Here is a 576,716-nt window from a genome sequence, read left to right on the forward strand (position 1 = left end):
TTAGAGAAAAGTAGTATTTTCAAGACTTTGGTTACATGAACAAAGAGGATTAACACTGTTCATTGCAAACTGTTTTTAATCTAATCTACTTGCTCTGTCTCTTCTCATTTACCTGAGTTCGTGTGTACTTGTGAGTGTGTGTGTGTGTGTGTGTGTGTGTGTGTGTATGTGTGTGTGTGTGTGTATGTCCAAATAACTACCTGAAAGGGCATTAGAGGGTCTCATTAACCCATTTACTTATTTTTTGTCTTTCAACAAGCATGAGTCCCTAAGCCTGAGCATAGGGTGGTGACCAAGATCAGAAAGGTTTTGACCACCCGGAACTTGTACACTCATAGGCGGAGACAGAGGCTAACCAAGTAAGCAAATAAAGACTACACAAGATGCTTGCAGATACTGGTATGTGAAAGAGAAATGGGGGGACAGATTTAGTTTGAAGGATGGCTACTTTGCATATTCCTGGTGTGGGACCTGAGGCAGAGAAGAAGCCAGTTATGTGAAGAGCTGAGAGAAGATTTTCCCAGGGAGGGGGCAAAACGAAAGCTTTCAGGCTGGAGAGAGCATTGCCTGCTAAAGGAACAGAAAAAGACGGCTAGTATGATAGGGCAGATGAGCAGAGAGGAAATGTTCAGGGGTGTGTAGGATGCCAAGAATCACGTAGGAGCGTGTAAGGAGACAGGGTATTATTCCAAACATGAAGGACATTTAGAGACATTTCCAGAGGGAAGACCATGGGAAGACACAGGGAAAAGAGGCCCACCTACAAGCTGAAATGCATCTTTCCCTCGGGGCCCTCAGAAAGAAACAAATTTTTCTGATCTCAAACAAATACCTTGATCTCAGATTTCTAGCCTCCAGAACAAGAGAAAATACATTTCTGTCATTTAAGTCACCCAGTTTGTGGAGTTTTGTTACAGCAGCCCTAGAAAACTAATGCAGGAGTCAAGGATGACTCCTGATTTTTTATTTGGAAAATGGAAGAAAAAAAAAACCTTGGCAATTCTATTAACTAAGATGGGGAAGACAGCTGAGGGGCAGATCTGGAGGTGGTAGGAGTTCAGAGCTCTGTTTGGGACATGTTAAGTTTCACATATTTTCCCTAGTCTGGGAGCTTTTGTTTTGTACCCTCCCTGGGAAAATCTTCCCTTAGCTCTTCACATAACTGGCTCCTTCTCATGCTCAGGTCTCATGCCAGGTATGACCTACTCTGAATACCCAAAGTAGCCATCCTTCAAACTAAATCTATTACCCCATTTTTCTTTCATATATCATATGTTAAATAAGACACACAGGTGGAAATTTTGAGAAGGCAACTGGAATATGAATATGGGGCAGAGGTCCAGGCTGGAGATAGAGTTGGAGAGGTCATAATTTACAGAGGTATGTACCCTAATGCAGATGGATGAGACCATTCTTGGAGTGACTTTAGAAGAGGTCCAAGGACTAAGCCTGAGCATACTCCAAAATTTAAAAGTTTGCAAAATGTGAAAGAATAAGCAAAGAAGATGTAAAACCAGTGAGGTAGGAAGAAAAGCCAAGTCAGAAAGCGCTTCATGAAGGAGGGAGAGACTGTGTCAAATTCTGCTAGAGATCAAGTCAAATGAGGCCTAAGAATTGACCCTTGCATTTTGCAACATTGCAGGTTGTTGTAGCTTTGATAGGGGCTGCTATGGTGGATGGCAGGGGTGAAGTCCTGATTGGAGTGGGTTTGAGAAAGACTTGGAGGATGAGAATTGGGGACAATAAAGTATAGAAGACAAGTCTACCAAGGAATTTTGCTGCTCCTGGGAGAAGAGAAATGGAGGAAGAGAATAGTTATAGGGGATGTGAAATCAGAAGAGAACTTAAGACAGGCATAACTGCAGCATTTGGCATGCTACTCTTGTAGAAGAGAGGGCAGTTCCTGGAGCAGTTGCCATGAATAGATAAGAGGGGGTGGTGGCAGTGCATGAGTAGTAAGTTGGCCTGAGATAGTGCCCAGGAAGGAGAGTAGGGACAGATGCTTGTTGGTGGATAGATACAGTGCCAATGGCTAGTTGTGTCTTCATAATTGCTTCTATTTTCTCAGCAAAGTAGGAAACAAGGACATCAGCTAAGAATGCGACACAGAAAAAGATTCCCTGAAGGCTTAAGGACAAAGGACAAATTATGAAAAAGTCATCTGGGGAATGGACGAGTAAGTACATCGGACGGGGTTAGGTGGTCGCCAGGTGCCACCAAGCACTCCCTGAGGGTTGGAGCCCCACATTTAAAGAAGTGATTGTGTGCTTTTACTCAAGCCATGTTTGGTGTGTGGGTAAAGCTGCATAACAGATGCACCTTTGGATGCAACCAGAGATGTGGTTTTACCAGGAAAGCACAATGCACAAACAGAAGTGGAAGGGAATGACTTTGATGTTAGCTCATGGAATCTAAGTTGAAGAACAAAAGTGAAGACACGATAGAGGATGACGGTGAAATGTTATCAGGATCGGTAGAATTTGATTCCAAAAGCAAGCATTGAAATATTATTGAAGGTGGAGAGTTAGTTAGCTGGAAAGATGGTTATAGTTAAGGATGGAATGTTCAAAACTGAGATAATGAGGGTGGTAATGACAAGGTCCAGGGTTTGACTGTGAGAGTATGTGACCAACCCAAGGAGGAAGAAAAGATTATAAGCACAGAGGCAGTGAAGAAAGTGAGTGGAAAGATAAGAAGCACATGAAAGATGCTCAACCTCATTAGCCACCAGGGAATGTAAGTCCAATCCACAGTATCATTCACTGCCATTAGGGCATGGCTATAATCAGAAAGAGACACTGCCAAGTGTCAGCAAGGATATGAAGAAACTGGAACCTCAAGCACTTCTGGTGGGAATATAAAGTAGTGAAGCTTCTTTGGAAAACAAGTTGGTCGTTTCTTAAAATGTTAAACATGAACTTACCATATGACCTAGCAATTCCATTCCCAGGTATCTACTAAGGAGAAATTAAGGCATTACATCACCACAAAGGTTTGCATGTGAATTTCAGAGTAGCCTTATTCATAATAGCCAAAGAGAGGAAGTGACCCAAACACACATCATTTGGTAAATGGATAAACAAAATGTGCCATGTCCAGAGAATGGAATATTATTCTACTGTGAAAATAAATGAAGTTACAATTCATGCTACAACATGGATAAATCTTAAAAGCATTATGCTAAGTGGAAGAATCCAGACACAGAAAGCCACATATTGTATGATTCCATTTATATGAAGTGTCCAGTACAGGCAAGTCTATACAGACAGGAGGTAAATTTGGAGTTGCCTGGGGCTGAGAGGTGGGAATGAGAAGTGAAGGCAAATGGGCAGGAGGGATATTTTTTGGGTGATAAAAATGTTTTAAAATTGGGTGGTAGTGATGGTAGAGACGGTAGTTGCACCAATCTGTAAATTCGCTAAGAACTCTTGGATGTTTTGGAGCCAAACATATAATTGTACACTTGGAACAGGTAATGTTACCGGTTGTAAATTATAACTCAACAAAGCCATTCTTAAAAACCAAAAAATAAAAAAAAAAAGAAAGAAAGAAACTGAGGGGCCAGAGCATTAGAGGGGATACCTGTGTACATACTGATCTCCAGAAAGGGCAACAGGAGAGAGTGATAAGGAAAGAAGTGTCAGTAGTTAACGCACCAGGAAATGGCAGGAATGGCAGCAGATGACGCAGTCCAAAGGCACAAGCTCCAAAACTAGAAGTTTCAAGGGAGAAGGGAGGGAGAAAGATCCAGAAGTAGCCATGAGAAGCAAGAAGGAGGACACCTGCTGTCCAAGCATAGGGATACCGGGGGTCTGAGAGAGAAAACTGAATGCCTGTCTTTATCAGTTATAATTGATCATCGCGACAGCAGAGGGGTAAGCAGGGTGGTGCAAGTGGGGAACATCTTGGACTTGGCACCAAACGTGGGGACCTCGTCTTGGCTCCTCCAGGGGTAACAACTGACCTCAGGCAAACAGCTCACCCTCTTGCATGTTCAACTGTAAAATGAGAATAATGATCACTGTCGGTGCCACACGGGTGCTCTGAAAGTGAAACAAGGGTACTTACGAATGCTTCTCACATTTTATAAGATGCCAGGGAGACCTTGCATCCTTGTATACTCTCTGTGCTTGCTGAGAGGCTTGAACCTCAGAGAAGTTGGGTGATTTGTTCAAAGCTACACAGCACTTAAAGAGAACCCAATTGTTCTGACTTCTCCCATCCTCCATGCTGCCTCCCCTTTGCAAAGCCATCTTTCAGAAACAGTTCTCTTCCAGGGTTTCTATGTTGGCTCTGAGACAGAAATAATAGGTAAACATTGCGTTCCTGTGGTTCTATGAAATAATCAAATCAGAGAATTTCTAAAACTAAATTAGAATGAGCCCGGTATAAAGAAGGCATGTTGGTAAATCAACACACAGTCATTGTTTCCACCACAAGCCATGGACCCCTTGCTCTTTCTCTGCACTAGCCACACCATGTTCCTGGAAGGAATAGGTGGTGCCCAGCCATCTGCTCATTAAACAATTATTCCTAGAGTACTTTCTAAATGCCAAACACTCTTCCATGCCCTGAGGATTCAAAGAATTCCTGACCCTCTTAGAGTTTAGTTCTGGTGAAGAAAAGAGGGCAGAGCAGGGGAGATCACAGACCAAAATCAAACCGAGCCAAAAAAAAAAAAAAATACCCTACACACCACAAATAAACAAGAAACGTCATTTCAGAAAAGGAGATAGTTACACGACCTGGGGTGGGGGCGGTGGATGGGAGAACATTCTTAGAGTGGTTGGGAAGGCCTCTCCACAGAGGCGGTATCTGCCTGATGAGGGGAAGCTGGCCTTGAGAAATTCGGGGAGAAAAGCGTTTCTGCCAGAGTCTAGCAGGTGCAAAGGCCCTGAGGTGGAGGTGAGTTTCGTGTGTTACAGAAACAGAAAGGAGAGGGGTGTTGTGGCCTGGCACAGTGAGCAGGAGAAAACCTGCTCACTAGTGTGGGAGGGAGTGTTTCCAACAGGATAGTTAAGTGATCTGATGTACATTTAGAAAGATCACTGTAGCTGTTGTGTGGAGACTGGATTGAAAGAGTGAAAAGGGGAAAGGCCAAGAAGGAAAACTTCTCTGCCAGGGAATAAGTGGGTTGCTTTTCTTCAAATGTCCCATCCCATATTCTTCACCTTCTCAACACATAACCCTTCTTCAAGAGTATTTCAAAAGTATTCACAATAGCCAAAAGGTGGAAACAACCCAAATATTCATCACTGAGGGGATAAACAGGTGTGGTATATCCATACAATGGGATATTATTCAGCCATAAAGGGACTCAAATACTGACACATGCTACAATGTAGACGAATCTTGAAAACTTTATGCTAAGTCAAAGAAACCAGACACAAAAGGTCATGTATGGTATGATTCCATTCATATGAAATATCCAGACTAGGTCAATCCAGAGAAACAGAAAGCAGACTGCTGGTTCCCAAGGGCCAGGGGAGGGGTGCGGGGAGGGCTGCTTTGTGTGTGCAGGGTTTCCTTATGCGATGATGAAAATGTTTTGGCACCTGAAAGAGGTGGTAGCTGCACACCACCATGGCTGCACTAAATGCCTCTGAATCATACACTTTAAAATGGTTAATTTTATGTTATTTCACTTCAGTTAAAATTTTTAAAGGAAAAAAATATATTAGTAGATAATTTTTCTTCAAGGTTCCTCAGAAAGTCCAGGGAAGCTGTGGAGCTAAAGGGTGGTGGCCACAGGATGAGGGGCCCTCACTCCCTTGCTCTGTCCTTCCTCTAATTACTGCTGTCGTGAGAAAGAAAATCTGATTGGCCAGGCTGTGCTCATGCCTCCAGGCTCGCCAAGGCTTGGGGTCTGGGTTTGAGAACAGCAGCCCCACTAAGACCACAGATGAGGGAGGGGTCATTGAAAGAGGCTCTCTGGAGACCGAGAGGGGAAGACGGGACATTGGGTAAGACAAGACAAGAGCTGCCCACTCGACACCCTCAGCTCCTACCCTGCCATCAGCCCCTGCCCTGTCACTGTTTGCTGAGCAGCTGCCCCGCTGGCACTGCTGGGCCCTAGGGATAGACATCGTCTCTGCCCTCCTGGAGCTTACAGTCATGAGGAAAGATGGATCCTGGCCCTGTGTCAGGGGGCTGAGTGCAGGGGAGTACAGGGGCACCGGGAAGCTCCTCTGTCCGTCTCCTGCCCAGAAGTGGGAGCATCACACGCTCTTGAGGGCTCCACGTCTGCCTGGAGTCACCTCCGTGTTGTTGCTCATCACACTGTCCCTTTGTCTGCCTCTCCCAGCTGTCACTAGACTGTGAGCCCTGAGCTACATGGAGCTCAAAACTAACATAGGGGCTGAGGGTGGGAGGAATGAAGGAAGGAGGGAAGGAAAGAAGGAAGGAAGGAAGGAAGGAAGGAAGGAGGTGGGGGGGGAGGGAAGAAGGAAGGAAGGAAGAAAGGAAGGAAGGAAGGAAGGAAGGAAGGAAGGAAGGAAGGAAGGAAGGAAGGAAGGAAGGAAGGAAGGAAGGAAGGAGGAGAGTGGGTGGGTGGGAAGAAAAGATACACTGATACACTGCATATACTAGATTTTAGCTCATGTCCTGCTTCTCTTCTGATGAAGGTTCTTCAAACTTGACTCTTGTTGGGTGGCCATCTTAACCTCCACGTTGAGAGTGGGAGTGAGATGGTTTTCTTGCAGGGTGACAGCTGATGGCACTGCCCTTACAATAAATCATAGCAGGGGGCTGGGCCTGTCATCTGCTGGAACCCTCTGCTTCTAACAGGGCAATGGCCACACGACTGACCCCAGATGGTGGCTGTTTCCATGTCCAAAGTCTTTCTCACTAGGTGGCCTGTTTTCATATCTCATCAACCCTGGAACCAAGACAGTTTTCTTGGATAAATCCCAACATGGTGGAGGTGGCTGTCTTTGTGTTGAGGAATTATGGGTAACTTTTTCTCATTTGTTCATTTGAATTTCCTCATTTTTATTTAAATAAAATAATGGTGAATCACTTTCAAAATAAAGAAAATCAAATTAGTTATTTTTAAAGGGAATCTTTTCTCATGCACTAAATAAGCTCACTTTCTCCATGACAATAAAGTGCTGCCACCCCTGCCACTTCAGAGAAAACCACGGGCATGAACTCCCGCCTGTCTCCCAGATGAGGATCGAAGAAGCTGAGTGACAGGCCCAACAGCACAAAACTATAAATAGCAGAGCAGCCAAGTCAAACCTGTCTGTCTGATTTCAAAACCCGTGTTCTTTATGCCGCCCTCCCTTATGTTGAACATCGCAAGAAGTGTTTATTCAGCCAGATGGACACAGCAGAGGCTCAGCCCACTGCTTGTTTCTTCCTTCTACCGTCTCACCCTGGAACTGAAAAAAATTCACATGGTCCCAGAAATCAGAAAAACGACTTCTGCTACTACTCAGGCTAGTTACCACTCCTAGTCACAGCCGCAGTGTTAGTAATGGCAACTCCACCGTGGAAGAGCTCACTAAGTACCTAACGGTGCTAAACTTTAAGTACTTTGACTGCATGGACTCATCTAATACTCCTAAAAGTGCTATGAATTACGTAATATTTTGATCCTGCTTATGGGTGAGGAAAGAAGGCTTAGGTAGAAAGGTGAAATACCCTGTCCGAAGAGACACAACAGTTAAGTAGCAGGGTCAGATCCCAGCCCCAGGTCTAGTCTGACTCCAGAGCAAAAATACTGCACTGTACTGTTGTGCTAGTGTCCGAAGGCTGGGATCCCGCAGAGGGTGAAACAGGAAGATGGGGAAGGTGGAAGGCTGTGAAATGTGGTCCTTGGCTTTTCCTTTCATAAAAGGAGAGAGACAGAGAGAGAGAGAAACAGAGCTGCTGGGCTGAGCTGTAGCTCCCTCCCCCACAGCAGATCACTTGCCACCCAAACTTGAGTTTCACCCACACACAAGTCTGCAGTTTCAATGTGGGTTAGCATGCAGGCTGGGTCAGGGTCTCTTTCTCTTTCTGAAATGCAAATGCAAAATGACATTTTGCATGAAAGTCCTGGTGCCCCAGGCTTTGCTCCCAGCCACTGCATTTCATTTTCTTTGTTTTGATTTCTTTTAAGGCTACACCAGGATAAGAAAATTTTTGCAAAGTAGCTGCTCGTTTTTAGTATCCACCTGCTAAATTGTCCAACCCCCACCCAAACTACCCCTCCTGTTTCTATAGCAGGTGTAGCTTGTAGCTGCAGCACATTTCGCCCAGCATGGGACAGATGGAGGGGACACAGCCATCACAGTGGGACAGAGTTTTTTTAAAATACATGTTTAGACCTTCCTCAAGGCCTGGTAGGGAAATGTGGCATTGATGCAAAACATGCCAAGTTAGCAGGTGTCTGCTCTGCTGTGCTGTATGAGCAATGGAGGCATTCCTCTTCAGGGGGGAGGGAGGCGGTTGTCACCCCGGGCTGCACAGGCAGATCATCTTTCATCTGATTTGTTTAGAAGTAACTGCATCAGAGTATACTTGGAGAAGCATGACTGGGAAATGGCACAGGAATCTTACGGACCTGGTGAATCTGGCTTCACCAAATCTGAGTGGTATGACAGCAGAAGTCAGATTGTTGCTGGGCAGTTGCGTCTGGGGGGTCTCTCCCTGCTCACTAGGTGAAGCACTAGGAGAAACCTCAGCCTGGATGGGGGAGGGCTCTTGACTCTGAAGGAGAAAGAGCTCTCGAGCAGGTCAGAAGGGTATAGGTTAGGAAGGAATTCATTAAAGTAAGAATGGCAGGAAATGGCAACTGCCTTGCAGGCAGCAGAGAACAGGAAAGTGCAGAGGAAAAGAGGGAAAGTTCTCAGCCTAGGGCAGATTCCCTTGCCAACTCCTGAAGCCAGGGTCACCTGGCATCCTGTGTCTGCTTGGATCTGCAAGGCACGGGGACTAGCCCCTACCACTCCAGGATTTTGGGGAGCCATAGAGCACAGGGTGGAGGGAGATAATGTTATGAGAACTTCCAAAAGAAAGATTTTCAGGCAGGTTACTAAAAGCAGATCACACAATGGCAGTTTCATCGAGGTCACCCAGGTGACAGAAACATGCAGGCCCAAATCTGAGCTCTTAACAGCCCTTTCCTACCTATCAGGAGTAAAGCGGAGAGAGAGTGAGGACTCAGAAATAAAATGAAATAGCAAAGAGACAAATTGCAATAATTTGAGCAGTGAGAAAGCTTCATTTGAAAGTACGCACTTAAAGAAAGGAAAGCACGGTCATCCTCCGAGTTGGGAGGCACACTGAAAGTTTGGGGATTCTGTCTTTTAAGGCTTTCAAGAATGGGGCAAAGGGCAGGAGGGTTGTTGGGCGTAGGCTTGACTTGTGGTCTCCAGGTGCTTATCTCTGGTGAGAGACCCCATGTCCCCTTTCCTTTATTATCAGTTATCCAGCTAATTCTGCTTAATAAACCCAACACAAGGAATTTATTTATTCTGTTCTTCTCCAAGATAATGGTTACCCTCAAGTAGTGGGGACATATCAGTTATGACTGCATGCCCTGCCTTAAGATAGGCTGTTAGGAATCTTACTTCTTAACTCTCTGCTTTTTAAAATGGAATCTTAGCCTTAAGACAGAGTCCCTTCTGTTCTTACTATACTGTTTATATCTCAGCATTTTTCATCATAGGCAGGAAAATTTAATCATGATGCTTGTCCCATGTCCCTGACCTACCTCAAAATGTTTTCTCTGAAGTTCACCTTTCTCATCTTTAAAATGCAGGCATGTCACAGTCTGTTTGAGCTCACCAAAGATCCCCATGCTTCCCTACATATCCCAGCCCCACATCCCCGATATGTGAGGTCAAGTGACTAACCCTCACTCAGGGCAGGTAAGAGAAGGGACATATCACTCCTCAGCCTGAGGCAGTGAAGCAGGCAAACTTAGGGGCCATCTGTGGCCAATGGCATGGTTATAAGACTAAGGCAGGCTGCCTGGCCCACATCAGGAATTACATGGGTTTGCCTGTTGTGGCAGCTCACACAAGTAATCCTTGGCAGGACTGTGAGGAGGATTATAAATAAGGCAAATAAAGCATCTGGCACATAGTAGATGCTCTATCAAAATGGCAGCTCTTCCATGAGCTGGCCACAGCTATAGAAACCTCTACAAGCAGAGGTCCTAAAGCAAGCCAGATATGGCTAAGTGATTTCTCTCTTACATGGTGTCTTATTCATGTTAAATCTCCGAGCAACTAGATTTGGAAAGTTTGAGATACAAGACAAAGATAAAGGTCAATTTGGCTCTTTTCATTTAATCTCTTGCCTCCTGGAAAACTTTTTCCTAAGTTAGTATTTCCAGAGAGTGACTCAGGCAATATGTGATCTTGAAGGCACCAGCCAGCAGACTGGGCAAGCCAGCAGACAGACTCAGGTGAGAATTGATACTGCGGCCTGGAGTCCACAAGCTGGAAACTCAGGCAGAATTTCAGTGTTGCAGTCTGGAAGCAGGATTCCTTCCAACGCAGGAAACCTCAGTTTTTGCTCTTAAGCTCTTCAACTGATTAGATGAAGCTCACCCACGTTTCAACTGATTAGATGAAGCTCACCCACGTTCTGGAGGATAATCTGCTTTACTTAAAGTCAACTGATTGTAAATGTTAGTCACATCTAAAAAATACCTTCAAAGCAGAATGCAGACTAGTATTTGGCAAACAATACAGCACTACAGTCTAGTTACAAGGACAGAAAACAACCCAAACATGAATGAAGGGGCTCATGTAGAGAATACTTCAGGGGAAATTCTAATTTCAGATGTACCTTGAAAAGGTCTCAGAGTCACCAGGACCCAATCTCTTCTCAACTCTGCCTTATTATATATATATATATATACACATAATATATTATTATATATATTATAACACACACATATATATAATTTGCCAATGACTCCATTTATTTATAATACTTTTCTCAACCCAAAATGCACTAAATACATGTGATATAAAAAGCAATATTCTGACATTACTATTTTAAGCAAAAACAATTTTCTCCACACAAGTTTCTGGCCAGAGAGTTTCAGATAGAACAAATCTGAATTGCAGGCAACATTTTCTTTGGGAATATATACCAAACAAGAGGGATGGGAAGAGAGCATCTTCTACGACCCTTCAGTTGATTGTGCAATGGCACCATTTTTCCACGTTTCAAAGCACTCTGGTGTTTTGCCTTTATTTTGTCCTTAAGGGGACTTTTCTGTGTTATATCTTTATTTTAACTGCAATTTCAGTTTAAGGTAATCATGAGACCCAAGAAAATTGGAAACTTGGTAAAAAAAAAAATGATTCAAAAGAAAAATGTACCTCCTAAAAAAAGGGTGTCTGCTGTCCATTTTTCATTGACCGTCATCTACTGTGGAACCACCTCTCTGGGGAGAATAACAAACTTTTTATACATTATATTTTATGTGCAAACTGCAATTTGTTTACTTTGAAGTGGATATTGATTATATAAACTTGCAGGGAGAGGTGCATGCAGACTCGCCATGGTTACAAGCTCCTCATAGAATCCTTTAATGAAAATTAATGTTCGAGAATCATGGCCTGGGATAATTATAGGGGAACATTTATCCAGGTGGTTTGCTCTTCATCGCATTTCCCAGTCCTTTCCCTCTCAATGGCTAGTGTTTGCAAAAAGACAAATTAATATTACTTTCATTATTATAACGAAGAGCAGCAGATTACAATTAGGAGGGCAGAGCTGATTATTTTTTTAATCAGAGCACCAAATTAAATGTTTCTTCTCAATTATCCAGTTGCTCATTCTCTTTCAGTAAGGCAGTTGATTCCACGCAGACTGCAAATTGGACAGCTTCTGGATATTCAGATTGAAAGCATTCATCAAGGCACTCCTAAATGGTTGTCAAATTTTGGCAAACCTAGATCAGAGAAAGGAGAAAAGAGTATCCTGTGTATATGAAGTATTCATCCATATACACAGAAAATGCAATATCTAGTACAATCATTATGCACTCATGTGCAAGCACGTGCACGTGCACACACAAACAAATTAGCTCAAATAATCATAAGTAGGAAGGATGGAACTTCAAGTTGGAGTAACATTTTTTTCCCTAACAGTTCCTTTGAAAGGCTAGAGGTTTTTGCCCCTGTTCCCAGCTTGGTACTTAGTTAACTACCATTTCATGTTTTTTCTCTCCACCTGTACCACTCCCTCTAAAACAGAAATCCTGATAAGGTAACAGGTGGGTTTTCCCCATACTTCTAGTCCCTAAAGTTTATTCATTAATTCATCAACTATACACACATACATTTTTACATGTAAAAGAAGACACATTACCCATTTTGTTACTATGGAGTCATAAATGTGCAAAACATACACTGCTGATGTGAACTCATTATTGGCCACAACAATGTAGATGGTCCCCAAACTCACAGACTTTAAATTTAACAAAGGTGGTTGAATAACAAAAGCATTATGGTATGAAAAAGGATATGACTTGAGAAGTATAAAATGGGAAACACTAAGGAACTAATCTAATCTAATTACCCTCAGCCCAGTACAGGTGTGGAAATTGCCGTCCACTCCTTTAGATTCTCATCCTTGAGTGTTGGAGGAGACTTGTGAGTCATTCTTGACTTCTGATATCAACTAGACCCTTGGCTTATTAGCTTCTGGATATGTTCATATGTGAGGGAGAGGGCTGTCAGTACTATAGGGACACTGAGCTCTTGGCTTTAAAAGAAGTACTTCAAGAAATGATGCAGCAAATACATTCAGTTGAATGAATATTTATGACATATCTACTATTTTCAAGGCACTGAGATGAACACAAAAATGAAGTCAATAGTCCTTATTTCACAGGTCTTAATGCAAGAGTATGTATATATGAGGTCAGGTGGACAGGAAACAGGAAAAATTGGAGAGGGCATTAAAGAAAAACAAGTCAAAGTATGTACACAAAGAATCAAAGGAGGGATCTTATTCCATAACGAGGCTGTATATGAGAGTGTGTAGGATAGAAATATCCTAATTCTGATCCAAGTTCTTCTGGGAGAAAACAAATAACATGATCAGAACAGTGGGTAGGGGGGTGACCTGAAAGCAACAGATGACATAAACCCTGCAGCTCAGATATTGGCATTCCAGGAAGCCTTCCCTGCCCACACTCCCCACTCTCCTAGTCCGGCAAAACCTCTTTACTGGTGCTGACTCTGTACTTGACTTACCCGATTTAAATGCAACTGTACTTTGCACTTTCCCTGCCTCTAGACTCAGAATCTCGAGGCCTCAGCATTGTAAACTCGGCACACAGAGGCAGGGTCTGGCCCTTGGTAGAGACTCCATAAACGTCTGCTGAGCACAACTGGATGCCCAGTGCAGCACAGAATATATCATAAGTTCTCAATAGCTAGTAGACTAGGTGCTGCCACTTCAGAAATGAAGGGGTAAAAGTTTTACAAACCATCTTTCCAAGCTTCTCACAGTTACTGTACAAAGAATTAGCCAGAGAGATTGGTGAAAATGAAGACCCCTCAGAAATTTGGATTGGAGTTTAAGCTCCCCAGCTGATTCTAAAGCAGGTATCCCCACACCACACTTTCAGAAACTCTGTTCTCATTGCAGAACTTCCTAGCAAGTTGATGCTTGCCTTTCTGATTAAATTGTTCAGGCTCATGTGGAAACCCAAAGAGAAGGAATTTATGCAGTTTGTACCATCAGACAAACAAAAATAATGTTTTCACTTCTGACAGTTGGGTCACAAAATGGCTCTTTAGGTAAAAATGTTCTGTTGAGACATTACTGGTCAGTCTGGTTCCGACTAGCATGATAGTGTAGCCCATAAAGCTGAGCACACATGCAAATGTGTAGTTACCATCGGGTGAGGTACATGGCAAAGTCTCTGCACAGACCCAGAGAGCAGCCTGCAGCCACACGACAGGAAGTGGGTATCTTAGAAGAGCTTTAAACAAATGTCATTAACTTACAAGAGCTGAAGAATTAGGATTTCTGGGTTGACTTCAGGACCCAATTTTCTAACTAGCAGACTCAACGAAACTTAGCTATATCAATACCTGACCCCAGAACCCTGGAATGCCAAAAAATTAAAGGAAGCATCGATCAGAGTGTCAGCAAATCTATATAGGCTGGAGTCCTAAACAAAACAAATTTCATTAAGCCTTATTGTGATTTCAGAATTAACACAAAGATTTCATAAATAGGGCAGCATAATGTCCAGAGCAAAGGCCAATAAACTAATATGAATTGCAGACCTCAGTCTCCAAGCTATGGGAGTTGGCCCCTGGCAGCCGTATTGAAGTGAAGGTAATTAACACAATCCATCTTGCAATGGGTTGGTTCTATGTAGGCTGTTTGAAATTCTGTATGCATCTCACCCAGACCCCAGTAACCTGTTGAAAGATGATGAACCGTGGCAGTCAGCACACAGGGGGGTCGTTAAATGACTAAGAGATGGTAGAGAAATCACAGTTTGTAACTGAGGTCATTTCATGGGCAATTTGCCAGCTATTTGGGAAACTATAAGATAAAGGCCTCTTAAAATGAGGTATTTATAAAGTGCAGTGCTATGAACCTATAAAAGTATTTTTAAAACGATTTAAAATTAAAAAATTCATATTATTTCCTATGTCCTGATGCCTGAACAGTTAATTCCATCTATTTTGATGTAAGGATTTTGGAGACAGGATGAGAATACTATTCAATTTGAGCAGGAACAGAAAGTGTTCTTCAGGACAGATCACCAGGACCCTTCCCGTATGTAGTCCTTGCTCTCTATTATTACTCAGCAGAAAGCCTTCTCAGGTAGGTGATTATGCACATCTTTGTCTAGACATTGATAACAGGGAAGACTTACTGAGCACAGGTGGTGGCTTTGAAGTAGCTGGCCAGCCTGGGAAACAGTAACTTGACAGCATCTTGGAAAAGAAAGAAGAAATATTTCAAAGTTAGTTTTAAATGACCCAAGCTGGAATGAAATACAGGAATCTGAGTAATAATTTGGGAAATGATTACTTACAGGCAATGGTTATCATCAATAAGCATGTGAAGATGGGGGCTAATATTCCTCCCAGGAACCATCTGAAACAGGATTGCTCAGGTGAGCTGATCATACATTTTCAGCACATGAGATGTTCTTTAGAGTTACTGTAGACTTATGATTTAAAAATCTATAAAACTACATTAAGAAAGATAAAATGGTATGGGGAAAAGGATAGACATATAGATCAATGGAAGGGAATTGAGAGCCCAGAAATAGGCCCATACAAATACAGTTAACTGATTTTTAACAGAGGCACAGAAGGGATTCCATGTTTCAACAACCGGTGTTGAAACAATTGTGTACCCACATGCGGTAGTGCAAGCCTCCACATATGCATCACACCTTAATGCAAAATTTAACTCAAAATGAGTCATAGTCTGAAATACAAACCGCAAAAAGTATAAAACTTCTAGAAAAAAACAAAGGAGACAATCTGTATGCCTACTGCTTCAAAACCTTGCCAAAAAAAGTGTGTTAAAATTTTGGGGTTTTGCCAGTCTGACAGATGATTGTATCACAGGGTGGAATTTTTAAAAAAAGAATAAGGTTTTTATTGTTTTTATTTTCAAAATATGAATTGTTGGAAGAAACTGGAAAAAAAGTACTAAGGAGAATGGAAAATATTGTAAAAACCTCTATCGCCCCGAAGTAGTCATTATTCAAATTTGATCAATATCCTTTCAGACAGTTTATTTCCATTTTTAAAACTTTCTAAATTGAGATTTAACAAATGTACTTACAAAGCATATAAAGTACACATCCTGTTTGCCTGCTTTACCTAACCCCTATAATCGCTATCCAGACCAAACTATGGATGATTTCCAGCACTCTGTAAGATTTCCTTTGTTCTTTCTTCCCACTCTTACCCAGCAGAATGAGCCACTACTCGTACAACTGTGGTCATTGATTAGCTTTGCCTCTCCTTGAATTTTACATGTAAATACAATTACACTTTTCCATCATCTTTCACTTCCATAATGTCTATGAGATCCATCCATGCCCTTGCCCATATCAATAATTCCTCTTTAAACCAATTTTTTACTTAGATAAGCTTTTTAAAATTTTAGAATAATTTAAAATGTACAGAGAAGTTGCAAAGGGTAGTACCGAGGGATTTCTCATACCCCTCAGCCAGTTTCCCCTGTTGTTAGCATGTTACAATATCAAGGCAAGTTTGTCATCATTAAGGCACCAGCATTAGTGCATGACTATGAACTCAGTTCCACACCTCATTTGGACTTGACAGTTTTCCCATAATTTATCCATGTCCCAGGATCCCATCTAGGATGCTACATTACATTTAGTCATGTCTCCTTAGATCCCTCTGGGCTTTGATTTCTCAGACTGTCTTTGGTTTTGATGACTTGACAATTTTGAAGAGCACTGGCCCATTATTTGTAGAATGTCCCTTAATTTGGATGTCTCATGGTCACACTAGGGTTCAGAAGATTATAGAAGTTCACCTGCAGGTGCCATACTCACCGCATCATATCAAGGATATATGCTATCAACATAACACATTCCTGTTGATGTTAACCTTGATCATCTACAGTAGTGTTTGCCAGGTTTTTTGTCTGTAAAATCACCTTTTTTCCATCTGTCCAAACTTTTTGGAACCAAGTTTCTAAATGCAGCTCATATTCGAGGGATGGGGAGTTAAGCTCCTCTCTTAAGGGAAGAGTATCTATAGAAATTAACCGAACAGGAATGTCTCATTAATAGTCCCGCTGAAATAAAGGAAAGGGTTCCATGATCAACTAAGTTGGGGCACACTAGGTTAAAAATGCTCGGGGGGCATATTTCCTCACTACATTTCACTGGGCCTTTAGTATGCCAATGCATGTTGTGATTCTCCAACATGACATATATTCAGCAGAATTTTGCAAAATTATTTTTAACCACAGGACCTCACCTACTTTTTGTTTTTTGGTTCCACTGTGATCTAAAAATACTTCTCAAACCTCATAATTATCTAGGAGGGTTGATTTAAAATACACATTCTCATTAGACCCAAATTAGTATCTTAAGGGATGGGATCCAGGACTTTGTATTTCAAAACACAACTCCCCCCAAGTGATGTGAGGTATTTGACTCTCAAGAGGTGGGACTTGAGAGTAAGCAGCACTTGCCGACCAGGGTGCCAGGATCACAAGAATCGCAGGACTATGCTATCCATCCCCGTTTCACTGATTCAACAAATACCCATGAGCTCATGTGGGGCTGAGGATACAGAAGTGAAGGTGATGCATGTCTCCGCTTTTAGGGGGCTCACATTCTTGTAGAGAGGGATAGATCATTAACATTTAAACAAGTGAACATAGAATAGGTTAAGCGGTGGTAAGTGCTCTGAAGAAAAGTAAAGTGACAAGTGTTATGACAGAGTGGTGTGCTTTTTATACAGGGTTATCAGGGAAGGCCTCTCTGATGGTGATGTGACAGTTGAACAGATTCCAGAAAGAAGTAGGGGCATATGTTATGAGGCGTTCTGTAGTAGGCAGAATAAACAGCAAGTGCTAAGGCCCTGAGGCATGAGTGGGCTTAGCACAGAAGAGATTTGATCACTGCCCTGGAGACTTGGTCAAGAAAATAATAGGAAAGACATACGGGACAGAGAGCAGAACAGAAAGACTCCTGTAATCAGGCAAGAGCATTATGTGCTCTGAGACGCTGAGTGGGCTTCTCTGGAATAGAACTTTATGTTGGGATACACAAATACAATGGGAAAGATGGAATCCCAGTAAGGACTCCAACTCCCCTACTGCAGTCTTCAAGTGCCCTTGAACTCCAAGCAGGGTTACGTGGACTGTATCTGAAACAGGGAGTCACTGGGGATTGAAACAAAGGATGATACATGGTAAAATGCAATTTGCAAGATCCACTGGCTTTTGTGTGCTCTGTGAAATAATGGGAGGAGGGAGGTGATAGACACAGGGGCACTTATTGTGGACAGGCAAATGGACAAGTCTTAATCACAGAGCAACCTGAAATGCTTTGTGGAATAAGGCAAGGAAATTATCAATCAATTACAGCTTCATTAATTATGAAACACCACTGCGAGAAAATAAAATCTGAATTACCTCCCACATGCAGAAATGATTAAGCAGGCAGCAAGCATAATTGCCTGAAAAGAGACCTCTCTCAACAAACTGGTTCCTAAAAGGAAAAATAAAAATGAATGAATTAGAAACCATTGCTGACAAAATAGTCTTGGAACAATAAAATCATACTAAAACTTTTTCACATTCTAAAACAAAAAAATTTTCAAATGTATGTCAGCTCAAGCTATTTGTCATAAGTAACAAGACAAAATGATCAAATGTACAGAGCTATTAGAAAATTTCTGCAAATAATCATTTTTTTCTATCACAAAATAATAAATGATCACGTTACATAAACAGTTTGGGGCATTCTGTTCATTTTAATTTGGGGAAAGCCTTTATAAAATGTATGCTAATGTCAGAAATTGGATTCTGGTGATGATTAATCATACCTAAAATTTGTAGAGGGCCATATAATTCACAGAGTTTTTATAGATTGGTTCATTTAATCAACAGAACAAAACTATGAGGTAGGAGCCATTATCACAACTATGCAAATGAGGAGACCAAGACAGAGAAATGAGGACGTTTGTCTAAGGTCACGCAGCTCTGAAGTGCCAGAGCCAACATTTAAAAACCACATCTAGCCAGAACATAGTGTTTTGCCTGAAAGGGGGCAGGGAAAGAGAATTGGAACTTCGTATACTGGGAGTCTTTAAAGGGCAAAAAAGAGACTATGTATTATGAACTATTTGTCCTTGCAAAACTCTTTGCTATCAGCAAAATGCCTCGGTGTTATTGAAGCACAGCAGAAATAACAGCAAACCCTCCAAGAGTTATATAAATAAAAATGTAAGAGTTAAACCAATTAGGTACCTAAATGAGATTCCAATCACCTAAATGAAATCAGAGCTGGCTTAAGGATTACCACATAAAGATCTACAGGAAAGTATAAACAGACCTCAATTTTGCCAAATGCTTTAAAACCTCAAGTTTGTAATGGCTCTTTTAAACTTGGAATGACTTCATGCTCTAAATATATTTATTTTTGCTATTTATGCTGTGAATGAACAAAACCTACTTAAGCGCATAACACAGGTGGACTACTAAAGCTTGGCAGTGCAAAACGGAGCTGTTGTGAATGATGTCACAGCAAATGTACAGTACTTCATGTCTACTATGAACTGAAAAGTTATTGTGGATTCAGTTGAACATTCGACCATGCTTCCAGAATATGTTCGTATTCTTAGCCTCCTTTGATTTCATGTAGAATTTGGAAAACATTTCCTCAAAGCAACAAGTCTAGCTTGACATACTGCAAAGCTCACTAGACTGAATACTGAAGGGCACCTGGGTTTAAATTTAAGTTCTACAAAGATATGTATTGTAGGATTTGGGCCAGGATATTCATTGATTCATTGCACCGGTAGCCATTTGCTTAGTATCTATTTTGGCTTGGTGCAAGTGTAACCTCCTTCAGGAAGTCTTCCTTGACTGTTTCAAGTCCCCTTGGCCCTTCCATGTCCCCTCTCTGTACTCCCATCATACCTCATGCATGTCTCCATCAGCAATTGCTGTTTCATTTCTCTGTATTTCCCCACTAGACTTCAATGAGAATAGTCAGCAGCTACTTGCTGCCCTTTGGTTGAACTTTTCCTTGGGGAATGACGGCTCCCCTTCTCTTAGTGAATGTTTCATGTGGAGAGACGGATTCCCTCCCAGCATTTGATCCACTCCAAGATTTCACAGACTTAACAAAGTGATTGGTTTTGTCAGGTAAATGGGAGCCTTCCAAAACAATGAAACCGGGCCTCTTGTTATAACTTGAGAAGGGTTATTATAATCTCTTTGTGCCGGACTGGAAATTGGGAAGTTGTAGGCACAAAGCATCCCAGAGCCACCACGGATTAATAGCCTTTTAAAGAGTAAAGCTGACGTGGAAGAGCAGAGAGAGCAATTAGAGACTCCTGGAAACCTGAGATCTGCCTGGAATTTTCATGAATATGCACCACTGAATTCTGTTACTGACTACTCCATTTTGAGCTGGGTTTCCATCTACCAGAACCCCAAAATTCCTGGCTGAGAAAGGTGATGCTGCGTGTATCTCTATCCTTAGCATGTGGGGCATCACCTGGAGCAGACTACACACTCAAAACCTACATGTGAAGGAGATGCGGCAGAAGCTGCTGGAGACTTTGTCCACCCGAGGCTTCAGAGCCGGTGAGTAAGAGGAAGAATTTCAATACAGACAGACATGGAGGGAATCACAGGGAAGCGCTACTTCCCACAGCCAGAGGGGGCAAAGAGGGACCCACAGAGGTGCTCTTGTTGACTTGGGCCTTGGAGAAGGAATAGGGGTCTTACAGATATAGCCCGTGGGGGACACATTCCAGACACAGCAAAGAATAGGTACAAAGGCTTACCTGACCTGTCTAAAACTTGAGTATTCATAACTATAAAATGGAGATAGTAGATTTAACTCTCTTCCAACAGTCATGGAGCACCTGCTCTGTGCCAGGCACTATGTAGGCAGTTTGGAATCCATAGATAACTTAAGACAGTGCCAACCCTCAAAGAGCTCAGAGCCTGGTGGGTGAGACACAGAAGTAAATATGTAACAGCAGTTCAGGAAATGGGCATGAGAGAGGGAAGCCCTGGGAGCTAGAGGAGTACAAAGAAGGGTCACTTAAAACCTCCTCCCCAGAAAATAGGGTGGGCTTCCTGGAGGAGGTGGTGTGGGGCTTTAGTGGGTGTCAATCACCTGGAAAGTGTCTAAAAAATAAAAACTTCTTCCTCTGTCATCCCAAAACCTAGAAAGGGAACTAAAAGACCCTTTAATACTTATCTAATAGCTGCACTGGGAATGAAATGGAGCAGGGCGTATTGGTCTTTGGGAGTAGAAGAGGGGATGGTCAGTGAAGTGGATATTCATGATTTTGTGAAAACAGAGAAGATAATATCTTTCTGTTTAGCTTCAATTTTATGTAATTATAACTTTACGTTTAGAATATATGATACATGATGCTAAGTACTTTAATGAATTACTTTAGTCATTACAAGGTAAGAACTCTGATTATGTCCGATTACAGATGAAAATGTTAAGTTTTGGAGAATTCAGGAACCTGCTTCAGGGTCACAGCTAATAAGCGGGAGCTGGGTTCTGAACCTCGGCAAGCTGGCGACAGAGCCTCGATGCCACAGTGTGCGTTGTCCTGATTCATGTAGCAAGCTGGAGACTGAAAAATATGCTCATTTGACTTATTTCAGATTTTCTCCTGGCAGGAGATACCAACACCTTTATGTCTTTTGACTTTTTCTCGCCAGGGCATAGCATTAAAGGATTTTTTTTTCTTCTCTCATTTTCTTTCCTTCTTATAAAACATGTCAAATACACAGCTAAGTATAAAGAATAAGATAACAGGCAACTGCGTATGTACTACCCACTTTAGCATAGCTTATCACTTTGCCAAACGTCTTTGGGGCTTTCAAAAAATAAATAAAAGACTGAAAACCCTGTCCTTCTGGTACCTCTAAGATGACTACCTCCCCTGGGCACTGGAAGCACCCTGGGTCCTGCCCGCTTCACACAGGCCAATACCAGTTCCTAAGTGTACTCACCTCCGGGTCATTCTTTGGCCCTGAAAGGCAGAGTTCTGTGGGTGTGGGGAAGATTTAAAAAGAACTCACTTGAATGGCCCAAAATACTGCCTTGGACCAGCGCAGAAGACGTCAGCTGGGACTGAAGAGACAGGCTGTGGGAGTTGTCTCTGGGCGCCTGAGATGTGACATGCTGGGAAGAGGAGGCTGTCACACGCTCTGCATTCGGCTTCGTCGTCTCCGCGTTACCAGTCAGAAAACAGTCAAAATCACCTCCTGGAAAAGCAGAGGGGCTCACTAGGGAGTGAGTGAGTGTGTGTGGGTGTGTGTTCGGTGACCAACACATGGTACCTAACAATTATAACAAAGGCTGCCCTCTTGAAGTAGGAGGGGAGATGGGTCTCTAGATGAGACGGCATTTCAAATTGTCTGCCTCCTTGAAGACTGAAGAGGAAAAGGCCACTCAGTGAAGAGATAAGCAAAGGCCAGAGGCATGAAAGTTTCATGAAGGAGGCTGATTCCATTGTGGGGAGAACAAAGTGACCAAGGAAGGCCCAGGGGAACATGAAGCTGGAAAACTTGACTGGGGGCAGGTCACAGAAGGCACTGACTTCCAGGCAAAGAAGTTTGGAATTTACGCTACAGACAACAGAGAGATGGAGTGTCTCTGAGTGAGGGTGTACTCTATATATACTTCCATGGCATTTTTTTAGTGTACATAAAATAATGTGTGATTTTGATATGTGATAAAATCAAAGTGGCCTTGCCAGAAACCATGAAGTGTAGCCTAAGATACGTGCAGAAGAAGGCACAGTATCTCAACCCTAACCCCCAAGTGAGTCAGGGGTTGTATGGATGGCATCTAAGCCTCTCATCTTTATAAGACCAAACTCTACAGTAGAGCCAGCTTCTTTAATTTCTAATTCATTCATTCAGCAAACATTTATTGAATGTGACTATGTGCATCAGGAACTGACTTAGCTGCTAGGATACAATGGTGAATTAGATAGATGTTGTCTCTGCTCTCATGTGCCTTACATTCTGGCAGGGGAGAAAATAGCTCATGAGTAGTGTCATGAAGGAAATTCTCCCTCTGTAAAATTCCAGCATTGAAATGCTGGATAAAATATAATAAACATTTAAAAAGATTTTTTTCATTCAAAAGGCTATTTACATATAGAATTTCAACATGTGCCCATATTTTTCTATGAAGGCCCATACATAAATACAGTTTACTGACCCTAAAATTTGCTTGACAGTCCCTCAAAACAGAAAAAGTCAAGTTCACTTTAAAAGCATACAACATCAAGTTTCAAACATGCTAAGGTAACTCCTACTAAGGATTGAGGTCTTCAACGCGAGGTCATCAAGGAATGATAGCTAATCCTTGGTTCTTGATTTGAGTCAGAATTACAGGGTACAGAACTCCCCAAAGCAAAGCTTCACTGGAAAGAATGAACATGTTAAGAATGTCTTTCAGTCACAGGGAAAATTACACACAGCACTTCGGCTCAACTACTGGAAGTCTTCCATTTGGCACATCTGGCAAAAATATGCCTCGGAATTCCCTTGATTTTTTCTGTGGTGGTCTGGGCGATAGCCACTCAAGGTTCAGAATGGCCTTGGATAAGAATTTGAGGTAATTTAGATTTCCTGGCTTTAAGCATTGAGCACTGGGTATGGCATCCGGGGAAACTGTCCTAATTTTCTTTTCCTTGGGGAAGCTCTGAAAAGGGCCTATAAAATTAGTTTTTTCCTTCCATAGAATCTTCTTATTGTGCTTCTTATCTAACTAGAACAATTTCTCTATGGCCCATGTGAATCTTGGTTTCATTACTAGGAAAATACTCCAATCAACTAGGCAAACATTTACTGAACACAAAAAATTATAGGATACTCAGATAAACGGGAGAAACACAGGTATAATAAAACACAGACACTTCTGAAATTCTAGTTGAGAGAGAGAGAGAGAGTGCGTGTGTGCTGGTCGGGCCCGTGAGAAGGGGTCAAGCACAGGGGATATATGTAAACAGATGCTATCAGTTTTTAAAAAGAAACATGATATGCTTTGGTGGAAACTTCAAGGACTTGGGCTTCAGAAAGACCCAAATATAACTTGTCATAAGGGTAATACAGGACAAGCTGTTTAATTTTTCTGACCCTGAGTTTCCTCATCTGTAAAATAGAACAATAGCTTCTACTTTTTCATTTGTGTGATAATCGAGTAAGACAAGGAAAAATGTAGACATTGTGAGATAAAATATAAACCAAGGTAATTGAAGATTCCATCGTTAATAATCAGATATAGTTCCTGGTTGTAGACCAAAAGGGAAGGTCTACTCCATGGAGGGGGTGGGAAAATGATGGTCAGTCATCAACAGATGCTTCAAGGTAGAAGGGATTCTTAAGAACTTATCACTTCAGGAAAAAAATGTGTTTATTAAACCACCTTGGGAAAGGGAATGTTTTACTTTGAGCTGGTATAGCTAGGAAATTGCTGTACAGTGACCTGGTCCCAGACATTTCCAGGCATGGAGTCTATCACATATGGCTGCTTTATTTTCCTGACTTCACTGTATGACAATGTCCCCTGTAGAGGCAAGTGCCCTAGAAGAGGGAAAGGACTATAACCTCTGCCACCTGCCTCATTGCAGAACTGAATACACCTAGCAGGAGGGTCTATAGGAAAGACGGACTTGAAGGTGGCAGGGAGTAGGCACAGCTCCTAAGAGGAGTTTAGACACAGGGATAAAGGAAGAGCAGTGCAGAGGAATGAGGAATCTAGGAGGTTATTTTCACTGTGAGGTAGAAACTTCAAGTGGAACAAGAATTTGAGCAGCCCTCGTTTAAAAACGGACAGGCTTTCTCAGCACTGGGAGCTGTCATGGATGTCACCGCATAAAGTGAGTCAGGAAAGCTGACAGCGGAGAGGAAAGACTGAGGCAGCCCACAAGTGACATCTCCAGAGAAGTCCCCAAAGCCAGAGGGCTTCAGGGAGTGGCGCAAGGGCAGAGCAAGAGGCAGAAGCTTTAGGGACACAGGGCAGGTGGGCCTACTTACTGCTCTACAGCAGTTATCACCCAGCTGCACACACTACACTGTTCAAGGAGCCGGGGTGGGAAGTCAGAGTAGCTGCTGTAGTGCCCGCCTCCTGGTCGGGGAGGCACAGACGGACGAATGCCCACAGTGCGGGTACAGAGGCAAGGCCACAGCGAAGGCCCGCGGAACGTATCCAGTGGGAATCCAGCAAGACGTGCCTAAATCTGTTAGGGGGAATCTAGGGAGGCTTCCCAGATGAGGCAGCACTGAAGTGGAGACTTGAAAAGTAGGAGTCCTTCCAGAGAGAGAGCAGGAAGAAGGCCAGCAGAGAGATAAGGAGGAGGAAGAAGAGAAGACAGCAACCCACGAGGGAACAAGGCGGGTTCCCAGAGGAGTGAGCTGCCCTCTGTGGCGCGCTGAGTGTGGGTGGTCCTGGGAGGTGATTCTGGCCAGCCTGCTACATAGGGGTCAAGTCATCACGGGTTACACTTGGGAGCTAAGATTTATTCCATGGGCATTTGTAGCATGAGGTAACTTAAGAACCATTGTGTGTTGAAATGCTCCCTCAGCAGTGAGACTCCCAGCCCCGTTCTGGGAGCCGGGAGGGACGGTGGCAAGCCAAGGGACACTTTGGGTCCTCATGTCACAGAAGTGAGTTCTTCCCCCCAGGAATGTGGCAATGTCTGGAGACATTTTCACAACATGTGGCAGGAGTGCTCGTCCTGGCACCTAGTGAATGCACACCAGGGACATGCTACAGTGCACAGGACAGTCTCACCGTGAATTGCCCAGACCCAAGTATAAATAGTGCTGAGGCCGTGAAGCCATGGCATGGAGAGCAGACCTAACTGTAGAAGGAGTCTTGCTCTTCAGCGCTCTTTCAGCAACTCTGCTAGGCATTTACAAGAGCACAACATCTGTATTTTCCTGCATTTTCTGTATCTTCCTGATTGCTTTTACTCTTGTTCAAGCTCCCTGTACTTGGCCTTCATAGGGCAAATCACAATGTGTGATTTTGTAATTATTACATTCACATATACTATACAATACATAGTTTGTGTGATCTTTAATGCCTGCCTCCCTTACTAGACTAAGAGGTCCATGAGTAAAAGGTCATCTCGTCTGTCCCAGACACCAGCAATAATACCTGGCTTCTAGTTAGCACTCAGTAAGATATATTAGTAAGTGGAGAGTTCTGGTGGGGGTGCAGAGAAGTTGAGACATGCAAAGCTGCTACACCCCAAATCTAAACTGGACCTGCTGGGAGAGGGCCACAGTGACATGGAGAGAGTGGGTCAGTCTTCACCGTGTGACTCTAAAGCTGACCTGAGCTTAAGGCTTCAAGCAAGAATGGCCTTCCTGCCTAGGAAGGTGGGCTGGCTGCCTCTGGGGTGCCTCTCCCATTCAGCCTGGATACTGAGCTAAGGAGCTGGTGCTTTCAGACCAGGGAATTCCTGCCAGTCCTGCAGGCTCCCTCCCATCGTCCCACACACAGCTCTCAGCCACTTGACAAAGCGGTCTGCAGAAGCCTGCCTGCAGGTTGCCGGAGAGAAAGGGGACAGCAGGAAGTGAGACATGCAGACCGCCCAGCAATGACCACGCCACAGGGGAGATCCTGAACCATGCTCACGATAGCCAGACACAGAAAGAGCCCAAGTGCTCATCAGTAGACGAATGAGTAAGGAAAATCCTGCCATTTGTGACACCGTGGATGAACCTGGAGGATACGAGGTACCGTAAGTGACACAAGCCAGTCACAGAAGGAAAACACTGCATGAGTCCATTTACATGGGGTATCTAAAATCATCAGTCATAGCAGCAGAGAACAAATGGTGGTTGCCAGGGACTGAGGGCTGGGGGCAATGGGGAATTGTTCCATTGTTTCAGTCTTGCTAGATGAGTAAGTCTCAGAGATCTGCTGTACAACATAGTGGCTATAATTACAACACAGTATTTTATGCAATTCAAAATGTATGGAGAGGGCAGATCTCATGTTAAGTGTCCTTACTATAAAAAACAAACAAACCAAACATGCACACACATGCGCACACACACACACACATACAAAGGGACACAAGAAAACTCTAGAGATACTGGGTGTCTCTGTTACCCTGATTGTGGTGATGGTTCATGGCTGTTGCGTATGTCCAAACTTCTCAAATTGTACACAGTAAATATGTAGAATTCTTTGTATATCAGTTACACCTCAATAAAGCTGTTAAAAAAAAAAAGAGGCCTCATGGTCAGATTGACATGGGATGGAAAAGGAGCTGGGAACCTCCATGGCTGATTATTTACTCAAGAGCGGCATTTACCTAAACTCTGGAGAGATGTGGATGAGACTGGGGCAATAGTAAAAATGTCCTTATGCTTTCCCAAAGGCTGCCCTGTTGAGCTGACAGCTTTGCCACCTAGAGCCGGATGAAATAAAATAATGTGTCCTCTCTGGAATACTGGAAATACTACATAGAATTTTCTGAATGAAGAGATGGCATTAAAGAGGGAAATCACAGAAAAAAAATCTTAACATTAAAAATCAAGGAACTTTTATCTCTGAAAAGACACGGTTTCACCCCATTTCACACTTTCCCTAGCTGACATTGAATTTTTTTCAACAACCTTAATGAAAGGATCATAATACTGAAGACATTTCAGCAAATAGTTTTTTGTATTATATTTGAGATATTAATTTCATTGGGTCTCCTGATTTATTTAAATTCAGTGTAGTTTCCTTCTGTTCTAAAAGGGTGAATCTATTTCTTCCAAGCACATTCCCATATCCTTGCATGTAAATTGGGCATTGTTGTGTGCTACCGAGGAAAACACAAGGCCACATACAGATGTTGCTATCAAAGATACTTACGGAAGAGAAATTAACTCTAGAGAAATCAGCAGACCTCAAGCTGGGGTGTCTTGCTTGAGGCCAGCTTGCCTTCCTTTCTTAGGACTGGCAAAAACGGAGCAGGAAGTCCTGATCAGTCAGTCCTTCCAGCAAGAATCCTCTATCCTCTTTCAGTATGACTCACGGACTCTGGGAATGTATCCCAAACTTCAGTAGTGGGGTCTGGGAGCTGCAGAATGCCATGGCTAAAGAATGAATTGCAACTAATGAGGAAAGGTGTCTCCACAGCTGTGGAAGGGGTGAACCAAGGATAAACAAAATAGGAACAACAACAAAATCCTTTTTAGCCTGAAAAATGAAGCAAGAGAAAATCAGGGGAAGTAAGTTTTGATTGCATCCATTGCCCAGAGAGAAAACAGCAAAAACAGTTTAATTTTGAATTCTTCTTGAGTCTTCTAACGAGGCAACATTTCCAGAGAAAAATAAATTGCTGATAAAAATCACAGGGCCTTGGGTAAATCCAGAAAACATGAAGTCTGGGGAAGATGTGATTACAATTGACAGCAGAGATGAGAGATTTCAAAGTCCTGTGTGCACCCCGGTTGACTAATTGCTGATTTTGGAGGCGGGGCGGTATGATTTGTTATATTTAGAAGATGTTTGGAAACCATGAGAATTTTAACGAGATACCTCATGCACGTGCATGGCTGCTGTAGTCCAATTGCTTTAAGATTGTTTGGACATATTTTGAGGAGGAAACTATGGGAAAACTAGATGTTAACTTCCAAATATGAGAAACACTGCCTTTAGAACAGTGATTCCCAAACTGTAGTTATTCAAGCATCATTTTCCTGATTTTTGCTGTATTCCAGAGTCTGCTTACTCTTCATCATTTAAAATTTTCTTCATATTTTTTCATTAAACTTTGTACTTTAAAGGAAACACCATATCAATAACTTAAATGTCCTAAAGAGAAAGTAAATGTAAAAATAAGTACAATGAAAATGAGACCTTATTGAATTTGCACTAAGTACTATTGTAGCAGAAAGCTCTGAGCCTGTTCTTTGTTAAAAGAATTTCGTTGAACACTGAGCCCTTCTCCTTGGGTTTATCAGAAAGACTGTGGGAATTGGCAGAGGGGCTGCTGCTTCTCTCTCACTGCGAGATTTAAGTTTATTTCTGCTGTGTCCTGATGGCAACTGCCACCCCACCCCACACTTTGGGAAATGTTCCTTTAGAACAGAGAAGAGACTTGCCTATGTGCTCCAGAAAGCCAGACTAGAACCAAGGGATGGAAACTTGCAAAAGGCATGTGATGGGTCAGCATAAGCAAGCCACTTCTACAGCAGCATTACCAGTGAGAGGAAGAGGTGGCCTTAAAAGGTCATGAGAGGATACGATTAAAGATGGCAGCATGAGAGAGTGTATATCAATACCTTAAAAAAAAAAGTCATGAGAATCCAAAAGGCAAAGCCTTAGAGAAAGGAAATAGACTAATGGCTGTCAGTGGCTGGGAGGGAGGGATGGGGAATGGGGAATGACTGGTGGTGACTGTGGGATTTCTCTTTGGGATGATGAAAATGTTCTGGAATTAGAAAAGGGTCACTGTTGCATAACCTACCTTTTGAGTATATTTTTAAAAATCATTGGATTGCACATGTGAAGTGGTAACATTTATGATATGTGAATTGTATCCCGATTCAAAGGCAATGAGTGCTCCTTGATGCTATTGGTCTCTGTGCCCATCTGCCAGGGATGCCAAGGGACAGTCACATGTCCTCTACATTGCCTGCTCATTGCAGATTCTATACTTATTTAGCAGAGTCTTTGGTACGGCTACAGGACACTTTGACCTCTTCATTAGGCTATACATCATTAGCCATTTCCTTATATTCTTTTTTTTCACAATAGCACGCTGTCTTATTTCTCTGCCTGACATGTCTTCCCCAAAAGAGCCTCTCCTGGGTGTGGCATAGATACCACATGCTCCAGACTCTTGGGTTTGAATCCACGCTACACTATTGACTAGTTGTGCGACCCTGTGAAAAGTATTTCATCTACCTCTGCTTCCCCCTCTGTAAAATGGCGATAAAAATATTTCCTCCATGTTGTTGCAAATGGCATGATTTCCTTCTTTAATAACACTGAATCATATTCCATTGTGTGTATTCCGTGCCATGCTTTCTTTACCCATTCATCTGTTGATTGACATTTAGGTGGTGTCCATATCTTGGCTATTGCGATTAATGTCACAGTGGACATGGGAGTGTGGATTTGAGACCCATGGCTTTCAATTCCTCTGAATACATACCCAGAAAGGGGATTGCTGGATATTATGATAGTTCTATTTTTAATTTTTTGAGAAACCTGTACACTGTTTTGCATAGTGGAAGCATCAATTTACATTTCCACTAACAGGGCACACAAGGGTTCCCTTTTCTCTGTATCCCTTGCCAACATGGATGAAACTGCAGGGTATTAGCAAATAATATCAGGCGCAGAAGGAAAAGTACCACATGATCTCAGGAGTCCAAGTTTCCGTTGTACAAGATAAATAAGTTCTGGTGATCTACTGTACAGCGTAGTGCCTGTAGTTAAAAATACTGTGTTGAATCCTTAAAACTTTACTAAGAGGGTCGATCTTATGATAAGTGGTCTTCATATGCATGCACACCTGCACATACACACCACTGCCCCTGCAGACTTGGGAGAGAAGTGAAGACGTGAGGTAGGGAGGTGTTGGGATGACGCCGCTCCAGTTCTCATCACTGCTCAGGGAAGTTACTGCTGGAGCTGCTGTTCAGCCTCCTGAGTTCCTGCCTTCACTCGCCTTGTGCTCATTCACTTGTTTTCCATAGGTAGACGCCTTTCATCTAGAGACCGCTACTGCTTCTCATACCAGCTTCCAAATCACTCTCTGCCCTTTCCAAGCCTCTACTGGCTATCTTTCCACTTCCCATAGGTACCTCCAGTTTAACTCATATGAAGTAGAATTCATGGTCTCTTTTCCTGACCCAAATATGTCCTTATTTTGCCTTTTAGAGCTGCTTTGTATTGAGCAGAATACCAGCCCCCAGGCTAAGATGTAGTTTTCATGAATTATTGCATTTCATATTTACAAATTTATGTGTTATTATTTTTCTATTGTATATACTAGGAAATGGAGGATCAAAGGGGCTAATTAACTTGCCCAAGAATACTCAGATTGGAAAGGTGTTTCCAGGGCTTGAATGCAGGTCCATTCAGCTCAAAGGCCAGTCGTCCGTGTTACTCCACCATGCTGTCCTCTACACCTTCAGGACTGGCAGGACTTTTCATGTATCTCCCAAACTAAATACATCAGTTTTCTTTGATTCCTCCCATTTTCTCATCACATGCTATTATTCAACAACCTGTCCATTTTACCTTGAAGAATATTCCTCAAATCTCTTCCTTCTTCTCCATTTCCAGAGCCATTTTCTTTGTTTCTGAGCTTCCACTAGGAACCTTCCATCCAATCTTTACTTCATGTTGCTGTGAAGGTAATCTTTGAAAATCCAGATCTAATTGTGCCATTGCCCTGCTGAAGGGCCTTCTAAAATATCCTTGATATTTCAGACTATTATACTATTATGTTATTTCACTTCTCTTGCTTGCTCTTTGGGCCTAGGCTATGAAGCATATGCTGGATGTCTTCTTGGAAAGGAGAGCAAAACAATTACTCCTGGCAGTAGAGCAAAGGCCGAGCTTCAAACTAGACAGACCCACGTTGAATTCCAACTCTGCTTTTCATAAACTAAATGAACCTGGGCAGGTCACTTAACTCTGAACCTCAGTTTCACCATAATTATAATAAATAGCATTTTATTACCTCATTCCCAGGGATTTGGAGATACTTAGACATGATAATGCATGTGAACAAGGTAATATACTTAGACAAGACAGAATGTAAAGTGCTTATCATATAATAAGCTCTCCTGACTTCTCTTTCTCTGAGCTTGCTTCAACTAATCCTATTGGCTCTACCTTGGAATTAGATCCAGTTCTTACCTCCACCTGCTATCATCTTAGGTCAAGCTACCATTATCTCCCACCCAAATCAATCCAATGGCCTCTTAACTGGTTTTCCTTGCTTCTGCCCCCAGTATCCACCTTATTTCTGATCTGAACACAACAGCCAGAGATAACCTGTCAAAATGTAAATTGGATCATGTTATTCCTATGCTCAAAATCCTCCAGTGGATTCTCCTTTCACTCCGAGTAGTAGGCAAGGACTTTGAAATGGCCTCTAGCTCCCCTGTGCTTCCTGACTTGCACCCACCCGCATACCCTGAGATCCTGTCCACCCTTCTCCCCAGGACACCCTCCTAGCCCAGAACCTTTGCACTTGCATTTCCTCTGCCTGGATGGATCCATACTCCCCCCAATTCCCCGCCCCGATGCTTCACTGCCACTTATAAGTCAATGCTCAGAAGTCACTCTCAGTGAAGCCATCCTGATCACCTGTTTAAACTTGGAATCCCCATCTCTCCCTCTCTGTTGTTGCTTTAATATTTGCTGATATGTTATATGATTTATTTATTGTCTGTCTCTCCCGACAAAGACGGAGTTTCCAAGACAACAAGCAGTTTTGTCTATTTTGTTCACCACTGAGTTGTAGTGTGTAGCACAGTGTGTGGCACATGGTCGGCCTTCAATAAAACCTTCCCAATGAATAAATAAATAAATGAATGAATGAATTCCAGCAGACTGAGCAATATGGCAAAGCACAGAGTGTGGAAGGACATGGTCCATTCAGGATGCTGAGGGCAGATCAATGTGATCAGAGTCGAATGCGGGTAGGTGAGGGTTAGGTCTCTCTCCTTCCCTTCCCAGAAGACATCTTGAAGGGGCTGTAATACCCCATGCCTCCATTTCCTTCCCTCTTTGCCTGCTTGGCCCGGCTCCTGGTCTCCTCTGCCACTTTCCCACCACCACCGATAACCTCCAGGCCAATGATTCCAGGGACTCCTTATCATCCTATTCAACCTTTGGGCTTGATTTGCCACGTTGCCTGCCCCCTCCCTCTTGGATCCCGATTTCCCCTCGATTCCATTACATGATGCCTCTCTTGGTTTTCCTCTCACCTCTCTGGATGCCTCCTTTCTATCTCTTGCAGGCTAGTCCTGTCCTATTCACCCATACAATATTTGAGTTTGTAAAGTTCCATTCTAGGTTCTCTCTCCTGCGAATTCTACCATCTTCTTACTCTATTTGATCCACTCCTTTTCTTCAATAACCACCTACACTGAGGTGACTCCCGATGGGCAGCTTTGACTCATACAGACCTCCAGATTGACTGGCCCTTTATGTCCCACAGGAACTTAACTCACATGCTCCAAACCACACATGTGGCTTTCCCTCCCCCAGCAAACCTGCTCAGACCCTAGCCTTTCATGTCTCTTTAGCTAAGAATGCTCTTACCTTCCCCCTTTGCCCAGAAAAGCCCCTCTCATCATCCAGAACTCAGCTCAATTGCCACTTCCACAGGGAGACCTCCTGACTTCCTAAGTGGGTCAAATCTCCCATTACATCACCTACCTTTTTTTCACGGCATTTACCACAATTATTATTTTGTATTTGTTTGTGTAACTGTTTAAGAAAGGTTTGATTCCTACCCTCCTGCTACAGTAAACTATAGGCAGGAGTCATGTTATCTGTATGTACCCTTGCACCCCTAAACCTAGCACAGTGCCTGACAGATGGTTAGGTGCCCAATAAATATCCATTGTTTCCATTCTAGTAATAAAAATAACTGTAATTACAAATTCTTGAGTACCAGGCATTCAGCTATGCTTGACATTTTTGTCCCATTTAACCTTTTGATATACTTTGAGTTCCCATCATTGTGTTTATACATATATATTTACATATATTAATATATAATATTCATAATATGTATTACATAGTATGTATATATTATATAGCTATACATACATATGGCATATATGTGTGTATACATATATTTTTAATTTTGGTATCATTAATCTACAATTACATAAAGAACATTATGTTTACTAGGCTCCCCCCTTCACCAAGTCCCCCCACATACCCCTTCACAGTCACTGTCCATCGGCGTAGTAAGATGCTGTAGAATCACTACTTGTCTTCTCTGTGTTGCACAGCCCTCCCTGTGCCCCCCATGCACTATACATGCTAATCATAATGCCCTCTTTCTTTTTCCCTGCCCTTATCCCTCCCTTCCCACCCATCCTCCCCAGTCCCTTTCCCTTTGGTAACTGTTAGTCCATTCTTGGGTTCTGTGATTCTGCTGCTGTTTTGTTTCTTCTTTTTCCTTTGTTCTTATACTCCACATATGAGAGAAATCATTTGGTACTTGTCTTTCTCCACCTGGCTTATTTCACTGAGCATAATACCCTCTAGCTCCATCCATGTTGTTGCAAATGGTAGGATCTGTTTTTTTCTTACGGCTGAGTAATATTCCATTATGTATATGTACCACATCTTCTTTATCCATTCATCTACTGATGGACACTTAGGTTGCTTCCATATCTTGGCTATTGTAAATAGTGCAGCGATTAACATAGGGGTGCATCTGTCTTTTTCAAAGTGGAGTGCTGCATTCTTAGGGTAAATTCCTAGAAGTGGAATTCCTGGGTCAAACGGTATTTCTATTTTGAGCATTCTGAGGAACCTCCATACTGCTTTCCACAATGGTTGAACTAATTTACATTCCCACCAGCAGTGTAGGAGGGTTCCCCTTTCTCCAAAAACTCGCCAACATTTGTTGTTGTTTGTCTTTTCGATGATGGCGATCCTTACTGGTGTGAGGTGATATCTCATTGTGGTTTTAATTTGCATTTCTCTGATGATTAGCGATGTGGAGCCTCTTTTCATGTGCCTGTTGGCCATCTGGATTTCTTCTTTAGAGAACTGTCTATTCAGCTTCTCTGCCCATTTTTTAATTCGATTATTTGCTTTTTGTTTGTTGAGGTGTGTGAGCTCTTTATATATTTTGGATGTCAATCCTTTATCGGATCTGTCATTTATGAATATGTTCTCCCATACTGTAGGGTACCTTTTTGTTCTATTGATGGTGTCCTTTGCTGTACAGAAGCTTTTTAGCTTGATATAGTCCCACTTGTTCATTTTTGCCTATGTTTCCCTTGCCCGGGGAGATATGTTCATGAAGAATTCACTCATGTTTATGTCCATGAGATTTTTGCCTATGTTTTTTTCTAAGAGTTTTATGGTTTCATGACTTACATTCAGGTCTTTGATCCATTTGGAGTTTACTTTTGTGTATGGGGTTAGACAGTGGTCCAGTTTCATTCTCTTACATGTAGCTGTCCAGTTTTGCCAGCACCATCTGTTGAAGAGACTGTCATTTCCCCATTGTATGTCCATGGCTCCTTTATTGTATATTAATTGGCCATATACATTTGGGTTAATGTCTGGAGTCTCTATTCTGTTCCACTGGTCTGTGGGTCTGTTTCTGTGCCAGTACCAAATTGTCTTGATTACTCTGGCTTTGTAGTAGAGCTTGAAGTTGGGGAGCAAGATCCCCCCGAGTTTATTCTTCCTTCTCAGGATTGCTTTGGCTATTTGGGGTCTTTGGTGGTTCCATATGAATTTTTGAACTGTTTGTTGCAGTTCATTGAAGAATGCTGTTGGTAATTTGATAGGGATTGCATCAAATCTGTATATAGCTTTGGGCAGGATGGCCATTTTGACGATATTAATTCTTCCTAGCCAGGAGCATGGGATGAGTTTCCATTTGTTAGTGACCTCTTTAATTTCTCTTCAGAGTGTCTTGTAGTTTTCAGGGTATAGGTCTTTCACTTCCTTGGTTAGGTTTATTCCGAGGTATTTTATTCTTTTTGATGCTATTGTGAATGGAATTGTTTTCCTGACTTCTCTTTCTATCAGTTCATTGTTAGTGTATAGGAAAGCCACAGATTTCTGTGTGTTAATTTTGTATCCTGCAACTTTGCTGAATTCCGATATCAGTTCTAGTAGTTTTGCAGTGGAGTCTTTAGGGTTTTTTATGTACAATATCATGTCATCTGCAAATAGTGACAGTTTAACTTCTTCTTTACTAATCTGGATTCCTTGTATTTCTTTGTTTTGTCTAATTGCCGTGGCTAGGACCTCCAGTACTATGTCAAATAACAGTGGGGAGAGTGGGCATCCCTGTCTTGTTCCTGATCTCAGAGGAAAAGCTTTCAACTTCTCGCTGTTCAGTATGATGTTGGCTGTGGGTTTATCATATATGGCCTTTATTATGTTGAGGTACTTGCCCTCTATGCCCATTTTGTTGAGTTTTTATCATGAATGGATATTGAATTTTGTTGAATGCTTTTTCAGCATCTATGGAGATGATCATGTGGTTTTTGTCCTTTTTGTTGATGTGGTGGATGATGTTGATGGATTTTCGAATGTTGTACCATCCTTGCATCCCTGGGATGAATCCCACTTGGTCATGGTGTATGATCCTCTTGATGTATTTTTGAATTCGGTTTGCTAATATTTTGTTGAGTATTTTTGCATCTACGTTCATCAGGGATATTGGTCTGTCTTTTTTGGTAGGGGTCTTTGCCTGGTTTTGGTATTAGGGTGATGTTGGCTTTATAGAATGAGTTTGGGAGTATTCCCTCCTCTTCTATTTTTTGGAAAACTTTAAGGAGAATGGGTGTTATGTCTTCTCTGTATGTCTGATAAAATTCCAAGGTAAATCCATCTGGCCCGGGGGTTTTGTTCTTTGGTAGTTTTTTGATTACCACTTCAATTTCATTGCTGGTAATTGGTCTGTTTAGATTTTCTGTTTCTTTCTTGGTCAGTCTTGGAAGGTTGTATTTTTCTAGGAAGTTGTCCATTTCTCCTAGGTTTCCCAGCTTGTTAGCATATAGGTTTTCATAATATTCTCTAATAATTCTTTGTATTTCTGTGCGGTCCATCATGATTTTTCCTTTCTTATTTCTGATTCTGTTGATGTGTGTTGACTCTCTTTTTCTCTTAATAAGTCTGGCTAGAGGCTTATCTATTTTGTTTATTTTCTCAAAGAACCAGCTCTTGCTTTCATTGATTTTTTTCTATTGTTTTATTCTTCTCAATTTTATTTATTTCTTCTCTGATCTTTATTATGTCCCTCCGTCTGCTGACCTGAGGTCTCATTTGTTCTTCTTTTTCCAATATTCATAATTGTGACATTAGACTATTCATTTGGGATTGTTCTTCTTTAAATATGCCTGGATTGCTATATACTTTCCTCTGAAGATTGCTTTTGCTGTGTCCCTCAGAAGTTGGGGCTTTGTGTTGTTGTTTTGATTTGTTTCCATATATTGCTGGATCTCCATTTTAATTTGGTCATTGATCCATTGATTATTTAGGAGTATGTTGTTAAGTCTCCATGTGTTTGTGAGCCTTTTTGCTTTCTTTGTACAATTTATTTCTAGTTTTATACCTTTGTGGTCTGAAAAGTTGGTTGGCAGGATTTCAATCTTTTGGAATTTACTGAGGCTCTTTTTGTGACCTAGTATGTGTTCTATTCTGGAGAATGTTCCATGTGCACTTGAGAAGAATGTGTATCCTGTTGCTTTTGGGTGTAGAGTTCCGTAGATGTCTATTAGGTCCATCTGTTCTAGTGTGTTGTTCAGTGCCTCTGTGTCCTTAATTATTTCCTGTCTGGTGGATCTGTCCTTTGGAGTGAGTGGTGTGTTAAAATCTCCCAAAATGAATGCATTGCATTCTATTTCCTCCTTTAATTCTGTTAGTATTTGTTTCACATATATTGGTGCTCCTGTATTGGGTGCATATATGTTTATAATGGTTATATCCTCTTGTTGGACGAGCCCTTTATCATTATGTAATGTCATTCTTTATCTCTTGTTACTTTCTTTATTTTGAGGTCTTTTGTCTGATACTAGTATTGCAACACCTGCTTTTTTCTCTGTGTTGTTTGCATGAAATATCTTTCTCCATCCCTTGACTTTTAATCTGTGCATGTCTTTGGGTTTGAGGTGAGTCTCTTGTAAGCAGCATATAGATGGGTCTTGCTTTTTTATCCATTCTATTACTCTGTGTCTTTTGATTGGTGCATTCAGTCCATTTACATTTAGGGTGATTATTGAAAGATATGAACTTATTGCCATTGCAGGCTTTAGATTCGTAGGTACCAAAGGTTCAAGGTTAGCTTGTTTACTACCTTACTGTCTGACTTGCTTACTGAGCTGTTATAAACATAGTCTGATGATTATTTCTTTCCCTTCTTTTTCCTCCTCCTCCATTCTTCATATGTTGGGTGTTTTGCTCTGTGCTCTTTTTAGGAGTGCTCCCATCTAGAGCAGTCCCTCTAAGATACCCTGTAGAGATGGTTTGTGGGAGGCAAATTCCCTCAACTTTTGCTTGTGTGGGAATTGTTTAATCCCTCCTTCATATTTAAATGATAATCATGCTGGATACAGTATCCTTGGTCCAAGGTCCTTCTGTTTCATTGCATTAAATATATCATGCCATTCTCTTCTGGCCTGTAAGGTTTCTGTTGAGAAGTCTGATGATAGCCTGATGGGTTTTCCTTTGCAGGTGACCTTTTTTCTCTCTCTGGCTGCATTTAATACTCTGTCCTTGTCCTTGATCTTTGCCATTTTAATTATTATGTGTCTTGGTGTTGTCCTCTTTGGGTCCTGTCTCTCAGGAGTTCTGTGTGCCTCTGTAGTCTGAGCAACTATTTCCTCCCCCAGGTTGGGGAAATTCTCAGCAATTATTTCTTCAAAGACACTTTCTATCCCTTTTTCTCTCTCTTCTTCCTCTGGTACCCCTATAATGCAGATATTGTTTCTTTTGGATTGGTCACACAGTTCTCTTAATATTGTTTCATACCTGGAGATCCTTTTATCTCTCTCTGTGTCAGCTTCTATGCATTCCTGTTCTCTGGTTTCTATTCCATCAATGGCCTCTTGCGTCTTATCCATTCTGTTTATAAATCCTTCCAGAGCTTGTTTCACTTCTGTAATCTCCCTCTGGATGTCTGTAATCTCCCTCCATACTTCATCCCTTAGCTCTTGCATATTTCTCTGCAGCTCTGTCAACATGTTTATGATTTTTATTTTGAATTCTTTTTCAGGGAGACTGGTTAGGTCTGCCTCTGCAGATCCTTTCTCAGGTGTTGTTTGAACTATCTTGGACTGGACTAAATTTTTTTGCCTTTTCATGGTGATAGTGGTGGCTGTAGGCAGGTTGTGGGTGTGTCAGCTGGGAGAAGAAAGTCCTTTCCTGCTTGCTGGATGCCTTGCCCTTCTCCGCTGCCTGTGATGGTTACCCGCACTCCTGGAGCAGCCACTGGGTTAGTCCCCTAATCTGCTGTGGGCAGGGTCTCTGTCAGAGCAGCACGGAGCCCTGCGGGGAGTGGCAGCCATGCCAGGTGTGCTCTTCCGTGCTAGCAGCACCCTTGTTGGGCAGCTGTGTAGCACCAGCAGCCTTTGGGTCTGGCCCGGGTGGCTCTGCATTGGGCTGGGATTCTGGTAGGCTGCTGGGAGCACACCTGCTCCCTCTGGCTCCACTGCAGGTGTGCGCGGGGCTCTCCTGCGCATGCCTCAACCGGGCTCCTCTGGCTTCACTGCCGCCGGTGTGCACGAGCCGTGCCCAGGCTGTCCGGTCATGCCACTGTGGGCTCGCACAAGTCTCTCCCAGTCTTGTCTGGCGCTGTTGGCACATGAATCTGCTCCTGGTCCCTTCCGGCACTGCCATCCCTGGCACACGCTGCCACTCTTTCACTACTGGGCCGGTGTGTCAGGGTCTGCGCCAGTTGGAGGAACGACTGGCAGGCTGCTTAGTGCTGTGAGGTGCTTCAGAGCTGTGCTGCCTCCCCGGGGTTTAGTGCACCTAAGTTTCCCCGGGATTCCCAGCTGCTGGTTAAGTGTGCCGGGACAACTTCATGCAGCAATGGGGTCCCTGTCTCTTTAAGACTTGCAGAAAGCATTCACTTTTCTTTTGTCTCAGGGGTGCCAGTTGCGGGGACCTACCCATAGGTTTTGCTTTTCCGTTTCTCTAATATCCAGCACCCAGTGCACCTTGTGACTGCGTTCTGGGTGCAGATTTCTAGAGCTGGTTGTTTAGCAGCCCTGGGCTTTCACTCCCTCCCCATTCCAACTCCTTTCTTCCCGCCAGGTTTTGTGATTGGGGAGGGTTTGGGTTCTGCCTGGCCGCAGCTTGTATCTTACCCCCTTCATGTGATGTTGAGTTCTCGCAGATGTAGATGTATCCTGGCTGCTGTACTGCATCCACTGGTGTCTCATTTAGGAATAGTTGTACTTATTGTATTTTCATAAATATATATGTTTTGGGGAGGAGATTTCCTTTGAACTACTCACACCACCATCTTCCCGTGATCCACCCATATTGCACATATTTTAACAAGAATATATATTATAATTAGTCTATGTATAAATATCTTGTTTTTAAAATGAGGAAATTGAGAGTTAGCAAAATTAAGTAACTATCTCAATGTGCCCAGTCTCCTTTCTCCACCCAAGTCCTGTACAGAAAAGATATATTAGAAATGTGCAAATATTTTCCACGTATTATCAGCTTAATAATTTATGCATTTAAGTTAGGCTATTTTGCATGACATGGATACATATATATTTGGATCATATAATTTGTGTGGAGAGAATTTTGGGTGAATTTTTTTTAATGTGGCCCATCCTCTCTATCAAAATAACTGTCACCTCTGGATTTTACACTGGTCCAGGACCACATCGTTGCTATTGCCCATTTGGAAATACTATTTCACTCTGGACAAGGGATTCAAACTCACCATCATCATTGTAATGATGCATGTCCAGCCTCCTGACATCCTCCAACCAGATATCCTCACTGAGGGAAGAATCAGCATCACCAAAGATACTTCCACGTAGCCAGGATTTGGAGGTACTGAGGTTGAAGAGAGAGGCTAAAGGACGGCGGATTCTCTTTTTCTTTCTAAATATTCTGGGGAGAAATTAAAGTAGCATGTGACTAATGAATAGCAGGTTCAAACTGGAAAATTTCGTGAAAGTGATTTAAAGTGCAGAGCTCATCTCTATAACCCAGGTCCACAAAGCTAATTTCACTTATTCCCTCCATTAATTCCACAGAAATTTCTTAAGTTTCTATGTGCACCAGGCACTTGGATCAATGTCAAGGATATTGAGATAAAAGACAAAACCTTGTTTTGTAACATCTTTCTACGTTGACAGATATTAACTGCTTTAGAGGGAGTGAGGATTTAATAATATGGGTAATAACTGTTGAACTACTGTGCTGTATATTTGAAACCAATATAAGATTATGTATCAATGATACTTCAATTAAAAAAAATAGACAAAACCTTATGTACAAAAAATTCACAATCTTATACAGGAGAAAGACAAGCAGAGTACAGATCTCTATAGAGCTTATTCTGTAGAAGAATGCATGAGAGCATCTCTATAATGCTCTCATAGAGCTTATTCTGTGTCAAGGGTCTTTATTACTGGTTTCATATAGTAACTCCCATTATCCTCAGAATTGCCCTGTGAGGTAGGTTCTATTGTTATCCCACTTTTCAGATCAGGAAAACAGGTTAAATAACATGTCTGAGGTCAGGCAGCTAGTAAGTGACATTATGGGGAGGCAAGCCCAGCAGTCTGGCTCCACAGCCCCTGTTCTGGGTCACTGTGCTATGTGGGGGTGGGGGGTGTTCTGGCAGAATTAACTGGAGGCTGTTCCCAGAGCACCAGGAGGGGCATTGCTAACAGGGAGTCAAGGGAGGCTTTCTGAGATAGGAGAGCATTGGGCTGCATAGGGCCATTAGGTCTACTCATGGAAGAACAAGCCAGTCTTATATTAGGAGATGCTGGAAAGGTAAAAAGAAGGCAGATATTGAAGAACCTTGGATGTTATGTGAAGAATATGGGATTTGAAGGTTGGGAAAAGGGAGACACTGCAGTATGTCGGGGGAAGGAGGCGGTGCTGATGTGATCTGGTTTGCATTTCTGAATGAGCCGGACTACTCACTGCCCCCAACCTGCTCCCTCCACACACACTCCCAACAATCCGTCCTCTGTATCGTAGTCAGTGTTATCTTGCTAAGGACAAATTTGATGATTTGCCAGTGATTCCTCTTCATCTACAGAATAAAGCACAAACTCCCCAGGCCTGGGACTGAGCCCGTCTATTCAGCCCCTGCACCTGTGCTCTGTCTTCTCTTGCGGAGCCGTCCTTGCCCACCCTAAGCTCTTTCCCTACCTGCCATTCGCTACACTGTATCAGGGGCTCTCAGAACTCCATGCTTGCTCCCTCTCTCCAGATTCCCCTTTCCTATTTCTATTTCAACTAATATCCTACATCTCTCAAGACTCAAACCAACCACCACCATCACTAGGAAGCTTGTTTTAACCTCTTCCTCCCAGTAAGCAGGCCTCCTTTCCTTTCGTCCGCCTCTACTCCCCATTCAGACTTCACTCCAGCACCCGTGTCCCCTGGTCACTTTGCGTGTTTCCCTGCAGGCTCCCCTGCCCTTTGGTAGTCCTTGTGTTTCCATAGTTGGCTTCTTATAAATGACTGTTGAGTAAACAGATGAATGGATGGATTGGCCTTCAGAACCTTTCATGTAATAAATACCCCCTTCTTACCTCACTAAGTTCTCCTTGTACAGAACACTGGTCTGGGGTGGGCTCAGGGTCATGCTGCCATCTTTGTCCCAGAGGAAACTGTCTTCTGTCCAAACATAGTAGCCATTGGTAAGAAGTCTGGGGCTTCGGCGACAGGTAAAGTGGGGGCCAGTCAGGGGATCTATGGAGCAGCATTCAAAGGAGCTGTCGCTTTCCAGGAAATCACAGGTCAAACTAAAGAGGAAACAAGGCAAATCCTTTAAATCTCCATCCAGTAGATCCAACCCCATGAAATCCCTGTTTCTAATCACTGAAAAGGAAAACATCACTTTGCATTCATGGCTACTAGTTACTTCTGCAGCTCTAAGAAGGTCACTTATCTTCTCAGCTTCATCTCCTCACCCATGAGAGCATTAAGCTACAGGGCATTTAGCGCTTCCTTCTGTTTTAAACACTTTAGTGAAAATGTTATGGCTTGTCAGTTTCTTTACTGTGTTAGGCATCTACACCATTTATAGTAATCCATTTTCCTAGATGGAAAAATTACAAAGCTGCCCATCTGGGATGTTGGGAGCTCGTAGTCTCCTCCACTCCCCTTTCTTTGATTAGCCCTCCAATTGCCATAGTCTTACTTTTGTCCCTGTAATAGACAAATTGTATCTCCGTAGCCACCAGACAGTCAAACAGATCTTTCTGGCTTTTGCTGTTTTCCCTCTGGGTCAGCTGCACAAATGATCATGCGGTTACCTTCCCTGATTCAGTATCTAGGGAATTCTTCTATTTAGTTGGGTAAATCTGTATGTGTCTCAGGTTTGAAAAACAATCACATGCCTGTGTGATTGAAAGGCAAGCTCACACCTCATGCTCTACTGAATATCTGATAAATCTTTAAATTAAAAAGCCTGTTCACAATAATTACACTGAAGTTAGTAAAAAGACTACTTTAAATGGGTATTATTTATTGAGAACCTACTATGGGCCTGGCCCATACTTCATGCTTCATCTACTTTACACAAACCTCCCCAAAAATTAAGTATTATCATCTATACTATAAAGCAGGGAAAAAAAATGAGTTGAAGAAAGGCATATATATCTTGGATATTTTGCATAGCTAGCAAATGGCAAGCTAGGATTGAGCCTTGGTCTGTCTGATTCCAAACATGTGCTTTTTCCACACAGCCTGCTTGCTCATCCTCGGCTAGTTCCCTCAAGAGTTACAGAAGACCTAGAATTTACAAAAAGGGGCAGGTTCTAATACCAATGCATGATCTCTTATCGCCATTGGCACATTTCATAAAATACTAGACAATACATCAACTGATATCTGCATAAGGAATCAAAGACAGAGGGACAGAAACAAGAAATGCAAGGAAGGAGAAGAAAAGAGGCTTCTCTGCAAGGAAGAACTTGAACAAAATGGTTGATTCTACGTTTTCATGGAATGTGACATTTGGTCAACTTGTGCACTAGTGCAGAATCTTGTTGCTCTTATAAAGTAGAGCATGTTTAAAGGAACTCCAGTTTGAGAAGAAGTAACCATACACCAGTATTCAGTAATTTCCCCAATCATCAAATAAACAGCTCACATTTGCCCACACACTGACACCCCACCCCCCAAAAAGATTCATTGTTAGGTTAAGCAAGTTTCCATTTTGTGTACGCATGGGACTGAATATTTATACCCACCAAAACTGGATGATAGCTACGGGGAATATTTTTAAACCATGAATACAACAAAGTAAGACACACAGGAAGAGAACTCGAGTTTTCTTGAGAAAAGCCCCACGAAGTACCTTGGGAAAATGCACGAGGGAGACAGCTGTCCAGTACATTCTCTCTTGGAGCCAGAAGAACCTGTGACATTAAAGCAAATGAGGGAGAAGCACGAATTTGTCATTAAGCATATAAGAAAGAAGCACACATTCATCACACCTCACCCACATGCATGACTGCCACCTGTGGACTTTAAAGGAGGTGTGACCAGCCAATACACCAGCAGTGGTCGCTCCAACTGGTACAATCATCCAGGGTCAGTACTAACGCAGCTTGTCACCAGGCTGCTACTTCTGGGAAGCCAGGGGTAATCTAGGAGCCTCTATTGTTTCTTCTCTCACTCAACACTCCTTGTGAGGTTCCGTAGTACAAGAGGGGGCAATAATAAATCATTAGCATCAAACTGACTCATGAAAAGGAGGAAGAATACATCTTGTGTGAAGCTGTAGAAAACCCAAATCAATTACCCAGTGTTCTGGTTATTTCAGCTTACTCAGTAATTTGAGCAATTCAATCATCTGCCTAGACTCTCTCTCATTAGTGCCTTTTAAGGCATTTCTGTTATAAAATAATGAGCAGAAGACATTGGTTGTGGAAAAAAAATAGTTTTGTTTTATATAAATGGTTTTCCAGTGTATAAAGCCTGTAAGTATTCTTAATTAAAAAAAAGAAAACCATTCATTCTTTGCAGTTTAACCAAAGCTATGCAACATATTTCAATTGGGGAGCGTTTCCTTTGATTAATTTCCTAAGCTCTAAAGCAGATTTTACATCGTAGGGTAATGGTGCGAATACTTCTCATAGACAGGCTCGGTGAAACTTGATTCCATTACTGACAATTAACATCTGAGACAAAGAAAAGAATTTAGACTTTCAGATTGGGCTGGTTGATTTGTCAGGAGAAAATTGTAGGTGTGTGAGGGAGGGTTAGAAGCAGGGTTTGGGGAGAAAATGACAAGAGGAAGGAAGGAACTTGAAACCACTACCGTTTGAACAACGCCCTTATTTTCTGCAAGTAGCTGTCAAAATCATTCAGTATTTTTTTTTATAGACAAACAGTTTTGCATCTTAATAGTAGCTGATAAACAGTCTCCTTTCACATTTATGCGCAGGCATCTAAAAAAAACGGTGATTTTTTTTTCCTACTAAAAGAAAAATACCACATGTCTCTCAAGGAAAGAAATGAAGTCAAAATCCTTGCCAAAGGGAACACTGGCATTTACAAAGCACAAGCAACTGACAGATGGTTAATGGTGTGAGTCTCAGCAAAATCAAAGCAAGGAAATTGCTAAACGAAGTCTCATCATTCAAAAGATAATTGCGTGTAGCAGTTCTCCTACATTGACTTGCCACTGGCGTTGACATCAGTTGAGATATTCGGTACATCTTGGGGAGGATGCTTGCTCAAACTTCACAGATTTTCTGCAAAAGACATTAAAAAAAAGGTGAATTATATATTAAAAATAGAAAAATGATGCCAAAACAGATGGCATCTACTAATTGCACTAGGCAGATTTGTTTACTGAAGTAATACAGACATGAAGAACATAATAGGACTGAAGGCAGGAGCTGGCCTGAAGGGCCGCTGAGGTTGTGTCTGCCTCTACAATTTTGCATCACGCTTTCTATTGTCTTGCTTAGTGCATCTCAGCAACTTCTGTCTGTAAATAAGAATAACATTTTATTGGGGAAAGCTACACTCAATAAAGGTTGACTTTTAATCAAAGTAAAATAATAAAAATGAGTTACGTGGTTAGGAAATCTGAAAAGCAATTGGTTCTAGAGCCCCCTGAAGGAACATCTTGCATTTTCATCACCCAAGACACATCAACCTCATTATCAAGTTTCAAACAGTGCTTGGGGATTGGTGTCTGTCTTTCCCCTAACACCTGGAACCATTGACAGGTAGTCATACCGAGGGCGGGTGGTGTTTGTACTTGTTGACAACCTGCACATTCCTAAGCAGAAACAACATCGCACTAAAATAGTGTGCCACTGCACAGATTTCAAAGCTCTGTTTTCATTAACATACAATTTACTTTCTCAACTACAAATTAAACACATATCCAAGTGTGTAAACAATGTAAACATTGATCATTTACCGCTCAGTATGTAGGCCTATCTTCTGTTCACTATTACATTTTGTATCTATCATAATCCTAATAGCTCTATAAGATAGGACTACATTCTTTTCTGATTTATCACCTCTATCCACATTTTTAAAAGGTGGTGACTAGTAATGGACTGTTCTTGAAGCCATCATACATTAAATCAAATCAGGATAATTCTATAGCTCCAAATGCATTCTTTCAATAGACAGCACAAAAACCTGTTAGAAAATATAGATCCTGGATTATACAGGGATGTTTGGAGAAGTGAGACCTGGAAGATCTCTAAATCAAAGCACACTTTCATAGATTTCATTAGTTTGGAATATAAAATAATATTGTTTGCACTATAATATAATGGTATATCATTTGTCCTTCTGATTTTTTGATTGATACAATATGAGTATGTGCAACTCAAATTACCCTGTTAGTTTTTCCCAAGGATTAAGTTTAATTTTTTAAGCCAACAAGTCCTGTGGCAGAAAGCAGAGTCTTATCACTGTATCTTACACATACTTGCAGCAGGCTACAGACACTATACTAACAGTTTATCGAGTATCAGTAACATTGAAAAGAAAAAAAGACTTCAGTGACACCTCTAAAACTTTTCAAGACACAGATCCTATTTACTAGTTCCATCAAAGCAACAGATCTGTCCTGGAAAATAATTTGCCCATACATGTTCCTTCCAAAGGGAGTTCCCAGTCTCCTCTTCCCACTGATAAGTAACAAAATAATTACTGAAATATGAAGCTTCCTGTGGTTGACAGCGGAGAAGTCCAAGACTTCAGCAGTTCTTCAGCTGAAAATAATTTCAGAATGTCAACAGGTAGATACGTCTCTTAAGAAAGGAAAATCCCATCTTTCCCTCCTTCTAAGAGATGCCTGCACACATCTCCATGTGCAGGTGTATGCAGAGAAGTTTCGTGTTGTTCTTTTGGCTGTTTCCTGGAATAGAAAAGCATGTAGTTCTTGGGAAAGCCAGCGTTGTAACTGCTTTTGTTTTCTTTCAAAAACAGCCTGCGTCACCAGCCGCTGAGAGGCAGAATGAGGTCACACTTCCTGTCGGGCTCACATCAGTGGCATTCATGCTGAGGAGCATGGGGAAGGCTCAAGACAATCTCCTGGACCGGCAGTGGGAGGGTAGGCAGCCCATGAATCAGGCCAGCTGGATACATCATGGCCACTGGAGAGATGCTTTTCTGAGCTAGCTAATCACCCCTAGTTGCGAGAACATGAGAAAAGCTTTCAGAGTAGCAACATTTTTGCTTATCATCTTTTGGCCATTTTCAGTAATGAGTAGTGCATAGTAATGGTAATTTGCCTAAACCAATTAAACTCAGTAGGGATAATGCACTGATGCATTTAAATTCAGAATACTATTAAATGCCAGTAGCTGGATCTTATGTAAATGTCTGTAGTGGCAATATGTTGATTTAGCAAAGGCTGGGCTTTACAAGAAACTCTGTGGGTGGCATTTAACATTTTATATTAATATTTTAGCAGAGTTCAAAGAACTTCACACTGTTGGGGGGGTCCTTATAAATCTCTGGAATTGCATGTAATAAAAGTAATATACATTGAAGCAGTATCGAGGTGCTTGAAAGTCACAGAGATGGAGATTCAAATTTTGTCAGCCCTATCCGTTCTGTGACCTCAGATCTGTGATTTAACCTCTTTGAGAAAGTGTGGTATTTAGACACAATGGAATATTATTCACCTTAAAAAAGAAGGAAATCCTTCCATCTGTGGCAACATGGGTGAACCTGGAGGCCATTTTGCTAAGAGAAATAAGCCAGACACAGATGGACAAATATTGACATAAAATATTTATGTCATAAATACAAAAGCAGAGGGTAGAATAGTGGTTACCACGGGCTAGAAGAAGGGGAAAACAGGAAAGTATTGGTCAAAGAGTACAAAGTCTTGGTTATGATAGATGAGTAAGCCCTAGAGATCTATTGTGTGGCACAGTAGCCATATTATCGTTAGCCATATTGCATTGCGTACTTAAAAATTTGCTAAAAGAGTAGAACTTATGTTGAGTGCTCTTATTACAAAATAGATGATAGGTAGGGCAAGAGGAAACTTTTGGAGGAATGGATATGTTTATGGCATTGATTGTGGTGATGGTTTCATGGGTGTATACGTATCTCCAGACTCATCAAATTGTATAAATATGTACAGCTTTTTGTATGTTAATAGTAGCTCAGTAATTTTTTTTTAAGTTCAAGAAAAATAGGTTTTTAAAATAGAGACCACTATAACACTATAAAACTTTTTAAAACGATAATGTGCTTTGTGACTACACACAAGGGAAATGTTCTCACCATTTCTCCAAATCATTTGCAATGGAAATGTTTTGTCCAAGTAATATCCCTGAAGACTTGTGTTTTAGGTCCGTTTTTCAAAAACTTTAATGTGCTGTGAATCACCTGGGAATCTTATAGAGAAGTAAGTAGGTCTGAGGGAGCAACAGAGATTCTGCATTTTTAACCAGCTCTGCGTTAGACAAGGCTGCTGGTCCACTAGCTACTCTTTGAGAGGCTAGTGACTATACTTTGGGAAATGCTATTGACAAATCAATACAAAAATACTACAGCCAATAAACAAACACACTCGTGTGCTTGTTTAAATCCCTCATGTGCTCATTGATGTCCCTTCTACCTAAGCCCCATCGTCTTCTGCTCTTGTCTGTCCCTTTAAATGGCATCACCTTCCATCCAACTACGCAGGCCAGAAGCTTGTGAGTAGTCAACACCATCCCCTATGTAGTTTTTGAATGTGACACTGTCCATCTCCTTTGTCACCTCTGGAGCTCCAGCTGCCACCTTCTCTCACCTGAAGTTCTCTGTCTCCAATTCAACCTGTCGTTCGGCCTCTTTCCAATGCATTCTCCAAGCCAGTGCTGAATGAGCCTTTCTTTATAAATATATGCTTACGTTGTTTCTCTGATTAAATCCTTCAGTGACTTGTCCTTGCTCCTCTCAGATAAAGTTCAACACCATCTCCCTAGCCTACAGGGCCCTGGGGGATCTGCTTCTGCCTATTTCCAGTCTCATTTTTTCCTCCCCACCCCACACCCTCAACCAGACTGGCGTTATCTCAGCTTCCCTAGCTTGGTCCCACCTCAGGCCCTTTCAACAGGCTATTTCCTTTGCCTCTGGCCTGTCCTTTCCCAGACTGTCTCTCCTACTCACCTTGTAGGTGCAAATAGCTCTCTCTTGGAGCAGGCTCCCTGCCCCTCTCAGATGGGGTTCTAGGTCTTATAGCGCTTGGTACCTTTCTGTTGAAGTGACCATCATTAATTATGGTTCATGAACCAGGTTTTCACTGGTGTTGGTCTCTCCTGCTATACTGTGAGCTTTGGGAAGAGAGAGGGACAATGCTTTTCTAGTTTCTATGTTAATTATAGTTTCTATGATTAGCATAGTCTAATGCATAGAAAGCACTTAAAATAAATGAAAAAGATCTTTATACAATCTAAGTCTGGCTGGGCTCTTTGCCACACATAGCACAGAACTTTTCTGGGGCCAGAAGCAGATACATGAGCCAAAGCCTGGAAAGGCTAATGATCTGGCAGGTGCTGGAAGCTGGACATTTGATCAGAACAATTATGCTATAGTAAAAATCAACCCCCAAATCTAAGTGGGTTGTAGCAATAACCTCTTACTGTCCCACATAGTGGCTCTGAAATGTGTCAGCTTGGCCAAGCTGAACTGTATGTCCCAGGATTCCTTTCCCTATACGTTCTAGATTAGGAATGGGCTGCAAGTACAATTTGTGCAAGATTTAGAAGATGGAGTGGAGCAGGGGCCACAGTTATCTTTCAAAGGTCCACGTGGGCCAGACTTTGTTATAGCTCGTGTACTTTTTCACCAACCTGCTTTCTGACTGCATGGACTGCACCCAAAGCTCCGGTCCCCATGGATGGCTTCCCTCAGCTTCCAAAATCCTGATCCAAGAGTGTGGCTCTGCAGCAAGAACACATGCTTTTCCTGCAGGGTATCCACAGCAACGGCATTGGAAACTCTGAGATGGGAAGAGGCCAACGTGGGGTTCAGTGATAAATGGATTCCTGCTCCAGTTGGTTCCCCATAAATTCCTGTTGCCCTTGTTCACCCCCACCTCATGCCTATCTTTCGATCCTGACCAACTGCCTTACAACTTCAGGTTTGGCACCCCTGAAATAGTCAAGCTGAAACTCTTTTACCAGTGTCTGTAATTTAAGGTTCAATCCTTACTTTAAAAAATTACATATTCTTTGTCATTCCTAGTGGTTTGACTTCTCAGCTTGAACCTGATCAATACACTTTGTCTTACATACAAGGTCAAATCCTTATTTAAAAGTCTCATATTCTGCATCATTCCTAGTGGTCCTGCTTCATTGCTTTAATCTGACCAACCCACCTAGTTTTCTGTTGGCTGCAAGTTGGCTGTAGCTCTGTTCCTTGTGCCTTAATTCCAGGAGCCAGGCTGGAGGATCAACTTCGATGGGTGTCATGTCCTTCTTGAGACAGAGGGAAAAGAATAAAAGAGCTGGCAGAAATAATAATGGCTTTGTAAAGCTTTTTTTCAAAACTTGCAACAGAAATTTCTACTCATATTTCATTGGTCGAAGCAGATTGAATGGCCAAGTTCATTGTCAAAGGGGTAAGGAAGCACCCTCCTCCACAGGGAAGCACTGCAAATCTGGGGCAGTGGGTGGGGACCAACAGCAGATGTGTATTGAAAGTAAGCACAATGACTTGAAATGGTTATGTGATTTAGTACAGTCCTCCATGTTGGTCACAAATATTTACCTGCCTCTCTTACTTTCCAAAATGCTGTATTTAACTTCCTCTTCACAGAAAACACTCCAAAATCCCATTCAATGATGGCAACAGACTTCAAGTCCAGGATTTCATAATAATCTCTACACCAGTGTGGTTCCTCTTGATATGGAGGCTTCGAATCAACCTTCCCCCTATGCCCAGCATTCAACGCTGGAACACAGACAATCACTTCCACTGAAACTCTCTCGTTAAGAAAAGGGAGCAATGGTTGTTCCATGGAAATTTGAAAACTGAATGGTCAGACACAAAGAGCCCTGTACCCTGTGGACAGGATAAGAAAAGACCCTGGTTTTGCTTCCCAAGAGGGGCAACTCAGGCAGCTGTTTGTGGCTCTTGGCTCCACCCTCTGGAAAGTAAAAGTCTTTCCTTTTCCCTTGTTCTCGTTGGCTACCTCTGAAGGTTAGAGAATGTGTCTTCCTTGGGCCTGAGCAACTTTTCCATCCGCTTTCTGTTCCTTGAAGTTGGAAAGTGGAGAGGTTCCTTGAGCCCTGAATTGTCACAATCTCTCTGATACCAAGCTGCCACCTCTTTGGCTACACATTTTATTGAAAACAGTCCACAACTTTATATCTATTTGATCACAAGAGATATCCATACTTCTAATCCTTTTGAGACATACCTATTACTCTGTTTTCAATTGCTGGCAACCTGAACTTGTCAGACTATCCATTTCCTGAGTATATGTGATGTGTCATGTGAATAATTCATGGGAACTATCTTTGAAGGGCTCTCAGATTGTTTGGTTTTAAGAGAATTAGATTATGTTGCCTTTAGATTGTGTTGCCTTTAGTTCCTTTGTCATAACACCGGAGTATCTCACTTACAGATGGTTGTTGACGAATGAACTCTCTAATGGTTTCTTCTGGTTTCTAGTACCTACAATTTCTATACAATTTGATTCACTGCAGTATCTTCATTATTGCCTTTACCTTTGATTTTTCTTGTAATTGAGGTTCTTAAACTTCCTTTGTAACTAATGTGTCTTTTTAGGATTCGAACAATATTTCTTGCAAGTAGAATTCCAGTCTCTCAAAAATGTTCCAGATATGTTTGCTAGGGTTGACATTTATTTGAACTGCACTAGGAATAACATTTTTTTAAGAGAGATGGACTGAGAAATGGGGGGTGTGGTCAGAGGAGGAGGGTGGATTCGCTAGTGAAAACCCTACCATAAAGCCTGAATGAGGGCTTACATTCTTGGTGGCAATAACAGTGTTTTATTCATGTCTGTAATCCTTAGCAGCAAATACAGGGCTTGACACAAAGTGAATCCTCAGAAAAGGTATGCTTTCATAGAATCCTGGAGAGTGAAACTGGAGTTACCCTCAGAGTTTCCAGTGACTAGATGTATGGGTCCCTCTGCAAGGTGTGAGAGGAAGATTAGGAAACAGCTGGCACTTGTAGATCCGTTACAACTTGCAAAACATGAAAGCCTTGCTCCTTTGAATTTAATTCCCATTACAGCTCTGTGAAGTAGATTTAAAATTCCCCTTTACATAGAGGGAAAGGAGAATCAGAAAAGGGCCTATTCCCCAAAATTCTAGTAACAGTGTCAGGTCTAATTTACAACTCCCAGTTATTTCCAAATCCCTGGCTCTAATATGCTTCACTATTTTAAGTTGCTATTAAAAAGATGGCAAGAAACAAGTGAATGGATTTATTTCCTTCAAATTTATATCTATGATCTTCACAATAACCTATAGTTTTCAAAAAAAAAAAAGAAGAAGAAGAGAGAAAGGAAATAAAGTCAAAGGGCGTTTACCTTCATCCTGGTGAAACTGGCTCTGTTGAACGCTTTGCAAAAATACGAAAGAAGAAGTAATCCAATACCTGAGCACAAGGTTGTGTTGCCTCAATAGTTTTTACTAAGGCAAAACCACGGACTGTGGCAGTGCTTGTTCTGACAAGTTCTCAGCCCCTGCCAGCTGTCTTGCCTCCCTCAGAGGGGTAACTCTTTCATGTGAATGTCAAGCAGTTACCACGCGGTCATTGGTATTGTTTTCTGGTCCTAACCGAGAGGAAAGAAACTTAGACAAACTGCAAATGGCCACTTAGAGCGCATGTTCAGACCCTGCACATTCCTGCATGCTGACACTTCTGTATCAAAGACTGTGTTGGCCATCTGACTACTCTGCTAAGCACCTCAAGATCAGGAACTAAGCTGATTCACTGTTATGTTCCTTGTTTCTAGCACTGTACTTGGCACACTGCAGATTTTCAATATATGCTTGTGGGAAAGAAATGAAAGTAGAATATTTTTTTGTCAGAGCTTAAATCACAACTATAAAGAACTATAGGGCAAGAGTAATTTTAGAGTCTACAAAGAATTCTTTTTGAAGCTTACTTTTCCTCAAAACATATATATCAAATGCCCCTTCCTCTAGGCATTTTCTTTGATTTGCTGTGTCAGATTATGCATATGCCTATCGTACCTCTATTTCAAACTGATTAATATTTAGCTTCATATGTACTTTCTTATTTCTGTATCCATTATGGCAAGGCACCTTAGAATTGGGCACCTTGTTTCACTTTTCTTCCTCTTCTCTCACTCTGCATCACTCTGAGTCTAGAACTTCAATAACAGTTTCTTGGGTGACTAAACAAGTAAATGAATGGTGAGAGAATGCAGGCAGGCATGCTGTCCGCCATTTTTGACGATGTTACTGTCATCGTGGCTAGCTCCATTCTCGAGGAAGATACCGATCACTAGGAAGTCCAGAGTGTTCACTATTGATTTGCTATGTTCTGTCACCTGCCCTTGCTCCCCCAATCTTAGCAATCCTCAGCAACGTGTTTCTACACTGTAAAGACTGCCTCTAAAAACAAGCACCTAAGGAATCAGGGATATGACGGATCAGTCTCTCACGAGATCTGCGCCTCACTGGGCTTGGCTTTCTACCTTTGCAAAAACCAAGAAGAATATTCTCAGGTTTGCTGGATGGCTGTAAATTGTACCTTAGAATTATAGTCAGTATAAGCCAGTTGCAATCAACATTAGTTATTTTTGTTGTTTGCCTTCCATTCTCTTTCTTTCAAATAATAGCACCCCAATTTTCTTTAAAGGACCCACTCATTTATATTTCTTAGTCCTTGAGGTTTGGATCAGTCTCCACTTCCACCTGCCTGATTGCGGGATTGGACGCACGTCGGAGCTAAATCCTTCAAGTCATTCCCATGGCCATTATGCTGCGGTTAGGCACCTGACTTAATTTAGGCCAAGGAAAGAATGACTTCTAGGATTTGTTCTCATGTTCACCAGGATGTTGTAATGACAAGTCTGAAGCTGTTGGGGGCCCAGATGCAGATCCTGAGAATGGAACCAGCCCATGGGAAGCAGAGTAAAAGCTGTTATAATTTGATCCAGAATCAAACTTCCCTAGAAGGCAGACTTATCCCTTACCCCTTCCTCATTACACAAACATAAATGCTTACACCTGTTTGCATTGAATTTTCTGTCACATGGAACTAAAAGAATCCTCACACAACACAGGTCTGAAGCTTTTGTGATAAGAATCATTTAGGATCCTAGGCTTTTCAAATGCATATTTCCAGTCTCAAAATCCAAGCTACAGGTTGTGGCCTAAGAACTTGCATTTTTAACAAAGAGCTCACTCAGGTGGGTTCAGTGCAGATGATTGGTGGACCAGTGCTTGGGAAATACTAGTACAGTTAATGGAAGTAATAACAGTAAATAATAACAGTCAAAATTAGAGGAGATGCAAAGTATCTGCAGAGAAGCTGCAAATCAAAAGCCTATCCTTTGTCCTTGTATTGCAAGGGGAAAATCCATTGAGAAATTGAGAGTTGATACCTTACTCAACGCTTTTCCATTTAGGAAATCTTTACCTTATTTTTCTTTATTATTTCTTCCCGCTCTTAGGTAACATGATCATATGTCTCAGTTTGCCCAGGAGTGCCCAGAAATCCATCTGTTCTTGTGTAATTGTTAATAGCACTTCTTTCCACTTTCAAAAGTGTCGAGGCTTGGATGACAAGTTTTATGGTCCCATCACTGCTTCAGGACAATCTCAAAAAGTGTAGTTCTTTGTCAGTCACGTCTCTTGCTGCATCTCCAAGCTTTTGTTGGGTGAAACATATATTTTTTCTATTTTATGACCTTTACTAACAGAGACTGATATCTTAAAATCATTATTGCCAAGCTAAAAAATAATTAAAAATCTCAGAAACTCAGAGAGCTTCTGAGTAGCATATGGAGTTCCAGTAAAAATAAATAAAGTTGTCTAAAATGTCCTATCTTCCTTATGATTGACTCCTTCTAAGAAAGCAGCATATAAACCCATAAATCTCAGTGCAAAATACATTAGAAATGTGAGCAGAATGCTGTGTGGACATAAGGGAAAGATGATATCCCTCTTGACAGGTTTGTACATGGCCCAGAGGTCCAATGATCAGAAAAGAAATCTGGAACAACTATCACTTCTGGTCAGTTGATAAAGGGATACAGTGACAGAGGGACGAGTTCTTTGACAGGTGAAGGAAGTGATGTTAGTACTACATGCAAAGATTTTTAAGCACCTGGGTAGAGAGATATGCTAGAGGTGTCCACTGTAGCAGTTTAGGGTCATACTCAGTCACCAAATAAAAAAAAAACTGCAAGCTTTGAATCGCTTTGATTTTCTTCATTGGTGCTAATTAGAAAGATTAAAGAAAAACACAAAAACAGATTTTTTGTGTGTTTTATATGTGATCAAGAATATATGGTAGTTAGTAGTGACTTTTTCTCCCTTAAAATAGGTATACATAGTTGTGAAATATTCCAGGAGGTATTATAGTGCCATATTCATATTTTTAATGTTGGGAGGAATTTAGTTCAGTGATTTCTGCCTAAGGACCGTTGTTTCAAGATAATTTGCCCCTTGCTTGTTTGGTTCTGTTCAAACACAGCTGTAAGTTCTTGCTTTCTATATTTGGAGATGGAGCGATGGCTAACATTAACCATCTGGTTGAGGGGTGTGTTGTGTGAGAGAAGGGGATATAGCAATGCATAGCTTGCTTCACCGTATGGCTTGGGAGTCATCTCTAGACTTTTCTATGTCTTGTATCCCTGCCCTGATCCTGACCCTTAACTCTTATCTGGCCAAATGTCTCACCTGATGGGTTCAGCCCCTGGCAGGTTCACTAAGGATTCAGTGAGGCTGAAAAATGACAACAGAACTTTCTTGGGGTAAAAGGGCTTATACTTGACTTTATTCTCACAGCAGTAGGTCGAGCACTAGAATTGAGTCTGAATCCAGCAGTCTGCATATCTGTAATGCACCTCCATCTCTGCCTCTGCCCAGGGTGGAGCTCTTCATACAGTGACTCAGTCAATATGAGCTCATTGCCAAAGGATGTGGATGCATTAGCCTAGCAGTAGGCTAATTACATAATCAAGTAGTTCAGGGTCAGGTGAGGATCCCGGCCATTAGGAACTTCCATTTTCCCCACACTCCATATGGTCAAAAGAGTCAATGATAACCTACATGAGTTTTCTATCAGTTTTATCAGATTAATGCCTCCTTTTTAGAGTTAATATTATGTAACACCCTCTGCAGTTCTATTAAATTCATAGATGATATAATCAAGCTACATACATTAACTTGAAAAATAAATGTAATGACCTAATAATAATATAAGAACAAACTTTATGGAATTAATTCATAATAAAAATAACACAATATTGAAATAAAAATATTTCATTACACAAGTGTCCAGCCATGACTCACAAAGAGACATAGTGAAGTAGTCATGTATTTGCATCTAAATTTAGATTTACCCTGAATGTAAGTTACAAATGTAATGATACAGGTGCATTCTCTCAGTGCCTCAAATATTATGAGCCTTGACATTGGTGACATGATTTTTTAAAATGGGATAAACTCTTGGAAATACTTATTAAAAGGGACAATCTTCCCTCATATTACACAGTTGCTTCCTTCCTGGAAAACTGCATGTACATTAAAACCTTGAAAAAATACTTTGTGCTTATGTGTAAAACTAAGTTCTAGGCTCAGGCAATTTCAAACATATTTCTCACCAACAAGAATGTTTGGAGGTGCATTCAAAAGTTACACATGACCTGGGGCAATTCTTCAAGTTATGGGACCTCACTGTGCATTCAGGATGTTAGCAGTGGTGGTCCCTCCCCACTAAATTGTAGCTGTGCCCTTCCCAGCCATGTGACAAATAAAAATTCAACCCCTCCCCCTATTCCCAAAGTGTCCTCTAGGGGTTGGTTTTGACTCCATTGAGAACATTCACCTATACGATCCACTGAAGCCAGGAATTATTTATATAAGCTCATTTCCATTTTTTTTTCTTTCAAGTTACATTACTGAAGGGGTCCCTTGTTAAGTCCCTATTAAAACAGAAAATTCATCTTTTCAGAATACATTGGTGGATTCTCAATGAAGAGTGGAGTGTGGATATAATGTACATTATCCTTTATGTGTTTATCTAAATTATAAACAACCTCAAACTTTCAGTGATTTATAACAACACATATTTTATTTTTCTTTCATTTACTGACCTGTGGCCCAGTAAGGGTTCTGCCAGGGTTTACTTAATTAGCTGTAGGCTGAAGCTTAGAAATTTGATCACTGGAACTACCACTGCTGCTGGAGAAAATTTTTTTATTGTGAACATTACTAGCAGCTTCTGATAATATGGTATTCAGTGAGAGAGTCTAATTAGTTTGGCTGAGAAAATCACTTTAGCTTCAAGGAATACTGGGTGTCTTGCCAATGGGTTTCAACCTCAGGCAAGTTCACTATGGATTCAATGTGACTAAAGTAATTGACAACAAAATGTTCTTTGGGGTGAAAGGGTTTATTACCCGGCTCATTCTCCCGGCGGCAGGTCAAGCATTAGCATCTCTGCCTCCGTGCATAGCACTGGGCCCAGCTCTCTATTGCCTACAGGTGTGGAAGCGGTAGCCTAGAAACAGGCCAGCTACATCATCAGGTGGTTTAAGTTCAGTGAGGATACTGGCCATAGGAACCCCAACTTCCCCATACTCCACCCCTCTAGGATACTTGCCTTACAATCTACACACTTTCAATTTTCTGCAATGGTCCCGGTGTGAGAAAGCTGGAGCACTGTAACCAGATTCCACAATAGCAACAGAGGATATCAACAACTTAGAGATAATAACAAAAATTAAGATACAACAAGATTTTGATAGAGGTAACAGAAATTATAATAATCCTTAGGCCAGAGGAGGTTCCTAATAACAAAAAATTGTAATAATCCTCAAGCCAGAGGAAGTTCCTAATCCACAAAGACTTTAGGGGTGATAAGACACATGTTTTCATGCCACCCAAATAGGCAAATCTTGTCCATCAGGTAGGATGCATGCAAGAGAGTGGTCTTGTGATAGGACTGTAGCAGGAAGGGGTCCCTTCAAGGTCTAGTATACCATACTTTTACTCTTTTCCCCATGGGAGTTACTGAAGGGTATATATATTATGCTACTGGGGGTGCATACACTGGCCATAATGATAAAATAAAACTCCGTGGTAAGATGCTCTTACCTTCTGGCCATTCAGGATATACTATTGTGACCTTTGGTGGACACTCTGCTGTTACTCCAGGAATACACAGGGGGCCAGCTTCCAGGCCTTGTCCCCAAGGTGCCAGGAGAGCCAGCCTTCGTTGGTCCATGTTTCAAAAGGTCTACGGCCACATCTACTCAGTGGAGTCTCCAGGGTTCAGTGCAGTTGGTGCGGGCAGCAAGATGTTATTCTGGTGGCAGAACCTTGGCTTCAGTGATTCTGCCTTGGTGTGTACTTGCAGTTGTATAGGGGAGGCAGCCATACGTGTTAACATGCCTACGGGGCTCCCTTTCGGGGTCTCTCATTCAAATGCTGTAGTATGGTCTATAAGTGGATGGACCATCTCTGCAGACTATTGGTATTAGTCACCTGCCGAGGCCCAGGCAAAGCTATGGGCAGGTGCCTAGCTTGTCCCCTCAGAACTGCTTTCACCACACGTATTCTCAGTCTGAACTCACCTGCAGTGGTTTGCAACCATAGACCCTGCAGGATATCAATCACCAAAATATACTCAGGGATAGGAGATATATACACAGTATATTCTTTTGGCGGTAGACATGCTATTTCCAATGGGATTTGGTCTTTTTCACTTTGATAGCCTTACCCCCGTATTTATCTATGATAGTGGGGGTCCTGAGGAACCACTCAGGGTTACCATGAATCAGTGAACATTCAACCCCTGTGTCTGCCAGAGCCAGAACATGTATGTTCACTGGGGAGCAATGGATAGCTATTTCAACATGTGACCTCCAGTCCCCTCCTGGTCTCTCAGGGCAGATAGCTTGACTTTCCCTTCAGTCAAACAGTGCTCTCCAACTGCCTTCTTGTGTGGGTTCAAGTGAAATTGGCTCGCTCTCTAGCAGGAAATCTGGCAAACATACAGGCCGGACTTGTGGCTCTGTCTCTGACCTCTGCCTCTTTGGTTTTAATGGCTGGAACTGCTGCTATGGTTTCAGCTGTTGCCATAGCTCCAGGAAGATCCTATTTGACTTCCCATCTAATTTCCTTCTATCTGCTCCTGTCCGTATTAAATCAACTCATATCTGGGTCTTTGTAGCCTTTGTGGGGCTTTTAAAATTCTTCTTGTGAATTGGGGATCAACAGAGGTGAGGCTTAGAACCTCACCCCCCCTGTTTTGAGAGAAATCTTCTGCATCCATGGATGTTTTGTTGCCCTTGTCTAGCTTGGATTAATACTTAGTCTATAGGCACAGACCTGATCATCTACATTTGCCCTCTTACAGCACTAAATTATGTTTTCTACCTTTATCTTGCATCTACCTACCACTTCAGCATTTTATTTAAAAAAATAAAAATAATAAGGGAGAAATGTGGGATTCACATATAAATCAAGTATAAAAATCAAATGAATAATCATATCTGACTTGATTGTTTATAGTTCATGATGCATGATCAAAACTGAAAGTTTCTGTGATATGACTGTCCTTGCACTGTTCACCATGTAAGAACTTATTCACTGTGTAAGAACTTGTTCACCATGTAAGAAATTGTTTGTTATGCTTCAGAAGATTGGAGACAGTTGAGAATTAGGCTTGGGGTTGATTAATGATTGTGCATTGAGTCCCCTATACAGAATTTTATTGTTGTTAACAACCATTTGCTCAATAAATATGAGAGACGCCCTCTCAAAAAAAAAATTCTTCTTGTGAGTAACAGATCTTATTTTTTTCTGGGTTCTCATTGCTTTAGCCTCTCCTAAGTCTGCTACTATACGTGTCATTTTGCTTAAGGAATGCCTTAAGTGAGGGGAAAGAATGGCTACTAGAGACTTAAAGAGGGATGTGGGAACCATTTGAAGCACAATATTTCTCATCCCAGTAATGAAAATCTCTTCATCTGGGTTATAATTCTCTGGACTATAGATGGCATTTCTCATGTCTAGCTTTTGTAACACTTGTTGGAGCTCAGCATATGTCTGCCATCTAACAGGGGAGGATGGTAGATCACCTGAATTGAGCCACACAGCACGAAGTGCAGCCCTAAGTCAATCGAGGAGGGAGTGACTTCCTGGGGTCTGATGTGCATTTTGTAATCGCTGCCTCAAGGCAGGCTGCACTGTCCGAGAAGGCAGCTTTCCCATCGTTAATCCCGACAGAACAATTCCATCCACCCCTCAGTCCCACAGACACAGGAGCCAAGCTGATATTGACTCTGAGGGCTTCTGCCTAAACCAGGAGCCCAAATCCACCAGCTCAGCCTGAGTATAGGGGCGGACCATAGAGTGCTCCACAACCTGGGGACGGGGCTGCTCCTCTCCTTGGGGAATTTTCAGTTGCTGGGTTTTTATTTTCTTTACAACCACTGGACATGCTTTCAACACAGGAGGAGCCAGTGCCTCTGGCACCACTCTTTTATCTTTCCCTAGCTTTTCCATTTTGGGGAATGATGGTACTTTTCTCTCCTCTCTCCTGAGTGTCTCTTCTGCCACAACTTTTATTTTTCCTTCTGTGCCTCGCCACAATGCTTGCTCAGTCTTCAGAAGCTCTCTTACCTTTACCTTAATGCTTTGCTGCTGACGTTCTCATGTCACTTCTGCCTGTGCTTCCCTCTCCCTCAGGAGTTTGCCTTTTTCTTTGATGGCCTCTTTTTCCTTTAGAGCACCTGGCAGCACTGCCATCTCATTCTGTAAGGAACAGTTTACTTTTTCAACAGTACTTTGCTGCCGGCGTTTTCAGGCTGCTTCTTCTAGCATCAATGCCATTTCCTTCTTCAGGGAATCTACAGAAGTTTGCAGCTCGCGTTCTTGTGCTGCTATTTCTTGGGTCTCTTCTGTAGATTTTTTTAATACTGTGAGAAGCAGCCAACCCCCAGTCTCCACTGCCTGACGAGCACTTTGTTTCTCAAAAGACTTATTTACTATACCAAGGGCCACTCTTATAGCCTCACGTGTTATTTTCATTTGCCTCCAGTCCTGGGCTGGGGCCTAGTCTTCTAGGAGGCAAGCCATTTCAGACTATATACCTACTGGGGGACAATTTACTGTCTCCCCATTTACAGGGGCAGCCTGCTGAAGCACCTTTCCTATAAGGACAGCCTGTCTTTTTCCTTGGTCCACAGTGTCCTGCTGACTATGCCAATTGCCTTGCCAATGGGTTTCAGCCCTGGACAAGTTCGCTATGGATTCAATGTGACTAAAGAAATTTACAGCAAAACATTTTTTTGGGTGAAAGGGTTTATTACCCGGCTTGTTCTCCTGGTGGTAGGTCAAGCACTAGCACTAGCGTCTCTGCTTCCACCCAGAAGCAGAATGAATGTCTTCTGAATAAGAGGAAATGAATATAGTTGTTTAAATTACCAAATCTCATTGAAATTGAAGCTTAAAGAGAAATACTTTGTTATTTTAACTCCACAGTGAAAAGTGTGATAAATATAAGTTTTACTTGCATGCAGTGTTGCATTTTGAAAGCTTGAGATCCAGTGTGGTACCCTGGAGAGAGGAAAAAGATGGTTCATCTCAATATTGCTTTGACTGTATTGTTGGTTTCTCCTACAGTGGGGACACTTTCTACTGTTCCTAATATAGAACAGTAAAAGTAGTTCTGTCACTAGTCTTGGGGAAGTCACATCAATTTAACCATAGGTTCTTCAGCTGCACACAAGACACACACACAATCGTTTTAGTAATATCTGCCTCTCGTGCTGTAAGGATCTCTGGATTATGTAAGGCAATACGATTGCGCGACTGTGGTTGACATGTGACATACTGCACAGTGCTGGCCCACAAAGTATCCATTCAACAGACGTTTACTTACTTTATGGTAGCTACCTTTTACTCTAACGTGGAATTGAGTGGCTATCTAAGAAAGTGGGTAGTGCATTTACAAAAGTTTGCCCAGATTGCTGGCGTTAAGGAGTTTAGGGAACCTGGTTCCTATAAAATCAGCAATAACTTTATTCAATAGGGTTCGTCCTCCTTTCTCGAAGGTCAAACCCTTCAGAACTACCAATAGGCTCGCCGACCCCGCGTTCTTTCCTTGGCTGACCACGGCCCCCTCCCTCTGGCCGTCAACCAACTGCCGCAAAGCCCCGCCTCCCAGGCCGGCCCTCCAATCGGCCGCGCGGTCCGGGCCCAACCCCGAGAGTCACGTGACTCGAGCAGGCCCACTTCCGGCGCGTCGCGGGCAGCTGACGTCGCCGGGACCGGCGTCGCGTTAGGGCTGGCCGGCAGCAGCGGCGGCGGCGGCGGCGGCGGCGGCAGTGGCGGCGGAGGTGATGGCAATGGCTGCGGACTCTGAGCGGGCTTGAGGGCTCGGGTCTGCCCCCTCCTGCACGACCTCGGGCCGACGCGGCGCTGCGGCCCCAGCTCTCTCCGTTCCTGGTCCTTCCCCGGCAGCTGCCCGGGCGGAGGTGGTGGCGGAGGCCCGGGCTGGCCGCCCTGGTCGAGCCCCGGACGGCCCGGCTGCTGTGCGGAGAAGAGGCCGAGTCGGTAAGAGGCGGCGGGGGCGGGGGCGCCTGGAGACCGCCTGGCCCCTGCCTGGCCGCCCTGGACGCCCCCGCGGTGGTGTCTCCCTCTGGTCCGCTCCCCTCTCGCGCCCCTCCGCAGAACTCGCCGTCCCTATTGTCTGGTTGCTGCCGCTCCCTCTCGCCTTCCTCCCTCCCTTCCTTACCCCCTGCCGAGGGCCAGACGACTGTCAAACCTGGAGGCATCTCCCGCTCCCCGCCAGCGCGGAGCCTTTCCTGTCTGTGTCTTGCCACCCCCCCAACACCTCGTTTCACGCCCCCCCCCCTTTGGTCCCGCGGACATTCTCTGACCATCGCTTCACTTTCCCGGTGTTGTTGTAGCTTCTTGCTGATTTTCCTCCCATTTGTCATGTCCCGCAACTTTCACCATCCTTACATATTTTTGCCAGTCTTTTTCACTTTCCTTCCTGGTTTTATTCCTCTTCGTCCTGTCCCCTTTTGTCTTTGTACTTCAAATTTGTACGCCCAATGGACTATCATACTTTATCGTACTCTTAATTCAAATCCCTCCTCCTTTCTTCCTTCTCTATCCAGGAAAAAAGGAGATCTTGCCTTTTCTGGTATCTCATCCTGAAGGAGATTATGTGTCTTAACTCTATCACTTCTATGGGTTCTAAGTTTGATAATAGAAAATCTTAGTGTAATTTGCAAACCACCCCTTAGGAAGTTCTTCCTGTCCAAGAACATCAGAGAAGGTTGATTAGATTTCTACGTATTTAAGTAACTGCCTTATATGTGGCACACTGACCAGACATCTTAAAAATATTCATACTTTTGTTCTTTTTACACCAAAAACCCTCCTCCTGAGCTTCCTGTTAACTCTAATGCACTAATCTGCTGTGTTGCCATGGCAGGAAGATATCCCCCACAATCATGAGTATTTAAATTTGTTTTTACATGTTTTATGGCAAGTATTGGTGTTCTTTTTTTCCCTTACCTATCACATTCTTTTAAAGAGGAAGAACAGTTGGTTTTATGTTTGCTGTTGTGTCTGTCCCTTTTGAATTGTGACCAAACCATTAGAAAAAAGGACGCTGTTGTGTGTTTTCTGTTTTAAACTGATAGGGAACATAGCCATATTAGTAATTCTAAATATCAGAAAGGTTTTAGGGATCTCTCCTCTCCCCTAATAACAGTAGGTTTGCATTCCTGATTATCTGTTATATTTTGATTAGGCTATTATCTGTTATATTTTGATTAGGCTATCTCAAAATGCATTCATATTCCTCAAGTACTAATTAGTGAAAAAGAGACTATCTCAGGTATGCGGGGTGCTCACTGTGGCCAGAAGGATAGAAAAAGTGCACGTGTCAGTGATGTAGACAGGAGTAGATACTCTTGTAGTTTTTTGTTTGACTATTGCAATCACTTTTATTGTCAATATGGGCATTGTCTGTATTAAAATAGAGTGGAAATAAATTCTCAGAGCTAAAAAAAAATCCTGATTGTTGCTTATTGAATGCTTAGTGGAAAGAAATTTCCTTTGCAATGTTATATATTAAATTAAAATAATTGAATCGTGTCAACAAGGTGGGAGATAATAGGTAATGAACAATCCTAATCACCAGAATTATTAAAATCACTAGCACAGAAGTTATGTCTCCTGCTACTTCCATCTTTGTGTGCTCTTTAGTGTGTTAGTGTTTTGTGTTATGAATACAAATAAATATTTGTTGAAACGTCATTGATTTATTCTCTTAAGAATTCCGGTAATCATATTCCAGAACACTCAGCTGTCTTGATTTTCCAAAGGCAGAAAATCATTTTCAGCTATTGTGAAGAATTTTCTTTGGTATTTTTGAGTTAAAATTTAGAGCCTTTTAGCCATTAGCAAGCTTTAATGCCCCTGTATTCTTTTCAAGGAGGGAAAGATGCAATTCCCTTTATTAAGAGACTTCTGTACCTGTTGACATTCTGGCATTATTTTCAATGTAATTATCAAGATTGCCTGCAAGTTGCACAGTACTTTACCTAGAGATAGTGGTAATCATCATACAAATTTCTTTAAAATATGGCAATTATAATAAAACTTCTCATTTAATGTTTTTAAAATTCTGTTTAATTTCCTGTGCATTTTATGCATTGTAATCTAATTTTTTCTTTCTCTTGAGGTAGTGAAAAGAAAATACTGAAGAATAGGATCTCAAGATGAGCAAAAAGCCCCCAAATCGTCCTGGAATCACTTTTGAGATTGGTGCTCGTTTGGAGGCATTGGACTACTTACAAAAATGGTATGGAAAATATGGAGCTCTTGACCTAAAGCACAATATCCTTACCCTTATATTTGTTGGTTAGTTACTGTTTTCCTAACAGTGGTAGAAGCATAATGTGTTCACATTTGAATACACATACTTTTTATTTTTTGGTTTTCTATGTTTCAACAGAATCTTTGCAGGTTTAGCATTTACGAACTATTTTTAGTCTGAATCATTTTAGTCATGATCGTTTTGGGCATTTGAAAACTGAAAATAATTACCTCGAATATGAGACATAGAGTATCACTACCCTTGTGTACCTTACCCTGGGCTGTTTGGCAGTGGGAGGGAGGGGACTAGTTCAGATAACCAGCTTCCCAAAGTTTGGATAAAACTTGATATAAATCTTGGCCTCTGTTAGAAGTGGTCTTTCAAACTGCAGAATATGTTGATTAACATAGTCACTATTCACTATCCCACCTAAAACCAAAATCCAATTTACCTCCTCCTCCTTCCGCAGAAACCAGTGGCCTTAAGGTAGGTTATTACTGTATTCTCTACTAAATAGGCAGTCCTTTCAAACCTTTTGTTTCTTGTTCTATTCTGGCTCCCTGTGCTAGGTGGTGAATTTAAACACCCCCAATATACTATCTGTTATACAAAGGTATAGGAAAAACCTGTTTCCTGGGATAAAACCACTACCTGGAAAGGAGAGAAGGGGAAACAACATGCAAGGATCACCAGACTGCTTTAGGAGTAATGCAGATATCTTCTTTTTCTTAAGGAATGCCTTCCTCATTCCAGTTAGCTGGCCTCTGATTTGGCTGGCTGGTAGGATTTCTCTTGTTCGCTTCTCAGTCCCCTGCCCTGAGGAGGCATTAGAGAGGTACCTCCATGGGAACAGTGCTTCCTCAGCTCTTCTTGAAGCCCACTTAGTTTGATAAGGGGTCTAATGGTTCATCAACTTCAGTATTTGTCTACCAGACTTTTTGACATGTTCTCTCATTATAGCTTCTTTAAAAACATAATGGGCATTTTGTAAATTTGCATTAAGCCAACTTCCTTAATTGGCATTGGTAAGCAGAGAAATAGTGTTTAGTCATGGTGTTTGACTTTATACCAGCCTGGGATTTTTTTTCTCTTAGCATCTAGTGTTAGAACTTGAGCTCATGTCCCTGACCCCCAGTTTAGTGGGCTCTGCTTTGGGACAGTTTGAAGTGGGAAGGCATAGTTATTTTGGCCCCATGACTCCGAAGTGCATTTCAGTTGGTAGTTCTGTTTCAAGGACTTGTTTCCCTCATCAAGTGGAAGGTGTACACAGTAGTTCTCAGGAGGGACTTAGGAAGCACCTGAGATCAAGCAGTGGCACCTCTCAGAGTCATGAAGCTAAAAATTATCTCCACACATTGCTGAATGTTCACTGGGGATGCTCTTGATTGAGAACTGCTCCATTAGACCATACAGCAGAAGATGGCCAGTTTAGTCAGTAATTGGTGGTTAATTTTTTTTTATTTGACCATAACAAGCTTTTTACTGTCAAGGCCCACTATGGAATCTCCATGTGATACAAGGGTGTGGGAAATTATACTTCTTCTTTTATGTTGATGTTAATTAATCTTAAGTTATTTTTTTCCTAATTAAAGTTGCTTTTTAAATCACTAGTTAATTCATATTAATATATATTTTTAGGCTTCCAAACTGACAAAGTTGCAATTGTACTCACTTCTAGTTTGAGAGAAGCACAAATTTATTAGTTCTCTTAGTGATTTTCAGAGGTATTAGCATAATTAACTTTGGTATTCGTGGAAAATTGATTTTTAGTGATTAAATTGACAATCCAAAAGAAAAAGATTATAAAAAAGAACTACTTTAAAAATCCAACCTGACTCTGCTTTCAGAGGATTTGGAATTTGAGAGAACAAATGAGAGTTGGCACTTCAGTTTTTACATTGTCTTGTGCTTTTCACTAAGAAATTCCTAAGTGCTTAGGTAGGGTGATAACAAGCAGATGTACTCATTGATGAAGTTTAGATTTAGTTTTAATGACTCCAGTAATAATGTTCTCTAAGTAAACATTCAGAAGTAGACTTACAAATATAGAAAACCAACTGGTGGTTGCCATATGGGCAGAGGGTGGGGTTACAGGACAAAAGGTGAAGGAGATAAAGAAGTACAAACTTTCAGTTAAAAAGTAAGCAAGTCACAAGGGTGGAAAGTATAGCATAGGGAATATAGTCAATAATGTAATAACTTTGTAAACAGATGGTATCATGGTATCTATTTTGTAATGTTTATAATTGTCAAATAGCTATATTGTGCACCTGAAGCCAATATAATATTGTATATCAACTATACTTCAATAAAAAAATAAGCATTAGCCAAAGTAATCACGTATGATAATCACTGAAACTTGTCAATTCGATTTTTTGCGAGTTCTTTTATATGAAGATTTTAACATTCTGCTGTAGTTGGTTCCTTGATTAGAAAATAATTGTTATATATACATATTCTAGGTAGTTGAAAAAAAGAATTTTCTTATTGTGACTTTGTTTATTAATGTCAGTAGTCTCAAGAACTATTAGGCTTGGGTGACCCTTTAATTTAGTATTAAAGTGCTTTACTGTTGGACAACTAATTAATTACTTGCTAAGATTTATTGAATTTTATAGGAGAACAAAAGTTCTATGAAACAGCCCACTTAACAGATTTTACTTCTGAATGAGATAATAAACTTCCATTTATTAAGGAAATATTCCATTTATTATTGGCCATTCTGTATTTCATGTAAATTCTACCAATTTTTGCTTTAATATCAAGTACCAATGTAGAAGGATTATTAGAGTGTTAAGAAATTTTAACCTTGTATGGAGCAAAATAGTTAATTACTGAAAATACATTGAAATAATTCCCCTGTTTCATGCCTCCTTCCCTCCTGTCACATTCTCTTCTGTTGCAATCATATTGAATGCTTAGTCTTCCACATGTATTCAGTTCAGTTGGGAAAGTATTGACTCTCTATTTGACATAATGCCTTTTGAACTATTGCAGGCATTGGCTAGGGAGGGATAAGCAGGAATGCAAATATTGCTTACTGTCTTTGCCCTTAAGACATTTACAATAAACACTATATTATTAACAGAACTAACTTACTGCATGTTGATACATTAGCTCTTAAGGAGAAATGCTCTTAAGGGAAACTTGTGGTAGTGGAGTACCCAGAACACCAATTTATCTTATATATGAAAGGTTTTTTCTGTATAAAAAAGGAAAACAATTTTTACTATTATATACCTAGCAATAAATGGATAAACTCTAAATTTACTGGGCAGAAATAAACTGAGGTTAAGCTCCCACTTCTAGATTTGGGGTAGATCTAATAGGAAGACTCACTCAACTTTTCTTAGGAAAAGTACAATATTACTCTTGAGAATACCTATCACTATCTTTAAAGTTCAGAAAGATATTTCATCCTTGAAAATACATTTTTAAGTAGTGATTTATTACCTTTTTGTTTTCAAAGTAACTTTACAGCTACATTAGAAAACTCTGTTGTTGTTGTTTTTTTACCAAAGCTATTGGTAAATAGTTTATTTACTAATACTAATAAATGGAGAGCCTGAGAAGCCGTTGAGAGGCTGGTCGTCTTCAGTTCCAGGATGTGGTTTTTGATCCTTGAGTCTGTTCTCTACTGACTAAACCTAACTCCTGCTGAGTAGTGTGGGTTGCTTTAATTAGAAAAAAAGTTTGTGGTTTTACTTCAAACATTCTGTTTAATTTCTTTCTCAACAGTTTTTTGATTTAAAAGTCTTCTAAAGGACTTTTAATATGTTAATGTTTACAGCTAACACAACCTTTTTCTATTTTATTTGCATCATATTTTCTACCACACCTGTGTACATCCAAACCTTGACATACCGGTTTTGTAATCTCTTGAATAAAGTGACATAATAAAAATGAAAATGGAGATAGGTTGTTGATACAGGAATGTATTTGGGGAAAGAGAAAGCTCAGAATTTAAGTTATATTGGAAACGCTGTAAAGAGATTCTGAAGACAAAAGAGGCAGATTTCAAATCAGACTTACTTTCTAAGCCTGTAAATATGGGTAAGTCCTTGAATTTGGTTGGCTTATTAGTAAAATGGGAGCAGTGTTACTGGCTTTTGCGTACAAAATTATTTTAAAGATCAAATAAAATAATGTATGTTTGCTTAAAATTCAACAAAATGGTACATCATCATTATAAAGCAATGAAGTAAATGCAACAGAAGAGGGAGGGTTGAAAAATGAATTTTAGAGGCTCTGAAGACTTAAAACTGTAAGTTTTTAAATGTGGTTTTAATGTGGACATGAGAAGGCTGGAATGTAGAGAGAAAATCACATCATTACAGTAAGCTACAAGCCATCTTTTTTGAGGTGATAATAAAATCTTCAGGTTTCTGCAGAGTTTTATCATTTATAGAGAATATTAAACTATATAATCATTCTGAATATTGTTCAGTAAGAATAATGATGAAATCAAACTGGTTTGGACTACTGATTTATCTTCTGCCTTTTGACTGAAATTAAAATAATCATCCTGTAATAATGATTCAGTTATGAAAACAAAACAAATCAATTGTTATACTCTGGAAATTTGAAGTCAATTTAAAACATTCAGATGAGTTAGTTATGCTCTTCCTACCTTTCTTGGAATATTTCTATATAATTCTCTTATAGATCTAAAGGAAAGAAATATGAAAGATTAAAAAATGAAGAGATGTCTCCAAGTATCAGAGTTTGATAAAACAATATAAATTTGAATTGGCAAATACTATTTCCACACATCGGGAGTTTTTAAACGGTATGAAATATTTGCAAATGTGAGTTTATAAAATGTTCATGGACAGAATGGGAAAATTGAGAAAGTTTAGATTGTGGAAGTAGAAATACCTTCTAATTTAAAAAGAAGTATGTATTTTCTGGAAAAAAAAGGTTTGCATTTTTCTATTTGGATTTAGCTCTTCAAAGGAAAACAATAGAGATAAGTTGTATGACTTCTGTTTGGAATAGCAAGTGCTTGTGAAAAGTAGTGTGCAGATAAAATTTAAAACCTGAAATTATATTTAAATTATATTAGGTGAGTTTGAAATTTGTAGAAACCTTAGGTGAATACTTTGAAAAAAGAATAATCTTTGGTTATATGAACGAAATCTCATCTTTTTGTATTGGGTTTTCCTGGATCTGTATATACTTGAAAGGTATTATCTTGCTCAGTGACCTCATAGAAGGTTTTGCTCTTATGTGCTTCCCTTCATTATACTGATACATTTCTTATAGAGTGTTTCTTATCTGGTCATATTTTTTGCTTATCCTAGTTTTCTTAAAAGGTGAGAGAAAAGGAACTGGAAGTCAGAAACTGTGGGTTCTCGTTGTTCTGCCATGAACTGTGTGATTTTGGAGAGTTACTTCTCTGCTTTAATGTCCTTAAAATGAGGGTGTAACATATTAGATGATCTTTCACATTCCTCAAATTAGAAACCCATCTAATCCAGATGAGATTTTTTAATCTCATTTTCAGGTAGGTAAATAAACAGACTTGAGGCAGAAGTAAGATAGATAAGGAGCAGAGGTCATAGATAGTTTGCTCAAAACTGCTGGTTACTAGGAGAGAAAATGAGTTGAAAAAATCGGAAGAGGTAAATAATTTGGAACAAAACTGCAGAGGTATGAAGTCTTTGTAGTACAGTGGTGTTGGGTAGGTTGTTATCCTTTCTCCAACCTACTCTCCAACTAATTTAAATCCTTTTTTGTTAACTGTTTAATTTTGAAATTACTTAGAATCACAACTGTTGGCTTAAAAAGTGTGTTTTTCCAGTAGGATATTCTAACTCACTAAATTTGCATATGGTAGGAATTCACTAACAGTAGGATAGAACATACTGCCCTGCAGTTACTTTGAGGTACTTCAGTTTTCTTGTTCTTAGTCTTTCTGTAACCTCCAACCCTAGATGGCTGGATAGTTGTTGGGGTTTAGGCCTTAGTTGCTAAAAACAAACAAAAAAAACCCAAAAGAAGAAAGCTATCCATGGCTATAGTTAATCATGGATCGACTATTAGGTAATGATTCAGGATTTATAGAAAATATTCCGTATATCACTTGAATTCTACAAGAAAACTATCAGGTAAGGGATGATCTTTACTAGTTGAGAAATGACAGATCTGAGGTTTGTGGATGTTAGCTCTTTTATCCCAGTTCATCTGACTAGAAAAACTAGTCAAGCCTCATAGCCTGGTTCTTTTGACTCCCAAGTCTAGTCATCTCTTTATTACCATTGCCTCATATATAGATGAGCCTTTGAGCCTTAGCTTCAGGAAGCAAATGGGCTCTGTGTTCACAGGCAACCTTAATTTCTGACTTTCCCTAGTGATATGTATTATTTCTGGTGTTTTAGAAAAGCCCTGACAGTCCAGCATGCCTGTGTCACTCTGTTCTGTGGAATTAGCTTCTGCTGAGCAGGTAAATTTTAGGCCTGTCCTCCCAAGCTTACCTTAGAATCAAACCTTCAAGCTGATGATTTCCTAACCTCCTTCATAAACATATAATTGTAAAGTCCAGGAACCTCAGGTTTATCGTGCTGTGGTGTGTGTGTGTGTGTGTGTTCATATAATGGGGGGTTAGACTAAGAGAGAAGACAGTTTTATTTGCTTCTCTGACATTTGGTTGAAGTCATAAAAGTGAACCATTGCATATCATATACCCATCCAGCTCCCTAATAGTTACATCCTTCCTGTTGAATATTATTTATTTTGAGATTTTACATTTGTCACATCATATTAAATAATGGTTTATTTTGTGGTAGGGAGTTGGTTAAAGCTACTCATTTGGAAATAATTTATCTGTGGGGGTAGTCCACTCTTCTAAAAATAATATTTTGCAATTCTAGTTTTGCTGAGTAGACAGAACTGTATCTGCAGATATTAGAGAATTTTTAATTTTGTTTTTAAATGACTTTTTTAAAGTAAGGGGATAATACTAATTTTAAGTTTTAAATATCTTTAGTATACTTTAAAAAAAGAGGTCTGGGGAAAGGTGATATTGGAAAGGTGACTTAGGTTTGCTGTTCTTCATGAGTCCTAGTTTTTTAGTATTCTTATATGACTTTATATTTGAAGAACTATTGACCATCCCTCATTTAACTTCCCACAGATCATTAGCATACAAAATTTTTTTTTAATTAAATTAAAAATTGATGGGAGGTATTACATTATTTAATTACATTAACTCAACTTTGAGAGAATTGTTGCAATAAAACTGAAGAAAATGTGGGTATTTATTGAATATTCAGTGTGTCTTGCAAGTCTCTTTCTCACTGACAAAAAACCAACCCTCTTCAGTTAAAAATGAGTATGTTTCTAGCACCTCATGGTTAGGTAAGGTTCTAAAGAATAAACTACTTGTATGAAATGATATACATACAAAGCTTAGCCCCTAAAAGGTGCCCAGCAAAGTTCATTGAATTTTGGAGGGTTGTAAAGAATGAACCCAAAAGTTTTAGGGGGTATCATGAAATCTGGTTACTTACAGAAAACTATGGCAAATGAATGTGACTTATGGGTTGGAAACTAAGCATAGGATGATATTTGTCAAACTTGATTAACACATTTAATTATATCTTTAAAGTCACATAGTTGTTTTTCTTAGTTCTGTAACAAATCATATCCTAAATTTCCTAATTTTTAAGTTTATATTACAACAGTTTTTAAATCATAAAAGTTAAGTTACTTCCTTTTCTCAGATTCTTTCACTTTAATTATATGTTGTTTCATACTTAGGCATAGTTGAAATATAGTGCAACTTTTGAGAAATTTTAATAATAAGACAAAAGAGCCTTTCTGCATTGCTCAGTCCTTCTGTGCGTTGGATGATGTTTTACTTTGTACAGTATTAAAAAAAGCTGTTTTCTATACTCTCTGGGCTAATGAAAACCACCTTCAGGTATTTGTTTATATCAAAAGCAGAAGGTTAAAATTAAACTTGTAAAGAAAATAACCAATATTATTTGATTTTCATACTGTTATTTTTATCTGTTTTCATACCTCTTTGTAAGAATCCTCTTTATCTGAAACACTGCATTAAGTGTGACAAGATGAAAATCATTATTGGCAAGATGTAGAATATATATTGATCACAAGCAGTCTTTAAGGACAGACAAACCTCAGTTCAGGGATCCATCATGTATTACCTGTACTAACTTGAGCAAAGTTACTTATCCTTCCAGAGCCTCTTTTATACATCCCTTTAATATTTGGGAAAAATAATACACCTGATTCAAAGGCTGTTGGAATATTAAGCAAGACAATGCATATTAAGAGCTTATGAGTTTTGCCACATGATGGACACTTAATAAATGTTAGCTTTAATTATAATAATAGCATGAATATTAGCTATTCTGAAAAAGTACTGTTTAGTGGGAGAGGCGTCAATGTAAATTCTTGAGACTTTAATCAGTAGGTATATAAACAGGACTATGTGTAGTAGTGAAGTAATTTTTTAAATGCTAAATATTAAGAAACAAACTGGGTGGGTTAAAACCTGCTAGTTTTAAATTTTGTGACAAAACTAAGTAACAAAGAGTTTGGTCATGTTAGTCTGAACAAATTATATGAAATACAAAATACTGGCGGCCTCTTTTTGGTAGAGTAGGAAAGGAATTCTTGCCAGTCTGGTAATTCTTATGGTGGGAGATAGTAATGAGTGAAAAGGCAGCAGTACAGGCATTTTGATTTGCTTAGAACTGACGATGTGAATGAATGTAGGCACGTCAGGAGTTTAGGTACTAATGAGGTAGAGAGGAGGAGTTTCAAACCAGTGATATGAAATGAAACGTTAATTTCAAAGGTGATTGCCACATGGTTCTAAAGGAAAATACACAGGTCACTCTGACCGTAGCTCTTCTTTACTGCATGGGTTGTGAACTGTAGAAAGCAGGGTGGTCTGGTAGCTTGTACTTGTGTCCTGCAGATAAATGGGTCTGAAAGGAGGACCTGAGGGATAATGTGACAAAACTCTTAGAATTCAGTGTTGGAGAAGGTATGATTTTGACATAAAAACTATCATCTGAATGTTCTTAAAATGCTAGATTCTTTTGTATTTATGCTTTATTTTGGAATATCAAGTTTGAATTAATCAAAAGGGTTTTGTTTTCCGGGTGTTAATTCTTAAAAGTGTGAGGAGGAGAATTTTTGGCCAAATAATAAATGATGAAGAATGTAATCCAAAGCGAACATAATATTCTTATAACAAAAATCAGAAGGGTTTTCAGTGTTAATTCTTTTTATTTTTAAAAAATTTTGGTATTATTAATGTACAATTACATGAGCAACATTATGGTTACTAGACTCCCCCTTTTATCAAGTCCTCCCCACAAACCCCATTACGTCACTGTCCATTGGTGTAGTAAGATGCTACAGAATCACTACTTGTCTTCTCTGTGTTATACTGCCTTCCCCGTACCCCCCCCACCTGCCCCCTGCTACATTATGTGTGCTAATCGTAATACCTCTTTTTCCCCCTTGTCCCTCCCTTCCCACCCATCTTCCCCAGTCCCTTTCCCTTTGGTAACTGTTAGTCCATTCTTGGGTTCTGTAAGTCTGCTGCTGTTTTGTTCCTTCATTTTTTTCTTTGTTCTTATTCAGTGTTAATTCTTAAAGTATGAAACAAATTAATATGCAGAATCTAAAAGCACTTCATCTAAAAATATAACAATACTAGGTGATGTAGTTTAATCCATGATTGAATAGATGAGAAAACACTTTTGAAAATTATAAAGTATAATATAAATTTAAAAGCAAAAATATTTAAAATGTTAGTAGGTTATAAGAATATTATGTTTGCTATGGATTATATTCTACATCAATTTTTATTATTTGGCAAATAATCCTTCTGACAGTCTATGTAAGGAAATTCTTACCTTTGTATTTCTAACTCTTCTAATACGTTTCAGTCATTTTTTATGACATCATGTTACAGTTTCTTGCTTATGAAGTTCTTAACCATAAAATAGGTTTGAGTTATTAATCCTAACTCCCTAAATTTCTGCTAACATTAGATTATGTTTAAATCATATTTCAAGCATTTCATATTTCATCCTTTGAAGAATGACTTTCTCCAGGAGAACATCCAATTCAGGTTCTTCCTGTGCGCTGCTGTAATGTAGGTCTACTATACTAGCTGTAACATTATATCGTAATTGTGTTCATTTGATTATCTTCTTCTCGTCCTCCCCTCTGAATTTGAAGTTTTGATTGGAGTAATATCTTACTTGTATTTGTCACTTTATTCCTACTTTAGTGTCTGGCACACAGTGAATTAGAGACTCAGTGTTTATTGAGTTACGTGAAACAAATGTGGAACTGTTAAGTATACATTAATGAGAAATTTTGTCTTACCAATATAAACAAGAAAATGACTGTTATTTAAAATACATAATTTGCATAATTTATTGTGGCACTTTTAAAAAATACTTTGTCTTTTGATTAACGTGGCACTTACTCAAATGATTAGTTAAAACACAGAGTGAATTCTGATGGACTTCAGGACATTTGATCATGTTGTCTGGCCTTGCTCAGTGGATTGTAACAATGAATAGTTAACAACTCTGCCCTGTGGCTTACATGCAGGAGAAGGTAGGCCATACGTATATCAAGGAATTTTTCTTGTCGTTTCCTCATGGTTGACTTTTATCAATACAGGTAAAAATCTGGATATTTCAAACTAGATGACAAATCAGAATGGGTTCCCTAAATTCAAATAGTGTTTGTTTTATTGATACTACATTGAATAGAAAAGTTTTTTTTAAGTCTCTCAGATTGTAGTTCTGACAGAGCTGCATGCTCATCATTTCTTTCTTCCTTCTAAGAATAATGGAGCACCTATAGTTTGAGAGTTGCTACATGATCTTGCCAAATTTTTTTTTGATCATGAACCCCTTTGAAAATCTAAAGTTGAAAACCCCTACCTCAAGAGAATATTTATATACATCTATACCAAACACAGAACATTTTGCATAGAGCCTCCAGAAATTATGGTCTTCTGACCTAGTGGGTGAGGCAGGACCTGTCTGTGTAGAATAGTTACTAGTGTGAGCCAGTATAGGGAGTTGTCTGTAATGGTAACTCCCACTTTAGGAATCTCATGCTCTCTTTATGTTTTAGCAGTACTCAAAGAGTTCATATTATAAGGGAACCAGTACAGTGTATTCAGTGTATATCTAACTTCTTTGGACAGCATATGGTTCTTATTAAATTGCAGGTTTATTCCAGAACCCATAGATAATTTGCTACTTTCTGAACAATGTTGTGCAAATGGGAGGTACCAGTGACAGTGTTAAGTTCCTGGTGTAATCAGATGAAGCAGTGAAGCCTTCTGAGTTTAGAGAAGGTGAAACAATTTTTATTCTTGTTAAAGCCCTCACTTTATTCTGTAGTTATAGCCACAGTTTAACTTGACCATTAGTGGGCCTTGATCACACTGATTCAGAAAGGCTTCTAAAAAATCCCTTGAGAGACTTACAGTAGTAGAATTGCATGTATGAAAATTCTGTTAAATTCTGAAAGAATCACTGTAAAGTCTCCTCAGTATTTCTGAATGCTGTTTATTTCCATTAAGCCTCAGAATCAATTTTAGAGTTGGATCATCTTTCTTTTAGCTTGCGGAGAGTAAACTCTGCTCTGTAGAGTTCAAGTGTAAAAGACAAATGAGAACAAGGTAAAGCCACAGCAATGGCGGCAAGCCCCACTTTTCTATACAAGTAAATATCATTTAAGCAATGCCTGCATTTTGAAGTGAGATTGTTATAGAGAAGATAATGGAAATTTTACGATATTTTGTAGTAACAAATGATAAGGGGTAGCAGATTTCTGTGAAGAATTTTGGCATTGAGAAATCATACTTCTAGTGAAGTTGCCTTCTCTCCAACTCTTTCTTCTGAACCCTTGGGAAATCCAGCTATGGTATTTTCTTTTTTTTCTTAAGCCTAATTGTTTTAACTATGAAACCTGTCTCCCACTTCTCAGCACTTTTCCCAAATTATTCATAAATGTCTGAGAGTCAGCCTAATCATTATTCCTTACTTTAACAGCTTTCCATGACTCAGCCTTTAAAAAAAAATAGCAAAACAGTAACATTACATCTTCCAAATTCAGTAAGAAAAATCTTACATTCCTTTCACACTCAGTTGTAATAAAACATAAATTGTACATTAAAATAATATTGCTGTCTTTGAAGAAAGAGGCATTTAGGGACGTATTTGTAAAACAGTATTTTTCATTCACTGTATCAAAGCATTATTACTATGGGCCATCTTTGAGAACGGGAAAATCATCTCAGTGTGTAGAATTATACACAAATTGCCATTTTATGCAAAGATCTTAATGTTAGGATTTTTTTTTTCTCTAAGGTGGAACTGATAACCAAATTAACAACAAACTTAAAGGGATTCCCTGTTGTTTGTAGAATGAAGGGTCATTTTACTAGTTTGCTTTTTTAAAAACCTTTCGTTTGACCTAGTTAACTAGTCCCATCTGATGTTCTGCTGTTTTCCTTTATTCGCCTTACTACTTGTCATGTAGTCTGGCCAAGGGGAACTGTTTCCTTAAAGAACCCCTCCAGTCTCTGAAGTCTTTAAGGACAGAAACCACATTCTGTTTGTCTCTGAATCTTCATTGTCTGTCTTTGTCTCACATTGAATTACATGATAGTGTTAAGTAAATAAACACTGATGGAATAAATGAAAGTGTATATACTTTACCTTTGTACCATGTTCATTAAGTCTAAATCCTAGAAATCCTGTAAGACCAACATAGATTATGTCTCCCAAGGACCTTCAGTGAAGTCTCCAGTTTGCTCTGAACTACTACTAATAGCATCTTATATAAAATTTTTGTATATACTTACCAGTTTACTAAATATGATATACCTACTTTGATTCGGGTCTCATCCCATTTCTCCTATAGGTTTCTGTGCCAGTTACATTGGGCTTTGAATATTCTATCACATGTCTCCTCCTAGACAGTCTTCATCTGTTAAATGGGAACTGTGATATCTGTACCCTGAATGGCTACCAGGATCTAATGAGATAAGGTATATAAAGAACAGTTGATAGTCAGTAAGAAAAGAACATAGAGCATAACAAACATGTGACTCTTAGTAAATATTCTGTTTCTTTTCTCTGTCATCTGACTGCAAGCTAAGCCTCTTGAAGGTTGGAGTTTTTGTTTCCTTTATACCTACCAACAGTGCCTAGCAAATGCCTTAATCTTACTAGATGCCCAAACATACGAATGAATGAACAGAAATTTGGACACTCTTGACAAGTAATATTTAGGAAAACACCTTTAAGATTCAAAATTTGATTAGTAAACATTATAAAAATTAACATAGTTTATCTTGGGAATTCATGTTACTCGTTTTTAACTATAGGCCTTCATCTGAATTTTACCTTATCAATTTCTAAATATTTATGTGAAGAGTATAACATTCTGTCAATTATCTTGAAGAAGTTCTCCAAAATATAATTTTTAGTCTGGTTGTTGCATTAGGCATCCTGTCAACGAACAGAATCTGAAATATTTTAGGAATATTACAAGTTACTTAAAAATCCAATCCAGATTTAAATTTTTTGAACTCAGATTCTGATTCTTGGCTGATTTCAGTCATTTTATGAAAATAAAAATGTGTTTGACTCTGTTTCTGTGGACTATTCTCACTTTGAGAAATGTCCAAGTAAAGAGAGTTCTGTACATTTAGAATTTGAAGGAACTGAGAGACTAAACTCTAATTTTTTGTTCAAAATTAAAAAGATTGTGATAAACATGCGTGGTTAGAAAGAATTTTACCAATTTTTATAATAGAAAATGTCTTTATAGTAGTTAAGTGGCTAGTGAATGTTGAAAAATAAAGGACACCTCCATTTCTAGCCTTCCCTTAATGCTACTGACAATTTTTATGTTTTAAAAACCACAGCACAGCAGCACAACCTAGTCAGAACAATACTACAAAAGGCAAGCGTTATTGCATTTATTGTAAATGGGTGGGGTCCGCGTGTCCACCTCAGGGCATATGTTTATCCACTAGGTTTTCTATTCTTACATGCTTTCTTTAACAATGTTTCCTCACCCACACCCATTTTCCAAAAAAAGACTGAAAGTAAGACCTGACCTAAGGTTATGATTGGGATGACAGCCTTCTTAGTTGTGAAGAAGTATGCAGATTTTCTTTCTATCACATCACCTCTTATTCATGCTAATCAGTCCCCGAGTGACCAGGGTGTGCCTGTTATGGCGCTATATGCTGAGGGATACAAAGATGGACATGACTCAGTTACTGCCTGAAGCTCACAGGCCAGACATGCTTCTAAATCATGTTCCTTAGATCTCTACTTTCTTGAGAAATATGAGAAATGTTCCATAATGAAAGGGTTACTACACCAAGTTTGGTAATAGTGAATGTTTTATTTCAATCTTGTTAAGGGACCAAGAATTCTTTCAATAAAGAAAGCAGTTTAACTTTTTAAAGTTCAGTATTTTCCTAGTTAATTTGACGATAGGACCCTCTTTTGGGTCACACACATTAATGTTTCAAGGGCTCTGAACACACTACTGCATCCAGTTGAGGAACCTTCCCCACAGGTGGTCATGGTGAGATGGATGCAGCCAGAGTGGGGGTGGGGTGGGGTGGGGTGGAGTGGTGGTCTTAGGGAAGTCTTCCTATTAAACCAGATCTTGAATAGTGAGTATACAAGGGAAGAAAGGGCAGCCTAAGGCTAGGCAGAGAACAGAATGTACAAAAGAAGGAATGTTTTGACAGCATAATGTGAGGAAATTGCAAGTAGTTCGGTATCATTAAACCAAAATGAAGAAAGAAGCTATACTAGAGAAAGAGGCAGGGCCCTCTGAATGTGTCAAAAGCCTTGAATAGTATGAGTGACCTATAAAGCAGGTAGTGAACCAATTTCTAAATTTCACAGTTATGTAAGTTCTATTGTGCTTTATAGTTAAAGCTAATTTTCCACAAGGAAAAGAAAATCGCAGATTTATCAAACCCTAGCAAAAATATGAGATAAACCATTATGACTGAATCATCCATTAAGTGCTGCTATTGAATTCTTAAGGTTATTTAGTGATATTTAAGAAAATGTGAGTTCTGTGTGAACATTTAATATAGAACATTAGGAATGATGAAGCAACTCTCCTTGCTAAAAGTTTCAAGTTAACTAATTTCTTTTTTGGAATTAATCATCGGAGAATCATCACACATGAAGACAGAACAATGTAATGTTATTTTTATATTTTTAAATACAAGGTTTAACTGAGCCTTCCCTACCAATCATTGATGCTTATTATAAAATACTGGAAATTATATGATAAAAAATAGAAAAAAAGTACTTTTTTGCTACATAGAGACAAATGAACATGTTGGTATTTTTTGCTAGACAAGTTTATTTTACATACTTAAAATTCTGTTGAACACTGTGCCACTTCTTTTTTACATTTCTCCACATAAATTTTTTGCAAATGCCACATTTAAAGACTATATAATACTCTATTTAGTAGATATACCATTGTTTGTATAGCTGTAGACAGTCTTCAGTTTTTCTAGGCATATTTTTAGGTGGTTTCTATTTTCTTTTGTATATGTAGTTCTACAATTAGAATTATTGGGTCAAAAAAATGGGAATCTGTTTAAGGTTCTTGAAGCATGTTATCAAATTATTTCCCAAAATAGTGCAGTAATTTGTATTTCTCAGTGTATAGAGAACAGTCATTAAAAAAAAGAAGACTAGGTATTGAGAACAGTCGTTAAAAAAAATGGTAAAGCAAACTTTGTTTTATTTGGTAGTTCAAAAATATGGACCTATATTTTTTTATTTAGTTTTAATGGTAAGCAGTATTTCAGTTAAATCCTCCTTGTTAATACTTCGTGTAAACAAATCTAAGAATTTTCTCTTGATTCGAAGCTCCTTTTTAAATTTTGAGGTATCCATCACGAATTGAAAAAATTGACTATGAGGAGGGCAAGATGCTGGTCCATTTTGAGCGCTGGAGTCACCGTTATGATGAGTGGATTTACTGGGATAGCAATAGATTGCGACCCCTGGAGAGACCTGCATTAAGAAAAGAAGGGCTAAAAGATGAAGAAGATTTCTTTGTAAGTAGCAAGCCTTTTCATTTTGCTTGATTTGTAATGATATATTTTAAAAGGAATTCTGATCAGTTTTGCAAAGCTTGTTTTTATTCAGGAAAGATTACTTATTTTACATGGCATTGACCTTAAAAGTTGTTTAAAATAGGATTTTAAAGCTGGAGAAGAAGTGCTGGCTCGTTGGACAGACTGTCGCTATTACCCTGCCAAGATTGAAGCAATTAACAAAGAAGGTATGTGTTTGAAATGATCTGAGATTTAAAATGGTATTAATAGTAATTTAACTGTTTTCTAATTTTAATTAATATATCTAAGTATTAATGTATGTAGCTGTTTCTTTGTTTTATACTTTGCTTAACGAATTTCTTGCTAATACTCTTTTTTTTGGGAGCATTTGTCATGCATTGTAGAGAGTAAGATGATACATGATATACTTAATGCTTAATAAACTACTTAATATAGTAGAGGTAAATAGTTTAAGATTTTTCAGCTTTTTGTTCACAGGTTTATATTATATGCATTTTATTTCTACTTTGTTTTCAGCTTGTTGGCTAAGTTGTTCCCATGAGCATATCAACCAGAGTGTGAGAAGTTAATGATATAGGGAAATTCAAATCAGTTCAGCTTGGAAGCAAAATACAGTACAATATTTTCAGATGAAAAAGTATGGAACTTAATCATTTTGGGGATTTCCTCTATTGCATCTTTCCCTTGCCCCTGTTTTCTTAATTTCTATAGATTATTGAGAGTTAATTTTTTGCAAAGCTTTTTGTAGTATCTACTATTGATACTGAGTACAAGTTACTGACTGATCAAAAATATTGGCAATAACCCAGAAAGCAAGTGTGTCAGTGTGGCATAAGATGAGTAAATCTGTTGGACAGATGACATATTTAAGAGAAGGAACTTTGTAGACTGATTAATTTGGAAAGACAGGAGAATTAATATTTAAATTAGTAGTGGAATGTGCTTAAATGTTTTTAAAATTTGTTTAAAATCTCATTTAAAATAGTTGTGAAAACTTGTAAGTATATTTTACAAGTTGGTAATAATGTATTTGTTTTTTATTAAAGCTATTTCTTAAACTTGATCACTCATTCATTCTTTTTACTAAAAAAAAAAAAACACACATTGAGTGGCAGCTTCTTTGCAGGAAGGGAATTTAAGATGACCCTTCCTTTAAAGACGACCAAGTTAGCTGCATGAGAGAATGACAGACTTTTCTGGCAGAAGAAATAGTATTTGTAGAAGAACAGAAAAGAGGCATATCACTTTTCAGGAAGAGCAAGTCTTTGATGTGACTAGGGTAAAGGATTCCTTTAAAGGGAATAGAACAGAAGGAGAAGAGGTTGGAGAGAGAGGCAAGGGTCCATATATAAAGTGTCTTGTAGTCTTGCTAAAGAAGTTGAATTTTATTTGGATGTGATGGGAACTATGGAAGGGGTTTAAGCTGAGGATTTAAAGTAACAACAAACAAAAAAAGAAGAAGAGGAAAATATTTAAAAAGAAAATATTTAAAAAGAAGTTGAATTTTATTTGGTTGTGATGGGAACTATGGAAGGGGTTTAAGCTGAGGATTTAAAGTAACAACAAACAAGAAAAAAGAAGAGGAAAATATTTAAAAAGAGTTCTATTAGTGAATGTTAGGTGTGAAAAAGTAAATTGTAATTGTTTAGTTAGAAATTACAACTTTACAAAGGCTTTATTCCAATGTATCATTTTAATGAATTGAAATAACAAATATGGCAATGGTTTTATTACCATTAGTCACCTTCCTAGAGAAAGAGTTGAGGGACGTCTCAGTTGTTAGGTTTGCAAGTTACTTTTTCTTTTCTCGTGGAGCCTTTATCTTACTGTTTGTTCCCTACACTTCTGGAGAACTCTCTTATGGAGCTCCTGTTCCTGTGTCTTACACAGGTGGGCTCCCCATGTCCAGCACAGAGTGTCCAGTCCAATGTCTAGCACAGAGTAGGCAGTCCGTAACAATTTGTGGAACAAAAGGAAGAAATAATGAGTCAGTTCTGTTGGATAATAGGATCCACCCATATAAAACATGCCAAAATTAAACAGTGCTCCCTGTTTTAATTGAGTGGTTTATTTACATGTGGAGAGCTTTGTGACCTTTTTTCCATACTTAAAGCTCATTGGGAGTATGCACGTATACGTACATCATAGGCACACATACAACATACTCAGAAACAAAACTACCCTCATTTTTCTATCCTATTTATCCTTGGACATGTAATATGGAAAATTAGGCTTACATTAGTGAAAGAGTGAGGATACTGATTAAAGTATCTGCCATTTCAGCAGTTTGAGTGAGTCCTTAGTGAAATATTGGCAGATATAATTTGTTTATTAAAAATCTCCACTAGATGTATTTATTTTGTGATTCTATATGCCGCACCTATTGGACAAGCCTGCCCATCCACCATCTCCCCCCAGAAAAGGCCGAACCCAAAACAAAGCAAGCCTTCAAGGAACCTTCTGTTCACCGCAAAAGCCAAACAAAACTAACACATGTGAACATTTGGGTATTTGTAATGTGTCTTGGAGAAGTTGATAAGAGGAGGCAAATCAGTGGAGCCTGGAGTAGTTAGCGAGGTTTTTCATGTTATGGGTGGGGTTGAAGCACCGATCTTGAAGAGTGGGTTGGAGTGAGGAAAGGAGGAAAGGAGGAAAAGAGGAGGGCATCACACCAGAGGAAACAGTGGGAGCCACAAACAGCAGGGAGGGATGAGTGCAGTCGCCATAGCGAGGAGCCTGATCTCATCTGGAATGCCATATCGAAGAAGGAAGAGGACAGGTGCAGGGACGATGGCAGCAGTGTAAGGTGTGCGTAAGGCTTGGCATTCTTAAAATCTTCCCAGTGTCTTAACGTCCTTGTTACTCAGCTGATCAGTTTTTTTCATAACTTGGGTTTAGATCTTTATATCTGCAATACTGGGCATTAACATTAATTATAGAAAAATATGAAATCAAGTGTTGTCATTCAAATTACAAAAAAAAATTTTTTTAAACATATATGTCATTGGCTTTGGTGCCAGCCTCAAAGCCAGTAATACCAATGATCACATTTATTATTTATATTCTTTTGTAAAGGTCAAGTATCTGTTTACTTAAAGGGGCACTGTGCCCTCATTTGTACAGGAAATAATAGAAAAACATTGGAATTTTCAAAAGTATAAAATCCATGTAATCTGTACATTTTTTAATAGTGCTGACTTGAAAGCATGGATTCTAACAATCCGTGTGATAGTCATGCAAACAGAATCTTGAGTCCTAAGAGCTAAATGAGTTAGAGGAAAGGCATAAGGATTGAGGTTATTAGTTTTGGCTGCACTGCACTTAGCTGACTGTAACTGGACCCAGCATTTAGCCTCGCTGGAATTCAGTGTTCTAATCTGAACAGGAAGACTTTTATCTAGATAATCTGTAAAGTATTTCCTAGCTTTTAAAAGCCTGTGAACCTAATTCTTATTTGCCAGATTATTAATATTGTCAAAAGGATAACCCCTTCCTGAGAAAATGATATTTTCCCTTTATCAGATCTTTATCTCCATTATTTGGAAAGAAGCATTCAAAGAGAGCAAATGCTAATTCCTATAGAAATTTTTTGCATTTTTGTAAATAATTACCTTATTTTTGTCACTTATGTTTTATATTTGACATGTTATTTAAGTATATATTGAAATTACTACAAAATAAAATTTAAAATCCTTCAGGAAAAATCAGATTTACTTTCAGTTAATCAGGTTTTAATTTGTGTTCTTTTTAAGGGAAATCAGAGTTATTTTTAGAGGGAAAGAGAAAATAAACTTAATAAGCATGAGTCCTTAACAGGGGTGTGTGTTTGCAGTTACGACAGAGTGTATTTATTTCTCTCAGGGTGTTACTTGTTAGATTTCAAGTGTTTTCTTAAGATTGATCTATATTTCCTAATGATTCTGACTTGCTCCTATTTCAGGAACATTCACAGTTCAGTTTTATGATGGAGTAATTCGTTGTTTAAAAAGAATGCACATTAAAGCCATGCCCGAGGATGCTAAGGGGCAGGTAAGAGTGTTCAGCATTCCTAGCTACCCAAAGGGGTTTCTCCTTGAATGGTGACCAATCAAAAAAAAAAAAAAATGTATACACACACACACACACACACACACACACACACACACGCATACATACATACATACATACACACACACACACACACACACACACACACACACACACACACACACACATTTTTAAAGTGAACTAATTGTAGGATTATGTGCTGATAGCCCCAAATAGCAGCAAGAAAAAGAAGCTTAGAATGTAAAATAAATTATACACTTGATTTTTGCTTCTTTGGTTTTAGACCTGCTAAAGTTATAGGTCACTAGTTTCTGTTCCAGGTGAAATCCCAGCATCCACTAAGCTGGTGTTGTCCTATCGACCCAGCTGGATCGTGTAACCAGTCTATGGGAAGTGAGGTAAGTGCCTTTTTTAAATTTTGTTTTGTTTTTCCTGGTATATGGTATTTAGGAAGTTAATTTTTAATATAAAATTTTATATTGAGTTTCTTATCTTCTTCTTTCCTTCTATAAATCATAGCCATTAATCTTCTTTTAAAAGGCGCTTACCTGACACTCTGTAGGCTGTTTCAGGTAGGGCTCTGTGAGTCATATGATGTAAGCAGTGTAGTACTACATGCTTTGTCACTGCTCAGAGCAAGAATGAACGGTAAGCATTTGAAAGAGACCCTGGGATAAGGTTAAAACCATGATTCCATTGGTTGAATATGTTTCCTGAAATACTGGAAAGAAAAGGTGCCAGTAGAAATTTAAAATATTTTCTTTCATGTTCTGCTGTTATTTGGGATTTTCAGCACCTGGACCTACAATTAATTTTAAGAAATTGAAAGCAATCTATAAAAATGTCTAATATGGATGTATGCTACATATTTATCCCATACCAAGCAATGAAAAATTTCATCCTGAAATGTGTTGAAATAACCCGGTCAGCTCCAGTCAAGTATATACATTTAGTAATCTAGAAATATAGACCACCACATTAAAAAAACTATTCTTGATACCTTCTGAGAAGCATGATTGTTTAGATCACTTGTTTTTCAAAAACTCATTTTGAAACTACCAGCTGGCAAGAGTTTTTTCCCAATTAATATGGGAAAGCAATTTAAAATGGAAGTTCTTTTCATTAGGAAATTGCTTTGTGTCTGCCTACTTGTATGTATAAATAAAATGTTCTTTTAAGCATTCATTGGTGTGATTTCTTGGTTGCTGCATTGAAAGATTGGTTAAAACATTGGGAACTTAATATATACGTGTTTATTTAAACAAAATTCTCAATTTTGTTTTTTACTTTAAAAGTATTATTTTGTAATTCTGGTTTTTCAATGTTCATGAGATTGGCATTAAAAAAAAAAAGATAAGCATAAATCTTCCTTTTTTTCCGAAGTGAGACATTGAGCTAATTTGCTTTGTGGTTAAACGATAAAGTTGTAAAAATAAATTTATTGGATGTATTGGATCTTTATTTTTAGGAAGTATTTTATAAGTATTTAGTAAGTATGTTAGTCACACCATGATATGTTAACATTGAAATCAATGCTATAGTACCACTCTGAAAGAATATGTGGGTAAATAAAAATATGGGAAAATATGTGAAAATAATTTTACATTTTTCTTTATAATTTTTACACACATATTTTAAGCACATTAAAAATATTTATAGAATTTTTTTAAATGAAATGTTTTCCTTTTACGAGTGTCTTTTTCCCAACAAGTTTTTTACTTGTTTTCATCTAGGAAATACATTAATCAGGTGTTGCATGGACAGTGCTAAGAGTCCTACTTAGTCTCTTCTAGATTTTGAGTACTTTGAGAATTCCTTTATAAAGATACACAGTAAAATTAATTTTGCTAAATTAGCAAAGGATAAGGCATCAACTAAATGCATTATGGAAATGATATAGCTCTTTCCTGTTCTTTTTTCTTCTTGAGAGTATGCTGGTAGAAAATTTGTATTTGTAAGTTATTAGTATGAAAGATTAGCTTGTATAAGGTCCTTTGCTATTTATAAAACATTTTTTGCATACATGGTTTTTTTTGAATTCTCATAGCAGATCCTTTGACGTAGGTATGGCTTATATTTCTATTCCATAGTTGATGACTTCTGAATTTAGAGAATTGAGTGACTGAATTTACTTAAAATTTCACTCAACTGTAATATGCAGAGTGACTCTGAACTCACTTGATTTCAAACATTACTCGTTACGGAGCAGTACTATGTTATCTTCAGGGAGCTTTACCACTAGTCCTAGTTCATGGAGGGATCACACCAGTTGTTTTTTATAGTGAATCTTTCCTATTTAAAAAATAGGAGAGCAAAATTATGGGGGAATTCTTGAATCACACAACTGCAGTGATCCCATGATTAATAAGTCATATGATCAAGAACTTTTTTGTTACATTTAATTTCACTTTTAAAAGGTACAGCATGAATCTCTTTGTCCTACTTTTCTCTTTATTGGAGATAGAAAACAATTGGGAATGGAATTTACCTTTGGCATTTTTCAGCATTTCTCTAGCAACTTAAAATTGTCCCCACAATGTGGAACCCAGAATTAAATGCTCTGCTCTTAATAAAACTGCAAACACATGTTCTCTGTTGAATTTAGCGCTTTGTAGTTACTCCTGTTGCTCTCTTTTGCTTTGTTGATTGTTCCCTATCAGTCTTTTTCATTGGTGATGCTTGCTTTCTTTATTAAATGTCAGTCTCAAGGCTCAGCTCTGCCATACTTGAGCTGTCCAGATTGCTCCTTCACCCCTAGACCCCTCTTTCCCATTTTATGTGCACTTTGACTGCCATGTCTTAAGTTGTTTTCCTTTTGCATGGAGTGCCCATTTACTCCTTTCCTCTGCCCTTTTTCCTAGCCAATTGCTACTTCAGGGTTTCAGCTCATCTATTGTTTTTCCCTGAAGTCTTCCACTGGTCTTTATCTTAAGTCAATCTTTTCTTTTTTCTTCTCTTGTGCTGTTCTATTGATTCCTCCACTATGTCTGCTGTCACATTGTCTTGCAGTTAATTTTATTTCCTTACAGTCAGGACCAAAAATGAAGATGGCTTTAAGTAAAACTGGGGTTGGACAATACTGGTGCATCTGTTTTTGCTTTGTTTTTTGTTTGGTTTGCAAACTAGAGATATAAACCCCATGACACCACCTTGTCATAATTCACTTTCTAATAAGACATGTACTAGGGACATAGTTTAAAATAGTGGAAAAGCTGGATGCTGGGTATCTTCTAGGCAGGAACAAGGATGTGGTCACTGCAGGGCCAGTGCGTTCCTGGGGCTTCGAGGCAGCGTCTTTTATCAGCTGTTGTCTCATTAATGCTTAGCATACTTGCTGGCACATGTAGCATGTTATTCAATAGAAGATTGGTGAACGAATGTGTTAGGTGCAGTCATATGATGTTTTCAGTTTATTTCAATCATACTGGGGAGAGAGAGACATAGATTTTGTTTGTTTTTGATGGCTTATTGTCTTCATCGTGTATTTTCAAGATTGAGCAGCTATCAGCCTGTATTGCTTAATTATCTATGTTTGCTTATGTAACCCATGAGTTAAGTGTATTTGATGTTGTGAAATTGTTTTTAGTTGCTTGGACTAAGAATTTAGTATATTATGCATTTTGATAGAATCTGAATTGTTGGGTTTATTTGACAACTTAGTGGCCTCAGTGGAAGATAACTCTATAGAGATATTACAAATAGTTGTTTTGAAAAAATCTTTTTGATTATTCAGATTTAAATGTTAACACCACTTCTTTTCATCTTTCCATTTTTTTTACAATAAGCATTTTTCATTAAAAGGAGTAAAAATTATTTAACAACAAACAAAAAATGAGCACAAGAAAAATAAATATTCCCTCCTCAGAAAAGTGGTAACTAATACAGACACAGTAAGCTGTAGAGAGAGGGAAATTAATCTGGAGCCTGACGGTGTGTACTTTACCTTGGTCAAGACAAGTAACTCTTTTTTCTTTTACTGGTTATATGAAGCTGTTGTGATAAATTGGTAGCTGAACTTTGAAAGCTTTAAAAACTAATAAAATCATACCTTGATTGCTATGAAATTGACTATACTTTGAGTGGTACATATTCTTCCTAATAAGGAATAGTAACTTGCTCAGTGGGAATATGTTTCTTTTAATCTTTGCAGAATTGCAACATAAACATTTTTCTCTTTTTTCTTTTGTAGTCCGTTGTGTTACAGAAATGCAACTTGACATTTAAACTGTCAAGTAATTAAGGCCCAATATCATGGAATATCCTTATTTGTCATAGGCTTCTCTGTTATTTTAGATATTATTCCTGTGAAAATATATCAAAGGAATATTTGTTATTGTGTATTTTCCTGTTTTATGTAAGGTTATATAATCCAGCTAACCCATTAGACTGTTAAATTTGACAGTCTACCATGTCAGTTTACCCTGTAAATATAGTTAGTTCAGTTTTTATATTTGTGTGTGTATAAAAGTAGCTTTGAAAATGTGATACATGCTTTTGCTCATTAGTGTGATTAAATTTTGATTAATTTTTAATGCTTCACATGTTTTGTGTTTTTCCCTTGGAGGATTGGATAGCTTTAGTGAAAGCAGCTGCTGCAGCTGCAGCCAAGAATAAAACAGGGAACAAACCTCGAACCAGCGCTAACAGCAATAAAGATAAAGATGAGAGAAAATGGTTTAAAGTCCCTTCAAAGAAGGAAGAAACTTCAACTTCCATAGCCATACCAGAAGTTGAGAAGAAGGAAGATCTGCCCACATCTAGTGAAACATTTGGTACAAAATACATTCTTAAGTTCTTTCCTTATGGCAGTGGTAAACTTACACAGTGAATAAGTCAAACCCTTTGGCTACCTGTAATTTGAACATGTAGTTAAATTATTAGGCTTTTTTCCTAGCATAATATGATGGTTAACTTTTTTAGCATCTTACAGATTTGAAGACTGATGGTCTAATGTGGGTACTTGCTAATGGATGCCCTCAATATTCTTGAAAAGAAATGAGTTGAGAGATTGATTTTTAAGTTTTTGGTAGTAGGTTTCAGGTTTTCGGTTTGTTTATTTTGTGTTTTTTCTTTAATCTTTTAAATACTTCTGCATGTATTTCAATATATCATACAGAAAAAGCAGTAAGTCATTCTCTTCCTGCTTTTCGTTCCTAAAAAAAGTAACTGCTTAGTAATTTTTAATTTCTGATACATCAGTCTGGAGAGATTTGTGTTTTTTAAAGTTCTGTGTTAAGCACTAGATTAAAAAATTAAATGTAAAGCATTTTTACTATTTTGCTATTTAAAAAAGAAATTCATGTGTTTTGACTTTGAATTCTAGATAAACTCTCATATATATATTCTATTAAAAGTAGGACTTCATGTAGAGAACGTTCCAAAGATGATCTTTCCACAGCCAGAGAGCACATTATCAAACAAGAGGAAAAATAATCAAGGCAACTCATTTCAGGCAAAGAGAGCTCGACTTAACAAGATTACTGGTAAACTACAATGATTCTTTTGGGGAGGGAAAGGAGGGTTGGACTTGAGAGTAGTTTATTTTTAATAAAGCAAAATGTGTCTTTTGGTTAGTGTAACAAGCTGGTTAATAAGAAAGACAGTTACTTTATGGTTCTTCACTATCAGCTTTCTCTTTCCTGAAATGTGGAAAATAACACATATTTTCTACCTACCTCACAGGGATGTTGTGAGGATTGATAGGATCAAATATTATAAAATTCCATGGTTTTTAAATCATCTTGGTGGTAGGAGTAGTTTCTGTAAGAACTGAATTACTAGCTTTTGTCAACCTGTGGTGACACAGTGTCTGAGGTTCTAAGTATGACAAACATTCTTACTCTTGACCAGACTCATGAAAAATGGTGCCATATATGGCTGGGAAGATGAATGCTGAATTAAATTCAGTTCCTGAATCTGTTAATTGCCAATGTGAAAGCACTTCTATATGTGTTTTAAATTTCTATCCTTATCTTCAGGTTGGTCTTTAGAATCTGGTCTCATTTCTCTGTGCTTTCTTGTAATTTAGGAAGTAGAGTGTTAGTATGATTAAAAAAATACTGAAAATCCTAGCCTGGTTAGTGTCTGTAGAAGAAGGGATTTCGGCATTAAGAGCTGGGGCCAGTCATACTAGGCCCTATCACCTCCAGTGTCTGTTCAGCCTAATGACTCTAGTCTTTCAAAGAAATTGTAAACATACTTTATTTTTCTGAATATATCTCAAAAGCAGAGTTAAGATACTTTAATTATTTAGTTATATGTTCTCATTTTAAGGAAAAATGGTTTTTAGGGCCTTTGGCCTAATAAAGCTATATAAACCTTTGTTGGCATTCTTTCAAGTCATTTAAAGAAGCTTAGTTTCATTGTCAGATCTAAGAATGAATATAAATTAAACATTTGATCATGTTCTGAGGGGTAGAAGCCCACTGAAAGACAATTCTGCCGTTGAGGTTGTTTAGAACCATGGTTATTATATTAGTCATCTAAGTGATTATCATTGGTTTCAACAGGTGAAAATATTTAGTCTTTTTCCATGTGTTAATATTATTTTTTGTACCTTTCTCTGGTAAGGGTTGTATTTGGCCCCAGGACAAGAAATATTTCAAGTCAGTTTACCCATTCCACCTTTTGCTTAGAGACTTACTACCTTTGGAGAAAGCCAAAATGTTGTCCAGGTGATTGTGACAAAGGCAACTTGAGATTTCAGTTTTGCCTTAGAAAAATGGGAAGTAGTGCTCCACACTGTGGCGGAAGTGGGATAGCATTTCTAACTCTGTGACACCAAGATTGAAACAACATTGTTGGAGGAGCCAAGACCAACCAAGCAAGATGGAAGGGACACTGATGTGATATAACTACCATCTCACCAGCATCACAGTTTTTCCTATCTGGGATACCTGATTTTAGGTTCAGTCAATGTACTCTTAAACGTGCCTTACTGAGAAAAGTTCAAGCTCAACATTTAAAGAAGTGAAAAAAAAAAGAAAACGCTCAGTCCACAATGACGCAGTATCTCCACATGGCCTTGAAAAGACAGCAGTAGGGAAAAACACATTTTACTGTGTGCCTCAAGGAATTTCTAATGCTGATTGCTTAGTAACACCCCGTGCCTTCTGTGTGGAGGAATGTGGCCCTCACATCCCTTTGGGAATCTCAAATGAACAAGTGATAATTTGGCAGCAGTAGAAAAGAATAGGACTTTATGAATGTGAAATCATGACTTTTTTGCTTTTTTTACCCAGAAGATTTAAATGTATGATAATCCTTTCAGGTCATCTCTGCATCTGTTTGTGATTTCATGTTACAATTATGTCATGCAAAAAGACAATAGCTATTATAGATTGGCTTCAGCAGTTGAAACTCAGACTTGCTCTGTTCAGTAAACTTCATTTGTAGACCATAAAAAGATGAGAAATACTATAAAATAGTGATTTTTGTTATGGAATCACAGTGTATTTTATATTTGTCAAGCTCACTTACATGTGTCTTTTTGTCCCTTTACTGTGGAGAGGAATAAGACTATGATCATGGCAGCATCTCAGCTTGCTCTGATATATTTCCTCCTGCTCTATTTTATTTATGCTTTAAATAGTTGTAGCTGAAAATAAGTGGACCAACCATTGGATAGATTTAACTCATATATTTATTCACTGTCTTTCAGTTCTCTTCCCCATATACACACTCTGCAGTGATTCTAAACCTGATTTTCTGCTCAGGAAATATGGGATGGCTATTTCCAAAGTTTACAAATAAGTAGACATTGATATAGTTGTGCACTATATATGTTCTTCCAGAGTCGCACTATTTTTTATTATGCAGTGTGCTTTATGGATAGTTATATGCTTTATGCATACTGATTTAGAATGGACAGTTTACCAGAGAAATGAGTCCATACTTTGGGACAAATTTGCAAGCAAAATGCAGGCAACTTTGAGTAGATTTTAAGATACAGGTTGTTAAGGGAAGAAGAAAAACATCAGCAGTTGGTAAATGGTATGTTTCCAATAGTTGTAGTTCTTCGAAATTCAGCCAGCTTAGAAATGTTTATGTAACCTAAAAATTTTTTAAAATAATTTTAAAACTCAAGAGGTTTGAGTTGGCCTGTAATGTTATTGATAATAATATCAATAATACTTGATTTTTTTTATCCCAGCAAGAATATTGTCTTTTGGAATCCTTAAATGAAAAGTAGACAACAAATTTCACCACTTTGCTCTTTCTTTCCACACTTTTGTCAGTCCAAGGTGCTTTGCCCTCTCTGTTCTCTTTAGTCCTATTGGCCATGAGAGACCAAATGTATATTTTATAGCTGAAGTTGAGTATTTTAATTGTAACTTTGTGGGTGGTACTCATGAATATTCAATATCCTTCTACCTGATATTTAAATCATTTCTTGAATCTGCATAATGCATTTTATTAAGATAATTACTCTATAGGTACAAGATAACAGATTTTTGGCTGCTTATCAAGGTAGCAGTAGTCATAGTCCTCTCAAAGACATTTTATTTTTTGTCCCCTTTTTTGTTTATGTTTGTTATCTCTTTTGTAAGATAGTGTGCATATAAAGTATGAAAAGCTTTCTGTTGTTCATATTTGAGGGTTTTGAATTCACTATATAACTTGTATTTTCTAATCTAATTTTATGTAGTTTTTATTAAATGCGCCATTACTTTTTATAAGAACATTTTGAAGCTTTTTTATTTCCTTCATAAACCATTAACTGGGGATTGCTTTTAATTATTTGGGTCTATAATACCTAATTTAAATTCACAGAGTATGGCTGAATTATTTTGTTTCTTTTAAAACTTGTAGTATCTTATTTTTAATTTTGTGGTTTGCGATCTATTTCATCAATTGATGAGATTTAAAAACGATTATACCACCTATATGAAAGAAAACACAATTTAAGATATAATTTAATAGATTGAATAGCAAATATTTGTCCTGTCTGCATAGCCCTTCGAAGTGGAGCCTCTACTCAGTTCCCTGCAAAAGAACAACTTGGGGATCACTTACCTTTGGTTTTGGTAGTATTGAGTCTCAGAAATATTAGCTAGAGAAGAAAGACCTAGTGAATGTAGTCTTTAATGTTAAAGAAATATTCCATGCTACATCTTTTTTCAGTTATCTAAAAATCACTACAGAAGTTACATTTATATATTGAGGATTGAATTTATGGTCTATAAACTATTTTTGTAAGATTATTTATGTATATGTTCCCATTTAAATCAATTTGATTTTGTTTGAGACTTAACTGTGTGGTTTGTTATCTCAGAATTTGATATCAATGTTAATAACCATTATTGATAAAGTAAGTCATTGTTTTACACTCCGCCTTTTCTATTTTAAATAACAATTCCAAGTGCTAGATGTTCAGCTTTCCCATAACGGAAAGGTAGTTTTTGTCTAATTTAACACTTGACTCTAGTACCGCTTTAAGAATACAGGTTTAATATTTGAAGTCCTACTTCAGCCGCTTAATATCTTTCTTTGAGATAGTTATCTGAAAAAGTTGAGATATTGCTTCTTGGATAGCTTGAAATTATGTGGCATTTTGGGGCACTCTTTCCCGCGTATTAAATAAGCTAGTGTATATAGGTGGTACTGCTGTGGTGAGTTTACTGTTATGTTATCAGTTATTAAACAGTCCTCCTTTGAAGGAAAGGTTTTATGTGGCTCACTTTGAAATGACACAGAAATTATTTTGGTGACCTTTTATGTGCCTGTTGGCCATAAGCAAAAACAAAATTTATTATTATGCAAGGGTTATAAACTTGGCTTCATTGAAGGTACTATCAGGTGCTTAGCAAAGAATCTTGACCAAGTAAATGCCTTTAATTTATAAATTAAAGCAGAGTTTTACTGTCTCATAAAGTTAATTATGTGTTCTCCAGATAAAATATTCTTTCTTCTCCAATTGAGAGTTAGTGGTATGCATTGGAGAAAATCGGAACTCCTGGATTATTTCATCATTTCTAGAATTTCCTTTTAAATAGTATCATCAGTGTATTCAGCACTTTTGTAAGAAGATAACCTGCAATTGGGTGTAGAGATAAATTGGTAAAGCTTAGGTGAAAGGATCTGAGTGAAATTAAAAATTTTATATTCTAGATGTTTGGAAGGATTTCTCATATTTTAATATTCTATATTTCTGTTGTATAAACAAAGCCCATGTTATGAGTATTAACAATCTAAGCCATCCTAGGTTTCTGGACCTTAAGCCATAGAAGTTTAAATTTTTACAGAATAAATGTCTACATGTGTGGTTTTTAAAGGATATCTTTGGGATAATTAAACTGTGTAAGCACCTCTCAAGTTCTAATTCAGTCCCTTGAGTCACTATTAAGGATGTTTGTATTTTTGACATGTAAATATTTGAGAAAATATTTTTTCTATACATTAAAATGTATGGAGGATTTCAATTCTTAAATTTTTGAGAAGTTAATTAAGGTGAAAGTATTTTTCTAATAAGCAATTTCTGTACAATTTTTCTCAAGGTTTGTTGGCATCCAAAGCTGTTGGGGTGGATGGTGCTGAAAAAAAAGAAGACTACAATGAAACGGCTCCAATGCTGGAGCAGGTATGAAATGGTAGCATTTGATTTTTTTTCAAGGTTCCCAACTGGAATGATCACGGAGCTATATTATCCACATAATTGAAATTGCCCTTTTGGTCAGATATGGGAATAGGAAGCTAATTAGTTGATGATATGTTTTTAGCTCTGCCTTCTACAAGGTATACAAATAAAACACAAATTTCATTAGTGTTTGTTTTCAATAGACTGGCATTAAAGCCTTTGTCTCCAACATTTGAAGGCCTGGAGACAGACATCCCAGGGTATATAAGCTTATAGCTAGATCACCTTTAACTAGCTTACAAAAAGACCCTTACACAAATACTTTTCATTTGTGAGTTAAAACAGGGTTTTTGACATCTAATAAAGCTTCTTTTGAAAGAAGTTTCTTTTATATTGTAACAATTGGTGTTGTTAGACTATGTGTTTTATGAATTGATCAATGAGCCATACATTTTTGCTAGGATGTATATTTTAATAACTACAAAAAAAGAATTTTAAAAAGCTATTAAGGGTCTGTCTTTAAACCACCTAATAGAGGAATTTAACAGTGAAGGTTGCAGTTGCTAGATTTTGCCTTGGCTACCTTCAGATTCCCATAATACCTGTACATAATGAACTGTGCATGTTTTTACATTCTCTAAAGGGCTTAACTTCTTGGGCACTGTAAGACTATAAGAACATAGTAATAGCCATAACTGAATTTCTTTGGTTCCCTTATTTTAAAATCTGAGCCTTAATGTAGTTTTAATACATCCCTTTTGTATTATTTTAAATTTCTTTATTAGTAGTCTAATAAAGAAGACTTTAAAATGAGTATATTTTGCTCTTATCTATATGCATTTAAAAAAAATCGTCCAAATTTAATTGATATTGTATTGAGTTTTTCAGGGTTATTTAAGGCCTGATTTGGTAACAGTACATTGTTTTAGTGAGTCCATTAATGTTGTATTAAATCAATGGTCTTTTAAATTGATGAAAAATGTCAGTGAATCATACTTTCTGATTTTCTGTGATCATCAAACGGTTAAGTCTTTGCCGTTATTGTCAGTGTATCAACCAAATTTTAAGTAACTTTTTTACTGTGTATTACTATATTCGATGTCCCAGATAAAATAACAGTATTTTGTATTTTCACCAGTGTTTATGATATTCTCAGAATGCAATAAATCAGGGACTTGGGTAATAAAATGTTTCTGGAAAATTCATTACAATGTCAATCTTCATATGCACAATCCTGCTGAGGTAAATGTGATTGTGAAAATTACTTATTATGTGCGGAAGTTAGTGGAGAGGGCAGTGCCCATTTCAGAGAGAAGTACAGAAAACATTTTGAAATTGAGGTAAAAAGGAAAGAAAAATTGACTGACTCGGCTGTTTCTATTTGCATAATTAAAACATTTTTGAGAGTCCTTGCCAGTTTTGTAACAAAGAGACCAGTGATCATTAATGAAAACTGTAAACTATTTTAGTTATTTAAGGAACGTAATGCTGTTCCCTAATTTATTTGTCATTCAGGTTGATTTCAATGTGGAAGTGTTTTGTAACCAAACTCTTAATTTTTATGCTAAGTGTTTGCCCTGCTTCAGAGTTAAAAAGCCGAGTTATAGAACTCTGAATTACATCTCAGTTGGTATTAACAATAGTTTGAAGGAGAGGTATTGATTGTCACTAACCTCTGTTGTCTTAATGAGTAAAAATAATGTCACTCATGACATAGATTTATAATAAGTCTATAGCCAGACCTTACTGTGCAAATGGATTTATTTTATTTACATTAAAAAAAATTCAGTCTCTGTGGTCTTGAGCCCCCTATTTTCAGATTATTAATTATAGGTCATATAATTGTATTAGGGATTGTCATGTTATATTTACTTTTGGGTAAAACCTGCATTAGATGCATAATTCAGTAAATTTTTAAAAATGTTAATTTGTCCTTGTTTAGAAGTTAAGCACCTTATCAAGATATTAATTTAAGTTTTAAAACCTTGTTTTATAACTTTGTAATGAGAGTAATGGATGCTGTAGTGATGTCTCTCACATATGTGAAGATGAACAATAAAATTGTTTATTTACAAGTAATGGCTCTAATTACTTTTCTGGCAACACCTTTAATAATAAGCTTAGGAATCCTTTCCATTTATGGAGTAGCTTTTCAGATGGTTAATCTGCACTTACACATGTGTAATGAGTAAATTCAAGTATAGAAATGATGACAACTGAATGAATGGGACACTTGACACCAGCCCTTTTATATGGTATGTCAACATGCCATCTTTAGAGCGTTCAGAGGTACCATACATAATACCAAATAATACACCATTTTTCCCCCACCAAAATTTGAGCACCTTGTATTTTAGTGGGAACAGAAGCTGATTGCTCCCCAGACAATGATCTTTCATATTCCAGAAAACTGGAGACTGCAGACTGATGGTCATTCCTCACAAAATATATGGAACTAAAAAGGTTTCTTGGGGACAAGCATGTTGTTCATAGTGCTAGCAATTTGATTCTTTATAGAGGCCTGTCTTTGTGTAGATTTTAAACAAGTGTTATCATATTTTGCTGTCCATTGCCTATGTCAGAAGGAGATACAGTATAGGCTTTCCAACACTATATAGATTGCAAATCCATCTAATGTGGCTATTCTCTGTTGTCTGTGGACACATTCACATATATTTTTATATATGTAGGAAATTTTACTGCCAAATGAATAAAGATATTCTTTATGAGAGAACTGACAAAGTTCTGATTTTTTTTTAAAAGTATCAGTTGGCAGGAAGAAGGTAAAAACTCTCATCTAAGAATGCGACGTATTTTGTTTTTAAATCCAATGTTTTTAACTTACACTTGGTTTTACTCCTTTTTTTTTTTCGTTGTTGCTTGTTTTGTATTGTTTTTTAGTCTCTTAACTCAGTATTGCTGGTGGCTTTGATTTCATGATGCATTATGCTTATGAAACCAGCTTTCAGCACTAAAATGAGTTAAAGATAATGTTTCGTTAATTTGGTCATTGTTTTCCTGTTGAGATCTTTCTTTAAAGGGAAGCTGTCTATTTAGACCTCTGCCTTCAACTTGATAAAGAAAATTATCTGATAAAAAATATGAAAGTCAAAGGCTTAAATATATTCCTCTAATGCTCTAAAACATGAAAGTGTTTATTTAAATAATTCTTATTAATATCATTGATAATAATGATTTCAAAAGAGGTATATTTCACTTTAATACCGAAAAGTAAGATAACATTTCACATTCTGAGAATATTATGAAGAATGTATTTTTAAAAAACCAAATTTAGATTAAAATTTGACAGCATCCCATTAAAGACAGCCTATTCAACTTTTAGTTAATAATTTGTGGGGTTCTTTTTGGTTTTTCATTTGTAATAGAAATGTTATATGTTGCTTAACAATGTTTTTTGGATACTAAAGTTGCTTAACAATCAAAATAGAATACAAGAACAAAGATGAAGAAACCAAAATAAAAATATCAATTTTTTATTATTTATTCAGGCGATTTCACCTAAACCTCAAAGTCAGAAAAAAAATGAAGCTGACATTAGCAGTTCTGCCAACACTCAGAAACCTGCACTGTTATCCTCAACTTTGTCTTCAGGGAAGGCTCGCAGCAAGAAATGCAAACATGAATCTGGAGATTCTTCTGGGTGTATAAAACCCCCTAAATCACCACTTTCCCCAGAATTAATACAAGTCGAGGATTTGACGCTTGTATCTCAGCTTTCTTCTTCAGTGATAAATAAAACTAGTGAGCACAGATTTTTAAAAAATAGTTACTTATCCTATAAGATACATTAAAAACAGTTTGATTGTAGTTATATTGTATTTTTATGAAGTTGCTTTTTAAAAATTCCAACTTAAGTGCATATGATAGGCAAGGCTTGAAGCTATTTCAGGGGCAAAAACCATATACATTTCTGACTGATTTATTGTACAGAGACTGTACTGCTGGTTGAGAAACCTTACAATTTAATAATGCAAATTCCACTGACTCTCCTTATTTAATAAATCCAAGCACAATGAAAGGCCTGATTCATTACAAAAAAAAAAGACATAAAAGTCCTATGGTGGATATTTTTCCTCATTCCTAAGACTCTTCTTATGGATAGATTTGATTATTGTCTCCACTTGTCTGAATTTCCCTCTGCAATACATTTTCACTCTTATTCTAGGATGTAGAGTGCAAACTGAAGTTTAATCTTAATGGAGGGTGAATGCTTCCTTGATTTTCGTTTTTTCTAGATTTTACTATTTCAGTATCACAAAGCTTTTGAGAGTTAAGTCTTCTTAAAAATAGCCTTTCAACATGGGTTTGGGTATATAGAAGACAAGGTTTCTATTGACCCTGTGTTTCTTATATTAATATTCTAAGAGACATGAAAAATAGTTACCTTGAAAGTCACTGGGTAAGATACTTTTCCTCTGCTGTTTATACAACAAATGAATTAGTAACCTGATTAGTAAATGAATATGACACATTTCCTTATGAACTCTTCCGTAACAATAGAAACATGGGCATTGAGAAGACCTTGATCAGTCAAATATGTTAGCCTCCTCTTCCATTCAGTTGCCATATTTTCTACAAAACCGTAATTTTCAATTTCTGATCAGATTTTGATACTTTTTTTGTTTTGGTCTTACTCTTTTTAATAAGTGGGTAGGAAGAATATGAATAGAAAAACTCAGTTGTTCTCTCATAAGCTTCATTGTGACATTTGTCATGACAGAATGTCATTAGTAGTAATTCTGGTTTTTGTAAAATTACTTTTAAATACTCGTTAGACCACACATTTCCTCCTCCTAAATTAACATGAATATATTGGCCTAATGTAATCCTACGTATTCTGAATAATCAAACTTGTTTACATGCCATGTAAAAGAAAACTAAAGGTTAAAAAAAAAGGCAGAAAATTTCCATACTTTTGTGTTGCACAGCTAGAAGATGCTTAAATGACTCACCAAGTTAGTTATTAAAAAATGAAACACATGATTGCAAGATCAGTGTCATATTCTTTTAAAATCCTCAATATTTGCCCATAATGTAAATATTTGAAGCTATTTGTGTTCAATTTTTTTTAATGAATCAGGCCCAAATATATGTTTATAAAAATCCATTAGGGGGAATGAGGGTGGGATAAAATTATATTAGTTTTACTTTGGCAAGTAAAACACTAACTCTACAATGCTTGTCAGATTTTTGTCACCTATGCCCCCTGCCTTTTTTCTTTTCCTTAAGAGTTTCTGGATTTGTAATATAGCAAAGGAATATAAATATATATATACTTATATATATATATATATATATATATATGGAAAATGAAAAAAAAAATCTTTGGCTATACAAAGACTATTTTCCCAAAGGAAGAATGGCAAGTACACAACAATCTGCAATTACAGAATTAACTGTAGTCTGTCACATGGGAAGCTACCTGAAATTAATGTTCCATGTTATTTTCTTCTGGTTGTAGTAGGCTTTAGATTTTAGAAGTTTTGGTTAGCCGTTTTTGTGAGTGAGGGCACAGTTTTTGCCTTTGATTACTTTTGGAACATGCTGTTCCTTGTGGATACCTTACAGCATCAGAGGGCAGAATTTGAATCGTGTTTCCCATTTATCTCCTTAAATATTATAAGATGATCCTGGCATGTATCTGCTTCGTGAACATTGAGGATCTTTTTCTAGGTTCTCTGCAGCCTGTGAACCCCCCTAGACCTTTCAAGCATAGCGAGCGGAGAAGAAGATCTCAGCGTTTAGCCACCTTACCCATGCCTGATGACTCTGTAGAAAAGGTTTCTCCTCCCTCTCCAGCCACTGGTGGGAAAGTGTTCTCCATCAGTTCTCAGAATCAGCCAGAGTCTTCAGTACCAGAGGGTAATGTATATTGATTTCCTATAGAACCAAACATAAAAGAAGAGTAAGAAAACACTAAGACAGAAAGACTATTAAAATATTAAGAAATTTCTGCTTTTTCCTTCTTAACATCATTTGGACTTAAAAGCACTTCATTTATTTTACAGATACTTACTGAATGCCCTCTTTGTGCCAGGCACTGCTTAATTATATAACATTTTAATGCACTTTGATATTAACGAGCCAGTTTATCTATGTTAATATTATATTACATTCTTTGTTTTGTGTAGTGCCTGATGTTATACATTTGTCACTTGAGAAGCTGGGACCCTGTCTCCCTCTTGACTTAAGTCGTGGTTCGGAAGTTACAGTGCCACTAGCGCCAGATCCCTCTTCCCATAATGAATGTCCCAGGGCAGAAAAAGAAGATACCCAAACGCTTACAAATCCTTCTTCCAAAGCAATAACTGATGGAAGAGGAGCTCCAACAGTATCAGGTAAAAAACATTCATTTTAGAAGTACCTAGGCTTGCGTTCATGGGGTAGAAACATTTTGATGCGTAGTTACATTACTTTAACTAATTCCTTGTCTTAATTACTCTGTGGAACATCTGTGGAGATAGGGTTTCTCAGTTGAGAGCGCTTTCCTGCTACCCTTTACTGTCATATTCCTGGGCTGCTTACTTTGTGACTCTACTTCCTTCTCCCTACTTCTTTCTTCTGTCCTATTTCTACTAAATAGTAGTTGTTGAAACTAAATATAATGACAGAAGTTCTTGGTTTTGATACCAGAAAATACTTAATGGGATCAATACTTAGGTTTAAGGATTCTAATAGAATTTAATATTTAAGAACCACTTGGTTTACATTTAACTATATACCTTTCTTAACTATAATCCCATATTGTGAGAGAGAATCTTCCAAATTTTTTTTTTTTTTTTTTTTTTTTGAGAGGGCATCTCTCATATTTATTGATCAAATGGTTGTTAACAACAATAAAATTCAGTATAGGGGGGTCAACGCTCAATGTACAATCATTAATCCATCTCAAGCCTAATTCTCGTCAGTCTCCAATCTTCTGAACCATAACGAACAAGTTCTTACATGGTGAACGAATTCTTACATAGTGAATAAATTCTTACATGGTGAACAGTACAAGGGCAGTCATCACAGAAACTTTCGGTTTTGATCATGCAATATGACCTATAAACAATCAGGTCAAATATGAATATTCGTTTGATTTTTGTGCTTGATCTATATGTTGATCCCACATTTCTCCTACTATTATTATTATTTTTATTTTTAATAAAATGCTGAAGTGGTAGGTAGATGCAAGATAAGGGTAGAAAACATAGTTTAGTGCTGTAAGAAGGCAAATATAGATGATCAGATGATCAGGTGTGTGCCTATGGACTAAGTATTAATCCAGGCTAGACAAGGGCAGCAAGACATCCACGGATGCAGAGAATCTTCCAAATTTAAATGTAAATTGTTATAACATTATTTTGGGAGTCTGATATGTAAAATCAGCCATGCTCAATAGCACATTCTTGGGCTGATTTCATGATACTTACTGTAATCTGAAGCCATTTAGAGGGATTTTTTTCAAGTTGATATTTTCATCTAATAGAATATTAATTTGTATTTCCTTTGTATAGTTACATTGTTTTATTGGGAAGTTTTATAAAATTTCAACCTCAACCAAAGGGTACATATAACAAAAAAAGGCACATAGTAATTTCAAGTGCTTTTCTAGTAAATTACTAATTTGGAATTAGAGGGGTGAAGGTCTGAATTGAGTCAGTTCTGAAATGCAGAACAACATAAAACTGTTTCTTGATTTGCAGCCAAGAGTATTGGGGATAATTGTTTTTAATAGCATATTCTGAAGTCACTTTATTTACCAGCTCCTTGGGTGAAGCATAAAATAGAGCTTGCCCTTTTCTGGTGATGGTATGTATATATTAAATTAATATGATTGAAGTAACTTAAGAAACATATACTTTTTAGATAACTGCCTTTGCCTTCTTATTCCTTCTTTCAAAGTGAAAATGTAACTAATATGAAACACAATTTTCCACAGTTCCATTTTACCAATAAAGATTGAAGTTGTTTTGTACCTGATGGTATTTCCATATCTCGTTTTAAAAAATCAGTGTGCAAATCTGAAGATTTGTAGTTTTTGAAACTATTCACCTCATTTCCCAAATTTGATACATTGTTTTGTGACTCTTTTTCTAAGCCCCCTCTATCCTTAGGTTAGTTAATTTTTCTTTCCCCTTTCCCACAGGATTTCTGAAATAGCACTGACCCTTTGAGACATTTTTTGTCATGGAAGTCTCATGCAGTTCTTTAACAGTCTGGAATTTGTTGTCATACTTAGTGTATAAAAAATATGTGAAGGTTATAATTACCTGTATCCATTGGGGAAATTATTTTTAGATGTGACTTTGAAAAAATTTGAATTTTTTTATATATTCTAATAATAGTAACAAGGCTAAAAGAAGACCAATATATCTGTGTAGTAACTAAAAGTTATGTTAGCCAGAATATATATCCTAAGATGTCAAAGTAGTGACTGTGCATAGAAATCCTTGATTCCAATGATTGTGCTTCTAATCAGAGTTTTAGCCTAGTCTTTTTTCAGAATTTCTACCATATTTGTGGAGATATGGCTAACTACCATTTGGGGTGTGGTTTCTTGTTTCTCATAATGGCTAAAATGTACTAGGATAAGAAAAGGCACAATATTTTTTCCTTTTAAGTATTAGAAATAACTGTTGAGGAAAGTCAAAGTAGTAAGACAGCTTTCTGCAAAAGAGAGAGGTGGAGAGGACTTTAGATTTGTAATGTTAATTTGTAGATTTGTTGAAGAGTGAGGATTGCCTGGGTGTGGAGTTGGATGGCAACTTACTTAATTAAGGAAATGCATGGTTTTAAATGTTAATTACTGAAAGTCTTTATTAGTGTGTTGAACCCAGTTACAGTATTGGAAAGTAGAGTTGGGGGATGTCTCTCCTGAAGGGGATTGCCCCTGGGCAAGTTCATTCTGGGTTCAGTAAGACTGAATTACAACAACAGAATGTTAGGGGTACAAGGGTTTATACCAAGCTCTACTCTCATTTTAGCAGGTCAGGTGCTGGAATCTCATCTGCCTCTAGGATATTAGCAATCTATCTCTGTCTCTGCCTCCGGGTAGAGCATTGGGTGGAGTTCTTTATATAGTAACACCGACAATAATGGCTCATTGCCAATGGGTCTGTAAGCATTAGCCTAGCAGTAGGCCAATCACATCATCAAGGAGTTGAGGGTGAGGTGAAGATCCTGGCCATAAGAATTTTCATTTTCCCTACACTCCATCCCACCAGGATTCTTGTCTCACGATCTGTATACCCTAAATCTTCACAATGGTCCCTGGACCTTTAGTGCTGTTCACAGCCCATCCTTTCTCCTGTACATGTTGTAGCAGTCTAGGTGGTATTCCTTGTAGGTCTGTAAGTGAATCAGAAGCATGATATCATCAGTATAATGTTACAGTTGCAACATTGGTGGTTTCTTCCATGCTGCCAAGTCCATGACAGATGGTGGAACTGTGAAGGTAACCCTATGGAAGGAGAGTGAAAGTCCATTGCTGTCCTTCCCACCTGAAGGCAAACTGTTCCTGACTTTACTGTTCTATGTCAGTGTTCTGTGTCAATGGAAGAGAAGGCATTAGCAAGATCTACACTATAATGACATGTCCCCATGACTGAGGGTTTCCATAAGGCCTGCAGAAGAGGGGACAGTAGTGTGCAGATGGAGTATAACTTTATTCATTTCTCTATAATCCATGGTCATATGCCAGGAGCCATCCAGCTTTTTTACTGACCACACTGGGATATTACAAGGGCTGTAGGTGGGCTTTATACTACCTACCTTCTCCAGTTCCTGAGGTTTTCTCCAGTTACTTTATGCCCTCCAGGCAATTTGTGTTACTTGGTATTAGTCACCTGCCAAGGCACAGGCAAAGTTATGGGCAGGTGCCTAATATGTCCCCTTAGAGCAGCCTTAACTACACGTATCCTCAGTCTGAACTCAACTATAGTGGTCTGCAGCCATAGGCCTTGCAGAATATCTATCCCCAAAATATATTTGGGGATGGAAGAGATATATACATTATACTCCTTTGGGGGTAGATGCTCTGTTCCCAATGGGATTCAGGCTTGTTTCACTCTGATAGCCTTACCTCCGTATCCATCTATAACAGCAGGTGTCCCAGGAAACTACTCAGGGTTGCCAGACATCAGTGAACATTCTGCTCCTGTGTCTTCCAGAACCAGGACACGTTGTGCAGTCGCTGGGGACAAATGAATTGATATTTCAATATGTGACCTCTGGTTCCTCCCTGGTTCCTCAGGACAGGTACCTCAAGCCTTCCCTCAGGCAAACCATATTCCCCAGTCATCTTTCTGTGTGCATTCAGGTGAGGATCACTCATTTGCTAGCAGGGAGTCTCTCAGACACACAGGCTGGACTTGTGGCTCTGTCTCCAGCCTCCACTTCTTGGTCCTCAGTGGCCAGATCTGCTCTGGTTTCAATTGTAAGATTCTATTTGACTTCCCATCCAATTTCTCTTTGTTGCTCCTACCCCTATTAAATCAACCCACATTTGGCTCCTCATGACCTTCATTGGGCCCTTAGATTCTTCTGTGCTGCATCGTTAACACCTTGCTCAAATCTTGTACAGTATGGGTAATTGCATTTATGGACTGCCCTAAGTGAGGGGGGCAAGAATGGCCACTTAAGAGCCTAATGAGGGACAAGGGGCATTTATAGTACCATATCCCTCATCCTCATTATAAATAGCTCCTCATCCAGGCCATAATTTACTGGATTATAAATGGCATTTTTCATGCCTAATTTCCATAACAACAGTTAGAGCTCTGTATATGTCTGCCATCTAATGGGGGAGGATGGTAAGTCACCCTGATTGAACCATACAGTGTGAAGTGTGGCCATTAGCCATTTGAGAAGTGAATGATTCTGGGGGTCTAGTGTGCATTCTGCAGTCACTGCCACAAGATAGGATGAGTTGTTGAGGAAGTCAGCTTTCCCATCTCTGATCCAGACAGAATGATCCCATCCACCCCTAGATCCCAAAAGCTCAGGAGCCAGGCTGTATGGGCCCTGAGGGTTTCTGCCAAAACTGGGAGCCCAAATCCACCAGCTCTGCCTGTGGATAGGGGTGGAGCACAGAGTGCTCCATGAGCCGGAGAGGAGTATGGACCTCTCCCAGAGGAACCCACAGTTGCTGCGTCTTTATTTTCTTGACTATAGCTGGGTAGGATTTCAATAGAGAAGGGTTGGTGCCCCTGGTACCACCTCTGCCTCATTTTCCCCCAGCTCTTTCACCATTTCTGGGCTGACGGCAGCTCTCTTGTTCCGCAGAGTGCCTCCTCCCCTCCATCCTTTACCTTGTCCACAGTGCCTTGCAGTGATGCTGTCTCAGTCTTCAACAGCTCTCTTACCTTTTCCTCGATACCTTGCAGCTGGCATTCTTGTATTGGCTCTTCTCATGCTTCTCGCAGGAGTATGTCCTTCTCCATCAGGGCTTCTGCCTTTTCCACAGCACCATGCAGTGCTGCTGTCTCATTCTGCAGTGCTAAGAATCTTTTACCACCTCCATAGCATCTTACGGCTTGCATTCTCACGCTGCCTCTTCTCATGCTTCTTGCAGGGGTACGTCTTTCTCCTTCATGGTCTTTACCTCTGCCACAGTGCCTGCGACAGTACCATCTCATTCTTCAACAAATCTTTTACTTCCTTCACAACACCTTGCAGCCTGTGTTCTTGTGCTGTCTCTTCTTTGTGTTACCATTACATCCCTTACCATCTCCATATCACCTCACAGTGAGGCCATCTCAATCATTAGTGAGTTTTTTTCTTCCTTCATTACCTTTACCTCTTCTTGTGCTTCTTGCAGAAGTGCCCTCTTCTTCTTTATAGCCCTTCTTAACACTGAGGAATAGCCAACCCATGGTTCCCTCTGCCTCGTGGGCACATTGTTTCTTTAAGGAATTCCCTGTTTTACAGAGGGCCTTCTCTACTGCCTCAGGCATCACCTCCACCTTCCTCCAGTCCTGGGAGGGGCCCACTCCTCTAGGAGGCAAGCTACCTTGGACCACATGCCCATTGGGTGTTACCCAAGTGCCTCCCCATCCACAGAGGCAGCCTGCTGAAGTACCCCTCCCATGAAGGCAGCTTATTCCATTTTTTTCCCCGGTTTGCAGCAGATCCTGCCAGTCACACCATTGTCTTGCCTGAAGGAGATTGCCCCCAGGCAAGTTCACTCTGGATTTGGTGAGGCTGAATAATGACAATGGAACTTTAGGGGTAAAAGGCTTTATACCAAGCTTTATTCTCGTGGTGGTAGGGTGAGTGCTGGAGTCACATCTGCCTCTGGGATGTTTGCAATCTGTGTCTTAGTCTCCTGGCAGAGCACTGGTTGGGGCTCTTTACATAGTACCACTGACAGTAATGTCTCATTGCCAATGGGTGTGTAAGCATTCGCCTATACAGTAGGCCAGTTACATCATCAGATAGATTAGGGTCACATGAGGATCCTGGCCATGGAAACTTTTATTTTCTCTACAGGAGGATTCTAATTTATTTCTATTACCTTCTTTTATTTTTTGAGGGAAGTCATGGAAATTGGGTCATATTCTAATTAGATGTCTTTTGATTTTGAGCCTCTCTGACTTGCATTGAAATTCTCAATGGTTTGCATATTTTCTCTCTTAACAGTTTTGTTATATATCCTCTTTAAACTGTTTTGTGGTATTTGTGGGGCTTCTGTCTGCTCCCCCACTTGTCTTTCATCTAGAGTCAGAGTACGAGGTGTTTTGGTTTTACTTTTGCTTTTGTGTCTTCCTTTTTTTTTTTTTTAAATGTGCATATGCTTGGTTGGTTAGTTGGTTTCTATCTTAATTACAAAAAATAAATTTTGTTACTGTTGAATTTTACCAGAGCATGTATCAAAGACATTTTCTGGGGTATTTTTTGTCAAAACTCTTGGGGTGTTTTAGAATGGTGAGGATGTTAGTCATTCATGAATAGTGAAATAGTTAACAGACTCAAATTTCTAGTTTTTTGTGTGAGAGGTAAGTGCACACTGCCAAGTTTAGCAGTGTTGGTAAGGGATTGATGAAATTATGCAAATTATCCAATTACATACACCTGTTCTTACTGGGTTAAAATTTGCTTTTAATGGTTTTTCTAGTAGAGATAATGAGCTTGCACTATCCTTCTGCATTTTTTCCACTGAGAAGCATCCCAATATTATGATTGGCCAAGAATATTATCACTGCCCACATTACCAAAAAATGTCATTGGTACCCTTGTAAAAATTGATTTCTTTAATGCTTTATCCAATAGAACCACTTGGTTGTAGGTAAGGATAGAGTTTAGTTCTATTACTATTTGGGAATGTTACCCAGTTTTCTTTCTTACCTACTAAGTGTATGTATAACAAATACTGAATCACTCTAACCTCTTCAAGCAGTTAAAAGATATGGAAGGGTGAACCGATAATAGTCACAGAAGCTCTGACTTGGCAAGGACTTGCCTGTGCCCAGCACTTGTGCTCATACTTTAAATAGATGATTTTTAGTCCAACATCTTACATCAAATTTACATTTACTTTTTAAAAGACTTTTTCTTTTAAAGTGACTTTCAATTCTTTTTGCAGAATTGAACAAAGCAAAATAAAACTACAACCAGAGACTCCATAACTGACCTCTGCCCCCACACCAAATAGTCATAACTTGTGTAGAACCTAGGGTTTTCATGGAGAGTCTCAGTGATAGCTTCTTGTTTAGCTAGCGGCATCTAAGATATTTAGCACACTGAAAGAAACTTGAGAAACCACTGTACATGACTATTGCGTTTTAAATTGTGTGCCAGCAGCTGCGGTTCAGAGAGCTGCCTCTCTTACTTGAATCTAAATAGCTCCATTTTTAAAAATTTTGTTCATTTTTTTTATTATATATTGGACTGTCATGTATATTTTGTTTGAAGAAAATGTGCTGTTGATAAAGTTTAGTTTAAAAATCACTTTTCTATGAACGAATATCCTAGTACTTTTGTTCCCAAATTCTAGCACATAATAAAATAAGGACACTATAGTGAACTTCTCATAAGACTAAATTTATTCTTTTCTTAAAGTCATGAGTAGGCATGTTTTGTTTTTCTATTTAGGTATGAATGCTTTTAAAAGTCCTGATATTTTAATGTCTTTACTTCTGTAAAGTTTTGACAAGTGTTCATCAGTCTCCCAGTTTTACTTATGAAATTTTATGCATTAAGAAATCTAAAGGTTTGGGAACCACTAGAATGTGTGAACTCTGTGTCTAGAACTGGTCATCCTGAAAGCACTCTGGGAATGACTGTATCTGTGCTGACCCCTATTGCTGAGCAGGTTCATAACCATTTTATTTGTAGTACCTGAGGGATCTGGTCAGAAAGGCAGCCCAATAAGGCAATTCTTTTCATTTGAGTTACCCCAAGGGGTTCTAGCTCTGCTCTACCTTTCACCCTGGAGATTAGGTGTGCCAGAGAATTAGGGACCTACAAGGCAAAGATCATGATCAAGTGCTGCTTCTGAATATATCTGTATTATTACAGGATCTGGAAAACAAACTGCATTATTTACATTGTAAATGTCATCACTTTCAAGATTATCAAATCTGTAAAATTTTCATGGTGCAGTAATTAATAGTTGGTAAATAGTACTTAGTAAAGAGAAATGACCTGTTTGCTCAACAATCTTAGTAAAATTTTATTTGTATTTCTCTTCACTCTGATGTCATTTTGTCATAAGAGTTTTTAGTCTTGGAGGTTATCAGTAGTCTACTTTATTTGATACTTATTAGATCCTTATTAACACTGAATTGCAATTGAATGGTATTTTTATATTTACATAAAATATTTGAAATGAGATAAAATGCTGGCTTTTTTTGATACTGTATTGAAATAATTTAAAAATGAAAGAACTCATAAATGGTGACATTAAAGCATAATGTTATGGACTGAAATTATATTTTAAATGCATTATAGTATATTTCTTAGATTAAACCTAGATACATGTAAGATATTAGCATTGGGAATGGTCAAATATGAGTTGAGAACTTGGTTAAATCTGTGTCAGCTGTTAGTTACTGAGATGCACTACTGGTTTAAAAGTGTATAGGCTGAATATTTTTTTTATGTGTAGATAAGCCTTTGTATTTTACATTTAGATAAAGACCAAAAGTTATTTATAAAATAATTTTTTTGTTACCTAACAACACATTCATGATGAATTTCAAAGATACAAGTTTGTTTTAGGTAATGAGGTAGATATTTGTTTAAAATTACAGATTGTTGAAAACCAGTATACTTCAATATGAAGGTGAATATTTCATTTGGATGACCTGAGTAGCACTCATGTTATAACTGTTAAAGAACTGAAAATGTTACATGGACCCGCCACTCCAGTTCATTTCAGCATCTTCTGGATTGCCAAGGGCTGTCATGCCAGAGTAGATCTTGATTGCCCAGTACATTCATCTTAACTTTTGTTTTATGTTTAGACCTTTATGTAGTTATATCTAGATATCATGTAGTCTCAAATTATTACCCCACCACAAAGAAAATTAAAAAAACTTATTATTTGACTTGAGATTAAAGATGGAGGCATGAGAGAGTATATATCAATGATACCTTAATAAAAAAAACGTATTATTTATCAGACATTGGTTTGAGCATGATAACACAGGTAGATGCTGTTCGTCCTCTTTGGCAGATAAGGAAGCTGAAGCATAGAGAGATGATATGGTTAACTAAGGGCCATACAGCTAATAAATGTTGGAAGCAGGATTTTAATTCGGATAGTCTGAAGAAAAACAAAAATCATCCCTAATTTATCAGTTTTTTGAAGTAAGAAACCCCATTTCTTTGTTACTAGTTTAGGCAATAAAATAATGTAAACCTTTAGGAGAAGAGAGTCTTATGTACAGTTTTGTGAGTAATTGTAATTTAAAACGTTGTCCCACACTTTTAACCCTTTCTGACTAAACTTACATATTTTCCCCCTAAACCTGCAGGAATATCGAAAACAGAAAAAAAAGTGAAATTGGAAGAAAAAACCTCAACAGCATTTGGTATGAACAGAAAGTAATCTTTAAACAAGAACTGTAGATGGCTTGACAGTGGGAGGACGTAGTCTGTCCCTTACCTTTTACCTGTTGGTGCTCCCTTATGTGCAAGTGATCATCGGCTTTACTGTTTATTAGTGTCTTTCAGATCCAGATAGATGATTTCTTAAATATATATCTTGTATTACTAGGTATTTTTTTGTCAAGGGAGTCTCAGGCTTTCTCTGGGAACTTTGTGTTTTTGAACATTTTAAAGATTATGGCTACTTAAAAATAAGCCACCATTTAATATTGTTGAGACTTAGTGAATGGATAAAATAGTTAATTTTTTTAGACTTTCCCTAATCTACCTTATAAAAAGCTATTCAGTTTTCTGCTATTTTTTTGATCTTCTGTGCTATAATGTCTAAAAGTTTAGAATAATGGATGATAGTCTTAAATATTTTAGATTGGTAGTTAAGTGGAACTTGGATCACTGGAAGTTGGTTAAGTATAGTTGATAAATTATAGACTAATTTATAAATCCACTCTGAGTTGGAAGGAACAACAGGTGAATATATGTGATGAATTAATTTTAAATGAAATATTCTAGGATACTGCTTTAGCATACATTCATTTTCTTCAAAGTTCATATAATTGGGGAGAAGGAATATTTTAAAACGTTGGGAAAAATCAGTTTAATGAATATAAGCTTTTTTTGTTTCTGTTCATAGCCTTCATTCTTGTACACATTGGGAAAGTATTGAAAGGTTGAGGAATTCTAGGTGTAACTTTTTTATTTTTCCAAAAAGAAAAGTTATTTTTTTGTTTATCTTTTAATATATTTTCTCATTAAATCATATATGGAAATGCTGAGTGTCCTCAGTTAGGTCCTTCTTCTTAAACTTAAGTTTATTTTTTCCTTATCAGGAAACTGAGCTGTATTAAGATTTTTAACTACTGTCTGTGTTAACTTGAAGGTGTCAGGAGTTGGGATTTCTCAACACTGCTAATGAAGATCCCCTTTTATAGTCCAATAAGCTAATCAAGAGTTCCAGACTCATGACAGGAACTGTTTAATTGAACCCATCCACTCTGGGCAGGTGACTGGAATGGCTGATTAAAACATAATGCTGCTTTTAGGTTAAACACAGAGGAACAACTCAGATCAATAATGGTTACTAACTTATTTCCTTTTTGTCATTTAGGTAAGAGAAAAGAAAAAGATAAGGAAAGAAAAGAGAAGAGAGACAAAGATCACTACAAACCAAAACAGAAGAAGAAGAAGAAAAAGAAAAAGAAATCTAAGCAGCATGGTAAGTATGCTAAAATGGTGATTCCCATTTTTTTTTAATACTAAGATTCTTTCAGTTTTCCTCTTTTACCAAAATGGTAGTAGGACCAGATCTCCATGTTGTTGAGAACTGAGAAGTTCCTTTAGCTTTCCTTTGTCTTGCTAATTTTGAAAATATGTAGCTGTTTTACTATGGTCTACAAATTAACTGTTACAGCCGACTAGAGACTTTCATTTTCAGCACTCTGGTGTACTGGATACCCTGAGGAAGTAACTTTCCCTGTATGAAGGAATTATTTTCAAAGTAGAATTTTATAATTCCTTAATTCGCTTTCATAAATAATGGTAAAATAAAAATATTTTTAGAAAAAGCAAAAAAAGAAATGATTTTTCTATCAATAGCCTGTCTCTAAAGGGTATTCTAATCCTCTACTTGAAGACAGACAGTCATGACAAAAGGGAGGTTTAAGATGCTAGAAGAAATGATCAACAAAGAAAATGCAAATATGTGGATAAATCTAGACATTGATTATGTAAATCAATTTGATATATGGGAGGAAAACAAAATGGTAGAGAACAAAAATATGTAACACTAATAATAGCTTGTAAATTAAGAGGGGCATGCTTATATTTCAGTGTTTTTAAGATCTTGTATTGTTTGGAAGAGTAAAAGAAATGTTATGCTTTTAGACTCTAATAAGTTAAATCTGCATTTTTGAATTTCTGACATGAATAATTAAGGACTAGAAGCATAGGGTATGATTTCCAAGTAGTAAATGTACAAAAATGTAATGAAATGAAAGGTAAAAAAAGGGTAACAATGGTTAAAAAAAAGGAGAAAGGTCAAAAACTGTAATGGAAAAAAATCCAAAAGAAGGCAATAAAAAGACAGAAAGGAAGAAAAGTACAAATTACAAAATACGATGTTAGAAATGTATCAGTAATTGTAGCTGTGTAAGAGAGATTATCTTAATAGATTTAAAAAATCCAGTTATATGTTATTTCCAAGAGATAAATATAAGTATAAGGATAGAAAGGGCAATGTTGAAAATAAAAGTATGGAAAAAATATGGTGAGCAAGTACTAATCAAAAGGAAAGTGGGAGTAGATATATTTATATCAAATGAAATAGTCATTAGGGCAATAATCATTCCTAGTGATAGAAGGTTACCATATGATGATAAAGGGTCAGTTCATTTTATATTTTACTAGATATAAAATTCTAAATTTTACCACTGAATAATATCATCCTATCTTTCTTGAAGTAATTAATAAATTGACAAAACTTAAAAATATTCTTTAAGGATAAGAAAGATGGCAGCACAGTTGATTTATTAGACCTACCAAGGACACTGAACTCAGCAGATACAGAGTAGATAGTTTTCTCAGACACATTTATTAAAATGGACCACTGGATTCAGGTTTAACTGAACACATTAATCTCAACACATTTTAAAGATTGGTATGATAGAGACCATGATTATCTGTCTACAATATAGTTAACAAAAATCAGTATAAAAATAAATAGAAAAACCCCATGTATTTAGAAATCAAGGAACACATCTTTAAATTACTCATGATTCAAAAAGTAGTACCAAAATAAAAATAAATAAGAAACTAAGAATCTCAAAGATGATGAGAATATTACATATCAAATCAAAACTTAAGGATGTATTTAAAATGGCACTTATAAAAAGAATATGTATCGATTGCCATTTGTGCTTATATTAGAAAAGAAGGCTGAAAATCAGCTAAACCTCCAGCTTAAGAAGTTAGAAAGAACAAGTCCAATAAAAGAAGTAAATGGTAAACATATGAGTAGAAACTAACAAACTAAAAAAAATGCCAAGAAGAAATTAGGAAATGCCAAAATTAACATTTCATGGAAAACTAATAAAATCAATAAGTCTCTGGAAAGACTTAAGACAAAAAGACAAAATGCACAAATAAACAGTATTAGTGTTGAAGGGAACATAACTACAGATAAAGAGAAAGAAATATACCATTAGGAAAAGTCATCAAACCACAAAGGGAGAGAGCAAGAGAAGAGGAAAGGAAGAGAGAAGAACTACAAAAAGAGCCAGTAAACAGTTAACAACATGGCAGCAATACATTCTTATTGATACTTATTTTAAATGTATGGACTAAATTTTCCATTCGAAACAGAGTGGCTACATGGATTAGAAAAACAATACCCATTTATATGCTGTCTACAAGAGACTTACTTTAGATGTAAGGACCACACAGACTGAAAGTGAAGGGATGGAAACGATACTCCATGCAAATTGAAAGCAGAAGAAAGTTGGAGTAGTTATACTTCCATCTGAAAAAACAGACTTTATAACAAGGGTTATAATAAAAGATAAAGATGGATGTTATATAGTAATAAAGAGTCCATTAAGAGAATATAACATTTGTGAATATTCATGCACCCAACATGTAAGCACCTAAATAAATAAAGCAAACATTATCAGATCTAAGAGGAGAAATAAACAGCAGTACAATAATACTTGGGAACTGTAATACTTCACTTACATCAGTGGATAGATGATCCAGACAGAAAATTAGTAAGGAAGCATTGGCCTTAAATAACATAGTAGACCATATGGGCTTAACAGATGTATGTACGACATTCCATCCAAAGCAGTGGAATAGGTATTCTTCTCAAGTGAACATGGATTATTTTCCAGGATAGATCATACATTAGGTCACAAAACAATACTTAATAAGTTTAATAAGACTGAAATCATATCAGTAACCTTTTTCAACACAGTGGTATGAAATTAGAAATCAATTACATGAAAAAAATCAGAAAATTCACAAATATGTGGAAATTAAACAACATGCTCTTGGACAACCAATGGGTCAAAGAAGAAATCAAAGGAGAAATAAAAAATTACCTTGAGACAAATGAAAATGAAAATATACCCAAACTTGTGGGATGTAGCAAAAATAGTTCTAAAAGGAAAGTTCACAGCAATAAATGGCCAGCTCAAGAAACAAAAGTCTCTGTAAAAGACTTAACTTTACAACTCAAGGAACTAGAATTAGGAGAACAAAGTCCAAAGTTAGAAGGAAGTAAGAAATATTAGAGCAGAAATGAATGAAACAGAGAATAAAAAGACAGCAGAGAAGATCAGTGAAAGTAACAGCTGGTTCTTTGAAAAGATAAACAAAATCTACAAGTTTGTAGCTAGGCTCACCAAGAGAAAAAGAGAGAGGGCTCAAATAAATTAGCAATGAAAGAGGAGACAATACAACTCATACCACGGAAATACAAGGGATTATTATTAGAAACTTATAAGCAATTACATGCCAATAAATTGGACAACCTGGAAGAAATGAGTGAATTCTTAAAAGCATGCAACCTACCAAGACTGAATAATGATGAAATGGAAATCTGGACAAATTTACTAGTAAGGAAATTGAATTAGTAATCAAAAACTTCCTAAAAAAGAAAAATCCAGGACCAGATAGCTTCACTGGTGAATTCTAACAGACATTTAAAGAAGAATTAATACCAATCTTTCTCAAACTCTTCCAGAAAATAGTAGAGGAGGGAACTCTTCTAAACTTACTTTATAAAGATAGTATCACCTTGATACCAAAACCAGACAAGGACACCAAAAGAAAAGAAAATTATCGGCTAATATCCCTGATGAACATAAATGCAAAATCCTCAGCAAAATATTAGCAAACCAAATTCAACATTAAAAATATCATGCATCATTTTCAAGTGGGGTTTATTCCAGGGATGCAGGGATCGTTCAGCATCCACAGATGAACACGTGATATACCACATTAGCAAAATGAAGGATAAAATAAGATCTTCTCAACAGATGCAGAAAAAGCATTTGACAAAATTCAAAATCTATTTATGATAAAAACTCTCAACAAAGTGGGTGTAGAGGGAACATAACATAATAAACGTTGTATTTGACAAGCCTAGATCTAACATTATACTCAGTGGAGAAAAGTGAAAGCATTTGTTCTAAAATCGGGAGCAAGACAAGGATGCCCACTCTCTGCACTTGTACTAAATACGGTATTGGTAACTCTAGCAGTTAGGCAAGAAAAAGAAAGACAAGGCTTCCAAATTGGAGAAGTAAAATTGTCACTTTTAAAGATGGCAAGATATTATCTGTATAAAACTCTGAAGACTCTATCAAAAAATTGATAGAATTAATAAATTAGTAAGGTTGCAGGTTACAAAGTCATTATTGCAAAAACCTGTTGTGTTTCTGTACACTAATTACTGAAAAAGAAATAAAACAATTGTAACATACAATTGCTTCAGAAAGAATAAAATACCTAGAATAAATTTAACCAAAGAGGTGACAGACTTGTGTATTGAAAACTGCAAGACATTAAACAAAGAAATTGAAGAAGACACAAATAAATGAAAGGCTATTCCATGCTCATGGATTGTAATCATGAGTATTGTTAAAAACATCCATAACTACCCAAAGCAATCTATATATTAAGTGCAACCCCTGTTGAAATTCCAATGACATTTTTCAAAGAAACAGAACAAATTATCCTAAAATTTTTATAGAACCACAAAATACCTGAAATAGCCAAAGCAACATTAAGAAAGAGGAACAAAACTGAAGGCATCACACGCTCTGATTTCAAGCTATATTACAAACCTTAAATTCTTAAAACAGACATAGGTATTAGCATAAAAACAAACTTATAGGTCAGTTGAAGAAAACAGAGAGCTCAGAAATAAAATCACACGTATATGGCCAGTTTATTTATAACAAAGAAGCCAAAAATATATAATAGGTAAAGGATACTATAGTCTCTTCAATAAATGGTCTTGGGAAAACTGGATAGCCACATGCTAGAGAATGAAACTTGACCACTGTCCTACAGCATACACAAATATTAACTCAAAAATGGAATAAAGACTATTTTTTGTTTTTTTGAGAGGGCATCTCTCATATTTATTGATTATGGTTGTTAACAACAATGAAATTCTGCATAGAGGACTCAATGCACAATCATTAATCAACCCCAAGCCTAATTCTCAACAGTCTCCAATCTTCTGAAGCATAATGAACAAGTTTTTACATGGTGAACAAGGTCTTACATAGTGAATAAGTTCTTACATGGTGAACAGTGCAAGGGCAGTCATCACAGAAACTTTCGGTTTTGATCACACATTATGAACTACAAACAATCAGGTCAATTATGATTATTCGTTTGATTTTTATACTTGATCTATACGTGAATCCCACATTTCTCCCTTATTATTATTATTATTATTATTTTTATTATTTTTAATAAAATCCTGAAGTGGTAAGTAGATGCAAGTTAAAGGTAGAAAACATAGTTTAGTGCTGTAAGAGGGCAAATGTAGATGATCAGGTGTGTGCCTATAGACTAAGTATTAATCCAAGCTAGACAAGGGCAACAAAACATCCACGGATGCAGAAGATTTCTCTCAAAACAGGGGTGGTGAGGTTCTAAGCCTCACCTCTGTTGATCCCCAGTTTCTCACCTGTTGGCCCCCCTGCGACTGTGCCTGTCTTAGGTTGTTCCTCCCTTGAGGAATCTTACCCGTCTCTGGCTAACCAGTCATCTTCTGGGGCCATACAGGGAAATGTAAAGTTGGTAAGTGAGAGAGAAGCAATATTGTTTGAAAAGGTTAGCTTTTTACTTTTTTGCAGATTTATGCCCTGTGGCTTCTATGCCCAGCATTTGTCTTGAGGTGTCTTTACCACTTGGAAGAATTATGATACTCGGTAATTTCGATATGAGGCACAAATTCTACTTAGGGGTTGTAATTATGAAGGAAGAAGAGAAGCTATAGAAGTAGCAGACAGAAGAAAACATGGAAAGATTGATTATTTCTTTGACATATCTTCTTGTAGTATAACATAAGCGTGTATAGGTTTTAAATTACTAATTAAATTGTGTGCACACATTAACATAATAGGAATACAGCTGCATAACCAAAGCAGACCTACAATTACCAGCCATATCCAGTGAAACCAAGAAAACCAGTTAGGCACCCTAGGCATTTGTGAAAACTTATCAATGATATGATGGATATTGTCTAACTGAATTTGAATATTTTGAGAAAAATCAGACAAATTAAAACAAAACATTCCTGGGAACTGTTCACATCCCATATGTTCTTTTAACAGTAGATAGTCTATAGTCGCAAGATTTTGAAGCACTGCCACTTGCCCTTCTTCTAATTCTTGGTTGAGTTCTGACAGTATAGATCCAGTCAAATTTGTTGTTTTACTGTATGCACAGGCCAGCTTAGATATCTCCTTCTTCATTCCAATGGCAAGTCCAGGAACCGGTGGGATGAATGCAGCTACAACTGCAACAGCACCAGGATCTTTGTTGAAGTTTTTTGATGATCATCTTCTGGAATGACTCTTCCAGAGAATGTTGATGTTGGAAGTTCTTCTTCATATCGTATCTTAGTTCATTTTCTGGATAGCCAAATTAGGCTTTGATCCTCTGTATAAACACAAACAAACCCTTTGCCCACACTTTGATATGCCCTTTATACCATTGTGAAGAACTTACTGGAGATCACCACACAGGAACTGCTTTTTTTTTTTAAGAGAAAGAAATATTATCAGAAAAATGTACTTCCATAGTTGACCATCTGACACCCTTTAAATGATCAAAATTAAGGATATTTAAAGCATGCATTAATTGGTGATTTGCAGTTAGTTTTATTCTATCAGGGAGTAATCCCCCTTTTCTATATTTCTTTTTTTTTTGTTATCATTAATCTACAATTACATGAAGAACATTATGTTTACTAGGCTCTCCCCTATACCAGGTCCCCCCCACAAACCCCCTTACAGTCACTGTCCATCAGCATAGCAAAATGTTGTAGAATCACTACTTGTCTTCTCTGTGTTGTACAGCCCTCCCCTTCCTCCCACCCTCCCATTATGCATGCTAATCATAATACCCCTTCTTCTTCCCCCTCTTTATTCCTCCCTACCCACCCATCCTCCCCAGTTTCCTTTGGTACCTCTTAGTCCATTCTTGGGTTCTGTGATTCTGCTGCTGTTTTGTGCCTTCAGTTTTTCCTTTGTTCTTATACTCCGCAGATGAGTGAAATCATTTGGTATTTCTTTTTCTCCGCTTGGCTTATTTCACTGAGCATAATACCCTCTAGCTCCATCCATGTTGTTGCAAATGGTAGGATTTGTTTTCTTCTTATGGCTGCATAATATTCCATTGTGTATATGTACCACATCTTCTTTATCCATTCATCTACTGATGGACACTTAGGTTGCTTCCAATTCTTGGTTATTGTAAATAGTGCTGTGATAAACATAGGGGTGCATCTGTCTTTTTCAAACTTGAGTGCTGCATTCTTAGGGTAAATTCCTTGGAGTGGAATTCCTGGGTCAAATGGTAAGTCTATTTTGAGCATTTTGAGGAACCTCCATACTGCTTTCCACAATGGTTGAACTAATTTACATTCCCACCAGCAGTGTAGGAGGGTTCCCCTTTCTCCACAACCTCGCCAACGTTTGTTGTTGTTTGTCTTTTGGATGGCAGCCATCCTTACTGGTGTGAGGTGATACCTCATTGTGGTTTTAAATTTGCATTTCTCTGATAATTAGCGATGTGGAGCATCTTTTCATGTGTCTGTTGGCCATCTATATTTCTTTTTTGGAGAACTGTCTGTTCAGTTCCTCTGCCCATTTTTTAATTGGATTATTTGTTTTTTGTTTGTTGAGGTGGGTGAGCTCTTTATATATTTTGGATGTCAAGCCTTTGTCAGATCTGTCATTTTCAAATATATTCTCCCATACTGTAGGGTACCTTTTTGTTCTATTGATGGTGTCTTTTGCTGTACAGAAGCTTTTCAGCTTAATATAGTCCCACTTGTTCATTTTTGCTATTGTTTACCTTGCCCGGGGAGATATGTTCAAGAAGAGGTCACTCATGTTTATGTCTAAGAGGTTTTTGCCTATGTTTTTTTCTAAGAGTTTTATGTTTTCATGACTTACGTTCAGGTCATTGATCCATTTTGAATTTACTTTAGTGTATGGGGTTAGACAGTGGTCCAGTTTCATTCTCCAACATGTAGCTGTCCAGTTTTGCCAGCACCATCTATTGAAGAGACTGTCATTTCGCCATTGTATGTCCATGGCTCCTTTATCAAATATTAATTGACCATATATGTTTGGGTTAATGTCTGGAGTCTCTAATCTGTTCCACTGGTCTGTGGCTCTATTCTTGTGCCAGTACCAAATTGTCTTGATTACTATGACTTTGTAGTAGAGCTTGAAGTTGGAGAGTGAGATCCCCCCTACTTTATTCTTCTTTCTCAGGATTGCTTTGGCTATTCGGAGTCTTTGGTGTTTCCATATGAGTTTTTGAACTATTTGTTCCAGTTTGTTGAAGAATGTTGCTGGTAATTTGATAGGGATTGCATCAAATCTGTATATTGCTTTGGGCAGGATGGCCATTTTGATGATATTAATTCTTCCTGGCCATGAGCATGGGATGAGTTTCCATTTATTGGTGTCCCCTTTAATTTCTCTTAAGAGTGACTTGTAGTTTTCAGGGTATAGGTCTTTCACTTCTTTGGTTAGGCTTATTCCTAGGTATTTTATTCTTTTTGATGCAATTGTGAATGGAGTTGTTTTCCTGATTTCTCTTTCTATTGGTTCATTGTTACTGTATAGGAAAGCCACAGATTTCTGTGTGTTAATTTTGTATCCTGCAACTTTGCTGTATTCTGATATCAGTTCTAGTAGTTTTGGAGTGGAGTCTTTAGGGTTTTTTATGTACAATATCATGTCATCTGCAAATAGTGACAGTTTAACTTCTTGTTTACTAATCTGGATTCCTTGTATTTCTTTGTTTTGTCTAATTGCCATGGCTAGGACCTCCAGTACTATGTTAAATAACAGTGGGGAGAATGGGCATCCCTGTCTTGTTCCCGATCTCAGAGGAAAAGCTTTCAGCTTCTCGCCGTTCAGTATAATGTTGGCTGTGGGTTTATCATGTATGGCCTTTATTATGTTGAGGTACTTGCCCTCTATACCCATTTTGCTGAGAGTTTTTATCATGAATGGATGTTGAATTTTGTCAAATGCTTTTTCAGCATCTATGGAGATGATCATGTGATTTTTGTCTTTGTTTTTGTTGATGTGGTGGAAGATGTTGATGGATTTTCGAATGTTGTACCATTCTTGCATCCCTGGGATGAATCCCACTTGGTCATGGTGTAAGATCCTTTTGATATATTTTTGAGTTCGGTTTGCTAATATTTTATTGAGTATTTTTGCATCTACATTCATCAGTGATACTGGTCTTTAATTTTCTTTTTTGGTGGGGTCTTTGCCTGGTTTTGGTATTAGGGTGATGTTGGCTTCTAAGAATGAGTTTGGGAGTATTCCCTCCTCTTCTATTTTTTGGAAAACTTTAAGGAGAATGGGTATTATGTCTTCTCTGTCTGATAAAATTCCGAGGTAAATCCGTCTGGCCCGGGTTTTTTGTTCTTGGGTAGTTTTTTGATTACTGTTTCAATTTCTTTGCTCATAATTGGTTTGTTTAACTTGTGTGTTTCTTCCTTTGTCAGTCTTGGAAGGTTGTATTTTTCTAGGAAGTTGTCCATTTCTTCTTGGTTTTCCAGCTTGTTGACATATAGGTTTTCATAGTAGTCTTTAATAATTCTTTGTATTTCTGTGGAATCTGTCGTGATTTTTCCATTCTCATTTCTGATTCTGTTGATTTGTGTTGATTCTCTTTTTCTCTTAATAAGTTTGGCTAGAGGCTTATCTATTTTGTTTATTTTCTCAAAGAACCAGCTCTTTGTTTCGTTGATTTTTGCTATTGTTTTATTCTTCTCAATTTTGTTTATTTCTTCTCTGGTCTTTATTATATCCCTCCTTCTGCTGACTGTAGGCTTCATTTGTTCTTCTTTTTCCAATTTTGATAATTGTGATGTTAGACTATTCATTTGGGATTGTTCTTGCTTCGTCAAGTGTGCCTGGATCGCTATATACTTTCCTCTTAAGACTGCTTTCACTGCGTCCCACAGAAGTTGGGGCTTTGTGTTGTTGTCATTTGTTTCCATATATTCCTTGATCTCTATTTTAATTTGTTCGTTGTTCCATTGATTATTTAGGAGCATGTTGTTAAGCCTCCATGTGTTTGTGAGCCTTTTTGTATTCTTCGTAGAATTTATTTCTAGTTTTATACCTTTGTGGTCTGAAAAGTTGGTTGGTAGAATTTCAATATTTTGGAATTTACTGAGGCTCTTTTTGTGAGCTAGTATGTGGTCTATTCTGGAGAATGTTCCATGTGCACTTGAGAAGAATGTATATCCTGTTGCTTTTGGATGTAGAGTTCTATAGATGTCTATTAGGTCCATCTGTTCTACTGTGTTGTTCAGTGCCTCTGTGTCCTTACTTATTTTCTGCCCGGTGGATCTATCCTTTGGGGTGAGTAGTGTGTTGAAGTCTCCTAAAATGAATGCATTGCAGTCTATTTCCCTCTTTAGTTCTGTTAGTATTTGTTTCACATATGCTGGTGCTCCTGTGTTGGGTGCATATATATTTAGAATGGTTATATCCTCTTGTTGGACTGAGCCCTTTATCATTATATAATGTCCTTCTTTATCTCTTGTTACTTTCTTTGTTTTAAGTCTATTTTGTCTGATATTAGTACTGCAACCCCTGCTTTCTTCTCTCTGTTGTTTGCCTGAAATATGTTTTTCCATCCCTTGACTTTTAGTCTGTGCATGACTTTGGGTTTGAGGTGAGTTTCTTATAAGCAGCATATAGATGGGTCTTGCTTTTTTATCCATTCTGTTACTCTGTGTCTTTTGATTGGTGCATTCAGTCCATTTACATTTAGGGTGACTATTGAAAGATATGTACTTATTGCCATTGCAGGCTTTAAATTCGTGGTTACCAAAGGTTCTAGGTTAGCTTCTTTAGTATCTTACTACCTAACTTAGCTCGCTTATTGAGGTGTTATATACACTGTCTGGAGATTATTTTCTTCTCTCCCTTCTTATTCCTCCTCCTGCATTCTTTATATGTTGGTTGTTTTATTCTGTGCTCTTTTGTGTTTCCTCTAACTGCTTTTAATGGGTAGTTGATTTTATTTTTTTGCCGTTAGTTAGTATTTGATTGGTCTGCTTTCTTTGCTGTGATTTTATTTTCTCTGGTGACATCTGTTTAGTTTTAGGAGTGCTCCCATCTAGAACAGTCCCTCTAAAATACCCTGTAGAGGTGGTTTTTGGGAGGTAAATTCCCTTAACTTTTCCTTGTCTGGGAATTGTTTAATCCCTCCATCATATTTAAATGATAATCGTGCTGGATACACTATCCTTGGTTCAAGGCCCTTCTGTTTCATTGCATTAAATATATCATGCCATTCTTTTCTGGCCTGTAAGGTTTCTGTTGAGAAGTCTGATGATAGCCTGATGGGTTTTCCTTTATAGGTGACCTTTTTCTCTCTAGCTGCCTTTAAAACTGTTTCCTTGTCCTTGGTCTTTGCCATTTTAATTATTATGTGTCTTGGTGTTGTCCTCCTTGGGTCCTTTCTGTTGGAAGTTCTGTGTATTTCTGTGGTCTGTTTGATTATTTCCTCCCCCAGTTTAGGCAAGTTTTCAGCAATTATTTCTTCAAAGACACTTTCTATCCCGTTTTCTCTCTCTTCTTCTTCTGGTACCCCAATAATACGGATATTGTTCCTTTTGGATTGGTCACACAGTTCTCTTAGTATTGTTTCATTCCTGGAGATCCTTTTATCTCTCTCTCTGTCTGCTTGTATGCATTCCTGTTCTCTGGTTTCTATTCCATCAATGGCCTCTTGCATCTTATACATTCTGCTCATAAATCCTTCCAGAGTTTGTTTCACTTCTGTAATCTCTTTCCGGGCATCTGTGATCTCCCTCTGGACTTCATCCCTTAGCTCTTGTATATTTTTCTGCATCTCCATCAGCATATTTATGATTTTTATTTTGAATTCTTTTTCAGGAAGACTGGTTAGGTCTGTCTCCTTCTCAGGTGTTGACTCTGTGATCTTTGTCTGCCTGTAATTTTGCCTTTTCATGGTGATAGAGATAGTTTGCAGAGCTGGTGCGAGTGACCACTGGAAGAGCTTTCCTTCTTATTGGTTTGTGGCCTTCCTCTCCTGGCAGAATAGCGACCTCTAGTGGCTTGTGCTGGGCAGCTGTGTGCAGACAGGGCTTGTGCTTCCTGCCTGGCTGCTATGGAGTTTTTCTCCGCTGTTGCTGTGGGCGTGGCTTGCCTTGGGCTGCTGCTCTGATATGGTGGAGCTGCTTATGGTTGGAGGCGTGGTGGCCGGGAGGCTATTTAACTCCGTGAGGGGCCTCCATGCTCCCTGCTGCCCAGGGGGTTAGAGTGCCCAGAGATCCCCAGATTCCCTGGTGCTAGACTGAGTGTCCCGGGATGCTTCCGTCTGGTTTTGGGGTCCCTGTCCCTTTAAGACTTCCAAAAAGCACTTGCAGAAAAATAAAAAATAAAAAAATTAAAAATTAAAAAATAAATAAATATATAAATAATTTAATGAAAAAAGGCACTCACTTTTCTTTGTCCCCAAGCGCCGGCCTCAGGGATCCGCTCACAGGTCTTGCTGTCCTGTTTCCCTAGTATCCAGGTCCCCACATATGCACTGTGTCTGCACTCTGGTCTGGATGGCTGAGGCTGGGTGTTCAGCAGTCCTGGGCTCCTTCTCCCTCCCTGCTCCGACTCCTCTCCTCCTGCTGGGAGCTGGGGTGGGGGGCACTCAGGTCCCGCCGGGCTGGGGCTTGTATCTTACCCCCTTCATGAGGCGCTGGGGTCTCGCAGGTGTGGATGTGGTCTGGATGTTGTCCTGTGTCCTCTGGTCTCTATTCTAGGAAGAGTTGTCTTTGTTATATTTTCATAAATATACGTGGTTTTTGGAGGAGATTTCCGCTGCTCTACTCATGCCACCATCTTGGCTCTACCTTTGGAATAAAGACTTTAACATAAGACCTGAAACCACAAAACTCCTAGAAGAAAACATAGGCAGTAGCACCTTGCTGTAGTTCATGGTGACCATTTTTTTAATCTGATACCAAAACAAAAGCTAAAATAAATAAGTGGGACTACATTAAACTAAAAAGCCTCTGCATAGCAGAGGAATCCATCAACAAAATGAAAAGACAACCTACTGAATGTGAGAAAGTATTTGCCAATCATACATCTGATAAGGAGTTAATACCCCAAATATATAGGGAACCCATGGAGTTCAATAGCAAAGAATCTGATTAAAAAATGGGTGAAGATCAGTGTTGGCGAGAATGCTGAGAAAGAGGAACCCTCCTACACTGCTGATGAGAATGTAAACCAGTTCAACCATTGTGAAAAGCAGTATGGAGATTCCTCAAAAACTAAAAATAGAAATACCACTTGACCTAGGAATTCCAGTCCTAGGAATTTACCCTAAGAATGCAGAAGCCCAGTTTGAAAAGGACAGATGCACCCCATATTTATCGCGCTCTATTTACAATAGCCAAGAAATGGAAGCAACCTAAGTGTCCATCAGTAGATGAATGGATAAAGAAGATGTGGTGCATATACACAATGGAATATTACTCAGCCATAAGAAGAAAACAAATCCTACCATTTGCAACAACATGGATGGAGCTAGAGGGTATTATGCTCAGTGAAATAAGCCAGGTGGAGAAAGACAAGTACCAGATGATTTTACTTATGTGTGGAGCTTAAGAACAAAGCAAAAACTGAAGGAACAAAACAGCAGCAGACTCACAGAACCCATGAATGGACTAACAGTTGCCAAAGGGAAAGGGACTGGGGAGGATGGGTGGGAAGGGAGGGAGAAGGGGAATACGGGGTAGCATGATTAGCACACAATGCAGGAGGGGGGTACGGGGAACACTATAGCACAGAGAAGATAAGTAGTGACTCTGTAGCATCTTACTAGGCTGATGGACAGTGACTGTAATGAGATATGTGGTGGGGACTTGATAATGGGGGGAATCTAGTAACCACAATGTTGCTCATGTAATTATATATTAATGATACCAAAATTTTTTAAAAATGGGTGAAAATCTGAATAGAAATTTTTCCAATGAAGACATACAGATGGCCAACAAGGTACATGAAAAGCTGTTCAACATTATTGAGTATCAAGAAAATGCAGATCAAAACCACCCTGAGATACCACTTCATACCTGTTAAAATGGCCTTTATCAAAAAGAAATAAAAAGTGTTGGTGAGAATGTGGAGAAAAAGGAATGCTTCTGTTGGTGGGAATGTAAATTGGTGCAGCCATGCAGAAAACAGGATGGAGATTCCTCGAAACATTTAAGACAGAACTACTGTATAATCTGGTGATTCTACCGTTGAGTATTTATCTGAAGGAAAAACAAAACACTAACTCAGAAATATGCATGCACATGTTCATTGCAGCATTATTTAAATTAGCCAACACATGGAAATAACCTAAGTGTCCATCAATGCATTACTGGATAGATTGTGTACACATACACACATGAATATTATTCAGCAATAAAAAAGAATGAAATAATGCCATTTGCAACAACATGGTTAGTACTCAAGGGGCACTCATGATGTAAGTGAAATAGTCTGTGAAAGACAAATACATAAGATCTCTCTTATGTGTGGAATCTAAGAAACAAAAAGATGAGCTCATAGATACAGAGAACAGATTGGGGGTTGCCAGAAGCATGGGGTGGGGAATCAGAGAAATGGATGAAGGGGATCAAAAAGTAAAAAGAAGAGAGAAATAATACAATATAAAAAGAAAGAAATTAGTTTTCCCCTTAGAGGAGAAAAGACTAAAAGAGAAAAACATTATTAAGAGAGTGAAAAGACAACCAAACCATACTTGGAACACATGCGCCTGACAAAGGATTACCATTCAGAATATATTTGGAACCATTACAAAATAAAGAGAGAAAGAAAAATCACTCAGTATGAAAATGGGCAAAAGATTTTAGCGGGTACTTCACAGAAGTGAAAACCTTAAAATAAGATGAATATATAATATAATGCTCAGTCTTTTTAGAAGCTAGATTTATGCAGTTTTTAAAACCTAGTGAAACATACTTCTGATCTGCCATGTGGACAAAAGTTACAAGGTGGGTGATTCCAGGTGTTGTTGAGGAATTGGGAGACAAATGTACAACTACACTGGTGAACAGTTGAGCATCACTGGTAAAGTTGAAGATGTGCATACCGTGTGAACTAAAATTCCTGACTAACCTCAGACACTGCATCAGGTGGCATCTGTAAGAATGTTGATAACAGTACTGGCATCAGCCCAGATGTGCATCAGAAGTCATATACCATTAGTGGATTCCATGTCACCATGCATATAAATGTATTATATCCATAGGAATCTAAGCAACCAAATGATAAGCCAAAAGTCAAGTCACTGAAGAAAACATGTATGATTTCATTTATGTAAAGATTTAAAAAGTTGTAATACTGAGCCATGTAATTTTTAGAGATTCAACTGTATGGAGCAAAACCTTAAAGAAAGGCAAGAAAATGATGAGCAGACGTTCAGGATAGTGGTAACCTCTGAGGTGGGGGAGGGAATTGATCACTTCTAATTGGAGAATGTTGGTGATGTTCTCTTAAACTGCATGATGGGTACCTAAGTATTGTCGTATTCATATGCTGTATGTCACGCCCATTTTTTTATATTCATTAAACAGTTTAAAATCCAGTTTTAAAACCTGTAAAGTCAACTGAGTAATTTTAGAGTTGGCAGCCATTGTAGGCATATTCTTCTGATTTTTTTAGCTCTCTCTATAGGACAAAAATAACATACAATTTTTCCAAAAGATGTAAAGCTTCTACATTTTCTAATTCTAAAGCTGCCAGATTAAATTTGAAGATCTAGGATCAGAATGACATTGAAAAGCTTGAAACCGCTTCCCAGAGTAGCTTGAATGTTCTCGAACACTCCTGTGTCTGCATTGTCCCTCACCCATTCTCTCCCCAGCCCACACCTTCACGTACAGCTCTTTGGAACTAGAGCGATCCTGAAGTTAGGAGACACTAGAACTCTGTAAGCAGAAACCATTAGCCACCAATTCACTTGACTCATGAATACTCTCCTGTGATTATGTATCATAATGCAGAAATGAGAAGCTTCCAAATGCCAGTAAAACTGCCAGATGACCTCCCAAGGCTGAGGGGATGTGGCTGGTGTGGATTCTGGTGGGGACACTGAGTTGTCAGGGCAGGAACGGCCAGCAGGCTAAGTCAGCTGACAGACTTGGGCAACAGCTCTGCTGCAGAACTCAGGAGCAGGCGCAGACTCTTACACACTAAGATCCCTGTGAAAGTGGGGAGAAGACTACAGGAAGAGGCTGATAGCAAAATAAGAAATGGGCCACACTTTGTAGCAAAGTGAAGGATAGAGTTTATGAGAAAGGAGGGTGATCAGGATTAATAAGACTCGGGAAAATTGCAAAGAAAATTTGTGCCTCAGAGCTGTGATTGTTATTTGGGTTAACCCTATTTATGAAGAACCATTAGCAGAATACTTTAAAAATGCCAATACATATTTTATTTCTTAATTAAAAGGAAAACCTCATATCTTTGCATTTTAAAATTGGACCTGTAAATGAAAATCTTCACTTTGTTAGTCGAGTCCTAGTAAACACTGAAGCTGCACAGAAGTGTTGCTCTGTAAACAGCAGGTGTTGAGTCAGGTCATCACCAGCGTCTTTGGCAATAATTACTGTATTTGAGGAGAATCTATTCATCCTGGAAGCAACACTTTTCCTTAGATGATTAAATCAGAAGAGTGGTCTTTAAACTGGAAATACAGGATTTTAAATGACTTCAAAATTTTAAAGAATTCGCATTATTCCTACATGAGGTTCCTAATATAATCTGTATTTTAGTCTACAGTTACTGCCACCAAGGCATTTTAAGAATTCTTAATTCACTCAAGTGTTATTTTGCATATTGTGCTGGTGCTTGTTATATACTAAACACTAGCTAAGCATTTTATATATGCTAGTTCATTTAATCCTCACATTAACCCTTTATAGAAGGGCCTGTTGTCCCCATTTTACAAACAGTTAATAGGTGTAAAGAGAGTTGTCCAGGCTCACATGACTACTAGTAATTAGTAAAAAGAGATTCAAACCCTGGCAGTCTGCCTTCAGGGTCTTAATTTTAATATTCACTGTGATGGTGTGTTATTAATCTTCCTGTAACTTAAAGATTGTTTATTAGACTGTGTGTTCTTCCCTCCAGCAAATTTTTACTTGTCTTTGTTGGGATACTAAGGTCTTATGGTTATCTGTTATTTTAAAAGAAGTTATAAAGAGTCGTCATTTAGCTAAGTAGTTCATTGTAATTATTCCATACAATAATGGGTTGCTATGTGTTCTGATAACCAGTATTAGTTTATGAGATACAAAAATTAACATCATGTTCAGTCTCTGTTTCAGTTTCATCATATGAAAAATTGCCATCTTGGGATTTATTTGAATGTTATCTTTGCCAGGTTTTAGTTTTGTCACTTTGAGCAAGTCACTTCAATTCTTTGTCTGTAAATAATGAGAAAATGAAGGCATACAGAGACTTAGAAGAGCTAGAATAATAAATACGAGGAAAATTCAAGGCATTGCACAGTAAAAACAAATTCCCTTCTAGGAGCTTATAAATGTATAAAAGCATATACTTTTATAGTAAGAGTGATAAGCATATTTTAAATACCTACCAGGAAGGTATGATATGTTATGTATGGTAAAAGTGATACAAAATAAATTCTATTTATAGTTTAGAGAGGCTGTAGTGACCATGGATGGGCTTTATGTAGAAGACTGCTTGATCTAACCCTGAAACACAGCAGTGGACTTTTATTCGTTTATTTAGCCACATGGGATTGGAATGGGAAATCCAGTTCTGGTTGTAGAGTGCTAGGAAATTTGCTACGCATATGCCAATGTAGCATAGAGATTCAACGTCAGCCATCTTTTATTTTTAACACCAACTTAAGATTTCTACCATTATTTTTACACTCAGCCTCTGGTACTTTTCCTTTTGCTGAGAGGGCAGTGTAACATGTAGTTGACTGAAGGGCAGCTTTGAAAAGTGAGCATGTGGGTTCAGATCCTCATTGAAACACAGCTTGGGTGACCTTTGGCAAGTTATTTAAATTCTATAAACCTCAGTTTCCTTACTTCTAAAGTGGTAATGAGAGTTCCCACTGTATTTTCATCATGTCGATTATTCTTAGGATTCAATAAGGTAATCATTGTAGGCACTTAACACAGTACCTATTAGCGTTTAACAGATGGGCTTTCCCTCCATACTGTGCCTGGATAATGCTGTGTTGGACAAACTGCTGTTACTGCGAGGCCACCAGAAGCCAGATAGCACACACAGTGCTGCTCAAAGGTTGCCCTGTAGTCTGACAGTGTCAGCAGCGTCCAGGAGTGTCCCCTCTCCTGACCTGCAGAGGGGCGGGGAGGCCCAGGAATCTGTTGTAACAAGTTTTCCAGTCTGTGTACCTGTGAAGTGTTGCAACTCACTGATAATGGGTAAGAGTAAAGCTTCTGTAGTAGGGCTGCCTGGGTTTGAATGCTGGCTTTGCCACTGTTAGCTGTGCATTCTTAGACAGTTTACCTGTTTCTGCCTCTGTTCTTTCATCTATAAAATAGCACTGGCAACTGTAGCCCCTTTATTGGATTGTTGAGTTAAAAGATACACATAAAGCACTTAGAATCGTGTTTGGTACACAGAGCACCCTCATCAAGTGTGGGCTATGCTATATATATATTATATATATATAATATATATATATATATAATGACCAGTGTATTAATTTCCCATTGCTGCTGTTACAGATCACTACATAACAGTGACTTAAAACACAAATTTAGTATTTTAAAGTTCTGAAGTCCAAAGACTCACTGGGCTAAAATCAAGGTGTCAGCAGGACTGCACTCCTTTCTGGAGTCTTTTAAGGTCAGGTGATTAGCAACTTAAATTCCTCTTTGCCACGTAACCTAACGTATTCACAGGTTCTGGGGACTAGGACATGGACATCTTTGGGGACCATTATTCTGCTTACTACTACCACCAGCTGCAACTGGGTTACTCAGTACACATTAGCATTAGTGCCCCGTTTACCTCGTGAACTTGCTTTCCCACTCACTGCCTTCCCTCAGCCTGTCTACCTCTTATTTATTCCCAAACCTGCCTCAGTTGACATCCTTTACCTCACTCAGTTGAGGGACTAGGGAACTTGCTCATCTTCTGTCCACACATCTCTGTACTCACCTGAATATGTCCATCTTCTTTGCTTCTACCAAAATGGAGGGAATGTCTGTCTTTCTTTTCTTAAAGTCCTGGCATCTCTCACCCCACCTTCCCACATTTTCTAGTGTATGTAGATGATGTGCATGGTCTCCCAGCTCTCTGGCTTCTCCACCTCCCAGTTACCCTTCAGCCCCATCTCAGAACTGTGCTTTTGTCACCTAGTTGTTGAAGCAGAAACCTGGAAATTGCCTTTGTTGATGCTGTCTCAGCCTCTACCTCCAGTCTCCAGATCAGTTCATCTGCCTCTGACTTCACCGCAGCTGCCATCGTTCCAGCCCAGGCCGCTGGTGTCTCCTGTTGGTGCTCCTGCGGCTGCTTCAGAGCTGCGCCGTGACTCCGGCTCATGCCTGCTCTCCTTTCTCCACTCCACAGTGGGAGTGACCTTTGGAAAGGGAATGGGGCTGTGTCACATCCGGCCCCCCCTTAGAAAATTCAGATGGCTTTTTGTTGCATTTAGGATAAAGCTTAAAACATCTTTAACCTGATCTGGCCCCTGCCACTCTGGCCTCATTTCTCGTCCCCCTCCCTCACTGTGCTCCAGCCATAGCCTTACAGTTCATCACATGTGCCAGACTCTTCTGTTTCAGAACCTGCCCGCACACCTTCCGGTCATACCCTCTGTCTTTTCCTTCCCCTCACCCATGGGCTACGTGTGGCTTCTCCCTCTCATCCATTTGTGTGACTCATTCCAGGGTGAGGAGAACAGAACTGTAATTCATCTCCTTTCAGACTCAGTTTAATATCAAAGTATCACAGTAGAAACCGACATGCTGGACATATGAGAACCTCTTTATGAATTGCAAAAGGAAATTAATTTCTATCTTGCATGTCTTCCTGCAGATATAGCTGTGATTATATTGAGAGAAAATAACCCTTCTTCATTTCTGGACTACTTAACAAGAGTTTTACTAGTATTAGTTAGAATGCAGCACTGTGTTCTATATTGTGTATATTCTGCCTGGAGTATATTTCCCAGGTTTTCTTGCCAAATCCAATTAATCAGATATATAATAATAGAGCTGTTTGTGGATAAGAGAGGGTGGTGGCATGATTATTTTATGTATTGGTAAACATGACTTTCTCCTGATTACCTGACACCTTATTAATATTTCTTTATGTATCTTATGTTTCAGACTATTCAGACTATGAAGACAGTTCCCTAGAATTTTTGGAAAGGTGCTCTTCTCCACTAACTCGATCTTCCGGGAGTTCTCTCGCTCTGCGAAGCATGTTTACGGAGAAAAATACAGCATATCAGTACCCGAGGGCAATTTTGTCAGTTGATCTTAGTGGTGAAAGTATGTGCAACCATGTAATGCTCAAAACAAGTCTCAAGATTCTTAAATGTGGAACTAAGAACAAAGCATACTTTATTGAGGGCCTAAGAGCAGAGCACACAGTTTGAAGACTTATTCTATAAACTAATCTGAAATCTCAGCATTAGAAATTTGAGTTGCTTTTTAATTTATATTGAGTAAAATTGGCTTTTCTATAATTGTAGCACAGATGGTAAGGAAGGAATTAAGTGTCTGTTATATACTGGTCTTCTGTAGGTGTTTTTACATATATTTTCATATTCTTCACTACCAAGTTATAATGTGTTATTTTTACACAGAAAAGCCGAGGCTTATAGATTAAGTGTTAGAATTAAAACTTAAACCAAAGTCTAAACTCCAAAGATAATGCTATTTTCTACCAAATATTTACCAGTCTTAAAAATGCACTTAAAATTCCTGGTCACAGATCCATCTGTAACCAAAGGTCTGGGAATGTGGTCAGATGAATGATTTGAATGCACTCAGGTGTTAGGTGCCCTTCGGTACACAGAAGGCTGTGTCAGGTGGTGGAAGGAGCCTGGGAGCAGGGATCTGCTGGGTTTTCCTGCGAGTCCTGTCCCAACAATGGACAGTGTTGAGGACTCCTACCTGCCGTGTTCCATGCGATGAGAGGAGAGACTCTGAACTGTAGACATTGGTGGCAGTGTCTTGAGACGAGAGCTCCAGCACAGTTGGAACCAGAGTCAAGGAGTGAAGGAAAAGGGATGGGGTCTTCATCTTAGGGAAAAACCAGGGACACTGGTGAGCGCACTTCCTGTCCTTTCCATTCTGAGTGCCTTACACCGTAGATACTAGGTTATGTGTTCTTTTGCACTATTAACTGTGCTGTCTTCAGCCCAACCCTTTTCTAGCTCACTGTGGAGAAAAGCGTGTTCTTCCCTTTACCCTAAAATAAGCATACAGTACTTTAGAAATTTTTAATTAAAAAAAAATTGAAGCAGGGAGGATTAGGAAACCCTCTTCCCCCTTTCTAACAACGTAAGTCCCCTTTTCCCTTTCAGGCCAGTGGTTCTTAACTTCAGGTGTACGTGATAATCATTGCTGTGATGCTTTTAAAATACACTGATACTGGGTCTCCTGCAAAGCACAACTAAATGAGATCTCTGGGAGGGCAGATCCTGGCAAGATACAGCTTCTGGTTGGTTCTGTAGGGCAAAGTTGCAGAGGTTGAAATCACATAAAAACACCTGTAGTGTGAGCCATCAAGGTCTCAAAATCGCCTTTATGCAGAGTCATTGGGAGTGGGAGATTATATCTGAACCGGTTATTATGTTGCTGGAACCTGGAACTAGGATACTTTAGACAGGAATGGAAACGGCGTCATGGATATGTGCCCTCGGTGCTGCTGCATCTTTCCCCTGCCTTTCATGTGATTAGCGTGGAGCTAAGAGAAGGAAAAGATGCTAAAAAGGGGCAGAGGTCTTAGGCCAGAGGTTCTCAAAGGTTATCATGCATCAGAACCACCTGGAGGGTTTGTTAAAATGCATTTCTGGGCCTCACTCAAAATTTCTTATTTCTAACAAGTCCCCAGGTGATGCTGATCTGGAGAGCACACTTTGAGAATACTGGTCTGGGCACATAACAATAGCAGTTCTAGGGGCAGCAGTTGAAAGTGGTGTTCCTGTAGCCCCTTAATTGGAGCTGTTGGCCAGGTAGCTCTTTCAGTGTGAGAGGGAACTTGCTTTTCTTATGTAACTTTCAACCCAGTTACCTATTTACTCAGTCCCTCTAAGTCAACCAAGGATTTGTTTGATGCTTGGGAGTTAGTTATCCAAACTGAATTTTCTGGCCAATATGTAAATTTACATTCTAATACCATAAAACCTGGTTATTTTGGCCATGCAAATGTGAGTGTATGTGAACATATATTGAATTCCTTTCATTGATAATAGTTTTGAATGAAATTCATTATTAACTCTAATGATTGCCATCCATTTAATACCACATATTAATATTCTAGTCTGACATTTTGAAATATGAACTTGTATTCAGGAAAGCCCAAGAGAAAACACTAATTTTGGATTTAAGCTAGTAAGATTATGAATGAATGAAATTTCCTCTTTAGGTTCTGAAAAATACTCATATTGTTAACACCAGAAAGATTTTATAATATCTAGTTGATTTATTCCTTGTTCCTTGAATATTTTCCTGTATTTCTCTGCCATTTTCTTATTTCAACTGATTGTACTCTGTCCACAAAGCCCTAAGAGTCTAAAGAGAAGAACACATTTTCCTATAAAATGTTAGTGCTTTATAAATAGAAAACAAATCTTTCAAAAATGTTGAGTCAGGAAAAAAAATAAGCAATATTAGAAGCTGATAAAAGAAACGCGATATCTTATGAGATATTTAAAATAGTGTGAATTTTTTTTCAACCAGCCAACTCCCATCTGCTCTGAGTAAACCTGAAAAGAAACTTATGTTGACTCCTCCCTTACCTCTTCCAGAAACATTCTGGGATTTATTCTAAACACTGGATATGGAGCATTCAACAATAAAAGCTCTTCCTCTCATGGATTCTTGACATTCTAGAAAGGGGGAGGTGAATAATAAGCAGATGAAGGAATAATTTAGAATGTGTTCAGAGGATAGGATGGGGAGGCTCCATCTCTATGGCTGGAGTGCTCCGCTGATGATGAGAGGAGCCTCGTAGTGGCACCAAGGTCTTCAGCATGTGTCTTGTGATGACTCAGTTTCCCCAGTATTTCTCCATCCATAGTGCTGCAAAACCTTCTTTAGTCCTGTCATTTCTTTCCCTTTGTCATAAATAAATATTTCCTATGTTTGCCTCAATTTTTTTCACAATAGCCTGAGCTTAATGGTAGTCTTGGACACCAACACTATTACAAATATAAGTCTAAAACCTGTCATTTAAATCAAGTTGTATGTAGTGATCATCCATATGTAGTTTGTACAGTATGCCTATTTTTAAAAAGATTTTTATCAAAATGAAACTTTTAATTTGTTCTTTAGGGAATTCATGATTGTAGTTTAAGAAGTAATGATGAAATTGTTAAGAACATAGACTTTACAGTTAGGCATCCTGTTATGCTATCAGTTTTACAACTAGCTGGCTGTGTTACTCGAGCAAGTTATAAACCTTACATGTGAAGTGCTTAGTGTAGTACCTGGGGTATGTTAAGTGCAATGGCAGTTAATGATACTGTTGAGGATGGTAATGTTGATATTAAAACCTAGGCAAGCTCCTTCCCCTTCTGCAGTGCTGTTTATCTCTATGGTACAAATAATGAAACCTGTTCTCTTTAGAGCCCACGGTTCCTGTGAGGACCAAAAAGGAAATGTTTGTGAAAGCATATGCAAATTTAGATTATTAGTATCAACTTTAGGCATAACTTCGAAACGCACCAAAACTAGGGCTACTTTGAGTTTCTTGTTAGAGTGTGCATTAAGATGTAAAGCAATTACCTACACTTCAAAAATCATTTGTTTCTTTGTCCAGATACAGATGCTCTATTCCCATTTGTTTGTCCTCTCTTTCTGAATACTTAGTAGCTTATCATCACTTCTTATAGCTCTTTTCTGGAAAATGACATAAAAATGGAAACAACACACTAATTATACTTTTGTGTACATTCTAGACTTATCAGACATGGAATTCCTAGATGATTCTTCAACGGAGAGTTTGCTTCTAAGTGGGGACGAGTACACTCAGGACTTCGATTCAACAAATTTTGAGGAATCCCAGGATGAAGATGATGCTCTTAATGAAATTGTGCGATGTGTTTGTGAGATGGATGAAGAGAATGGCTTCATGATTCAGGTGCCCTGACTTCCCCAGAGTACCAGTCAGTCAGTGCAGGTCCTGAGCCCATGTGTTGGGCTTTGGTGTCTCTCTTTACTAACCTGTTGGAGATTGAGGTTTCTAACTTACCATCATGTTTGAAATACTAATAGTATGATTGGGAAATCCCTTCATCGAAGGAAGTAGACAGTTTTCTTATTTGAGAACCAACTCCCTTTGCTAGGATGTTTGGTTTGAGGCCTTCAAGCTGAAATTCTTTTCAAGAACCATTAAGACTGAAGGATAGACCATAGCAACCCTGGTCTTACAGGTCTGGATCCCTGTTCAGTCATTTATGTTACATAGTCACCCATTAGGCATATGTTGAAATACAGAAGTTTCCACTGTTCTCCAAGATTAAAGGAAAACTTTGTTGTAAGGATTAACCATTACAAACAACCTCTCCCTATAGAATAGTGTCTAAGCAGAAAGGGAAGCATAACCCGTGTTTTGTGATGACATCTGGGGGATGTGGAGACATTATTTACAGAAATGAAAAAAGAGCAGTCTTTTTCCCCATTTTTCAATGGTTTTCTGAAATCAGGGAACTAAAAAATGAGCCTCACCACATACAGGTCGTACTCTAGGAGGTCATTGCTCCAGGCATTGCTAAACGTGCCTTCTTTTTCTTTTTAAACTACTCTTAAGATTCTCAAGGATATAATTATCTAAAAATCAGTGTGAAGTAGATGAGAGGAATGGTTTTATGACTTTTTGTGATTTAAGTAATTTTATCAAAGTACATTTTAATAGATGCAACAGGAGGAAGTTCTTGAAATACTTGACTTAAAAATAAAATTCACCGTGAATCATCACTTGCTGTTACGTAGAGTGAGAATTGAACTGGTGGTGGCAGTAAGAGACTAAGCCAGCTAATTGAAAGAAAGGGAATCTGTCTGTATCTGCATGAGTAAACTGGTCCCTGTCCTCTCTTCTCTGTTTTCTGGCAGTGTGAAGAGTGCCTGTGCTGGCAACACAGTGCGTGCATGGGGCTGCTAGAGGAGAGCATCCCTGAGCAGTACATCTGCTACATCTGCCGGGACCCTCCTGGTAAGCCCTTCGTCCCCGAGCTAGTGGCGGCCTGTAGGGGTAGCAGCTGCATGAGACACCATTACTTCTCTGTCACTTAGACTCTGCTTCCAGGTTAAAATCTTTAAATATTTTTCACTGTTTGTTATAGTTTTATTTTTCAATTACTTAGACAAAAACATGACCAAAAACTCATCAGCATGATTACTACCTTACTGTAAGACACAGTTGTGGCTATTTCCTGAAAAATTAGCCCCTTAGCATGCCCCTGTATGATGCTTTCTAGATAGGCTTATATGTGGCTATTTAAATGGAACAGTATTTTGAATTTACTCTCCTCCTGACATGGTTTAAAAAAGTTTCTGATCATGCTGCATATCCACTAATTTTAAGCAGATAGGATCTCGTAATACCATGTACAACCCCTTTATTTTACTGATGAGGCAGCTAGGGCACAGAACGTTCTGTAACTTGTGCACAGGAACAGTACCACACGTGGCAGAACCAAGCTGAGCACCTATGCCTTTGGGTCCCACCCATTGTCCTCTCCACTTAGTGCCTTTCTCCAGACAGAGGCTCTTGGAGTAGCAGTGTTCTATATATTTGATACACTTTCAACTGCTGAGCAGAAAATAGCTAGTTATTCTCAAGGAAAAGGCTTGTTCTTTTATGAATTGTTCTCATGTCTTTAAAAAAAGTAACGTTAAGAAATGAGAATTATTCAGATCTTTATGGCAGCATTTATTGGGTGCCTTTTTGCCACATACTGTTGTAAGAAGTAAGATGATTGATTCTAACCATGCTTTCCACTATCTCATATACTATGTATACAAAGTATGTATAGGGACATGGACACATCCTAATTCTAATAGATATAATTACTATTGACACTGAAGATACAGGATCATATAGGATTTTGTGAGATCTCAGACATAGGAGAGGTGTCCCTGATCACTAACTAGAACTCTTAGTTTCATCCAGCTCAAAACAAACAGTAGTGAGAGAAATGGGAGAAATGGCTACCCCTGCCTAGTTTCTGTCCAGCCCTTTCAGCCTTTTTAGAGGACAGGTGACAGATAACATAACAAATGGGAAGCAGTACACTCAAGTTTCCTTTGCAAGGCTCATCTGCTACAAATCATCCTTAATGGAGTTTGTTCTCGTAGTGGGCAGGAAACGGGAAAGCGTGGAGGAACACTGATAGCACCAGCTCCTCAGGACATTGTGAGTTTGTTCTTAGTACTAGAGCTCTCCTTCCTTGAGTAATGTTAGGAGGGTAGCAGCTGAAGGGTAATCTAAGTAAGGGGGAATCCTTTGTCATTTTATGTCAACTTCATCTACAGGTCAAAGATGGAGTGCAAAATATCGTTATGATAAGGATTGGTTGAATAATGGGAGAATGTGTGGGTTATCATTTTTGAAAGAAAATTATTCTCATCTCAATGCCAAAAAGATAGTTTCCACACATCACCTGCTCGCTGATGTCTGTGGTGTTACAGAAGTTCTGCATGGGCTACAGCTCAAGATCGGGATACTAAAGTAAGTGAAAGGTGACAGGGAGGGTAACATTTGAGTATAAACTGTAACTCAGGCTAAATCAGCTGGCCTTTGAAGGTTCAGATTAACGGTTTGGAAGACAGAGTAGACACTTGAATATATTGTAACTTAAAAAAAAACAGGAAAGGTTAATAACTTTTTTTGGGGTGGGTAGCTGCTTCATGCCTGTTGTCTTGGTGTAAATAAGCATGGTTGACGTTAAGATGGCTTTTAGTATTTCAACAAATGTTAATCCATGGCCCTCTGGTTTGTGTGCTCCCCATATGCACAGAATTAAGTGCTGTTGCCATTTTGTTTGCTGTCTCTTGTGTCCTCCCTCAGGAGTGATGTTAAGATGAAACACATTAATTGGTGTATTTCTAAATTACCTTAAGATTGACTTTGAAGGGAGCTAACAGATCATGTTATCCATCCCTATGCTGTACACCAAATAAGTTTTTGACATCCCAGATAATTTTCTCTTAAAAAAAGCAAACTTGGGCTTCCCTAATTAACATATGAGAATGTTCTTGAAGTCTTTGTTTTCACCTAATACCTGGCTAGAATTATTCTTTAAAAACAAACTAGGATGATTCACTGGTTCTTCCCAAGCTTTTCTTCATTTTGACTCACTTGCCTGGGCCAGAATCTTGACCCTTCCCCTCCTTCCATTCCCATCCCACTACTGCCTGCGTGGACTTGGTGCCCTATGTGCTCTTATCCATTGTGATTCCTCAGCGTTATTCAGGCCATGTCATTCTCACTGATAAGTCTGTCAGTCTAGGCTGTTCTTTTCATACAAACCATTGCCATACCTTTTTAATTCTCTTTGGTTCTAGCCTTGTGCTGTTTATGTCATGCTCATGCTATTGCCAATGTGATTTGAGTAAAAGATAAATAGGAGCTTGTTTGTTTCAGCTTAATATACCATAGCATCTTCCTGGTGTCTGATGAACAAAGTCTAAGCTCTTCAGCATGCATTCTGAGTCCCTCCATGATATGTATTCTGTCATTTTGTTGCTGTGTCTTCCTTCTCCTAATTTTTTCCTCCAAATGTCCCAGCTACACCAAACCATAAACCCTGAGTGAAGCATGCTTTCTCATAGCTCCAGGCCTTTCCTCTCACCCAGAATAATCTGCTGCTGCTTGTCTTTCTACGAGATGGTTTTGCCAAATTAGAGTTGACTGTGCTCTCCTTGGCAAACGCTTGGCATACTGTTTTCATGCATTTTGGAGCACTTTGTTTTTTTATGTCTGTTCCCTTACTAAACCGTGGGTTCCTTTAAGGTAGGGCTGTGGCTTATTCAACATTTTATTCCTAGTGCTTAGTGTAGGGATAAGTACTCAGTAACTGTTTGTTGAATGCAGTTTACTTCTGTTTTAGATCAGAAACCTGAATATGGATTTCTTTATTAAAAGGCCATGCCAGTGCTAAAACTTGAAAGAGGAACTAACTTATTTAGCTAAGCTTTTTTTTTTAAACCTGGTTGTTCTTGGTATCACTGTGAATTGTTATACATTCATAATCTCATTAAGGATCTCAATTGGACCAATGTTGCTTCAAACCTATAGCCTCACTTCATGTTAATATTTCTGATAATAGTAATTACTATTATTAGCTACTATTTATTGAAAGTCTACTACATGCCAGACATTGATGCTTTCATGTGATATTTTAATCCTTAAAATATGGCTGAAAATTTTTATCTTGTTTGATTGATGGATAGTCAAAGAAGAGAGAGATTATATATCTTGTCCAAGCTCACCAGTGGCACAGCAGGATTCAACCCACTGGACTGTTGGACTTCAAAGCTAGCTTTCTTTCTACTATGCCTTTTACTTTGGAAGAATTTTAGTATTTCTGGATATAATTAGGGATTGAAAAGATAAAATTCTTAATTTTAGAAACAATACTCTGGTATTATCAGAAGAACACTAATTTGGTTCCTGTTGTTTAACTTGGAAATCATTAATTTGCAAACATTGAGCCTTCTGAAGGGTTGATGCCTCCCGAAGATCTTCCTTGCACATCATCTCTGGTGAACGGATTCCTGTTTTACTTACCAGATAATGTAATTGCTGCAGAAGTAACTTTGCAATATGCTCATGTTTAGTGAGGGTGGGGTTTGTAAAAGGGCACTATCCTAGGCATTTGGTGAGAGTGCCACCTGAACAGTACCTGTCAAAATTAAATGTTCATATGTTGCTCAGCAATTCCATTTAAAAAATTTATCTAACTGAAATATTCCTGTTTACATGCGAAGATACACACACACAAACATGTACACACATCTATTGTAGGCAATTGGTTGGCTAGACCAGACTGTGGTACATTAGTACCATTCAGGTTCTAGAAGGAAAGTAGGGAAATTTATATGTACTGCCATGGCAAGGTGCCACATGTATTATATATGAAGAACGCCAGTTGTATGAGAATCCTGTTTATATAAAAAGAAAACGTGTATGCTTACCCATTTTAAAAATACATGTATAGAAAAAATCTGGAAGTTTATACATCAGCTATTTATGATTGCCATGGCAGGAAGTTTTTTACTTTGTTCACATTTATAGTCCAAATTTTTTGTCATGAGCAAGTATGATTTTTTGATTGAATAAAGATTTTTAAATATGCTCACATAAAAGTTTTTCATGTTGTACAGTTTTTAAAAATACAATGAAAAATCAGAAAAAGAAGTACATATATCACATGATGATGTGAGCTATCAGCAGAATTACATTCATTATTTTTCTATGTGAAATTCTGGGGCAAGTCAACCTAACAAATACCTTTGCTTTGTTTTGAGTCTCTGATCTCCTGAGTTTCCTCCCTGGTTGTGGTATATGTTTTCAACAGGGAGTTGAGGATCAGTCTGCCTGAATCAGTACACTCAGCATACAAAAGGCATGAATAACCAAAAGTTATAGTAATAATAATAATTATATATAATATATAATAGTTATATATTACATATACAATATAATGTATATTATACTATATATAGTTATTAACTATAATTTTACATTCCGAAATTTACCATGGCATTAAACTTGTTACTAGATTTCTTTTTCTCCCAAACTGCCATTTCTCCAACTTTGTTTGAAGGAATAAACATCATCCTGACCTTCATCTCTGGGCGTGTCCTGGAAAGAGAAAAGACCAAGGTCAAGTAGTTGCTGGCACAGAGAAAAAAATAGCAGTGCAAAACATGGTTAATGTGGAAGAAAAGAAATATCATGTACAAAACCATAAGGAGCCACCTCGTTTGCCCCTGAAAATGGAAGGCGCTTATATAACAAGTGAGCACAGCTACCAAAAGCCACCAAGTCTTGGGCAAGACTGCAGATCTCTTGCGGACCCAGGGGGCTCAGATGATGACGACGTTAGTAGTTTTGAAGAAGAACAGGAATTCTACATGAGAGAGAAAAGCCGTTTACAGTACTCAGTGAAAGAAGGTGGAATGCCTGAAAAGGTATAACTAGTTCATTTGTCTGTGCTTGGGAAAATATGATAGAACAGAGGAACATTTCATAAATAAAACACACCGAATTCCCAGATTTTACCTGTACTTCTAGGTTCACAAGTACCTTGTTAGGTAGGCATGTTTTGCTTTCTCTACAAGAAAACACTGGTTATTTGAACATCAGTTATCAGAATTTCATCAATTCTGTAGTCTTTTGCCCTAACAAAGGTTTCAGTTTTATAAGCACACTTAGATACCACCCAAAATCATGAGCCATTTTTCTCCAAATGAAAATGTTGGTGAGAACATGAGAGTACATATGGGTGTGTATGTATGAATGTAATTTGTGGTTCTTTAATATGTGTTTCAGATGAAAGGTAGCACTGTAATCCTCTTTTTAAAAATTTTTAACATATTTGTATATGGGTATTAATCTCACTATGCATTACGCTAAATTTTTAGAGCTCTGTGTATAATGAATGTTTATAAATGTATATCCTCTTAACTGGGATTGTCTTGGAGGTGTTGTGCCTCTTTTTTTAAATTGATTTTCAATTAGCAATGCCACTCTAAAATTAGTTCTTTATTTTTCTGTGGTCTTCTGTCAGGTAGTCACTATAGATAAATATTTAACTGAACTTGAGAAGCTGATATTTTATGAAATCAGTGGAAAATTATTTTGTCAAAATAATATCCCTCTTATAAAATGAGTTAACTCTAGTGAATCTGAGTTCATATTGTGTGTGGGTGTTAAGCAGTTGTACTTTTTAAGTTTTTAAAAGATTATCTTTCCTCCACCTCACTTATTTTATCTAGCAGTAAAGTCCAGTCTACTGTGAATTAGAGCCTTTACTGGCCTTTGCCAATTTTCTGGATTTTTCCATCATTGCTTTTTGCCTTCATTCCACTTAAGTTAGCAGTTTAGATTAAATGAGGAAATGATCTTAAGTACCTGGACTTTCTAATTATAGAATATGCTTTGCAACTTCATTTATTTAGTGCATCCTATTGAGTGAATTGTATCCTACGTAGCACTGTGCTAGGCCTAGTGGAGAGAAAAGGTGGGCACGTCTACTCTTAGGACCAAATGTTACTCATTTAATAACGTACAAGTGCTTCCTTTAAAAATATTCTAGAAGTCATATTCGATATCACGGATCATTGTGAGTAATGCGGTTTTCATGTATCTTTCCCTTTATAATGTTACGTTTCATCCAGTTCTTTGTTTTTTTTGCAATGGTTCTTTGGAGAAGAATCCAACTGAAAAGAATACGGTATTTGTTTATAAGGATAAGAAGGTCCCTGAAGACCCAGGAGACTCACATCTCCAGTGGCAGCTCAACCTCCTCACACACATAGAGAATGTGCAGAATGAAGTCACCAGCAGGATGGACCTAATAGAAAAGGAAGTTGATGGTAATTTTAAGAAAGAACAAAAATACAATTACTGTAATATGTAAAGTGTGTTTATGATTATAATGAAGTTATTTGAAGTTCTTTAAACTATGGGATGAAAACTATAGATGTTCCCTTTACATTGTGTTTAACACAGCTGGCATTTGGGGTCTTGTAGGCTCAAGGCAGTATGACTGGATATTACCTTAGGTTTTTTTTTTTTTTAGGTGCCCTTTAAATACTGTCTATGTACCAGGTTCACTATAGAGCACATACGGAATATTTACTAATGTCATTGAACTGGGTTGTCTTTGAAAACCCGCATAAAGACTTTAAACGTATTTACGATATGGGGAAAAACATTTGTATCTTTGTTTCACTTTGGTCAGTATTTGTTAAATGAAATTAGTAACAACAGAAAAGTCCTGCAGGATTAAGTAGGAAAACGGTACAGAAAACTTACAGATTTTTGTACAGACTTTCAAATGGTTTTCTTCTGTATTTTAATTTTATTGCATAGGAGCCTGAGGAGTACAGAAAAAAGATATTATCCCCATTTCATAGTTGAAAAAATAGAGCAATTTATAGAATACCAAATACATAATCCAGTATTTTTCCTGTGCTTTTTGACTTGTTTCCTTCCCCTAGCTCATAGATTGTATTTATGTTTTTGTTTTTAATTTGCAAAATCATGTGTCACCTCTGTCCCACACTAAGCTAGGGCTTCTACTGCTTTGCTTGAGAAAAGGGGAAATGGAAATCCATGTCAGAAGCATCTTCCATTTGGTTTTTATTTAGCTGCAGAGTTAATTTAATGTTTTGAGTAGACTTTTGAAGAAAAAAGTGCAGCTTGACACTATCCTCTATTGTTGATAAAAATGTAGAATGTAATTAATTTTAGTCTGCCTGGATTTCTAATATGCTTGCATTTCTTTTTTTAGTAATGATAATAGACTGAAAAGGATACTGAGAAACTGCCACCACCTTTCCTTTGTTAATAAGAACTTTGGGGTTAAAAAAATATGTATGGTTAGAGTATCTAAGTTTTCATGTAAAATGAAGTAAAGATGATTTAAGCCGAAATCAATAGAAAGCTTGATTGGGCTCAGGGAGCTGTTGCTTTTATTGCAAAAGAGAGTAAAAGTTGGCATTCAAAATGCAGTTAGTTTATGTCTGTAACAGGAAAAATTATCTACTGTAATAGCAGATGACATAACAGATAAAGGTTACCAAGAGGGACTAAAACTCTTGTGTGGTAAGATTTAAAGGATGCTAAAGTGCCCAGAAATGGCTTGAATATATTGTCTTTCTGAATAGAAGTGAATTCTGGCTCCATCACTTTTGCACCTTTCTAATTGTACCACTTTGTGGTTGTTCTTCCAGGTACTGTTTAAATTTGATTATCCTCTCCTCTCTTTTAGTTCTGGAAAGCTGGCTTGATTTCACAGGAGAGTTGGAGCCACCTGATCCTCTCGCAAGACTGCCTCAACTTAAACGCCACATCAAACAGCTCCTAATGGACATGGGCAAAGTACAACAAATAGCAACCCTTTGCTCCGTATGACGGTAGTGAAAACCTAATGAAAAGAAGGTGGCTCTTTTCCGTGAATGATTTTCATTATCCACGTGACTGCAAGTGGATAGTTAACAAGCTTAGTGATGTTTGGTCGTTTACTGATTTGTGGCTTCAGTAGTAGAATGGTACCTTAGAAGGGAAAATGGAAAACAATTTATCAAGGAATCTAATATAAAAAAACAATTTATGAGCAAGCTTACAAATGTTAATGTTATATGCCAAGGATCAATGAAGTAGAATATAATCTATACAGAGGGAATTGAATTGGCAGGATTTTTGAGTAGTCACTTACATGAAGCTTGAGATATCTATAGAAAGAAACATGGTGTATTTATATAGTTTTTAGTAGAAAGATTCATGTTTATAAAACAGCATTTGGCCAAAAACAAAATTGCAGAGGAAATTTAAATTCTGGAGAGTTCTGTAAGGTTGCTGTAAGAACTATCTTCTCTGCAGTTGATCCAGCTGCACAGAGTATTTTAACTTACATAGGATCATGAGCTGTTTCTTAGGTGATGATTATCCTTAATCAGAAAACTGATAGTAGAAACCTCACTTCTGAGGAAAACGGTTGAGGAAATTCTTACTTCATTATGATATTTTAAAAACAAACACCAAATAATTAGAATTTATTGCAGGCATTAATCTCGTTAAAAACCAAATGGCTTGTAGAAGGATCATTGTGCCAAATGATGAGGACACTGCTAGAAAGAGTATTTTAAATACTGTGGGAGTTCTCTCAGCTGAAGTCTTACATACACCATCAGTGCGTCAGAAGCGTGTATGTCATATGTACGACATATGTAATATATATAGTTGAACTGCAGTACTCAGGCTTCAGTGTACAGATTGAACCTGAGTATGCTTGATGTTTGCCTTCAGAAAAAAAACTGTAAATAACCTCAGCTGGGATGAGGAGTGACAAAGTAACAAAATAATTTGTGGCTGTGGATTTTTTTAACTGCTGGTAGTGGAATTCTGGGAAAGCTTCATTTTTGAAGGTGAATTTTATTTTTAAAAAATAGGTGTGCACTCAAAACTTTAGCTTTGATCACAAATGGACAAATCTCTGAAACCAAAGGCAACTAAGTTGCTGTGTTAGCTCTTGCTGGATTTTGAGCCTCGGTCCTCCTGTCTGCCAGTGCTCTTGTGAGGTGTGTGCTGTCCCAGTGCTACATAATGCAGGTGTGCGGAAGTGTGTATGCTTGTTTGAAACAAACACTCAACGTACATATGTACATAATCTACACATATTTATATCTACACATATCTAGTTTTAATACTATAGACTATAAGAATTGGTGGTAAACATGAAATGTTACCTTTTAACAGACTGTTTTTAAAAATTAAAAATGTATGTACAGGTTTTGAAACTTTTTTAAAAAGGGGGAAAAGACTGTTAAGAGGAGGCTATTTGATGACATATAACACTTGAATATTTTATGCCTCATTCTGTTTATCAGTTCTAGCAATTTGTATAAATGCATTTTAGAACTGATAGACAGTAAACTTGAATTTATCTTTGATAAGAATACATGCCACTGTACATTCAGATAATATTTAAATTTTCAAACACACTGTTCTGTATGTAAGGTACTGTATGTAAAACTCTTTATTAAAACTATTCCATATATCCTAAAATTGCAGCTTGCTTTTTTGCGGCCTTACATTTTGGATGTAAAGACAATTGAAAGAATGTGCAGAACAGTCATTAGACATTTTCATTGCTTTTGATATTCTCCAGCTTGACAACTGTGCCAAAGATCAACAGACCTAAAATGCAGTTCTGTGTATTTACTTGTGATACGTTGAGTTTGCCAAAGATTTTACTGAGAAATGAAAAGCTTTAGTAGAGTTGATGCGGGGTAGTTGCTTAAATTTGCATATTAAAGTAAAAGGAATAGTGGGTACATTTCATGTGTGGAGTAAACTTGCTAAGGTCTGTATTTCAAGATTGATACTCTTATCTTTCATTTGTGTTTAAAAATAATGGCTCTCATCTTTTACCTGTTGTGGTTAAATTCTAGATATTGAAATTTCTGTCTCCTTTTCTCCTTTTTTTTCAGAATGGAGCAAATAGCAACTTAACCTATGAGTAGTGGTGCTGCCTAGATTCTTGTCACACAGAAGACCTTTAATGCAGTAGCACTTAACCTCTCAATCCCTGGTGACCATTATTAAATTAATATGCATTTTGTTCTTGTAGTATCCTAAAATTAGACCACCTTTTTGTTAGCAGCCAGCAAACTGGAAGTTCTGTTAATTGGATTGCTAAACTTTTGCTTTGCTTTTATGTATATGAATTGAGAGTCTGAATTTTTTAATTTAGATTTTTAAAGTAAATCTCTATCAGATTACTTGTATACACATATCCATTTGATACAGAATTTACCAACAATAGGTTGAAACCTTTTAGCAACTATAGGCTGCACCTTTGTTTAAGAGAATGAATTTGTTTTTGAGAAGTCCATTGTGAGAGGTTTCAGATGAGTTAATTTTCTTAAAATAGTCTTACCTAAAATTATAAGTATATGTATTTAAATATAAGCAATCAAATAGGGTATTTCTTGAAAAGATAGCTTTTCATTACTACCCAGACATAATAGAATGAGCATTGGTTGGGAGAGGTCCTTCTTATTATGTTACTGATAAATGCAGTTTGTACTGCCTCACACTTGAGGGTGGTTGGTTGTACTGACTTGCTGTTTTCAAACTTAAAAACAGTGCACTCTTTCTTTAAAGGAACTTGGTTATCCTCATAACTTCAGGTAAAGTCCTTTTTCCTACCACTGTTACACTTGGTGTATTTCAGATGTTCATATTCCACATATTCAAAATGGGAACACCCTCACATCCCCTCCAGTGAACTGGCTCTCCTGCCAGTTTACTCTCTGCTGTAACATTGCCCTGAGGGCCCCCGCTTGAAACTCACAGACCTCCCCATTTCCATTTCACCACTCATGTGCTGGTTCCTCAAAGTGGTAGTGTAATTTTTCTCCCCAGTCCCACTAATAGCCCACCATTTCTTATAAAACTGCACTATGGAGGTATTGCTGCTGTCCTCTGAAATTGCAACTTTGTCTTCATTCTCATTCATCAAAATGGTTACTGCCAGACTAGAAGATTAGATTTGCGTGCCGGCTCTGTGCCAGATGTCCATGTTACCACAGTATCTAATTTATTACTTCTTTTGTGGGCAGGTAAAACAGGATTATGTTGAAGATAGGGAAGCTGAAGTTGAGAGACATTTAGAAACTTGTTCTGGAAAAGATGTAAGTGACAGGTTGAAGATGGCAAGTCCTGTGCCACTCAAGCTCATGTTCTCTTCCTAGTAGGTGTGTTTCAGCTAGTCTTGACATTACCGTTTTCTTCTCTGAAACCTCTAGTGACTACCTACTTCAAACCAAATTAGGTCTGTGTAATCTGGGTCTTTTTTATTTTACCTAACCAATTCTCAAATTCATATAAGTATAGCCTCACTGTTAGACAGACAGTGTTTGTTCCATGTCTTGCCTTCATATCATTTCCCTCTTCTGAAAAACTCTTCTTTGTTGTGTCTCTGCAAATCCAGACACTTCTTCAAGTTTCAGTTCCTCCTTGTAAGAGAAGCGGTCTGTGATTGAAGGCCTTGTGGTTCTGCATTGTACCAAGCTATGGAGGAACTATGCCAGTGAGTAAGAGCTTGGTATAGTGGAAAAGGCAATCCTGGTGAACTTTGCAATTCCTCTACTCAAATTTTCACTCTGGCAGTTTACTAGCTGTGATCTCTCTGAGCTTTGGTTTCCTTCTTTCTGAAATGGGAATAATGCCTAACTTAGAACTTTGTTTTGAGGATTAAATGAAGTGAATCAAGTACCTAGACGCTCTTACTAGATTATGTAAAGTTGAAAATTAAACATAGAATGTAATGAGTGTCTACTTCATAGACACTGTGTTTTATGCTAGCCATTAAATTATGTTGCTGGATATGGAGTTAATGTTAAGATCACAGGCTATAGGCTAATAGAAGCATAAAAAGCATCTTTTTAATGAGATAGGTGATACCAAAGAGGCAAAAGAAAGTAAAGATAATTAGACTTGTAGGTAGACGGTTTCGGGGGAAATAGAATACATATGTTAAACAGTGGTCTTTAAATGTTTTTTGACTGACTTCTCTTAGGAATTTTGAGAAATTATTATCTACTCCTGGTAGTTGTCATCTTTGGGCATCACTGAAAGTAGATCTGGAGACAAAACTTAAGTGTACTTAGTTTCTTTAGGAGACCATCTAAGGAGATTAGAATGAAGAGAGGAGGAAGTGTGGGCGGGGAGGCAGAGGCACACTTGAGGCACTGCTACACGCCATGGGCTTTGATTTTGCCACTTGGAATTGTTCACCATAAATTTTAACAGTTGCAAAGGCTATGGTATCCAGTTTGTAAATCCTGGCATATTTAAATCAATCTGTTATCACTTTTAAATGTATGTAATAGAATCAGTACAACTTTGCTACTTAACATCTACTTAAAAAGACATAAGCCACCCTTCCTTAACATTTGAAAATTTTACATATTTTTATATTTTCATTTTTGCCTTTCCATTTATTTCCTAACAGATTAAGTATAAAAACCTTCTTTTATCCTTACAGGTCCTCATCTATCATTCTTTCATACTTTTTTCCACACACACATACAAAACAGTTAACTACAATTTAAAAATGTACTTAGAGGCTTATTAATACAGTATCAAAATACATGAGATAAATGCTAACATCACTGAATAGAAAATAGAAAAATATACAATTATAGTTGATATCAATCCTCCTTTAACACTAACTGATAGAACAAGTAGATAGAAAATCAGTATACGCAAGACTTGAACAATAATAGTCAGTTTGACCTACTTGACATTTATAGAACATTTCACCCAACAACATGAGGACACAAATTTCCTTTTCCAGTACACATGGAACACTCAAAAAAGTGGACTGTATGCTAGGCTGGGCTATAAAATAGATTTCCATACATTTAAAATAATTGAAATCGTGACAGTGGAATTAACTGGAAATCAATCTTAGATACCTGGAAAAAAAAAATGGAAATTATCAACATACTGGTAAATAGCCTGTGACTCAAAAAAGCTGTAAAATTAGAAAATATTTTTAATTGAGTGAAAATGAAAACAACATGCTAAGATTGGGATGCAGCTCAAGCAATATTAGAGGGAAATTTATTTTAAATGCTTATATTAAAAAGAAAAGTTCACAGATTTTTAGCCAGCCTTATGGGGTGATCATTTTGCAATATATACAAATACTGGATCATTGTTTTGTAAGCCTGAAACTAATATATATCAGTTATACCCCAATTTAAAAAAATGAAATTAAGGTACAAAATCATTGAGCTAAAATTGGAAAACTAGAAAAACCAGCAAAGCCAAAAAATAAGTAGAAAAGGAGGGGAAATGATATCTGCTGAAATCAATGAAAATTCTAAACAAACAATAGGGAAACCAATATAAGCCAAAAAGCTGGTTCTTTGAACAGACAATAAAATTATTAACTCCTACTTAGACCAATAAAAAATTAGAGTGGAAAAGGGGACATAACTGCATGCAACAGACAATTATTTTAAAAGGGATATCATGAAAAATTATATGCCAATAAATTTGACAGCTTCCATGAAATGGAGAAATTCCTTAAATTACCAAAACCTGACTCAAAAAGAAATTAAATGGAATTTTTAATTAGAAATGTTTCCTCAAAACTCCAGGCCTGAATGTGGGTCCTATTGAATACTTAAGGTAGAAATCTCAATTTTACACAAACATTGACAGAGAAGAAAGAAACACATATTTTTCAAGACCAATTTTGACCTCATGCCACAACCAAGAAAAGAGACCTCAAGGAAAGGAAATTACAGGCCAATACATATATGTGCCCCTTGACAAACATCACATCCTCAACAGAATATTAACAATCTGAATCCAATGGCATATAGAAAAGCTAATATATCAAGATCAAATCATATTCCACAGTAATATAAAGTATTCAAAAAATCAATGAATTACATCATACTCATAAAAATATAAAAAGTATATGTTAATCTCAAATAAAAGGCATTTCATAAATTCCAACATCCATTCATGATTAAAAACTATTAGAAAAGGAATGGATAGAAATTGATATAACTATAAAGGGCATCCACCAAGAAACTTACCCTAACATCATAATGGTAAATGGATACTTTCCTCCCTAAGATAAGGAACCGGGCCAGAATGTCCACTATCGCCACTTCTATCCATCATGATCTGGAGGTCCTGCTAAAGCAATATGTACTGGACAATGAAGAAAACTAGAAGGCGTCACTTGGAAGGTCAGAAGAAACATTTGCAGGTGATGTGTACATGGAAAAATAAGGTATCTACCAAAATACTACTAGAACTAATTATTTAGCAATGAGCTATTGGAAATTGGAATTTTAAAGAAATACCATTTTCAGTAGAATCAAAAATATGTATACTTAGTGGTAAATCTGAAAAAAAAATAATGCAGAACCTGTACACAGAAAACTACAAAACAAAGACTAGAATAGAGAATAAAAAGATATACCAAGATCACAGGTTGGAAGACACAATACTGTTCAAATGTCGGTTCTCCCAGAACTGACCAGTGGATATAATACAAGTAAAACCCCACAGACTTTGAGAGACAGAATAGCAGGCTGATTCTAAAACCTATATGGAAATGGACAAGAATAGCCTAAGCAATCTTGAACAAAGTACTTAAGAGTTTCTGATTTGGGACCTTACAATGAAGCTAATCTTGATACTGTATAAGTGGCATGAAGATAGAGACGTAGACTGATGATACAGAAAAGAGAACCCAGAAATGGACAAAAAATTACGGGCATTTGAATAAGTGAGAGTCCATTGCTCCACATCCTTGTCATCATTTTGTGTTGCAAGTGTTTTGGATTTTAGCCATTTTAGTGAGTGTGTGGTGGTATCTCATTCTAATTTGCATGTAAATATCCAATTGCTCCAGTACCATTTGTTGAAAAGATGATCTTCCCTTTGAATAACCTAGGTGCCTCTGTTGAAAATCAGTTGGCCATAATTATGTAGATTTATTTCTGCCCTGTATTCTTTATGCAATACTACACTGTCTTGATTACTGCGGTTTTATACTAATGTTGGAAGGTAGCATAATTCCTTTAAGTATATTCTTTCCATTTTGTTTTTGCCATTTCCAGTTTTTTTTTTTTTTCTCATGACAGTTTTATGACCAGGTGGTCAACTTCTTTTAAAAACCTGCTGGGGTTTTAACAGGAATTGCTCTGGATCTACACATCAATTACCATCTTAACACTTTGAGTCCTTTGATCCAAAAGCATGGTATATTTCTCCATTTGTTTAGGATTTTTATTTTTTTTTGTCAGCAATGTTTTATAGTTTTCAGTGTTCAGATTTTGCACTTATTTTGCTAAATTTATTTCTAAGTATTCTTGATGATATTGTAAGTGGAACTGTTTTCTTGATTTTGTTTTCAGATGTTTAATTTCTAGACTATAATTAACTTGATTTTTAAAAATATCTTGTATCCTCTGACATTGGTAAACTCAGTAGTCCTAGATCTTTTGTATATTCTGTAATATTTCCTAGGAGACCTTATGGGTAAATGAAATGTATGATCCTGGATTGGATCTTACAGAAAAAAAGGACATTAGTAGAAAAATGGATAAATTCTATTGAAGTCTATAGTTAGCATTGTATTGATGATAGCTGCAGTATGGTTATGTCAGATATTGACGTTGGGTGAAATTGATTAAAGAGTATTGAGAACTCTACTAGTATTTCAGTTTTGGATAAGTTGATAATTTGAAGAATTTCAAAAAAATTACAACACAAAGAGTGAAATAATATAAACTATAAACTTTAATGTGTAAATATTCTTTCATTAAGTACAACAAATACACCCCACTAAAGCAATATGTTAGTAATAAGGGAAACCGTGTGGAAGAGGGTATATGGGACTTAGTACTATGTGCTCAATTTTTCTGTAAGTCTAAAACTGTGAAGTCTGTTCATTAAAAAAAGTTAAAGGAATGTGAGAGGATAATTATAATATGCTATCTTTGTAATTTGAGAAAGAGAAGAATTCATTGAAATTACTACAAATTTTAAGTTCCGTCTTTGAAACACTGTATCTCTAGGAGTCAGGCTTGCCCAGGAAATCAAAGGGGAAATGCAGTTCTTAGAAAGGTATGCTTCCTTCTTACAATCAGCACCGAAGCCTTGGACGATGGAAAACAGGCTTGAAGAAGATAGAACAAAGGAGTGCTGCTTGGGAGAAAGGCTGCGATCTTAGAAGGAGGACTCGCCAGATTTCAAATAGAAAATGGGGCTTTGAAGGCCAGGGTAGGCTGATTCAAGTGGGCAGCTGAGTTCCATGGGAGACAAAATTGCTTTGAACAGAGAGACTAGAGAAACACACATCTTCAGTCAACCCAGGAGAAGGTGGGGTGTGGCTCCTAGGCGGTGGGTAGTGGGAGGCGGGAGAAGCTGCCCAGTGCAGCAGGACCCCCAGCAATGGGGAGGCAGGCTGGGTCAGGGAGAGACGGCTGGTAAGTGATTCTGTGGGGGGACACACCTGATGGGTGTTAGCAGCAGTGGCATCTGATGTTTGTTTCGAAGCAATTTCCTCTTCTGTAGTCCAGTCACTCTTCATTCCCCAAATCTTGACTAAGCACTAATGGTACCCAGTGCCCTGGTACAGAGAAGGAAGGAGCAGAAGGAGAAGTCTGAGCGGTTGGGTTCAGGCTAAGGAGGATGGCAGAGGTGGCAGGATGGTGATGAAGAGGTGACCAGAGCAATGGTGGCCTGGGCCAGGGGCAGGTGGAAAAGGTCAGGTGAGGGCATTGCAGTGGGAGCCTGCGTGTTCTCCAGCTCAGTGGGGACCAGGTGAGAGCAGCAACAGACAGCTGAGTCATTCTGAGAAAGGTTTTCATGGTGAGGAGCCAGAGCTGGTGGGGTTCTCTCCAAGCTCCCCGCTCTGTTGCCGGGGCGGAGAAAAGCACCTCTCCTCGGCGCTGTGCATCCAGCCCACTGAGTGTGGTGCTGAGGAGCTGCCCCTGCTCCAGGTGGGGTCTGCAGTGGAGCCAGCTCCCAGGCTGGGCTAGCCTGACTGCTTCTTGGCCTGAGGCCAGCGTCCCTAAAACACCAAACCCAGTGGAGCAGAGCCCCCCGGCCCAGGCCGGGAGCGCAGATTCTACTGTGTTGCTTCCCAGGCGCCAGGCCAGTGAGAATGACTCAGCACACAGGTTGACCTGTGCTAGCTCTGTGTGTATTTTGGGGTGGTGGGGAGCATGGTGAGTGGGGTTTGCAGTAAACTCCTAGCCCTGTTACACATTTTATAAAACTAATCTGCTTTAGCATGCCTGTCAATGGAGAAATGGCAAGGCGCACACAATGCTAAACTTCCTACGTTATCGGAGGAAAGATGCTGCTGGCTCCCCATAGTGTGGCCTATGTGACCAGGCAATGGGGGCTGGTGGGGGAATTCTTCCTCTCTCAGCCTTCTCTCCTATCTCCTTTCAGTAAATGCTGACACATATGCTCGAATTATCTTGGTCTGAAACCTACGTCTCATTCTGAAGTAGTCCCCTTCACTCCCCCCAGTTAGTGACCTCCAGTACCTGTCAATGATGGATGATCTTGAGCTCCCAAACACCTGCGTTGTGTCTCCATCCCCGGCCCCTACAGCTGGAGCCGCAGCCTGCCGAGGACCGGGTGGGCGGGAGGCCCAGAGAAGGGCTTGCTGGTGGGATCTGGAGGCTGATGAGATGCCAGGCAAGAGGTTGAGGAGGGCACTCGGATTTGCTCTTAGAAGCAAAGGCATGCTGAGGTGCAGCACTGGCTGGCGTGTTGGGGAGTTCTCTTTGGGACGTGACTGTGAAAATGCGTGCAGAGCGCCCAGGCAGAGTGGATCTGAAGCTGCACGAGAAGTCTGGCTGGAGCCGGAGCCACAGCCACAGCCACAGCCACAGCCACAGCCATAGATGTGCGGGTCCCTTGGAAGGGTGTGCACAGCAGGGATTCTCACCCGTCTTTAATCCCACACCCTGCCAGTGAAAATAACTGTCAGGTTTTACATCTGTAGTTTGTATCAAGTAACTGACGCTAATGGCCCCCACTGGGTACATCTTATACTCAGGGGCTGTGTCAGGCACTGTGATACTCCCAGCAACTCTATCAGGCGCTACAGCCCTCTGGTCAACGTCCTGCCGTCTTGCTGGAGCAGAGCTGTCTGCTGGCCTCTCCCTGGGACCATGTCCCTCCCGACTTGCGCCCACCCTCCCTCTCCCTTCCAGGGCCACCTCAGCGAGGTCTCCCTTGCTCTTAAACCACCCCTGCCCCTACCTGTCCCTGTCCCCTAACCTGGGGGTTTCTTCAGCACACCCATCTCTGCCTAACATGATGTCATCTGCAAAATGAGAAAACCAATAATATTAACATCCCAGCATCTCATGAGCATGTACTTTTTTCATGGTCTCACAATCCCCTGAAAGCCACCATGGCCAGCAGGCACTCATTCTCTTATTTGTGTTTCCTAGAGGGTGGTAGGGGCTGGGCACGATGAGGTGGGCACAGGGACAGGATGGAAGGAAGGAAGCTGGTTTTGCTAAGAAAAAAGGCACTGATCTGCAGGCTCCATGCAGAAGGCACCATTCTGCTCCCCTTAGGCTTACAATGTCTGAAGTCCTGGGACAGAGGGAAAAGGAGGATAAATAGGAGTGTGAAGGTGTGTGTGTGTGTGTGTGTGTGTTTGGCTTCCCTCATGAAGATTCTCACTTTCTATATTAATGGCTTTGCCTGTTTCATTTTCTGTCATACCCTCAATGCCTAGAATGGTATCTGCTCTGTTGGGCTTTGCACAGTACTGGTGGAAGGAAGGAAGGAAAGAAGGAGGGAGGGGGGGAAGAACGGCTTTTCTCCCAGTGGGCCCGAGCCTGCTGCCCACGGAGCTTTCACCCGTAGACATGAATTTCAAAGCCACCCCACCCAGTTCTGCTCCTCCACATCCTTGAGAAGGTGTTCATCCCCCACTGGCCACATGAGTGTCCTCGGTGGGAGCAGACGCAGGTGGAGGAGCTCCTTGAAACCGGCAGGGTAAACAGGGTGGGCACTGCTTCACTGAGTGTCCTCAGGCGGGGTGCCAGCACCCACAGCTGCTCTATAAAGGCTCCCTGCCTAGAGCTCTGGGGTGGCAGCCCCTTCCACTCCTTCGTCCCCGGAGGGGCCCAGAGAAATGGCCTTGGCCCTGCGGGTCTTCAGTCTGCTGGGCTCAGCCTGCTTGGTGTCTGCCAACATCTTTGGTGAGTTCTGAGCCCGAGGCCACGGAGCAGGGGCCCTGGTGGGGGCTCTCAGGCCGGAGCTCTGAGATCGCCTCACTCTGCCCCAGGGCCTGAGAGCATTGATGGTCTCATTTAATACCCGCCCCCCCACCCCATGTCCCAAGGTCTGTTATTCGCTCTTTCCTTTCAGAAGAAGAGACAGTTTTTGAGAGGGAGACTGCCTGCCTGAGGTCCCAGAGCCAGTGACTGGTGGAGGGGAGATGGGACAATGGATCTTTCTAATGCACTTTTAGCTCATCCCAACCCCTACCCTTTTAGCGAATTTTGACATTCACATTGTTTTTTAATTCCCTTGGCTTTCTCAAGGCTTAGGTCATCCCTGTGAGGTATTCAAGAAGTAGTCAGCAAGTAGTGAAATAAACCAGTCAGGCTGTGGTGTGAACTGGTCTGAGATTAGCTGTGGCTCAGCCAACTACTGTATGACTGGATAAGTCTAAGCTTCAGTTTCCTCCTGGAAAAAGAGGCAAATGTCACCTCCCAAGCAGCAGCGGTTTCTGAGAAAGCTCCTGTATGTTACCCACACTCTTTGTGGAAAATAAGACCCACGGGAGTTCCTCGTGTTCCTGCACTGTGCCAGGAAGGTGCCATCTAGTGAGGGCTTGATGGGTTCAAGAACACCTCCTTTAGGGGCTCCTGAGTGAGACCCACCTTGGTCTGGGGGAATGTGCCATCTGAGGGTTTATTTCGAATCCTTCCCTTGCCAGCTCATCGCTGTCATTGCCCCAGGCTTTGTGCCCCGTGGGTAACATGGAAATATCGCTTCCCAGGGGAGTGTTGAAGATTAAGTGAGCTAATGGCATCTTTGAAAAGTGTGAATAGCAGCAAAATTGCAAGTTAGAATCTAATTATGATGGTGCTGCTAGAAATAAAACCCAGAAGAGTGTCTGTGCTTAAGCAAGCCCTTCAGTGTTGCTGGAATCCATCCCACTCTTTCCTGATGAGTCGCTTCCTTTTTTGTAGAATATCAGGTGGATGCTCAGCCTCTCCGTCCCTGTGAGCTACAGAGAGAAAGTGCCTTTCTGAAGCAGGCAGACTATGTTCCTCAGTGTGCAGAGGATGGAAGCTTCCAGTAAGGCTCATTTCAGCCACATGGGCTCTTACGTCCTAGGGGCCTTAAAATGCATCTGCCCCACTCCCCTGCCCCACACTTCTCCCAGGCCCCGCTTCTCCCAGCCAGCACCTAGGGCACCCCCTCTTCCCTGCCAAAGCTTCTACCACAACTGCTTTAATGAAAGGTGGTGGGGAGGAGATGATTTGTGCTTTGGTGTCTCCTCTCCTGTATCCTCTACTCCGAGTGGGGGAAGCAGAAGCTGCTGGACTTCCAGGTCAGTGGCTGCCTCCAAGCCCTGTTGAGTGAGTCCTGCTTTCGGGGCTGCATGCTCCTCTCCAACCCCTCTCTGGTGAGCTCCTCTCTGAATGGGGTTTTTAGCTGCCTTAACATGAGCTTGAGTCTGGGATTGTTTGCTGTAGAGTGAAGTGATGGTCTAAACAACTCCCCCAGCAGAATACGCAGGAATCCTGTGCATGTGTGTGCAATTTCACTTTCCCTGGGCCGTGCCCTCACGTTGAGCTAGGAGACCTCCGTCTGTACTGTGTTCCGGGAGTCATCGTGAAACCTCCCTCCCTACACTCTTAACATGCCCAGCAAACTCCTACAGACCCTCAAGAGTGCAGACAGTTACTTCTTCCTACTCCCTGCTTGGATCTCTGGGAATTCCGGCACCGCAGGACTTGGGAGGAAGGTCCGCCATACCGGCCTTAGTTACGCAGCTCTTCCCCTTCTCTTGCTCCAGCCACTTGCAGTTTCCAGTCGCCCCTGATCCTCCTCCTCGGAGGCTTTGCATGTGCTGTTTTTATCACCTTCTTACGCTTCTAGTATGACACCTGATCATCCAGTTGGCCTTAGTTTAGCCATCACTCCCCTTGGAAAGCCCCACAAATGTGCTTCCCTGTGTAACCCCCAACCAGGCCCTGCTCTCTGCTGGCTCTGACCCCCCTGAGCTTTCACCTGCCCCCGGTGGGCACTGCCTTAAGCCTCTGCCGCCTCGTTGTGGCGGTCATGCACCATGGCAGGCACTGCCACAGCGCCTGCAGAGCAGATGGGTGGAGAATCAGGGACGGATACTGCAGAGTTAGCAAGACAGGAAAAGGGGTGCTTTTCCTTCCCCAAGTCACCCACCCCCTTCACTCCTCTCTGCAATGTAAATGAACTAAAACTTAGAAGAGGTGAAAGGAAGAAAGGTAACGGGTTGTGGCTCCGGGAGCTGACAGTGGCGTCGGCCTGGTGTGTCTCTCCTGTCCTCAGGTCTGTTCAGTGCACCAATGACGGCCGCTCCTGCTGGTGTGTGGACACCGACGGCAGGGAAGTGCCTGGCAGCCGGCAGCCTGGGTGGCCCGCAGCGTGTGAGTGGGAAGGAGGGAGCTTGTGCCTGGGCAGGTCTCAGTCTGGCCTGCTGTATCTCCCTCTATGAATTGGGATGACAGTCCCCACACATGGGCCCCATTTCTTATAGGAATGCTGTGATAATCAAATGGGACACTCAAGTCACTGATTCAGCAATTAGCTGCCCTGCATGCCAGGCAGGGGAAACAGTGGTGCACAGACATCAAAGGCCTCTGATGCCAGAAAGTTGCCATGTATACATGAAGTGTTTTCATACCTGAAATGTTTCTAAAATTTGAGACTTAGATTGAAAATTTCCCCGTTAAAATAATTACTGTCATGAGTAGTCAAAGAAACACAGTCCCCATTTAAAGCAGGTCATAGTTACGCCTTGAACAAAGTTTAAGAGTTTAAACTGGTCACCTTAAAATGGTGAAATTGGGCCTGGTAACAAAGCTATTCCTTAAGAGAAAAGCTGTTTGGGACACTGATTTTTACACAGCCAGCAGGGCTGGTTGGGGAGCAGGCTGGCTCCCCCCACCCTCTGGCTGAATGACCCCGGCCGGGTCTCTTGCTCTCATGTTCCTCATCTGTAACAGGAATATAGGATCTGCCTCAGAGCGGGTGTGGGGATTTAAAACATTTTGAAACACTGGGCACACAGTAGGTATCAATAGGGGCAGAAATGACTAATGTCCTTAATCATGCCCCCGAAGAAGGCGTGTACTTCAAATCTGCTTGTCCCTCACTTGGTCCACAGGATGCTGGAAGGAATAAAGCTGCATAGTCAGAACGCTGGTCCTGAGCCTACTGCCAGCTCATTGGCATCCGTAGGCTGGTGGTTCCCTGTCAGCTGTGGGAGGCGTGCTCTCCCAGTTCTAGGGCGGGAGCGGGGTGCTCCTGGGCTTGGCCCTCTATCTGTCTCCACAGCCCTGCCCTGACGCTGCTCTTTGTGCCTTAGGTCTGTCCTTCTGCCAGCTGCACAGGCAGCAAATCTTGCTGAGTGGCTATATTAACAGCACAGCCACATCCTACCTCCCTCAGTGTCAGGAGTTGGGGGATTACGAGCCTGCGCAGTGTGACCTGCAGCAGGAGCAGTGCTGGTGTGTGGATGCCGACGGGATGGAGGTGTATGGGACCCGCCAGCTGGGGAGGCCAGTGCGATGTAAGTGTCTGGAGCATCAGCATCCCAGAAGAGGAGGGTGTGGGCTGCTTTCCACACACAACCACACTTGGTCAGGTCTCCATGACCAAGGGCAGACCTCCTGGCCCTCAATGCAGAAAGCAAAAGCATTTGAAGAAAGGTTATGTTCCTTGTAATATTTCCAGCTGGTGGGCGAACAGCATTTGCTGGCTGATGGTCAGCACGTCAGCAGGATTCCAGTGAGCATTTGCAGGACTCCTGTTGCAGACGTTAGTCCCTGTGTGGTCCCTAACGGTCACATGTGTGGTATGACCATGTGCCTTGAGGCTACAGGAGCACACACCTTCCTCAGACATAAGAATTTAACATCTTTTCCTCGGAAATGTGTAGGTCCGAGGAGCTGTGAGATAAGAAACCGCCGTCTTCTCCATGGCGTGGGAGACAAGTCGCCACCCCAGTGTTCTCCAGATGGAGGGTTTATGCCCGTGCAGTGCAAGTTCGTCAACACAACAGACAGGATGATTTTTGACCTGGTCCACAGCTACAGCAGGTAAGGGCAGCCGGTCCCTGGGGCGTGCCCGAGGCTGGGCCTTCCCTTCCTCTGCCAAAACTCCTACTCATGCTGGGGCTGGAGGTTTTGATATGGAATACACACAGCCTGGTCGGAAGTGAGAGAGGCCTGAGCCTCATATTCTGCGAGTGGACATCTGCAGGGTGCCAGCATTTTAGCTCAGCAAGCTGGCAGTAGTTATTCAAAGGAGGAGTACGTGGACCCTCTGGCCCAGCTGGGGAAATAATGCCAGAACATGGAGACATCTCTATTAGGATGTCCACTGCATCATTTCCCATTTGAGCAGACAACTGGGAGCAAAGCAACTAAGCACCTTAGGCTGAGTAAACGTGTATCCACCATACATGTTTATGTAGCCATTAAACAGGATGCATCAGAACTACACCAGTTGATTTGGAGAGGATTCCACAGCATATTATGATAATATGACATAAGATATGAGGTACAGATAATATGATTTAATTTTTAGACAACCAAAAACATCCTTTTATATGCATATATGGTTATATGACTGCTTGTATCTGTATAGGACCAGGTGAGCACAGAGAATAATATGACGAAGCACATACTGGGGGCTATTACAGCTACTTTGAGGGTCAGAGTTGCTATGGATAAGGAGGAATAGGGAGGAGAGGGAGTCAGCAGAAAAGGAAAAAAAGTCACTCTAGAAAGCATAGATTTTTGTAAATTGTGTATATGTATGTATGCACTTATAACTAAGTTTAATTTAAATATTTAAACAACAACTATAAAAAGGGAGATGCATTATAGATCTTGGCCCAGATAATTGGATAGCTTCTGGTTATTCAAGATGGCTCTTTTATTATTGTACAGGGTCCACCCAGACTTCAGATATGATTGAAATGTTCTGAGTAAAAATAAGTAAGAATATTAGTCTGTGAGTACTGATAGGAATTCTCTGGAAGAACCTGAGCCTTTCTGGGGCCGACCTTCAAACGACCAGTTTCTTTGCTATGTGAGAGAGCGAACGCTCATGGGCTGTGCCAGGAGGGGTCATAGACAAGCAGCCTGTGAACAGGAACTCTTCCATAGAAAGGCCTTGTTTGAGCTGCATGATATTTTAAAAACTGGAGAATCCGAAGTTGAACCCGATGAAATTTCTGTCTCTGTGGGTAAAAATAGTTGAGCATTAGCAATGTCATGTGTTCAACCCAACACACACAGAATGCCGAGTTTCTGATTTTAACAAGGGTGGAAGGCTGTATGCATTCTTTCATGGCACCACGACACTGGTCTTGGGCGGTTCTTTTTGGACGGAGTACATCCCTTCAGTGCTCTCGGACCCTCTGAGTCCCGTCGCCATACTCCGGCCGGCTCCCTACTCCCTCTCTCTGCATTACCTGCTTGTCCCTATAGTGTTGCCTCTGTGACTCTCCTTCTGATTCTGAACTGTCATTTGCCCTGAGCCGCAGGGTCCCCATCTGTAAAACAGAGACAACATCCCACTCACCAGGTCCTGGTGAAGATCTGACTGCGGAAAGGGTGAATCATTATGCGTCCGTAGGGGATCCTTGCTCATCACCTGATTCAGCAAACCCAGAGGAGGTTTCTCCTCCAGGCCTAGAGTGGGCCTGCCTGTGTGCTCATAAGAAATCCTGAACAGCCTGATTCACAGGGCTCATTGATGCAAACCAGTGTGTGCGCAGTTAAGTTCAACTGCTGCTTACTATATACAGGGAATTTGTTGTCCTTTTGCCTGCTTTAATACTTCCAAAAATAATTGGGCAATTATGTTCTCTAGCATTAAACGAGGACTTAAGGCACAAAGGTTCAAGAGCTCACTCTGGGAAGCAAAATTAGTGGGTGCTAAAGCTGTCTGGTCCTTTAACTATCCCACACAGCTTGGGTCCAACTCTGCTCCCCTACAGTGCATAGCACAGAGCGGTGCACACATTAGGCCTACAGTCAGTGAGTGCTTTGAATCAAAGCATCAAAGAACTTTGAGGGTGCGAGCTTGGGGCACCGTTCACAGCTCCTTCCACAAGAGGGCAGCAAAGTTCAATGCAAGAGATCAGGACTAAGCATCTATTGTTGAAGACAGACCGATGCAAACATTTAGTCCTGAAATGGGATCCTTTTTTCTATGTAAGCAAGCATATCTCAGAGCGAATTCTGATTTAGGAAGGTCCTGGGAAAGGTCAGGCGGTTGGTTACTGGAAGCTCAGCTGTAATCAGAGATTTTCTGTTAAGCAGACCTGGGCAATACCAGGTCCAGGGACTCCAGCACCAACTGGAAGGAGTGGAGAGTTTGGGCTTAGCACCAGAGCTGCAGATAAAGCACAGGATGACCAGTTACCTTTGCAGTTCAGAGGAGCAAGGACTAAGGTGTTAGTATAAACCTGACCCCAATATTGCATCAAGAATGTTAAGCCTGGGGTGTGTGTGTGGTATATCTTAATAATCGTCAGGCTTGGGTTTAGGAAAGAATGGCCTGTGGTCGGGGAAGAGCAGAGCTGGTGCTCAGAGGCAACCCTGTGAGTCTGGAGGCTACGTCACTGCTCTAGGTGAGAGGTGGGCTAGAGAGGTGACAGGGAGGATGATGGAGAGGTGAGGTGGGGTTGGAGGAGTGTGTACTAGGCAGAACCCATAGAACTTGGCGAAGGAATAGGTATGGAGGGTGAGGGAGGAAGAATGAAGGATGACTTCGAGGTCTGGTTTCTAGATGGATCCTAGGGGATAAGTTCAGAGAGGAAAAATCATAAATTTGATTTTGGAATATTGAATCTGAGGGCATTCTTTTGGGAAGTTCACAGATAAGTAGCTCAAGTTGACGTCTTTCCATGGGGTGATGAGGGCCCATTGGGCTGGAAGCCTGTCGGGAGCTCATTTGCCAAACTGTGGTAGGTTGCTAATGAGTTGGATGATAATTTGCAATGACCTTGGCCATAGTCCTTGCCCATTTGAAGCAGGTCCTTTTGCCTCTGGAAGAAGACCACTGCTGACTACACCTGTATGACTGGTGACTCTTAAAAACCATGTTGTGTTGAGGAATAAGCTTCAGTGTTTCTTCTGACTCCCTGCTCTTGCCCAACCACGAACTAGAGTGATGCACTCTGACTACGCGGATCGTAGATAAACATTGTAAGAGTTGACGCCGTTACCAAGACCTTTGCGTCTGAGTTAAAATTAAGTTAATTGGTTTCCTTATCAGCCCTTGTCCTCAGTGACTAAGCTCATTCAAACATCCTGAGCAACCAGCCTCACCTCAAATATCTTGCAACCCATGTTATCCAGGGAATCCATTGAGAAGGACCAGACACACCTTGGCATGTGGCAAAGGGGCATCATTACCTGAACTTGTGGGCAACCACATGGAGAAATCCTCACTGATGAACCATCTGATTATCCTCCCATAAGTCTTGTGCGGTGTGGTCTGCACTGCACCAGGCTCTAGGCTAGCTTACAGCTCCTGCCTTGAAGAGCGGTCCTCTAGTAGGAACGAAATAAATTGCTAATTTAGTAACTGATGGTTAGATTTCTGGAGGGACTGTCGCAGGTGGAGAATCTGACTGAGCAGGTGTGTCCACTACCTGAGCCCAGAAGCAGGAACCCTGCTCTGCAAGGGAGCACAGCCTGTTGCCTGCAGGGACTGACATTTTGTGTTCCACAAAGCCTTATTTGTGATTTCTCTTAAGTTGGCCACAATCTGACAGAAACTCAGAAATCATTTCCCCACCCCACTGCTATTTGCTTTTGTGAGTACTCTTTTATGATCATCCTGACACTTTGCTTTTTATCCAGCAAAAGGGAAGCATCCTTTCCCAGTAGATGAAATAGATACGTATTTTGTTTTTAAATTTTGTGTTGATTTTCTCTTCCTGTTCTGATATGTCCAGAATCACAAGGAAGGCAAAATAAGGGTGGAAAATCAGAATAAGGAAAGGCAAAGATTGATACATACCATTCATTCTATGAAGTTATAGCAAATGTGAGGGGCTGCATACTGGTCTCTGAGCTTCCTGGAACCAGAGAAAGAGGAAATAGTGTAAATTACTTGGTTCTTACCAAATAAAAATAGTCTCTCAGAGGAACACAGTTTTTTACTCTATGAGGGTGGAAAGAGCTTTGTGTCTTGGGTGCTCGTTAAGGGGATAATGGGGGTGATGTGCTATGGGACTTGACAATATGCTGCTGCCAGCAAGACCATCCATCTCCTAAGGCCGGTGCCTGGAGGAGCAGTGGGTGGAGCATGTTCACGAATGGCGTTTCAGTGATGGAGATGCACGGGTCCTGTGGTCTCCGGCAGACTTGGGCCTCCCTCTGTGACATCCACCTCTCAGTTTTCTCTTCTGCCCACACTTGCCCTCTGTCTCCCACCTTGAAGTTGGAGGCATGTCAGTGATCCTTCTAGACATGGTCCCCAATCCATTTTCTCCTTGTCAAGTCGTTATTCTCAGCTTTAGAATCCTGCTCAAGACTCCGGTCCTGTGGGAGCACTCTTTGGCCACCCAGCAGGTCCCAGGTATGAGGATGGAGCCAGGGCTGCCCACCTCTCCACAGGACTTGAGGTTCATTGCAGTAGTTTGGCTTTTCCTGGGGTGGCAGAGAAGGGTGGAGTCTAATAAGCAGAAGGTTGAAAGTGTTGCAAAGGCCCTCATGCCCTAGGCGACAATAAAACACCAAATAGCAGAAGCAGCAAGCAAACCATCTCAGTGCCAATGATCATGCCGGGAGAGGGGACCCAAATTCGTAGATGGGAATAGTGGTTCAGAAATCAGCCACGAAAATCAGATTGTATTAGATTGAGTTGTGGGATTCAGTTTGAATTTACAGTCGTGGGGCAGGACGCTCTGAGGACCATGCTCTGTTTAAGTGGGGGCCTCCCCATCCCACCAGCTGCTTTTGTTGAAAGAACATTGCAGATGTTCTCAGGATACCTGGCCCTGGTCTTGGCTGAGGAATCTTGAACCAGTCACCTCACCACTCATGTCCCAGTTTACTCATTTGTAAAATGGAGGTTTATACAGGTTGTTGTGAGGATTTAATGAGATGAAGTATGGAGAGAGTTAGGTTAGTGTGTGACCCTCCAATACCTGTCACCTGTTGTTATTTTCATTCATGACAATTAGTGGCAATAATCCCACGTATCTAGGCCCAGAATTCTGATATGTCTTGCTCCAGACTCTGAACTCTTCTCACTGCATACAGAATTGGGGGGCCAAGGATGGCGCAGGGTGTCTGCCCAGAGGTGAGCAGAGGACGGCCCTAGAGTGTCCAGGTGCCAGTAGCTGGACTTCAGCTGGTCTCCTTGGGACAATGGGAGGACCCTCCCTCCAGCTGTAGCCATGGGAATTTCCAGTATGCAGGAAGCAGGGATGTCAAAAGAGAGGGCCATGCAAAAAAGCCCAGGGAAGCCCAGGTACTGGGTAGCTTTTAGGACCAGGAACCCAGAGAGGACTTTGGCCCTGAAGCTCTGGGGTGAAGATGGCTCAAAGGTCCTGCTGGTTGCAGGGACAGGATGTCGAGGTGGGCCTTGGGTTGAATTGACAGAACACGGGCCCGGAGCGATATGAACTTCCTGTGCCTCCTGGAATAGGTTTCAGGACCTCAGGCCAGCGACCCATCAGTGCATTCATTCAGCGCCTGTGTCTTCATCTATTTGATGCCAGGGTGAGCTAGGTGCCAGGCATGCAGAGAAGACTGTCAGAGCAAAACAGTCATGTGTCTTTCAGGATATGAGACAGGAACCAGGTATAGCCAAACCCATGTTGACTGACACCGTTGGCAGAGATTATTATGTGGTGTGTAAGACCTGGATCTGAACCCTTAGCTCCCACCACTATTAAGATGGTGGCCGACTGCCTTACCTTCTTGGCCTCTCAAGTGGGGATGAAAAGCACCACCAGCCTTTTAGGCACATTAGCTGGATTAAACAAGTCACTGTATATTAAATATTCTGCAGGTTGTCTTTTACAAAGCGGTGCTCAATGAATGCAAGTGGTTGTTAATTCAATACTAAGTGTATTAATAACAATTATCCTAGGTTCCAGTTAATGAACTTTTATTATATATGTCTAAGTAGGGGCAGCTAGGCAAAATGAGTTTTAGTTTCTATTATGCATAAGTCACCATAACATTCTTTTTTATTTAGCTTATACATGCACAATAATAAACCAACAACCTGGAAAACACCCATAATACTATAGTTTTTTCATAGGATTTGTGTCCCATGTTCATTTCCATTCAGATGAACTAACACGTGTTGTACCCCTGTTCAGCCCCTGAGCAGTTAGCTGCACCATCTGTTACCTTCCAATACAGGCTCGCTTATATAGTAGTAATTGTGGTATAGGTACAGAACATTTTGCATTCTGTCCTTTTTATATAATGTATCCATTTAAGGGATTTACTATATAATTTGCCTATCACTGGACATTAAGGTTGTTTTCAGTATTTTCTAGAGTAGATTGCACAGCCACAGACCTATTTGTGCAGAGAGCTGCTGGTTCGGCTAACTTACTATCCAGGGAGATATTTCCAGACATACTTGGGTCTCATGTACTAGCTATGTAGGGCATAAAAGCAAATCTCTCAATAGAGCATAAAGATGAAAAGTTTCTCTCTGGTTGCTAAATCATTGCACCTGGGAAAAACTCCTTACTATGGCTTTACATCAACTAAGCTCCATATTACTTCCAGCATCAGGAACCCAGCCAAGAAGCTTCTTACAGGAATTGTCAGTTCAGACATGATTTAGGCATACTTTTTATCAACTATGGAAAGAGGTGTATAGCTCTCGTTAGTGATGTCATACTGATTTTTTCAACTGGAACTGAGAAATGTCTTGAAGAATTTCCTGTGGTGGAATCTGGCTTCTTTTCAAGCTCATGAAAAGTTGTAAAGGGCCCTGAAGTTGTTTGATTTCCCCACATGAGATCATCTACAATATACCATATGTTTGTAAAGCAAATTTGGCTTGTGGTGTCTGGGGTTATACTCTAGTAAAGGAACTAGTTAATGTCATGTTTATTGCCTGTTTTCTGCTTGATCCAATGAGACACATGCTTGGGTATAAATTGGTCAAATGCCACGAATAAGGACAATGGCTAATTAGTGGATGACAGCCAAGCACAGTTCTCTTTGAACAGGTCCAGCCTAGCTCTGGCCAGGTAACACCAACTTAGAAAAGAAATACATTTACTATGGGAAACATGGAGCAAGTGGCAGAAGATAAAAAAGCAGATGTTACTTCTCCCCAGATGAGATGAGACCACATTAACTTATTTCCACAGGAGGAAGTCCTGATGACTTGACTTTTATGAAAAGGTAACCATAAATCTCATTCTCTCAGATTTCCAGATGCATTTGTGACCTTTAGTGCCTTCCGGAGCAGGTTCCCAGAGGTGTCTGGGTATTGTCACTGTGCTGACAGTCTAGGGCGGGAACTGGCTGAGACAGGTAAGCATACCTCAGGCAATCTGAGGCAGGGAGGGAGTAGCACATGCTAGGCCTGAGAGCCTAAGTATCATTACCTGCAAATCATAAACCATAGTGACTGCCTGACCTCAGGCTGCTGTGGGTATTGAAGAGGGCATGGTTAGCAAACTTTCATCTATGGTACTTAGAATGCAGCTCCTGCTGACCCATTTGGTGCCTTTGTGCACACTGGAAAGAGGCCCCTCCCTACTCCCCCAAGGAAAGCTTGAGAGTGGAACACAGGATGGATGGATTTCTCACACTCTGACATTTGAGTTGTGAACAACCTGTACAGCCATACATAGCAACACTGACTTTGGAAACCATTAAAGTCTTATTTAAACCCAATGCATTAATGATGCTTGTGAAGGCTTGGGCCCTCTTTATTGTAATCTGTTTGCCCAGCAACATCAGGGCTTCCTTTTTGAATGAGTCCATCTCTTGAGACACTCACTATCTTTGTTTAGGTTTGGAGCTGTTACTTGATGACATTTATGACACCATTTTTGCTGGCCTGGACCTCGCTTCCACCTTCACTGACACCACCCTGTACCGGATATTGCAGAGACGGTTCCTAGCAGTTCTACTAGTCATCTCTGGCAGATTCCGATGTAAGTAATAAGCTGACAACAGATGTGCATGTTTCAGCTAGGAGGAGACCACTTGGCTTTTCAATTTGCTGCCGTCTCCATGGCTGTTCCACTAAAGTGGGTGTGGAGATTTGAAAAAATTTTAACAGCAAAGACAATGCATGCTGTAAGCATCTCAGGTCTTGTTTACACACTGTACACACTATTTCTCCTAGGCCCCACCAAGTGTGAAGTGGAGCGGTTTACAGCAACCAGGTTTGGTCACCCCTTCATTCCAAGCTGCCACCGAAACGGGGACTACCAGACCATGCAGTGCCACAAGGAAGGGCTGTGCTGGTGTGCAGACACCCAAGGAAAGGAGATTCATGGGACTCGGCAGAAAGGGGAGCCGCCATCCTGTGGTGGGTTCCCTCTCAAGGGCTTTCTCTTTCCGTCTCGTCAGGTCATGTTCCCTGGACTGTTTCTCCAGACCAGCTGCTGCAGAACCTATTAATTACACTGCCTCCTGAGTGCACCCCAAAGGCCCTATAAGCACCACCTGCTGGAAGACCTGTTTATTGTCATTAACTTCCAGCATGTTTCTCATCCTATGTCAGACATAGTTGCTTCCTCAGGTTGCTCAGAGGCTATTGGAGGCCTCAGAGGTGAAGAAAACAATAGAGAAGTAAGTGTACATGTAGTGTGACAGAAGTGTGTGCTGGTAACTAAATGAGCACAGAGCGGGGTGGGGTCAGTTCTATCTTGCTGCATATAGGAAGATGAGACATTCAGGAGAGCTTCATGGAGGAGGTGACACTTGACTAGCATCTTCTAAAATAAAGATACTTCCTGAAGGAAGAAAATTAGGAAAGGTGTTCTCTATACAAAGAGCAGGAGAAGACAAATCATAAGGACATAAATAACAGGCATTAATATGCTACCCCTCGCATATCACTAAATTTGCAAGAAGGATAGAAGAGAAAATTGTTGGAGTATGACAGGGTGGGGCTCTGAACTCTAAGATTAGGCACAAAGCCAGGGGTAGAAGAGTGAGGTCTTTCATATCAAAGTATGGGCCTGTGGGCTTCATCCTGGAGGCCAGGGGGAGGTAATCAGGGCTTCTAAGCTGGCGACTGCGTCAGGGGTTTGTGTGTAAGAAGGCCCTCCAGACATTTTGGAGGAGGGATTGAAAGGTGCATTAGACTGCAGGCTGTGGGCTGGTTTGAAGGTTATTGCAAGGCCTGCAGAGGACTGAGGGGACCCTATTACTTTCCTGGGGCTGCTGTGACAGAGTACTACCGGTTCAGTGCCTTAGAACAACAGAAATTTACTCTCACAGTTCTGGAGCCTAGAAGTCCAGCACAGAGGTGTCTGCAGGGCCACAGTCCCTCTGAAGGACCCGGGGTTGGGTCTCTCCGTGCCTCTTCCCTAGCTTGCAATAGTCACCAACAGTCTTCGGTGCACCTTGGTTTGTTACGGCACCGCTTCTGAACTCTCTCTCCTCCAGTATGACCTCTTAACTAGTTCCATCTACAATGACCCCATTTCTAAATAAGGTCGCATTCTGAGGTTCCAGGAAGGGCCTGAGTTTGGGGAGACACTATTCAACTCAGTTCAGGGACCAATACTAAAGTAGAAGCAGTGGGCCGGGGAGAAGGGAGTGGGTTTGGACACATCTCTAGGCATTCCAGTAAGACGCCAGTCCACCTCCCCGGTCAGACTCCAAAGGGTGCGGGCGACAAGGGAGAGGCGGGGTCCGGGAGCGCTTGCAGGCTTCCCACCGGGGCGAGCCGGGTGCATCCAGGAAGACATGAAACAGTGAAGGAGGACGGTGAGTCTTTTTATAGCCTAAATAGATACGTATTAAAGTTCATTAAGTAATTCCTGTTAAATCATTTGACTTCTCCAACTTAACATTTTGAGTATTCTGCATGGTGTTTGGTAGTGAGAAAATATAGAAAAAGAAAATTGAAAAGCTCTGCCTTGAAAATATTCACAATACTTCCATTAAAATCTAGAGAATATTGTACTTTCCTGTTTTCAGGTGGAACTGAAGAACTATAGTTTTCCAAATGAAAATCAAGAGTACTCCCAAATATAGGGATCATATAATTTTACTTTCCTTTCTGGCGTATCAGTCCTATTTCCAAGGTAATGCCACATGGAACCAATATCAGAATATTTTGCCTTGGAAACACTGTATAACAAATGAGTTAGAAGGGATATGCTCTTAATTTGGAAAGAGAGTCAGCAAAGCCACGACCTTTATTTCTTCCATGCCTCCCTGTAATATCCATTAAAGGAGGCTATGGTCTGCTTAAGGGATGTGTTATGTGTTTTGATGTTGCCAGTCTTTTTTTCTCTGACCACATGTTCCAGTTCTTTCTCTGTTGCCTGGCTACAGAGGGAAACTGGCTGACTTCCTTTTTGGCATCCATGTGAACCAAGGGGAAAGAATTATTTTATAAAATTGGGGGTGGGTGGATAGTTGAAAAGGACATCTGAGATTTAAGGTTTTATGGAGAAACGTGGAGCTAATTGACTTGCACCCATGTGGAATTTGAATTTAAAATATTTTTTCTTAATGTGATTATATGATCTAGGATATTCAGATAGAATGACCTGACTATGCATGAAGGTGGCTGAACTGATCACTATTTAATTAGTGTTTCAAGGAATGGTCAGGAAGCCTAGAAAAATGCACTAAGTGTGCTTACTGAGTGGGCATTATCATATTATATTATGGGAAAGACTGTATTTCCCATAATACATTATAATATATATTACAACATTGGAAAATGTTTCTTATTGGAGGAAATACTAGTAGCAGAGAAAGCATGGTTCTTATTCTCAAAGAGACTATAAACTAGTTAGCCTTGACAAGACTGCCCACAGGAGGAACAAGGCGACCACATGAAGAGAGTATAGTGAAGCATTCAAGTCTGTTAAGAATTCTAACCAGAGAATGCTAGAAAACATTTCATTAAGAACATATTTGTCAGTGTGTTAGTTTCCTAGGGCTGCCTTAACAAATTACCACACACCGGGTGGCTTAAAACAACAAAAATTTATGCTCTTACACTTCTGCAGGCCAGAAGCCTGAAATGAAGGTATCAGTGGGGCCACACTCCCTCTGAAGGCTCTAGGAAGGACTCCCTCTGCGCCCCATCCCAGCTTCTGGTGGTTGCTGGCAGTCCTTGGTGCCCTTGGCTTGTCGCTGCATCTCTCCAATCTCTGCTTCCATCTTCACTTGCCCTTCTTATGAGGACACCATCCTTGGATTTAGGGCTTACCCTAATCCCCTATGATGTCATCTCAACCAGTCACCTTTGCAAAAACCCTGTTTCAAAATGAGGTCACGCTCTGATGTTCCCGGTGGACACGGATATTGGTCAGTGAAGAGGGAAGGACACCATTCAATCCAGTATGTTTGGTGCCCATGTGTGGTCAGGTTTACAGAAGGCAGGCCGGTGTCTATGAGCCCTGCCTCAGAAGGCGGTCACCCTCTCGTGCAAGCTAGGAGAAGAAGTCATGTCACCTAACTTACTCACTGCCCTCAGATGGCCTCCACATATGTGTTCAGAGGGAAAGGACAAAATAAAAGGATGCTGGGAAGAGGTACCAAACGCAGGTGTCATGATTGAATTTTTTGACATCTTTCTCTCAGAAAGATCTGAAGGGTTGTCTCAGTGTTACTTGTGATGTTAAACCATTTCTCCCACTCGCTCTGTCTTGTGCAGCTGAAGACGGATCCTGCACCTCAGAGAGGAGACGGGCCCTGTCTAGACTCCACTTCGGACCCTCGGGTCACTTCAGCCAGCACAGCTTGTTCCTGGCTCCCAAGGGAACACAGGTCTCTCGGAGAGCAGCCAGAGCTGCGACCTCCTGCCTTCCTTGGATCAAGGAGCTCTTTGTGGGCTCCAGGATTCTCCGCCCATTGGGAGAGCGGCAGGGTGAACGCTTGGCCTCCCCAGAGAGTCTCCTCAAAGAAGCCATCGGAGTGATTTTTCCCTCCCGGGAGCTGGCTCGTCTTGCCCTTCAGTCTACCGCCAACCCAGAGCGACTCCAGCAAAACCTCTTTGGAGGGAAGTTTTTGGTGAATGTTGGCCAGTTTAACTTGTCTGGAGTCCTTGGCACAAGAGGCACCTTTAACTTCAGTCAATTTTTCCAACAATTTGGTCTCCCAGGCTTCCAGAATGCAGGGGCATTAAGAGATCTAACTAAGCCCCTCCCAGTGGGATTGGATTTAAATCCTGCCCCGGAAATCCCCAAAGCCTCTAAGAAGGTTGTTGCTATGAATAAGCCAATTGTGGGCAGCTTTGGGTTTGAAGTCAATTTACAAGATAACCAAAATGCCCTGGAAGTTCTTGCTTCACTCCTGGAGCTTCCAGAATTCCTTCTCTTCTTGCAGCATGCTATTTCTGTGCCAGAAGACATAGCAAGGGATTTGGGTGATGTGATAGAAATGGCGTTCAGCTCCCAGGGCTGCGAGCAGGCACCTGGCAACCTGTTTGTCCCCTCGTGTTCAGCAGAAGGGAGCTATGAGGATGTCCAGTGCTTTGCTGGGGACTGCTGGTGTGTGGACTCCCGGGGCAAAGAACTTCCCAGTTCCAGGGTTAGAAGTGGACGGCCACGGTGCCCCACAGAATGTGAAAAGCAAAGGGCTCACATGCAAAGACTCTCAAGTAGCCAGCCCTCTGGGTCCAGCTTGTTTGTCCCTTCTTGTTCCAGTGAGGGGCATTTCCTACCCGTCCAGTGCTTCAACTCAGAGTGCTACTGTGTTGATGCTGAGGGTCAGGCTATTCCTGGAACTCGAAGCTTACTTGGAGAACCCAAGCAATGTAAGTCCATTGGGTATTCAATCTACAAACTCTGATTCTCTCTTGGGGCCCTGCATTATAGAAACAAAGAATTCAGTCATAGCTAAAGCCCAAACTTCTGTTAATGACAACAGTTGGTTAAATGGCTAAAATAAAAATTAAATGGCTAAAATAAAAATTATCCAGGAAAGTCTTGATAACATTAACCATTCTAATGAGTGAACAGGGAGACTGATTTGGTCTTAAGGAGCTGCTGCGTGTGTTTCTGCAGTGCTGGCAACAGCTGCCCTCAACAGTGCCAATTTAGTGATACAGGTGCACTCTGTCTAGGTGTTATGTACAAATTTAAGGTTGATGGGATTTCTATGGATGTATAAGGTCTTTGATGGAGTTTGGACAGCTAAGGGCTTCTATCTAGGACTTTTAGACTTACTAAACTTTCTTGGGGAAGTGGATAAAGCAAAAAAGTATATTAATATTGCTAGGAACCAAGATACCAGCTGTATCAGTTATAGAAAAAAGATACAGTACAAATTTGAAAAAGCTAAGTAATTGGGCTTGTTAAACTTCTTAACCTCATACATCTGCTTATTGTTCTTCCTCCCCAGGCCCCACACCCTGTCAGCTGCAGGCTGAGCGAGCCTTCCTTGAGACAATGCGGGCCTTCACCTCTAATTCCAGTCTGGCACCCTCCCTCTCCAGCACCTACATTCCACAGTGCAGTGCCAATGGGCAGTGGAGACATGTGCAATGCGACGGGCCCCCCGAGCAGGCCTTCGAGTGGTATGAACGATGGAGGTCTCAGAACAGTGGTGGCCAGGAGCTGACCCCTGCCGAGCTGCTGATGAAGGTCATGGGCTACAGAGAAACAGCTTCCAGAAACTTCCATCTCTTTATTCAAAGTCTGTATAAGGCTGGCCAACAAGACATCTTCCCAGGACTGGCAAGATACCCTTCTCTCCAAGATGTCCCACAGGCAGTGTTGGCAGGAAACCTGACCCAGCCTGGGGGGAACATCTTCCTAGAGCCCTACCTCTTTTGGCAGATCCTAAATGGCCAGCTTAGTCGATACCCAGGGCCCTATTCAGATTTTAGCACCCCTTTGGCACACCTCGACCTTCGGAGGTGCTGGTGTGTGGATGAGGCTGGTCAAGAACTGGAAGGGACCCGGACCGAGCCAAGCAAGGTTCCAGCATGTGAGTGAAACCATGTGAAGACCTGAATTTGTGCTGTTTAAAAAAAGATGTCTGGGGGGAGGGTAAAGAGTGTCAAAGCTGGAACTGAGTTCAGGTAACAACCAGATATCCCTTTAGTGTATGGTTGAGGAAACTGAATATATAGTCAGCTTGGGCTGCTAAAACAGAATATGGCAGGCTAGGTGGCTTAACCACCAGACAGCTGTTTCTCACAGTTCTGCAGGGTGGAAGCCAGATTTAGGTGCGGGCAGACTCAGCTCCCGGTGAGAGTCCACGTCCTGGCTCTCAGGTGGCTGCCTCCTTGCTGTCTACTCACAGGGCAGAGGGAGAGAGAACTCTGGTCTCTTCCTCTTCTTATAAGGATACCAATCCCATCACAAGGACCCCACCCTCAGGACCTCATCTAAACCTAATCCCCTCCCAAAGGTCCCACCTCCAAATACCATCACACAGGTGTTAGGGCATTAGCACATAAGTTTTGGCGGACACATTCAGCCTAGAACACTGAAGCTTATAGAAGGGGAGTCATTTCCCCACATGTACAAAGTCAAGTGTTGGCAAAGTTAATGTAGTTCACTTTTGAGTTTTCATATAATTGATTATTTAAACCAATGTCCCAAATTTTAATTGGATGTTTTCTATAAACAAGGCATTATCTTAGGCCCAATGAAGGCTGTAAAGTGAATATGACCTGGCTTTGTCCCTTTATGCTTTAGTAATCTCTCCTAAGTTAGCTGTACCATTTAGTTAACCAACACATATTATGAGGGTCTTGCTGCTTACAAAGACACAAATACTAGGTGCTCAGGACCTCAGGAAGTGCTTCTGCTTTCAAAATGCCTTTAATTTCTTGGAGGGGTTTAATTAAATGACTAATTGGAAAGCTGCTGAATGAGGTCACTTAAGTTCAGCTTTGTAGCATGTAGACTTACTGGGAAGTTGTGGTGTGTGAGGCATAAAACAGAAGAAGGGTGATTTTGTGTCTTCAGTTAAAATGCCTTATTTCCAAGTAACCATGCCAGCAGTTTGAAAGAACCAGGCAGATTCAACAGTTATTATCATATCAGAACCTCTCTAACCAGCCATTGCAAATATTATAAATAATATTATAGCTGTTCAAGTCCAATGAAATCTCTCAGTTCATTCTTTGCCATATTCAGCACTGTCCAGACTTTTCTATTTTGACATTAGCCAAGTCCCCCCTACATACCCTATTACAGTCACTGTTCATCAGCACAGTAAGATGGTATAGAGTCACTACTTGTCTTACCTGTGCTCTACTGCCTACCTTGTGTCCTCCCCTATTTTATGTGTGCTAATCATAATACCCCTCCCTTCCCACCCACCCTCCCCAGTCCCTTTCCCTTTGGCAACTATGAGTCCATTCTTGGGTTCTGTGAGTCTGCTGCTGTTTAGTTCCTTCAGTTTTTGCTTTGTTCTTATGCTCCACACATAAGTAAAATCATTTGATACTTGTCTTTCTCCACCTGGCTTATTTCACTGAGTATAATACCCTCTAGCTCCATCCGTTGTTGCAAATGGTAGGATTTGTTTTCTTCTTATGGCTGAATAATATTCCATTGTGTATATGAACCACATCTTCTTTATCCATTTATCTCCTGATGGACACAGGTTGCTTCCATTTCTTGGCTATTGTAAATAGTGCTGCATTAAACATAGGGGTGCATATGTCTTTTTCAAACTAGGCTCTTGCATTCTTAGGGTAAATTCCTTGGAGTGGAATTCCTGGGTCAAATGGTATTTCTATTTTTATTTTTTTGAGGAACCTCCATACTGCTTTTCACAATGGTTGAACTAGTTTACACACCCGCCAGCAGTGTAGGAGGGTTCCCCTTTCTCCACAGCCTCACTAGCTAACATTTGTTGTTGTTAGTCTTTTGGCTGTTGGCCATCTGAGTTTCTTCTTTGGAGAAGTGCCCGTTCAGCTCCTCTGCCCATTTTTTAATTGGATTATTTGCTTTTTGTTTGTTGAGGTGCATGAGCTCTTTGTGTATTTTGGATGTCAATCCCTTATTGGATATGCCATTTATGATTATATTCTCCCATACTGTAGGATGCCTTTTTGTTCTACTAATGGTGTCCTTTGCTGTACAGAAGTTTTTAGTTTGATATAGTCCCACCTGTTCATTTTTGCTTTTGTTTCCCTTGCCCGGGGAGATATGTGCATGAAGAAGTTGCTCATGTTTATATTCAAGAGACTTTTGCCTGTATTTTCTTCTAAGAGTTTTATGGTTTCATGACTTACATTCAGGTCTTTGATCCATTTCGAGTGTACTTTTGTGTATGGGGTTAGACAGTGATCCAGTTTCATTCTCTTACATGTAGCTGTCCAGTTTTGCCAACACCAGCTGTAAAGAGGCTGTCATTTCCCCATTGTATATCCATGGCTCCTTTATCATATATTAGTTGACCATATATGCTTGGGTTAATATCTGGACTCTCTATTCTGTTCCACTGCTCTGTGGGTCTGTTCTTTTGCCAGTACCAAATTGTCTTGATTACTGTGGCTTTGTAGTAGAGCTTGAAGTTGGGAAGCAAGATCCCGCCTGCTTTATTTTTCCTTCTCAGGATTGCTTTGGCTATTCAGGGTCCTTTGTGTTTCCATATGAATTTTAGAACTATTTGTTCCAGTTCGTTGAAGAATGCTGTTGATATTTTGATAGGGGTTGCATTGAATCTGTAGATTGCTTTAGGCAGGATGGCCATTTTGACAATATTAATTCTTCCTGCCCAAGAGTATGGGATGAATCTCCATTTATTTGTATTATGGGGGTATTCTTATAATTTTAGATGCTTTAAGACTGAATTTGGTCTTCTTTGGATCTAATTTTTGGGGCCTGAGTTACTAATACCAAAGCCTCTTGTAACTTTTAGTAGCTAGTCTTATTCACCTTGGCCTGAATGATGGGCAAAGCGTGAGAACTGGCTTAGAATATATATTGACTTTTCCACTGAGTAACAAGAGGCTGTGTGGAGAAAACCACCTGGGTGTCCAAGATGACCCATTAGGAAGTAAATACTAGAGATGACACCTATATTTAGTATTATTGTCTTTTCTTTTTGAATTTCTAATTTTGTTTTTGCAATTAAGTGTTTGCTGAAACAGCTGAGAAAACTGTACCTAATTTATTATATTATCATAGCGGTACATGTGTATATGTTATAAAGAAATACACATATTTTGGGGGTGCATCTTCAAACTCTTTTGTTGCTAGTATTGTATTATCAAAAGGGTTTGGTGACCACTGGTTCAGAGCCTTGATACTCAGAGTGTAGTTCAGCAGTATCCCCATCACCTTGGGAACTTGTTACAAATTAAGAATCTCTGATTCCACCTGCTGAATCAGAATTTGCAATTCTACAAGATCCTTAGGTGGAATGAATGCTCCCTAAAGCTTGAGAGGAACTGGCCTAGAGGACAGGGCACTAGAGTCTTGAGTCCTGGTTCTGTTAGCAGCTACTCTGTGAGCCAGAGGAATCTTAGTTTCACCTGTAAAATCTAAGTTATGATAAATAACCACCTCAAAAGTTGTGAGCGTTATAAGTTAATAGATGTAAAGCAACAAGCCTGGTACATAAAAAGTCCTTAATAAATTACTGGATTAGCACAACTGATAGTAAATAATGAAGTGAACCATAACTTCCCATGCACAGAGAGGATAATGGCTTAGGGGATGAGATCAGGTCCTGTCCATATCACCATCTCTGCCCTGTTTGAAGGTTAATTTTCTTTCTTTAATATGGACTTATTATCTATCTACTGTGTGTACTATGCTGTATGATGGGGAGACGGTCATGAGAAAGGTATGATTTCTGGCCTAAGGGGCTCAGGGACCAGTGTGGGAAACAGATGTATTATCAGGTTAATAACAGACTGAAATGGTAGAACAGAAGTGTGAACACAGTAGAGGATGCCCAGAGAATGGGCTACTCACTGATTGGGCATTGGGTAAAGATTCACATGGTGTCATCTTCTGGATTTTATGGGGTGTTTTCTCAGGTAAAAAAATGTGGCAGACCTTTCCTAACAGGAAATAATATGTGCCAAGTCAGGGAAGCTGTAAGAGGTCCTCTTTTGTTGGGAAGGTCAGTGTGGTAAGAAGGGAGAGGTTTTAGGAGGGAATAATAGAAGAAGAGGATAAAGGGAAATTGGGGCCTTTATTTAAAAAGGTCTTATGTGTCCAGTCACAGAATTTTCATTCTATTCTTGAAGAAGTGGACAGCAAGCATAGATAATTTAAGAGTGAGTTTTTGCTTCAGGGATTCCAAACCCCTGGGATTGGTGTAATAGACTTTTTGATTGGGGACATCCACAGAAGGTTATAATGTCTTCAAATCCCAGAAGTCAAAGGTTTCTGTTGTGCCTGTGCTCTCAAAAGAATCCACTGAACACCTTGACTGTTGAATTCACAGCATGATTGGCTGAAACAAATATGGCCAGGGTGGCTTTTGTTAGTAGTGACAATTTCAAGGGCAACATGCGCCAGACACTGTGCCAAGCACTTCAAATGCAATAACTCATGGAATAATTACGAAATTCCTATGGGGTAGATGCCCCAAGTTATCCTCATTTCACAGATCACAGGACTGAAGCTCAGAAGAGTTAAGTACGTTATCCAAAATCACATAGCTAATAAGCAATCAAACTGGTATTTGAATCTCAGTGGTCTCTGAGAGCCATGCTCTTTTCTCTTTATAAGAATAATTCTGTGCTCACCTACTATGCCTCCCTTCAACTTTGGATACCCATCCATCCTCTCCCCAATCCATTCACTCACCCGTCCACTCATCCATTCATGCACCCATCCATCTGTCTATCCTTCCAGTAGAAGCATCTGGTTAAGGATTACTGGTTCTAGAGTCATACTGACTAGAATTCCAAACCAAATGCTTGCTAGCTAGGAGCTTGTTTAAGTTCTATGACTTCTCCATCTGCAACACACAGTTAATAAGGTCTTACTGGGCTGTTGCACAGATTAGATTAGATTGTCTGTGTAACTGTGCTTAGTACAATACCTGGTGTGGAGTAAACATTAGCTATTAGTAATCTTCTTATATTGTAGGTCCTCCATAAGTGTTGGGTGAATGAAATTGTGAAGACAAAACAGAAAGAACATTCCAGGTTATGGGAAAAACTGGGGCAAAGGAACTACCTGAGGCGGAACGTGTGCTTGTGTGTATGCACATACACTTCAAAGGGGTCAAGGGAATTGTCTGTGGTGGGTGAATTCACCCGTGATGTCTTTATTCCTCTAGGTCCTGGCTCTTGTGAGGAAGTGCAGCTTCGCGTCTTGCAGTTCATTAAGGAAACAGAAGAGATTGTCTTGGCTTCCAACAGTTCTTGGTTCCCTCTGGGAGAGAGTTTCCTAGCAGCCAAAGGAATCCAGCTGACCAATGAGGAGCTCGCCCTTCCTCAACTTTCCCCATCCCGGGAGGCTTTCTCAGAGAAGTTTCTGAGTGGGGGCGATGACGCCATTCGTTTGGCAGCTCAGTCTAGTGAGTGCCATGCTCTTCTGGTTTCTTGTGCCATCTCTCTGGGGAAGCAAGAGCTTGAATTACTTCCTCTTCAAAACTTTCCTGCCTTGATTTCCCAAGGCTGATGGGTTCCTGGGAAAGAAAAGGAAAGTGGTTTTGTACACCAGTCAAAGCTGGAATGTGTGCAACTCTCCAATGTGCTCCCAAACCCATCAACAGAACCTTGGGGGGCCAGGGCTCCACCTTTTGTATTGCAGATGGTGTCTGCTGCTCACCAGGAAAGCCTAACACTCATGTGAAAGTGTGGGGGGGCCCCAGTCCCAAATGCTCACACTCCCCTCATGGCCTGTTCTGAAGCTTGCCTCCATTTCCAAGGACCCGGGAACACCCCAAAGCAGGAAGGAGAGGAATCCTCATTACTGAGGAGCTACTGGGTCTCAGGCACCTTCCACACGTGATGTCACCTAGTCCTGAGTGTAACTCCAAAACTCACAACCTGCACAGGACAGAGAAATGTGCTCAGAGAGCAGACGATGCTCTAGCCCATAAGAACAGCTCTACATTACTGGAAACCTAGCCCAGCCAGGGCTAGTGGATCACCAGAGCTTGGCAATCGATCCTCCCAATGTACAGGAGATCGGTGCTGTAATCACTATCTGTGATTCTTCACAAATGTGGAAACTGAGGTTAAGTCACATGCCCAGGTTCCCCCAATAACAAGTGGCAGAGCCTGGATGCTCTGCTGGCGGTTTGGCCTGTGGGCCTCTGTGCCCTGCCCAGATGATCTCTGGGGGGCTGCGCTCAGAGCCCAGTCTGTCTCCTCCCAGAGGCCCTGCTCTTCCTCCACCACCTGCAGCCTGTCTGGTCCCAAGTCCCTCCCAGTTCTCTCATGGACCCCCACCCACTGACAGGGACAAACGGCTCATGGCTTTGCCAGCACGCCCAGGTTCCCGCCCCTTGCAAGATCTCAGCTGATCCCCTATGTGGGGTTCTCTGGGCTTGGTTAGTCTCCAGGGGACGCTGGTGGCAGGGCAGAGAACGCCTGCCCCCACAGGCCAGAGCCCTGCCGTCCGGTCCTGGGTCCTGGGAGGTGTGCTGCCACCCAGAAGCCGTTTCAGTTGTTTGTTCTCTTAACCCGCCATGAGAACCTCCCCAGCGCCGTCTTGTCCTGCCTCTGCCCCTCACCTGTCATTTGCCTTTGGAGGACAAAGCACCTTGTTTTACCCCCCTTTATATTCTGGGCCTGGCAGCGCGCCTGACAAGTGGGAGTCCAGTAAATGCTGGTTAATCCTCCTTGTCGCTTCCTCCCTCCCTTTCTTTCTCTTCCATCCCCTCTGTGCCCCACAGGCTGAGGCACTTTTTTTCTCTGTTCCTCAGAAACTTGGGGACTTCTGCTTTTGGCAAGAAACCAATTACTTTCAATTGTGTGCACGGACAAGATCTAATGTGATCAGAGAGGGGAGTGGGCCACTTTGTTGTGGAGTTGTGACCACTTGTGTAGGGTGGGAACTGTGAGGACAGGGCAGAAAGTTGTTGGTGCACATCGATCTGCCCCCTGAATGGCACGGTGACCTGTCCGGAAGATGGGCTGAGGTGATGCCCTCCACCCAGCCACTCTCTCCCACCTGGCACGTCCGAGGCTGCAGCAGGAAAAGGAAGTGTCTATGAGAGGGACCAGGGGTGCCCAGTTTGCTCCGAATCCCTCCATGGGAAGGGGTGTCTCTGCTGTTGCAGAGGAGGGGATCCTGGAGAGTCAAAAGAGACGGAAGCCCTCAAAGTGTCTTTGGCCTACGTAATGTGGCCACCATGTCCGTGGGCCTAGTGAGGGTGAGGGAGCACAGGCACGTCGCTGGGCCTGCCATGAGCTTGGTGTTCAAGCTCTTCTGATGCAGCACACTTCACCTGTGAGTCTGTGTTAGGGCCATTTCACAGCGGGGGACACAGGCTCAGAGAGGGCTTGTCACAGTGGTGAGTCCCCAAGTGCCTTCAGACCAGCCCCCAAGGGCAGCCGGACCACCCTTTCCCCAGTCCCCAGGCCTGGAACACTCTCCCTAACCTTGACCCAAGGTTCGTGCTCCTTGAGGCCTAGATGGAGACAGGCAGCTGAGAGTGGGAAGGGGCCCTAGGTTCCCCCGCAGCCCCACACCTGCTCCCTGGGTAGTTTCAACGTCCATCTCATATCTGTTTTCCAGCATAGCCTTACTTCTGAGGTTTGGACCCACTTTACACCTCAAGGGTGATGTTCCCTCTGAAGGCACTTCTTGACCTAATCAGCTCTTTACGAAAGTTACGGGGCAAAGACTATGACTCCTTCAAACTGCAGCCTACATTTTTATTTTTAAAGCATAATCTGCTTACCCACTGTTTAGGCATCCTTTTCATACTTTGGGTAGAAATTCTTGCCACCCCAATAAGAAGTCCTCCTTATGCTGGAAATGGAACAGGGACATGCTTGGTTCTCAACGACGAAGCCCACATGGCCGGGATTTTCCAGGCCTGGCGCTCACATGTCTGCCCGTCTCTCTCCAGCCTTCGACTTCTATCAGAGACGTGTTCACTTCCTCCGGGGTGATTCAGCACCAGCTACAGGAGCAGCCCTTCTGTGGTCCAGCCCCTACGTGCCACAGTGTGACGTGTTTGGAGGTTGGGAGCCCAGGCAGTGCCATGCCAGGACTGGTGAGGGGGCAGCATCCTTGGGAAGCTGAGGGGTGGCCCTCCTTTTCATTTAGGGGAAAGAGCTTGGCATAAGGGGCAAGTGAACTGGACTCTAGGTCCTTCTTTGGCAACTGGTAGCACATCCCTTAATTTCTCTGGCCTTTGGATTTCTCATCTGTAGAATGGGAGCAGTGACCTTCTATGAGCCTGAAGGCCAAGTGAGTGGTTGCTGGGGGGATTGGGCCTGTGGTTGTGGACAATGTCAGGTAGAGGGGACAGATGGCAGGACCTTTGCTGGCACTGCTGTGAATGCAAAAAAGGACAGGACACAGGGGAGTAGGGGTGGGGAGGCAAGTGCACCTCCTGAACTCCTGGCCTGTGGCTCTTTCCCAGGACACTGCTGGTGTGTGGACAGGAGTGGAGAGTACGTCCCTGGCTCGCTGACTGCCCGCTCCGCACAGGTCCCCCAGTGTAAGTAAAGCCCGCGGAACTCTACCGCTTGGCCCCAGTGCTGGGCACTCTATACTGGGGGGTGCCAGCTGTTGTTACCCCCAAGTACCTTCAGACCAGGCCCCAAGGGCAACCAGACCACCTTTTCCCAAGTCCTCATGCTTGGAACACTCTCCCTAACCTTGACCCAAGGTTCATGCTCCTCGAGGCCTAGATGGAGACAGGCAGCTGAGAGTGGGAACGGGCTCTCAGTTCCCCCCAGCCCCGCGCCTGCTCCCCAGGCAGTTATAACATCTCACATCTGTTCTCCGGCATAGCCTCACTTCTGAGGTTTGGACCCACTTGACACCTCAAGGATGATACAGCCCACATGGGTCTTTGGCCCTGAACCTCTGCCTGCTTCTCCTCTGAGCTTCCAGCTATCTATGCAGGGCACCTCCATCTATCCAGATGCTCAGCTCTGAAACTGTGGGCCACCCTGGCTGCCCACGTCCCGCAGCACCCACTGCCTCTCTGAGGGCTCCCTTCTCTCTCCCCAGGCCCCACCACCTGTGAGAAATCTCGAGCCAATGGGCTGCTTTCCAGCTGGAAACAGGCTGGATCCCAAGGAAATCCATCTCCAAAAGACTTGTTCATCCCAACCTGCACTGAGGTAAGGTTCTGAAAGCCCATGAAGAGTTTGAGGAGGAAAGCCAGAACTTTCTCCTAAAGGCTGAGGATGATTTGTCTAGTTTTTGATAAATTTGTTTTAGTTACAAACTCACCGGAAGTTGTAGGTCCGGGTTTTTGTCCTCACTCTGGCCAACCCAGGCTGTGTGACCTTGTGTAAGTACCTTACCTTCTCGGTGCTCCATTTGCTTTATGGTATGCCAAGATGAGGCCGTATTTTTATCCTGCCCAGTACTAAGATTGTTTTGAGGCCCCAAGGAAATATCTTCCATGCAAACTGAAAGATAATCTACAAATGTACAGGTGCTGCCGTGCCTTTCCTAAAGTCCTTTTGGCCACGTTGCTAGCCCTGTTTCTTAACATAAATGGAATACATCATACTATAACCCTTGCCAGCTACCTGGATGATTGTAATACCCGAGGGCCCATGGAGAAGGAAAGGTAAAAACCAGAGCCTCTGGCAGAGGGAAAGTGATTCCGAGCTGCTCTCAGAGGCCCTGCAGTTGGGTGCCTTCCCGACCTGGCTCCCATATGGAGGAGCTCAGATGCCAGGTGCCAGGACCTGAGATTCCCACCGACCAGACTGGATGGCTATGTCTTGACCCAGCTCCTCAGGAAAGGTAGTTGATGGCTAGAATATTCTCAATTGTAAAGCTTTATCCCATGAAATATTCACAAACCTTTGCTTGGATTTGAGTCTTAACTGTGTAGCTTACAAGCTGTGTAACCAGGGGCATGTCACTGGCCTTCCCTGGGCCCCTCTGTGCAGACTGAGGAGAATATGGTCCCTACTCCTAGGGATTGACTCCACCCCGGGGGTGCAGGGTGCTTAACACAGGGTGAGCTTTATGGTCAGGCTTCTCGTGAATGTCAGGTGTGACTATTATTGTTGTGTCTTGTCTACAAACAAGTCACAGCAGAGTATGAAATAAACAAGTGGTCAGAAAAAAACCTCAAGGACGCACAGTGACGGCCAGGGAGCTCGGAGGTGGCTGCTTTCCTCTAGCAGTTAGTGAACAAGCAAAGCCCTGTTTGTTCTTGAGGTTTTCTGTTACAGATGTAGGAGAGAGGACATGTTCCACCGTCAAGAGTTCCTAGAAGGAATGCGTTCAAGCCTCAATCTAGTCCCACCTCTTCTTCATAAGATGGGGCAACTGAGGCTCAGAGAACTGAAGGGCCCTCCCCAGCCGACCCAGGACAAGCTGGGGAGAGGGGCCCCAGCCGGACACATGGTCTGGGTAGCTGCCTTGTACTGTTTTCTTTATTCTCTGTTACACATGCTAAGGGCTCCCTTTCTCCTAGGGATGCTTGTTGAAAATCATTTCTGGAATTGGGAAGCTCAGTTTGGGAGAGTGCTGGGGCTTTGGGCTTTGGGGCTAGGTGGGTTTTGGCCTTGGCTGTCTCTGCCATTCCCAGCCCATGGGGTTGCTGCTCTGTCGCTTTCCTCTCTGACTCAGCCTCAGTTTTTCCTGTTATAACCATCAATTCCAATTATACGTGTCAAGGATCTGGGACATGATGGGGCCGCCTCTCCATCTACCCCCTCCCTTTGGAGAAGCCATCACCAGGAGTTTTGAAAAGGACATTTGACATCTGCCCACTGACCTGTGGGCTGCAAAAGCGTTTTCCTGGCTGACATGACCGACTTTGTCTCAGACAGGAGAGTTTGCCCGGCTGCAGGCGTCGGAGGCTGGCATGTGGTGTGTGGACCCGGTCACGGGAGAGGGCATACCTCCTGGTACAAATGGCAGCGCCCAGTGTGAGTGGTCGCCCCCTGCTCAGCCTCCCAACCCCTCCTGTGAGCCCTGGTTGTGGAGCCTGGGTGCTGGCTTCCTGTCCCTGAAGCTGTGGGAGCCTCTACCCTCACTATGCCTCAGTTTTCTCATCTGTAAGATAGGAGCAGCATCCCTAAATGGGGTCCTGAGAGAGACCCTTGGGCCAGGGAGCAGGACTGTGCTTTGCAGCTGAAGTGGGCGCCAGCACTGGTCACTATGAAACTGCGTGCTGCTGCTTTTGGGGGTGACCAGCTGTACAGCACTGATGCTACAGCAGGGCCCCCACCTTGTCCTCAGCTTCCAGCCCGGCCCTGCAATCTGGTTTCCATGGTGAAGCCGAAACGATGCCCCTAAAGTGCAAATGTGCTGATGTCCCTCTGCCTGAAAAGCCATCGTCCCTCCACAGGCCCTTAGGGCCAGGCCCACCCTCCTCGCCACGGCTCTGCGGCCCCTGCAGAGGGCCTGTATGTCTGGCCCTTGTATGTCTTTTGCTTCTCTTGTGTCTCTGTCTCTCACTCTTTAGGATCCAAGTGCAATAAACTACATCCAGACTTTTCAGGAGGGCAAGGCCTTCAGGAGTTCTGATTCAGCCCCTGTAGTACTAGTACTTCCTCCCTACACCCACCTGATAATTCTTACTCAGACCATACACCACTCCCTCCAGGAAGTCTTCCAGGCTCTCTCTTCCATAGCTGAGTTCACTACCTTTCTATGGGCTCCTAACTGTCCTGCACATCTCCTATTGTCTTCCTTGTCACTCTAAGCTATCCTTTCTCGCTTCTTAAATCTCCTAGAAGTCTCTAAGATCCTTGAGGGCATGCAGTGTGTGTGTGTGTGTGTGTGTGTGTGTGTGTGTGTGTGTGTGTGTGTAATACAGAGCTGATCAGCCCCACTCTTTGCTCTGTCCTAGTTCAATGCCCCATTGGGGAGGGAGCCCATACTAGGTGGGGTTCCCTGCAGGTGGTTGACAGGTGGGTGGTGGCAAGGGCTGTGGCCGCGATAGCGGCCAAGCCCATCTGTCTGGTCTTTGTATCAAGGCCCAAGCCTCTGTGAAGCGCTCCAGAGTGGAGTCCTCCCCAGAAGAGCTAGCCCAGGCTACACCCCAGCCTGCAGGGCAGAGGACAGCGGCTTTTCCCCGGAGCAATGTGACCTGGCCCAGGGCAGCTGCTGGTGTGTTCTGGACGGCGGAGAGGAGGTGCCTGGGACCCGTGTGGCTGGGAGCCAGCCAGCCTGTGAGAGTAAGATGTGCCCCTGGAGGGGCCCCCGGGGCTGGGGTAGGGGGATGCTCATCTTTCCTTTGCTCAGGATAGGGGGACCCCAAAGGCACCAAGACTGGGGGGAGGATGGGAGGGGGAAGGGGAAAGAGTGTGAGGGCTATGGTTGCAGTTGATCCCCGTGGTGTTGAGATGTGTATCTCCTTCCTAACAATGCTCAGCCCTGGAGTGAAAATCAAGGAGAGACTGTGCAGGGATCCCCACAGCTGGGACCCCAGGAAGCCCGGGCGCTGGCCAGGAGGGGGGTTCTGGGTCTTGGTCACCCCATCCTCGAGGTGGGGAGGGGCCTGATAACAGTATCTCAGTAGGGGCCGGGGTGGGGGGTGGGGTCCCTCCCGTGGGGTCCCTCCCAGCTGGGCAGCTTCAGGAGTGGGTGGAGGCGTCGATTTGTTAATTTTTATTTCTAGTTAAAAAAACTGTTTGGATATTAAGTATTGAAATATATGTCATATATATATTAGAATTTTGAAGTACATTATTACATATTAATATATTATTTATCAATGACTTTTTTTAAATTTCTCCTGTACACTCAAATCACAGGACATGATATTCATTTTACAGTTTATGTGAGCAAGTAGGTTGAATTTCCTATCTGTGAACTTCCTTTCAGGACAATAAACAAGGACATTGCAAAATATTTATTACAGTTGGGGTATTGGATCTGGTGGGTTGAAAATACTGCAGTAAGTGATTCTGATTTTATTGCAGTTACTTTTCTTTTGCTGTCCTTGTTGTATTGCTTTATTTAAAAATGTTGCAGTCTCGAAACAATTAATTTGGCATTGCTGAGACATTTAATTAGGTCTAGAGATTTATAGGTAAAAAGAGAATTTTTGTATATTTGTAAATTTATATTTACATTTAATGAGCAAGAAGGAGCCTTCAAAGGAGGGGTGGGCAGGTAAAGCTGCCCTCCGCGGAGGCTCCTTTGCTTTGTCCACTTCCTCTCCTGCTCCTGACTGGGGGTGCCCCAGGCTCTCCCCACAGGCCTGTTCTCCCAGCCCCTGCCTGCCCTGCTGTGCATGGGGCCTGCTTCCAGGTGGGACCCTGTCACCATCCAATCACTGTGGCCCTCAGCAGCCTCCTCGCAGGCAACACAGTAGGTGCTCGATGGATGTTTTTAAGTGGAGTTCCCTGCCCTGTGCTCTCAGGAGGAGGGCAGCATCAGCCTCAGGGCTGGATACAATCAGCCTTCAACTTCCAGGGCGTCTAAGATGTGGGAGCCAGGGAACAGACTGCCATGTCTCTGTCAGGAGCAGGTCTGGCAGCACAGCTCTCTCAGGGCTGGGAAGACCCAGTGTGACTCGGCCCTCAGGATTCCATGATAATAGCTCATGTGTGCAGAGAGCTACCTGTTAAAAGTGCCTTTTACATCCTTTACCCCATTTTTGCCTCCCAACGATTCAGGAAAATAGATGGAACAGCCTGTCTCCCCATTTTACAGATGGCAAAACTGGGGCTCACAGAGATTCATTAACATTTCCAAAGTCACCCAGCCTGGCAAGTGGAACAGCTGGCATTAACATGAGTCCCCCAAAGGCACTTCCTCCTGCCTTACTGTGGGGTGTGGTGGAGAAAGCTCAGATGTGGGGCCAGACAGGCTTACTTGAATGTCAACCCTGCCACTTCCTTGCTGGGTGGCCTTGGGCTAGTCCCTTAACCTCCCTGGACCTCAGTTTCCTACTCTGTGAAATGGGCATGGAGAATTATATCTAGATTTTGGAGTCATTGTTAGGATTAATTCAAAATAGTCTCTGTAAACTGCTTAGCCTGGTGCTCAGAATGCACTCTGGGGACATGCCTGTCTCCCCACTTGCTGCCGTAGGACTTAGGTCAGAGAAGTTAGCCTCCCCATGCCTCAGTGTCCTCCCCGTGGGCTGAGGGTGGCAGGAGTCTTGCCTCACAGGGTCACAGTAAAGATGAAGTCAGATCCTGGGAGGCATGTGGGCCAGACCAGGCCCATGGCGCGTGAGCTCTCCCACAAGGGCCGGAAGCCAGGCCTGGTTTCCAGTCTAAGTTCCAGCTTGTGCCCCTAAGTAAGCCACTGTGCTCCTCTGAGCCTCCACCTTCCCCATCTCTTCCTCATGGCGATAATGGTTCCACTTTGGAAGCACTGCATGAGATCAAAAGGGGATGTGCCCACTCCAGAGCTGGCCCATGGTGGGTCTTTGGTTCATTTCGGTTGCTGCACTTCTCCTTCCTCCCCTCAGGCCCTTGGTTTCCCACAGCCATGCCCATATGCTGAGCACACTGGTGGAGCCCATGGGCTCTGGGGCCAGAAGGATGAGGGTCAGGCCCCAGCTTTGCCATATACTAGCCCTCTGATCATGCAAGGTGTTTCCCCCCAGTGTGCCTCAGTATTGGCATCTGTGAAATGGGGTAACGGGGCCGACTCCCCCCTCCCCCACAGCACTGTGGGAAGAATTAAATGAGCCGATATTAGTAAGACTCACACAGGGTACCTGGCACATACAAAGTGCCACACAGTTTAAAAACATAGTTTTAAAATAAATGCTCCCCTTTAGAGATACGGTTTTGGAGGTTCAGATGATGAAGGGTCCTCCCTGTCCCTGCTCAGGTTTGAGCCCACATGTAGGTCAAGCTGGGGATCCTGCACGAGTCCTCAGAGGGGCCCAGCTGAGTCACTGCGGGAAGTCACAAAGGGCAGAGGAAGGAGCAGGGGCTTGAGGTGCTCTTGGAAGCCCAGGCCCCAGCCTCTGCTCTGACCCACGTGAATGGGGGACTCGGCCTCATCAGCCTCAGGGACTTAGGCCACACCACGGTGGCCTTGCTGATGGGTGTCTGAGGACCTTCGCAGGTCCTCGGCTCCTGGCGGTTCTGCCTCTGTCCGATGCCCACAACCTCCCCTCCAGTGCTGGGGCCACCTTTGCTGTTGGAGGTGCCAGGAATCTTTGCTGCCTGCCTAGAGGTGGAGCGTGGAGGTTGTGCGGGATGGATCGCTCAGCACGGAGGGGTCCGTGGGCTCTCCATGCAGCCCGAAGGCAGCAGGAGGGCTGGACTCTTGGAGACATCAAGAGCCCCTGTAGCACCAGTGCTGAGGGCCCTGGAAAGGGTATGCAAGCAACCAGGGCGCACAGAGGAAGGCTGTCTGCCCTTCTCCAAACGGTATTCCACTAAAGAGAGCATGGTCTTTGCCTTCGGGGGTAATGCTTAGATTCAAAGGGCCTGTGCTCAAATCTGGGCTCTGCCTTTCCAAATCCTCAAAACTCAGTTTCTTTATCTGCTAAGGGGGTGATAGTCTTAGTGCTGCCTACTTCAGAGGGTGATTGTGAGTAAGTTACAATTCAGTGTTGATCATGCCAGGGTGTCACCAACTCTACAATTCATGGTAAATATCAGTTATTATTTCTATTGGAAGTTCTTCCTTATAGTGCACTAAATGCTATTTCATTGTTCTGAAAATGTTGATTTACATGCTAAAATTTCCAACACAGGTAATAACACATTACTCTTATTGTTAATAATAATAATGACTAACACTGATGATCCTTTATTGTGTGCAAGGAACTCCTCTAAGCTCTTTTCGTGCCTTAGTTCATTCTGATTCACCCCATCCCTGGGAGGCGGGCATCATTGCCATCCTTGCCATTTTATGGGTGAGCAAACTGAGTCCCAGAGAAGTGAGCTAACTTGATCTAGGGTGCACAACTACCGAATGATCGGGCCAGGACTCAAACCGCAGTAGGCTGGCCCCAGAGCCCACAGGCTGACTCTCCCCACCCCTACGTACACATGGTACTTGGTAAATGCCAGCTCAGTAAGTCCACTGCAAATTGTGGTGCACAATCTTGGCTGAAGGCCATCCTTCTTATTAGATCGGAGCCTGAGCTGCACCCCAGAGGTCCGGATGGGTCATTCTCCATCTGTGAGGCCCCCATTCCCCTTGGAGTGCACATCAATTGCAGGTCTTAAAGCAAGGCTGTGCCCAAGAATCAGATAACTAACTAAAACTGTAGCCAGGTGTGAAATAGTCACACCGAGTGTCTGTTCTTTAATTTACTCACCCACTTATTTAATACGTATTCTTGGAGCTCCCTGGCCACCAGCATATCCTTTTCAGAGCCCTCAACACTGGTGTTATAACGGCTTGTTGATGTCTCTAAGAGTCCAGCCCTACTGCTCCCTTAGACAGAGATCTTGTGGCCACACAGTAAAGCCAGGGGGGCCCAGGGAGGACCCCACCCCTCTGTGCTGAGCTATCCATCCTGCACAGCTCCTTATGTCCCCGAGCCTCCATGTTCCACCTCTAGGCAGGCAGTAGAGATCCCCGGTACTTCCTAGAACAAGGTGGCCCAATGTTCTGGTCAGCATTGTGCCATGGCCTGAGTGACCAGGGGAAAGGCACCCTCTTTCCTGCTGTGGCTCAGTCCTAGTGGGGAGACCAACATGCAGATGGTCAGGACCTTGAACAATTGATACCAGGGAGGTCTCTGCTAAGAGACCTGAGGACTTGGAGCAAGGAGACCTAAGTGTCCTGGGAGAACCACAGAAGGCATTAGAAAGTTAGGGATGTGAGTGGAAAATGAAGGGTCAGAAAGGAATCTTCCAGCAGATGAGCAGGCAGAGAGAAGCGGATGTGGCTGTGCAAGCAAGGTTGTTCAGGGAATGACAGGCACGCCTGGGCCAGAGGAGATGAGAGTGAGAAGGACTGGGTCAGCAGGCACACAGGAGAATTGAAAACCTGTGTCCTGCTCCATTATAATCTCTTCCCCAGCAGCGGGGACTGTGCAGACGTATGAGGAGAAAGGCAGGCGATGGGCCTCAGCTGCAGGGAGCCTCGTGCAGAAACTTCAGTAGCAGTTCAGAGTAAAGATGATAAACTTCTAAATGAAGGAAGCACGGTGGGGATGAGGAGAGGCTGAGAAGGGGCGAGCCGCAGCCTGGGCTGATGCTAGGGCAGAGGAGGTGGGCCATCTGGGGTGGCCACTGGGACCACCAGGTGCTTGGGGGTGCCACGTGTTGACCTTGGGGCTAAGGAGCAGCTGCAGGCCTGGGCAGCACATGACAAGTTCTGACATGCTGGCTTCGTGGGGAAGGCCAGTGGGTAACTGGATTTAGAGATGGGAAGAAACTCAATAGGGTCTGAGCTGGAGATGAAGATACAAGAGTCATCCATGCTCAGGTGTTCATGAAAAGTGAGAGAGGGTGCACTCACCCAAGAAGAAGGTGACAGGTAGGGAAGCCGACCAGGCCAGCACCCAGCGGCCCGCGCATCCTGGGTGCCGGGCAGAGGCCGCAGTTGCCCCTCTCCTTCTCTAGGCCCACAGTGCACCCTGCCGTTCCGCATGCCAGATGTGGCTGGTGGAGTGATCCTGTGCGAGCGAGCATCAGGCCCAGGCGGGGCGGCCGTCCAGCAGTGCCAGCTGCGGTGCCGCCAGGGCCACTGGAGCGCCTTCTCGCCTGGGCCGCTGGTGTGCAGCCTCGAGACTAGACGCTGGGAGTCACAGCCGCCTCAGCCCCAGGCCTGCCAGAGTGAGTACCCTTGGGAAAGTCTGCCCAGCAACCGCTCCCTCCCAGGGCTCAGGGCCGGGGGCCTTCCTCTTCCCAGCTGCGTGCATTGTTTCCAGACAGCCAGGGCATCATGGCAGCAAGAGCAGGGGAAAGGGCCCACAGGTGTTCTCTTCTAGCAGGAGCAGGGGTTAAGCTTTCTCTGTGGCTTCTCTTGCGGTGTCTGCTCCTTGGGAAAACTGTCAGTATTTCAGGCTCTTCTGGCATCTTGGATAGGAATTTAAGAGGAAGAGGAAGGGACTCCAGTGGCCAGATTGATTACACTGGTGTCGCCGAGCTCCGAGCTGCTTGTTTGGCCTCTGAGAGGCACAGTAACACACCGGCCTCTCCAGGAGGCCCATCTGGAGACACAGGCTAATGCCTGACAGAGTCAGGCCACACCCTGCCCCAGGGTGGGGGGCGTCTGCCTCGTGACTGTGGGCCTGTGCCCTGCTTAAGTGTTGGCAGAGCCCTTTTCTTCTGCTTTCACACTGAGCCCACTTCCACACGCACATAAGCGTGAGGCAGCACTGGGCTCCGACTGCATCTGCCTTGGCAACGGCCATCCACGGTTACAGCCAGACAGGGCAGGGGCGGATGCTGGGACCTGGCACCGGGTCCACCCAGTGCACTGGGAGGGGTGTCCACTAGAGAGACAGGTCCTAGACTGACTGCCACAGGGCCCTGGGTGGCTGGCAGAGTGTCAAAGGACTGTTGTAAAGCATTCTGGAATAGAGAATTATACCCAGAAGTTCAAAATATGATTTGGACAAATAAATGGCCTGTTTTCCTGACTATGACCTAGTAGCTTAAGCTGAAATGAAGACCAGTCTGGTCACAATTAGATCTAGATCAAGGGACTTGGGAGAAGAGTGGTGTGGGTCTTGAGCTCCTGATGTTGAATGCAGGGCCACTGTGTATGACTGAGCAGGTTGTGCACTGATCAACCTTAGAGTATGCCTTTCCCATGATCTATGGTCTGTACTCTTAACTGGTAAAACCACATGGAGTGGTTCTGTGTGAATGCAGCATAGTATGGAAGATTTTCCAAGAAGATTGTCTAGGACCTCAAAATGTAAAGCAGCTTGGTTTAGGGGCCAAGGCAGGACTGAGCTTGCTGTGTGGGTCTCAGTAACTTCAGAGACAAGCCATCATAATTGGATGTATTTAGACTCTGGGGATGACAAAGCAAGATGGCAGTGCCTGTACATTCCAAGCTAAATGGAGAAGGGTTATTTTTTCAGAGGAAAATCCAAAGCAAGGAAAAGAATGCCACAGGTCTGTTGCCTGTGGCTGCTGACCTCTGTCACTTGCCTATAGGGCTCCAGCCATGGCAGACCCTCCAGACCCAAGGACAGTTCCAGCTCCAGCTCCCACCCGGCAAGATGTGCAGTGCAGACTATGCGGGCTTGCTGCCAGCTTTCCAGGTCTTCATATTGGACGAGCTCATGGCCCGTGGCTTCTGCCAGATCCAGGTATGTGCCTGGCTTTCCCAACAAGTGGAGACTTGCACTGAGCTCAGGGCCACCTCACGGTTCAAATGAACCCACAGTTCAATGGGAAAACTGAGGCCCAGGAGGAAAAAGTGATTGAGTCAAGGCTAATTACACAGCAGCAGAGGTGGGATCCCCACTTGTTACTGGTCATGCTTTCTGCATGTAGATGTCACATCACACATGTGCTGAGTGCTTATTATGTGCCAGGACTGTGTACTGTTGGCATGGCTTAGCCATCCTCACAGGGCCTCTGTTATGACTGCCTTCTGTGGATGAGGACGAATTGGCCAGAATCGCAGGGCTAGGAAATGGCAGAGCCAGCTGACTGATGTGCAGATGGAGCTGCGACCATCCCGTAGAACTGTCACCACGCATGGAGGAGAGCAAGGGATGTGGAGCAGGAAGGCTGCGACATGGTGATGTGCTCCTTGAACTGCTGTGCAGGACACGTCCCTTAAGAAACCTGGGAGGAGGCATTACAGATCCTCCCAGAAGGAAACTCTTAGATGCCAATGGGAAGGACACAGAACCATAGATAATGCACATCAGAGTTTTTGGCAAGGGTTTTTGTGACTTGAAGTCACAAGTATTTATAAGAGGGAAACATCAAAAGTCAGGTAAGTAAATCCATGTTCTCATCAAAGTTTGGTAACTCAGAGCAACTCATTTGTAGCACTTCATGTGAAGAATTTTGGAGAAGACAAGATTTCCACAAAACCAAATACAGAGAATATTGGTTCTAAAACAAAAAAACCCATATTGCCCAGTTTTCTTCAAAGACATGTATTCAACAACAATAACAATAATACCTATTAATTGTTGAGTGCCAGCTGTGTTCCTGGCATGATGCTAGAATTTCTACATTCCTTATCTCTAATTATTACAGCTCCCTGCTCAGTGGGCATCATTAGCCCTTGACTTAAAAGTGAATTAACTAAAGCCCAGGGAGGGTCAGTTGACCAAAATTTTGCAAAGCTGAGTAAATCCAGGTCTGCCTAGACTCTCTCTCTTCCTCCACTTCTGCCTCTCTGAGTTCCATGAGCAGGTTCTCTGACCTGGGAACTTCGCTTTCCCTAGGTGAGGACGTGGAGTGAACAGCGCCTTGTTCCCTGAGGAAGGGTGGAAGGGGGATTATTGCAAGTTACATAAGCCAAGTCTGTTGTCTGGTGTGAGCACAACAAATCTGGCTCCGTTTTCTGTGTTACTGAACTGAGGGCATCTGTCTCCATGTAGGTGAAGACTTTTGGGACCCCCATATCCATTTCAGTCTGCAATGACTCCACGGTGCAGGTGGAGTGTCTGACCAGGGAAAGTTTAAGAGTCAATGTCACGTGGAAATTGCGGCTGCAGGATGTCCCACCAGACTCTCTTCCTGATTGGCTCGACGTTGGTATGTTTTCCTGCACTGCTGCCTTGAGGAAGCCATGCAGCTTCTCTGAGGCCCGGTTTCCGCGCCCACCAAATGGAGCTAGTGAAGCCCATAATGCCTTGCCATGAGGATCTGGTCAGAGAATGATGAACCTTACCAGTGGGAAGGGCTAATTGTTAGAAAGTATATCAGAGTGAACAGCTTTCTGGTTAATAGCTTACGAGAGTTAAATGATGTCACTTACTGTATTTCCTTACTGACATTCCTGTATTTATGTGAATGTTTTCAGATTCTCTCTTTTTTCTGGGCACAGAGGGAGATAGGTATGAAGAGAATGGATTAAGGGAGTCTATTGGTATATAATTTATGTCCTGCACACGTTCAGTTATAAAACATCTCAGACCACTTACACTATTTAAGCCTCTTAGTACACTATTTAAGACAAGGCAATTAGGATATGGGCGGGTGAGAGAGTAGATGGATCTAAGGAGGAGAGAGTGCGTTTTACCATGGTACTGCGAGCCAGGCGAGCACGTAATCCATGAGTTTCTGACCAGAGGGTGGGGAGCAACTCCAGCTTCTCTTCTGCCATGCAGTGGCCGAATGCCCACGGTCAGTACTGGCTGGGGCTAACCCTCTGTTCTGTGAGGAGGAACTTCTGGAAAACGTTGCCAGAGTGTAACCCAGGGGGCAGACTGCATCTGTCATCCTGAAGTCCTTGTGGCAATAATACCACCCAGAGCGTTTTGAAGTAGGGGTTCCCTTTTCGTCCTCCTCTGGAAAAAGCCTGGATAATCTGGATTTGTTTAAAGCTGCAAAAGGATGAGATGTTTATTCCTGGTGCCAATGCGATGACTACGGCTTCAGGGATGACCTCCTGGTAGCCTGTTGTAGCATGAATGCTTGCTTCATGCTGGGATCTGTCTCCTAGGAAATACATTTCAGTAGGAGGCCTTCTCAACACTTAGCTCAACACTGATGCAGGAGGCCATGTTGCCCCCTGGCGGCTCTGCCTTCTCTTTGAATGGCCCCATCACACACATTCTTTCACATCATCCTCACCAACTGCAAAAGAGGTATTCCCAGCCCCACTTTGCAGATGGGGAAACTGAGGCTCAGAGATGCTGGCTTGCCAATAGTTGAGACAGTTGTGTATCTGGATGATGCACCTTAGATTAGTGATTGAGATGTGGTGTCCTACACCAGGGAAGATCATCTTGATGCCACAGAAGTGACAGGAGCCAGACCTGTGCTGAAGTCCTCATTGTGCTACTGAGTTCTGTGTGAGGTTGGGCCAATCAGTCCTGTATAAAATGAGACACGGGGTAATGCCTGTGTCTCCTCTGGGCATGGATGTTGTAGCAGCTCTGCTCTTGATCCTGGCTCTTACAGAAAGAATAAAGAGATGACATTCCTGTTTCATCCTGTGTCTTACAGAGGAGGCCTTAGTGGGCAAAAATCTCATTGGACGCTTCATAGAGCTGATCCAGAGTGGAGTGTTCCAACTTCATCTGGATTCTAAGACGTTCTCAGCAGACACCTCCATCAGCTTCCTTCAAGGGGACAGCTTTGGCAACTCTCCTAGGACATGGTTTGGGTGCTTGGAAGGATTCCACCGAGTCTCAACCACCAGCAATGCCCGTCAGGACCCACTGGGCTGTGGTAGGTCCCCCAGACCCCAAGCTGAATAATAATCGCTGCTATTATTCAGCCATGTGAGGCTGTGGGAAGGGCCACCAGGGCTCTGGGAGAAGTCGCTGTATGCATACGGAGTGGAGAATCATTCATCCTCTGTGTGTGGGCATGTTGTCACCATCTGCTAGGTAGCTGCTGAAACTAGAGTCACAGATGACATGAGGAAGGAGAAATGATGTTTGAAGTTACCCTTCTGCTTAGTTCTTGACAAGCCTGGGCTCTGCGACCTGGCTTTGTGAAGAAGACTATGTCCGCCTGTGTGCTCCATGTCCCTCCTTAGTCAGATTATGGCGATTTGGTACTCTCCACCACCCCCACACAGTCACTGATCAGCCCAGGGCCTTCCCACTTGGGAGAAGGGGGTCCTGGTGGAGGCTTACTGGGGCTGCTCTTGCCCTTACGCGTATGTAGGGCTGGAAGTCATTTTCACTGGAAATCAGCTGCAAATTCCTTGAGTGGAGGCTGTTTCCTGTAGCTACTGTAACAAGTGACCGCCAGCGTAGTGGCTTAAAACAGCAGGCATTTATTATCTTACAGTACTGTAGGTCTGAATTCCTACACGGGTCTCACTGCTAAAACCAAGGTGTCAGCAGGGCTGCATTCCTACTGGAGGCCATAGGAGGGACTCTGTGTCCTTGACTTTTCCAGCTTCTAGATATTGCTCACATTTCTTGGCTTGTGGCTTCCTTCCTTCATCTTCAAAGCTCGCAACATTGTAGCTCTCTCTGAACAGCCTTCCATAGTCACGGCTCCCTTGGGCTCTGTCTTCACTTCTAAGGCCCCTTATGATGACACATGGCTGGACACCCCAGAACACTCACTCTCCTTCAGGTCAGTTGATTAGCCACCTTAATTCCGCCTGCAACCTTAGTTCCCCTTTGCCATGTAACCAAACATATTTACGGCCTCCAGGCATCAGGACATGGATGTCTTTAGGGGCCATTGTTCTCTCTGCTACCAAAGATTCCAGGGTCTCGTGACGAGAAGTCTTCCTCCCATGTGGCATGGAACAGAGAAGCATTTTTATAGAGCTGAAAACAGAAAAGACGTTTCTTGGTTATTTGTTTTTCCATTATTTATATTGGTTGAAACACAAAAACTACTTGGCCTTTCCTTTTATGAAATCCATGCCAAGTTCTAAACTCCATGGTGGATTTAAGATGCAGCTAAATCTTAACACAGAAGCCAGAAACATGACCACTTCCCACTAACATTTATAGAGGATTTTGCAGTTTATGATGCACTGTTACAAATATTTACCTCTCACAATAGCCCCCGGTGGCAGGCAACTTCCCTGCATGACAGATGAAGAGCTGAGGCTCAGATGAAATGAGATCATGCAACTGTAGTGCCCAGAGCAGGGCTGTCTCAAAGGAGGGCCTCAGGTTTATGAAACCAATTATCCGTGGGTGAGTAACCCTGGGGCCTCTGGAACCAGAGCTCATGATCTCTCCTCCTCATCAAAGCTGCCCAAACAAAAAGGACGAGAAGTGGGAGGAGGGGTGGATGGTGCCACCCGCCAGGGTAGGTGAGACAGGGCCACAGCAATGACGGTGTTCAGAACACCCACAGAGGAGCTTTGGACACAGCCGACAAAGGCTGATTTTAGTAGCTCTGTGTGTGTGTGTGTGTGTGTGTGTGTGTGTGTGTGTGTGCGTGCGTGCGTGCGTGCGTGCTGGGAGGAATGAGGACCAGTAGCCCTCATTTTGGGTCCCCTCAGGTCATGCTGATAAAGGCTCACTGAACTCAGGTACACCCCTGGAGCGCGGAGCCAAGAGGTGGAGAGACAGGAGGGAGAGATGCATACTAATTGAAAGGCAGGACACGGACCTGTACTGACTCTGGGCCTTAAAGCAGGTCCCATTTCCTCTCAGGCGCCATTTCCTACCCATAAAAGGCAGGTCTGGAAATCTGATCTCCTGTTTCCTTCTGAGGAACCCGATTGGTTATTAGATTGTTATGTCCCGTCTACCAGGATGGGTAGCCCAGCTCAACTGGGAGGTGGGGAAGCGAGCTAGGAGCACAGGCAGTCTTGCCTAAAGGGCGTCAACCAGTGTGCAGGGAATCAGAACCGGGCCTCAGGATGACAGGGCTTCAGAGGGAGTCTGGCCATCTGGGGAAGGGGGTGAGTGAAAGGTTTCGCTCCAGGTGCACCAGAACAGGAGTTGGCAACTTTGTGAAAAGGGTGGGGACAAGTGATTTAGACTTCGCAGACTGCAGTTTTTGTCATAATGACTTAGCTCACCTATTGCAGAGAGAGAAACTTGGCTGTGTTCCAATAAACTACATTTGCCAAAATACAGGTGGGTTGAATTTGACCCATGGGCTATAGTTTTCAATCCTAGCTCTAGAAAAATCTACATTTGGTTTCAACTGCTGCAGCTTTTTTTTTTCATGGACTCAAAAGGAGTTGTCTGCCCACCACACCATTTATCCCTGCTTCCTTACTCCAAGTGGTCAGGCGGGTCCAGAATGGAATTCATGAAGTGCCGCCCAGTGTCGGGGACTTTTCCCAGTGTCAGCGGTAATACCTATTTATTACTGAGTTTCTGAAATGTGCTGGGCCTTACCAGCATTCCTTTGGTCCAGTATTACTAACTTTGGCAGGTATTACTAACCCACAGTATGGATGAGGCCACCGGGGCATTCAGTGAAGTGTTAGGAAACTGCTCTTTGAAGCCATGTGGACCTGGGCTCAAGTCTGGCTCTGACACCTTCTAATCGTGGGCTTTTGGAACATTGCTTGTCCCCACTAGGCGTAATCTAAAAAATAGTGATGATAATACCTATTTCATGGGGGCTGTGGTTTGGATATTATAATATAGTCAATACATAGCACATCCCTTCACACACAGTTAACTCTCAACAAATGGTCTTGTTGTTAATTGTCCATGCTGAGATTTAAACTCAGCTCTTGGGGTTCCAAATTCTCTGCATCACATGTCTCCCATCCCAGTAAGGGGGTTCTTAGTGAATTCACACCCTCGGATTCTTGCATCTGTTCTTATCAGCTTTTTCCTTCTGGAGCACATCTGGAACATAGCTGTGAGGCTACAAGCAGAGCATTGTCCTGTGGAAATGGAGCAGGTGTCATCTCAGGGGGCTAGTCTGGACATGGCCTCGGGGGGCAGTGACTCGGGGGGGACTGGTGGGAATATCCACCTCCCACAACTCATATAGGATGGCATCCTTCATCCAAGGAATGGATACTGTGGGGCAGGGTTGGGCAGAGGCTTTGTTTGCAGCTCTGATCGGGACATTTATGCTCACGCTCTTGCCTCCAGGCCAGCCACATGGCTTCACCCCAGATTGCATCTGGATGACTTCATACCGGGTTGGTCCACTAAGGAGAATCCCAGAGAAACTGTCTGAATTCTTTTCCATCTGGACAACATTAACTACCACTCTTTCTCTACAAGTTCTTATGACAGAGCTACTTCTCTCTGATTTTTTTCAAATAATATAATGTCTGTTTCCTCCCTCCTTCCCTTCTCCCTGCATTTCCTTCTTCCCTCTCTTCCTTCATTCTTCCCTTCTATGCATCCATCCATCCATCTTTCCATTCATTCATCCATCCAAACTTTCACACTATAATTATGTGTCACCTAACAGGAAAGCAAAAGTCATAGTCCCATTTCCAAGGAACTCAGTCTAGCTGGGGAGGAGAAGGTGAGCAGACAGCTGATAGCTGTGAAAAGCCTTGTACACTCTGCCCAGGGCAGTCAGGGAAGGCTTGCTGGGATCGTTAAAGCTGGCATGAAGTCTTGAAAGCAGAGTCAGAATTGCCCCTCAGACCAGAGCAGACGAGAAGTGATGGGTGTGTGTGCACGTGTACCTGCGCTTGTGTTGAGGGTGCTAATGTGATGAGTGACTTTCCGGAAATGGAGATTAGTGCAAAGGCAGGGCGTTGTGCAGTGGTGTGCTTTAAGGGGACAGGGTTCCTGGTTTATATGGGTGGAGAATGGGACGTGGGGAATGTGACAGGAGATGGGGCCAGAGAGATAGGCAGGGACACATGGGAGAGGCCTCTGGGCACAGTGAGTGCCCGGCCCACAAGGCAGAAACAGAAAGCATGTTCCTGGAGCACAGCTGAGAGGCCTGACACATGTGAAGTTGTGGCAGGACTTCGTGCTTAGCTCTGGGCTTCCTGTCCCTCCTCCTGCACCTTGGGTTTGGAGGCGGGGCACCTCATGCTGGCAGAAAACACTTTGTTTTCCTTTAGCACTAAATTTGGAGTCACAGTGTTGGGATTAAAATCCTAGAGGTGATCAACAATCTGACTCATAGGAGTAGTGAAACCCAGCTCTCGGAGGGAGGATATGATGCCCAGGGCAGACCGGAAAACTCGTCATTCTGTTTCCAAGATGCGTCTCGAGTTTCTGATTTAGTCAGAAATGCCAAGTATACATGCACACCTGACCTGAGATAGTAGTTGTTAAATCAACATGGACTTCATTTCCGGCATGTCCTACGTGTTTGTGTTTGCTGCTTTGCCAAAGGAAGGTGGTTAAACTGGTGGGTGGAGAAAGGTTTCAGTTTGAAGAGACGGGGGTTCTATCCCTTTGCTGCCTGCCTCTATCAACCGAGCTTGAACATCAGTTTTCTCCAGCCTAGCATGGGATTGTGAGCTAACACATGGAAATACTTGCCACTGTGCTTGGCCTGTAATTCTACTTGCCTCCTGCCCTTTGCAGAAAAGCATGCTAGGGAGTCAGGCATGAATGTCCCATGGTTCAGCTTTCTCATCAGTGAAATGGGGATAAAATAGTACCTCACAGTGTGCTGTGGTCATGCCTGTAAAGAACACTGTAGAGTGCCAGGCACATAGAAGGGGCTCCCTAGAGGGGACATGTTTTCAGCGGCTACCTTCACTGGGTAACAGCTAACTTCTTCTAGAAGTTATTTGGCAAATTCTAGCAAACACAACCTTGAACTGATAACCTCCTTGTCCCACCCGCTTCTCTAAGCCGACAGAACCAGTGTGGCCAAGTTCGTGCGCTTCCCTCAGATCCTGCCCTAGAACTCCTCTGAGACACGCATCTCTCCAGGTTGGGTTTCTGGTTTCTCATGTCATGTTAGAGGAAGCAAGTAAGGAAGAACTGAGAATGTCTGAATCCGAGGGTGGGAAGCACTTGAGAATCTGCAGTTAACAGGGGCAGCCCAGGGAGGAAAGACGGAGACAGGTAAGGCATCCAAGGCGAAGATGTGCAGAGGCCCAACTCTCAGCATCACACTTGGTATTTCTGAACAAATCAGAAGCCCAGCAACCTGACGGGGAGGCCTCCATGAAGCCTGGGCATCGAGTGCCTCACCCTGCCGTAGTCTGAGCAAGGCCAGTCATGATTGGCCAACAGGGAGAGGCCGCATGAGTCAAGTGAGGTGGTGCTGAATTGAGAAAATAGGGCCTCAGAGAAGTCAAAGGTCATTTAGTTATGGTGGGGAAAGGGCCTCTAGTCAGTCTGTCTAACCTCAGAATTTGTGCCCTACCCACACTGTGTTCCACCTGTCCTGAACTTTGGGAAATGTTGCTATGGCAACCTGTGGCTGGACCCTCCTCTTTCATGCTGTTCTCCAACTTCATCTCATGTCATTCTCCCCTTTGTCCGTTAGACTCTAGCTTAGTAGCTAGCCTTGTTTGGCTTTTTTCTTTCCATTCTTTGAAGAATCCAAACTCATTCCTACCTCAGGATTTTGCATGTGCTGTTCCCTTTGCCTGGAATTCTCTTCTCCTAGATCGTTCCTGGGGTACTCGTTATTCAAGTCTCATCGTCACCTCTCAGAGGTGCTTTGCTTTTCAACATGCCCTCATCTCCTGCTTCATCTTACCCATATCTGAAATTTTTGTCTGACACCCTCTTGTCTTAGCAGCTCATCATCTCCCAGAACCCTGTCTGCCTTCTTCGCCGCCTGTCCTGACTCTCAGAGCCTGACACACAGCAGGTTCTTTATGGGCATTTACTAAATGAATGAGCTCATATACTGGTTTTGGGATTTCATATACCCTTTGTGTTCTGAGGTTGTAACTGTAAAACAAGTCTTTAACTACAGAGTCTTGGTCTTTAACATCATTTCTCTGTTTATCTTTTCTAGTTAAGTGTCCGGAAGGAAGCTATTTTCAGGATGAACTATGTATCCCCTGTCCTGTTGGATTCTACCAAGAACAGGCAGGTGGCTTGTCCTGCATCCCATGTCCTGTGGGCAGGACCACCATTTCCATAGGAGCTTTCAGCCGGACTCACTGTAAGTTCTGCAGGGTCCTTCTTTGAAAGAGAAACCCCAAGTGCAATGGGGACACAGCAGGGTGCTCGACCTCAGCATTACTGAAATTTGGGGCCAGATAATTCTTCATTTGGGAGCTGCCCTGTGCATGGAAGGATGTTTATTTAGCACAATCTCTGGCCCTTACCTATTCAATGCCAATAGCAACAACCCCCACACCAAGTGTGACAACCACACATATCTCCAGATATGGTCAAGTGTCTCTTGCATGGGGAGCAAAATTGCCCACTATTGAGAACCACTGGGAACACAGTACAATAATCAAAGGGGCACCAAATTTAAATGCCTGTACACTGCCAGGATACAAGTGAGGCATTTTACCTGTGTTGTCTCATTGTGTCCTCCCAACTCCCTTTCTGGGTAAATATTATTAGCCCACCTTCTACAGAGAAGAAGGCTAAAGCTCAGAGAAGTAATTTAGCCAAAGTCCCCTAGCCAGTAAGTGACACGGTTTGCCTTTGATCTCAGTATTGTCTGATTCTGAAACTTCTGATTTTCGTAAGTCAACCTTATCAGATTGAGAAGTGGAAGATATTTTCCACCTATAGTCATTACCACTGTGTAGCTTATATTCTATTTCTGGCCCTAAAAATTTTTCAGGACTGTGTGTACGTGTGGCCTTCCCATATGTCATGTGATTTCATTTGGCCTATTTAATAGTCACCTGGGTATTGCTGGGTTTTTCCCAGCAAGGGCTCATAATGTGCCTTATTATGCATCTTTTTATGTTAGTCTGAAATTGTGTCAATATGAGGCAAACCGTCATTACTTAAAATCTGAATAGTTTTTAGAGTTTTAAAATAATTAGTCAAAAGAAACCAAATCCCCTTCTCAGATAAGGGCAGTGTCCTTATGGGTGCAGTGGTAATAAGATGATAATTCCAGTGTTCCTGGAAACTAAGAAAATAAGAGGGATTTTACAAGCCAGAAGTTTCACATTCCTGCAGGGGAAACTGTCCACCAGGGATTCCGTGTGTTCCTGACAGCCTTGCGTCACCCTCAGTTTGCACACATTGACTCCATTCGCCGTGGTTTGAGGTGACTTGGCACGCCGTCTCAGTGCCAGAGGAACGCTCCTGTAAAAGGGGATCCATGTAATGTACTGATCCTTGTTTATGGAGGGACTGCGGCAGACGTGGCAGGGCACAGAGGAAGAGGCTGAGGCTTGGCACCAGCCAGGCCCAGTTTGACCTGCACTTCCTCCTACTGGCACTGTGACCTAGGCCAGGCCACCTTCCCTCTCTGAATGTCAGCTTTCTCACCAATTAGATGGAGCTAACCATACCTTACTAATCATTATAAAGCCTATCTTAGTCAATTTGGGTTGCTATATACAAATTGCCATAGAGTGGGTGGCTTCAACAATGAAAACCTCCTCATGGTTCTAGAGGCTGGAAGTCCAAGGTCAGGGTGCCGGTATGGTCAGGTCCTTGGTGAGGGCCCTCTTCCTGGTTATATCCTCATGTGGCCCTTCCCCAGTATGTGCGTCCAGAGCAAGAGATTTCCTGTGTCTTCTCTTTTTTATAAGGGCGGTAGTCCAATTGTGGGGATTCCACCCTCATGACATCACCTAACCCTAATCACCTCCCAAAGACCTCACCTCCACACACCATCACATCAGGGTGAGGCGTTAACCTATGGATTTGGGAGAGACAGAGACATTCAGACCATAGCAAAAAATCCATTAAGATGATTGAAGTGAACAATAAGTATTCATCCTTACCCCACTTTGGGGGTGAGCTTTGATTGCATTTCCATGTGATGGTGGAGTGCTGTCTCATCATTACCACTCTCCCAGACATCTTCCATGAGTAGCAGAATAGATTTCAGTGAATGGGTCTCCAGGGTCAGTGGTGGAGTCTATGCTAAGGCTATGTTTATGTCTAAGAACTTCTCTGTGACTCAGTAACTCCACCATTCTGTCTTGTGTTACCTGGCCTGTGTTCTTAGATGGAATCATATTAAAGAGAAGCATAGAGCAGGAGAGCTGCTAAGTTTTAAGTGATGTTAAATGATTCTAATATTTCCTTGGCTTCATTTTGGTGTTAGGATTGCTTTTAGAATCTCAATTCCTCTGCATTGTTGAAGGCTATGTTACAGTTTTCACTTACAAATACTTTTCTCCTTTATATTCTAACCTTGCAGGTCCATCAGATGATTTTTGAGGTGTTGTTGATAACTGAGTAGCTATTTATTTATTTGTTTATTGATGTTCTAATTCATGTATAGTATGTATGGCATGCAAAATATTTTATTTAAGAAGTAGCCTTTTTAATCTCTCCACAAGAAAGTTGTCATTAATCAATGGTTAGTCACATAACAAATAGTCCTAAAATATAGAAAATATGATGTTCTCTGGGCTGCCATAACAGAAAATCTTTTATCTACTTCCCAGCCTTGGGAAACCAAGTCAAGGTATTCCCTTTATATATCATTCATCAGAAATTTATTGAGCCAGTAAACTTGTGCCAAGTGTATATTGGATATGTAAGTAAAGGTAAATTCTCTGTCCTGAAGGAGTTTAGATCTGATAGAAAAAGAAGAAGTATAAGTATATAACTATAATATAGTGTACTTAATAATAGAGTAGGGAGTGTATGTTAGATCTTGTGATAGCAGCTAGTACTGGGTCCTGAGAGATGACTGGGGATTAGCCAGGCACTGGGCAGAGAAAGGAAATAGCTTGAACACAGAATAGGTATTCATCTATGAATTCAACTAGTGTTTATTGATTGGGTGTAGTATTTTTGGGTGTTTGGACCCAATTCCAATGAGGGGGGCCTTCCCCAACATGAATAGCAAGTTATTCACAGACAACAGCAGGATTTCGGAGAATTCAACTCAGTTCTAACACTACTCAGAGACAGCTTCAGACTCCACAAGTTGAGGGCTCAGTCCTACAAGAATACTCACTGCCCAGCCCCTTCCCATTTCAGACCTCGTCCAAAGCCCAGCTGATAAGCTATAAATTGGAGACTCCAACAACCTCCTCCAACTCAGGATGCCAAACACAAGTCCAGCGTATCACCTGTACTTTGGCCTGACTGGCTATAAATCAAAAGTGTCCACTACCCCCTCCTCTGGTTTGATTATTTTGCCAGAGAGGCTCACAGAAGTCAGAGAAACATTTCACTCACTAGGTCACCCATTTATTATAAAAGGTGATAACTCAGGAGCAGGTAGCTGTAAGAGAGGCACAGGGCACGTGTGAGGAAATGGCACTGCTTCCATGCCCTCTCCAGGCACACCACTCTCCACACATTTCCATGTGTTCACTACCAGGAAGTTCCCTGAACCCCGTGCTTTTGGGGTTTTATGGAGACTTCATTACACAGGCATGACTGATTTAATCATTGGTTGTTGGCGATTGATTCAACCTCCATGCCCTCTTCCCTCCTCCAGGGACATCAGTGGAGAGGCTCAAAGTTCCCAACTTCTAATCACATGGTGAGGTCCCCTGGCAATCAGCCCCCATCTTTTGGTCCCATCCAGAAGCGACATCATTAATATAACAAAGACACCTCTATGGCTTTCTTTGCTTAGGAAATTCCAGAAGTTTTAGGAGCACTGAGCCAGAATGGGGACCAAGACCAATTGTATATTTTTTATTCTAAATCACAATATCACAGTGGGGGAGCCTGTATTATGTGTCAGTAGCCAAGAAGGCACTGGGCTACAAGAAGGAGCAAAACCAGATTCTGCCTGCTTGGAGCTTCTACTGAGTGGGAGGCACAGCTGTCAACCATTCATTCATTCACACCGACAAACGGAAACCTTATCTGTGCTCCATGCCTCCAGGTGTGGGTTTATAGGAGCGTGTGTAACGCTCAGACAGATGTTAGGGGTTTGGGGGTCTTCCCTGAGGAAGAGTGCCGATTGGGTTGACAGCTGATGAGCCATGAAGAGCTAAGCTACTGAAGACGGATGAGCTGTGGCCAGGAGGGCAGAGCGCTCAGCACCTGCAGCAAAGAAGGCGCAGGTTGCGGTGCCCTGGACAGGGCACACAGGCGCATGTGCAGCTGGGTGGGTGGGACCAGATCCGGGGCCTCCTTGCCCAGGGCGTGTGGACATGGTCCTCCTCCTTCGGTCAGTGAGGCGCACTGTCTGTGTATTAAGATGGAGAGTGTCTAGTCAGACGTGTGACTCGGACGCCTGAACAAAGCCTGGGAGGCTGAGTGGCCAGAGGGGAGGGTCACAGGGGCTCGGCGGTGACAGTGGTGTCCCTCTCGTTGTTCCAGGTGTCACAGACTGTCAGAGGAATGAGGCAGGCCTTCAGTGTGATCAGGACGGCCGGTACCGAGCCAGCCAGAGGGCTGCGGGCAGTGGGAAGGCCTTCTGCGTGGATGGCACGGGGCGGAGGCTGCCGTGGTCGGAGACAGAGGCCCTGCTGACTGACTCCGAGTGTCTGAGTACGTGCTGGTGGTCATATAAGCCTCTAATCAAGGGCCTTCTAGAAGGGGAGACGCCTGGGGCATGCATTTGTCCCCAACCTTTTATTCTGAAAGATTTTAATCTACATAGGAGTTGAAGGAATAGTAAGATGAACAATACCTGTTATCTGTATTCAAAAACTGTTAGTATTTTGCTCTTTTTAATCATTGGAAAATAATTATCAGACATCATGAAACCTCACCTCTAAATACTAAAGCATTCATGAGAAATGAATTTGAAAAAAAAACTAACCTGTTGAAGTTTCCCTTCTTGTAGGCAGCTTCCCTCAGAGAAGCTGGTGGGCATTTCTCCCTCAGTGGGATGTTGTGCAAAGACTTGAATGTCAGTCCTGGTTCCATAACGTTCTTGCTGGGCAACCCACAGCAAATTGCTCACCTTCTCTGATCCTCAGTACCCCCAGGCCACCTGCCTGCCCCCTGAGACACTCTGAGGGTCAACATCATCCTGTGAAGATGGCAAACAGTTATTGGGCACTATCATCTGCCAGGCACAGCTCCTCAGTAACAGAATGGGTGGGAAGGATCCTGGTGAACCTGCAAATGTCTTACAATAATAGGTGCAATGGGAGTGGGAACAGAATTAGTTAATCTCAAAGGTGTCCTTTCCTGGCTGTGAAGTCTTGAGCAAGTCACTTACCTTCAGCATTTTCCTCATCTGTAAAATGGGGATGCTAAGGTCTACCTTGTAGGGGAGCTGAGTGTGTTAGCAATGATGTGCCTGACAGGGATAAAAAATATTTCAGGATGAGTGGAGGACTCGGTACTACTTGTTGCCTGGTTTCCTCATCTGCTAAACAGGAGCAGGCTAAGACAATCTGCAAGGCCTTTTAGTTCTGGTCTCTACATCTTCAGGATCCAGCTCTACCTTTCCATGGAAGCTCCTTCCTGCCAGCGGTCCTAACTAAGGCTTACCTTCGCATACTTGATGACCCAGAGCAAGCTCTGGCTGCCAGTCTCTTAGATTTCTGTGTAAGAGGGTCTGATATGAGCGGGCTTACTATGAGCCAGGCCTCCTGCCAGGCATTTTATATAGACTATCACATTAAAATGTCACAGTAGTTCTAAGGGATAAATATTAGGATCCCCAATAATTTAGCTGAGGAAACTGAGGCAAAGAGTATTTAAGTGGTTTGTCTTCATCTCATGGTCAGGATATAATATACCTAGAATGTGAACTGTTGTATGTCTGACTTCCAAGCCCATTCTTTCCATATCATGAATTTGTCTACCTAGATTTGTCTGCTTCCTCATTAGACACACACCTGTACCCACACATGCACACTTGCACACACATATAACATGCACACTCCCACTTGCCCATAGCCTGGCTGCTCCCTAGGGAAGCAGCTAATGACATAAAACACCTGAGAAAATCCAAGAGAGAAATTTTCATTTTCTATTGCTCAGAGCAATCATTTCCTTTCTTTAGCAAAGCGCTAATGAATCCTGAATGTGTGTGTGTGTGTGTGTGTGTGTGTGTGTGTGTGTGTGTCCCCATGGATAGTTGCAAATCCAAGGAAAGTCTAATTATTTTTTCCAGTGTTCCTTCTCTTGGGCACAAATAGCCATCAGGGGAGTTATAGCTGGAAGATGCTTTAAGTGATCAGGTCGGCAGATATTTGCTGTTCTTTACAAAGGGGGGGCGGACGATGTCCTTGGGGGAAGCAACCTTCCCAAGGGCCCTGGTGATTCCATGGATATCTGGGATTATCACCTAAATGCTTGCACTTAATTCCAGCCTTCTTTGCTTTGCATCCCTGTCAGTGGCTCAGTTGTGAAGGTTGTAATACATACTTTGTAAAGCATTTCTTGGTTTGTTCTGCACTGTGTTCCTCTAGAGCAGAAAGGAGTTTAATCCATGGCACCAGGAGCATTCATGAGTAACAGCTCAGCTTTGCCAACTTTAGTTGAGGTTTAATTGAGGTTCTGACTTATGAGTAGCCTCCAGATTGGTTCACAACATCTGTGGCTACTCTTGCCAAACTCTGAGCTTAGTTTCTCTAGATACACAGGAGGATTTCCATGTTAAGAAGCTGGGTGCCCAGTGGGATGTCAGCATACCTCTTCTCAGAATCCTCTTGACTTGCCTTTGAGAGGAACTTTCTCTTTGGGAGTAGAAGTGCAGTCTCACTTTTGAGGCTTTTGTCTTCTAGATAAAGTAGAGGGTATAGAGGTCAGCTATGTAATTCCTTAAACAGGTACGTACCTGAGAGGGATTTGCCCTTTCTTCACCCCACTTCCACGCTGTTTGTCCAGGTCTGGTTACCACCCACATGGATTACTGCTTCCTAATTCATATTCCTCCCCCAGTCCTGCCTTCTGTCCGTGATTTTTCTGCAGTGCTTCAAAGCTAATATTCTAGAAGGCAATGCTATTTATGCAGTACCCCTGGACCTCCTCAGGGGTTCTGCTTCGCTCTCAGGGGAGAGTGAGATGATGTACTCCAGCTCCCCTCTGCTTCCTAGCGTCATTACGCAGTATCCTCCTCTGAGACTAGAATTGTATCTTATTTTTTAGTCCAGAGTAGTTGGTTCTTGTTTACAGATGAATGAATTGCTGTAATTATATGGGCTTCTTTGAGCTAATGGCTAAAGGTCATCAGGCAAGGAGATTCTCCCTGAATTCCTGTGGCCAATTTTACAAGCCCTAACACTGGGTGTCCCTGCAGAGGGACCTGGCACTTAACTAAGTTGCGACTGTGTTCCAGGTGCTCTGTGTTCTTCGTTTACTCTTCACACCCAGGAAATAGGGACCCTCTAAGATTGAAACATGCCCTTGGACACAGAACTGGTGAGAGGTGGATGTGCAGGACAAAGAGCTGCTGAGGGGTGGTGGCATTAGGATTTGAACTGACCCCAAATCTCATGCTCTTTCTCCACTGCCCACTGCTGCCCTCTGACCTCTACTGCATCTACAGGGTAGGCTCCATGGTCTTCTCTATATTGCTTCTGGTAAACGTGTTATTTACTCACCGAGTTAGTTGTTTGCTCACTGACCTCGGCCAGTTGAAATCCTTCAAGTTCATCTTCCCTTTAACTGTGGATCCAGTTTTCTAATTCTGGTCTTTGTGACCCATGCCAAAGACTTCATAAACCAGATTGAGTACCCAGAGGTAGATGCTTACCGTTGGAGCTACACCATCTTCGTGATCCTCTCTCCAGGGTTCCTGGTGTTGTAATGATCACCGTAGTCATCCATCCATCCAGCCAATAAACAGGAAACTAGCATCTGTCACTCTCCTCACTAGTGGAGGTTCATATATTCTCAGTACTGCATTTTCAGCCTCTGGGAAGACTTTAATTAGGAACAGAAAGACATCACATATTTTATTTAGTCTCCTAGAATGTTGTCAGCTTCTTATCTATACCAATCAAACCTTAGGGGCAAAGGGCTGAATTTAGCATGGTGTTTGCTAGACTAGGGCCTGCAGTCTCTACAAACAAGATGCCAAGGAATATAAAATAAAAAAGGGAGAGTTGAGAGCAGAAGGGCTGAATATAGGCTGGACATGTGAACTTGGCAACTTCAGGGATCAGTTAGAATTTTTTTCTATATCGAAATTTATGAAGGCTTACAGCATATCACTTCTATCACATTAACACTCTTTTCTCCACCTCCATCCCAAAAGTAATAAACGTTTTTTCTGCAGTTATTATGAAAGCTGAGAAATATTGCTTTGGATAGTCTTGAATTTACTGACATGATAAAAATCAATTTAGACACAAGTTTCTTTTATAAAGCGATAGATGTGTATGAGAATAAGGACTTACATGGCATGTTTATCGTTATGTCTGCAAAAAAAGAATACTCATGTACTTTGGGGCTTGTTTTTTGATGATTACATGCAAAATACTGACCTTTGGGCATTTTTGCCTTATAAATTGAGTCTCTTTCTTTGAGAATTATTCACAATGCTTATGACTTGAAGAATGAGTTCCAAGTCTCACAGCCTTGAGAAATTATATTGATTTCTTCTCCCATGTCTAGTTCCATGAGCATGTAACTGTGTTATTCCTACCAGATAAGAGCTCAGGTGTGTTCATGGTGGCAAGAAACATAGATGCTAATATGTCACTTAAAGAGCATCATAAAAATGCCCGAGTCACATGACACATGTTCAGATTTACATGAACCCTGTAATGTGCACATTATCTTTTTAAAATACCTCGTTCTAGAAGGAAGTGAAGTTGTCCTATGGAAAGAAAATTTTCAATAAAATAATTATAAACTATAATCAGCACCCAAGATAAGTACAGGGACATACAAGTTAAACTTGTATAACTAGGAAATGAATATCAGCGGTAAGGACTAACATAATATTAAATTTTCTCCTTACTTTGTGACAATGAGGTAGAAAAAGGAGACATGGTAAGTCATAGCTCTCTGCATTAGATGTGAGGCAGTGTGCTGGAACTGCCTGAAAAGGGAATTTCTCTCCTTGGAACATTTGTGTGACCAAGGCTGCGAGTGGGAAGTGATTCCTTGACATAGCACTCTTCTTGGCTTTTCCACAAATGCCCTCTACCTTTCAGAGTCAAATTTCATGGAATCTGCTTTTCTTTCAGTGATGCAGAAATTCGAGAAGGCTCCAGAATCGAAGGTGGTCTTCAATGCCGACGTTGCTGTGGTGGTCAAGTCCAAAGTCCCTGCTAACGAGTCCCCGCTCGTGCAGTGCTTGGCAGGTAAGAGGTGGTGGGGAGATGGTGAGTGGTATAGAAACACCCACTCCCGATCCTGGAAAGACAAATCCAATAAAGCCATGAAAACTACCATGAAAAAGATGTACTTGCAAAGGATTCCTCAGATGTATGGTCAACTCCTAATTCCACTTCCACATGTGTGGTGCATCTACTGTATGCCAAGAACAATGCTATGCTAGATGTTAGGGAACAGAAATGAGGATGTTAGTTCCTAGTAGGGTTATTAGTTCCTTGTGCAGGTCAGGAGATATGTCTGCCTATAGACCCTGAGGCCAGAAAGGGGTAATAACAACTTCCATTTATTGAGCATGTATTTTTACAAGGATTATCTCACAGTCCATGTCTAGTCATTGCTGTCTGTGTTACAGTTGAGTGCATTTGCAGGGTGTGTGGGTGTGTTTGAGCATATTGGGGGCTGTGATGGGGGTATGTGTCTATCTTTGGCCTCCTTGAGAGAGGGTAGTGACTGTCCCCTGGTGTTTGCAGACTGTGCATTGGACGAGGCCTGCAGCTTCCTCACAGTGTCCACGGTGGGAACAGAAGTCTCCTGTGATTTTTATGCTTGGACAAGTGACAACTTTGCCTGCACAACTTCTGGTCAGGTGCGTGTGGCAGCCGTGTGGTGGATCTGCCTGCTGTGCATTCTGTGTCAGACATAACTAGGCCTGAATCGACACCAGGCTGATGAGGTGACAGAATGAGATTGTCAGCAGCTGATCCCAGGTTGCCTCCATTTCTTCAAAGTGATGAGACTTTGGGCACTTGGAACTGCAGGAGACCGGAGACGGCTCGGGATGAAGCTGACATAAGGGACGTTTATCTCAGGAGTATTGTGTCCTGACAGTAGGGACAATAGGTAGTACAGAATTTCCATGAGAAGCACTCGCCTTCTGTTCCCAGTGGCTCACCTCACTGGGTGGCCTGGCCACTGGAAATGAGGGAATTGTACAGAGCCCTGCATAGCATCTGTCCCTCTGAGTCCTGGACCATTCCTTGCCACTGTAAAAGTAAAATACAATTATGGCTTAATAAGAAAAAAGTTAAATGTTAGTTAGACCCATATGAAATTGCTGTTACTTTATGTCAAAGCTGGTCGAGTATTGGCAATTTCATTGTTAGAAGAAGTTAGGACAGAAGGGCAGTGAAAACCAATTCTCCTAACTTCCTAACTCCTACCCATGTGCAGATCTCCATCTTTACTCTCCAGTTTCATATGGATCCTTCCAGAAAACTTTTATGTGTTTATAAGTATCTGTTCCTTGGTTTGTTTACATGGTTGTATTTAGTGATACATATGCTTTCCTACCTTGATTTTCTGACATAATACATAACTTTCTGTATCTTAAAATGAACCTTGTTCTTTGTAATGGCAGCATGTCGATCCATTCTTTGGATACATTATTTGTCGCCTGTGTGAAGGATGTGGATTTGTTAGCAGTGTTGCAACATTACTCACAGGCCCTTTGTTCACATACCTGTGCTTGCATGTGAGCGTTTAATCATTAGGGACTGAATCCTGGGACTCAAGCCAGGGTCTGAGCTGCACGAACTAGAGAAGAGGTAGTGGGTCTCAGATTGGCTCTCAATCCTGTTACTTTGGGGCTGTTAGATCATGTATGGGGTCCTTAACCTCAATCTCCTCAACTGTAAAGAGGAGTCTTTAACTCGAAGGCTTCTGGTGAGGATATGAGGAGCTAACACAAGACACACAGTATACTGTCGAGAAAATGTTAGCTTTTTTTAAGCTTAAAGGTTAAAGCACTTTGGGGAGGATGGTAGTGCCTTTATTTTCTTATCGCTATTATGATTCTGCCCAGACTTAAGATACATCATGGCAAATGGGGGCCAAGGGTGGGCAGAGGGAGGTAAGGCTTTTGGGTGGTGACACTCCACGAGCACTCTCTACCGTTACCACCTGGCCTGAGCGCATGGTCTGGCATTGCCCTTCTGCCATCAGACACAGAGCAGCTGGATTTATTTGTTATTTGAGCCTTCCAGGGGCTGCCCCTCGTCCTGGCTGGTCCATGGTGAAGTGATTCTTCTAACTGGACTCCTCTGTCCAGACCTCCCGTAGGTCCTTTGTGGTTGAGGGGTCTGAGGTCATAGTGATCAGAGAGAGTGCTCCCTAGGCAGCTGTCAGATCATTGGGAATCTCTGACTTGAAGAAATTCTCCTTCTTCCCTAAGGGATTAGAACCAGCTTTTAGAATTAATAATAACAAAAAGAGCTGACATTTACTGAGCTCTTACTAAGCACCTGGCATTTCTCTGAGCAAATGAGTTAGATTTTTGATCCTTTCATCCTCCTGTATCCTGACAGCTGCTTCTTTAGTCAGTACGGAATTTAGTGTACAAGAAACACAACACTTCGTCATTAACAACAAAACAAAAAAGGAACGAACCCTACATTTGACCTCTCAGTCCATATGAGAGACACTCCTAGAGGGAGTGTCGTTAAGAAGGTGGCTCTGGAGCTAGGCCGCCTGGGTTTGATTCCCAACCCTACTACCCTACAACCCACTGGCGCCATTGTATTTGAACCAGGCTTGAGGTGTGGAAGGGATTCTTTGCCAAGGTAGGAGCTCCATGCTTTGGGTTTACCCGCCTCCCCAAGGTATATTGTCAGCTGACAGTTGCCCTACCCTCCCCAGGTCCTAACCGCAGGTGGGCAGGGCCTGTAGTCTAGGTCCCACAGCTCAAGTTGTCGGGTTTATAGAAATCTTTCCTTCTCAAGGGCCCTCCTTCCCTCCCATGGCCATCATCCCTTCAGTGAGTTCAGGTTTTCTAAAAAGTAAGAAGAGTAGTTGCCTTCAAATAGCTTCACTTTAGTCCCTGCCCTCCGAAATTCCCACAGCCAGGAAACTCAAAGTCAGGCAACTTGGAGGGTGAAGGTAATACACTGGGAAAAAAGCCCAAATTGATAAAACCAGATTTACCCTTCCACACCCACACAGCAAGAGTGCTGGACATAGTCAAGAAAAGAGAACAGAAATTAGGGAGAATGGCAAGATCCTTGGAGGCCTGATCTCATGTCCAAGCTTTACCTCCCCTGACCCTCACTGGGTAAAAGCTGTGTGCCCCCAAGGTCTTCCATGAGCTGGCTCCAGCCTCTCTCTCCTCCCACCACTCCCCCTCTCATAACTGACAGTCCCCAGAACTGCTAGACCTAGTCCTCAAAACACCATAGAATTCCTTGTCTCCATTTTTGCTGTTTCCTGCTTAAAATCCCCTTTCTCTTATTTCCCCCCAATGAACTCTTATTCATACGTCAGTAACCCACCCAGTACACTTTTTCTGGGAAACTGTTCTAGCTCCCCTTTCTCAGTAGAATGAATCACTCCCTCTTCTGTAATTACCTCTTCTCAAATTACATGTGTCTTTGCAGCCAGCACTTGGGGGTTAGAATTTGCTTTGTTCATGTCATGTGCTCTAATAGATGGAGAAACTAATGACCAGGAATCTTAGCATTTTTATCTTTGTGACTCAAGTGCCTAGCCATGGTTAGAGTTGGTAAATGTTTGTTGAATTGAATTAACTATCACAGGATGATGACACAGCCTCTTTCTACCTCCAGGATAAAGACATGCTGGGGAACTCGAAGGCCACTGGCTTTGGGGGTCTTAGATGCCAGGTGAAAGTGAGGAGTCAGGGCTCCCTGGATGTATACTTGAAAAAGGGTAAGTTGGTTGAACTGAGTGGCTCTGGGCCTTGGTGAAGTTGCTTCCCAGCAAGTGCATTTAGGGAGGGGCCAAAGTGCCCCCAGCGCAAGGGACTGGGGGGTCTCATCCTGCAGGTGAGGAGCCATGCTGTGGAGCAGACACAGAAGCTGCAGGCAGCACCCTGCTGGGTCCAGACCGTGTGCTGCCTGCGCTGGCAACCCCTGAGCTGCCCACAGGGTGGGCATCCCTGGCAGGGGCCTGGGCTCTGAGTTCCCTGCACCTGCCCCATCTGGGTCCCCACACAAGGAGCTTTGAGCTTCTCTCCCTTTGGTCCCCACCCTCTCTGGAAGGTGTGGAAGTTGTCGGGCCTTCTCACAGCCAGTCCAGATCCCCAAAACTTTCTTCCTCAGCACCAGTGCCCAGGACCTTCTCCTGCCTTGTGCATGCACATCGCCTGGGGGGCTTGTACAAACACAGATTCAGAATCAGTAAATTGGAGTAGGGCCAAGATTCTGCCTCTCAAATTAACCTCCTGGCATGCCCAAGCTGCTGGTCTGGACCACTCAAGGGTGTGTCATATGTCACAGTTAATAGCTCACTTCCCTGTACATCCTTTCACTCCGTCCTCAGGAATTCTTGGAAGAAGGCAAAAAAAGGGATCATGACCCCAGTTTAACAGATGAGGAAACTGAGGCTCAGAGAGATTAAGAGAGTTTCCCAAGGTCATACCATTAATACACTGGGAGCTGGATTTGAACCTACATGTGTCTGAATTTCCCCTGCTTGGCTTCCTGGAGTGGGGGCAGGGAAGCAAACACTTCTTCGTGGTTGTAGCAAGTGGGGGAGAAGCAGTGAGTCTCCCAAGAACCCCACAGCCTGGACTCTCCTGCCCTGTCCTGCTGGCACGCTGCCTTCTCTCCCTCCAGCCAAGAGAGGCACCGGCAGTGCAGGTCAAGCTAGGCTCCCTGTGAGCAGTGCCGCCTTTGCTGGTCACTGCGCACAGGCCCTCCCGCCTGCGGTGAAGGGTGAGGAGGCTGGCCCTCCTGCTGGGGTTGGCCCCAGCTCTGCATGCATTGGCTGTGTGACCTCATGCAAGTTCTCTGACATTCTGGACTTCCCTTTCCTCACTAGTAAAACAGGAATCACAATGAACTGAGGAGGCTGGGAGGCTGAAATGAGGCCACACACATGATGCCTTTAGAACAGAGCGCACATGTGGTGAATAGCAAGTGCTGATTTCTTTGATCGTTTTCTTTCTCGACAGAATGTGTCCTGATGTCCCAAGGCTAAGGCTGTGCATCAGAAGACAGCCAAGGGGGCCTGAACAAGGGTTTGGGGTTTGGAATGCAGGGTGGCAGGCATGTCATTCTCTTGGGTCTGTAACTCAGGTCAGGTCGCCTGGCTCCCAGCAGCTTCAGACCTGTGTTGCAAATAGATGTTGGCTAGTGGAGACAATGCCACGGCCCAGGCACAAGTCTCATCTGACCTCTGTGGCAGTCCTCAGCCCACCGCAGAGGCGAGTGTGTGTGTGTATTCGTCTCTGGTCTTTCTTTTGCCAAATCCCTCCATCCTATTTTACAGGAGGGTCCCCTGGGGGAATGGAGTCCAGCAGAGCTGGGCTTTCTGTGATCTTTGGCCAGAGTTACTAGAATTTCTGCCCCAGTGTTTATTATAATTATTTTTACTACCCATTTTTTAAAATACCAGAGCATAGAGATTATTTTCTAAAAAGGAAAACCAAAATAAAACAAGTAACCCCTCCCAAAAATGTTCTTTAAAACCATACTTTGGCCTTTTATCACATGTTGAAAAATATAATTATATTTGTTTTCAGGTTTTTTTCCCCCCTCATCTTCTGAAAATTTATACTTTGGGGGAAGATTGCAAGGGAAATTGTGAAGCTTCCTTGCTGCCAAACTAAATTCAGGATGGAAATGTTTTGTGGTTTTTTTGTCTTGTTTTGCTTTTTTTTTAAAGCAGGAAATACACAGACCCAGCCATTCTGGGTCCTGGCAGAGTGAAGAGGGAGGGGGTGCTGAAGTGAGCTGGATCTGGCTTCAGACCCCCACCTCCCCTCTTATGAGCTCTTCTGATCAGAAATGACTTCTTTTACTTTCTGTGAAATGGGAATAAAATATCACAGGGGAGGAGCAGAGAATATGGTTTCTGAAAATGGCACCAGTAGGCAGTCACATGCCTGACCTTGAGTGACCTGGAAAGTGAGACAGCATGGGCCAGCCTCCAGTACCTCCTTTGTCTAAGCCAGCTTAAAGTCTGTGGCCTTGAACATGGAGGTGGAGCTGTGTGATTTTTCAGAATCAAAGGTAGGCAGTATCAGAAGTTTTTTTCAAGATTGTCCAGCTCAACTCATCATCTCACACATGAGGTCTGGAAAGAGAAACATCTTGCCACTCTACCAAGGTTTAACCTGGGACTCCAGGGTACAGCCTCCCTGAACTCTGAGAGATCCCCCAGACCTGCTCCATTGTCTAGGATTTGACCATTGTGTGAATCAGCTCAGCACTGGCACATCCCATAAATGTTTACTGAGCACCCATGGTATGATATGCAATGGTCAGGCACTCTGGGTGCAGAGATGAGCAAAACAGAATCACTGATTGATAAAGGAACTGATCAGCAATAAGGTCATTTCAGAAGGTAGTAAGTGCTTTGATGAAAATGAAACAGAACACTTGGATAAAGATGGACTTGGGCTGCCTAGGACAGTCAGATTCATAGAGACAGAAAGTAGAACGGTGGTCATGAATGGGCAACTAGTATTTGATGGGTGTAGAGTTTCAGTTTGGGATGTAGAGAAAGTTCTAGAGATGGGTGGAGGTGATGGTTGCACAACAGCGTGAAGGCATTTAATGCCATATTTAAAAGTGGCTAAAATGCTAAAATGTGTGTTTATTTTATACTGTTAAAAAAAGGAAAGGAAAGATGGGTATGAGCTGCCTTAGGGCAATCAGGGAAGGAACTTTAGAGGAGGGGATGTTGGATCTGACACCTGAGGGCTGAGGAGGAGCCCACATCTCGGGGCATCAGGGCAGGCGGTCTTCTGTGCAGGGTGATGTGGAGGGTGCCACGTGGAGCTGAGACAGCCCTGCAGTGCAGAACAGCACTTTCCAATAGAATTTTCTGCTGTGAGGAAAATGTTCTACAAATCTTCACCATCCAAATGATAGCCAGTGGCCACATGTGGCCACCGAGCCCTTGGCATCTGGCTGTTGCATCAGTAATTGTGACGAGCTGGAACTGATACTTGAATGGTCACACATGGCTAACGAGCACTGCATCAGACAGCAGGGAATAGCTCCAAACACTCACAAGCTGGTGGGGGAAGAAGATACTATTTCAAGTAGCTTAATATATAGGGTGAAAGTTGATAGAGCCTTTGTTATAGGCTCAAACAGAATATAACAGAAGTTGAGAGAGGAAGAGATGAAACTACAAAAATCTGGGGATGGACCCATTAAGTTATGTTGGGCTTTGGTGAAAGATGACAGGGCGGCTGGCAGAGTTAGAGGGCTGTCAGGCAGGAGCAGCCGAGTGACCCAATGCTTAGAGGGAGAAGATGCTGGCCTTTGGAGACCTCTAAAATACCTGCTGAGCATTAGCTAAGTGCCAGGCTCACTGCTCAGCCGTTGTACGTACAGTATGCTTTCATCTGCTCATCCGTGAGGATTATGTACTCTCACCCCCATTGTGCAGATGGGAAAGCTGTGGAATTAGGAGCTTGCTTGCCAGGGGTTTGCACTCAGTTCTGTCTCATTCTGAAGCTTGTGCTCTTGGATCCCACACTGTGAGCCTCTCCACTACTTCCAGGTCCACGAGTTGGCTGAGACCTGGGGAACCACTGGGCTGATGGGGGGTCAGGGTGGTGAAAAGCGTGGGCTGTGGTGTTCTTCTGCCACCCACCAGCTGTGTAAACCTAGGCAACACCACTCACTTGTTACAGTGCTCTTTCCTCAAAGGTAAAATGGACGTTAGAACAGAACAGAAAATTTGACTATACTGATACATGTATGTGTGTGTGTGTGTGTGTGTGTTTATAAGAACAGAACAGAAAATTTGACTATACTGATACATGTATGTGTGTGTGTGTATTTATATGTCCCTGAAGAATCTCCTATTTGCAAAATGATGTTCTAAATATATCAGGGCTTATGGGAAAACTAGAGCTAGGGTCAGGCAAAATCCTAACCATGCTGTTTTTAACTAGAGGATTGATAAAAAACAATAGCAATCCTATTTAAAATGCCAGGAGAGTTTTAAAAAAGACATACTGAATTCATCACAAAGAAATGCTCAGTAATGTAAAAGGGCAAGGCAGCTTGATGTGGGAGGGTATAGGCAGAGGTTGAGTCTGCTGAGTTATAGAGACAAGGGCCATGTACCTGCACAGGGGAGGGAGAATTGTAGTCGTCACTTTAAAGACAGCGCTGGCGGCCAGTCTGAGACCGGAGGAGGGAGCTGGGCTGATGCTCGTCATGGGTGGTCCTGAGTCTCGCAGCTAGCTGCATTCTGCTGGGCTTGTGTGCTCTGCATTCACCTGTTGCTTGGTGGCCCAAGACAGTGCATGCTGGGGAAAACTATAGACCAATGATGTGAGCATCCTGCCCATCACATGGCCAAACCATCTTTCACCAAAGCCCAGCTTAACTTAAAGGGTCCATCTCCAGGATTTTTGTAGTTAAAATTCACAAAACCACTTTGTGATAGCAGAGCTGGCTGACCTTAACTCACAGGGCCGTGAAAATGAAATGGTGTCATGCAGGTAAAACCCAGGTCACGGTATCTGTGTATACAGTTGGAGCTCAGTAAATATTTGCTGCTAATAATAAAAATAATAAATGCCAGTTCTCCACACATTCTCTTTAGACCCTCAAAGTTGTGATGGCATTTGTCTGGGTCTGCTGGTTGGGGCCATGGCTGTCTGAGGTTCCATGCTCTTCATGGACAGAAAGTCCAGAGTTTTCATGGCATAGAAAGCATCTCATCTTGGACCACATACTGCCCTTAGCACACTCAGAGATCCATTGTTGTGTGATCAGTTAACTCTGGTCAACTCTGAAATGTTTTGGGATCTTTAAAAAATGTTTCTGCCTTTCCCCAGGCCAAGAATTCACCACAACAAGCCAGAAAAGCTTTGAGCAAACTGGTTTCCAAAATGTGCTCTCCGGAATGTACCGCTCCGTCGTGTTCTCAGCCCCAGGAGCTGATCTGACTGACGTTCATCTCTTCTGTCTTCTTGCTTGTGACCGCGATTCCTGCTGTGATGGATTCATCCTTGTGCAGGTCCAAGGAGGTAATTGACAGGAGAGTGAGGGCTGGGGCCTCTAGTACCTCGACCGGTGGTCTGACAAAGGTCGGAACCAGCAGAGTTGCAGAAAACGATACGGAGCCTGCCTTGAGAAGTTGCAGGCATAAGGTGACTATTTAGCTGATGCAACCTGGTAGATTACACTAAGGTGGTTTGTATTCTAAGAACAACTGGAAGCTATTGAAAGTTTTAAGCAAAGGACTGTCATGATCAGATTTGCATTTTTAAATGAGTGCTTTTGCTTGACTGTGCAGATGGTAAAGGGAGTTCAAGTAGACACAGAGCTCAGTTAGGAACTACCATAGCCATTCAGGGAGGAGGGACGGGGGCCTGGGCCAGGGTGACGGCCGTGGACAGGGAGAAAAGGGGACAGATTCAAGATATCTGTAGGAAGCAAAATCAACATGACTTCGGATACCATAGCTGAAGAAGGAAGAGGTGGCCAAGATCCTCGTGGCTGAGGGGCTTGTAGTGTGGTTGAATAGTTTGCTATATGGCAAATAAAAGAAGTCATCAGATGTTGGATTTTGTGATGGAAGAGGCAGGTTGGGAAAGTCATGAGTCTGTCTGGGGTATGCTAAGTTTGAAGTGCCTCTAAGACATTCTCGAGATGTGGACCAAGTTTTTGGATACAAAGATCCAGGGGTCAGAGGGGAAGTCTGGGCAAAGGTAGAAACGTGTGAAGCATAGCATTGACATGTTTTAGAGGTGAGGATGCAGATAGGATTTCCTGGGCAAGGGGTGCAGGGTGGGAAGATAGGGAGGATGGGCAGATCCCTAGTGAACGCCTACATAATGGGTAGAGTGTCTGAGAGAGAATGAGCAGCTGGTCATCGTGGTGGAGACCAAGAGGACAGAACATCATGGATGATGTGGAGAGGGTGGAGGGGGTTGAAGGATGAAGGAAGCTCGTCAGCGGTTTCAAATGCTGCTGAGAATTCAAACAAGGTGCTTACTGAAAAATGCTGAGGTGGCTCGCAGCCCTTGGGACGCATAAGGATGTTTTGTGGGAGTGGGAGAGCAGGAACCTGAATTGGAGTAAGCTGAGATCTAATATTCCTGCTGGGATTCACACATTCACATTTAGCAGCACTGCAGTTCAAATCCAGGATGCCTTCTGCCTGCTTTGAACCAAATGTCTTTTCGGAAGGACACCAGTTTCCCCAGATGCTTGAGTACTCACCAGACCCTGTGATTTTTCAGGGTGGAAAGGTTGATTTCATTTTCCTTAGGATCATATGCGGAAGAATTATTTTGCCCCATGAAGCAGTCAGCCCCCAAATCCTTTTTCTCCATGACAGCTCTGGCTAGCAGCTTGCTTGCTGTTTCCCTCCGTGTGTAACCTGTGATTTGTGAATTATGTTGGGCTGGACAACCACCCTGAAAGGCTGCAAGTAAAGCGCTCTCCAAGACATGCATAAAACATCAGGCAGATGTTTTTCCCAGTCTTGTCTGGTGGACAGATTTGGAGTATTGACTTATAAAGCTTTGGCTGGATCTGCTGATGACCAGGAACAGAACATCCTTTCATGGTGTCTGGAAAGTCACTTAACTTTCAGTAGATTCCCCTCCCTGCTCCCCACCTTTACCTCAGCAGCAGTCCAGCCTCCTCTAATTCCAGCCCCTAAATGGCTTTGTTTCCACCGATAGTTAACTACTGAAAATTTGTGTGGCTTCTGTACCTACATTTCAGGTGAAGCTACTTGGAAGTGGGGTCCAGAGGGACTTGTGTGTTCTGAGGTTCATCCTGGGACTGTAATCGAAGCTGGCAGTATGTGATTAGCAAAGTCCAATCTCTAGCTGGTGCCCACCTCTCAGACATGCTGAATTCTTGTTGACACTTTAGCTCTAGTTTAAAGAAAGCTGCATGTTTCTTTTCTGAGGTCTGAGAACAGAAGGAAAAGTAGCCCCTGCCTCTTGTTTAATCCCCTGGTTCTGTTCTTTGGCTGTGAGGGGGCAGCCACAGAGCTCTGTCTTCAGGTGGGGTCTCAGCAGGCCTCACTGCACCCCTGGTCCTCCGTGACTCAGTCTGGGCCTGGCTGAGGCCTCGCTGCCTGCTGGCTGTGCCTCTAACTTAAAGCCATTCTCCCTGTCTGGGCCTGTTTCCTTCTCTGTGAAGTGAAGTGGTCTAAACAGGCTGGGGATTCTGGAATCTGTACCGCACTGGTATTACCTGTGGTGCTGTTTACAGTACTGATTCCCAAATGTCCCCTCTGTGGCTGGTGCCGAGGACGGAGCGTTTTCAGGCTTTCCCTGTGCTTCTGATACAACCAGTGCAGGTGCCTTGGTGGGAGGCCCACCAGTTAGATGACCTCTAAGGTGGTTATTTCCACAGAGATGCCCCCTTTGCTTCTCCTTACTTAATTCCTGCAGGTCACAAGTGGTCAGTGGGAGGGAGGACGCAATGTCATATTCAGAAGCCAGACATCCATGAGTCATCTACTTTGGGGAAGTTTTAGTGAGAGATGAGTTTCAAACTCTGTCTGGTTTGGCACATAACCTAGGATGTGAAAGGGAATAGGAGCTGGGGGTGCTATAGTTCTCTCTCTCTTTTTTTTTTACAGTAGCATCTAAACAACTATACTACCAAACAGGAAAAATTATTTCTGTAACTGGTATATAAAATACCTGATCTATAGATATCAGTAAATATGGGCAATTAATTTATATGAGACCGAGTTTCTTCACAAGTAAAATGGAGATAATGTCTATAAGAAGTAAGGGGACTAATATTCTTAAAGCATTTACTGTAGGAGCTGGCACATTACAGACGTCCAAAACATTTGAGTTATTTACGTTTATCTAACTAAAGTCACTATCAAATCAGTTAGCTCAAGGGTAGATCTTCCTAATACTAAATAAAGTCATAACTATAGCACAGCTTTTTAAAATTCCAAGTTAGAAGATGTATTTTAGATGAAATAGTCTAATGCCTCTCCTAGTTATAGATTTTTCTCTGCACATCCTAGGTGTATGGGCACACAGCCTCTGCTTGGATACATCAGAGATAAGGGGCTCACTTCCTAATAGGGAGCTTGGGTTCTTGGTGTACAGCTCTTGGTTTTTAATAGTTTCTTACTTTTAATCTAAATATTCCTTCCTGAGTCCCTTCAAGGTTTATATTCTGTGTGTGTGTGTGTGTGTGTGTGTGTGTGTGTGTGTGTGTGTGTGTGTGTGTAAGAATCAGAAGGGTGGGTAACCTGCCATTTATTTCCTTGAAGCCTCAAAAAGCTGACTCTGTTGAGTGGGGGTAGAAAATGGGAACAGAAGAGTCTGGCAGGAAGCCCCAGATGTTATTGGAGATGTTACCGCTGCTGACCCATGAAGAGGGGCTCTAATAGAGGAAGGAAAGCTCAGTGGGCATGTGGGTGGCCTTCCCCTTGGCAGTTACCAGTAAGACAACTGCAGGACATTCAGGAAAGAATTCCATGTGAAGTCAGGCTTTGGAGTTCCAGTGTCTCTGTCCACTCCCAAGGAGTTGTTACCTGTCCCCTGTTACAAGCCTCTCAGGGCACAGATATGTGTCTCTCCAGGGGCCCTGGCTGTTCTCCATCACATCAACCTCTCCTCCCTTCGTGACTCTTCAGGTCCCATCATCTGTGGGTTGCTGAGCTCCCCTGATGTCCTACTTTGCAATATCAACGACTGGAGGGATCCCTCTGAAGCCGCGCCTAACGCTACATGTCCTGGTGTGATCTATGACCAGGGGAGCCGCCAGATGACATTGCGTCTGGGAGGCCAGGAGTTCAACGGTAAGTCTGCCTTCTGCCCATGTTTCTTCAAAATTAATTTTCCTCACCAGCATGGTCTTCTGCTGCTCTTTCTGAGCCCTCTCCATCCCCTGAGGAATATGTACTTTTGAAAAGAAACGGAACCAAAAATGCTACCTAAAAAACAGCCTGAGCATCTCAGCAGCACTGATTTCCACAAGAAGCACTGAGTTACTCTCCAGGCTGCAGGTTGGCTGGTTGCTGGCTGGCTCAGCTGGGCCGCTCTGCTGGTTTCAGCCAGGCTCACTTGCCATCTGGGGGTCAGCTGGCAGCTGGCTGATCTTGTCTGGACTTGGCTGCGATGGCTTGGCGTAGCTTCTTGTCTCTCTCATTCTCCGAGATGAGCACGTTCTCCTGTAGATGGCAGAAGCGGGAGACAACAAAGGAAACAGCCAGGCCTGTAAAGGTTGAGGCTTGGCTCTGTCACTCTGCTGTACGTATTGGCCACAGCAGATCACACGTCCCCACTGAAAGTCCAGGGGTGGGGAAATACACTCTGTCCCTTTAGTAGCAGGAAAGGCAAAGTCCTGTGCAAAATGTGTGAAGAACCAGGGCCAAAAATATGATCTGTCCATAAAACCAGTGCCCCTAGGGCATATTCCCCCCTCTGAGTTAAGAAATTCCAGGCAGTACCAGTTGCACTGCCCATTCTAATTACAGGCGTGCATGGGACTGTGGGCCCATTCCATGGGCTCAGTTGAGGGAAATAATCATTGAACTTGCTCTTTCCCCTCCCTTTGGAAGCTCTTCCACCCATTTCCACACTTACAAGCATTAGCACTGAAGTCACCTTTGAGATCACCTGCCCTCCCCCTCATGTTACAGGGATGGGCGTTAGTACCCGAGGCCCCATGGTGGCCAGTCAGACCACCTGTCTGTGCACTCAGTCCTGTGCTGCCCTGTCAGTGGGTCTCCATCAGGGCAGTCCCTGAGCTGGGGACTGACCACACCCGACTACCAGGCCAGGACCACAGGCTCAGCATCGCCAGAGGCACTAACACATTCTCAGGCCCCTCCCAGGCTCCCAGGGCAGCCCCAGGAGTCTGTTCTGACAAGCTGTCTGGGTAAAGCTATGCCCGCCCACTGCGTTTGAGAAGCACTGACTAGGTGACTTGGATGCTTCTTTTTAACCTGAAGAGTCAGAGTTTATGGCGCGAAGAGGGCCTGGTGCTCACTCCTTCCAGCTCTAGTGTGAGGCTGGGGGAAGCCCAGCTCTGTCCTACTGCCTCTTTGCTCTGTTCGTGTGCCAGCCTGGGGTTCCAGTCTACTCTCTGGATTGCAGAGGAAGGGTGAAAGCACGTGCAGGTGTCAGCTAGACAGGGAAGCCAAGGGCATGGAGGGGAGGTCAAAAAGGTGGTCTTGGCAGGAGCCCTTGGAGGCTGGAGAGACTGTCTCCTCCCTCCTGGAGAAGTTTCCAAGATCCACTTCTCAGCGTGCTGCAGCTCTCAGGGTTCTAACAGCAGAGAGCTCAATGCCTCCTCCAGGAGCCCTCCCTGACTACTCGACAGAGCTTATTTCATCCTCTGTGGAGCTCATGCCCACTCCGTGCGTTCCAGGAGTGCAGTGCAGTGGGCAGTGCCCTGGAGCTGTGCCTTCGCCTGTCTGCTTTTCCCACTAGCTGACTGCGAGTTTGCTTGTCACCAATTGTGTGACCTTGAGCAAGTCAATAAATGTCTCCAGGCCTAACTGCTTGTCTATTGAGTGGCCTATGGCAGTACCCACCTCCCAGGGCTGTGGTGCAGATGAAGGGAGAAGGTAAGAGTTGAAGCAGAAATGTCTTCCATGGTGCCTCTTAGGAGCCAGGCCCTGCCCTGAGGCCTTGGCCTCTGCTAGCTCATGAATACTCAACCCAGTGCTTTGAAGGAGGCACCGCTATTATCATTTGCCCCATTTTACAGCTGCAGAGACTGAGGCACACAGAAGTGAAGTCTGCCCAAGATCTCAGAGCTTGCAAGTAGAATGGGTGGGATCTGAAGCCAGGTACTCTGGCTCCAAGCTTTCTTCACTTAAAACTGCTTTTCTCTGTTGGCACTTACAGATAATACATGTGAGGAACTTAGCAGAGTGTCTGCCACATAGTGTTAATATTAGATGATATTATTATTATCATTTAAAAATTTTTGTCATTGCTTTTTGCTATATTTTAAGAACTGTACCATGTTTTATTAATTTCTGAATTTAAACTATCAAGCTTAAAACCTGGCATAGAGAACATACATAATATCTCTGGAGTGTGTATTTACCAAAGCCTGGATAAAAACATTGTAGAACTAGATGGAATTCCATGAAGCTTACTTTCTTTTGGGATAAATCAAATCAAATAGCTTATTTGTATGATGGATAGTAAACATATGGTATCCATTACTGTGAGAGGTAGCCCAGGGTGAAAACGGGGGTTGAAGAAAGGCACATGGTATGTTCATGGGCAGTAAATCCGGAGTGAATTGCTTAACCTAGAGCGTGTGCTTGGTATGTGCCCAAGAAATGAAGCCTGTGCCCTTGTGTGGCCTCCCTGAGATGGAGTGATTGCCAAGTGACTTCTGGAGTTGTTTTTCCCAATGCCCTGGGTATATGTGTATATTTTGGGGTGCAGGCAAAGCTTTAAGGAGGGTACCCTTTGACGGGGATTGCAGACAACCTGAGGTATGTTCATCACGCCCCAAATTGAAGGTTGCTTTATGTGCAGACTGATCAGGAGGCCACCTCCAATTGGGAAGAGCAGACATAAATCCTTCCACAATAAGAGTCTGTAGGCACAGTGAATCCCTGGGAAAAGAAACATGATTAAAATTCTTACTAAAGTGTGTATAGCTGATAGATTCCCTTTCCTAACAGGAGCTATTGGTGGAGGGAAAGAAGAGTGAGGATTCCAGGGATCAGGACAACTGAAGGGGAGTCCACAGAACGGACTGAGAGTACATGGGAACGGGCCAGGGACAGTGAAGGTGGACTCTAACCCTCCAGTGTGGGTTGAGGGCCAGAGTTTTCCTTCCCATTTAGCAATTGGCTAGTTGGTCATTAAGATACAGATTGGCATCAGAGCCCAGGATTTAAATCCCAGTGTGAATGTTAATTCATTGTATGACTTTCATGGGTCTTGGTCTTTCCAATTATAAAATGCAGAATGATGACTTTGGACTCGTAGAGAGGGAGGATGGAAGGAGAAATGCATGTGCAGCACTTGGCCTAGCACCCAGAGCAAGGTGGGTGCTCAGTAGATACTGGGCACCCTAGAACAGTGGCTTGCATTTAAAGTACTGGTATTGAATCATCCTGCTTTTCTCCCTCAGCTCTATGGCCTTGTTCAGAGCACTTAACTACTCAGAGCCTCAGGGTCTCCATCTGTAAACTGGAGCATGCTGTTTTATATGAAGTGCCTACACGCTCTACAGGCTTTAGTTTAAGGCTTTGTTTTCTGAAACAAGTCCCTGGTCTCCCAGTTGCTCATTCAGCAGAGGTGCACTGTAGGACTTCTGGTCTGGACAGCCACTTTACTGATCAGTACTGAGAGGGTCTTGTTCAGCAGGTGGCCTTGTTAATGGGGAATTAGCATTTACTTATAAAGTGTGACTGAACTGATTGCCAGTTGTAGGAAATTATAGCCCAGTGGATACACTAAATTCAAAGAGTAAACATGTCAACATCTGTTTTGCTTTTTGCAAAGCGCTTTCATACCCATAAGCTCAAATGATCCTTTTGACACTCTGGGGAGGCAGTTGGTTATATCACTGTTTTATCCAGGAGAAAATTTCAGACCCATAACATGTTTTAAAGAAACTATCTTTGCATTAAGTGCCATAGCTGGGACTTCACACTTAAGCTTTAGAGACCACAGAGGTCAGTGGAAGCTCTCCACCACACCCCTCAGTGTCAGTTTTTGCTTTGATGGTCCCCCATGTAATTTACTGGGAGCAGAAAGTGCCTCAGACCTACCCTTGTATTGTACTAGTAAATTAAAGAGTCAGTAATTGAGAATTTAACTCCTTAGACAGCTCTCTGGAGCCTGCTATGCTCCAGACTTTGGGTCATTAATGTCAGCTACCAGCATGTTCTAGGTTGAGGATTTTAAAGAGCTATGGAGAGAAGGGGACAGAAGGTCCGACTGGAGGATCAGGTGTGCATTGTGGAGTTGAGCTGGGCAGTGCATAAACAGACACAGAAGGGAGTAGTTGGCCCTCTCATTCATCACACATCCTGGGAACCTGCTTGGTGTGCAGTGCCAGGCCAAGTGCTGCTGGAGTACAGAGAGGGGTACAGTGGTTCCTGCTCTCAAGGAGCACATAGGCTAGTTGGGGTGACAGATATGACAATTATTAAGGTACAGGAGGCCCCCAGTTTGCCTGTCTCAGCAGACTGATAAAGGACTGTGGGACACAGAATGCCCCGTGAGCTCATCTCTCCCATTTGATAAGCTAACCAAACCCCTTCTAGGTCACCTGCTCTACAGGAGTTTAGGGCTGACTTCTAATACCAGCCACAACAAATAACCACACCCACAAACAACCCCATTAATCTTAAGCAATGTGAAGGCACAATACTCTTCCTGGCTCTGAGGTTTCTTTCTCCTGTCATCAATTTCTGTCTAACCTTTGTGCCTGCTCTCAAGAGAGAGCTCTCATTGTGTGTGCTGTCAGAGAGGAATCCACCCAGGGTCTGCAGCTCCCAAACTTCCAATGGGCGTCTCTGGATGTTTTTCAAATATTTGGTATTGGCTGGTTTGATGTTCCTATTTCAAAGGAAAAAGGCTTAGAAAACTCTGGAACTGCATGTGGCTCCTTTCTGACAGTGTCTTAAAGTGCAAATGAATGAAAAATAGACATATTCAATGTTCCCTCATTCTGAAGTAAATTGAGACTACACAACAGCCATCAAGCCTCAAGAATCAGGTTGCATGCCAAACCCCCAAAGTTGTAAATGTGTATGTGTTCCTGCAGCCTTGATTACAGAGAGAGCGGTGATGAGGTGGAGTCTGGTGGCCTGTGTACTGGGGGGATATTCTAATTCAGCTGTCAGGGAAGGCATGGAAACAGATGTCTGGACAGTCTAAAGCGTCCTGTCTTAAAATGCCGTTTAGCAGGGAAGAGGAGGAATTATGTTTGCTTCTGTTCTATGTACCTTCTTAAAATCAACAATATTCAACTGGGGAAATTGTGGGCAATAGAGTGAAGGATCAGAGATCTGCATTAGGAAACCTGGTCTGGTGCCCAGGCCTCTTGTTGTTGGTCAGATAAGACTCTGCATTTATTTGGTGGGCTCTGAATCTCATCAGTTGTTCTCTTTTCCTCTTTCTTTTTCTGTGTATTCATTAATATACTGAAAACCAGCACTGTAGCAGATTTTATATTAGTTGTGAGTGATATAAAGAAGAATAAGGCCCCTTCCCAACCTCAGGAAACGCCAGTTTAAGTTTAAGGTCATTTAAGGAGCTGAACAATTACTGTCAAGTGTGAGAGTAAAGACAGATGTGTTTGTTCATGCTCTGCAAATCCCTGTGAGGGGCGTATAACTCAGGCAGAGGGCTCAGGGATGCCTTCTGGGCAGAGGTAATACAGGCCCTGATTCTTACAGAATGAGGAGAGGTTAAGCAAGTCAAAGGGGACATGGGTTCCGGGCAGAGAGAAAAAATTCATGCGTTGATGCAGAGCCCTGAAAGCAAGAATTAGCTGAGACTGGGAAGACAGGCATCTTGGAGTGGCATGAGGCTGCTCAGACTCTCAAGAAGCAGATCGTAAGGCATGAGTTCTGAAATCTGGTAGCTGTTGAAAGACTGTGGGTAGTCCTACCTTTCAGGAAGAATATCCTGCTGCTGTGTGGCTGAGGGGTGGGAGAGAGTCACGGGGATCAGTAAAAGTCCACTGATGTTAAAAGATGTGAAGAAGGTTCAGCTAAGAGCATGTGTTCCAAGGAGGCAGTGGGTTTAGCAACAGTTTGGATGTGGAGACTGATGCAGGGGGGAGTGTGACCAGGCAAGTGTGAGCTTGGGTGACCAGGAAGCAGTGGTACCATTAGCTGTTTAGAAAGCATAGGAGGCGGTGTGTTAGGATGTGGACATGGGCATAAGGCATGATGAAAATAACAGGAAAATAGGCATCATGTCTTCGACCTCAGTGTTCTCTGTGCATTCCTGTGGGGCTTGGCAATCATTTCAATAGTTGAAACTACCCAGGGGTTGTAACTTTCTTTGTAGTAAAGACGCTTCCCCGGACCCAATAATCTGTAGGTGCTGGTCAGGTAATCTGTATCAGCCAACATGCTCAAAATTCGTGTGCTGAGTTTACCTGAATTCCATTGGATTAAAGTACATTGAAGTGAGCAAAAACCAAGGCTACGGTTAAGACTCACGGTATGTCCCAGGTTGGAAGGCACAGGGCTCACTTGCCTTGCGATGGAAAAAAAAATGTATCAGAAGACCCTGCTTCCTCTCCTGGTTCAGTGCATTCTGGTCGCAAACAGTGTGAGACCTGTGTGCTCCCACGCACAGCACCCACTTTTCTCTGGGTGTTGGAGGCACATATGATTTTCCTTTCTGCTCTATGTGAAGCAGGACACATATACCAGACAAAATCTGTCAAGATGTTTTAAAAAATGTGAAAGGCTCCCCAACTCACCCAAGTCAGAAAAGGGGACTGCTGAGTGGTGAGGACGTTCCTCTTGGAATTCCCTAAAGGGTTGTTGCCCTTGGGAAGGGACAAGAATGAGGATGTGAGCTGATAGTTATTGAGGGTCCATCATCTCAGTGCTCAATATTATCCCATTGTGAATAATTTCTTCAAGTGGCCATTGGTTTTGGTCTTAGATTTGAGACTGAAAAAACCCTAGAGATAAAGTTTTGTCTCTCTACTTTCACAGGTAAATAAGAACCATAATGTATGGCCTAAACTATTTTGAAAATGTTGTTTACATGTTACCAAAAAATATCTATGTATCTACTTATCTATCTATTTATCATTTTAAAGAGTCAGTATGCTAAACAGATATGGGTATAAAAACACTGAAGAAAAATTCTCTGATTTCCCTTGTGACAAAATCCGAAGTTCCCCAGCCTGACCTTCATACTAAGCAAATGTGTCACGAGAGGATAGTGCAAACAACACAGGCCGAGCAGATGGCCCTTCTCTGGTGGTGTCATAGGGGTATGTGGGATGGTCCCCTACATAGCAGGTAGAAGAAGTACCAAAATTTTCAGAGAACCAAGTGTAGGTTTCCCAGATATTACAGGCCTCCACTTCCCCAAATTTTTATAAAGCCTTCCTCCCTCTGAAGCAGGTTAGGAGAGAATTACGAACAGGTCCTTTAAGGAAACCTGTTATCCTAATATTAGGCAGTCTGAGAAATTCTAGCCTCATTGTTTATTCCCATTTCAGAAGCAAAACCGAATACCGAATTGTGACTCAGTATTTCCAGCTCATCCCTACGGCATAGAACATGATCATGTTTGGGTGGGGGCGACTCACTACATTCACAGCTGAGTTTTCCAAGTAGTTCAGTGTTTAACTGAAGCTCTTTAAACCTCCTTAAACACCCTTCTAAACACAAAAGCCTTACAAGTATTTGCCAGTTTGGAAGGACAGAGTTCTGCGACATGTTATCCTCTCCTTGTTATGGTGGTTAAGAGCATGGGCTACGGAGCCACACGTGGGGGATTTGGATTCTGGTGTTAACCTCTGGAGTTTGCTCTTCATCTGGAAATTAGGAACAAAAATACCAAACCTTGGGTTTAAATTAGACAGTATCTGGACGATGCTCACTCAAGTGTTGGGCAAATGGAAATAGACCTTAATAATAGGGGGCTGTAATAATACATGACTCTTAATGATAATTGACAACTGAATGTGATCCTTTCTTGATGTCTCGGGTTGTGTGCTGGCGTCTCCTACAGAGCAGGGGGCTGTTTGCCTCCAGCACCTGCCCTTCTGGAGCTCTGCTCTCAGCCTTTCTTATCACAGGATCTCAGGGCCGAACAGAGGCAGGAGAGGCAACCCCCTCTCCCCCCATCAAGAAACGGTGTGGCAAACCCAGTCTCACCCAAGGGTGGCATGCAGAGGAGTGTAGTTTGGCAGAAAAGAAAATATAATAATATTAGTAATAAATGAAATGATGGTACCTGCCAATCATAGCATGCATATCAAATGTTGAGGACTGCAGGCGATAGTTCCTAAGCATTATTCCATCCTCACAATTACTGTCCCCATTTGCCAACAGGGCAGGAGTCTCAAAGGACTTAAGTGACATGGACAGTTGACACGGTGCTCTAGTCTCCAATGAGCTTTGCTCTTTAAGCCAATCTCTACTTCCTTAAGTGATTCTCTGTGTCACAGATTCATATCCCCTCACCACAACTGTCCCTTTGGTGCCCTGAGCAAGACATCTGGTGTCTGACCAACTGTGGTTTTGTACCAAGGATGTGGGTCTACTCCACAAGGCTCTTTCTGGGGTATACCTTGTGTGGGAATTAGAGCTCTCAAGGTCTGGGGTCAGGACATGGGGGAGGCGACGCAGTGTGGCCATGGCGGGTCTCTAGGCAGAGCAAATGTGCTCAGGCTCACAGAAATAAATGTCTTCCACTGCAGGCTTGACACCCCCAGAGGGAACTCGGAACACCGTTACCAGCTTCCAGCAGGTTTATCTCTGGAAAGGTACGTTCTGCAGTGGCGGTGAGCAGGACCCCTTTTCCCCAAGACTGTCTGGTCCCACCTCTAGTTCATGGACCCCTCAGCCCCCAGAGAGAAAACCAGGGAGATTTGCTTTCCACGTGAGTGCTTCATGTGGGGCAGAAGGGCCTCAGCTCTCATCAGGTAGGATACTAAGTCTAAACGAAAAGAGGGAAGTGTGGAAACCCAAGAAAGGGTGAAGGAAGGAAGCACTGGTCTCCTGGGATCTTGTCACCAGGCTGGGAGCTGAAGCCACTGCAAACTGCGGGAGGCACTTCCCCAAGGGGACCAGGCCACAGGCGCCTCTCTTGCTGCCAAGTGGGGACAGGACCCCAGGTAGGTGGTGCCAAGAACTCCCAGTTAGAGATAATGCTATTGTGTGTGCGTGGAACAGGCGGAGAGCTCAGATAAAATGCACATTTGGCATATCCTTTCCTCTTTGTTGGTCCTCTGAGTTTACTGAACATTGACCAGGTGCTTACTCAGAGCCAGGGGCTGTGGGAGGCATGTGGGTGAGTGTGAGTGATCAGGGATGAGAGAGGCGGGGCACGGCCTTGACCTTGAGGGGCTGCGGCCGCAGGAGGGAGCCAGCAAGCAGTGGACTTCACAAGTCATGGCCACAGGTGCTGGGTTAGAGCGAGGGAGGGGGAAAGATCCCAGACCCTGTGTCCCTCCTCTTCCCAGGCTCCCTCTTCACCAGTCTCCAGTCCCCCAAGAGCCGGGACTGGCGACCTGTACTGTGCTTGTAAAGTGAACTAGAGGGAAAGAGCACAGAGGGGATTAGAGTGATGGCATGAATTCAGGTTCCATTACTTAACTTCCGCGGGGCCTTGAACACATCAGTCAGTCCCTAAGCCCGGACGTCCCACGGGTAATATGGCAATAAAGTGTGCTTACCGCACGGAGGTGTGTGAGCACGGGCAAGGCGTGCCTGTGGAGTGCTTAGAACAGAGCCTAGAGCGCCAGAGGCTAGCCCCTGGCGCCGGTGCTGGTGGTGGGTAAAGAGCGGGAGGAGGAAGAAGAGGAAAAAAAGAGTAAAACGGAAAGGGAGGTGCCCATCATCACTTTCATTTTAAAGCCATATAATGAGATTGATTATAATGTCTTTTCTCATTAGGTCATATCTGTAAGGTAGGTACAAAGAGGGGATAGAATTTTGTTCACTTTTCAGGCAAGAAAAATGAGACTTGGAGAGGTTAAGTGAAATGCCCATGGGACTCCTGGGGTGGGAACCAGATACTGGTTCCCAGTTATCAAAAATTTCTGGCACATAAGGTTCTAGCTGGTGGGAACTTAGGGAATTGCTTTTCCCCAGGACATTGCCACCACAGACCTGTGCAGTGCCCTGTCCTCCCCACAGGCACGCTCTGCTTTCAGGAAACACCTGTTCCCAACTTGGGGACTTGCTTTAGTTTTTCAAATTCCAGTTCATTTTACAACCTGCTTGTTCTGGGATAAGTTATTTCATCTCTCTGAGTCTTAGATTTTTCAAGAGTAAAATGGAAATCTTACCATTCACCTTCACAAGGTGTTGCAAAGCCCAACATTTATGAACTCATTTCATACACTTTAAAGGGCTTTGCAAGTGTTAATAATTTCAGTATCAAGGGTAATAATAGTTTGGTGTTGAGAAGTTGGCTGCTGTTCCATCAAGGACCAGAGAGCGCAGACTTATGCCACTGACTTTGTTCCAGACCGTGTCTTGGGCACTTGGCTATGGACCGTGAGGATTTCCCATATGCCACTGCACGACCCTTTTCCCTTCCCAGCATCAAAACAATCCTTTCTCTCCCTCCCAGGTTCTGACATGGGGTCTCGATCTGAGTCCCTTGGTTGTAGAAGAGACGTGGAACCAAGGCCAGTGCCTCCAACAGAAACAGGTACCAACCACAAAACCTTCAGAACCCGGGGTGCCTGGCTGTGAGGATGGGATGGTGATGCCAAGGATCTCGTCACTGAAGGGGCCCATTAGCATCGCCCCATTCGGCAGCCATGGACTCCCCTCTGGCTTTCTAACCCCAGTATCCATTTCATAAATATTCACTCTTCAAATGGGCAGTCGGCCCAAAAAGTGAGGTGACATCAGTGCAAAGTCACTACTGCAGCTGGAAAAAAGCCCGACTAGAGTGACAGAGAAGGCAGAGAACTGCTACAGAGCAGGGCTCCTCTAACTGTGGGTTGTGGCTTCACTTGTGTGCACCCTGAAGAGGCTAAGCATTCTGGGACTGTTTAATGAAGGAGATGTCTGTGTGAATTTTTCAAGAGAGTCGTTTTGTGCAGTGGAAGATGCAAAATCCATATGTTATAGGGGCACAGTGTATGTGATGTCTGTGACCTCTCCATCCTTGGTCCTCACAATTGTTGTTCCTTAGGTGGAGCTAAAACTAGGGGTGGGGAGAAAGAGGGAGAGGAAAGGGAAGGGAGAGAGGAGGCAGCTCAGGCTGCCAGCACAGGGGAGGCAGCATTGTACAGTGGGGGAAACACCACACTGCAAGCACACACATCAGGGCTTGAGCCCTATTTTGCCAACTTACTACTAACTGCATGCATGGCCTTGGGTACTTCCCTTACCCACTGAAGCCTTGGTTCCTCATGTGGTGCTTTCCTCTTATCCCATTATAGGTGACGGGCCAGGTGACACTCCTGGTGCATGGCCTGATATTTAGCAGATGCCCCCCAAATCATAGCTTCTTCCCCTTCCCAGGGCTTTTGTACAGATCAGATGAGACAATGTACACAAGCCACTGAAAATGGAGCTCATCTCATAGTAGCTGTTTGGCAACTATGAGTTCATTCTGCATTCACAGAGCTGTGGGACCCGGGCTTGGGCACTGGTTTAGAGTGTGGGTTCTCAGGTGTGGGCAGGAGGGTTCAAATCCCAGCTTTGCTTCTAACTGCCTGTCTGCAAGCCTGAGTTACCTTCTCTGAGCCTCAGTTTCTCCCTTGATAAAGGAGGGTAATGGCTGTACCCAAGAGATATGGCAGTTGTGAGAACTGGAGTAGGTAATTCTATAAATTGTAGTGACACAGAGCAAGTGCTCAAAGGCTGTTGACTGTTATTATGCGGTAGTGGTGGCATTGGTGACTGCAATCCTAGCACCTAGCCTGGCTCATAGCAAGCCTTCCATAAAGCTTTGTCCCTATTCCATCCCTCTTTCTGTATTGGCTGGCAGATAGCAGATCCCAGCTTGGGATCAAAACTAGGGTCCCAGTACATATTACTGTTCAGACACTCTCAGCAGTGGTGTCTTTTGCACCTTTGGAAGTTTTCCAGTGGAAGCTTTAATTCTACCAGCAGGGTGGTGGTGTGGGGACGGAGGGTCACCTGCTCAGGAGACTTCCCCTCCTTGTTCTCATAAACAACCGTTTTGCTGCGTCTCTTCTGCAGTGGCCTGGCCTCTCCCCTTTCTGATCTTTGTCCGTACTAGCACACTGGCAAATTAGTTCTGCCTTGGGAGCCTCCCAAGTGCATGGCGCCTATTCGAGCTTATCTGCTGCCAGCCGTTGTTTTTCTGCTAAAGCAAGGATGACTTCAAAACTCACGGGGAGGAGAGCAGAAGAGAACAAGTCCCCACCCCACATCCCTTACACCTCCGGGAATCAGTCCTGCATTTGGTGCTTTGTAAGCAACATCTTGCCAACAGTATGACAGCTCTGCTGATCGTGTCCTTATTCCCATTTTTCCAATCTCTAAGTGCATCACTATGTCCTGTTTAAGCCAGTCCAGCACTAAGGGGGCAGCAGAACCAGTATTCAAATGGTGGTCAGATGACTCCGAAGCCTGGATGGATTCTTCTAGAACTGTACCAGCTGCTCCCTAGTGCAGACAGCATGGGCTCCGGGCTGAGTCCTGATGACCCATGGCTGACAGAGCAGATGGGTTGTGTTTGATTTATAGAGTGGAATTTTTTTAAAACTGAGCCAATATTTTTGAATTGGGAGATTTTATATACAAATTCAGATTTCCAGCTTTTATAGACAAAAACAGAGGGAAGGCTCTGGCAACATGGCTTCACATTTCCTCAGACCATTCTCTGAGCTAAGTTGAGTTGCCCCTTCCATCAGGGCGCAGATCTTCTGTTTGCCCCACTCCCCTGCCAGCCCCAGGCACTCCTGCCAGCCCCTGCCTTCCCTAGGCATTTGCATCTGCCATCCTCAACCTTAGAGTGCCTCATGGGGGTAACCATAGTCTGTAAATGTGAATGATTTCATGGCACTTCTGAACATTCTGTAAAAACCATCCTTATACACTGTGCCATGGCCACACCTACACAACTATCCCATGATTCCTTCAGGAAGGACCCCTGCATCCTCCCCCCAAACCAGAAGGGTAGCTGGGCCCCCACCCAAGACCTTGTAGGGATTCAGGGTGAATAGACAAAGCTCAGCTCAGTTTTCCCTTGCCCAGCTGATTATATTCCTGGACGTAAGAAGATAACGCCCCTGTAGGAGAAACGCCTTTGATCCGCTCCTCTGGGGTGGGGCCCAGTGGCTTCTCTGTGGCTCCCTTACCTGGCCTGTGCTCCTCAGTGTCTCTGGGAACGGCCTTTCCAGTTCAAAGAACAGTGAGGGATTTTTCTCATTCAGCTTCAAGTCGTTGCAATTAGTCTGAGTGTTTGAGACACACAGGGAAGCCGACAGGAACAGCCTCCCATCTGGCAAGCCTGTGCTGGCCTCCTTGCTGTCAAGGGGAGTGCACAGCTCTGAGAGAGCAAGGAGAAATGAGTTTTTCCTAATATGGCATGTAAGCTGAGTGGCCAAAATATTCATCCTTTCATCTGCCAGACACTTTTTGAGCACATATTCTGTGCCCTCAGACGTTCACTCACTAGTGAGCATTTCCATATACCAGCGACTGCAAGGCAATGCAGCAAGGCTGAAATGGGGACAACTTTCAAGGGCAGTGATGTTGCAGGGAAGAGAAGGTGCTAAATGGCCTACAGATGACAGGAAAGGCTTCTCAGAGGAGTCTAAAAGAATCTGCGAGGCATTCCCAGGGTACACCTGGGAGAAGATGTTCCAGGTAAGAGGACCAGCCTGTACAGAGGCTCTAAGGGTGAAGTGTGATTCAGGGAACTTCAAGTGTGCCTTTAGGCCTGCGGGGTTGTTTTTCCCTCCTTACTCTGTTGTCTTAAGAGGTGACCTGTGCATGGCTCAGCAGGGGGACAGGTATATAAACTGTCATATAATAATGGGACATTCAGTGACCGAGAGATCTGGGGCAGTGGAGGAGGGGGCAGCAGCATGGCCTCTGGGGGTTCTGCCAGCAATAAACTGGCCTTGCCAGACATGAGTAAAGCTTTTATCTTCTTCCTGGTTGTTGCTGAAGAAGTTCATTCTCATGAGACTGCCTTATGCAGCCTGGAGAGTAGGCTGCTAAGTGGATGTTCAAGTCCAGGGAAAAGTGAGGATCTGTATGGGATGTAATGCCCCTTATGCCAGAACTCTGACTTAAGGGACACTGTAGATGTGCCCCAGCTTTTTTCCATGAACTGCTTCATGCCCCCCGTGTAAGCCTCTCTGGAAAGTCATAGCCCTCATGAGGCACAGAAATATCCCCCCACCCCCAGGCCTGGGATTTGGGGTCCTTCAGGAACAGAGAAGCTCTTTATAGAGCCATAGACCATCAGATCAGGAGGGAACAGCATTCGCCCTTGAAACACAGGAGGACTAGATAGGTGAGGGAGAAGGGTAAGCATGGACACTAGTCCTGGGGCAGCAGGCAGTGTGGTGATGACCTAGGATTACCAGTGTTTGTAGGCTTCTGGAATGTGAGTTGAGGCAATCAGAAATGAGGCTTAAAATACAGGTGGAGCTTGGATCAAGACGAAAGCTGGGGCTTCTGTCCTGTGGGCAGGTGGGCACCCAGGAAGAGCCTTAAACCAGAGATCATGGTGTGTGAAGACATAAAAAAAGACTAGGGGAATAGCTAAGCTGCTATTTTTAAGTTTGGGGCTGAGCAGAGCTGAAAGCTGTCTTCATAGGGGAGGGATGTCATCTGGGAGGGAGCCAGGACTTTGACTTGGCTTCAAAAGACAGAAGGGGCATCTGTGTTTCAAAAGTTACAAACAGAGATTTGACTCTAAAACTTCCTAATGATGGGGTGTGGCCTGAACTGTTGTGGGAGTAAGTCATGCCTTGGTGAAGAGTTGAAGCAGATGGCTCCCAAGCTTTCTTCCAAACCAAAATTCTAAGATTTTGCAACTCCATAATTTTCAGGACTTTCTGACCTTCTGGGACCTTCTGAACCCTTCCTTCTTGACCAGACTCCCAACGCTGTTGACTCCATATCTGCTCTGGCTTCATGTACAGCCTGAAAGAGTGTGTGCATGTGCCCATGCATGTGTGCACACATGCACACATGCATGTGAGAGACAGAGATTGATTGATTGATTCATTGATCATGGAAATAAACAAAGAAACTCCTTCTTTTTCAGATTTGAGAACAGAGCTTTTCTCCCATGTGGACCTTAACCAGGTCATTGTCAATGGAAGCCAATCCCTGCCCAGACAGCAGCACTGGCTTTTCAAACACCTATTTTCACCTCAGCAGGCAAACCTGTGGTGCCTGTCTAGTAAGTACCCTTGGGCCTTATCCTTCTTTCAGGCCCTGTGGTCCCACATCACAGGCCTAGTTTAACAACTCTTGAGAATTAGGTAAGATCAAACTCAGTGGCATGATTCAGGGATCCATTTAGTACCATGGGTGATACAAAATAAAGACAGGACACAACCCATCAATGTAGTTAATCTCTACTCTGCTCCCAGAACCTGTCATCCATCCATCCATCCATCCATCCATTCATCCATCCATCCATCCATCCATCCATCTTTTACCCAATAGGCATCTACTATATTGAGCATGTGCCATATTCTAGGCCTTGTATTTCACCTTGGGGATGAGAAAACAAAACACAGAAAAGTGAATGAACCACGATTCTCCCTGTCAGGGAGCGCACTGACACCAGTGCCAGTGTCTGATATGGGAGTGGCAGCAGGGGAGATTGTTCACAGTGTTCACATGGTTTTTATGTCCTGTGGCTTCTGCTCTGAAGATTCTGACAGCCTCTGAGATGGCCCAATGAATTTTACCCTCTCTCCTCCTGTATTGCTGTGTTTACAGCTCACCTTTTCCAATTTGAGACTCTGCCATCTTTTAGAGCCCCATGGACTCCCTGTTTTGCAAATGATCCTCTCCCAGTTCGCAGAACCTAAGTGATTTTTTGTGGGCCTCCAGACTGGATAGCCTCTACTGTCCTGGGCCTTTGCCCTGCCTAGGAAGAATCCCTACCAGGCATTTCTTCCCAGAAGATCTTCCAGCGCTGACTCTCTCCTGCAGGCCTCCCAAGGACTAACACCCGACTGCTCTGTTGTCTGTAGGCTGTGTCCAGAAGCCCACTTTCTGTCAGCTGGTGGAGATAGCAGACACTGCACCCTTGTACTTCACCTGCACTCTCTACCCAGAGGCCCAGGTGTGTGACGATGCCATGGAGTCCAGTCCCAAGGGCTGCAGACTGATCCTGCCCCACAGGCCAAAGGCCCTGTTCCGGAAGAAAAGTAAGTGCTTAGTGGGATCTGCACAAACTGCATTTCTAGTGGGCTGCTGGCTCTGTGGTTATAGAAATATCCAGATTAATTTATTCTTCATTTTAAAGTAAAGTTATCCATGCCAAGATGTGAAGCCATTCAGAAATGCATCAGGTTGACTACCGAGAAAAGTCCTGCTCTGAATCCCAATCCTCAGAGAAAGCTACTCATAACGCCCGTATCAGTTAGAATTCCATTTGGCTGAAAATCCCAACAGCAGTGGCTTTTACAAAATAGAAGTTAATGTGTCTCTCTGGGGATATTAATGACACTTTTTTGTTTTTGTTTTTGTTTTTCACCCATCACAGTCTCTGTTCTTCCAATTCTATCTCACTGTTCTATCTCCTTTTCTGGAGGCCTTTCTCAGATATCTGGTGACCCTTGGTTTTCCATTTAAATGTAAGAAAGGAGTCAAAAGCTACTCAGGAAACTCCCAGGTTGTGGAGGGAGCTGGTTGACTTTAGGTTTCCCTGCAGAGTAATCTGGTTGAGCTGCACTTTGGGGAAATCCCTCAAGTGGTCACTTTCAGGTCCCTCCCCAGAGGGATCCTGTCACATCTGCCTGGGGGCATGAGCTTGGCTGCTGTTGATTTGGATGCCAAATAAAGTTGGAAGATGAAAGAGCCTCAACTTTCACCAAGTAGATTGATCAGGAAGAATACTGCTCCCTCCATGAACTCACCTGGAGCACCCAAGAGATCCCTTCTCTTCTGTCTGCTCCTGAAAATGAACCTTCCATCTCCTGCTGTGGTGGGGAGAGCACAGTTTTCTGCTGTGGAAAGCAGAGGAGGTGTCTGGAGACCAAATTGCTTCTCAAAGAGATTTATAGTCCCCCCTGCTTTAGCCCACCTTCCGCCCAGTGCTGCCAATACTTCACCCTTTTGGGATTCCAGAAGGTGTATTGAGTTACTTTGGGTTCTTCGCACAGAAAAGTTGAGCATTCAGCTTTCTTGGGCCCATTAAGTCAATCGTGTGCTCTTCTGTGCTTTCAAGCTTCCAAACGTTCATTGCTATATCCCTTCTCCTATTCTCTTTGTCCTTGAGGGTGTATGCCTTCACAAGAATCCTTCACTATTATTTTAGTGAGCTGTGGGACAGGAGCAGAGAAAATATGTGATTTTAATAAGCCATCTCTAATTAGGAGCTCTCGGTCTGGTTTGTATGTCTTTATCCTCTTATTTTCATGGATACAGCAAATCTCCCTCTAAATAACAAGATTTCTTTCTTTCTCTGTGTAGTTGTCCTGAAAGATAGAGTGAATAACTTTTATACTCGCCTGCCATTCCAAAAACTGACGGGGATTTCCATTAGAAGTAAAGTGCCAATGTCGGAAAAATCCATTTCCAGTGGGTAAGCTACTTCTTTCCCTCCATTACCAGTATTTATTATTAAGACCCTTCTACTCGCATAAAGAAGGTAATACAGTATCCGTGAAAGGCACATGTGTAAAACATGGCAAAACCTAGAGCAAATGGTGAGCAAGGTTATACAGGGGTGACCGGATCTAAAAAGCATGGCCAAGGTAGCTTACTGATAATTAGACACCAGCTTCAACCCTGAACCTCCGCTCAGCTGATGCAAAAAGGAAACACTGAGCCCTGTCTGACCAATTAATAAAAATTATCTAGTGTTGTAATAAATGTGGTCAGCAGAGACTCACTGTGCTGCATTCAGAATCCAGAGAGCAAGTAGAACTTCTAATAGGACCATGGGACTTTATGATTTTTAAAATATATTATTTATTTAGTTAGTTATAAGTTAGCTGTTCTTCAGTTGTTTTAAATGAGGGTGACATTTTTCTCTGCCTAGTCTGTGGATCTCACCCATCTGATCACCAAAACTTTTTACAAATCACATCCTTGTGTCCTGGACCTGGTGAACCAGCGTTTTCTGGAGTGGGGCCCCAGAAGCTGAATTTTAAGTCAGCTTCTCCTCCTGGTGATTCTCTTGGCCGTTAGAATTCAAGAGTCATCGATCTCCAGACTGTTGATCTGTGAAGTACTGCTGAGTCAGAAACTGTCATGTAGCTGGGGTGAATGTTTAAGATTGACTTTGAAAATGCCGTTGAAAAGATGACAGTCGTCGTCTCTCTGGAGACCCGGCAGGGCCCCACCCCTGCTGAGGGGACCGGGAGGAGAAGGAGGGCTGGACCCAGGGGTCAGCCCGACCCTGGCTGCGATGGGACTGGGGTCTCAGAGAAGGGCAGTTCAGTGGCAAACACACCCTCCCTTAGCTGTGGTCTTCCAAGAAAGGCAAACTAAGGGGTGGGTGGCAGGACTCTGGAGGGACCCACGGGCAGGTGCAGAGATACAGCTAGCAGAGGAAAAGCTGCTCAGGAGAGATGGAGGCTTTGCCCACTGGGATGTGATTTGGGTTCAGGGGCTTCTACAAATGAGAAGGAGGAAATGGCAAGGACGAGGCAGGATCCCCACAGTGAAAAGGAACTAAGGGGTAAGGGGCGGAAGGGGCTCTCAGGAGTCAGCAGTGAATGATCAGAACTGGGGCGTGTGGTCAGGGTGGGGAGCACTGGAACCGGGCCCAGGAGTAGCACTGGTTTGGAGCCACGAAGTCCCTCTTGCCAGAATTGGGGTCCACCAGTGGGGTCCTAGAAGTGGGGTCCAGTCCATATCTGAAAGGATGGTAGGAGCACATTCGGGATGCTAGGTTAGCTGGGGTTTGAGCATGACAGGCACAGGGTCTGTGCTTGATGAATGAATCAGCAAATAAATGAAGGCTGGCAAGACCACATCCCCCAGAAAAGAGAAGAATTTTGTTGCCAGAAAGAACCTCCAAGCTAGGAATCCACTCATACGTACTGGCCAAAGCACCCCCAATTTGGGTGGTCACAAAGAAAGTAGGCCCTCAGAAGTAAAAATGACTGCCATTCAGCCACCCAGGAGGTCTTGGGCCACCCACAAAAGTGAAAACCTTCAGGCCTGCTCTGTCTCTTCTCACGCCAGCTTCTTCGCATGTGAACGACTGTGTGACGTGGACCCGTGCTGCACCGGCTTTGGCTTTCTAAATGTTTCCCAGCTGAAAGGTAATAAAAACTCCCTCTCACCTGCGTGCACATTGCAGTCTAGAAACACATTTGTATTTATGATCTTATCCAGTTTACAGCATTGCCTCACAGTGGGTGGGGAGTAGTAATCCTCATTTACAGATGGGAAGTAGAGGCTTGGAGAGGGGAGGTGGCTGATAAAAAAGACAGCTGGGACCGGCCTCCGTGTGCAGGGCCTGCTCATCTTCACACAGCGCTTGCACCTGGCCGAAACAGCCTTCCTCAAGGGGCTCACTCAGCCGTCTGCTCGTCTTCACGATTTGGGTCAGGCAGCTTGGTGGGATCGACTCTGGATCTATCCATATGGTGTGTATTTAAATTTGATGCTTCCTAGCCACTTCCTAGTGCTGGGATCCTGGACAAGTTATTCAATCTCTGAACCTTGGTTCCTCACGTGAAAGTAGGGATACAGATGCTACCCTCCTCCAGGGCTGTGTGCATACCAGCTCGGATGATGCAGACCGAGCCCCAGCACAGCCCTGGGCGCACGATGGGTGCTCCATATGGAGCTGCTGCATCCTTCCCTCTTTAGCAGAGGCTCGTGAAGGGACCAGGTTTGTCATCAGTGCTGAGATCGTACCTGGAACACAGTGGAGCACCCCAAAAGTCTGCTAAGAATGAGTTTGCAGAATTTCTCTCACTACTTAGAACCTTCCCTCATGATCATTTTCCTGGCCCTGGGTATTTTTTGCTCCAGGAGGAGAGGTAACATGCCTGACTCTGAACAGCTTGGGGCTTCAGACATGTACTGAGGAAAATGGAGGCGCCTGGCGCATTTTGGACTGTGGCTCCCCTGACACTGAGGTCCGCACCTATCCCTTTGGATGGTACCAGAAACCCAGTAAGTGACCTTCCCAGAGCAGCTACATGGTTGTCTTTAGTTGACTGTTTCTCAACCATATGTTAGAATGATGTTCCTGGGCTGGGAAGGAAATTCGTCAGGACTCACTGGGTGCAAGTAATAGAAACTGATTCTATTTAACTTAAGCAGAAAAGGAACTTATTGGAAGACTTAGAGGGAAGAGGACAAGGTCTCAGCATCACTGACATATTTAGCAGAAATGAGTGTACAACCTCATCATTGGGCCACTGTCATCATCAGTCAGCTCCAGAGGGCTTTGGTTGTTAGATTCAAACTTTAAATTCAAGGGAAAAAATTTGGCCCAGCTTGGGCTGTAAGTCCAGCCACTCTCAGAGGGAGGGTGGGGCAGCTTGGTGACAGTCCCAGCAAGACTGCACATGGGGGGAGAGGAGGTTCCTCTAAGTAGAGTTAAGTTCAGTTGCCCGGCAGGAGAAACCAATGGATGTGCACTCTGCCAGGTTCCCTTGGTGTGCCCATCCTGTCAGTTAGTCAGGACAGTGGAGCGCATGGCAGTTCTCAGGAAGCGCAAGAGGGGCAGCTGACGCGTATCAGACAATGTATGTGGAGTTAGGACTTCAGGGCCAAGGCAGTGTTGACTCAGTGTGAGTACTTCACACGTATGTGCTAATTAAACCCCAGCACACTTTAGGAGCTCAGTCTGAATCAATGAATGAAAGGTCTGCGTGGTGTGATGGAGAAGCTCCTGGACTCAAATGAAGAGATATTTGTATCTTCCCAACTCTGCCTTCTACTATGACTTTGGGAAAGTCATACCACTTCCTCAGTTTCTCCATTAGTAAGACAATGAATGAGACTCACTGTGGTCCTATCAGCTCTTCTCTTCTGGATGTTTAAGGGTATGGGTACACTTGGGGTACAGTGGGTGATAACATGGAGACTGGACAGCCTCATCATGCATCCCAGATGCAAATTCACAAAGATGTCCCAGACACAGAAAGATTGACAGCCCTGTCTTAGTAGGTGTCAGTGGAGAGGCTGGGTGAGGCTCAGTGTCTCCAGCCTCTCCCACTGGTGCCTCCTCCCTAGTTTCAGAGTCAGCACAGGATGGGGCACCTGCTCTAGAAATGAGAGTCACAGAATGTCTGGTCTGGAGGAATCTTAGAGATCTATAACTTTGATCTCCACAGTCCTTACATCACCCGACACAAAGGTTTGCCCAAACAGGAAGGGAGAGATTTGATATTACTAATGAGCCTACTGCTGTGTGTCTACATGTATGCTGTGTCCCCACATGCTGGGGCTTCTACGTGGGTTCTATAATTAAATACTCCTAATTCCCCTATGGAGTACATATTATTTCCTCCATTTTTAGATGAGGAGAGTATGACATAGAAAGTTGAAGTTATTTGACCCAAACCACATAGCTAACAAGCAGCAGTCAGGTTGCCTGCCCAGATCTGATGATCCCAGACTTCTTTCTTCTGCTTTACCATGTTGCTTCCTGCAGGTCTTCAATATCCCAATAGTGATTATAAATGAAAATGTCCTGACACCTTCTCTGACTGGTTTTCCCCCAACTGAATTAACTAACAAGCAATTGACTAACGCATTGAAAAAGAAAGTAAAACTGACTAATGAACTAGCAAAGTAAACCCAGTGGTGGGTTGTCCTCTTATTCCAGAGCCATATCCAACCTAAGAGCCTGGGATGGGGCTCCCAGTTGGCATCTATCTGGTCCATGGCCTTTGTTCACGAGCATACTAATGCCCAAGGTGCTCGTTGACTTCAGAGCGTATCTGTTTTGGAGCTAATTATTATCAGTCTGAATGGAATCTTCCCTGCTGATGTCTACCTTGAGCATCCTGTGCCTTGATCTGAGTTCATTCCATTAGCTTTTAATTTTATTTTAACATCTTGAATTATTTCAAGAAAAATACTAGGGTTATATGATGACAATAGCCTTAGTGTGTTTTTATTTAGGGTAAAACGTGCCCTACAGAGCAGGCTTTCACTAGCTTACAGGGGCAGGGGAGAGGTGAATACTTTCTTAGCACAGTGGCCCCTGCAGGATCCCCAGTGCCAGCTCTGGGTATTTAGGGGGCTTCTGGACTGAACCCTTACCCTTCAATGCCTCCTTGCCCCATCTGGCCTCCCACATCTCTTCCCATCTCCTCACTCCACCAAATACTGAAAAATGTCCTTTTCCATCTTCATATTGCTCAGGAAAGGTTTGGGTTAAATGAAGCTTAAGAAATAATTCATTTGTTCAGATATATCATGAGATACCAGAGTGTTACAACATTGTGGCAGGAGCTGGCAAGTAAAAGAACCTGGGGTCCTTGGTGTCCAGACTCAGTCCATCTGTTCTGTTTCATGTCATCTGACTGCATAACTTTTTCCAACATATATTCTGTGGCTTCAGGCTGGGAAATCAGGAGTTCTGATCAGAAACTACAAGGCAGAGAATTAGAAATTCACAGAGGTGCTCACCTTCAGCAGACAGACTGAGCATTGACAAAGCCTGGGATGTCTGGTGTTACAAATGCTGCCTCTACTCAGTGGGCTGGATACCAAGCACTTTATAGGACTTTGCAGATCTGATCCTCACCACACTGTTAGATGAGGAAAGAGGGGTTCAGGGAGGTTCAGTCACTTGCTCGAAGTCACACAGGAATCATGTCTTATTCATCTTCAGCCACATAACATAATAATTTAGAGTCAGAACTAAGTCCAAATTCTGTCATTTACCTGCCTGAGCCTCAAAGGGTAGCGAGGGTCCTCATCTTCAATCATATCAGCACATGGGGCATACATACCTTTTTACAAAGGAATTCTTGTGAAAAATCTCCATACTAGACTTTGCCCTTGCCTCAAGTCCATGGCTTGATCATTAATGTATCCACCTCTGTATGTGGTGTTTCCCATGGACCCCCGGCTAGACTCCAGGCTCAGCGCCAGAGACGGGTAACCCAGGTCCCGTCTCTGAAACCTCCACTGAGGATGGGGAGAGGAAATGATGTTCACGGAGCTCCGGCTACATGTCCAACACTGGAGGCAGAGGTGGAAGGTCCTGCCCACAGGCGGTGTGGCTGGCAGGCATGACAGACGGGAATGAAAATGAGCATTGCTTAAGCACGCATTCGGTGTATGTCAGAACCAACTCCACACACTTTACCCAGAATTAAATTACCACCCCACTGTCAGGTTGGCGCTCCTTTCCCCTCATGAGGAGGTAATTCTTCTCTTTGTAATCAGGGAACTACTCAGAGATGTGGCTTACATTCCTGGGGTGGGACCCACAGAGGCTTCTGGGGGCATGAAAGGGGAACAAGGAGGTCTGTTCTATAAGGGGTGATGCAGAAGCATCTCCAGAACAATCTGGATGTAGATAAAGTAGAGTGTAGATAAAGGGGTAAAAGGACAGGCAGGTTATGGGGGTGGAGTTGGCTGTGTCCTGCCCTCAAGGCCCTGGGGGCCTCAGACACGTGCACACAGAGCAAGGGCCGAAGCTTAGTCTCCAGGAGTCCAGTAAGAGAAAGGCATAAAGCGTAAAGACAGAGCAGGGAGCAGGGAGAGGGAACCCCGGAGAGCCCGCACAGTGCACTCTGGCTTTGCTGTCCACAGTGAGCAGGAAGTTCCGTGTGTCTTTGCACAGAACCGAGAGGCTCGGGCTGAGCAACGGTGAATGCAGATGAGGCTGTTGGCAGCCCCTTCCCGGCAGCAGGACCCAGAGAGGAAGTGTTCTTAGCATCCCGGGTGGGAGTGCAGGGGTGAAGTGGGCTGCTCTGTGGTCAGGCGGTGCCCCGGAGCCCAGGGTTTCCTGGAAGGGGCGGGCCTCTGGGGCACTGGTAGTCTCCTCTCTTTGAAGAGAGCTAGGGCGGCCCTTCTCTCCACAGCTGTGCATGGCCTGCAAGTGGGGCAGGGTCTTTGGTTTGTTTTCAAAATCAGTGTGGCTTCTAAAAAAAAACAATCAAAGCCTCGTGGTTCCTCTCTTCTTTAGCTAAGCAAATGCACTTGACCCTTGAAGCAATTCTAGATATGGGAACATCACTTGGAAAGGAAATGAAAATCTCTTCTTATTATGCCTTTGCAACCCACGTAGAAGTAACCACTTGGAGGTAAAGTTTACTGTGGATGCATTCTTCATCATCAGTCACACTCCACCAGCAGCTGCTGCCATGTACTAAGCCCAGAGCTGGCTCTGGGCTCTAGGCTTGCATTTTGCAGTAATATCTTATTTAATCCCCAAACAATGTGATGAGGTAGGGCCTATAGTTCACCCCATTCAGTGCTGTGCTGGCAAGTAGTTTACAACAGGACGGGCTGGGGGAGGCCCTGATTTGTAGTCTTTCCCACCTGCTATGGTGTAAATACTCCCACTGAGGCTGGTTGCAAGCTACCAGCGTGATGTTGCTGAAACCAGAGTTGGGAAGAAGCAGGAGGGTCGGCAGCCACTCGCTGAACAAGCGTGAATGAGCCGAGGCCTTGCTCAAGGTTGCACAGTGAGAGCAGCAGGGACCCCAGGGAAGTCAGCCCTCCCAGGGCTGAGGGTGTTGCAGTTTCAATGCCCCAGGGGCCCTGGGAAGCTGATAATCTCCAGGGCTCTGCTATTCCTGTACAGCAAGGAAGGTCCCACCCAAAAGGCTAATAGTGCCGTTTAGAAACACTGATAGTGGGTGAGAAAAAGAAAGCAGAGCAGCAGCAGACCTGTGGGGCACGATCTGAGACGACCTTCCCATAACTGTCCCCGTGGACGTGTGTAACCGGCTGACCCCTCTCAGAGTGCTGGACATGTATATAGGTTCCAGCATTTCAGTAGTATTGTGTGGATGTGCCCTTTGCAAACTGAGCTTGTTTTCAATTTCCAGAACCAGAATTACTTGGTCCAAGCGAAAGGGCATTTGAATGTTAGAGATGGTCTGCTTGTTCTCTAAAGACTGCACTAATTCTCAAGCTCTTTGCCCTGAGAACCACTCTCTTCCAGGAAAGACAGGCATTTAGACAAACAAGCCAGGAGCATGGCAGATGGTCAGTAGTAATTTTGGGTGTTGTCTGAGGAGACAGAACCTTAGCTCAGGGGTCCTCAACATGTGGTCTCAGACAAGCAGCATCAGTTTGGGAATTTGTCAGAAGTGCCAAATCTCAGGCCCCCCTCCCAGACCTGCTGAATCAGACACTCAGGGCCAGCGCGGTGTGTGCTGTCTGGCCCTGGAACCAGGACCTTGGAATGACGCTTAGGAGCAGGAGTTTGCAGGCAGGTGGGGCCGAGCAAAAAGATGCCAGAGCTTCTAGGCCGCAGAGAGGCTGGTCATGGCGCACCTAACCGAAGTAAAAAGGCAGTGGGGGGACAGGAGTGAGGTGGCCCAAGTAGGGACTTCAGGGACCAGACGGAACATAACCCTGCCTGAGGCGTTTCCTGGAGGCAGGCTAGGGCAAGAGACGGTGGCCGAGGTGTGTCACTGCACAAGGGCAATATGAACAGTGAGTAGTGGCCAGCATTTATTAAGTGCTTCCTGTATGCCCAGAGCTTTAAATGTACTGATTCATCTAAACGTCACAAACCTGAGATAGGTACCATCATTACCCCCGTTTTACAGACAAGGAAACTGAGCACAGGGAGATTAAGTAACTTGCTCAAGATCACACAGAAGGAAGTGGCCAAGCCAGTCTTACCCTGTGCCACTGACCCCAGAGCCCCCCTGCCCTTTGACCTCTGACCATGCTACGCTGTGGCTGGGTGTGCAAGGAGACCCTGCATGCTCTCCTAGTTTGGGCTACTGGGAGAAAGGAATGACAAGGCTTTGGAGACTGAGATCTGTGTGGTAAGGGAAGAGGAGGGGAGAAACTACAGGCACTTGGACTTGGCCTGCTGGGTGTGCGTGGTTTCTCACTCAATTCTTACATCACTCTCAACTTACCACCACTGAAACGGGGTCTCGAAGGAGTCAGATCACCTCCACACTGCTGCTGAGTGGCATTTGGGGATTCGAGTCCGGGTCATCTGCCCTCTGCCCCCGCTCTGTCCACCCTGCCATGCTGCCTGCCAATTATTTAGCTTTTACTCTGCTCCTAGCACTATACTATCTCCTGTAATCCTCACAATAATTCTTAAGGTAGGCTATATTATCCCCATTGTACAGATGTGGAAACATGTCCAGAGAGGCTGAGTGTCTCATGCACGTGAACAGTCAGCCAGCAGGTGGTGGTAGGCATTCTCCTTGTTCACCATGTGTCTTTGGAACATGCCAGGACTGCACTTCCTCACCCCTGACCCCACCCCTGGCCTTGGTCAATGACATGTGTGGAGAATAATGTGTGTCCCTTGTAGGCGGAGCTGTAAGAGCCAGAGTGCAGCATGCTGTGTCCCTGTCCCCTGTAGCAGCATTGTGGAAGCAAGGGCCCAATGGAGCCCGCCTCCGCCAGGGCCTGGAGGGAGGACGACTTAGAGCAAAGCCCCAGGCCGCCTGTGGTAGACACATGTGGGAGAGAGGCGATGCCCTGTGGGTGTTTTAAGCCACTGAGATGTTGTGACTGTTTGTGACCCATTGCATCTTGACCAGTACAGAAGTGGTGCTGGGAGCTGAATGAGGTCTGTCTGACTCCTAAGTCCAACAGCACCACTACCAAGTTGTACCTTTATTAATGCCTTTAAATGCATTGATACAAAGAGGAGCTAAAAGGCTGCTCTTTTCTTTTTTCAGTTGCTCAGAATGATGCTCCCAGTTTTTGCCCTTCGGTGGTTCTGCCATCGCCCGCAGAGACAGGTGAGCACATCGTTGTGTCAGTCTTTCTGGTGGGAATGCCACTTCACCTTGCCCCTCTTTCTCTCTGCTCTCCTCACTCTTGCCCAATGGCATAGAGCTTGCACACCTCTCACGTTGTTAATGCTGGTTCCTACCAATTGCACATGTGCATAGACAGGGCAAATGCCAGCACCATGCTCATTTTACAGGTAAGGAAACTGACTCACAGCAATTCAATGACTTGGCCAAATAATGCAGTTAATTGGAAGCAGAGTGGGACTTTCTCTAGTTCTTCCGATTTTTATTCTAAGGAATTTTTCACTCTATCACCTGCACAATCCTGAGCAATGTCAAGAACAGTGGCATTTGTGACCAAAAAGTGAAAGACCTCATTGTTTCATTTGCATGGACAAGTAGGGGATCACAGTCATCGGCATACGGGAACTCATGGTGGCATCTGAGGCGGGATGCTGGCTCTGAGGGCCCTGAGCCTGGGAGCACAGCCCAGGCGGAGGCTGCTGTGCCCTCCTCTGTGCCACACCGGGCTCCCCACCACGTGCCCTGTCTGGTCCCAAAGGAGAGGGAAGTGCGTGTGGGGAGGCGGGCGCAGGGAGCCGCGCTGGACGGGCGAGGTGGAAGCAGGCAGGCTGGCCCTTTTCTGTCTTCTCTCAGGCAGGAAATGAGAGGCTCCAAGAGCCAAGTGACATTAATTCCTGTCCTGTGACATGATGTCTGAGAGGCTCTAGACATCTGTCATTATGGTCCTGATTGAAGAGACAGAATATAGTTTGTGTAGGAGGGAATCATTTATAGCAAAGCCGTAGCTAAAAATATAAATGTCCTCAAGCCATGTTGTCACTTCCCTCCACTAAGTTCCAAGAGGTGACTTTGGAGATCATATGTATGTACTTTTTTCCTTGCCCATTCCATACAGAAGGCCTGTGTCTAGCATATTAGGACTTTATGTCCAGGACGTTAGGTCCTAGCACTGTACATATGTGACCTGGGGGTAGCTTCCTGAAACACTGAGAGGCAGGAATCGCTATGGCCATGTCATGGATGGCAGAGGGGGGGCCTAGAGAGAGGTTCACACACACAAGCAGATAAAACATGTCCAAGCCTGATGTTGGCCAAAACTGATTTTGAGTTTTAGCAGGATAACGTACAAATGATTGAATAGTCCCAATTAGGCCCTTTTGGTTTATGGTTAAAAAAAAAATTGAGTGGTTCCCTGTAATACCTCAGCCCACCTGCCATTCCCACTCCCAGAGCCACCACATTTACCTCTTCTAGCCATTTTTTCTCATCTTAACATCTGTGTTTCTAAATAATACTTGAATCCTGATGGTCCTTGATTTTGAAAGTAACTCTTGAGCTCCTGCCTTGATAGATGAGGACTTGGGGCTCTCTTGTATCACCCCTCTCCAGTTTCCGCCATCATCCTCGTGATCTAGTAACGTCAGGACTCAGGATTGAAGCAAGAGTCAGTGTTAGTTGTTATGACCCTGTAAATGGGGCTCAGCGAGCCCAGAAGAGGACTCGGAATCTTCTCTTGTCATTGCCGACTGCCGTGTGTGGGGGTCCCCAGCTGAACCTTCTGTTTTCAGCCCATAGTTCACCCCTGCCTTCCATGCTGCCTCATCCTTCCTGGGCTTCCCAGGGCGCCTGTGGCGCAAACATGTCGTGTCCGTGCTCCACTCCGCAGGTACCTGGAGTGTTACGTATCCAGCTGCGGTGCCTGCCAGCACATCTCCCTCTCCTTTTCTTCATCTAAAAGTTTGTTGAAATCCCTTATCTGCTGTTAGTTCAATTCAGTTGTTTTCTGTTGTTATCTTTAAGGGCTTAGTTTTTTTGTTCCTTTACCTCATTTTGAAGAGGTTTGTGGAAGAAGAGAAATGTGCTGCATTTAATTAAAAGCAATAATACAGCCTTTTTCAAAACTTTTCAACATTTAGTGAAGACTTCATTTTGTCCTCAGCACTGTGCTAAGCATTTGATCATCACACAAACCCCAAGAGGCAGGTCCTATTTTAATACTTTTTAGTTACAGAACATTCAAACAATACAGACCTAGAGGAAAAAATCACAGTTGTTTAGAAGGTGCTCCATGTTAGTTAGAACATTGGTTTATTTCCTTCGCATTTCCGTAGGCTTTTCTGTAAGGTTTGAAGTAGTTTACAATGGTACTTTTTTTTTTTTACCTAATAGTGCGTCATTTGTGTATTTCCAAATTGTTACTTATCTCTCTAAATCATGCATTCATGCATGCATGTGTGTACTTATACATTCATTCACCTGTCTATGTCCTATTTGCACAACGTTCCAAATCTGACGTTGAAGAAACAGGTAAAGAAAGCACAGTGTTACTAGCGACAGTTGTATTATTCCACCAGGTGGACATACTGCAGTTCACTAAGTCATTTCTCTGCTATTGGGCATTTGATTGTTTATGATCTTCTTCATTATGAAAATAAAACAGTCAGTCAATACCTGGGTACATAAAGCTCTTTCCAACATCCAGATTATTTCCTGGGGCACATTCTACGAAGTACAATTATTGGGTTTAAGAACTTCATATTTTCTAGATTTATATTGCCAAATTTGTCTCAAACAGTTGTTTCTAGTTGCCTGCTTACTAGCAGTGAACTAAAGTATTTTTCTATCATGTATTTGGAATCTTTAAGTATTATCACTGAAAAAAAATTACATTTATTAAATTTACAGATAAAGAGTGCTTCAGTATCTAAATGTCAAATGCTTACTGTTAGATATTTTAAAAAATCAAAGCATAAACATCTTTGGGTGATTTTACAATGCTCCCTCTCTGCTTTTGCTAAAATCTCTATTATTAGGAGTTGCATTACCAACAAAAGAAAAGAGGATGTAGAATTGCACATTTCCCTTTACATACACAGAGTCTATGGATCTGAGTAGATGTTTCCAAGGCAGAATGAGGTGTCACAGTATTTTAAAATGTGCATTTGACAAGTGTGATTTGAAAGCAGGAAAAGATGTCAGAGTTGGCATTCCATCTGTGCTCAGAGTTCCCAAATTGGAATTAAGAGTTTGGGCATGTTCTTTGATGTGAATCAGAGGGATGACATAATTCTGCTTCCAGGGTGTTGATATGTCAGTGTAATTTTGACATGGATTATGTGTTGTGTGTGTGTGCATACATGTGTATATACGTCATGGGTGTGTAAAATGCTTATTTTTATTCACTTTCTATTCAGGGAGAAAAGGAAATAGTTTATTAAATACCAAACATTTCATAAATCATTTAATGTTCACAAGAAAGTTAGATGGTAGCAAGGTCTATTTTTCAGAGGGAAACAGGGGATATAGGAGGTTAAAAGACCAAGCTGGGATTTGAACCCACAGGTGTCTGGTCCTCCTCAGAGTTAGGTAAGAACATTCGGTCTGAGCTTCTGGAAAGGGTGACAGAGACGCACTCCCAGTCCTAGGCTTATCTGGAGACCTAATGTCTTAGCCTTGTTTCTCTTACGTGTTTGTGTTTAAAGGCTGCCCATTTAAAGCCTCTTTGCAAAAGGGATTCTCATGCACTGATTGGTTGGTGGGGATGGTGTGAAGATGAAGGTGACTTCTGAAGTCACACAGACCTGTCTTGGGTGCACAGTGGGTACCAGAGACCACTCTAAGCACTATATGTTGCTCCAGAGAAGGCTTCTAACTCATTATTGGTTTAAAGATGGTAGGAGTTTGTCAAATGGGCAAGTTTTAGAAAGCCTTTCCCAAGAGTGTGGTTTGTGTGCCCGAAGGCCCAGAGCATGAAACAACCTGGGACGCTCGGATGTTGGAGACAGATCAGAAAGGCAGGCCTAGCACCGTCAGGGGGACAAGGCAGAAAATGAGCAGTAAAGAAAGGCTTTAGCTTGGGTCTGGAGATGGTAGGAGCCTTTGTACTGGGTTGGAACTGGACCTTGGTAAGATCTCTTGGGCTGGGTGAACAGGAAAGTGGTAGCAAGGTCTAGGACACGCAGGTTAGAGAAGCACGTTGGGGCAAAACAGATCATATTTTATTTCTGTTTAGTTCAATTCAGCGAGTATGTATGTCCCAGGCACTTTTTGGATAAAAGATTCTGGATTTTTCACTTACGTTCCAGGAGAGGCACTGTGCTGGGGTAGGAGGCCTTGCTTGCAAAAATAGAAACCTACCTTGTAGTTAGGAGCAAGGTACACAAAGAAAGAATTTAAAGAGATGAATCGCTTACCACAGGGGTGAGCCTCAGGAAGTCTCCCCCAGATTCACTGCAGGCAGGCAACACCCCCAAGCATGGCCAAGCTGGGACATAAAGGACGAGCAAGCATTTGTCACATGGCCAAGAGGGCAGAGGGAGGCATCATGTGCGGAGGGAGGTGTGTAAACAGAAGCCCAGGGGCATTCACTAACATGACACATACAGGGAAATATAAGTGGTCCAGGATGGCAGGGCCAGCAAGGGACAGGAGGGAGGCTGGAAGTGGGACAGGGTCCAAAGAGTAGAGTACCTTGGGCACTACAGATCCTTGAAAGCCCATACACAGTTGCATGGGCTTTAAAATGATTGGGAAGCGCTTCCTTTGGGCCTTTTGGCCACGTGATTGTAGTAATCAACTCTGTCTGCTTTGCCTCCATCCTTTATTTTTGGCTGTGCCAGTGGGCTGATGGAATCTGGTTGATCTTCTCTGCAAATGTTTCCCGTTAAGTTGGAGACAGAGTTGTGTGAATCCAAAAAATGTCGGTGCTGGCAGGGAGCGTGCACATCCTGTGACTGGGGAAGCAGTGGGGCCCCCTTGGGCAGCAATGGGCTCCGAGTCAGTCTGCCCAGCCTCCACGCCTGTCCCATTACTTACCCACTGGGGACCCTCAGTGGGGCCAGATCTCTCAGCCTCTTGATGCCTCGGTTTGCCTCTGTAAAATGAAGATGATGAGGAAAAACAAGTATCAGTCTAGTAGGCTTGAGTTGAAGAATACATAAAGTACAATGCTCAGCACAGAACTGGATAAAGAGCAAATGTTTAAGAAATGTCAGTGATAATTCCCAAGTCTGAATCCATCTTTTTACCAAGGAGGAATCTGAGGCACAGAGAAAGAAAGCAACTCTCCCAAGTCACAGCCAATCAGGGCAGAACTACAAGATTATGTATTTGAAAGATTCCTGTGTATTGAGTGACAAAATATGTCAATCACTGTGCCAAATGCTTTCCATATTTGAACTCTCCCAGCTGCCCTATGAGATACACATGGTTATGTCCAGTTTTCAGATTTGGAAGCTGCCCACCATCATGTAACTAGTAGATGCTAGAGCTGGGATTCAGTCCTAATCTGAATCCAAACCCAGTGTCTCCCTGCTGAACATGCTGACTGTTGCCTGTAGGCTCCCAGGAATCAGACTCAGAGGCAGAGTTTAGGATGCAGGTCAGTTTTTAGGGAATGGTATCCACAGGGTAGGAGGGAGAAGGGAGGTACAGGACTGGGCAGAGGGAGCAGCTGCTTCTACTCTGTGCAGGCCTCAGCCGACCTTTGGGGATGCTGCGATGATCTTCAAACTTGATCCCCTCACATTGGTCACATACTGATATGGGCTGCCCTGAGAAGGGGCACTTCTGGAGCGTGACTCTCCCTACAGGGGGCTGATGGGGTCTGCCTGCTGTCAGCACTCAGCGGCTAGGGCAGACCCCTTTATTCCTGAAGGGGCCCAGGGGGACATCACACTTGCACCACAGGGTGTTATAGTCTCATCTGGGGCATGTTGGGGGCATGGGTGCTGTTAACAACTGTGCAGGCTGTCCTGCTCCCACCCAGGGGCAGTCACCGTTCTGCCAGGGTGGTGCTACATTAACTCACACAAAGCTAATTCTTAATCCTTTTGGTTCTCAGGCTGAAAGGCTCAGGTGAGCAGGCACCGATTCCAAAATTGCCTAATGCTTGTATAAAACTTAAATCTTTCCAAATATGCACAGAGCTTATGCGCATGTGTGTTCACACCCAGGCACACGCGCATGCGCATACCCTGGCAGGGAGCTCACAGAGCTACTTCATGAGAACTGCTTTCCAGGGATAGGCCTATATCCCAAGGTCCAGCAAGGCAAGGCTGGCTGCATGCACTGTTTCCTGCCTATGCTCCTGAGCGAATCACCTTGTTAGGAGTTGCAGCGCTCAGTGCGATAAACTCCACTCCCAACCCAGCGCATGTAGCTGGGGTGCACATCTGTGGTGAGACTGCACTGCCTGGTGAATGTGATTGGCAGGTCCATGTGTGCTGTGGGCACAGATTCACATCCAGCACCCCTCCCGGACCTCTTCCCTGCTTCTCTGAGACCCAGAGGCTGAAAAGGGGAAAAAAAGCAGCTGGCAAACTGGGACTCCGGGCTGTCTTTCCAATGGGTTTCAGCCCCAGGCAAGTTCACTATGGATTCAATGTGACCAAAGAAATGACAGTAGAATGGTCTTAGGGTGAAAGGGTTATACCCCACTTTATTTCCAGGTGGCAGGTCAATCACTAAAATCCCATTCACTCAAAGCGAGTCTGCATGCAGGAAGCCGGGCTCTGCTTCTGGGCCCCTCTGCCCGCACAGCCGTCCTCTGGGCCTCTCTACCCCTGCAGCCATCGCAGTCTCTGTTCTTGGCGCTGCCACCACTCCAGCCCCTGCTCTGCTCTCCTGCAGCCTTGCAGCTGTACCACCGTGTCCTCCAAGGCACTGGGCAGGGCTCTTTATATAGAGTCAATAATGACACATTGCCCACACATGTGTAGTGAGCTAGCCAACCAGGGCCAGGTGAGAATCCTGGCCACAGGAACCTTCATTTTATTCACAAGGGCAATGGCAGGTTGAAATAAATAGGAAATGTGAGGAGCCTGGCCCCCAGTCTGATAGGCTTCGCTTTTCTCCACAAATGCAGGAGGGAGCCTCCAGCCAGCTGGTGAGGTGCTAGATTTGGGATGCAGTTATGGCATCTTCTGCCTCAACTGCCATTCCCTCATTCATTCATTTATTCCTCCAACTAGTGTTCAGTGAGCACTTACTCTGTGCCAGGAGCTAGGTGCTGGGGCTGTGACAGTGAACTGAGCTGGCAAAAGCCCTGTCCCATGGAGCTTTATCCTCCTACATCTGTACAGGGCTCGTCACCCCTCAAAGAGACCTCCAGCCACCCCACTGGCCCTCTCTACCTCCTTACCCTGCTTCATTGACTGCTGTGAAATTTTTTCACTTGTTTACTTGTCTGGTGTTTTGCCTCCTATGAAAGGGAAGGTGCACGAGGACAGGGACTTGTTCACTGCTGTATTCTTAGCACCTGGTAGTGTGCCTGGAACCCAGTCAGTACTCAGGAAATAGCTATTGAATGAATGACTGCATTGCTCTTGCTTGCTTGCTGGATTTTGTACTCCCAGAAACTGAGTTTATAATTCATGCTTTGATCTTTCACACTTAGCGTAGTGTGTGGTATATAGTAGACCCTCAGTATTATTTTATTTATAATTGCTTGGTTTAAAAAACATATATATATATTGCTCTAGCTTTGTATTTGAAGCTAATAGTGATTTGTTTGATGTTTGTTGGAAGAATGACCAATTTAAAGGATCTTTTTGAGTCTCAGTTGCCTCGCCTATAAAATGGAGATGCTGATGCCTACTACAGAGGGGTTATTATTAAGCTTAGAAGAGATATTTTATGTAAAATTGCTGCATCAATGCCTAATGAAGGTTGGTAAAGCTGTACATAGTGAGCCTAGGAGGCACTTGATTAATATTAACATTTCATAAATGAGTGGGTCTTATACCCTTGTTGGATCCTAGAGGATGGAGAAAACCTAGGATTTCCCTTAGCAACTTCCTGCCTAGAGAGCACCAGTTTTGTACCTGGTCTGTTAAGGATTTGCTCAGTCAAATTTAAAGGGAAATAGAGCAAAAACAAAATATGCCTACTTAGGATCTGCCTTTTGGGTTTGACTGTTTTGGCTTTAGCTTTAAATATTTTTTCAGATCTCTTGCTTGGCTACAGAAGATATTTTTCAGCCTAGAAGCAATCAAATACGACATGATCAAAAATGATCTTAATTAAAACTGTGAGGTAGAAGGAGCTGACCTTTGGTATCACCCTAAATTCTTTCCATTCTTATCACCAGCCTTCTGCCCACTCTGGGAAACTCAAGATTTCATGTTCCTCAGCATTACCTGTCCCTCTGGAATCCCAAGGCAGGGCTCTGGGATGGGAAACGTGGTTCCACTTTCCTTCCTACCTCCAAACCCGCTTTGATCAGCTAACTGTCGAGCGGTAGAAGCACCGCGCTTCCTGATTCTTTATTTCCTAGTGCTGTGCTGGCGGCTCTTAATGGATTCACAAAGTAAGGTATACCAAGGTGAAAATGATTGATGTTATTGTAATGGATGTTTTCCCCAAGAGTGTTCATATTTGAATAAGTAGATAAATCAGAAAGATTTCATTTCTTAAAGTGAAAATTTAGACCATTTGACAAATATTTTGGGGGAAAATTTTAGACAAGTTGCTCTTCCCAGAACCCTTCACATTATTCTGTGTAGCTGGTTATTAAACCATTCCTGAATACACTCCATCAACAGTAGTAGATGAATTACAATAATTTTAATGACTGATTGAAGATGGTAATATTACGTTCCCAGTGGCTAGTGCTATACAAAGGCTTTATTGTTTTTTGTTTTTAATGATCCTTTGGTCATCCTTATTTATTCTGCCCCACTGTTGAGTCTCTGCTGAATTCCCTGATCTTGGAGGAACTGAATTTGATTTATTAAGGAAGCAGTTGCATTCCTTGCTCATGTGCAAAGTCCAGGAGGCAAGAAGGGGCCCTGCTCAGGAGAGGCTGGGGACAGCTCCAGTATGGATGGGGCATCTCGCGTCCTGGGAGGGCCAGAGGGGGATGAGATGAGAAGGGGCTACAGTCAGGTGATGGAAGGAGAGGGCTCCTGTTGTCTTGCTGTGATGGAGATTGAGTATGCAAGCATGTTGGAGATGTGCTTGCTGTGTGAGGGGGTGGCTTAAATGGCCTGTTTCCCTTTAAGTTTTCCATTTTTGTAATTTTGATGATTGGCTCAGTTATGCTTTAAGGTGTGGTCTTTGTTTTGCTTCTCTTTTTGTGATCACTTACCCACAGGCAAGCAGAAAGTGCTTGGCAGATGTTTGTAGAAACAGAGGCAGTGAAGCAGAGAGTCTTTGACATTGGGCGAATCTGGGTTTCCATGCCAGTTCTATTCCTACTCCGTATGACCCAGGGCAAGTCACTTGACTCCTCTGAGCCAGAGTGTCCTTAAGGTGGAGTTCATAATATCATCTCCATCCACAAGTTGCTGGGAGATTTGGATGAAGTTATGTAGAGAAAGTGCTTAGTAGGGTCCATACAGCAAGCGACTGATAAGGGGTGATAGCAGCAGCTGCTCCTCCTAATGCAGTGGCCAGAGAGGCAGTGGGTAGAAGTATGCAGTCTTGGGACTGGCTGCCTCGGTTCGAACTAGCTGTGTGCCCTCGGGTGAGTTACCGACAGTGAGATCAGGATGGCCTCTGTGTGATGCCCCTGCTCAGCATCCCATGGGAGACCTCTGCATTATTGGGAATTGCTTTGCTCAGCTCATTGGTTCTCCATATGCATTTGTGCCAGGATCCAACACAATTACCCCAAAAAAGAGGAGTTCAAATGCTCTCAGGAAAGCCAATTATCATACCATCTCCCAGAGAGCCTTTGTGTTTTTGGGGAACCTGCAGGTGTCCACTTGATATGAGTTAAGCCTCTTAGAGAGAAATCAGATTCAGTCTGAACCTTTGAATTTCCACTAGGAGTTTTGCATGTGATGAATTCAGTAATTTGTCAAGAGGAAATGGAAGGAATATAGCACCAAGTCTGGTTTCATGTGTATGATTTTTTTATTCATTAGAAATTTTCTCCAGAAATGCCTTTGAAGTTAGCAGTGTAAAAGATGATTACTCACCAGCCCACAAGCTCATAACCCCAACAGCTGCTCTACCATTTCACATGTCTCTGGAAACCTCTGCCTGCAGAGTGCATGCCACCAAAGGGAACCACATGATGAGTCCGAAGTTGAGTCAGGGGAAAGAGGCGGCCGTGGTGGAGTGGGGACGGGGAGGGGATAATCTGGGTGAAGTCCTTCATTCACCAGTCAAAGGCTATGACTTTGCCATGCCATTTACCACCTCTGAGCTTCAGTTCAGCCCTTGCAAAATAATAATAGTAATACAGTTAATGAACAGGTTGACATAGTTATTAATTGCAGTATAAATGAAAATTTTTCTTTAAACTAGAATGTGCTACATAAAAGTGATATATTAAATCAGTTGCCTGTTATTTGTTTCCTTTGTGAACAACTAATCAAGTTGTTCAATACTCATTTATGAAGCCTTGTGAATAATTATAGTGTTAAGCTTTATAGAGATAGAAAAAATTAATATCCTATTTTTCCTTTATTGGTTGAGGAGCCTCATTAATTCATTTAATATACATTTATGGATTAGGCAGTTCATATAAAATAGTGATATTATTCCTGTTTAACATGTAGAATACTTAATAAATGCTAGCTACAACTATATTACTATTTCTATTGTTAATATTTTTATATGCTGTTATGACAGGTCTTAGAGAATCAGTGAAGACTGAGGCACAGTCTTTGATTTCAAGGAGCTCATAATTTAACAAAGATAAAAACAAGTAAATTATAATGCAGTATATTAGTTCAACTAATCAGTTGATGTATTTGTAAGACACTTAGAGCAGAATAAAACCTACTGGGGGGTGGTAGAGGAAAGAGTCTTAAAAGGGTTTCCGTTGGAGGTGATGTCTGAGCTGGGTTTTGAAGGATGATATGAGTTCATCATATGAATAAACTAACTTTACTTTGTAAGTGTGTATCAAACAAAGGGCTAGTGAACAAAGTCATACAGCATGGAGTGAGTTGCCAGACCACCAGATGTGAGTTTGGGGTCATAGGGAATAGACTGAGGGGGATGTGCCTGAAGAGGTAGGCAAGGGATGCAGCAGACAGATATTGAGGAAACTTGGAGGCCATGTTTTTTGCTAGGAATCCAGATCCGATATGTTTACTGCAAGGAGAGTATCTACTTTTAATGGTGGAATCTGAAATTTAGACTTGGAAGAATATTTATTTTGACTTTCCTTCTTTAATGTCCTTTCTAGATGGACATTCAATCTACTTGAACACCAGTCAAGGACAGTGTTTAATGTTTAGTCCCTTGGGTAGTAGTGCCAATTCTCAAGATAGAGAACCTAAGGAGGGAAACAATTGGACACTGTGGAGAAGGATAGAAGTAAGATTACGTGTTCAGCTTTCAACTTGCTGAGTTGGGGATGCCTTGGGGACGTTTGCTCAGGGGTGGTTAGTAAACACTGAGTATGTCAGTGTGAAGCTTGGGTGAAAAGTCTGGCCTGGAAGAGTTTGATAAGCATGAGCGTGTTGGTGGTACTTCAGTCATGGGGATAGTGAGAACGCCATGGAGAGTGTCAGATGTCAGCAGTAAAGGTCAAGGACAGATCACCGAAGAACAGCAGTATTTAAGAGAAGAGCAGAGGAGCAGTCAGAAGGATCAACTAGATAAATAGGAGGGGTGCTGGCAGTGTGCGTGTCAGAGAAACCAGGGGCGGGGGGTGTGGTCGGTAATTCCAGGGAAGCTGAGGACTGCAGACCTTCATCGGGTTCGGCATGAATAGCTCTTTGCAAATTTAGTGGGGTGATGAGCAAAGAAATTCAAAAGTAGTTGATTAGAGAAAGTGGAAACTACAAATTTTTCTCAAGAATCTTGTCCCTGAAGAAGAAGATTTAATGAGATGGATGGTGAAAAAAATGATTGTGGCTCATTAGTTGGTACCCATCATTTTTAGGTCAGGGTAATCTAATGAAAACAGTGAATCCCTCCTTACATGCCAAATTTTGCCTACATTTCCAGGGAAATGGGCCCCCTGAAGCCCATATGTTAAGAAAAACTGGGTTAGAATATGGTGCTATTTTCATAATGAGGAAATTTGATTCTGTTTTTAAGCAAAGAGTCAAGTGTCAGTGTCCAGGGATGGACAAGAGGCACAGGAGGGTTGGGAGGGGGTCTGAATGGAGAAGAAAATGGGTGATGGATGCCCCTGGTGGCGAGAGGGAAGGAGCTCTAGAGCACAGCGCAGGGGATTGGCTTCAAACAGGGGAAGATGGGCTGGTTCCGAGAGAGTGGGAAGGGGACAGGGAGGTGAAGCTGATGCTGAAAATGGGCCCTTTTTCCTCTTGGAGGCAAGAGGTCCTGTAGTTGGTGACAGTGGAAGGGCCGTGACAATGTCCAGGGTGCGAGAAAGCAGCGAGCACTGGAAGTAGTGGCTGTGGGCGTGGAGGAGAGGGGGCCGGGTTGTCAGCTGTGTTGGGAGTTCAGCTGAGGCTAAAGACCCAGAAGTTGTCAAAGTCAGTCTGTTCATCTGTGGGGGTTTCTTTAGCCACGTTCAGCAGACCAAGACAAGCTGCAGAGGAAGGGGGCCCCTGGGTTAATCCAGCTGGGAGGGGAGGGGGTTGAGGGCACTGGCCAAGGGCAAGTTGAGACAATGGGTCCCTGGGAGGCCTTGGTTTATAATCTGTGAAGATGGGTAACATGGAGTGGGTGAAAGAGTAGAAATCACAGTGAAATTAAAAAGCTCATTTTAGTGAGATAAAGTATGAAAATGCTGGGAAGGAGGAGGATTATGGGATGTAATGGCCAGTGAAGCTTACAAAAACTAAGATTTATGCAATAATGGCATTCAGTGCCATAACAGGGTCTGGGATGTGATCATGAGGTACTTGGCTGGAGTGAGTGGAAATAAAGGTCTCTGGGGTTAAAGAGATCAGGAAATAGACCGGAGTGTTCACTAGGCCATCTCCTTTCCCCGTAGATGATAAAGTCACCCAAGATTTTAGCAGGAGTTGGGGTGGAGATGAAAATTAGAAAATGGCTGGCAAAGAACTTGTACAACATAGAAGGATGACCATGCATCTCCAGTTGGGGATGATGATAAGGACTAGAATTTTCCATTGTCAGAAGGTTATGACTCAAACAGTGGCAGGGGTCATGATGGTCATGGTAAGGACTCTTGTTGCCAGGACACAGTATCGGGGAAGGATGCGACATGTTCAGGGATCAGCTATGACAGCAGTGAGATGGCTTCAGAGAGGGCCGCAGGAGGCTGGATCAGGAACGAGATAAGGCCACGTTGTTGTAGAGGAGACAGGGTGGGCTTATTCATTTCTTGGATTGCAGGACTGCTCATGGTTGCCAACTTTTCATTCTAACAAATATGAACAATTTTTGGAAAACAAAGCAAACTAAACATCATCATTTTGTAAAGGACTTTAATTAACATGCCAAGTAAAGAAGGACAACTATCAACATGGCATAAATTATAATATTTTACCTTCCAGATGGCATCTCCCAGACTACTCCTCATTCCTAGAAAAAACACAAAAACTCCCTGTCAAGTTTTCTGTTGGATTTTTGGTTCTCGTAATGTAGGCTTCCCCATCCATGTGGCACATAGTGATGGACCCTGTGACGCTTCTCAGCCTCTGCCTTCCAGACCAGGGGTCAGCAAACCACAGCCTGCATCCTGTTTTGTATGACCCATGACCTGAGAATGGGCCTCAGGTATTTTTTAAAGATCGTTAAAAAAAGTATGGAAGATTGTAAAATAAAATTTGTTCTTACAACAGAGAACAAATGTTGCCAGTAAAGCCTAAAATATTTGCTATCTGGCTTCTAAACAGAAAAATCTTTCTCACCCTGTCTGAGCCTGAAGATATGCTGTCTTCTCTGTCCTTCCTCTCAAGTCCCTGAATCATTTGAGTGGGTCTTTTCTGGCCCTCCTGGGCCACGTGACCTCTGAGTGACACTCTCGACCAGGAAGTGAGGAGGTAGCAGAAATCCTGTTAGTAGTACCGATGCTTTGGTTTGATTGTACGTGTTTTGGTTGAAAATGCCCTGTTTTAAGTGACAGGATATATTCCCTCATACATCCATCAAACAGGACATAGAGGTAAGAGCTCTGGCTTTGGAAGCTGACACACAGGGGGTCAAATCTTTAATAAATGTTATTAAACACTTCTTATGTACAAAGAGGCTTGCAGACATTGATCTACTCAGCCCTCACCCTGTGTCTAGAGCCCACTCATGCCATGACACATGTTAGGAAGGTGACATCTGCCTTGGGATAACCAGATGAGAGAGGACCAGCCATAGCTGCCCTCACCCTCACCCCCAGGACTGCTAGAAGGATCAATAGCAAACTGTGACCCTTAACATATGGGTGACATGATTATTCCAGTGTACAGATTAAAACAAAATACAGTTGAAACGTAGAGTGTAATTTACCCAACATCAGAGCTGACAGTAGGCAGAGCCGGGGTTTGGCCAGGCAGAGGCAGCCCAGAGGGGCTCCTCCTGCAGCGTGTGCCACCACCTCTCCGAGGAGGGTGACCAGAACAGCCGTGTGTACGGCTGTGTAAAGATTAAATGAAACGACACATGTAGCAGTGTGTCTGGCAAACAGGGAATGCTTAATAAATATTAGCCATTAGAATATGTATCATTTTACATGAGAAGGATTATCCTTAGGAATAGTGTTTCTATGCCAGAGAGCAGCAGTAGGACACAGCAGGCTCTCCGAATCAGTGGACGGACTCACTGTATTAGCATTAGCTAGGGCTGCCATGACAGAATGCCGCACGCTGGGGCTTAAACACAGGAATTCGTTCTCTCATGATTCTGGAGGGAGAGAGTCCAAGATGAAGGTGTTATCAGGGCTGGTTTCTCTTGAGGGCCCTGAGGGAAGGCTGTGTTCCAGAACCCTCTCCATGGCTTATAGATGGACCCTCTCCCTGTGTCTTTACACTGTCTTCCCTGGATGTGTGACTCTATGCCTGTATTTCCCCTTTTCTTAAGGACACCGGTCATTTTGGATCCAGGACCATTATAATGACCTCATTTTAACTCAGTTGCCTCTGTTAAGACCCTATCTCCAAATAAGGTTACATTTTGGAGGACTGGGGGTTAGGACTTTAAAGTCTGAATCTTGCTGGGGGGCACAGTTCCACCCACAGTTCTCACTATCACCCGTCTGTTGAACTGGAGTTGCAAAGTGAAAGAGGAATGCACGCTCCCTGGAGAAGTAAAAACCAGGTAGGAGGAGGCTGAGCAGTAGGCGTGTAGTGTTGTAAGTGCTAACGGAGGCCGGTAGGGTCTGCTGTAGGTGTAAGGCTTTCCTCTCTGAAGAAACACTAGACCGACAGGCAGTGTGGTTCCATTTTCATCTTTCAAATGATCACAAAATGACAAGGGTGACTTTTTTTTTTTAATTCTCTTTCTGTTATCAAGAGAACATCTGTTTCTTCTGAGTGCTGACTAGGGCACAATATCCCAGTGTGACATGCTTACTTGGAAGATGGTGTGTGGTGAGAAATCAGGATGTGTGAGTGTCGTCCTGTCCCGTAAGGACAGCACGCGGGGCTTCCTGCCAGCCATTGGCCGTGAGCTCAAAAGCAGTGTCAGTGCGTCCCGTGTGTCTGCTTCTGCACCAGGTCGCCATGGCTTGATGGTGCCTAAAATACTTTCCTGCTCAAAAGGCTTCAAAGCTTTAATGTTTTGCCCCAGCCATTCAGCCTGGGCCTGGAAACCACCTCCAATATTTCCTCGGACTTTTTCCATCTTCAGCACCATCACTTTGATAAGTGCTGAGGAGCTGAAAGGAATTCTTTTTGGTTCTGATCGCAAGGAGAGGAAGAAGCCTGTGTTCTTTTGGATGCTTTTGAGCTTAACGCTCATGGTTAACTTTATTCCTGGCGATTCAGAAGAAAATCATCTATTTTCATTTTAAAAATGGGTCTGTGATTAATTGAACACTAGAGAGAAAGTTGGCATTTGCTACTGGTTTCTGCTTGATTCAAAAACTTGGGGAGGCACTTTCCCCCATTTTTCAAATGAGGAACAGGAAGGCCAGAGCTGGAACTTAACCTCTGGTTACCCAGCCAGCAAGCAATAGGCCAGCAAGGTCATGCCCTGTAGCATTCCCCCTGGGGCTCAGCGCCCCCCTCTGCTATGGGGTGGGTCGAGGTGCGCAAGCAATAAGCTACTTTATTAGCATAAGTCTGCAGTTATGCGGGGTTTCCATTTTTGGCTATTTTTAGCAGTGGGAAAAAACTCTATGCTGTAAAATCAAAATAAAATATTTCCTCCTTTAACTGATGTTTGGAAAGAAGGCAAGAAGGTTGTTGGACAGAAAGGAAAGAAGGAAGGAGGGAGGAACTAAATTTCATTTTCCTTATATTGATGGAAATTTTCAGATATATTGTAGTCTAGTGATTTACTTTTTAAAGCAGGTCTACCCTAGAAGGGAGTACAGCGCTTTCCAGAACAGAGTATAAGTGCCTTGATGTTCCCAGAGGCCTGCCGGTGCTGAGGGTGAGGCCATGCTGCCCCAGGGTCTTCGGGTGGCCCAAGCAGCCCCCACCTTGCCACCTGCTTCCCCGCCCCCACCCCCAGCAGCTGGCAGGGCACAGTGGAGTGTAATGAATGCCACAGGCCGGCCCTGGGTCCAGTGCTGACTTGCTTCCTTTCAGCTGTGTGACCCTCGGCCAGTCACAGGCCCTCCCTGGAGCTCACTTTTCTCTTCAGTAGGAGAGGGATAATGTTGTTCGTCTCATTAAAGTATTGAAAGATGGAGTCAGATAATGTTGAATTCTCAAGCACTTGATGCCTGCCCACTAGAGGGTAGCACTTGTTCCCAGTATATCTGTCATGGAGGAAAGGGGCTGTGTGACATCGGTGACCTTCCTTCACAGTCAGTTTCCCCTCGGCTAAGGCACCGGCAGGGCCACTTGCCTCCGAGGCCATGTTCTCCTCCAAGGTCTTAGGACCTGTTGGTGAACTATTTCATACTTAGGCTGTCTTTACAGCATGCAGAGATGCCAAAACCCTTCACCAGCATGGCACAGGGGCTGGGTCAAGGGTGGAGAGGGTGGGCATTTGCTGCTGGGAAGGGGGCTCATTTTGTCAGCCACCCCCTCACTGAGGGGGTCCCAGGCAATGGCGAGACAGGGCACAAATAGCCCCTGCACTGTGCCGATGGGGTCTGACACCAGACCCTGCCCTGTAACCTTGAGGAGTGCTTCTGTCACCTTGGGGGGTACCTCTGTGACCTTGGGGAATACTTTGTGACCTTTCCTCTCTGTGGCTCAGTGTCTGTCTCTGCTATGAGGTGGATCAAAGTGAGTTAATATAAGTAACACGGATCATGTGGTGAAGGGAATCCCTGTCCATTTATGATTACACAAGAGCATGTTTGGTGTCTGGGTGAGAGTGGGGAGCACCCAGGCTCACCCTGTAGAAGTGAGGGGGGGCCCAGTGCCGCTGGAGACCTCAGCCTGCTTGCCCTGCCAACCACAGGTCTGCTGGCACCCTGAGGGCCTCAGGCAGTGAGTGCCATGGTCCAACTGGGAGGTGACCCCAGTCACGGTGTGGTGATGGCCTGAGATGGTGTGAGACTGGTGGCAGGGCGGCCCCTTTGGGTCCCAGTGATAGAGTGAAACTGATGAAGTAGGAGTCTGGGGAAGAAAGGACAGTTCCCAGAGGGACTGAGGTGGCAGAACTGGCCGGATGAGGCGAGATGATAAGGATGATGGGATTTCTGGGTTGGATGATGGGGTGGATAGATGGGGGTAAGGAGCAGGATGGGGGACAGTGACGGGTTCACTTCAGGGTGTGCTAAGCTCCTAACGCCTTGAAACCTTGCTGTTTGTAAATGTCTCTGTATTCAGTAGCACGTCTGCTTTGGAAACTGAGGCCCAGCAGCTTGTCAGGCAGGCACAGTCCTGGCTCCACCATGTCTGTGAAGGGCCATAGGGCAGGGGTGAGGGGCTGATGGGCAGGAAGCAAGGTGCCCTGGGACGAGCAGGGAGGACAGCTGCGTTCACCCGGAGCAGCTGTGACCACCAAGTCCCCCGTGTGCCGGCTCTGCCTCTGTGTGGAACGCTTCTCCCACGGTGGCTCATTCATTCCTCATTACCACCTTAGGAGAGGGCTCATGATCACCCCGTTTTGCAGATGAGGAAACTCAGAGAGGCTCCGAGTGGGAGAGTGGTCTGCCCAGAGTCACAGAGCTGTTAAATGGAGGGACCAGGGTAAGCCCGAGGAGCCGGGGCGCTCAACCAAGGTCTCACGACTCATCTCAGAGCCATGCATTAGTTACAGCTACCGATGCGTGCAGCTCATTCTCTGGCTTCTGGCAATTTAAGGGGCAGCCCCCCCCACCTGCAGTGTCCTTCCCCAACAGGCAGTGGCCCTTGAGGGGGCTCCCTGGGGCGGGCGGCCTAGCACCCCTAGAGAGCAGGCCAGGGAGCACTGGGACATCGAAGCCCTGGGCCGGAGAGCCTTCCTCGAGCTGCTGACCCTCCTCTTCTCCTCCTTGCTCACCTCCCTCCCCTGCGCCCTCTTCTCTCTGCTCTGGGGAAAGGGCCTGGTTTCCCTAGGCCTGACTCAGAGGGGCTCAGAGCAGAGGAGCTGGTGAGCTTGCTTGTGCCAGGATGTCAGCAGTCCTGTGGCATCTACTCAGAGCCTTGTGCTTATTAGAGATACTGAAAAAGCGTGATGTTTAACACAAAGACAAGCATTTTTAAAGAGTTTTAAAGAGTTTCTCAGAGTAGTTAACGGACTTGCCCAAGGATACTCAGGATCAGGCTGAGTGAGGTTTGAGCCTGGAACTGCCTTGTCACTAGCCTAAGCTGTTTCTTCAGCAGTTATGGCCAAATCAAAAAAAAAAAAAAAAAAACCCCAAAGGAATATTCAGGCTGTGGAAGGCAGTTGTTCTCAACTTGGCTATGTGTCAGAGTCCCCTGAAAATCTGTAAGGTGCACAGAGGCATAGGCTTATTGACATTGTGGCTTAGGGATTTGTACCAAGTTCTTTCAATGACTCTGATATTCACAGAAATTTGGGAACTACCCATGGACAGGAGGAACACCACAAACTTTAGTCTAATTAGTCTGTTTTTCCAGGCTTCTACCTTTTGCTATCATGTGTAGTCCTTGGGATGCAGGAAGATGACAGGTGATGGTTGAATGAATGGATGAATGAATGGACAGCTACTTAACTAAATTAGTCAATAGAGAGACTGCAAAACTATTGCCCGCTGAGGCACCATGTCTGCAGTCTCATTCGGGGCCCATTTTCAAGCAGCCAACAGAGAAGAGCCTGGATTGCAGCCACATCTGTGAGTTCCTCTGTGAGTGAGTTCAGAGTCCTGAGTACAGGCGAGTAAATAGCTTCCTTATGGCAACAAGAGCCATTTAACAAGTAAGATGGAAAAAGTCCTATTCCGTTCTTAATGACATAAAAAATTAAACATAATAAACTTAAAAATCTTTTTCAAATTATTTTTTAACTTAAGAATGTTCCAGTTAATATCCCAAAGGAGCTTTCTTGAAGCTTTAAATGGTTTTGAATTTCATCTGCTAGAATAAATAGCCAAAAAGAGCCAAGAAATATTTTTAAAAGAAAAATTATATGGGAAGACTTTTACCATGAGATGATAAAATGTACCATAAAATGGATATAGTTTAAGCAATGTGAGGCCAGAGCCAGAACTAACAAAGAGATGGTTGAAAAAAGAAAAGATACCCACCAAACAAAATCCATTTACATATAAATACTTCATATATGATAAACATGGCATTTCAAATTCAGGGGGAGATGATTTTTTTTTAATAAGGGATGCTGACATTGCAATCTATAAAGTATAATTAAAAAAAGAAAAAATGGAAACTAATCAATAAACCACAGACATGCCTTTTTAGAGCAGACATACCCTTTGGGTGAGCCTGAATGCTGCTACCACCTCACTGACCTGGACAGGCATTGTAGTAAACCATGGTTTCTGGACCCGAAGGAGCTGAGCTCAAGCCGAAATACTGCCACTTATCAGCTGAGCCCTTTGGGGGTGTTACTGGATCTCGTGAATTTTAAATGCAATGCTGTTGCTGGGTTCTTGGCAAATAGTAGGCTCTCACAAATGCTACCAAGATTTCCTAGCTTTCCTGTTTTATTATGCCTTTACGTTCACAAAGAACTTGTTCTCAGAATTTTCATGAGCTGAATGAACTCCAGATGTTGGCTTCTGTACAACGGCAAAGGCTATCCTGTAGGTCCCTGCTGGCCTGAGGGGGACAGGTGGATGGCATGGCAGACACTTGGCTGCAGGCTCTGGGATGGCGACAGATTAGCTGACTCTCACTCTGGAGATGAAATTAACCCTTCAATTAGAGCTTTTTCCCCCAGACATCAACTTAAACACAGAGTGTGGCCAAGGCTTCCATTTCAAGACCGTAATTGGCAAGTTGGGTCCTGAAACCCCATCATAACTTTTCTCTGAAATTGCCATGTCCTCACCATCTAAAAATATGTAGTTCAGTTTGGTCATGTTGCAAAAATGCCACTTGTACTGACCAGGAAAACAACGACACATAGAGGAGGCTGAAGATAAGGAAAGCCCAGCATCTCTTGCAGGGAAGCCAGGCCCCAAGTTCAGAGAGACCCGGCTCTTGATTCTGGTCCCACAGCTCAGGATGAGTCCAGAGGTTCACCTTCTCCTTGCTGAATCTGTGAGAAATCTGGTCACATTATTTACTGACTTCTCTAGATAAATCTTTTTCTCTCCTCTTTTAATTTTTATGAAGAAAAATGGGTGTTGGTGCTGGGTTGTTGTGCCACTTTGTTTCCCTTTCCAATTTTAGTAGACCCTCCTCCCACCCAGTGCTCTGGGTGTCAGCGACAGGTTTGAGATAAAAATGACAGGCTTCCCCATTTGGCCAAGAGCATGGTGCTGTCAAGGACAGAGACCTTTTCATACCTGGGGATAATTTTCCAGAAAGGATGCTCAGCTCCAGAGGAAGCTCAGAGGGGCTGGAAGGAGCAGTGGCTTAGGGCCGGGAGTTCTGCCTCTGGCCTGGTCACTGTCCAGGTCTGTGTTTTTGAAAGTCCTATAAACTTTTCTGGCTTCCAACTCCTCATGTGTGAAGGGGGCCCTAGAGCCCCTACCCCACCTCCCAGCTGGGGCACTGTGGGATTAAATATGATGATGTTCTACAAACAAGGAAATATTTTACAGATGAGACAATGGAGTAATACCATCAGAGGGCTTAGCGGAAAGGTGATGGCGCTTTGTAAACTATTAAGTGCTATGCCTAGGACTGCCAGAGCTCTTTATATTTAATTCTGCTAGCACAAAGTAAATGCTCACAAATATTTATTATAGGGGTAAACTACTGTGGACTTCTGGGAAAAAAAAGAGTTAAAGGCAGAAAGGAAAAATAATCAGATAATCTTCATTAACTGTAAAATGATGTAACCACTGAACAACTTTCTAGAGTGTTCCAGAATCAGCACTCCTGAACGGTCATGGAGACCTGTTAGGAGCAGCATCTTGCCCTCTTTAGTGCTCTTTGTGGATAGAATAATGCCAGACGCACAGCCTTCCTTGGAGTGGAAGCTTAAGCCCCCGATGCAGGGTCGTCTCTGCTCATGGGGACACGGCTGCTCTGGTAGACCCTTTCTCTGCTGGCAGCTACACCTGCATGCCCTTCTCTCCTGTCGTGACAGCTGCCTATGACAGGAGGTGGGAGCAGCATGGTAAAGAAGTGGAAGGGCACAAGCTTGTGGATGCAAAGACCTCGTTTCAATCCTGTTCCGCCCCTGAAGAAAGGCTTGCTCTTGCGCTGGCCATATTAACTGTGTTAACCTCTCTGGGCCTCATTTCCTTCATCTTTAAAAGAGGATGTCTTAGCTGGGGTTTTCCAGGAAACAGACTCTGCGATGGAGATTTGCATGCAGGAAGTTCAGTGCACAGTGCTCTTGGGAGTAGCACCTGTAAGGAAGCGGGGGGCAGGACGGGGCAGGGGGAGAAGTAGAAGTCTGAAGCAAACCAAACAATGGCCCCATCCATGCCTCAGTGAGCTCTGCAGCTGGGCTGCTCTTCAGAGCGTCCCATCTTGAGGCAGGGGTCTGGGCCTTTGTACACCCACGTGGACTAGGTTTTGGATGAGGCTGACCCTGGGGAGGGGAGGCTGCTTTCCTAGACCAAAAGCAATTTTTGGAGAGAGATCTGGATGGGAGTCCCCAGCCACCACCTTCCCAACAGTTGGTGAAATGAATAGCCTTGGCCTTGAAGGCAGCCCGGGCAGCCCACCATGGTGGCCAAGCCATGGTGCCCTCCATGGGCTTGGGGATGATTAATGCTACCGTGTCTGTGAAGACCTCAACAGAGTGCTGCAGAACAACGCTGACATGTCTGTCGCCGTCATGGTCCCCTAGCATTGTTCTGATGATTGCATTGTAACACCTGCATTATGATGTTTGTCTTGCTTTTCTGTTTCTTTCCCACTCTACTGAGAGCTGCTTAATAGAAACAGCCATGCTTTTGTTTGTTTTGTTTTATTATCTTCGTATTTTTAGGCACAAAATTTGGCTCATGAAAACTCTTCTCTTTTTTCAGATTCTTCTTTTATTGAAATGTTGTTGACATACAATTTTGTATTAGTTCCAGGTGTACACCATACATATAACTGACATTTATATACACTATGAAATGCTTACATTTCATAATGTGATGGTAACAGGTGTACTCCCCATTGGTCACCATACAAAGTCATTACAGTATTATTGACTGTCTTCTCTAAGCTATGCTTTTCATCCCCATGACTTATTTATTTCATAGTTGGAAGTTTGTCCCTCTCTATCCCCTTCACCTATTTCGCCCACCCTCCCTCCTCCCACCCCATGGTAACCACCAGTTTGTTCTCTGTTTCTCTGTTTCTGTTTGTTGGTTGGTTGGTTTGTTCCATATGATTCAGTAACTCCACTTCTGGGTATTTACCCAAAGAAAACAAAAATGCAGAAAGATATATGTACCCCTTTGTTCATTGCAGCACTATTTACAATAGCCAAGATATGGAAGCAACCTAAGTGTCCATCAGTAGATGAATGGATAAGAAGATGTGGTACATATCTGGTACAATGGAATATTACTCAGCCATAAAGGGAATGAAATCTTGCCATTCACAACCACATGGATGGACTTAGAGGGTATTATGCAAAGCAAAATAAGTCAGAGAAGGACAAATGCCGTATTTGTCTTACATTGTACTTACATGCAGAATTTAGAAAAAAATAAAAATTTCTTAATAAATCATTGTAAAAGGGAGAGATGGATAAAGAAATGGGGTCACATGAGAATGGAGACCATGACAAGGAAGCCCTGGGGCTACCCTTTGGGGACATCGGGTCGGGTTCCACTGTCTTTACTACACACCAGGGGAAAACTGTGTGACTGAGTGTCCTCTGCTTTCTCCCCTAGTCTCTCTGGATGTGTGGCAGTCCCTGCCCCTCTCTTCAGTAGTTGTTGATCCATCCATCAGGAACTTCGATGTTGCCCACATCAGCACAGCTACCACCAGCAACTTCTCTGCTGCCAGAGACCTCTGTTTGTTAGGTAAGGGGAGTTACCTTCCCGCTCCCCCCAGAATAGGATGGCTGATTGGGATGGGGCCTCATACAGTCCAGCTCAAGAGTCAGGCCTCAGAATCTTGGGGTGCCTGGAAGGAAGGCATTCACCTCGGGGGAAGGCCCTGGATGGGCTCTCCTCTGTGGTCACCTCATCCTCTTGCAGGGTTAGTCCATAGCCAAGGTCTCCAAGGCCAGCCAGAAAATGCATTATTTTGAACCATGTCGGAGGAAGATAAGGGCTAGGCTGAGATGGGAGATAAGGGGAAGCTGTGACAGCTGTCCTCAGTTTATAGGCGGACCATCACGGCTAGGAAGAAATATACTTGTGGTCAGGCTCACGGGGAAAAGCTGAGACCACGAGAACCTCAAATGTCAAAAGACATTTGTGCAGTATAAAGAACTTTCTAGTGGGCAGAATTGTCACAAATGTATCCTTTCTTTAGAGGATTTCCAGTCACTGAAAATTAAGCAAAAGCTAAGTGATCATAGGCAGATGAACAGGTTGTCACTGCACAACTCTGGGTGGTGCCATAGCTCAGAGACTGGGTTGCGAATAAGGCCTTTACACCGTGCACAGCTTGACCATGTGAATGAGACAACGTTATTTTCAGAGCTGAAAACTCTAAATGCCATGAACAATTTAAATTGTCTAGCCTAGGACCTGACATGCATGGGGAAGGATATGACTCCTGATGGAACATGGTGGTATGACTGGGGAGGTGGAAAAGGAGATGGGGCTGAAGAGAAAGGCAAGGGCTGGAATGTGGAGAGCCTTGTCTGGTATGACTTAATCCTGAAGCCACTGGGAAGCCATGGTGGTGCTTTAGATAGGGGAACGACAAGGGCGTATTTATTAATTAAATAAACAACCAGATACCTGATTGTTGTGTGGAAAATAGATTGCTGGGCCAGTTGGGTGCCCCACCACCATTGTTTTATCCCCAGACTCTGGGGATAAAGTACAGTATCTGGGATATATAGCAGGTGCTCAATCAAGTCAGTGAGGGATTGCATGGATGGATGGATGCGTGGATGGATGCATGGTGCATGGATGCATCATTATGGATGGATGGATTGACAGAGGCATGGATGCATGGTTGCAGCATTGGATACGTGACACGATGGGTGTATGACTGAGTGGCATCTCTGAGGCCCATGCCTCATTCTTCTCCTTCTGTTCTGCAGAATGTTCCCGTCACCAGGCCTGCCTTGTCACCACTCTGCAGACCCGACCCGGGGCTGTGAGGTGTATGTTCTATGCTGATACCCAGACCTGCACACATAGCCTGCAGGCCCAGAACTGCCAACTTCTGCTCCGAGAAGAGGCCACCCTCATCTACCGGAAGCTAAGTAAGTGCAGGCTTGTACCCTCGTGGCCATGCCTGGGAGCCTGGGTGTGGCTGGGAGGGGCTGCCGGAGCCTGTGGTGACTTGCCAACAGTGCGTTTGGTGTTCTTAAGGGAAAGTCATCCAAAATTATCCTGGGTTAGGTGGCACTCACTTGGGATGGATGGAAGGAAGGTGAAAACTCTAATTCTAACTTGGGCCATTTCTGTGGACCTTTGTTCATTTATTCCATTAAGTTATAGAAGCCATTTTGACCTTTTAGTTTCTTTGTAAAATAAATAAATACACTCCTTTTTTATATTTCATTGTTTAGAAAATTCTATCACATGCCTCATTTTGTTTGGTCTTCCCACTAATCCTTTGAGGTGGCAAGATAAGGATTTTATCTCGTCTTAGAAATCAGGAGACTCTGGCCCAGAGGAGTTGTTACTTCTCTGATGTCACACAGCTAGTGACAGCAGGGTCTTGGAGCCAGGTCTCCCAGGTGTCACTGCAGTCCTCTCCTGCAAAACGCCATTGCCTAATGATCTCATCACAGTCACTTTGGAGAGGGCAGCTGCTCCTGGCTCAGCTTAGTTTAAAGCAGTCCAGAGGGTGCTGCTGTGTGTCAGCCATTGTGCTAGGTGCTGGGATACCGGGCTGGAGCCGGCAGGGGGGAGCAGCATGTAAATTCACCACTAAGTGAAAAACGTAAGATCTCTCTAATAGGAAACACGGAAAGGGGGGACCTGGGGGAGCACCTCCCCCAGTAGGCATGCTTATTGCGTGAAATAAATAACTTTTTAAAAATGTGGGCTATTTCTGTTATCTTCTAGAGCAGAGGTTGGCAAACATTGTCTGTAAAAGGCCAGGTAAGAAAGAGTTTAGGCTATACAACCACACGTCTCTGTTACAACTACTCAATTCTACCATCGTAGCAGGAAGGCAGCCACAGACCATATGTAATTATTGGGCATGGCTGTGTGCTAATAAAACTTTATTTACAAAGCCAGGTAGCAGCCAGGTTTGGCCTCACCCCATCCTAGAGCACTGATGGGCCTTCAGGCCTGTCTTGAAACAGTGATAAACCCCTCCTCTTCTGCCCCCTCCTCCACCTCAGACTTTAGACCCTGAGAGTGCCCCAACCCGAGAGAGCTTTGATTTCCTGATCCAAGTCTTGTCTTTTGCTTAGACATTAATATTACTTAGTGAGGTTAAATTTCAGTAGTCTATTTCACCCACAGTGTAGCAAATCTGCGTGGTAGTCCTGCTGAGAAATGCCTTCACTTTGAGGTTTAAGTACTGTAAAACCAGTTAAAATGTTTCTCTATTAATTCTTTGTAACTCAAATTCACTGTGAAATACCTCTGACAGAAGATGCATGCCTACAGGCATCTGCATGGGCATTGTTTGTGCCTAATGCACATACAGAGCTACAGTAATTTTCTTAGCCCAGGTAGTCACATGGCCTAAATATGTGGCTCTTCTGGAAAATATCCATCATTTCTGCAAAAGATTTCAAGAGAGAGAGCTGCACATTTAGCATTTTCCCCGTGCTGAACCTCGTTCAGTCTGGGATCCATTGGGTAGCCTCAGGAGCGAGGCTTGCACACCACAGTCCATGGGAAAGCAGGCTTGCATTCCCTCGAAATTCTTCAGCTTTTATATTTTCTCTCTTTGCTCCCCCCTTCAGATAATGCCACGTTCATGAAGTGTGGCTGTTTCCTGTAGAGCCAAAGAACTGACCTAGAAGGTTCTGCTGCTTAGCACCCGCAGTCCTGGCTGGCTTGCCTGGGACCCTGTGATTTATAATTGAAACAGGAAATCTTGTGAGAAGGAACTGCAGGGCTGAGATCAGTCATGATTTGTGATTGAGGCCAGATTAAAAAGCAGCAACTATTTCTTTCCATCTTGAGTTTCCATTTTGAGTTCTAACCCACATACCAATTTTTGCAACACAGAAAGTTTCTTTAGTTTCTTTTTTCTTTGTTCCTTTTTTACTTCCTTCCTCCCCTTCCTTTCTCCTTCCTTCCTCCCATTCATTCATTCATTTATATGTTGCACTCCTGTCATTCACCAGGCACTGGGCTTGGAACATAACAGCATCTTTATTTATACTTAACATCTTTGTGTTGTAGGGACTATTATCCCTATTTCATAGATGGGAAACTTGAAAGGGAGAATTAGGAAGTCTTCCCAAAGCACCTGGTCCGTAATGTGAAACACAGGTCTGCTGGACTCCCCCGACCATCCTTAGGTTCCTCACCTCCGTGCTGACCCTCAGTGACCTGGAAGTCATCAGCACATGTCATAGCAGAGTTTCTTCGCACCAGCGATGCTGGCGTTTAGGGTTGGATCATCCCTCATTACGGGGAGCTGCCTTACCTATTATAGGATGTTTAACAGCCTCCCTGGCCTCTGCCCTACTGTATGCCAGTAGCATCTCTCCCTGACCCCGAGACAACCAAACATGCCCCCAGGCATTGTCAAATGTCCCCTGGGGGCAACATCACGTCCAGCTGGACTGCTGCATCATACCAAGCTCTTGAGGAATGGCTAGACTTCTGCCTGTGTCCCTGCCTGCCTGCCTCCTCTCCCGTGCTGCTGTTCGTTGTCATGTATGCATTTTAAATAGAAGGAGCTGAAGAGCGCAGCATCAGAGCTTAGCCGACAGACGAGCTGAGCAAACCAAACATATCTGTTGGAAAGATAAGAGACTTCGTGTGCATGGCGTGTGCGCACACAGACACATACACACTCACACACACACATACTCGCACACACAATGTCTTCACCAGCATTATTTCCTTTGTGCAAGCCCTAAGCTCCATGGGGATTCAGGCACAGGTCTGTCTCAAGTCCCTGAAAATACTGTTTGGCCTGGAGCCAGGCCCCAACAAAAGTTTATATTGAATCAGTGAGTGAATGAGAGAAAATGTAGTAGAAGAGATAAGATAGGGCTACAGAGGCCGATAAATGTGCTGGTCATTAGTCTTACGAGGGCGATGGAAGGCACTTGTGAACACAGGGTAAAGATGGCAGGAGGCATCAGCCTTGACCTTACGGGTCAAGTGGAATTCAGATGTGAACCAAGTGAGGGAGTGTGTTGCAGGCATGGGAAGAGGCCTGGAGAGGGACCCTGACCTGGCCTGGCCCCATGTGAACAGGACTTGAGTTAGTTTTAGGAAGGTGCAACTTTGAATCCTACATCACTTGAAGTACTGGCACTACTCACCCTGGGCCCCTAAACCTGTTTCCTCACTGCTCAAAGCATATATGGCCCCACAGTTCCTTTGCTGCAATTCTGAAATCCAGAAGCTCTAAAAGTCAGAAAAAAATTGTTTGTAAGTTTGTAGCAAACTTACTTGGTGGCAAACTCTGACCTGAAGAAATTATATCCAGTATTCCTGCCTCCTTGTTAAATAATCCATACACTCCACCCCAGAAATAGTCCATGTGGTCGATGATGGGGCTCTGTTCCAGACCTCCCTGGGAGGATTGAACATTGCGTGTTCTGTGTCCTTTAAAACCCGAATACTCAGCCTGCCAGCTCACAGGTGGCCCAGATGCTGAGGAAGTGCTGGTGGCCTGGGGGAGCCTCTGCCCGGCCTCCTATGTGGAGAAGGGATGGCCACTCACTCTGCACAGACTCAGTGCCTAGGACAGGCCAGCTGTCTCTGCTGCTGATTATCTTTTCACAGGCAAAACTTACTTGACTAGACTTAAATTATTGGGGTCTGGAGTCCCTGGCAATTTCAAAGTAAACAAAGCAGCATTTTGTTTTGTTTGAACAGAGCACCCACTGCTCTTTCTTCCCCTCCTGCCCACACTCCCCTCCCAGCAGACATCCCTCAGCTCGGTTTTGGGACATCTGTACCTTCTGTGACCATTGCCGCCCACGGCCAGCTGCTGGGTAGGTCCCAGGCCATCCAAATGGGCACTTCATGGAGGCAAGTGGACCAGTTCCTGGGAATTCCATATGCCTCGCCACCTCTGGCGGAGAGCCGCTTCCGGGCACCAGAGCCTGTGAACTGGACCGGGTCCTGGGATGCCACCACGCCACGGTAAGTGTAGGGTGGAATGCATTTTGGTGACTGTCCAGGGAATTCCTCTCCCATTCTAATCCATCAAAGTGAAGCTTGGTAGCAGAGCAGTGCCTTCTGTTCTGAGTGGTACAGGCGTGGGGGGTGTATCAGTGAAGGCAGTGTTAAATGCTCTAATGATAAGTCCCAAACATTAGTGACTTAATGTTATCTTACTCCTGTGAAGACCATTTGGTGATGAAGGGGTTGGTGTGCTCTGCTCCATGTGATCTGGGGACCCAGGCTAATGGAGGCTCTGTGTTTTTCAGCACGAATGTTCCTTGACATTGCATCCAGGAAAGGGAGGCTTTGGAAAAGTCTGCAGGGGAGGTTTCTATGGGCTGTGCCTATAGTGGGGTGCATACCTCACTTGAACCAGTACTCAGCCTCTTGGCCATGTTTGACTTCAGTGGGACTGAGAAATACAGCAGAGAAGGAAAACTACATGAGCTAATAAAAAATATTTTTAAAGGACGTTTTACCTCCAATAGGGAAATATTAAAAGGAGTTTTCAGAAAAGGGAAAAAATATCACATTATGTCTCCCTCCCTCATCAACTGTTTTCAGTTTATTCATTCCCTCCCATGCATATAACACTTTAAATAGTTGCTATATTGGAGATGTTGTGATTTTTCTGAGCAAAGCAAGCTCAGAGTGCCCATGAAAAGAGCATTTATTCTCCTCTGTCCTCCCCATCTGCATCTGCCCTCCTGACAGGCATCTGCACTCTGTCTTGAGGGAGCTGCATCCTCCCTGTCCCTTGCCACCTACACCTGGCTGCTGGCCAGGGCTACAGGCCTGGGGCGAGAAGCAGTGGCTAGCAGGCTCCAGGCAAGGCATGATGAAGTCTTGAACTAACTAGGGCAGTGGCAGAAGCGTGCAGAAAGCCATGGGTGTCCCTACCATTGAGCAAAAGGAATCAGTATGCTCTAATTGAGTGCTTTACCATGTTAGATGTGCCCATTTGACAAATGAGGTGGTGAGTCACATGGGCTTTTGGGTGGAGAGTAGTTGGCTGGTCAGAGTCAGGTGCTCATGGGGTGGTGAGTAACTTTCTGGGTAGTTTACCATCATGCTGCCATTAGGCATGTCCCGGATGTGGTCTCAGCTCTTCTGTGGGGAGATGCTCAAACTGGCACACCTGGGCTCTGTACTGGCACAGAAAGCAGGTTGAACACCTAGTCCAGCCACAGGTCTGCACACTGAGAGCAAAGAAGGGCCAAGGTCCTGAGTAACAGCCACTTTCCCCTTCTCTGTGTTGGGCATCCTTCTCTCTGGGTTGGATGTCTTTGTCTCATGGCAGAGAGAGTGCTGGTCATTCTGCAATTTCTTCTGTTCACTTGCCACCCCCATTTCCCATTTATCAGTTGCTGCAGAGCTGGTGGGCCTCTGGGCCTTTTGGAATGTGGCCTCTGGCTGCTGGAGGTCGGTGGCAGGAAGGGGAGGGGAGGTGTGTCCCCTTGGTCGTTGCCCCTGGAAGTCACACAGTCTGTATCTGCAGGGCCAGCTGCTGGCAGCCAGGCGCCAGAAAGCCCACATCTCCAAGAATCAGCGAAGATTGCTTGTATCTCAACGTGTTTGTCCCTCAGAACCTGGTGAGTTCTGAAGCCCTGGCTATGTTTACCCTGAAAAATGCCCCATTAGAAATCCCTTGCCCCCAGAGCTGCCAGCCTTGGTCACTCATTTGCCCCATGGCCCACTCAGGTCGCACTCCCCAGCACTGTCCGAGCGGGCTCTGGCTTCCTGCAGACCTAGATGGCTGAGAGGGAGCAGAGGGTCCTCCTGGGTCCTCCAGGCCATGTCTCCCACCCGCACAGCCTCACACCCCATCCACCCGCCTGCATGGTACACACTTGTCCCCATCAGTCCCCTAAGAAATATTCATAAAGGGCCCACAATAGGCCAGGACTGCAGGTAGGACACAGCTGTGAACAAAACAAAGCTGCTGCCCTTTGGGGGCTTACATTTTAGTGGGGGGCAGAAATAAATAGATGAACACACATTGAACAACTATGGCACTGATAAGACTGTGAAGAAAAACATGGCAAGGGAGGATCACCCAGTGACAGGTGCTGGGTGGCGGCCTGCAGGTGCCGTTTGAGCAGTTGCGGGGAGGAGGGAGGGGGTGAGCCCTGCCTGCAGGTGAGGACCAGGGATGCAGGGCCGCTGGAGGGGTGGGGCTTGGGCTGGGGAACGTGCAGCAGGACTCCAGCGGATCTGCAAACGAGGAAGCCCGTGGGTCTCCTTGGAGAGCCCCCTGGAGAGACCCTGGGGTCATAGCGTTCCCTGTGGGCTCTTGTTGGAGGCAATTCTGCAGGGTGGGGTTTGCAGCTGTACCCCTGGCTCTGGTGACACTCTGCTTTGAAGGCTGTCTCTGCCTAAGTAGCCACCATGATCCTGATATTGAGCATTTGAGTTTCCTGTTTGGGGGGAAGTGTCAGAGCACAAGAGAGAAAAAGGAACTGATGAGCTTTAGGGAACATGAGTTCCTGGTGACGCCAACCCAGTGTTGACAGATCTTATGGTACATGTAACTATGCCACGGCTTCCTGGTCCCCTAGCCTACTGGCAGTGAGAGCTAAACAAACTTCGGAGGTTTGATCACAGCAGGCTGAAATGAGTGAGCTTTGTAATGAGAACACCAAAAACATGAAAGCTCTCCTGGGCTGTATTAATAAATTTATGGAGGCTAGAGTGAGGGAGGTGATGAGCTCCACTCTGCAGAATGCTGGTCATACTATACCTGGGATGCTGAATCAGGTTCTGGCTCCAGACCAGCTGTTTACCACGCCAGTGCTGTTTTCCACTGCCTCACCAGCCTAGAGAAGGTGACTTGAGTCCTGTGTGTCCCAGTTACCTGTTCTGAAAGTTAGGAAGGAAATAGCCCTGGCTCATAAAGTTTTTGAGAGAATTAAATAAAACAATGCATAGATCCTGATCACTGGATGGCTGATGAAATAGACAATGGAAACGACAGTGAGTGGGACAGAGATCACACCTGAAGGAGCAAGGGCCACTCAGCCTGGAAGAGAAGGTCATCATGCGGGCAGTGTAAGAGCTACTGGCAATGTTGAAGAGTGGGAAGGAGGAAGGGAAGGGGGAAGGAGGTGACCATCCCTGGAGGCCTATGCCCATCGCCAGTGGATACCACGCTTCCTTTTGATCCTCACACCTCGAAGAGGTGTTATTCCCATTGTACAGGTGAAAGTAAAGTGACTCAGAGAGGTTAAGTGACCCGCCTAAGGACACTCAGCTAGTGAGTGATTAGACTCTGTAGACTTGGGTCAGTTGGGTCCCTGAATTCATGGCTAGAGCCAGTGAGTGGTGACCAGTGACCATATACTTTTGCCATAGTGTGAGCAAGAAGTTTGCGACAGTGCTTCACAGTTTATACAGCACTTGTGTATCTGTGATTTCAGTGGCCTTCATACCAGCTCTAGGAGGAAGTTATGTGTAGATTCTCCCTCCCCATTTTAAGGTGCAGAAACTGAGGCTGAGGGAGGCTAATTAACTTCCTTAAGGACAACAGCTGGGCTGAGTGAAGGCTTGATACCTGTCTCCTGACTCCAATTTCAGAGCTCCTCCCTGGGGGGATATTCCAGGTCACAAAGAGCTCTGCCCTTCCTGCCTTGGGCTGACCCGTTGCCCCATCTGGCCTTGGGGAGGAGTGTGGGTGCCTCGCCTGCAAAGCCGCAGCAGTGCATGGGCCCAAAGTGACAGGCCCTGCAAAGGCGGGGCCAACAACTTGGATACTTCCTTCTGGTGGGGGGTCGCCGAGGCAGAGAGCTGACCCTCACCTCTGTGTCTTCCCTTGCTTCGTTGGCACTTGCTGGCATCGAGCCAAACAGCCTTCTTGCTTGCTGGAGTGCTACCCAACAAAAATAACTCATGGCACTCAGGAGTGGGTATGGGGCCCATCCTGACCTATCTGATAGTCCCCAGCAAATGGAACCTCCTTCCCACTCTTCAACATTGACAGTAGCTGGCCTTTTACTATGGCAGTTAAGAAGGCCTCGTATATAAAGAGTCATTTCTGCCAAGTGGTGCCATCTAAGAGATGGAATGTCACAGGTGGAAAAGCCCAGGAGAGTGGGCTACGAAGGCAGGCTGGGGTCAGAATTCTGGGCTGCCCCCTTCCTGCTGCAGGTGTTCTAAGAAGTGACCTCACCACACAGCCTCTGTTTTCACACCTTCAGAATAGGGGTGCTTATAGCATTAGCTCCTGGGGTGGAAGGTCTAATGGGCCATTCCAGGTGAGCACAGGCATAAGTAAGGATCTCAGTCCACATCTGCTGCCGGTGAGGAGAGTAGCCATGTGTCGGAGCCCCAGGCACTTGGAGTAGAAAAGTCACAGCACAGGGAGTCAGGGCCTAAACAAGCAAGAGCCACCTGGGGTCATGCATACCCATGGCCTGGAGTGGGGTGTCAGATCCCCCGAGGGAGCATGATATTCTAATATAAAAGGGTCAGCCTGGGTTCCAACTTTCTAGCTGTGTGACCCCAGAGAAGCTATCTAACATCACAAAGTCTCTACTTCCCCATCTATAAAATGGGAATAATGTGGGTACCTCACAGAGCTGTTGAGGACGGAATAAACAAACATGTGTATACTTAGCACAGTGCCTGGGGCTCAGTGCTTAATCAGAGGTAGCTCTGTGTTGCCAAACGGGGCCTTTACTCACTGAGAAGCCACACTGACTGGACTCACCTGTGAGGGCCCAGAACAATCTTGCAGAGTTAATGAGGGGCCAGACCTGGGGCTTGGAAGACTGCCTTGCTCCATGGATGGGCTCCAGGTGTGCAGGGCACTGCCCTCCATCCCAGCCACTTGCTCACTTGGCAATGTGGGCAAAGTGTCTTCACTTTTTATGACCCTTAGTTTCTTTATCTATGCAACGGGGTTCATTAGTTTTCTCAGCTGCTTTAACAAAGTACTGCAGACTGGGAAGCTTTAATACTAGAAATTTACTCTCCTGATTCTGAAGGCTCAAAGTCCAAGATCAAGGCCTTGGCAGGGTTCATTCCTCCTGAGACTGCTCTCTGTGGCCTGTGGATAGTCATCCTCTCCTCCCTGGGTCTGTCTCCATGTGATCTCCCCTACATGTGTGTCTGTGTCTAATGTCTTCTATTTATAAGGGCACCAGTCATATTGGATTAGGGCCCACTAGCTTAATCAGCTCTTTACAGGGCCTGTCTCCAAATACGGTCACATTCTGAAGCAGTAGGTCTAGGGCTTCCACATGCGAATTTGGGAGGCACACATTGCAGCCCATAACAAGGGCCTTGGTATGCCTGCAGTGTAGGGCTCATGGGGTAAGTTGGCTGCAGGCTCAGAGCCTGACACCTGCATGGGAGCGGTGGCCTCACTAAGCCCTGCTGGGTGAAAGTGGGCCAACCTGCCCCCCCCAACAACATTTCTCCAATCCCCACAGGCCCCCAACGCATCCGTGCTGGTATTCTTCCACAACACCCTGGAGGGCAGCGGGAGTGGAGAGCAGCTGGCTGTTGATGGCTCCTTCCTGGCTGCTATTGGCAGCCTCATCACGGTCACTGCCAGCTACCGAGTGGGCGCCTTCGGCTTCCTGAGTTCTGGTGAGCTGCTGCTGTGGGCGGGGGCTGCCGAGCCCTGAGCTGAGCCTTGCTCCGTGTATGTGTTCAGCCCTTTCTTCCCGAAGCCCCGTCCCATCACGGCCCTGCCCCTCCTCCCGCCCGGCTGGGCGCTCAGTGGAATATCGGACACACTCCCAAGCCCCTCCAGCATTGCTGACCCCTGTCGATGAGAGTAGTAATTGCCCTTGATTCAACTACTGTGTTTCTGAAGCTGTTCTGAATATGCCACGTATTTATCTTGTGGTGTGTGTGTGTGTGTGTGTGTGTGTGTGTGTGTGTGTGTGTGTGTGTGTGTGTGTGTGTGTGTGTGTGTGTGTATTGAGGTGTGTGTGTGTGTGTGTGTGTGTGTGTGTGTATTGAGGCCCCAGAAGGTAGAGACTTGCTCAGGGGCACACGGTCAGGAAAGAGCAGAGGCAGGATTCAGCAGCAGGGTTGGTTGCCCTGGAGAACTCCAGGTAGTAGATTACAGCTCCCGAGCCCTCAGGGAAGCTGTGACTGGGAGTGGGGGCTGAATAGGAAGGTTTCCCACTTCTTTAAAGCAGTCTCACCTGTAGACATTGCCCTGTCCTCTGTCTAGACACAGACCCATCTGCCACCCTGCTTGTGGCCTTCACTTTCCCCAGCAGCCCCCAGGGCAGACCTGAGGCTCGGACCAGTACCCCATCCTCCTTCCACATCTTTCCCACCATCTCTAGGACCCTCCAGTGGGAGGGCAGGTGTCAAGCAGCCGCAGCACTGGGTAGACAGGCTGGCCTGCAAATCCGAAGAGCCACAGGCCAGCTCTGCCATCCGCTGTCTGTGAGTCCCTGGGCAAAGCCCTTCCTTTCACCAAGCCTCAGTTTTCCCCTCTGTAAAATTGGAATAATTCTGCCCAACTTCCAACGTTCCTGTGAGGAACTACTTGGAAAAGGGCTTTAGAGACCACAGTGGGCTTTGTGTGTCCTCCAGGTTAAACACTGAACTTCATCTCTGGTTTCCAAGGTTCTCATGTAAGACCTGGAGTGTCTCACCTGGGGAGTATGGGTGGGCAGGTGAAAGGAGCCTGACCAGAATGCTGGACTCATCTGCCCCATGTGGGTGAGTGGAGCGGGCACCCAGCAAGAGCAGACACCCAGGAGTGCTGGGGAATGAGGGCTGGATGTGCCACATGGCATGAGGCCTTGTGTGCATGAAGATTCTAGGCCTGCACAGCAAACATAAGATGGGCAGTGAGTTAAGGCAAAATGGGACCAGATACCAACAAGGGAAATGTGGATGAGAAACAGTTTTCAGATTTTCTTTCAAAAGGAGCAAGGTCTGTTGCTGGAGCCCTGAAGCCTCTGCCTGGGTTTTCTTTCCTTTTTAGGAACACAGGGCGGCTAATGACTGGCTAAGTCAGTAGCTCCTTCTCTAAAGAGGCAGGCGAAATTCAGAGCTCATCCTGATGCGTCCTTCCTAGTTTAGAGCATTTCCAGACAGAAGAGCTCGGGCTTCCGTGTGTCGTCTGTCCCTGAGGGGCAGGGGTTGTGATTTCATGGGCTGTAATCTTCCTGAGAATTCATGTGCTTCTCAAGGCAGTCTCATTTCTGCTGCCTGTGGAATGACACGTTCATTCGGGCAGGCGAAGGAAGCTTCCAGAACACCCAACCCGTCTCATTCCTGATGCAATGCTACCTGTTCACTGTGCTTAAAACAAAACTCTCGGCAAGAAAGAAGGAAAGTTGCACTTAACCTAATACCAGGCTTCACCAGACATTTCTCCTGGGTTATCTCGCTTCATTCTCACATCAGCTCTGTGAGGCCATTTTGTAGATGAAACGGCGGGGCTCAGAGAGGTGAAGGAACTTTATGTCCCACAGTTAGAAGGGACATAGTAGGCATTCAATCCTGTTGGTCAAGCAACAAGAACAAAATGTACAATATTGAACTCGTTCCCTCAGATGTTCAGAAACCCTCTTTGGGTTCCTTCTTATTGTGTGCAAGATTAGTCTTTTATGTCACGTAACCACAGGCGGTTTTTCTTTGCTGTATCTACTAGATCTCTTAGTATTTCCCACACCCCCGAGATTTCACATCTCTTATACTGAGCCCTGCAGTTCAGCCCTAAGTGGGTGCACTCAATCAAGACACCGAGGGGCGAAGGACCGCGGTGCTAGGATACAGACATGAGATCTGGATTCCTCCTGCGCAGCACACTTGGGGACAAGGCTCTACAGGCAGTGGCTGCTCTGCGGGGGGCTGCCAGCGCACAGAGCCTCAAGGGTGCTCAGGAAGGAGGAAGAAATGGGCGTGGATTCAGCCATCACCCAATACATTCACCATGCAAGCCCAGCTGCACCACTTAAAATGTATATAATAGACGGTATATTCTTTAGAGCTGTTTTAAGTTTAGATAGTAATTGAGCAGCAGTTTCCATCTGCTCCTCAGTTTGCCGTTATTAAAACTGGGTTGGAGTAGCACATTTGTCACAGTTGATGAGCCCCTATGGCTACATTGTTATTGACGAAAGGCCCTTGTTTGCCTTAGGGTTTGCTCTCTGTGCCCTACCTTCTATGGGTTGGATATATGTTTAACGACGTGTGTCCACCATTACAGCATCCTACAGAAGGAATATTGTCACTGCTCCAGAACCTCCCCGTGCTGCTCCTTCCTCTTGTCCATTTTCAATAGTTGGAAACTGATGTTCAGAATACATTGGGCTTCTTCAAGCGCCAGCCTCAACCCAGTGTCCTGAGGGCGCACAGGCTTGGCATCTGAGCAGAACAGGGTTCGAGAGCAGCTCTATTGCTCTGGGAGGCTGAGGGGCTCTGGGCAGTCCCTGCACTCTGCATCCCATCACAGGCTGCCCAGCTCTCAAATGGTGCTAAGACACGTGGTGGCAGAGGACAAGAGAAAGTGCGAAAGACAAACAACGCCTGCAACCTTGCCTGGCACCTGGCAGGGCTCATGAGGGTTAATGCCCCTTCTCTTTCCTGGACTGGGCTCTTCAAGGCGGGGCTGTGTTGTTGCCATGTCCCGGGCTTGTGTCTGGTCAATAGCTGGCACAAAGTGGCCTCTGGATCGCAGTAGTGTGCCTGGCATTACTGAGTCAGGCCAGGTCGACAGTGTGCATTATCTCATCTGATAAATGTGTGTGGCATCTATTGTCATGGCCCAGAGCAAGAATGGCCCACTCAGAGCTCCAGACTCCAGAGGCAGTTTTCAAAATGAATGGGAGAAAGATGAAAACAGAAACTTGTGCCAGTCCTGTGGCCGCTAGACAAAACCATGTTCTCTGTGAGAAAAGATGGCCAAACCCAACTTAAAGGGAACCATGGCTCCAGATGAACTGAGCAGCTGGAAGTGAGGGGTGGGTGATGCGCCTGGATCCTGCAAGCAGGACAGACCCCAGGGGCATGGGACGCAGTGACTACCCTCCTCTCTCTGGCAAAGCAATGCAGCGAGGGGACCTAGGCAATGGTATGCAGGCAGCGGAGGACTGGGTCGGCCTTGGCCCACAGGGCGCCTGCACCGTCTACAGGGCATGGTTGCTGAGCAGTGTGCTTTGGCCGGGGAGCCAGACGGAAGCATTGCCATACCTTATTGTTCCGGGGCCCTTGGACACTTGTGGAGAGGGTCTGCTACCCTTGCTAGCTGGAGGAGCAGGCCCAGAGTCCTGCCACCGCGGGCTCCCCATCACAGGTGCATTTACTGCTGCTGAAGACAAGGTTCAGTCTGCAAAGGGCACCCATGAGATAAAGCTGGGGCCTAAATCTGCTTTATCAAATTAAGAAAAACCAACTTCTGCAGAGCTTTATGCCAATCACTATTCTTTTCTCTTTACAAATATTAACTAACTCAATCATGGGAAAACCCTGAGGAGGTAGATACTGTTATCATCTTTGTTTTTACAGATGGGGGAAATCAAGTCACATTAAGTAACTTGTCCAGGGCCCTGACAGGGCGAGTGGGTGGTGGTGCCACACTGGTGCCCAGCTGGCTCCATAGCCCATGTGCTCAGCCACCTGCCTGCTGCCTTCTAGTGACGGCCAGCAGTGAGACCTGGGAGAGAGCCCAGGACAAGCCCAGCATGGTGCTAAGGCGCTTTAGAGGGGCAGTTGAAGAACTTGAATGAGTAAGCTAGAATGAGGGAAGAGAAGATGTTGGCTAGGGCAGTGCTGACTGGAGGCAAGAGACGGGAGGTGGAGGGGCAGGTCAGGGCGGATTGGGGGAGGCAGGGAGGAGCTCAGTCACTTGTCCAGAAATCTACCCACATTGTCTCCCGGTTGGACTGAGCATGGCCGGCCAGCAGAGAGCAGCCCCCAGAGGCACCGCACAGCTCGTGTCTGTGGCAGGACTCAGGTGGGAGCTGAGTAGGGCCCTGAGGAAGAAACCTGGGCTCAGCGGCAGCCAGCCTGCAGGGGCACCAGCAAGACATGATGAGCAGACCCTGAGGGCTGAGCGAGGGGCCCGGACTGCTGGGGTGGGCCGAGGTCCACCTCAGGTGCTCTGAGAAGCCAGGGGGATGTTTATACCTGATGCAGTAGGAATGAGGGAGTCATGAAGGCTTTTGAGCAAAGGTTCCATAAATAGAGCACTGTTTTTCATGAAAATAACACAGTGCCTACCTTGCACATCATAGATTCTTTGACAAGTGTTTGTTGAATTGGATTGAATGTTAGGACAAAGAGTTCTGAGAGTGCACGGGGATTTAAGTCCCAAATTGTTAGTATTTTAAGTGGGAAAAGAGTCAGAGACAGTCGGCCTCCCCCACTGTCACTAGAAATGCAGACCACAGACTTCACTCCTGGGACTGAGTCCCCCTGGGTTGGCTCCCTGCTTTCTTGCCCTGCCTGAGACCTTGGGAACACGTACATTCATCCAAAGAAATGGAACATTCATGCAATCCGTTAAAGTCTCCAGTGAGGGTAGTGCCAATGTTTTCTCCAATCCCAGAACATGAAATGCGTTTGAAAAATTCTGCAAGTTTCCCACCTAGAAGAGTAATCTGTACGTTTATGTCCTTTGATCTGGTGTTCTCGTCAGCTTGTGACAGCCAGGCTGGGGAACTGGGAAGCAAGATTTTTCTGTTGGAGAAACAGGGTCTGAATCTTGTTCACCATAACTGTGGTCATTCATTCACCTAACATTAACTAATAACTGGTTACATGCGACTGGTTGTAGTGGGGCACACGGTCTAGCAGGGAAGGCAATGGTGACAAATACCTTGACAGGGGAACCTTTTTCTCCCATCAGGACTCCTGTGTATTGGTGGTGCAGCTGAGACTTACAGGCTGGCAGGGCCAGAGGAGGAGGAGAGGGGAGGGCTCTGGGCAGAGGGAGTCACATGTGCCAAACCTGGGCCTGGGAGGGGATGGAGCCCATGTGCTTGAGCAGCTGATGGGAAGGCTGGGTGGCGCAGCACAAGAAGACAAAGGGAGATAGGGCCCAAGAGATGGGCCACTCAGTCCCGTGGGGCCTCAAATTCATTGGGAGAGCTGAGATCCTAAGGACAAGGGGGTCAGATGAGAGATTACAGATAGGATGGGGTAGTGTCTGTGTGTGTGTGTGTGTGTGTGTGTGTGTGTGTGTGTGTGTGTGTGTGCCTGCGCATGTGCATGTGCATGTGCAGACAGTAAAGAAAGAAATTGTAAGTTTAAAAGACCACTCCAGGTGTGGCATGGAGAGCTCATTGGCAGGAGGAATGTGCAGTTGCAGGAGGCCAGGGAGAAGCATCCAGGGGAGGTGGGGCCGAGGGCAGTGGAGAGAGAGCCCAGAGCTCCTGGGAAAGGAGTGGGGACACAGCAGCAGGTGGCAGGGAGCAGCGTGGCTGAGGGTCTACTGTTGGAGAAGGTAAGACACTCTGGAAGTGCTGCAGGCTGGGGTGCTTAGGAGGCTCAGAGTCAGTCCCTTTGGGGCTGAGGGGACTGAGGGATGGTGAGGGAGCCCCCTGGGTGACATAGGGCTCTAGAGCAGGTGGTGCTCTGGGCTCTGGCCCTCCCGAGAGTCACCAGCACATTGGGGGTTACTGACAGCATGGAATATGCTGAGCTTTCCTTAAGCAAAGTGCATGAGTCTCAGTCAAACCAGAACAGGCCTGGTGTGTGGTATGTCAAGGCAATTAGTGGCATAGATGGACAAGGAGGGCTGACTGAGTTCAGAGGATCAGAGGGCATGGCATGTAGTGTCCCAAAACGCCAAAGCAGGCATGTTTCTGCTATAGGGTTTTTTGTGTGTCTGAATCATGCCATTAAAAAAAAAGTAGTGCTGAGATTTCAGGAAACATTTATTGAATTCTACAAAAAAAGGAAAGAGAAATGAACTCAGTTGAGGGCTCCTGTTGGTCATGGGAGATGAGGCTGTGGGAAGGGGCAGGATCCAGAGCCTCACCAGCCCAGCCCTCATCAGGGAGGAGGAGGCATGGAGACCCAGCGGCAGTGGGTGGAGATGTGGGGCAGGAAGCACGTCTCCTCCCGTATGTGCCAAGCCAGGTGGTGGTCTGAACATGCACACTGCCTCTAATCTGAGCAGCTGCCCTAGAACTCCCTCAGCTATGATGCAGAGCCTGGCCCAGCGAGGTGGAGGGACATGGCCGAGGTCTCCTGCCTGGCTAAGGCTGAAGTGAGGATCCGCTGTGCTCTTCCCGCCACACTATTTGGAACCACATGCCTACCTGTGTGGATGGGAGTCCCGGTCCCCCAGAGGCACCACATGGCTGTCTTAGCGTTAAGATGATCAAACTCCGGGTTGTAAATTCACAAAGGGTGAAAGGCTTTCCTCTTTCTGAAGGGTCCAGCGAGGTGAGTGGCAACTGGGGGCTACTGGACCAGGTGGCAACCCTGACCTGGGTGCAGACCCACATCGCGGTGTTCGGTGGGGACCCTCGGCGCGTGGCCCTGGCAGCAGACCGTGGCGGAGCCGATGTGGCCAGCATCCACCTTCTAACCACCAGGGCTGCTGACTCCAGACTCTTCCGGAGAGCCGTACTGATGGTGAGTGGCCTCTTCTGCCTTCAGCCTTGCTGCAGGCACTGGCCAGGTGAGGCGGTCCTCTGCCTCTTGAGACGAGTCGGTTCCAATCACTTGCTTCTCGCTTATCCTTTGTTCTCAGTGTGTTCTCCTCACGGCCCCATCTTGCCACATACATGTGATTCTGAGGTGCTGAGGGCCCCCGACTGCTGTCCACACATACCTAAAGTGCTAAAAACTCTATTTGGCCAAGTGTTCCTAGTTCCTGGGAATGCCTCACTAGGGTTTACTTGTCCGAACTCTTGATTATGTCCTTTGTCAACAAACATAACAGGATGGAATGTAAAATGAGAGGCTTTCTGGTGGAGCAAAAGTCAATGGTGAGGGTACAGTCTGGCCAGCAGAGTGCTAACTACGCTCAACAGTATCACCCAGAACAGAAGAGACACAAGAGGACGTGCAGCTGCCTCCCAGTGTTGCTTCGCTCGTCTGCTCTGGGTGTGAACTTGCGTCTCCCCTGAAGCTGTCTGGTTTCTCTAAAAGCTGTGCTCCGCTACCCCTGAGATTCGGCTCTCGTGGCATTTCACTGTGGGACTTTATGGGGTATCTCGGTCCCCTCACTAATCCCTCCACCTCATTGCCTGAGGTGTGAGGAGAGGCAGGGGACCTCAGAGCTTGTCCACAGGGCTGGTCAAGGAATGGCGGGCAGCTGAGTCAGCAGCCACAGGGGGAGGCACAGGGTCCCAGTGGTCTGGCCAGCTGAGCCAACCGTTAAATGAAGGCAAAGAAGAGACTCAGGGCCTGTGCTGCTGCTGGCTGGCCTGCTAGGTGACGCTGACGACGCTGACGCTGACGATGATATGATGATGACGATGATATAATGATATTGATGGTTATGATGTAATGATATTGAGGATAGAATAATTATGATGGAAGATATAACCTGGTTGGCCACAGCATAAGCCTTGATGACTATTCTGCTATTGGGTAGGTTTTAATTCTATGAAGTGTCCAGTTTGTGCCAGCTGCTGTGCCAGGGGGCTGGAAATGCCATGCTAAATTATTCATGTCAATAATTGTAGTTTACTGGAGGGTGGGGGACAAACGCTTCAAGCAGATATTTAAAGGAGGATCTTGGGGCAGCTCAGAGGGAAGTCCCCAGCCAAGCACAGAAGAAGAAGGGAGTGTCCAGGAACACCAGGGAGCATCTGAGCAAAATGCCAAAGATGGTAGGCAGTAACATAGCCAGAGTCCTGGCAGAGCTTGGCTCTTCTGAGATGTGCCCACCCTGCAATGCAGAGGAGAAGGGGCCCCCGTGGGCAGCACAGGCGTGGAGGCTGGGAAGCAGCTAACAGCCAGGTTGCGCTGAGTGTCGTGGGTGTCATCCCCAGGGGATGGAGCTGTGGAGTTCCGTTTGTTGCTGGTGTGGTGTGGTGTGGCGTACCATGGTGTGGCACGGTGTGGTGTGGTGTGTGGCGTGGCATGGCATGGTGTGGTGTGGTGTGTGGCGTACCATGGTGTGGCACGGTGTGGTGTGGTGTGTGGCATGGCGTGGTGTGGTGTGGTGTGGCGTGGCGTACCATGGCGTGGCACAGTGTGGTGTGGTGTGGCGTACCATGGTGTGGCACGGTGTGGTGTGGTGTGTGGCATGGCATGGCATGGTGTGGTGTGGTGTGGTGTGGCATACCATGGTGTGGCACGGTGTGGCGTGGTGTGGTGTGTGGCATGGCGTGGTGTGGTATGGCGTGGTGTACCATGGTGTGGCACAGTGTGGTGTGGTGTGGCGTGGCATACCATGGTGTGGCGCAGTGTGGTGTGGTGTGGCGTACCATGGTGTGGCACGGTGTGGCGTGGTGTGTGGCGTGGCATGGCGCAGCGTGGTGTGGTGTGGTGTGGCGTGGTGTGGTGTGGTGTGGTGTCTCCCATTTTAACAATTTTCAAGTGTACAATACAGTGGCACTAGGCACATTCACAGTATTGTGCAGTCATCACCACTGATCATTTCCATAACTTTTTCATCATCCCAAACAGAAACTGTACCTTTCTAACAACAGCTCCCCGTTACCACTCCCTTCCAGCCGCTGGTAACCTGTTTGCTTTCTGTCTCTGTAAATGTGCCCTTTCTAAGTACCTCACATTAGTGGAATAATATGAGATTTTTCCTTTTGTGTCCCATGTATTTCACTCAGTATAATGTCAAGGTTCATCCATGTGCTAGCAGGTGTCAGAGTTTCCTTCCTATTTAGGCTAAATAATACTTCATTGTGTGTAACTACCATGTTTTGTTTATCCATTCATCTGGTGATGGCTTGGGGGTTGTCTGTACCTTTTGACTATTGTATAATAATGCTGCAGTGGACACTGGTGTGCCATCAGAGGGCTTCAAGCATGTGGGAAACTTGTCTCCCTAGGAAGATTCTCCTGGAGTTGGGTGGAGGTTGGACCTGAGAGGTACAGCGCAGCAGGCAGAGAAGGCAGTGAGGAGAATCTTAAGTAACACAAGTTAAGGAAAGACGGAGAACCACTGAGACGACCAGCGCTGTAGACCTGCTCACAGTTCTAGGGCCATCTAACAACACTCTGGCTCCGTCCAGCCTTCCTGAGATCCCTTGATCATGAGGAGGATAGGAGTGGCATTGTTTGGGCATAACGGATACTGGATCAGCATTGTCACCATCCGTGACAGGAAGCAGTGCCACCTGCCAGTTTATCCTTCAGCCATAGGAGCCTTCTAATGTTCCTTGAAGGGTCCATGCTCTGTGCTGCTTCACACAGGCACTTTCCTCTGCATGGAGCCCTTCTCTCCATCTTCCACTAGTTGGCCTGTCCTATTTGTCCCCCAGGGAATCCTTCCAGACCTCCCTGCCTGGAACTGGACCCCCTTCATATGGCCTGTGCTCCCTGTACTTCTCTGTTCAGAATTTATTGTGATTTCTCATCAGTAAATAATTATTCCCACTACCAAGTCTGTCTCCCTCACAAGATTATAAGCTGTGGGAGGGCAAGGTCTAGGTGTGCCTTGCTCTCCACAGGGCCCCAAGTACCTGACACATCTGTTCTATAATTAACATCTGGGCAGAGAATGAGCAGCTGGATGGGGAGTGTGCCCAGGAACCCGCAGACTAGCTCACACGTCTCGCTCCCACTCCTTTCTTGTATTTCTTATCCTTTGACTCAGGTTTTGTGGGTTTTTTTGCTGTCTGTCCCTCTGTAGTGCGTCTGTCTTCGTGGCAGGAGGTCTGAGCACAGGCATCTTTCAATTCCTGGTATTGAAAACAGACGTCCCTGAATTTTAGTTAATCCTGAAAAGATGTCCAAGGGCTCTTTCAGAAACCAGACACTCAGAGGGACCCAGAAAACAACAAAATACCTTCCCGTAGACCCAGAATGCAGAATTTTCTTCGTGAAAATTTTGGAAAGTTTAAGTGTTTGGGGATTTTCAAAAACTAATCTGTTTTAGCAAATGGTAGTGTATTTAAAAATAAACTCGCCATCTGTTGTAGTCTTTAGAAGCAGCTTTTACAACTCCTCCCAGCAGTCTTTGGGATGCATGTGAAATTATTTGGAATTGAGCAAATGAAAATACTTCAATATATCAGCAGTTCTTAAATATGTTCTTTACCAACAGATATTTAAGGAATGACTGTGAGTTGGTGATAGATTCTTGGATAAAATCTTAAGTCTTTCTACAAATCTTGAGGCCAATTGTTGAAATATCAGGCAAGACAGACTCCTGTAATAATTAATAATTTATATTTATTTGTTTAGGACATTTGTGGCCACAAAGCACTTTCAGCATACAATTTGACCCTCTGAATCACATGTGTCTGAGATTATTTTTAATAAATATATTGGAAAATTTTTTGGACATATGTGACAATTTGAAAAGACATTTTGTTTTCCTCTAGTTACTTTATGGTAAGAATCCAACATATGATACATGTAATATACAAAATGTGTGTTAACTGCTTATGTTATCAGTAAGGCTTCAGGTTAACAGTAGGCTCATAGTAGTTAAGTTTTTGGTAAGTCAAGTTTTATGTGGATTTTGACTGCAAGGGGGCTTGACACCCCTAACCTCCAGTTGTGTAAGGGTCAACTGTATCATCTCATAGATTGCTCACATTAATTGGTGTGGGGTCTTTATATTATTTCCAATCTAGACATAAGAAATCCAAGTCTCAGAGTGGCTTAGGGACCCTCTAAAGAACACATAGCAAAGCAACTGCCCAAAGGTGCTAGAACCTAAAGCCAAATCCTAACTTTTCCTATTTTATCAGGCCTCTTCTTCAGGAACTCGGGCCTCTATCAGGATGTCAAGGGCTAAGAGAAACAGCCCAGGCCTAGGATCAGGCAAAGCCAGCATTTGGATTCTGGCATTAGGTAAAATCCTTCACCCTTGCATTCTTCATGAATAAAATTGGATTATTAATTCTGTCTCCCAGGGACTCAAGAAGTTGTCATCGTATAAAGTTTGCAAAGTGTACTGCACACCCTAGGAACTCAAGAAACCCAGGTTCCCCCCTTTTACTAATCAAAGGCAGTTACAAACAAAAGCAGATCTGGGAGATATTTCACCTGTCCTGGGGGCTAGGATGAAAAAGAAAGAGGGGTGACATGTTGCAAATATGCATTCCGTGCCTCTGATGCCCAGGCCAGTTTTAGGAGAAGACAGGGGAGCTCATGTCCTCTGTGTATGATTCACAAGACCTTGAAGAGAGGTCCATGGCCCTCCTACAATACTGCCCCAATTCTGCATTCCTTCGACTGACTGCCAGGCCTTGTGAATTGGCCTCAAGTTAACTTTTCCTGTCTCCGTTCCTGCTCCATTCGTACAGGAACACCACAGTCCTGGCTCAGTAGGCATCACCAGTCTTAGACAATGCCATGCCATCCTCTAGATCATTCCCTTGCTGCTCTGTGGTCAGCTCCACCTGGAAAATCACTCCCTCACTCAGGGCTCAGCTGAAACAGGGCCTCTGAGCCTTTTCTGTCTCTTAAAATAGAGCGAATCCCACTTTAGTGAAGAGACTTGTATTTAGCAATTTGGGGGAATTCTGCCTTGTCTCACATACCTATATCTTTCTGCTATCTTATTCCAGTTCTACTGTGACTGAGTGCTTGACTGGGTGTGTTAATTTCTCCTCTTTGTGCTTCTTTACCTGTACCACTTAGCACAGCACCTGGTTCGGAGAGGGAACCCCAGCCCATGCTGAGTTTCATCACACTAACAGGGGTGCTGGTCTGAGCCAGAGCCTTTCTTTTTTTTAATTTTTTTATTTTGGTGTCATTAATCTACAATTAAATGAGCAACATTATGTTTACTAGATTCCCCCATCACCAAGTCCCCCCTACATACCTATAGTCACGGCCCATCAGCATAGTAAGATGCTGTAGAATCACTACTTGTTTTCTCTGTGTTGCACAGCCCTCTGCGTGCCCCCCACCCCCTACATTATATCTGCTAATCTTAATGCCCCTTTTCCTCCCCCGTGTCCCTCTCTTCCCACTCATCCTCCCCAGTCCCTTTCCCTTTGGTAACTGTTAGTCCATTCTTGGGTTCTGTGAGTCTGCTGCTGTTTGGTTCCTTCAGTTTTTTTCTTTGTTCTTAAACTCCACAGATGAGTGAAATCATTTGTTACTTGTCTTTTTCTGCCTGGCTTATTTCACTGAGCATGATACCCTCCAGCTCCATCCATGTTGTTGCAAATGGTAGGATTTGTTTTCTTTTTATGGCTGAATAATATTCCATTGTGTATATGTACCACCTCTTCTTTATCCATTCATCTACTGACTGACACTTAGGTTGCTTCCATTTCTTGGCTGTTGTAAATAGTACCACAATAAACATAGGGGTGCATGTGTCTTTTTCAAATGGGGCTGCTGCATTCTTAGGGTAAATTCTTAGGAGTGGAATTCCTGGGTCAAATGGTATTTCTATTTTTAGTTTTTTGAGGAACACCCATACTGCTTTCCACAATGGCTGAACTAATTTACATCCCCACCAGCAGTGTAGGAGGGTTCCCCTTTCTCCACAACCTCGCCAACATTTGTTGTTTGTCTTTTGGATGGCAGCCATCCTTACTGGTGTGAGGTAGTATCTCATTGTGGCTTTAATTTGCATTTCTCTGACGATTAGCAATGTGGAGCATCTTTTCATGTGTCTGTTGGCATCTGAATTTCTTCTTTGGAGAACTGTCTATTCAGTTCCTCTGCCCATTTTTTAATTGGATTATTTGTTTTTTGTTTGTTGAGGCGTGTGAACTCTTTATATATTCTGGACGTCAAGCCTTTATCGGATCTGTCATTTACAAATATATTCTCCCATACTGTAGGGTACCTTTTTGTTCTATTGATGGTGTCCTTTGCTGTACAGAAGCTTTTCAGCTTGATATAGTCCCATTGTTCATCTTTGCTTTTGTTTCCCTTGCCCAGGGGGGATATGTTCTTGAAGAAGTTGCTTGTGTTTATGTTCAACAGATTTTTGCCTATGTTTTTTTCTAAGAGTTTTATGGTTTCATGACTTACATTCGGGTCTTTGATCCATTTTGAATTTACTTTTGTGTATGGGGTTAGACAATGGTCCAGTTTCATTCTCTTACATGTAGCTGTCCAGTTTTGCCAACACCAGCTGTTGAAGAGGCTATCATTTTCCCATAATATATCCATGGCTTCTTTATCATATATGAATTGACTGTATATGTTTGGGTTAATATTTGGACTCTGTATTCTGTTCCACTGGTTTGTGGCTCTGTTCTTGTGCCAGTACCAAATTGTCTTGATTACTGTGGTTTTGTAATAGAGCTTGAAGTTGGAGAGTGAGATCCCTCCCACTTTATTCTTCCTTCTCAGGCTTGCTTTGGCTATTTGGAGTGTTTTGTGGTTCCATATGCATTTTAGAACTATTTGTTCCAGTTCGTTGAAGAATGCTGTTGGTATTTCGATATAGATTGCATTGAATCTATAGGTTTCTTTAGGCAGGATGGCCATTTTGACAATATTAATTCTTCCTAGCTAGGAGCATGGGATGAATTTCCATTTGTTGGTGTCCTCTTTAATTTCTCTTAGGAGTGTCTTGTAGTTTTGAGGGTATAGGTCTTTCACTTCCTTGGTTAGGTTTATTCCTAGGTATTTTATTCTTTTTGATGCAATTGTGAATGGAATTGTTTTCCTGATCTTACTGCTAGCTCATCATTAGTGTATAGGAAAGCAACAGATTTCTGTGTATTAATTTTGTATCTTTTGCTGAATTCAGATATTAGTTCTAGTAGTTTTGGAGTGGAGTCTTTAGGGTTTTTTATATACAATATCATGTCATCTGCAAATAGTGACGTTTGACTTCTTCTTTACCAATCTGGATGCCTTGTATTTCTTTGTTTTGTCTGATTGCCATGGCTAGGACCTCCAGTACTATGTTGAACAACAGTGGGGAGAGTGGGCATCCCTGTCTTGTTCCCGATCTTAAGGGAAAAGCTTTCAGCTTCTCACTGTTAAGTATGTTGTTGGCTGTGGGTTAATCATATATGGCCTTTATTATGTTGAGGTACTTGCCCTCTATGCCCATTCTGTTAAGAGTTTTTTTTATCATGAATGGATGTTGAATTTTGTCGAATGCTTTTTCAGCATCTATGGAGATGATCATGTGTTTTTTGTCCTTTTTGTTGATGTGGTGGATGATGTTGATAGATTTTCGAATGTTGTACTATCCTTGCATCCCTGAGATGAATCCCATTTGATCATGGTGTATGATCCTCTTGATGTATTTTTGAGTTTGGTTTCCTAATATTTTGTTGAGTATTTTTACATCTATGTTCATTAGGGATATTGGTCTGTAATTTTCTTTTTTGTGGGGTCTTTGCCTGATTTTGGTATTGGAGTGATGCTGGCTTCATAGAATGAGTTTGGAAGTATTCCCTCCTCTTCTATTTTTTGGAAAATTTTAAGGAGAATGGGTATTATGTCTTCTCTGTATGTCTGGTAAAATTCAGCGGTGAATCCATCTGGCCTGGGGTTTTGCTCTTGGGTAGTTTTTTATTACCAATTCAATTTCGTTTCTGGTAGTTGGTCTGTTTAGATTTTTCTCTTTCTTCCTGGGTCAGTCTTGGAAGGTTGTATTTTTCTAGGAAATTGTCCATTTCTTCTAGGTTTTCCAGCTTGTTAGCATGTAGATTCTCATAGTATTCTCTAATAATTCTTTGTATTTCTGTGGGGTCCATTGTGATTTTTCCTTTCTCATTTCTAATTCTGTTTATGTGTGTAGTTTCTCTTTTTCTCTTAATAAATCTGGCTAGGGGTTTATTTATTTTGTGTATTTTCTGAAAGAACCAGCTGTTGGTTTCATTGATTTTTTCTGTTGTTTTATTCTTCTCAATTTTATTTACTTCTTCTCTGATCTTTATTATGTCCCCCCTTCTGCTGACTTTGGGCCTCATTTATTCTTCTTTTCCCAATTTCAATAAATTGTGACATTAGACTATTCATTTGGGATTGTTCTTCCTTCTTTAAATACACCTGGATTGCAATATACTTTCCTCTTAGAACTGCCTCCGCTGCATCCCACAGAAGTTGGAGCTTTGTGCGTTGTCATTTGTCTCCATATATTGCTTGATCTCTGTTTTAATTTGGTCACTGACCCATTGATTATTTAGGAGTATGTTGTTAAGCCTCCATGTGTTTGTTAGCCTTTTTGTTTTCTTTGTACAATTTATTTCTAGTTTTATACCTTTGTGGTCTGAGAAGTTGGTTGGTAGAATTTTTGAATTTACTGAGGTTCTTTTTGTGGCCTAGTATGTGGTCTATTCTGGAAAATGTTCAATGTGCACTTGAGAAGAATGTGTATCCTGCTGCTTTTGGGTGTAGAGTTCTTTAGATGTCTGTTAGGTCCATCTGTTCTAGTGTGTTGTTCAGTGTCGCTGTATCCTTACTTATTTTCTGTCTGGTTGATCTGTCCTTTGGAGTGAGTGGAGTGTTGAAGTCTCCTAAAATGAATGCATTGCATTCTGTTTCCTCCTTTAATTCTGTTAGTATTTGTTTCACATATGTCGGTGCTCCTGTGTTGGGTGCATATATGTTTATAATGGTTATATCTTCTTGTTGGACTGACCCCTTTATCATTATGTAATGTCCTTCTTTATCTCTTGTTACTTTCTTTGTTTTGAAGTCTATTTTGTCTGATACAAGTACTGCAACACCTCCTTTTTTCTCCCCATTATTTGCATGAAATATCTTTTTCCATCCCTTGACTTTTAGTCTGTGTATGTCTTTGGGTTTGAGGTGAGTCTCTTGTAAGCAGCATATAGATAGATCTTGCTTTTTTATCCATTCTATTACTCTGTGTCTTTTGATTGGTGCATTCAGTCCATTTACATTTAGGTTGATTATAGATAGATATGTACTTGTTGCCATTGCAGGCTTTGGATTTGTGGTTACCAAAGGTTCAGGGGTAGCTTCTTTACTATGTAACTGTGTAACTTAACTCTCTTGTTAAGCTATTAGAAACACAGTCTGATGATTCTTTATTTCTCTCCCTTCTTATTCTTCCTCTTCCATTCTTTATATGTTAGGTGTTTTATTCTGCACTCTTTTGTGTTTCCTTTGACTGTTTTTGTGGATAGTTGATTTTATTTTTTGCCTTTAGTTAGTATTTGATTGGTCTGCTTTCTTTTCTGTGATTTTATTTTCTGTGGCGACACGTATTTAGCCTTAGGAGTGCTCCCATCTAGAGCAGTCCCTTTGAAATACCCTGTAGAGGTGGCTTGTGGGAGGCAAATTCCCTCAGCTTTTGCTTTTCTGAAAATTGTTTAATCCCTCCATCAAATTTAAATGATAATCGTGCTGGATACAGTATCCTTGGTTCAAGGCCCTTCTGTTTCATTGCATTAAATATATCATGCCATTCACTTCTGGCCTGTAAGGTTTCTGTTGAGACATCTGATGGGTTTTCTTTTGTAGGTAATCTTTTTTCTCTTTCTGGCTGCCTTTAATACTCTTTCCTTGTCTTTGTTCTTTGCCATTTTAATTATTATATGTCTTGATGTTATCCTCCTTGGGTCCCTAGTGTTGGGAGATCTGTGGCCTTCCATGGTCTGAGAGACTATTTCCTTTTCCAGCTTGGGGAAGTTTTCAGCAATTATTTCTTCAAAGACACTTTCTATCCCTTTTTCTCTCTCTTCTTCTTCTGGTACCCCTATAATGTGAATATTGTTCTGCTTGGATTGGTCACACAGTTCTCTTAATATTCTTTCATTCCTAGAGATTCTTTTATCTCTCTGCCTCGGCTTCTCTGTATTCCTGTTCTCTGATTTCTGTTCCATGAACAGTCTCTTGCACCTCGTCCAGTCTGCTCTTAAGCCCTTCTATCAATTGTTTCATTTCTGTTATCTCCCTCCAGACTTCATCCCTTAGCGCTTGCATATTTCTCTGCATGTCCATCAGCATGGTTATAACTTTGATTTTGAATTCTTTTTCAGAAAGATTGGTTATATCTATCTCATCAGGCCTTCTCTCTGGGGTTGTCTGAGTGATTTTTGACTGGACCAGATTCTTCTGCCTTTTCATGGTGATAGAAGTGGTCGCAGGCAGGTGGCACATGTGTCAGCTGGGAGAACAAAGTCCCTTCCTGCTTGTTTGTCATCTTGCCCTTCTCTGCTGCCTTTGCCGGTTACCTGCACACCAGGAGCAGTCTCTGGGATCATCTCCTGAGCTGCCATGGGTGGGGCTGCCCTCAGGCTAGCCTAGAGCACTGCGGGGGGTTGCAACCGCACCGGGTGTGTTCTCCCGTGAAAATGGCGCCCCTTCATGCCTTTTGGACCTTGCTCCAGCTTCCGCTGCCTGTCCCGGTTAGCTGCGCACTGGAATGAGACTCTGTGTGGTTGCTGTGGGTGGGGCTGCTTTCCTGCCGGCTGTGGCAGGTCAGCCGGTTTGCTTGTTGTGCCGGCCATGGGGTAAGAATGACAGGCTGCTTATCACTGTGAGGGGCTTTGGGGCTGCTTTACCCCCCAGGTGGTTAGGGGGCCTGAAGTTCCTCAAGATTCCCAGCCTCCTGGGCTGAGTGTGCTGGGACAATTTTGTTCAGCTGTTGAGCCCTTGTCCCTTTAAGATTTTTAAAAAGCACCTGCTTTTGTTTTGTCCCAGGTGTGCCGGCTGCAGGGACCTACTCACAGATTTTACTGTTCTGTTTCCCTTATATCCAGCACACCATGCACCGCATGTCTGCGCTCCTGGTGTGGATGGCTGGGACTGGGTGTTTAGCAGTGTTGGGCTCCCACTCCCTCCCCGCTCCGACTCCTCTCCTCCTGCTGGTGAGCTGGGGTGGAGGGGTGCGCTTGGGTCCCGCCGGGCCGCGGCTTGTATCTTACCCCCTTCGTGAGATGCTGGGTTCTCACAGATGTAGATGTAGCCTGGCTGTTGCACTGTATCCTCTGGTCTCTCTTTTAGGAGTAGTTGTATTTGTTGTATTTTCAAAAATATATATGGTTTTGGGAGGAGATTTCCGCCACCCTACTCACGCCACCATCTTGAGCCGGCTCCGGAGCCTTTTCTTCTCCTGTTCTGCACCTGTCTCATGGTATGGATGCTCTCTCCTGTGTTCCTCTTAATCAGATCAACTAGCTATTAATGGGCCTTGATGCTTTCATATATATTTTAGAATAAGTTTATTGATTTTTAAAAATATTCCTGGTGGGAGTTTGGTTGTATTTTTATGTAATTTCCAATTAATTTCAGAAAAATATCTATGTTTTTATGATATTAAATTGTGAAGCAGGTTAACACCATAACCACGAATGTAGTTCTTTTGTCTCCTTAGGTCTTTTCAGAGAGTTTTGAACTTTTCTCAACAAAAGGTTTATGAAATCATCGTCGGCATATGGCATAGATCAGTTGGCATTGTAAATGGTGTCATGTTTTTTATTTACTTCCCAGTTGGTAAATACTGGCATAGAGGAATAAGTTGTTTAGAGATTTGCTGAGCATTCTTACCATTCTCATACTTTGTTGGTTCCATTGGATTTTCTATGAAGTTATCTCATTATCTGCAAATTATGACAGGTTTATTTCTGTCACCATTGGAGCAAAATGCTCAGTTGCTCTAACAAAGAGACCCAACTAATGCAGCTTAAAAAATAAAGATCTTTCTTTTCTTTTCTCTTTCTCATGATGACATTTGCCAAGGTGAGGAGTCCAGGTGTCTCATGATCTCTCAGGGCCTGACGTTCTTTCTAGGTGTTTCTCTCTCATCATAGGGTCTTGTTCTCATCTGCAGGCCTGAGTCTGGGTTGCTGGGGGCTGCAACCAGCAGGGAAGGGACAGAGAGAGAGGCAGGCCACCCCTGCTGACTCTGGGAGGGAAGGGGCACCACCCCCACACAGCCTGGCTCCACAGACCTGTGTTTCAGTTACTTTGGTTCTCCTTTGTCATGGGCATTCTTGCTCATGTTTTTATCATAGTAATCTTACTCCCTGAACAATATTTTGTTTTAGAAAATCTTTTTGACTGTGTTTTAAGGACTCAGTTTCATTGATGTCTGCCTTTGTCAATATCTTTCACTTTCTTCTTGTTTCCTTAACAGTCTTTTTAGCTTATTTTAGCCTCTTAAGATGAAAGCTAACCTCATTTCCTTTGTTTCCCAGATTTCTAGCAATAAATTTCCCTCTTATTACTGTATCTGCTTTGCACCCAAAATGTTGATAAGTAGCAATATGCCATGTATTTTTAAGTATTTTATTATTTCATGCATTATGTTATTCTTAACTCAAGGAAAATTTTGCACTGTTATCATAGAACATGAATTAGGGGTGCTGAATCTTTGAGACATATTAGGACCCCCTCTGTGACCTAAGCTGTTCTTCATTTGTTGGCAGAGAAGTTAAATAGTGTTATTGAAATATTCTACCTGTCTGTTTATTTACCTATTTATTTTCACTTAATCTATCAGTTTCTGAGAGTTACACGTTAAAATTTTCAAATAGAATGATTGCTTTATCTATTTGTGCCTGCAGTAATTGCACACTGTATTTTGAAACTATAGTTGAACCTTGAACAATGTGGGGGTTAGGGGCATCAACCCCCTCATACAGCTGAAAATTCACATAAATTTATAGACTCCCCAAAACTTAACTACTAATAGCCTACTGTTGACTGGAAGCCTTTCCAATAACATGAACAGTTGGCTAATACATATTTTGTATGTTATTTCTGCTGTATTCTGTATTCTTGTAACATAGTAAACTAGAGAAAAGAAAATATTCTTTCAAACTGTCACAAATCTCCAAAATTTTTTCCAGTATACCTAGTGAAAATAGTCTGCATATAAGTGAACCTGCACTGTTCAAACTCATGTTATTCAAGGTCAACTGTATATTTTGTTAGGTTAATGTAGGTTCAATCATTGTATCTTCTTAATATATCATTCCTTTTATAACATCTCTCTTTGTCTATTGATAATTTCTTTTCACCTCAAGTTCCATTTTTCCTCAAAACTAAATAATTTTTCCTTTTGTTCATTTTGACAGTCTTTCCACCCTTTATTTTCAAACTCTGAAGTCTTTTGTTTTACCTATATGTCAAGTAGATCGTACAATGCCAGAATTCTAACAATTCGTTCCCTCTGTACACAGCAACCAGGATGTTCTATTAAACATATAAATGAAATGCCATCACTGCTCTGCTTAGATTCTTCCAGTGGCTTCCCATTTCTCCTAGAATAGATCCTAAACCCCTGACCCTCCCAGACCTGCTTCCTCCAGACAGCAGCCCTCCATCCTGCCCCCATCTCCCTCAGCCCCAACTACCCTGGCCTTTTTCCAGTTCCTTCCATACTCAACCTTGCTCCTGCCCACAAGAACTGTCTTGCATCCCCTGCCGCCTCCAGTGTGCTTCTCAATCTTTGCGGGGCTGTTTGCTGCTCATCCTTCAGGCCTCAGCTCAAATGGGAGCTCAAATGCCTGAGCCAGGAGGCCTTTGCTAAGCATCGGATTAAACGACTCCCCTACCTGCCCTACGCCAGTCCAGCAGCCTGTGCCGCTTTCTGCACTGTGTTCACCATCACCGGGAAGTTCTTGTTTATTCAAGCTCTCTGATATCAGAGAGTCATCAGCCCTTCGCTGCCATAGCTCCTGTGCCTAGAGCAGGGTCTGGTATTTCACAGGAGTCCAGAAAATATTTGTAGAAAGAAATTCTTGGAAGAACAAATAGCAGAGGTATCACAAGTAAAATACAGATGTATCTAGGTGAGACAGAATTTTCTTAACAATCGCTAAGAAGTTGTTCTCCCCTGTGTCCAGTTTTAAGCTTGATAGGACTCCCTCGGAAGTCACAAAATACAGTTTTCTTGAGGCTGGATGTGAAGAAGAAGCTGAGCTGCTAACCAGTGGGGTTCCTCTTGGTGTTCCTGGCTCCTTCTCATCTCTTTCTAGTTTCAAGTTTATTTGAAAACTCAAAACCTAAAAAAGTTTCAGAATGAACTACCTACCCACCTCACCTGGAAATGCCCCCCACATCCAAGGGTTAAATATTTATTAGGTTTATTTTAATCAGGAATAAATACATGATTTAGCAAAATGTAATGCTTCCCACTTAGAAACCCCTCTGAGTACCCCTGAAATGTTCCAACCACATTAGTCACAACAGTAAACAATAGCTAAGACACTGTACAAACATCTGGGGTCTGTGAGGCCACTCTGCCTTATGGTGGAAGTCAGCATTCACAGTGTCATATTCATTCCCATATACTGACTGGTCCCTTTGAAACAGCCTTTTAGGATTGTTGAGGAAACCACAAATATCTTCTTGTATAAACACACTGGAATCTGATGATACACAGAATCATGTAAATGCATATACACACGCTACCAGCCCAGTGATCTCAGGTCCGTGGAATGTGTATGGTGAACAGACAGACCCCTCAGATCAGGTGGTGAGGGTTACTGCATGCACCCCTCCGCTGCTGACTCCCTCTGCAGTGGGGGGAAAATGAGTCACGATGCACCACCGCCCCCTTCCTAACAGGACCCAGATGGATGCCTGGAGATAAATACTCCTTCTCTAGATCTTCCCTGTGTTTTCTCTCTCATCTCTTAAAATTATATATGACAGAATTAAGCCACTCTCCCATTTTTATGGGAGCTCAGCATTTTTATTCATGCAGATGGCAGACCCTTCTTAGAATAAAATCCTGGATGAGTTAATTCTTCAGAACTTATCAATTTCCTTTTTTCAAAAGATGCAACCATTCTCACCAACTCAGTCCTCTGCTCTCTGAATGCCCAGGTGAGACAGGAGCTCCAGGTCACCTTTACCTGACCCCAGTCCCACCTGAAGCCATGAACTCATTTCTTCTTTTATATCCCACTTCCATGATCCTTGTTTATACATGTTTCTTTCTGTCTACACTGTGAGCACCTCTGCTGGAACCTGAGGCTTATTCCTCTTTTTCCCTTTTTGACCTGCCAACCTATGTGGGGCTTAACACAGTGCCTTTTCTGGCAATTATGGATAAATAACTGATGCATTTATATAGGCAAGAATCTTAGCATGCCAGAGAAAGTCCTTCTGTGCTGCAAAGCCATGGCTGGGACATCGTGGCAACATGCTCAGGTCCGGGCCCGCCCTCGTGCTTCCCCCCAGCAGCCTCCCCCTCTCCCATTTGTCTTGTCCTCTGCAGAAGCAGGGAGGCCATCTGACTTCTGCCCATGTGGCTTTGGTACCAGCAGGCCAAAGGGCTCTCCTGATTCAGGGCTAATAAGGACGGTTCGTGTTTAGTGTCACTGAGTTCCCTTAAAAAGAGAGGCGCTGCACACCTAAGGTCTTTCTATGGATGTGTTAGAAAAGTTCAATGCAGGGACAGTTTGCAAACCCAGACCTTCTACCAGGCCACAGCTTTTGGCTCATCTCCTTTTCAGGTTTTTCTCATTTGGAAGTTCTCTCTAATGATTTCATGTGTGACCATCTGGATGGTTTATGGAGGATGGTCCTTGTGCACTTTCTTGTGAGAGTGTCGGCATCTTTCCCGCAGACATGACAAGCACACGCACACATGTAGGGCTCTTCTGAGACTTTGCTCTCTTACATCACGATTTGACATTTCGTGACATCTCAGATCAGACACTAGGGAGGGGCTCCCTTTGTCATGATATGGACAGAGAAGATTCAAGTTTGAGTCTCCATGTGGCTTCTCTTGGGTCTGGAAGATGTGAGGTTCCCTGGGGACCAGGGAACAAGGCCTCTTCGCAAGATCCCAGGTGATGGTCCAAACCTCTGATCTTGTGGGTGTGCACCAGAGTGACTGTTTTGAGCTAGTCTTCAAAGTATGGTGGCGATGAGAAGAAGGAACTCTTCCGTTTGCTTCCACTGTACATCAAGGAGACACTCTTCTTCTTTCTATCGAAGGAGGTGCTGTCATCACTGGTCAGGGACAGGTAGGAGGCTATGCTTTCTCGAAGGCCGTAGCTGAAGAGAGACTCATCTACACCTAGTGGGCTTTTTGCTCCCTCCGGGTCCCCCTGCAGTCTGTGGGTGGGAAGAAGGAAGCAGAGGACAAGTAAAAAGAGAGGGACATAGAGACATGGAGGACAGGAGAATGAGAAAAGGAGGAAAAAAAGAGCCTGGTTAATACTCCTCTAACTTACTGTTTTTAATTCAGCTTCTTAGGTTTGTGGTGTGTGATCTTAGAGAAATCACTTAACCTCTCTGAACCACTATTTTCTTGCATGGTTACAACTTGCAATTACAAATTTTAATAAGTATTTCTTTGTGATGTTTACAAGGAAGAGCAGTGGTGTTCGTCTCCCCGGCAATTCTGATCTCTGACTTTCTTTGGATTTGCCAGTGGGATGTCTGGATCAGTGTTTAATTAATAAACGAACCTGCTCATCCCCAACTACAGATACCCCTTAAAATGCAATAACTGACAATCAAAACAAATCAGTGGAAGATTTTTTTTTTCCTTAAAAAATTGAAGTCACCATAGGATTTTGCTGGTATGTTTAAGCTTTCTGAGTTTAAAATAATATCAAACTTATACAAGATTTATTTGCATGTTACTCTCTAGGATCTGGACAATTAAGAAAGCAAGGTAGCATCTTGCAGCTAGAAAATATTCTGCTAACACTGTATGGGGACTGAATAAATGTTTGCAGAACTGGGGTTCCTGAGAGCCTTGGCAAGGGATTGTGAGGGCCATGCAACCCAGTGCATGAGGCCGGAGGCTAGGTCTACCTCCCAGGGGACAGTAGGGTTCCATGGGGCTGCACCTGTTCAGAGTGCTTCCCCTCAGGTGTCTGAAGGGTTTGCTGTAACTGGCCACAGCTTCCATGTGCCAGTTTCAGACACTGGTGTGGGGTTCACACATTCATGGAGGATACGCACACACATAGACACCCCACCTGGACACCCTCTTCCAGTCAAAGGTCTTCTGGCGTAAGGTGACGGGTGAGCTGGGGGCTCTCACTGCCGGGGCAGCTGTACTCTGAGTGAGGCAGGGTGTGGTCAGCACACAGCAGAGGCCATCAGCCACCTCTGAGGAGAGAAGCAGACAGCTAACTGGTCAGTGACTCTGGGATGTCCTGCCTGCACAGGCTGTGGGGTCTGAGGGACCATCCAATATGGCTGTTCGCAAGGGGAAACAGGCCAAGGTCTGGCGGGGCTGACATGTTGTTAACATGCCCTGAATATGCACTCTGCTTAGCTTGGCACAGGTAGAGAGTAAAGCGTATGATCTAGAATTGACCAAACGTGGGTTTGAATTTCTGCTTCCCCACTGACAGTAAATCACCTGGACCCCCTTGAGCCAGGACAGCTGGCAGAGTGCCTTCCTGGGCCCACCTCCTGGGGTTCCCACTAAGGCAGGTTCCAGCAGCTTCTGCAGGTGAGCCTCGTGTGCAAGGAGGCACTGCACGCAATGCAGATTCCCCCAAAGAGCAGTGATTAATACCGCTTGGTGGGCTGACACAGTTGTAGAAAGAAAACTAAATGATGGAAGAAGATAGTAAGGAAGCGAGGGACAGGAGGAAGAAGGGAGGGAGCGAAGGAGGGAAGGCAGCACAAAAACGATGAAAGACCCAGGAAAGGAGGAGGAAAACAGATCAAACACAGAGGCAAAAGAAATTGGATGAAGAAAAGTATCTCTTCTCCACCCTACATACTCATGCACAGAGAGAACAAAAATTAAGTAAATCCACTTCTTTTTTCCCTCTGCTAGTATGAAATGTCAGAACTTCCAGGACCCCTCACCTTTCCCACAGCACGAAGGTAGAGCCCCCATCTCATCCGAGCCCTCCACCCGCCCTCATCATCATTAGAAAGACTGTGCTGCGGCTGTGCTCAGACATTCTCATACACTGGGGACGTTCCATGGGGCCCCATTCAGTGTGGAGACCTCGTGGTCCCCATGTTACAGGACAGGAAGTGGCCAGGGACGTGTGAGGCTCCTGGCCTCCAGCGGGCCTATCACTCGGCCTCCCCAGCCTGCGCCAGGTTCTGGGAGGCGCATCTCCACCTCCCACCTTATTTACGGAGCTTTCAGGCTATCAAGAACAAAAGGAATTTCACTGAAGACGCAAACCCAGCCTCTACAGGCAGTGATGCACAGTGTTCAGTCTGCCTTTCACTGTGACCCCAAATGCCCACCCACATGGGCCCATGCTAAGAAATATGACGTTGGGCCCTGAGGTTAGAGGGAGCTTGATTGGATGTGAATCTGAAATAATTGCCTGCCATGGGTTGGAAATTGAAACCCCCTCCCAGGTTAGGGGGTGAGAGAGAGACCAAGTCAGATACAAAGACTAAAGAAATCAGAGGCAGTAGACAGCACGGGCAGGGACCCTATGGAAGTCCTTCCCTAGAAAGGTTAGTGCTTACGGTGAAAAGGACGTTTTGGCAAAGAGGAAAAGAACTGACAGCGACGAGTGCATGACACGAGTCCAGTGGGACCAGCATCAACGCTGAGCAGGAAGTACTTGGGTCCTCAGGGGCACGGGAAGCCTTTTAGGATTCAGGCCCTTCCCAGTGATTGTCAGGGGCGACCTTATCGCAGTCCACTGCCTGATGCAGTGGCTGGGGGTCTGTGTTTGGAAGGCATTGCTTCTGCCTTGGTGCAAGATCCTTGGGTCTTCTAAGCCTGGAAGCCTCCCAGTCTGTAAAATCTTTGCTGGGGTGGCATCCTTTTCATGTTTGCTTTTGTCTATGCAAAACTTATGGTCTCTACACCTCTCAGATGATTGTTATTAAAAGCCAAATACCAAAACCAACCTTTACTCATAATCAGTAAAAGTTGACTGTTTCCAGGACTCCCTTCCTCTTTCAATTTTAGCTAAGCTGCTAGGTTTTCAGGTATCATATCTGTGATCATTTATTTCGCATCTGCCATGCACCAAGCTGTGATGGGCACATTATATGAAGGGTGCTGCTCACCAGCCACCACAACCACTGGCAAGGAGCCTGCTCGTCCACCCCCGTGAATGGGGAGCTGAGGCTATGAGACGGAAGCCTTGGCCGGGTCTCCTGGAGCCCAAATTGAGCTTGGGCTGCCTCCCAAGGGGCCATGCCATCTTTACGGCCTGCACATCTCCCAGGCCAGGCGTAATAACCCACGCCTGGTGGATACCTCCTTTCACCTTGAAATGTCCTTCACTTCCCCACACCCTAAAGAACACTAGCAAAGATACCCAGGGGTGTGAGGTCAGACATCCTGAACCCGGAAGGGGGAACACCTAACAAAGTGAAAGCGGTTTTTTTCTTCCTCGCTCCAGTTTGTCAGGGGAGGGAAGGGGGAGGAGGTGTGCTGGCTGAGGAACCGTGGCAGACATTCAGTACGAGCCCGTGTTCACGTGCTGGGCCCTCCCCAGCATGCTCCGTGTACTAATTCAATGAGTGCTCACTACCTCCCTGCAGTAGGCTGAGATTAGCTACGTTTTACTTATTTAGGCAGCGTTCACAAGCAGTCTGTTTTAGCCTGCAATTTACCATCTGAATTCACAGGAAAAAAGCAGATTGAGGAAGCAGGCTGGGCAGAGAGCAAAGCAAGTCCTAAGGGCGCCACAGGGCAGCTAGCAAAGAGGGACTTCATTGATCCGTCCTGATGGGGTTTCCCTTACCGGAATAGTGGTTCACCAGGTCCTCCAGGCACTGAAATGTGAGCCTTGGGGAAATGTAATACCAGTTGTTTGGCAGGCGGAAGATGCGGTAATGCTTCACCTGCCGGTGTCTCACTGAGAGAGAATAAAAACCTGCAGGAAGTGATGACAAGTCAGTGGCATTCCTGGTGTCCCCAGGCAAGGGCAAGCAGCTAAGGGGCCCGCCACCACGGAGAGGCTGTCTCAGCCTGTGATACAAGGATGGTTCCCAGATGTGCGCTCTTGTGTTTTGAGTAATGAGCACCAGAGCGTCCTGCCTGGCTGTCGCTCACCCCGCAGAGCCTGCGGCACGTGCCGTTTCAGCAGTGCACGTGCAGTACAGGCTTCCAAGTGCACAGCCTTACTCTCCATGAGATTACCATGTGTGGTGCTTCCACAGCTTTCTGTCGGTCTTTAGGGCAAAGTAAGTGTGTAGGCTTGGGTTGTGCCCTGTAGACCCAGAATCTGTGGTCCTCCTGTGTCCTTCTCAGGTCCTCGCAGTATGATTGGTGTGCTGCCGTTGCCCTCCCTGTCCTACAAGGCCACTACCCCACAGATTTTAGGGGGCCTTACATTGTGTTTCCATTTCCTGATCCCTGTGCCCTCTGATTTATGCTTGGTTTTTCTCAGTGTCCTTAAGAAACATGTAAAACCTCTGTTATTTCTCCTTACACACCATTACAGTAATACCCAAGGTTGGTTAGTAAGAGCAGAACCTGGACAAGTGCCTTCACCTCTCTTAGCCCCAGTTTCTCTGATGGAGAGTGAGACAGTTGTACCTAGGCCACAGTTAAGAGCCCTTCCTGCTTTGTCTTCTGGGGTCCCACCCGTAGGCAATGGGAGAGGAGGAGCCCTAGAATTTACTGTGTGTGCTGGGCAGGGGGCTAAACATTTCAAGCAACATTTCTGTTGACTCTCAGAAAGACCCTGGGAGGTATTGTCCCCAAATATTTTATAGGTGGAGAAATGAGACTCAGAGCCTCTGAGTGCTCTGGCCAGAGGCATGCAGCTTGGAAGTGGCAGACTTGGCATCTGTCCCTTGTCCTGAGCAGACATCCTGGAGCATTCTGATGGGCATCCCTCACTTTGGCCCCGATCTGCCCTCTGAGGGAACCCAACATGTGTCTTCCAGTAACATCAGTGGGGACTGGAGTGTAGTGAGCAGGTGGAAAATTATCAGAACTTTGCATACCCGAGGGAGCAGAGCCTGCCGCGGCTTCGCTCACCGCCCGTCCCAGCTCAGCTGCAGATTCGGTTGACGACTTCTTTATATTTAGATGGGCTCTGGCACTCAAGCCGAGTTCTCCCCAGCCGCTTAGCCATGCCAACCTCCAGGCTCTGTCTGACCCTGGGTCTCCTGCCTCAGGGGACCCCCAGAACACGCACAAGAAATTTGGCCTTTTCTTTGATCTTACTCTCCCTCAGCACATTCATATTTTTAAGAAAAAAGCTATTCTTGGGTTTTGTTATTACGTGTATGTGGTCCGTGCCTCCCCTGAGTAAGTAAGGCTGATTGTCATTTTGACCAAGGGCTCTGGCACCAGGCAGCACTGGCCTTTAATAGGTGCACGGAAAATATTCCCGGACACCTTGTTTTCTCTTCTTTGATAGCAAGTGTCCAACAAGCAGGCTGAGAACTTGAACATTAAGAAGTTATTATTCTTAATTGGGGAAAACCTAGCTGGTAGGTGCTTTGCTCCTGTGAGTTAGGGCACTTAGTACATCCTATACACCATGCTCAGCACTTTCCTACTGTTAACCCCATGTTATAGATAAGGTTATAGATAAGGGAACCCAGGCTGGCAGAGCGCAGATGGCTCCTCAGTAATCCACCAGCTGAAACGAGAGTTCAGCCCCTTGCTCTGAAACACAACAAGGAGCCTCACTATTTCATTTTCACTGACTTGCTCAACATGTAGGATTTAAGGAAGTTATAATGGCCAAGATCACAGCCAGTAAGAGTGTACATCTTGCCCTGGTTCCTAAACGGTCTGATTTCACTGAAGGGCACAGTGGGAACTAACACAGGGCCTCCTCTGTAGCAAGAGCACTACCAATATTATATTTGAATAGCACCATGACCTTACAGGGAGGGGTTTGTGCTCCATTTCCCAGAAGAGAAAACTGAGCTCGGGGAAGTAAATGACCCACCCAGGTCACAGAGCTTGAGTGCACAGGCTTGGCCCAATCCAAAGCCTACACTCATGCCACCAGAGTGGCCTATGCCTGGCATTCACTTTTCTTTTCAGCTGATGGGAAATTTCCCAGCAGAAGTTTGCAGGGCGTCATGTGGATTGGGCCTGTGGCATTGCCCCAGCAGGTGCCCACTACCTACTGCTCATCCTCTTGTTTTGACGCCTGCCTCCTTGGCAGTGTGTGGGCTACAGGGAGCTCACCACATCGGATTGCTTTGCATGTGTTGTGGGAGGAGGGAAAATGAATGAAAGGAGTCAGCCCGAAGCAAAACCTGCTTGTCTGACTGGAGCCTGGGAAGATGAGTGGCAGGCTGCTCACCTTTCTTTGTCTCACTCTCTCTGATCATGAAGGAGCCGATCTTCGTCTCTGGCAGCTGCAGCAGCTCCTCAGCCTTGTCTCTGCCAAGCCCCTCAAACAGCCAGCTGGGAGTAGAAAGACAGCCATGAGTATGCTGGCATGCCCTCCCCTCAAACAGACAGGGGGGATGCAGAACTAAGAGTGGGGTCCAGTTAATAGAAAACCATCAGAATCAAAAAGAGGGCAACCAACCATTCATTCATTCATTCATTAAATCTTTCAAGTAAAATTTCCAAGTTTCTACTGCATGTGAGGCACATTACATTGGAAAACGAGGACACAGAGATGCATAGAGCATCCCCTTTCTCAAGTGCCAGCTGGACTGTACCCATTCTGTAATATGAATTATATGAACATTCTATAACGAGCCCATTTTGAATCCTTTATATTGCCTTCTTGTCTCCTCTCTTTTTCAACACATTTGGAACACAGTTGTCACTGCTCTATGCGTTTACATGTATTTCTTGCTTTTTTCACTTACCAGTAAAAAAAAGCAGTTGTAATGCTGCAGTCCAGCTTTCCAATGGAATGAACCCCTTGCAGAGGAGAGCTGGCACTTTTTTGAAGACTTCAGAAAGCAGCTCAGCACACAGAGGGATCTGTGTTCTATGTGAAGGGCCCATACTCATTTGTCAGAGCAGCCTGGGCCAGATCTCCGTGTGGCAGGAAGGGCTTTGTTATCAGTTGGCTGGTGTGTTCTCAGAAGCAATTGCACATTCCTTTTTAATAGCCTCTGCATTTTAGTGAACAGGCCCTGGCTTTTACTCCTCGGGCCTAAATTAGCATGTGCTGTGGCAAATGCTCACGCTGTTTCACATCCTCTAATGTTACCCATGGCCTGCAGGAGGGGACATGGAGGGCTGGCTGAGTGCGCCTGAAGCACTATGTGTGAGAAGGCCCACAGATTGTCATCGTCTACTCTGTATCTATGTTCTGGTCACCAAGAGCACTTTTATTGAGATCAGGATTATGCTGGATTTGGCCTAATATTTCAACAATTCTCTTAATTCTGCACAGTGTATGGCATATTAATTATTTTAATGCATATGACAAACATTCATCCTTCCAAGTCCTTACATGAAATTCCACTTAGAAAAATGAAGACAATAAAACAGTAACAATAGCCATGTATCAATACTAATTATGGGTCACATACCATATTAAGCACTTGAAACTAAACCCCAAATCAACCCCCTAAAACAGGTAGTGTTATCTCTTTTTCACTGATGAGGATACCGAGGGTCAGAGTAAACAGGTGATTTGTCCAAGTTACCCCAAGTCAGCAACTGATAGAGATAGAATTGGAATGCATTGGGACTTCCAATTCCCTAACTGCTGCACAGCTCTCTTCCTAGTCTGTATTTTAAGAACACTTACTGGGTCGACTAGATTAGCAGCTCCATAGGGTGGTGATTACCTCTTACTCATCTGAGGTTCTCACCACCCTGCTCCTACCAGCACTCAGCATGACGTCTTTAACATGAAGGCGTTGATGCGTGTTTGCTAAATGAATGAATGACTTGGTGACACAAAGCTGACTTAGAGGGATTATGTGACTCAGATCTCTGACAGAACATGACTCCCATAGCAGCTACTACCCCACTTGTGCTCACATTTATCATCCTGAGCACAGGAAAAGCATTTAGTGTTCATAATCAAAATCAGCAATATTGTAATTAAATGCACCAAATTATATTCTTCAAAATATTCAGGCAGTTATCTCTGCTTCACCTGGTGAGAATGGGATGTGCAAAGTCCTTCTCTGAATGTAAAGAAATTATGCCTTTAAATGAGAAATGGTGCTTCCCTCCTTCCTTCCTGTATGCCAAAGTCTGGCCTAGGTAGCCTGACATGAGGACACTGGCTCAAGAAGGTTAAAGAACTTTTCCAAGGCTCTACCTTGGAAGTCAGGTTGCTTAGCCACACATATACCAGTCCAGGTGCGCTGGCATCCATGGCCACCCTCATGCTGCGTGGCCTCTTTGCACAACTGCAGGGGAGGCAGCGGGCTGGTTTTCTCATCGGCTCTGCCTGGTTAGTTAGCATTCCTCCTTTTCTGCTTGACTTCTCTCTTTGTCAAGTTGGGTACGTAAGCATTTTTGGCAGTAAACATTCTGTGTTCTGGATATGATTTTATAAGAATATAGCTAATATGTATGAGTGCTTACTGCAAAGCTGAGCATTGTTCCCAAAACTATCACTCTATTATCCCACCTCCTTCTCCTAACCACACTATGCTCTGCTCATATTGTCAGATAATATCATCCCCATCATTCTATGTTATGATGTCTATTTAACAGGCGGAGAGAGGAAACCAACGTACAGGATGTTAAGTAGCTTGCTCACAGTCACACAGCCAGTAAGCGACAGGCAGGATTTGAGCCCTGTCAGACTGACTTTTTATCTGCTGTATCCTATGATAGCAGCTCCTGAATATTTATTGCCATGTGCCAGGAAAACCACATTAGTGCTGACAGGTCTAACTCCCTTCATCTTACTGATGGGGAAATTGAGTCCCAAGTAGGGGAAGGGGTTAGCCCAGTTTGCACCCTTCCTTATAGACGGAGCTGAGAGTAAAGGTGACCCTCTCGAGCCAATGCTTGCCTTTCCACTGTACCATGCTGGAAACCCTCTGTTGAAACTTAATGTCACTTGCATGAATATGATTCTTTACTGATGCTGCTTAAAATGTACTCACCCATGGTAAACTCTGGCCACACATATTCCAGGAATATAACTCTCTCGACCGGTGCTGAGGGAAATGGCTTTCCACCAGCCCCCTTCACTGTAAGAACAAGAACAGATAGGAAAGGATGGGTAGGTAGGTAGCAAAGCAAAATGAATGAGAGAACAGAGTAATCAGGTTTAACCTGGGGCATGCTGGGACATTCCTTTTTTAAGATTTCTCATTGCCCATGTTGACCTGAATTTCCCCATATGAAAATTTAGTTTTTCAGTATATCCTTCCATTCCATGCTAAGCAGGAAATCTTCCCACATGCCGGCAATAGCCCCTGGCTGGGATCAGCAGCTGATGCTTCTAGCTGCTGTGCTCCAGTTGGAGGGTATATGAAAGTAAATGCTTACTGTGAAACTATAACCAAGGTAGTGTCATATGTCTATAGCCATGAAAATTAAAGGGGCTTAGGGCCTCTATTTATTCTATAGCCTATTTCAAATCATAGCAAGATTACAGGAGAGAAGGCAATACTTTTTTATCATCACAAGTTTTTTCAGACCCCTGGGTGTTCCTTTCTGGGTCTGTATTGTTATATATTCTCAATACTGCAGGGGTTAGTGGGGCCAATAAGAGAAGCAGAAGTTGGATCAAAAAGGATCTCAAAAGGCAAGTAAGGAATTTAAATGTTGTCCATCAGGCAATGGGGAGCCACTGAAGATTCTAGAGCACCGGCACCACTAAGGAGGAGTAAGATCTGCTATATGAGCCAAATTTCTCACTTCACATAGGACCAGGGCCCATGTGGAACAGGACAGTTATAGCTAAAATCTAATGATCACAACCCAAATCTAGTTCATTTTTTGGAGGGCTATAAAAGTTTTGGAAAACTAACTCACTCAGAAATCACTCGTAGTTTCTCCCCTCGGCGAAATATTGGGGGGCTGATGTCAGGAGATGGGTAATCACTCAGCACAGCCAGGAAGTCACTGTCCAGTCCTGCGGAACAAAGGCAAAAGGGTGTTCTTATTCACAAGGAGCTACAAGGTGACCCCAGAAAGGGAAGGTGCAAAGAGGGGTCCCTCCTGGGGACTCGGTAACCGGAGATGTCCCAACTACTTTGAAACAGCAATCGATGGCAGCCCTGCTGTCTTCAGGGTTGGTGGCCTGGAGGAACCCTGCGGGGCAGGAGATCCACTCCCATTCGCAAGCCTGCCTTCTTGGCCTTGATGTTCTTACCTGAGAAACGAGGATCCAGAGATCCTTGAGCTGAAGTCACAAAGTCTGGCTTCAGGGTCTGCCGCTGTGTCTGTTAATCCATTAGGTCCCAGAGTAAGAGTACCTACTAGTCTCGATTTCTCAATCTTTAAGATGGACTAATAGAACCTCATTCCTTATAAAGTGTGGCTGCACATAGTGAATGACAAGGTGCTGCAGAAACATCCCTTCTTACTACCGTCACTTCAGGTTCCCTCCTGGGGCTCACAGGCCCCCACATGTGGCACATATGGGCATGGGGGGTGTCGGAGTTAAGCTACATGAATTCCGAGAACCCACCAGGGCTGGGCAACACTAATTCTCAAGCTCAACAAAGCACTTCTCTCTTGTAGAATATAAGGTGCCACGTTGGAGGTCTGTTTCACAGGGACTTGGTGGAGGGTGGGGTGGAAGAAAAATTAAATACTTTTCATCATATATGTATATTGAAAGTAATTCCGGTGGTCTTGACATGGACAGTATGCCATCTGGTTCATCTGAGTGCAGCTTACTATGAACTAGAGATAGAGTGATAACATGTGAATTTGCTTTTTGGCACTAAGCAAAATCCTTGTGTCCCAGCCTTAGTGATTTGCCATAATTCAGCGCATTAGATGCAGGGTAATACTGGGGACATATTTGAGGAGATAATATACCTTAAAAATGGGCAATGTAGGAATGTTTGCTATGACATTGCATTTAGCACTCCATCTACTAACTGGTAATCTGAACTCAAATTTCTGGGTAACGTATCATATATTCATTCATTCAGCAATTATTTACTGGGCCAATCACCTACATGGGCCAAGCACAGTGAATGAAGTCTCCTTGCTTTAATGGAGCTTATTCCAGAGAATACACAAATTAATTCCATGAGGGGCTATTTCCTGCCCCCTCCATCCCCAGGAAAATCTGGAGATACTCCAGCACTTGGGCATGGCAGGCCATGTTCTAGGATCCAGAAACACCCCTGTGCTGGGACCTGTAGACCCTGCCCCTTAAAACTCATATGTCCTGTAGTGTCTGGCTCACAAGTCCTGGGACCAGACTAAGTCAGAAGAGGGTTTAAGCATTGGAATGAGTCAGAAACAAGTGCACTCAAATGTATAGTTCACTTGGGGAACCTGAGTCACAGACACTAAGCAATGTAATAGCAAGTGTTCCTGGGTGTGAAATGGAAACCAAAAGTGAATCATGGTGGCAGTAGTCCCTGAAAGGGGTCAGGACTCATGAGAAGGGATGACCTAGTGAGGCCTCTGACCTTCCCGGGCCTGTGGGGAGACCTCCCTCACATTCGGTTTTGCTGAATTAAAAAAGGGCTTTTTGCTTGTATAGCCCAGACCCCACCCAAATAATTAAAGGTATCATTACTGTTGGGCTTGCAACCCAGAGTCCCACGTTCTGATCAGGAGTGCACCCAGATTTTGCAGGGCATGAAGCTTATGCAATCTGGAGGTCTTTCTTCAGAAGAATGATGAGAGCAACGTGAAATTGCAAATACAGAATCAGGTTCCGGTCCTGGGAAGGTGCCCTTCCAGGCAGGGGGGCCTACTGCGTGTGGTTTGTGCAGCTCCCTGGTAAGCCCACTCAGATTCCGAGCCTGACTCTGCCACTCTGCGTGTGGGTGCATCCTTCCCCCCTCGGGCTGGACTGGTCTGGAAAATGAGGGATTGGAAAACTCCTGCACCATAGAAATCTGGACAGATAGCCCCCAAAGTGAAAGTCGCACTGGTTAATACGGTCGCTGCCGTCTCTGGAGCAGTGTGACAAGCTGCTCTGTTTTCCTCGACCTGCCGGATCCCCAGGACTCAGAGCCTGCGAGCTGGCTGTGCCTCCCCCACCCTCCCAGGGTGCCAGCTGGGAGCACGCTGCTCTCCCCTCCCTCAGCCTTCAGTCTCAGGGCTCCCACTATGCCCCACTCCTCCCGGGCCCCTGCGTTTTCCCTCTGAAGCCATTATCCCAGGCCTGTTTCCGTGTGGTGTGACCTTAGGGCTTATACCTGAGCTCCGGGAGGAGCTGGCTTGTGGCGTGACGCCTGTCCCAACAGGGACGCTCAAAGCAGGTTTATTGAACAAAAATGTGACGAGGTCCTTGTGCTACTGGGCCCTTAAAAACTGCCCTTATGCTGTGTTTTTAAAGTGACTCAGGAGAAGGAAACCTGAGTTCGGGTGGGCAGGATGGTAGGTGGTCATCCCAGAACCAGTCCTTTGTGAAAAACAAGTGTTGAAATGAGAGGCAAAGCATTTGTTATCTGTGACAATAATAGAACCTTGAAATAAATTGTGTCTACAGAGCAGCTAGGGCTTTGATGTCTGACTCATGATTAAGAGTGTGAAACCAAATAACTGTACTTCTTAACGTTAAAAACAGAAATAAAAACAAAAACAAAATCCCATTCTAAAAGCAATTGTTTGAACAGGGGAAAGAGGCTCAGGGTTCTGGAGAGTTTCAGTATCACAATAACAGAGTTGAGCTTCCTGTGGAATTTCCATAATATGTTGTTGTAGGTGTAACATTTAAAATTCACTGAGAAAATCTTGTGCTGAGGCTTTTGCTTAAAGGTAACAAACAGCCCTTATGTGGTGCTTTGCGAGGGGTTTCAGGCCTGTTGCTATCATCGTTAGCACCGGTGTTGAGACATGTCGGTGGGAGGCCCTCTAGTGTGGTGTGTACTTCTGTGGGAAGGGCAGCCATTCGTTCTAAACGAGGTCCCACGCCAAGATCTCATCCAAGTCTTTCCTGAATTTTGTTCCTTACGGTGAAATAAATGCAAGGTAGGAAGTCTTTAAGTTCTCTCGTCAAGTTCAAATACATTATCATGTACTACCAGAGTCCCTGGCTTTGTGGCAAGGTGCACATTTGAATTAAATCAGATAAATGAGTAATACAGAGGAGAGACATGCTGAGGAAATAGGATTATTGCAGATTTAAGATAAGGAAACAAATTAAATGAAGAAATGTATGTTGGGCACAAGGGAAGAAATCCAGAGAGAATTTTTGGAAGAGAGAATGGGCTTTGAAATCAATCAGACCTGGCTTAAATTTTGCCTCCACCAGTTAATTGTTCTGCGATTTGGGGAGAGATTTATTTTTAACTAACCTGAGCTTGAGTTCTTCGTGTATAAAAATGGGCAATATCAAAAGCTACCTCATATGATTGGGTCAGGGTTCATCATGCGGCCTGTATGTGGTGCCTGCCTCAAGCAGCGGCAGCTGACACCACTTTCCTGGGATGGGGTGGAATTACCACGGTAAACCTATATGATCCAGACTGATTTCAGCCCATAGTGTCCTAATTTTTGAAAAGCCTCCAGTTGTGTAAATTTGAAAGTATTCATATCTTATGAAAACAAACTCCATTTGGTGAGAGCAGATGAAATTCAGAAGGCCAAATATTTGCTGGTAGCTCAACTCAGAAATGAATCAGACTTGAACAAATGTACTGAAATATAAAATAGGAAGTGAGTCCAAAAAAGGGAGGAGACCCAGACGGCACTTACTAGCCACAGACACTACTTGGTTGAAAGAGGACAGGCCCTTTTTTGCATTTCTATTCATTGGAATGTCTCTAACATTGCTTTTTAAATGCTGGACACCTTTCAGTAGATCCCATTTATAACCTTAGAGCAAAACCAGCCATTCAGTACTTTCAGTGTTCCACACAACCCTACAGAACATATATTCTTATTTAAAAGTTGAACAACCCAAGGCTAGGAGAGCTTTAGTGACACATGCAGAGGAGAGCATGAGGATTTCCAAGCTAACAGTCACACCGCTAAGCCGCATCACTCTCCCTGGCACGCGTTACCAGACCCTCTCCAGCTAATATTTGCTCCTTGATGGGCTGGGACAAAGGCTGACTCCCCATGAGGCTTCAGAGTCGGATCAAGCTGCTCAGTGAAGTTGGTGGACAAGGAGCTAAACAACCCAGTGATTTCAGCTTCGGGTATTGCATTTCCTTGAGTCCTGCCCAAACGCACGGCCTCAGGAGGGGTCAAAGGAGGCCTTACCTTTAGTATCTTTTACAGGAAATACGTACTCACAGACTTAAGCAGTCAGGACCAAGCAGACTGGCCTGACAGAAGGTCTGCTGAGCTCTGTCGGTCACCAGGAACCACAGGTTATGGGCTGGAAAGTGAGACACAGCAGTCCAGAAAGTTGTTTTCTGTCCAAAACCTTGTATTCCCCCTCTGAAAGATGGGGCAGATTGGGATGGAGTAGAGCCTGCGGCTCTTAAGTGGTGATACAGGTTTGTGGAGAGGGTCTCGCCGAGAACATACAGCTAGTAAGTTGAGTGCCCATCTCAAAACCAGGTAATTTATCAACAGAGGATGCAGATTCTGCTCTTGACCACCAGCTCTTCTCCTTGTCATAGCTCAGATCCACTTACACTTCTACTTACCAAATAATGTTTTGATGTTAATTTGTTTAAAAAAATATTCAGTCCCATTCTAAGCAATGTGAAATTGTGGTTTTGATGAACTAGTTATATTTTGTATGGTGTCCATTAGATGTACAAAAGTTGTACAGTCAGTATAAAAAGCAGACTGACCACGTTCCACCTGAAACCATCTAATGTACCCACAGTGGGATGAGTTAAGATCCAGATGGGAAACGTGGAGCTAACCTAAGATCTGACGCGGGCTCCTGTCTGTGGCGTCCCTCAGAAGGCCCTGAGTGTCCGTGTCCTTGAATCTGGTGGCCACAGTCTGCCTCACTCTAGAGAGCATTCATCCCTTCTCAGAGCACACGAGCCTCTTGGAAGTCTTTCTCCAGGCATATCCTGTGGGGGTGAAGGGAGGGACTCTAGATTCAGGCCACCTGGCTTCAAATCCCAGCTGTCCCCTTCCAACTATATGGCCTTGGGCAAGTCATTGAACTTCTCGTGCCTCAGTTTCCTCAACTGCGAAGTGACAAAGGGAATAGTGATTCTCTCCTGCGGCTATTCTGACAATTGAGAGTTGATGTACTTAAAGCATTTGGACTTGCGTCTGGCATACTATAAACACCAAGTAACTGTAATTATCCCCGTTTTACCAAGGAGGACAGAGGGCTCCTGAGGCGACACACTGATGTCTCTCATTGCTTATTGTTTGTTAGTGTAGAAGCAGGATTAAGAGATAAGTCTGTGGTCTGCAAGCCTTAGAGAGGTTCAGATTCACCGGGGGGCTCGTGAGAAATTTGGCATGCTGCTCCTGTCTACCATCACCAGATTCTGATTATCAGGTCTAGGGCCAGGCCAGGAAATCTGCATTTTTGACAGCTTTCTAGGGAATCTGACATAGGCGGTCTGAGAACTACCTCTGAGAAGTGCCAGGCTGGGTCTGAGACCTCCCTGCCCCTTCTAACTCCTCACAGTGCCCGCACCCCTTCTTCCCATGGGGTAGCACCCCTGATGCCGTGTGAATGCACTGCTGAGTTCTCCCCATCCTCGCCCAGGAGGGGGTCGCACTGCCGCCTCTCCCAGTGAGAGCTCACCTTAGGTCAGAGCGCTAAGAAAGTAAGCAGGGGGAGAAAGGAGGTCAGGAGAGGAAAGAGATCAGAGCAGCGGGACTGAATTCTTTTTTTAAGGTAGAAATATGCTCTTTCCCCACTACATGGTGGTGCTTGTGTCTGGCGCAGAGTAGGAGTCTGAAGCATGTATATAATTCTAGAGAAAATGAATTTATTTGGGCTGATTTAGAAACAAGTCATAAAATCCCCAGTTCTACCAATTAAAACTTTTTGAGGGGATGGCCATTTAGACAGCCTAACACAGTCAGATCACCTGCAGTGGAGTTAGAAGAAAGTGGTTTTTCATTTATCAGGTAGCGACTCTGTGGCTGTGAGGGAGGATTGTTCATTCCGATCCGCCTTTGAGGGCTGCGCCCCACCTCGTGCGGGGCCGAGTCACTTTACCTAAGGTCGTAAAGTTTCCTGGGACATGCCAGAGCTCAACAAGGTCCTTTGCCTCAGATCTGCCCTATTTCCAACAAGTCCTGCTACCTCTCTGGGTTTTGTGACATTAGTCCCTGGGAACTAGGCCACTCAGGAATGTTCTAGAACTAGTTGAGGAGAAAACTGATGGGCAAAGCCATATTCCAAAGCGCTCACAGAACCGGTCTGGAAGAAGAATGAGCTCCTAAAAGCCCAGAAAGCTTATTCACCTTCAAGTCCACAGGCTGTCCCTGGCCCTGCAGGGCCCTGAGGGCTCTTGGCTGTCTACCACTCAGGTGACACCACAGGAAGCTCTAACTGTGTTGGCCCACAGCATTGCCTCCCAGGTGTTAGGCACTAACTGAGTGAGTGAGCGTGAGTGTTCACTGAGTAGGTGCTGTTGCATGAAAACCTGGTCTCCTTGCAGCGTTTGTATGGAGACTAATTAATGCAGCCTCAACTGCACCACGGTCTGCTGCCTTATGCAAGTAGGTGTCAGAGAAAAGGGGAAATCAAGTCAGGACTGATCACAAGGGAAACTTTTCAGAGCTGGGGGATGGAAAAGCCACCGCCAGTGCTTGATGTGGTTGCCTGGATCACAACTGGGTACAGCCTGGGGAATTCTCTTAACAAGGGGGTGGAGGGCTGGGGAGACCCCTCTACCTCCTTTTTAGAGGTGACCTCCCACCCACGCAGTGGAAAAGAGAAACTTATTTCATGACAATTTGCATTTAAAAAATAAAGGCAAATGAGTAAGTCCTTGGAGGCCCATGTTTTCATGCGGTTTGCTCAAGCAAACCGCCCCCTCTGCCCCAGTGTGAGAGGTGACAACACAAAATGGATTCAGTGAGAGGGTGCCTCCTGAGCCTGCCTGTGTTAGTTTTCTAGAAGTAGCCATGGGCTCAGGAGGAGGCTATGGCTTGAGCTGATTTGGAGAAGGTGAGAGAAAGAGCCCAGGCTCTGTCCTGGCAGCAGCAGGCACATCTAGTTTGCACGAGCTTTGCATGGGAGATAAAGGGCCCCTGAGACAAAGGCCCCCGAGAAGCGCACACTCTCTGCTCACCGCATCATGTGGTTCCACCAACTTTGTCCTGGGGAGCTTGCTATTTGTTTTTTCCCCTTAGGTTTGGGGAGGGGAGTTGCTGTGCTGGAAAGGAGAGCCACTAGAATTGCCTTGCATCTTACTTGAGTCGGGGTCGGGACAGCAGGGCCTCTGCACACCTGCTGAGGGGCCATGAGACCATGCAGAACCTGGGAGTGTCCATTTTGGAGGAAGTGAGGAGGTAACTCCTTTTTTAAGGGGCCACAGGAGTCATGGGGTGAGCAGCAGACAGAGACAGGGCACCTGGCTCCCTCCACTCTCACACTGAGCTGCAGCTCGGTGGGCACTGTGGTGGACATCTGTGCATGTAGTGCAGGGCTGCAGAGGGCATGGGGACATCAGGCAAGGTCACTCTAGGAGACGGGAACCAGGCCCCAAATGTTGTGATGCAAGGTAGGATGTGGAAGTGTCCCAAGGTCCCCTGTGACTCACCCTGGGGACACTGATGGATTGCCTGACCTCCTGACCATAATCTTCCCAACTCCTTAAATTAGGACCTACACAGTGTGCCCCCCACTGCCCTGACTAGAGAATAAAGGCAAGGGCGTTAGAAGCCAGCAGTGCCACTGAAGCCAGAGCTTGATGGATTTCCCTCTCAGCCTGTGCCTTCAGCTTGCTGATATCCTCTCCCACCTTGCTGGCCAATCTCTGAAGGACTCTGTGACTTCGGGAGTCTAGCTGAACCCGGCATCTCTGGAAAAAGCTGATTTTTCTCATCACTGATTAACCTGTGACATGGTACCCTTCCCCTGTGATCCTACCAATGGGACACAAGGCTTCCTTTATTTTCAGGAAGATTTCCTAGGGCTGTTGGCTAGCTTCATAAATTTATACTGAAACAGCCTTTGAAAAGTAAAAACTTGACAATATTATATACCAATGAAAATATTATACCCATGGAAATAACTCTATCACAGGCTGGCAGGGTGTGGTAAGCAAAAGCCTTTATTTCTGAATCAGACTGGCCTGGTTAAAAATCAGTGGCCTGTGTGGGAAATCTGACTCCACAAATAGCTAATGACACAGATTACATGTCCTCTGTGGGCCTCAGTTTCCCCAACTAAAAAATAAAGGGATTGAAGCAGCTGCTTTCAAAGGTCCATCCCAAAATGCCAGCCACTCACCATCTTTCTAGGGTGCCATTGCTCAAACTTCTTAAATATTTAATTATGAAAATGTTAACTACAAGCAAAGCGAGAGAGACAATTGTAATGAGCCCCTTACATACCCATTGCCCTGTTTCAGTAATTCTCAGCACCCCCCATCACCCCATCTTCTTCTGGGGTTCTTGTGGGATAGAGTTAAGAATCACTCCAAAGAAGCCAGACTTACCATCAGCGCTGGGCAGAGGCCTCTCGGGAGGTGGTGGGGTGGATCGCATGCTGTTTCCCATTTCTCGCTCTCTCCGGGCTGTCGAAGATGCTCGAAACCTATGGCACAGGGGATACACTTGGAAAGTCAACCACGCGCTGAGCCCTCTGGGTGGAGAATGACCCAGTTTAGAGTACATCATGGATCATTTTGCAGGCAGCCCACTTCTTGAAAGGCGGGTGTTTTTATGTGAAGATGAGATTCGCGAATGTTGGTTACATGTGTGCCGCTCTAGCTCTTTTATCAAGGGAATGACAGAGAAAAACCACAGAGAGGGAAGTTGCTAGCAAGTGCTGTTGGTGGCAAAAGTTTCCATTCCTGCGCCCGGGTTGACAGAGCAGCAGCAGGGTCTGTGTGAGGCTGAGGGAGGTCTCTCCCCGCCCTCAGCCCAGCCCTCAGCCCCAGCCTGGGGCCTGGGAGCACTTGCTTTATACCCAGAGGAGTTGCATAGCTTTATACCCAAAGGGGTGAGCAGAGGGCACTTTCTGTTTCAACTCTCCCTCCTCTGTTTGAGTTTGTCACCACATTCTAACAAACGGTGAGAAAGGAAACCTGCGTGCGCTGGCTGCACGATTCACAGGCTGCACCGCACCTTTACGTCCATGGTTACCTTGGATTATTGTAAAACCCCTGCCTCCTAACTGTACTGTGCACTGGAGGAACTGAGTATCAGAGAGGGTGAGGATCTTGTCTTAGGTCACAGAGCATGTGATAGTGGAGCTGAAATTTGAACTACTGATGCTAAGTCTCCGCTTTGTTCCATAACGGTTCAAATTCTGGCTCTGCACATACAAACAAGGTGAACTTGGGTAACTTAACTTTCCTGCCTGTTTGGGGGAACAATAATAACACAACATTGGGTTATGGCTGCAAAATTAACAGAGGGAATGTGAAGCCTTAGAACAGGCCCTAACATAAAATACATGTTAGTTGTTGCCAGTTATGGTGTATGTTTTGATTGTTTATTATGATAAACATCCAAATTCTGGGCTCTCATACAAGCATTTTAGAAAGGAACTGAGATGATTTCAGAATAAAAGTGTCCTCCCAGGTTGCCTGGCAAGACCCTTCCTGCAGGCTGGGCTGGCAGGTTTTATAGCATCACCCTAGCTCCAGGGGGCAAGAATGGGTTGTCTTTGTCCTCAGCTCCTAGCCTGGTGCAGACACTCAGGACAGCACACCTAAAAAGTGCTCAAAATCCGTGCAGGTGGAATGGCCTGGAGCCTCACTCCCTGCAGCCCAGCAGACCCTCCCAAGCATCTGGGGTTCTGGGGCCAGAGCCAGTGCCTGGAGAATGGCAGGCCCGGGCGATCTCACCTGCTTGACAGGAAATGCATGTGAAGCCCATCTGAGATATGTCTGGAGAAGAAGCAAAGCAAGGGTCTGTGCCTCTGAGAGCTGGCAGCGCCACGTGAAGCTGTGCACCCTGAGGTGTGCACAGGTGTCCCTGGAGGCCCCCACTACCTCTGTCCTCCTCCCAGCGTCTTCCTGGAGCCCACTCGTCACCCCGACCTCTCAGCCTCCCTGTCATGTCCATCTAGGAGGCCTTTGGACTCCTAGAGGGAGCCCTCAGGACAAGCTGAGGACAGGCCCTGGCAGGGCTCCCAGGCTGAGATAAACCTGTGCTGGCCTCCTGCCTCACTCTCTCAAGTGTCCCCACAGCATAGTGCACTGTGCTGTCACTTGACCCCCCTAATGATGCCCCTCTGTTGCCTGCAGCGACTCTTGGCATCAAGGATCAATTAAAGCCCAGGAATTGTGCCTTTAACCTGCCCCCAGATGGCCCCCTTGGGTGTCAATTCTCACTTCTCCAGACATCCTGCATGCCCGTTCCTCCCACTCTGTCTCCTCTGAGCCACTTCCAAGCCCCAGCTCCAGCCCTGTGTACCCCTCTCTCTGTCCTTCACATCACAACTCCTGAACAGTTGTGGGGAGAAGACTTTGTTATCTGTCAAAGTGAATTCTAACTTTGCCCCTCTTCCCAACAAACTTAGATTTTTCCAGCCATCATGTGCTATTTGGGGGCATTCATGGAATCTAGTATGGGAGAAAAAAAGACTGCATTTTTCAGGTGGGAAAACTGAGGTCCACCCAAGAAAAGAAACATACCAGGCTTGTGAGGCGAGAAAGGTCAGGTAGATCCCGGGAGTCTGGGTTCTTCTACTGAGACACACTCCCTGTGCCTGTGTCTTGTTCTCTGGCCTCTTCTGCTCTCTGGTCAGTAGGCACACACCCTTAGAGCCAGCCCACCATGTCAGACAACCCAACCAGTCTCAACAGCCCCTTATAGTCCCCAGGAAAGAGTTAACTTATCTGGAGGAGGCTTTCGTTTGAGAAGAGTGAAGATGCCCCCAGAGAATGAGAGCTAGAGACTCCCTAATGAAATGACTGAACAATTTGATTTAATCTGTGACAGTTTTGTGCAGTGGCTAGAGGTGTGAGAGAGGGTAGAAGAGATGTAATTGCTTCAAGAAGCAATAAGGAAAGGGCGAAAGAGAAATGAATTAATTAACACTGGCTATGAACATTCATGGTTTCTTTCACCCTTTTCTTTGTGATGTCAAAGAATTACAACTGGCATTTGCCTCTTATTCCCTCCACGCCTCTCCACTCCCAGGTTTGGAACAGCAGTAGCTTCTTTCTGTAACCTTGGGCCTTAGTTTACTCTTCTGAAAAATGAGATGAGTGGAAAAGGTGATCTCCAAAGAGGGAGATATGCTTAACCTGGAATCAAGACTCAGCGTCTCTTTGAAAACTGTTAATAAAAGAACCATCATCACTTTTCTTATGAAGTCCCATTAGACAAAATCTAAACCTTGTCTTTATATTCTTTAAGATCAAGAGAAGGCACTCCTATACACTGTACTTTGTGGTGGGCAATTAGCAGACACCCGTGCATGTAATCTTCCCAGCATCCCTGGGAGGCAGATAGTCTTTACATTTTCCTTGTGGAGGTCAGTCAGCCGGCTAGGTGTCCTGGCCACACTCCTAGAGCCAGAAACCTCCAGAACAGAGCCCGTGACCTTCCCTGGGGCCATGCTGCTGTCTCTCCAGAGGGAGGACGGAAGATCACCAGGGAGCCCTGGTCAGTAGGGCCCACAGTGTGGAGCGGTCACACGCCTGGAGGGAGTTGCCATCAGGAAGGTGCGACTTGCCTGACAGCAGGCCTTCTCTGGCTCAGTTTCTCTTTGACCAGATCAGGGACCCTTTCATCGTGTGCTCTGTACTATCTTATAAATTCAGGGGGTGACAGTTCTCAGAACGTTCCATTCCTTGGGCGGCATCCCAGGACAGTTCTATGAACCTCATCCACTCTGGACTTCTAATGTCCAAACTTGCTGTGGGAAACGAAAGAACGTCTGCGTAGAATGCTGAGGAGCCAAGAGTTGAGGAGCCTCAGCCAAGGGAAGGCTGGGCAACAGTGTAAAACCTGGGCAACAGTGGCAATTAATATGAAATCCAACGGAAGATGCAGCCTTCCCTTTGCCCTCTGAAATTTCTTCTACAATGTGTGACACCTATAATCCTACCCACATGACCCGTGTCTAAGGTGTGGGAGCAACTTATTTAGGTGCTCTTAGCTGTGCCTGGGCACTGAGTGAAGCATTTGATAGTGTCATACCCTGTTTTGCTCTCAACACCCCACTTTATAGGTGAGCTAAATTAAGTAACTTATCCAAGGTTATATGACTAGTAAGAGGTAAGCCTGGGGTTCGAACCAGATCTGACTGATTCTAAAACCTGAGCTTTCAACCACTCTGAAATGCTGCCCTGCTTTCCTGCCTTCTGGTCCAGTCTAAGAAAGCAACAGAAAAGTGATTTTTAAAAGTCATCAAGGTAAACTTCTGGGACTATAAACCTTAATACAAGGGACACAGAGGTCCCAAGGGGTCTTTTGAATGTCAGGTGGAAATATGTGGAAGCCTAAGTCTGGGGATCTGACTGGGGGAAACAGAAGGGACAGAGGCCCATTAGGGTTTGCTCAGCTCTCAGCTGCTGTAGCCACTCTTAGGTGGCCTCGTTGTGGTCAAAGGCTAGGAGTCAATCATATGGGATATTTTTCAGCCTTTCATAGTATCATTTTAAACAACAACAAAAACTAGCTGTGCTTATATTATACCAATTTTATATAAGTTTAACATGCATATGCATGTGTGTGTATATATATATATATATATATATATATATATATATATATATAAAAGGAAATTATTTCCAAGATGTCTCTAAGAAATCTCTCTGGGTAGTGATTTTATAAGGTGAAACTGTCAATTTCTTCTTCATACCTTTCTAAAATTGCCAGATTTTCTCCCATGTGTATGACTTGTTTTTGTATCAGACGCAAGACTTGGAAAGGATGGGGAACCTTGATAAGAAGTTTTCAAAGCAGGAAAGCCTGAGTGCAGATTCCAGTTCCCAACTACCTACTGTGTGTGGCCAGTTACTGTACTTCTTTGAGCCTTGATTTTTTTCCTTTTGGTATCATTAATGTACAATTACATGAGCAACATTATGGTTACTAGACTCCCCCCATCATCAAGTCCCCCCCCACACCCCATTGCAGTCACCGTCCATCAGCGTAGTGAGATGCTACAGAGTCACTGCTTGTCTGCTCTGTGCTCTACAGCCTTTGTGAGTCTTGATTTTTAAATTAAAAAATTGGAGTACAAATACATGCCCTGCAGGGTCATTTTGAGGATTAAATTACAGGTTATACCTGAAGCAGAGACAGGTTTGGTGAAACAAGATAGCTAAAAACTTACCAAAAAGCTAGATCCCAGGGGGGCATCGGGTGACCAGCTACCCGCTGTGCAAGCTTGACCAAGCCCCTTCCCCAGCTCGGACCCCCAAGTCCACAAGTGTGCTGGGGGAAGGGCTGGGACAGATAGTGGCTCATGGCCCTCGTGCCTCAACTCTTCCCCCAGTGTAACTGGTACCTGGTACCTACCCAGTTGACTTGGGGCTTGCTCAGTACTGTCTCTGCTCTGACACTCTGCACCAGAGACTATAGGATCTGGGACAAGGGCTTTAGTATCAGTTGGTTTCCCTGCCAGGGATCTTGCAGGATTTCCGGGGGCACCATACCACATCCTGACCCTGCTCACCAGGTGCACCTGCCCTGTGACCCACATTGCTCCCTGCTCTCCTCTCAGGGCAGGTGTAGCCGCAGGTCTGGCCCCCCAACCCCTAGCCGCGCCTTGTTCTCCTATCCCTGCACAATGAAGGCGGGCTGTGGCATAGCCATGGCTCCCAGGGCACTAGCCAGGGCAAGACCCACAGAGAGCAGGCAACCAGCTCAGAAAGGTGCATGCACCACTCCCGCCTTCTCCTCCTCCCTGACTCAACATCAGAGGCCCCAAAATCACCACTTGGAGGGGACCTTGAGATCCCCTCAACCAGCATATTCCAAACCTGTTGGTGGAAAACTCTTCTGAGAAAGTTTCTCCAGAAGCTCAGTATGTAATGCAGATAAAAGCAAGCTGCTGGTGGGGGCTGGGGTGGCTCAGTGCTCCTGTCCCTCTACTCCTCCTGGTGGGGCACCTCAACCCTAGGATATTATAAAGTCCTGAGTAAGAAATAGTAATCCAGTACCCTCATATTACAAAGGAGGGCAAGCAACTGCTCAAGGTCATACCGTAAGTTTGCACAAGTGCCATGACTGCTTGTCCAGCACCTTGTCCACCACAAGAGCCTGACCCCTGTGTCCCTGAGCCTGTATGGCCCCTTCTACCCTTGGGTGCCCAGAAATTGATCTCCTATATACTCAGGCTAACAGGGAAGCTCAGCTTTACCTTAAGACTGAGATAGATGCATCCTACCAAGTATTTTATGGTCATTTTAGGCTGTTTTAGGAAGAAGCCAGATTTGGGCCCAGTTGGTGCTGGGGCAACTTCTAATTTCACCCCTTATTAAGTCACTAGGCCCCTTTCCATTGTTTGGTTGTTTTTATTTAAGAAATGGAAATAGCTAGATCTGCTTTGCTGGGTTTTCACAAGGAAGGATTAGAGAGTAGCTGTTACAGGATAAATTCACCATGGGGCTCACCTCTCTGCTGACAGTGAGTGTGTCACAAGCAAGGGCCTTCCTTTGTGCCCAGACCCACATCCTGACCCTGGGCGTCTGTGCACAGTGGTGTCTAGCATGGGGAGGTGAGCAGGAAGGTCATTCCTGACACGGCTTTAATATCTCATTGAAACAAAAAGAAAGAAGCCCCCCCCCCAATCTCTTTCCTTTTTAGACCAGCTTTTCATACATACAGGATCACCACTACACATAAAACCTGTAAGCTGGCTGATATAATAAACAGTGGCATGAGAGACAGTTGTAAACACAATTATTTTGATATTACATTACACAGACACACAGTTACCAGAATGGGAAAACAGTGAATATGAAATAGGCCTTTTCTTTTCCTTGGTACTTGGGAGATGCAGGCTTCATTAGGAGGAGAGGAGGAGACTTTCATGGAGATGTTAAAGGTTGTCTGGACATGTGGGCCTAGGGGCTGTGAAGTTAGTGATTTCTTTGTGACGTCCCATTTCCCAGCAAGACTTAGTGTGGCTTTTTATTCACCCGCAAGAATCACCAGCAGAGCTCAAAACCATATTGAGTGAGAGGGAAGCTGATATTTGCCTAATAACAGCATCTGCATATGCTGAGCTTCTGCTCGCAGTGCCTGCCCTTCTCTGTGAATCACTTGTCAGGACACACAGATGTGAGGCCTCTGTCTCTGGTGCTTGGGCGCTGGGCTTCCTAAAGAGGCCCCAGCGTGTTTTTACATGTTGCCAGGGGTGAGAATCACCAATCACCCGTCCATCCTTACTTCCTTAGAAACGCCTGCACTGCCCTTAGAGTAGAGCATAATTTTAAAAATTATCTGTGTAGTTGGTTGATGACTGAGGGCCGTGGAGACAGTGATCAGACCTGCTTCTACTTTTGGCTGGAACACAGTCAATGCTCCATAAGGAAATAAAATAAATAGATGAGAACTGGAGGAGAGTGGCTTCGTGGTATGCTGGCAAATGCCTAACAACCAGTGATCTGGAGGTAGGGAGCTCTAATTTGTAGTATTTGCTGATTTTTGTGGTGTAACTATTCCCACCAGGGCTGATTTCAAATGTCCAATATGACATCCCCCGCTGTGGAGTTGGAAAGGAGGGGGCATCATGGGCTGAATAGACCTTCCTGACTCTTTCACCCAGCAATTGTCCAATTTTGGAACTGCTGCCTGCAGACATATCCATTGGTTTTCAAAGAAGAAGAGGTAATAATCTCAATGAACATCCACTATGTGGAAGGTCTAAATCAGGTGTTTAAGTACACTTACTCACCAGCCAAAGAGCCCACCATTTCAGACATAAGGAAACTGAGTCTCAGAGAGGCAAGTACTTGTTCCAGGTCACACAACTCATTCAGTGAGAGGCCGGGTTTAAACTCTGTTTCTTTTTACACCCACTCAAATTCCTTCCATTATCCTCAACCCAGCATAATGAAATTTTAATGGAAGGTCGTGTGCATAATAGGTATTCAATAGATGGACGAATAGGTGTATTGATAGAGCCTAGATCAAGAAGTGGGTCCTGACTCTCTGGGTGCTTGGAATTTGTATTCACAATTCATCATTATATATTGGTTTCTTTAAGTGTGCATCACCCAGTCCCATCCTGGGGTTGTAAATGTCCATGACCGTTATATTCCTCAGTGAGAAACTGCTACCTAGCAGGTGCCTTGGAACACAGTAAGGACTCACTTCACCCGCTGAGTGCCTGAAAACACCGTCCACAAGGGGCCTGGCTTGGTGCAGGCAGGCAGTCTGTGCTTTCAGGGGCAGCCTGCCCCTCCTGAAGTGGTTATGTTCCCCTAAGGACAATCGAGAGAACAATCCCCACTTCCTTCTGAAGCTCTATGAGTCCCGCAGCTTCCCCGCTGCTGTGACAGAGGCCCTCCGGCCATCGTCCTGTCCTAGCTGCCTGGAGGGTGCCAAGGAGGAAGTATGACTTTGCAAAGCAGTTTGACAACTGAAGTGAGCCACTGAGCCCCACAGTGTCTGTCCATAGTTCATAGCTTGAGTTACTGTAATGAAAGAAGCCCCCTTCCTCCCTTGGTGGTTCTCAGATGCGAGGAAGTGGTTTGGACTCAGTGTACTTACTTCTTTCAGAACTCTTGGGGAGGTGAGGGAGAGGAAGTCGGTCACATGGTATAGCCTCACTGCCTGTGTATTAAGGGAAAGGAGGCAGCGGGGGAGGGAGGGATGAGTAAGGAAGGACACTAACAGGGCTAAATGGGGCCTGACGTGCTGGAAATCCTTAATTGAGAACTTCAAGCTCCAGCCTCTATCGGAGCTGGGGGAAATGAATTCTTGCTGAATGTCAAATGAAAAATTAAAAAAAAAAAAAGCAGTATCTATTAATTCAGAAAGCTGATTGGGGTTTACCAGAATGAATAATTTCTACGTCTTTAAGAGAGACTTGCTCCCCTTGGAAATACTTTGCCAGCTCTCGAAATGCAGAGTGGGGAAATTTTCTCTGTATTAGGAAAATTTCAGTTTGCTGCAATGCAAACCTACCCTTGTCTGTTTCACGTATAGGGAGGAACAAGCAGAAATAAGCATTCGGAAAAATTGAGGCATGTCTACTGTATTGTACACGGTCCTGTTACCATGTACTGCCTAGGAATACCCAAGCAACTTGATGTACTTTCATTGTCTGGGTTAGGAATGCTCTTAGTAGCCACTGCTTAGGATTTAGCACCTTCTACATATTGTATATAATTCAAACTTACAAACATACAAGGAAGCTGTGTCTTTTTACAAGGAGGAAACTAACACTCAGAGAGGCAAAGTGACTGCCCAGAGTCACACAGCTCATTGGCGACTGACCCAGATTATCGACCTAGGTGTATCTGATTAAATCAGTAACTTTCCATGAGCCGCCGTCTTGCTGCTGTCATTCCAGATCTGTTTAAGATACGAGTCTAAATAGATTTCAGTCTGTCTATGTCATCAGTTTTATTGTTATTATTTTCAGAACATATTAATTTCTCTGAATACTATTCTTCTAAAAGAGTATTAATTGCAAAGGATTTTGCCAGGACTGGGATTTGGTCTTATCTCCCCAGTTTTGAAAGGCCTACAGCCCAGTTTATGGGCTTATGGCTCAATATCAAACCACAGAATGACAATTGGCAGACAATGGGTTGTATTTTTCCTAAAATGAAGAGCACTACTTAGATACACATTTTAGTCCTTCATATACTAGTTCTCACTGAGGTTCTCCCTTGAGAGCCTCTTGTGAGCTGTGTGACTTGTACGAACCACTTAACCTCTCTGAGCCTTGTTTTCCCATATCTTGAAAGCAAATATAATCATATTCTTACTGGATCATTCTGGGGATTGCAGGAAAACTAACTTTTCATGCAACAACCCTCACCTGTGACTCAGCAGAGCAGACACCCACCATCCCTTCACACCTGCATGCACAGGCCCTGTCCAGAACATTCTAAGGCCACATCCCAGGTCACTTCTCTGACATCAACCTGTCTGGATATGTACACACCTAAAAAAGTGTGGATTGTGCCACATCCCTTAGGGATAATTTCTCTAAAAGCTCTTCTAATTTTAACACTTGATGTTTTCAGGGTGTATATACCTCATGTTTGCCTTTCCTTTAGCCCTGCCCCAGCTTCCCACACATCCCACATACTCTGATTATTGTTGTGTGTTATTATTGGTTATTGCTGGCATCTTCCCAAAGACCCACACATCCAAACTCTTAGGAGCACGATTTTGATCAGCCTGCCTGGGCTTCATGCACCTTTAGATGTCATGACTCCATGCCATAGCATTGTTTGAGCACCTACTGTGTGCCTGAAACTGGCCTGGGCACTTTTCATATGTGAGCTCATATAATGTGTCCACTACTTGTGTGAATTGGGTACCATTATTCTCACATTTTATAGGAGACAGTGAAGGCCTGGGGAGGTTTAAAAGACTTGCCAAGGTCACACAGCTAGTATGACTGATAGCAAGCCATAGCTGTCCTTGTCAGAAGCCTGACGTGTGCCAAGCTGTTCTTTAACTAGAAAATCTCATCTGGCAGGAATGTGCCCTGTCCAAGTTCTACAGTCCTTCTGGCCATATAATTATGCATCAGATATTCACTGAGCAACTGTTATGTGCTGTGCGCTATGTTGCTTCACTCTAGACATCACCTTTCCTGTTCTCATGGAGCACTTCTCTGTCTCCAGAAAGTCAACCCTGCTAGTTACGAGTCTGAAGTGACCTGACGTGTCTCCCCACCCAGCCCCTGCCAGATCCCCCAAGATACCTTCAAAAGCTGGGCATGGTCTTCCCCGGCAGTAGCTGAGGAGGGGCTGCCAGGAGCACCGTCACTGCCTCTCCATCACCCGCTGCTGCTGTGGCAGAGTGAGCAGGCGTCCAGGCCTCCCGTGGGTGGAGAGAAGCCCATGCTATCAAGAACAGCAGTTGCTAAATTGGCTGCACACTTCCTCTGCTAGAAACAAGGAAGGCGTGCGGGACGTGAAGGGCAGGTTCCTGTTTTCAGTAACTGCTCTGAGCAGGCTTCTCTCTGCAAGGATAAGGAAGACAGGGGCAGCATCAGTCTTCTAACAAGCAGTTGAGACTAAGGGCCGCTTGATTCTAAATGTCCAGGCCATGCTTGGGCTTTCAGAGGCTGAGACATTTTCTCTAATTAAAAGGCAGAGGAGGTGGAAGGGCTGCTCTCACACATCCCCAGAGCTCACTGGGTCCAGGACGCTATGGCTCAGAGCAGCAGCTTCTCCTTTCTCAGTTTCCCAGTCATTACTCCCTCCTTATGTCACTACTGAATGGACCCTGTGCAGGGCTTCTCCTGGCTCTGCTGTAGACTGGTTTCTAATGGGCAGAGGCTTAAATACTGGGTATCAAAGCCCCTCTAGAAGGGAGCTACCCACCAGCCTTCCTGGGCGAGATATGCCATCCCTTGGCTGTGCTACACCCAAAAGAAACCAGAAAGGGCATGGAAAAGACTTAGCCACCCCCAGGCCCTAGGTTAAAGTGGACCAAGGAAACATGGAGATGTAGTGCAATGTGTATTGCTTGACTGAATCTTGAATCAAGGGAAAAGGACTAGAAAGAATAGTTTTGGAATGGAGGTTGGGGGCATTCAAATATATCCTGTATTAGATAACACTGTGCCAATGTTAATTTTCTCAGGAATGATAATGATAGTGTGGTTAATGGGAAAATGTGCTAGTTTTTAGGAGATACATGCTGATTTATTTGGAGGTCAGGTATCATGATATCAATCACAACTTTCAAATGGCTCACTAAAAGAAAAAGAAATATAAATATGAATCTATAAAAATAAAGAGAGCAACAGAAGGCAAATGTGGCGGAATATTAATATTTGGTGGATCCGTGAAGAGCATATGTTCACTGTACTATTTCAACTTTTTGATGGTTTAAAAATTTTTCAAACTAATGGTGCATAGCTCCCTATTCATAGCATGTCAGTCTCAAGCAGGAAAGCCTGGGCACCTGGGGCCCAAGGGCTTGCTGGGGACAAGGGTAGAAGCTGCAGAATGTGGACCCCAGGCAGGGCTGCCAGGAAATTGCCTACTTGAGCTGGGACTGCGGGAAGACCAGGCTGGACAACCCTCTGAGGGCCCTGGCCTGCCTCCTGCTTTACAGAGAAGCAGAGCAGAGCATCCAGCGACTCCCCCAGAAGTGCATGGCTGGTCTAAATAAAACATAGCCGGGCAGGGCCAGTGTCTCGGGCTGGTGACGCATGGCCTCAACCCAGCAGGGCCAACACGGCTCCCCAGGGCCAGTCATTTAGAAACCTCACTCAGTATAGTTATCGAAGATGAATTAAAAACATCAGGGCTGCTTCCAAATTTAGAAGGAACTCTGTACTAGATAGATGCTTCCTTAGACAACTTATGAAAATAGCTGCTATGCGCAGGGTACCCTGGGAACCTACAAAGGAAATGTTACAAAAGACTGAGGGATGATTTGCCTAGATGCAGAAAAGCAGACCAGCAGAAACATGCTGAAGGGTAGTTTTCTCCCCAAATGCACACTGAGGAGTGAAAGAGATTGGACCCCAGGCATGAGCTTTGTGACAACTTTTCAGAAAACATATAGTGAGAATCTACTATGAGTTAGACTCTAAACTCATTCCCTCGTTCAATCATTCCTTCAATAAAACTTTACTGGGCCTGTTCCAGGCACTGGAATTCAGCTGTGCACAAACCCTGGCAAAGGCCTGCCCTCATTGAGCTTCCCTTCTCTGTGGCAGCCACATGATAGAGACTTAAATGCAGCAGCTGTCAGTTATGGGGACTGCTGCACAGAAAGGAAATGGTCACTGTGACCGAGGGGCCAGCAGGTGTTACTTCCCACAAGTGACCAGTGTCAGGGGAGCGGGGAGAGATGTGTTCTCTGTAGCAGTGCGGTTAGCAAGGCCCTGCAGGGAGAACGCAGCCAGCCTTGGACAAGCCAGGGCATGAGCAGATCACGCAGAAGGAACTACTACCTTAGCATGGACTTTGGAGGGTTTGGGGAGACCCTGTCAATCCTGAGGAAGCTCCACGTCTGATGGAGGGTATGGGGAGACCCCATCAGATCCTGAGGAAACTCCAAATCTGATAGCGGATGAAGACAGCAGATAGACAGCACCCAGAAAGGGGTCTCCATTAATGGACACCACCCATCAGCAGGAGAAGCTGCCTCAGAAGGAGCAGCTCATTTTGGTGCCCTGGGGTCAAGGCCGTAGTACCTGCTCCTTCCTAGTGGGAAAGGGGTAGTCAGGGATGCCATTAACTTGCTCTGGTCTTAGTGTTACACTCTGTCTTTAAACCCTGGGGCAACTGGCAGGAAATAGAATAAGCTCAAAGAAATGTTCCTAAAACTATCAAGTGTGCTGTATGGAAGCTGAGCGGTGGCCGGAGCAGGGGGGTGGTGCAGAGGTCAGAGCCCCGGACCACACGTGAGAGCAGGGGTGAAACCAGCGTTGCGTGTACCCATATGTGACTCTAGCAAGTGACCAAGTGCCCCAGATTTCAGCTCTCCCTTTCCAAGTACCCAGGGGGTTCTCAACGTCAGCCTTATTTGACATTCTGAACCTGACTGTTCTTTGGTGTGTGTGCAGGGAGGTGTTTGGGCAGGGGGCATCCTGTGTACTATAGGATGTTTCACAGCATCTCTGGCTTCCACTCACTTGATGCAAGTAACGCCACCCCCCTCCAAGTAGTGACAACTGTCATGTCTCAGGCATACACTCTCCAGGGAGTCATCCTTGCTGGGAGCATCCTTAAGACAGCCTGTGAATTTGTTCCTGCTTGGACCGTAGATGCGGCTCAGCAGTCAATTCTCTTGCTTGCATAGAGGCTAACCCTGTGGCAGGCCAGCTGTGGACCCCAGCTCACGGCTCAGAACAATGAGATTTGACAAGGGCTGGCTGTTCCACCAGCCCTCCCTTTGCGCCCTGACGCAGATGACCTGAGAGGTGGGACAGGGATGTGGCCCTGCCCAGAGTCCCAGGAGGAGCCACGGCGGGAGCAGTGTGCCGGCTGCATATGTAAGGAAGGGCTGGTTTGGTGGAGGGAAGAGCAGGGAGAGTCCCTGAGCCCTGGCTTCTTAGGGGTAGAGCCTGCCGGAAGGCAGGAGGGAGACTTCACACAGGAGGACTGCAGTTTTCAGCTGCCGTGAAGTTTCCCCAGCATCGTGCCCACCTGTCTCTCACCCATTTTACACTGGACCTTTAAAATTCACATGTCTTCCTCACCTAATCTGTGAAGGAGTCCTTCGCACAAGAATGTTGTCATTCACTCATTTATTCAGAAATACATTTTATGACTCATTCATTCATTCCTTCATTCCACAAATGTTAGTTAGCACGCAGCACGTACCAGGCACTGTACCTGTGTGCCAGGCTTGGCAAGGCTCTACCATCAAGGAGCTCGCAGCCGAAAACTCTTATCCCTGTTTCTCGCAGCCCAGCCCCAGAGTACTCACTGCAGATTTGTCGAATTACTGAATTTAGCAAACATTCGCTGCTAACTTCTCATGTGTAAACCTGCACAGGGAGCACAGAGAGGGAGGGAATTCACAGATGTAGTATGAGTGAGGCTTCATGAGTGAGGGTCCTGTGCGCAAGTGGTTTATAATCCAGTGGAGGATACAGATGCACTGTCAAAACCCCAAGGGAGTAAAAGAAAGAGGGAGGGAGCCGGGAGAGGAGTGGACTCCCAGTTTACATGGGAACCTGGCCACAAGCCAAGGCAGGACCAGGTGGAATCCATTCCAGCAGCGTGCTCCATGTTCAAGTTCATTGAAGTTCTGAATCAGCAGAAGCAGCAGAGACAAGAAACACTTGGCAGGGGATGTTCCATTGGAAGGTGGTGCATTCCCCAGCCGGGGATTGGCAGGCCTCCTAACCCAAGCAATAAGAAGCCTATTTCTCCAGTTTCAGGTCTCAAGAGGGTTCCAGGTTCTAGAAAGTTGAGGCAACTCAGCATCAATCAGCAAGAGTACAGTGTTTAAGCCGCACAGTTTATAGGTTGGTCCAGTATGAGCAGGTCCTGGTTCTACTCAAAAGTATTTTTCCTTCTTTCTCCATAAATGTTGGAACGTTTAGAAGATGTAAAAGGCAACCCCTGGAACTAGTAAACTCCCTTTCAGTGGGTGGACAGAATTGAGTGTTAAGTCCACTCAGTAGAGGAGTTGGATAAGCACAGTGATTTGATATTTTATATATTGCAGAATGACCCCATGAGCATCTATAGTTTTATGGCACCGACTATTGATTGGTTCCTGAGTTTTGGTGCCACAAAACTGTCAGTGGTCCTGAGGATCACTTTTCAGTGTATAAAATATCAATTCGCTGTGATCTATACCTGAAACCAATAGGATATTTTATTTCAATTACATTTCAATTAAAAAAAGAAAAAGGAAAAAAAAAGAAAAAGGGCAATGAGATTCTTGTATCCAAAGGGATTAAACTTTACCACCTTCAAGATCCTATGCAAGGTCAAAATTCTCTGAGATTCAAGTATATGTCCCTTCTATGACTCAGTCATTCAAACATTTATTCAACAAATTTGCAACAAATATATGTTCATTCATTCAGTTCACACCCTCTGTGCATGAGCCGCTGTTCTAGGTGCTGAGTTAGAGAAGTGAACTGGCAATGGCCTAGAAGGCGGCTGAGGGAAGGGGGGCAGTAAGGGGAACTGTAACCTCACAGTAGAGTTTTGTAATGAGCGCAGAGTGACGCTAGTGTGTAGATAAGGAGGAAGAATGATGGGGTAAAGCAAAGGTCAAGTGCACGTGTTTGGGGCTTGAAATGCTTGTAGTGTTGGAATACCAGAAAGCTGGGAAAGGGCGCTAATATTTGCAGAATGTCAGGAAAGAAACTTGGTTCTTGCTTATGGTACCTATTTATTCTTCCCAGTTAGTCTTGTGTGTCCGTACATCTCCTGAAGAAACCGAGGCTGCAGGGTTTAACGTACTTGCTCTGGCTCACTCGGCTCATGAGTGACACCGCCCAGGTCTAGCTCTGAGCTCCTGGAGGTGAGCTCACTGTCACTATTATGCTGGCTTCCAAGAGGGTCTTCCTGCCTCTGAGTGGTTCCTGCACACCCTTCCAGCCTTGTATCCCCAAACCAGACCCCGACTCTGTTGCACTCCTCCTCAAGCACATAGGACCACCCCTTTTCCTGACATTTGATGCTCGTTGCAATTTGTTCTCCAACCCCCTCCCATGACAGTGTCACCACTCAGGGCCTCCATGCCCCCATTCATCACAAGGACTTTTATGCCCTTCTGTACATCAGACAGGCCTTCCACATCTTTACCGTTTACTTTGCCATTACAGTTCCCTTACCTGGGCGGCAGGCCCTCCCTTGGACAAGCCTCCACCCCCAGAGCTCACCTTGACCATATGCATGCCCAGACCTCCCCCAGCCACCAGCGATTGCTCCCTCCTCAAAACACCCCCTTAGAGGCCTCCCTGCTCCATAAGAAAAGGACACATGCATATTGGAGTCAAGATTAAGAGAGGAGCTCAGGATATTTGGGAGTTGTGTGACCTTGCGCAGGTTTCTAAGATCTGTGTGAGCTGCAGTGATGTTTCTAATCTCCCTTCCTTCCTAGGTCATGAGAGTCCCTAGGAGAATGTGCACAGGCAATGTAGCACAGGACAAGTAGGGCTCCACAGGGTACAAATGCCTCCCTTTCCTTTCAAAGTAGGCCATGAGCCCAGGAAGGCAGGAACATCGACCATTGAGCCTAGCACTGACCATACATGAAAGAGACGATCCTTAATAATTATTCACTGAATGAATGAGTGAATGAAAGTTGTAAATCCGCCTTTTGAACAAAAGCACGTCTGTTGTGAATACTGACTTTTCGCCCCTGAGGAAGACAATTAGCTAACCATGAAAATCATTGGGGAGAGATCAGACCCTATTGCTTTTCTAGAGATGATATTGTTCATATTTCTGGAACCATCTTGAAAGTTGAATAAATGGTCCATCCGGATGAGCTGAATTCTCCGGCTGGAGTGGGACCTAAATGGCATCAGAGTCTTTGTGTTTCCCTGGGAGGTCTCTTGGTGCTCAGTGTTCTCCGGGGCAAAGAAAAAGTAGAAGCTTTATTCCGCTGTACTTCTCTGCTGTGATGAATTGCCCAAGCATGTGGATTCACTAAAGCATGTTCTGTTCTGTTGTTGCTCAACCCAACTCACTGCATCCGCCTTGGGGAAGACCGTACCTTTCTCAGCTCTGGGAGGATTGAGAAAGAAGCCAGCAGTTTTCCCAGAGTTTGGGGAGCTCTCTGGGCAGGGCCCAATTTCAGTCTTCGCAACTTCACTTTTCTTACGGACTGCTCTAGGCACACTTATAGGCAGACCATTATTTCCTAGATCTAACTAGGAATTCGCTAATTTAAATGAATATGAGCCTCAGGCCAGGCTGAGGCTCAGCTTTAGGGGGACAAGGGAGACTGTGACACATGCCCGGCCATCTAAGAGTACATGCGTCCGTCTAACAGAGGTCAGGAATGAGCCATGAATGTGGGGCAGTGCAGTGGGTTTCCAGTGATGAGGGAAACTGGAGGAATTGGCTGGCAGTTGCAGTGGACCTGAGGCTTGCTGTTAGGATGATGCTCAGCTCAACCTTGTACATAAAAGTTGTCCACCAAGGCCAAATGATTGACAGCACTAGCCAGACTGTTCATGTTGTACCTTGTCATTTTTTTTTCATTATGGTGTGATTTCAGCTGCATCTTGTCTGCAGTTAGACTTCATTACCTGCCACTCATCAGTCCTGCCTCCTGTGACCTCCTTGCCCCTTCAGATGCATCCGGGACAGGCTGATAAACTGACTCTTCTCAGATCAGTTTAGTGTCAGTCCTGTTCTTCCCAGCCTCTCACAGTCCTCATCATCCTTGGCATTTGCATAGATTCCTTACCTGGTCCTCACTGCCCCACCCCTCCCTCCCAGTTAGCTTACATTTTCTCCTGTTACCTGGACGGGCTTTGCTGGGTTTTGCCTCTGAATTTACCCTGTTGTTTCCCTGACCTGGAGTGGCTTTCTCCTACCTCTGCCAGAACCAGGGACGGGTCTCCCACTGGGGCCTCCAAGGCTTTGACCCTTTCGTCTTACGGAGTGAGTCTCATCAATGGCTCAGGCTCTCTTCTCTCCCTGCAAACTGTGGGGCCAACTCATGTCCCTGTGCTCTTGTCCTCTGCCCAAGGTGGGCTTCTTTGATTGTCCAAATGGCCTGTGCCCTGGACTGGCTTATGCCTTGTGCCATTCTTGGGGGAGAGGAATGACAGAGGTGGTGAGCCTGGCCTGAACAACCTTCAGCTGTCCCAGAGGCAAGAAATTTGCTGGTCACTTGTACTCCTCTCAGCAGATCAGTCTCTGTGGGTCCATGGTGACGTCCTAGCTCATCTCTTTTTTCTTCGGGCCACTGAGAAAAGGGCCTCTTCCTGTTGTCTACTGTAACCATCCCCAAACTTTCTGATCACACGCCCAGACAGGAAAGTTTTGAGTAAGTATCCCCTATATATGCATATCTAGTTATGTGCTAGTGACTCTACTAATATATGCCATTTAAATATAAAAAATGTTTTAAAAGAATGAGACTACTTAATATTTATAAGTAAATATTCTAGAATTTTCTTCCTGCACTGTAATAGATTATCTTGTGCACACCCTTTGGGAGATTGAGACTAATAGATTCATAAAGAAGGAGACAGGCATCATTTCTAAACAAAGAGGGATCTTAACATGGAATTTTGAAACATTATGTATTATCTTCCCTTCATGCAAATATATAGTCTATCTTGTGGGAAGGGCACAGAGATCCTTGTGAACTCCGTCTGAGATCAAAGACAGCAGTCTTCCCATGAGAAAGAAGAGCTGTGCCTGGTGGTGCTGGGTGCTGTCAGCCCGTAGAGAGAATTTTTTCAAAGGTTTCTCACAACACTTCCATTTCCCATCTCTGTGTTGGTCTGACCTCCAAAACTAGTTAAGTTCTATGGAAGTGGGGAGCCTACCTATTTGGTCAGTGATTGGTATATACTGAACCTATCATAGCTGAGCAACCCTGGCATGTTTACTAGGAGGAAAGGAGGGAGAACAGGAGGGAAGGACAAGAAGAGCAGGTGAAGAAGCAAAGAAACTCCCCTCCCCATAGATTACAAACTTCCTTAAGGCCTGCATCACCTTCTGATTCCCTGCAGTGTCTGGCATATGAAGGTGCTTAAAGGCGTGCATGGAGTTATCCTGACAGTGGGCTGACACACAGCAGCCAAGCAGGCTGTGTCCCAGGACAGGAGGAACACTGGCTGGATGGTCAGCAATAAGGCCCCTGCGACTGGCTTCTCTGTGTGGCCCGAATCAGGCCTTTGGAGGCTCTGCCCTCGTAGTTGCATCTCAAAAAAATAACCACAATAAAACTTGCCCAGCCACCTGTATGGGTGCTTTGATAGCACAAAATGAGGCTAAGGTCTGTAACAGAATGACTATGGCTTTTACTAACATCCTGTCTAACTCTCTCCTTCTGTGAGGCCTTAATACTTCTATGAGATGTGCTTCTCACTTCATGACAGGTTTCTGCTGTTGTTGTCTAAAGAAGAACAAGCTCAGAACTGGTCTTCCTGTAATTTAAAATGGTGTCATCTATTTACAAATGACTGGATGGGTGTGAAATAGTTAGCCAGGGTCTCTTCATTACCCGCTGAGCCTCAGCTGATTACCCCAGCAGCATGGGGCAGCTGAGGAGGGGCAGGGAAGGCTTCAAGTACCTTGGGCAAAACAAAACTGCAACCCCAAAGCCCTCCTTGAACTGAAGAATATTTCACTGTTTTTTATTTTAGTTTGAGTAGCAATATTTTGACTGACAACTGACCTCTATACAGTGCTTTACAGGTTATTTTTTCAAATCTGTTATTTCATTTTCACAACAGCTGTTTGAAATATCAATTAGGAATTTAATGAGTGCTTCTTATTAGAAACCTAATGCATGTAAGCTTTTACATGTTATCTCATCAGTACATCTCAACAAATGGAGGAGGTAAACATTTCTCTTATCCTCATTTTACATTGAGAAAACTGAGGCATGGGGATTTTAGATTGCTTTTCTAAGGGCATGAGTTGGTAAGGGACTGATGGACTTGAACCTAGGTTGATGGGCCCTGTGGCCCATGCTTTCAATGCCACACCTTGAGACATCATTATATATTACAATGGGGAAGCTTAATTATATATTACAATGGAGACCTGGAGAGTAAAGCCACTTGCCAGCTGTCAGCACAGAGTTCAGTCAGATTTCTCTAATTCCAGAGCCCAGGCACTGTCCGTTTTTTCTACAAGTACAAACATTTATGCTTGTCACCTGACACATCCAAAGGGAATGGTGTTGGAAGTGAAGTGAATGGATTCCCGGAGCTCAGCAGGAGCAGGGGTCCAGCATCTCCGTTAAGTTCACAGAGAGGCACCTTGGCAAGAGTTTCCTGGGAGTGTTCATGCAGCAAGGCTCCCAGAGAGAGTCTGCTTGAATCTGGGGCCCGAGGAGCCGTCAGGGCTGTCCTCGGACAGGAGGTGGGGGGCTGGGCTCTGACCTCACACCAGCAGGAGCTCACACAAGATAAGGCAGTAGGCGCCACAGTGGAAAATGCTGAGTCCGTCTGAACACACAAAGCAGGGCTGAGGGTGGAGGTGGGGGTGTGAAGCTTGGCCTAAAGATACAGATGCAGGACAGGCCAAAGCCAAGGGTTTCAGTTCAGCTTGTTGAGCAAATAGTTTGCCTGTGGGAACCCCAAAGAGCATACTCATGGTAGCTTCTCTTGCCAGACATAAGGTGGGAGCCGTAGGCAGGCCCCTCCTACCCCCCACCCTCCCCACTGCTATGGCCAGCGCAGATTCCCAGCCTGGAGCGGGATTCCAGCACCCTCTAACTGAGCTCCCGCATCTCCCTGGCTCATTCCTTTTATCATGGCACACTGGGATGCCCTTCCAGGCCCGTGCTTTGCCTCCCAGTCCCACCTGCTGCCGAGGAACCCTCCTCTGATGATCCTCCTCGCCCCCAGCACACACACACACATGCATGTACATGCACACAGACACATACACACGCCCACAGCCATCAAACCAGCGCCAGGTAATGTCTCTCCTCTCTGCTCTGCTCCTGCACTCTCTCATGGCGGCACCACTGGCCATGTCCACACAGCCCACGTCCCGTCTCCTTACGATGCTGTCCCCTGAGAGGCTGCCTTGATGCCCCTTGGGCCGAGAAGTCAGCCCACTCATTTCCTGCTTCTCCAGGCCATCCACGCCACCCAGAATCTCAGAACTTCTGCTGACACTGTGTTGTTCTGGGGTAGGCAGGCTGAGTCCTTTCCACCAGCCGGGAGCTGGTATTTACTGAGGGAAGCAGGGAGGAAGAAAGCAAAGGAGGAGAGAAATGGAGAGCGGGGGACAATCCAGAAGTGACCGGGAATATCTAAGAGTAAGAAATAAGATGGGGCCTTCTTACTTCTGGAAGTCATTGCTAGGTTCTACAGTCTTGAAACTGTTTTTTGCAGTAGCTCTTCACACGCGGTGGCTGACTGCAGGGGTCAAAACCTGCAGGGGAAACAAGCAGTTCCATCTCTCCTGTGGTGCAGAATTGAGGTGGCAAGACTTCAGTTCTGGAACAGCTTCCTCCTGGCTGCGGGACAACTGCAGGACCCCTCACCTCTCTCCACTGGGCAAGGGCTGGAGTTAGCCCTCAGTATTCACCTCACCAGTCCACACAGTAAACCGTGGAGGTATGAATCCAATCCCACCATACAAGATGACTTGGTGAAGCTAATTGATCTGCCCAAAATGACAAGGACACTAAGTGACAGGGCAGATTTGGACTCAAGTCTTTCTGATTGCTAAATCCATGTTCTCACTGCTTTTCTACCCTGGAAGCTATTTTCAGAGCTTTTAAAAGAATTACAGTGGGGAATTAGTCAGTGAGGTGTGGTATAAAGTTGTCCTACTGGTAATATTCAAGGAACTAAGAGAACTAGAAGTGACAGAAGCCAGTAGGGCATTTTCTCCACCCAGCGCTGTGCTCAGTTCCTCACGTGGTATGTTCCCCGTACCCCTCACAACACATCTGTGAGGCAGGACTCCACGGCTGAGGGGACTCGGAATTAGAGAGGTGACCAATCTTATCAAAACCAAGGAAGAAGAAGGTGGCAAAGCTGCAGACCAACCCTGGGCCATCACCCTCCAAGATCAAGAGTTCCATTTGCCTCCATACTGTCCCGGCTGCACTGGTCCTTATTCTGGGCCAGCTGGACCCTGAAACAAAGCTATGGGAGTAAATGGAAAGAAATATCTAGGCACATTTGCAAGTTCTAATTATGAAATTATTTTGAAAAGGCAACCCATACCCTGTGTATGCATATGCATTGCTCATTGAGAATGTAGGGGACCACTTAGGAGCCTGCCTTTCAAATTCCCTTTGACAGAAGGGAAAAGTCACTGCCTAGGCTATTACTGAGGGCATCACTTTTCAAGGCTCATGCCTTTGCCTGGGAAATCAGCACTTTCCAAGTGGCAAGCATTTAAATGGTTTCTGAAAGCCAGAAGGTGACTGAGGCAGTTCGATGTGATGTTTGTGACAGATTGGAAAAAGCATTTTGTCAAGTCTGCAAGAACCTGGAGGAAAAACAGGACAAGAGAGCAAGCTCCGTTCTAAAGGGGCAGAGCCCAGGTCTAGCTCCTCTCCACCTTCCAAGCCAACGAAGGCCCTGGAAGGGCTCCCCAAAACAGATGCCCAGGCAAGGCCTCCACACTACACATCCACCAGTAAAAGTTGAGTGAGTAGCTAGTCCACGGGGAGAGCAGTGGTGGCCAGAATTTCTGGAGCAAGGAGGCTGAGGGCAGATGCCTCCATCTCCATCCATGTGGCTCGTGGAGGCCAGGGGCTGCTGCTTTGGAGGTGAACCGGCCGAGTCCGGCTCCCAGCCAGTGAGTCATCTGAGGAAAGTAATTTATTATCTCTGATCTCTTGAGTCGTCCCTCTTTAATAAAAGGGGTGCAGTCACGGCTCCTTGGGTCAGAGGCTTAGTGAGCACAAATTGAGAGGGCTTAGAACATGTCAGGTGCCCACTACCTGCTGGCACCTTCCTTCTCTTTCCTCCTTATGCAGATACAGTTGGTAGGTGATTTAAATTGTCTGACAGAAATACAAGGTACAACCTTCCTGTAGGGGAGTTTGGAAGCACATTGTAAAAAAAATTTTTGAATAGTTATATATATGCAAGGCAGGACTCCTGGATCTCAGATTAAGTGATGGTTTCCTAGCTATGACTCCAAAGGCATAAGCAGCAAAGAAAAAGACACACTGAATGTCATCAAAATTAAAAGCTTTTGAGTTTCAAGAGAAATCATCAAGAAAGTAAAAACATAACCCACAGAATGGGAGAAAATGCTTGCAAGTCACATATTTGATAAGGGACTTGTATACAGAATATATGAAGAACACTTATAAACCGAACAACAAAATGACATGTAACCCAATTTAAAAATGGGCAAAGAGTCTAAATAGATATTTTTCAAAAGAAGATGTGCAGACCGCCCTTATGCACAGGAAAAGATGCTCAACACCATTAGACATTGGGAAAAGCAAGTCAAAACCACAATGAGATACCACTTTACACCTACTAGGATGGCTATAATAATAATAATTCAAAACGATGATGATATGTGTTGGTAAGGATGTGGAAAAATTGGAACATTCATACATCACTTATGGAAATATAAAATGGTTGACCTAAATTAGAAAATATTTTGGCAGCTTCTCAAAAGGTTAAACATAGAGTTACCACATAACCCAGCAATTCTACTCCTAGGCATACAACCAAGAGGAATAAAGACACAAAAAAAATTGAATACAAATGTTCATAGCAGCATTATTTATAATCTCGAAAAAGTAGAAACAACACAATGTCAATTGACTGATGGATTAACAAAATATGGTATAGCTACACAATAGAATATTTTCAGCCACGCAAAGGAATGAAGTACTGATACATGTGATAACATGGATGAAGTAAAAGAAACCAGACACAAAAGGGCACATATTGTATGGGTCCCTTTGTACGAAATGTTCAGAAGAGGCAAATCTATAAAGACAGAAAGTAGGTTGCTAGAGCTGGGCGTGAAGGTGAGGAATGGGGAAGGCCTGCTAATGGGTACATAGTTTCTTGGTGGGATGACAAAAATGTTCTAAAATTAGATTGCGGTGATAATGTGTGACTCTGTGAATATAAATAAAAGCCATTGAATTGTATGCTTTAAATGAGTGAACTGTATGATAGTGAGATTTACTCAATCTCAACAAAACCATTTTTTAAGTTAGCTATAGATGCCAAGAAACATAACTTTAAAAACTATATACATGTTTGTCATATGTATATGATACAAAAATATTTTCCTTTTTCCTTTAATGTTTTCACGTGGTGTCTACTTAATTGGAAACCATTAAAATGTTATGTAAGCAGTTCATTTAATACATATTTATCACCTCTCAGAAAAAAATCTATACTTTCTGACCCAGTAATTCCTTTTATATAAGGAAATCATCATGGATATGAATAGATTTAGCTATAAAGATATATGTACATTGCAGTGTTGTCTATAACACTATAAAACTAAAACTGGAAACAATAATAGCTCTCATTTATTGAATACTGACAACTGGTACCCCCACATTGTTATATGGAAAATCAACTCATTTCTTCACTACAACAATCCTATAGGGAAACTATCAATATCATTACATTCCTTTTTACAGTTGAAGAGTCTCTTTGTAAGAACCCAGATTTTGAGAGCAAATCAGATCTGGGATTTGCTTCCAAGTCCATTACACTCCATAGCCTGTAGGCGCTCCTGACGTCTCTGTAATGTCTCCCTAACAGCCTAAATACCCGATCACACAGGGTCATTAGAAAGTCTCATAAATGAGTAGGGAACAGCACAGAATGATATTCACAATGGACAGTTAGGTGAAGTAAGGTTCAAAACTAGTATGGTCTCACTCGTTTCCTACAAATAAATACAAAAGGTTCAAAATCAATATGATCTCACTTGTTTCCTACATATAAATACAAATATAGAAGAAACATAAATATAAACACATACACAAACACATGGAGAACAAGCAGGGAGGCTAACAGTATTTAACAATGATGCTCCTCAATTGGAGGATTATGGGTAATTTTAATTTTTTTTTATTTGAATCATCCGTATTTTCTACCATGGATTTTCTTGTGCTATTTCTACTTTAAAATTTACAAATTTGTTCTGTTTTATCTTTAAATAAATGAAGGTAACACTGGAGGATGTAAAACAACGTCCACTTTTTCTAGGGTGTGAAGAGGATTGCCATGTTGGCAATTTCTATCACAAAGTCTTAAACGGTCTTGGTCATGTCACATGTCCGCTGATCAGCTTGCTGACAAATGATAATGAATGCTTTCCTCTTGACAAGAGTCAGGTATACTTTAATATAGAGTTGATCTTTCAAATGTGATTTTAATTTTTTTCTAATTAAACATTGGAGAGAAATTAGAATATTCTGGAAACTACAAAAGGCCAATAAAACTCATCCATCTACCCTCACCTTGAATTATCTGGGGACTCTGGGAATTGATAAAGTGGGACTGCCCACAGAACCTGGCACAGCAAGAGGTGATGGGGGAGACGGTGAGAGGGGCAGGATGCCCGTGAGTCCACACAGCCTCTGCCAGCAACTGAAGCTTCATTGCATCATGGGAAAGCCATCACATCTCTGAGTCAGAAAACCGGGGTTCTGAGGCTCTCTCACCTGGTGCTAGGAGGTTACTAACTTCTCTGACACTCTTCCCTGAGTATCCCCAAATTCTTTTGGGAATGAAATGGAGAAAGTACAAAATAATAAATAAGCGGTGTAGTTTTTCTTCAAATAACATCCATTCTTTCTATTTCATAGGGTGGTAATGAGTATTTAAATGAGACAATGTAAGCCAGAGCTCTGTCTCAAACAAAAGATGGTACAGTTGTAAATGCCTATAAGAGCGACTTGGGATGGAGTCTGTTTTGTGTCACTTCTGTCACTGGGGAGGCCAGACTCCTCCATTTCCTTTCACTGTTCTGGCCACCCTCGCTAAGATCTTATTTATGAGCTGCCACCTGCTAGCCACTCATGGGTGGGGTGGAAAGCCAGGGCCTAGGGTGTTGCTTACAGTGGTAAGTATTATAGTGAAGGGGAAACAGTGCCCACTTTATAATCCTGGCTCTGCTACTTTCAGTCCCAAGACCTTGAACAAATTGCCTGCCCTCCCCAAGCCTCAGTCTCTCCATCTAAAGTGGGGATAATAATACTTAGAGGGTGGCTGGGGGAGCACCTGCGAAAATGTGCATGAATGACCTGGCTTTTAAAAGGTACTTTATCAATGCTTAATTCTCTCCCCTTCTCTGTTAAAATTACATGACTTAAAGGTGGAAAGATGGAAGTGGGGGGAGATGGAAGGGCTCAACAGGGCTCAGCAGACATCCCAGGACAGGGAGGATGCAACTGGAAGTGAAGCCTTGCTTCTATGCAGTTCCCTGCACCACCAAGAGACCAGGCTGCTTGTCTGTCCTGCGTGTTTTGACTTGTCATCAGTCATGACTTATGAAGAGCTACCTCACTTTTCTACACTGAAAGTTGTTTTCAAAATTTTTGAGAGAATCGCAGTGTGGGATTCGTCAGTGAGGTGGGGCATGCTGTTGTCCTATGGGTAATACTCCAGAACTAAGAAGCAGAAGTGACAGGAGCCAGAGAGTGCTGTCTGCACCAGGCACCCCACTGAGTTCCTCATGCGTTTCATGTCCCCCTTGCGAAACATCTGTGAGGCCGGCACTGACAGCCAAGGGGACAGAGGCACAAAGAGGTGAAGTATTGTGCACACATACACACTTCTCCATAAAAGGAGGAGGGTGTTCACTGGGCCTCCTTCCAGCCTTAGCTTCACATGCGCTGCTGTGCTAGGGTCATACCAGGACCAGGTGTTCAGACCGTTCAAGGCCAGGGCAGCAGCTCAGCTGATACTCAGAGGATTGGCAATGGCTAAGCTTCACCTTTGTGTTTCTCTTCCAAATCCCCTGGGCTTTCACCCAGTAAAACTGAGAACCACTGCTTCGGAAGAAGGGAGAAGTATGCTCTTATGTCCTAAGACCAGAATTTCAAGATCAAGTTGTGTTATCTTCCCTTTGGCTGGAGTTTTGCCAAAACTGAAGTTAGAGTAAAACCCATGCTTTTAGGGATCAAGAAATGATTTCAGTGTAGAAAACATTGCAGATCTGTTAATACTAACGTGGTTGTATGGTACTTTTTAAAAAAAGTCTATGTCTGCTTTCATTTGCAGAGTTCTCTCTGAGCTGTCTTCGCTGCTCAATAGTATCCCTCAGTTGAACTGGTCTGTAATATTCAGGTGGCCACCTTCCAGGTTTGAGCCCCTTCCCAAGGGAGGAGCCGGTGCAGGGCAGTGGAAGCGACACCTTGTTCATGCGTCCCCTTCCCTCCGCAGTCCCTACGAGCCCCTGCAGGGCTCCCGACAGCAGATGTTGCCCTCTCCCCACTGAGCCAGTCAACCTACCATCCAGTCATTCACTGCAGGTCTGCTTGCTCACCAACATGTAGTGAAGGCCTACTGTGCACCACATGTGTCTAGGCTCTGGGGGCAAAGGATATAACCATCCCTACCTCTGCCATCAGGAGTTCACCTTCCTGAGGCTTCAATGCTCTGTCATTTACTGAGAGCCTACTGAGTGCTAGTCACCATTTTCAGCACTGAAGATGCAAAGACAAATGAGTGACATTCTTAAAATACTTTTGGTAACACCTTGTTCAAAAGCCTTTGCTGACTTCCCATTGCCTGGAGGATAGCTGTCCTGTATCCCAGGGTTAACACCCTCTAAATTACGTCACTCTGTTGGGTTTAAAGTCCTTTCAGCCTTATTCCTGACTACCCTATGCAAATGTCTCTCTTCATCAGTAGAATTAATCTATCCATCCATCCACCCACCCATCCATCCACCTATCCATCCATCCACCCACCCATCATCCACCCACCCATCCATCCATCCATCCATCCATCCATCCATCCATCCATCCATCCACCCACCCACCCAGTCAGCCAGCCAGCCACACACCTACTCACCCATCCATCCATCCATCCTCCCATCCTCCCATCCACCCATTCACCCATCCATTTGTCCATCCATCCATATACCCATCCATTCATCCATTCATGCCCCCACTCATACAGTCACTGGCTCATTCATTCAGTACATCTTTGTCTGAGTTCCAGTTTCTATTCTGGGAATGCTGGGATACTTGGGACCCAGCTCCTATCCTCTACAGTTTGTTTAGGTAATCAGGCTCCTGAACGTACCTGCCATCCTGCCCAATCCCCAGAACTAGGATCCCACCCCGTTTCCTCTTCTCCAAGCATTTCCTCCCATCAAAGCCACCCAAGTCCTGCCTCTTCTGTGCACTTTCTTCCAGGCCACCTTCATGCTCAGAAATTTCTCCCTCCTCTGAATTCTCAAATCATGACAAAATTCATTGACCCTCATGGTAGAGAGCCTCTTCTTGAGGCCAGTAGGATGTGTGCCCTGCTGGATATGCTGTCTGTCTTCAACAAGCATCCACCTCGCTCAGGCTAGGAACTTATGTTTCTTTGTGACTCACTTTGCCTGGAAGAAAATAAACCTTTGCTTGGGTTGGGTTCTGAGCTCCCGATCCATTCTTAAAATATATTAGGTTGAAAACTCTCAGGTAATACATGGTGATTCATTTCAGTCCATTCAGTGACCCAGGTAGGGATGACTAAATTTCTAGAGGCCCAGTGTTCTGATCAGGATTTGGGGGTCACATACCTGATCTCTCCCAATGAGAAATCATGGAGAAAAGAACTGGACTTGGAGTCAGAACACTTGGATTCAGGGTCTGTGAAGCAGAAAATTTCTCCTTACAAAGAGATAGCTCTTCCTATCTAATCCAAACTTCATGATGTGTGGTGACAATGAAATCAGGACAGCGGGCAGGAAAGTGTGGCCCCGTGAAGGTGCCCATGTTCCGGCTCCATATCGGCTCTGCAGGTAGAGGCTCCTGCTGGCCTCCAGAACAGAGACTGCAAGGGACTTGCTACCTGTCAGCCTACTTTGTAATGATGGCTTTAATTAAGTGACTTTTTCGGCCATGACACTAGTCAGATAGCAGGTATTAAACGCATGGATAACAATATTCACTAATGATAATTGCAACTAACTTATATTGAGTGCTAATTATGCATTAGGTAGTTTACATCCATTATGTCAGTTAATCTGCATGACAGTTCTGTGAATGTTCACCATGAAATCCCCATTTCACAGATCAGGAACTGGAAGCTGCAAAACAGGGAAAGAATTGGCCAGAGGACAGTAGGCAGAGCTGGAATGGAAACCCTGGTCTGTCTGGATCCAGGGCCATGACTATCCCACTGTGCTGTGGCCTCACATTCACGCAGAGACAGAAAGGGACTGAATACGACAGGCATTTCACTGCCGGCTCACAGTGGGGGAACATGGAGCTAAGGAGCTGACTGCCTGGATGCAAAGCCTCGTCCCCCAGCTGTGAGGCTTTGGGACAAGTGGCCCAATCTCTGCCCCAGACTTTCATCACCTACCAAGTTGAGATAATACTGGTACCTTCCTCATAGAGTTCTTGCAGGCTGTAAATGAGCTTTTTCATACATGGCACATGGTAAGTGCCATATAAGTTTAAGTTACTGCCATCATCATGTCTGTACAGGGCACTGCTACAAGGCTGTACATGAACTAACATGCACAAGTCACACGGTGCCCTGGGCAGGTACCCAGCTTGCCACCTGTCACTTCTTTCCCCTTGAGGTAGATATCACTGTCTCTGAAAGATGAGGAATCCCCACATGAGAGAGGGGTAGGGGGGCACGAGGAGCCCCGAGTAGGAGGTGAGAAGGAGCAGGCACCTCCCATGGGGCTCACTTTGCCCAGATCCCCCGAGAAAGGCCACTCACGGGCCTTCCTGGGATGGCCACGTTTGTCACAGAAACTACCCCTCCTCGTTGCTCTTCTGCTACTTGCTTCCTCTTGGCAGACCTGTGAATGGCTCACGGAGGCGTCCATTCAGGAAAGTCTGGTGCATGTGTGTGTCATTGTATGTCTGCATGAAAATGGGTTTCAGTGTCTCTGTGTGAGAGAGTGTGTGTGTCTGTATGACTGTGTAAATGTGTCTGTATGTGAGTCTAAGTGTGTGTCTCTATGTGTGGGCGCGGGCCCTGGCTCTGAGGTGACTATAGGGGCCAACTGAGGTCAAGGAACCTCAAATTGTTCAGAGGCTCCAGGGAGAAATGCAGTGGTCAGCGATTGTGGTTTTGCCCCACACTATTTTTAAAGTTAAAAAGAAACAAGTGGAAACTCATTACCATTTAATAGCTAGGTCAGATTTAGATAAGACAGGCCAGGGGCTGCTGGCATGACAGGGAAGACTGAAGAGACCTGCCACCCCCAAACCCCCTGGGGTCCTGTGCGCACCCACATGCCCACAGCAGACAAACTGCCCTGCCGCCTGTGCAGAGGACACCCGCCTCCTCCCACACATCCTTGCGCTGACCTACAGAGGGTGCATCGTCTATCATTCCCATTCACAGGGAGGAAACTGGGGCCCTGGACATCACCCACGTGCCTCAGGTCACTTCATCAGGAAGGAACAAGACTGGCATTTAGTTCTGGTCATTCTGCCAGGTTCATACAGGGCTGGCAGCCTGGCCTACAGACTCCAGACAGGGACCCAGAGCCCCCTGCTCGGCGCAGCTCTGCACAGCACCCCTGCTTTGGCCCTCCAGTTCTGTCCCCAGCCAGTGCTCTGAAGTGAGGGCTGAGCTGGCTGTTGCATGTTTAACCACCGATTTTCCATCAAGAAAGAGGTTTCCTTCAGAAAGAACAATTTGAACAAAGTTCTCAAGAGAGAGGAAAGTTCTCTAAGCCGTCTTGCAATATCAGTGTACCCCACGCCTTTAACCACTTCCTCGCTACATCAGGAACCCTGGCTTTTTATAGCTGTAGACACTGTTGAAAACATGAGAAGGCCCCATCCTGAAATCCACATCTCACCACCTACCTGAGGGCAAGCTGGGCTCAGCAGCCCCCACCTCAGCATCATGCAGTTTGCCAGCTCAATTTCCAATTTAGAACATGGGCAGTGACCTTGAACCATGAGCATGTAGGAGTGTGTGTGTGTGCATTTTCTCTTCAGACAGAGTGCACCTGGTGGTTCTCTGAAATGCTGGCTTCATTATTGTAGGAAAGATCCTGGGCATAGGGACTCTGCTTCTTGCCCCGGCTTGCTGCCCCATTGATGAACTCCCTGCTCTGGGCTGGCTGGGATTTTCTCCCCTTGTTGCCCGTCCTCACTGTGACGTGGGTATCAGGGCTCTCTGCGTACTTTAGATGCTGGAACTCCAAGCAAGCCCCTGGCTGGGGAACAGCAGGACAGGCACCTTGCCCTGTGTGTTTAACAGCAAACCCAGCCAATCATGGGGGACTGTGAGCTTATCTAAATGTCTTAGGGACAGAAAACCTATGTGGGCTGCCTGTCCCTGTCTTGGTCTATCAGAACAGGCCACCAGCTGTGGCTCAGAGCTCCTGGAAGTGGTTTCTGGACACATCATGGTTGTATGGAGTCATACCCCCTGTTTTCTCTCCTCTTCTGGCTGTGTAGCCTCACCTTGGACTCTAGTCACAAAGTCCCTTCTTGGTCCTGACAACTAGGCAGAGAAAACAGTGACAATAGTGCTGCCACCTTTCATCCAGAACCTACTAGGTATCTCTGAAAGGTTGGCCCCCTAGTGGCTAAGGACTGGGTCTTGGAGCCTGGCTGCCCACATTCAGATCCTGCTTCTGCTTCAGACTAGCCTTGTCTTGAGCAAGTCATTTGGCCCTCGGTGCCCTGACCCCTCATCTGTAAGGTGGGGTGATAATATCACCAAGCTCGTGAGATGGTTGTGAGGCTTAAATTAATCTCTGTAAAATTCTGAGGACACACAGATAACAACCTTCCATCGAGGTTAGCTCTTGTGATTCTTAGGCATCTCACCCCAGAGGGACCGCATAGAGCCGATAGCCCTGGGTCCATGTTACCCAAGGGGGAAGGCACTGGGTACTGTGTGAAGTCATCCTGGGGAATTAGAAGCCAGGTCCGGAGGCTGCATTTAGCTGCCTCTGACTTCATTTAGCTTCTGAGATTCAGAGCCTTGACCTTCCTTATAGACAGGACCGGTCCCGGGCCCTGGGACCTCGCCTAGCCCTTTGGAGATCTGCTCCACCCAGTGCCGCACTCAGCTCAGTCCTACTCCCAGGATGACCTTTCTCATTGCAATGCCTGCACTTTGCCCAGAACACTTCTGTCCTGACTCTAAAGCACAAAGACCACTAGAATCTTCCAGGGACTGTGCTCAAGTGTGCTCCCTTATTCCAGGGCAGGCATCTGTTGTCTCTACTACAGAATGCATAACAACACCAAAGACTCAGGTGAGCATGGACACCTCACTTCACAGTCTCCAAAATGCTTTCCTGGGCAATACTTCAACAGTCCCCTTGAAGACCCAGTGGAAGTGGCGCCCTCTGCCTACCCTTTGTGTGTCTGTGGAAACTGAGCTCTGCATTCCTAGTACTCTTAGTTTCTGGGTTTGGGTGCACTGAATAGTCTAGAATGGAAACACTTTCTGTGGAGTCAGGCAGATCAACGCTGTCTTTACACTGGATGGAGTGAGAGGGTACAGTTCATCTCAAGGACTCCCCGTCTTGTTCTGGGTATAAAAACATGAGTGGGCATGAGGTGGGGGTTGAGCACATGGCCTACAGATGGGCTGCTTTGACCAGTGTTCTGGCTTTGCTGCTCAGCAGCTGTGTGTTGTTGGGCAAGATGCTGAACTCCCCTGGGCCTTAAATTCTGCTTTCTAAGATAAAGGGGTAAATAACATTAACATCCCGGGGTAGAGAAGATTTAATGCATTAATATACATGAAGTCCTTACAGCTGTGTCCAAAACTTAGCAAATACTCAATAAATGCTAACTATTATTATGTTTTGATATTGTTTCCAAGCTCCCAGTTCATGGTACTTATTATGTACTTGATAAATGAGACTTTTCCCTTTCCTCTTGGAACCTTTGTCTGCAAAATGAGGATGGCAGCGGTGCCCACCTCAGATTACATGAGACTAGGTAAAGTTTCTGGGAGGGTAAAAACCTGGCAGGTGGCAGTAGGTGGGCAGTGAACAACACTGCCCAGCCCAGCAGTTCCTGTTGCAGAGGTGGGTGAGATTACTGGGACGTCCCACCCCTGGCCGGGGTCAGAGGGCACAAGAGACCCTGGAGCCCAGCTGTCTGAATCCACAGGCTGGCTCAGCACCCTACAAGATTTCTGGCTGGGGTCAAGTTACTCAATTTCCCTATTTGTTTATGTTCATTTCTGCAAAATGGAGACAATAACAGCATCTAACTTACATAGCTGTTTGAGGATCAAGAGAGAGAACACGGAGAGGTGCTTGAGTTAATCCTCTAAGTCCTCAGTCCCATGGCTTGCTGTTATTACTATGGTGGCAGAAGCTCTAGCAATGGTAGAGGCGCTAGTAGTCCCCCGGCCCGACCCATGTCATCCCTGAGTCTCCAGAGCCTGAGCTGGAGGTGGGGGTGACCCACCAGGAAGGGCCCTGGGCTGTACATTAGCCTCAGTTCCTCAGTGCACCTCTTCCAGCCCAGGGCAGGTGACCCACTGCCACCAACCATCCGGCCCAAGATTGGCCTCCTGGAGCCCAGCTCCATCACTGCGTTCTTAGAGAGGAAATGCTCCCTCCCAGCAGCACAGCCTTGTCATGGAGACATCCATGACTGCCGGAACAATCTGCCTGCACAATGACTGCGTTTCCATCACCTTCTGAGACAGCATCTATTTCCAAGTCCAAGTCGATCTTCACTAAGCCAGGAAAGCTTGTTCCTCAAGAGCCCCTGGAGGCAGGGGTGCGATGTGGCTCCGTCTTCACAGTTCTCTTCCCAGAGGACAGTTGTGCTTCTTGTCCCTGTTCAGCCACCAGCAGCCTGTGCCTCCAGGCACAATGTTGGTTCACAGACAGAAACAGTGATCACCCTGTTCAGCACCCTCACTTCCCAGGGGAGGAAATGGAGGCCTGGGGAGACGCTTGTTCAAGATCATTTAGCATGTTCATCAGTCTTGACCTTCCAGTGCCTGAGGGCACCCCCGGGAGGGTCCTGGGTGCCCCATGTGTGTCCCTGAGGTCTCTGTGCTGAATGGGGGCAGATGACCTCAATGACCCGCATCTGCCTTCTCTTCCAGGGCGGCTCCTCCTTCTCCCCAGCCACTGTCATCAGCCAGGAGAGGGCTCGGCACCAGGCAGCGGCTTTGGCAGAGGAAGTTGGCTGCTCGACCTCGTCCATCCAAGAAATGGTGTCCTGCCTCCGCCAGAAGCCCGCCAACATCCTCAATGATGCCCAGACCAAGGTAGGCACCTGTGTGCAAGCTGGGGAGGCACATTCCCTGGTCTTCTACAAATAAACCAGGCCTGGAAAGGCACGATCCCCACCCCAGGCCACACGGGAGCTTGATGACAACTGGAGCTAGAATGCACACTCCCTGAGCCCCAGTGCCGTGCAGGGGCCAAGGGCTCTGATCTCTCTGCACAGTGGATTTTATCTGTAAAATGGGAATAATGACGTAGCCCTTGCGGAGTTGGAGGATACAGTGACGCGCTCTTACCCGTGTCAGGCCCATAGTAGCTCTCCATCAAGTCACAGCCAGGAGTACTGAGCGTTACAGTCAGGACTGCAGTCGGTTTGGGCCTCCTGTCCCCTTAGATAGGACAGGTGTGTCCTCCCTGTTCAGCCTCCAGAGGTCCTGCTCACAGCCCACGGTCTCTGTAGCCCTGACATTAATGAAGGGGGCACTAGAGGAGGAACTCTTGTCATCTGAGCTGATGGCTTGATCCCTTCAACAAGAGCCCGGGCTGTGGACCTGGAGCAAGTCTGATCCTCAGTCCCTCTAAATGTGGTCCAGTTGAGTAATGGCTGAGGCTGATGAATTTCCCTGAGGGGTCCTCCTCTAGCCACCACACCCTCCCCAGTCAGAGTCCCCTCCTGCCTCGCTCACACCCCTGTAGGCCCAGGCTCACCCATCCCCACTGTGGGCCTGTTGCTGCCTCGGCAGGGAGGCTCTGGGAAGCTGCTCTGGAATCATCCACTGCTCAGAGCAAGACCTGCCGTACAGCTGCTGGCGCTGTCGTCTGCTGTCCTGCCTGCCCGTTTGGGGCATTCTGCTCTCACTTCCCAAGGAGCCCCAGATACATCACCAGCATCGGTGTTCATTGTGGCTAAGACCTGATTAAGCAAAGTAATACAACTGATTATTCTAGAACCATTTATAAAAGGATAAAATCATACATATAATGGCACCCATTACACCCAATGCAGCTCCTGGCTGTGAGTGGCCCTTTCCACTACTGGGGTCCTGTGGTCGATGGCCAGTACCTCCGAGAGGCTCCAGCCAGAGCGCTGCAGAGATCTCCCCGGGCAAAGGTTGACCTGCTCATCGGGAGCTCTCAGGATGATGGACTCATCAACAGAGCGAAGGCTGTGAAGGTAGGCAGGGAGGAGGCCTCAGGGGTCCCCTGTTGGCTGTGCCCTGGTGTCTGCACCTCAAAGTCTTACTGCAATCACAAGTCATTGACTTACTTGTTCGATTACAACACAGCTGCTGAACAACTACTCTGGGCAAAGGCTTTATAAGGACTTTGGGAGGTGATATGGGGGGGGCGGGGTTCATGCATGAGACACGTGCAGAGTTGCAAGGAAAGCAGACACATCCATGATCACATTCACAAATCGCATCTGGGAATGAAACACTGTGGGAAACAGTGCGCAGGGGCTGCAGTTTCAGAGTTCCAGGCCATGTATAGCCCCACGCCCTGCAGGATGCTTATCCCAGTGAAGGCTGGGAGGAGAGGCTGGTGGATGAAGGGGTGCCATCTCCCGATCCTGGAAGGGAAACCCAAACACCACCCCTCCATGCTTGTTTTCTTACCCAGGAAAGCATAAGCATGCCCAGGACAGCTTTGTGGGGCATGCTGGAGACTCAACAAAGGGGGAGGAAGTTGTGTGGTCTTTTATCTGCCTGAGCACACCCTTCCTGCCATGACCGGATGTCATTGCCTCCCAGTGGGATGGGCTCACCCTTTAAAAGGCCAAGCACACATTCCTCTCCTCCGGCCCACCCACCCCTCCCGACGGGACCTTTAGGTGGTCAACCCTGCGATGGTGACCCCAGCTCATGAAACACAGTGAGAGGACACACGCTCAACTAAGGCACCTTGTCTGGCTCTCCTGCACGTAAGAAAACTGGAATTAAAAAAGAAAATCATCACGTAACTTAATGGGATCCTGCCTTTCCTTAGATCATTCTATTCCCTTCGGGAAAATATCTCACTTAGAGGAATCTATCTTACAGCAATAAAAACACCACTTTGACATGATATATATACAGGGGTATTTATCACAGCATTTCTCTAATTATTGTGGCAAAATGTTGGAAGCAACTCAATTGTCTATTAGCAGGGAAATGGCTGTCTCAGTTAAGGTGCACATAAACTTAAACATTATGCAGGTGCTGAAAAGAATGATCTAGATACACTTCTTCCTGGTAAGTTGTTAGATGGAAAACAGAAACTAAGAATGCAGAGAAATGTGAAATTGAAGTAGCATGCATATTTTAAATAACTCATCTGTAATATATAAATGTATATAATTTTATATATTTCTATGTGAAAGGGTAATGGTGTGAAAAGGACCATTAACAAGCAATTAATGCTGGTTATCTCAGGAAATGTGGGGGTGTGGAAAAGAATACTATGAATTGAATATTACTAATTTTCTGCATGTTATATATAATGTGCATACATATATGTATATGTAGATAGCGGTGTGTGTGTGTGTGTGCGTTAGGGGGTATGCAGAGCAGAGCTCAGTCACCATTGGTCATCTGTCCAGCTGACTCATGGCCGTGGAAAGAGAACTTCTGTGCCTGATCCACCTTTATGTTTTTCTGCTGAGCAGCCATGGTTATCACGGCCCTGACCTCGAGGGGCTGCAGCCTGATGACTGAACCAGACTAACACTAAGGAAACACTGATATGATGCCATTCTCCATCACTAGCCCTGGGCTTTCCTTCTCTAAAGTAATGAGATCGCATGACTTTTAATCAAGACCCTTATTACATTAAAAAATGGTACAGCCATTTAAGTATAAATTACATACATGTATACCCCTGTACTAATACACTGAATCATTACAGAAGATTCATAAAAACAACAAAAAATTTAAAGCATGAGAAAGAAAGGGATGTTTTTGTATTTGTGCCTCTGCACGCTCTGCCCCGAAGCAGTGCCCAGCAGCAAGGGCACAATGCAAAGGAACGGCTGGGGACCCCAGACCCTTTTCCATGCAGTTCCTCAGCTCACATTGTCCTACAGGGGAGGATGTGGGAATCTCTGTGCAGAAGAGACTATATCCTCACAGCTCTGATGCTCTGGACCATGTGCTGAAAATTTATCCTGACTTTACAGAGAGAGGAAGTATTACTTTATACCCCCAGGAGCCTGGTGGTCAACTAGGCAGGTGGGAGGCAGCAGGCCCAGGCTGCCAGTGCCCATACCCCTGCCCCTGCAGGGGAAAGGCTATCCATGGGGCTGGGGGCAGGAGGGTTCTTACTGGGAACCTGGAGCTGTGGTTGCCCAGCAGGCAGCCCAGGTCTGTAGTTTCTGAACAGGCCAGCCCAAGGTTAGAGGCTAGTCTGGTCCTGCAGCTGCCTTCATCTTTCCTGGTCCTCCCCTAGCAGCATGTTTGGGAGTTTCCAGACTCTGTCCTGGACTTCTGAGCCCCGCCAGTGAGGAGCCTGCAGCCAGAGGACAGGGGTCCCTCCTCAGTAACGCATTTCATTCCTTTCATTGAGTTTCCCTCCAAGGCCTTCAAGGAGAGGTTTCCTTGGTCCACTTGCCAATAAAGATGGTGTCTGTTGCCAGGAGCTTACTGCACTCACCAGGACGCGGCTGGAGAAGTGTGCCTTCAAGTGCGGCACCAGACAGGGGAGCCACTAAGAGGGCATGGCAGAGCGGTGCCAGCCCTGTTCCACAGCTGGTACCCAACACCCAGTCCTGGGGCAGCACGCCCTCTGCACATTTATTCTCAGTTAGGTGGTTCTGTCTTAACTTCTCATCTCTACTCATGCTCCTGTGAACACACACTAGTGTAGCCAAAAAGTGGTTTTTTTTTTGTGAGCCAGCATCCTGCCAGGACCTCATCTGGGTGCTGATGTGGGGAACTGAGAGGAAGAGGGAAAGAGTCATGGTGGGCCCTGAAGCCAGCTCCATACTTTTATGCCATTACGTGCTGACATCTCCTAATATGTGCCTCCAGCCCCACTTTATACCTCCTACCTGGACCTTTCCCTTGAGTGCTAGACTGGGTTAGCTCACAGCCTGTTTGACGTCTTCACTTAGATGTCCCATAGCTTCTCATATCCAAGTGAACTGCAGATTCCATCTCTGCCCCCGCCCACCCACCGTGTCCTCCTGTGCTCTTCACATCTCAATAAACAGCAACTCATGCATGTGCAAGCACGAACGCCCAGCTCAAGCCATTCTCGACTCAGCTCTCTCCCATCCTACCAGCATTGTCAGCAAATCCCGTTGGCTCTGTCTTCAGAATGTATCCAGAATCCAGCCACCTCTTCGGCCATCACCCTGACCCATGGCATCATCTTTCTCTAGGGTTTTTATAAGGGCCCCCAACTATCTTCCTTCTCCTGCATCATTTGTCCCCTATGATTTATGAGAACCACAGTGGCCAGTGCCACTTTATAGTACAAGTCAGATCATGTCACTCCTTTACTCAGCTTACACAGGAAAAGCCACAGTCCTTGCAGTGATGCTACCTGATGTGGCCCCTATTCAACCTCTGACCCCACCTCCTGCTATGCCTCCCTTGCTCACTGTGCTGGATCCTAACTGGTCCCTTTGATGTTATTCAACTATGCCAAGCATGCTTCCACCTTAGGGTCTTGGCACTTGCTATTCCCTCTTCTAGAATGTTCTTCTCCAGGTAATTCACTGACTTCCTTCCTTCAGAGTCCGCTTCTTCAGAGACCTTGCCTGACCACTGATGGAGAGGGCAGTCATATCCCCAGAATTCTCTCCCCCGCTTCCCCTGCTCCATCCTCAGCACAAATCCCCCTTGACAGATGATATATTTGTCTATTGTATTTCTTCCTCAACTAGCATGGGAGCCCGTGGGCATTGAGACTTTATCTGTTTTGTATTCTGCGTTCTCTCTGGTTCCTAGGAAGATATCTAGTGCAGAGTAAGTGCTCAATGAATCATTATTAGATTGAAGGAATGACATTATGGAAAACCATCTACATGCCAGGATGGAACCTGAGTCTTCAAGGACATGATTCATCCTCAGGCAACCCTATGAAGCAGGGATTTACTATCACTGTTTTTCAGATGGGAAACCACTCAGAGAGAAGGCAGAATTCAAGTCCAGGTCTCTCAGACTCCAAAGACAGCCTCTTTCCATTACAGCCCTCAGGACTCTGGGAAAAGCCAGGCCTTCCCTCCGAGAGGGAACCCACACACTGTGAGGTGGGGGCCCATGAGCTGATGTCTAACATCATCTTAGTGAGGAAGAAGGCTTCCAGAGGTTTAATGATAATGACCTTGTCACAAAGTCATCAAACCAGTCATTCACAAAGCCAGGTATTCTCTGCAGAGCCTCTGTCTCCAAATGGGGTGCTTTCCCATGACCCCATGTGTGCTGAACTCCAGGATAGGGATGGTAAATGCACTCATATCACTGAACCCTCCAAGACATGACCACAGCCCAGAGCTCCTCAGAATCCTGCCCAACACAGGACTGCCGCATAGTCTGTATGGACACACACGTGGAAACCAGGCTACCAGCTGCCCCCTAGATACAGCATTGTAGTTCCTCTTTCATTTCAAAACATCCTCCTCATGCACGCCCCCCAGGATTCCCTCCCATGCCTCAGCCTGCTCACGACCTTCATTCAGACTTGAGTTTGTGGGTTTCTCCATTTCTCCCCAGAAGGTTCCATTGCATATGCATTCAACTGCTATTAGCTGAAGGAGAGCTCTAGGAGGGCACGTTCCCAAGGACCTCAATCCCAGTGACTCCTTCTGGATCCTCTGGCCTCCTGTATAAAGTCAGCCCCTCCTGCCCATCTGTGCAGAGAAGCAGGATGTAGCAACTGCAGAAAATGACCACAGCCTAGAACAGGGTATCACACATGTTTCTCAACACCGAGACCTGTTTAGACATGCAACACTTAACAAAGTCATTTACTGTGTGACAGACATGGGGCTAAGTGTTTGGGGCATAAATACACATAAAATTTCTGCCTTCAAGGAGCACACAGTAAGGTAAGGTAAACAGAAAATGAGCAAAAGTAAATAACTAAAATACAGTTTGGTGTATGCTGTGCGGAGAGATGGGCATTCTACTGCAGGCCCTCAAGAGGCTGCTGGGCAAGTAGGGGTCACTGACCCACGTGGCATTGCCCCGGGAGGGACACCGTGTTGAAGGAACTGTCCAGGACCCCGTTCCCTGAGCCATCTGTGAGCAAAGCAGGGACAGGGTCCTGGATGTCCATGGGCTGAAACCAGGAGCATCTGAGTTCTCCAGAATGTGAGCCTCAGTCTCTCTTATCTGTTAAATCGGGAGAGCATTAGGAAATATCCTCAAAAAGATACCAAAAGAAATCATATACGCAGCATTATCAGGCAAATAGTATATGCATAAGTATTAGTTTTTCACTTAATTTTTTAACTGTACTATATTATGATTAGTGTCCAAAGCTATTGTTTCTGATTCAGATGGTTATTCTGTGAAAGCAGGCATGCAAAGGATGTGCAGTCACCCAGTCTCCTCGCCTGACCTGAGCCAATTTCCCAAATCGTGGTAGACGCACACACATGCTTTCTCCTCATGCCAGCCCTGCATCCATACCATCCAGAGCCCAACCCACAAACACATGCCATCTAGCTTCCCAGGGGAAGTCAGTCCTGCCCCAATGAGCCCCTGTACCACCGCCCGTCACCTCAACAGATCCCCACCAAATTCCTGCAGACCACAGAGGGTGGGTGGGTAGGGCTTCAGCAAGTCCATGTGAAGACCCTCATCCCTATCACCCGAGGCTGACTGTGGCCCCCACAAGGAGTCCTAATGTCACCTACAGAGTTGACAACATACCCGAGGAGCAGGGCTGTCTGAACCGCCTGGAAGGGCTCGGTGCACGGAGAATGTCTTATTTTCTGAAGTAGCAGCTTTCTGTTGAAATTCTTCATCAGTCGCCGTGAGGGGATTTTTTTCCTTTTCTCTCCTCCTAACTGGTGAAACTGACAGTCTGCCTACATTAACCGGGCATTAATTTGCATGATCAAAAGCAGATTCGTTCCAAACCATGCAATGTTCTGTCTTCCCCTCGCACAAGCATCTCCAAGGAAGGCAAAAAAAATCAGAAATAGCGAGCCGTGGCCGTGCCCCTGAGCTGGGGCAGGAGCTGGCCTCCTCGGCCAGGAGCAGGTGGAGTGGGGCCCTTCATGGGGAGGGGAAAGCAGCCCATCTGAGAGTTGGAAAGCAGCACCTGGCAGCCCGAGGTGCTGGCACCAGCCCCAGCACAGGAAAATCAAGCCTTTGGTGACAGATGATAGCAGAGCAGCTTGCAGGAGTCCCAGAGAGCATGCATGATTTCCTGAAAAGAGGTGCTCGGGGGTGGGGAGGCGTTAGGGTCTGGACCCAGGCACAGTGGGGCCCTGCGGAGAGCCCATGACCTGAAATCAGAAAAACGGGTCTCAGTTCCTGGCTTCAGCCATGCAGTTCAGTCAGGTTGCTGAACCGGTCTCTGTCCTTTGAATGGGCACAATGAGATCAGCCCAGCCGACCTCCTGCAGCATTACGAGAAAACTTTTAGGCAAAGGAGCTTCCAAACCCAGGGACTCTGTCCGACCCTTGGCTCTGGGCCATCCCAGGGCACTCTAAACCCTCCATGCCAGCTGCATGCCCAAACCCACTCATATGGCTGTAACCACCAGGCCTACACATATGACCTTATCTAACTGTCCTCATGGCCCTGCCAGCTGGGATTAGCATTCTAAGTTGAGGATCAATGAGGTTGACTTGTCCCTGCAAATACTAAAAATACTTGACCACTGCACTGGGAGAAGATCAGCGTAAGCCAGGCTGGATTCATTATTATTTTTTCTCCTGATTTAAAAAAATTAAAAGTAAAATTTTTTCAGGGGCCCCTAAAATTATGGTGGGCCCTGTGCTCTGGGCCTGCTGTGCCTAATGGCAAAGTTAGCCCCTTGTCCCTTAACATCCATAATGAGTGCAGAGACAGGAGCGTTTACCCCCTAATTCCAGCATGCATTCAACATATATTTATTAAGGGGTCTCCTGCAGGCTCTGGGGCAAATCGGTAACTCAGACAGGTAAAGCTCCTGACTTGTGGAGTGTATAGTGAGAGGATATAGACAATGATGGTGTAAGTAAATAAATTAAGAATTTCAGATCTTGAAAAGTTGCCTGAAGAAAATTGAAATGAGAGAGCAAATTGATGCTTTGGCATGGAGGTCAAGGAGAAGTCTTTGGACTAAGACCTGAGTGATGGGGGGGAGCTGGCTATGGGCAGCCCTAGGTGAAGAGATAGTGCAAAGGCCCTGAGGCAGGGCATGTTTTGGGGGACATAGAAGGACAGAGTGCTGGAAACTCAGTGATAACAGAGGGACTGGTAGGAGAGGAAGTCAGATGTGCCAGAGGAGACCTGATAGATGAGATCTCATATACTATCAGGAAAGGAATTTTATTCTCCTTGCAGTAGCCAGTCATTGGAATGTTTTAATTTGGGGAGTGATTATATTGATTTATCTTTTTCTAAAAGATAATAACATGGATTCTAGACATGGTAATGGTGAGAAATAACCATATTTGAGATACATTTTGACTGGCCGTTGGATGTATGAGTTGAGATTCAGAGTGTGGTCAAAGCAGTAGATGAAAATATGGAAGAAAACCAGGGAAATTTTGATGTCATAAAAGCCAAGAAAAGTTTATTGCAGCATTATTTACAACAGCCAAGATATGGAAGCAACCTAAGTATCTATCAATAGGTAAGATGTGATATACACACACAATGGAATATTACTCAGCCATAAAAAAGAATGAAATCTTGCCATTTCAGCAACATGGATGGACCTAGAGGGTAAGCAGAATGAGTCAAACCAAAAAAGACAATAAGTATATTTTACTTATATGTAGAATCTAAAAAAAGAAAGAAACAAACAAACCAGAAATAGACTCATAAATGCAGAAAAATAACTGATGGTTGCCAGAGAGGTCATGGTGCGGGTAAGGAATAGGAAAAATAGGTGAAAAGGATAAAGAAGTACAAGCTTCTGTTAATAAAGTAAGTCAGTCATGGGGATGAAAAGTACAGCATAGGGAATAAAGTTGATAATATTGTAATAACATTGTATGGTGACAGGAATGTAGGTCCTGAGCCACCTTGACAAGGCCCGCTTCAGTGGGATGAAGGGAAGGGAAGGCTGACCAGAGCAGGCCGGGGGTGCGGGGGCAAGCAGGAGGAGCAAGGCGTGGCCACTCTGCTTCCCCACCCCCTCTGCTCTTGTGCGTCATCCCCTCTGGATGCAAGCACTTCACCAATTTTCATGGATATTTTGCTCATTGACAGGTCACCTCTCCAACTTTAAATGAACAAATGAGCCATTACATAAACAAATGAGTATTGTGCCTCTCTCTACCTTAGCACTCTAGAGAATTCTGGGGGCATTCATTATCCATTGGTCCATCCATACAGACGTGCAAGGATCAGGTGAACTCTGATAGGCTGCCTCTTTCCTTTGCAGACTCTACTTGGGTCTCCTCTCAAACTGATGATGTCATAACCATTTTGCACAACTCCAAGAGTAACCAGTGTACAAAATTCACTAAGGACCCTGTGCATGAGCTCTGCTCCCCCAACCCCCACCTGCCACAGCCATGTGAGTGCTTCTGCCCCACATTGGGTAGGAGATGGAGTGAGGGCCCGAGCCAGGGGTAGGCAGGAGGGTGGGCTGAGATGTACCCAGGAGGGCAGTCATCAGGATGGGGTGCATAGAGGGTTGAGAAGATAGGGCAGTGGAGTCAGGAAACATGTCTTTTTAATCAAGTGACTGGATTCTGGGCTTAGTTGCTGAGGGTGGGAAAATAGGAGGGGAGAAGGTTCTGGAGGGAGGAAGAGCATGTGTAGATGACGAAGGTACATTGTGCTCATACCGAAATTGAGGGACCTGGGAGATTCTCAGGACATGGGAGATATTTGTATACACAGACCGTTGATTCAGGCTGGAGAGAGATTTAGGAATCATGAACTTACAGTCTTGTTGAAGCAAAGGCAGGAAATGGTTCCGTCCCACAACCATATGCAGGCAGGTGGAAGGGGAAGCGCAGAGGGCAGGGAGGGCAGCTGTGCTTCTCAGCATTTAAAAGGGGCAAAATAACAGAAGGGGTTCCAGAAATGAACCCGAGACAGAGCAGTTTAGGGAGAAGGAGATGGTGAGGATCACAGTGGAAGAGGCATGGCGAGCAGTCCGAGTCCGCATCGGTGACCTCGGAGAGGGTAGCCGGGGCAGGGAGGAGCCAGACGGCTACAGGGACAAGGGACAGTGGCCAGGCTCACTGAGCACACACCCTGGGACGAGGCCCTCCTTGGCAGAGACCCCAGGTGGGCATCTAGCTCTTGGTGGAGGTGGTCATGGAGCACTGCACATGGAAGGTCCTGAGCGAGGCAGCATTTGCCAGGTGGCGTCACTAAGGAAGTTGGGAGGTGGGGGTGTCCCCAGAGTGCTGGGCAGCAAGGCTTCAGCCTCAGAGGGAAGGGTGGTCCCTGGTCCAGGAGGAGGGAGGGGGCTGGGGAAGGGCTCTGCATGGGCTTTGCCCTGAGAACAAGAGAGCCCTGTGGGTGTGGGATGAGCTCCGAGGATCCCCTGAGCAACTGTGGGATCAGCATGGCAGGAGCGGAGCAGTAGGAAACAGTGGCCACTGGACGCCTTAGCAGGTACCCTGAAGAGCTGGGGACACCATGTCAAGGACACGTGACCGATGGCCAGCTCTGCTTCTCACCCACTCAGACCCCCATCTCTGGCAGGCGGCCCCTGCAAACCACAGTGCAGGAGCCCTTCTCCTGGCCCCTCCTGAGGCACAAGCCTGGTGGAGCCCACCAGCCGCCAGGCCCCCCATTCCCCCTTCCACGCTCTGCTCCTCCGCCCGCATCACGGCACCACTGTGGGGCCTCCCTGCTCCTGCCTACCTGGCTCCCACACCCTGCCCCTCTCCGTCACACCCAGAGCCAGGTTCGAACCTGGGTCTCAAATGCCAGACTCCAGGTTCAGTCCACTATGCTACAAGGCATACGGGACAGCACTGAAGCCCTTCACGGTCCAGATGTTTCCAAAGAGCTCTAACTTTTCTGTAGGATATATTAATGGCAGTCTTTTAAAAACCCACACAAAGCATGTGCCAGTTCTTGGTAGCGCTTACCAAAGCCCAGCCTGTATTAAAGCCGCTCCAAGGCCACTCTTGCCTGTAATTGCGGCTTGTGGAAGTTGGAGCTTGCAGACACATGGTGGCTCTGCTCCCTCCTGCTGACTCTCTAATTAAACTCCCAGCAGCATCTGTGCTTCAGTCCTCGCCAAAAATTAAGAGGTGTGGGTCTTGCAGGAAAGGAGCCCCTCACGTTTCTGCGTGCCCCTGGGGGTTTGGGTCCACACTCCAGACCTCTCCAGAGGACTGACCAGTTGACAGAGCCGTGCACTGAGTCTCAGCAGCTCAGATCTCCTGAAAATGTGAAACTAGCGCATAAAATGCAAGCAGAAAGGGCCCCTCCCTTCAGCGTCCTAGCTCTGGAATGTGTAGACTGTTTTGTATGAGAGGCACTTGTAGCAGTGCCCAGGGCTTGGTGCCCTGGTACTCTTACCAGCTGCCCCATCGCGGAAAGAGTTTCCATAGACCCCATGGAAAAGACTCTGTCCTTTAGGTGTGGCCAATCATTTCCCAGCAGTGATTCAGAAGAGGGGCTCCAGGGGTTCAGATCCACAGCCAGTGGGACCCACATCCATCAGATCTCTAAAACAGGGCTTCCCTAGCCCATCTCAGTTGGAGACAAGGTTGAGTCTACACACAGCTGGTAACAACAAATGTCATGCTAAGAAATTTGTCATATCATCTCACTTAACTTCATGACAGTTTTATGAAGAGGGTAATATTATTGTGCCCATTTTACATAGGAAACAAAGGCACAGAGAGATTAAGTAACTCTCCCAAGGTCACCCAGCTGCTAAGTGGCAAAGTTAGCTCCAAGCCCAGGTCTTTTCCAACTCTTTTGAACCCAAGAGGTTTGAATTTGGAGCCTCACTTGTAGCCTTTAACCAGTATTATCTCTCTACAGAGGTCAGCATCTCCTCTATTCATTTGTCTCACACATATCTACTGAGCACCTCTTAGGTGCTTGACACCACGCTGAACACTGTACGCCCCTTTGCCATGTAGTTCTGGAGCAGTGGGCAGATAAACTGACAGTACCCTGGGATTTAACACAGCGCCTGAGGGTGCCCAGGGCCCCATGTTCTAGCCTGGTGAATAATAACCACTCACTTCTATAATGGTGAATAAAAACCATTTTTTTGCCCAGAACTGTGCTAAACCCTTTATATGCATGTTTCATTGGAATTTGGCACTAATTCTTTGCATTCACCCAATTCACATGGTGATTTTGATACTTCACTGAAATACACATGTTAATGTTTGGCAATAACTATAGATATGCAAATGGTTCCTAATACCATTTTTGTTATGAAGTATTCCAAAACCTCAGAAAAGGATAGATAATAATATAATGCAGTTTCCTCTCTAAATAATTAGTAGGTTGTATAATTACACACAAGTATTTTTGAATAGATAGGTTAGAGTAGAATAGGATAGAGTGGAAACTATCAGATTTATTGTGTATGGTGAGAGCCAGGAGTGTGAACATTCTTCACATGTTATTTCAAGTGTGTGAAGTGTGTGTGTGTGAGTGTGTGTGTGTGTGTGTGTGTGTGTGCATAATTTGTGTGTGGAAATGTCTTTCTTACTGTAGATCATTAGTAAAAAATATTGGAAAGCCATTGATATAATAAATACTCTTGCATACACATTCATACTGAACAGATATTAATATTTTGCCATGCTTGCTTCAGATCTTTTCCCAATAAATCCGTGTCATAGGTAGAATGACGAATGAAGGCCTCTGTGCACACCCCTCCCTGCTCTCCCTCCCGCATCTCTCCCGGAGCCAGCAGACATCCTTGATCAGTCACCCCACTGATGGGCCCTGCCTCTTCTGGGTGAGCTGGCTGAGACAGGCCGCCCCAGGACCGCCCGGAAGAATCCCAGCCAGGAGGGCTCGCTTCTGACTATACCCGTGTCTCAAATTCCAACCACAGATCCTGATTGCTGGGAAATGTTTAGGGAAACATGTTAAACATGCCAGAGGATCCTGATAAGCACATCGTGCTGTTGACATATGAGCCTACAAATATGTAAATACACATAGGACCATGCAAGGGCCCAGGGGTCTGAGGCTCACACTCAGGAACTGCGTCTCTGATTATCTGCTGCCCCTTGTTTTCAGAAATGAAGAAACTGAGTCCTGGGGAAATGAACTACCTGCTGACTGTCCTGGTGTAGACAGCAGGGATGCTGGGACAAGAAGGAAGGAAGGAAGGAAGAATTAGGAGGGAGAGAGAAAAAGGAGGGAAGGAAGGAAGGGAAGAGAGAGAAAGAGAAAAGTATTTTCATCTGGGCATGATTCCCCAGAGAGCTGCAGACCTTCCCTGACCGTCCTATAAAAAATACCCCAAACCTCTCAACCTGCTGTTTGTCTTCACAGCACACGTTGCTTAATGAACTGTACAGTTATTTGCTTATTTTCCATCTCCACCCACTAGAATGTGAGGCCCACAAGAGCTGGGAACTTGACCAGCGAGCTCACGACTGTTTCCCAGGCCCAGTACACAGGTGGCTGTGGATGAAGTGTGTTTATCCATATAAAAGTACACAGAAAGCCTTCCTACATTGGACGTTTGAGTCAGTAAACAAAGCTGAAGGTAGTCTTCCTAACAAAACTAGATGACAAGCTGGCCAGGAAAGTAAAGTACAGCAAGCCCAGGGATGTGACCTTGGCAGCTGAGATAATGGCTCACATTCATTATGCACTTATGAAGTGCCTGGCACGTTTAAGTACTTCCCGCACACACCTGTCGGCCTAACTGCAGCCATTCGTGGAGGCGCGCCCACCATCCACCATCAGGTGTAGGGGAGGCAGCCTGGGCTGCAGTGCTTGTTTAGGGTCACACAGCTAGGAGGAGGCAGAGCTGGGATTCCAGGCCAGGTAGTCTGGCCCAGTGCACGTGCACTTACGCACCATGTTCTTCTGCTTCCCAGAAACCTGTAGACCAAGGTCTGAGGGAAACCGACCCTGGCCTTTCAGAATCTGCCTAGATAATTTATATGTGTATATATATATAATTTTTTTTCAAAGCAATTTGAGGAAAGTCAAGGTCGGACCAGTAGCAAAACCGCCTTCTACCAGGCGCTGCAGAATTCTCTGGGCGGTGAGGGTGCCGACGCCGGAGTCCAGGCTGCTGCTACGTGGTACTACTCCCTGGAGCACACCACCGATGACTATGCCTCCTTCTCCCGGGCCCTGGAGAATGCCACCCGGTAAGCCAGAAGCGTGCTGTTCCTGCTGCTGCCCTTCGGCACGGGCCCAGGTGATGCCCAGATCCCTAAAGAGAAGGGGGGCACTTGGCCTTCTGCTTGCTCTGTCCCCTGCATCATGCGTTCAGTCTACACCATCAGGTGACCACCTGCCAGGGATGCAAAGAGGGGCATCCCAACCTTCCCAAAGCAGAGCTGTGCCATCGGCGGGTGTGGACACAGTGCATGCCAGGGATGCCCATTGTATGCTTGGTGCCACGAAGGAGCTGCTCAGCACATGTGTGCCCCACCCAGATGAGGGGACCCATGTCCGCTAGCAAAGTGGCCTCAACCCTGGCTGCCCATGAGAGCTGGGTGGGTAGATTCAAAGGGTGGGATGCACAGAGCCCATGAACATCAGTATTTTTCATAGTTTTCCAGGTGGCTCTACTGTGTAGCATCACACATGGAAAACAGAGGCCTAGACAGGAAAGTTCTATGCATGATGTCACACCCAATCAGGTGTACACCCAGGGCCCCCAAGGCCCATGCAGCCCCTCTCCCCATGGGTGCTCTTTCTGCTTGTGTGTCTCCTTGCTCAAGGTCATTACTTCAGGCTTCCCTCCCTCAGGAAAATCTGCCCAGACCCCCTACCCCAAGAGTGGTCAATGGGTGCTCAGCACAGGCTCTGCTGTCCCCATAATGTCCCTTTCTCAGCACTATCCTCACCCCCACTGCATTTGTCAGGACCGGCCTGACCCCCAGTCCGTGGTGGGCTGACTGGCCCAAGAACTGTGTTTCACATGAGCACAGCAGATGCTTAAAAAAATGCACTTTGAATGCAATAAAGAAAAAGCTAGGGTTCTAGTTCTTCCTGCCTACAGAGCCCCCTGGGGGTACAGCCACCTCTCATGTCACCTTTGAATCCCTCACACCCCAATGTGTTCTGTTTTCCCTCAGGGCTCCCCCTCTAAGCAGAACGATTATGGTTGCTGGTTTCCACATCCTGTCACTTCTTTCCTCTGCTGCGGGAGGTCCTGTGTTCTTTGTCCCTGGGGATGAAGCCAGTGCCAAAGCTCAGAGTCCTCTGCTGAACTTGGCTCTGTGGGGTCAGGATGGACTGAGGGGTGTTGAGGCCTCCTGCCCTGCTTGGTCTCCCCACCAGGAGTCTGGGGTTTCCAGGCAGAGGGTCACTAGCTCAGAATAAAACTTCATCTGCCCACTGGGATCTTGGGGACCAGGAAGGCTTTAATTTTCCCTCTAGTGGAGAGCTCAGCTTTAAACCAGACAGCCAACAGCTATTCCCAGAGGCCTAGCTTGTACCCTAAGAACTCACAGATGTCCAAGTTCGGGACCCTGAGAGGCTCATAACCCAGACTGGACTGGCTCCAATCTGTGCTGTTGAGAGAGCTCAAAAACCCATGTTCTTGCCCCAATTTTGTGTTTAACCAGCTTTCAGGACAGTCTGTGTAAAGTGGGTCAAGAGCTGAGGTTCTGAGGGAGGGTGGGTAATCAAGGAAGGCTTCACTGAGGAAGCAGGCTCCAGTCCTCCTTAGCTCAGGTCTTCATCGCCTCCTGGCCAGACCCAGGCAGCAGCCTCCTTACCTCCAGCATCCTGGGCAGTGCCCCTCCTCAGTGCTCTGTGATTCTCTCCCATCTCTGTCTGCTTTAAAATGCCCAATTATTTTATGTTATGTATTTATTTTACTATGAAATATTTTGCTCCCAAATCTTTAAGTAAAATTGACGTTCTGGGAAGATGCTTGTCCCATGGGTTCTTGACCCTGAGATTGCCATGGATACCAAGTGTGATTCTGGGCAGCCATGAACTAGACTGGACCATGTGCCCACAGTGGAGCCAGCTGTGGCAAGAGGAATGCTGGGGATGTGAGGAGGGTGGGTGCCCTCTACAGACCTGTGCCGAGGAGCTTGTGGGTCCAGCGGACACCTGCCTGGGAGAAGCATTTACCTGGCACAGGTGTCCACAGGACTCGTGTAACCAGACTCCCCTCTCTGTCCTCCTTACACCAGGGACTACTTTATCACCTGCCCTGTGATCAACATGGCTAACCACTGGGCAAGGAGGGCCCGAGGAAACGTCTTCATGTACCATGTTCCCGAAAGCTATGGCCACAGCAGGTAAGGTGGCTGTGTGGCCACAGTGGGTGTTGGCAAATTAAGGGAGTCTGGTGGAGGTTCCTGTCACTTCTGCAATCCACAAGGAAGCAGGGAAAGGGGGGAGGGACTAGAGTACAAACCTGGCTCAATGACTTAAACTCTGTGTGCCTCAGCTTTGTCATCTGAAAAATGGGTGCAATAGTAATAGCCACTTGTCTCACAGTATTGTTGTGGGGGGCAAGCAAAATAAAAGATCTAGAATACACTTTGGAGTGCAACCTTAGCTATTAATGGATTAACCTGGTTTGAGAGAGGAGCCTTCTTTACTAATCTTACATGTTTATGCCTCTAAAAACTGAATGCCTAACTAAACAAAATAGCTTTCCAAAGTGTAAAATGGCATTTTTTTGCAACAAAAGGAAAGTCTTGTGTGCTTCTAATTTATATATCATTCCTATTTCCCAAATAAGTTCAATGCATTTTATAATAATAGTCTCAGGTGCAATAAAATTATCAAAATGGGAAAGAGAAATAAGCAGGAAAAGTAGAAGAGAACCAGTGACAAGGGTGGGGTGACCCTTGGACACAGAATGTAGCCCTGCATTTCCCAGAAGCCAGGGACAGGATTAAAACATACAGAAGAACAAAAGTTTGGTTTTCTAGCTAAACAAAGCAAGTGGAGGCAGGGACACATTTAGTCTCGGCCAGGTGGAAAACAATTCAGAGAGGGTAGCTGGGGCTCAGGCATGTCCAGGGTGTGGGCGGAGGACTGTGGGGCCACAGGGTCTATTTCTTCCTGACCTTACAGCCCTGAGCTGTGCATCTGTGTTGGGAAGCCCCAGCCCCTTTCCCGGTGGGGTCAGCAAACTCCCATATATCTGACGGGATTCTCATAAGCTGCCTCACATCCGATCTCCTTTGGAAAGACCTGATACTTTGCTGAGGGCAAAGATCAGTGCTGTCCTGGTGCTCAGCCCTCCTATAAGCATCACAGATAACAGAATAGCAGGGGTCAGGTCTCCAAAGATGCTAGAGTAGAGTTGTTTATTTTATCTGAGCGTGGAAGCCAGGCCTGCCATATGGAGCAACGACATCAGTTGCTCACATCCATGGTCTCTATGTGCAACAGAGAGTTGGGGTATAAGAACGCCAACTTTAGAGCTGGAAGTTCAGCCCCTCCAGTTGCCAGCTGTGAAGCCTTGGCTAGCTCCTGTGCCTCTGATCCTCAGTATCCTCATCGGCAAGACGAGGCTAGTAGTTTCCCTTGCAGGTTGGTGTTAATAACATCTGGGACATAAACTATCCAGCTCATAAGAGGGCTTTAATCTGTGTAACTTCGCATCAGCATCAAACGAAATCCTATAAACATGCCCATTTTTCACTGTGACTGGCAACATCTCTTGGCTTGAATAATGGCCACCTGGAGATACCAGTCCCAATCCTGGAACCTGTAAACATTACCTTATGAGGACAAAGGGAGGTTGAGCATGCAGTCAAGAATCCTGACCTGGGAAAATTACCCTGGGTGATCGTGATGGGCCTGAAATGCCATCACAGGTATCCTTAGAAGAGAGGCAGCCATATACAGAATTTTATTGTTGTTGACAACCATTTGATCAATAAATATGAGAGATGCCCTCTCAAAAAATAAAAAATAAAAATAAAAATAAAGAGAGGCAGGGGGACATTTGATACACGTAGAAGAGGAGGCGGCAGTGGGACCCCAGAGGCAGAGGTTGGAGTGATGTACCCACATATGAAGAAACACCAGCCAAGAATCCACTGGAAGAGCAAGAAGTGGCTTCTTCCCCAGAGCCTCCAGGGAGAGTGTGGCTGCACGGGCACCTTGATTTCAGATTTCTGGCCTCCAGAACTGAGAGATAGTAAATTTCTGTTGCTTTAAGCCCCCAGTTTGTGGTAATTGTTACCTCAGCCCCAGAACACTAAGCCCTTCCTCAGGATGTTCTAGCTTTCCTAATTACCCATTATTTACCTCCTTTCCCCTGATAGATTATTCAATTAATACAGCATTTCACAAAAACATCCAGAGGTCAGCAGAGTTGAAATGGTCATCTCTGTTTTCCAGAGGAAGAGTCTGAGGTTCAGGAAGCTCCACACGATTTCCCTAGGAACAAGCAGAGGTTAGGTATAGAGCGGCAACCTCCCCATAGCTTCTTTGAGCTCCAGAGCTCTTTCCAGTAAAACATGTGGTTTCTCTACTTAGAACTATTTATCATTTCAACCTGATCCACTTCCTAGGTTCAAGCAACTGGCTCCAGACTGTAGGAAGGAAAGTAAATGGCAGGCTAAGGTTTCGGTAAGAGAGCCTTTGGGAAAGAAGGAATGATGAAGAAAGCCAGTGGTTTGAGGGAGATGAAGGGACCCTCATAACCCAGTGGCCACCCACAGTCAGGGAGGCCAAGCGTGGGAAGCCGTTTCTGGCATAAGCCTTGGCTGCATCTCCCAAATGCCAGGGCTCTCAGGAGCTCACTGCCAGCGCATGAGTTCTTCGGTCTAGTTCTCTGCCTTTCTTCCTATTAAGGCAGAGATTATAACACAAGATGAGCCACTCTTGTTGCAAGTTCATCAGAATCCTTAACCAGGTGTGCATGGCTGTGGGCTCCCAGATTCACAGTGGCAAAATGGCAAGGAATGCATCTGCTACACGGGGACTAAAACAATCACAGCAAAACCAAACAGCTGATCCATATGGTTCCAGCCAGAAGCAATAATGCTTTGCCCCACCTGGGTGAGTGTCCTGGGGCTGCCATAACAAAGTGCCACCGCCTGGCTGGCTTAAAAGAACAGAAATGTGTTGTCTCACAGCTCTGGAGCCTGGAAGTACAAAATTAAGGTGTCAGCAGGGCTGTACTCCCTCCAGGAAGGATCTGTTCAGGGCCTTTCTCCTAGCTTCTGGCCGCTTTGGGCATTTCTTGGCTTGTAGATGTCTGTCTTCCCTCTGTGTTTGTATCTGAATTTCCCCTTTTTATGAGAACACCAGTCATATTGGATTAAGGCCCACCTTGTGTCTTCATTTGAACTTGGTTATCTCTGCAAAGATCCTATTTCCAAAGATGGCCACTTTCTGAGGTCCTTGAGTTAGGGCTACAGTGTATCTTTGTAGGGGACCCAGTTCAGCCCATAGCAGCACCAGAGCCCTGCCAGGGAGATTCCTGAATGGCAAGGGCCCACAGTGGTCTGTTTCAGACCTGGGGTTCAGATGGTCCTCAGAGGAGCGATACTTGCACAGAATCTGAATTGCACTCTCCGTCTCCCGTGGCCAGTGTGGGCTTCTCTGTGGCTGAATAGCATCCTCACACTCCTCTGGGGACCCACAGGTCGGGCTCCACTGTGCAGATCCAGGGAACCTCCCTTGAAAGGAAGCAATGCTCATCAGACCCTCGCAGAGCGCCTCCTGGGTCTTCACAGTCATGGCACCGCAGGGCCCAGAGACCCTCCTGGCACAGAGGGGGATGTAGTAGGAAATCATGCAGACAGACAGAAGGTGATCCAACCACCTCATTTTACAGGCTGGGAGTGGGTTCTTTCCACTTTGGTTTAGAGGCTCCTTGGGGCTCGGTTTGGTCATCTGTAAAATGGGAGTAGGGAGGTGGGAGAGGTCGAAGCACCAGGTCTTCACTGGCTCTGTGGAGCCCTGGACCCAGGGCCCCCGGAAGGAGGAGAGTGAGATGGAGGTCCAAGCTTTCCAGCCCCTTTCTCTCTGTCTCACTGACTGAGCTTCTAGTAAATTCCCTACAGTTTAAAACCTCCTGGGCTCGGTCACCTTTAAGTGCCTTTAACTCTCATGTTCCATCATTTTGGAGGAAAGACACTCAGAGTCACTGAAACATTTCACAGGCAGAGATGTTCCCACATGTACAGAGGCAGAGAGTATCCCCGTTAGAGCAGGGGCGCTGGGTCAGCTGCCTTGATGAGAAACCCACCTTGACTCTTAGTAGTTCAGTAACCTATGGCAAGTCATCTAACTCCAGAGGACTCAGTTTCTCTACCTGAAAAAGGGGGATAATAATAGTACCTACTTTAGAGGGTTACTGTGATAATTGGTTTGTATACAGAACAGGGCCTGGCAAACAGGAAGTGCTGAGTGTCACATTATTCTTGTCCATCAGAACACATTGTTGACAGTTCTCCATATCTGGGTCACCTCTCCCCACCCCGGCCACAGCACGGTGCGTCTGTGCCATAGATGCTTCAATCAATGAATGAATCACAGAAACTAATGCATTTAATTGTTGGCAAGTTTATCTTTTATGCCTGAAAAGATATCTCTCTCACTCTGCCCTGGAGCTGTCACATGTCTCATTTATTTCTGGCCCAAATCTACAGACTTAAAATATATGTGTATGCCTTACATTTCCAGCCATCTGTCTTAGGCCTCCATTTCTATGAGCATGTATTAGCTTTCCTGGCATAGCTAGTGAACAAAACACAGTAAATTATCACTTTCTTACAGACTGTTGTTAATTGATCACAGCATAATAGCATGGCTCCTTAAGTGCTCCGTGGATTATAGATGAGATTTTCTCCCTGAAATTGAGGCCCAACTTGTGTGAGGAAGGAATTGTTTTAATGGATGGGGGAGGAGTCAAGGAAACCGAAACGAGTGTGAGAAGCAGCTTCCATTTTGAGTTTCAGATTCAAAGAATCACAGATTGTGATTTCCAACTACTTTATTTCATAGATGAAAAAACAAAAGCCCATAGAGGTGAAGGGGTCATGTCCCAGCCCCAGAGCTAGGAGGTGGCAGCCAGGACCCAAACCCTGTCTCCTGCCCTCTCTCTGATTTTCTTTCAATTGTACCCACTTCAACCAAAGCCTCTTGAGTTCCTGACATGGCTAAGTCCACTTAGTAGCTGTGTGACCTTTGGCAAGTTGCTTAACTTCTGTGAGCCTCCATTCATCCTCACCTGTACATGGGGAGATTCATAGTACCTGTCCTGTAGGGCGATTGGAGGGGTTCAGGGGGACGGTGCCTGCTGCTGGGGATGTCAGGGGGGTGGGGGACTGTGCATAGGTGTGCACAGTTCCTGGCAGCTTTGAGTTCCATGGCTGTTGGCACCAGAACAACACTTGCCAGCTTTCTTTTACTCAGTTCTGCTCACTGGGGAGATTTGAGGCCTGTTTCCTCCATCATTCCTGTCCATAGCCTTCTGTTTCAGGAAAAGGGATTTTCAGTGATGACCATAATCCAGGATTTCCTAGCCCAGCACTACTGACATTTCAACCCCAGTGCTGTAGGGGCTGTCCTGTGCATTATAGGGTGTTTGGCAGCAGCTCTAGCTCCCACCCACTTAGTGCCAGAAGCACCTCCACATTTGTGACAACCAAGACTGCCTCCAGACATGGCCTATGTCCCAGGGGCAAAATTGTGTCCACTGAGAACAGCTGCTGGAATCATTACAACAGGGGTTGTTACTAACAGCATCTGAAGGGAAGAGCAGCCCTTTCCCTCATCCCTGACTGAGTGCAGAACCCTACCCTGCCGGATGCCACCCCTGGCCCCATGGAGCTCCCCGGACAGACCCCAAAGGCCCCTCAGCTCCAGAGCATGGCAGACACTTCTGTTAAAGGCTGAGCTGGAGGCTGCCGGGCCTCTGTCCCCCAGCAGGGCCCTGGCCGGCTGCCCCCTCCCAAGCCTGAGGCCTGGGAGTTCTCCCAAATGCCTTGCCCAGTTATCCCTCTCCCACTGCCTCCTGCATGCTGCCAGGGCCCTGCTCCCCTTCCTGCCGGGCTCCGCGGTGCCTCTTGTTGACTCCGAGTTGATGTCCTCTCTAACCAGCTCCCTCCAACGGACACACTGGTCCCAGTGCCTTCTCAGGAGAAGCCCCCATTGCATTCTCTGCAACTCATGGGCAAAGGACTCCCAGACCCTGTGGTCAGCCCAGGCCTGGGGGGCTGTCTTCCCAGCCCTTGTCCAGGAGCCAGGTCCCAGCAAGTGTGGCGGGGAGATTTATGCTCTGATGTCATCTGTCCTTGGAGGGTCTAAACCCTGGCTCTGCCCCTTTCTGAGGCCTCTCAGCAGGTGACGGCCTCCCTAAGCCTTGGCTTCCTCATTCAGAGGCTGGGGCAACAGCAGTACTTACGCAACTGCAGGGCGATCAGGACTCAGCAAGACAGTGTGAGCAAACTGCCTAGCTAGCTGCCTGATGCGACGCTGGCACTCTTCAGGTGGCCACTGATACTGCTTAATGTGGTAGGCTGGAAGGGCCCGCAGTGGGGCCAACAGGTCCCAGGAAGAAACAAGCACAGTGCAGGCATTTCCAGGTCCCAGCACCAAGAGCGGCGGCTGGAGGGCATGGCCCTTCATCCGAGGCTCCGGGCTGGGGCTGGCCTGTGGTCTCCATGGGAACTCATTCCGGCTGGGTGCAGCTGGTGTGCTTCAACTGTGTGCTGTGTTCAGGTCCTCAGTCCAAAGTCCTTGGTCCCCAGAGTCCTCAGCCATTATTCTCACATGCAACAGGCAGAAGACATTTCGGGGAGATGGAACTCGGTTTATCTCTGATGGAGGCCTGGGGGGCAGGGGTCTGGGGATTACACAGCCACTGGCCTCCGCAGAGGATGCTGGACAGTTCTTTCATTTAGGGAGAAGCAGCTCAGCCTGAACACACATGGGGTTTGAATTCCATCTCTTCTATCCATTAGCTGCCTGCCTTTGAGCAAGTTCCTTCACCTCAAAGTCCTCATCTATAAAATGGGTATAGTTACATCTACTTCATAGTGTGAAGACTCAAATCAGGGTATGTTAAACACCTGGCACAGTGTAGATGTTCAATATTCTAGTTATTTTCCCTGTGGGAAAAATAAGGCTCTGAGAAGAAAAAAATTCAAAATGACTTAAGAGGCAGTAATTTTCCTCCTTTGTAAACTGTCCCAGCTCTGGAAAACAAAGCCATAAATCCTAGACTCGAGACACTTTGTACACCACTGCATTTGCATTCTAGACATTTCTGTGCATTCCAGAGGCCTAAAACATTCCAAATTCAAAACATTATCTTTTCAGTTGACTATCTTCCTGAGTTTGTTGGAATTAGCAAACCAAAGAAAATATTAAATAGCTAGATTCTTGAATTGGGTCCATTGGCCTGGCTACATCCTGTGTGATTCACAAGATTATTTCCCAGTTAAGATAGAAGTAAAATCTTTTTCTGAAACTGACCACTCCAACCTCACGATATATGAGGGGTTGTGCTATACGTTCTCTTCAACATTGATTCGCTAAATGTTCACCTACTGCACGCTATCCCCGTCTAAATCTAGAGATGGAGCAGCTGGCAGGACAGAAAAGGTCTCCCTCTTGGGATTAACACTGTAGTCAGTGGGGGGACTCATGAGTGTCTAAGGGTAGTTTGCAAAGAACACACAATACACACATAATAAGCAGAGTAAGTTCAGATTATTGCCATAGGAAGGAGAAAGGGGAAAAAAAGGCTTAGAAAGTGTGAGGGTAAAGAAGGAGCCAGGGAGCTGGAGTCTCTTGAAGAGGAAGATAGTGGTTGGAGATGTGGAGTAAAAAGACAAGGTCTTACAGTTCACATAGGAGTTTATAAACAGTGGCAGGCAAAGAGAGAATATTTTATCTGAGTATGATGGAAAAGCATTGGAGATTTTTAAGAAGACGTGTTACATAGAATACACATTGGTCTTTTCTTTCATGCCCCAAACACAGCTCACTAAAAAACAGGTGTTTTCTTTTTTAACTAAAATGTAGAATAGAAACCCTGTTAACCAGTGTGATCATTGAATAGTTAATCAGGCAAGTCAATTAAAATGGTAACTTGTGAAAAGTGAATAAGGTAAGTATAGGCCTTAAACTATGTATTTTAACTCGTAAGCATATAGTCGTCCATTCGTTTGCCATTCCAAGTGCAGGGTCAAAATCTTGACTAAGAAACTGCTGTCTGAAGCTTGCCTTTTGAAATTCTTGCAAAACCATAACCGTAATGCATGATCTATAATTTCTAGTTTTGGTTTCTTGAAAGTGGGGTATTCACATGATATTTAATTAAAATCTGTTGTTGCAATGACAAACACAACTGGCATATAAACAGGTTAGAGACAAACACAGACACATGACTTCCTGGTGAGACTAGATGCATTGGGCCAGGAAAATTCAGGCTTTTCTAGCAGCAGTTAATATGCTTTATGTAGGGAAAAATTGTCCAGGCTAATCCAGCAACTCTGTTGAAAGCTTTGCCTTTACTGCAAAACAATATATCATCCGGCCCTGCTGGGCTTTAGGGAATTGTGGAAATGATTGAAGTATTTCACTTAGGGGGGGAGTAGGATTGTATAATGTAAAGTAAGTCAGGGAGCTTGCTTTTCAAGAATCACAGAGTGAATCCTTTCGTAAAACACGAGCCATTTGTAAAACATATAAATACCTTCTTGATTAATTCATAAGCAGATTCTTAACTTTTGCAATTAGATTTGCCCAAAGAGAAGCACACATACAGGCGTCTGTTTGTAAATTATTTAACAGTGTTCCAACCCCTCCAAAAAAGTTTTTTAAAGAGCCTGAGAAGCAGAGGACTTCAATTCCTGCTTGTTCCCAAATTTCCTTCTCCAGAGGAAGTTATCTAAAGATACTGGTGAGAGATAAGAACGGGAGTATATTTAATGGGAATGAGGTCAATAAACTTCCTCCTGCAGACAGAACACCAGGGATAGAAATCTCTGGAAAAACAGGCTTTCATATCGATCAGTTGGGCTGAGCAATGAGCCTTTCCCCAGCAGAAGCCTCTTAAACCCATTATCAGAAGAACAATCTCCATTATGCAAAAATGTGGCTTGTTGAGGTCAAGAAAGATGTTATCCACCCTTTCCTCATATTGAGTGGAGCCCAGCTCAGGTCATTATGTCAGCAGGGCCCAGAGTCTGGGCTTCCTCTGAGCAGAACTTCAGTCTCAGTCATGCTCCCTAACCAGCCCCAAATATCCACGGATGGCGGCCCCCTCATCCTGGGAGCAGAGCTCAAGTCAGGAGCTTGCGCAGTGTGTAATCTCTGAACTGTGGCTTTTGGCTTTTGACCTGCTGGAATGCAGGCTTAGCCTCCCTGCAAGTCTACACCAGCAGGATTTAAGATGAGCCAGTAGCATGGCTTAAAGGCGAGGTTGGGGGACATTATGCAGAAAGGACCAGCCTTCTGTCTTTCCTGGAGCACTGCCGTGACCCGTGAGTCCTCAGGTCCAGTCTTCCTTCCCACATCACTCCAGGAATAGTTCTAAGGGAAATGCAGGTTGCAGGTTGTTTGCTTAGAAACCCCCAGTATCCCATTCCTATCCCCTTTAAAGAGTAGCCCTCAATTCCTCTGGCCTCAGGTCACACACCTTTCACAGAACCAGAGCCTCAAGGACCTCAGTGAGTACGCAGTTTATTGGTTCACAAGCATTTCATTTTCCAGCACCAGGAAAAAGTCCCATTTCACTTTGCAGCACAACCTGCTTCTCAGGACAAGACAGAGGCCCAGAGCTCTGTGTTGCAGCTGCCCACTCCCCGTGCCCAGCCAGCCCCGTCCTGCTCTCTAGGTGAAGCTCAGAACACGGCCTACACCCTGCACGCCCCACACCCCACACGCCCCACACCCCACACGCCCCACACGCTGAAGCCCGGTCATCACAGGGCCAGCCCACTGTGATCGCCCCTCCCTGCTGTCCACTTCTTGCCAACAACAAGTGGTATTCCTTTTCTCTCTCTTCTTACAGGGCTCTGTAAGAAATTCTACCAGCTGTCTAGCATACAACTCACAGAATTTTATTTTTTAGAAATGGTGGTATATCTGCATTTTCTTTAAGAGTGTGGGCTCCATGACACAACACCCGACCTCTTCTTCATCTTGTATTCTCAGCCTTCACCTATTCAGAGCACCACACACAGTAGCCTTTCGGCAAATGCGGCTCGAGTTTGGTCTCATCCTGATGTCCTGTGTTTTGCCACCACCCTCACTGAACTACACGCACATCCGGAAACTGAAACCCACACTCGGGTCATCGCTGAGCCTGTGGTGGGTCTGTTCCTCCCTCAGTCTGGCTAAATGTGGGGCCACCGACATCAGCAGCAGTAGCCCTTCCTTAGCTGGCGATTTGTAATTTTTAGAGGGGATCCGTCCACCGCCAGTCTATGAGCATCCCGTGATGCCATGTGGGAGGCTGAGCAGGAACAGCACACACACTCTACAGACCCAAAATCCAAGGCCGCTGGGAAAGGGGGCTTGAGCCAAGCCCACCCGGCTTGGGCAGGGAACTTTCTGGTCCCCACATCCACATGTGACAGTGAGAAGACCCAGCCCTGGTCTGAACCCGAGACGAGTAACTGTCAGATGAGGGGGAGTTTGACCAGGGTGTTACTTCCAAAGGCAGCACATGACAGCCAGAAGGAGATCACAACCCCCTCTGTGACCGCCGCAGGTTTGGGCATAGATTCATCAGTGACCAAACCCACCCCAGGGCAGAGGACCCAGACGGCTCTGCACGCACTGTCTGCCCCCACTTGTAGGCACTGTGGCCACTGCAGTACCTCAGCTGACTCCTTTTACCTCTGCCGGGCCCTGGAGTGTCTTCCGTGTCCCTCTCTGCCGATGCCGAATCCAAACCCCTCCTTCCTCCCGAGGGTCCTGGGACTCTCAGCCAGGGCCCAGGGCCCTCTGGTCCCAGACGCCCTCGTCCAGGGCTCGCCGTGTCTGCCTTCCTCCAGATGTCTGCCCGACGCTGCTCGAAATAACTCCAGCATCCTGATAAGGATCAGCCTGCGGAGGAAAAAACAAAGCAGAGGTCCTCATAAACAACAGGCTCTCAAATTAAACTGGTCAGAGGCTGGGAGGCCAGGGGTTCCCCAAAAAGCAGTGCTGTGTCACCTCTTGTGGTCACAGACCCCACTGGGCTGGAGCCGGCGGTGGCATCTTTCCCAAGCCCATGTCCCCCCATGTCACATGCAGCCTCAGATTGTCTGTGGCCGGAAGACTCGCACCATGGAACTGGCAAAAGCCAGTTGTTAAACCTGTCCTGGCTGACCATCACGGATCTTCTAGAGGATGTCCTGAGAGCCGTGGAGCCTCGCCTCGGAAAGATGCGCCTACACAGCGTCACACCACTCTACGTGCAATGTCAGGGCGCTCACAGTCCCCTGAAACCTTATCATGGAACCCCCAGACCAAAGACCCCCATTCCAAAGCCTTCCAGTGTTTCTCACAGGAAAAAGGGGGAAAAAATGGCCATATGAGCCAGAAACCCAGCCAGAGATTTGAAATGTTTTATTGCCAAACCTCATTCAATGTTTGGAAGCATGACTGTGCCGCCATTGTACAGATGAGGACACTTGAGGCCCAGACGGGTTATGTATCTTGTCTGAAACCGCGTAGATATGAGGTGACCGAGGAAGGGGACTGTGAACAGTGGCCTCTAGGATCAGGGAATGGCCCTCAGGTCACAGCCAGCGAGAGAACTGAAACTGGCTCCTCTGCTTCAGGGAACTGAATTCCATCCCCACCTCACCGAGAGGAAGGAACGAAGTCTGCTCACCCCTTGATCTTAGCCAGGAGACCTTTGCCTGACCTTTGAACTCCAGAAACTGTGAGGGGCTACACCTGTGTTGTTTGAAGCCAGTGGGATTGCGGTAACTCCCAAGGGCATTACACTCGTCTCGGAGGGACCTCTGAGCCCCAGGCTCCTTCCCTTCCACGGCGCTGAGGAAGAGCAGGCCGGGGGGCGGGGGAGGTGGGGGTGCTGCCTGTTAACTCCAGGCATCCCTGGTTCCTCCGCCGGCACCCGAGGGGCCTCCCCAAGACCACGCAACCCTGGAGTCGCAGCCTGGGGCTCCTTCCTGGCTTTGCCACTCCATGGTTACAGGGCCTTGGCAAGAAAGTGTCCTGTGTGAGCCAAAGTTTCCTCTAGGGTAAAACCTCTCTGAATTACTCCAACACAGTCAATTCACGGTGCCCTTGAGAGAACAAGGGGCACGTGATTTTTACACTACCAAGCGTGGCTGTAGAGGAGAGGTGATTTTGATGACCCCTGTTACAACTTCTATCTTCCTGGCATATTTGGCTTTGTGTTCCTTTTCTCTTTATAATCTTAAAACATCACTAGGCAGCTGGGTCATTTGTACTTTTTAGTGACCCTCAGCCCTCTGCCCACAGGTAAAGTAGACTGAGAACAGGACTTGGGGCCTAGGCGACTCAGCGTCAAGGCCTTGCTCTCCCATGTCTCGGGCATTCACTTCATCTTTCTGAGCCTCGGGTTATTGCCTGGAAACTATGCGGATGGTAGCATTTAATTTCCCAGCTAGTCCCGAATGTTGGCGGCCAAAGGCCTGCCACAGTACCTGGCACATCATGGTCCTCGGGGCATTGTCCTGGGCAGGCGCTGAGCAGAGCTGGCTGCCAGAGGCCCACTTGGCAACCACAGAATCTGGGCTCTTGTCTGAGCTTGACCACAGATGTTTCTGGCATAGAACAAGGGACTTAGCTCTTCAGGTCCCAGGAACTGTAAAATTAATGACACTCCCACTTCCTGCTCCCCCTCAGGAACAAAGGAAAGCTTAAACCCACACAAAGAGGGTCCAGGGTACCCAGCAATGGTTGTAAAGAGACCCCACACCCAGTGATTGGCACCTCCCCTTCCTGTATGGCTCACTCAGTCTCCTTTCCCTTCTCTGATGCCTTCTAGTGTGGCTCAGGATTGATCCGTAGTAATCACCCTAATAATACCTGGATTTGTGAAAACATGTGTTTCAATAGCTTCCGCATGTCATGGCTGGTTAGGTGTGGTATTTCAGGAGGAAGAAACTGAGACAGAGAAGTCAGCTGACTCATCCAAAGTCCCACAGGTTGTGAGTGACAGAGCCAAGCCTCAGCTGCTGACGCCATCATGCGCTGCACCTTCCATGCCCTTCCATGCTGCAGCCACGTGTACATCTGCTGAGCATCCTATGGTCCCAGCAGGAGTTCCAGGTCTTGAGCCCTCGGAAGCCCTGGCTAAGCTAGGCACCTGAGCTTCCAGCCCCAGCGCCATCCCTGTTGGTCACCACAGTTCCCCGCCTGAGCAGGGGAGGGACAACAGGGAAGGTGCTTTCTTAGCTTGAAGTGCTCCCTTTTGTACCCCTGCACTCAAGGGTCCCCTTTCCCAGTCTTTGGATAATCCCAGTGAATCACTCTGATTGCTAACCAGAACCAGGCTGTCTATTCACAGAACATTGTAGCTGTCTTCATATGCTGATTTAACCTCTGCACAAATTACCTTTATCTGGAAGCCACCTAGTCTGAGCCCTTTCCCAGGACATGCATCCGTTGGGCATATCTGCCCATTATCCCAGCACAGATGAGAATCAGTGGCAGCTGTCTGAGCCCCAGTTAGCGGGGCTGCTGTTCCCATAGAGATGGCGATTCCTCAGGAGTAGAATGATGGATGAGAAGGATCACTGCACGTACCTGTTGGGTACCTACTACACACACCATCTTATTTTGACCATCACAACAACCCTGTGAAGTAAGTATTGATAGCCTATTCCACAGACGATGAAGCAGGGAATTAGGGAGGTCAAGTAATTTGCCAGAGGTCACCCAGCTTGAAAGTGGAGAGAGGAACTAAGACCTAGGGATGGTAGCAATGTTCCTGATCCGATTCTGCTGTTCAACTTGCTGCATGTCTCTGGGTAAGTCAGACTTCATTGACCGTGGACTTCATTTTCCTTCTCTGTAACATTGAAGTTTAGCTGTTGCAATAAGTTGGGGCCAACTGTGAGGTCAGGGGGCACAGGCTCCATATAAGACCATGCTCACATCTGACACCAACAAATTCAGGGGGTTCCTCACATCACCCTCGGGTTTCTGCATTCACTAGGAAGACTCACAGACCTTGCTGGAGGCTGCACCCCCACAGCGATGGTTAGCCAGAGCGCACATGAAGACCAGACAAGGGAGGAGCATCAGAGCACGGACCCCACGAGGGTTTCCAAGGCAAAACTCCTCGTCCCCTCCCCGTGGAGCCAGGAGGGGTGACTCTCTTGGCACTGATGTGTGACAGAGCCCTGGGGTAGTGCCAGCTGGGACGCTCACCCAAACCTGGTGTTCAGGGGTTCTCCTGGGACCCTGTTACACAGGCATGATGGACGGCCCAGGCGGTTAATCTCAGTCCGCAGGTCAGCTGATACCGTGTGAACCAGAGCACAGCCCGCTAAGTCACACAGTTGGCCCTCTGGCATGGCCAGCCCCACTCTACCACTGTCAAGGGAGGCCACATTCACGAAAGATCCAGTGTGGCCGGCCCCTGCCCTTAACAAAGACACTCCTGTCAGGTAGGATGTGCATTACCTCCCAGACGCCGAGGACAAAGGCCAGCCTTGTCTTGGGGAAAAGCCAAATTCCTCACTCCACAACTGTGACATCCCCCAGGTTTTCCACTCGGGGGGAAACTTTGACTTGGAGCAAATTCCTTGACTTCCCGAATTCATGGGGCACTCTCCATGTTCACGCCCACAGACCCATGCCCCACTGGACTGGTCGCCTAGTGCCAGCTGCAGCCCAGTCCATTTCAAACTGCTCATCTGGTTTTCAAATCTCTATTCCGTCCTGCCTACTGCTTATTAAATACTCAGTTTAGTCAGAGCATGTATTTATTGACCTGCAACTATGTGCCAGGCACTGTACATGGATAAATATCAACCTTGAAGAGGTGTTGAGAACGCAAGTAGTGTATGAACAAGGGCACAGAGAGGGGCCTCAAAATATGAGCTATTTTGGACAGATGTTCAATTAATATTATAAGTATCATGGTTGGAATATGGTTAAAAGAACATTCTCTTGGAAAGTTGCTTACAGACTTCCCAGAGAGTTGGATGCCCAGCACTGGGTGTGCTTCAATCAAGAGATGCGCCATGGATCTGTCCCAAGGGGGTCGTTGGACTAAAGCCCGAGGCAGACCTCAGCCTCACTAAGCACTGCACAGGAATCCTAAACAAAAATACAGAAAAGTCTTCAACTGGGGAGGAGGAATGGTTTTTCTCTCACTTGGGTTTTCCAGCAGTTTATTGTTGCTCTAACATTTGCTTCTCCTTATTCCATGTGTTTTCTCAGCCTGGAATTGCTGCCAGATGTTCAGTATGCCTTCGGGCTTCCCTTCCACCCTACCTACAAGGGGCAGTTTACTCTGGAGGAGAAAAGTTTGTCACTGAAAATCATGCAGTACTTTTCCAACTTCCTCCGGTCTGGGTGAGTGGGCCCCATGCGCAGGGCTGTCCATGGGCCGCCCCTGCCCTTGCTGAGAACAAGGCCACACTGGGCACCTGGGCTCCCTAGGTGCTCCTGTCACCTGCTGCTGCCCTCCCTGTCTGTCCCCCCTTCCAGTCTAGACTGCCTTTGCACACATTAACCCTGTTGAAGAATATTTCCAATCATACGGTCTCTTGTTTAGCCATACTTGGTGGCCCCAGGTCAGGGTTTCTCAACCTCAGCACCAGGGCTGTGTAAGTCTTGCATTGGGGCGTCCTATGTGTTGCACGCCTTTGGCAGCATCTCTGGCCTCCCCCTACTAGACGCCGGTAGCATCTCAGCCTGCATTCCAGTTGTGAGAACAAAAATATCTCAGGCATTGCCAAGTCCCCTGGAAGGCAAAGTCACCCTAAGTTGAGAACCTCTGTCTTTTGTTATCAAATTAAAATGCTCAAGACCTTTCTAGCACTGCCCCCCCCACCCCCCCACCCCCAGTTACATGCCTCTATTCCCTACCATGCAGCATGCTCACTGTTCCCACTTCCAAAGCTGGTTCCTGTTCCTTCCACCCTGTGGTTTCCCTGTCTCCCTTTATCTCTTTGCCAGACATACACTGGTCACCTGGCACAGTACTCCATCCCCTGGAAAGGTAAAAGTCATGGCTCAGCTTAAGCTACTGACATTCTGAAACAAAGCCCAACCAAATTTTAAAGCAAAACAAAATTGAACTTTATACAGTTGGGGAAGTTGAGCAGAAAGACATTTCTCTTAATTCAGGATTTAGGAGATGTGTTGTGAGGTAGTGACATCACAGGTGGGCCTGAGAGGAATAAAAGGATATTCAGGTAGGCAGAGCAGGAGAAGGCCGTCGCCGAGAGGGGCGCCTGTCAGCACAGGCACCTCGGGCTCACGGGCTAAGAGGCAGACCTTGTTTGGTGAATGGCAGGAGGCCGGCTGGCGCTGGCTCGCGGGCCGCAGAATGGCACACCCTGGAGGACGGGCCTGGCGGCAGGTTTGGGAGGGGCCCGAGGGTGTGACCCCTCCTTCACAGGGAGGCCGACCCGTAGGTGGCAGACGAGTCTGCCTGGCTCGAGGCCCACCCTGCCACCCAGGCCTCGGACAAGGGTATTCCAGAGGCTGGCCGCGGTGTCCAGATGGGAGGACACTGAGGTGAAGCCCTGTCGCCCTCTGCTAGAACAGGCCTAAGAGCAGAGTCAGATTTAACTGTTTGCGGGGGAGCATTGCCGAGCACCGCCCTGGATCCAATCAGGCAGGTTCAGAGCCTGAGGTGACACCTAAAGATGTGTCATCCGGTCCTCAGAGACCGCAAGTACAAGAGGGAAGTGAACCCAAGTGACAGAGGGAAAGACAGGCTTCCCTCATGGATGTTTGGTTCTTATCGTTTTTCCAGAAATCCCAACTACCCTCATGAGTTCTCAAGGAAAGCACCTGAATTTGCAGCCCTCTGGCCTGACTTTGTCCCCCATGCCGGTGGAGAGCGCTACAAGGAGTTCAGTGCCCTGCTCCCCAGTCGACAGGGCCTGAAGAAGGCCGACTGCTCCTTCTGGTCCAAGTACATCCGGTCTCTGAAGGCGCCGGCAGGTAGGGAAGCCTGAGCAGCAGCGGGCAGGCAGGGGGCAACGCCGGCTGTTGATCCTCCGCGCGTGGTGGGATGCCTGGAGCGCACCGGCGCCACTGGTCACTGGGATGCCATCGGCACAGCCCTTTCCCCTGAGGAGCTCACAGTCTGGGGGGGTTCCTCCTTGCCAAGGACCTCCTGTTGGCGGTGGGGGGCAGGCGGGGGAAGTAAGAGAGAGAGAGGCATGGGGAAAGGACACAGGTGGTGGAGCCAGCCTGGAACATTGGTGTGGGAAGAGAAGTAGGGTCTTGAACTTCATCCTCACACCCCTTGGAGGCCTGGGTACAACATCCTGGAGAGGGACTTCTAGCCAGGGAGAAGTGGGCATCTCTACCTCTTCCTGCTGAAGAGGTGTTACAGGGAGAAAACGAACCATAACAAGGGCACTGGGAATACATGCAATGTCCTTAAGAAGCTTCCAGCAAGTGGGGGAGTGAGGGACATAACCAGTGAATGTTCTTCCGCTTCCCTGATGCCAGGACGGAAGTCTGCACCCAAGCTAGCGAGAGCCCTAAGGAGGGAGCGCTCCCTTCTCCCTGGAGGGCCTGGGAAGGCTTCCTGGGAACGGTGATGCTGGGTTGAGGTTTTCAGAGTGACAGGAGGTCCTCAAGCAGAGAGAGATAAGAGCAGAGCTTCCAGTAGGGAAGTGACCTTGGCCAGCATGTTTTAGATTCTCAGCTCTGCTTTTAGCTTCCAAGGCCAAGTGGCTCTCTGTGGATGAACCCAAATCCAGTGCAACCTTAGCACGTCCCTACAGCCGGGTGATGAGTCGGCTTCCAGACCGCTGAATATGCCCCACTGTGACGCATTAGTGAGCACACCCACTGGAGGCTGCTGTCTCTTGGAGCCAAAGGGGAAGGTGAGGGAGGAGAAGTCCTGAACCTGACTGCACCACACTTGCACTTCCTGTTTCAGATGACACTGAGGACCTGCTGTCAGCAGGGCGTGAGGAGGAGGAGAGGCCAGCTGCCTCTGGGCTGAGAGAAGACCTCCTGAGTCCCCCGGAGCCAGGCTCTGAGAGCTACAGCAAGTGACCAGCCCCTGAGATCTCCACCACCTTGCCGACCCCACCCAGGCTGCCACCCTGGGCACCTTATTTGCTAAAATACCCACTAACTTTCAATAAAGTGTCTACATTCAGTAAAGTGAAATATTGGCGACTCAGATTTGTTGATCGAAGACAGTCCTTAGGAGACACCAAACTAGAACTTAATAATCTTCCTGAGGTTTGAATCCAGACTGATGTATCTTTCCAACAATTATATGGAGCGTCCTCGGTGCACCAGGCCCTGTGCTGGGTGCTGGGGAGACAAGGGCCCTGTCCTAGAGAGGGACAAAAAGGCAAGTAAACACACATTTACAGTGACCCAAGTAAAGAGCTCCATTGAGGCCAGACCCCAGAGTGACACAGCCCCACCTGCATGTTAGAAAGGACTCTCTTGTGAAGGTTACAGAATGGAGGTAAAATGACAACTGGGCCAGTGCAATATTCTAAGCAAGGGACGGTAAGGTCTAAATCCAGGCAGTGAAAGTAGAGATGCCAGAAGACAGATCTGAGAACCATTTAAAAAGTCGACCTGATAGGACTTGGTTGTGAGAGGGGAGGAGCAAGGAGACAAAATCATCTCCCCTACTTTGGGTTGATTCGGTGTCTTGCCAATGGGTTTCAGCCCCTGGCAAGTTCACTATGGATTCAATGTGACCAAAGAAATGATGGTAGAATGTTCTTGGGATGAAAGGGCTTTATTTCCACGGTAGCAGGTCAGTCACTAGAATCCCATCCACTCAGAGCGAGTCTGCATGCAGCAAGCCGGTCTCTGCCTCTGGGCCTCTCTGCCCATGCAGCTGTCTCAGTGGTTCAAACCAACCCACATCTGGGTCCTTGTGACCTTCACGGGTCCCTATAAAGTCTTCCTTCAAGAAGCAGGCCATATTTCCCTTTGTACTTGAGCCTGAGGATAGAAGCAGAGCGTGCTGTGCTCCACAACCTGAGGAAGGGGCTGCACCTCTCCCGGAAGAACCCGCACTTGCCAGGTCCTTCGGGCTTTCCAGCAGCTTCCAACCAGTTTGGGTTTCAACTGAGGAGGGGCCGATGCCTCGGGCGCCAGCAGGGCCTCCACCCGCACCTGTTCGTCAAACCTCTGCTCCTCCATTTCTGGGGCTGACGGCTCCACTACATCCTTCACCTGCCCCGCGGCCCCTGGCAGCCTGTGCTCTCGGGCTCCTTCCCGGGCCTCTGCTCCTTCTCCTGCTGCCTCCCCCAAGCCACCACGACATCCTTTACCATGTCCACAGCACTTCATAGTGACACCACTTCAGTCAGCACAAATTTTCTTTCTCTTGGGGTGGACCCCAGTCCTCCACCCCTTCCCAGTACACATGTCCACTGGGGGACACTCAAATGTCTCCCTGTCCATAGGTGCACCCTGCTGAAACACTCCTCCCATGAGGGCAACCTTTTCTTTTCCTTGGTCAGCAGTGAATCCTGCTGATTACTGCCAGTTGTCTTGCCAATGGGTTTCAGCCCCGGACAAGTTCACTGTGGATTCAATGTGACCAAAGAAATGATAGTAGAACATTCTTGGGGTGAAAGGGTTATACCCAACTTTATTCTTCATTGTGGCAGGTCAATCACTAGAATTCCGTCCACTCAGAGTGAGTCTGTATGCAGTAAGCTGGTCTCTGCCTCTGGGCTTCTCTACCCACCCAGCCATCTCAGTCTCTCCTCGGTGCTGCCACCACTCCAGTGTCATCTCTGCTCTCCTGCAGCCTTACAGCTGCAGAGTACTGGGCGGAGCTCTTTATATAGAGCCAATAACAACGTAATGCCCACATCTGTGTAGTGAGCTAGCCAACCAAGGTCAGGTGAGAATACTGGCCACAGGAACCTTCAGTTTATCCACATTTGGGTTTCCAGATAAGCAACATGTTTGTTATTCACCCTCCTAAGAGACATATCTATGAAGGCAAATCTTCTGTTTAAAAATCTGTCTCTCTTTCAATTACACATACACACAATTAACCCAAAGTAAAAGCAGTTTGTCATTTACACATATGATCTCACTTGATACTATACCAAACTGAGTGAGTCCTATGTTGGGACTATCACCCCCATTTTACAGATGTGGAAGGTGGGGTTTAGAAAGGCTCATGATGTGCCTAAATTAACACAGGGAGGAAGAGGATCCCCGGTCAATTCAGGTCTTCTGGTTTCTGTTTCCTTACATTTCCTAGACTTCAAATAATTCTACAGCTATGTTGTGTGTCCTGCAAAATCTACAGATAACCCCAGGTCGACTCTAACCTGTCTTATAAGGTCTATCAGTTAGGATCGTTCAGCATAGGTACCAAACACCCAACTAAAGTGCTTTGACCAAAAGATACTCCCAGGGGTGGGTGGTCCTAAGATTGATCTGTGGCTCAGTGATATCAAGGGCCCAGACTCCTTCCAGCCCTCCTCTCTGCCATCTTCAGCATATGGATAATGTCTCACGTCACTGATATAATATGGCTGCCACAGCTCCAGACATCATATCCCCTCCTAATAGCATCCTGTGATAGAAGCAAGTGGAGCATGATAAAAAGGGCTTCCCTTCAAGTACCTTTTTCTTTTCTTGGAGGAAAATCTTTCTCAGAAATTCCCTTTGCATCTCACTGGCAAGAATGAAGCTGTGTCCCTGCTTTGAGACTAATCACTGACAGCAGGATGGGCTTACTGTAATCCGATTAGACCAATGTGGGGAAAATAGAAGGGCCTATGGCCAGAATCCTCACCTGACCCTAAACTACTTGATGGTGTAATTGGCTAATGTTTCCGCACTCGTAGGCAATAAGCTATTATTGACCGAGTCACTATATAAAGAGCTCCGTGCAGGGCTCAGGGCAGAGACAGAGATGGGGGGGGGGGGGGTGGACTACGGACTGTGGATAAAATGAAGGTTCCTGTGGCCAGGATTCTCACCTGGCCCTGGTTGGCTAGCTCACTGCACACAAGTGGGCAATGTGTTGTTATTGACTCTATATAAAGAGCCCTGCCCAGTGCTCTGGGTGACACGGTGGCAGGGCTGCAAGGCTGCAGGAGAGCAGAGCAGAGGCTGGAGTGGTGGCAGCACCGAGGACAGAGGCCCAGAGGACGGCTGTGCAGGCAGAGAGGCCCAGAGGCAGAGACCAGCTTGCTGCATACAGACTTGCTCTGAGTGAAGGGGATTCTAGTGACTGACCTGCCACTGTGGGAATAAAATTGCGTATAACCCTTTCACCTCAAGATTGAGCTACTTTCATTTCTTTGGTCACGTTGAATCCATAGTGACCTTTCCCGGCAAGACATGGACCTGCAGACGGCTGGATGCAGACATGACTCTAGTGCTCCGCCCACCACAGGGAGAATAAAGCCGGTATAAACCCTTTTACTCCAAGAAGGTTCACTGTCATTGCTCAGTCTCGCTGAATCCCTAGTGAACTTACCTGGGGCTGAAACCCTCAGGCAAAACAGCCAACGTGCCTTTTTCCGTAGAATTGCAGGTACTGCTGTGCCAACAAAGCTGGGGTGCATTTAGTGGAGATGAATGGGAAGACAGCTTGTGGGTAGAAGTGTTGGAGTTTCCTCCTCCACCAACACCTTCATGGGGGCTTTAAGTTAAGGTAGGCCTGAGTGCAGTACCGTGCTCTGCAGGTGTTCAGAGTAGTGGCTTGGAGGAATTCCTTAAGCTAGGGGGTTGGTGATTCCCAGCCGTGGTCACTGGTTGGAATCATCTGAGCGCTGCAACAAAATCCTGATGCCCGTGCCGCTTCGCAGATCCAGTAAGTCAGAATGCCGTGGGGATGGAGAGGGTGCGGCGTCTGAATGCCGGTGCTCAGTCAAGAATGGAACCCACCCTCACCCTCTCTTATCTTCAGTGGTCTCACCTGTACAGCAGATTCAGTTAAGTTTATTGGGTGAGCAATGTTAGCAAGCAGGGAGCCGGAAGCATTTCTGTTTCTTCCTACCATTCCCCGTTTGTGGTCAGCAGAATAATAGCTCCCCAAAGACGGTATGTCCTGACTCCTGGAACCTGTGTAATTAAGGCTGCATGACGTAGGGGGCATACAGTTGAAGATGGAGTTAAGATTGCTAATCAACTGACCTTAAGTCAGGGAGGGTATATGGAATTGCCTGGGTGGGTTCAATGTAGTCCCAGGGGTTCTTCAAGGTAGAGGTACTGGAGGGAGGCAGAGGAGAGGGGCGAGCAGGCCCCAGGGTGACAAGGGCTTGACCCAATGTCGCTGAGTTTGCAAACAGAAGAAGGAAGCCTTGAGCCTCAGAATCGGAACAGCTGGAAAAGGTAAGGAAATGGATTCTCCTCCAGAACCGTTAAAAAGGAATGCAGCCTGCTGACCTCCATATTAGCCCCCTGAGCTTCATGTCAGATTTCTGACCTATTGAGCTATAAAATAATAAATGGGTGTTGTTTTAAGGCTGTAAATGTGTAATTAATTGATTAATTATTAATCAATTAATTACAGTAATTGATTACATTATTAGTTTTCTAATACATTGTTACACCCGGTCAGAGGTATATTTTATCCCACCCTTAGACCAAACCTCAGGCATGGCTCCATATTTTCCTGATAGTAAAAGTCCACTCTAGACCAGTATCGAAACCACAACTCCACCATTATTAGTCCTGAAAATGGGTGGTTCGCGCCCTTTAACATGGTTGGAATGAGTGGTGGACTGGAGATGAGAGAACCAGTTCGGGTCACCCCCTTTGTAAGCCCTGCACATATGGTCTGCCACCGGATACCACCTGCTATTTGTTTTCAGCCTTTGAAAACCAAGAGAGAAAACATCCCATTCTAACATCCTGTTATAATAATAATGCTTACTTCGCAGATTCGCCCTGCTGATTAAGGGTGTTATTGTATGTCTGGGATGAGAAAATGTTAAAGGGCTGTCCACAAAGCCCTTATAATATATATATTATACTTAACAACCAATTCAGGGGTACCTACTCTGAGCTGCCCCATGAGAAGGTAGGGATGGGAAATTGAAGGGATCCAGAGGCCGGGCTGTCTTGGCCCCCGCCCTGGAACATCTCTCCAGAAAGTATGGCCAAAGGCACAACATATGGTAACTAGACTGAGCCGGAGGGAGCTGGAGGGGGCCGGAGCCCAGCTCATGATAAAGAAATTGAAAACCAGAGAGGAAAAGTGTATGCCTGGGGTTCCCCAGCATCAGGGTTGTTTGAGAACCACGTCCTTCAGGTCCCCAGCCTCCAGGTTAGCATGCTTCCCCTTTCACCACAAGGTTCCCTGAAGTCCTTATCCATTCCCACAGAGGATGGGCTGACCTGATGTGATTCAGGGCAGCCATGAAAACATCCTAAACTCTCCCCTCTGCAAAGGTCAGAAAGGCCACTGTACACCCAATGTCACAAGGTGAGGGTCACCAAAAAGTCAGGAGGTGAACAGGGCAGTACTCACACTGAGGACCAGAGTGGCCTTCTGCTCTGTAGGACAGGCATCACAGAAGGAAGCAGAGACATTGCTGGGATCCCAGTCATTCATCTGGGTCAGCTTCCTCCTGAGCTGGAAGTAACCTTACAGGACAGAAAGATGAGGCAAATGACTTCCTCAAAGGAAAGTCACGACACCAGCCCACAAGGTCCTCTGCTTCCCAGACCCCTGCAGAGAGGCAGCAGTGTGCTGGCACCTGTGAGACGAGCACCACCCCTCCTGGACCAGGCCTGGCCGTCAGGCCATGGCTCCACGGAGGTCTGAGCCCATGAAACTCACCCGAGGAGCTTGTGACAAATGCATAGGTCCAAGGTAGGGCTCATAAACCCATGTTTTCAAAAAGCAATCCCTGTACTCAAAGAAATATCTCTGATGCAAGTTTTTCTTACCCCATCAGTTTCCCAACAGTCCCTAGCGTGCTATCTAATGTTTGCAACCTTACACCACTGGTTATCCTCTCCTTTTTTACTGTCCATGCTCTGAGATTTATTTTATCCTGCAACCTCATCTAAGCCTTCCATACTTTGTTATATAGGGTAATTCCAACAACCGAAATCCAGTTCGCTTCACTTACCATGCTAAGATTTCATTTTGCATCGTTCACAGGCCAAGCAGTGCACTAGAATTACACCACCTCTTGCTCCATGATACAGCCCCTGGGCATTGACAGAGGAATATTTCTAGCTTCAAGATCAAACAGATTCTCTTTTGTTACAATTCATCAGTTGCTATGTTTTGGAGCAGTTTCTGTTTAGATGATAATACTGTTAGCAGAGCAGCTTATTTGTTTGGCATTTATAACTGCTTGCCCGCTGTCTCTTTTCTCTCTCTCCCTCTCTGTCTTTCCTCTCCCTCTTTCTCCCTCCAACTCCTTGCTTCTATCATAACCTCAAGGGATGTATATGTTTTCACATCACCCTTAGTAGTGAGTCTCAGCCAGGTTTGGGAATCACTTGTCTTAAGGCTTTTGCTATAGTGGAAAGTATATGGTTTTTGAAATCAGACAGGAGTGTAAGTTCTGACTCAGCAGCTCACCAGCTGAATGACCCAGAACAAACCCCTTTGCCAGCTGGGCATTAGTTTCACCTGGAATATATGGACAACCCTTTGTTCTCCAGGCACTGCCATGAGGATCCTCTAAGATGAGAAATTAACATCCCACATAATTAGAAACTGAACAATAATTAGAATATATATTGCTGTCTGGATCATTCTCCACTTTGGGCCAGACCTTTTGCTCAGATCCAAAGATGAACCATCTTGACATTTGAGGTCTAGAGGGAGGCTCAGACAAGCAAGCAGCCAGTCACAGTTTGATGGAATAAGTGCAATGGTAGTGATAAAGGTTTCAGGAGCCACAAGGGGGAACCTATGTCAGACCAGAGAGAAAGGGGACCCGAGGCTGAGTATAAAGGACAAATAAACTAAGCGTGGCATAGAAAGCTTGGGCATGTGGGGATGCTGTTTTCGGCACCCCTGCTGTGTGAGCAAAATCACAATGTGTTCCCAGCAATCAGGCAGAGCCCTGGAGATCTGACACCATCTAGCCGGCTTCCACATTCAGGAGCTGCCCCACCTGCTAGGGGGCGCCGTGGAGACCCCAAACACATGGAGGTCCCTTCAAAGCTCCTGATCGTTGGTCGGCTCCCCTTCCTCCCAGGCTCCTGAGACCCTGCCCATTGCCTTCCCTGTGATGGTCCTGCCCCCACCCAGCCAGGTACTCAGGTTCCTCCCACTCCCAGAGCAAAACTACAGTCTGAGCCACATCCCAGCACCCCACCCCAGTATGCCTGTGTGAGCTGAAGTTCTGGGCTCTCCACATTTGGAGGGTGAGTGAGAGTCACAGTAGGGAGATAGACATGGGGGCCGAGGCCAGCAGACGTCTCTCCCCAGGGCTGCCTGGCCTGGGTGTGGTCTGCTTTGAAGGGGGAGGTGGGCCTCATGTTTGGGCCTCTTCTGGTCCTTTTCTAAGATAACCTGGGGTCTTCTCATCTCTTTGTTTCCTTCATATTTAAACTGGAGCTCATTAGTCCTCCCTGCCTCTGCATGAGACTTACCACCTCCCTCCCTTGCCCTGGTCCAGCTGTACCCAAGCATCCTGGAGTCCAGTCGTGTGCCAGGCCAGAGACGGAGGTGACGAGAAATGGGGTGCTATGACACCCTCATGAAGAGATGAAATTTTTGTGTGTCTGACTGATAAGCTGGGGCCAACCGTGGAAGGGCTGGGGGAGGGGCTTCCAGGGAGAAAAATAGCAAACAAGTACCACCAGTAAGTGGCCCCCTGGCCCCCACAGGCAGCGAGAAGACCCAGGAGTTCTGGGTGTGTTCTATTAGGTGGACGGTCAGTGTGACCACAGACACCAGTCTTGGTATCTGCACCAGTGTGGAGAAGCATGGAAAGGCCAAAGCTTGGCCTCAGGTCCCAAAGCCACTGTTCCTCCCTCCTCCTGGTGCCCTCCTTGCCATGGTCCTTGACCAGGTCCTCCTGCCTTGCTGAGGCTTGGTCTGTTTAACTGTAAAATAGGAGAAGAAAATGACCAGCCGCACGAGTTGTGGGAATACAATGAAACCGTGGGCTCAAAGGCATGGCTGGTCTCTTTTGTGGCGGGAGGAGCTTGGTTGTGAATGGGCAGAGGGCACACCTGCCTTTGGACTTTGTACCGTGTCGGCTGTGTGTCCTAGAGCAAGTTACCTAACATCTCTGAGCACCTTCTGAGTTAGTGATAAAAGGCCTATATCTACACCTCTTAGGGACGTTGTGAGGGGTAAATACATTAATGTATATCAGCAGCACATGAACGTGCTTGCTACACTGCAACTATTCAAGAGGGGGATTGTCATAATTAAGACTATGAATACCTGCAGGTGAATTTCTCTTACAAGGCTTTTTATTTAGATTTTTCTGGCTTCTGCCATGGCTCTTCTCACTTTTCTCAACAGTGTGTATTAAGCACCTCATTTGCTCCCATTCTTTATAGGACTGTGGTCTGAAGACTGAAGTCCACAGCCCATTGCCCTTTGAAGGATGAGCTTTAAATATGTCAGGGCATTAAAAAGAGGAAGGAACGCACCTGAACAACCAAGAACATGTAAATCCGACCAGGGGCAACCTCAGGGCCCAGAGCCTAGCCCTCCCCATGGGCTCCCCCTGACTTCTGCAGAACTCCAGGCATCCAGGTCAGGGACTGTGGGCCAGCCAGCTGTCCGCTCCAGCTGCCTCTAGAAACCACCCAGGGAAGGTCACAAGTGCAGACAGGCTCACCCTTGGGGGAAAGAGGGAAGTGAGCCCTGGTGGGGAGGGTCCAGGGCTCCGTCCCTGCAGGCACTTCTCTGTGTAGACTGGAGGTGTCCTGAGTGTCTCAAACCTGGAGAACCAGAGGGGAAGGTGGGGTGAGGCTGGACCGTGCAGCAGAGAAGTTTGATGATCTCAGGGAAGTTACTAACTCCCTGGGTCCCACGTGTTTCATCTGTGCAAAGCGAGGCCCTTGAACAATAGTGAAAATGCCTGAAGAACACCTGACATATAGGCAGTGTTCAGCAGAAGTCGGTTTCTTTCTCTTCCTCTTCTTTCTCTTTCTTCTTACCAGTATCATCATTTCCATTTTGTATCCCCAACACTTAGAAAAGTTCTTAGTACATAGTGAGCACTCAGTGAATGCTTTCTGATGCGGAGGAGAGCTCCGAGGTCCCCAGCTCCGAGCCTCTGTGGGCGCGTTCTCCTGGAGAAACAGTATTTCCTGCGGAGTGTGGCCGACTGAGCGACGGCGCTGCACAGGCACCCATGCTGATCCCGGGAACCCGTGACTAGGCCATTACAGGGCGAAGGGCCTTTGCCAATGTAAGGTGACAGACTGTAAGACAGGGAGAGTCCTGGGGTAGCTACTTGGAGCCCTAACTAATCACAGGGTCCCTTAAAGACAGAGAACTCTCTGGCCCCAGACAGCAGAGATGAGGCAGAAGGGGAGGCTGTGGAGATCCCAAACACGAGATGCAGCCAATGTGCTGTTACTGCCCCTGAACTGTGGGGCCTACACACAAGGACCAGACAGAGGCCCCTAGGGGCTAAGGATGGCCCCCAGCTGACAGCCAGCAAGGAAATGGAGACCCCAGTCCGACCTGTAGAAACAGTACTAGAATAAATTATATTGTTTTAAGCCAATTTATTATGCCAGCAATAGAAAACCCATATAAAGAGTCTCCAGATTACAAAGAGGTCAGAACTAAGAGCTCTGGTTAATATATACATTCATCAAGCATATTTGGAGGGTAACCGTCACCACCATGTGGGTGTCCCTGGAGAGCCAGGCACCAGGCTAGGCCCCCAGGTAGCCCTCTTCCTTAAACATGATACCAGCTTTCAGGATATGTTATCACATGACTACCAAGGCCTATGGCCCCTTTGCTGCCAGGCAGGGTAAATTAAGACCAAGACCTTGAGGCTGGGAGACTCTCGGGAATTTTATTGAACTAAGCACAGCATATATGATGGGAGTCCAGCAAGGCTCCTAAGTGGAGATTTACCCCCAGTTCCCTGAGCCCCATGTTGCACCAGTGCCCTGATGTCCTGCCCCTGTGACCTCCCCCGCAGCTGTGTGACAGCTCACACCCATTTCTGGGTCCCGGGAGAGGGAGCAGGGGCAGGAAACGTCACCAGGCAGGGGGCTGATTGTTCTGTCCATGGTGAACTTTGGTGTCTCAAGTCGGTCACGCCCCGTCCCCTTCTGGGTGAGAAGCCGCCGTTCTCCTTCACCTCTCCTCCTGCCCTCTGGGCTGAGACTGCGCCGGAGATTTGGGTGCATGCTGGTCTGGGCAGAGACGTGGCCAACTGTATCAGCTGGGCCAGAAAGAACCAAAACAGTTGCTGGTCTTCGATGTGCTCCTCTTTAAAGATCTCCAGGCCGCCTGGGGAAGGAGGGAGACCAGCAGACCAGTCCTTTCTGTGTTCGCATCCAGTGTTCACAGCATGTATCTGCCCCGATCTGATGATTGGTTCCATCTCCCTTTTACTGGTGAGAAAGTGCATCTGGGGGAAGTCGCAGAGTGTTCGGGAATGTCCAAAAGGAGAAGCTGATGCGAGACGCAGGTCGGGACTGTCCTTCATCAACGACAGCGGGGAACCTAACCCTGGCGAGGCTGCTCCCACCAGGCACTGTTCTGTGCCCCACAGGGAAGCCCTCATTTCCTTCTCACATGAAGTGAGGGGTGAAAATCCATTTCACCCAAGCCCAGGAGAGTCAGAAATCCTGCTCACAGCTACACCCTGAAAAGGGCATCTGGGCCTAGGAGTCTGACGTGAAGGAGGGAGCCATGCGTGTCTGCGTCTCTGCCTCTGAGCAGCCCGAGGAGGAGGGGACTTCTCAGCTGGCTCTTTGACGGGTGGGGTGGTGCAAACCAGGCAGCATGAGCAGAGGGCCGCTGTCAGAAAGGCCTGTCAGGAGGCAAAGTTGTGCTCAGCATGCCAGGGGTGCTCCGGATGAATCAGAATTGACCTTGAAAATGTCCTGGAAAGTCGGGAAAGACAGTCATGATATGGGCTTTCTTGATGAGGAGTGGCTGGAGGTAAGCAGGCTGGGCAAGACTGGGAAGGCCTGGGGATTTCAGCCCCCAGGAGGGCCTAGGCTTAGGACCAAAACCATCCCCCCACCTCCAGGCCTAACCAGCTGCCCTGCTGCAGCCCTAGATCTTTCTGGGCTTTCTCGGTAACAGTCCTGGAGACTGAGCCCAGGGTGACAGCAACCTGGGGAGGACCAACAGGGGCCTCCAGGGGCACCCCACAGTGACTTCACTGGCCACAGAGCCACCCACTCAGGTGACATCATAACCACAGCCACGGGCTGGCCTGCTGGGTGACGGAACAGGCCCCAAATAGCTCCCATGTTTGTTAGCCGTTCAGCCTGAGCAGGGTCCCGGGGGGCCTCCATGTCCCACCCCTGCGGTTCTTCTGGAATCCCCCTAGGGTGTTTCTCAGATCGACTGGTGACTTACAGCCTTGATTACAGCAGCATAAAGATCATTATGAGAAGCAGACCAGCAAAAAAGAGAAAAATGCAGTCACCCCGAACACCACTGCCCAGAGTCCCTCATAACCTTTGGAGGAAATCCTTTCACTTTGTATACTTAGGAACATATTCCCATATCAGATAATTACTCGCACATTTAAATGACAAAAAAGCCCATATGCTACATATTATTTTATAGCCTACTTATAAAATATTTTTTAATCAAATGTGGACACTTGCTGTGCCATTAATTATTCTTTAAGTAGACTTAATCATGGTCTATTACACTAGTACTGAATCTTGCATTGTTAGAGGGAGAGAAGTAAAAATCATATGCAGTCAAAATTCCCCTTGAAAATCCCCAATACCGTCCACTAGGTACAGCGGTGGTACGGAGCGTGCCCTGCGGGGTCCAACAGGCAGATTTCCTCTCAGCTTGGAACAAATCCCTGTTTGTTTGGATGATCATGAAAAGAAGTAGGTGGCTTGCCTTTATAGGCATTGATTTCTAAAAATTCTCTTATTATTTTCACCAGGCCCTTATTATTACTGTTGCCTAATGGACAGAGTTAGATATTTACAAACTAAATGCAAACTGGATGCAATTTTACCTCGTTCTACTTTGCTGGACATTCGTCAGCCCCATTTGACGTCCTCATTGAGGGTCAGAGAGATGTTCTGAGGGCCCCACATGTCCCACCACAGAGACTGGGCTGTGGAGAACCATAGCCCTATGGACTGTCACAGGTCACAGGGACATTTAAGATCATCTTGTCCCTTACTGCTATTTTCTAGATGGAAACAGCCTTGGAGAGAGGAAGGGACCCCCAACAAGTCCACAGTGGCTGGACGCACACTGTCAGGGCCCCCTGGCAGGCCTGGGAGGATTCTGGGGGTGATGAACAGTCCCCACCAAACAGCTCGACACATGATCTGTCGTGGCCAAGGGGCGTCACTGGACTTTTTTATGAACAGAACTCCTGGAGTCTTTTTATGAACACAACTATCCCTTGAGTGTTCACAGGCAATGGATGTTTGTAACTTTTCTGATCCTCACAATAACTGTGGCTTGTAGACCAGAGTGCAGATTGTCATCATCCACATTTTACAGATGGGAAAATTTAGGCTCAGAAGGGTGAGCAACTTGCCTGGGATCATGAAGCTGGACATTGGGGTCTCCGATGAGTCACTCATCTGACACTGCAGGGAATTTCTTCATCGCAGTGCACTTCCTCTGACCCACTGTGTTAGGCTGTTTCATAAGACAGTGGAGAAATTGAGCTGCTTCTCAGGAAGCAGAGTCGGGAGCGAACCTACTGAGCAGCTGCCGTGGGATTAAAACACAGGACTCCTAACTCCAGGCCAGGGTTCTCAGGGCTTTGTTCATGTGTGCAGAGCATTTATGTGACTTAGGAAAGGTGCTGGCTCCCCTCTGGGGAGGCCTCTGTAGGCTCCCGGCTTGGTGACAGATGACAGGTGGATTCCAGCCACTGTGCTGTGCGTGACAGAAGCTCAGTGATGCTATGTGCAGGGCACGGCTCCCTCGGCCCAACCCAGCACGTGGGTCTGTGCCTGCACAACCCGGTTCCCTGCCGAGGACTGCAGATCTCGATGGCCGTGGTGGACATGTATTTGCTGTAGCTTTTCTTTCCTCCTCAGTTCATTGTGCAAGTTGTAACAATGCAGCATTTCTCCCAGCCTGGCAACCCCTCCTCAGCCCTGCTGGGAAAATCGGAAACAGAGTGGGTACATCTGGCTGCTAAAGGTTGGGTAATAAACACAACCCACAGAAGATCAGGGAGTAACTCAAACCACGACCCTAGATGCCCTGATTTCCTGCCATCCTACCCCTGGGCAGTGGTCTTCCCCATCCTTCTCCCAGGCCAGCTTCCCACTTGTCCTGGCACTCGTCCAGGGAGAATTCTGCCAGCTTCTCTTCTCCTCCTTCCAGACTCTGGACTCACTTCCTGTCCATCAGGAAAAATCAGCAATTCCTAATATGTTATAAGTTAAGTCATCTTCGTCTATAGCCAGTCTCTGTTCACAGCCTGAGTGGGGTGAGGGACAGAGGATTGCTTTTCCTACTCCAAAAGGACCACTATGGCATTTTCTAAGTCAGAGGGCCGGCCACCATCTTTAGCCACACCTCCCTTCCCATCTTTTCTCTCTTCAGCTACTCAAGCCATTTCAGGGGCTCCTTAGCATCCACTATGCAGGTTCACACCTGTCCCCTGACACTGTGCTACTATACTAGCCAGGGAGCCCGCATTGGTTGTGGGCTAGCACCGTGTGAGTGAGAAAGCAAAGCCGCCGTTTCTTTATGTGTATGGGTTCACATACACTATGTGGGGCTGGACGCCCTGTGTGTGTGTGCATGCACACGTGTGTCCGCAAGTGGGGCTGGAGATTGTGTGTGTGCACAGGCACCTTGTGCTGGTCCCAGAGGTGGTGTGTGCGTGTGTGCACATGTGAACATATGTGAGCTGGGCTGGAGGGCAGTGGGGTGCGGGGCAGTGAGGCATTTGTATGTGATTTGAAATTCATGGGCGGCCTCTTGCCAAGTGGTTTCCTCTCAAGCTCAGAATCAGCCCATATGGTCTGGGGTGGAAAATACTACTGTCAGCAGCCAGTCCCTGACTCATTCCGAAAGCCTGCAGGCCTGCCACTGAGCCTAGAGCCTCACACTCACCAGACCTCCGGTTGTGCCTCTGAGGACCCCTGTTCCTTCCCGATAGCCCAGAGGGGCCACAGAAGCCCCTTATCACACCCGTCACCTCTACTCCCTCTGTCCTGAAGGCTCTCGTCCCCAGAACACAGCTTGATCTGCCATTGCCACAGGTCTGCCAACTGAAAGCCATCCCTACTCATTGGGAGGCCCTGGAGTGTCTTCAAAGTCCCACAAGTCTTAGTGCCATATATGCTCTGCCATCCCTTCATTTCTCTCCTACTTGCACTCGCTATAGGGACCTGACACCCAGAGCCGTGTACACACATGTCTCTGCTGAGACAGGAGGCACTGAGGCCGTGTCCAACAGAGAGACCATGAGACGTCTGCTTTGCGTGCCACAGAATGGGCACCCACCCGGGCCTTTCCTCTGCCTCTGCTCCTTCCCCTCGGGGTGAGGGTGTGTGAGAGCCCAGGGAACTTTTGTTGAGCAGGTCCTCAGAAGGGCAGGCAGCCACTGTGCATTGTAAAGGTGGCTTCCAAAGGCCACATCAAAGGTTCCCTTCGCTCCCAGGACTGCTCTGCCTGCAGGCCTGGAGCTGTGTCCTGTCGGCAGGATCCCATAGTGCCCTGAGCTGATGCATCTGTAGTGCACTGGGTGAACCGTCCCTGCTGACAAGGGAATCCGTGCTGCTACTGGGCTGGAGCATGCTGGAACCAGTGCTGGTTATTCACAGGTGGCACACATGCAGGTGGGGGCACCTGCTGACTAGGTGGCGCTCTTGCCCTGTCTTTTGTTAAATATTCTCCTCTGGGGCTCTCTACCACCCACCACCCCCTAGCCGCTCACAGCCAGCTACGTGCATACATTTGGAACCTTGTTGCCATTAAAGAGTTCTTCCTCTACTGGGTCCCTCCTTCCCGTGTCTGTCCTTGGTTTCTGCATCAAGCCCATTTGCGGCCAGATTCCAGAGAAGCCCTGTAGAATGACCAGAGCAATCCAGCGGGTGCTCCACACAGCCCAGGAGAGGGCTGCCTCATGACGGTAGAACTGGGCCCAAAGGAAACGGATGCTGCCATTCCCTGGCCGCGTGATCCTTGCGTGAAAAGTCCTCACACAGGAAGTTCATTTCCACCTGACGAGCCTTCTAATTATTAATGCAATGGATTATCAATTATAATTGCTGGCAACCAAAACAGATGAATAAAAATTCAGCTTAAAGTCTATTTTGAGTCCTCATTTTTGCCAGGTAACAGAAAATACAGTTTAGTCATTTTTATGGACAAATGGAGTCACTGCTGAGATATACCATCCCAGGAGCAGGCACTGCCATCTCCTCCCTCACCGGGTAACATCTGAAGTCTGGAGTCTCAAGGCGTTGATGGAGACTGCATGTCTGGTTCATGTCCCCATCTGTCCCCTAACGACACCCACTGAATGTAAATGTTCTCTTCCAGGATTTGGTCTGTGCATGTTGGGATCTCAGGAGAACAGCAGTTGGGCAGGCTTGGCTCAATGTGAGAAGCAAAGCTGGACTAAAACCCAGCAGCTTGGCCACAACCCCCCATTGTCTTGGCCGTTGCAAGAAAAGAAATGAGTAATCAGTCCTTTGATTTGGCGTACACGCTGCGTATTATTTGTGATCACTCTACAGTTTAATCCCCAATGGTATTACAGGTGATTTAAAGGAAGTTGTTGGAGAAGAAAACTTTGCCTCAACAGACAGTAGCTGCTACTTGACATGGAATAGGGATACGGGCTTTGGAGAAAAAGACATTGGCTTGCAAATAAGAGTGTAAGCTCTATGCACCCAAGAATTAAAATGTGATCAAAAACCATTCTTGACCAGGCTGAGGAATCTGTGTTGAAAAGAGCCAGCCTGAGGAGAGAGAGCTCCATTTCCCCAAGCGCCCCTGGTTCTTTTCTTTTTAAATGTTCTTTGCTTTTTTTAACTGCAAAAGTCACACAGATGGGTTATGGGAAATTTTTTAAATGTAAAAATTGTATAACTAAAAAAATTAGCAGTCACCAAGAGTCCCTCCAGGAATTTCAGAAATAACCATTGTCAAGATTTTGACATATTTTCTTCTGGCCTTTTATCTCCAGCAGTGGGTCTGTGTAGATTTGCAGTTACACTCATTCTTTGCATATACTTTGCATGTTTTTTATTGCATTTTTGTTTTTTTACCATCTACCATTTTATCATGAGCTCTTTCAATTTTCCATTAAACTTATCTGTGAAGCCACCATAGAAGAAGATGAAAGAGAAACTTAAAAAAAAGAAAATCTATCTTTTCTTGAGAATGTACTATGTGTTTAGCATTGAGTGACTGACATATCTCATCTCCCCTCACAGGAATTGGGGGAGGGAGTTACTCTTCCCCCATTTTAGATCAGGAAACTAAGCCCGGGGTGGATAAAGTATTTTGTGTGAGGTAATAGATACTAAGTGGTGGAAATAAGAATTGAACTGATGCATATGATTCCTAAAGTCAAGCTCTTCACCACTACCACACCATTCATTCATTCATTCGTTTGTCACTCCAAAACACATCACTGATCAGAATAGTCAAAAAGAAATGCCCTCATGGGATTACATTCTATTGCTGGTCAGTGGGGTTGAAAACAGACAATGAATAAAATACAGGCAAACATTTTACAGTATAGCACATGGTAAATACAGTGTAGATTTCGTTGGTAAGTCTATGGAGAATAAAAAAATAAGGAAGGCAAAGGTAAGATGGGATAGCATTGCAATGTGAGATGGGATGCTAAAGGAGATGCACTGACACACGATATTGGAGCAATGCCTTGAAGGAGGTGCAGGAGCAAGTCAGGTGATCTCTGGGAGAGAACATCCAGGCAGAGGGAACAGCACATGCGAAGCCCCTGAGGCCAGAATGTGCTTAGACTGTTGGAGGAACAGAATGGGGTGGGTTTAGCTGGGGTAGAGTGAGTGAGAGAGAAAGTGGGAAGAATAAGATTTGCAATTTGAGTCAGAGATCCAGTCACTCTTATAAGCCAATGTAAAGACACTGGCTTTCCTTCAGAAGAGGTGGGAGAGCATTAGAAGACTCCCAATAGAGTGATATAATACAACTCGTATTATAAAAGAATTCCTCTGGGTTTTGCACAGGAAAAAGACCATAGAGGGAGCTCTTAAAAAGAGAAAAATTAGGAAGCTACTGTAATGATCCAAGCAAAGTTAATGGGGATTGAACCAAAGTGGTTGCAGGCAAGAGGAAATGTGCCAGACCAGATCTACCTGGGGGGGAGACAGAGAGGACACAAGAGTTTGCGAGTCCTGAGTTACTTTAGTTGAAGTGTAAAGCTTTCCAGTTAAGTGAAATCTCCTGGGAGGGGGTGTGTCCTAGAGAAGAGAGACGTGGGAACCCAGCCCTGGGCCATTCCCATAAGCAGAAGTTGAAAAGGTGGAGAGACAGAAAATGAACCTCTTTGGGAGTCAGCTCAGCAAGTTGTGGATGCTGGACATGCATTCGTTTATCAAATCCACACTCCAATCTTATGGGAAACAGCATTCTCATCTTACAGAGGAGGAAACTGAAGCAGAGAGAGAAGAAAAGGATGATCCTAGGTATAGAATAAGGAAGTAAAATCTGAGATTGAAGCATTTTTCTGGATGACATAAAGTTTCCGGCCTGACTGCGCCTTACACCTGCACATCAGACAAGCCAGCGTGGAAGCCATGCTTCTCTTTCTCTCCCAGCCCTCAGCCATGGGAGAAGGGGAGTCAACTGCTGCACACGCCAGCGTCCTCCCTCCTTGGGTGGCGTGACTCTGAGACATGTCCTGCACTCCCTCCCAGGGCTGCCGGGGATTGGGCCCTGCTGGCCACAGTCACCACCGTGGGCGGATAGTGTTCCTTCCAGTCCCTCCCTCACTACACCATTCTTAGTGGCATTTCCCCAATCCCCTTCCAAATAACCCCCTTGCCTTTGAATTCTTATCTTAGGGGCTGCTTCTGGAGAAACCAAATGTAGGCTGCTTTATATGAAGAGCAAAGCCACAGACCTGGGGAGGAGCCCAGGCGAGCTCCATGGCATTGCTGTGTCCACGGCCTGTGGCGCACGTGGATGGGTCAGCACATACACTGAGCCTGCGCCTGTGAGACACGTGTATCTGGGCACACATCCTGTGTGCACATAGGTGGGTGTCCACGCCTGTGGGCCATTTATAAGTTAAAAATGGAAAAGGAAAATGTTAGCAGCTTCTTATGTAAATACCGAGCAGCCAGAGTACTTTTCTTTTGCTTCTAGTCATTTCAGAGTTTCTGAACCTTTGCCGTTCCTCCCCTTGGATGGAGGATGGGAGTGGAGGTGGGGAGAAATGAGGTTATTTTTGTCCTGGGGATTTCAGGGTCCCTCCTTTTATGCATGTCTTCCCTCTCCTTTCCACTCACCCGAGCACCTGGGGGAAGATCTTCTGGGGAGAGGATGTTCCTGCAACCATGGCAAAGCAGGTGGCCCGTCTGCTCCTCTGGGTCACAGAGAATTCACCGAAAGACACCACCCCATCAGCCACTCCGCCATCCTGCCCAGGGGCTCCAGAAACATAGGTTTGCAATCCACCTCCACTCGCAACAAAGTCAGGTCATTCAACCCTTCTGTGTCTAGGAAAGGGGGTGATGGCACCTGCTTCGCAAGCCCACAGTGGGGCTGTGAGCCTCAGATGAGCCCAGGACTCAGTGGACAGCGCTCGCAAGTACAGACTCCAGAACCAGACAGACATAGGTTCAAATCCCAATCCTGCCATTCCTACGGCATTGAGGAGTAAATTAGCCCCTCTGACCTTCTGTTTCCTTATCTGTAAAGTGGGGATTAAAGAATTTTAAATCTCATTAAATGGGATAAGGTAAAATACAAATTACACAGCCCATTCGCTGTCATATAGGATACGTTTATGTATGTCAGTTTCCTCCTTTCTCCCTGTCCAGCGGCTTCCTGGGAGAGTGTGGGGAAGATAAAGCAAGTGCGGGTGGAAGGGTAGGAAGGGAATAGAGGTTTGAGGCAAGAAGCATTTTTCTTTGGGTTAACTAGTGCAGAACCCATTACAGCATTATTTTAATCCAATTCACAAAAAAACTTTCCTGCAGCAGATAATAAAAATGACAGGCAGAGGATGAATAGCTGTAATATACGGAGATCTCTACTACACATTGACAAGACAGACTCAAACCACCCAACAAAAATGGGTGAAAGTATAAAATAAGGCAATCCAAATGAACAATAAATAGGTTAAAAGATACTTACATTCACTAGATTTGAAGGAAATAAAAATTAATTGCTTGTGGGAATGCAAACTGTCAGAAGTTTTACAAACCAACAAGGCGACATCTATTAAAACTTTAAAATATATATTCTTTATTTGACCCAGCCATCCCACTTTCGGGACTCAATTGCTTAGGAATGAAAGCGTCAGCATTTAGAATGCATGCATACACACAGTTAGGAGAATGTTTAAATACGTAATACTACACGATACCACGGAACACTTGGAATTATTTAAAGAGCGTATTTGAATTGCATCAGTTGGATCTCTATGACACACCCTGTGTGCACGCGGGTGGGTGTCCATGCCTGTGGGCCATTTATGAGTATCAAAGTGAGATGTAAAGAGGTGTGTTTATTTTACATTATGACATTTTGGTAAAGAAAACAATGACTTATAAAACTATACATGGATGCACACACATGCGGCTGATTCCACAAGCAGAGTGGACAATATGAGTGTGCACATCACACTGGCAGCTCTGACTCCTCAAGGTGGGGTGAGGGGGTGCACTCATAGCATAAGGACCAGGGCGAGGAAGTCAGAAAAGGGAAAGTAAGAAAAGACCAGGGCAAGAGGACTGAAAGCATGTACAACAGAATATCCCACTTAGGTGTGTACGTGACTACAAGTATTACAGATTCAAGAAAAATTAAAGATTCCATCAGATGTATAATCAACTTACTTAATGGAAGGACATTATACCTTGTTGAGTGAAATGAAAAGAACAGCTATAGTGAAAATACTAATGAGTAGGACTTGAACTATCAGTGACTTAAGAAAAGGACAGTCCCAGCAAAGGGAGGTGCAAGTGCGAAGGCACAGATGTGCAACATGTGAGGTGTGTTCCTGGGCTGGAGTAGCTGGTCCCAGGGTAGCTGGAGAACATATTACAGGGGAAATGACAGCAGGGGTGTAATTAAGGCCACAGAAGGTGGAAACAGGACTGGCCAACAGGAGAAGAGGGAAGGCAGAGGAAGCCAGGAATAAAGCAGGGCATCTAACGGTGCAGATTTTCTCATCTGAAACAGTAGAAAATGCTTAGACCCCATGTAAATCTAATGGACTGGAAATAATTAAATATTAAAACATAACCAATGAAAAAAGCGAGGGTGGGAGAGAAAGGGGGATGATGTCAAGGAATTAAGAGTCTCGATTCATTCAATACTTACGTGTGGTCCCTGCCATCTCCTGGAAGGGGAAAACACAGAAGTAAACAAAAAGTACTAGTCTCATTCTCCCACTCTAGTGAAGGAGAGAGACAATTCAAATACACAAATAAAAAAGAATGCTACGTGGTGACAGTGGTAAAGGATAGAGAGTGAGAATGCCGGGCCAGTAGCTGTTATAAACAATGTGGCGAAGAAAGACCTCCCTTAGGAAGTGACAACAGGGCAGGGAGCTGGGGGAGTTACCGTGCACACCCCATGCTGGTACCTGACAGAAGAGCATTCTGGGCCAAGGAGCCAGCAGGTGCATGGACCCTGAGCTTGGAAAGCCCAGAATGTTCTAGAAACAACATGAAGGCAGTGTGAGAAGAGTAGAGTGAGAGAAGGGAAAGATGGGAGGGGAGGGAATAATATAGTTTAACGCCCTTAAATATAGAGGTATGGGCATATTATTTAACATTAAGGAATTATTTACCATGGAGACGACAAACAAAAGAGTCCAAATAGCAGCTTCTGGTGTGGGAGTTTTACACTGTGTTTATTTCTCTGTGAACACATTGGCCTGATGATTAAAAAAATAAAGTGTTCCTCCATGGACAGAGCAACACAAAATAGAGAGAATAAGTGAAAAATGAAGACTCACCTTGATGAATGGCAAATAGAGAAGGTATCTTCTAGAACTGACTTCAAAAAGCTGCCTTAATGAGTTTAAGTTTCTCCTCCACCTTCTATGATCACAGCCAAGGTTACGGGCCACGTGATTTGATGTTCACAGTCATCATCTCAAAATCCTTCAGCTTCATGGAGCATTCCATTTGAATGCTCAGCTTATTATATTTTATGATTTTAAAATATAATTTTAAATTATTTTATTTATGTGAATATAAAAGATATGTTTACTATAGAAAACTCTGAAATTCAAAATAGAATGAAACAAACTCAGCCATGATTCCATCATCTATGAGGTAGTTCAGTTAATTCTATGATATGTTTCTCCTTCTAGGCTCTTTTCTGTAGTTGAGATCAGGTGGCATAAATAAACTGTATTCTACTTTTTTCCTTTTTGCTTAATGTTATAATATTGATTCTCTGGTTTCTTAAAGAAAAAAAGAGAAGAGTGATTTTTTTAGAGAGATCATAGAAAAGACGATAAATGCCATACCTCTTAATTAACCGGCATTTTCAAATGACTAGAATATTCCACTTCCGAAATATTCCGGAAGTGCAAAGTTCATCACTCAAACTGTATATATTTACAGATTCATTTGAAGTTAACAGGCATACAAATTCCATGCATGTAAGTGCACCCTGGGTCAAAAGAAGGTTCAAAAGAGGTTTATATCCTTCAATCTGTCTTAGCAAGTTCTCAAGTGCTAAGCCTATGCCATTCCCTCTCTCTGATGGACTGATCAGCTGGCTACTGCTGTCATGTAGGGTGATGAGTAGGAGGGTTGGACCAGAATGGTGGCAACAGGGACAGAGAGGAATCCCTAGACTCGGGATTCATTTAAGAGGTAAAGTCAGGAGTTTTTAAAAGGTTAGGGAAGTAAATGAAGAAACATCCCCATTTTTGTGATGTTAGCTAGTGAATGGATGGCGGTGCCTTTATCAATGTGGAAAGCCTGTGGGAGAGACATTTCGGAGATCCCATCAAGAGCTCAGTTTTGGACATGCTGTCCTTGAGATGTCTGTGACCTATCATTGGACGTAAGAGGCTAGGGTTCTTGGGAGAACACTTGGCTGGAGGTACACTTCTGGGAATGGTTGGCATACACTTGGTGTTTAAAGGAAATGGAATGTATTAGGTCACTGGCGAAACAGAGAAGACACCTTTAAAAGTTCAAAATCCAACTCAGTTCTTTTCCAAACAAAATACCCAGATGCTTGAGGATCTTTTAAGTAAATGATATTTGGAAAGATTTCCTCCACAGCGCTTGGTTCCACTTGTCATCTTTGGCCGCAGGAATGATATTGCTGGACCCAGTGCTTGGCGGGCCCGTGCGGTGCAAAGCCGGCTTGGAAGCCACATCTCCTCCAGTGCCAGGCACTGCAGTTCCACTTCCTGCCCCCTCTCCTTCCATGCCACATCTGCCCGGGACAAAGGGACTTTGGTCTTGGAGTCCTGGAAAGGTTTTAAGGCCTTTGCAATAAGATTTTGCCTTCTTTCTCATACGCTACAGCTTCAGTTAATACTAGTCACATGGTGACTAGAACAGACAGGCAAGCTAGGTCTGCGGGGTCTTATTTGGGGGAAGGCTCAGGATCAAAGTGAATGGCTGCTGGAGGAGGTGCAGTGAAATGGACATAGAATTAGGGACAGACAGCTCTGGTGTCAGGGCAGGAAGAGAGGGCTGCAGAGGAGAAAAGGTGGCACGGCATCTTTCTCAGGGGGTACACAGCTGCAGAAACACCCCCCACTTTCTCCTCGCCCCCACATCTGACTTTGTCTCCAGAACAGACACCTCCCCACACACTGCCAGCTGCCCAACTTGGCATTTCCACTCTCGTGGTCTCATGAGCTCCTCACTCATCACATCCAAAGCAAAATTCTTGATGCTTGTTTTTCTCTAAGACTGACTGACCTTCAATCAGTCTTGCTGCAAATTTCCGCTAATGTCATCATTCATCAAACTGCCTGAACCAGAAAGAAAAGATAGACCATCACCCAGAATTCCTTCGGCTTCCTGGTCACCCTCGGTCAGTTACCCTCTGATCTGATGGATTCTGCCTCCCTGAAGCATTGCTCATGGCTCCCCTCTCGTCACCACATCCACTGTCGAGGCTTCAGCTCAAGCCTCCAGCAATCCTTGCTTGTATCTCTTTGTCTGGAGGCTTACCACCTGAATCTGCCCCCGCCCCACTCACACCCCACTCACACTGCATCATCTTTCCAGTTCACCAATCTCATTCTAACATTAAGCTCTGCCAGCGCCCTCCTATTTCCTCAAGATCAACTCCAAGGTCCTGAGCTGTCCCAGGGCCTTGAAGGCGTGGCCACTGCCTGCCTCCCAGTCTGTTCCCCAGCCTTCACCTCAGTGTTAGTGAAGCCCTGCACTCCGCCCCCACTGCATGCTCACTGCCACGCTGCACCTCCATTTCTACCCACGTGTGGTCCTCTTGTCCCACCCCTGTTCCTCCAGCTACATCCTTCCCACACTTCCTGGTTCCCTCCCACACCGGCTTCCCCTCATCTGATGGAGATACCTGCTCCTCTGTGATCCTGTTATTATACTTTCCTGACTCCTTTCACGCTGTGCTGTGTTTTTCAACTTAATGAGCTGCCTCCCCAGCTGGTCTGTATGGAGACAGGAGCCAGACCTTATTGGGCTCTGCCTCCAGTGCTTACCACAGTGCCTGACACACACGGAGTGCTGACGACTGTTTATTGAATGAGAGAATGGATGACGGAGGTCACATCCTCACGTGCACATCAGTCAAGATCCTTGCAAGAAACAGCAAACGCATCTGAGACTTGGAAGTGGCATCACTGGAGGGGCAGTTGATTGAATCGTAGAGAAGGGATGTGGAGATACCAGGGACCCTGCAGATTCAGACAGCACTACCACAGCTCTGCTGAAGGGTCAGTGGGGGGCAGTTTCATCGGGATGGGGTGAGAGCTGAGACCGTAGAAGATGGGTCCCCTGGAGGGAGCTGCAGGACAGGCCGGGGGACGGGCACGTGGGCCATTCCTATCCGCCCTCCTCAGGAGGCTCAGAGGATTTAAGTCTGAGGGCAGTGCTGCGTTTGGGTGCCTCTAAGCAAGCACAGGTCTACCCCAAGCCCAAGGCAGGCTTGTCTTCACCAACATTTATGGCACTTTCACGCTCCACGAGTGAGCTGTTGCTGGGTGAGCAGTGGGGAACCGTGGGGCCAGCTCAGCTGCTCCAGCACATTGTCCAGTCACCAGAGAGCTCCCCTCTTCCAGATCTGTGGAGCCATCTTAGACCATGGGTTTGCTTAAAGAAATCTTGCAAAAGCTTGGAAAATGTTAGCTGTGAGGCATTATCAGCCAAACCTCAGGCCTGGCTGTGGTTAGGCCAAGAACAGGGAAGGCAGCCGGAAAGGAGGAGAAAAGGAACCTCATCATGTGCCTGGGGCCGTGGTGGGAGAGTGGACGCCGCAGCTGCCCTACGCCTCGCTTGAGCTCCGTGATTACCCAGGCCTGATCTGTAAGGCCGATTGGCCCGGTCTGTGGACACCCAACTTCTAATAATAACGAGGCTCCAGTCATTAATCATGTAGCACAATGAGTATTTTTTTCAAAAAGATACTAATAGTTGACATGAAGTTCCCTTCAATTGGTTCCTTTACTGATACTTGCAGAAATATCCAGGGAGCCCCATGATGGGCCTACACTCTTTTGGACTTTATGTATTTAACAGTAAAGATAATAAAGTCCCTGCCATCCTTAGGTTTCCATTCAGATGAGGACACAGACAATATAAAACATGTAAAACATGAAGTGCTTCAAATAAAATAAAGAGGAGAAAGGGGTACAGAGGAGGGGGTCTGTCCTTGTCAGCAAAATGGTCTGAGAAGTCTGTCTGAGAGGGTGGAGCTTTCACACAGGAGTTTGGGAAGGGACTGCTCCGCAGCTTGAGGTTGACCCTGGGACCTTGGGGGTAAATGAGCAACAGACAAGGAGTGAGTGTCAGGAATAAAGATGGCTTTGGGTTGAGGGCTGGGGAAGAAAGAGGAGAAAAGTCGAACTCACATGGCAGCTTACCGGGACCTGGTAACACGGGAGATGGTATACTTCAGTTTTATCTGAAGTTGTTTGTATGTCTGTGAATAAACTTCCTATGTGCGAAGCTTTATGGTGAGTCTGCTACATCCAGACACCAGGTGTGTGTGCAAGTGAGTGGGTGCATTCAGTGAGCGTGTTGTTCCTTTCTGTCTGCCTCTCCCACGTGCCGCCACCGGACTCACCGGACATGCTGCGTGCAGCCCGTTCGTCTTCCTGGGGAGATTGCTGCCAGCAGGGAGCAGGCCTCTTTCTCTGCTCTCTAAGCCCAAGTCTTCCCCGGGCAGACTCTCTGTCCGAATTCCGTGGATAATTCCATCTCCAGAATCAGGTAGAATGATTCACTCAGCTAAATAGTAGCTATTGTTATTGTAGGTACTGTTATGGGATGTAGATGGAGTCTTGTGTAAGCAACAGACTCAGTACACAGAAGACCCACCAATCTGAGACTTGGAAAATCCAAGAAGCTTCCTAGAGGAAGCATTTCAGTTACCCACCACTGCATAACAAACTACCCCAAACTCAGGGTTTTAACAACCTTTTTTATCTTGCTCACAATTCTGTAGCTTAGGAACGTGGGAAGGACTCAGCTAAGCGGTGCATCCCTGAGCCACATGGCGTGCCAGTTGGGATGCTGGATCACTTCCAAGATGGCTGCTTGTCCTGGCACCTTGATAAGGATGGTGGGAGGGGGCCTGGGTGGGCACCTCTCTGTCGCCACATCATCTCAGGGCCTTTCCACGAGGCCTCAAGAGACCAAGGGGTGGCTTCCCACCCTTTTAGAGGTTAGGCCCCAAACTTAATGATTTCTGCTGTACTATTGGTCAAAATAGTGATGAGACCAGTCTGTACTCAAGGGGAGTAGAAATAGACTGTACTTTTTTTGCTAGAAGGTTACCAGATAATTTCCAACCATCTATAATTTTCCAAAGGAGGGGCTGCTTGAGCTCAGGGACATGCTAACACTGATTGAATGCTCCCTTGTGACAGGCACTGTGCCGAGACTTCACATGTGATAGCAACGTTAATCTTCATCTCAGTTCCTCTGAGGTAGGGCTAATTATTAACCCCATTTTAATTCATGGAAAGCGAGGCCCAGAGAGGTTGAGTCACTTACCAAAAACCCAGGCTGCCTGACCCAGAGCCCAGTCTACGCTTTGAGGTGGCCAGGTGGCAGGGTTTATGAAAGAAGGTAAGATCAGGGTGCATCCTCCTGGCCCAGAGAACAGAAGGAGCAAGGTGCACAGGGAAGGAGAGAAAGGAGGGCCAGACGACTCCAGGCACTTCCCCCCTTGGGCACAGAGTGTGGGAAGGTATGGCGGCCAAGGGTCAGGTGAGGACACAGTCCAGGCGGGTCTGGGCTCCAAGCTTTAGGAGCTGGGTCCTACCTTGAGATGAAAAAGAAAACGTTATGGATTTTAGGGAAGAGAACGGAATGGTCTGGTTTCCATGTTAGACCAGTTACTCTGGCAGCTTGGAGAGGAGGAACGGGGGAGGAGGGCTGCAAGGAGCTTCCTGAAAAGAAGGGGTTTGATTGCTCCGACCCCAACAAGCCTCCTGCGTGCCTGGGACTCCCTTGAAGAGCGGTCCGGTCCGTGCCCAGCAGGACGAAGGGCTGTGGCGGGGACCCGTCACTCTCTAGGCCCCGAGTCCCTCCCGCCTCTAGCAGTGTTTTCTTGAATGTGGAGTAAACAGAACCAGAAACACATGGCACTGGGTTTCTCGCACTTAGGAAAACAAAAACAGATTTACAGGAGAAACTTCTGAACTTGTGCTTTGAAGCTTGGGGCCAAGCCCTGAAGGACAAAAAAAATAAATAAAGACTCAGCAAATACCACCCTTATTGCCCATGCTTTTTGCCCATGTTTGTTTGGCATCTCCCCCACCCCACTTCCCCAATCCCCTATTTCCTCCCCCCCCCAGTAGGCAGACCATGTGAGAGGGAATGGGTGTAGGTTCTGAAAAGGATACATCTGCAGCTCCTTAGTGAAACGTGGGTGGTGACCAGGCTACTGCTTCCTGGAAGGAGGTCCAGGGAGGGGTCGTGGGGAGTACAAGGTGGGCAGAGGTGGAGTTGGAGAAACATCACAGAGACTGACAAGTATTGAAGACTGAGTCCCATAGGAGAGCCTCATGGGTAATGCAGTCACCCTGGGCTTGGGTGCTGGACAAACCTGGGTTCAGGTCCTGAGCCTGCAGTGCTAGAGTGGTAGAAAGCTAGAAACAAGCAAAATGTCCAATGATAGGGGATTATTTTCATAATCACAGTGGGTCCATACATAGGACATCATGCAACCACTTCAGAGAAGAACCTCACAGGATTTTGAAGGCACAAAAATGTTTAGCTTAACAATAAAAAGGAAATAAATAAAAGTAGTATGACTTCAGTTCTTAAAGACACCTGTGATACAGACATATGTATAGAAAAAATACTGAAGGTCACTCAAAATGATACCAGTGCTTCTCTCCAAGAGTAAATCTATGTCTTTTGTTTTCCTTCTTTAAAAAGCTTTTTTTGATAAAGAAATATGATTTAAAAAATATATAAATTATGTGTGTACAAACATAGACATACATGCACACACACACACATGAATTGGTATTAAAAATAGCCAGCCTTTCTCCAAGTGTCAAACTCTTGGCCAGATTCTTTATACATGTCCTATTCTAATTCTCACAAAGGCCCTTTCTAGTCAATCATTAGTAATTCCCATTTACGGAAGAAGACACAGGAAAGTTAAGGAGCTTGTTAAACATATGCAGCAAGCAAGCTGCCAAGGTGGGTGTCACACCTGAGGCCTCTCCCTATGGGCCTGAGGGTGCAGCCCTGAACCCTGTTGCCCTCCCTGGGCAACTGCCACATCTGTTTTGGAAACCAACCTGAACTGTTTTTCCTGTAGATCACTTTGAGCTCCGTTTGCTGACAAACCCCAGGTTCCCACTGATCTGGCAGTTTTCTCTAGGGCAGAATTTGCTAAACTCATAGAAAATAAGGGAAACAAAGAAACCAGACGCCTTATCTAACCCAGATCTTGAAGAGAGAAAACAGGCAGCATCGTGCCCGGGGGAGGCATACAGGCTGGTCACACGAGAACCGGGCACCCCAGCAAGGCTGCCCAGGCAGAGCCAGAGACGGTCCTGGAGTATCAAGTCCAGTGGATCGGGCTCCATCCCAGCCAGGGGCTGCTGGCCAGCTAGGCAGGGGGACTGTCTCTGGTTCCCCTCTTCCTGAGGTGCGAGCTGAGTCTTGCTGGGCTGAGTCAGAGTCAGAGGTGGAAGGATCCCCCCCGTGCTCGGTCCAGCCCCTCATTTTGGTTGGAAATTGAGGCCCAAAGAGGGCCTCACAGTGAGGTAGTGTCCGCGTGGGCTGCCGAAGCTGACACCCCAACGGGAAGGCGGTTAACTCTGGGTCAGGCCCAGGGCAGCAGTGGGTTGCGACACAGGCTGACTGCTGCATGGGGCCCCAGTCATGTGATAAGCAATGGATCCCCATTTAACAGAAAGGGAAACCGAGTTCTGAGTGACTAAGCAACTTGCTCTGAGGCCACCTAAGCAGGAATATTTGAGCCCTTGCTGTCAGCACACACGTTTCTCCAACAACCAGCCAGGTGACCATCACCCCTCTGAGACCACCAGACCACAGACGGCTGTGACCCCATGGCTGGGCAGAGGCCTGGACCTCGGCCTGCCCACTTGCTCACCTTGGGGTCCCCTCTGTGAGCGCGGGCCTGGCTCGAGGTTGGGTCACAGACCCTAGCTGAGTTAATTGGCTTGCTTTTCCCAGACACTAGTAAGAGATCGGGCAGAGAGGGAAGGACATCGGAGTCGGGAGGCTGCCCTGCAGCTTTGCCACGGTGATATCTGTGTCTCCATCTGTGGCATGGGTGGGGGACATGGAGCTGAGGAGAACTCTGACACCATCTAACCCTCAGCAATGCCGAGTGCGCAATGTCACTCCGCACAGGTACTGGGAAGACATCACAGCCATCTCCAAAGGTTCCAGATGGTCTTGGCAGGAAGTGGCTCCAAGCCATGGATATTGTCTGACTCCTGGCACCTGCCAAGGGCTCAGAACTCAGGGAATCCTGTCAGATCCCAGCTGGCTGCCCCTGGGAAGCAAGCTGCCTGGGATGCCCAGGGGGGAGAGAATTCTTCCAGCCATTTGTCTCCACTCTCTGCAGATGGAAAGCAAACCCAGTAGCTGCCCAGCTACCCAGAGCCTCAGCCCACACTCTGCTAGATGGCCTGGTCCTGCCTCTCACCATGTCCACTTATCTGTCCCTGGAGAAATCACACTGATAATTAATTCAAACAATTTGGCAAAGTCACCCTCAAGGACCCAGGGCCCAGCCCAGCTGCTCAGACTCAGTCCCCATGTCCCTGCAGACAGATTTGTGAGGCTGTAAGGGTGGGGCAGAGGACTGAGCTGTGTCCTTTAGACAAGGTCATCTCTGGGTGGAGAAGGGACTAAATGGCCCTGCCGTGAAGGTCTGGGTTCAAGTACAGCTCTGTTGAGTACCAACCAAGTGTTATGGCTGAACTGTGTGCTCCAACAATTCCTATATTGAAGTTTTAATCCCCAGGACCTCAAAATGCAACTGTATTTGGAGACAGGGTTTCTAATGAGATGATTCAGTTAAAATGAGGTCACCCGCGTGGTCCCTAACCCGATATGGCTGGTCCTTATTAGAAGAGGAGAGCAGAACGCCAGCACCCATGGAGATGAGGCCCTGTGAGAACACAGAGAAGACGGCCAGCTGCAAGCCCAGGACAGGGGCCTCAAGGAGCCCCACCCTGCCCACACCTTCATCTCAAGACTCCTGGCCTCCAAAATGTGAAAAAATCAATTTCTGTTATTCGAGCTGCCCAGGCTGTGGTACTTTCTTTATGGCTGAGTAACACACTCCGTGATCTCTCTGAGCCTGTTTGCTCGGCGGTACATCGGGCCTCATCACACCTGGCGGCATAAGGTTCTCATGAAACAGGATTGTCGTGGAGTCACAAGCACTTGGAACATGGAGATTTGACCCCAGGTTCTACTACCCCTCCCTTTCCTTTCTGTGGCCAAGTTCTAGTTCATTCTTTCTCATTGCTGAGGAGTCTGCTGCCGCGTGACTGCACGTCCACGGGCTCGAGCATTCACCAGCCCAAGGGCACCCTGGTCGTTCCCCGTTTGGGGCCATTATCAATAGAGATAGTGACCAACCCTACACAGCGTTTGTGCAAACACTCATTTTCCTTCCTCCCCTTTTTCCTTCCTCTTCTTTTCATCCTCTTTCTCTTCTCCTTCTTTTTCTCCATCTCCTTTTTCAATTTCTCTTAAGTTTATTTTGTTTCCCTGGGGTGCAGATGGGCAAGGCTAACTGCATTTTCTGGTCTACACTCGCTGTCATCCACTTTCAAAACTCCCCTCTCCGTCCACTGCCATCCCCCTGCTCCCCGGTCCCCCAGCCCCACTTCTCCTCTCCTCCCCAGCAGTACCCCCGGCATGTGCCCCTGACTCTGCACAAAAGGGAGTGTCTGACTTTCGACCCATCGGTGGTGCTGGCTGGGAGCCTCCCTCCCGTCTCACACCTGCCACTCCATCCCGGGTGTAAGTTCTCTCCCTGCTGCCACATGCGCATCTGGGCGCTGCTCGTCCCCAGGTGGGACGCCTGGTAGGCAACGTCTCTAGTTTCCTCCCGCATTTTCTTAAGGTAGATGCCACGTTGTCTCCACCTCCACACACCATCCGCAGAGCCTGGGTGAGTATCTCCCCACCTGTGCCGTGTGATCCTTGGGAAGGTATCCCCAGGGTGTGCAGCCAGGAGCAGTGCGGGGCCGCGGGGTGGGTGGTGTTCCTGTTTCAGTCCACGTATTATATTAAGCAGGGCTGGGTTGCCCTGCAGAACGGCTGTGCAGGGAGTGTTGGGGGTCTGAGCTGATTCCCAAAGTCCAGCTCCCCTGAGGGTCGGCCAGGTCCACCCCGGTATCCAGCGGGGCCCTGAGTTCCACAAGGCCACTACCATGCATTGAAGTGTCCTGCCTCAGCCATCAGAGTCGCCACCCGGCTCTTCTAGGGACAGCCACTCCCCTGGGGCGACACTACTCCTGGTGGGCCAAGGCACAGGGCCTGTGTGGTGGCAGTGGAGGTGGTGAGCGGTGCTCACATTGTAGATGAGTGTTGGCAGTGGCGATGGCAAGAGAGCAGCCGTATCAGGAGGGAGATGGAGGTTCGTGTTTGCTGAGCCCCTGTTACACCCCAGGCATGAGACTCAGTCTCCCTGACGTAAGTGTAGTGGCTTGGACGGTGCCTACCAAGAAGACGCGTCCACATCGAGATCTCCAGAGCCTGTGAATGAGAACTCAGTTGGGAAAAGGGTCTTTACACCTGTAATCAATTTAAAGGTCTCAAGAAGAGACCATTCCAATTCTTCGGGTCTCCCCAAATCCACTGACGCACAGGGGACAGACACATGGAGAGGAGAGAAGTCCGCATGGGATGGGGAGCAGAGATTGGAGTCACGTGGCCACAAGCCACGGAAGGCCTGGGCCCCAGAAGCCGGAAAATGCAGGGAAGGATTCCCCCCTAGAAAGTCCAGAGGGACTGCAGCCCCGCCAACAACTTGGTTTAGTATTTCTGGCCTCCAGAGCTAAGAGAGACATGTTTCCGTTGTTTAAGCCATCAAGTTCGTGGTGGTTTGTTACAGTGGCCCTAGAAAACTAACAGCCACTTCATTACATCCTCATAACTCCCAATGGCACACATTGTCGCCCCATTTTACAGATAAGACGTCAGAGCTCAGAGAATCTAAACTGCTCCTCCAAGAAGAAATGTTGGCTGGAGCTGGCATCACATCAGGCCTCCGTGCAGCCACAGCACTTGTTTGCTTTGCCCTAATTCTCAAAACAGCCTCCGAAGAAACCCTCCCTCAGACAAGTGTTTATTTAAGGGGTTGTTTAAAAAAATTTTTGCAGCTCTTCCTAGACACACTGACTCAGAACCGCTGGGTGGGTGCCACCTGGGGATCTGAAGGGTTTGAAAGCTTCCAGGTGAACCTCATGCAGGGTTACATTTGAGAGCTCCTCGCCAACACCAGCTGCCTCTGAGGCTGGGCAGATGCCCAAGAGTCCCAGCAGGAAGACAGAGAGTCCACCACTGGCCTGATCCTGCCCGCAACTGGCTGAGCTGCTGGGTGTCTCCTGGCACAAGCTGGCTTTCAGCCTGCTTCCGGCTTACTTCCACGGTGCTTTGGAAAGCCTTTGTCACCCATAATGACAAGGGTGAGTGACATTATGCTCCTTTCCACCACAGGGCTTCTTGCTGCTCCCCAGCTGGGACCCATCTTCCTCCATGCCTGCTGCCCTCCCAATCCCAGGACAGCCTCTGCAACCTGGTGTGTACCCGGCCCTTCCTCCAAGCCGGCCCGGGACTCCAGCCCGCCCCCTCCCCTCCTCCTCGAACACTCGAGAATCCCGGAGCCCTGAGTGGCCCTCGTTCACAGAGACATAAACCTGGGCCAGGGCACTGGCATCCTGGGGTCCAAACCCCAGCTCCACCCCTCATGTGATTTCGGGCCATTACATACCTCTGTGAACCCAAGTTTCCATCTTGGTAAAATGGGGATGGTGTTAGCACCTGCCTTACTCAGTGGCTCTGACTTAATGAATCAAAACATGGGGAGGAATTTCTTAAAAAGTGAGGAAACTGCTATGTGCATATTAGAATGGCCAAAATGTGGAACACTGACACCACCACCTGCTGATGAGGATGTGGAGCACCGGGAACCCCCCGTCACTCCTGGCGGGGACGAGAACAGCACAGCCACCGCGGGAGACAGTGTGGAGGTGTCCTGCAACATTATATACACTGTCACCAACACTCTGGCAGTCACACGCCTGGCTTTTTACCCAAAGGAACTGAATGCTTATATCCACACAAAAACCTGCCCTCAGAGGTTGACAGCAGTTTTATTCATAGTTGCCCAACCTTGGAAGCAACCAGGATGTCCTTCAGTAGAGGAATGGATAAACTGTGGTGCATCCAGACAATGGAACATTTTTCAGCACTAGAAGGAAACATTACTAAGCCACAAAAAACACACAAAGGGACCTTAAATGTAGATGCAAAGTGAAAGAAGCCAATCTGAAAAAGCTACAACCCCAACTTTATGACGTCCTGCAAAGGGCAAAACTACAGCGACAGTAAAAAGACCAGTGATGGCCGAGGGATGGGGAGAGGGAGATGAGCAGGGGGCACAGAGGAATCCTAGGACAGTGAAAATGCTTTGCAAGATGCTTTAATGATGGATACTTGTCATTAGACATTTATGTAGACCCCTAGAAGGCACCATGTCAGGAGTGAAGCCTGCTGCGCCTGTGGGCTTTGGGCGACTATAATGCGTCAGTGTAAGTTCATCCTTGGTAAAAACAAAATATGCACCCCTTTGGTGGGGGATGTTGATGGTGAGAGAGGTGTGCCTGGAGGCAGGGGGCACGTGGGAGATCCCTGTGCCTTCCTTTCCATTTTATTTTAAAACTAAAACTGCTCGAAAAAATTTACGTTTTCAAAAAAAAGCAACATGATTTCACTTACAAGTGGAATCTAAAAAATAAAAAATAAAAAAAAACCCCAAGGCTCATATATACAGAGAACAAACTGGCAGTAGTTGCCAGAGGAACAGGGGGCTGGAGGGTCAGCAAATGGCTGAAAGGGATCAAGAGGTACAGACCTCCAGTTATAAAATAAATGAGTCACAGGGATGCAATGTCCAGCATGCGGACCACAGTCAAGGGCATCATACAGATGTTGAATCACTAGGCTACACACATGGAACTTGTCTAATATTGTATGTCAATTATACTTCAATTAAAAAGAAAACATGGGGAGGGCTTAGGAGAGCCACCAGCATGTGGAAACAGCCCGTGTTATCAACTTTCACAGGGATCTGGCACAGAGGCACACTTCCTTTGATTTAATACTCATAAACATCCCATGAGGTGAAAGCATTGTCCCTTTTATAAGGACTTCATTTTTATAACATCTACTGAGTGACTGTGGTGAGCAAGGGACAGGGTCAGCTCACGGGACACTGAGATGAAGAGGGGGTGGTGTGGCCCTGGAAGAGGGCTCCTGCCACCACCCATGGCCACTGCCTCGCAGCCATCTGGGAACTTTTGCCTCAGGCGCCCAGGTCTGGGGTGGCAGGAGTGGATTCTGGACACAGAGGCAGAGTCCCATCTGGGTGCCCCATGGCAGAGGAAAGAGCCAGTCCCCAGGCTGCCACACAGCAGAACCGGACGGCAAGAATGCAAGGGGACCTCACAGCCCGGCAAACCCAAATAAGTACCTCTGCACTGCCCGGGTGAGCCTTCCCAGGCGCAACTTCCAGCCCAAAATACTGAGTACGGGAGTATGCGCCGGAACGCTCCCACTGAGGCGCACCTCCAGAACAGGCAGAACGAATCTGTGGGGACAGTCACCGTCATGTTTCCCCAGGCAGGTATCAGAGGGGGAGAGGGGACATGGCAGAGCCCTCCCACCTTGATCTAGGTGAGGGGTGCACAGGTGTCCTCAAAACTCATACATGAAGTCTATCAAACTATACACTTAAGGTGTGTGGCTTCCAAGGTTTAGTAAATAGTTCTTAAAAGAAGAGTGAGTCCGGCCGCCTGCCTCAGGGATTGCCCCTAAGGTGGGCGGAGCCATGCTGGGAGGGGACCCTCAGAGAGTGAGAGGCAGGGGCGGGATCAAGACGACCTGCGTGGCGGCACAGGTGCCGTCCTGACAATGAGGAGTGAGAAGAATGTTACCGGCATTACTCAGCATCCGCATGCTGAGCACGAGTTTCCCTCCATCCCCAGGAGGTAGAGACCATCATCACCCCCATTTTACAGATAGGAAAACTGAGGCTCCGAGGGATGAAATGGCTTCCCCAAGGTCTCCTACCTGCTACACAACAAAGTGAGAGTTTGATGCAAACCAGCCTGGCCCCAAAGCCCTTGCTTTGCCCCTCCACCACCAGGTAACAAGTGGAGGGTCTCAAGGGTGGCCCCTGCAGCCAGGTTTGGTGCTAGAGAGGCACGCTGCCCAAGTCAGCTGGGGCTCCAGAACTGAGGAGCAAGCAGGGGAGCTGTTTGGGGGCTGCCCGGAGGCCCCAGCCTCCTGGAGCCAGCCCACCTGTCCTGAGGACAGTCACTTTGACCCCTTGAATGTAGGCCGACCTGGAGCCCAGGGTCACCCTCCGGTGGTTTCCTCATCCTTGCTTCTACCCCAGCAAGAGACGCAGAGTCCCACCTGGACCACCAGGGGGGCGGGGCAGACCCACTCCGCCCTCCCCTGCCTTCCAAGGCAGCCACGTTGGTTCAGGAGTGACTTCTGCTGCCCAGACCAGGATGTGTTGTGTGCATCTGAGCAGCCCAGGGGCTGGCACCATGCCCCCTGCACCGTGTGGGCTCTGTGTGACTTTGTGGGACAAATAAATGCCAAACAAATAGGCTGTGAGTGGATGCAGGGCCTCCTGGGCGCCTGGAACTGAGTCTCTGGAATCTTCCATGCGTCTGGCCGCGGTCAAAGCAGCCTTGCTGTTTGGAGTGGCAGTCCTTGCATCTGGCCTCTGTTCTTGAGCCCTTCCACCAGCCCCCCTTTGGAATTTATTTGCAGCTGCTTGGGGAGGTCTGCTTGAGAAGGCATCTGGGAACTGTGCTCAGGCTGAGGGCGAGCAAAGCTGGCGCAGGGTCCCAGGGGGAGAGCGGAGCCCCTGGGAATGGGCCCCAGCGAACGCAGCCCCCGGCACCCCCACCGTCCCTCACCGCGCACATCCTAAACGCCTACTGTGTGTCAGGTCCAGATGCAGGACACAGAAATGACCTGGTTCAGACTCTGCCCTTGAGGCGCCCCCAGTGCAGGAGCCATGTTAGAGTAGCCGTCATGGTTGAGGGGTGTAGCTGAGCACCCGGGCATGCTGAGCGTGTTTGACCCACCTGCACACAGCACTGGCTATACCAGGGCAGCCCTGAGCACCCAGTACCTCTCCCCCACCCGCCCCCATTTTAGACCCCAGGAAATCAGCAGGCAGAGAGGTTGAAGTCACACAGCCAGTGGCAGGAGTGAGGAGTCCAGCCCAGCCCTGTGCATGTGGCACTGAAACATCTGCCACACAAGAGTGGCAGCTATGGTGGCAACTGATGGTGGGGCCTGAGCCCGAGAGAAAGTCCCCATCAGACCAGTGAGGGGATGTCCTGGGCCTACTGGTGCGGAGTTGGAGGTAATGTGAGGACCCGTCACTAGGCAGGTGGAATCAGGTAGAACCTGAACGTTGCCCACTGGGGAACGAGACAACAGCAGATGCCACACATGGGAACGAGGCAGCTGGAGACAGCTGATGAATGCAGAACCGGGCAGGAAGGAGACTGGGAGGCCGTGGTAGCACCGCTTTCCACCTGTAGCAAGAACTCCCGAGTGGGCAGGACTCAGCAGCCTGCTCTCTAGTCTTGAATTGCCCTCTGCTGTTTACTGGCTGTGCAATCGCAGGCAAGCTCCTTCAGCTCTCTGGGCCTCGATCCCCCATTTATAAACAAGGGATGCTATGAGGACCTAGCTGCAAGGTGCTCAGAGCAGAGCTTAGCGCCTAGAAAGTGCTTTCTATGAGATCATTAAATTAACAGCCGCACTGCGTTCTTCACAAGGACACAGACGGCTCAGGCTGAGGATGCGGATGGACAGCAGGGATGAATGGGAGAGAGTGGATCAGTGCTGGTTTCCGAGGGGGCCCTGAGTGGCCTTGGCAGTTCGCCATGAGCCCTCCCAGCACAGGTGGAAACAAACAACCCTGTGTGATGCCGCTGGTTCCCAGCCTGGGTAAATGCCAAGGGTCCCCAGTGCTGCTGCTGTCAGCTGGGCTCCAGGGCGCTGCTCACCCCCATCTTTTAATTACTCACCAGCTTTCTCTCCCCAGATGGTTCTGAAGACCTACCACGGGCTGCCCATTCTTCCAAGCGCGTAACGTGGCCTGAGAGCCGTGTGGAATGTCTGCCTCTTCCTCCCAGTCCTTCCTGCTTCCTTCCCTGCCTGCTTCCCTCATCTCCCCTTAGGTCCCTTCACCACCTCACCCACCTGCTTCATTCATTCACTTGGCCATTCACTCATTCACGTGCGTATGTCTCAGGCACATTCCATGCCAGGTTCTGTGTGGTGCTGGGGGTGCAGAACAGAAGGGAAGGTGCGGGCCTGTCTCGCCCGGGGTCCTCACCCCATGGGAGACCAGCCGGGAACCCCTGTAGGCACACTGGGGAGGGCAGGGGCACGTGGGTGTGGAAAACTGAGGATGTGTAGCCCGTCCTGGGAAGACTGGGAAATGGGACATTCCGAATGGCGGGGTCATCCCCACACAGACCTGTCCATCTGCCCGTCTCTTATACTCACTCACTCCTGCATTTATTCATGTATTTGTCCAACACATAAGGCAGCTTGGTCTACTCCAAACACAGCTGTTTCAGAGCCACCCAGGCCCTAGTTCTGACCAGTTCTGCACACACTAGCGGCATGGCTGGGAAAGTTGCTTAATCTCCCCTGTGCCTCAGTTTCCTCATCTTTAGAATGGGGATAATGTCATCTAAAATGATCCTATCTCTTCACACAAAAAACATGGAGTACAAAGGGACTTTTGGTTGTCTGAGGCCTGCCAGTAAGAGGCAGAGCTAGGTAGCACCCTAGGTGTTTTTGCCCCATAACCTGCCACCATTCCTAGGTGACTGTGTCACTTCCCCCCAGGTTCTACCAGCACTGCTCAAGGGAAGCTGCCAGTGGGGCCAGGTGGGCCATCCGAGCCTCACCAGCAGGCTCCACTGCTCAGCATATTGATTGTGCTTTGGGGTGTCTGTTCTAACTGCTCACTGCAACCAGATTTCCTAAAAATGACTCATGCATTCTCTGGGTTCTGCTTGGCTCTTGCCATCGAACATCAAGAGCCTTGCTGGTTTTGAAGTGTCTGGTCTGACTCTGTGCCTTGTCAGGGTTCAGAGACAACGGTGCCAGCCCCAAGCCTGCCACTAATGGTGCATGCCCTGAAATCAAATAGCATTCTGAGTTCGTTTCTCCTCCACCATAACACAGGGCAGTAACACCAGCTACCTCATGGTCATGAGTTGTCTCTTAGCACAGAGCCAGTCCATACTTGGTGTTCATTAAAGGGTCAGTGAGCCTGGAACAGTACCTGACACCTTGGGTGATTCCTTTAATGACACCTGTCGACAGTGCTTGCCCCATAAAATCTGTTTTTTAAGAGCATCAAGTTAAGTTCATGAGAAGGAAATGAGGACTGACATTCATTGGGCTGTCTCTGTGTGCCAAATACCCTTCTCTCCACTCTACATACACAATTTCTGTAAATCCCCATATAGTAAATAAGACGCATTTGGCTTCAAGGAATTAACTGCTCACCAACTATGGCTTAAGCAGCAAGTCATTGAATTCACTCAAGTGACAGCAAGTCTGGAGGAATGGGCTTCAGGCTTGGTTCAAGAACATCCAAAGACTTAATTTTTTCAGTAAAGTCCCAGAAAGTCCAGGCTCTTTCCCTCTTTCTGCTCTACCATCCTCAATGTGTCAGCTTTTCATTCTCAGGCTTGTGCCTCTTACACCCAACATGACTGCTGCTGCACCAGCCATCAACTTTGCATACAAGGAAAGAAGAGAATGAGTGGAATTTTTCCCCTCCCAAGAAATGAAATCCTTCCTAGGAGCCCCCAGCGGATTTCTCTTTGTTTCATGGACCAATTCTGGGTTGAGAGGCCCATCCTTAGGTCAATGAATGGAAGGTCATCAGAGCCATCTCTTGTGGGGTCATGTCTAGGAGCATAAACTCCCTCCACAGACACAAGCCTGCTGCCACCTCCAAGAAGCCATGCATGCTTCAGCATCCCCTGGCATAAACTACAGGAGATGAGATGAGAGGAGTAACTGTTATAAAACCACAGTAGAGGGAGTTCCCGCTGAGGACCAGCGATGGGAGCTGGCAGGGCGTGGCGGGTATAGTGCATGAGAGAGAGAGTGGAAGAGAAGTGTTCAGGGAGGCAGCTGGCCTCTGAGGTCGCTCAGGGACTGGGGACTCCATGCTGACCCAGTGGGCAGTGGGAGGGTGTGTCCAGGAGAGCACCATGATCTTAGCTGGATTTTCCAAGGATCGCTCTGGGGGCTTTGAGAAGCAAGGACAATAGAGGGCAGAGGGGAAGCTGGGGGGCCAGTCAGGAGGCTGTGTGAAGGTCCACAGGAGATGAGTGGGCTGGTCAAGGGCAGAGCAGGCCCCTTAGACACCCCTCACCTGTGTGGCAAGTACCCAGCAGGGGTGACGGCCAGGGACCCCAAACCCACCAGCTCCACACCAAAGGGCCTCTGGCTAAGAGAGCTCCCACAGATTGGTAGCCACGCTTTAATTTGTCGTGCGGATGACGAAAATCTGAGCCCCGCGCCGAGTTCCTTTGTGAATTCCTATCATTTCTCCATCTGGGAACTAAAAGTCTTTGCTTGCAGCCGGAGAGAGGAGAGTGGGAGACGGCAAACGCAAACCAGAAGTAGGAGCAGCCCGAAGAAATGGGGGGAGGCTCTTTTCCCGCTGGAAGCACCTTCAAAGCCCCTGCCCCCCAGGGTTACTGTACTTCCACAGCCGCCCACGAGTTCTCCCTCCCCACCTTTGTGAACTACCTGGCAGGATGACCCAGGCTCCTACAGTGAGAATTTACGGCCCCGGGGTGAAATCATAGCCCTGTAACTTTCCCTTTAAGAGCTGTCAGAGCCGGAGAGGCTGGCCAAGCTGGGGCTGGAGGTGGGGACAGAGGGAAGAAAGAAAAAAAGAGAGAGAGGCAGGAAAAGTTTTTTCAGAAGAAAATGCAGGGTTTGTGCTTCACCCTGACGTCAGATCTTGCTTTAATAAAACCCCCCAAGGGCTGCGGTAAGAGGCGTAGCTGGTGCTCCTGATGGGCCAGGCCAGTTTCGGCCCAGCTCCCTCGAGAGGTGGCCGGGTCCTCTGGGCTGCTGCTTGATGCCTTTGCTACTGACTTCCAGGCATGAGGTGGTTCCTGCCTTGGACGCTGGCAGCAGTGATGGTGGTGGCCACGGTGAGTCCTGCCTGGAGGGGCTGGGACAGGGACCCCAGCTCCCTTCTCCACCGCTGGGCTCCTGGGGTGGGCAGATGCGGAGAGCTGGAAGGGCTGGGGGATGAAGACGTGCCCCCCGAGGGGCACGGGGGCCCAGGGTGAGGAGCAGGGCTGCATGGGGCTGGCTGATCCTGGCGGGGTGCAGGGAGGGGGAGACAGAGCCGACAGGTGGTCCTTGCCCCACTCTGCTCCCCCGACACACGGCAGAAAGGGGTACTCGGTGGAGCTGGGAGTTGGGGGCCCTGGGCCCCAGACCTAGCTCTACTCAGACTGGCTGTGTGACCTTGGCCTAGTCACTCCTTCCCCCGGAACGTTAGCCTCCAACTGCTGGAGGTACTGTCAGGAGAGGAGCTGGAAAATGCCAAGAAAAGCTGGAAAGGAAAACGCCAGCTTTCAACAAAAGTGCCTCTCACGAGCTATCAGGGCTTGGGATGATTTCTATTCCCCACGGCGGCCGCCTGGGGCTGGCGCAGCCCTCTACAGTTTACAAGCGTGCACGCTTGTGTCCTGCACATGAAGCCCGCTGTTTCAGGAGTATCCTGAGGGTTCTTGCTCTCCCACCTCCATCCCAGGACTCACCAACGGCAGGGCAGGAAGGTCTGCACCTCCAGGAAGCCAGGAGAGCAGGACACGTGGCAGCAGCCAGCCAGCCTGCTGGCTCGGGGCAGGCAGGCAGGCACGGGGCAGGCAGGAGGTGGGCAGCTGGGAGAGCTGAATCCAAGACCCCACAGCCCGGGCCAGGCTCGCTGCCAGTCATAAATCCAAGAGGCAGAGGGGTTTTATTATCCACTTACACTGGAGGCTTCCTTTGGGACCAATGTGTCCCATTTGTGGATGAGGAAACTGAGACTTGGGGGCAAAGCTACTTGCCCATGGGCTCCAAGACACTATTCTGATTCAAGCAGATCTGAGGCTGGCAGCTGACAGCCAGCCGGGGACCAGTTGCCTCGCAGACGCTGAGGGGCGGGTATTCCTCCAAGTACCCTTGTGTGTATTGTGAAGGCAGGGAGCATATCTGTGTGATTCATTGTTAAATCCCCCATACTTTGCTCAATGCTGCCCATAGCTTGTGCCAAACCATCCTACAAAAAAAAAGATATTAATTGCATTTTACAAATAAGCTAAATGGAGACTTAGAGCAAGTGACGGACTTGCCCAGGGTCTCACAATGAATAAGTGCCCAGGGCTCGAATTGAGATCTTTTCCTGCCAAATCCTCCTCTCCCTTCCAGAACTTTCCTAGTTTTAGGGAAAGTGAGCCTTTCCTACAGACTCGAGCAGTCAGAGGGCCGCATCAGCCTTTACTTCAGGGTCTGGATGGAGAGGAGGTGACAGGGTGGGTAGCCAGAGTATGAGAAGGCAGCTGACATGAGAGGCGGTGGGGGTGGCCACAGGGAGCCCTGGTGACCTCCCAGAGAAGGTGGTGCTGGGAAGAGCAGGGTCCAGACCCATGGGCTCGGTCAAGGGGGCACCCAGCACAGGCATGGGAGTCCAGAGAGATCCAAACAGCAGGATGGGGGGAAGCCTCCTGGGTGGAGGTGAAGGATCCCTACTCTGGGCAGCCCCTACCAAGAGACCTTCTCTAGGGCCCCAACACCTCCCAGCCCACACTTAGTTCCTGATGCCGGAGCTCCCTGCAGAGCCCAGAGCCAGAGCTCTGTGGGCCTTACGGGATGGCCAGGGAGGGGTCTGAGACGGATGGTGACCAGTGCTTCACTTTATAGCCAGATTCCACACACGGCCACCCTCCCTGAAGTGCTCTGCGGCAGAATGCAAGGCCTTTCGGGGTCCCAGGGGGGGTGTTCATGGAAAAAATGACTATAGATGTTCATATGGAAGAAAGTTTGTGAGAATTGCCAAGAAAACTTCAAGGAAGTAGAGTCGTGCGGGATGCTTTGCCCTGTCACACAGTAGAGCATTATCGAATCTGTAACTGAAGGAGGAAAATGCCATCCCAGGAAGAGATTAATTAGGGAATGGGATGGGGTGGTGATCTCAGAAATGTAGCCAAGTATATTCTGGAATGTAGTATATATGATAAAAGTGTCTGTAGATATGACTTGTTTGTCTATCCCTTTGTTCTTTTCTTTCTACATGTATTGAGTACCCACCCATGTGCTAAGAGAAAGGGGCTGTGTTCAGTAAGCGCTGCCAAGCCTTGCGTCAAAGGCTGTAGATAGAGAAAACCTTCCTCAATTCATCCAACATATGTTTATTAACATTTTTTGAGCACCTCTTAAAATCCTTATGGTAATACTATTAAGCAGATGTAAACATCCCCCTTGTGGATGTGAAAACTGAAGCTCAGAGAGGTTAAAGAATTTGCCCCAGGTCACACAGCTAGTAATCAGTGAAGGTGATTTTGAATTTAGGTCCAGCTCTGTGCAATACAGCCTGCTGACTCCCTGGTCCATGTACTTGTGAAGATGTGAGAAGCACATGGTCCTGCCTCTACAGAGCTTACAGGCTAGTGAGACAAGTGGCAAGTACCCACACGTTGGAATGAGAGGTTACAGGAGTGATGCATCGAGAAATGAGAGGCTGGGTGCAGGCTCAGCCCCTGGCTGTGCCAGCTTCAGCGAACCCTTAACCAGCCGAGACCACACTGTCCTCTCTTATTAATTGGTGCTAACAATCTCAGCCCCACCAAGCTCCCTCCTGCTGGGGAGGAAACATGGGATTGCTCGAGGGAAGCATCTCAGATGCGTGTGACTGGGTAGACAAATGCTGGGCTGATAAATTCCTGGACACACATTAGGGCTGTGGTAGTCTGTGTACAGGTGAGACCCATACCCCTTCTCCCATGTCCGTGTATGTGGGATGTGCACAGGTACATGCAGAGGTGTGTGTGCATGTGTATGTCTGAGACTGTGACTTGTCTGAGGGTATAGTTCTCCACGGTGTGTGTGAGCAGGTGAGGATTTGTGCTTTGAGTGTGAAATGCAATCTCATTCTCTACTCTGAAGATCAGTTGCAGAGCAATGTGGACCAGGGCATGTGGCGATTTCCTTTTTTTAAAAAAATGCAAGAACCCAAAATGATATGCCTCCTTTACACCTCCTGTCCACTGTTTGGACCTGAGCCAGCGTTTCGCACCCCAGCCAAAGCCCCACACCCACCAGCTCCCTGCAGAGACTCTTCTGGAGGCTTGGATGCTCTGCTCCTGGCTGGGGCCCTGCCCACCCAAGGCCTGTCCGGGATGCTGGTGTGAGCGCAGCGAGGACAGGCATTTTCCGCCTGGGCACAGCAGTGGGTGAGGGCTTGGCTCCGGAATGGATGTGGGAGCGGTGCTCCTTGGGAGGCCAGACCCCGACCCAGGGCTGGGCAGTACCTCCAGGCCCTCAGCAGACTCACCTCCCCCAGGGCTTAGAAAAGGTCCCAGCTCCATGCCAGCAAAGGTGCCTAGGGACAGGAGGCTGCCTTTCGCTTTGTATAAACAGAAACCCCAGGATTCTTCCCAGGAACCTTGGCCATCTCTCTGGGCAGCAGGGAGGGGTTGCTACGCACACTGCGTGCTCCATATGGGAGTAAGGAAAGCGAGACAGGTCCAGGGTGGGGTCCTAGGAGGGGCTGGGAGGGATGCCAACTCAGCCCGGGAAGCAAAGCACGGAAGGAAGAGTTGAGATAGAATTTTGCAATCCTGTGAGTGTCACGTTGTTGGTTCGTTCGGCCCCTGGGGAGCCCGCATGCCCCAGAGATATGGCTGACAAGGAGGGCAGACACCGACCAGCACTGGCTGGGTTCCGGGCAGTGTCCGAAGCACTCTGCATACAGCAACTCACCAGAAAACCGCACACCTAGGAGGCAGACACGTTCATTATCGGCTAGAGTGGCACTGTCCAATCGGTAGCCACTTGCCACACGGGGTCGCTGAGTTCCTGAAACGTGGCTAATCCCAAATGAGATGTGCTGCACATCGGATTGCAAAGATTTAGTGTGAACACAGGAACAAAGAATCCTCATTATAATTTTTTCTGTTGACTCCAAGTTGAAATGATAATATTTTAAATATATTGGGTTAAACAAAATTATTATTAAAATAAATGTTGCTTGGTTCTTATTACTTTTTAATATGGCTACTATACAATGTAAATTTACATATATATATATCTCATTATATTTTGCTAGTTAGTGTCAGTATGGAAAGACACGAGTATACATAGAGGAATTATAATAGGTGGGGAGGGAAAAATATTGAGGGTCCTAATCCCAGCTCCTCTACTTACAAGCTGTGCACCCTTGGACAAGTAACCCAGCTTTTCTGAGCCAGTTTCTTTATCTGTAAAAAGGCATAACATTAGTACTCATGTCTTGGAGTTGTTGGGAGGATTAAATAATGAAATGGAGATAAAGTACAGGAAGCCCCTGCGTACCCGGGGGGCAATGGGAAACAGTTTCCCTTGTTCCAGTAGCAGGGCAGGCATCCCAGCTAGAGTGGAAGCACTGGCTGCAGACAAGTACCAGGGCAAGCAAGTGATCAGGGGTTTGTAAAGACCCCAAGCTTGACCCCGGCAGGGTGGGGAGAAGGGCAGATGAATGGGTGGGCTGTGCTGAGCTCAGTGCAAGGTCGGTCTTCTGAAGATTCCAAAGTTCCCACATCCGGACAACTCCTCAGCACACTTAGAGGAAGCCAACGAACACTTTTGGGTCATTGAGGAAGAGGAGGAAATACTGATTATGATGAGGATAATGGTGATGGCGGCAATGACAGGTGGCGACGATGATGACGCTGATCGACAGTGACCACGAGGGTCATGGTGGTGGTGGAGGGGCTGGTGGCGACGATAACAGTGGAGGTGATGATGCTTGTGATGAGTCTTGTAGGTGGTGACAGTGACTGTGGTTTTCACAGCCCATCCACTAATTTGTTTCACTAACAGCTCCGCTATGCACCAGCCCCTACCCTATTCCTAGCGAGACAGACAGCAATAAACAGTCATCTCTCTCTATCTACTGAGGATGGCTCAGGGGTTAGAGATAGATTTGTGCACTAGCCGAGGGCAGTGTGTAATCCCAGAGGGAAAGTCAGAGGGCTGCAGGAGAAAAAGCCAGATGCTTGAATCCCTGGGAGACCCCTGCCAGTCTCCTTCTCATGAACTGGCACCCTGATGATTCTTACACACACTTGATTTCAAAAACCACTGAATTGGAGAGACTAGTCTCTCCTCCAACCTTGACACTCTGTTAACCAGCCACCCTCCTCCTGTCCCTGAAAGAGGGAGGTGGAGTGAGGAAGGGAGACAAAGAGATGGGCCTCTCAAAACGTGAATAATGGACATTCCAGGGGATGGGATATAATCTTTGCCCCCCGCCCCCAAGCTTCCCTATCTGGAGGCAAGCCCAGGCCTGGGACACAGACCGTGGGTCTGCTAAGTTTTGGCGGGGGCCGGGAGAGGGAGTGAGAGGAAATGAGAGCCCAGGCCCCAAGGGGAAGCAGGGGTCCACCCCACCCCTCAGGGGATCTGCATTGAGTCTTGGAGCGGAGAGAAGGGGTGTGTGCTATGAGCCTGCCCAGGCCTGGATGGGGGTGAAGGGAACAGAATATTCTAGGAGGCAAAGCACAGAACCCCATCCTTGGGGCAGGACAGTAGACATGCTAGGACAGCTGAAGACACAGAGAAGAGCTCGTTGCTGTGACTACAGGAAAGCCACTGGCCCTAGCAGTGCTCACTTCCTAGTCCTGGAAATGAGGGCTTGGACTTGCCCCCAGGCTTGCTTTGGCTGGAGCCCCTGTGGAGTCCAGGTTACTCTCCACTCACCGGGGGAGCTTGCTGCCTCCCCAGCAGCAGGGCTCGGGTGCCGTAACTTGGGGGATTCACGCTGCTGCTGCTCTAGGAGGAGTGTCATTGGCCTTTGCACCCAAAACGTGGTGTCCCGGCCTCATGGCTGTCACTTTAGACATGCTTCCTCCCTTTAAGGCCTCTAAAAATGTTTCCTTCTTGGCCCACGTTTCCTCTTCCAACCTTAGAGTGGATCCCCATGTCATACAACTGGGATGTGTGCCGCCAGCTTCCCTTAATCCCCAAGAGGCCCCATCACCTCCTGGTCTCCCCAGCCAGGCCTGCCCCTTAGGATCCTCAGGTAACACCTGCGAAAGCCAGTGCCAGGCTCCCCCAGGCCTGCTGAGCTGGGCAGGGCCAGGGGCCGGGGCCCCAGAGCCTTGGCACCCCCCATCCAGATGATCCCTGAGGCCTGGCAAGTCCAGGAAGCACCCCAGGAGATGACAGCTGCCAGTGAAAGGCTTTGGACCCTGCCTGCTCCCCCATCTCAGTGAATATTGCCTCCATCTGCCTGGTCAGAACCCTGGGCCATCACCCACACTTACCACCCCAGCCAGCGCCTCTGGCCCCCGACTCCTTCGGCCACCAGCAGGGCTTTCCAGCCTGCAGCCGGGCCCTCCTTCACCCCCAGGGATTGCCCCTTAGCCAGAGGCTCTGGTCCACACATGCACCTTCCTGAGGGGAGAGTGAGCTCTGCGGTCGAATGATCCAGGGCAAACCACAGAGTCTGGAAGTGGAAAGGGGACCAGCGTGAGCACCTTACTTTCTGAGCCTCAGTTTCCTCATCTGTGAGACATGGGACCTACCTCTGAGTGCAGCTGTGTCAGGGAGCTAGCTGGGTTGGACAAGCCTGGGGTGCCCCTTGCCCAGGAGGATCCCTTTCTTTCCTCCTCTGAGTCTGGCCCGAACCTGTTTTCCAGCCTCTCCCTGAGGGACTGTCCAGCTCACTCCTGTCCTACTTCAGGGGCTATTCTCCCAAATACTCAAGTGTCCCCACCTCGGCACACAAGCCCATGCTATTCCTTCTGCCAGAAATGCCTTCCGGCCTTATCTGTCCATGAAATCCTGCCATCGTACAGGGCACCCATCCCAGAGCTGCCCTCAGCCTCCCCCAGGGGGAGCAGCTGGCATCCCCCCAAGCGGTGGGTCCTGGCTCTTGCCCGGGGGGGGCATGTCACTCAGCTCGAGCTCTCCCCGACCTCGCCCCGCAGATGAGTGGCCTCCCTCCCGGCCCTTTGCCCCTGCAGGACATGCCCCCTCCCTGGCCTTGGACGTGCCGTGCTCCCTCCCTTCCCGACCTGCCACTCTTTCTGCTCCGTGCTGCTGTCACCACACAGGCACATTATGGTGCCTGATGTGTGTTTGCTGGTTGTGTCAATGAATTATTAAACAAAACCAGAATCACACCTGCCTGTGCTGAGCAGGATGTGAGCAAAGGGTGTGAGGGAGGGTGGACCTCTGACCTTCAGATGTGGAGGTGGGAGGGAGAAGGCGGGAATCTGCCCAGAGGGCCCGGGTCCTGCGGCTGAGAGGACCGAGAGCCAGCAGGAGCTTCTGGGATGGGCCCTGAGCCCAGAGCCAGGAGTCGCACCTGCTCTCTGGCAGGCTCTGGCTTTGTCTTTATGCCTCAGTTTCTTCATCTGAAAGCAGAGACCAGAAACCCACCCCGCCTGCGCTGTAGGCGGGAGGGCGTGCTAGTGAAGGGGAGGCGGCAGCCCGGTCCACAGCCAGCTCCAGCACACCCTGCCTGGGCTCCAGCTTTCATCTGCACAATGGGCTTCAAAGCCTGACCGACAGAGCCCTTGGGCCTGAGGGAGCCACGGAGGTCAGGTGCCAGGGAGGAGCTTGCCGAGCAGCCACCGAGACAGTGACTGTCAAGGTGCCTTGGGACCATGGGACACTGTCTTCAAGGACCAGCATCTGAGGGTTCTTGGACAGCAGCAGCCAGTGGGCGGGTGCTGCATGGATGGGGGGGCTGCAGTCATCTCTCTGCCCTTTTAGCTGCTGTTCGGTATTTCAGTCTGCCCCCCATGCGCACACACACACGCACACACACACATACACACACGTAGGCTTCCTGAACAGCTGTTTCCAGCCTGTACTCCAAGTAGCCACTTGCTGACACTTGTAAACCTGAGCTATTAAACAGTCCAAAGCACCAGCCCTTATGGGGCCCTCACTGTGTGCCCGGACCACAAGTAGCTGTTAGTCTCATGAGAGAGCCGTGAGTGGCAGGAGCCTTCACATCCCCACTTTACAGAGGAGGAAACTGAGGCCCCAAGTGCTGTGAATCTTCCTGCCATCTATGCTTCCAAAGCACGCAGCTCCCCAGGCGGGGCTGGCAGGACCTGCCCAGGGGTGTCCTTAAGGGCCAGCCGCTTGCCTCTGTGTGTCCTCCCCGCCAGAATCAGGGCCCAATCCAGAAGCTCAGGCAGGCTGCTTAAGCAAATGACTTATTTAGAATATAAACTAGTAAGAGGAATAAAAGGCAAAACGGAGAACAACATATAGACCTGTGTTGATCGTGACTCAGAAAAACTCTCTGATTAAAAAAAGATCTTTGAGACAATCAGTGAAATTTGAATATGGACTGGGTGTTAACCAGAGAAAATTACAAAATTGTAACTAATTTTACTGATGTGATAATTGTATGGGAGTTCCATTTTAAAAATTCCTCATACTTTAGAGCACACTTTGAAGGGTTCCAGAGACAATCACATGATGTATGGAGAACGAAGTGTGCGGGTAGGTGGGAGAAACAGATGAAGCAAGAGGCAGAAAATGTTGCCAATTATTGAAGCTGGTGACCGGTATGTGAGGTTATGTTATTCTCCTATTATATGGGCCAACTTTTGTGGGTATTTGAACATGCCTCTCATAGAGAACAAACACGTTTTAAACTTGTTCACATTTATGGTGCTGAGGAAATGCCTGTAACTGATACGCACCCTATAAGGGTTGCTGTCACTATAGTATTATCCTTCTGCAGCAGAAGTTAGCAAATGTTTCCTATGAAAGATCAGATAGTAAATATACTAGGTTTGTGGGCTATAAGGTCCCTGTGGCACATTCCTCTCTGCTTTCTATTTATTTATTTATTTTGCTGTTGTTTCTTTACAACCTTTAAAAGATATAAATCCATTCTTGGCCCTTACAAAAACACATGGGCCCCATGTGTCCTGCGGGCTGCAGTTTCCGACCCTTATTCTATGAGGCAGCTGCCTTTTTTATATTCCTGTTTCCTCAGAAGGCTGGGCATTCCCTGAGGATTTGTGCTTGGAACTTAGTAGGTGCTTTATATGTTTGATGAATGACTCAAAGAATGCACAGGGGCTCGTTATTCGGGAAAAAACCTGGCTTCCTGCCCCTTCCACCTTGCCCATGTTAAATGGACTTCCCCTGCCAGAAGCTCAAGAACTGCATGTTTACAAAACCAATTAGCAGAAAATCTCAAAACCCTGCACATCCCATCACATGCAGTCCCGTCAACACTGAGTCAGCCGTGGGGCCCCTCAGTTCCCTGCAAATCCCACCAGGGGAGCCAGAATCAGTGTGGGAGGCCCTGGGCAGTACTGGGTCCTCTGAAAGCTCAGGCCAGGTCACTTCATGGGTGCAAGGATAAGAGTCTTCTGGGACAGTGATCCCACAGCAGGGTAGCCCTCACCCAGGACCCAGGGAAGGTGTCTAGGGGTACACCCCTCAGAGGAGCTCAGAAAACTCGTGTCTACCAGCTCCCATTGCAACTACCCTGGGCGTTTGTACCAGAAATGCTAGAACAACGTGGTGGGTAGGGTGGGTGGGCCACGGGGGTTCCACAGCTCTGGGCCTGGTCTGGGGGCCACATTCTCCCACTCCCCGCAGTGAAGGGAGCGAACAGAAACTGCTTCCAAGCTTGGCAGCCCTTTCTAAAGCCCCCAGGGCCCACTGGGGCCGGCGTGGGCCATTTCTGACTCAACCCTGCCCCCTTGTGGAGAATCTGGGTGTGGCCTCCCAGAGGCAGGCAAGCCCGGCTGAGGACTGTCCAGCCTCTGGTCACTGAGCGCTGGCCCAGGTCGTGCCTGCCGGGTGCAGTGCTGGGCACAGAGGAGGCGGGAAGGGGCGTCATACCCCTTAGAAACGTCACTGAGGCTCTCATCTCCTCTTCTGGGGGCCTGTGGCAGCTTGGTTCCACTCCCCTACAATCCCCACCACCCTGAGCTGTAATCTTTTGCCGGTCTCTGCAGTGTGACTCACTTCAGGTAAGGGCCACATCTTGTCCATGTGAGCACCAGCTGCACAGTAAATGCATGGTGCATGTGTGTGATGGAGGATTGAGTGAACGGGTGGGAATGTGGACGAGTGGTGGAGTAGTGCCACGTGGCAGGTAAGAGCAGGGCTCTGAGGGACAGCCAGCATCATAGACTACTTTCCAGCTGGGAGGCCTTGAGAAGATTACTTAGGATCTCTAAGCCTCAGTTTCTTCATCTGTGAAATGGGGATAATACCATTAACTGCCCATGAGGGCTGCCGGAGGATGCTGTCATCAGTATCACCTTACAAATGAAGACAAGCTCAGAGAGGGTGAGCACAGCCTCAGGTCACAAAGTTGGGAGTGGCATGGGCTTAGGAAACAGTTACCCTTTCCTTCATCCTAGCGCCTATTCACCAATGAACCACACGCATTCTCAGAAGAGCACAGGGTCCATCTTCATTATAAGCAGGATGTTTCCGTTCCCCTGGGTGGATCACCTCACCACAGCCAGCTTCCTACCCACTGCTCCCATGCCTACTACATACACTTCTGTGAAAATGAACTAAAACTGACATACAAAAGCCAAATTGTAGATTTACCTGTCCCCAAGTTCATTTTCAAAGAGCTGGAAAAACCTGTAACATTCATAGGTACTGCTCACCTTTGAACAGCATCTCAAAAATGCATTTGCAGCATTTTCAACAGGGGATATAATTTTTTTCCTTCCTAATTTGAATCTGTCCAATAAATATGATTGAAGGGACCAATTCATTGCTTTCAACCTGCCTATCCATTACCCTGCTTGTCCAGATGGCCAAGTATTAGACACTGTCTTAATCCATTCAGGTAGCTATAACAAAATACTACAGACTGGGTGGCTTATAAACAACAGAAATTTATTTCTCACAGTCTGGAAGCTGGAAGCCCAAGATCAAGGTGCCAGCATCATCATGTTCTGATGAGGACCCGCGTCCCGGTTCATAGCGAGTGTCTTCTCACCATGTCCACACCTGAAGGAAGGGGCCTGGGAGCTCCGTGGGGTCTCACTAACCCCATTCATAAGGGATCCATCCTTACGACCTAGTCAGTCCCAAAGGCCCCACCTCCTGATACCGGTCACTTCCGAGGTTAGAATTTGAGGAAACACAAACATTCAGACCACGGCAGATGCTGGGAATCTGGCCATGAGGAGCTGCTGCTTTTTTATGTTTTCCAAGTTTTAGTCATTTTCATAAAACATTAAGGGCAAAGCACAGCATTTTTCATTAGTGTCCAAGGGGGTAACTGAGCAGTGTGTCAGCCTGTGAGATCACGGACTCCTGTGTTTCTGCCAGGTCTGATGCAGAAGACCTAGGACTGATGCTGAATATTCAGAGTAGGATCCAGGGATCTATTAAGGGAAGACAGTGCCTTTCGAGGCACCTGGGAGAACCCTGTGCCCAGCCTCCTGCCCAGACAACTTAAGTCAGGATTCCTGGGGACAGTGCCAGGTGTCAGTGTTTATTAAAGGTTCCGGTGGTTCTAACATCCAGCAAAGTTTGGGAACCACTGTAGGAAGCGATTCCATTTGAGATGGCTGCCTGGGCTGTAGGGAGGGGTCCCTGAGGAGGTATGGCGGGAGGGTAGGTGAGGCTGGTGCACTCAGGCTGAGCAGGCAGAACCGATAGGAGCAGGCTGTGACTGCAGAGCACCGGCCACCCTGTCCTAGGCAGCCGCTGGGATTGCCTCCGCCTCTCTGTCTTCGCAGCAAATGCAGTAGTACCTGTGGGGAGTCCAATTCCACATGCACATCATAAAAGAGACTGTGATTTGGAAGTGCCCAAGGCTGTTCTTTCTCTGGCCTTCCCTAGACAATATGCCCCTTGCCTTATGATTGTTTTGCTTTCCCCTTTTTATCCCTCTTAGCTTCTGCTGCTAGAAAAAACTGTGGAGGCCCCATACAGCAGTGAGTTTGCAAAGATCAGTTTCTGCATCTGCAGAATAGGCACAGTTGCTCTGGCTCAGAGAGCTCAAAGTGAGTAAAAGGTCAACAGCCAGAGCTGTCTGGATGAGGGGACAGCTTTGGGGGCTGACTCCTGCCTGTGGCTGGGGAATGCAGGGGAGAGGCTCCAAAACCCAAGGCAAGTGGGAGCCTGGGAAGAGCCTTGGGAATCCCAAGGACCCAGCCAAGCATCCTGGAGTTCTGGGCAGAGCCTCAGCCCCAGAAGGAAAATCCCATTCGGAAGATTCTAGAGAAGTCTCTGGGCCGATTCACCGGCTTCCGTGTCTGTTGCTGCTGGGCTGCACAGCGCCTCCTCCAGAGCTTCCTGTTTCCCCAGCTAGCTGAGCCAGCTCTGCATTCTGTGGGTTTTGCCCAACACCTATTGCTTAAACAGGAATTGCAAGAGTTTTTAGTTTAAAAACAGAGACTCACATGAGTCATATTCCCATTGTCCACCAGAGACGAGCAGCCCAGGGGCCCGAGCTCCCTGTTCTGTCACTGCACGGGCACCACAGGTTGGGGTGCAGGAGCCCCACAAAGAGCCCACTCAAGTAGCAGAGGCCAGGATGATGCCGTGGGGTGGCCTGGGGTGTGCAGCTCTGATACAGAGGCTCTAGACATTTCCTTGGGCCAAATGTGGTGTTCTGGAGTAGCCAGATCATTTAGTCAGAAATGTACATCGACTCTTTCATTCATTCTGCTGACAGATGCCTACTGGCACATGCTATGTGACAGGTTTTGTGAGACCTGCAGCTGCCAGGCTGTCTACGTCCTCTCATAATGCCTCACTACCTTACACCCAGCTTCTTCCATTAGAAAATTCTCCTTCATGCACAGCAGTGGGAAAGGCATACACCCAACAGATTTATTTTGCTTATCACAATTTAACTGTGGGCAAGTCACTTTCCTGATCCTTGAAATGTAGATCGTAACACCAGCCACTGAGGGGAAGACAGAAGGAAATGGGCCAGGAACTGAGGGCTAGCGCAAGACTGGCCCCTAGTGGTCACCAGAGCGATGGTCCGCAATGGATGGCCTGGCTAGGCCAAGCCAGAGGCTATAGCCATGATCTCATTTGGGGCTTGCAGCCAGATACAGAAATGCCACGGAGAAATGCTATAGAGAAAACCCAGGTTCAGAAAGTGAACTCCAGAGTCACTTGGACAGTATGTAGCAAAGGCTAGACTTGACACAGTGCCATGTCCCTGAAACACAAATCTGCTCCTATGATTCTGCTAAATTCCTCCAGCATCACTGCAGCAGATGCCAGCCAGCCAGCCAAGGCCTGAGGCCTTCACAAGACATCCAAGGCCCTCCTTGACCTCTGCAGTCCAGCCACTGCCTTCTCCCACCTCCCGCCCCACACGCACCAGCTGACCACACCAGCCGGGCCCTAGGCACAAGCCCTCTCCCAGCTCATCGCCTTCGCACCTGCTGGCCTTTCTGCTCTGATGCCCTTCCTCGCGGCTCTACCCCCTCGCCCTTCATGCCCCACACCTCCTCCCTGAGAAGTGCTTTCCAGCCCCAGCAGACACTGCTGACCCTCCTTTGTGCCCCCACAGACAGTTTGCCCCCACTGTCTGCCCAGCACCTAGAGCAGCGCCTGGCACAAAGCATGACTAAGGAAGGAGGTGCCGAGTGAACAAATGGTCCCAAGACGCCGTCTTTCCAGCACCGACCACATGGAGCGCATCACCATTTAGATGTCTGCTGGCCTCCAGAGGCGGTGACTCCGTCCCGTGCGCCCTTGCTTCCTTTGAGCCTGGCACAGAGTAGGTGTTTCCTAAGCATCTGACAACAGAATGCACGAAAGGGTCAGTGTGCATTTCCCAACGGAACTATCCATCCTGGAGGGCAGGAACCACGTGCCATCCGTCTGCCTCCTTGCTTGCGCACGTTCAGAGACAGAGTTCGTTTCCCGGAAGAGTGTGTGCTCACTGGCGATCTGCAGTCACATCCTCTGGGGTGTCAATACTGGACAAGGCAGCGGGGATTCTGGGGTGCACACACCAAACCCGAGGGTCCTCAGGCCCACCGCGCAGCGGAGTACTATTCCCCTAGACTGAGGTCTGGGAGGCTCCCCGCCAGTAGATGGCGCCAACAGCAAGGGCTCAGCTCTGTGGCCACCCAGACCCCATCCCTCCGTGGCCCCACGGGTCCCCTAAATGGCTTCTCTCATCCAAGAAGGTCTTGTCTGCAGCTTTCCTTAAGGATCTGCATGTCCTGGGGCTCCCGTGGGTACCTGGAAAGAAGGCTTCCTTTTGGGGAGCTTTAACTTGGCATGGAGAACCCAGGATAGTCAGTGACCATGCAGAAAGGGGGGTACCTGTCAGGTTACAGGCCATCCCAGCTCATTTCAAAGTGTCCAAACCCCCAAGCCCTGCTCTGGGCCGGATGGGGGTGGGGAGGACACACGGCACGGAAGCCCAAGGGGGATGTCATGCTTGTGTGTGTCTGCCATGCGCCAGGCCTGCACTAGTTCTTCTGCATACACAGTGCCCCTCACCCTCCCAATAGCTGTTGGACGGGGGCATTCTTGTGGCCATATCACAAATATGGATGTGGAAGCTCAGAAAGGTTAGGAAGCTTGCCCAGGGCCACACAGAGAGAACCCACTTCCAACCACTGAGGCCCCATGTTATTTTCTGGACACTCAAATTTAATCAGAGCTGAGGGGAGAGGTTTCACGACAGGAGGCCTGAATATCAAGTGACACCACAGACCCTTGTAGTCAACCATCCCCCATCCATCCACTCCACTAGGCAGCACTTGCGAAGCCCTGCTGTGTTCTGGGTGCCATGTGCCACGTTTCAGGTCCACAGAGAGAAGCAAGGCACAGCTCCTGACCTTTACAAGTTCATGCTCTAATCAGGGAGGCCGCACCTCCAACATGGCCTGGGAAAGGCATGGAAGGCTTCCTGGAGGAGAGGCCTTCTTTTTATTTCCTCTACCAAGAGTATGTCCTAAGGGCCAGAGGACTGGTCAGAGAGGATCCATGGGTGCTCGTGAAACTATGAGCCTTCTAGTGTCACAAACGGGAAAGTCTCCCTCCAGGGAGTCTGGAAGAGTGGTGTGTATATATTTCATTGATTTCAGGGTTTGGGAGTTTTTTGTGTCATGTTGTATTTTTGAGGAAAAACAGGCAAGGCTCAGCAAATTAGTGCCTTCCAGGTGAGTGTGGCCCCACACTGCCAACCTCCAGAGCTCTTTGCTCCTGCCGGCAGGGCCTTCCCAAGCCACGTCACCCACAGCAAAGGGAAGGGCTGCCGGCATGATTCCTTGGCCATCCCAGGTAGCTCTCTCCCCAGTGAGGAAAGAACGGGGCAGGATGGAGGGGAGAGATTCAATGGCACCTGGAGAAATAGTCCCCAGACAGCCCTCAGGCCTCCCTCTAGCAGCTGCCGTGGGCCAGATCCTGTGCGGAGGGCCCCCACCCTACCTCATCCCCATGGACATTACAGGCAGTCACCTCCCAAATGCCCACGCAGCTGATTACTCAGTGTGCCAAGCACCTGCAGGAAATGCTGGGTGCTCCCAGGTCAGCAGGCCAGGAGCACTCCCTCCGAGGAAGAGCCCTTAACATGGGGCCTGAGCAGCGTAGCCCGGGGGAAGAGGTGGGAAGGACATGTCAGTCATAGCGAACTGCACAGGAGAGGCCTTGCGGTGGGCATGACAGCCCTGAAACCAAGCCCAGAAGTAAAAGCCTCAACTCAAAGTTGGTCTTTTTTATTTTCAAGGGCCCTTTATTTGTCAAATCAGTTTTTATTGTGCTTATGTGCCCAGCCCAGAACCAAGTATCCAACTAATCTGGCACCTCAGCCTGGACCATGTCCCCTGGCCACTGGTTCTCACAGCCAAGCATGCTGGCATGCACCTCACTGACCTTGGCAGAGAGATGCCTGCCTGGTATCCAGAGAGTTCCCAGGGCTCCCCCAGGGCCCAGCGCTCTGCATACAGCCTGGAGTTGCAATAAACTACCTCTAACATCTGTCTCTCCCATAAGCTGTGGGTTCTCCAAGTACAGCTTTTAAATTCGTCTTCAAATGCCTAAAACTGAAGAGGGACCATGAACTAGCGAGACAGCCCCTTGTTGAGTGGCTGAAAGTGTCCAGAGGAGGTAAAACCACAGAGTACAGAAATGAGAGCTGGGAAAGATGTTTGTGTGACGCAGAAAGGATTACCCGGGCGTGTCCCTCTGCCTCTCTGGCTCTCAGCTTTCAACTTGGGAAAACGGGGAAAGAACCTGTCTGAATGCCTCAGCATCTGTTACTCAAAGACTGCAAGCAGATCTATAAATTCCTAGAGTGGGCTCCTATGCTTCCAGATGGATCGGGTGGCCTGAGGCCCAACCAGCTCCGCCTTTGCCCCTCTACAGGCCTGGCCTCATCTCTGCTGACCTCAGAATTCCCGGATCGCAGTTAAGAAGCCCTGTATAGGATGCACCCTAGCCCGGCTGGTGGGAGAATGGGGGGAAGCTGGCTGCAGGCTGCATCTCTGTCCAGAGGCAATTTTCTTCCCTCATGGGCCTCTGTTTCCTCTGGGGTACGGGGGAGCCGAGAGGATGGTTCAGGGAGGCAGCCAGAGGGGGCAGAGGGTGACTGGATCCCAGAGACACAGGCAGCTAGAAGGCCCTACGCTTTCAGACACTACAGAGCGGCCTCTCATTACACCTGCCCATTCCTCAGTACAGGGAAGGCTCTTAGAGGCACGATTCCCTTCTCAGCTGGCCTGTCATCTTGTCCATCACATCTGCCAGGATGAAGATGAAGCTTACTGGCTGAGGCTGGGGTGTGAGAGGAGTGCAAGTGGGGCAGTGGCACCGGGTCCATTGGCCCTGGTGCAAAATGAAGATCCCTCCCACGGGCCCCCATAGGCATGGGGGCGCACCTCCCTCCCCATAGGGACGGACAGCCAGCAGCACCGGGCTGTGAGATTCTATGCCTGCTGCCCAGCAGGGAAATAATAATAATAATAATAATAGTAATAATAATAGGTCAGCTGGCCAAACTGGATGTCAAATGACTCAGTTGGCTCTGTGAACGCCTCAGGACACAGCAGACAGCTTAGAACATAGAGAAGAGCCATGGAAACAGGCGGGGCCCCCCTGTGTGACCCATCAGATGAAGTGGGCTGCTCACAGGCCCGGCTCCCACATCTGTAGAATGAGGCGACTCAGCAGCTGCCCAGGCTGTGGGGTGACCCAGGAGGGAAGGAAACACGCACGAGGCTTCGCACCACCATGGTTCTGACGTAGAATGTGGGCCCCACCACCTGCCAGCAGGGCCACTCAGGCAACAGGCTTACTTCTCTGCCTGCCTGGCTTCTTGATCCTGATTCTTTTCTTGAGCAGAAAGGAGATGACAAAAGCATGGCTGACGATGAGTTTATGTAAACGTTTTGAATGCTATGAAGATAGAGAGGTGGTTGCAACCCTTTGGACTTTGAAACCTCTGCCTGGCAGCCCCCTTTATCTGTGCTATTGCCCTGCAGGCCCTCTCTTCAGCCCCCACGACGATGGCCTTCACCCCAGAGCCGCTGGAGGACACGTCTTCACGCCCCCAATTCTGCAAGTGGCCATGTGAGTGCCCCCTGTCCCCACCCCGCTGCCCGCTGGGGGTCAGCCTCATCACAGACGGCTGTGAATGCTGTAAAATGTGTGCTCAGCAGCTTGGGGACAACTGCACAGAGGCCGCCATCTGTGATCCTCACCGGGGCCTCTACTGCGACTACAGTGGGGACCGCCCGAGGTACGCAATAGGAGTGTGTGCACGTAAGTGAGACCCTCCCTACATTCTGGCCAGTCCCAAGCACCCCGGCTCTGGCCCAGGGCCCCTCACTGGTAGCCCTTCCCCTGGCTAGGCTCCTGTTGTGTGGGAGGCATCCCCCCTCCAGTCCATGATTAGAGGCCAGGAGCTAGGACCTTCCTGAGGAAGAAAGGATGCCTGCATTTCTCTTGCCCCCAGAATCTGATTTCATGCTCTTTTCTCAGTCCTGGAAGCACATCCACAGCTGACTCCAGGGCAAAGGGACACCAGGAAAGACCTGAACCTGCTTTCATTCTCCTAGTGGTAGGACCCTTTGCTGGGTGCCCATGGTCTCCCAGGGACACCAGGACCCTGAAGAGCTCCAGATATCTCAGTAATATTGTAAATTGAAATAGTAAGATTTAAAACAATCCAGCAGCCTTGAAAGAATAAAATCCAGGCAGCCTGCAACCATCCTTTCCTGTCACCCATTCATGTTCTTTCAGTTGCTACAGTTACTTTAAAATTTTTAGCCCTGTTTTCTGGTAGTTACCACTGTATAGTATGTGTCTTCTGTTATATCTTGCTTGGCTTAACATATCAATTTTGGATAATGTATTAATGTTCCTACACAATAGATGATGACTTAGCCCCTCAATATCACCTGATACTCCCCTGTCTGCCAGTATCATTGTCATAATTTTTGGTAATACACTATCAAGTATTTTCAATATTGTTTGCTATAGCATAGATAGCGTACTTATTTGGGTTTCCTTTCTTATAAAGGCTTTTGGTTTTCCTGGGGTTTCTAATTGCTTTTGCTTTTTCTTTACTCTTGGTTTTTACAACATCCCCATGTTGTGGGGAAAGCCGTTCTTCAAGTACTCCGTCTTGTCCTTTCGGGTTCCCGAAGACCTCCTTTCTGGGACTTTCTGATCTCATGTTTCTATTTGGACTGGTATTCACTTAGCTTTAATCATCTAAGCATTTATCCAAGATATGTGCCCCAGCATGATGAACAGAGGTAACTAGGCATGATGACACAACAGCCTAACTTCAGAAAAGTTACACGAAGCCTTGTAAACCAAAGAACCCTTTCTTCCCTTAGTGCTGAATCAAGCTCTCCCCATAACCATGACTTAATATGCATGTTATTACATATTCACACACAGCGTAGTCTCTCATCCTCAGGTGGTGGTTGATGAGAGTTACGCTTCTAAGTCCATGTCAGACAATCCCGAACACCACGGTTCATTTACGAGCACCTTCTGCTCTTGTATCATTGATTCCTGCTTCAACTTTCATACCAAGTCATCTTTCTTTTAACCACCCTGGGGTCTCCCATCCTTCCATGTCTTTCCCCCTTTTATTTAGACTCATTATTAGTCTCATAAAACAGTGTGTTCAAGAAGAACTTGCGGCACCAAAGAATTATCTGACACGCTGGTTAAAAGTGCTATTTCTGAGCCCCACCCCAAGTTTACTGAGTCAGATTCTCTGGAAGTGGGGATGAGAATCTATACCTTTAACAAGCTTCCCAGGGGATTCTCATGTACACTTAAGCTTGAGACTGACTGCAAATATACACACTCAGTCATATACTCCCTCCCCGTACCCAGGTAAGGAAACCTGGCTGAGCCTTCCTGCGCTACAGTCCCCTGCAATTATATGAGACTGTCTCATTACTTCTTTCCCCTTTTATGGCTGTTCTTCAAGGTCATTAAGAAGGTAATTCAGTTCATTGGTATTATACTAATTCCTAAAGCTATACTGACATCTTACTATGGGCTGGGCATTATGCCTTTATAGACATCCTCTCATGGACTCAGAGATTCTGCAGGCCCCAGAACTGCTTCTCCTCCTGCCCTTCCCCACCAGGGTCCTAAAAAACCACTTTCTCAATCAAACCCTTGCCATCCCTTGTATCTCAGATCCTGCTCTTACTCACTGCAGCCTCTTAGCTCCCCCTCACCATGAGTCTCTGTATATTTCCTTTCCTTAGTTATATTTGCCAAGGGTTTTTTAGTCCTATAAGTTTGCAGACCTTGGAATGAATAAAGATAAACAAGTATTATAGAACTTCTCAGAAGTTTTAAATGTCCATGTCTACTGTCAAACTCCAAAAGGGGAGTGATCATAACAACCTTTCTTTTCAAACTTTTTGCACAGGGAACTCTTTTGTCCAGGAAGATTTTTACTCCCCAACCATACCACCCACACATGCTCACAGATGCTTTCAAATACAAATACACCTTGCTAGTATTCCACTGAACATCTTTCCACAAATGCTGCTGTAATGTCTGAGTCATTGAGACCCTACCTCAAGAAAGAAGATTGAGTCCAAGGTCCAAAAGCTGTAGAGAGGAAGGCACCTCAGGACCAGAAGGAAAGAGAAAGAAGAATTCCTCTAAATAGATAATCTTAGCAAATGGTCAACTTGATCAAGGGACAGTCACCAGGACAAGCTAAATCTGTCCTTGGAGATGTTCATGTAACTGGGACAGGACAAGGCAGGTAACAGAAATGAGCAATCACATGAGAATGGTGGGGAATAAGGCCAACTGGTGAATGTGAGCTATGATGATCAGACGTCGCCACTCCAGCCTCTGCGGCCAGGGCAGAAAAGTGAACTTGGTCTTGTCTGTTCTGCTGGATCTCCAGAGAATCCCCAAATTCAGATTTGTGTATGGTTTTAAAATGCTGGCAACACATTCAAAAATTTTATAAAAAACACTCTGTGAGCCAAACTAAATGCTTCTGTGGGCAGAGAGTGACCTCTGAATTGTACTCTGACTATTTTGGTCGTACAAACATTTCTCTGAGTCAGGAGGCTTGAGAGCACTTAGGTCAGCTGGGAAGATCCTGAAACATACAGGCAGGCGGACCTGGGTTTTGAATCCTGCTCCGCAACTTGCTGGCTACGTGACCTCGGTCACATCACTTGAAGGACCTTGATCAAACCAACCTCAGGTGGTTTTCAAGAATAAACAAGGCCACACATGAAAGCCTCGAATGTGATTGGACGCTCTGTGGTCATTGTTTTACTGGCCTTGTTTTCGCTTTCCTCTGTAGACATCACCGCAGCCCTGTCCGGAGCTGTCCTCGGAGAAAGGGCAGGTCTAGTTCCAGGCACAGACCCACCCCCAGCATGAAGGGTGAGGGTGCAGAAACTCACACATGGTCCTTAGAGCCGGGCAACCTGAGTTTGAATGCCAGTACCACAACTAATGAGTGTGGTGACTTCAGGCATGCTACTTAACCTTTGAAGGGTCAGTTTCCACATCAGGGAAAATGTGACAGATAATGCCTATCTCTTTGGGTGGTTGGAATCAGTACCTGATACATGGTAGGAGCCCAAGAAAGATGAGGTTTCATCCCACCTCCCATCCAGCCATCTATGGATTCATCCACACAGTGAACTTAGGTGAGTGATAACACAACAGGGTAATACAAGACACATGACCCACATTTCCTGCTCCCACGAAGCTGACAGTCCACTAGGGGTGTAGGTGAGGGGAGTGAAGGCCCGGGGGTGGCCTGAGTTCCTGAAAGTCCTTCGGATAGAGGAAAACTCACCAGGCCACGCCCGGACTTGCTTGTCTGAGATTAAACAGGAGATGGTGAAAGATACTCAGTCATCTTCCCCAGGAGCTGGTCCTTCAGTCAGTTAGAAAGAACAGGAATGGGGAGAGGGCACCAGCACCGAGGCGCCCACCCACAGCCATCACACCCCTGCTCCCTCTCGAGCCTGTGACAGGCAGGCGGGGGAGCCACCAGCACCTGGATCCCCCACGCACATGCCTTCCCAGAGCCAGAGGGCGCGGTGGGGGGTGACTCAGAAGGCAAAGATGAGTGATTCCCCCAAGGCTTCCTCTGCTTTGTTTTGTTTTGTTTTGCTTTTCCTTTTTCCTATTTCCCTTGCTTTTCTGGTGTGGGGCGGGGCGGGGGCGGGGGGGGGGGGAGGAAATAGGCTGTGGAGTCAGAACCCCTGGGGTGGAGGTGGAGCTCCATCGTTGGGAAGCTGGGGGACCCTGAGCTAATGAATCACTCGCCCTCCCTGTCGCCTGATAAACTCTCCTGGTGAAGTCACTGGAGAGCTGAATGAGATAACGAATCAGATGGTGCCTGGCAGGAGATCAGATGGTCAGCGGGCGTTAGCGCATTTCCTCTCTGAACCTCCTCCCTATCCGATCACCTCCCAGGAAAAACAGCAGCCACATCAACGTCCCCACACGCTGAGTGAGACTCTGTGTCTAGCTGTGTCACCTTCAGATTGTGACTTACCCTTGTTGAGAGTGTTTGCCGTATATGAAAATGGAGGTGATAATGTGGTAGCATTTCCCTATGGGATGAAATAAAAAATGCAAGAAAGACTGGCACAGACTGGTGACCAAGAACAGAGACAGCGCTTAGGAAACCTTCAATCCTCTTAGGCAGTGGAATCATCACTATTAATAACCACCTTCAGACAAAGCCAGGAGATTGGCTACAATTATTGGCAGACTGCTTGCAGATTCTGAACTAGCCCTCCTAGGGTGGGCACCCTTGCTGCCTGGGGGCTCCCTGCCTGCACGTCCAGACACTGTCTTCAGGGCAGGACACAACCTCAGGGTGGGAGCCCTGCAGACCTAGGAGTCCCAGGCCTCTCATGGAACTCTGGGCTGTGTAACCAACCCCACGTGGCTGCTAGGATGTCAAACAGGCATTTCATATCTAAGAACTCTTGAGTCCCCTGACCCCAGTGCCAGCAACCCTGGGGACAGAGCATTTCTCTCCGCCCAGGGCTCATTCCCGACTCCCAGCCCCTCCTCCTCACATCCCATCAGCAGCAAGTCCTTCCACATGTACTCAGAGGCTGAGCCCTTCTCAGGGCACCAGGTGACCCCCACCCGTGTCTGGGTACACCCCCCTCTTCTTAATGACAGGCAGTTGCCTGATGCTGCCCTGACCGCCTTCAGCTTAGTGTCCACTCAACACCACCAGTGCTCTTGAGGAGCAGAATCCATAGCGTTGCCTCACTGGTTACTTACTGGGCAGCTGCTGTGTGGCACAGGTCTAGGCTCTACTCACTTGGAGGCTTCCTCAGCCTGTAAGGAAGTGCTCTCTCAGCCCATCTCCTGCCACCTCCCATGTCCCAATCCAGCTCCCAGCCCAGGTCTTTACACCTACAGGCCACCCCTCCCCAGAAGGTGCCACCCCCGCCTCCTTCCTGTCTTTGCTAAAGAATCATCACCTCCATGAGGCCTTGTCTGCTCTCCTCCCTTAAATCTGCAGCTGCCCCTACTGTCAGCTGCCCCTCTTGTTTCCTTTGCTCCCTGGCTCCTGTACCCATCCACCTCCCACCCATCCCTGCTACAGTGCAAGCTCTGTTTGTTCACTTCTGAATCTCTAGCACCTAGAACACTCCACAAACAGGTATTGAATGAATGGAATCTTTGCTCCAAAGTCTTCTGATTGGCTTTACATGTCTGCCCCCTAAGAACCATTAACCTAGGTGCAGATGTTGTCAGTACCAGGCTTTGTGCCATGTGCTGGGAAAGGACAGGGAGCCAGCTGCCTGGGTCCCCACACCCACCATTCTCTGCTGCTCACCCAGTGACCAGCCCACCCAGACTGGCATTAGGTATTGCTCAGTGGGTGGTATCTGAAGCTATGAAGGACCCCGCATATTCCTCTCCTCCGGAGTCCCCCCAGGGTCCCCAGCAGCTGGCCGGGCCCAGCACCTTCACTCACCCAGTCGTGGTGCCCTGCCCATCTGCCATACTGGGACCGATTCCTGGGGTCTATGCTCCATCCAGCGGTGGGAGGCTACCCAGGTCAGGGCCACCCATACCCACCCACAGGGCCTGACCCAGGCTGTGTTTGCGTTCACAGAGGTGGTCGGCGTGGGCTGTGTCCTGGACGGGGTGCGCTACACTAACGGCCAGTCCTTCCAGCCCAACTGCAAATACAACTGCACGTGTGTGGACGGTGCAGTGGGCTGCACGCCGCTGTGCCTCCGTGTGCGCCCCCCACGCCTCTGGTGCAGCCACCCCCGGCAGGTGAGCCTGCCCGGCCGCTGCTGCCAGCAGTGGGTGTGTGACAACGATGCCAGGAGGACACGCAAGACAGCGCAGCGCCACACGGGAGCCTTCGGTGGGTGCAGGGTGCTGGAATGTGTAGGGAGGATTGGCCCCAGGGCGGGTTGCAGACCCCCGTGGAGCTGTTATATGGATGGATAGATGGATGGATGAGTGGACAGGTGGACAGGTGGATGAGCGAATGGATGGATGGGTAGATGGGCTAATGAGGATCTGGACTAGGGCAGTGGGAGAATAGGTGGCAAGCAAGGGGCAGATGCAAGAGTCACCAGCCAGTAAGACTGAAAGGAAGGGGTCAATCCAGAGCATGAGGTGAAGGAGAGAGGCGGGTGGGGTGACTCCTGGGGCTCGTCATTTCCTAGGCTGGGATACCAGAGCAGGGCGCTGTGCGTGAAAGAGACCTGTGCTGTTTGAGACCAGGTGCCCTGCCTGGGGGATCACCCGGAGAAGCATCCTGTGGGGCAGCATTGAAGAGGGGGACGGCAGAGAGGGCTCCGGAGGCCATCTGCCGGGAGCTGCTGCTGGAGGTGGGATGGCTTAGGGAGGATGGGCGGAGTGAGACGGTGGCCTGGAGCAGGGGGCTGGGAGGGCTGACATTTGAGGGGTGCACAGAAGCGTCTGATGACATGGAAGACAGTAGGTAAGAACATTTCTAGAAGGAGGGCGTCCACCAAGCAAGTGGACATGAAGGAGTGAAGAAATGGCAATAGATTCTGGGAGTTCTAAGGATACTGGTAATTGTTTTAAAATTCTAAGTGCCTGAGATTGCTCAACCTTGATGCTGACAGCATTTTGGACCAGAGAATTCTTTGCGGTGGGGGCTGCCCTGTGCATTGTGGGTGTTTAGCAGCATCTCTAGCCTGTACCTACTAGATGCCAATAGCACCTGCCCCCCAAGTAATAATAGCCAAAAATACCTCCGGATGTTGCTCATTGTGCCCTGGGGGAAAACATTGCGCCCGGTAAGAACCCTGGGGCCACCACCACTTAAGGTGAGGGAGAGAAAGACGAACCCAAGAGGCAGGACAGGAGCGGGAGGAAGAGGTTTCACAGAAGCCAAGGGAAGAACATGTTTCAGAGAAGACAAACTGAGGAGCAGGAAAGGAGAGGGGAGTGGTCCCGGGAGTGGTCCCCCACCCCGCCCCTGCCCTCATGGCTCAGGGAGGTGCAGCTTTCCTGGAAGGGGCTTGAGGGGCCCTGTGGGGCCCACACAAAGCAGCCCCATGTTGATGGAGGGGGGGACAGGGAAGGCTCTGTCCCTAGCAGGCCCCAGACGTCAGTCCTGCCACATCAGGCTCACAGAGGGGAGGGGCAGCGGCCATCTGCCCATTGTGTGTGGCCCAGTGACCCCTTTTGGACTGAGTATGAACCGAGTCCCTGCCTCCCCAATGGGCGACCCAGAAACCACAGCTGTTTTATCCTCCTAGGCAAATCCCTTCCCACCGCCTCCCCCCCTCCAGGCTCCAGCCCAGCTCAGCCCAGCCCAGCCTCTGTCCTCAGTGCCCCTCCTATTGCCGCTCTGTCTCTCAGACCCCCCCATTTCTCTCGTTCAGTCCTGTGTCCACTCATTTGCATTCTCTGCACACCTATTAACATTGGGCCTGGGTTGGGAGCCCCAACTCTCTCCTCTCTCTCCTTACGATCCTAGTAGACGGCTTGTCTTTCCTATCTCTCTTTGCCCCTCTCTCCCCTTCCCCCACTCTCTATCCCCTTCATCCCCCATCCCATCCTCTCACCCCCACTCCCTCTCTTCTTTGCCCTTCCGTCAGCCTCCCCCGAGCCCCTCTGCCTGAGCCTCTCGGTCCACCCAGGTGTGTGTGTGTCAGCGTGGGACTGCCCTCCTCTCCAGGTCTTTCTGGGGTATCTGTTCCATCTTTCCATGGGCTCTCTCCTTTGTCTTACTAGTTTTTCATGTGCCACCATCTCTAGCTCACCCCATTTTCCATTTCTCAGATATTTACTAAGCAACGGCATGCATCTTGTCCTAGACGCTTGTGGTACTTACGTCAACTGAGCCATCTGATCTTTATTTGGTTGACAGTTAAGCAACCACACAAGCTCGTATTTGCTGAGGGTTACTGAGGAGCAGGAACAGCTTGCTCACTTCTGTGAGTGTGAACCCACCTTCCCTGCCCACAGCCCTGGGAGGGAGCTGCTATCATCAACCCCGGTTGCAGGTGGGGAGCCCGAGGCACAGAGATGGGAGCTAGCTTTTTGGAAGCTGCCCAGCTTCTAAGCGGCCATGCTCAGAGCTGAACCCAGGCAACTCGACTCTGAAGCCTGTGTCCCCTTAATCGTTATGCCCTCAGCATCACCTGGAACAAATACAGGTTCTAGGAAATAGGCCCTCCCTTTGATGCTCTCCAAATGAACTTGACCTCTGCAAGGGCAAAGGCAGTATTGTTGATCTTTTATTCCCAGTGCCTGATACATACTCAGTGAATGGGCCCTTATCGCCATACCAGCCCCACGCGGCAGATGGTATTGTCACGACAAGGAGACTGAGGCCCAGGGTGATGTCCAGACCATGTGTAGGTGGTCCAGACCATGTGAATTCAGGTCCACCTGTCTCTAGGGAGGGCTTTCCCCCCAGAGGAGTAGAAGGAGCTCAGAACAAGGCCTCTTCCCCTTGGGAACCCAGGCTGGTTAGAGGCCAGTTTGCCCTCCTGTGGCGAGAGACAGCCCACATTTCTCCTCTCTGAGTTTCAGGGATCCCCCAGCCCCCTACTGTGGCAATAGTGGGCATTAGGGGCAGACAGGGGCTGGAGACTCACAGGGCATCTGGTCTCTATCCACAGCGGCTGCCGGGGAGGTAGAGCCGTGGCAGAGGAACTGCATAGCCTACACGAGCCCATGGAGCCCCTGTTCCGCCACCTGCGGCTTGGGGGTCTCTACGCGGATCTCCAGTGCCAACGCAGGGTGCTGGCCTGAGCAAGAAAGCCGCCTCTGCAACCTGCGGCCGTGTGACCTGGACATCCGCCCACACATCAAGGTGGGTGCACCTCCAGGGTGGGCCGGTATCTGCACGTGACACGCGGACAAGCCCGGCTGTGAGCCTGGCTCCTGAACGTCCTCGTGTGGCCATTTGTAAAATGGGAATAATTAAGGCCACCTTGTAACAGTTATTTGGGATAATGTGTGTTGTGATTTCACTCAATATTAGTGATTGCGGTGAACATGCTATTAGAATCAAGGTCACTCTGGAGAAAACCCAGGGACCTCAGAAGGGCCCTCCTGCGATGATTGTGAGGGGCCCTCACTGACTGCCAATCCCCTCTGCTCCCTGCCAGCCTGCACCTACATGTGCCTGCAGGACAGCCACACCCGGTGATAGGGGAGCCCGAAACAGCTCAGGACAGCCAGCGTCCCAGGCCTGTCTGCAGCTGATGCACACTGCTATGGCCTGTCTCCTTACATCTCTGAGCCCTAGACCCTCATCAGGAAAGTATTGGAATGCATTTCAGACATCCCTTCCAGCTTTGAGAGTCTAAGATAATTAAAATAAGGGATCAAGGAGATAGTGGGACACAGTAGACTGAGACCTAGTTCTGGGAGGTAGAAATGCATGTGATTTGCCTGAGTCAAGGCCTCCTCTCTTGTGCCTTAGACCCGTGACAGGCCCCAGTGTCACATAACAGACATCAGCGCTCGTTCTGGTTTTAGATGATGGTTTCTTGGGGATGCTGAGGAGAGGGTTACCCAGTCAGCAAGATGGCCCAGCTTCCCATGTTCCTCCTTAGACATCAGACATCGTTTCCTGTCCCCTGGTCCCTACTCCAATCATCTCTGCCAATCAACTGGATGCTTCCACCTCTGCCTTCTCCTTCCTCTCTGAGTATTTCCCCCTGCCATCCTAGCCTTTGTATTCTTGGTGCTTGGTGCACAGGAGGTACTCCGCAGACATCTTGTAACTGAAAGCATGAGTTAAAACGTCACAGGCCGCAGGAATAATAGGAACAAAGGCCCCAAGCTGGGCGCATTCGAGACAGCGGTAGGTCTGCCACAGAGCTGATTCAAGCCCCTTGCTTTTGGCTCATGATTTCCACCTGATTTTCTTTCCATAATGATATGCCTAAGATGGTTCTTCAAATTATATAGGCCTCAGGCCCTACAGAGCCTGGGTCTGCTCTACCCCTGGTTCAGGCACGGTGCTGGCAGCCGGCAGACCCCAGGAACCACTGGTCTAATGAGTTCAAGTAAGAGCCTACTATGTACTAAGCATGGAGTTAGGCTGCAGGACACAGAAAGATCCCCAGTCCCGAGTGGCCCATAGCCCAGTGGAGGGAAAGAGCTACCTTTAAAGGATGCTGACCCAGCTGAATACATTGCATGACTCTGTGTGTGTGTGTGTGTGTGTGTGTGTGTGTGTGTGTGTGAGACAGGATATGGGAGGCAGAGGAGGAGGCTGGGGCAAAGCATACCCACCCCCCTATAATCCCACAGTGGCTCTGCCGCTAACCAGCTGGGGGCACTTTGACTGAAGGAGCTACAAAGGCAGCCTGTACTGGTGACACTGTGACAAAGGACTGGACCTAGGGAAGCTGGAAGGCAGCACCCAGGCAAGGCAGTCCCCTCTTGTGATCCTCGGCTTACCCCTGCAAAATGTGGCTGGGTTTTGTTATATTTGGGGAGGCCCTTCCTACCTTGCAGATGCTGCAAATCTGAAGTGAGTTGGAGTGTTCCCCACACGATAAGTGACAGGGAAGAACTGGGACTTTGGAGGGAGGAAGGCAGTTGTTTATCCTCAGAGCTTCCCAACTGAAACCCCCTTTTCTGCAGGAGGGGAAGAAGTGTTTAGCTGTATACCAGCCAGAGGCACCCATGAACTTCACCCTTGCTGGCTGCGTCAGCATGCGCTCCTACCGGCCCAAGTACTGCGGGGTCTGCGTGGACAACAGATGCTGCATCCCCTACAAGTCCAAGACCATCAGTGTCTCTTTCCAGTGTCCCGATGGGCCGGGCTTCTCCCGCCAGGTGCTGTGGATCAATGCTTGCTTCTGCAACTTGAGCTGTAGGAATCCCAACGATATCTTTGCTGACTTGGAATCCTACCCTGACTTCTCAGAAATTGCCAATTAGGTGAGCACAAAACATGGGGCTCAGGTCCTGGCCCAATGCTTGCAAAGCAGCCAGCCCTCTGAGGCCCAGCTGAGCCTTGTTTTGTCCACTTCCCACCCCCTTTTAACCACCCTGATCCTGACCCTTGGCCCCCTTTTCTTTTTCCGACTGTCCAAAGGACCCATTATGGTGCTGTTCAGGCTCAGACTATGAGTCCATTCCTTGGCAGCATTCTACATACACTTCAAAGAAAGTGTCTCTAGCTGTTCTGGACAATACGCCAGCTGACAAGCCTGTCCCGTTACTGGAGGTCCTGCTGGGTCTTGCCTGAGTCCAAAGGAACAGAATCAGCTAGGCATTCAATATCACTAATTCCCTCTGTAGATGCCAAACCACAGTATTCTGGGTCCGTGCGGAAGGACAGATGGATTTGGGACAATGGAATAGTCTATTATTTGGGCCCTGCCAAGTTGCCCTCTAATAGACAGTTCAAGCCACAGGACACCAAAGTATCTCTGATTCCAAAGATTTGTGCACCCAAGGTCACCAAATATTTGCCCAGTGAAGTGAGTGGTTGTTTGGTTTATGATTTTTAATGGTAAGTTGTATCCATAAATCCGGGCATTGTTGAGGTTAAGTTTCTCTACATCCCTGCACTGTGAAGGGCACAACTTGGGTTCATTCCAGAAAGAAATGCTACTTGATAAATTCCATTCTTGTTCATGGGAAAAGTCCCCAGTCAATGCTCCAAGGTCAGAGCAGGGTCAGCCAATTTTCAGAACAAGTGATGGACCCTAGCACCAAATCTACTGCTGACCAGCAGGGCCCTGGACAACTGGCCAGCCTCTTCCTTGCATCCAGAACCTCTCCCTCCTTAGGGGCTCATGGGAGCTGGTGGAGCCCCTGGATGACCTCTCTGACCCCTAGAGTGGCATGCTGGAACATTCCTCTGCTCTTACAGAGCCTTGGGAGACCCAGCCAAAGGCCAGGCCAAACACACCCGAAATGACTACGACAGGTCCAGGCTTGGTGTGGGTCAAAACAGAAGTGAGTTCATTCTGCATCAGTCCAGGTGGCAAGAGTCACTGGGCCTAGGACATCTCTTTCCGCCACAGCGGTCCCTTTCACAGACTTTGGGTCTGCTGATCCAAACAACCCAGGTCTTGTGGGCCAACAGAGGTATACCAGTCGTTCAGAAGCAGAGCTGTATTTAACTGGGATTAGAGGCCACAAGGGGTTGGAGCTAAAAGGAAGAAGAGGTTGTTATGAATGGAAATGAGGCTGTTATTTATCTTATTAGTAAAAAGTAGATATTTACTGTTCTAATTCTTTTATTTAGTTCCTTCTGGGCGCCAGACATCATTCTCAGTACTTTACATATGCTAGCTCACGGTTACTTCACAAGCATATCGAAAAGTGACCATTATTGTTTCTGTTCTTACAAATGTGAAACGGAAGATCAGAAAGGGATGGCAGCCTGACCCAAGCCCCCAGCTGGGAAGTGAGGCAGGCGGGAGTCGGGCTGCAAATCCAAGCCAGGCTGACTCCGTCACTGCGCACACTTCCCAGCATGTCAGAGCAGGAGAGCCTCGGTATCATTGACATCCCGCTCTCGCGTTTTGCTCTTACCCTGTCTCTCTGCTCTTCTCCCAAGACAAGACTATTTGACTTTCAGATAATTTAGGCCTCTGGACATCCAAAGAAATATGGAACAGACAAAACCCCATGAAGCCCACACAGGTCATCCCCTCCTTCAGAACGAGCTCTCGGCATGTGTTTGAAAGATGGCTTTGCTTACCCAATGCTGCAGATGGAACGACGTGCAGTATTGGTGGGATAATTCTGTGTGGTGTGCAAAGGAAATCCTGAACAGGAAAATGGGACTGGGGATGCATCCTGCTTACTGTGACCACCCGGATGCCTAGCCCAGTGCAAGGCATGCAGTGGAGCTCAACGTGGGTTTGATGAGTAAAGGGACTGGTGTAGGTGCTATACTTTCAGGTAGAAGCTCTATGATTCCAAAGTTACATGACAATCTAATTTTTATCAACCAAATCTTATTTTAAGAGCCGTAGGAAAAGGTATTTTTTTAAAAATATCTAGGCAGTATTTTTCAAAAGAAAAAAAAGGCTTCCCAATTTTCCGTGGTAACTATGTCATGAAACATTAGTTAAGAATACAACGTCTGGAATTACACAGTTTGGGATCAAAGTCCAACTCTGCCAGTTACTTGACAGGTGAAAAGATATTTTTTTAAATGTACATTTCTATTACAAAAAAAAAAAAAGAAGAATTCTTGTGTGAAGACAATTTACCCCATGCATAATTTCTTCTATTAATCTGTGGGGATCATATTAGATTATTTTAGAGTGAAATCATCTGCCATCTACAAACAACAAGGACTAGAAGACAGCTAACACTGCTATTTGCAGAAACTCAAGCGGTAGGTTCTTACTGAATTTGTATCCCAAACTGGGAAACTGAATATGACTTCTGAAATCAGAGGGAGCCTGGCTGGAGGATTTAGGGGATTGTCCTGGGAATGGATGGGAAGCGGTGGCCGGAATGCCCCAGTTAGTTTGTTTGGAGAAATGGACCTATTCTAGGCAGCAGCAGAGGGAAAGTCTCAGCTCTCTGTTTTGAAGTTCTGGGGAAGGAGATTTGGGCCCAATGTGAGGAAGTTCTTGGTAGCAGTCAGAACTACCCAGCAATGGAGTGACCTGCTTCAGCAAAAGTTAGTTATAATCATAACAGAAAAAAGTCCCTTTATTGAGTGCATATGTGGTGCCAAGAATGATGCTAAATTTTAATTCTCTTACTAATTATCACATCAATTGTAAGTGTCTCCTCCCCATTTTATAACTGGAAAGTCAGTTTTAAATCTGAGACTGATGGAGAAATAAGCCAAAAAAAGTTGGATCTCAAAACCTTGCTCATACCGTCTGGCTCTCTGGGAGGCCTCCGAGCCCAGCCTGAATGACCCCTGTTGGAGGGTCACCTGGGCAGGGAGGGGATCAAGGAGATCTGATTGATCATCTCTCCTGCCCTGGTAACTTCACATTCTGAGATGAGGGACAGGTACACCAAGAGCCCATTAAGCTTTGGTGAATAAATTCACATTAGCGCTCAGGGTACATTTCTCTGGGGCACCTAGGTGTATGTATGGAGGAAGGAGAGATGAATTCACCAAACCACTAATTCTTGCTACAGCTTAATTCATAAGCATTTGGTGAGTACTCAGCCCCTATGCTAGGCGCTCTACTGCCATACCTATTTAATCATCATAGCAAACTTAGGAGATATGGCATTATTATCATTTCTTCATTTTAGCTGAGATAAGACAGCTGAGGCTTATAGAAGTCATTTGCTCAATGTCTTACCAGCCAGTGAACTGCACACCAGGATCTTAAGCTGAGGTGAGTCTGACCCCAGAGTGATCTTTTTTGACACTAAGCCCAATTAGCCTGCCCCCAAGTCAAAAGGTACAGGGGCCACTTTACTGATAAATGCTGCAATTTTAATTTTGAAGGTGATTCAGAGAGTAATCATAGGAAGTAGACTCAAATGATCTGATTGTCTCTAGTCTCATTACCATTGTACTGTGTTTACACAGGCATTGTGGGGAAGTAATGTAGCCTGTGACTATCATGTTGCGTGATGTCACTGCTTTTTAAAGCTTTACTTTGATGCTTAGAGTAACTCCATGATGACCCTGCACATCTGGGAAGCATAGATGATCAGAATGGGCAACTATCTCTGCAGGTAGATAGTTGTGTGTGTGTGTGTGTGTGTGTGCGTGTGTATAAATGTATGTACGTATCTTTTTTCAGACTGTGACTTAATATTTAAGAATTCCTACTGCCATTTTTGTAAGTGACTAAAAAATACATGCAAAGAATTGTCTTGGAATTTCCCAATAGAGGAAAAATAGCACTTGGGCAATCTGTCATGTTTTACGACATTCCTCATTTTTCTCATGATTTGTGCAGCGTGGCATGTGTTTGTTCAATGTGAAGGGTTTTCATTGCTCAGATTCCCTGTTTATAGCTATTCTCCTTAAAGCAATAAATCATCAGCAAAGTGACTTACTGGATTTGGTGGGTTTTCTTGTACATTCAGTTATTATGAGGCAATGAGGGAGCACCGAGCACATTCAATAAATGTGCAGATGGTGGAAATTAGTTCCCAGAGTTTTATATATGGTCATAAAAATAGCTAGAAGCTTGGAGATGGGCTTAGAATTATGAATTCTGGAATACGCAAAAGATCAGAGCTACAAAAGTATCCAGGAAAGACACCTCATGTAAATAGAAAATAGAAATTTTAACATTCACTCATTCACTCACCCACTCACTCATTTATTCAATGCCTTTCTATATCCCCAACTAGACTGGGTTCCTTGAGGCCAGGGGCCATGACTGCATCCTCTGAGCCTAGCCGAGTGCCCGGCACATGCCAGGGATGGAGTAAACAGGAGCTGGCTGGATGGAGAAAGTATCTATTGCCAGCTGCCTTAGGAACCAATGGGAGTAAAAAGAAGCATAAAGGACGTTGCATGATACAATGGAAACAGTTCTGACTTTGAGAATCAAGTGGGTCTTTATAGACTTTACTCCTTACTGGAATTCCTCACTTAACCCATCTGAGTCTGTTTCCTCAGGTATGAAATGCTGAAAATGATAGCACCTGCCGTGTGGTGATGAAATGCATACTGCTTGCAAAGTTTTAGAATAGAACTTGGTACATGATAAGCACTTAAGGGACACATCTATTATTAGCCGTGCCTCAGTTTCCTCATGAGCTGGGGATAATCAGCAAGGCTTTACAGTAAAATTTGGAGTCAATGTGTGTGTCTGTAAGGACTTATTTAGTCTACTTCAAAATAGACATATAAAGGAAAAGTGTCCCCAATATTCAGTTGAGTGCTTTTTTACTTTAATCATATGCTACTCGATCCCTTAACTTTTTAATTTTTCTGTTATCGTTATATGTTGTCATTTGATTAAACAGCCAGCGACTTTAAGGCAGGAAGGTGTTGTACTTTCCTGTGTCTCCCCAACCCAGCGCAGTGCACAGCACGTGCTCAACTAGATGGACAAGATAGGCAGACAGCTGAGAAAATGAAGTGAATGATAAATTTGATGCCTTCTGGCCAAATCCCTTCATCCATTACCCCCAAAACACATTACTACCAGAAAGTCAAGGGGAGAATTGATTCGCAAAACAAACAAACAAGAAAACAATTGCCACACTTCTACCCTGAAGCATGCCTTTTTCAAAATTAGAAGTTAGGTCATGGAGTTCTATGGATGCCTCAGATTAAGATTATTACGTAGATTTTAGGAGAAATTCCTGATGATATCAGGCGGTTGAAGGTCTAGGAAAATGATATTTGGGGGAAAAGACCAGAGCATTTAATCATGAAGGTAAAAAAGCATATAACAGAGACACCAGTGTCCTCAACTGTCCTCATAGATGAAATTAAAATGCAACAGCATCCTGTGTATTCAGAAGTCTAAGTTTCAGCTGAATTTGGGTTCTTGCCAAATATAGATCTGAGTAAAAACGACTTCTAAAGACATGAAGAAGCTGGTGCCAAGCTCATGTGCAGTTTCATATGTTATATTCTGCAGAGATTGTGTCCAGACTTCTACACTCAACCAGACTGTTCTTGTTTTTCACACGTTAACAAAATGGATTTCCTAGTCCCTCCCACAGAAAGGGAGGGGAAGCTGCTAAAGAAAGGCAAAGGAAGAGACAGCTAGAAGGTACGGTAAAAGCAGGTCACCGGAGCCTGGGTGGGGCTATTTGACGGAGGGACAGACATGCCCACAAGCAATAATAGCCTTCAGGGCATCCAGAGTGTTAGTCTCGGGAACTAACTGATGTTCTACGGTCCCAAGACGTCAGTAGGAGGTTGCATTAGTCATGTGCTCAGTGAGCTGTTTTAAAAGGCAGTGAGGGATATAATCTATTTTAGGAATGGCTGGGTAAGCCATTCAATCTCTCTGAGCCTTGGCTTTCTTATCTGTGAAGCAAGAGTACCTCATTCTCACAGATAAAGAATAAAAAGGGGAAAGAAACAATAATACACACTAAATATTACTATTATTAGAGGATGTGTTCATCTGTGTGTTTTTTTTAACAAAAATCTTGTGTTATAGGTTGGGCACTTGTGCTGGACCTAGAGATGCAAAAAAAAGTGCTAGCGTTGGCGAAAAGGCCACCTAAGGTGATGCACACTGCAAATTACTGCCGGTATGGTATGGCTGGGGCCGTCTCTGCAGGCAGCCCTTGGCACTTGGCAGGTGGTACCTGCGGTGGGCGGGGCATTCAGGAAACACTTCTCAGAGCAGGGATGAGGAAGGGTCTGTCCTGTGACAGTGGGTTTGGCTATCAATGGATTTCATTGTGCAGGAGACATGGCAATTCACCAGCTACAAGTTCATCAAGTACTTAGAACCCCTGCTGCTTGTCGGGGTGGCGGTGGAGGAAGTATAAGCCCTGTCATAGTTGATTGGACAGTGAGTGGACACCTAAGTGAAGCTGAGCCAACTGGTTTCTTTCCCTTAAGAGACACAAAGACCTGATTGGTTGTAGGTCCAAGAACCAGCTGGTCATGTAGCCCATGGGTTAGGACCGCCATTCTATGCATCGGAGATGAGAGCTCTGATCTTAGAAAGGAGGCTCATCTGCTCACTAGTTCCCTCCCTAACCCCATGAGTCTCCGACCCCACAAGGCTTCACCTTCTGCCCTGTGTTCCATGTGGGATCACAGTTGAAGGGTTTCCATGCAGGCTGAGAAGCCCAGGACAAATATGTAACCAGATGGATTTAAGTTATATCTAGGGACTAATCCAGTAACTAATAGGTTGTGTTCGACAAGAGGGTGGTGGCAGATGGAGGCCTCAGGTGTCCCACAGATCCTGCACATGGGTGATCTGCAGGCACACTAGGTCTTCCAGCTGCTGCTGAAGCTCAAGGGTCAGGGGATCGAAACCAAAACAAGCAGCTAGGAGAACAGAAATAGATCCCCAGCTGGCAAAACAGCGCCGGGGCGTACCATCTCTAAATAGCAGCCACTACATGCAAACACCTGTAACAGCTCATTCCCCCAGTGGAAGCCTGAGCTCCAGGGAGCTCACTGACAGGTCCAGCGGGCCTCTGCGTCAAACCCCCACTCTCCAAAGCTGAAGCATGTACGCACTGCTCTGGTGGTTACTTCCTTCGTCTGTCTCTCACAGAGGACCTGGCTGGTGCAGAAAAGGCACTCACTGTAAATGTGAGCCTACAAGCTCTTCCTGCATTTAAAGCAAGGCTTCCAAGCTTGGGGTCCTCAGATCAGGAATCCATGGATGGAATTCAGGGGCAATGTTCTTAGATGCGGGAAAAATGCATCTTTGTTTTTACTAACCTCTGGTTGCAATTTTAGTGTTTCCTTCCATTTAAATGGAGGCAACATAAATCTAATATCACCAGTTGAAATCATACATTTTTCTCCTCACAATTGTGTCACTTATCTCAAGATATTATCATGCTCATCACTACCTTGAAATTAGGCTGAGACCTGCCTCAACATTACCATTTACCTTATTAATAAAGAAGCATAGGTTACTATGCCACACAATTGCAACTTTTGCATAATTATACTTGACTATGAGTGGCTTCTTTTGTAATCACACATATTTAAAACTCCTCCTGCCAAGTAAGAGTACACAGGGCACCTGCCAGGATCTGTGCTATAGGCTCCTTCCTCACAAAGATGCACACCGCCCATGCCCATGCTCTCTCTGTGCCGGTGTCCCCACTGGCCACTCTAGAACGTGTCCCACCCTTCTGTGCTGACTCAACTCCTCCTTGCTATTCCAAATCTATTTCCTAAACAGCAGGGCCCATAAGCTACAACATTTCCACTCGCTGCAAGATGATGCAGACTTCAAAAGCATTTATAGATAATTACACACTCTAAGAAACTCTTCTACGTAAGTGAAGAAAAACCAATATAAGTAACAGCATGATAGCTGTTTAAAAGGGGATAGGGGGCAGGCTTGAGTGTAGCCTGCATTTAGGTTCTTGCTTCCAGAGAACATGTTTGGAAAAGCAGAAAAACTGGACAGTAGAGGAAACTGGAAAACACTGCCCCAGCCAGGGTCCATCTCCTGAGTAATCAATCACGTTGGCCCATCAGGCAGATAGCACGGCACTTCACCTCTACGGCCTTCATTCCAAAGACTCCTAACCCCAATGAAACTGGAGAAAAGTACCATGGAAACCTCAACTGGGGGGCATTCTCTAAAATATCTGATGAGTGCTTCTCAAAATGGTCAAGGTCGTCAAAAAGCAGAAAAGGTTTGAGAAACAGTCACAGGTGCCTGGGAGCTAAGGGTCCATGACAACTCAATGTTAACATCCTAGATGGGATCCTGGGACACACAAACAGGAAAAACTGGTGAAATTCCAATCAAGTGCGGAGCTTAGTTACTAGTAATGCACCAACGTTGGTATCTTAGTTATGACCAAAGTATCATTCAAGTAGGATGTTACCAGTAATTAGGGAAACTGGTTGTGGGGTGTATGGCACTCTTTACTATCTTTGTAACTGTTCCATAAATTTTAAGCTAATATTAAAAGTTTAAATAAAAATGGGAGATTATACTAAAACCTGTCGTTCATTTTTTTTTAAGTACTGTAGAAAAAACATTATGGTGGCTGTCAGCAGGTCTCAGAAAAGGGGTGGTGTTTCCACAGGCTTTTCCGTAATAAAAATAAAATGTAAAAAAAAAGATGTTTCCTTCTAATTATAGGCTGAAAAGCTCTTTCCCTTGGTCACTGTGCTGTCCACACAGTTGAGCACCTGAAATGGGCCTGGCCTGAATGGAGATGTGTTGTGATATGAAATCCACCCTGGTTTCTAAGTATGAAGAAAAGAATGTGAAATGTCTTATAATTGTCATATCGATCCTACGTTGAAATGGCAGTATTTTGGATACACTAGGTTAAATGACATGCATTATTAAATTAATTTCACCTGTTTCTACCTTTTTTAATGTGGCCACTAGGAAATTTAAAGTTGTATCTGTGGCTGGCATTTTTTTTGTATTGGATAGGGATGCTCCAAAGCCAAGAATTCCAAGGTGAGGGGCATGTGGCAGGAGGTCCCAGGTGGGGGAAGACCTGCCCCTGTATCTGGGTGCAGCACGCATGACCTCTCAGACAGAGCAAAAAGACACAAGCCACTGCAAAGTTACAAATTTATTGGTCTGGAAATAAATACAAATATCTCATTAAGAAACTCCTTTGGAAAGACTTGTACACAAGTTTCCTGTCTTGATTCAGCCACTCTTGCCCTGACACCTGACCTTTTTTTTGCACAGGTCAGGGGAAGCCTCCCAGGTGGTAGGTGGCAGGTAAACCGAGTCAAGCTACCTACAAGGCTTGACTGCTTCCCTCTACCTACTCCAGGGTCCCAGAAACCACCTGCCCCCCGCGGCTGATTCACAATGTTCCATCCACTCTGATCAGACTTCCTGTAAGAAGATCCATGGTTAGCCAAAATGAAACTCAAAAGGCAGTAGTACAGGAACTTGACAGCTACGCTGGCGGTGCCCAGGGGTGCCACTCCATTCAGGAAAAGGAGGTTAGCGGGGCAGGGAGGAGGGGAAGGTGGGGGATGAAAGGAAACCCCACGGAATAGACATTCCAGAAAACTTCTGTCTTCTCAGCCACCACTCCCCAAATGAATCCCCACCCCCTACAAGAGCAAACAGTTCCATCTGAAGGTCCACAAATGTTATCAGGTCAGAAACGTTCAGCTGTCAAGTTTAGACTCAATCCCAGTTACCAAAGATTGGAAGTTGAATTCAACTCAGTCACACAAGATTCCCGGGAACTGTGGTGGGATGGACTGAAATCACAACTGCACTGGATTTCCGTCACCACCACTGGCATCTCTCACATCTAGTGCCCCCAACACCATCCCCACCCCAACACCCCCACCCACCCACCTCCCCCAGCCATAGAGAAGACTCTCTCCCACCAGGTACAGCTGTTTGGAATATTTTCTTCCACTTCAAAGAAAACAACTACAGATGTAAATGATCTTCCCATGAACAAAATAATCATTTGTCTGGATTTGGGGTGGGAAGTGGGGGCTGTGGGGGTGAAGGCGAGGGCAGAGCCAAAGCCTTAAATCCATGATACCAAATGTTTGCCAAGACTGCTTCTTTGCAAAGCCAGAGATTTTGTTGCCTGCTTTCATTGTTCCTTGAGAGGATGCCAGAAAAACAGGTTTGCATGCTTCGGCATTAAAAGCGTATATATGCACAAACTTTAAACATCTCTTTCTTCAAGTGACTACATAGACTTGTTTTTCCAAATGCTTCAAGCCTCCACATAAATCCCACCTCTCCTGCTTCCTGTTTTGCCTAGTGAAACGAACTACCCACAATCGGTCACTGGCCCCCTCCCCAAATCAGAAAATGGTTTTGGTTCCAAAAACTGGGTCAGTTTTTTCGTTAGTTGGAGAGGAAACAGGAAGTAGATGGGCCGGGCGTCTGACAAAATGCTCTTTCGAACCAGGATGCTCAGGTCAGTCCAGGCTTGGATTTACGAAGTGTTTACGGCTGCGTTTCTTGTTTTTGGCAGTTTGGCGTCTCCAAGGGAGGGCAGAGTGGGCGGCCAGCAGGCCACCGTCAGTGAGAACAGGACGCGAGGTGCCTCTTTCCCTTTGGGTCCACCCACCCGCCCTCGTGGGAAATGGTGCCCTGGACAAACCCAACTTAACTTGTCCTCGCCAGAGCTCACTCTTACAAAACAAGCTTTGGGTTAATACCGAGTTACGTGTGGAGTGGCAGGCAGGAGTGGGGAGGGGCAGAGGAGGGGCAGCTGCAGCTGGCCCAGGGGTGGGTGGCCATCGCAGAGGCCACCTAGCAGGACACCTCCATGGACTGGGGCCCCGCGCTGTTCCCAGTGGCACCGGAGTTGGGCGTGATGTCTAGGCGGGTGCCCTCGCTGGTGTGGGAGCGGCTGCGGGTGCCCTCGCTGGTGTGGGAGCGGCTGCGGGCACCCTCCAGGGACGTGGCACTGGAGCCCGAGGCCGTCCGGGACCGCATCAGGCGGGTCATGCTGGCGGAGGGCACTGCAAGGGAAAGAGAGCCCTGTTAATGGTGGGAGAAGGCTAGCGGCACCTGCCCGCCGGAGATGGTGCCTCCCTCTGCCACCCAGGCCGAGAACCTCAGTCTCCTGCCCATCCTCACGGCAGTCCAGGGCTCCCTGCAGTCTATCTGCTCACAGAGGCCCAGAGAGAGAAAGGATGTGCTGCGATCACACAGTGACCTGAATCCAGAGCTGAGCCCGAATCCCAATCCTGCCACTTGCTTAATAGTTATGTCACTTTGGGTGCGTCCCTCTCTGAGCTCCCCATTCCCATCTGTAAAATGGGAACACTGATGCTGACCCCCTGGTATCAGTGCCTGCATGTGTCCACAGCCCCACACTGTCTACAGTCTCTGGAGTGGGGAGGATGATTGAGGTCAGTCAGGCTAATCCCTACACATCACACAGTGAGAACCGAGGCCACACAGTGTATTTGCAGCCAGGCTGGCAGCTATCAGCTCTTCCCCAAGAAACCTGTGAGCTCACAGGAATAATCAAGGGCCCTGTCTATTTCGTGGGACTTAAAATGCCCCTACATACAGCAGATGGCTGATAAAGAGGAATGAAGACAGAATAACCCTTAGTAGTACTGGGCTGACTAGCGTCTTTCCAAAGTTCAGGCCTGCCAGAACCCCAGAGTATAACGTATTTGGAAATAAGGTCTTTGCAGATCTATTTAGTTAAGATGAGGTCTTACTGGATTAGGGTGAGCTTTTAATGCAAAGGCTGGCATCCTCCTCAGAGAAGACACATACACACACACACACACACACACACACACACACACACACATACACACACACACACACACACACACACATACACACACACATACACACACACACACACACACACACACACACACACACACACACACGGAGAAGGCCCCGTGATGATGGAGACAGAGATCGGAGTCATGTGGCTACAAACAAGGACACCAACGACTGCGGGCAGCCTCCAGAAGCAGGGAAGAGGAAGGGAAGGATTCTTCCTAGAATCTTTGGAGGGAACATGACCCTGCAAACATCTCAATTTTGGACTTGTGCTGCTAAAACTACACTACTTTGAGAAAATAAATTTGTTTTTGTAAGTTGCAGAGCTTGTGGACATTTGTTGTTGCAGCCACAGGATGTAAAACCACCACCCAAGTGGGACATCACTGCAAAGGCCACAGTGAGTAATGCACATCACAAACTGAGGCAGTTGATAAACCAGCATGCAGGGGTTACGTATTTGCTCAGTGGGCATAGGGGTTGGCATTCTGCGGCAGACATCTACAAACAGAATTAATCTTTGCTGTACTGTGTTCCCTTCTCAAAGGGCTAGTTTTGGAATCCAGAAAGAATTGGATCAATCCCACATTCATCACTCACAATGAGCCCCCCTCTCTAGACCCCAAATCTGGGTGTTCAACTGATCCTGCAAAGCGCCGGTGACTAGAGAATGGTGTCACGGATGCCAAGGGCTGGCCACGCCTGGCCTGCCCTCTTTTAGGCACTCAATTAATGATTACTTTCTTTCCTTTGGTTGATGCCTCTGGGCTTTTAACTCTTCCTGTCGTCTTCTCCTACACCCTGCAGGAAGCTTCCGCTCTCTGGACACAGGAGCTGGTGTGTTCTGCAGGGGAGGGGAACAAGGCCTGTCTTTCCCTTCCTTTTTCCACAGAATCAACCTGCAAAGCAGAAATCCGCACCGAAGGCAGGTCCAAGACAAATAAGTTACCATTTGCGTCCTGCAAGGTAAACAAAGGCTGCCCAGCGGCTTTCTCCAGTTACTGCCTTTGCCTCCAAGCTTTCCCGTAGGGAAAGTGGCCGAAAGCCAGGAGACCCGTAGGCAGGTATTTTCTGTTGGAAAAGGGCACCCTGGGACATGGATCCTTCCCGAAGTATATAAATCAGGCTCGTCTGCTCTTGGTCTCACTAAAAGCTAAACATAGCTGAGGTCAATCTTCAGACTGTGGTCAGTTTACCAAACACTGCATTACTATTTTAAATGAGCAAACAGGTGAAGTCTCAGAGAAAACAAGAGAGTGATTAGACATTCAGCCATCTGAGTCAAGATGGGCAGATAAATTACAATTTCAAGCAATACACAGCAAGGCCAAAAGAACCCACTGACCAGCACCACTTGTGCTGCGACCCAGCAGTCCGCCTCAGCCTGGTATTGTCTTCCCTACTCGTGGAGCTGTGTTTCTGGAAAAGGGCTGGAGGTATGTAACAAATAAACTATAACCGTAATGCAGGAAGCAGCAAGTGTGCATTATGCAGCGATTTATACTTCAAATCCTAAATCTAATGATTTAGCAAAGACATGTTCTGTCTTAAAAACAAGCAACGTTACCACCCGCTTACACAGAGTGTTAGAGCTTTCGAAGAACATTTGCAGATCTCTACCCTGCTCCTTGCTAAGTCTCTCAAAGCCTCAGTTTCATCATTTGTAAAAGGAGGGGAAGAGTATCTCATGGGATTATTCTGATGGTTAAGTGAGAAGAAAATTAAGGATTTAATTAATAATCTTTCACCACCACCACCATCACCATCAGTTTAATGGGAAGACTCTTTAAACATTTAATCAAAATTTAAAAGATTTTCATGGTTCCATTGTGTGTTCTTGGTGCTTAAAGAGACAGTCCTCACCTAAATCTAAAAAAGACTTTCGTGGTGTGAAACAATTTCAGTTCAACCATGGAGGGAGGATGAAGCCTTCTGGTATAAAGGAGATGCTAGAACCTTGGCACTGCCGCCCACCCTCCCCACCTCCACGGCTTCCCCTGATCTGCCCAGTGTGTAAAAAGCTGAAACTGGCCAAGGTGATATACAGAAGGCTCATCTAAGCCTGGTTCAGAGCATTGCACTTCCAATTCCCACACGTGCCCCTTGACCCGCCACCTGCTGGGAAATGCCATACTTACTGTATCCCATGCCCTGCACAAAGTACTTGAAGGCCTCGGCGAGCTTGGCTGGCTGTGAGGGAAAAGGAGGAAAAGTACAGTCAGTTGCTGGAGGTCCAGATCCTAACCGGCCACATGGAGCTGTGCCCATGGTCGCCTTCAACATAGAGCTCAGTCCAAGAGCGAAGGCCACCTGTGCTGAGAGACTAAGGGGTAATTATAGGGACCAAAATTAGCTCTGGCTAGGGAGAAAGTTCAAATGCACTTCCTACGGGGGAGCGTGGTCAAGCTCTATGACCTGTCCGAGCCAATTTCTTCCCCTCTAAAATATGCAGAGAATGCCACACCTGTGTCTGAGGGTTTTGGTGGCAAAGACTACATTAAGCAATTGAGGTGTCCGTTCAACATCTAAAATGGAACAGTGCCAACATCATGTGTCACTTGTGCTAAACATTTTGTAGCATTATCTCATTTTCTCCCAACAAGACCTTAGGAGGCTAGTGCCATTCTCATATGCGTTTCATAGTTGAACAGTCTTGGAGAGGTGAATAATCCATCCAGGGTCCCACAAGTAATCAGTGGTGGTTCCTGCAGATTAACCCAGGGCTTTCCGAACCCCATGCTCTCCAGGCAGTTCACTCACTTGCAGCCTGGCTGGAAGGAAGGAAGGGAGAAAGGACAGTGGATAGACAGATAGTTGGATGGAAAGGAAAAAGGATGAATGGATGGACAGAAAGGAGGATAGGTGCATCGAAGGTAAGAAAAAATGGAAAGAAGGAAGTGACTGATAGATGAATGGAGATGGATAGTTGGACAGTCCAACAAACCAATTAATCAACTGGGCTCTTTCAAGTGCAATGCACTGGTAATGCTGACAACACATTCAGTTTTACCAATTACTCTAAAAAATTTAATCTAAACCGGAAGGTGAAGCCATATTCATAGTCTAACTAACTCCATGCAGTGCCCTGAATCCGTTGGCCTCGTGTTCTTTTACTTTTCCGGTGAGAAATTGTCCATAGAGGCAGTGATCCCGCCCTCCTCCACCAACCCCTGCCACCGTTTTACAAAGAGCCAAATAACATTTAAAGGAGAGGCTGTGCTCGGATTGCCCCCTGGGGCTTGTGTGACAATGGTAAGAAAGTGACAAGAGTTGTCTGCGTCAACACGGTGGCAGAGGAGGGCTGGGGAATGAGAACACCTAGGCCTGAATTTGGCTCCCGTGGGAGACCACGGAAAATCTCCCCCATCTTTTTAGCCTCACTTTCCTCTTCTCTGATGCTGCCATGAAATGCTCGCTAAGGACTGTTGCAAGGATCAAATGGAGTGAAGGCCGGGCATGCCCTTTGGACACATACACCCAACTTGCAAGGGCAGGAGACGTTATACAGTAATTGGTTCTCCCTGAACTGGTCTCCTGGGAACGAGGGCTAGTTCAGCCCCTGCCATGCATGTAGACTGTGTATTAATGATGGCCAGGGTTGGACCTGTTCTAATTTCAAGTAGAGAAAAAAGAAGAAAAGGAGGAGAGAAAGGGAGGAAGGCAAGATGGAAGGGAAAATGGTCCCCTTTCTCCCCAGCCAACCTCCGGAAGGCCCTGGAGGCAGCGTCTCAGTAGGAGTCTCAGGAGCAGGCTGGATGGACACATGGCTCCGTGTGTGGAATTAACTCATGCTTACGTCTAAGAAGAGCTCTCCTGGGAGCCCGCCCTCTAGTGGTGGGGACATCCCATCCTTCTTCGGTCACTCCCGGCTATCAAATGGGTACAACACAACAGCAGATAAAATGCTGAAAAGATGTTGTTCTTTTCTAATGGAAGCAGAGGGACACTGGAAGCAGCACCGAGAGGCTAAAAGAGCCGCCAGAGGCCACATGGGCCTGTACTTCTGTTCTGGAGCAACATGCAGCAAGACAGGATCCAGGGCAATGAGCAAGACCCAGAAGCTGCCTGATGGAGAAAATCTGCTCCTGGGCTGCCCCAGGGCCCCTCAGCCTCTTCTTCAGATCCCCAGTGGAATACTTCACGATCCCAAACAGAAGCGTGCTTTCTGCTCTGGCTGCTCGGAATCTTATAGGGCACCCAGACGGACCCGTCAGCCGCTGCCCGCTCCCTGGAGCACGCAGCCCACACTCTGCCTTTTCTATCAGACAACACTTGACATTGGGGGGACCACAGGAAATCAATCAAAGAATTGATCCCCTCCACACTGAAAAGCTCCCTATGGCACCACAGGGCACAGTAAAAAACCAGAAATGACCTAAATGCCCAGGAATAGGGCATCAGGGAAATGAATCACCGCATAACCATACCATGGCGTTCTGCGCTATCATTACGAACTAAGGTGCAGGGCATTTTTTTTAACCAAATGGAAATAGCTCTAAGATGTGAAATTATGTGAACAGGTGGAAAGTATACCTGCAATATTTTACTTAGAGTAAGAAAAAATATATGCAACTACACAAAAAAGGAGTCTAGAAATAAATACTCCAAAATTTCTAACAACTAACAACTGTGTAATCTGAAGTTGGTGTACTAGGGGTAGCTTTTTAAATTATTATTTTATTCATATGTATTTTTAAGTTTTTCTTGATGAACATGTATTACTTTGTAATTAGGAAATTACAAGCAATAAGTGCCAGGATTAAAAAAAAAACGCTTATACACATTTTGGGTCCTGGTTCTTTACTGAGGAGGGCAACTCCCTCTCTCTTCGCTAAGAGTCTAAGTGTTGTTTTCTTTATCTCCCAACCTGGGGTCGTGCTCAGATGACTGGGTTGTGGATAAGAAGCCCCTCAGCCAGGGAAAGCTGGAGTCCAGGGGCTAATGCATGGCTGGGGGAGGCTCACGGGAGGGCAAGCTAGGATGGCGTGGCCTCAGACAGCTCCAGTGCTTTCTGGCGCTGAGCCCTCAGCTGGAGGACGGAATCATCACCCTCGCCCTAGGGGCCTGGCGGGTGGGCGGGACCCTGAACACCTGCTCACAGCTGCAAAGGTGGCTCCCCAGGGAGTTTGCGGGGACCTGCCAGAAGTGAACAAGGGGCACATAGGGAAAAAGACCCGGATTCAACTGTTGTCTATGGAGAAATGGCTGGATTACAGAAGCTCTGAAGTCCCTTTCAGGGTTTCAGAAAGAAAGGGAGGCAGGGCACGGTTTGGTGGGAAAGATAGCAAAAATAGACATGATAGCTCATTTTGAGATAGAGTTACAAAGACTAGAATGATATACAATCCTAAGAACACAGACTAAAAGTTCATTTGCTTGCTAAGTTGGTGGGGTTATTTATGGGTAGGGAATTGGAGGGACCAGTTACAGGGCAGCAAACACACCACATGAATTGATGTGTTTATATGTGCCCGCACGCATGCACATGTACACACACAGTCACACACACATACAGATATTCATGCACACACACATACATATACACATACACACACACTTTGGTTTCCTCCCCTCCCCACCACCCTATGCTGGCCTTGAGCTCCGAAGCCGTGGCTCCAGCAGAAGCCTGTGGTCTCTGGGGTCAGGCACACCTGGATTCTGGTCAACAGTTGCCAAGCTGCATCCACTTAGCAAATCCCTTCACCCCTGCACACCCCAGTATCATCATTCCACGGGGGCTTCTGGGAAATCAAGTCCTGATGTACAAGCATGTTTTATAAACAGTAACATGTCCACAGAGTATCATCAGATGTCATGTGAGGTGCAGGACAAGCAGGCAGTGAGGAAAAAGGCAGTAAAGGTCGCAGAGGCACATGTCCTCCACCTGGGGAGGGGTGGGAGGTGGAACTCACCTGGGAGATCTGCGGGAGGCCACCACAATCTGCCATCTGGGAGAGAGGGAAGCTGGTTAGAGCCACACACCTCAGCAGAAGCAACCCCTGCCCTGTGAACCGGCTCCAAATGGGTGCCCACCCTGCCTGCTGCCCTGCTTTCTGTCTTGCCTTGTTGAGGGGGGATCTGGGCATACCACAGGTAGGCAAATACCCAGCCCTCCTCAGCAAGACTTCTTTTATTACTGTCCATCTTGGCATTGAACTGCATCTTCCTGGCAACCATTACTTGTAGCTCATGATATACCTAGGCACTCTGCTAGGCCCTAAGATAATTCCACTCTGTTCCTCAAAAACCCAGAAAAGTACAATGATCCTATTTTAGAGGCAGAAACTGGGCCCAAGAGAGCTTGAAGAACTTGCAAGGTTCTGGTGAAGATGTGCCTGACCAGAAAGCATTCACCATACAAGGCCCTGTACACACATTCTCCTGAAAGATTCCCTCAGAAAGAAACTGCTAGATTCGAGATTCCAAACCTGGTGGAGTCTTCACCGGCCACCACTGGTAAATACAAAGTTCCTATTAAATCACCAAACCTTAATTAAAGCCACTTCAGGCATATGCGAGCATCTACCAGGCCAGGGCTTGGAGCCGTCGGGCAATGGTATGAGCAGGCTGCGGATGGCTTGGAGGCCCACGGGATGGGCAGGAGTTGGCGAGGGTGTGAGAGGCCGTGTCCTACAGACGCCCAGCTCCCTATCATACCAGGAGAATGTCATCTGGGGGGGGATCCCTCATTTCCCACAGGTCCTTCCTGGGTCACCTATCCTTACAGGGATACAACCAAAAAGACTCCTGATCCTGTGTGGCACCTTTGGTGCAGGCTGCCACCCTCGGAACAGCCCGCATGGTTTGTGGTCCCTCCCTCATCGGGGCACCACGACCAGCAGCCTGCAGACTTTTGGGGTCTGAGAGAGGGATCTTCTCACCTTTGCAGCCTAGCCTCGGGTTACCAGCCAGAACCCAGCAGATGTTTGTGAATAGATACATTAAATAACCATGCTTGGTTTCTGACCACCAGCTTTGTCTCAATCAGACACCACTCGATTTTGCAGGAAACACAGGGGTTTTAAGAACAATGCAGACTCCCATTACTGTCCCTGTACCTTAAGAAGAGTAGTCTTTGTTGGGTCCAATTTTGAGTTGCACTCCACCTGGACAAGGGAAAGGGAGGAAAGAGTTGTTAATTTTCTGTTTGCAGCCAAAGTCATAATTGTCCCCGCTTTTCTGCTACCTTGCCACCACCATCAGAAAGACCAATGTTCCTACAAGCACAGAAGAAAGAACCTGGGCTTCAGGATCAGACAATGTGGCTTTAACTTCCTGCCCAGCCATTACTAGCTATGCGGCCTTGGGCAAGTTACTTCATTTCTTTGAGCCTCAGTTTTCTCATCAACACATCAGAGATAATATCTTTTTCAAAGCGTTGTTTATTGAAGATTAACTAAATGCAGATGGTGCTGCAGAAATATCTGCTAAGTGAGTGTTCCTGTCTAACTAGCTGCCGCCAGTGATTCTACAAGTTCAACACACCCAGTCCCAACAGCTATTCTTCACAGGAAGTGATATCCACCAAGCTGGTTTCTCTCTTCTCTCAAAATTTTTCAATGAACATCTTAAAAGTGCATCCAAAACTGGGCAAAATACTTACATGTAACCTTTGGTAAAACTATCACCTCCTTTGATGTGAACAATATATCTCTACTGAGGCATCCTATGATTATGTCCAATGGGTTAGATCACAAGAAATTCATGGTTCGCTATGACATCCCAAGTCTTTGCTAAATGATCATTTGCAAATCCCACTCTGTAGCCCACTGCCCAAGGACACAAAGAGGTGTTTTGCCTCCATATCACAGGTGGGAATTAAGGAGTGAAATGAAGTTTGCCCTTAAGCCCCACTCCCCAGTACCTCTCTGTCCTGTCAGATGATCAGGCACCGACTAGGTCTGAAAGCCCCAGCTAATTACCAAATGGGAGGAAAGTCTCATGGTCATGAAGCCGAGTGGCAAACACACCCATATAAACAAGCCCATGGGAGGCAAATTGGCAGGTGAGGCGGCCTGGGAGAGAAGACAGAGGCCCACTGCCAAGCATTCAAGGCTGGCAGTCACCAAGGAAGAGGCTGGTGACCGGGCCCTCTGCCCAGCAGCCAATATGGCATTTACAAGCCGTCACCTGCCCTGATGGGGGCAAAGGAGGGGGATAGGGTGGGCAGGGAGACCTCATATGAAATCAACCAGATATGGACTTTGGAATTGAGCGACAGAAGCTCGTAGTTGATTTCTACATACCACAGCGTCCACAGCAGGAGAACTGTCCCCCACAACCAGCAAAGCAGGGCACCTGCAGGCGGGGGGAGAAGAGGGAGTTAACACGAGGTTCATTTCTAGATTCCCACACCCCCAGGCCTGCCCAAGTTCTCAAAAAGTTTATTTTGGTTGCCCCACTACTATTTGTTCTTTTTACTTTCTTCATCCTCCATATTCTGCTTTGTTCTTAGGATAAAATGGGGTAGCAGCTATTTATACCTTAGTATGAATTTCAGTTAGAGGATTTTTGCACCCTGATGTTTTATTTTCAAGTACCCTCTCTTCAAGGATAAGTAGGATTTTGTCAGCAATCAAGAACAGAGACAAAAAGGACGTGCCTGACAAAGGAAATGGCATGTGCCAGGCTGATAGGGTTCATTTAGGGAACTATAAAAAGACACAGTCCTCACTGGAGGAATACAGTCAGTTGTAACCACAACCCTTCCTCCCAGCTTTAGAGAGAACTCAGGGTGGGTCCTCTGTCCTATGCATCCCCAGGCTCTGAAACAAAGCCTGCGTGGTATCGGACGCAGAGCAGGTGCTTAATAAACCGTCCAAGTGTGGTCGGCATTCCTTCTCTGAGCTCCAAGCTCCGGCCTAGATCCTGGGGACACCCTAGGAACTAAGCACTTGCACAGGTGAAGACGAGTGAGATTGGGTGGTGCCCAGCCCCAGGGTGGAAAGCACCCAGTCCTCACTGATGGCAGTGAGTGTGGCAATCCTGCCCAGCTCAGAAGGAAGACCCTGCCGGCGTCTGTCTGCCCGGCTTCACAGAGCTTAAGATGGAGAAATGCAACTCACTGCAGGGTGACGGTGTGGGTTCCTGGCATCGGTCGCTCAATCTCCAGGTCCCGTCGGCTACAGACAACAAACACACGGTACCTCAGCAGACCCTCCCCCGGAGGAAGCCCCATCCCACCGCGCTAATCCTGCCCGTGGCCGGTCTTGCAAACCACCCACATGCCAACCTGTGTGAGGTCATGTGGTCTGTGGGGGCCCAAATATGTGGGTTCAGGGACAGCAGGACTCACACATTTCCCGTGGAGCCCACCTCACTGTCCCCAACATGTCCTTTTCTTCTTACTGGAGTGCAAATCATGTTCCCTCCACAGAGGGTCCCTGCCTCTGGTCCCCTTTCTTGGAGCCCCCACCTGACCAACAGAGACTCCAATCTTAGTCTGAGGCTCCATCTCTCCCCCAACTCTGATTCCTCTGCACAGTAACCCAAACAGTCTCTTTAGAATTCAGACCTGGTCCTTTCACTCCCACATTTCAAACCCTCTGATGGTTCCCTGTTGTACTGCAATGATAAATGATAGCCTGGTAAATGGCCAGCATGAGGCAGGTGGCCCTGTTACCTGGCTAGCCCCACCACTCTCCCTGCAGATGGACACCCAGCCTCTCACTGCCTGGAAGCTCCCACCAGGAGAAGCCCTTCCCTAGCTCACAGCCTGGAGCCAGATGGGATGGATTCAAATCCAGCTCCACTTCCTAGCTGTGTGACCTTGGGAAGAATGCTCAACCTTTCTGTGCCTTCCCTTCCTCAGCAGGAAATGACAATAACAGCAACCTCATCATAGGGTTTTTGGGAGGAATTCCTATGTTCTCATGGAGGCAAAGCAGCGTGTGGGGCTTGGGGGCTGTTGCTGGTCTCTGTATGCCCACTGCCTCGCAGACAGCCTGCCATGCACCAGTGTTCAGGACATGCTTCTGAAAGGATGAACGGCTGCATCTTACATCTTCAATTACATGCTGGGAATAGGAGCTCTCCCGCCCACTCTGAGGGGCCTGGAGCATGGTAATGGGAACTGGACGCTGAACTTGGTTACAGACTAATGCACTTCATGGAGCTGAGTTACTGACATGTGAACCCAGACAGAGCCCATGAGGCTCCTTCCTGTCCCCCCTGTGGGCGTCTGAACAGCAGAGCTGGCTCAGCTGCCTGGGTGAGCTCCCTGGAAACGTCAGAAGCCCCGCTGACACCAGTGGCCCGAGCTGAGTTCCAGACCAGCACCCAGTTTTCATTGAGAGGGCCACACCCTTGCCAAAGGCTTTGAAGGGCTCCTTATGTATGGGGGGACCCGCCTCCCAGCAGTGTCCCTAGCTGCATGCCACCCCCGAGGCCCTGTGCCCTCTAGGCTCTCCTTACACCCTGTCTCGCAGTCTGCTGCGGGCACAGGCCCAAACTCAGTGTGTCTCACTCATGCCGGTGCCCTGAGGGCCTGGAGTGGCCCAGCCCCTTGCCAAGCACTCACAACTCCGGGAGGCACCTGATGTCCCTGGTGTTCTTACCGGACACCCTTGTCCTATTCATCTATTTGCTGGAGTTCAGGGGCTGAATCCTCTACAACTTCTACACTCCCCTCTGCCTTACCCTATGTTCTGGACCTTTGAAAGGAGCCTGATAAATGGCCACCGTGTGGCTGGGTGACCCTGTTACCTGTTGTAGGCGTTGATAAACAAGTGCAGGTTGCTGGGGTTCATGTCGTTCACGATGTGCTGGCGGCAGGTATGGACCACCTCCACGTTATTCTGCATTTCCTCCTGCATTTAAAGAGATCACATGTCCTTTGTTGGCACTGTGGCCCTGGGCCAGTCATAATATGCATTCTTTAGGTCACACTGGTACAAAGTAAAGATAGTGATACCCAATCCCCAGATCTGCTATGGTGCCTAGGGAAACCTTCAGGAAAAAAGGAAACTGCTTCCCAAATGCAGTGTGATGTTTGACTATCAGCTGGTACCAGGAAGGGACAGAAACTGGCCTGGACAAAGAAGGCCTTTCTGGGCTCATGATCTCAGGAGTTTAGATCACAAGTCAGTGCTCCTGGACCTGGAGCGTGGTTCCATCACTGTCCCTTTTTTGGGAAAGTGCCTTAACCTCTCTGAGCCTTTAGCTCCCTCAAAAAAAAACAAAAGGCAGCATTGCCAGGGGGAGTAATATTACCTACTTCATCAGATTGTGGGATCTGAAACAAAAGCCCTTTGTAAACAGTGAAAAGTGATGCGACTCTTAGCAATTAATATTTTTTAATGGGGAAAGTTGAAAAGCTTTTTATGCTGGAAAAACAAAACCAACTCCTTCAATGGGTAGTTTTGCTGGAAAGAAGGGCAATGTCTGTTCCCCAAGGGGCAACCAGAGCCCTGCAATACAGCCTCAGCCTTCCTGCTCGCTGGCTCCTCTCTGAATGTGATTTGGGACACAGACAAGCCCGGAGCTTGCTCTGTTTCTCATTTGCACAATGGCAGATGCTGCAGGGTTCACCAAATGGCCAGATGTGATGAGCGGCAGCCAGGAGAGGGACGGGGCAAGGGGGGGCCGTGTCACGCCCAATCTATTGTCAAAACAGTCCACGAGCATTTAAGCAACAAAGAGCCCAACTGCTTATTAAAAGGAAAATCAGGAAAAATAGAAGAACTGTCCTAGGGTTTCCGTATTCTGATTTTTTTCCATATTCCTATCAGGTGGAGAAAATGCATCACAAACTATGAAATGAAGCATAAAAGAGAAACAAGGACCCAAGTGGACAGAATGGTGGTCCCCAAGGATAGGTCCACATGAAATCCCTGGACTCTGTGATCATTAACTGATTTGGAAAAATGGTCATTGCAGATATAACTGAGTGAAGGATCCTGAGATGAGGTCATCCTAGGTTGTAAATGGTCCTAAATCTAGTGACAAATGCCCTTATAAGAGGCAGAGGGAGTGTTAAAACAGACAGTGGAGGTCATGCAAAGACATAGGCAGAGACTAGAGTGAACAGCTACAAGCGAAGGAATTCTGAAACCACCAGAAGCTGTAAGAGGCAAGGAAGGATCCGCCCCTACACTGGGGGGCATGTGGCCCAGCAGACACTTGATTTCAAAGTTCTGGCCATCAGCACAGTGAAAGAATAAATGTCTGTTGTTTTAAGCCATCCACTTTGGGGTACTTTGCTACAGTGGCCACAGGAAATTCATACAAGGACACTGCACCCACCCCAGAGCAGAACGGCTGCTTCGCTGGGGTGTCATGTGGCCCCACATCAAATGGTCACAGTCTTCAGTGCAGAAGCAGACAGCGGTGAGTGGCCGCACAGCAAACAGTGAGGCACCTCCAGCTTGGCAACCCAGGGTCTTTCACTTTCTGGATTTGCAACAGACATCGTCCCCTGGGGCTCTGGGCCCCAAATGGGGACACAAAGCCAGAGTCAGGGGCATGCTGGCTGGGCTGACAAGTACAGCGGCATGGCTGGGCCCACCCGCAGTTTGATAACTGCAGGAACAACCCGTGGAGAGTCAGGCAACAGCAGACGCACGGAACAGCGGTGTCCTGCTCTGGTTACAGCAACGTGTTCTGGAGCCAGAGTCATAGGTTCCAATCCCATCCCGACCTCTCCCTGGATGTTAGACCTCACACAGTCACTCACCCTCTCTGGTCTCTGTTTCCTCACCCATAAACCACTTATAAAAATAGCATTCTTCACGTGGGTCAGAAAGCTCCTGGGTGGCTTCCGTGAGTTAACACTTGCAAAGCCCTTAGGACTGAGCTGGACACACAGCAAATTCCATGGATGTGTTTGTTGAAGGTTTTATCTGTAATAGCCCCAAACTGGAAATAACCCAAATGTCCATCAACAGGTGAATAGGAAAACAAGCTGTGGTACGTCCATTGCACGGAATACCACTCTGCACTAAAACGGAGTGAACTGCTGACCCCCCCTAACAGAGATGGATCACAGGAGAACTATGCGGAGTGAAGTGAAAGAAGCCAGAATTTTTTTTAAAGAGTACATACTGTATGACACACTTATATAAAGATCTAGGAAATGCAAAGTAATCTACAGCGACTGGAAGCAGACCAGGGGTTGCAGAGGAGGAGGGAGAGGAGAGAGGGAACAGGAGGAAGGTTACTAGGGCACAAGGGAACTTCTGGGGTGATGAATATGTTCATTGTCTCAATTTCAGGGATGGTTTTATGAATGTCTATGCATGTCAAAATTTGTCCAACTTTATAAAGATGTGCAGTATATTGTACTTCAAAAAAGCTGGTAAAAAAAAGCTTTATGTTAAAAAAAAACAGGAGAGTGAATCATTGGTGATCATGCACTAATGTCACATTACTTTGTGAGCAGCAGCATGTGGTCCCCACTAGTGTGTGCCTTGTTCTCATGAGGCTCTGCCTGCTGGGCAGCATGTATCCCTCAACATGATGACAGAATGGCAGGCCATGCTACTCACCTTCCCAAAAAGGTGGGATATCACCATGTCTGGAAGGGCTTGGGTCCAACCGGAGATCTAGGGAGGATGAAAATGTGGGATTAAAAAGCAGGCATTCGCAGTCGTGAGTCAAGGTTGGCAAAAGCCTCAGGGGCAGAGCGGCAGTGCTGGGCAGCCCAGCTCTCAGGTCTGAGGACGCCCCCTTGATGGGAACAGGTGCCCATCTCCAACTACCTACTGGACCTGGGGCCTCTGGAAGGCAGGACCTGAGTCTTCTCAGTTCCTTGTTCTCATAGAGTCCCCTGCACAAGAGATGCATGGCAAATGGGTGCTGAACAAAGACCCACCTTGCTCCGAGCTCGGACTGAGCCACAGCACACTGAGTCCCATCCTATTCTTGTCAGCATGCACTGAACAACCCCAGCTACACCCAGGACCTGCTTACCTCCAGCTAGCCTTCCTGTATTATTCTCCAGATTTTCCCCTTCAAGCCAGTTTCCTCCCTCTGAATATACTGAGGTTCCTTAAGACACTGATGGCTTTCTCCTTTCTACCTCTCCCCACAACAATAAGTATATAGCAGGAACCCCATAAATTCTATATTTACACCAAGAGCTCCATATGTGCTAGGTGTGCAGGGGGAGCTCCATACCTGTTAAGTACACAGCAGGAGCTCCATAAATGCTGGGCATACATCAGGAGTTTCATAAATGCTAAGCATATTCAAGAGCTCCATAAATGAGAGGTATACAGAAAGAGCTCAACAAATGCATCTTGACCAGCTGCAGTGTCAGGCAGGCATTGGTAAGAGAGAGAAGCTCTAGACCTGGGGGTTCCTCTACATTGGAGATCCTGCCACATCCCTGCTGTGTGGCCCTGGGCAGGCTGCAGAGCCTCTGGAGCTCAGACTTCTCATCTGTAACTGGGGTGCCAGGAACTGCAAAGTCACAAGGCCAAGGTGAGGATTAGGAAAGGCAACTACCCAGGTCACAGGCTCTGCCTCCAGTGCCTGACCCAAAGTGGACCCTTGATACAGGTCTTTTTTTCTCCCAGGGCTGGGGTTGAAAAGGAAGGATATGGTACAGCTATTAAAACCTCACTAACATTCCTCAGGCTCCACTTTAGCCAATGGTCAGGGTCCCACGCCCTCCATGCCTGGCTCAGAACAGCTACCAAGGAGCCAGACTGGCTGATTGGAATGTCACTTCCTTTGTTGGAAAATAAAATAAAAAATAGGGAGTGTGTTCCGCTCCTGAATATCATGCAGGTGGGAGGGAAGGTCTCCCATGTTCTGGCAGGAAGTTCCAGGAAGAAATGCAATATCAGAGTGGCCAGAACAGGGATGAGAAGTGGGGGGAGGGGCATGGCCCCTTCAGACCCCATGTTCCAGGACAGCCATCCCACACTTGGCAAAAACACACTTTGAAAATGAGAAGCCAGGATCACCCCAGCTTGAAAGGTTTTGTCCTGTTTCAATTGGAACAGTTTCCCCCTCTCCTTGGCAAATATACTGGTGCCTTTATGAAAAAAAAAAACAATAATCATTTTTAAAAGATACACAAAGAACCCTAGGACACCAGCCAGAACAGAGCTTCCCGAGGCAGCAGACCCTTCTCTTCCAGGCGGGACGCGTCCGGCCCTCTCTGTACTCCCAGACCTGCCCAGCTGTGTCAAGGCAGGCATCACCACCGGGTGACTGGGAGACCAGGGCTGCAGTGAGCAGAGCTCGGAGGTGAAGCCCGAGGCCCACAGAATCCAAGGGACGTGTATTCGATCCCAGTTCTCCCACTGCCTAGCTCTGTGCCACCCCTGACAGCTTCCCTAACCACTCTGAGCCTCAGTTCCCTCCTCTGCAGAATGGTTATGACATCCCCCTCCTCTGGAGTTACTGTGAGGATTAAATGAGGTCATGCATTTAGTAACAGAGAGGAAACAACACCTAGGGACACTCAACACATGACAGCTAGTTAGTAGTGCTGTCAAATTAAGTAGCAGAGAGGTGATCCTAAATACATCTATTTCTTTTTCATCAATAATATGTGGGTTCCTGAGATTAAAGGCCTTTGTCTTGTTCATCTTTTTATTCTCAGCATCTTAAGCAAAGCCCAACACATGTTAGGTCCCAGCCAATACTTTTTAAAGACCCAGGCTGTGCTTATCAAAGCTCAGGGACCAAGTCCCCATGGTATCTCTGGCTCAGACAGCAGTGTCCTGCCAACAACACCTTCTCAAGTCACGTTTACCATTCCAAGCAGAGCAGAGGAAGCCTGCTTCCCTCCCTGGGGCAGGTGGAGGGGCGATGGAGGGTGTGGCTCGCTCCTCCAGCGGAGGGGGTGGGCCATCCCCCTTGCATTCAGGGAGCGCACTGCCGGAGCCAGGCGCCTGGCCTCACCTTGGAGGCGGCCCAATCCATCCAGCCTTCCGCACAGGGGTTCACATTGATGAGGACGAGGCCCTCCACCATCTCGGGGTTGTTCAGCTGCGATTCAAAAACAGAGGTGAGAGAGATAACCTGGGAATCTGAGATACCGTGAACTTTAAACGTTGACCCAGAGACTGAGAAATGTACCAGAAAAGGGCCTGTGTGGGCCACTCTCAAGTCTTCAACACCACCCGCCTTGTATAACTAGTTTCCGGTCAGCAGACCCGGGAGTGGAGCACGGCGGGCAGGGGGAGGAAGCCACAGATGCGGAAGCACACATTCCTGGCAGATCTTCCCCGGGCAGTGCACCGCACCTCCCTGCCCCTCCACTTTCCCCCGCCTCAAAGTCAGACGGGGCACATGCTCCTAGGGACCAGTGAGAACTCTACTTGTAGGCAACCCATCTATCTCTCCCTACTACCTACCTACCTACCTACCTACCTACCTGAGAGACAGCTGAGACCTTACTTGTCTGCTCAGAGCCTAGACAGCCAGATCATTTTGTATTCATGGCGGCATTGCTAACGTCTAGCAAAGTCTAGCAAGTAACAGCCAGTCCAAATATGGACAGCTGAATAAAACAACCATGACCACATTTTAAAACAATTGTTTGGTAAGGAGACACACAGGACTTGGGCCCACAGTAAATGAGTGACAACTGCCTTGTAAACACATATCCCTGCTACCAGTTTAGAATCAGTCGGGATCCCAGAGTCCCTGAGTCCAAACACCGCACACCTGACACAGAGAACTAGCAGGAGAACATGCAGTGACCCGAGGCCCTGTCCACAGGGCTCTGCTGAGCGATCAACGCCATGGGAAAAGACTGTCTAGGGTGGCATTTCACCCGTGTAAAGACAAGCTGTCTGTACATGCCTGGTGAGTATGCACACCACACACACGCATACCCTAGAACACTCGGCCCAATGTGGACTGTGGCTCTCCATTGGGAAGCGGAATCATGGGCCATTTTTTTTTTTCTTTGGGTATTTTGGTGCTTTTCCATTTTGCTTCCTTACATTTGAATTAACTTTATCTAAAACATAATTTTAAAAAAATGCTGAAGAACTCACAGCAAATCGAGTAAGGATGTAGGCACCCGCTCCAGTTCCCATGCCAATAATGCTTTTCAGGCTGGAAGCAGAAATAAAAATTCATGTCACAGAAGAAATGAGCAACAAGAGCCCTGACAACCCTTAAAAGCTCCCCAACTCTGTCCCCAAGGGACCTTGCCTCTGCCAGCGTCTGCCCCAGTCATTACTGAGGGTGGCTGGCAAGCCAGACTAAGTGGGAACACGCTGCGGTGACAAGCCCTTGAGTACTTGAAACGCATCATGCTTTATGGCTTGACAGAGACCTTGACCTTGGAGAGACTCATCCCTTTTTCTCACTTTTCTCTCAACTGCTGCCCTGGCTGGCTCTGAGAGGCCATCTGACATTTACGGGAAGGTCCATTACTGCACTGCTTCCTCCCACCCCTAAGCTTTATTTTGGATTCTAAAACGTGGAGTGAAAATAAATTGGGCAAGCACTCTGAGGTATTATCATTGTACCAAAGGCTCAAGTCAGAAGGAAATGAGCACTGGAGAATAAGGGCCTGGAGAGAGAAATTCTGGGCTCTGGCATCCTTATTCCAGAATGTTCCATTACACTGAGAAACAATGGCAGAAGAGGGGGCGAGGAAAGGATGGGAGGCAGGGTGGTCCTCAGGCACCGTGTGCCCTCAAGAAGAAAACTCCAACTTAACAAGAGGTGGGCTGGAGGATGAAACAGGGTGTTCACCGAGTGTGGCCACTAATTTCTTTACTGATCTTAAATCTAAATGTTGTGTTCAGGTCAGATCAAGGCCAAAGAAGAGGAGAAGCTAGAAGTGAGACTTCTCTGCAGGCTGGAGGGGGCGCAGATCCCTCAATCTTACCCAAACTGGTGAAGGACTCCAGGAAGCATTTCAGCCAGCTGATCCATGGAGGGGTACATGTACCTGTGGAAAAGCCATGCAGGGGCAGTTAGTAGGAACCCAGACCTGACAGAAATGAATAATGCAAACACAGCGCACGTGAAGGGCAGGGACCAAGCAACGACCTGCCCATGTGCCCTGATGCCTCAGCCGAGCCCCCCAATGATACACACTGACCTACGCCACTGACCTATGTGTTCACTTCCTCAAACACCCTCTATGGATTGCTTCCCAGGCTCCAGGCCCCACAGCAAGCATCTCTAGAGCATTGTAAGTTCATCTCATCCTTCAACAACTTGAGGTTGCTGTGATTTTCCCCAAATATAAAGATTATAAATGTCACTGAGGCTGAGAGATAAGGGGCTTGCTTCACAAAGAGCAAGGATTTGGAGCCACAACTCATGTGGGCTGTGGAATTTCACGGCCCACCTTCTTCACTCACCTCCCAAAAGGTAATGCTTCCTGGCAATGTTCCAGGGAAGCTTCCTGCTGGTAGAGAGGTCCCTCCCCCTACCATCTTCTCTTCCCAAGTGATGCACTGGAAGGAGTCAGGGAGATCCCTGCAGAGCAGGTGAGCCGTCCAGATTAATTCGGCTTTGGCAAGTGGGTCCCCAGGGGCACACAGTGGTGCCTCAATTCACACATCCTCTGGGACCACAGCTCCTGTTAACTGAGGGCTGGGAGGTCCTCTCTGTTCAAAACTCCTTCATGACAGCAGCTACACAGGGGGGGTGAGGCCATAGAGGCTCACACTTGGGAGATCAGGGGATATGTGGGCGGCCTTGAGTCTGTGCATTAAGGCAGGGGTTTCCCCTTTGAGGAAACAACACAGCCTCAGATCACCAGCCCCTTACCAGGCTCTGGAAGAGGTTTCTTGTTCCCACTGCTCCCACCTTCCCACTGGCTGTGCCAATTGACAACCTCTGGCACTATATGGGGCCACTTCCTAGGCTGGCTCCTCCCTCTTGGCCAAGGACAAGTCTGCCTACCATGTGTGTCTGAACCCAGGTTTCGCCTCCCAGATTACCTACTGGTTCTGGGCCCACTTTCCCCTGGGCTTTTGCACATGCTGTTCCCTCTGTCTCCTCAGCAGCAAGTATGCACTTACCTCCCTGGAATTTACAGAAAGAAGGCCAAAGGCCTCTGCCCTGCCAGATGCCAACAACCCTAGTCAGAGTTCCCATGCATTCTCTCTCCTGTTTTCCCAGAAGGAACTTGAAGAGTTGAGCCTTTCACTAAGGCCTGGCCATCATCAGGGAGCCTGGTCCTTTTTTTTGAAGGTCCATAAGGCAAGGCTCTCTCTGTTAGGAGCAAACACCTGCAAAGATCCATGATCCTCTGAGCAGGTCCGTGGGACAGCGTTCAAGATGCCCCCTCAAAACCAGGGGCTCCAGGATGCTGGAGGGAATAGGGGTGATGCCGACTACAAGGCATTTCATGATGCCTGCCGTGGCAGAGAGGAATCAGAGCAGACATGAAGGAATTCTCGCAGAGCGATTGCTGGTCCTTGCTCATGCCAGGCTCCCGGTGCGGTCACGGGACACCATGTGAGCAAGGCAGAGTCCAGTACAGGAGCCGAAACAAGCGAGTGTAACTAACAACAAAGGTGACCATGAGGGAGGTGGAGGAGCTGCATGGCGACACTGACTGGGAGCCCTGTTCTGATCAAGTGGTCAGGGAGGGCTTCCTGGAGGAAGTAACATCAAAGGGGTCATGGGGTTTGAGGAGTGAAGAACACAGGAAATGTACTCTGAGCAGGGGGACCAGCATGTGCAACCGCTCTGGAAAGAGCCAGGAGGAGCCTGGCCTGTGTAGCTACATATAAATGGAGCCATTTTCTTTCTGAAATGGCCACGACTCAGTCTGGAGCCAGCAGCCCCCAAAGGTGATGCTGGGGAGGCCACTTAGGCCCCGGGGTTTCCTCCCTCCATGCTCCTGGGGTTGGGTACACAGTCAGGGAGCACCCTGATCCTACTTGCAAGGCCCCCAGGCATAAGAAGCTATTTCCAGGGCTGGGAGGAGCCTGCTGCCTCTGCCTCAGGATGGGGTGCTCTGCAGGGCCTGGGAGACCCCCACCAGTGAGGCAGAGCAAGCCAGGCCAGTGCAGACCGCTGTTCCCACTGGCCACACACTGGGACTGCCTGGTAATTTGGGGGAACAAGCCCCTGGCACCTTGGCCTCCCGGCCAACTGAACAAAAACATCCCAAGCCTCCCCACGGGGAGCTAAGAGCCACTGGGTGGCCCCGAGGCTTTCAAACAATTGCTTCACCCCAAGATGGATTTGCTGACAGACCTTTGGCTTAATCTTCTGGTTAACAGTTAACCACGTCCCACTGTATTAAGCAGCTTTGAATTTTTGGTGCTGGTCCCAAGAGCTAGATGTCCTGTCCCTTCTTCTCTGATAAAGGTTAATTATTAAGGATAATCCAGAACGCTAATAAAAAAGATCTATGTATGAATGCCGAGAAAGCCCCTCTGGAGTTCTCTAAACCTCAGAACCTGCTCCGATCCTGGTTTAATCACAGCCTGGCGGTAAGCCCCGAGAGGCCTGCCTCCTCCACGCTGGCCGCATGCTGGGGAGGAGCAGGCAGTGTCAACACCCGGGAACCAGCCCCAGGCTCCCAAGGGAATATGAATCTTACAGTCAGCAGACTGGGCCCAAACCCCACCTCCCCCAACTGAACTAGCTGTGTGACCTTGAACAAGGTCCTGAACCCCTCTGCACCTCCGTGTCTTCATCTAGAAGACGGAGCTACCACCACCAGCCGTGTACACCAGCCACAAGGAGTAAACATTAATGGCATGTGTGAATAAAAATTATAAAGCCTGGACCATGGGAAGTACTTATCAATATTACTTCCTATTTTTTGCTCTTTTTCTCCCCAGCTTTCTAGATCTTTCGCCTAACTACCCAGTCTTATCAAGGCCTCTCCTGCCTCTGTCCTGACTGGAGATGGATGGTGGTGATGGCTGCACACTAAGGCGAATGTACTTAGTGCCACTGAACTGTGCACTTAAAAATGGTTGAAATGGTAAAATTCAGGTTTTATACATATGCTGCAACAAAAATTAAAAGCCAGCCTAAAGCCTCCCCCACCACCTGTTTCCACCCTGCACGGCTTTCTCTCCCTCCCCTGGGGCACGAGACTCCCCCTTACCCCATGGGGAAGGATGCAGCACCGTCCTGCTGGCCAGGGGCATCCACGTGGCAGACAGCAAAGTGCTGGGTGATCTCCTGCATGTCCTCGGAGTTGAAGAGGGGGTTGTAGCAGGTTTTGTCTAGATAATGGGCAGGGAAGAGAGAAGAGGCAGAAATCAGGAGACAATAAATTAGGTTCCTCTGTGGCAAAGGGTATTCACCTTGTTTGTTTCACGCCTGTTCAGCTAGAGAAACAAACTTATGAGAAAGAAGCCTATCTTTTTTCCCCGTCTCACTTTCCTCTGGTAAGAAAAGGGCAAGACTAAGCCACGGGGCCGGGAAGTGGGCACGGAGGTGGGGATGGTCAATGAATTTTCCTGTACTTGCTGGTGGGTGAATGTCAGACTTCCAGTTGGTGCTGGGAAGGGACTCCCGCTGCAGCCCCCAGTCATGGCCATGATGGCCTTGGTGTGAGGTGGGGCTGCTCTGCCGAGCCTCTTTCTCTGGGTCTCCTAAACTCTCACACTGGGGATACTGGCCAGGGTACACATGATTTTCAAACAAGGAGCATAGTAAATAAAGCACGGGCCCTCCCACTTCTAATGAGGTCTTGGATGAGTCTCCTAAATGCTGAGGGCCTAAGGCAAAGAGAGCCAGCTGGTCACCAAACCAGTTCCCTTTTTCTCCTGGGCACACAACCGGACTCATTTCCTGGCCTCCCTTGGAATTGGAGGCAGCCAAAAGCATGTAAGGTTCACCATTTCCTCCTAGCACCTGCCCACCAACCCTCTGGCTTTCTCTCTCTTCTGTCATCTACCTGCCAGATGCAAAGGAGCTGGAAGAAACCTCTGAGGCCCCAGGGGATGGTGGAGCCATGAGCTGGAAGGAGCCTGGGTCCCTGAATCACCACATGGAAGATGTCCCACATCATGCCCGCTAAGTTGTTGTTACAAGGGTAAGAAATATATTGTGTTAAGAAATATATTGGGGCCTTCTGCTACAATAATTAGCTCACTATGGCTAATAATCAGCCTCTCTAAAATGGGGGAGTAAAACACCATAATTCCATTTCCTCATCAGGGTCCAGTAAAAGAAGGTGATAGATATCAAACGTACCCAGCCTGGGAACTGCTACATCGTGGACACAAGGGGGACACATAGGGGAAGAAGTGAGATCAAAGAGAAGTGAGAGTGAGCAGAGATGGTTTTCGGTGACTGACATCATCCCAGCCTCAAGCTATTCACAAACTATAGGAAAAAAATGTAAACCAGGTAGTCAGTCTGTCAATCAATAATCAAGGAAGCATTCAGTTTGCAATACTCAAATTCACAGAGATTCTTGGGAATCCCTGTCACTGCCTTCTGAATCATCACAGAAAGATTCACTCCTATTCTGTGTAATTTTAAAATTAAATAGATCTTATTCCATTAGCATATGTGAAAAACAAGGAGCACACATCTGGTCCCAATCCCTGGCAATCTCAAGAATTCAGTGTAGACATTTATAGTTAGCATAATCACAGCCAGGAAGTGGAAACAATTTCAAGTGTCCATCAGCTAAAGCACGTGTAAACAAAATGTGGTACATCCAGACAATGGAATATCCATTGGCATAAAAGAATGAAGTACTGATACATGGATGAACTTTGAAAACATTATAAACAAACCTGTCACAATAGACCACATATTGTGTGATTCACTTTGTAAAAAATGTCTGGCATAGGCAGATCCTTAAAGACAGAAAGTAGATTAGAAATTGCCAGGGGCTGGAGGTATGGGAGATTAGGGGTGGATAGGTAAATGGCACAGCATTTTTCAGGGTAACAAAAGTGTTCTGAAATTTGTGTGGATAGTTGTACAACTCTGAAAATACTAAAAACCACTGGACACATTAATTAATTCAAAGAAGTCACTGCCACATACAGACATGGTTGGGAGGGGGGTCCCTGAGTTCCCAGCACCCCCAGGCTCACAGACAGCTCCATGCCCCTTGCAGTGCATTCCAGGTCCTTCCAGCCTGTGGCAAGAGTTTTTCCCAGAACAGCTCCAGGAAGTCCCAGCAAAAGAGAAACAACCGGACTCCCCAGCACCAGTCCTTCCTAGCTGTCCTCTTTCTCCACCCCCCATGGGAACTGGCTCACCATAAAACAGTGGCTCCTAGGAACTTACGGTTCATGCCAATGTCGTGGTATGTGAGGATGACAGGCCGGTTTCCCTTGGGGGTTCCACAGAGTGTGACATGAATAGAGCCATGTAAAGTCTCGATGTCCTGTTCCTGAGGAGAGACAGCAGACAGGGCTCCGTCATGAGGGACCTGCAGCACGAGCGTGGCTGTGATCACTGGCTGCACAGACCCAGCGGGTTTCCGACTGTTTTGAGGAACCACTCCGAAAACCAGGGAGGAAAGGGAAAGGAGAACTCAACTGGGAGGCAGAGGAAAGAGTCCTGGTTCAGACAGGGCCATGAACTACACAAAACCTTTTGAAGGCACCAGCCCAGAGCATCTTTCTGCACAGGACCTTATTTTCTCCATCTGGAAAACTGAGGTTATCAAGGCATAAGCCTCCTTGATTAGCTGTTCCCACATCTCACCTGTCCCACAGGTTATTATACCTGTGATGGACATCTGATGGTATGGGGCTGCACCAAATTCACTCCCTACTTGCAAGGACAACCCCCAGTTCCCTTTGGGAATCATCACACTCTCACCATCCATCCTAGAAGGTCTATTGACAATGATTCCTCCCTAGCTGCCAAGCCCAATTCCTGCATGGCACCTCCCTGCTATAGGACTGGTTCAGGGGAGGGCACATGAGTCGGGTCAAGCCAAAGAGAGCCAACCACACTCACTTCTAGCTACTGGGGAAATGGATTGGACTTGACCCAGCAATGCTGAGAGGGCTGGATGTGCAGCAGCCATATTGTTACCATGAGGCTGGGGCCTGTCTGAAATCACAGCCAGCCCAGAGATGGAAAAGAGAAAGAGAAGTCTTGGTGACAGCATCCACTGCCTGGGATTCTCAGTCACATGGGCCAACAACCTCTGAACCTCCTTAAGCCATTTCAAATTAATCAATAGAACCCTAAACAAGGCCTTATCCATTTCAGACAGCCAGGTCCTTCTTCTCCTGGTCAAGGCCATTCTCCAGCGTGTATCTTCCTATTGAGGGGCTCATGCAGGAGTCACCCCACACTTTTCAGTACTAAACCACAATTTTGTTTTGTTTTTGAAGAGCTAAAGACCTTTTCTCTATGCTGAAAAAAAAAAGTCCCCTTGCCTTGATCCCAAGCACCTCAGCTCATTCATAGACCAATTTCTCACTTTCAACAAGGGGGTGGTTGTGAACCTTTATCAGTCCATCTCTTCTGCTTGACTTCAACCCACACCTGTCTTGGGTCCCCACCTTCCTCCAGGTCCTCAGAAGCTCAAAGGACCCTCACTCTGCCTGAGCGTTTTCCCTGAGGGCAGTGACCTCTCCCTGTGAAATGCTTCCTGCCTGGGTCCCCACAACCCCATCAGAGGTAGGGGGCAGGGACAGCCAGCCTACTGAGGACAGGACACCTTCTGAGTGCTGGGCACAATGCTGAGCCATTTCCCTCTGCGTTCTTCATCCCTACAAGACCCCTCAAGGGTGGCATGTCCCTGAGCCATCAGATGGTGACACTGGCTCAGGGAAATAAAAGTTGGCCACCCAGAGTCACACGCAGGACCCACCCAGACTGTCAATCTCCTGCTTCTTTCTCTCTCACACTCCAGAGGCTCAAAAAGTCAAACCATGTTCATGCCTCAGGAAGCCACCTTAGACACTCAATGTTATTTTCCCAAGAAGGAACACAGAATCCAGAGGCCATCTGACCTGATGACAGAAGCCACATCCATTGCTGCCAAACTGTGGTAGAAAGAAAGGTCAGTACCCACGCTTCATGGGTGAGAAGGGACAGGCCAGGCCACTTAGGAGCCCAGAGGACCTGGGCAAGTCACTCTTCCACAGCTCTGTCTGTGCAATGGGGCAGACCTAGGACCTGCCACCCCAGGATGCTGGGCTGCCCACAGGACACACCACAGGGGCTGTGCCCACAGCCCCTGGTCCCTGACCTTCCGAGGTAGGGTGATGTGGCCACACACACTGTCTATGGGTTGCAAATCAAATCTCACCTCAGCTCACTTCTTTCTTATGAAACTTAAGCCAGCCCAATTTTATCCAATAAACATTTATTAAGCACCTAGTATATGCCTCAGTCCCAGGGTGCGGTGTATACAGAGATGAGTAGATAAGAACTCACAAACTGGTGGCAGGGAGTGGAGTGGGCCCCAGGACTGTGGCAAAAGGCACCAAGAGCTTGCCTGAGACACACGAGGCACCCTGGGACAGTGAGAACGAGGCTCTAACCCACCAGGGGGCCCAAGTGCCGTGGAGGGTAGCCAGGGTAGGCCCTCATTCTTTGAAGTTGATGGTTGTGAATCGGAGGAACTTGGCTCAGGATTCTTAGGCTCTATCTCCAGAGCAGGAAAGTGCAAAATCTGCCATTTTTACTGCTTCTTCCCCACCCCAGGCACAGAGACACGGGGCTTCCAGCCCCCACTCTGAAGACCCCTAAAGCTAGCAAGGCTGAAGTTAGGAAACCAAGGGGTACGTTGCCGCGACTGCAATCGTGCCTCTGTGAAACAGAGAGTGTAACAGAGCCCCCTTGGGGAGTGTGGATGCAAAAGGTGACAAGGAGGGGAATAAACAGGCCATGGCACAGAGGACCCCCTGCTCCCTGTTAGTGACTGGACCCACCCCCAGCACAGGGGTCCTCCTGAGCGACCTGCCTGTCACGGCAAAAAAGTAAGTCCCCTGAGCACAGACATGGCCCATCTCCTGGCCCTTTCTCTTCCGCTCACTACCCAACACCTCACTCCTGCTGTGCGATGGGAACAGCCCTGGGACCTAGACCAGCACTGGAAAAATCCACAGGCAAGGAAACAGCAGCCAGGCCCCGGGTGGGGGCCACAGATCATCTGGTGGGCCCAGTCCTGGCCCTGAGGCCTCTGGGAGAACAGTGGGCCATTGTGAGGGCCACATTCTCTATTGTCTCCCCAGCTGACCCACATGGCATCCTCTAAAAATAAGCCAGGTCAGGCAGTGTCCCCACCAGCCTGGGGACATCAGGGTTCATTCAAATCCAAGCTCTGCTCTTCCCCAACTCCCTGAGACCCTGGGTCCCCACTTGTGAGACAGGAGTGAGCCAGCTCAGCAGAGGAGATGCCCCTGTGGTCTGGAACACAGGACCGGAGGCAGGGGGATTCTTCATACAGAGTAGCAGGGGATTTTAATGTGGTGCTTGGACACCACCTTGGTGGCAGATATGAGCCACCCAGCCCAGGCTGGCACCAAGGGCAGGGATGGGTGACGGATGTGTCCTTATCTCTTTGGAGGCCTTAAAATTATATACCCTTGGTAGCAGATCGGTCCATGAAGACAGGGGCTGCCTCTGCCCATTTACTGTTACAGCTTCAGATCCTGGCACAGCTGCCTGAGCACACTGCCAGGCACACAGAAGGTGCTGAGAACTCGCTGGGTGAAGATCCGAGACTTGCGTGATCACAGCAAACATAACTTCTCTAGAAAGTCCACTGACCTACTTTGGATTCAGGCTGCACTCCACCCCTTAATTAGCTGAGATTCTCAGCAAGTTCCCCCCACCCTGTAAAGCTCCCAGGATTGGAGTGAAATCTCCAAGGGTTGAAGTGAAATCTCCCAGGATTGGCATGAAATCTCCCAAGATTGGAGTGAAATCTCCCAGGGTTGAAGTGAAATCTCCCAGGATTGGCATGAAATCTCCCAAGACTGGAGTGAAATCTCCCAGCATGGGTGTCAAATCTCCCAGGACTGGAATGCAATCTCCCAGGATTGGAGTGAAATCCCTAGGACTGCATGAGCCTCTCAAAAAGTGCAAGTGACATAGTGAAGGTGTGCAGGTATGGAGCTGTTTCCTACACCTAAAAGAGGTAATTGATAAGATTCGCTAAGAGCCCGCCTCACCCACAGCCGTGGGCAAGATTGTCAACCCACTACCCAGCCGAAGGAGCTGAGGAGGCTTCCCCGAGGTCACATGGCTTACAGTGGCAGAGCCAGGGTTAGGGCCTGGCCCTCCTGGCCATCATGCAGGAGTTGGTCCCCACCAGCCCTCCCCTGAGCTCTGAACCCACCAGCCCACACAGGTGGGAGGAGGAAAGGCACGCATGGTCTTCCTGGTGCCTAAGTCCCATTCCGTAAGTCACACAAGCACACATGCACACAAATGCATACATACACACACATGTCACGCATTCATGCATGTGCGCGTGCACGTGCACACACACACACGGTTCCAAGCCAGCCCTCGTGCTCTCTCTCCACTGGCCAAAACCAAGAGGACTGCCTGAGACTGGAGGGAAGAGTCAAAACACTCACAAATACCAGCCTTTGTGCTCTTCAGTCCCAAGGGAACATTCGGTCCTGTCCCTGTGAGGATGAGTCACCACCCAGTGTCCTGTGGGAGGAACCTGGCCTGCATCCCCACCCGGGTCTCCCAAAGAGAGGGCACCGAGGGCCCCCCTCTGGCCAGGCCTCCTCCCCCAACCAGACTCCCACCTCAGCTCTTCCACATTCCACGCCAGGTCTCAAAAATCCCTGCCCACAGGATCTGATCCAGCCAGGGCCACACAAGAGAGGTCAACCCACAGGTTTTGCTCTAGCCTCCTCTGGAAGAATCTAGAAAGCTACTCCCTCAAAATGTAGATGGGATGGCAGGATAGTGGCCATAATCAGCTATCAAGTCTGACTTCAGGCCATGCCCAGAGCAGTTTACAACCTCATCCACACAAACAACCTACCGGGTACAACTGTCCGTATGGTACAGATGAGGAGACAGAGGCCCAGAGGGGGTGAGTAATTGCCCAAGGCCACACAGCTGTCATAGCCCAAGAGCTGGTCCATGTCCCAAACCTATGCTCTTTGGTGTCTGTTTTACATTCTGTGCCAGGTGGTACATGACAGAAGGAAACCTTTACTATGTAATGGGCACCATGACTCACTGAAGAGGGACATGGTAAGTCAGGTCTCCCACGGATGTGACTGTAGCTACCTTTTTCTCTTCCCAGCATCTCCCAGGACCAGCAATCCACAGCCCATTCTGGGAAGCAGTGTGAGTGGCATAAAGAATACAGAAATAACACCTGTCCTCCCATTCTCTCCCAAACATGCACCTGACCCCAACCTGCGGCAGGTCTGGCAGGTGTATCAGACATGAACAGGCCTCGGCACAAACACTACTTCACTGGGGAGGCCCTTCTTGCAACCCACTGTACACACCAGGCAGGCCCTTGTTTTCTTCTTCATAGCACCTCCCCCAAGGACAAGTATCTGCTCCCAGCCACCTCCCCAGCCTGCCACCAATCCCTAGGTTTAGTCTACAACTCCTGTAAACTGGTAAGGGTAAAATGGCATCTCTCCCGACTGTCTCACTGCTTGTAAGCAGCTGGGAGTGAAAACAGCACCTACCACTAAGTATTCCTTAAATACTTACTGTTTTTGCTGCCAATCTGGGCTCTGGAGCTTTATAAACCATGGCAGACTATGTTGGTTGGCCTCCCAAACATTTGTTCTCTCCTTTATGAAAGGATTCTCAGCAGTGTGCCTGATAAAAATTTTCCCTTTCCAATCTCTCTTGTAGTAAAGGATGGTTCAGCAAAAAGTGGGCCATTATTTCCTGCCAGTGAGATCTCAGCAGAACTTGCTGGAGTTTAGAGTTTTTAAAAAGTCAAACTTGGCCTTCTGGTATTTTCCTTTCACCCTTCCATCCGCTTCCTCCCTGGAACATGGGCAAGATGCATGGGGATTCAGCAGCCACCTTACGAGGCTGAGTACAAAAGCTATGTTCTCGGGAAAACAGTGGAAGCTGGGCGGAGTCTGGGACTGGGTGACATTCACAGCCTGATTACTAGGCCTTCTAGATCATCTAGAACAGCAAGGATTTCCCTGTTTAGGGCAGTTTGTTGAGTGATACTAATCCTATGAGACACTCACCATGTGCCCTAGGCCAAGTGACCATACTTCTCTGGGAATCCCTTCCCTCAGCGGTAAACTGAGGTTAACAACAAGCCCATGTGCTCATGGAGCTGCTCCCAAGACTACAACCGTGACAGGGACCAGGAGGTGTTTTGTAAGTCACAGTGTCTCCCCTACACCGGTTGTTACAGGCGCCTGTCCCAGAGATGGCTAATGCGAAGCCACAAGCACCAGTCCCAGTGGCTTAAGTTAACTGGCAGGCTGATCCCGGGAGCTCCTCAGACCAGCTGCTGTGCCTCCCGCCATAAGCTCCCCTGACCAGCAGACCCTGGAGTATGCTGAGCGCTCTGGACTCCGGATGACACACCGCTTAGCCGGGCTCTAGGTCAGCTGGTGCGCTGGGCTGCCCCTCCCCAGTCTTGCAAGCCTCAGTCAAAGTGCGCTGATGGAGGGGACCACCCAAGGCAACAGGCAAAGAGGGCTGATTTTTGCTAGTGAGACACAGCGGTAATTAAGACAAGGCTTGTTGAGACAACAGGCAAATCATGAGAACAGAGGCCCAAGAGAAAACGCCAGGGGCTTGTCCCCCCACCACCACCTTTTTGTAAGTAACACATGCCTCCCCATCTTCCTGCTTCCTAGGCTGTACCCACAGTGGGGCGGGTGGGGCAAGGCTGGCATGGCTGTGCCACTGATTTAATCCTTCCCGTTAATTAAGGAGTACATCAAGACTGAAGGATGATGGGAGGAGTATACCCACACGTAAGGGCAGCCATCTGTTTACTGAACAAGTACCATAAAGCCTGTGCTATAAGGACAGCCGTCTCACAGATGGAAAATGCCAGCCTCTGGGGCTGAAGCCCAGCCCCCAAGGGCTCACTCCTGCAGGTGGTGGAGCTAAGATTCAGCGTTGGCCCTTGGGCCTCCTGATTCCCATCCCAGCCCCTCTGCAGCAGGGATGCTGGTACATCTAGCAGATGAGGTCGCAGGGAGGTCAAGCTGGACCTGTGGCTACTCCCTCCATTTCCCTGGGTTCATAATGCTGCCATCACATTGTGAAAAAGGGAAGTTACAGATTCAGGAAAAGGGTTGCAGTGGGCGGGGTGTCAGCCTGGGAATACAGCGTGAAGCTGGGACCCACACTGATGGCCACATACCTCCAGGAAAGAAAGCAGCAGGAGGAAAGCCCTCCGTGGATTAGAGGAAGAGAGAGAGCAGCGCAGCAGCTACCCTTGGAGCAGGGCGGGGGGAATGGGGCCTCTGCTTCGAGTCCCATGCTCTGCTTATTTCATGCTCAAGGTACCCTAGGGACAATGTTACCTTCCCCACACCGACCCCATTTTTAAAGATTAGAAAACTAAGCCCTCAGCATGTCGGGCAACTGGCCAAGGACACACAGTTAGCAAAATTAGAGCTGACCTGAGCCCGCTTCTGCCCAGTGCCCTCGTTCTGCGACACTGGGAGATGGGTGTCTACACTAGGTCGACCTGACAGCCTGGGCTGGACAGCCACGGGTGCTGGGTGGACGAGGAGCTCCCCTCCCACCCTGCCAGGAGCACATTCCTTGGGAACCCCCAGAGGAGAGCGAAGAGGCACAGCCTCATTTGGCCCTGACCCAGATGAGCACTCCGGCCATCTGTCACTTGGGGTTTGTGCTAAGTCCCAGTGGCTTCTCGGGGGAGAGGGCCTGGGGGTGGGAGGGAGAGGATGGGAAATGGTGGGATGAAGATTTCCAAGCCTCTGAGTTCTGCCCACCTTCAGTCAGGGGGCATGGAAACAAGACGCAACTGTGTAGAAAGAAAGAAATTATAGAAGGTCACCATTTCCATTTTCCCTGTGAGCCTATCTGCTTCCAAGAGATGAGAAAAGTCAGCCCCCACAATAGTGATCAGATGCACCCCCACCCCAACTCTGCCAGACTGGGGGCTCTTGCGAGGGAGCCGGACCTCAGGAGACCCTTCCCCACCCCCCACCCCAGCTTTCTCAACACCCAGAAGTCCTGTGGGTAACATCAGCTCATTGCCTATAAGCTCTGGTGAACAACCAGACACAGATTCCCATGGAAACCAAGTGAAATCAAACTATCTGATTAACTATAAAGATCCAGGTGGAAGGAATCAGAAACAGCAAATGCAACAGGAGAGGCGATCTGGGGCTGAAGGAAGACCGGGTCTGGCCCGAGCACAAGGAGTGATGGGCAATGGACTCAACTCTGATGCCCCCGTCCCTCCCCAGCTAGTCATACAGACTTTCTCTCCAGTCGTGGTGACTACTTCAGGCTTTGTCATCTATCCCATCACTGGGTGACACTGGGTAAATCCCTTAAGTTTTCTCCGGGCTTCATTTCTTTAACTATAAAATGAGGATGGGCAATAGCATTTCTCCTAAAGGACTGTTGTGAGGATTAAATGAGATGATGCAGGGAAGTTTCTTGGCAGAGTTATTAGTGTTGAGAGGGCAGCTAGTTCAACTCCCGTGACTATTACATATCTAAGAGTGTGATGGGCTGAAACTCAGGGCTCTCTCAATAGCACCCTTTGGTAAGTTTTGGTAAGTTTCTTTAACATCTCCAAACTGGTTTCTCATTTTGGCAAGAAAGCCCTGGGATAATGAAGGAAGATGAAAATACTCACTTGCTCCTTCCCCCCTCTTCCCTCTCCTAAACGGCCTTCAACAAAAAGCAGAAGGGGTAGGGCTGGATCATAAATCATCTGCCAGTTCTGATAGTCTTGGGGTCTAGAATTCTAGCCAAAGAAAATAAGCCAGAACCCAAAATACTTCCACCTATCTGACTCATCAAATTTGCAAACACAACTGTCTAGATCCTGATGCCAGAACCTTCTCTGCAAAGTCAGATCAAACGGCATCCTCCCCACAGCCTCAGCACCGCAGGCCAGCAGCCTACCCAGCTCTCTGCTCTGAGGGTTCCAGAGCCTCTCCAGGAAGCTGGATGAAGCAGGGCCTTGAAAGCAGCTGAAAGAAACTCACATGCTCAGGCACCAATTGATTTGCCCTAAAACATCACCCAAGCCAAAACAAACTGCCCACCCTGAGGTGCTATCAGCCCGGGAGAGAAGGTCACGGTGCCATCTGCGCTGGCAGCTGGGATGTCTCCTGGGGCAGGCTACCCAGCAGCTCAAGCAGCAGCACCCCCCCCAGTTGACCTCTGGGCTACAGCTTGTGTTTTGATTAATGTCCCCCCCTCACCCAAAAAAGAAAATTGACTACTTTGGGAAAGGAAGAGTGAGTCGGCTTGAGTTAGTCAAAATGCTGAAGCAGTAAATCTTTTTCAAGAAATAATTCTGGCTGCTTTTGGACACACACAATAAGGCAGCTTGGATTCCTTAAATTTGAGTCCCAGTCCTTAACATGCCCAGAGGGGGCTGCATTTCAATGAGCAGCAACGAACAACTAAATGCATAGATGACAGCAGTTTGCCATTAGGGCGCACAGCTCTTGATCCTACGTCTGCTCACCCTCAACGGGCTGACCAATAGCCCACCAAAGTATTGTTCAGATTATTTGCCTGGTCAGGTATTTTTTTTTTTAAAGAAATTACAAAGGTGAACTAGAATCTCATCCATAAGGACCCTACTGGCCCTTCTAGGTTTAGCACGGCAATAACACATGATGGTTGAGAGACATGGCCAGTGTCTGACAGAACTGGGTTCAGTGGGGTCCCTCGACAGCTGCTGGACATGGGAAAGCCTCAGCGTCTTCATCTGTCAAGTAGGGATGATGGTACAAGTCCCAAAAGATACAGCAAGAGGGTGTGGGGACGCCCTGATCTCTAGCCTGGCTCAGTGGAGGAGGGCACTGAAGTCCACAGTAGGCAGGAGATTGCCATTTTGCTGGAGACCCCATGTGAACGCTGAGGTCTGGGTGTGCTGGCCAGTCCCTGGGCTGGTGTACCCTGCAGCCACCCTTGACCAGGCACTGTCATCCTCTGCTCCCAGCCCTGTGAGCAGAACCTCGCTGGGACCCGGAGAATACACCAGCATACTGACTACATGTTCTGAAGAAAATCCCACAGTGACCCACCCCCACAATCTTGGAGACTCCTGAAGTCTGGAGGAAAGCTTCCTAAGTATCATGAGTCAACTAGATCTAAGAGCCAAACTCAAATTAATATAGTTTTATAGAAACTCTCTGTTTGGAAACAACCTTGACGAAGTGTCACTCAGCACTTAGAGTGCAAATGTTGTGATTCATCGTTAAGATGGAGCCTTTTAGCAGCTTACTGAAGAACAGCTCGTTCTCCCCTTGGCAGGCTCAGAATCCCAGCCAGAGGGGTCCTCTGCACGTTCGGCTCCCTGTGCATGGAACTACCAGTTCCTAAGCCTCTCCTGGTCATGTGACTGGCTCCACCTGTCACTCAGGTCTCTCAGTTCGATGTCATCTGCTCCAACAGCCTGTGCTGTCCCCTCAACCTAAGAGAGTGCCCATCTCATCAGCCTGTGCTATTGTCTTCAAAGCTGCCAGAGTAGCTGCAACTGTCACATTTGCTTAATTGTTTATGTTTGTTTCCTCCCCCTTCTAGGGAGTCAGCAGTGGTGGCTTCAAACATATACTCTGAAAACACACCCCCTGAGTTCAAACCCCATCCTACCCCTTTTCCAGCCCTGAAACTTCACGCAAGTTACTTAACCTCTCAGTGTGTTGGGTTCATCATTTGTAAAATGGGAACAGGGGTGGGTATCAGATAGCATTAGACATATAAAACATGCAATGCACTCAGAACCATGCCTGGCACGTTTTCAGTGCTCGGTAATGCTGAGCTATTAATTTAGAATTTAAGTTCCTGAAACCGGGATCACTGCCTATTACACTCACCACTGTATCCCCAGTACATCAGACAATGCTAGGCACAAAGCAGGCATTTGTTAAAGAACAAAGGGATGACAATCAAGAGGGAAAAATGCTCCCACCTCACAGGACAGCTCTGGGATTCAGTCCACGTTGGAACATGATGTTGCTTGATTTATCCTACCTCCCCCAGCCTCTCTGAGGCTGCCTTTTGTGGTCCACTTTGCTGAAGTCCTGAGGGTGCAGCACCCTTGCTCACCCCATGCTGAGCAACGTCAAGTCAGCCTGGGCCCATTCACGGGGCCAGAGGTCCTGATCTGTGGTCTACCAAATACCGGTGTCCTGGGATGGGAATGCACAACAGCTTTGCAAATGATTGGAGTAACACAAAAGCGAGGAATTCTCTTCACAGGGACCAGATAAACTATGCTTTCTAGGTTTCTCCAAATCAATTACCAAGATTTTTAAAGTCTGTAATAATCACATGATCCAAGAACTCCGTTTCTGGGTATGTATCCAAAGGATTGAAAGCAGGGTCCCCAAAAGATACTTGCACAGCCATGTTCACATCAGCATTAGTTACAATAGCCTAAAGGTGGGAGCAGCCCAAGTGTCCGTCAACAGATGAATGGATAAACACAGTGTGGACTACACACACAATGGGATATTATTCAGCCTTAGAAGAGAAGGGAATTCTGCCACATGCTATAGCATGGATGAACCTTGAGGACATTATGCTAATAAGCAAAATGAGCCACGCACAAAAGGACAAATGCTATATGATTCCACTTATACGAGGTACACAGTGCAAATTCATAGGGACAGACATAGCGTGGAGGCTGACGGGCTGGGAAGAGGGAGGCATGGGGAGTTAGTATTTACTGGGAGCAGAGTTTCAGTCTGAGGGGATGAAGAGACCTGCAGATGGATGGTAGAGATGGTTGCACCACAGTGTGAACACACTTAATGCCACCAAACCATATGCTTAGCTTAAACATGGTGAGGGTGGTAAACTTTACGTTACATGTATTTCACCAAAAATAAAAAAAAAAAAGGCCTCATGATGGAGTTAGTAGACAGGATATGTTATTGTCCCAACCCTGATTGGGAAACATCCCACCAGGGTCCCCCCGCCGTGTGGGGCCCCCACAAGCTGCAGTTAGAGCCCAGAACTTGCAGTTCCTCAGGCCCTGCCCCACCCCTCAGCCAAGAGAGGCCAGCCTGATGTCCTGAAAGCTCTTCTTAGACAAAGCCCCAGGGGCACCCTCACCCTCACGCCAGCCTGGAGCAGGGGCACACCCAGTGAACCAGCGAGGGCTGGACTCGTTGTCCCAAGCAGAGCCAAGAACATCAAGGCTTTGCTTCTGTTCCTCCCACCGCGGGATCCCAAGCCCACCCAGTGCCTCGTGCTCCCCTGCACCCCCCACGCCCTACCGGCTCTGCAGGACTGAGCGGGCTGTGCCCACACTGCTCCTTCAGGCAGCGACAGGCTCCTGCTTCCTTGGCCAGAACACAGCTGGGCTTCTCTCCCGGGAGAAGGAGCAGGGTGTGGGGAACTAGCTGAGGCCACTTCCTTCTTTCCCCTGGCCCCAGCATCTAACAATGATCTATTTCAACTCAGTGGGAGGAAGAAGGAAAAAGAGAAGGCAGAGGAGGGAAGGGGAAGGGAAACCACAACCTCTACTTGCCTGAACATCAAACTCTTGCAGGAGGCCAGTGATCGTCTGTGGAGAGACAAGAGAGGTGGTCAGTTTCATCAGTTTCCTGCTGCAGAGAAATAACGCTGGAACATACAGGCCTCTCCAAGTCTGAGTCTCTATCTGCCTTCCCTCCTCTGTGGAGTCTCTTTCATTCCTGACAAAGAGAGACTTTTCATCTCAAAGAGTAGGAGTCCAGTAGAAAAGCGGACACATTAGCTGGATTCCTTTGACTACAACCTTGGTGAAGAAAATCTGGAGGTCTAAGCTGACCACAGACTTGAGAAACAAAGGATTATAACTGCCCATTAACTGATCTCCCAGACTCCACCCATGGGTTACCCTTCCAAGACTCAAACCTGACCATATCACTGTCCTTAAATTTTTTCCATGGCTCCCGGTCATCTGAATTAAAGTCCATTCTCTTATAGGTGGAAGAAAAGAGCAGAAACCTCTAAGCCTTTCTCTCAAACCAACAATTCTGAGTTTTCCACCCAAATTCTAACTTTCACCAGAGCTGTCAATGGCGAGAGGGGCCCAGGAAGACAGGAAAGGATCCTTGTTCCCTGGGGAGCAGTGAAAGTGTAGCTCAGAGAAGGAAAGGCACTTGGCCGGTGTTTCCAAGAGACATTGCTGGCACGTTTTCCTCCCAGCCCAGAGATGGAGTCCTATGAAAACTAAGCCCCAGCCAGACCCATCACCAACCAGGAAAGAAGACAATTCAGCAGAGCAAAATGCAAAAGAGGTGAAGGAAGTAGAGAGAAGCCCCTACGGGACAGCCAGGGGCTGGAAAATGAGATTAGAACAGATTGCCTGCTGCTGGAGATTAAAACAGCTTCACAGCTTCCTGAGTCTGGTAAATTCAGGTGGAAGCAAAGGTGGCTGACACCTACTGTGTGTGTATGTTGGTAAGAGGAAGTAGAAAAACCACCCTCTACAACCCCAACCTTCAAAATGTCCCCAGGAGTAGTGGCATCCAGATGGAGGGCAGATATCAGGAAGAACTTTCCCACCGCAAGTCTAATTAAAACCACTTCGCTAAGGCAATCTAAGGAATTGAAAGGTTTACTCCCATCTAAACCTTCAAAGCAAAGATAAATATCCACTTAGAGATAGACTGACATGTAGCCTGGAGCTGATCATCTCTTAGATGTTTGTTTCAGAAATTAATTTTTCTAACAACACCAGTAGGCTGCCTGAAATATATAAATACTGTGTTTAAAAACGCATTTACCCTTGGACCCGGCAAGGCCCCTTCGGAGAATTTATCTAGAGCTGCACCTGCACATTTATGACATAAAGTGCATGTAAGGTCCACAGCACACAAATACCCTGAGTGCTACTGGTAATGATGAAAGGTTGGAAGACCCCATGTCCACATAGGGGCACTAATCAAAAAATCTTGGTGGGATTCTCTGAAGCTGCAAAGAGAAAAGCTAGGGCTCTCGGACTGATGTTGGAAAGGTCTCCAAGCTATGTTGTTAAATGAATAAAGCAAAGGGTGCCCTACTATTTCATGTGGCTTTTTAAAGGTCGGAGACAAAAATATGTTGATATGTGCTTGTATCACCTAGGGCTATTTTCTTTGTTTGCTCATTGGGTGGTAACTGTGTCGTAGACTGTGTCGTAGACTCCGATGGAAGAGGAAATGGGGTTGGAGCATGGCTCAGCAAACTACGGCCCTCCACCTATTTTTATAAGCAAAGTTTTGTTGGAACACAACAAGCCTACTTGCTTACATATTGTCTGTGGCTGACTTCATGCCATTGGTTATCAGGCTAAGGAGGTGGAACAGACTACACGGCCCACGAAGCCTGAGATGTTTGCTCCTTAGCCCTTCACAGAGAACATCTGCAGACGCCCTGTGTAGAATGGTAACTAGCATTCTGCAGCTTCCCCAGGCCTGGCTTCCCTCTAATCTGCCTGTGCCACCTATCTGAATGAATGTGGCCAAGTCCCTTCCCATCAGAGACCAGTTTCTGTAGCTGTAGAATGGGTATAGAGAGCTCCCTCACACATTCCTAGTGAAAGGTCCATGAAGTAAGGGACCCAAAGCAGAACCACAGGCAGAGCCACCACAGAATTAAATGACTAGTCCATCCGCCAGTGGTGGCCGGCCTGGGTTTGGCTCGAAGCCCCTTAGTTTGTAACTATGTGACTGAGGTCCATTAACCTCTCTGAGCGTCAGCCTCCTCTTCCGTAAAATGCAAACAATCCCAGAACCTAGTATCTCACCAACTACGGCCTAACTGTTTGGTTAGCACAGGATGACGCATGAAATACGGTTGACCCAGACACGGGCACGCAGGGCTTGGTTTACACATGAATTATTATTTTCAGTCGACCTTAGAGTAACTTCACTTTTGAGCCTGAGCTGTCCATTTCTAAAAAGGTATATCAGCAGAGGCAGTTATGGGGCCCAGTGAGAACTGGGATGTGGACACAGTTCAAAAATACAATGTTAACTGTGCACATGCAAAGGCTTCTCAGACCCATTGTCAAAACAATTGTAAGGATCATGTCAGCCCAAGTTGTGAGGCAGGGGCTTCTGTCTGTAATAGAGGCCTCATTGACATGAGAAGTTTGACCAAGAAGAAGATAATAATTGTGAAAAACAAGAGCTTATGTGCATTGCTTATCTCCCCCATGCCAGACGAGGGAGGTTCTAACGGCTTTATATGAATTAACCCGCTCCAGCCCCACTGGCCCCATGATGTAAGTCCTGTGTCACTGTTTTAAAGTTGGGGAACTGGAGCATGAAGACGTTGAAGGATTTGCCAGTGGACACGAAGCTGCTCAGTATCACAGCCAGGTTGTACGCAGGGCAGTCTGGTCTCAGATTAGGTGGCATTAAAAATCTCTAAGCTAAGGGATAGGCAGAGCTATGGTCACCTGGGCTTCATGTTGTCCATTCTGGAACCGCAGGATATCCGACATAGGGGTGCTTAGAGGAACTCTGGTTTGAAGCCCTTACTTTACAAATGAGATCAGTGAGGTATGGGCAGAAGAGCCCAGAGAGGCAGACAGGGGTCCAGCCCACAGTGCCAGAACACTTAGTGGCCAAGCTGGGACTTGAATTGGAATCTCTTATTCCCCTGGCATTCCTGGACAAGGTGGCCTGTGGAAACAAGGAAGCAGTGGACATGTGTATGTGTGTGTGCATGTGTACACACATGGGCGGGTATGCATGTGTATTCATACTGTGCACACAAGTATACCCATATATGAGCATGCAAGGGATGGGGCGCAGGAAGGAGCATCTCCGCTCACCTCTCCTTTCTCCACCAAAGGCTTCACCTCTGCGAGGTCCACGTCCTGCAGCTCCCGAGACATGTCCCTGCTGTCAGCTGCCTGCGAAGGGACAAAGGCCAGGAGGTCAGCACTTCCTACTGAGAGATGTTTCCAGAAAGAAGCAAATCCGAGGCCAGGGAATGAGCTTTCCCTCTGCCTAGCAGTTCTTACCTCCTGCACTGCACACTGCAGGTCACAAGGCCAGGTCCCTCTTACCTGCCACCCCTTCCCACTCTTGCAGTGGGATGGAAAACTGAGGCTCATGGACATTATCTGTCCAGTGAAATGGATGGATCGACACTCAAAACCAAGTCCTCACATTCAGGCCAGGCTCACCCACCATGCGCAGGATGTTTCTTGCTGCATTTTAGAAGGAAACCCACATAGCTGATGCCAAAGTCAGACAGCCCCAGGCTGACAACTAAAAGGGGAAATAAGGCCACAGGAGACCCACCATGTACAGGTATGGCACAAGCTTCCTTCATCCTCAAACCAGCCCCAGCAGAGGAGTGGCTGCACAGAACCCCCTAGGTCCACCTCTGTGTAGAGCTTTCTAGACATGCCAAGCGGAAGAGGGCAGGGAACAGGAAGACCTCAAGCCAACGGTCCAACAGGACTCAACGCTCAGTAGGATTTTGAATGAAAAAGCTCGCTGTGAGCCAAAGGGGGTGGGAGAGCAGGTCTGGGGAAGCAGGAGGACTGACCTGGGGAGGGTGAAGCGGTCTGGAGGTCAGTCTGAGTGGGCCACAGGAGGTCCTGCCTGGCTCTGACATGGGCAGCGGCAGGAGGACCAGGAGGTGAGGGCAACAGAGCTAGACAGGCACAGAGTTCGGGATGGCGGCTTGCTCAAGCAAAGCCTGAGCAGTGACATGTCCTGAGCATACTTTGGGGAGCTTAATCTGCAAGCAGGAGGTACAGAAGCATTTATTCTTATAGATCAGGATCAAGCTAGAAGAATGAAGTGCCCACCAATCCCAGGATGAGCCACAAATAACCCAGAGTGAGGGGTCAGGGCTGCCAGCAGAGGCAGGGGGGACAGGCAGAAGGGGTAGGTGACAGAGGAGGAGCCCAAGGACCCGCCAGTTCACACCCTGACCCTGTGAATCAGGAAGCTTGGTGAAATGCAAGCTGACCAAGGCCCTCACGTCGCTACCTTCCAGAGTGGGAGCCTGGCCCCAAGCTGCCCAAGGGCCCCCAGCGTAATGGCCAGAGGGCTCCTCTGCAGACCAGCTCCCAGAACCCATAAGAATCTTCTTTGTGAAACACCTCTCAGAGGTCGGGGCAACACTGCCAGGCCGCCCGGCACCCTCCACCCCCCAGGCTAACATGTGGCATTCTGTGGGCAGATGCCCTGGGATGCTCTGGTCTAGGACCCCACCACAATTTTTCCCAGTAGATAGAGCCAGCCCCACAAGAATGCCTTTATGCAGCCTTTGGAGTCTACACTCGAGAACATTCTGAAAACAAAGTCAGTTTTATATTTGTGAGCATTCCTGGGCATCTGCCAGCTCGGAGGCAGGAGGCATAAAAAGCCGAGGTCTATCAGCTTTGCTAATTCAGCATGTTTATGGTCCCAAGACCGAGGCCCATGGGACACCTCGCCTACACAGGCTAGAGAGCCTTCCAGAAGCCCGAGCTCCCTTCATGCTGAGGGCGTCAGGACCTCACATATCACAGGGGCAGCTTCAGAACCCGGGGCTGGTCTCAGGGTCTCCCACTATCCCCCGGGTGGGCCCTGGCAGGCCTCCTTCAGCCCCACCTGTACAGGCAGCCTATCTCGGTTCCTTCCACACCTGTGCTCCTAGCGTTATACCAGGTACAAAGTTGGACCTCTGCTTGCTTGCTGAATCCATGAACAGGTTTTATGCAGCTAAATTGATAATGCTTGTATTTAAATTCACTCTTAAATAATCACTAAACACATGAGTGAAAGGCCCTGAAAACATGTCCCTTGGCTTCCAGATGTTGTGACCCCATTAGAACATCAGCCTCATTCTCAAAAGAACACAAGAGTGTTTGAAGCCCAGCCTTCCTGATTTCCTAAACATGCCCCTGGTGAAACTCTGTGTCCCACCCATTCTTTTCCTTCCCAAAGCTCAGCTCCCCAGACCATGTGAGTCAGTGGTTTGGAGACTAGCTGAGGCTTCCTTACATGTCAAGTATTCAGAATTGCTGCTGTTTGCAGTTGGAGGGGGGCTGATGGCGTCCAGGTCCTCGTGGCTCAGGGCCACAGGGAGCCTCAGAGGCAAGGCCACTGACAGTGACCACTCTATCTAAATCTGGTGATTCTGACCCCCAGAGGACATCGGACAGCCTCTAGAGACATTTTTGATTGTCCTGACCCAGAGATGTCACAGGTGTCTAGTGGGTGGAGGCCAGGGATGCTCCTAAACATCTCAGTGCACAGGACATTCCCCGTAACTATATTTCAATTAATTCGTGAAATTTAAAAATATTAACTAAATTAATTAAATTGAATTAATTAAAATATCTCCTCCCAGGTGTCAACAGTGAGATACCCTGATCTAAACCAAGAAGCACCCAGCAAACACCCCAGGACTCTGAAGTCCCCATGAACACTGAATAGAGCAGAGGAAGCCTCTGTCCTGTCTGCACCTGGCGGGGGTGGGGGCAGGGGACTTGCACTTGGGGCAGCCTGCCGCTGTTAGCTAACTAGCCTGGAGGGTTCAGCCAGTACTTCTAGCGAGGTCACTGCCACACAATCACAAAGGCTGCCCATATTGGGGTGCGGAGGGTGCTCTCCAGACCTTGAACCCTCCCCCACAACTCACATGCTAGTGGCCAACCTGTCATGAGCAGGACAGCTGGCTGCTCTCAGCCCAGTTCTGCTGACATGCCAGCCCTACGCTGTCTCTGTTGCCTCAACCAAAGGACTTTGCAAACTTATGTTTCAGAAGCTGTTTGTCTAAAGGAAGTCTTATAAGGAAGTCCAATACAGAAAAACAGATACGAAAAAAAAGAAAGAAAGAAAAAGCTGACATGCTTTGGAGGAAGCCAGGGTAAAGGGCCTGACACCCGCCTCACCGCAGTCCCTCATCCGCCCCCTTCCTACCTTGTGCACCCACCCCCACGCACCCCTGCACCGTAAAACCTGCCCCAAAGACCATCTGAGTTCCAGGAAGCACAGTTTGAAACAGATTTATTCAGAGGGTGCTTCCTGTACTAGGTTACCACGTGTCCTCACTGAGAGATGATGTGGCAACTGGAGACATCGCCACAAACAGACTCAGTCCTGCCCTGTGGGGTTCACAGTCTCGTGGAGCCAGGTGCCTCCCCTGGGGTCCAGCTGTACCCGCTCCCGCTCCCCCTTCAGGCCCGGTCATGAGTGTCCTTTCTCTCCATGAGGCTGTGCTCTCCGGGAGGACAGAGTGGACATGATCTGGCCACGGCTTCCTTTCCAGGGCTTCGGTTCCCCACCTGGGCACTCCTCCCATTGGGGGGGCCCATTCTTGTGTGGAGACTGCCACTGCATGGTAGGTATTTGGTAGCGCCCCTGCTGTGGCCCACTAGGTGCCAGTAGCATCCCTACCCCGAGTTGTGAGAACTGAACCAATAATGTGCCCCAAGCAGGCAAAATCACCCTTGGGTGGGAACCACTGATCTAGGGCAGTTCCTGGTATGAATCCAGAGAACGTCTGTTAGAGACAATTCTAGTTTGATCTCACGTGGGTGTGCACACACACACATCACCACCTCTGCCACCACTGTCATTTACGGGGGAGGAGGCTGAAGTCTCAGGGGCTGGGAGGGCCATCCTGAGGGGGCACGGCCATCTGCACATGCAAAGGCCAGGATGAGGGGCTTCTGCTGCTCACTGCTTCTTCAGCAGTCTTCCTCACAAGGGTTTTTCTGCAGGTTTCAAATTCACAGCTCCAAGGCCACAGGCTCTTCTGAGGAACAGCTCCAGCTGCAGCTGCTACTGTGTAAGCGACTGGGATCTCCTTTGCTAGGAGGGAGGTGACCTGGTTCGGGGTGCTCTGGTTGGCACCCCCACCTCTACCCCGAGCAGGCACCACTCGGAGCCCACACCTGGGGGTCACTCCCCTCAGCTGACCCGAGGCCGTGCTCTGCTCAGCAAGTTCTCTCCCTGGGTTTGAGCCGAGTGCTGGATGCCAGCTCCCGCCCCTTTCCACCACCTCCTGAAAAGTTCCAGTGCAGAATGTCACACCAAAAGGAGCCAAGGTGATCACTTAGAGATGGGGTGACAGGGCAAGGCCACACAGGGCAGTGGGCAGGAGCCCCGGGGTCTGGCGCTCAGCCCGCCCACTCCACCCTGCATGATGGTGGACACTGCGGTTCCCGCCAACTGAGTGCCTGAAATGCACAGATGGAAGCCCTCTAGACAGAGAATCAGGTCAGGACAGGTCTCCTGTTAACCTCACTCAATGCCAGAGACAGGGCTCCAGATCACAACACCAGCAGCCAGCCTGGTTCGGATCACTCCTTCCTGCATTCCCACCCACCTCACCCCCGAAGGAACTGAGAAAAAAATCAATGACAGAGAAGTGGAAGGTAGCCAGGAGCTCGGGGAAAGACGTGGGGATCAGACCTGTGCACCACCACGTATCAGCTCTGTGATCCTGAACGAATCACCCAACTTTAGCCTTCAGCCTCAGCCTCAGTTTCCTTATCTATAAAGTGGACATAACAACTCCTGCTCCCAGCAAGTAGCAGTGGGACTGAAAATAAACAATAGCAAGAGAATCTGGCAAATACAGTGGCCCCCCCTTGTCAGCAGGGGGTACGTTCCAAGCCTCCGGTACCAAACCCTATGCACACCAAGGTTTTTCCTATACATACATATTTGTGGCGAAAGTTTAACTTGTGAATTAGGCACAATAAAAGACAAACAATGACAGATAAGAACAACTGTAACAACACACCGCAATGACAGTTATGTAAATGTGGTATCTCTCTTCAAATACCTTATTGTAGTGCACTTGTCCCTTTGTGATGATGTCAGATAGTAAAATGCCTGCACAATGAGACGAAGTGAGGTGAACAACACAGGCATCATGACGTGGCTTTAGACTACTGTTTATCTTCTGACCATACTCAGAGGGAGGACCATCTGCCTCCATACTGGAGTGGACCAGACCATGGCAGACTGTGGTACCCAAAACAGCGGAAAGAGAAATTCTGGACAAGGTGGTGGCTGCTTATGATCCAGTGCATTTGCCTCCCCTGGCTGCTGTGGAGACCCAGGGACATCTGCGAGGGCACAGCCTGTGTTTATACCCCATTAGTCCTGAGTGGCCCAGTGAGGATGGGGATACACAGATATTCAGCAAGTATGTATGGGTTTCCAGCAATCAGACCTCAGTGTACCACCACGTGGTCTCCTCTCCATTAGCAACACCGGTTGGTTAATGAGTTACAAGGCTGAGGAGGGCTAGGCAAATACCTTTCTGGTTCAATAGACCCAGGGGACAATCAGCAACTAGCTGGGCCTCATGGGTTCTGAGGGGGAGACAAGACTGGGGTTTGCCAGGGATGGAAAGGATGACAGGCAGAGACCTCTCAGGCAGTCCAGGGCCATGGGAGGATTGGGAACCGGTCACAGGGAGCAAGGGGACACACAGGGCCTGAGAATCTCAAAAGCCCTGGTGGGGCAGCAGAACACTGGCTTAGGAGTCAGCATGCGGGAACCCTGCCAATCTCTTGCCACATGACTTTGTCCAAGTCATTCATCCCCATATGTAAAATATGCAGCTTGTAATCTAGGGACATCACATGCACCATAACAAACTCGGTACAGAAGGGAGCCCAGGTGGGAGTGGGGTGCCCAAAGACAAGAGGGCTGTGCACTTGGTGGTTCTACCAGAGCTCTGTCCCGTTCAGCTCTGCTGGGTCAGCCCAGGGCACCTGATGGCCCTCTTCCCCCGACCCCAGATTCCTCCCTGTCTGTAGGGCTGGGAGTGCCCCTCCAGCTCCAGCACTGCTCCAACAAGCCACCTAGGGGACCCACCTGCACACCTTCATGAGTTCTCCTGGGCCTCTGGAACTGCCACAAGGCAGAGGATGTGTTTCAGACACTCCAAGATGCAACTGCGTCTGCAAGAGCAGCCACAGGTGGACCGCGATGCACCCTCAGCAGACACACCACTACAACAGGAGCGGTTCCCATGGGGCTTACTGCTCCAAACTCGGGGTCCTCTGTGCTTCACAGCAACCCCTGCGGTAAGCACCATCAGGTCCACCATTTCATAGGGAGAGTGAGGCACAGAGAGGTTAAGAACTGTGCTCCCAAGTCTTCAAGTTGCAAGCCAGCACAGTTTAAAGCGACATTAAAGGGAGAAGTTGACCATGACGTCTGCTTGCCCTAAATACACACACGGACCATGTGCCCACCCTTTGTCCAGGCAGGGTGTTCTGAGGTGGGCTATCTGTGACTGGGAGGCTTTCCATGGTGGGTCAGCTGGGTGGGTCACATGCTTCTCCCTCCACCTTGCATAGTCACCACTGAGCCACTGTGAGTAGCCCAGACTTTGGACAAAGTCCACATCTTAGACTTTCAGATTCTCCCTCCTTTCCCAATACCCAGAGGGGCTTCTGTTTTTAGCATTCCCCAAAAGTATCTTCCTGAAAAGGCAAATTCAACCCTTTGACAAAGTGTTCCTCAAGGAAGTCCCTGGAAGAAGGTGGATATCATCCCAGCTTCCAGATGGAAACCTGAGGCTTTAAAGCAAAGGCCCATATGAATTTGCAAAGCCGAAGTTCACTCCTCCCATGTGGTGCAGGTGTGGGGGGAGGGGCAGGTGGACAGCAGCCCCCTGGGGTCCTTCAGTGAAGCAGACAAAGCCGGAGACCAGGAGGGACTGTTAACAAGTTTTCATCGACTGAGATCATCAGCAACTGGCCCAGATTTTGTACCCTCCAAACATGTCTGGTTTCACAGCTACATGAAAGTGCTGTTCTCTCCAGCACATTGGGCTCTTTACAGAACAGAACTTAAAGGGGAGCACGGGCATCAATGTGCGCTGCCGCTGTTTGGCATCGCCTCTTCCCCAGACGCAACAATCTCCAATGGGCTCCAGAGAACAGTCCCATGTCTGCACTGACCTCGAGGAAAGGGGCCTTGGGGTACATCTTCCATCTCCACCTTACTGTGAATATGTTCTTTTGTCTATTCTTTGCCAAAGAGCTTTTGACGTCAAGCTGCAAGGCAGTGAACTTGATGTTCTCTTGATGTTTTCTAGACCTTTTGGAACTCAAGGCTCCGGAGGCCAGGGAGGAAGTTGATGGCCTTACCTCTCAATGTTTTCCCTATGTAATCAACCTAACAAACAGTATGGGTGGACTCACTGGACCTTCAAGAAAGCTCCCAGTTTAGAGAAGGGAAGTCGAGGTTAGAGCTCTCAAAGTCAATGAAATGGTGCAAACGCCATGGGGAGGGGACAACCAGACTAGGAATTCCTTGAGGCCCCTGGTCCTTTGCACGGAGCCTAAGATTTGGCAGCATTCAACCAGTTATCTGATACGGAGAGAATGAAACAGCAATCCTTACATCGAAGGCAGCCTCCAGCTGCATTCATTCCCGGGTGCAGGGCTGGAGCTACGGTGGAACATCTCTGCATTCAACTAGGACACAGATCCAGCGAGAGGGCCAGGGAGAGTGTCTGGACACAGCAACAGGAAGAGGGAGGGATCGGCAACCCCGCAGCACCCACCACACCCCTGCCACACACCCGGGACCTTCCTGTAGGTTCTCAGTGGGGATCTGGCAGCCCGAGCCACTGGTTTGGCTGCCCAGCTGAGGAGACAAGAGGAGTAACTGGAAGTCCAAAGGATGATCCTGGTGGGATTAGAGGATTTTTCTGTGAATCTGCAGGACAAGCACGAGCTGCACTGCATGACCTGTGAGATTATTTGTCGAGAGCCCACAAACAGAGGCAGTGTTAGCACAGGACGTGGAAACAGACTCTTCCTACAAAACCCTTTGTCCCCGAGATGGGATGACTGCCACACTGACAGGTTCCTTCCCCGAAATGCTCTTGCTGTTCCTGCCCTTCAGATGGCTTTCCAGGCCTTCCTACCCAAGATGGTCCGAGTTATTTCCTTAGTAAATGGAGGCTTCCTTTTGACCAACATTGAGTGCCTACTAAGTGCGAGGCCCCTAGGAAGGGCCCGGAGGAAGGGCAAGTAGAGAGAAAGCCAGAATGATCCAAGGAGGGTGTGCCATGCGGCCACAGAGGGCACCCAACCCAGCCTGCCAGTCTGGAAGGGAAAGCCAGGAGGGCCTTCTGGAGGAAGCAGGTGAGCTCATTGACTGAAAAAGAGAGGAAGAGGAGGCGAGGGCTCCCAGCTGGGGGAGACCTCTGAACTACCCAGCTCTTGCGAATGCCTCCCACACCCACATCCAGAGGGCTGCCCAGAAGCTTCTCAAAGCCGAGGGCGTGCGGCTAGGGGTAGAGGTGGGGAATCAGGATGGAGCCCTGGTCCCCATCCACCTCTAAGCAGAGCTTCACAGAGTGTACAATGTACACGGGTGCAAGCTCCACAAGTGTAAGGGTGAAACTGTGAAATGAAAGCTGAACTCCTGCACAGGGGTATTCACGGCTGCAGGCTGCTCACCGCCTCATTTCCTACCACTGCAGTTGGAGGACCATTTACCCCAGGGTCACTGAAAGAGCCTAAAGTGGGAGCTAGGGCTGGCAAGGGCAGGCAGGCCTTCAGTAAACCTTAGGTGGGGAAGCGAAATGCTAGGTCCACCGGAGACCCCTTCTAGGACCTGAAGTCTGTCATCTGTTCCATTTTGTCGTGCCAGTCAGACTCCCAGGATCTCCCTGATGGGCAGCCCAAATTGAGTCCAGGAAAAGCAGTTCATGCTCCACAATCAGTTACAGAAGGGTCTGGGTGGCCTTAAGGGGCAATGCTGCAGGGAAAGGTCTAGGGAGGCACACCAAGTACAGGACCCCACTCACTTGATTCTGCACAAGCAAGTCACCTGCCCAAGCCTCAGTTTTCTGAACTGAGAAATGATAAAATGTCTCCTACCTCAACCAAATGCAGTGATGTGCTGAAGTCACAAGGTACTTTAGCCACATAAAAGCTACTCACTGAGCACTATGCCTCCAAACCTTGGCCCAGGGGGTATAGGATATGTGGTCACTCCTTTTCTTTCCCTCTCCTCCATTATTCTGGAGTAGACATCTTCAACCCTCAGTGCCTTCAGTATGCCCTACCCTCAACCCAGCCCAGGTAGCTCTGAAACAGTGCAGTCATTCTTGGCCCATCAAAGACTTGGAAGTCTGCATTTCAGACAAGGCCCCCATTATATTTTTATGCAACCTGCAAAGCTTAGCTTTTTTGGAAGAATTTTGAGAAGTAAAACATGACTCCAGCATTTGCAGACATTTCCACTGGCCTAAGTTCAGGACAAAGGTCCCCAACACTGATTGCCAAGGAAATGCCTTGAGAATGTCCTTTGTGGGATTTACTGACAGCAGACACCTACATGGTACTCCCTCGTGCTGGGCGCTATTCTCAGCTCTTCACATGGATTAACTCAATATTTACAGTAAGGCAGTGTCGTTTATTCCCATTTTTTAGGAGGGTAAACTGAGGCACAGAGCTCTTGATCACAATGCTGTACTCTTCATTCCAGCCTTTCTCCAGTTACCCCAGCATACTGTCATGAAAAAGAACAAAGGTTTTAAGGCCTGGCTCTCCCACTTTCAGCCATGTTGCTACAGACAAGGCCCCTCCCTCGGTCTCAGTTTCCTCACCCATTCAATGGGGCCAAACAGTCCAGGCAGAGCTCTCGCACGCATGCGTGTGAGGGGACACAGCAGCTGATCTGGAAAGAGAGCTGGTCCTATCTTTCCCTGCCTGAGCCAGGCCCCCTCCCTGTTAGAATCTTAAATGCTGAGTCATCAGCCTGGCTTCCTGTCTGAGGCACAGGGCCTTTGAGTCACGCCTTGGATGGGATTCTCTAGAGTTGGGTCCCAAGGAAGAACAGCTTCAGGCCACCAGAAAAACACAGTGCAATCTTTCTTGCCCACCTTTGCTAAACTGAGCTCAGGCCAGGAGGTGTCAGTGTGCCCTGGGGGCCCTCAGCTCTGCTCAGATCCGTGATCCAGCCTGGAGGTGGCCATCTGAATCCAGCCAACCACCACTCAGTGGGGCGAGAGCCCCTTCTCTCAGGACTGATGCTACGAATCTCTCAGGAACACCTGATTGACGCTAAAATAGAGAAATAAAAACCCACCCACATTCTGTCAGGAAAGTTTCCTCACCAGAAACTCAATGAAGATCTACTTTACTTTTGCCCCTGATAGCAGAGGGGCCTGGGGTGCAGAGTTCCAGTTCTAGCTCTGCGTTGGCAAGTCATCCTCTGTCTCTGAGCCTCAATTTCCATCTGTAAAATGGTGAGAAGTTGAACCAGAAACTTGGGTGAGATTTCAATTCCACTCCAAATTATGAAGCCAATGGTTAGGAGTCCTTTCTCTGCTGGTGGCTCCAGGAGAACTCCCTCAGCACAGGCAATCCCAAAAGATGCTCCAAGTCTCCCTGGAAAGCCAAGTCAAAGGCCACCACCCAATGGTCAGCTGCCGCCTTGAGATCAACTGCCTCCTTGGGACTTGACCGTGGTGATTGATTATAGGGGAATGAGGCAGGATGAACCATTCACTTCATTCAGTGAATGTATGTGAACTCCTCCCAAGTGCCAGGCCCTGGGCCAGGTGCCAGGTGCCGAGTTACAGGGCCAGGCAGGCCAACCCTTCCTTCTCACCCTCCAGGGGAAGGCAGGAGCCCACAAAGCCTAGAAGTCACAGGCCAGGGGACATGCCAGGTTTCTGATCTGACACCAGAGCACCGCCCCTTGGAGGTTTCCATTCACTTTCTGATGCCCTCCACCTTCCCCTGACCCACTGACCTCAGCCCTTTGCCACCCCAGCACGTATCCCTGCAGGACTGCCGTCTGTGCCTGGACCTGCATACCCCACCAGCTGGTGAGCCCCATGAAGGCAGGGGCTGGGGCTAGCACACTCTGTACCTTGCTTATTTCAACTCTCATTTGTGAAATTCAGTGAAGACTCCAGAATATCTCCAACAGGACCAGGCGGGGCTGCAAGTCTGCCCTGAAATTGCACCTTCACAGCAAGAACACAGTTTGTATTTAGATGCTTTGTTCTTTGAGGAGGCTTGGGAGAAGATAAAGTATAGCTGATGGGCAATATGAGGAGACTAACGCCACATGTGTGGCCCCTGTCTGAACTCTGAATCTTCAATCTTTCCTAGTAACTTAAGGAAACCAAATAAACTGAAGTGCCCAGGGCATCTGTGAAGAAGGGTCCGGTCATGGGCACAAGATAACTGGGCACAATAATCCCCCACCGGCTGCCAGGCACCTCCCCTTTCCAAGACACAGAGGGGTATTTGGACCCACAGGGACATCTGACAGCAGAGACAACAGACAGGAGAGGGGTTGTGGAGGTAAGGAAAAATCCACCAAATCCCAGCTTCAGCCACTAATTGGACAGAGGCGGTGACAGAGCGTTCCCCCCAAGCCCACCACATTCCCCACGCCCTGTGCGAGGCTGAATCAGAGGCCGCAACGGGTCTCCCAGGAACGTCCGAGCAATTCCAGCTGTTCTCCCCGCTGCAGGGCAGGGAAGGCGGGCGGGCCGGGCGGGCCGGAGGCAGGGGAGAGAGGGGAAGCGGGGGAGGGTGGGCGGAGGAGAAAATGACGCCACTCTCGGCACTAGCCAGCGCAGGGCCGCCAGAAGCCCACGCGACCCCTCCGGCCACCTCTTCCGCGTCGCCACAGCGCCCACCCGGGGCCCCCGACTCGGGGACGCACCCTGCCCAGCGGCGTCGCGGACACTCGCTCCCGCGCGTGTCACACGGGCTTGGACACACCTCGGACCCTCCCCTCCCACACACACCCCACCCCACCCCACCCCACCACGGCTTTGAGGGGGCATGAGCACCCGCCCCTCAGATGCGTCCAGGTTCTGGGCTCAGTCAGGAAACCAGACACACCCACGCCCCTTCTCCAACCTCACCTAGCGCCGCTCACTCCTACCCAACCCCTTTACTACACACACGCGCTCAACCCCTCCTTCCCCAGACACCCCACCACGCACACACACAACAGGCACACACGCACACTCCTAGTCCCCCTCCTGCTCTCGCGGGCAGAGCGCTGCGGCCCCGCGACTCCAGCTGTGGCTCTGGGAGGGCTCTGGGCGATCAAGATGCTCCCAGGTGGGCTCTGCACCCGCTCTCCGACCCCCAGGATCCCACTTCCCCAGCCACGAGAAAGGTGAGCGGGGACCCATCTTTCCCCCCCGCTCTTCCCCAATCGAAAACCCTCACTCCAGCGGTGCCCCTGCCCCATAGCCCCTCCTCGTGCTTGCGCCACGGAGTCGCCACGCATTTGCAGCTCCGGGTGGCCACAAAGGGCTGCCCAGGAGCTGCTGCCGCACGCACGGGCAGCCCACCCCTCTGCAGGAAGAAGGCGTCGGGCTTACCTCAGATAGAGGGGGCAAGGCGAAAGGAAGCGGAGCTCGGCTGGCGGCGCCCGGCGGGGGTGGCTGCGAGCAGCAAGGGCAGGAGGACGCTCCACGGGGAGAGCGGGAGCCAGGCGAGGTTTGTTTATGCCCGGAGGAGGGCGGCTTTATAGACGCCCCGGCCCCGCCCCCGCGCCTCGCCCCGCCCCAGCCTCCCGGGCCCTGCCCGCCGCCGAGACACACCCCTCGCCGCGCCTTCCCCCCCGCTGTCCTCCCGCTCTCGCCCGCGCGCCTGACCCGGCCGGGGCTGAGCGCAGCAGGCACCCGCCGGAGCCGCCGCCTGTTGCGCAAGCCTTTGTAGGGGCGCGGCGGGAAGGGGCTCGGGGCTCGGGCTGCAGCACTGCTCTGCGGTCCTCTCCCTCGCCGAGAAGCCCGGGGCCTCGCATGTGCAGGGCGGTGTGCACCGGGGGCGCGTTGGTGGGCGTGGGCGTGTGCATGTGCGCGCTCGTACGTGTGCCTGTGGACTTCTGGGTGTCTCTGAGTGACCGAGTGGCTCTCATCTCCGTCTAGTTTCTTCTTCCTAGCATCCCTTATGGGCGACTCCCCGACTTCCTCCAAGCCTCAGTGTCCTCGCGCAGGAGCCGCATTTGGCTGCCTCCTTTCCTTGCCTGAGACCAGTTTCCTGAGATCCTCACTCTAGCCGTTTTTCCTTGTTGCATCAGCTCTCCGCTGAAATCCTCGCTCCTACTGAATGTCGTGCGTCTTGCTCACCGCATGCTGACGCCTGGGCGCCTCCCCTTGCCCTCTACCTCGTCCAGCCCTGTACTTCTTCCCTACCCTAGAAGCCCTGGCTGGGAGGATTCCCCCCACTTCCTCTCCCGGTTCACAGAGCTTGTGCTGACGCCCTTTCCCACCCTTACCCATCCTTCTCTGCTGGCTTGTTTTTGTTTACAGATTGCCTCCCTGTTCTGAACCCACACTACATATTAGAACCCCAGGCAAAACTTTTTAAAAAAGGGTTAGGCCAGGACCACACCCCAGGCCAGTTTAATCAGAACTTCAGGGAGTGCACAGCAGGCACCGAGTGTTTTAAAAGACATTAGAACAAGGCGTTCTAATGCACAGCCCAGGTAAGAACCACTGCACTGAAGGAACATTTGCTTGAGTAAAGAGATACCCTGTCATTGTCACCAGCCCCCCTGTCCGAATCTCTCTCTTCTGGCTGATTATAAACCTTTCTGAGCACCAGCACGTGCTTTGGGAAGGCAGGGTACCTGGCTCTTCCCTTTGCAGCCCATTTGCTTTCCTAGGCCCTGACATTTACTTATTCTGTCATTCCGCAAATATTTATTGAGTCAGTGCAATGAGCCAGGTCTGGTGCTCAGCCCCTGGGAGAAGGACAGAAAAGGCAAAGTCCTATATCCCTCGGGAGCATAGCAGAGGAGCCCTGAGTCTGTTTCCCCATCCACACAAGAAGGTTAAGCTGAGCTCATTCATTGCGTAACTGGATCAAGGCTGTGGACACTGGGGATAAGATTATGAACAAAAGTTTACCTCCTCCAAAGCTAGCCTATTGTCTGAAGATGCTCCCAGATCTAGAATTCTGTATGACAGCCCTCTTTTATCCCAGCCATATCATCCATTTTCCCTGACCTCCTCTGTTTTGTCTTTCAGCAAACATTTATTGAGCACCTCTGGTTTGCTACCTGCCAAAGATAGAATTGAGCTGGAAAGTGTGGAGGAGCTTCCTATTCATCAGTAACAAATGGAAGCCCCAGTGCCGTGGCCGCAGAAGGCATTTTGCCAGGTGAGGCCATCTGCCCGGTTGAGGAAGTCTTTGGGGCAGAGTGAATATTGCAACGGAGACCTGCAGCCAGAGGCCCTGAAGCTGCCCGCTGAGAGGCTGGGTCTGTGCCTAAGAACCCCAACTCTCCAGAAGAAAATAATCAGAGACCAAATTAAGCAATGAGGGTCACGAAGGTGACAGAGGCACAGAAAAGTGGGAAAAACTAAAACAGTGCAGTAGGATTTTCTGAGAGCGGTGGCATTCTACAACCAGAGTGAAAGACAACAGCTTCAGAGTCCAAATCAGCTTGGGAAAGTTCTGAGGAAGGTGCCATTTGGACCCCACACTCCCTCTCTCCTGTGTCCAGCACTCCCAGTTGTTCCTCCAGGGTTGCAGTGGATTGTTTCTTCCACTGAGCTCCAGATGAAGCAGGTTTCTTGCAGCCAAGGTGGCCGCTCTGTAGCGAAGCCTGACTTGTGCTTCTTGGAGGCACACTCAGTAGCAGATGCTTATGCTATGGAGCATATGCCCAGGCCTCCGTGTCCCCAGCCCAGGCCAGCTGAGCCAGCAGAAACCCTGGGAGCCAAACGTGGGTGCAATTGCATGGAGCTGTTTAAATCACTTCCCTTTCTCACTGGTCAGCAACAGCATTGGATTTGCTTAGTAAACGCTCATGTGCTGTAAATCCATCTCAGGATGAGATTGGATATTCTGGACCAATGTTCCTGGAAATTTCTATTTAGCAACACCTTAAATTTTAACAAGAGAATATTCTAACTGAAAGGGTGAAAGGGATCATCTGTTCCCATCTCTCTTTCTTAGAATTTATTGGTACTCAGGGTTGAGAGAGACATAAGAGAAAGCTGGAGGTCAGAGGAACAGCACCTGATTTCAACACTTCCAGGAGGTGGTGTCTTGGGCAGTTACTCTACCTGCACACAGAATAAATGAGCAAGAGGAGCCACAGACCTTTTGACTACAATTCATGAGCCCACTGCTACAGTCCCATATTCTTTTCCCTCATGGTAAGATGATAAAGTGACCCTGGAAACCCAGCATCTCCCAGCTCCAGGGCTGGGCCTCTCTCCATCCCCAGAATCTTAATGACCCTCTCTCTGGATCATTCTAATCAACAAGTACACATTCATTGCAATCAGTGGCCCACCCTAATCAATCCTCTCTTATCCCAAGTTCCCCTCTCATTACTGCAGTCCTTTGTCCCCCAACTTCTTGAAACAGATGTCTGTATACACAATCTCCACCTCCTTATCTCCCCTTGCTTTTACTTTTTAGTGTTTAATGTCTCAGGTTCCTCATGGCCCTGGCTGAATAATTCTACAAAGCTTGTTAGGAAAAATAATAGCCTTTGCCTGCCCCGCACTTCTGTCTTACCCGCTTCAGAAGCCACAACTGTCATCACTTGTATTTCTTCTCTGCTGCTCATCAGCTCTGTATCCCTTGGAGAATTCTGTCATTTGTTGCCTCAGCCTCCTTATCTAGAAGATACACATAATCATAGAGTTAACATCTAGGGTTGTTGTGAGAAATATATGAGTTAATACATGTAAAGTGCCTAAAAAAGTGCCTGTCACAGAAAAATCTCATGATGAAATGTTAGCTGCCATCAACATCACTATCTCCATCACCACCACCACCATCATCGCCACCATCATCACCATTACCACTACCATCACCACCACCATCCCCATCACCACCATCCCCATCACCACCATCACCACCACCACCACCATCACCATCACCGTCATTTTCATCTAGTCCCATCTCTCCTGGCATAGTACCTGACTCAGACAGAAATCCAGTAACTATTGGTTGAATAAATGAGTGAATATAAGTGTTTCTCTCTGAAATCTCCCTATTGTATGCAGCCTTGCTTGGCCTCTGTTGGGAGGGAAGGAGACCTCTCTCCTTGCTTCAGGAGCCCAGCAGAAGGCCCTCCATCTGTGAACCAATGGAAATTCTCCCAGTCCTCTAAGAGCATGCCTGCCTGGTAATGTCCAGTTGTGAGCAACGGGAAAAACTGCAAGAGAAAACAATACCAAATGAGGCTAGATGTTAGCCTGTGTTCAGGGCATGTAATGATCCTTTTCTTTGAACATAAATGGAAAGGCAGACAACGATAGGCCCATAGAAAACCGTTTTGTTTCCCTCCTGGTTTGTAATCACTTGCCAGAGCTGCCACAACATATACTGCAAACTGGGTGGTTCAAAACAACACAATTGTGTCGCCTGACAGTTCTGGAGGCTGGAAGCTCAAAATCAAGGTGTCAGCAGAGCTGTGCTCCCTCTGAAGGCTCAAGGGAGGACTCCTTTCTTGCCCTTTCCCAGCGTCTAGCTGCTGCTGGCAGTCCTTGGTGCCTTTGGCTGGTAGTTGCATTACTCTGATCTCTGTCTCTGTCTTCACAGGGTCATCTCCCTGTGTGTCTCTGTGTCTTTTCTTATACAAATGACAGTCATTGAATCCAGGGCCCACCCTATGCCAGTATGACCTTGTCTTACCCTAACTAATTACATCTGCAAAGAGGTCAGATCCACAGAAAGCCACATCCTGACTTTCTGGATGGACATGAATTTTGTGGGAGAACAGGATTCAACCCCTTCTGTGGTTATAATACGTATGTAACAAACATTTGTAGCATATTTGCCGAGACCTACTTGCTGGCTTTCTCAGGCAGCCCTGATGCTGCCGCTCTCGGATGATGCCGCAGCAGTTCTTGCCCTGCTCCCCACCTACCCTCTCCAGTCCCCTCATCCCATGCTTACCTGTCATCTTGAACAACCTTAATAAATGATAGGTCCTGCCTAATTAAACCTGCTACCGTCTGCCATGTTCACCACCCCCTCCCCAGTGTGCCAATGGAAATGCCCCTCCGCACACCCACACTTTTCTCTCCCTTCACCCATCACTGGGTTCCTCACCGCTTTCCCCTGAATCTGTCTGTCAAGTCATCACCTCTGAGCCTTTTGCACACACTGATTTTTCCTATAAGGTCCTCCCACACCCCCTTCACCTATGGAGATTTTGCACCAGGAGTGCTCAGCACCCATTTCAATTTTCCTACTTCCCACCCCACCTCCTTCCCTGAAGTTACGTGTCAGTGAGAGTGGAAGTGACCTGCGTCCCTTCTGGGTGGGAACTCTCATAGCTGGCCTGTGATTTGTCTGGCTCTCCCTGGGCTCTTCTACTGGAGCCACAGCTGCTACAACACTCCAGATGGCAGAGGCTCCATCCGCTGGGCCGTGGAGTGGGGAGACGCAGAGCAGCACCCCCACCCCAGCTGACTCAGAATGAACATGGGGCAGGGGAAGAAATAAACCCTGTTGCCTGGGACTCTGAAGGGCTTTGCAGGATGGTAGGGCCTGTTCTGCCTGGGTCTGTATCTACCAAGGCCATGCAAATACCAACTCCTCTAGGAAACCTCTCTTCCTCTTTCCAAATAGATTCATTTTTTTAAATTCATAGTTGCCAAGCATTTGCATCCATCAAGCATGTGTGAGGTACGAGGAATAGAGGGATGAATAAAAGTTGGCAAGACTATATAATTGCAATTGTTGCAAGTGTTGTTAAGTAAGAACATAGGGTTTTAGAAGCCTGTAGGCCCAGGAGTGTCACCTACTTAGGAAGCTCTGGAAAAGGCCTCTTGAACAAGAGATATTTGAGGCAGGCAGCCATTAGATTAGGCATAAATGAACGTAACCTCACCCCCTTGGGTCCCCACAGCATCTAGCATTGTTTTTCCTTTTTTAGTTAGAATATATTAGTGTGTATATGGCATAAGTATAATTTCAAATGGCTCAGGCAATAAAAGGTGAGCATACCTATGGGCTCATGTAGAAACAAAGTCCAGAGTAGGTTGACTTTGGGTACTGCTGGATCCAGGCCTGATGTCAACAGGGCCTCTGTCTCTCTAGCTCTCACTATCTCCAAGATCAGTTTTTCTCCTAGTTGGCTTTATTCTGAGGCAGTTTCTAGATTAAATCAGAGGGCTGTCAGGAAATTTTAGATCAGTTGGTTAGAGATATCATCTCTGAGAAGGGCAGAGCCCTAGGAAATTTCCCTCATTTTCTCAGAGAGGCCTTCAGAGCTTTGCTGAGCCTGAATATATGCTTGGCAATCATCCATCTTGAAATTGCTGGCCCTTCACACTCCACCCACTTTCCTGGCCTGACCATCTGTCTCCACCACTAACACCATGCCTGCTAACTGCACCTTCCAGCAGAAGCTGCCTGCCCGCCCTGCCCAGTCGTGCCAGGTGCCTTCACACCTTTGTGCTTTGCTTGTGCCTCTGCAGGGCAGAGCAGCCTGCAAACATGGGCAGTAGCTCCTTTACCTTGGAAACACACCACCTTGCACAGGGCAGGCAAGACTGAAGCGGTGTTTGCGAATGGAATGGAAGGAAGGAGGGAGGGAAGGAAGGAAGGCAGACTTGAGTGTCTGTACAGATAGTGGGCTTACAAGCACCATCTGTCACCCAGGTTTGGCTAGGATGGTTCTTTGACATTTCCAAAACTTTGATCTGTTCCTTTTGCCTCCGAGGCTGCATTTTTCTTACCCATGGTGGTGCTCGCTGCCTTTCTGAGCAAAATTGTCTTTGGGAAGTTCGACCTGAGTGAATCTCCCCTCTGGCTCCTGACTGATGGTTCCCCATCACAGTTTCCTGGGAACTGGCTCCAGAAAAGGAAAGAATTTGGTAGCAACAATGAAATTTACTTCCCTATCAGATTACAGAAGAAACATCACATCACTTTGTGTTCCTTGTGTTAAATTAAATCTCTGTCAGCACCCCTTTGCTGAACCTGGTGGCAAATTCCATCTTCGTCAATATATTTTTCTGCCCAATGTTATTCTAATTAGGAAGGCAAGTCTATTTTCTTTTTTTTTTTTCACTCTCAAGGCTTTCTGAAGTTAAACCTAAATGACTCTTAGGTTCGTCTCTTGCTAGCAGCCTCCTAAACCACCACTCAGTGGCAGGACAGATTCTGCAGGGACCTGTTACTCCCTCTTTCCATACAGAGATGGAAATTTTCACCCCACCCAGGTATTACCACAGTGTGTGCCTTTGACCAGCACCAGGATCAAATTCAAGAGAAAGGGTGTCTGTAATTGAGCCCCACTCAGGGAACATGGTGCAGGGATCCACCCTGCGTGCTTCAAGGAGCAAATCAGCAGACGTGTGTACGTACAGGGACAGTAGGCTGCAGCAGGAGGAGTTAATACCACTTTCCAGGTGCAAGAAGAACAAGACATGGCTGTCCTGTTCCTGAAGCAAAGAAGGCAGAGATGTGGAAGGGAAACCAATAACCAATATGCTCACCTGTTCAAAGAGCTCACCTGAGCAGGTGGTCAAGCTAGGAGCTAACAGTCTTTCTTACAAGTGCAGAGCACAGGGACTCTGCAGAGGGACGTCCCACCTGTTCTGTGGGTAGTGTGGGCGGTTTTAGCCCCATTTCACAGATGAGGGAGCTGAGGCTCAGGCTTGACTGATACCACAAAGCAATCAACTCCTAGCCCAGGCCCGGGAAGGTAGCCTCCCTGACGGGCAGCCTGCTGGTTGCCGGACAGCAGGGGCGGCATGAACAGGCTGTCTCTGAGGAGGAAGGCTAACCAGGGAGCGCCAGAAGAGAAAACGTGGCTACCACAGCGCCCCCAGCCTGCAGGGGGAAGTAGGGGCAGAGGCCCCAGAGCCACATCTGGGGTGGGGATGGACTCAGCTGCCCAGTCTTCCTGAAACAGACAATCCCTAGTTTATAGCAAGTCAAAATGTGTATTTGTCCATGTAGATGGTCACTTTACTTTTACCGCATGAGCATTTCACATCAGTAGGCTATGTTTTAATCCTGAGCCTGTTATAAACAAGCAAATGCTATAGAAATGTGGTTATTCCCATAATAAAAGAAGTTTTAAAAATAAATGTTCCATTTGGAACTCTCAGAAAATTCAAATAAGCACTAAATACATATATATAACCAAAAATTGTCACAAAAAATTTAAATAAAACACCACCCAGTAATAGTATTTATTAATATGTAGGTGATTGTTCTTCCAGACATTTTTCTATAGGTATGTGTGTATATATATGCATGTAAATATATATATTTAAATTTTTATGATAGCATTTAATTGTAAAAGTTATTTTGATGACAGTATTTAAAAATGTTGGCACACTATATTGACTTTTTTATAACCTGCTCTCTTTACATAACAATACAGGCTAAATACCTTTGCATTAAAAAAAATATGCCCATGCCTTTTTTTCACTTTCGTACTTTACAGTGTGCATGAAACAGAAAATGCATCAAATGTAAGTGTACAGTGTAATGGAATAATTATAAAATGAACACCCAAGAATAAAGCACCTCCCTGGGGAAAACAGGGGACACTGCCAACCCATGGACACTTTACCTACCACCACCACCACCATCCATGAGGCTATGAGATTGTTCCTAATGACACATAATATTTAATCCATTACAAGGATGGACCACACTTCATTTAAGATGTCTAATAAAAATGGCTAATATCTATTCAGCACAAAGACACTGGGGAACCTTGTAAACCATTTGCATGTAATAATCATAACCTTCACATCTCTAAGATATAGGGTACTATTTTTATCATCCCTACTTTATAAATGGAAACACCAAGGCAGAAAGAAAAATTGATTTTCCCAAGATGGCCCAGCTAGAAATGGTAGAGCTGAGATTCAAACCCAGGCAGTCTAGCTCCCAAGTTTGTCCCAAACCACCATGTCTGGATGACCCCAAAACACACATTCGACCTCCTAAACCACCAAGTGCCTTCTAAACCGAAGGGGCTCTACCAGCTTGCAGCCAACCCTCTTTCTGTAGTCAGAGGACCTGACAGCTGGAGAGCACACACCCCAGTCTTGTGACTGAACCATCTTACCACAGCCTAGCTGAAAGGGAAAAAGGGTATTGTCGATGAAGTCACCTCCTCCCTGGCCCTCCCTCACCCACTGCTGGGGCAGTGGGGCTGCTTTCCCTAAAGAAGTGATGACAGGGTCAATCGTCATGGTGAGTAACGGTGAGAGGCTTCGTGCCTGAATACTAATAGAGGCTGGGGAAGGTGTGCATGTTCAGGGACAGGTCAGCGGTTTGGGGTGCCAGGCTGACTGGATCTCTTGATTCCTGGAATCATCTGGATGATTCATTCTCCCTTGACTCATCCCCCAGCTGCAGGCTGGGCTTCCACCTCTGGGACACCCACTTCCCAAGGCAGATGCTGTCTCACCTCCCTCCTTGCCCCTCAGTTACATCAACTGTTCCCTGGCTGGTGGGGAATGTCCAGTTACTGAGATCCAGATTTAAGTCCTGGGAGACCTCGGCCAAATTGTCTAACCACTTGGAATCTCAGTTTCCTCATCTCTGAAATGGGCATGAGAGTATCCAAGTCACTGTGAGGACGGACAGATAATCACACAGCAGGCACTCAGTAAGCTGCCACCATCAGGATTAATGACTCTGAGGCTGCCACTCTGGAATTCTGGCTGCCGCAGGGCTTAGTGGCCTCTGTCCCTTTCCACACGCTGTTCCTTAGGTGTGAATGTCTTTTCCTGGCCTCTTACCGTTTTCTCCATGTGGGCCCTGACAGTTCTGTGAGGAAGCATAATTTATTGCAACATTAAATAGTGGGTTCTTCTTTTTCTTTATTCAGCAGGACTCTAGGGAAGAAACCTGTCCTTTTTTGAGCACTCTTGACCCAGTGTTAGGGTTACTGGATCTAGAGCAAGACGCAGCCCTTGCTGGGTTTTGTTTTGGTACAGCCTGAAGCAAGCAAGATTTTGTGCCAAGAATTCCAGAAGAGAAGGAAAGAAATTTGAAGGTGGAAAGGGAAGATCCCTATGCCTGGGGTGGGGGCCAGGTCTAGGATCCCTAGCATCAGGGACTCTTGACCCTGTGTCTTGGGGAGGGGGAAGGGCTGCAGTATCCTCCACCCACCATCCTCCACCCACCCTCAGCTGCACCCAGGGTGCCCAATGCCTAGGCAACACTCTGGACGGAAGCTTGGGTTACCCAATGCCCAGCTGCTCTGCAACACAACCTGGAAACTGTGCGTGACACTAGGCGTAGGAGAGCTGGGTACCCCAGTCGTGAGAGACTGGTTCTCCCACGGAGCTGGCAAAACGGGGTCTGTGAGTCAGGTTTAATTTGATTTCAAGAAAATAAAGAAATGGATATTTCTTGAGCACCTGAATTTGTGGCCTGAGATCTGCACACAGGACACCTGCAGCGGGACCCCACGTACCTGCAGGAGACAGAACACACCCATGCATGCGGCTCTCCTGGAGAACGTGCCTTGAGATCAAATGTGTCAGGAAACAGAGTGGACGCAGGTCTGATGGGGCACCTTCCTCCGTGCCTAGACCTGCACCATCTAATCCAATAGCCAGTAGCCACATTCAAATGCTCAAAAGCCCCATGTGACCAGCAGCTCCTGTACAAGCCAGCACGTATTCCCATCATCCCAGACAGCTCTCCTGGCAGCACTGATCTGGATTAATTAACACGGGACAGTTTCCCAGGGAGCATCAAGAAAGAACTTTCTCTGTCCCACCTGACACCAGGTGTGACCGGTTTTCAGGGACAGCTCTAAAAATTCCCAAGACCCGACATGGAAGAAGAGATTTAGAAAAAGCACCGGGGGGAGTATAAATCACTGTGGAGCAAGTGTGCATAGGGCTTCCGTGGGCTCTTTGTTCTCTGAGACACGTCTACGGCCCCTCCTCCTAGGGTCTTCCAGGGTGCTGTTATGGGGCGAAGTCTCCTTTGCCCGTGTTCCCCTGCGGCACCCCTGAAGATTTTCTGGGATGGCAGCTTCACACTGAAGCCTCATTTCCCATTGTAGGGCTGGCTCTTCTCTTTGGGTGCTGGCTCTGAGAAAACGCTCCTGGTCTCCAGTGTGTCCCTGGTGCCCAGGGCCTGGCTGGCACACGGTAGATACTTAGTAAATGTTGACAGGATGGATGGATTGCCAGATGGTAGGCTGCTTGGGGTGGCTGACTGATCTCCAACACAACTGGTTTTAAACCTCATCATTAAATCCTTTCCGACTACAACCCCCAACTCTGGGCAGAATCTTATATATTTGAGAGCCAGAGGGCTCTCTTTAGTGTCCCAGGGCTTTTCCATTGCTTTCTTAGACTCACGAAACTGGCTTTGGTGTTAGAGGTGGGAAGCTGAGAGATCAGTAACCAGAAAACTAGGAGGGGAAAGCAGGGGAGAAAAGGAGAGGGTTGAAACTCAACCCACAAAAGAGAATGAGAAAGATGTGGGCAGGGCATTTAGGGTGGTCAGGCCCTTCTGTCTGCACAGCGCCAGTGTGGGGCGCTGTTCTCTCCTGGCTCTGCTCTGACGTCTCCACCCCGCCCACTCTTGCCTACCTGCCCAGTCACGTCCTGCTCGTCGGCCACATCTCCCATGCACATTGCATCAACTTCCCAGGATGCAGGTAAGCCTCCAGCCAGGGGCCAGGTGTGTCTGGCAGGGCGTGGTGACTGTGAGTGTCACTGCCCCTCCTCTCCGCAGATAAAGAAATTCTCCATTTTCACACTTGGACACTCACTTTGTCTTTAAGCATTTCCAACTAGATAATTAGAGAGGTGTCTGTTGAAAATGCTAAGTTGATGGCATTTTAGTTCTCTTCCAGGAAGCATTTGAAGCCGTGTTCATTCATTTACCCACCCATTTGTGCAGCAATATTCCTTACTATGAGCAAAGGGTGCTGCTATCCCTCTGAAGGCCAGCGGTCAGGGGAATAGGGAGCCTCTGTCCTGGAGGTCTGGGGGCCATGGGCACAGATAAGAACCATCAAGGTTAGAGCTGACACGTACTCAGTGTGAATTCTGTGCCAAGCCTGTTCTAAGTGATTTCCATATTTGAAGCCTCAGAACATTCTTATGAGACTCTATTACAATTACAATTCTATAAATGAAGAAAATGGGCACAGAGAGTTTAAGTGAAAAAACGTCATACAACTTGCATTAGTTTGCTAAGGCTGCCATAACAGTAACACAGACTGAGCAGCTTAGACAACAGAAAAGTATTTTCTCAGTTCTGGAAACTGCAAGACCAAAATCAAGGTGTCAGCAGAGTTGGTTTCTTGCTGGGCCCTTTCCCACAGGACCCATCCAACGAGAACAGTAACCCTGCAAGTCAGTGATTAGTATCCCCAAGAAGAGAAAATGGGAGCCAGGTTCTCTCTGGCCCTACCTTTCCTCTACCTCTCAGAGATCTCATCAGAGACTATTCTAACTGGGGGTCCATATCAGTTTCAGGACCCAGGGATTCCATAGATGAAAATACCAAGGCTCAGAAGGAATGTGGTTTACTGAGTTCACAAAACTCGTTCAAAGTGGAATGAAGACAACCAACTGGACTTTGAGCCTATGGGGGCAGATCCCATACCTGTCTTAATCATTCTTAATCTCCCAGATAGAGAACCAGATAAGCACAAAGCAAGGGTTTCATATATATTTGTTTGAAGAATAAATGAATGAATAAACAGTGAATAAATGATTTCCCAGCCCAAGCCCTTCTTTTAGCCCCAAGTCACTCAAGAAAGAATGGGTTCTTTACCCCAAGAATGCAGGAGCCCATTTTCAAAAAGACATATGCACCCCTATGTTTATCACGCACTATTTACAATAGCCAAGAAATGGAAGCAACCTAAGTGTCCATCAGTAGATGAATGGATAAAGAAGATGTGGTACATATACACAGTGGAATATTATTCAGCCATAAGAAGAAAACAAATCCTACCATTTGCAACAACATGGATGGAACTAGAGGGTATTATGCTCAGTAAAATAAGCCAGGTGGTGAAAGACAAGTACCAAAAGATTTCATTCATCTTGGAGCATCAGAACAAAGCAAAAACTGAAGGAAGAAAACAGCAACAGATTCACAGAACCCAAGAATGGACTAATGGTTACCAAAGGGAAAGGGACGACGGGGGGAAGGGAGGGATAAGTGGAATAGGGGCATTACAATTAGCTCACATAATGTGTGTGGGGCGGGGCATGGGGAAGGCAGTGTAACACAAAGAAGACAAGTAGTGACTCTACAGCATGTTACTACACTGATGGACAGGGACTGTAATGGGGTATGTGGTGGGGACTTGATAATGGGGGGAATCTAGTAACCACAATGTTGCTCATGTAATTGTATATTAATGATACCAAAATAAATAAATAAATAAATAAATAAAAATAATGGGTTCTATCTCTTTTCTTCTTCACTCTCCATAATAGAACACCAGATTTTAACATGAAACTACTCAAAATAAATTATTCATGGCTAAGTTCTAGGTAATACTAAGTTTTAAGTAGAAGTTGTTGGAATCTAAGAAAAATGCTTAATGGGAGAAAGTACACACAAATTAATTTGTAGCCTCCTTTATGATGGCAAGATGAAATACAGTGGCTGGAGCTCCAGCAGCTATAGGTGGACCATGAGGTGACCTTAGAAATGAAATGTAACATAGAAAAACAAGAGGGAAGAAACCTGGACTGCTGCTATGGTGGGGCTCCATAGCATTCCTGGACAGCTCCTCTAGACACCTTGGACATGAAAGAGAAGTAAACTATATTGGTTAAACTACTATTGTTTGGAGATTTTTCTTATTCAGAATTGGCCATAATCTTAACTAATACAATTCTCTGGTGGAGAAACCTATTTAACAGAGAGGCCACATGGAGAATTGGTTAAGAGCTCAGCCTACAGATTTAGATGCAAATGCTAAAGAATCACTTTGTTTAAGTTGCTTCACCATCTAGAGCCTCAGTTCCCTCAACTGTAAAAATGGAGTTGGTACAAACCTCAAGCCCATGCAGTCGGTGTGTGGATTAACTAAGCTACACTGTATAACGTATTTAACCAACAGCCCACTGTGAGGCCCAGACAGTGGAATACTCAGCAGAGATCCTTCCCTGAGCATCCACGCCCCCGCATGGGACTGGGTTGGGACCAGCTGTTGTCAGATGATGATATGGGTGCTTTCCTCTCTGTCAGGGGAGACCATGGGTCAACCTGACCTTGACTATGGGAGAGCCCAGGATTCCTGGTTGCACCTTCATTGAAGGGGGTGCAAGGATGCCAGCCAGAAGAAAGGATCTAGCAACTCTCTTGACTTTCCAGCCTTTGTTAGCTGAAGAATTCTCTGAAAATGGGGGTGGGCCTATGGATAGTTGGGCTACTATTCCACTGTGCTACAGGAATCAGAATGGAACAACACAAAACCATGGGCATCCAAATTAAACATTTCTACCATTTATGCCCCCAAACATTGTCCAACACTTCAAGTTACTGGAACAAACAGAAATCAAACCCAAAGTTTGGAGGGGTTTGTCCTGCCTATTTGTTATTTAAACAGGCAGGAAATTTATTCAGTCAGCTTACTAGCTCTGGGACCATGGGAGGAAGCCATTTAAACTCTCTGGGACTTAATTTTGTCACCTGTACAATGGGAATAGTAACACCAATATCAAGAGGTTGCTAAGGAGAGGAAATAAGATTTCCTGGCAAACAGTAGGTACTTAATAAATATCCTTGATTCCTTCCCTTCCACCCAGGGCTACTACAGTGGGTCCCTAGAGGACTTGTGCCCAGTAAACTTGATACATAGAGTTTATTTCAAGAGCGCAAATGGGAAAGGACATGCATTTGTCCCAAGTGACCTGATTACAGGTGAGCCAGACAGGGCTGGAGCATATGCCAGGTGACAGCCCCTCTGGGTGCACTGGGGTCTTGCAAGAAAGCTCTGCTCCTTGCCCTGGACAACACACCACAGAGAAATGTTTTAATGTTAACTTGGAAGCAGCCATTTATTTTAATGTTTTTTCAGATTAAATATTGAAATTATTTTATATTTTAATTTCTGATAGAATCTGAGAAATCAAAGGTAGAAAGGTTGTAATGGTGCTTTGGAGACCTTCCTAGAATGGATAAATGGATATTGACTCCCCTGCATGGTGGAGGATGAGAAATGGCTGCCTGGAGCACACTGCATTGAGCAGAACGCTCCCTTTTACATCAACTAGTGATGTCTGCCCTGGGCATAGAGCAGAAATGTGACCATGTTCGTATTTGCTGTCCCTGAGCTAATTTCTTCCTATCATCTGGTTAAACCTAGTGAAGCTAGGTAACAACTAGGTAGTAGTTTCCTTGGTGAAGGTGTCCTCCAGGCAGAGATGGAAGTGAAAGACCCATTAATACATGGATCCCGTGTTACATTCCCCAGAACTGAGCACAGATGACAAGCCCTTTACATACATTATTTCTGGTCCTCCCAACAACTCCGTGCATGATTGTACCTATTTTACAGGTTAGGAAACTGAGCTTCTGTGAGTTTAAGTGATTTGTCGGGAGATTACTGAACTGCTAAGTGGCAGAGCTGGACTCTTCCATTCAGCCACACTGTGTTCCCATGAGGCAGACAATTACAGACACTTCCTTTTTCCTCTGTCTTTGCTGAGTTATCCAGGCAACCTCTTTGGCCCCCTTTTGGCTTTAACTCTGGGACAGAGCCTTGGATTTGCCAAGGACAGCTGGGTGGTTCTCCCTGTGGTTGGGAAATGCCTGTGTTTTGTCTCAGACAGGTCAGCTTAGCCCATGAGCACGTTCTTCACGGACTCGTCTTTAGAAAGTCATTTCTCTGCATGCAGATGCAGGCCTGGATGCTGACTCAGGGCTGCCTGGATGGGCCAGGCTTGCTTATTCTAACAGAACTCAGAGTCAGTCCTGTGTGCTCCCTCCACAGCCCCTGGCCATGGGCCAGGAACCCGAGAGCCCTGAGCAGCTCACCCTGAGAGCCCAGGGGCCTGCCCCTGCTCACCCGCACCCTGTCTTCTTGACATTGCCCTTGTGCCCACTTTGCAAGTGCTTCAATGTCAGGGACCTTTGAGTGAATATATTCCAATAGTTTAAAAAATAAAAATACAAAGGTTCACATGAAAATGCTTATTCCCACTCCTGTCCCTCACCTACTGAGTTCCCTACTCTGCCATAATAATAACCACTTTTATTACTTTTGTGTGTATCAGTCCTGAGTTGCCTGGAGAAAACACACACACAAATAACCATATGTGTTTATTGCCCCACTTCTGCTACATGAAAGTTAGTATATTCTGTCTAAATCACCTTGCACCTTGCTTCTTTCAAGTTACAACATATGCCAAAGCACTTTCCCTGTAACATAAAGAATGTCCTCCTTCCGTTTGATATTGCATGCATTCCATTGGCTGGCTTACTAGATTATTTGATCAGCTTTCACTTGAGAGATATTAGGTACACTTCCAACTTTTTACTACAAATAATGCTGCAATAATATATGTCACTTAGTAACAGGCCAGAGTATCATTTGGATACATTCCCAGAAGTGGGATTACTGGTTCAAAGGGTATATGCTTTTACAACTTTGCCAGTATTGCCAAACTGCCCTCCATAAAGTTTGTACCAATTTATACTCTCACTAGCAATGATCCAATTTCTATCCAACTTCAACAACAGAATGTATTGTTAATGTTAAAATTTTTAAAAATCCATCTGATAGGTGAAAACTAGTATCTCAGTATTGTTTTAATTTGATTATCTTATGTTGTACTAAGCTTTGTATTTTAAAGCCCTTTATTTGTTTTTTTTACTGAATTTTCTATTCATATTTTTTGCCCATTTTTGGGTTATTAGTCTTTTCTTGTTTATTTCTGAGAGCTCTTTACTTATGGAAGATTAAAGGCTTTTTCTGTAAATGAATTAAAAATATTTTGCCCAGTATTTTTTTTTTGCTTTCACATAGGGAGGGTTATATTCTGCTATGTAGAAATTTTAAACAATTTTAATTAGTAGCATTTATTAATCAATTATTTTGTGAACACTGGATTTTTGAACCATAGTTAAGCACACCTGCTTATTCCATATTTTCTCCTGGTACTTTTAGGGTTTTAAATTTTACACTGAAAATTTTATGTATCTATATATTGACCAACTGGTCCTGGCTCATAAAATAAATACAGTAGAAGAAAAAACTCATTAGCAATAGCATTGACAGGGTAACATATCTAGGAATAAACTTTCAAAGAAATAAGCAGGTCCTGTTATGGAAGACACTATAAAATTATACTGAAAGACACACAGGTAGACTTGAGCAAATGAGAAGATATATTCTGTCCTTGGTTAGGTAGAATCATGCATAACAATGCTGATTTTCTCTAGGTTGTCCATTAGGCATTTTATCCATTTGAGTTTATTGTAGTGAAGAAAGTAAAGTATATTTAGATCAATGACCACTTGTCTCACTATCCTGTACACTTGGTGTTTCCCCTGCTGATTTAAAATGCCATCTTATATATATTTCATCTTATACCAAGTTATAGGAAGTATTTGGGTCTATGTATCAACTTTCTATCCTGTTCAATTGGACTGTTTATGTATCAGTGCCACACTAATTTAATTAATAACAAATTAATAAAATGTTGAGCTTCATAATGTATTTTAATATCTGATAGGACTGGACCTCCCTCACTGTTCTTATTTTTTCAGATTTTTCTTTGTTTTCGGTTTGAATTTTAGAATCATCTAGTCTACTTGTCAAACTAAAACAATAACTTGGTATTTTTGTTGAGACTGATTAAATTTAGAGACCAACAGGGCAAACACCAAATGTACAGGATAGTGAGACAAGTGGTCATTGGTCTAAATATACTTTACTTTCTGTACTACAATAAACTCAAGATGGATAAAATACCAGCAGACCAACCTAGAGAGAATCAGCATTGTTATATACTGACTCTACCTAACCAAAGACAGAATATATCTTCTTATTTGTTCAAGTCTACCTGTGTGCCTTTCAGTATAATTTTATAGTGTCTTCCATAATAGGACTTGCTTATTTCTTTGAAAGCTTATTCCTAGGCATGTTATCTTGTCATTGCTATTGCTAGTGGCTTTTTTCTTCTACTATATTTATTTTATGAGTCAGGATCAGTCATTTAGTAAGTAGACATCCTGTTAGGTAGTTCAGTCTGAGGGAGTTTAACATAAGAATTAATTTCAAAAGTATTGGAATAACATCCAAAATATATAAAGAACTCACACGCCTCAACAACCAAAAAGCAAATAACCCGATTAAAAAATGGGCAGAAGATATGAACAGGTAATTCTCCAAAGAAGAAATTCAGATGGCCATAGGCACATGAAAAGATGCTTCACATCACTAATTATCAGGGAAATGCAAATAAAAACCACAATGAGATTACCTCACACCAGTTAGGATGGCCCTTATCAAAAAGACTAAAAACAACAAATGCTGGCGAGGATGTGGAGAAGGGGAACCTTCCTACACTGCTGGTGGGAATGTAAGCTAGTTCAACCATTGTGGAAAGCAATATGGAGGCTCCTCAAAAAACTAAAAATAGAAATACCATTTGACCTGGGAATTCCACTCCTAGGAATTTACACCAAGAATGCAGGAGCCCGGTTTGAAAAAGACATATGTGTGCACCCCTATGTTTATCACAGCACTATTTACAATAGCCAAGAAATGGAAGCAACCCAAGTGTCCATCAGTAGATGAATGGATAAAGAAGATGTGGTACATATACACAATGGAATACTATTCAGCCATGAGAAGGAAACAAATCCTACCATTTGCAACAACATGGATGGAGCTGGAGGATATTAGCTCAGTGAAATAAGCCAGGTGGAGAAAGACAAGTACCAAATGATTTCCCTCATTGGTGGAGTATAACAGTGAAGCAAAACTGAAGGACCAAAACAGCAGCAGACTCACAGACTCCAAGAAGGAACTAGTGATTACCAAAGAGGAGGGGTGTGGAAGGGCAGGTGGGAAGGGAGGGAGAAGGGGATGGAGGGGTATTATGATTGGCACACATGGTATGGGGGGGGGTCATGGAAAAGACAGTGTAGCACAGAGAAGACAAATAGTGACTCTGTGGCAACTTACTACACCGATGGACAGTGACTGCAATGGGGTATGGGGGGGGACTTGATAATATGGATGAATGTAATAACCACATTGCTTTTTCATGTGGAACCTTCGTAAGAGTGTATATCAATAATACCTTAATAAAAAAAAGTATTGGAAGTGCTGAGGAGCAGAAGAGAAGGGTATTACCTTGAGATCAGGGGCTGCTAGCACGTAAGGGCTATGGCTCATGAGCCTGCCCCACTTCTGTGTCTTGAGGCCATGCTGCTGCCAGCAGCAGACCACTAAGTGGTGCGTGCCTTTGGGTCCTCTGGGGTTCTCAGTTGCCCTACCCATGCTGCTGCTGTAGCAGGACAGCACCTGTTCTGCCCTTGGAGCCCCCATCTCCTGTGGATGCCCTCTATTCTCAGGACCTAACAGGAAATAAGCTGCCAAGGGAGCTTGAAAACTAGTGTTCAGTGTGCCAGGCCTCCAAGTTCAGAACAGAATACAGAAGGTAGGTGTGTGACCAAGGGAGAAAAGTTGGAAAAAAAACTGGTGTATCTACTCACTTTATGTAGGTATGCATAAAACTGCTTATTTTGTATCAATTGTTACCTTGACTACTGCACTGAATTTTCAAGTTCGTAGTTGTCATTCATTTGTAATTCTTCATGTTATATACTATCGTATTTTCCCTAGAGTTATGGTTTTACTTTTTCCTTCCAAAATTTTTCTAAACTTTTTAGAAATTTTAATTGTTTCATTAATCACCTAGCCCCTCCAGTAAAACGTTAAGTAAAATTGATGATAGTGTCTTTTTCTTGTTGTCTTGAATAAAATTGCACCCAATTTTCCTCATTAAGCATCATAAAACTTCTGAATAGAGAAGACACATTTTACCATATTAAAGAAATATTCACCCATTCTTATTTTATTACTTAAAAAAATCTGAATTGTTATATTTATCAAATAGCTTTTCTTCTATAGAAGTATTCTTACATTTTTTTCACAGAACAATTGATGTAATAAATTATATTAAGAGATTTTTCAATGTTGAACATTTCTTGAATCCTTGGATAAATTTTACTTGGTCACAGTGTGCTATTCTTTTAATGTACTGCTAGATTTCATTTGTTAATATGTAATTGATATTTATTAGTGAGGCTTGTCCTTTAACTTCCAACTTCCTTTCTTTGTGTGTGTGAAATCTTTTTGTCAAGTTTTACTCTGTGAAAGGAATATAGAACTTTTCCTTATATCATGCGCTGGAATGATATAAAGCAACTGGAATGATCCACCCTTTAGAGGTCTGGTAGATGTCCTCTGTGAAAATACCTTACTTGATGTTTTTGTGTGTGAGGGAAGGTGGGGGTTAGCTTTTTGGCAACTTTCTATGTTTATTATCAGGCAATAAGAGTGTTTGGAAATGCATTATCTTCTGGGGTCAATTTAATCAATTTTCAATTTTTCTAGAAAATTTTCCATTTCACCTCAAAATACTTAATTCATTTTATTTTTATTAAGGAAGATTTCAGACATATATACAGTTACGTGAGAATACTGCACTGAGCCCCTCAAACCCAGAACACAACAAGGATCAACAAAGCTCATCTTATCTCCCCCATATCCCACCCCACGTCCCAAAGTGCCTCTGAGTCTGGGCTATTTGGAAGCAAACCTTACACATTATATCACTTTATCCATAGACATTTCAGTATATATCACTAGAAGATAGCAATTCTTTAAACATGACTACAATCATATTAATACAAACCAAGAATATTTAATGATCAAATATTTAGTCATTATTAAAATGCCCCCAATGGTATGATAATAAACACATACATATATTCAGTATTTACTTATTAGTTATATTCTCTATATATATACACACACATATATATATGTAGTATTTAGTTTATTAGTTCACTTCGGAGCCCAGATAAGGTGTAGACTATTACAATTGATGGATATGTATCTTCAGTCTCCTCCATGTTTTTCTTTCCTTGAGATTTATTTGGAATAAACTAGCCCACCTTCCTTGTAGACGTCCTACTGTCTGCATGTTGCTGCTTTCTTCTCGGGTGTCATTTAGCCTGTTTTAATCTCCCTGGATTTTCTGTACTGCTGATAGATCTAGGGGCTAGATCAAACTCAGGTTCAATTTTATTTAATTTTTTTTGATATTTTATAGATGGTGGTGTATCAAATTTATTTTGAAAATCGAACAATGTGGTCTCTTACTATGTTTTTAATTTTCTCTCTTTTCTGTGGATCTTTCCTACTTATCATTTCCTACCTATTTAACCTTTTATCTTTCTTTTAAAACAGGTTAGATGGCAGTTTATTTTATTGTTTTTCAAATAAATACATTTTGGCTTAACTTAGTTCAATTTCTGCTTTTAGCCTTAAAATTGCTACCCTCTAGTCATGTATATTAATGTTCTTTTTCTAATTTTGTGTCTAAAGCTTAATTTATTTTAATTTTAGTGTAATTATTTAAGTTTATGAGTTTTCCTCTAGACACTACTTATCTCACTGTGTGCGCCGATGTGGTCCTCTTATACTTGTTCTCTAGACATTCAGCAATTTGGGTATGTATTTCCTTTTTGACCAAACAGTTGTTTAAAAGTGAAAGCTTTTTAGAATATCCATGTAAAAGGGTCTTTTTATTTTCATATTTTATTAAAAATTTCTAGTTTTATCACATCGTGGTTGGAGCATGGCTTTGTTGTTTTTATATTTAGGAATTTATTAGTTTTATTTGCAGCCCAGTATGCTCAATTTTAGATGTTTCAAAGATACGAAAAAGAAAGTGTATTCTCTATTTTCAGAGTTCCTGATTTGAAATATATGTCAAATGTAGTTTAAGGTTATACTCCTAATTTTTGTCTGTCTTGATTTTTGGATCTTTCAGACACTGAGAGTTAATGGGGGTGAATTAAATTTTCCTAATAACCAAGGCATTTTATTTCTTTCTCTTTTTAGCTTGAATAATTTGCATTTTATGAATAGTGCTACTACTATGTTTAGTCATCAATAATTATAACTTTTATTTTCACCATTAATTATACCCTTCAGTTTTACAAGTTTCCATGTCTGTTCCATTGAAAAGCTTTTTTGCCAGAATTCCACTTTGCCTGATATTAGGATCATGACCACTGTTTTCTGTTTGCTTTTGCCTGACAAACATCACCCATCCTCATATTTTTAACTTATATGAATGGCTTTGTTTTAGACGTGTATTTGTAATATATTATGGTTTTCCTTTGTAATCCAATCTGAGAACATTTTTCTGTCATACGTATGTTAAGTCCATTTATATTGATTGATATGACAAAATATTTAGTCTCAATTTTGTCATGATTTTATACAGTGTTTTTTGTTTCAATAGTTTAAAATTTTAACATGGGGTCTGTTTCAGTGCACGTGTGTATGTGTAATTCTTATAAAATTAGGAAAGAATACTTTTATTATAATAATCATCTTTATAATTGGTGTTTTATTTCTTTAGAAAATTTCTTTTGGTTTACTCCCATAAGTAACAGTAAAATTCACATGTATCCTCTTCTTTTCCCCCACCAGATTTTAGTTAAGAATATTCTCTTTCTTGCCATTTATCTTTGAGCTGTTAAATATGCTTAGAACTCTATTTGATTTGTCAACTTTCAACAATAATGCTTAGACTCCTGGCGCTTCCTGGTAAATCTATCTGCAAAATTACTGTGCTTCCCACCCCAGTACTTTTAGTTGTATTGCTTCTACTGCATCACCATCTTTGTTTTAATCTGAGTTCTGCCGGGAGCCGACCTACTCCGCCTGCCTGATGGCACAGCCCAGGAGGCCCTTGGATGGATGCTGCACAGCGGGCCTCCGAGGAAGGCTACTGATCTCTCTTCTATTGCTTAATTTGACTATTCCCCTAGATTCAAGCAGCCCTGATGAATCAGAAAAAGACCCTAGAGAAAGGACTGTTCGGAGCCGCAGAGCAATTATAAAACTCAGCTTGTGACCCTGCACATTCCCCTCGGGGCTGGTGGGTTACTATCCCTGGATTGGGAAATAGAAGAAAGTTCAGGTGACCTCAGGGTACTTGGTCCCCAGGAGAAACAAGAACAGAGGAGAGCCCTGTTTGGAGACGCCGAAAACCTTGGTAGAGTCCCCTTATGAATCGTTGCTATAGAAATTACAGCTCGCGTTGCCGTGGTCAAGATCATAGAACGAGTGCTGTTCTTTCTGCTGTAAATGGTTTCCGGAACCTATGGAAACAACATGCCCCGCAGCGGGCCCAGGAGGGAGGCCGGGTAAGCAAGTTTTAAGACACACTCAGAAGACACTGTGGTCCCTTGTAGAAATTTAACCTGAGATTAGAGCAACAGAAAAATCTTGAGGAACAGACCACAATGACCTTTCATGCTTGGGAAAGCAGGGGAACATTCCGAGAAATAGATTGTGCCATAAATCACCTAAGGACACATGCTTTATGATGATTTTATGATAGTTTCATGTAACCGATCCCGTATATATTGCTTGAAGTTTCTGTCAATAAACAGGCCAGCTTAGCATCTCTGCTGGCGTCGGTGTCCTCACTCACTCGCCGATGCCGTTCCTCCTTCAGGGACCCCTGGACGCGCTGGAGCCGGACTCCCGCATTCCCCCATTCAATACACTCACGGCTCATAGGCAATGTCTTGTGCCAAAGTGCCTCCTTCAGGACATTCTGGCTGGCTGAAATGAAGTTTGACTTAACAGTCATTCTTCCAAGAAAGATTCACGAGAACAAGAGAGAGAAACGGGAGGAGGGGGATTGACTTGAAACTGATGTAAGTCACTTTTGCTCACAGTCTATTGATCAGAAATTGGTGGACGGTCCCAAACTGAACAGGATCACACCCCTAGGGTGAGCGTTAACTGCCGCCATCACCGATGTCACCATCCGTATATGTTAACTACAGTGGAATCACCAGATTACCAGGGAAGTGCAAAATGCTCTGTGCTTTGGAGGGGGATAATAAACATCGTTTTATGAAACACATGCCCAACATTTTAAAATCCTCACTGCAGCCCTAGGAGGTAGGGCTGATAATGATCCCCATGTATAGCCGACTGAACGGAGAAGAGTAAAGCGAGAGAAGCTTCTGCAGATCCGCTGGCGCGCCGGTAGAGGAACTGGGGCTTGGACGCAGGCCGCCTGGCTGTTAGTGCTCCAGCCCTGGACCTCTTCGTTACACGGCTCCTGGGAATGCAGGAGTGTTGACTCAAGCCGACCTTGCAATCATGACATTCTTATTCCATTGCATGCCTGCATCTTGAAAGGGGAGAAGTGTGCAGTTAGATCTTCTTTGATTAGAATTCTGCAGAACTGAGATTCCCTCCCAGGAGAGAATTGCTGATGTCACCATTTCTCCTGTGTGTTTCAGTAGAAGAGAGTTGAGAGAGAGCAAATGCCCTCTTTCTGGTATAGAACACTATTTGAAAACAGTTGCTTTTTATAGAACACTGAGTAAGTGCCAGGCACGGTGCTAAGCTTTGTGCAGACATTTGTGCCATTTAATTGTCATAACCGTCTTAAGAATATGTTTATTCATGGGGTTATATGTCATTTTACATGTGGGAGCTGAGGCTCATAGAGGTGAAGGGGCTAGACTAAGATCATAGAGGGAATTAGTCAGCAAGGTCAGGATTCAAACCAAGTTCCATATTGTCAAATCCCACTCTCTTAGCCCCACCTATGGTCCTTCCCTAGCTATCAGTTAAGATGCCAAATGCTCTTGGATTATGTTTGAGCAGGAGGGAATAGCCTGGAATTGGAATGAGAAAATCTGGGTTTGATTCCTGGTAGCTGTGTGTCCTGGAGCAAGTTACCTAACTTCTCTGTGTCTCTGTATGTTTAAGCACATAATAGACTTAATATTATCTTGCCTGTCAGTTGTTTGTGAGGCAAAAAGGAGGTACAGACTGTGAAAGTACTCTGCAAACAATAAAGTCTGGGCAAAATGCACAAGGCCCTGCTTCCCTTCCCTCCCTCCTGCCTCGCCCTGTCTGCTTCCCAGCCCCTGCAGGTTGTCTTGACTTTGGGGAAATTTAAGCCCCTACCCATGCCCTGGACCAACAGGCTGCCCTTCTAAGATGACGTAGAATTAAGTTTAGACTTGTTACTTTAATAAATAAAGAACACAGCTTGAGCTGACAAATGCTCCCACATTAGGGTGAAATTCCAGATCCCCCTAATGTAGGAACAAGGAAAGGGTGGCTGCTTCATGTCAGTCCTCACTTAATCGTACCACAATCCAGTGACATGACAGTGAAGGACACACTGTGGCCATTCCACTTCCCAGTGAGGTAAACAGAGGGCAGAAAGAAGTCCCCCAGCTGGAAGGTGAGGAGAGTTGAGCTGTCTGATTCCACACTCCCCTCCGCTTTGCCTGCCTTCTCTCCCTTCCCCAGCTCAAGACCTTACTCCCCACTCCAGGCTTGTGGGAGATTTGACAAATTCCTCTCTAGTTGAAATTTGTCAAACCCCATGTCTGAGTTTAAGAGCCAGGGATCCCCAGAAGTCAGATCTTCGCCTAGTGAGGCGCCACAGGGATTTACCACTGGGGTTTTATGAGGTCAGCACCCCATCCCTCTCTACCTGGGAAGCCAAGCAACAGGATCTCTTGGCTGGTTCCCCCGTGCAGAGACCCATCAGGTACCCCCTGCCACCCACACATGCATAGGCAGCATTTGTGGAGCCTTCTGATGGTGGTCCTTCAACTTCCTTGGGGAGAGGGTAAGCCAAGCACGTGGAGCACCCCCTGACAAGGGCTCCTGGGTGGCACCCCTGGAGGCCGCCTGCCTGGGTGCCAGCCTCACGGAGTGCATGTGCAGGTGCCCTTGTTCCTGAAGAAGTTACCTCCCCGCTCCCGGGCTGGGGCGCAGCCACAGGAGCAAGGGGACCACCCAGAAGCTGGGCTGCGTCAGGGTCCAGCCCCAGGGGACTTGATGTGGGCAGCCACGGGCACTGTCAGAGCCTCAGTCTGCATCTCAAAAAATGTGGAAGATGGCACCCACCTCACAGGTGGTGTAGGGATTCAGTGTGGGACCTGAAGGTGACAGTGACAGGAAGGTCGTTGGGAGGCCCTGGCCCCATCAGTGAGAGGCTGAGAAGACACTTGGCTCTGCACTGAGACCTGAGGACTGGAAGGAGTCAGCAAAGGTCAGGAGCACCCCATGTGGGTGGGATGGAGTAGGGGAGGGCCCTGGGGAGCAGGGAAGGGAGGTGGTAGGGCTGGGCACAGGAGGGTGGGTGAGCAGGGTTCAGGGAGAGGTTGTCCAAGGCTGGAGGGCTGCCTGGGAGCTGGGGCTCCATCCCAGGTGAGGAGCGGCCCGAGGTGGCCTGCAGCAGGGGGGCAAGGACATTTTGACGGCTGTGTAGAGATGTGGGGGCAAGATTGGAAATGTCCGGCTTAGTGAGGAGACTCACAGGTATCCTGGTGAGAGGTGGTCTGCTAGTCCCGGCCTAGGGTGGGTAGGGCCCATGGGGGCAGGGGCTGAGCCAAGCAGCATTTGGGAGTGTCTGTTATACTATCCAGCACCAAAGCAGAAGCATAACAGATACACAGTAAACAACGGTTATCTTGCCTGTGGACCCTGAGGATGATTAATTCCACACTCCCCATGCCTAACACAGTCCCTGTATACAGTGGGTACTTAGAGGCATTTGTTGAGCTGAACCCAACAACTTTTACCTATGTGACCTCAAGGAAGTCCAAATGACTCCATGCTTCAGTTTCTTCATCTGTAAATGGGCATAACATTACAGTATGACCCTCATGGGGTTGTGATGATTCAGTGAGTTCATGTATTAAAACAGTCCCCAGTGCAGAGTAAAAACCATGCAAGTGGAAGTAATTATTTGTATTATCATTATTTATCATTATTTACGTCTCCTGCACATACCATGGTCTGGCTGGTAGGTTACACAGATGTGCTAACACTACCCTGCAGGGTTCGATCCTTTACTGTACATCAAAATTCCCCCACATCCCATCCCACTTACAAATCTCCCACTGGGCATCCGTACAAGTGAAACAGCTTTCATAATAATCTGAGACCAGAACCTACTTCCGTTTTTCATGGACACTCAAAGGGGTTTTGCACAATGTTAATATTCCCTGAACTTTCCAGGATGTAACTATTGAGTAAATCGAGGGATGTTTGTACTTTGTTGGCGCTGGGGTTTTTTTCAAGAGTTTCTCACTGTTTTGGAAAATCACATCACTCACAGACGTGCTTTGAGTCACCAGCAAAACACACCCAAATCTGTCTGCATTTGTAACTGTTTTCATGGTGATTTTGTACTTAGAGGTACAGCAACCTGCGGCTTCGTTATTTCCCAGCACAGTCATGCCCAAGTATTTGCATATTGACATACATATCCGTGTATCCAAAATCACTTTCCTTCTATTCCCCCTTTACAGCTAGAGCACATAATCTTAAAATTATATCTGTAAGCAGTTCATCCTGTCTCTTGATTTCAAGATTATATAGGACATTTATTTTTAAAGGGGGTACGGAGTCATCAGTTTTTTCTAGGAAATAAGTAGGTCAAGAAGAGGAAGTGCCTTCTAGAGGGTCCTGGTGGAATTTCAGGTTTGTAAACGTCACTGGGGAAGTTACCTGATGCCCCTCCAGTGATTCCTCCCTGGCCTTCTGCACTGTGCTTTCTTCTGGCCTCTTAGATACAGGCGATGCCCATGTATCTTTGCCCTTTTAAGTCTCTAGAAATAAGTTTCTTTGCTCTTCAGGCTATGGGTTGTGTGTGTCTTTTAGAGGGAAATATGCCTGGCTGGGGGGCCTTGGTCTGAGTTCTTCACCACTGCTCACCGTGGGACTCTGTGCTTCCCTGGACCTTTTCCTCCTCATCTGTGAAATGAGAATAACAGTCCCGTCTCTGAGGGAGGACTGTTTGGAGATCTGAAAGGCCGTGTGAACACTAGTCAGCGTGCCCAGCAAGGCTGCGGCCCCAGGAACTGGAGAGTCAGGCCATGCGTTCCCAGAGAGCAAGGCAGGCTGGGAGGACCTCAGGACTGGCTCTGTCCACCAGCTGAGCAGGGCTCCAGATCTGCTCTCTTAGCCTCAGTTTCCCATCTGCAAAACAGGCACAGAGGCAGAACTTACAGAGAGGTTCGAAGGCCCCTTTGCCCATAGAAGCCTTGTAAGTTAATTTAAGGGTAAACATGTCCACAGAAAGGGGAAACGCCTTTATTCAGAAAAAATGATCTCTATTCTCATATTGGAAAGAAAAACTCTAAACCTCCACTGTTCCACATGTCCAGAAATAGCCTTGGCAGTAAAAATTACTCCCAGGGAGGAAGTGATGGCAGTCATTTCCGCGTGCTATGTGAGCTCCCAGGCAGAGACCACTGTGTCTAGAGCTGTAAGCAAAGGGCTTTCGCTCAAACATGGGACTGGCACAGGGCCCTCCATTCCATGTCATCAGCAGCTCCCTGCAGCCAGGCCCGGTAGGTTGCTCCTGGTCAGTGAGGAGGTAGGTGCAGAGAAAGCTAAGCACAGGCAGTGTCCTAACTGTGCTGACTGCAGTAGTCCAGCCCAGAGATCTGTGGGAGCATATGCAGGATCCCCCAACCCAGCCAGGGCAGGCAGGTATCAGGGGAGGGGCTGAAGAGCCAGACACTTTAAAGATTTTTCTAGACAAAGAGAAGGATTGGATAGAGTAGTGGTAGTTCCAGGCAGTGGGAAGGGTCTGTGCAAAGGCATGGAGGCATGAGAAGATGTGGAGTCCTTTAGGATTATTAGCAGTGATCACAGTTATTGGGCATAAAGTAATGGGGTTGCAAAATCTAGAATTGAGTCCAATTGAGTAGATAGGCAACAGCCTGGAAGGCCCTTGTGTACTTTCCTAAGGAATTTTGACTGCCCTTTGGGCAACTGGGAACCATTGAAAGATTGCAAGCAGGAGAAAGACATAGTCAGATTTGCGTTTTCAAAAGGGATTGGCACCAGAGCAGGGAGATGACTGGTGATCTGCTGTAAAGGGAGAGACAATGGAAATTGAACTGAGACCATGGCCACGGGAATAGATAAGGGCAGACTGAGCTGAGAGAGGCTAAACAAAGCAAAGGAAAAGAGAGGAGGGGGCTTGAGATGGCTTCCGCCATCGGCACTGGGCAGAGGACATTGCCCAGCTATAGAAAGTACCAAGCCCCAACATTTGAGATGATGAAGAGTTTATATGGGTGACTGCTGATGTGGAACAATGTCCCATGAATCTTTGGACCAGTCCTGAGAGTTGCTTGATCCTGGGATGGTGGTCCTTCAGAAAGAGGAAGCATTTGCCCAAGGTCACACCTCCAAGAACCAAGCCCTGGTCACATCTGCCCTTATTGGGACCCTCAGCCACATGCTGCTGTCACTGGAATGTGTTTCGGCATCTGAGAAAGGGTGTGGTTGCCCTCATGGAAGTCCTCCCTGTATGTCATAACATCATGAGCCTCACAAGCTATCCTGGGAGAGAAGACATAAAGCCCACCCCTCCGAGCAGAAGGGTCTCTGGTTGTCATGGTGACTGAGGATGGTGAGAGAGGCTTCCTGTTCTCTTATAAAAAAAGCAGGCATGGCTCCATCTGTGATAAGCTATAAAATGCCTTACATATTCTCCCCAATCTGGATACCTCTCCTCCCTTCTCTCTTCCCTTTGGCTTGTGAATTTCTCATTCCTGCCAAATAGGTCAGCTGAGTTGGAAATTGGTTGTTTGTGCAGTTGGATGCCAAAGTTCCTGCCTGGCATTCCTCACCTGGCACAAATTCATGCACCCTTCAGAGCCCAACCCTGATGTCTTCTTCTTGAAGCCTCCACCAGCTACCCCCTCCATGGCCCTGACTGCATGCACTGATCGACGGTGTCACTGTCCCTTGAGCCCTCCCACGGAGCCGGTGGGAATCCCTCCTGGCGCTCACTCCTGCAGATTCTTCCCTAGACTGATTGTCCAATCCTCTGCATCCTCCTACCTGGGATGGGACCGCCACCAAATTGTTGAATAAGTCAATGAACAAATCATTGTTCCATGAGTGAATGGAATGATCATTCCATGAGTGAATTTAAAAGATGCTCATAAGATACTGTAATGGAAACAGTATCTTTGATACATTTTATATGTTTTACGAAAATATTTTTGAAAAACACGCATACTGGGTCAAAAAAATCCTGTAGTGCTTGTTTTAGCTCATTCAGGCTGCATAACAAAAATACAAGAGACCAGGTGGCTTAAACAACAAACATGTATTTCTTCTAATTCTGGAGGCTGTGGAGTCCCAGATCAAGGCCCCAGCAGATTCACTGGCGAAAGCCTGCTTCCCGGTTCATACATAGCCTTCACGTCCTGTCCTCCCATGATGGAAAGGAGAGGAGGCTCTCCAGGGTCTCTTTCCTAAGTCACTAATCCCATTCGTGAGGGGTCCACCCTCATGACCTATTCACCTCTCAGGTGGCACTCAACTCATTTGGCGAGAAATGAATGAGCAAACCAATGTGTAGACGGCCCTAATACCACCATCCCAAGGGCTAGGATTTCAATATGTGACTCTGGAGGGACACAAACATGCAATCCCTAAGTGCTCAAGGGCATAAATTGCGAAGTGAGTCTTTTTTCCACTCCCCAGATGTTCCAGCCCATGAAATGGTTTCTTATATTTTTAGGAATTTCCCTTTTCGATGATTTAAACAACTGGAAACATCCTGTACGAACTGTTCAATTAGAAGAAATAAACAAAGCAAAATAAAATACAAAGGAATCTTGATTTCTTTGAACAGTATCATGGAGATAGTTCCGCATCATTCTCTGTTCAGAATTATGTAGAGTTCATTTTATGGATACATATTTATTTAACTGAGCTTCTAATGAGAGATAAGGACAATACTCTAATTAATATGCTCACCACCAGGGCCTGTTTGTCTTCATCCTCACCAGTGGAAGGTTTTTTAAATTCATTTTTGGAGCATTTTGGTTGACTTCTGGATGAAAGAGGTGGGACTGTCACTGTGTACTCACCCATGCTGTCACTGTGCTCTGCTTAGTAATTAATACTTCTTTTTATTTTCTCCAAAGACGGTGAAAACACGTGAAGGTCAAGGGCGGCATTATGCACGATTACTGCTCCCCATGCAACACTCAATGCATTTGTGGAATGAATGAGTAAGTGAGTGTCGGGTGTCCAGATGACATGATATAGGGAAGGCTGGCAAATATCTTCTGAACTAACATCAGTACCTCAAAAGCTAAACTCATGAAGATATCATTTCCTGCACTGACTTCCACCAAATTAATGCAACCATTCATTTAATTAACTCTCTCTCTATTGATGGATAATCAACATCCTTCCAATCTTCCACTATTCTAAACATTGTTTACCTTTCCAAGTATTTCCTTACTAAAAAGTTCTGGGAAGTCCTAAATGTGGAATTGTTGAATCAAAAGATTCACTAATTTTAGGGACTTTTGATACATCATACCAAAATTTTTCTGCAGAATGTTTACAGAAATGTTTACTCTAACAGTTCTCTGTGAATCTTGGCAATATCCTCTTCCCTAGTTGGGTCGGGAAAAATTAGGTGAAATTTAAATGGATACTTCCTCAAGTATTAGTTAGGTTGAATATATTTATGTATGTTTGCTGGCCATTTCTATTTTTTATATGAATTATTTATTCTCATCCTCTGTCAGTTTTTTCTGTTGGGATTTGGCTTAATTTCTTAGTGTGGCAGAATGTGACTGAGGCTCCAGCCAGGTAAGCAGGCCTTCTTGGAAACGGCCCCTGCATCCCATTCCCCCCGTGCCTGGCTGATGCCCGGGAACGTGGAGCAGAGAGGAGGCTATCCTACCAAGCCCTGGGCAGTCACAGAATCACAAGCAAATAAGTAAAATGACTGTTGTTTCAAGTCACTACTTTGGGGGTAGTTTGTTACAAACCCAATAGAAAACCAAAGCTCTTACGGTTTGTCTGACTTCTGCAGATGAAAAGTTGTACAGTAAAGACTATGAAGTGTCAGATGTGAACAATCCTGATTCATTTTCTCTCCCAGGGTTTGTCTGGCTTTTCATCACAGCTGATTGATTTCGGCAAATCTATTCCTTTTTCTCTGCAGTTTCAGCTTTTGGTGTCATCTTAAAGCTCTTATTCATCTCAATTAAGTTCACTAATATTTGCTTACATTTCTGCTCTTGTTTCATTTATTTATTATTTGCATGATATTGAAAGTTTTCATCAATCTAGAATTTACTTAAAAACAGAGCACAGGTAGACGAAACACCTGTGGGTGCCCAGGGCTTTTCCTGCGAGAAGGGAGAAGGGACGGGACAGGGAGGGAGAAGCCGGGTGCGACAGCACACTTGGCTGAGAAGGCAGGGGCAGGTGACATGGGAGAGTGAGGGTCAAGAATAATGTAGATGCCCCTACCTGCCTGGGTCCCCTAGGGTCCCCCTCTGAGGTGACCTTGGTGACTTGTCCCCTGAGCATCTCTTCGTCAGGCTCCCTGCATGTGTCACCCCCTTATCTCTGAAAGGGTCACAAAGGTTCACTTCACTTACATGACCAGCCATCTCTAGCTTCAAAAGTGGCCAAGTTCAAGCCCAGAGGGAAGCAGTTGCAGGTGGTTGAATGCCAGGGTGTGAGGCAGTCTTTGTGACATCTGGTTTGCCCAAAAGCCAATGTCAGGAAAAAAATACAAAACAAAAGGCACAGGCAGGAGACACACCCCTAAGTTACAAGAGACTTAAATTGAATCACACACAATGCACTGCATGAATACTGATTTGAAGCTTAATACCAAAAATACTCTAAAAGGTATTTGAGGGACAATTCTGGACACTTGACTATGACTGGATATTAAACGATATCAGGAATTTTTCATTAGTTTTCACCGGTGGATGATGGAGTGTGGTTATGTGAGACAATGCCCTGTTTTTAGATGTTTGTTGAAGTATTTATGGGTGAGTAATCTTGGTGTCTGTATCTTACTTTCAAATGCTCTGGCAAATAAAAGCAAAAATAAAAGCAAAACATGAACAATATTGAATCTTGGGAAGTAGGCATAAGAATGATTATTGTACCATCCTCAAAAAATAGTAAGTAAAATGCATGTTTGGTGCCAAGGAAAATAAGATAGAATCTCCTTTGGTCCTCTCTTGGTATTTTATTTAGCTCCTCAGGACAATACCTGCCTGTTTCAGTCGTCCTGTTAGGGGGCAGGCCCATCTAGGACTAAGTCTCAAAGTGGCCTTGCGGTGCATCATCGGGTCTGGGAACAGCAGTGTTCTCCCCCACGGGGCTGAACTCTAATCTTGCACACCCCACAGAGTCATGCAGGTGGCCCGCAAATGCAATTTAAGCACACTCTGAGGGCTGGACCCTGCCAGGGCTGAGAGCCCAGCAAGCCCACTATGGGGCCGGAGGCTGGTGTGGGGGGAGTGGAGGGCAGGGCAGGGGATGTGAGTTAAGTGAAAGCATGTAGGAATGCCTGATATTCCTTCACCACCGTGGGGAGCATACTGTGCACTGGCTCCTGGCCCACGTGACCTCTCTGGCCTCGCTCCTGACCATGCCAGGCCGTCCAGTCCAGTGATCATTGTGTCATGCATTTGAGCCTGGCGGTCGTTTTCTAGGACGTGACTTAGAAAGTAGGGCACAGATCACTATTGATTGGTGAAGACTGAGAGGTCCCCATGGGGCTGGAAAGGTCATTGACATTCATTTATTCAATCATCCATTTAGTCATTCATTCAAGAAACTGGCTCTGATCAAGTCCTGTTGACCTGGGAATCGGTAGATAAATGAGACCTGGTTCCTGCCCTGGAGGCACCACCTTCACAAGCAAAAGCAGTGATAAAGCAATATGCCTTACAGATGCAAGCATGGCATGAGGGAACAAAGAGGAGGAGTCTTACCCAACCTAGGGTGAGGGAGGGGAAAGCAGGGAGCCAGGCAAAGGGCCTTAGGGATGGTATCATTAATAGTGATGGAACGTGCATCATCTACTTTAATCCTCCTAATAACCCTAAGACCCGATTCTCACCCATCACTGTACAGACAGGGTATCCGTGTTGAGAGAGCACAGGTGAAATTCCCTTACATTATCTGTTAACTGTGATGCTGATGAGATCTGAATGGTGAGACTCCCTGCTCATGAGCTCAGGTCCTATCACTGGGCACTGCTGCCTCCATAGGAAGGGGCAGATGTGGTTGAGCAGGAACACACAAGTCAAGGGGAAGAGGGCCCTAGAATGCAGTAAGTTCACCAGAGCAAGGAAAAGGGTGCAAGGAGAAAAGGAACTCAGGCCACACCCTTTATTAGCTTGACTTTCAGGGGAAGAGACTGTGCTCAGAGAGGTTAAAGAGTTGCCAAGATGCACTGCCCCTCTGGCAGAGCAAGAATTTGGACCATGCTGTCAGCATGAGGACCTGCAGTTCTTGCCTCTACAAGGTGGGCCCTGGTTGACCTTGGTCCTGAATGGAGCCAAAGCCAGCTGGGCAGTGGGGTGGGGGACATGGGAGGGAAGGAGCAAGTACCTAGTTTTTTCTCTTCTAGTTAAATAAAATCCCAGAGAGTCAGAGTACTGGCTAAGCCCTAAGCCTGCGTGTGCACAAGGCCATATCCAAACGCATTTGCTGGGCTGACTGGTTGAACTCCTCTGGACACAGGGCCAAAGCAGGCAAATGTCTAACCAGAGGGACAGGTCCCTGTCCTGTGCTTCTTGGAGCCTACACAACTCAGCCCCGGTGCTGCCCCCAGGCACTCCTGAGAAGTGCCATGTGAGGTTTCTGCTTAGGGCTGTCCCTCTCCCTATTCCATAGTCTAGGGGTGCTTCTAGGAAGTTCCAAGCCAAAGGGTGCTCTGTTCTGGGCCCTAAAAGTTAATCAGCTAAGGTACAGCCATCCTCTATAATCAGGTCAAAAAAACCTTAGCTGTAGAGGTTATTGTCCCTCCTTTGGTGATGGGGAAACTGAGGCCCAGAGAAGGGAAACCCTTGCTTAGTGTCACACTAGCAGAAGAGGGATGCAAACTAGGTCTTCTGACACCCAACCATGGGCCTCATGCTTCCTGCCTTAGTCAGCTCAGGCTGCTACAGAAAAATACCGCAGATAGGGTGGCTTAAATGACCAATATTTATGTCTCACAGTTCTGCAGGTGGGAAATCCAAGATCAAGGCAGATTCGGTCCCTGGTGAGAGCCCGCTTCCTGGTTTGCAGACTGCCACCTTCTCGCTGTGTCCTCGCTTGGTGGAGAGAGAGACATGTGGATCTTCCTCGTCTTACAAGAACACGAATCCCATCATGGGGCCCCACCCACGTGACCTCATCTAACTTGAATCACCTCCCAAGGCTCCCACCCCTCTCCAAGTACCATCACACGGGGTTTCAACATGAAGTAGGGGGGGGACACATTCAGTCTGTAGTACTCCCTGAGATTTGGAGGATGCCTGGGCCCTCTCTGCTTCTTCCCCCTTCTGCAGATGCTCTCCCCTACTACCCCACCCCTTATTTTCTAAGACATTCCATCTCCTCCCTGGATGCTGAGTTCTCTCCACAGGGGAGGAGGGACCATTTCATTCATCTCTGCAATGCTGGAGCTGGCTCAGTGCCTGGCACAGAATGGGTACTGAGGGAATATGTGCTAAGTTCACTTAACAGTCTCATTTAATGTATCCCACATTCTGCTTCCAGATTAATTTTTTTGTGGATATGTGGTGGGGAATGAAGGCAGAGTTTCAACACGTGCTAAGGGCCTGAGACAAGAGTGCTCATAGCCAATGAACTTGGAGGAATTTGAAGGTGGCCTGTGGCTAAGAGAAGAGCCACAGGGCAGTGTGCTAGTCTGCTAGGGCTGCCATAACAAGGCACCATAGACTGTGGGTCTTAACTATCAGATATATATTGCCTTAAGGTTCTGGAAGCTAGAAGTTTGAGACCAAGGTGTCGTCAGGGTCAGACCCTTCTGAGGCTTCTCTCCTTGGCTTGTGGTTGGCGTCTCCTCCCCGTGTCTTTACGTGGCCTTCCCTCTGTGTGTGTCTGTGTTGTAACCTCTTCTTGTAAGTATACCTGTCCTGTTGGATTAGGGCCCATCCTAGGGACTTCATTTTACCTTAATTACTGCTAAAGACCCTATCTCAAAACACAGTCACATTCTGAGGTCCTGGGGTTAGGACTTCAACATATGAATTTGGAGAGGACACAATTCAGCCCACATAGGCAGGGCCTTAGAAGGCCTTGTAGAGCCTGGGAGGAAGTTCGGGCTTTATTCTAAATTGATGTGAGGTCAGTAGAGGGTCGGGAATCAAGTCCCCATGGACTGCTGTGGAGAAGGCCTGCTGATGTGGCACGTGGGTGGGGATTCGGGAGATGAGGAGCAGTTGGAAACAGTCCCCAGGGTCCCAGGCTGTCTGCACCAGGCCTGTAGCAAGGACATGCCTGCGGAGTAGTGACCCCCAAGGGGTCTCTCCTTGCTCCTTCTCCCAGGATCATAAAATGTTCCAGGAGATGAACAATGGCTGCGTGGGGATCCTGTTTCTCTGGGGTGGCCTGCCTGAGAGGACCAGCTCATAGGGAATGGGAGACACTATGCGTATTTGCCATTGTGAGAGTAAAGAACAGCCAGCAGAGGAAATTTATGATGGTCAGAAAGGCAAAAAGGAGAAAACACAAACTACATGAGACCCCACCAGCCGGAGACCACCACTGCTTCCAAGTCAGTGCATCTCCTCCCATGCGTCTTCCTGATGCAGCAGGGACAGTGCAAGTCATTCATTCACTCTGCTGGGTGCCAGGTACAGTTCTAGGCTCAGGGAATGTATAGCATCAAGGTCTCTTCTCCGGGAAAAGTTGGATTCATCTCTTGCTCTGCCTCTCCTTGGCCAGGCGAGTTTGGGGCCATGACTTCACGTCTCTAGGCCTCTGTGGTAAAGTCCCTGAAGTCAGAACTGCTGGCAGAATGTGAAGTGATGTGTGCAAACTGACCTGTGGGTGTGCACACAAGGAGAGGACAGTGATCATCCCGGGTGCTTTTCCCAGGCGGGACCGCGTCCCCACCCCGTGATGCGGGCGGCCGCCTCTGTGCTGCACAGGGTCTGTTCCGACACCCAGATCATCACTTGGATCTTGAATCCTGGGCTGCCCCTTGGAAAATGTCCCCTCTCATGCCCCAGTCTTTTCTCTTTGGGTCACAAGGGCCAGTTCACCCTTACCCCTTCAGGCATGGAGGCACCCCGCCCCGCTCCCATGGGCGGGACCCCCTTGGCATCAGTTTGAATCCCAGCCCCGGCTCCCAGAGGCTGTGCGATCATGGCTCTCACAATTACCCTCTCCAAGCTTGCTTTCCTCAGACATAAAACAAGAAAAACAGTAACGATCTCATGGGCTGCTGTGAAGAGCAGATGAGATGAGGCCTGTGTAATGGTTAGCATGGCACTTGGACCCCCAGTAAAAGTTAGCGCTTCTGTTATCTAAGTTCCATTTGTGAGTGTAACGAAAGTCACTAACACTCTGCCTGGAAGGCTTTCACAGCTTTAGGATGGGGAAAGAGGGAGTTAATGGATCTCCCAGCTCTGGTTTATCAGTTCCTCTAGTAGAAGGATTGACAGCTACGTTATTGCCTACGGTTATTCTCACAGTTAGGGATGGTGTTCTCTTCTCCACAGGGATACACTTTCACATGCCCAGGGTCCTGGCATTTCCCTCTCACCTTGTTACAGTGGGCCAGCCCTAGGCTGTCCTCAAGGACCCCTCGCTCGACCCCCTCCCCCAAGGCTTCAGGATTCTATGGCCCTTCCCAGGGCCCCTCCCACCTGCCTCCTGCCTCCCTCTGAGCACAGGGACCACACTGCTTGGCCCACAGGCCTCTGCTGAGAGGAAGTGTGGCACCTGGGATGTCCCGGGGAGGGGCTACGCTCTAGGTAACCCTGCTCCTGCCCTCCCCTCCTAAGACTGCTGCATACCTTCCCTCCCTTTCTGCCCTCTGCCACCCCACCCGAGCTATGCCCTTCCAGAGGACTGTCTGGTCAGGAAGGCCCAGCAAGATCACATAGGCCTCTTATCCCGGCACGTAGGCCTCATGGAGATGCGGTCAGGGCTCCCTGACATCACTTCCTGAGGCACAGACTCTAGGTGTTAAATAAAATCAAACCACAGAGGGTGGAAAGTATTCCCAAGTTAATAATGTCTTAAACCCTCCTGGTTACATCAAGGAGCAGGACTCAGGTTGCTCCTGGTGTTAAGGCTTCACTCCTTTTAATGAGGAGAAAGTGGCCTCTGTGCTTGGAACCCTCCCAGGCAACTGCACCTCGTCAGAATCCTATTCTTCATTTGCCTTTGATTTTGTTTACTTTTGCCAATGACTTCAGTTTACCACCAGCAAAGTGGTTTCTCCACTCAGAACAATGACACAGGGTTTGCCTTAACTTTTTTATTTGGGTTTATATAAAGGAATTTATTAAATTTAAAAAAATGAAGTAATACATTTTACAAAATGTGCTCAGACTATGGTAAATATCATAAATGCAATATGCCAATGACTGCCGCTTGGGAAATGTGACTTGGACACGAACATGAGTCCAGGTGGGGAAAATGAGGCCCTGGCAGGGGATGCCATGAAGCCAGTAGGTGGAGAAGCTGGGACCACCTGGGCTGTCAATTTGTTAATTACCTACTGTGCACCTTCATTTTACATCCGCAGTTATTCTTTGCCACCAGCCTACAAGATGCTATTTTTCCCTGTTACAGTTGTGAAACTGGGTTTCAGAGAGGTTAAGTGACTTCTCCAAAGGCACACAGGTAATGGAGGGAGAGACAGGACTGAGCCTTGTTTACCAGGCCAAAGCTCTTTCCATGGGGCCTGAAGTCTTCATCCCCAAAACTCCCCAGAACGGGAGTCTGAGTTTGTAAGCCCTGAGCTGGCCTTTCTGAGCAGTCTCTGTCCCCAGTATCAACCTCAGCCCTGATTACACTCTCAGCATAGAGGGATTCTCACTGCTCAGCACCGATTCATCTCCCAAAACCTCAGGGACTCTTATTTTTGCTCCATGAGGAGACACGCCCGGCCCATTCAGAATTGTTGTGCCTGCTTGGGCCCTGGGGCCTTTTTATATTAACTTGACCTTTCACACAGCCTTGTGTTATCCCATTTAAAAACTGAGTGCGTGGAGACCAGGAGGGTTCCATCACTTACCCGCACTCACCCAGCTGAGAAGGGGGAAGAGCTTGTCTAGTTTCACAGCTGACATGAAGTCCCCTGCCCTTGACCTCCAAATTCCGAGACCCCTCCATGTCCCCTGACCCTAGTACCTCTCTATAGCCCAAGTCCCTGACCTCTGGGCTCCTTCCTGGGGCTGCAAGCACTGGCCACTTGTGCAGAGCCCTGCGAACCCACTGTCCCAAAGGGTTTGTGGGAAGGGGTGGCTTAGGGGTCAGAGGGGAGGCAGTTGTTCCTGGTTCCTCTCCTTAGAGATTCTGCCACTGGGATCTTTGGCAGAACAGAGGGAAGAATCTAGGCTGGGAAATCAGAACCTCCAGCCTGGACTGCTCATGAACTCCTAGTGACCTCAGTTTACTCATCTATAAAGGGAGAACTTCCAGAATTGTGAATTTATGGGTGTTTTATGGCCCCCACACATACTTGTTTATTTCTTCCTTTCTTTGTGCCTACTGTCTGCCACAGCAATTGAAAAAACCAATACATTTCAAATGAACATCTAGCTGTCTAGATTTTTACTTGAAAAGGGCAAACGTGGGTATCACTGGGCCCATTTGCTGCAGGGCAGAAGTTAGCTGGAACAAGGTGTTGGCTGCCCCTGTATGGGGGACCCCCGCTTTCCAGGGCTGGGCCTGCCCACTACCCACTGTGCTGCCCCTAGGCCAAGCATCAGCTGCCTTTAGCAACATGCTTGTTCTGATGGTTTTTTATAAGGAAGGAATAATTCTTAATACCTGTGCTTCTCTAAAGTGAAAGAGGAAAAAGCCCAACAGAGAGTTTGTCTAGGAAAAGGAAATTTCCCTTTCTTTTATCATTTTTTGTTTCTGTTTTGTTTGGGGTATGTGAATATGCACACACACAGACATCTGCTTGCCCACATGCGTGGACCTGAAAACCCCTTCTGATTAATATGCAAAGGGGGTCCCTCAGGACTGTGGTCAGCCCCTGGAAGCCGCTTCCCAGGACTGGAGGGCTGGAGGCCTCTTCCTCAGCACAGCCTCTCCAGCGGCTGGCTCACCACAGGCAGCCCCCAGGTCAGCCACCCGACGGATGGGGCCAGAACGTTTTGTTGTATAGTAAACACACCATGTCAGGCATTTTCGGGCCTGACCTGGGATCAGTGCCAAGAGCATTCCTGAGGGGTCAGAGGGAGCGTGTTTACTGTCAGGCTACAGAAAGAACTTCCTTCAGTAAGCCCTTGGGTATTGCAGTCAAGATCAAATATTTAGCAACCCTTATTAGGGGGTGCCAGGCTCTGGACCAGGCCTGCAGACATGGAGACATCAGTTAGATGCAATCCCTGTCCTTAGAAAGTTCTCAGGGCATGGGGAAGCTGACCTATAAGGGGACAACCACAGGGGGGTAAGAAAGTGACAGTATGGCCACAGGGCACTGGAGGCAGGGGCAGGGAGTCAGCAGCCCGGGGCAGTGGGCACAGCACCTCAGCGTTGAGTCTATCCAGCCTTTATTCTAAGCCATGCAGCCAAGGACCGTTATGTCTCTAGAGGACCATCTACAAGTGTCTTCTTTTGACAGAAATAAACCAGGGATCACTTTTCATGACTCCACGAGTAACTCATTTTTTTTCCCAAAAGTGTTAAATGCTGTGAAATGTGTGAGTTCAACCATAAACACTCTTCAGAGATAACCAGTGACTAGTGTTGGCTGTATCTATTTCTCCAGCGTTTCCTCCCAGGCTTCAGCATAACTTAGGCCCCTGGGGGCTCCCCCCTTCCAGGCCTGCAGAGGCCTCACGTGGGCCATCTACTTAATCTTCACAGCCATTCCATGAGGCAAGTTCTATGGGCATGCTACTTTCTGCACAAGGACCTGAGGCACAGCAAGGGTGGGTCACTTGGTCCTGATCACACAGCAAGAAAGTGGCAGAATCAGAACACCTGGCTCCAGGTCTGAGCCCTGAAACTTGCGACATGGGACATCAAGTAACTCCCGTGCTTGCTCTGCTCACTGGCTAGGGTGCGAGATGAGGTATGCACACGGGTGGACTTATTCCAGGCACTTGGACTTAATTAACCCCACTGTCTCCTGCCTTCACCATCATCATTAAATATACACACCTATATTGACATGTTATTTACCCAAATGCTCTCTTAGGGCACAAAACATCTTACATTTCAAGTAGATCTTATACTACTTTGATTGTTATTACAGAGCTGCCTCCCTCATTTCAAGGTCTGTCCAGAAGTCCCATAGTTGATCTGACCAATCTCTTCTTTATGGCTTCTTGGGTGGTTTCCAGTTTTCTGCTCTTACAAACAGTACTTCCACAAAGATCTTGGCAGAGGCCAGTGAGCATTTTGGCCAGACTGCTTCCAAGAAGAGGGGCTGCCAGGCCAACAGTGCGGACAGCGCAGGCCAGACAGGCCTGCCAACCTGCCCACTGGAGAGACTGCTCCTGGGGCTCACTTCCTTCAGCTGGAGGAAGAACGTCTGAGCTGGATGTGTTTAAATGCCTTTTTCCATGGTGGCTGGTGGCAGGACTCCATCTCACAGTCTTCATGTGCTTTGCATTTTTATCTGTGCTCTTAAATGACTCTGAGAAGGTCATGATTAAAAAAAGAAAAAATCAATCGTGCCAATAACACAAGCCATACTGTGGTCAGCAGCTGTTTTCCCAGGAGGACAAGCTGGGCCTGGAGGTCCTTCCATGTAAATTCCATCAAGGTGCCCCTACCTCTAGGCAGCCCCCCTGCAGCACTCACAGGCCAGAGAACAGAATTCAAGCGGGGCTTTAGCCCCACCTGTTTAGGGCACAGCCTGACCAGTCTCAACATTATTCCAGTTAGGGCAGTGAGCTGGACCTGGGCTGCCTGGATTCAGATCCAACTTTTAAATCCTATTAATCATGTCCCCGTGGACGACAAGCCACTTAAACTCTGTGTGTCAATGTCACAGTGTAAAATGGAGGTTGATTATAATGATAGTGCTTCCCTTATACTGCAGCAGCAGTGAAAATTAAGTTGAAATATCTAAAACCCTTAGAAGCATACATGGTGAGGTATCAATAGATACTTATATTGACACTGTTTGCTAACAGGCTGTTAATAATCCTGCTGAGTGGCTGTTAAGGAGGCCTGACCGTCCCTTGCTAGGGCTGTTTTTTTCCACCAGAAAGGCCTCTTTGGCCTTCCAGGAAGCATGTTTCACGGAAAGACGCTGGAGAGAAGGGAGCAGGGATCCTGACCCTCCTCTACCACCCATGTGACCTCAGCGCCTCTCTTTCCTCATCTGATCTTTGTGTTTTAGAGTTTTGTCTACATATTTAAGATCCATCAGTGTACCAAGCCAACAGGGCACCACCAGTGTTGGCTCTACTTCTAGTCCAGGGGCACCAGGACTCAGTACAGGGTGGAAGGTGGGGACTGGGGACCAGGAGGGAGAAGGGGTGTGCAGAAGAATCCAGAAACAAGCACATAGGCTCGGGTCCCAGCACAGCTTTGCCAAAGACCTCAGTGGTGGCCATGTCCTGCTTCATCAGCCTCCCCGAAGCCCCCTGCAGAGCCCTCCTGATACCAAGGTACTGGCAGCCTCCAACAGGCTCATCTTCAGGGCCAGCTCCTCCTTCGAGACCCAGCCTCGTGCCTCTTCCTCCTGGAAGCTTGGACTTTCCCCCACCGGGATTGTCCCCATCCTGGGGTCCCCCACACCTCTTCTCCTGTACCTGTTTGTAGGTGCTTTGATTCCACTTGGATTTCAGTCACCTGTGATCTGTTTCTATTCTCCCTGTGAGACTGGTCACTTCCTAAGGCAGGGGCAGGAGGGGGTGGGGGCTTTGGGGTAGGGAGTTTACTACTGGGCAATTCTAAGGTTCGCTTCCCAGCTCTGCCTCTCACTACCCCAATATCCTTGGGTAAGGCCCTAAACATCTCTGCCTTAGCATACATGTGTTTGCTGGGGGCTGACAGGCCCCCTGTTGCCAGCACCTCCTCTGCCCTTGTCTGCCTGGCAGGCTGTGCGTTCTTGAGGATACCTTCTAAGCCATGCAGCCAATCTAGGGCAGCAATCTAGTAAGCTGCTATAAAATGTAAATAGAAAATCAATGGACAGTAATGTAATGTGTAAAGAATACTGTAATGATGGAGTGAACTCTAATATCAACTGTGGACTTGGGGTGATTATAACACATCAGTGTATTATCAGGAATTATAACAAAGGCATCACACACAGGGAGCACACAGGTTCTTTCTCTTCTCCCTTGTTGGAGGGTAACAGTGGAGACTCCGAGGTAGCAGGTTTGCCCAAGGACATGCACCCTGGAAGGGGCAGAACTGAAATATGGGCCCACATCTGAGTATGCCCCCATGCTGCCACCCCCACCCCTCATCCCTCCTTGCCCCGCATGGAAAACCAGGAGGGGCATTAGAGGGACTGAGTTTGCACCCTATGAAACATGGCACGTGAATTTCAAACAGAGACTTTGACCAGCAGCAGCCTGTGGATATTTATTACCTCAACTAGCATGATTTGAGCTTTTCAGTCTGGGTGCAAATGACACACCCCCTCATCAAGCCTGGGGACCTGCCTGGAAGAGAAAGAGCAGTGGCCAGAATTCAGAGATGTGTGTTTACCTTCCAGCTCTACCCCAGCGCTGTTCTCTCTGGGGCTTGAGAATCATATTTTCCTCCCTTTTTTGCTGCAAGAATTTGAAAGCAGCATGTGTGAAAACTGTGGCCCACATCAGACATTCGATAGATACCAATCATGAAGATTCCTCAAGTCTGCCTCAGGGCAAGAGGGGCCAGTGGCTCACATGGATCATGCCCCACATGGTCACAAGTTGCCCAGAGGAAACTGCAGTTTGGAACAAGGCAGGAGCCACATTGTGAGCAGCGGCCTCTGCATATCCAACCCACGGGAGCTGGTGGGCACTTTTAAATACTAAACTTGACCACTGCGTTCATCTATACCACACAGTACACATGCTTACGGTGTTTACCCTACGACTCAGAAATGCAGACCTGGGGGCAGGCCCAGCCGAGGTCTATGTCCTTTCTGCCTCTGGCTGTTTATGATGTTCCTGGAGTATCTTTCTGCCAAGCAGGAGTGGCCTGCTGTCTTGCGCTCCACTTGTTTTATGACTTCCACTTATTAACTGGGTTAGAGTCTAACCAGATAAGGCCTGACCCAGTAAAGAGCCTGTGGAATGATGAACATTTCTACTTGTCTCTGCAGTGACCACAAACAACACCTTGGCTGAAACTGTCTGAGATGTGGTACTCCCCAAAAAGGCAGCAGTTTGGGAATGGTGCAAAGAAGGCTGGAAGGGGTCTGTTCCTGCAAAACTTTGTTTCTCACTCCACTGGGTCCACTGGCATAGTAGAAGAGCATTCCAATCCCGGGTCCCTAGGCCAACAGTGAAGTACTGGCTATGTGACCCAGAGCAAGTTATCAAACATCTCTGAGCATCGCTGTCTTTGGCCAGGACAATTCCGCATATCTGCGTGGGTGGTAAGGAATAATAAGAGAGAAAAAGCAAACATAGTGCTGGCAGATGGACAATGCTGGCTTTATGCAGTTTTTTTTTCTTTTCCTCAGTGTTAGAAAGAAAGAATTTTATCAGGTCTTTTTTCAGAAACATATTTTGTTCTGAAGAGTCATGTGTTTGTAAGATGTTGCTCCTGGGAATGTGATAAAAATCACTGCTGCCTTGCCTATTTGTTTGTGAGTCTGTACCTAGTAGCTTCCTAGATTGCTGCCCTACTGCCTTATTCAAGGTAGCAGCATTTATTGTGCGCCACTGTAAACCCAGCCTTGAAGCGAGGGGCTGGGGATTTGAAGAAAACCTGGTCCTGCCTAGAGGAGCTCATATTCCAGAGAGGAAGGCAGGCAGCTCCAGAATACCCACTGTGGACCTCTGTGGACATCCCCAGGGAGTGGCTGCTTCTGACTGTGGGGCTCTGGCGATGCATTCTGGAACCGCTGGCATTTTAGACGTCCTCCAAGTGAGGACGATTATGCAGGCAGGGCTGGCAGGAAAGGCATTCAGGCTTAGGGAATAGCAAAGGAAAGGCTAGGTGACCATTTGTGGAGCTATTTTCAAACACTAGATAGGGTCAGAATCACCTGGACAGTGTTTTAAAACACAGATCTTGCAACCCGGATGTCCTTCAGTAGGGGAGTAGAGAAGCTGTGTTACATCCAGACAGCAGAAAATTATCCACCACTAAAAAGAAATGAGCTATTTAGCCATAAAAAGACATGGAGGAAACTGAAATGCATATGACTAAGTGAAAGAAGTCAATCTGAAAAAGCTACATACCATGTGATTCCAACTAGATGATGTTCTGGCAAAGAAGAACTATGGAGACAGTAAAGGGATCCGTGGCTGCCAGGGCTGGGAGGAGGGAGAAAGAAATGCATGATCACAGAACATTTTTAGGGCAGTGAAATACTCCACCTGATACTGTAACGATGGATATGAACCCGCATGTAAACTGGGTACCGAGTATAAGAATGTCCACACATCCCTCAGAGACACACTGTCTAGAGCAGTAACTCCCTGGGATTGTCCATTC

The 576,716-nt window shown here is 45.9% G+C and overlaps 6 protein-coding genes and 1 long non-coding RNA gene across 27 annotated transcripts; 3 read left to right on the forward strand and 4 right to left on the reverse strand.

The window, feature by feature from the left end:
* Window positions 1-10,900: 10,900 nt before the first annotated feature.
* TMEM71 (transmembrane protein 71) lies at window positions 10,901-47,229 on the reverse strand. Of its 5 annotated transcripts, XM_073230153.1 has the most exons (11): window positions 46,791-47,227; window positions 45,282-45,363; window positions 43,962-44,022; window positions 42,190-42,402; window positions 40,443-40,525; window positions 39,757-39,819; window positions 21,769-21,954; window positions 18,121-18,196; window positions 15,020-15,081; window positions 14,858-14,918; window positions 10,901-11,902 (listed from the first exon to the last, which is right to left on the reverse strand). In XM_073230153.1, exons 2-11 carry the CDS (start codon window positions 45,325-45,327, stop codon window positions 11,887-11,889), a joined length of 867 nt encoding a protein of 288 aa, XP_073086254.1. In that variant the 5' UTR covers window positions 45,328-45,363; window positions 46,791-47,227; the 3' UTR covers window positions 10,901-11,886. The 5 variants fall into 5 exon arrangements, with proteins under 5 accessions (XP_073086254.1, XP_073086252.1, XP_073086253.1 ...); XM_073230151.1 differs by lacking the exon at window positions 39,757-39,819 and having other exon boundaries at window positions 21,769-21,975; window positions 40,353-40,525; window positions 46,791-47,226; XM_073230152.1 differs by lacking the exon at window positions 39,757-39,819 and having other exon boundaries at window positions 40,353-40,525; window positions 46,791-47,222.
* Window positions 47,230-62,599: 15,370 nt separating this feature from the next.
* On the forward strand, window positions 62,600-148,367 carry PHF20L1 (PHD finger protein 20 like 1). Of its 12 annotated transcripts, none has more exons than XM_037020719.2 (21): window positions 62,602-62,883; window positions 65,034-65,149; window positions 81,128-81,299; window positions 81,442-81,526; window positions 85,261-85,349; window positions 85,676-85,765; window positions 89,932-90,139; window positions 90,722-90,850; window positions 95,864-95,946; window positions 99,453-99,705; window positions 101,638-101,826; window positions 102,096-102,302; window positions 111,927-111,983; window positions 113,165-113,272; window positions 133,724-133,888; window positions 137,527-137,708; window positions 138,680-138,779; window positions 140,102-140,297; window positions 143,398-143,764; window positions 145,045-145,171; window positions 146,572-148,367. In XM_037020719.2, the coding sequence occupies exons 2-21, from the start codon at window positions 65,067-65,069 to the stop codon at window positions 146,712-146,714; spliced, it is 3,033 nt and encodes a 1,010-aa protein (XP_036876614.2). In that variant the 5' UTR covers window positions 62,602-62,883; window positions 65,034-65,066; the 3' UTR covers window positions 146,715-148,367. The 12 variants fall into 12 exon arrangements, with proteins under 12 accessions (XP_036876619.1, XP_036876614.2, XP_036876611.2 ...); XM_037020716.2 differs by having other exon boundaries at window positions 90,725-90,850; window positions 145,009-145,171; XM_037020718.2 differs by having other exon boundaries at window positions 85,688-85,765; window positions 90,725-90,850; window positions 145,009-145,171.
* A 9,390-nt stretch (window positions 148,368-157,757) lies between these two features.
* TG (thyroglobulin) lies at window positions 157,758-398,761 on the forward strand. Its single transcript, XM_073230159.1, has 48 exons — window positions 157,758-158,080; window positions 159,080-159,188; window positions 160,425-160,522; window positions 161,464-161,667; window positions 162,037-162,196; window positions 169,530-169,636; window positions 170,122-170,265; window positions 170,460-170,645; window positions 173,964-175,064; window positions 175,652-176,239; window positions 181,517-181,756; window positions 184,265-184,411; window positions 184,784-184,861; window positions 185,380-185,492; window positions 187,166-187,268; window positions 188,322-188,522; window positions 193,842-194,054; window positions 195,390-195,544; window positions 196,799-196,955; window positions 198,372-198,596; window positions 204,720-204,869; window positions 209,147-209,317; window positions 213,925-214,041; window positions 214,546-214,661; window positions 217,633-217,735; window positions 222,837-223,028; window positions 226,631-226,795; window positions 235,384-235,449; window positions 237,264-237,344; window positions 241,902-242,039; window positions 242,845-243,021; window positions 244,289-244,400; window positions 246,011-246,090; window positions 246,809-246,952; window positions 253,636-253,698; window positions 277,085-277,219; window positions 278,419-278,583; window positions 282,403-282,622; window positions 284,142-284,235; window positions 288,073-288,232; window positions 294,999-295,201; window positions 364,108-364,272; window positions 365,238-365,405; window positions 378,476-378,657; window positions 380,665-380,772; window positions 395,837-395,971; window positions 397,383-397,573; window positions 398,526-398,761. Exons 1-48 carry the CDS (start codon window positions 158,014-158,016, stop codon window positions 398,642-398,644), a joined length of 8,316 nt encoding a protein of 2,771 aa, XP_073086260.1. The 5' UTR covers window positions 157,758-158,013; the 3' UTR covers window positions 398,645-398,761.
* LOC140848046 (uncharacterized) lies at window positions 210,862-213,999 on the reverse strand. Its single transcript, XR_012128541.1, has 3 exons — window positions 213,885-213,999; window positions 212,484-212,653; window positions 210,862-211,508 (listed from the first exon to the last, which is right to left on the reverse strand). It is a non-coding gene; the product is annotated as an uncharacterized lncRNA (long non-coding RNA).
* Window positions 309,683-391,475, reverse strand: SLA (Src like adaptor). Of its 4 annotated transcripts, none has more exons than XM_073230162.1 (9): window positions 391,304-391,475; window positions 340,486-340,746; window positions 330,122-330,219; window positions 321,414-321,513; window positions 320,537-320,623; window positions 317,800-317,903; window positions 315,268-315,399; window positions 312,559-312,691; window positions 309,683-311,683 (listed from the first exon to the last, which is right to left on the reverse strand). In XM_073230162.1, exons 3-9 carry the CDS (start codon window positions 330,180-330,182, stop codon window positions 311,470-311,472), a joined length of 831 nt encoding a protein of 276 aa, XP_073086263.1. In that variant the 5' UTR covers window positions 330,183-330,219; window positions 340,486-340,746; window positions 391,304-391,475; the 3' UTR covers window positions 309,683-311,469. The 4 variants fall into 4 exon arrangements, with proteins under 4 accessions (XP_073086263.1, XP_073086262.1, XP_073086264.1 ...); XM_073230161.1 differs by having other exon boundaries at window positions 391,285-391,475; XM_073230163.1 differs by lacking the exon at window positions 391,304-391,475 and adding an exon at window positions 371,089-371,509.
* A 40,037-nt stretch (window positions 398,762-438,798) lies between the features above and the next one.
* On the forward strand, window positions 438,799-472,061 carry CCN4 (cellular communication network factor 4). 2 transcript variants are annotated; one of them, XM_017646734.3, is made up of 6 exons: window positions 438,799-439,065; window positions 456,586-456,673; window positions 456,763-456,842; window positions 462,714-462,974; window positions 465,718-465,911; window positions 467,699-472,061. In XM_017646734.3, the coding sequence occupies exons 1-6, from the start codon at window positions 438,990-438,992 to the stop codon at window positions 467,996-467,998; spliced, it is 999 nt and encodes a 332-aa protein (XP_017502223.1). In that variant the 5' UTR covers window positions 438,799-438,989; the 3' UTR covers window positions 467,999-472,061. The 2 variants fall into 2 exon arrangements, with proteins under 2 accessions (XP_017502223.1, XP_017502220.1); XM_017646731.3 differs by having other exon boundaries at window positions 456,586-456,865.
* Window positions 472,062-477,211: 5,150 nt separating this feature from the next.
* Window positions 477,212-531,367, reverse strand: NDRG1 (N-myc downstream regulated 1). Of its 2 annotated transcripts, XM_017646730.3 has the most exons (16): window positions 531,214-531,367; window positions 518,693-518,773; window positions 515,414-515,449; window positions 503,056-503,161; window positions 500,906-501,026; window positions 497,708-497,770; window positions 496,863-496,923; window positions 495,760-495,846; window positions 493,389-493,445; window positions 490,609-490,712; window positions 488,970-489,026; window positions 488,151-488,202; window positions 486,963-487,010; window positions 485,817-485,852; window positions 482,043-482,094; window positions 477,212-479,114 (listed from the first exon to the last, which is right to left on the reverse strand). In XM_017646730.3, exons 2-16 carry the CDS (start codon window positions 518,753-518,755, stop codon window positions 478,903-478,905), a joined length of 1,155 nt encoding a protein of 384 aa, XP_017502219.1. In that variant the 5' UTR covers window positions 518,756-518,773; window positions 531,214-531,367; the 3' UTR covers window positions 477,212-478,902. The 2 variants fall into 2 exon arrangements, with proteins under 2 accessions (XP_017502219.1, XP_073086265.1); XM_073230164.1 differs by lacking the exon at window positions 503,056-503,161.
* Between the last annotated feature and the right edge of the window lie 45,349 nt (window positions 531,368-576,716).

Source organism: Manis javanica, chromosome 2, assembly GCF_040802235.1.
Source record: "Manis javanica isolate MJ-LG chromosome 2, MJ_LKY, whole genome shotgun sequence".
Lineage (NCBI taxonomy): Eukaryota > Metazoa > Chordata > Mammalia > Pholidota > Manidae > Manis > Manis javanica.

What these genes read in the sequence shown, in the direction of transcription:
- TMEM71 (XM_073230151.1), bottom strand. Translation starts at nt 45,327, where the DNA reads ATGTACCGAATATCTCAACTGATGTCAACGCCAGTGGCAAGTCAAT. An exon ending in GCATCATTACAATGATGATG is followed by an intron (nt 21,976 to 40,352) that starts GTGAGTTTGAAT and finishes CTCACTCCCTAG; the next exon opens with TGAGCCCCTCTGCTTTTCCA. An exon ending in ATCATTTCTGCATGTGGGAG is followed by an intron (nt 15,082 to 18,120) that starts GTAATTCAGATT and finishes ATCCTGTTTCAG; the next exon opens with ATGGTTCCTGGGAGGAATAT.
- PHF20L1 (XM_037020715.2), top strand. Translation starts at nt 65,067, where the DNA reads ATGAGCAAAAAGCCCCCAAATCGTCCTGGAATCACTTTTGAGATTGGT. An exon ending in CACATCTAGTGAAACATTTG is followed by an intron (nt 90,140 to 90,721) that starts GTACAAAATACA and finishes TTCTATTAAAAG; the next exon opens with TAGGACTTCATGTAGAGAAC. An exon ending in CGGCTCCAATGCTGGAGCAG is followed by an intron (nt 95,947 to 99,452) that starts GTATGAAATGGT and finishes TTATTTATTCAG; the next exon opens with GCGATTTCACCTAAACCTCA.
- TG (XM_073230159.1), top strand. Translation starts at nt 158,014, where the DNA reads ATGGCCTTGGCCCTGCGGGTCTTCAGTCTGCTGGGCTCAGCCTGCTTG. An exon ending in TCCGGAGAGCCGTACTGATG is followed by an intron (nt 295,202 to 364,107) that starts GTGAGTGGCCTC and finishes CTTCTCTTCCAG; the next exon opens with GGCGGCTCCTCCTTCTCCCC. An exon ending in TCAATGATGCCCAGACCAAG is followed by an intron (nt 364,273 to 365,237) that starts GTAGGCACCTGT and finishes CACCCAATGCAG; the next exon opens with CTCCTGGCTGTGAGTGGCCC.
- SLA (XM_073230160.1), bottom strand. Translation starts at nt 330,302, where the DNA reads ATGATGTACTCTAAACTGGGTCATTCTCCACCCAGAGGGCTCAGCGCG. An exon ending in GTGGCCAGAGTTTACCATGG is followed by an intron (nt 317,904 to 320,536) that starts GTGAGTACATTT and finishes TTCTACTCCCAG; the next exon opens with CTGGCTGTTTGAGGGGCTTG. An exon ending in GACTGGAAGAGGGTGTCCAG is followed by an intron (nt 311,684 to 312,558) that starts GTGGGGTGTCTA and finishes TCCCACCCACAG; the next exon opens with ACTGCAGGGGGACCCGGAGG.
- CCN4 (XM_017646731.3), top strand. Translation starts at nt 439,015, where the DNA reads ATGAGGTGGTTCCTGCCTTGGACGCTGGCAGCAGTGATGGTGGTGGCC. An exon ending in CAGTGATGGTGGTGGCCACG is followed by an intron (nt 439,066 to 456,585) that starts GTGAGTCCTGCC and finishes ATTGCCCTGCAG; the next exon opens with GCCCTCTCTTCAGCCCCCAC. An exon ending in ACATCCGCCCACACATCAAG is followed by an intron (nt 465,912 to 467,698) that starts GTGGGTGCACCT and finishes CCTTTTCTGCAG; the next exon opens with GAGGGGAAGAAGTGTTTAGC.
- NDRG1 (XM_017646730.3), bottom strand. Translation starts at nt 518,755, where the DNA reads ATGTCTCGGGAGCTGCAGGACGTGGACCTCGCAGAGGTGAAGCCTTTG. An exon ending in CCACGACATTGGCATGAACC is followed by an intron (nt 501,027 to 503,055) that starts GTAAGTTCCTAG and finishes CCCATTATCTAG; the next exon opens with ACAAAACCTGCTACAACCCC. An exon ending in GCTGCATCCTTCCCCATGGG is followed by an intron (nt 497,771 to 500,905) that starts GTAAGGGGGAGT and finishes GCTTTTCCACAG; the next exon opens with GTACATGTACCCCTCCATGG.